Below are 546,752 nucleotides of genomic sequence, written 5' to 3'. Positions count from 1 at the left end.
AAGGATGGGTAGATGGAGCAAGGAGAGAGGGGTGGAAATGGGAGACACAGGCAGGTGGCTGATGGGCAGAAGCAGGAATTTGAATTGGCCCAAATTTTAGATAGAAGTTGACATCGCTTCTTCTTGTGATCAGTTAAGCTGCTGTAACTGAATCTGTATAGTCATGTTAAAAATCTTGTTCTGAATGAGCTAATTTCAACCAAGTTAATATTAGGACTTGAAAGAGAAAATGGGAATTCTGACCCTTAATGGGACCCTGAGGGAGGGCAGTAAGGAGATGCTTGCATGTATCACACCTCCCACCCTGTTGCTACATGCTTTACATTCAATAAATGTATGTGAAGTAACTGTTGTGATTAAAAACAGTAATCAAATGTAGTATTCAGCAGAATTATTGGACGTAGACTCATGATTGTACAACCCGCTGAGCTTTGGAAAGGAATCGTGCTTCACAGACATGTTCCAGCCTGTGTGGAACACTGCTAACAGGTGAGCAACACCCAGAGTGCTGGAGAAGCTCATCTGGGGCATCTCCTGCTGGAGGCATGCTATGCTACTTTAATTATCAGCACCTTTTCTAGATGGCAGCTGGGTACGGTGGCCTGGTATGGCTACTAGACTGGCATTCCAGGCCTACACCATTGAAGCAGGAGCCTCGAGTTTGAACCCCTCCATGTTAGATGGGCAATTTAAAGTAAAATCACTAAGGCTGGAATACAAAGTGACTCCTAATAACAGTGATCACAGGACCACAAGCACCCAGCTGGTTCATTAATATCTTTCAGGGAGGAAAACCTGGCGGCTCTGGCCTTTTGGCAGGTCTCAATTCAGGGTCAGTTAGGGATGGACGAGGAAAGATCACATCTGAATCCATAAATGAATAAAACAAAAAGTCATCTTGATGAAAGGGGCAGCGCAGGTCTTGTCCCTGGCTGCCAGGGGCTCTCTGAGGTCCTTGTGCAGTTCTGGAAAGGAGATGGAGGACCACAGGCTGGGTTAGATGGGAGTTGATTCCATTCCAAGAACACACAGACAGTGCTGGAGGAAGTCAGCAGGTCAGGCAGCTATCTATGGAAGGGAATAAGTAGTCAACGATTTAGGCTGAGACTTTTCATCAAGACTGGAAAGGAAAAGAAGCCAGAGTAAAAAGCTGGGGGTGGGGGAGGAGTGGGAGTACAAGCTGGCAGATGATAGGTGAAATCAGATGAGGGGATAGGTGGATGGGTGCAATGGGGGGAAGGGACAAAATAAGAAGCTGGGAAGTAATGGGTGGGAAAGGGTAAAGGGCTGAAGATGAAGGAATCTGATAGGAGAGGACAGTGGACAATGGTAGAATGGGGGAGGGGTAATCACAGAGAGGTGACGGACAGATGAGGGGAAGTGATGAGAGGGTAACTAGAGTGGGAAATGGAGAAGGGGGGGGAGAAATGAACAGAATTCAGAGAAATCGATGTTCAATTTCTCAGTTTTTAATTAAATTCCCTAGGTATATCACAGGAGCATCTCACAATATTGACCATCCAGATTTTGAGGGCAAGCAATGACGAGCTTGAACTTGTGTTTGTAGGAGATTCCTTGTTTGTAGGAAGGTAATGGTGTGAGGAGGTGAATGGCTGGTTCAGTGCGGGGAGAGAGCAGGAATTTATTCAGAAATTCAGGGAGAATACGGTGGAGAAAGTCAGGATGAGGCAGCTTCCAAATGGAAAGCCACAGGTGGGGAGAGCTGAGGAGTTTAATCCTAGAAGGGTACAGGGATGTAAGGGAAGTGCAGAATGCAAAGGTGGCTATGGAGTGAGATGTAAATAATATTAAATAATTCGAAAATGCTGATGGAGGATGGCATTGTGTGGCTCAGTGAGGATGAAGATCTTCTAATTGATTTGGATAACCTGAGGCTTGTTGCGAGTACAGTTGGAATGAGCCAATGAGAAGGATGGGAAGGGATGTTGACCACTGACTGACTAAAGAACGTGACAGGTAGCAAAGGTAGGTGACAGGTAGAGAGGAGTGTTTATAAAGAAAAGCATGCAAACAAGGGAAGCAATGCTCAATTAGACAAGATGTTAAGGTTTTAATCTTCTTGATGGTATATTAGTACAATAACTAAATTGCTTGTCCAGCTGCTAAAAAGTTGAATGATTGACCCTGAGGTACAAATTCAAGCCTTACCATAGTAGAAAAGGAATTTAAAATATGTAGTTAAATAAATCTGGAATTTAAAATCTGTTATAAGTGACTGTAAAAACATGTCTTCTCCTGACATCCAGTGTCTGCTCCAGTCCCTGGTGACCAGCACGATGCTGATGGCCATGCCAGTGACTGTCAGGGGTTGATAGCTGGATTTTCATTTGTTAGATATATCACTGCTTGCCAAGTCTTGCTGCACTTGGTTGGGAGGAGTTCCAAACTGTGCCGAACATTGTGTGATCAGTGAACTTCCCATTGCTGAGCTTCTGGGAGCAGGTTGTTGATAAGCAAGTGCCCTTGTCACCATATCAATCATTCCTTCTGTCCCTTTGCTGGCGATCAAGAGAGACGAACGGGGCAGTAATTGACCAGGTTGGATTTGTTGTCTTGCTATCAGGACATACCCTGACGATTTTCTGTGTGACAGAGTTGGCTGGTAACTGCATTTCTTCCTGAGCCAAACTCTGTGATACTCAGCAGTACTTAGTTTTAATCCTCCTTTGTACGTAGTTTCAGAAGGAACTTGGCCATTAGCTATTTCACTTTTTCCCCCCAAAAAATTGTTAAAGAATATGTTAAAATCTGTTCTTTGAGAAGACCAGATCAGCAATTCAGGAGAATAGATCGTAGGCATTTCATTAACATTCTCTGATAATTTATTGCAGAACTGTCAACCTGGATCTCTCTTTAATACTATGCATAAAACGGTCTGCATATACATAAGTAAATTTATTTTTTTCTCAAGACTAACACACCAAAGTGGGAATAGACTGAATTTTGTATAGTTGCCTTCAATAATCTTTTCAATTATTTCTACTGTCCCCCCTATCCTGCTGTATTTGCTGTAGTTGTAACGACAATACAGGTTCCCACTGCACACAGTTGGTTTCTCTGAAAATGTACCTAAACAGTTTCATTCTCGAGCACAAACTGTGAAATATAATTGTGCATTACCGCTAAGTGTAATCTAGGCAAATCTTTTTTTTACATCATGTAAGACCCTCCCACTCCATGCACAATTTCAAACTATGCCCATCAATAGAGACCGATCTTGGCAGCAAATGACAATTAATAAATACCCATCAAGCAATACTACAGAGCTAACAACTGCAATAAGTCATAAAGAATTCTGTTCTTTACGTAACATGCCAGTCCTGCTTGTCCAAGAAGGTTTTGTCTTGTAAAATCAGTTATTATTTCAAACTGTGTTTTAGCAATTCATTTGACTTTCTAGAGGCGGTACTAACTAAAACCAGCTGTGGCTGAAGCCCTCGCAAACATTAGCCCATATTAAATGTTCACCCTCAAGTTTCAATGTATTCGCTGCTGGGAGTGAGCGGGGTGTGAGTGACCTTCACATTGCACAAACCAGCACTCCATCTGATTGATCACCACTCACTCGGGGAGGGGCTGCGTGTTTCCTTGTGAAACATGGTATCCTTTAGGTGGGGGGGGGGAAGGAAGATGGAAAAAATTTCTGATGTCAACTTGGAACATTGGATGAATGACTTCAGCTGAGATGATTGTTGGTAGAGCTGACCACTGAGGTGGAACTTGAAGAGCTCATTTAACATTTAGATTTGGAGGGGACTCAATAGGACTGTTCCTTTGGCATTCTAGAAACTACTATTTGCCCTCGATCCCAAGCTTAAAGAAATCCATTGAACCGCGATGCATGCTACATGAGCTCAATTTAAAACTGACAGCAACATTGGCCGATCCTGCCTTCAAAGGTGGAAAAACTTAATATTAATGGTGTCATGGGGTTCTACAGCACAGAAACAAACTTGTTAACTCGTTATGTCCATACAGACCTTTCTGCCATGTGCACGAATCCCATTTGCCTGCATTCGGACTATATCCGTATTCTGCTGTGCCGTCCCTATTTAGTGTCTCTTAAACTTGGTGATTATATCTGATTCCATCATCTCTGGCAGCAAGAATTTAACCTTGAGGCCTCTTTAAATAACCTACCTCGAGCTTAAAAACTATCCCTCTTGCTTTTCTTACTCCTAACATGGGGCAAAAAGATTTTAACTGTTCCTCTCATAATCTTGTATATTTTGTTTCTCATGTCCGCCCCCCCCCCCCCCCCAGCCTCCTTTGCCTCAGGCAAAAGAAGCCCAGCTGTCCAAAATCTCCCTGTAACTAACGGCCTCAAATCCAGGCAACGTCCTGATGAACTTCTTTTGCTCTCTTTCCAGAACCATTTTCTAGACATTAGGAAACCTTGCACATTCCTGTGGAAGTGATACCATCTATTACTTGTGGCCCTGTTTCAAAATTAACTTTGCTATGGGAAGATTGCTTTCCAATTAATGAATCCATCTATTTAATTTTTAGTGTAACACAGCATTGAAGTTTTTCTTTGTGACCTCAGTATTTCAAACTCGAATCACTGGTAATTATGTACATGGAGTTCTGTTGAACTACTATAAAATTATTGAGCATCCCTTCAAGGTTTAATGGTTTTACTTGTTACAGAATTTGTGATTGTAGGCTCTGTAGAGCTGATGGTTTGAAGTGATTGATATTCTCATTCTGAGGAAGCAGAAATTAGAAAATGTAGGCTGCTCACGGCAGGGAGTGCCGAGTTTAGGAGTATTATCTCTGTATCTGTTCTAAATGTACTCCAGATGGTTGCCTTGTTTCATGCTGTTCTGTTCCAGTTGCAAAACACTCTCCTGGTGAGTTACTGCATGAATAGTGTGCCTTCATACCTAAAATCATCTCATAGTGAGTTTTCCCATTTATATTGTCCATCTGCAGGGGATTGTGCCTAGCACATACAAGCCAGGCCCTGAGATCAGCCTATCCAGCAAGCCATCACTCCAGCTTTGTTTACCAGCACTTGGAGATTTTTCCATTGGAAACATCTCCTTTACCGGGTGTTTATATCAGACTGTGTAAACTATTTGCACAAAATATTCTTCAGCCAGGTTTCATCAACAGAAACATTTACAATGACCAACAGCAATAGCGAAATATCCAGGATTCACCACATCCTTAACCTGTGCATTGATAGTTATGGCCACTACAATCGCACAATATCACCCTGTTCACAGAGCCCAGAATGGCTTCAACTGCACAATCTGCTGCTGCCTTGGATGTAATGTAAACCTGGAGATATTTTTATAATTAGCAGTTTAATGTTCAAAATTAACATGAAATTAGGGAACAAATTAATATTTCAATTTTGTTAATTATACACGTGTTGAACATTTATAAACTAATTAGCAAAGCAACTGCAGAACTGATGTTACTTTATTTTTAATCCTGTGTAAAAATATTGGAAGTTTTCGCAGAGGGTAGAAGAGATTACGTTAGACTGATAGATCCAAGCTTATACAGAGCAGGGAGACCTTTTCCTGGTGGTATTAATTAAAATTTTCTTTATCCAAATATTGAATAATGTATATATGAAGGATTCAATTGAAATGTTGTACAGTATTTTTCTATAAATAAAGCTCTGGATGCAGCTTTTTATTGTCATTACTCAGAATTATTTGCTGCTTCTCCGAATGTTACAAAACCAAAACCCTTGTACCAGTTTGTAATAATCTTCCTATTACAGGTAGTTCCAGACTCCTGACAACTGTCAGTAAGCTGATATCTCCATCGGTCAGTAAAGTCGGTTTCCGTAGGAACCACATTGTATCGCTCTCCGTACCCTTGCTATTCTAACACTATCCATTAATTAATGAAACATTTACTATATAGAATAGTCACTAATGAAACTTTATTATTACTAGCTTGAAAAAGGTTTCACACAAATCTCCCATATATTTTAAAGACAAATTTCTAAGTTAGGTCATTTCTAACCTGGAAAGACCCCGTAGTACACAAGCGGACCTAGGTTTTTATTGGAACAGAGTTATAAGTGAAATTGAGAAATTAATAACTTTAATTACAGAAGAAGTTGAGGAATATTTGTGTTTGAAAGATCCTTTAGAATTGAGCTGCCTTCTGGCCTGGATTATCCATTGCCCACAAGTGTACAGGATTGAATGCTGTAGAATTGTAATTGAGAACTGCCTTCATTACAGCCCTACCCTTTGCACCTTTCTTGTGTGTCATAGCCCAGGGGACAGTGTGGCCAGGGGAAGGTAGAGGAGCAGGAAGCAGCTGAAGACGATGGCAAATTTGTACAACTGGAATGGTGTTGCTGCTTTCCGCCTGTACCTCAGATTTATTACATTTTAGGTGCAGAAGCTTGTTCTCATTTTCGCCATAAGGCATCATGCGAGGTAAAATTTTCTTTTGTTTTGGATTTGCATCAACTACATAAATACATCCAGGAAGAATTGTTCTGTTACTTGCAATGAGAAAAAATAAACTTGCTGGAGGAACTCAATGCACCAGTGAAGGTAAAGGGATAGTCAATGTTTCAGGTCAAAACCCTGCATTAGACTAAGAGTGTTAAAGAAAAGATGGTCAGGATAAAGAAATGAAAGGGAAGAGCAAGACTGGAACTGTCCAGTAGAACCAGAAGAGGTAAAACCCCACACTGCTCAGTTCTATCTCTGACACAAACAGAACTGTCCTGATATACCCATCAACGCTGTCTGCTCCTGTCCACCAAACGTATTCCTTCCTACCCTGTCCTGCCTTGTCCAGCCCCTTCCCACCTGCATCTGGGGAAGTTCTCAGTTTCTGCCCGCCTCACCTTCACAATGGACACTGGTCTTTAAACTCTCCTGCCCCATGTCAGGAGGTCCTCCACTTCTTTCTAGAACAAAGATCCAACCAGTTCTCATCAGCTGCCTGGCAGAACTTCTCATCTGATTCCTCGCATTTTTTTACAACCTTCTTCCTCCTGCTGTGTTACCCCCCCCCCATTACCCCTTTCTGACCCACATCTCAACCCACTCCATCCCCTGCCATGTTTTAAAGATTCAAAATACATTTATTATCAAAGTATGTATGCAATATACAACCCTGAAATGCATCCTCCCACAAATAGCCACAAAACAAAACCATGGAACCCATTATAAAACATCAAAGCACAGAGTCATTGGAACAGTTCAGGAATGTTCAGTTTGTTGGCTGCAGGCCACAAGAGCCAGTCCACCCCGAACAAAATTGCAATGCAACAGGAGTAACCAGGACCATAAACACATATAACACGAACTGCAGAGTACAATCCACAAACGACATCGATAAACCTTTTCCCAAGCCTCCAGCAGCATCAAGCAATGCTCACTATCCCCTCTGATCTTCTCCTGATACTGAAGGATGTGTGTTCAGCAATGGTCTCACCTTTGTACTGCTGTCCCCACACCCCAGTGAGTTTCAGACCCAACATTGGTGTGGGCCTCTTCTTCCATCACCTCCATGTCTAAGCCTTTTTTTTGGCATGGGGGTCCTCACTCCCACTGTAGTCCCCTCCTCATATCTCCAAGACTCCCTTTCCTCATGAGTATCTTCCACACCTTTACCTTTTTCCTTGACCTCTCCACTCCCGTCAGCCACTCTAACCTCACCCCTCTGGACCTGCAGCATTCCACTTTGAACTGTTCACAACCTTTTCAGCAAACCTGCAGACAAGGGCAGTGCCATTGGGATCTGGCAGGCCGATCTGTCTACCTTACACAGAGGTCAGACAGCAACTCTTGAACACCTCGTCATCCCAGACCCAGACCATGAATCTATCGGTGATCACTTGGCCACTGTCTCCTGGAGCAGTACAGGTCTGGTAACATCAGGAGATCTCCCCTTCACAGCTTCCAGCTTTACAGTGCCCCAACTCCACTCTGCCCTCTTCTATCTCTTCCCCAATCAGGGCTGTTCTGGGAAAACCATTGTTTCTGTTTCACTTTATGCCTGGATTCCATCCTATCTTCCCTTATCCAGAGCCCTCCAACCAACTTCCCGGAACCCTCTCATCGCCCTCCACCATTTTGACTATTTCCAATTCCCTGGCCCCAACTGCTTCATCTTTACCTTAGTGCTCATGTCTCTATATACTTTCACCCAACTTCAGCAAAATCTTAGGACTGTATATTTCTTTTGTGAATATAATCGGAACCAGTTTTCCTCTACTAGCATTCTTGTCCACCTGACAGAACTTGTTCTTAACTTCAATAACTTTTTTATTCTCTCCCCCCTTCTCCCCCCCCCCCCCCGCCCCTGGCTCATCCAGTTCATCTTAACATCTACTAGTCAATCTCACTCCGCCCTCTCGCCACTGGCCATCCCTCCACATTCTCAGTTCTGATGCAGGGTTTCACCTGAAACATCAACTACCTCCTCTTCTCCACAAATGCTGCTTAATCCTTGCAACACACACAAAATGCTGGAGGAACTCAACGGGCCAGAGAGCAGCTATGGAGAAAAGCACAGTCGATGTTTGTGGGCTGAAACCCTTCAGAGGGTCCTGCTGAAGGTTCTTCGCCTATAACATCAACTGTACTTTCTTCCATAGATGTTCCCTGGCCTGTTGAGTTCCTCCAGCATTTTGTGTGTGTTACAAGGATTTCCAGCAGCTGCAGACTTTCTCTTAGATAGATAGATACTTTATTCATCCCCATGGGGAAATTCAACTTTTTTCCAATGTCCCATACACTTGTTGTAGCAAAACTAATTACATACAATACTTAACTCAGTAAAAAATATGATATGCATCTAAATCACTATCTCAAAAAGCATTAATAATAGCTTTTAAAAAGTTCTTAAGTCCTGGTGGTAGAATTGTAAAGCCTAATGGCATTGGGGAGTATTGACCTCTTCATCATGTCTGAGGAGCATTGCATCGATAGTAACCTGTCGCTGAAACTGCTTCTCTGTCTCTGGATGGTGCTATGTAGAGGATGTTCAGAGTTATCCATAATTGACCGTAGCCTACTCAGCGCCCTTCGCTCAGCTACTGATGTTAAACTCTCCAGTACTTTGCCCACGACAGAGCCCACCTTCCTTACCAGCTTATTAAGACGTGAGGCGTCCCTCTTCTTAATGCTTCCTCCCCAACACGCCACCACAAAGAAGAGGGCGCTCTCCACAACTGACCTATAGAACATCTTCAGCATCTCACTACAGACATTGAATGACGCCAACCTTCTAAGGAAGTACAGTCGACTTCCTTGTTTGTGATTAGTCCTCGCAGTTTGTTCTTGCTCCAGATTCCAGTATCTGCAATCTCTTATCTCTTGAGATTTTTAAACATGTTTTTTGAAATTTGGGTATGATAAAATATGTTGTTTTCAAGTATAGCTAACAGCTAGTAACCAATAGTTAGGATTAACAGTTGTTCAAGTTTCTTCTGAAACAACATGACATGATTTGATTTCTTCTGCACTTAATAAATAATATTTCTGCCAAACAGAGGAAACACGATTCATGTTTGCAAGCACTTTAACTTCTGTTAACATTAGGGGGCACTATGGTGGCGTAACACCTCACAGTGCCAGCAATCACAGTTCAATTCTCACCACTGTCCACAAGGCTAGGCATTGGTACATTAGCCCTGAGTCCACGTGAGTTTCCTTCAGGTGCTCCGGTTTCCCACCCACATTCCAAAAAGACGTACGGGTTAGGGTTAGTAAGCTGTGGACATGCTAAGTGAGTGCCGGGCAAGACTTGTGGGCTGCCCCCTCTCCGGGCTTTGTTGGTTATTGATGCAAATGACACATTTTGTTGTGTGTTTCCATGTACATGTGACAAATAAAGCTAACCTTCCGATCATTAAATTTAATATATAAATGAATGAAGATTACAACACGAGACTTTTCCTATTGACGTTTTGTTTGGGTGTGGTTGGTTAATTTTTCCTCCTGAACAGCTTCTGTCAATGATACAAGCACCAACTATCTGCTCCTCGTAGCTCCGACAGAGAGGTCTCTCAGCTTCTGGACCCTCCTATTCCTCCATTCTGAAATGAACTAAAAGAAAGTAATAACAAAAATGCTGTGGAAGTAAAATTGGAGACAAGATTATCAAGCCTTTACTCAACCATACCTCTGCTGAATGTCAGCCTCCAAACACCTTATACTTACAGGGCTGGAGTTTAGAAGTGTGGGGAGGAGGTGTTGGATAGGAAGCAGTGATGGTATAAATTCTAGATCTTCCCAAAGGCCCATTGTAGCTGCAGACCATTTTCTGGCACTAAAACGGCATTTTTTTAAAAAATGATCAAATTTAACTTTATTCATAATAAAAAAAATTCACTGAAACAAACCATGCAGTGTCTTTTCATTCTTACATTGACATTCAGACTGGTTAAAACCCACAGGAGTGTTGCCATTCATGTGTCCCCTTCTTCTACAATAATCGAGGAGCTTCCTAACCCAACCCTGCCCCTTTGTCGCCAGCAGCGGAAGAAGCCAATACAGTAGGCCTTCCCTACCGACGTGAAACTCTCGTGCTGAGTGAGGACTCCAAAGGCAAGATCCACAGAACGGTATTGTCAGGCTTCCCCATGTAACGTCACACTGACACTGACTGTCGAGTTCAGCCCAGTGCTCCATATTGAGGTATTACAAGCCCTCCGCATTGCAATATAATACAGCTGGCTCGTTTATTGCAGTTAGCAAGTAAAGGAGGGAGAAGAGCAACAGCAGCAACCCAGTCCGTCTGCCAGGAATTACTCTGAGCACAGGAGGGGAGACAGGGGGTCTTCGACAGCTGCAGTGACAGTAAACTCAGTAGATACGGAGATAGACAGCAGTCTGTGTTGTAGTGAATGAGAAATCAATGATGTGTTGCCTCCGTGTTTCTGAATTTCTCTGAACAGTCGCAGAACACTTTCAATGGGATACTTACAACTTAAATAAACATTGGTACTAACAATTTAACTGGGGGGGGGGAAGGATGCGGTCTTACAAAATGAATATAGGGAGTTAGTCAGAAAATTAAATAACAGGACCTCAGGGGTTGTAATCTCTGGGGGGAGGTTACAATATTGATAAGGGAGAACATCACAGCAGAATGCAAAGAGAATATTTGGGGGAGGAACATCCAATGGAGCCATATGAGTCAAACTTAGAAATAAGAAAGGTGATCACTTTGGTGAGATAGCACAATAGTCAGCAGGAATCAGAGGAATATGTAGGGAAATGACAGACAGGTGGAAGAATAATAGGGTTGTGATGGGCAGTGGTTTTTACCTTCTCTAATATTGACTGGGACTGTCATAGTGCTAAGGGATTACATGTGGCACAATTTGTAAAGACTCGAGAAAGATTTCTGAAGAAACATATAGATGGCCCTATTAGAGGTACTCAACTTTTCTTTGGGAAAAGATGCTGGGCTAGCAACTGAAATGACAGTGAGGGAGTGCTTTGGGAATGGTGACCATAATTCTGTTCATCTTAGTGTAGTTACGGAAGAAGATGGGACTAGTTCACACATTAAAGTTCTACATTGGGGTAAGGGTAATTTAATGGCATTAAGAGCAAAAGGGCCATTAAGGCAGAATTGGACCCCTTAAGGATCAGTGTGGTAAACCATGTGTGGAGCCATGATAGATGGATGAGGCCTTAAATGCACACATCGGTTTGTAAGAACAGAACTAGTGAGTTCAGAGAAAGAGAATAGTGCCCTTCCGAAGTACACCTACATTGCGAAGAGGGAGATGTTAGTGGTTCTGAAAAACACAAAGGTGGATAAATCCCTGGGGTCTAGCACATTGTGGGCAACAAAGGAAAATATTGCAGGGGTCCTGGCAGAGATTTCTGTTCCTTTGTCAGCCACAGGCGAAATACCAGAAGGCTGGAGGGTGGCGAATGGTGTGTTTTTGAGAAGAGCAAAGGCAAGGCCAGTGAACTACTGGCTATTAGACCTTCAAAGTTCAAAGTACATTTAGTACAGATTAAGCCTTGAGATTCGTCTTCTTGCAGGCAGCCACAAAACAAAGAAATACTACTGAGACTGTTTAAAGGAAACCCCCCACACAACAAGACCATCGGACATGCAGGGGGAAGAAAAATTTTGCAGACGGTAAACAGGCCTTGCGTCAGTGCTGGGAAAGGATCCCAAGGGACTGAATTTATTTCCATTTAGAAAGGAAAGGTCAGATAACATTGTTTATGGGAGATCATGTCTCACAAAATTGGTTTAAATTTTTTTGAGGAGGTGGCCAAGAAGATTGACAAGGGCAGGGTGGTCATTATTGCTTACATGGACTTTAGCAAGACTTTGACAAGGTCCCACATGGTAGGCTGTCTCGGAAGGTGAGATCTCATAGTATCCAAGACGAGTTAGCCAGATGGATACAAAATTGGCTCGATGGTAGGAGGGTGAATGTTAGTGGGGAGCTGTTTTTCAGATTCGACTAGGGGTGTGCCACAGGGATTAGGACTCATTCCTTCATTGTCCATCACACGCATCAATGAATTTTTTATTAATTTTTTTATGGGGTTCCACACTACAACAGAAAAAAACACTAACAAAATGGAGATCTATACAGTGAAAAACAAACATGTCTAATATACAATTCATAACAATACAGAAAAAGCACCCAAATGATTTGAAAGAGAATGTAACGTCATTGATAAGTCTGCAGGCAACACCAAAGTTACTGTTACCAAGCACAGCAAAGAAGTGTGTCAAAGGTTACAGTAGGATCTGGATCAACTGGTATTGTGGGAAAGGGAATTTAACTCAGACAAGTGTGGCGATGCAGTTAACCATATATTATAACAATTACAGCACGGAAACAGGCCATCTCGGCTCTTCTAGTCCGTGCCGACGCTTACTGTCACCTAATCCCACTGGCCCGCACTCAGCCCATAACCCTCCATTCCTTTCCTGTCCATATACCTATCCAATTTTACTTTAAATGACAATACCGAACCTGCCTCTACCACTTCTACTGGAAGTTCGGAAGTTAAGCCGGGCCAGGATATACACGGTGAATGCAGGGCCCTGGGGAGTGTTGTAGAACAGAGAAACCTGGGGCACATGTTCATAGTTCCATGGAAAGTGGAGACGCAGATATACAGAGCAGTGACGTTCTACGAGAAGGTTGCAATCATTGACCAAGGCATGGAGTGGAAGAGCTGAGATGGTATGTTACAGCTGTACCAGTCATTGCTTGGTCACCTTCCACATGACCATAAGACAGGAGCAGAATTAGGCTGTTTGACCTATCAAGTCTGCTCCACCATTCAGTTACAGCTGATTTATTTTCTCTGTCAACCCCATTCTCCTGCCTTTGCCCTGTAACTTCCCACTAATCAAGAACCGAACAACTTCAGTTTAAATACACCCAATGACTTGGCCTCCACAGACGTCTGTGGCAATGAATTCCATGATTCAGAGTAATGTGGGCACCTCTGATTTCCACGCTATAGGAAGGACACTCCAGAAGGTGTGGGAAGGATTCACAGGAACGTTGCCAGGGTTGGAGGACTTGAGTTTAAGGAATGATTGGATAGGCTTTAAGGTGAAAGAGGCTGAGGGGATGAGCTTAGACATTTGTGAAATCATGAAGGTCAGATGCATGGTCAGGGTCTTTTTCAGTGAACAGAGTTGTCTAAAGCTAGACGGCATAGGTTTAAGGTGAGAAAGGAAAGATTTAAGGACACTCAAAGCTGCTGCGCAGGTTGACTCTGTGGTTAAGAAGGCATATGGTGTATTGGCCTTCATCGATCATGGAACTGAATTTAGGAGTCGAGAGGTAATGTTGCAGCTATATAGCACCCTGGTCAGACCCCACTTGGAGTACTGTGCTCAGTTCTGGTCGCCTCACTACAGGAAGGATGTGGAAGCCATAGAAAGGGTGCAGAGGAGATTTACAAGGATGTTGCCTGGATTGGGGAGCATGCCTTATGAGAATAGGTTGAATGAACTCGTCCTTTTCTCCTTGGAGCGACAGAGGATGAGAGGTGACCTGATGAAGGTGTATAAGATGATGAGAGGCATTGATTGTGTGGATAGTCAGAGGCTTTTTCCCAGGGCTGAAATGGTTGCCACAGGAGTACACAGATTTAAGGTGCTGGGGAGTAGGTACAGAGGAGATGTCAGGGGTAAGTTTTTTACTCAGAGAGTGGTGAGTGCGTGGAATGGGCTGCGGGCAAAGGTGGTGGAGGCAGATACGATAGGGTCTTTTAAGAGGCTTTTAGACAGGTTCATGGAGCTTAGTAAAATAGAGGGCTATAGGTAAGCATAGTAATTTCTGAAGTAGAGAGATGTTCGGCACAACTTTGTGGGCCGAAGGGCCTGTATTGTGCTGTAGGTTTTCTATGTTTCTATATTTAAAGAGAACCTTAGGGGTAAATCTTTTCACATAGAAGGTACTGGGTATTTGGAACAAGCTGCCAGCGGAAGAGGTGGATGAGGGTAAAAATGACAATGTTTAAAAGCCATTTGGTCAAATGCGAGGATAGGAAAGATTCAGAGGGACGTAGGCCAACAGTGTCAAAGTGGGATGAGCTTAGGTCAGCATGGATGAGTTGGGCTGAAGGATCTGTTTATGGACTGCAGAGCTCAGTGAAACTATGATGTGCAAAATGCAAGCTGCATCCTTCCAGCTACAGGACTGCGGAATGTGTGGGTGCTACAGTAACAGGTGGAGGTGAGCTCCCTCAGATCTAAGGACCTGGACTAACTGGTGAAGAATACAGGAGGCAGGTTCTCTGTGCAAGTGGCCACAGAGGCTCTCCTGGGTGTAGCTAGGTCCCAGTGGAGGCAATCTCCTTGCTGTACATTTGGCCCAATTTAGAAATAACCGTAATTGTGTTCCATTCGAGAAAAATAATGACTTTCACATGTGAGGTGCTGAAAGTAAAATGCCACGAGATCCAATTTACGTTTTATGGGCCCTGGTAATTGAGGTATGAATTGATAACCTTTGGAGTAGTGGCCAACAGATAGTGGATTCCCCTCCAGGATTATTGGTCCTGGCAGAAAACTATCAGTGCCATTCCAGATTAAAACATCGGCGTGCTTTCCTGCACACAGATGCAAGCACTATTGATCCATTAACATAGAGTAGATGGGCCTGGTATCACAGTTCCAGAATGCAAGGAGCCGCAGGGAGTAGGAAACCACGGCCAGGCCCATCATGGGCCCAACCCACCCTGCAATGGGACGGCATCTTCAGGAGGAGCTGCCTCAGGAAGGTGTCATCAAGGATACCCACCACCCCAGTCATGCCCTCTTTCACCAAGCAGAAGGTTCCAAAGTGGCACTTTCCTACAACCATCAGGTGTTGAACCAACCTGAAAAGCCCAAATCCTACCTCAGCTATGGACCTCCTTTTGCAGCACCATTGACTTGTCCATATTTTTGAATTAAAGTCTTGTTCTTGCATACATATTTTTCTTTTCATATCTTGTATAATTTATGTTCTGTGTGTTGTCTGTCCCTAAAGAACATCCCTTTAGAACAGAGATACGGAGGAATTTCTTTAGCCAGAGGATGGCAAATCTGTGGAATTCATTGTCCACTTCGGAGGACAAGTCACTAGGTATATTCAAAGCGGAGGTTGATAGGTTCTTGTTTAAATAAGGTGTCAAAGGTTACAGAGAAAAGGCAAGAGAATAGGGTTGAGACGGAAAGTAAATCAGCCATGATTGAATAACGGAGCAGATTTGCTGGGTTGAATGACCCAGTTCTTGCCCTATGTCTCATGGTCTTACATGCCCGTGATGCTGATGGATGGAAGTTTTTCAATGTACCTGACCCTCGCTGCACTACCACACGTGAACAGAAACTCAGCTCGGCCAACACTGCCAGCTTACACATTTCTCACATCAAAGGTAAAACGTTTGACAGCTCCTGCATCTGGTTGGAGCATTATGGTGAGGGGAATATCATGACTTAGGAGGCATTCTTAACTAGACAAATAGTTTTACCATCCACTTCTATTCAATATTTGAAACGTGCATCGACTGATATTTTTTTTCCAAGTCAAGAGACAAAAATCTCCAGCATCAGTTAGAATCCCCAGATTGGCATTGACAAGCTTTTTTTAAAACTCAAGTCATTCATAAAAGATATTTGTATAGCTCAGCTGTTACTGAAGTCAACAGTTCAGAATGTAAGATTTCACGGGTGTTTTCTGAAGGAAACCCTACTTGGCAACTATAATTGTGTTAATGACATTTGCTCTGATTAACTCATTCTCACCATGCAGGAGTATGATTCATCACTGAAGAATCTGTGACAGATGTAAATATGTACAGGGGGATTCAGTAAATAATACTATGCCAGAATAAAATGCAGCATCCCTTTAACAAGGCAAGTTATGACATGATTACAATGCACCAGGCCTACCCATAAAGAATACTGTTTTCCAGGCCAGCTTTCACTTCTGTAAAAAAAATATGCACTAAAATTGTAAATTCCCAGGTTACCTACGGTGGCAAATCTGACGGCTCAATACAGTGAGATGAAACAGTTTCCAGACAATCATCTATGAAGTTCTTACACTGAAAAGATGTTTCTGTTAGGTTTCAGAGTCTTGAAAGAGAATTATTCATGCCTCAGCAGTGCAGTTCTATAGCCCTTGTTATTTTAATGGCATTCCTATTTTTTTAAATCTTCTTTTATTTTCAGAGAGCAAATATATTAAAAGAAGTTCTCCAACCCGAAGAGGGAAACATACTTTGATATTAACTTGAAGGTAAATTGTCAGCAAGGTTATGTATTGCATATTCATGGTATAGTTAACACACTATTGATCTAAGTCAGATGTTGGGGGCAAGGCACAACTGTACATGGAGGTGCCCCCAGGTTATTCTGCCTCTTTGTTGCGTGCTCTGGGTGGGGCCACTAACACTGAGGTGGAGCCCTCTTATGAGGTATGTTCTCAGCTCTACCTTCCTTCCATAGGTAAGAGAGTGAGGTCTGAACCAGGCTGCATGTGCAAAAGCCATCGGAGTGCTTACATAGAAACATAGAACACCTGCAGCACCATACAGGTCCTTCGGCCCACAAAGCTGTGCTGAGCATGTCCCTATCTTAGAACTACCTGGGCTTTACCCATAGCTCTCTATTTTTCTAAGCTCCATGTACCTATCCAGGAGTCTCTTAAAAGTCCCTGTTGTTTCCACATCCACCACACCCGCCGGCAGCCATTCCACGCACTCTCCACTCTCTGCGTAAAAAACTTACCCCTGACATCTCCTCTCTGTACCTACTTCCAAGCACCTTAAAACTATGCCCTCTCATGCTAACCATTTCAGCCCTGGAGAAAAGCCTCTGACTATCCACACGATCAATGCCTCTCATTATCTTGTGCACCTCTATCAGGTCACCTCTCATCCTCCGTTGCTCCAAGGAGAAAAGGCTGAGTTCACTCAACCTTTTCTCATAAGGCATGCTCCCCAATCCAGGCAACATCCTTCTAAATCTCCTCTGCACCCTTTCTATGGTTTCCACGTCCTTCCTGTAGTGAGGCAACCAGAATTGAGCACAGTGCTCCAAGTGGGGTCTGACCAGGGTCCTATATGGCAGCAGCATTTCCACTCGGCTCTTCAACTCAATCCCATGATTGATGAAGGCCAATGCACCGTATGACACAGAGTTAACCTGCGTAGCAGCTTTGAGTGTCCTGTGGACTCGGACCCCAAGATCCCTTTGATCCTCCACACTGCCAAGAGTCTTACCATTAATACTATATTCTGCCATCATATTTGACCTACCAAAATGAACCACCTCACACTTACCTGGATTGAACTCCATCTGCCACTTCTCAGCCCAGTTTTGCATCCTATCAATGTCCCGTTGTAACCTCTGACAGCCCTCCACACTATCCACAACACCCCCAACCTTTGTGTCATCAGAAAATTTACTAACCCATCCCTCCACTTCCTCATCCAGGTTATTTATAAAAGTCACAAAGAGTAGGGGTCCCAGAACAGATCCTTGAGGCACCCCACTGGTCACTGACCTCCATGCAGAATATGACCCATCTACAACCACTCTTTGCATTCTGTGGGTAAGCCGGTTCTGGATCCACAAAGCAATGTCTGTTCTCTCAACTTATTCCAAACTCCTGGATCAATCACAGCAGCCACTGGCACACAGCAAGCTCTTATGATCTGCTGTATGGAAATAATACTGATGTTTAGTGACGTTGATTGAAGGGTAAGTACACAGAACACCAGGGATAGCACCCTTGTTCTTTGAAATAAATGCCAAGGTTTGTTTTGAGTCAACTTCAATCACAGATGTGACATTTTATTGAAACACAGGCCCCTCTGATTGTAGAAAGCATTCCCTCAGAGGCATCAGTCTGGGTATCTGTGTTTTAGATCTTTGGAAGGTGATTTTAACTCACAATGTCCTGAATCAGAGACTGTGCACCATTCGCTGAACTACAGCTGTAAGGCTGTCAGTCAGATTTGTTTATGTGCCCTGTGATGAATTGGATACCAGATCTGTCATTGTGTTGGAGTTTTAATTACTGTACTCTAATGTATACAGCATCCTTGTCTTTATCGGTCACCGCATTGAGTATTAAAGTTAGCAGGTCACACTGCAGCTGGTGGCCACACTTGGAGTATTGTCTGCAGTTCTGGTCACTGTTCGACAGGAAGGATGTGGAGTCTTTAAAGAGGGCGCAGAAGAGGTTCAACAGGATGTGGGTTGGTTTAAAGACTGTTAGCTATAAGGAAAGATTGAACAAACTTGGATTTCTTCACCTGGAGTGTTCGAAGCTGAGGGGCAGCCTCTTAGAAATATAGAAAATCAGAAGAGATCGGGATAGGGTAGACAGTCAGAATGTTTTTGCCAGCATAGAAATGTCAAATACTGGAGATGACAGATTTGTGGTGTGAGGTTAAAAATGTAAAGGATATTTGCAAGGCTAGTATTTTTTGACACAGAGAGTGGTAGGTGCTCCCTACCAGGGAGGCGGTGGAGGCAAATGCAACTGTAATGTTTAGGAGGCACTGAGGAATGCACATCAACAGGCAGGGAATGGAGGGCTCTAGACCATGGGCAGGCAGATAGTATTCATTTCAATTGGTGTCATGGTCAGCACACGCATTGTGGGCCGAAGGGTCTGTTCCTGTGCTGTACTGTTCTCCGTTCTATCTACTCGCACATTTTGCATAAGGTTTAGCTAACGGTGCAAGCTCCAGCCTTACTTTTGAGAATCTTTAAGCATGATTACTCCTATGATTTCCAGTGAATATGTAACTGGATGTGAACAATTTACACCGAAGAAGTTATCCTGAGGTGATTGGTGTTCTGGAGTCATTTACTTACAGTACTGTGCAAAAATCCTAGGCACCCCAGATTTTTTTATATGGTTTCAGATGGTCCGGCCCCCACAGAGCCCTGATCTCAACGTCATCGAGGCTGTCTGTGGTTACCTGGAGAGACAGAGGCAAGTGAGGCAGCGGAAGTCTGCAGAATAACTGTGGCAAGTTCTCCAAGATGCTTGGAACAACCAGCCAGCTGGTTTTCTTATAAAACTACGCTACAGTGTCCTGAGAGAATTGATACAGTTTTAAAGGCAAATATTGATTTTGTGGTCACACCAAATATTGATTTTATTTTTTTACTGTTTGCTGCTCCTTATTGTAAACTTTTTTGATATTGAAAGATCTCTGTTCATTATTTTGAAAGCATCTTTGCTTTACAGAATTTTTTATATGTGCCTAAGACTTTTGTACAATACTGTAAAAGGGTACCTATTTAAGCAATACCTTGATTTTAAAATTCTCGTCCTTATATTGAATTCCCGCAGGTGTCTCATCTCTCCCTATCACTGTTAGCTTGTACAATGCCAAGACTTTGATGTTTCTGCATTCCAGCGGTTCTGGCTTTTTGTGCATCCCTGATTCTCTTTTCTCCATAATGATGGCTTTTTCCACTGAGGCTAAGGGAGAAAAAAACCAGAGGACATGGGTTAAGGGTGAAGGGGGAAAAGTTTAAAGAGAACATTGGGGGGGGGGGGGGGGTTCTTCACACAGAGAGTGGTGGGAGTGTGGAATGAGCTGCCAGATGAAGTTGTAAATGCGGGCTCACTTTAAACATTTAAGAAAAACTTGGACAGGTACATGGATGAGAGGTGTATGGAGGGATATGGCCCAGGTGCAGGTCAGTGGGACTAGGCAGAAAAATAGTTCAGCACAGCCAAGAAGGGCAAAAGGCCTGTTTCTGTGCTGTAATGTTCTATGTTTCAGCTGCCCAAATTCCTCCCCTCGTATGGGGCTGTTCTTAAAAACCTACCTGTCTCTTAACCAAATAGCACAAAGTCCCCTGAGCAACACAGCACAGCGAATTCCCAAAATATTTATCAATGTATATGGCAAATCAATTTCATCCTGGATCCTTGATCCTTTTGTTTTGCAATATTTCTATAAAGTGGCTCATGAATTTTATTATAGGTTGGAGGTGTTGTGGATAGTGTGGAGGGCTGTCAGAGGGACATTGATAGGATGCAAAACTGGGCTGAGAAGTGGCAGATGGAGTTCAACCCAGATAAGTGTGAAGTGGTTCATTTTGGTAGGTCAAATATGATGGCAGAATATAGTATTAATGGTAAGACTCTTGGCAGTGTGGAGGATCAAAGGGATTTTGGGGTCTGAGTCCATAGGACGAAGCAGCTGCACAGGTTGACTCTGTGGTTACGAAGGCATACGGTGTATTGGCCTTCATCAATCATGGAATTGAATTTAGGAGCCGAGAGGTAATGTTGCAGCTATATAGCACCCTGGTCAGACCCCACTTGGAGCACTGTGCTCAATTCTGGTTGCCTCACTATAGGAAGGACATGGAAACCTTAGAAAGGGTGCAGAGGAGATGTACAAGGATGTTGCCTGGATTGGGGAGCATGCTTCATGAGAATAGGTTGAGTGAATTCGGCCTTTTCTCCTTGGAACGATGGAAGATGAGAGGTGAACTGATAGAGGTGTATAAGGTGATGAGAGGCTTTGATTGTGTGGATAGTCAGAGGCTTTTTCCCAGGGCTGAAATGGTTGCCACAAGAGGACACAGGTTTAAGGTGCTGGGGAGCAGGTACAGAGGAGATGTCAGGGGTAAGTTTTTTTACGCAGAGAGTGGTGAGTGTGTGGAATGAGCTGCCGGCAACGGTGGTGGAGGCGGATATGATAGGGTCTTTTAAGAGACTTTTAGATAGGTTGACGGAGCTTAGTAAAATAGAGGGCTATAGGTAAGCTTAGTAATTTCTAAGGCAGGGACATGTTCAGCACAACTTTGTGGGCCGAAGGGCCTGTATTGTGCTGTAGGTTTTCTATGTTTCTATTATATTGAAGGTGCAATACTCAATGTGTAACACATTATCTGATATGACTGTTTGGTAAACTACTGCTACTTTTTATGGTTTAGGGCCATTCACAATGAGATTGTGAAGTAAACTGCTTGAAGAACCCAATGGATCAAGCAGCATCTGTGAAGGCAAAAGAGGCGTGTCAGTGTTTCGGGTTGAGACTCTGCACGAGGGCGATGCCTCCACAGATGAGGTCTTCCAGCAGTTCATTTTTTTTGCTCCAGATTCCAGCACGTGCAGGGACACATTGTGAATTGATGTTCTACTGCCCTTGCAGTGCATTGCATACAGAGCTAAACAGGGAGCTGAACGCCTTCTCAAAAATCACCAAGCCGGAAGCTATCTTCATGGTTTTTAATGAAAAAAAAACTTTGTAAAACTGCAGAAAGTTAAGGAAAACTCACATTAGATTCAATGCAGAATCCTCGTGCACCTGAATATACTAATATTATCGATTATTCTCACGATCAGCGTTAAACAAGGTAATACACATGCAATATTCTATCACTATGCCATGGACTAGAGTGAACTCGTGGTGCAACGATAGCAATGAATGATAAACATAATACTTCCTTCAAATACTTCTCCAATATTAAGAAGGCTTAAGACTCACATATAGATAGATAGATAGATAGATACTTTATTCATCCCCATGGGGAAATTCAACTTTTTTTTCCAATGTCCCATACACTTGTTGTAGCAAAAACTAATTACATACAATACTTAACTCAGTAAAAAATATGATATGCATCTAAATCACTATCTCAAAAAGCATTAATAATAGCTTTTAAAAAGTTCTTAAGTCCTGGCGGTAGAATTGTAAAGCCTAATGGCATTGGGGAGTATTGACCTCTTCATTCTGTCTGAGGAGCATTGCATCGATAGTAACCTGTCGCTGAAACTGCTTCTCTGTCTCTGGATGGTGCTATGTAGAGGATGTTCAGAGTTATCCATAATTGACCGTAGCCTACTCAGCGCCCTTCGCTCAGCTACCGATGTTAAACTCTCCAGTACTTTGCCCACGACAGAGCCCGCCTTCCTTACCAACTTATTAAGACGTGAGGCGTCCCTCTTCTTAATGCTTCCTCCCCAACACGCCACCACAAAGAAGAGGGCGCTCTCCACAACTGACCTATAGAACATCTTCAGCATCTCACTACAGACATTGAATGACGCCAACCTTCTAAGGAAGTACAGTCGACTCTGTGCCTTCCTGCACAAGGCATCTGTGTTGGCAGTCCAGTCTAGCTTCTCGTCTAACTGTACTCCCAGATACTTGTAGGTTTTAACCTGCTCCACACATTCTCCATTAATGATCATTGGCTCCATATGAGGCCTAGATCTCCTAAAGTCCACCACCATCTCCTTGGTCTTGGTGATATTGAGACGCAGGTAGTTTGAGTTGCACCATATCACAAAGTCCTGTATCAGTTTCCTATACTCCTCCTCCTGTCCATTCCTGACACACCCCACTATGGCCGTGTCATCAGCGAACTTCTGCACATGGCAGGACTCCGAGTTATATTGGAAGTCTGCTGTGTACAGGGTGAACAGGACCGGAGAGAGTACGGCTCCCTGCGGCGCTCCTGTGCTGCTGACCACCGTGTCAGATCTACAGTCTCCCAACCGCACATACTGAGGTCTATCTGTCAAGTAGTCCACTATCCAATCCACCATGTGAGAGTCTACTCCCATCTCCGTTAGTTTGTGCCTTAAGATCTTGGGCTGGATGGTGTTAAAGGCACTAGAGAAGTCAAGGAATGTAATCCTCACAGCACAACTGACCCCATCTAGGTGAGAGAGTGATTTGTGCAGCAAATACGTGATAGCATCCTCCACTCCCACCTTCTCCTTATACGCAAACTGAAGAGGATCCTGGGCGTGCCTGGTTTGTGGCCTCAGATTCTGTATTATCAGCCGCTGTTTCAATATATATTATATATATTGCTGTTTCAAGGACAAATAAAGAATGTGTGGAGATGAATGTCATTTTACTTTGTGAGCGTCGAGCTGAAATCCAAATGCAGGAAATGATGTGAAAAAACAGCTTACGAACAGGAGGTGATGTTTGTACAAAATGAACTGCACACGAGATGAGCAGTGCCTCTAGAGGCAGAACCAATGTGATGGCAATGTTGGCTTTTGACTGCCTCTGTGAAGATGCTTCCTGACTCCAGAGTCAATGTGCGTTCCAACAATGGGGTGTGAGCTATGAGGGGAAGTGACCCCTTTATCATCAGTTTGGTATCGGAATATTTTTAAAGCTGCAAATCAAAAGATATTGGATGCAGTCAAAAATTGCTCCAAAACATTGTCAAGTTTAACTTGCAAACACAAGGAAATCCGCAGATGCTGGAAATTCAAACAACACACACAAAATGCTGGTGGAACACAGCAGGCCAGGCAGCATCTATAGGGAGAAGCACGGTCGATGTTTCGGGCCAAGACCCTTCGTCAAGTTTAACTTGACCTAGCATGTTAGATTTTTCCCAGTTGAAGAATTACATGTATCATAAACAAAACACTAATCAATTCTGGATAAAAATGGACCAACACAGCTGTCTTTGAGGTTTTGTAAATCTTCAGAAAAGACTTCTCAAAAATTGCTTGGCTGGAATGCATCTAGGCTCATGTCAACTCACACACAGAATTCTGGAGGAACTCAACAGGCCAGGCAGCATCTATGGAAAAGAGTACAGTCGACGTCTTGAGCCAAAACTCCTCGGCAGGTCGTATGGAAGGGCTTCGGCCCGAAACATCGACTGTACTTTTTGGCAAATCAGGAATTTGGGGGTGCAGCAGACAGGAAGGAAGACCATCAGAGCTTGGAGCAGGATCTGGACCAGCTTGAAAACTGGGTTGAAAAAGGCAGATGGAATTTAATGTAGACACGTGCAAGATAGGTAAAGATACAGTAAATGCAAGCAGGCTTTTTCCACTGAGTCTAAAACTAGAGGTCATAGGTTAAGGGTGAAAGGTGAAAAGTTTAAGGGGAAACATATCTTCATATTCTATACTGAATTGGAGTGTACAGCAAAGCAGGGAGGAGTGTTATGTTATTTAATAATTTAATATTTGAGTAATATTGTAAATATATTGTCTGATTAAATATCCTTTATTGTTCACATAATGTATTGCGGGTTGTGTAAAAGTAGGGAAATGGCATACGTCATCATGCCACCGTGTCATATGTGCATGCTGAATTTAAAGTAAAAACAAAGTTAATCTCATATTCCCAACTTCCTTATTTTGCTTTCAATTTGTTTTTTATGTTTTGAAGTTACAAAACATAATACTAATGTTAATAGAGACTTAAAAAAGCTGCAGACATTGAAAACAGAGTCATAGAATCATAGAAAACTACAGCACAGAAACAGGCCCTTTGGCCCATCCTGGTCATGCTGACACATTTAAATGGACTAGTCCCATCGACCTGCTCTGGGACCATAGCCCTCCATACTTGTCCTATCCATGTACCTATCCAAACTCCTCTTGAATGTTAAAATCAAAATCACATCCCTCACTTGCTCTGGTAGCTCATTCCTCAAACTCAACAGTCTCTGAATGAAGTCATTTCCCCTTAAACATTTCAGATTTCACCCTTAACCCATGAGCTCTAGTTGTAGTCTCACCCAACCTTAGTGGAAAAAGCCTGCTTGCATTACCCTATCTACCCTCCATAATTTTGTAAACCTCTGTCAAATCTCCCCCCAGTCTTCTCCATTCTAGGGTATAAAGTTCTAATCTATTCTCTCTTTCTTTATAACTCAGGTCCCCCAGTCCCAACCACATCCTTGTAAATTTTCTCCATGTTCTTTCAATCTTATTTACATCTTTCTGTAAGTAGCTTACTAAAACTGCACACTATACTCCAAATTAGGCTTCAACAACGTCTTATAAAACTTCAACATAACATCCCAACTCCTGTACTCAATACTTCGATCTATTTAGGCCAACGTGCCAAAAGATTTGTTAACAATCCTATCTACCTGTGACACCACTTCCAATGATGTATGTACCTGTATTCCCAGATCCCCTTGTTTTGCCACACTCCTCAGTGCCCTACTGCTCACTGTGTAAGACCTACCCTGGTTGGTCCTTCCAAACACTTCACACTTGTCTGCATTACATTCCATCTGCCATTTTTCAATTCATTTTTCCAGCTGGTCCAGAACCCACCACAACCTTTGATTGTCTTCCTTGCTGTCCATTATACCCCCAGTCTTAGTGTCATCTGCAAACTTGCTGATCCAGTTTAACACATTATAATCCAGATTGTTGATACAGATGACAAAAAACAATGGATCCAGCACAGATCCCTCCACTACTCCACTAGTCACAGGCCTCTAGTCAGACAGCCAACCATCTACCACTACTCTTTGGCTTCTCCCGCAAAGCTAATCCAATTTACTATCTCTTCTTCAACATCAAGTGACTGAAACTTCTTGACCAATCTCACATGCAGGACTTTATCAAATGCCTTGCTGAAGTCCATGTAGACAACATCCACTGCCTTACCTTCATCAACTTTCTTGGTCACATCCTTGAAAAACTCTGTGAGATTGGTTAGACATGACCTACCATGCACAAAGTCATACTGACTATCTCTCATCAGTCCATCTCTGTCCAAATACTCATGTATCCAATCCCTTAGAATACCTTCCAATAACTTTCCCACTACTGATGTTAGACTCACTGGTCTATAATTTCCTGGTTTATTTTTAAAGCCCTTCTAAAACAGAGGAACAACATTAGCTATCCTCCAGTCCTCTTGTATCTCATCTGTCGCTGATGACAATTTAATTATCTCTGCTAGACCCCCTGCAATTTCTGCACTTGCCTCCCACGGGGATCTAAAGAACACCTTGTTCGGCCCTGGGGGTTTGTCCACTCTGATTTGCATCAAGACAGCAAACACCTCCTCCTCTGTAATTAGTATAGGGCCCATGACCTCGCTGATTTGCCTCACCTCTATAGACTCTGTACCCATCTCCTGAGGAAACATAGATGCAAATAATCCATTTAAGATGTCCTCCATCTCTTTTGGCTTCACGCATAGATTATCATTCTGATCTTCCAGAGGACCAATTTTGTCCCTGGCAAACCTCTTGCTCTTTACACATATGTAGAAGCCCTTAGGAGTCCCTTTCACCTTGAATGCTGGAGCAACCTCATGCCTTCTTTTAGCCCTCCTGGATTCTTTCTTAAGCATTCTCTTACATTTCTTATACTCCTCAAGTACCTCATTTGTTCCTGTCTGACTATACCTGCTATGCACCTCTTTTTTTTTCCTTAAGCAGGGCTTCAATATCTCTTGAAAGCCAAGGTTCCCTAAGCCTGTTACCTTTACATTTTATTCTGACAGGCACGTACAAGCTTTGTACTCTCAAAATTTCATTTTTGAAGGCTTCCCACTTACCAAGTACACCTTTGCCAGAAAACAGACCGTCCCTGTCCACACTTGCCAGATCCTTTCTGATATCATCAAAATTGGACTTTCTCCCATTTAGAATCTCAGCCTAAGGACCAGACCCATCCTTCTCCATAATTACCTTGAAACTAATGGCTTGATGATCACTAGCTGCAAAGTGTTCCCCTACACAGACTTCTGTCTCATTCCCTAGTAGCAGATCAAGTCTCACACACTTTGTCTCATTGGGACTTTGATGCACTAATTAAGGAAACTTTCCTGAATACATTTGATAAACTCTATCCCATCTACTCCTTTTACATTATGGGAGTCCTAGTCAATATGTATGGAAAGTTAAAATCACCTACAATCACATCCCTATGTTTATTGCAACAGTCTGTGATCTCTCTACAAATTTGTTCCTCTAAATCCCGCAGACTGTTGATGGTCAGAAACATAGCCTCACTAACATATTCATACCTTTTTTATTCTTCAGTACTATCCGTAATGCTTCACTAGGCAAGCTCTCTAGTCTGTCCTGACCGAGCACTGCTGTGACATTTTCCCTGACTAGTAACGCCACCTGTCCTCCTTTAATTCCTCCCATTCTGTCACGTCTAAAACAATGGACCCTGGAATACTGAGCTGCCAGTCATTCCCCTCCTGCAACCAAGTCTCACTAATGGCTTCAAAATCATAATTCCAGGTGTTGATCCATGCCCTGAGCTTATCTGCCTTTCCTATAATACTTCTTGTATTGAAATTTTATTAAAAGAGACAATGCTCGAAATATTCAGTTTCGTTTGCTACTCTAATACTCCTCCGCACTCTGAGCTCTGGGCTCACAGCTTGGGGTGCCAGCACGGATTTAACAGAACCCAACATGAGCTCAGGGATCGACACCCCCACCTCTGCACTCTACAGCCTTCGAGATGCAGTACTGAAATCGCCAGCTTCAGTTAATCCAGTTGCTGGTCTGCTTCAAACCATCTGTGATATTGTTTTAGGTTTTCTCTCTCCGTTGGTGCAACTTGACCTGCTGGGCAAATCCCACAGCTCTGTTACACTAATCTGTTTGTATTGCCAGTTTCTAACTGACCCCATTCATTCATTTGATCAGAGAACCTCTACAAATTATGCCCATGACAATTCTGGCCTCGCCCTATTAGATATTCCCTCTGTCCGAGCCATTTCTCCCCCCAACTTCACAATTTAAAAACTGATTTCCCTATTCATCTAATCCCTGACAAAAGGTCTTCAGCCTTAACTGTTTTCCTTTCCACAAATGCTTCCTGACCCGTTGAGTGCTTCAGCATTTTCTATCTTTATCCCCAATATTAATTTTCCTTTAGTGCACTTTACTGAGGGACAGGCAAGTACAAAGACTAAGATTCATCAAGAGTACCTTTCACATATTTTCTGAATGGGGTCAATAGTTCAGACGTTATCTAGTACTTAAATCCTATAAAATTACCTTCTGAGGAGGTAACGGACAACCATACTGTAAAAGGACTAGATGGGTTAGAGTTTGTCCAGCAGACAAGGAGAAGGAGAACCCAACGGGCTTCTACAGAGCAGAAGGATTGCAAGGGTTGGCCCTTTAGAAGATCAGAATGGTAATCTATGAAGGAGCCGAAAGAGATGGGGGAGATCTTAATTGGATTTTTTGCATCTTTATTTACTTGGGAGACGGACACAGAGTGTATAGAAGTGAGGAAAAGCAGCACCAAGATCATGGACCCGATACAGATTACAGAGGAGGAGGTGCTTGCTGTCTTGATGCAAATAAGGGTGGATAAATCCCCAGGGCCTGACAAAGTGTTCCCTCATAGAGATATTTAAATCATCCTTAGCATCAGATGAGGTACTGGAATTTTGGAGGACGGCTAATGTTGTTCTGTTATTTTAAGAAGGGCTCTAAAAATAAACCAGACAATTATAGGCCAGTGAGCCTGACATCAGTGGTGGGAAAGTTATAGGAAGGTATTCTAAGAGACTGAATATATGAGTATTTGGATCGACAGGGACTGATTGGGGATAGTCAGTATGGCTTTGTGCATGGTAGATCATGTCTTACCGATTTTTTTGAGGAGGTACCAGGAAAGTTGATGAAGGCAAAGCAATGTATGTTGTCTACATGGATTTTAACAAAGCATTTGATAAAGTCCTGCATGGGAGGTTGGTCAGGAAGATTCAGATGCTTCGGCTTTCATGCTGAGTTACGATATTGGATTAGGCTTCAGCTTTGTGAGAGAAGCCAGAGAGAGGTAGTAGACAGTTGCCTCTCTGGCTGGAGGCCTGTGATGTTGTTGTTGATCATCCATATCAATGATCTGGATGATAATGTGATTAACTAGATCAACAAATTTGCAGATGGCACCAAGATTGAGGCATTGTGCAGGCTATCAAAGATTTCAGTGGGATCTGAACCAGTTAGAAAAATGGGCTGAAAATGGGAGATAGAATTTTTTGCAGACAACTATGAGGTGTGAAGAACCAACTGGGTAGGTCTTACACAGAGAGTGGTAGGGCACTGAGGAGTGTTGAGAACAGAGGGTTCTGAGAAAGCAGGTCCATGATTCATTAAAAATGGTCTCATGGGTTGATAGGGTCATAAAGAAAACTTTTGCCACGTTGGCCTTCACAAATCAAAGTATGCAATACAGGACTTGGAATGTTGTATAAGACATTGGTGGGGCCTAATTTGTAATATTGTGTGCAGTTTTAATCACCTACCTACTGGAACGATGTAAATAAAATTGAAAAAAAAACTACAGGGAAAATTTACAAGGATGTTGTCAGGACTGGAGGTCCTGAGTTATAAGGAAAGATTAAATAGGTTAGGATTTTATTCCTTAGAACATAGAACATTGAGGAGAGATTCGATAGAGGTGTGCAAAATTATGATGGGTATAGATAGGGAAAATGCAAGCAGGCTTTTTCCATTGAGGTTGGTGTATTGTAGGAAAAGAATGTGGGACTTGAGAGGTTAATGGGTTGTTGTAAGTTTCCACTGACCGTGTGGTATTTGGTAGGGTAGTGGGTTGTTAATGTAGCAGAACGGATGGCGTCGGGCCAGGAAATGGGACAATGCAATCGGTCCCAGCTCGTCAACCGCAACGCGTCCTATATTGTCCTGTGGTAACTGTACCATGTAGGCATGTAGAGGCATTGTACAGGATATCCTTGTCCGTGTAGGCATGTAGAGGCATTGTACAGGATGTCATTGTTCTAAGAGAATATATATTGTTCTCATTGTTTTAAGGGGATATATAAGGGGCCAGGGGCTGTGAGGTGCAGAGGAGAAGACAGGGAGAGGACGATATGCAGTCCGTGGAGAAGGACAACAACTAGCAAGACCAGAAGGAACCCCAGGTGGGGACGAAACATCCCAGGTGAAGACCGCGTTCGCTGGCGTGGGTGCTTCATCACACCTGTTCCTGGCCCCGTATGAGTCGTGTGGGAGTGGGATTAACCACACGTTGATAAGTATTGCTTGTATCGGGAAAAGGGCAGTTGCACAGCCGTGGGTAGTTAAGCTAAGCCGCTTTCCGCAATGAAGTGTCATTTATGCTAATATTTTACCTTACCAATAAACAAGTGTAATACTGTGATCCGTGGTCTAGTCTCATTCTTGTCGCGGATACATTTTCTCTGATACCACGGTCCTGCTTGGTCGGATAGTTCCGTCCATAACAGTTGGGTGGGGCTATAGCTAGATGCCATGGGTTAAGGGTGAAAGGTGAAATGTTTCAGGGGAACGTTTTGAGGAACTTTTTCACTCAGAGGGTTGGGAGATTGTGGAATGAGCTGCCGGCACAAGTGGTGCATGCGAGCTTGATTTTCAACGTTTAAGAGAAGTTTGGATCAGTGCTTGAATGGAAAGGGTATGGAGGCTTATGGCCTGGGACTAGGCTGTTTAAATAGTTCATCATGGACTAGATGGGCCAAAGGGACTGTTTCTGCACTGTACATTTCTGCAACTCTATGGCTTAGCAAAACAAAGGTACTGAAGAGAGATGGGGCAGAAATGCGGAATTTGAAGCAAAAATAAAGGAATGAAGCACAAAGACAGGAATGGAACATTTGAGATAAAAAGGAACCAGCTTTTGATTTCTGCTCTTGTACTTCATTATATTGCTCAATATTAAATTCTGTGTGAATACACTTATGTGAGGTTATGGAATATTTTATGAGGTTATGCAACAAAAACTGAAAATCCTGAAAATACTCCTCAATTCAGAATCAGTTTCAGATCAATTAGTTATAAATTCACAGAACTGCACAGCATGGAAACAGCCCCTTTGGCATAATTGATCATTGCTGACCAAGAAGCCCAGGGTTTTGTTGTGGACCGTTATTGTTAGGTGTGGAAGATGCTGCATAAAGGGGAGAAAACTGATGAGCTTCTAAATGTGCACATAATCAAACATCATCTTCTACACACTTAAAATTCCCAATGACTTGCAATTCATATTTTATGCACTAGGAGACAGTATTGAATTAGTTTCAAGCCATGTCATTTACAGACAGCATCACTGCTGGCCAAAAAGAGCAAAGGTCAAGTCCTTAAACCTGGTGCAAACCTCCCAGTCTTCTGAGCAGCTGTGATTCCTGCCCTGTTGAGTACATCTAGGACCTGGGCTGCTCACAGTAGACAAAGCAGTTGAGAGTGCCCACCAGTGCTCTACCCGCCAGATCTTTCACTGGCAGAAAATGAGAGCCAACATCAACATCGTTCTCTAGGTTAGTATTCCACCACAGGCAGACAATCATTTGCGTACATGATGCCCAACTCCCGAAGAAGCACTATGCTCCAAGCTCTATTGTACACGAGCATGCCGGACAGGTTGAGATTCAATGTATAGTGTTTCCAATGATTCTTGCAAAACACAAGCCCATGAACACTCAAAGTGAAGCTAGAGCAACTGGTATGGTACTGAGAACCTCAAATCCGTGTGTTGGAAGCTCACAGAAACCCTGCATACATTGGGTTCCTGCAAATAGTACCTACAGCCAGCATTCTGGTAAAGGGGTTGATAAATTTAGAAATGATTACATGTTCTCTTGGCCCACTCTACTCCAATGGAAAGGTTTGGCCTGATTCCTGAATGGATGTGTTGGCAACAGTAGCAGTAGAAGAACAAACAAAACCAAAGATAATGACGGCTGCTGGAAACGCTTGGCTGGTCAGGTCTGTGCAACCTCAGCAGTCTGACAGATATATTACAAGTTATTCACACCTCTGATGTCTTTCTTGTTTGCTGTTGACTTTGTAACTTCTGCCCATGTTTTTGAATCCTCTTCCTTTAACAGACAAGCTCTTTTCATCAAAGTTCAAAGCTCAAAATACATATATGTCACCCTGAGATTCACTTTCTTTCAAGCAAACTCAACAAACAGAATAATAACCATAATGGAATCAATGAAAGACCGCACCAGCCTGAGTGTTCAAGCAATTAAAAAAAACTCTGCAAATGCAAAAAGAAGGAAATAATAATCATAATAAATAAATATCAAGAACACGAGATGAAGAGTCCTTGAAAGTGAGTCCATAGGCTGTGGGAACATTTCAATGATAGGGCAAGTGAAGTTGAGTGAAGTTATCCCCTTTGGTTCAAGAGCCTGGTGGTTGAGGGGTAATAACTGATCCTGAACCTGGTGGTGTGAGTCCTGAGGCTCCTGTACCTTCTTACTGATGGCATCAGTGAGAAGTGAGCATGTCCTGGATGGTGGGGGTCCCTGATGAAATGCCTTTGGTTAATTAATTGACCACAACCTCTCATCTTTTTACTAAAGACAACATTCAACATCCTCACCTCTCTCTTCTAAACTATATTCATAATATAGATAAAAACGAAATATTAGAAGAAAATCAATTTAAGAATTGCCTGGAAATCCGATCAACAAAGCATTTTTCACACTGGTCCTGATGTACCTCCCTGATTCAAAATGTCAATCATCCCTTCGCCTCCACTGATACTATTTGACCCTCTGAGATCTCCCAATAGTTTATTGTTTGCTGCAGATTCTAAAATCTGCTGTCTCCTGTGTCTGTTTCATGCTTGTGTTGTGTAGTAGCTTTCTAAATTTCATGTGAATTGCCTGTGTCAAATTTACATGGTCAATTAAACAACCAACCCACACATTTGAAATGTCGCAGGAAACAGGAGCACCTGGAGGCAGCTCATACAAACTGCAAGTGCTGGTGTTCAGGATTGAACCTGGATCTTCGGAGCAGTGAAACAGCAGCTTACTTGCTGTGTCCCAAATTCCTTAAACATTATTGAAGGATTTTCATATTTGGTAATTTCAGACTGAGCATCTTTTTTCATTCCTAATCTTCAATGCCAAAACTCTAATAACGCAAACAAACATTTCAGTATTAAAAGTATTTTTAACACTGTAAATGTATGTGTGCCAGGCTGACCATCTCCAGTGAAAGCTCACTCTAAAGTTCTACCTTTCAGATCTCCTTTAAATTTCTTCCCTCTCACTTTAAACCTGTGCTCCTGTATTCTAGACTTCCCTGCCCTGGATAAGCATACTTCATCTAACCTATACATGCCACTTACAATTTTATAAAAAACACCCCTAACATGAAAGTAAGAATAAGCAGTCTATTAAACTAGAACTAAAATCTTGAAGCTTGAAATTTGGAAAGCTAACACAGCACATTCTGGCCATTATACACGTTCCTCCCACATCCCAAAGACAAAAGGCCATAAGACACGGGAGCAGAATTCAGGCCATCGTGTCAACATGGATGATCCATTTTCCACTCAACCTCATTCTCCTGCCTTCTCCCTATAATCTTTCTCGCTCTGACTAATCAAGAACTTATCAACCTCCGCCTTAAATATACCCAATGATCTGGCCTCCACAGTTCCCTGTGGCAATATATTTCATAGATTCACCATCCTCTGGCTAAAGAAATTCCTCCTTATCTCCATATTAAATGAACGTCCCTCTATTCTGAGGCTGTACTCTGTGGTCCTAGACTCCCCCACCATAGGAAACATCCTCTCCCCATCTACCCTATCTCGGCCTTTCGGCATTCGACAGATTTCAATGAGATCTTCCCTCATTCTAAATTCCAGCGAGTAAAGGCCCAGAACACCAAATGCTCCTCATATGATAAGCCTTTCATTCCCAAAATAACTTTCATAAACCTCTTCTGAATCCTCTCCACTGCCTGCACAGCCTTTCTTAGATAATTCCATTGAGAGTAGGGGAGATTCAAACAAGAGGACATGATTTGAGAGTTAGGGGTCAAAAGTTTAAGGGTAACACGAGGGGGAAATTCTTTACTCAGAGAGTGGTAGCTGTGTGGAACGAGCTTCCAGTAGAAGTGGTAGAGGCAGGTTCGGTATTGTCATTTAAAGTAAAATTGGACAGGTATATGGACAGGAAAGGGATGGAGGGTTATGGGCTGAGTGCGGGCCAGTGGGACTAGGTGAGTGTAAGCGTCAGCATGGACTAGAAGGGCCGAGATGGCCTGTTTCCGTGCTGTAATTGTTATATGGTTATATATGGTTATAAGGGGCCCAAAACTGCTCACAATACACCAAATGGGGCCTCACCAATGCTTTATAAAGCTTCAGCATTACACCCTTGCTTTTATATTCTAATCCTCTCAATATGAATGCTAACATCTCATTTGCCTTCCTCACCACAGACTCAACCTGCAAATTAACCTTTAGGAAATCCTGCACGAAGACTTCCAAATCCCTTTGCACCTCAGATTTTTAAAATTTTCTACCTGTTTAGAAAATAGTCTATACTTTGGTGCCTTCTACCAAGGTGCATGACCATCGACTTCCTGACACTGCATTCCATTTGTCCCTTCTTTGCCCATTCTGCTACTCTGTCCAAGTCCTTCTGCAGACTCCCTATTTCCTCAACACTACCTACTCCTGCACCTATCTTTGTATCGTCTACAAACCCAGCCACAATTCTGTCATCCAAATCATTGACATAAAATGTAAAGAGAAGTAGTCCCAGCACTGACCCCTGTGGAACACCACTAGTAACTGGCAGCCAATCAGAAAAGGCTCTCTTTATTCCCTCTCTTGCCAATCAGCCAATCCTCTATCCATGCTAGTATTTTTCCTGTAATACCATAGGCTCTTACCTTGTTTAGCAGCATTATGTGAGGCACCTTGTCAAAGGCCTTCTGAAAATTCAAGTACACAACATCCACCAATTCTTCTTTGTCTATCCTGCTTGTCATTTCTTCAAAGAATTACAACAGATTTCTCAGGAAAGATTTTTCCTTAAGGAAACCTTGCTGACTACAGTCTATTTTATCACATGCCTCTACATACTTCAAAGCCACATCCTTAACAATTGACTCCAACATCCTCCCAACCACTGAGGTCAAGCTAACTGACCTATAATTTCCTTTCTTATGCCTCCCTCCCTTCTTGAATACTGGTGTGTGTGTGTCTTTTGCAATTTCCCAGTCCTCTAGAACTATAGCAGAATCTAGTGATTCTTGAAAGATCATTACCAATTTCTCCACAATCTCTTCAGCTATCTCTTTCGGAACCCTGGAGTGTAGTCCATCTAGTCCAGGTGACTTACCCAACTTCAGACCTTTCAGCTCTCTAATCAGATCCAGTTCATTACACAACACCCAGTCCAGAATAACTATCCACCAGTGGGCTCAACCACAAACTGTTCTAAAAAGCCATCTTGTAGGCATTGTACAAATTCTCTCTCTTGGGATCCAAAATCAGCACTGACCTGATTTTTCCAAACTACCTGCACACTGACATCTCCTATGACTATCGTAACATTGCCCTTTGACGTGCCTTTTCTATCTCCCAATGTGATTCGTAGCCCACATCCCGGCTACTGTTCAAAGGCCTGTACATAACTCCCATCAGGGTCTTTTTACCCTTACAGCTTCTTAAATCTGCCCACAAGGATTCCACATCTTCAGATCCTATGTCACCTCTTTCATTTCATTTATTGCCATGAGTCACACCACCCCCTCTCCCTGCCTGCCTGTTCTTTTGATATAATGTGTATCCTTGGATGTTAAGCTCCCAACTATAATGTTCTTTCAGCCACTACTCAGTGATGCCCACAACGTCATACATGCCAATCTCTACACACTACAAGATAATCTACCTTATTCCAAATACAGTGTGCAAATATATCACCTTCAGTCCTGTATCCATCACCCTTTTCAATATCATCCCTCTTTTACAATGCAACTCATCCCACTGACTACAATTTTGCCCTATCATCTGCCTGCCCTTCCTAACACCCTGCCTCTGCTTGTAAACCAACAGCCCTATAATCTGCCTGATCACTCCAGTTCCCATCCCCCTGAAAAGTTAATTTAAACCCTCCCCAACAGCTCAAGCAAACTTGTCTGCAAGGATATTGGAAGCCCTTGGGTTCAAGTGTAACCCATCCCTTTGGTGCAGGTCATACCTTCCCCAGAAGAGATCCAATGACCCAGAAATCTGAAAACTTGCCCCCCGCACCAGTTTTGCAGAAACACATTCACCTGCCAAATCTTAAACTCAGTGGCACGTGGCACAGGCAGCAATCTAGTGATTGCTACCCTGGCCGTACTGCTTTTCATCTTTCTACCTAGCTCCCTAAATTCTCTCTTCAGGACCTCCTCACTTTTCCCACCTATGTCACTGGTGCCAGTATGTACCAAGACTTCTAGCTGCTAACCGCACTCCTTTGGAATGTCAGTACATGCAGGTTGGTGAGTTAATTGCCCATTGTAAATTGCCCCTGGTGCATGGGTGAGGGGTAGAATGTAGGGAAAGCTGAGGGTAACGTTGGGAGAATAGGATGGGTTAATATAGGATTAGTGTACAGTAAATGGAAAATCGATGATTGACTTGGTGACTCCACGCTATATCTCTCTATAACTCTAACTACTAACTCAGGTTCCTAGCCTGAGTAAAATCATAACATACATTAAATTCTAGTACAGTGAAATGCCAGGGTTGTTCAAAAACCCTGATTTCCCACTGGTTTTACCTACTGTACCTAATTAAGTGGCTACTGAGTGCTTCTCATGGTTTTCTGCTGTGTAGCCCAACCACTTCAAGGTTTGACATGATCAGAGATGATCTTCTGCACACCACTGTTGTAACAGGTGGTTATTTGAGTTACTGTCACCTTCCAGTCAGCTTGAACCAGTCTGGCCATTTTCCTATGACCTCTCTCATTAACAAGGCATTTTTGCTCACAGAATTGCCACTCCGGATGATTTTTGTTTCTTGCACCATTCTGTGTAAACTCTGGAGAATGTTGTGTGTGAAAATACCAAACAGGCAGCAGTTTCTGAGATACTCAGAACCATGCGGACCTCATGGCACCCCATCTGGCACAATCATTCCATTGTCAAAGTCACTTAGATCATATTTCTTCCATATTCTTATGTTTGGTTTGAACAATGACTGAACCTTTCTCCACGTCTGCATGCTTTTTACACTGAGTTGCTGCCACATGATTGGTTCATTAGATATTTGCATTAACGAACAGGTATATAGGTGTAACTAATAAAGTCACTACTGAGTGTATGTCAGGCTGCTGTTTATCAATGACAGCTCAGCATTCAACACCATCACCCTAATTGTACTAATCAAAAAGCTTCAAAACTTGAGCCTATGTATTTCTCTCCATAACCAGATTCTCGACTTCCTTGTCGGGAGGCCACTATCAGTATGGGCTAATAATAATATCTCCTCACTGACAATCAACGCAGGCACACCTCAAGGATGCGTACTTAGCCCATCGTTCTACTCTGTCCACTCTGACTAGGCACAACTCAGATGCCAACTCTAAATTTGCCGATGATTCCATTGTCGTTGACGGAATCTCAGATGGTGACAAGAAGTTGTACAGAAGCCAGATAGATCAGTTGGTTGAGTAAGGTTGCAACAATAACCCCCATAAGACCAAAGAATTGATTGTCAGTAAGACCAAACAATGGATTGTGGACTTCAGGAAGGGGAAGGCATGAGAACACACATCAATCCTTAATCAGGGATCAGGAGTGGAAAGGGCATCAATATCTCAGAGGATCTATCCTGAGCCAAACATATCGATGCAATCATGAAGACAGCACACCGGGCAGCAATAATTTGTTAGGAGTTTGAGGAGATTTGGTATGTCACTAAAGGCTCTAGCAAATTTCTACAGATGTACCGTGGAGAACATTATGACTGGTTGCATCACTACCTGGTAAGGACCCAATGCGTAGGTTTGAAAGAGGCTGCAGAGTGTCGTAGACTCTGCCAACTCCATCACAGGCATCAAGGACATCATCAAAAAGTGATGCCTCAAGAAGGCGGTATCCATTGTTAGGGAACTTCACCACCCAGGACATGCCCCCTTCTCAAAACTATCATCAGAGAGGAGGTACAAGAGCCTGGAGGAGGTATATAAATTTATATTCTGTATGTAATTAGATTGAGTGTAAGGCTGTTGCAATACCACTCAACCAGCTGATCTAGCTCACTCCTGATTTGATCACTTGGCTGTCATCCTCCTACCTGTTTAGCATTTAGGCAGAGGCTAAAGAGCAAGGCTCCAGAAGTAAGGATAATGAAGAGGTGGTCACAGGAGGCAGAAGAACGGCTACGGGATTACTTTGAGTTGGTGGACTGGGCCATGTTCAAGGACTCACCAGAGGATCTGAACAAGTACACCACGGTTGTCACGGATTTTATAAAAACAGTAGTAGATAAGTGTATCCACACAAAATCATTTGGAGTCTTCGCAAACCAGAAGCCCTGGATGAACCATGAGGTCTGCAATCTGCTGAGGGCCAGATCAGTGGCGTTCAGATCTGGCAACCAAGTAAAATACCGGAGGTCCATGTACGATCTCCAGAAAGCCATCTCATGCCACGTGCAATTCGGTAATTCCAGACAAAATGAATCACTGAAGGATGCCCAATGGCTGTGGCAGGACTTGAATTCTATCACCTCCTACAAAGTGAAACCAAATGACACAGGTGACAACAAGGTTTTCCTCTCAGATGAGCTCAATGTCTTCTATGCTCACTTTGACCATCAAAATATGGAGACATCTTTAGGAACTCCCACACCCCCAGTGACCCTGTGATTTCAGTCTCCGAGGCTGATGTGAGAGTATCCTTCAAAGGGGGTAAACACACAGAAAACAACTGGCCTCGACGGGTTACCTAGCCAAGTACTGAAGACCTGTGCTGATCAAGTAGCTGGAGTGTTCACTAATATTTTAACCCCTCGCTTCGGTAGCCAGAGGTTCAAGGAGGCTTCAATTATACCAGTGCCTGAGAAGGACGTGGTAACCTGTCTCAATGACTATTGTCCAGTCGCACTTACATCCACTGTGATGAAGTGCTTTGAGAGGTTTGTGATGAAACTTATCAACTCCTGCCTGAGAAGTGATTTGGATCTACTCCATCAGATCACAACATATCAACAGCAAATGCCATTTCAACGGTTCCACTCAATCCTGGAACATCTAGATATGAAGTGAATATACATACATCAGGATGATCTTCATTGACTACAGTTTGGCATTCAATACTATCATCCCCTCAAAACTAATCAATAAGCTTCAAGACCTTGGCCTCAATATCACTATGCAACTAGATTCTCAATTTCCTCACTTACACAGGCAAGTCAGTTTGGATAGGCAACAACATCTCCTCCACAATGTTCCTCAGAACAAATGCACCACAAAGAGTGTGTTAAGCCCCCTGCTCTACTTGCTTTATGCTTATGACACTGAGGCTAAGTACAGCTCCAATGTCATATTTAAATTTGGTGATGACATCACTATCATTGGCTGAACCAAAGGTGGTGATGAATTAGAATTATAGGAGGGAGAATGAAAATCTGGCTGAATGGTGCCACAACAACCACCTCTCACTCAATGTCAGCAAAACCAAGAAGCTGATTATTGACTTTAGGAGGAGAAAAATAGAAGTCCGTGAGCCAGTCCTCACCAGGGGATTCAGAAGTGAAGAAGGTTAGAAACTTTAAATTCCTCAGTTTTATCATATCAGAGGATCTGTCCTGGGCCCAACATGTATCATTATGAAGAAAGCATGGCAGCGCCTCTACTTTCTTAGAAGTTTAAAAGATTCAGCATGTCATCTAAATCTTTGACAAACTTCTATAGTTCTGTGATAGTGAGAATATTGACTGCTTGGATCGCAGTATTGAAACACCAATGCCCTTGAACAGAAGATCCTACTAAAAGTAATGGATACAGCCCAGTCCATCATAGTCAAAGCCTTCCCCACCATTGAGCACACCTATACGAAGTACTGTTGCAGGAAAACAGCATCCGTCATCAAGGACCCTCACCATTCAGGCCATGCTTTCTTCTTGCTGTTGCTATCAGGAAGGAAGTCCAGGATCCGCAGGACCCACTCCACTAGGTTTCCCCTCAGTTTTTACCCCTCAGCCATCAGGCTCTTGAACCAGAGGGGATAACTTCATTCAACTTCACTTACCTCAACACAGATCCCACAAACTATGGACTCACTTCAAGGACTCCTCAACTCCTGTTCTCGATAGTTATTGCTTATTTATTTATTATTTTGGGGTTTTTGTTTTTGTCTTTTGCACATTGCTTATTTGTTGGTCTTTGTTATGTATGGTTTTCATTGATTCAATTGTGTTTCTGTGTACTTACTGTGAATGTCCATAAGAGAATGGATCTCAGGGTGGTATATGGTGACATATATGTACTTTGATAATAAATTTACTTTGTACTTTGAAATTTGAACTTTCAATTGAAGGAAATTTCTGCTCATTGGGAAATGCAACATGACCAGAGTCCCACTGGATTTAAGAGCTGACGATTGGGTTAAGTCAACTCCTAATGAAAACATCAAAGAGTCAGAGTTGTATAGCGTGGATATGTATAGCATGGAATTGTAAAGCATAGAACTGTATGGCGTGGAACTGTATGGCACAGAACTGTGTAGCACGGAATGGCATAGCTCTGCGGCCCATCATGTCTATGCTAGCCTTTATGCCCATCTACACTGATCTTATTTGCATGGATTAGGTCTGTATCCTTCTATGTTTTGTCTATTCAAGTGCCTGTCTAAATGTCTCCTAAACATTTGATTTCACAACCATCTTTAGCAGCAAATTCTAGGAATCAACCACACTTTGTGTAAAAAAAACCCTCAAAGTCTCAACAAGCGTAGCCTATCCAATCGCTTCCCAATAATTAAAGTCATCTGATCCAAAGACGTGGTGAATCTTCTCCAGCACAACCACATCATTCCTATTGTGTGACAAGCGGAACTGCATGCAATACTCCAACAGCAGTCTAATCAGCATTTTTAAACATTGCAATATGCCGTTCCAATTTTTATATTCTATGCCCCGCCTATAAAGATAAGCATGCCAAATTCCTTCTAGAATCAGGATTGGTTTATTATTGTCACATGTACCAAGATACAGTGAAAAGCTTGTCTTGCCCCATGAGAGGGAGGAGAAGTGAGAAAGTCCAGGGTGGGTGGGGTCTTTGACTGTGCTGGCTACTTTACCAAGGCAGTGAGCAGTTTAGGCAGAGTCCATGGAGATCATGTGATGTGTTGAGCTGTGTCCACAACTCTCTGCAGTTTTTGCAGTCATGTGCAGAGTAGCTGTCATATCAAGCTGTTATACAGTACATCCACTTGTGCATTGATAAAAATCGGTAAGGGTAGGCAGTTCTACCTGTGTTGCCACTTTTGGTGAACTATCAACATGAATCATAAGTTTTTTCTGTGTCCCTCAACACTACTTTGTGCCTGACCATGTACTACCCCAATCTGATTTCAAAATAGAAATCCTTGTCAGTAAGTGAGTCACAGTCCTCTCCAAATTCTGTCAGCATGCTGATTTAGGATCCAATTAATTAGCTGTGGAACATTAAGCTGCCAGTACTGTTCTCAGCCATGAGCACAGTACTCTGGTTGGAGCATTCAGTATGAAGAAGGTGAAGATGTTACATGTCTTGGGATGCGTAAAGATGGATGAGTCAGATGAGATATATCTCAGGATGTTATAGGAAGCAAGGGAAGCATATCTAGGATTTTGGGGAGATTTTTGCATTGTTGTTAGCCACAGATGAGACAGCAGAAGACTGTTGTTCCTTTTGCTTAAGAAGGGAAAAGTCAACAGAGATAAGCCACAAAGCTCCAGGTTGATGGGCCTTATGTCAGTGTAGAGGAAGTTCTAGAACAAAATACGCTAAGGAATAGTATTTAAGTATGTACGGTAAATTTGAAAGGTCGAGGCTGATCAAGGATAGTCAGCAGAACTATGTAAAAGGAAAATCCCATGGACATTTATTCTGAGAAGATAAATGAGATTAATGAAAGCAGAGCAGTAGATGTTGTCTATAGAGACATTACCAAGGTGGTTGACAAGGTCCAATATAATAGGCTGCTCGAGTCGAGTATCATGTTCTCCTAACTGTTGCTGGGTTTCAAGAAGATTGAGTCACCTTGGATCCAGTGTAAACTGGCTAATTGGATACAATTGACTTGGTGATAAGAGATAGAGGGTGGTTTTGGAAGGGTGATTACTTTGATTGGAAGTCTGTGACTACTGCTAGGTATACAGCGGGAACTGGTGCTGGGATCTTTGTTGCTTGTGATATATATATAATGTGGGAGTATGATTAGCAAGGTTTTGGATCAGAATCAGGGTCACTAACATACGTTATGAAATTTGTTGTTCAGTGGCAGCAGTACAGCACAAGACATAAAAATCACCAGGTTAAAATAAATGACATGAAAATTGGTGTGGTGGATAGTGAGTAAGACTATGTAAGGCCATGGGCTGTAATATGGCAGGTGGGATTTAATTCAAATAAGAGCAAATCAAACAAGGATAGTATATACTGTATACAATAAAGAGTAAGGCACAAAAGAAGGTTGATGAACAGAGGGACCTGGGGGTTCAAGTCCTCAGCTCCCTGAAAGTAACAACACAGGTGACTATGATTGCCTTTGTACGTCAGGCCATAGTGTATAAAAATTGAGAAGTTATGTTGCTCCCCTGTAAAAGGTTAGATCATACTTGAAATTGGAAATGATTTATTATTGTCACAGGCACTGAAACACAGTGAAAAGCTTGTCTTTCATTCAGAGTTCAAAGTAAATGTAAAGGTATTATCAAAGTACATATATATCACCATATACTACCCTGAGATTCTTTTTCTTCTGGGCAATTCACAGTAAATACAAAGAAACAGGATAGAATCAATGAAAAACTGCACACAACTAGACAGACAGTCTGTAAAAGACAACAAACTGTGCAAATACAAAAAGATAAAATAAATAGTAATAATAATAATAACAAATAAAAAAGAAATAAGTATTAAGAATGTGAGATGAAGAGTTCTTGAAAGTGAGGCCATAGGTTGTGGAAACAGTTCAGTGTTGGAGTGAATGAAGTTGAGTGAAGTTGTCCCCTCTGGTTCAACAGTTTGGTGGTTGAGGGATAATAACTGTTCTTGAGTCCTGAGGCTCCTGTACCTCCTTCCTGATGACAACAGTGAGAATGGCCTAGGTAGTGGGGGTCCTTAATGATGGAAGCTGCTTTTCTACAACAGCACTCTATATAGAAGTGCTCAATGGTGGGGATGGTTTTACCCATGTTGGATTGGGCTGTATCCACTACATTTTATAGGCTTTTCCATTCAAAGCAATTGGTTTTTTCAGACCAGGCAATGATGCAACCAGTCAGTTAGCTCTCAGCCTATTGACACTTTGCACCTATAGGAGATTGTCAAAGTTTTACCTGTAGGTGACATGCTGAATTTTCGCAAACTTCTAAGAAAGAGGAGGTGCTGGCATGCTTTCTTTGTAACGGCACTTATGTGCTGGACTCAGGACAGACCCTCTGAACTGATAACATTCAGAAATGTAAAGCTGTTCACCCTCTCCGCTGCTCATTCCTTGATGAGGACTGGTCCATGGCCATCCAGTTTCCCCCTCTTTGGTGTCGTTGACACCGAGTGAGAAGTTGTTGTTGTGGCACCACTCAGCCACATTTTCAATCTCCCTCCTATATGCTGTTTTGTCACCACCATTGATTTGGCTAAAATGATGAAGTGCAAGATCATAATGAGGTAGACTGTGAGGTCAGGAGTCCATCTTAGCGTTCTAAGAAAACTTTCAATAGTCTTACGACAGCTGGGCAGAAGCTGGCCTTAAACCCGGTGGTACATGCTTGAGAATGGACGGGTCCATCAATTTTAGGTTCCTTAAGTTCCATCTTAAATTAATTGAAATTCAGAATATTCACAGCTCAGGAGCATCCCATTCGATCTAAATAATCCTTGCCGGTGCTGGGGTTGAGGCACACATCATCTCCTTTATTGCTTCTCCTGTCTTCATTCAATTACCCCTGAACAACATCAATTCTTTTCACATGAACCACTCCCTGTGGAAGAAAATCTCTGTTCCCACTGCTCTGTGGATAAGGAAGTTTCTCCTGAGATCCTGATTTGACTTCTGACTGACCATGTTGCAACCTCTACCACACTGATTCCCCTTTACCTGCCTTCAGTTGGGCAAGAAGACTATCCTAATGCTGACATGGTGAAACGTGTTTCACAAGGTCCTTGGCTCACTGTTGAAGCTCACTTTCTTCCATACAAAGATCTTACAAACTCAGAAAAAGAGAGTGCTAAAAGACATTGTGAAAGAGAATTTGATTTACATAACATATGAAACTATCATAAATATGAAATAAAGTTTAGGTAAGACCATAAAGTCATAGGATATAGGAGCAGAATTAGGCCATTTGGCCCATCGGGTACACTCTGTCATTCAATCATGGCTGATCCTTTTGTCCTCTCCTCAGCACCATTCCCTGGCCATCTCCCCATAACCTTTGATGCCATGTCCAACCAGGAACCTATCAGGCTCTGCCTTAAATGCACCCAATGACCTGGCCTCTACAGCTGCCTATGGTAATAAACTCTACAAATTCACCACCTTCTGGCTAAAGAAATTTATCTGCATCTCTGCTTTAAATGGATGCCTCTCTATCCTGAGGCTGTGCCCTCTTGTCCTAGGTTCTCCCACCATGGGAAAAATCCTTTTCACATTTACTCTGTCTACACCTTTCAACATTCAAAAGGTTTCAATGAGATCCCCCCTCATCCTTCTGAATTCCAGTGAGTACTGACCCAGAGCCATCAAGAGTTTCTCATATGATAACTCTTTCACTCCCAGAATCATCCTTGTGAACATTCTCTGAACTCTTTACAATGTCAGCACGTCTTTTCTTAGACGAAGAGACCAAAACTGTTCACAATGCTCAAGCCTTAGCATCACATCCCTGCTCTTGTATTCCAGACTTCTTGAAATGAATGCTAACATTGCATTGGCCTTTCTCACCACTGACTCTACCTGCTAATTAACCTTTAGGGTGTTCTGCACAAGGTCTCCCAAATCCCTCTGCATCTCAGATGTTTGGATTTTCTCCCTGTTTAGAAAATAGTCTGCACATTTATTTCTACTACCAATAACATGCATTTTCCAACGTAATATTTAATTTGCTACTCTCTTACCCATTTTCCTAATCTATCTGAGTCCTTCTGCAGCCTACCTGTTTCCTCAACACTACCTGCCCCTCCACCAATCTTTGTGACATCTGCAAACTTGGCAACAAAGCCTTCAATTCCATCATCTAAATCATTGATATACAGCATAAAAAGAAGCAGTCCCAACGCTGACTCTTGCGGAACACCACTAGTCACTGGTAGCCAGCCAGGAAAGGATCCTTTTACTGTATTCCCATTTACTGCCTTCTACCAAATAGCCAATGCTCTAACCACACCAGTAACTTTCCTGTAATACAATGGACTCTTAACTTGGTAAGTAGCCTCATGTATGGCACTTTGTCAAAAGCCTTCTGAAAGTCCAAATATACAATATCCACTGCATCCCCTTTATCTAGCCTACTTGTAACCTCCTCAAAGAATTCCAACAGGTTCATCAGGCAAGATTTTCCCTGAAGGAAACCATGTTGTCTTTGTCCTATCTTGTCCTGTGTCACCAAGTACTCCATAACCTCATCCTTAACAATTGACTCCAACATCTTCTTGACCACTGAGGTCAGGCTAACTGGTCTATAACTTCCTTTCTGCTGCCTTTTGCTTTTCTTAAAGAGTGGAGTGACATTTGCAACTTTCTAGTCCTCTGGCACCATGCCAGAGTCCAAAGATTTTTGAAAGATCAGTACTAATGCCTTCACAATCTCTACCACTACATTTTTCAGAACCCTAGGCGCAGTTCATCTGACTTGGGTGACTTATGTACCCTTAGGACTTCCAACTTTTTGAGCACCTTCTCCCTTGTAATAGTAACTGCACTCACTTCTCTTTCCTCACACCTTTCAACATTTGGCACACTGTTAGTGCCTTCCACAGCGAAGACTGATGCAAAATAGTCATTTAGTTCATCTGCCATCTCCTTGTCCCACATTATATATTTCTCAGGCCTTATTTTCTAGCGATCCTAGATCCACTCACATCTCTATTTTATTTTTTTACATACTTGAAAAAGCTTTTAGTGTCCACTTTGATATTGTTTGCTAGCTTGCTTTCATCTTTTCCCTCCTAATAATTATTTTAGGTGCACTCTGTAGGGTTTTTAAAGCTTCTCAATCCTCTATCTTCCCACTAACTTTTGCTTTGCTGTATGCCCTCTCTTTTGCTTTTTCATTAGCTTTGACTTCCCTTGTCAGCTACGGATGTACTATTTTGCCAGTCGCGTATTTCTTTGCCTTTGGAATATATCTATCCTGCAACATCCTCATTTTTCCCAGAAACTCATGCCATTGCTGTTTTGCTGTCATCCCTGCCAGCATCTCCTTCTAATTTACTTTGGCCAACTCTTCTCCCATATTACTGTAATTTCCTTTACTCCAAGAAAATACTGCTACATCAGATATTATTTTCTCCTTATCAAATTTCAAGTTGAACTGAATCATACTGTGATCACTGGTTCCTCAGGGTTCTTTTACCTTATGCTCTCTGATCACCTCCCATTCATTACATAATACCCAATCGAGTATAGCTGATCCCCTAGTAGGCTCAATGACTAAGTGCTGTAAAGGGCCATCTTATAGACATTCAACAAACTCGCTCTCCTGAGATCCATTAGTAACCTGATTTTCCCAATCAATGTGCATGTTGAAATTGTCCATGATTATTATAACATTACCCTTTTCACATGCCTTTTCTATTGTAATCTGTGGTTCACATCCCAGCTACTGTTGGGAGGCCCGTATATAACTGCCAACAGGGTCCTTTTACCCTTACAGCTTCTTAATTCAACCCACAATGATTCAACATCTTCCGATCCTATGTTACATCTTTCTACTGATTTGATGCATTCTTTAACAGCAGAGCCACGCCATCTCCTCTACCTACCTTTCTATCCCTCCAACACAATAACCTTGGATGTTTAGCTCCCAACTACAAACATCCTTCAGCCACAATTCAGCGATGGCCACAACATTATACCTGATAATCTATAATAGTGCAACAAGATCATCCACCTTATTTCTTATACTCCGTGCATTCAGATATATACACTTTGAATGCTGTATTTACTACCCTTTTTGATAAATCATCATCATTATGTACCATGTCATATGAAGTGGGCCATCATGGTCTTCCTTCTCTATCCATGACCTTGATTGTTCTCGGCAAATTTTTCTACAGAAGTGGTTTGCCATTTCCTTCTTCTGGGCAGTGTCTTTACAAGACAGGTGACTCCAGCCATTATCAATTCTCTTCAGAAATTGTCTGCCTAGCTTCAGTGGTCATATAACCAGGACTTGTGATATGCACCAGCTGCTCATACGACCATCACGTGGCTTCATGTGACCCTGATTGGGTGGGGGGGGGGGGGGTCTAAGCAGGTGTCACTCCTTGACCAAGGTTGATCTGCAGGCTAGCAGAGATGTATCTGCACCCGGCAGGTAGAGCAAGGGTCAGAAAGAGAATAAAGCTCCTGCTTCACCGTCCCATTACGGGCTCTCATACAAGGACAAAGCAGGTTGAAATAAACATAGGCTGCTTGACTTCACCCAGGATAAAGTAGCCTGTACATAGGGTATCCCATGATCCATCCTGAACAGTCATTCCCTCCACGACCTGTACACAGTGATTGCTTTGTACATCAGATACAAATTGCATGGCAGCCACGCTAAAAGAACTCCAAACCTGTTACCTCAACTACCAAGGCCAGCAGGTGCAAGGGAACACCATTATTTGCAGATCCCCATCCAATTTGCAATTCCCATTTTTTAAAGTGGTACAAGCTGAGCACCATATTGTTTTCGCACATTTTCCTATGGCACAGGAGACCATTCTACCCATCAAGTCTATGTTATCTCTCAGAGCAATCCAGATGATCCCCTTGTGCTACTGACTTTCCAGAAACCAATTCTCTCTTGCTTGCTCATCACTTTCCACTGATTCTCCTGCCATACGTTTGCACTGTGTGTAACTTAACCATAATTATTTAACCTTCCAGCCAGCAGGTCTATGGAATGGGGGATGAAATCTGAGCACTCCACAGAGGGAGGAGGAAACTCCACAGTGAACCTGTGCACTCCACACTGATAGCCAGGAGTGAATCCAGGTCGCTGGAGCTATGGAGAAGTAGCACTACCTGCTGCACCATTGAGCTGACTTGGAAATCTATTGCCAGCCCTTCAACATTGAATCTAAATCCTCGACTTTCCTGCCCTACAGCACTGCGGTAGGTTAACTTGTCCTTGTAAATTGCCCTGTTTTTAGATTAGGGTTAAATTGCGGTTGTTGGCGGTTGCTGGACAGTGCAGCTTGAAGGGCTGTATATCTAAATAAAATACAAAAGAATACCTTCATCAGGAGTTGGCAGATTAGGGAAATTTAAGGATGGCCAATAAATGTTAATGTTGCTGGCAACACCCATACTATGAAAATAAATGTTTAAAAAAATGTTAGCTGTAGATACAAGTCATTTAGTAGGAGGAAATGTAGAAAAAATCAGTAAACAAAATGACAGTTTGAGTAAAATGTTTTTTTTTTGTGTTGTGAAAAATAAATTTGTTTTTAGGAAGTAACTAATGCAGATGGATCTTGAAGTGCTAGTTCCCAAGTTATAGAAAAGTTGCAAATAACTCATGAACTTGCATGGTTATAACAAGTTCCCTGGAAGGCAACACACACAAAATGCTGGAGGAAACTCAGCAGGCCAGGCAGCATCTTTGGAAAAGGGTAAACAGTCGACGTTTCAGGTCCAGACCCTTCATCAGGACTGGAGAAAAAAGATGAGAAGTCAGAGAAAGAAGGTGAGGAGAGGAAGAAATACAAGGTGGTAGGTAATAGGTGAAACCAGGAAAGGGGAAGGGTGAAGTAAAGAGCTGGGTAGTCAATTGATGAAAGAGATAAAGGACTGGAACTTGGGGAATCTGATAGGAGAGGACAGAAGCCATGGAAGAAAGGGAAGGGGGAGGAGCACCAGAGGGAGGCGATGGGCAAGCAAGGAGATAAGGTGAGAGAGAGAAATGGAAATGGGGAATGGTAAAGATGGGGGTGTCATTACTGGAAGTTTGAGAAATCGATGTTCATGGCATCAGGTTTGGAGGCTACCCAGATGGAATATAAGGTGTTGCTCCTCCAACCTGAGAGTGGCCTCCAGCATTTTGTGGATTTCCAGCATCTGCAGATTTTATCTTGTTTGTGCATCTGAAAGGCCTTGATAGAAAGATAGAAAGATTTGACAGTAAGGTGTGAAAGTCCAAGAGTCTTGCTGATATTGTACATGGCTTTGGTGAGATTTAATTTGGAGTAACATGTGCTGCTTTAGTTTCTATACTTAGCATCAGGTGTATTTGTCTTGATAACAGTGCAGTGTAGACTCACGGTGTCCTTGAGGTGAGCAGTTGTGCTAGCAAAAGCACTTTTTGTGAGATTGTACTCTACTCACTCTCTTCATAAGGTGATCTCATTAAAATAGGAAGGTCCTGAGAAATAGAATATGTAGATACAGAGAGGCTCTTTCTTGAGCTGGAGATTAAAGGACTCAGGATATTGCCTTAGGATTAGGATTCTATCAATTATTTGAAGAGAACCAAGCCCTTGGAACACTCTAATCCAGAAGACTGAAAATGCAGTTACTAAGTATGAGAATTATATATATTTTTTAATATTACGGGCATCAGAAGGCATGTAACTTGAACAGGAATGTGGAGCAGTTTCAAGAGGAAATATGGCTTATGCCTGCTATTCCTTAAGTTCATTTCATAAAGTTGGTCCTACTGTGTAACCCTTTCTGACCTATCACACATGTGATGTTTCCTTTCTCTTATCCCATTTACCTACAAAGACTGTTCTATCAGGTAGCAATCCAGCTATCTATTGAACACTACATTTCAATCTGCTCCACTACTATCCCTGGCAGTAGATTTTAGATATCAGAGTTTGCTAGTTTGCTGTGTAAAGCATATTTTCCTCATGTCACTTTGAACTTTTTTGCCAATTATTCAACATTCCACATCCCTTTTTCTTGACCCCTCTGTCAAAAAGAAATGGCTTCTCTCCTTCCCTGTGCCAAGAGGGTCAATGGTTTATTCACATAACTGGAGTTTCTCATTCACAGAATGGTTTTGATAAACCGTTTCTTCATAACTTCCCTGAAACGTGGCACCCAAGCCATGGCAAGATGTAGCAAGAGGCAAACTCAACAGGCGAGAAGGATCTGTGGAGGGAAAGGAATTATCCATGTTTCCGGTTGAGATCTTGTATTAGGACTGAGGATGAAGAGAGAAGGTAGAGATATAAAGTGGACCAGGACAAGTAGGTGATAGATAGACTCAGGAGGAATGAGGAATAATGACCACAGAGCCTGGTGTGGGCAGAGGATAAGCAGAGCAACACACACAAAATGCTGATGGAACACAGCAGGCCAGGCAGCATCTATAGGAAGAAGTACAGTTGACGTTTCGGGCCGAGACTCTTCATCAGGACTAACTGAAAGAAGACAGTAAGAGATTTGAAAGTGGGAGAGAGGAGGGAGAGATCTGAAATGATAGGAGAAGACAGGAGAGGGAGGGATAAAGCTAAGAGCTGGAAAGTTGATTGGCAAAAGGGATACACAGCTGGAGGAGGGCTATGTGTTGCTTGAATTTCCAGCATCTGCAGATTTCCTCGTGAGAGGATAAGTAGAGTTGAGACAGAGGAAGGTGGGTGTCAGGTGGACACAAACAAAGGAAAAAAAATGGGGGAGATGGAACCAGGTGGGTGGAGGGGAGGGTGAAGGTGAAACAAAGACTGGAGGGGGGTGAGTAGAGACACAATAGCTGCCGGTGTCGTGGTTTCTCGTGCCCCACAAACGACCAGGAGACGCAGAAGATTCTTCAAGAAGTATTAAACTTTAATTTGCAAAGCAAAGCTGAGATAGTCATTGAGCTAGTCGCTGATTGCCCACCGATCCTTGTACATAGCATTTTTTATAGCAATCTCCTGGTTTAGTTGTATTAGGATATCCAATCGGTCTATAGTTGCGTATCACAAGTACATCCGCCACTATTGTTTCTACCTATTGACTTAATCATGTTCTAATCTACATCTCTTAGCTACCTCTCATTAACACACCATTGTCTTCTACATTCAATTGGATACATGCATAGCAAATAGCAAACTCAGACTACATAGTTTTGGTTACACAGCAAACTAAATTGGATACATGCATAGCAAATAGAAAACTCAGACTACATAATCCACATCTCTTAGCTACCTCTCATTAACACACCATTGTCTTCTACAATCTTAAGATTTCATTCTCTAGCAAATAGCAAGTTCAAAGCTGACTACATAGTTTTGATTACACAGCAAACAATGCAACTTTTATACTCCAATACCGGTAAACCTTTATTGGTGTGTAATTGAGAGCATGTTGACCTACTGCATGACAGTATGGTACATTAGCTGCAACAAGATCAACCAAGAGCACTTCAGCAAGTGATCACGACTGCACAGAACATTATTGGGACACAACTACCAGATATGGAAGCCATCTGGAATTCACAACATCTACAGTGGGCTTGCAAAATTGTGATGGACTCATCCCACCTGTTCAATCCCCTACCATCCCAGCAAGAGTGACAAAAACACGACTGGAAAAAAGCTTTCTCCCCAGGGTTGTCGTGCAAGTGAACGACGAGCTATTTTAAGAGTTGTTTGTTTTTAATTCAGTTGTAACTTAGATGTCACTCTAAATAACTCAGACATTATTTTAAATTTACTCATTGAGTTTTCAGCAACTGAATTGCCAGAATGCTATTTTGCACTGAATGGAATAGAACTGCAATCTCATTGTCCTCAGCAACTACAATAAAGCTCTAACCAGCTATGAGTGTGGAAGGCTGGTCAGTAAGGAAGGTAATAATGGGAACCTCCTGTGATGGGCAGATGGAACCAGGTGGAAGTGAAGATCCAGTGGGCGAAGTGTGTAGTTAGTAGCTGGATGGGGACAAAATGGGTGATAGGGACTGGGGGGGGGGGGGATAATATAGGAAAGAAAGCAAAAACAAAGAGAACAGGGGCTATATCAAAAGGAGAGAGGGAAACACAGTTTGAAGGGTTACCCGAAATTGGAAAATTCAGTGTTCATGCTGTTGGGTGGTAGATGATTCAGGAAGAATTAAAAGCACTACCGGTAATTGATTTCATTTACACCACTACCCTTTCAGCAAGTGTATTCCAGATCCCAATTATGCTGTGTAAAAAGATCTTAACTTTCTTTCCCCTTGTATCTTTAGCCTAACAGTCTTAATTCTTTGTCTTCTGGTGGTTGAACCATCAACTAATAGAAAGAGCATTCCCCTATTATCTTTTCTAAACCTTAAGACATTGGAGCAGAATTAGGCCATTTGGCCCATTGAGGCTGCTCCAACATTTATCATGGCTGATTCATTTCCCTCTCCAACCCATTCTTCTGCCTTCTCCAGTAATCTTTCAGCCCTGACTTATCAAGAACGTATTGACCTCCAGCTTTAATGCATCTAATGACCTGGCCTCTACAGCCACCTGTGGCAATGAATTCCAGAGATTCATCACCCTCTGGCTAAAGACATTCCTCCTCATCCCTGTTCTAAATGGACGTCCCTGTATTCTGAGGCTGTGTTCTCTGGCCCTAGACTCCCCAACTATAGAAAACATCCTCTCCACATCAACTCTATCTAGATCTTTCAATATTCAATAGAATTTCAATGAGATTCCACCTCCCCCCCCAATTCTTCTAAATTCCAGCAAGTAAAGGCCCAGAGCCATCAATCATTCCTCATACGATAAGCCTTTCGTTCGAAGAATCATTCTCGTGAACCTCCTCTGAGCCCTGCCAGCACATCCTTTCTTAAATAAGGGGCCCCAAACCGTTCACAATACTCCAAGTGAGGCCACACCAAAGACTTATAAAGACTCAGCATTACATCCTTGCTTTTATATTCTAGTCCTTTTAAAATGAATACTCACATTGCATTTGCCTTCCTCACCACCAACTCAACCTGCAAATTAACCTTCCATGCGATTTTCTCCAGTTCCACTAGAACAGGGGTGTCAAACTCATTTTAGGTCACGGGCCGGATTGAGCAAAATGCAGCTTCATGCGGGCCGGATCAGTCGGACGCGTGCGAACGCAGCTTTCGTTGCCTCCGTTTTTTCAGCCTGCTCTCATGTGTCTCAGTCTCTGCTATAACTACAAAGTGTTTCACTTAACAAATTCCGTTTCTTATGAAGAAGACTGCCGAATAAACACTAAAAACCCTGAAAACCTGGTACCTGAATAAACTCAGCATTAGCCATATCATACGCCATAGGCGCTTCGATTACTGGGGCCAGCTTTAATAGTAATTAGATATTATCTCGCGGGCCAAAGATAATTCCACCGCGGGCCGGATTTGGCCCGCGGGCCTTGAGTTTGACATATATGCACCAGAAGATCTTTGAATCTGCTCCATCCGCCACAACAGACAGGATCTCCTGGTTGCCACCCACCTCAACTCTGCTTCACATTCCTGTTCAGATATGTCTATACATGGCCTCCTCTACTGCCATGATGAGGCCAAACTCAGGTCGGAGGAGCAACACCTCATATAACTGTCTGGGTTGTCTCCAGCCCCTTGGCATGAACATTGGATTTTCCAGCTTCCAGTAATTCCCTCCCCCTCCCTTATCCCAGTTTCACTCTGCCTCCTCCTCCAGCGTTCTATCACCTCCCTCTACTAGCCATAGTGCTTTCCCCTTACATTCCTTCTTCACCTTTCCTGCCTAACCCCTCCCCCACCCCTTGATCTTTCCCCTTACTGGTTTTTCACCTGGCACCTACCAGCCTTCTCCTTCCCACCCTCTTTATAGGGCCCCTGCCCCATCCCTCTTCAGTCCTGGCGAAGGGTCTTGGCCCAAAACATTGACTGTTCATTTCAACAGATGCTGCCCGACCTGCTGAGTTCCTCCAGCGTGTAGCTTTGACCCCAGCATCTGCAGAGTATTTTGTGTTTATATCTTTGAATTGCCTATCATTTATGACTTGCTGGACTTGTGGACCAATCAAAATGCTCTCTTGCCATCAGTTTCACGAGTGCTTGCTTATATGCGGCCACTGGTGGTATGTAAACTGTGGTCAGGATAACGGATGAAAACTCCCAAGGCAATTAGAATGGCCTACATTTAATCATTAGTTGTTCTATGACATTAACAAGAAATTGACATTACCCCAACAAAAATTGACTAAAAAGCATATTCTGCCACCTCTTTCTTTACCAGAGATTCAGGTTCAATCCATTCTGAAATTCATAAAACCCTTCGTTTGTGTCACTGCATCTGGTGTATCAACATTTAACTAAATTTCAGTGTAACAAACAATTGAGATCTGCCTCTGATAAAGCAGCCTTGTCCTGAGATCGTCAATCTTATTTTCTAGCAACTGCATATACCCCAACAAGATACTAGGTAGGGGAGGCTTCGTCCCTCTACATTTCAGCCTGCTTTGAACTCTGTCTCTCCTGCAGTGTTTTTGGCCCTTAAAGGTGCTCTGCTTAACCTCTCCACATTTAACCATCAAACGTGAGATCTGAAGATCATTGATGTAGTTTTATAGTCCGTTGCTAAGACGAAATTAACATGCTGCAGATTGCATTGGAAGTAGTTCAAAAGGAGTATACTTAAGAGGAAAACTGGTACAGTTTCCTGCAGCCCACATAGAGTCGCTGATGTACACTGGTGCCATCTTGCATCTTACTTCCTCTCTGTGCTCTTTGCATCCTTCTGGAAGAGTGGCAACTAATATTGAATCCAACTTTTAAGTTATGTCTCAGTGCTTTGTACAAATCCAACATAATTTCCCTGCTTTTGTACACTATGCCTATTTATAAAATCCTGAAATAGCACTTAGATCTCTAACCACTCTTAACATTCCCGATCATTTTCAAGAATTCATGCACGTGTACACCTTGGGCCCTGTTACTGCACATCACATTACTTAACTATATTTTATAATTTATTCTGGCAGAAATTAAAAATTAATTAAAAGAAATTTGCATATAAAATTTCTGAAAGGTTATACAAATTCAAAGCACAAACCATTTCTATCAGCAGGAACGTCAATAACAGGAGGATTAAGCATGAACGGCAGAAGGATCTGAGAGGGAGCTGAAGAAATTATGTTTCACAGAGAACATGGTGGGCATCAGTATTTATTGCCTGAACATATGAAAAGCAGAAAACATTTAAAAATATTTGGTGATCTATGTCATAATATGCAAAATTACAAGGTTGAGGCCAGGAATGTGTCACTTTTCTAGAATAGATTAAATGGTTGGAAAGCACAAGTGATGAAAGAGAAATGACAATCCATTATTCTTTGGGTGGATAAATGCTGATGTGGCTTGAATGGTCTGTCTGCCTATTGCAGTCTCTATGTATCAGCACAATACAATGTTGGTTAGCTGAGTGTGCATGTAACATTACATAGACCAAAGTTCAAAGAAAATTTATTATCAAAGTACATACTGTACTTTATATGTTGCCATTTACAACCCTGAAATTTGTTTTCTTGCAGGCATGCTCGGTAAATCCATGAAACATAATTGAATCAATGAAGGACTGCACCCAACAGGGCAGACAAACAACCAATGTGCAAAAGGCAACAAACTGTGCAGATACAAAAGACAAGCAAATAAATAAATAAATAAGCAATAAATATCGAGAACATGAGATGAAGTGTCCATGAGAGTGAGTCCATAAGTTGTGGGAATGGTTTAGTGATGGGGCAAGTGAAGTTATCCCCACTGGTTCAAGAGCCTGATGGTTGAGGGGTAATAACTATTCCTGATCCTGGTGATGTGAGACATGAGGCTGCCGTACCTTCTTCCTAATGGCAGCAGTGAGAAGAGAGCATGACCTGGATGGTGGTGTTCCTTGATGATGGATGCTGCTTTCCTGCGACAGTGCTTCATGTAGATGTGCTTAGTGATGGGAGGGCTTTTCTTGTGAAGGACTGGGCCACATCCATTTTTTGTAGGACTTTCCATTCAAGGTACATTGGTGTTTCCATATCCATCTGAAATGCAACCAGTCAATATACTCTTCACCACACCATAGAAGTTTGTCAGTTTTAGATGTGATGCTGAATCTTCACAAACTTCTAAGTGGAGCTGCTGCCATGCCTTCTTTGTAATTGCACTTACGTGCTGGGCCTATAGATGAATCCTCTGAAATGATAATGCAGAGGAATTTAATGTTGCTGACCCTCTGATTCTCCAAATGAGGACTGGATCATGGACCTCTGGTTTCCTCCTCCTGAAGTTTATCAGTTCCTTGCTGACATTGAAAGGGAGGTTGTTGTAGGGCCAGTTGCGCAATGGATAATGCATCTGACTACGGATCAGAAAGGGAGGTTGTTGTTTTGAGGCGCTACTCAGCCAAATATTCAATCTCTCTCTTACATGCTGATTTGTACACAGCCTTGACTTGGCCAACGTTTGTGGTGTCATCAACAAACTTAAATATGGAATTGGAGCTTTGACTAGCCACATGGTCATAAGTAGAGCTAAGCACACAACCTTGTGGTGCACCTTACTGGTGGAAATTGTGGAGATGATTGATGTCTGCAAGTGAGGAAATCAAATATCCAATTGCATAAGGATTCAGAATCAGATTTAATATCACTGGCATATGTCATGAAATTTGTTAACTTTACGGCAGCAGTACAATGCAATACATAATAGAGAGAAAAAAGCTAATTACAGTAAGTATATTAGTTAAATTAAATAGGTAATGCAATAAATATATAAAAAGGTAGTGAGGTAGAATTCATGGGTACAATGTCTATTCAGAAATTGGATGGCAGAAAGAAAGAAGCTGTTCCTAAATCATTGAATGTGTGTCTTCAGACTTCTGTGCCTCCTTCCTGATGGTAGCAATGAGAAAGCATGTCCTGGGTGATGGGGGTCCTTAATGATGGATGCTGCCTTTTTGAGGCACCACTCCTTGAAAATGTCCTAGATACTACGGAAGCTGGTGCCCATGATGGAGCTAATTTTACAGCTTACTTTGATCCTGTGCAGTAGCCTCCCCCTCCCCCATACCAGACAATGATGCAGCCAGTTAGAATGCTCTCCATGGTACATCTGTAGAAATTTGCAAGAGGTGTTGAGGCCATGGTCTTGAAACTTACGGATTAGTTTTGAAGGGATGATAGTATGAATGCCAAGCTGTAGTTGATTGAGATCATCCTGATGGATCTTTGCTGTCCAGATGTCCTATGGTCGAGTGAAGAGCAAATAAAATAGCATTTGCTGTGGGCCTGGTGGGTCAAGTCACTTCTCGGGCAGTTGTCCATATGCATAATCACCAACCTCTCAAAGCACTTCATCTCAGTGCGACTGGGAGATAGCCATTGAGGCAGCTTACATGTTCTTATCCACCAGTATAATTGAAGCCTGCTTGAAGCAGGTGGGTACCTCAGACTGCTGAAATGAGTGGTTAAGGATATCCTGGAGAGGGTTGAAAGGAGGTTCATGAAAATGATTCCAGGTTTGAACTGCCTATCATATGAAGAGCATTTGATGGCTTTGGGTCTGTATCCACTGGAATTCATAAGAATTTGGGGTGACCTCATTGAAACCTATTGAATGGTTAAAGGCCTTGATAGAGTTACGTGGAGAGGATATTCCCTATGGTGGGAGAGTCTAACAGCAGAGGAAACAGCCTCAGAATAGAGAACCGCAGTTCTGGAATTCAGTAAGATCGGAACAGAACAAAATTGGATTTATTATTTCAGACATATGTCATGAAATTTGTTGTCTTGCAGTACAGTGTAAGAGAAAATAGTTACAATTTTAAAAATACTAATGCGTAAGGGGAATAGAGAGGACTGTTCTGAAATCTGATGGTGAAGGGGAGAAGCTGATCCAGATTCCACAACAGCGCTGTTCCAGTAGTTTCAGCAGGCTGCTCGTAGGTCAGATGTTGATGCTTGCTCATACTGTGGGACAACTGACGTGCTCTTCACTGGACAGCAGAATGCAGTAACTCCAACACCGCTGCACCCCCGCAATTTGCAACCGGATTCCACACACATTATAACCTCCTTAACACACAACTTATTCACTCCTTTTTTGTGGGTTTCTCTAGTGATACCCAGGCACAAGTGCTCCACCTCAGCCTGCGCCTCCATTTTTCTCCTGCCCAGTCTGGAGTTATAGAAGTCATTAACAGAAACCATTTCCACTAACTGACGTCAAAGAAAACAATGTGCACGAGAGAAAACGTCGACTTAATAACAGACACGTTATGTACCCCTAGGGTTCATATTTTCTGTGGACTATCACTTTAAAATGTCGGGGGAATGAGACTGGCTTTACCGAGCTGTTACCGAGAGATGGACGAAGCCTGCCTGGAGATGGTGTTTATACGAACTCTAAAGCTTGTTTTGAATATATGCAAGGTCAACTGGCTGTGTAATCAGACACACCAGAGACAAGGAAGACACTGAGCTTAGTGTGCCCACGACCAAGGTGGGGTTTTTGCTCACAGTGTGGACAAAGGGGTGGGAAGCTATCGGTGTGTTTAACCCTGGTCTGGGTTGATAGCTTACCGTGGAAAACCGGCATTCTTGTTTGTGTGGTCGCAGTCGGTGACTTTAATAATAAAGTTTCGGGAGCAGGAGGACGACGTGGAAGATTCGATGGCATCGGCACTGGGAAGACATCTCCCTCTCTCTCTTCAACTTACTCAATTCAAATTCCAGAACTGAACTGACTTCTTACCTATGCCACCGTAAGACTGTATCGTTTTATCACCTGAGCTGGGAGAATATATATGCATATACTCTGCTAACCTGTTTGCCTTATCTTGTTTTATATTACTTTATCACGTAGTTACTAATAAAATAGTGTTTATAACAGAAGACTCAGACTCCAGGTGTGTCCATTTCTGCTGGTTCTTTTCAACCCGTTACGGACAGAAAACGCTCCACAACAACCTGAGGGATTCATCGAGCGAACAGTTCCCGCTACCCCCGTATCGAGCCCGCCCAACACCAGCGCGCATGCGCTCCAGGCAAACCCGAGCTTCACCCGACCGCCGGAGCCCTGCGCATGTGCAGTGCTAAGCGCACGGTTTGCCCTGTTGAACCGAGGGGGGAGGGGCTGCGACACGCACTTCCTTCCGCCAGGTCCCGGATGTGGAATGGATAAATACGGGCTGTTAACCCCTGCGCTGCCGCCGAGGCGGGGAGGGCAGCGGTTCTGGGCAAGGCGGGCGGCCGTAAGTACTCGTGTGGGGAAAATAGCATGTAGAACGGTGCGTGGTTGCGGTTGTCTCTCCCCTTCAGGACGAGGTCTGCTAAGCCGACATGCTGTGGCCGGGTCTGACAGCAGTGTTGACGTCGCCCTGTTTTTCCTCCAAATGTCTAATTGGGCTGAAAGCCGTGGGTGGTTGTCACCCGGTTTGGAGCCCCATTAGACAAAAATCCTGCGCTACTTGCTTGGCTTCTGTACTATAGTCAGTTTTATAATTGAAAGAAGCACTTGTTTCTATTGCCCATTAGAAGACAATGACTCCTGGCGATATTATCTGCCAAATTTCATTCCATTTTCTCTTTGCCCCTTTTGTAAATGCTGTGGGGGTGGGGGCAAAATATGAAATGATTTGACAAGGTATGCAGTCGTGGCCTAAGAGGAGCATTGTAGTTTTTTGTTTATTTTGATGATTAAAATCTGATTTCAAATCTGACTTTAATTCTTAGCTAACGAACTATGACAGTCATATGATCCTTCCGCATACCTATTTTCAATGTTCAATGTGGGATGTATTTCGGAACATGCATGTTGGCAAGGATATCTAGCCTTTGACCACCACGGTCATCCAATTCGAGGTTTGTTTCTAACACAGTGATTGTTACTTAAAAGCCTTTTGGCTTGGGTACTTTGCAAATTACAACACAACTAAACGTGCAAAATCATAGAAAAAACATAAAGGTCAAATGATTCCGATTGCCTTTTATTAGATTTTGAATGACATTGCAAGATTATGCTTGTGTTTGACTGCCAAGAAATATCTGGGTCGGGACAGTTATGCGTGCGTCGTGCCAGTATTGTGCAAGTATCTTGCAAACGTATTTCTGTATGTTCGTGCAGCAAATTATTAATGGACAGCATTCACTTTAATGCGGCTTCCATACCTCCAAAGATGTATTTGCCGTAATTTGCAATGGCGAGATAGGTTTTAGTTATTAAGTGTAGAAATATGGGCATTGTATGTGCTTAAGCATTTTTTTGCTACAGTACGCAACATGTCTGACTTATTTAAGTTTTCAGAAAAGAAGCTCTTTGTTTCTGTTTCTGTTTCTGTTCAGGTTCCTTGCCAATGACGTTTTCAAAATTGGATGTTAGTTTTAATGGGGGAGCAAATTGTTCACAGTTTTGAAATCTGCATGACTTTCAGTGCACTTGATTTGCAGTTCTGAGGGATTTTCCATTTTTGCATATATACATTTATAATAAAATTAAAATGGAAAGCACGAAAGGAATGGTGAAAAGGGGGAATCATCCTTTTGAGTTTTATTAAATATTGTTTAGTGGAACTAAGCAGTAGTTTTAATGATTGAATTACAATGTTCGGAGCACAATTTGTATCTGAATTAGTTGCCATAAAAATGAATCCCGAGGTTAGCTAGGTAATTCGTGAGTTAGGGATGGTAGACTTTTAAAGCTTTTTTAAATATTTTGTGCGTTACTAGATTGGGTAATCTGTGTTTGAGAAAAGACAGGAAAACCTCTGGATTGCATTTTGCATCTATTGGAATAGGTGGTGGTATTGGCATCTGATCACCTTTTTGAACTATTTTGCCATTTTATTGGAAGCTGCTGTAATTTCAATGCATCTGAATTCTATGGTTTTGTTTGTATTGGTATTGATTTGCATATTTAACAGACTTGGCACCAATGTTTCTTTTATGCTGCTTCTCAAATGTGTAATGTGCTATTTACTGTATGGTATGTTCACATCCATTTTTTTGGAAACTTTGAGTATTTTTTTGGAAACTTTTGACTTTACAGTGCGAACATCAGGTCATGAAGCAGAGTAGTTCCATGTTGGATGGTATTAAATTTGATTGTTGCTTGGCATGCCAAAAGTTCATCCTTGGCTAGTCTATAAACATTCTTAGTTGGCAGTAAATGTGTGCTTCAGGATAACTTAACATTTTTGGGGACTGACACTGAAAATGATGATTCAACTATGCAAGGTCAAAGCTGAGTTTATTGTCAAATGCTCAAGTGCGTGTGTGCAGAGGTACAGTGGAAAACTTACAGCCGCATCACAGGCACGTAGCATCTTGTAAACAGCATTCTCAAAATGTCAAGAAGATGCACTGTGTTTTTAAAATGCATTATTAAGATAAGCACTTGCTATGATGGTGGTCATGTCATAACTGAGCAAACAAAAAGAACAGTAGCACACGCAAAATGCTGGAAGAGCTCAGCAGACCAAGCACCTTATATGGAAAAGAAATGAGTCCTGGTGAAGGGTCTTGGCTCGAAACATCAACTGTTTACTCTTTTTTTCCCCATAGATGCTGCCTGGTCTGCTGAGCTCCTCCAGCATTTTGTGTGTTTAATTTTGATTTCCAGCATCTGCAGGTTATTTTTCTAGTTTGCGAAACAAAAACTGGAGCCAATTTTGTATTTGCTGCATTTTAAAATCCCTTGCTGACTGCAATTAACTCATCTTTTTTGTTGTGTATGACTGTAATGTAGATTTTTTTTCCCTGCAGGGCATTGCCAAGTTGAATGAGCACATTGGAATTATGATTTGTTATGCATAGTCTTTGGAAGACAACATGACCTTTTTTTTGCTGTTAGAAAGAAAGCAAGAAATAATTATTCATTATTTCAATCAAATTCCCTGTTCATTATCTGTTTGACAGTTGCCATTAAAACCTACTCTTCTTTGCCATAAGCCTATCCTCCCAGACTTGGATTTTTGTCTATTTGTCCTTGCAGTTCATGTAAGTAATGAGTATTAAAGGTGTTCGGTTTATGCCTTGGAGAATGGGATGAAGAAAGAGAAAGTTAATACTTCAAATTGATGACCATGTGGAATAAGTTAGATGAAATTAAAAATTTTGAAGTACTGATTTCTAGCAAAGTAATGATAAAGAAAATTGTTCACATTATCTAATGTTTTTTTTTAATCAATGTTTTTAAAAACTTGATTAATGCCGGAAATTGTTGGGTTTAGAAAGTGAGTAATTTGACTTTCCCCGTAATGGAGAAAATATACTGTAAATGGTTTTTGAATTGTTTTATCAGGTTAATTATATGTGCCACTAATTGCTTTGTTTTTGCCACCTTCAAGCTTGAATCAACAGGTATACTTTGTTTTGGAAAATACTTCCATTTATATCATAGCGTTTTGTGCATTGGGTGCCTCTGAAGGAAAAAAAAGCTGGTCAGTTGACGGTCTTGTTTTTGTTTACAATGCCACAATGCGTAAAGGTAAAACTGTTTCTCAGTTTAGTGTAGCAGCATACCGTACTTGATATGCAAGGAATTTAGCAGGGAAAGAAAGGAGCACTTTAAATAATTTCATCATGATCCTGATTTTGATGTGAAACTCCTTGACTTCATCCCAGAGTCCACTAGCTATTTAGTCATGTCAACAAGAAGTTCAAAGACCATACGTCAGCTGACAAATAAAGGCTACAAGATCTGTCTGTATGCTGGTGAAGTTTGAAAATCTGCTGGGGAGGAACTCTAGATATAAATTTACCACCACAGTTCCTATATCTGGGAAGAGAAGGATATGCCATGAGACATAAGAGTTGTGATTCTTAAAGTAAGAATGCGGTTCTAACTCTGACTAGGGATGTCTTCCTGCTGTTTGCTACAGGGAAGATGTAAGAATCCTCAAAAAATTCCTCTAAGTGACTGGTGAGCTTTTCCTCATTTAGAGGCACAATGGATGTAATCTTTACCACATGATATTTCCAAGGGAAATATAAGTAACAGTATCAAACACTGTATATTGCCTTCTTGTCCTCCTTAAATGACTTTCACTCCATTGATCAAGAGGGATAGTGAAACACACTCAAATTTGTCTGCAATTTGAAACTTGTCTCCAATTCAAAACAGCAGTGAGGTCATGGACCATGTAGGGATTTCAGAAGAGGAGAGGCTTTCTGCCTTGAGGCAGATTAGGATGTTGAAATCCCCAGGTCCTGACAGGCTGTCTCCTTGGACTTTGTGGGAGGCTAGTCGTGAAATTGGAGAAGTCGTAGCAGAGGAGTTTAAGATGTACTTGGCTATGGGTGAGGTGCCAGAGGACTGGAGGATAATTAATGTTTTTCCTTTGTTCAGGAAAGGCTGTCAGTACGAGCAGAGAAATTGTAAGCTGGCGAAGCTGACAGCAGGTAAATTATTGGGAGGTATTCTAAGGAACTGGATATAAGTATTTGGATAGACAGGGCCTGATTAGGGATAGTCAAGATGGCTTTGTGCGTGCTAAGTTGTGTTTACCGATCTTACAGGATTTTTTTTGATGAGTTTACCAGTAAAGTTGGTGAAGGAAAGGTAGTGGATGTTATCCAGGTGGACTTTAGCAAAGCCTTTGACAAGGTCCCACATGGGAGGCTGCTCAAAAAGGTTCAGCTGCTTGGCATTCAGGATGAGGTAGTAAACAGGATTAAAGTTTGGTTTCATGGGAGAAGCCAAATACTTGTTGTCTATCTGACTGGAAACCTGTGCCTAGTGGTGTGCCACAGGGATCAGTGCTGAGTCCATATCAATGATCTAGATGATAAATGTGGTAAACTGGATCAGCAAGTGTACAGATGACGCAAGATTGGGGGGGAAGGGGAAGTGGACAGTGGATAAGTCTATCAAAGCTTGCAGTGGGATCTGAACCAGCTGGAAAAATGGGCTGAAAATTTGCAGACATGTGTGAGGTATTGCATTTTGGGAGGACAAACCAGTGTTGGATTTAGACAGTGAACGTTAGGGCACTGAGAGGTGTTGAGAACAAAGGGATCTGCGAATACAGATCTGTAATGCATTCAAAGTGGTGTCACAGGTAGTCTGGGTTATAAAGAGGTTGGTCTTCATAAATCAAAGTACTATTAAGTACTGGAGTTAGGATGTAATGTTGAAATTTTTTAAGACATTGGATTTCTGGTCACCTACCTACAGGAAATTTAACATTAGATTGGAAGAGTGCAAAGAAAATTTACAAGGATGTTGCCAGTTGCTGAGGACCTGAGTTACAGGGAAAAGTTGAATTGGTTAGGACTTTATTCTCTGGAGTAAAGGGGAATGAGTGGAGATTGAATAGAGGTATATAAACTACGAAAGGCATAGACAGAGTAAATACAAGCAGGCTTTTTCCACTGAAGTTGGGTGAGAGTAGAACTAGAGGTCATAGTTTAAGGGTGAAAGATGAAATGTTTAAAGGAATATGAGGGGGCCTTTTTCACTCTGAGGGTGGTGAGAGTGTGGGATGAGATGCCAGCAAAAGTGGTGAAGGTGGGCATCTAAGAGAAATTTGGATAAGTACCTGGATGAGAGGGCTATGGTCCAGATGTGGGAAAATGGGACTAGGTAGTTGTGGCACACACTAGATGGGCTGAAGGGCCTGCTTTTGTGCTGTTGAGCTCTATGACTCTAATTCTTATCATATGTCACCTACATGAGGGCATACAGACTCTGATTCTAATCAATAGGCCCAGAATAGTGCAATCTTAGACCAGACAGTCTATGTCAAGCCCATCACTTTTTTTGTTCTCTCTTGTGAGCCTCATTTGTAAATAAGGTTCCCTCAGGAGTAGAATTAATCTGCAGGACAAATGGAAAATTCTGTTTTCTCCACTCCAGACAAAGGGCATTCCAACTTGAGTCACTGAACTGAAGTTTGCAGGCATTGATTATGCATGTCCACATTTGGAAGTTGCATGACAAGTAATCATCATCAGTGTTCACTGAAGCAGACCAGAGGTTTCAGGAGGATGCACTCACACAAAGCATCTGCCCCAGGTGGGGTAGCTGGCTGAGTACCAAAGACCTGTGCTGATTAATTAGTTGGAGTGTTCACTGATATCTTTAGCCTCTCACTTCTGCAGTCTGAGATATCCACCTGTTTCAAGCAAGCTTCAGTTATACTTAAGAAAAATGTGGTAACTTGCTATAATGATTATTATCTGGTAGCACTTGTGTCCACTGTGATGAAGTACTTTGAGAGGTTGGCGATGAAACATATCAACTCCAGCCTGAGAAGTGTCTTGGATTTGCTCCAATTTGCCTACCAGCACAACAGGTTGACAGCAGGTGGCTGTCATTTTATTTCACTGGTTTTTCATTCAATCCTGAAACATCTGGACATCAGGATGCTCTAAATTGACTAAAGTTCTCCTTAAAACTAATCAATAAATTTCAAGACTTTGACCTCAGTACCTTCTTGTGCAATAGGATTTTCGATTTCCTCACTTGCAAACCCCAGTCATTTTGGATTGGCAACTACATCTCCAAAATATCCATCAGCACAGGTGCACCACAAGGCTGTGAGCTTAGCCCCCTGCTCTACTCACTTTACCCTTACGACTGTGAGGTTAAGCACAGCTCCAGTGCCATATTTAGGTTTGCTGACGACACCATTGTTGGCTGAAGGTGGTGACAGATCAGCATGTAGGAGGTAGTTTGAAGACCTGGCCGAGTAATGTCATAACAGCAACCTCTCACTCAATGTCAGCAAGACAAATTATTGACTTCAGGAGGAGGAAACCAGGGGTCCATGAGCCAGTGTTCATCGGAGGAATCAGCGATAAAGAGGGTCAGCAACTTTAAAAATTTTCAGTGTTATCATTTTCAGAGGACCTGTCTTGGGTCCAGCATTGTAAGTGCAGTTACTTTAGAAGTTTGCGAAGATTCGGCATGATGTCGAAAACTTTGACAAACTGCTGTAGATATGTGGTTGGTGGAGAGTATATTGGCTGGTTCATCACGGTGGCATGGAAATACCAATGTCTTTGAATGAAAAATCCTACAAAAAATAGTAAACATGGCCCAGTCCATCATGGGTAAAACCCTATTCACCACTGAGAACACCTATATGGAGAACTGTTGCAGGAAAGCAGCATCCATCATCAAGGATCCCCACCATCCAGGCCATGCTCTCTTCTCACTGCTACCATCAGGAAGGAGGTACAGGAGTCTCAGGACCCACACCACCAGGTACAGGAACAGTTAGAGCCCCTCATCCATCAGGCTTTTGAACCAATGGGGATTACTTCACTCACCCCATTGCTGAACTGTTCCAACAACCAATGGACTCATGTCCATCTCATGTTTTTGATACCTATTGTTTATTTATTCATTATCATTCTTTTGTATTTGAACACCGTTGTCATTTGCACGTTGGTTATTTGTCCAGACTGTTGGGCGCGGTCTTTTATTGATTCTATAATGTTTCTTGCATATACTGAGTATGCTTGCAAGAAAACAAAATCTCAAGGTGGTATATGGTGGCATATATGTACTTTGATAATAAATTTACTTTGAGCTTTAAATTCTGAGTAGACAAATCATGAAACATCCACAAAACAAAGGTCCTTTATCAATCTGTTCTCACTGTCCCAGCATAAACTTATTATCTTAAATATGTTAGGTCTGCATTTGGTCCTCTGTGGAAAAGAACATTAGAAGCTCAACACCTCAAGATGTGGCCAGTTTATGATGGTTATGGGGTGGGAGAGGTGGGAACCATCAGTGCTACATCACCTGTTTCCTATTACACAGACAGGAGAAGCAAGTCAATGTGTCATATGCAAGACCAGAATATCCAGCAACAAGATTCTCATTACACTTGTCTGGAGCTGAGGGGCAGGCCATATCGTTTGCATGCCAACTCCCAAAGCAGGCAATCTGCTTTTAGCCCATCAGGAAGGAGCAATTTCCAATTCATATTAATCCTATGTTATTTTCTCCACATTCCCATCAACTTCCCCATATTCATCTCTCTCTCTCTCTCTCTCTCTCTCTCTCTCTCTCTCTCTCTCTCTCTCTCTCTCTCTCTCTCTCACTCTCTCACTCTCTCACTCTCTCACTCTCTCACTCTCTCACTCTCTCACTCTCTCACTCTCTCACTCTCTCACTCTCTCACTCTCTCACTCTCTCACTCTCTCACTCTCTCACTCTCTCACTCTCTCACTCTCTCACTCTCTCACTCTCTCACTCACTCACTCACTCACTCACTCACTCACTCACTCACTCACTCACTCACTCACTCACTCACTCACTCACTCACTCACTCACTCACTCACTCACTCACTCACACACACACACACACACACACACACACACACACACACACACACACACACACACACACACACACACACTTAGTTGCCAAGTAACCTACCAACTGCGTGACTGTGGAATAAGGGAGGAAACACATGCTGTTCCAGATACAACATACAAACTCCACAGACAGTATCAGACATTAGGACTGAACTTGGTCACTGAAGCCCTATGAAGCCATGATATAGAATCATATCTAGCTTCCCAAAGTGAAACTGCAGTCTGAGGAGTATTTAGTCGTCTTCTGCCTTTGATGGAACATACATAGGAATAAAGCCAGAATTAGGATACAGCACTATCAAGCAAGAATCAACACAACCAAAGTTTATAGATTCATAATTTAATCCAACTCTGGATTAACAGTTGAAACTTGAAAGTTTTAGTATTTAAATCACTTGGTATGTTCACTCTGCACTTGTTCCTAACTACAGTATTAGTGAACTTCAGATGTTCACAGTCAGCACTATGACAAATGTGTATAAAATGACTTACCAACTGATGGCAATGTATTTAATTTCAGAATAAAATACCAATTTTTGCTATGTAATTAAAGAGATTACAAAAGGTTTTGAAGAGGCTGCAGAATACTTTGGACAATGCTGAAATTGCAGCAGATTCTACCTGCAAATACAAGTTAATTCTTTCATTCCTTTCAAAAATGATATTGAGATTGTAAGCAATTTACTAAATAGCAAGGAGTTGCGGAGGAGTGCAAGGTAAGGTTATGGGATTAAAACAGAAAGATTTTAGACAGATAAAAGAAAGAGACTCAAGAATTTCTGTGAAAGTAAAGCTAAGAAAAAAATCATTAAAAAGGCTTATGGCAGCTATCTGTAGAAAACACTATTGCATACAAGCCATTTAGTCTTTCAAAACTAAAAGATCTCCTTCATTATATTCCCTCTCTCAAAAAAAACAATTTCAGTCTCAATACCTAAGCCATCTGACTTGCGAATTTCAAAAATGTACGTGCTATGAATGATCCTGAATAATCTGTCCCTTATTCTGAGATGACCCCCAGATCAAGCCTACTTTCTGAGGAAGCAACCTATCAGATCTACTTTTACACGGCTTCTAATAATTGTAAACACTTAAAAGAAACTATCAATCATACCAAAGTACGTATGACTATTCTACCACTATCTCCCCATACAATACTCATATCAATGATGGAATTAATTTAGTAAAAGTCAACTGCTAAGGCTGAGCACCTTCTAAAGTAAGCATGCTATTTTAAAACTGCAGAAAGTACCCCAAGTGTATTCTTCATAAATTCCAACATAATTGCAGTCATCCTTCGTTTAGTACTCACAGCAACTACATACAAAACATTTTATTTTGGAATTCATTAGATCCATTTACCAACTAAATTATTTAAGTACACATACATTTACATGTCCTTTACAGTGTTTCAAAATTTTAAAAATTGCTTTTCTATTCACCTGACAAGTCCCACAAGTCAAGTCAATAGGGATGCATTACTGTAATCAAGCTAGCTTTGACAATATCAATGAATTGGTTCTTCAAACCTGCTGCTAATTTTTTTATCATGATGGGAGTTCAAAGCAGATTGCCTGCTTTGGGAGTTGGCATGCAAACGATATGGCCTGCCCCTCAGCTCCAGACAAGTGTAAGCTTGTCATAGGTATAAGCTTATTGTCATCGAAGCAGCTTGTTATCCAGTAGTAGGTATGTTCTTTTAAAATCTAATTTCTAAGCATGAAGCATTTGACATTCGTGTATGGAAGAATGTGAACCATTTGAGCCCAGAAACATTCAGTTATCTTAAAACAAGGGAAGACTTGGATGGAGGGAGGATAGAAGTTAGAATTGGAGAAGATTGCAACTGGTGATGGGGCCCATGTGGTCAGTTAGTGGCGGGACTCTTAAAGGAAGGGGTGAGGACAGTCTTGGATAGGAGAACCTTTAATAATTGGATCGCTAACAAATGTGTGTGAAGGAATGTAAGGGCGCTAAATACTATTCATTAGGTTGAATCTTAGAGTGAAGCATTTAGTCTAGGAGTTGAAGTTAGTGAAATGTGCTGAAATGTGAAAGGAAAGGTGATCATTACAGAACAGTACAACACAGGAATAGGCCCTATGGCCCTCAATATTGTGCTGAACCAATTAAATTGGTAATCAAATGGCTAACTAAACTAATCTCACTCCCTACATAATATCCATATCCCTCCATTTTCTTTGCATTCATGTGCCTATCTAAAATTCTCTTAGAAGTCTATAATGTATCTGCCCCTGCCATCACCCCAGGCAGTGCATTTCAGGCACCCACAGCTCCCTGTGCATACAGTCGGCCCTCCTTATCCGCGAGTTCCGCATGCGTGAATTCAGCCAACCGTGAATCGAGAAAACCCAGAAGTGCTCTTCCAGCACTTGTTGTACGAGCATGTACAGACTTTTTTTTCTTGTCATTATTCCCTAAACAATGCAGTATAACAACTATTATACATAGCATTTACATTGTATTAGGTATTTTAAGTAATCTAGAGATGATTTAAAGTATACGGGAGGATGTGCGTAGGTTACAGTGGATCGAGATTGGAAAAAAATCGTAAATTTTCTTGCTATGTAAGTCGGAACAGGTACATCCGGTATTATTTAGAGTCAGTTAGTCAAATGTTTGTCTTAGTATGTAGTACAAATTTTACCTTTCTATGCATATAAAACACTTAAGAATGTATGTTTCAGCTCGGGAAGTTCCTGAGTTCGATCCAGTGACAGACCACTTCCAAGTGTGCTCTTCTTCCATGCCTGGTTGATGTGGAGGATCAAAAACTCAAAACCCCAAAACCCAATAATTAAACCACTGCGTTGCTTAGTAATAATTGTAGCTTTCATCGGGGCAGGGCCTTTCTCACTTTATCCTTTAAAATTGTTCTGATCGTTGACGGACTGTAATCTAACGCTTTCCAATGACCGGTGGTGTTTCACCTCTTTCTGATCGCTTTATTATTTCCACTTTGTTTTCAGTCGTGATCATGGTTATTTTTGTGAAAAGAAACACTGCGGATTCAGAGCTCCGCTGCCGGGTCCTAATGTCCACCGCACTGAGACAGGTTAGATAAGGTTTGGGGTTCCGCTGGGTCTTAAGACCCACCGCATTTAGACAGGTTGAATAAGGGACTTGAGCATCCACGTTTTTTGGTATCCGTGAGGGGTCCCGGAACCAATCCCTCGCTGATATGGAGGCTGTTTCTTGTGGTTTGCAAGTTAAAACATTGGAACACAGAACTGGAGAAAGATTCTTTATGGAAGGGCAATTTCTTTTTTTATGTCTGCATCATCTGTGCAAAAAGAAAAGCAACCCAAACTTTCCAACATGAGGTTTGTGAGCCTAGGTCATGGCTCTTTGAGTGTATGTGGAGAATCTTTTTAAATGTGCTTAGGGTTTTTTTGCACTTCTATCCTTTTTATACAGCTAAAGTTGTCAAAAGAATGAAAGAGAGAATAGGTTATAGGGAATTAGGGGGGAAATGGAATTGATCAGAGTGATAAGGATTCAGTGGCCACTGAGCTGTCAGCTGCATAATAATAATAATGGGTAAAAAAAAACTACACATCTTCCAAATATTGTTTAACATGTGGGTTCCCAACCTTTTTGTGGAATGAACCCCTACCATTAACTGAGGGGACTGTGGACCTGAGGTTGGAAACCACTGGTTTAAAGGAGAGAACACTGATTTGTCACTGGAAGAGAGAGATGGTGGTAATTTGATAGGATGTTTCTTGTTCTTGCTTGATGTGAAGAGTTTTTGTTGAGTACTGATGGAGTCTGGCATAATGTCTGTGTGCTTTGATGCTCTAAGTATATTTGTGTCATCCTATTGCTTGAGTAGTCCTGGCTAGCCCTAGCATTTTAGTCAGTTTGATGTTCTTGAGATCTTTATGATTTCATAGAGCATACATGTCTCCACAAACAACCCTGGAATTCTTTTTCTGCGGGCATACTTAGATATCTATAGAAGAGTAACTGTAAACAGGATTAATGAGCAATCAACTGTGCAAATGCAAATTATAAATAAATAGAAATAAATGACAAGATAAGGAGTCCTTAAAGTGAGACTGTTGGTTGTGGGAACACCAGAAATAAAATGTGTGTAGTTATCCCCTTTTGTTCAAGAGCCTGATGGTTGAGGGGTAGTAACTGTTCTTGAACCTGGTGGTGTGAGTCCTGAGGTTCCTGTACCTTCTACCTGATGTCAGCAGCGAGAAAAGAGCGTGGGTGGTGAGGATCTTTGATGGGTGCTGCTTTTCTATTGTAGCGTTTCATGTAGATGTGCTCAGTGGTTAGGAGGGCTTTACCCATGATGCCCTGGGGGCAAACCCGCTACCTTTTGTAGGATGTTCTGCTCAAAGGCATTGGTGTTCCCATATTAGGCCATAATGCAGCCAGACAGCACACTTTCCACCACACATCTACAGAATTTTGCCAAGGTTTTTGATAATGTGCCAAATCTCCACAGACTCATGAGGAAGTAGAGAAGCTGTCGTTGACTAGAGAGGGAATTTGATGTGTCTGAATTCAATTGCAGATGACAGTGTACCTTTTGTCTTTTTCTGTTTACAAGTAGCGGTTTTGATGCAACTAAATGGCACCCTGTTCCAAAGGATGGTTAGGTTAAGTACATTGCTTTGGATCAGGAGTCACTTGTAGTTCAAACGAGTGATGGCAATTTTTACACTTAAACTGGTACTTCTGTCGAGATTAAGACTTGGAGTTTTTAAAATTTGAGATTATTAACGGGTTAAATTCCGTAACAGCTTTGTTGGAAATTGAAGTCCTGTCTTTGGTTTGTTATTTAATTTAATCACTATGTGACTGGTTTGAGTCAGTAGACTGGTACTTTTTCAAATACTGAGTTGCCAGCCTAGATGAGTATGTCACTACCATCGCAGTCTTTATCAGCAGCTGTGTAGAAGACTGTGTATCAAAGAGGACCAGCCATTTGTTTCCAAACTGGAAACCATGGATGAGCTGGGAGTTTAGGCTTGCAGTATTCAAATCAGATGAGCCTGACCTTTACAGGAAATCAAGATATGACCTCTGCAAAGCTATCAGAGATGCTAAGAGATGGTCCCAATCCAGCCAGCAGTGTGGCACAGGTTGCAAAACAAAACTGAGCAGCATGGACCATAACACAGAGCTTGGTGTTCTCTGTGCTTGTTTTGAACAGAAGAGAATGAATGTTTCGCCACCTAAACCTGATGCCTACAGAATCTACAGTCACCTCAGTGGACACAAAATTAGTTTTCTGGAGGGTGAACCCTTGGAAAGCACCGGCCTCACACTCTGATGTGACAGTCCATGGCAACCTCTTTTGCCACGATCAGACCATTCTCAGGGTGGAGGAGCAACACCACCTAATTCTGTCTAGGTAGCCTCCAACCTGATGGTATGAACATCAATTTCTCCTTCTAGTTTTGTTTTCCCTCTCTCTTCCCTCTTCTTCTATTCCCTACTCTGACCTTTTACCCCTTCTCCTCACCTGCCTAATACCTCTCCCTGGTGCCCCACCTTCTTCCCTTTCTCTGATTCCACTCTCTTCTACTATTAGATTCCTTCTCCAACCCTTTCCTTTCCCCACCTTCTACTTTGGCATCATGCCCCTTCCTTTCCAGTCCTGAAGAAGGGTCTTAGCCCGAAACCTCAACTGTTTATTCATTTCCATAGATGCTGTCTAACCTGCTGACTTCCTCCAGCATTTTGAGTGTGTTGCTCTTGTGTTTATTGACTATAGCTGTGCCTTCAATATTGTAATTCCAAGCAAACTCCTCACCAGACTCTGGACCCTAGGAGTCGTTGCCTCCATCTGCAACGGATCCTTGGCTACCTGACCAATAGACTGTAATCAGTAAGGACTGGCAGCAACACCTCTGCCAGAATTATTCTAAATACAAGTGCTCCATTTGTACAGTTAAACACAAGTTGCATCCTTGGCCCCATATTCTATTCTCTCTACACTCAGGACTGCATGGCCAGCTTCTGCTGTCACTCCACTTACAGATTTGCAAATGATACCACCACAGTGGGCTGAACTCGAGTAAGGCTGAGTCAGAGTACAAGAAGAAAATGGAGAACTTGGTGACATGGTTTTATGATCATCTTTCCTTCAATGTCAACTAAACAAAAAGGTTGGTGATTGACTTCAGGAAATGGCTGTGGCACACCATCCTCTCTACATCAATGATGTTGAGGTTGAGAGCTTCAGGTTCTTAAGAGTGGACCAGTAGCTGTTCCTGGTCCAACTACATTAATGTCATGACCAGAAAATCTCACCAACACCTCTACTTCCTCAGAATACTAAAGAAATTTGGCATGTCTCTGTCAACTGTTACTAATTTTATTACTTCTGATAGAAAGCGTTATATCTAGATACTTAACAGCTTGATCCTGTTATGATCTTGCACTTTATTGTCTACCTCCTCTGCACTTTTTTGGTAACTTTTACACTTTACTGTTATTGTTTGACATTGTTCTAGCCCATTGCTAATGTAATGGTGTGATCAGTATGGATGGTATGCAAGACTGATACATGTGACAATAATAAATCAATGCCACCATGTCTTATTTTTGCCCACTCATTGATTGGTTAATGTCCCTTTGCAAACTTTTGTATTTTCCTCATGACATAACTTTCTGACCTATTTTTGTACTGTCAGCAAATTTTGGTACAATATTCCTGATCATTTATAATAAAATATTAATATAAGTTGTAGGTAACTTAGGTCCCAGCATTGGTTCTTGTACCACCCTGTTTGCCAGTCGTTGTCTCTTTCTTGCAGTTAACCAGTCCTTTTTCTGTACTTGTATTAATCTCAATATGATCCTGTGGAAGTCCAAATACAGTACATCTACCTCTGTCTAATCTGCTAGTTACATGCTGAAGCAACTTAATTACATTTGACCAATGCGAAGGTAGTGATGAATCAGCATATAGGAGGGAGATTGAAAATCCCTTTAATAAAGACGTGTTGAATCTATCGAATCATACTATGATTTTTAATGTGTCCTGTTCGCACTCCAGCATTTTCCAAACAGCAAATATTAGGCCTACTAGTCTGCTTCTTACTTTCTTCTGTCATTTACTTTTCAATTTGATGGGTTACGTCTAGAATCTAGGGGAGCAACCAATGTAGTCACTAACTCTACAGCTTCTTATGCAACTATTTCTTACTCATCATTAAAAAATATTATATGCTGTAATTACCAAATACTTATTTTAAAGTCTGCCTTTGTACATCTATCATCATGGATATTCTAATTTCATGATCTACTTTAACAAATTCTCATAATACTTTAAGCCAAAATATGAGCCTGTGATTGTTACTGATAAACTAAATGTCGTAGTCATATAATACTAAAGCATATAAACGGGTCCTTTAGCCAAATCCATGTACTGACCACGATACCCATCTAAATGGTCCTTTTTGTGTCCTAGACCTCTCTAAATCTTCCTTACTCATATACTTGTCCAAGTATTATCATGCGCCTGCCTCAAACATTTCTTCTGATCTCCATCAGCACAGGTGCAGTGCAAGGCTGTGTGCTTAGCTCCCTGCTCTACGCACTTTACCCTTATGACTGGGTGTCTAAGCACTGCTCCAATGCCATATTCAAGTGTGCTGATGACACCCCTGTTGTGGGTCAAGTCGAAGGTAGTGATGAATCAGCATATAGGAGGGAGATTGAAAATCTGGCTGAGTGGTGCCACAGCAGCAACCTCTTACTCAATGTCATCAAGACCATAGAACGTTACAGCACAGTACAGGCCCTTCAGCCCTCCATGTTGTGCTGACCCATATAATCCTTAAAAAAAAGTACTAAACCCACACTACCCCATAACCCTCCATTTTTCTTTCATCCATGTGCCTGTCCTGGGAAGTCCAGAACGAGGGGTCACAGTTTAAGGATAAAGGGGAAGCCTTTTAGGACCGAGATGAGGAAAAACTTCTTCAGGCAGAGAGTGGTGAATCTGTGGAATTCTCTGCCACAGGAAACAGTTGAGGCCAGTTCATTGGCTATATTTAAGAGGGAGTTAGCTATGGCCCTTGTGGCTAAAGGGATCGGGGGTATGGAGAGAAAGCAGGTACGGTTCTGAGTTGGATGATCAGCCATGATCATACTGAATGGCGGTGCAGACTCGAAGGTCTGAATGGCCTACTGCACCTATTTTCTATGTTTCTATGTCCAAAAGGCTCTTAAATACCCCTAATATTTTAGCCTCCACCACCATCCCTGGCAAGTCATTCCAGGCACTCACAACCCTCTGTGTTTTAAAAAAAACTTACCCCTGATGTCTCCCCTAAACTTCCTTCCCTTAATTTTGTACATATGCCCTCTGGTGTTTGCTATTGGTGCCCTGGGAAGCAGGTACAGACTATCCACTCTATCTACGCCTGTCATAATCTTATAGATCCTATCTCTTAGTATTCTTTCCAATAATTTTAATACTTCTCTAGGGGGAAAAAAAGCTTTGTGTACATTTACCCTGTCTATCACCTTCATGATATATACCTGTTGGTGGATGTGTGGAATGCATTGCCACATTTAAGTAACTCTTAGATAGACATATGGATGATAGAAAAATGAAGTACTATGTGGGAGGGAAGAGTTAGATTCATTTTAGAGTAGTTAAAAGGTTGGCACAACATTGTGGGCAGAAGAGCCTGTACTGTTCTGTAATGTTCTATTTCTATAAGGTCCCCTCTCAGTCTCCAGTGTAGTGCAGAATAAATTTCTTGTCGGCCCAATCTGTCCCTCTGTCAGGCCCTTGGCTCCTGGCAACATTCTCATAAATCTTCTTTGCACCCTTTCCAGGTTAATGATGTCATGTGAAATCTTAAATTCTTCCCTTCAGTATTCTTTTACTAGGTGTTTAATAATTAATCCAGGTTCATCTTGTGAGCAAATCTAAAACAATTTGGTCCCTCATTGGGTCTACACACTTCTCATCTGAGAGAACAGAGTCCAATGTAATCAGAATGAATAATAATGTCATCGATGATGGTTGCACTACTTTTTTGCAAGCCACTTTTATTTCTTTAATTAATGCTTTGTCCAACACTACGATTAGGAGCTTATTGAACTATATTATACATACCTATGATTTGTTGTTTTTTGTATCTCCATCCAAAGTGTTTCTATCTCCTGATCAGTTGAGCGAAGTTCTTTTCTCACTACTGTTTAAATGTTATCCTTTATTTTCTGAGCTGCACCATCTCCTTTTCCATTCTGCTCTAAAATGACAAGTTCTTTCAATCATTCAGTATGGAGCCTTGGTCATCTTTCAACCAAGCCTCTCTGATGACAGTTAGATCATACCCATTTCTTTCTATTTGTTCCATCAATACCTTGCTCTAAATATTTCACACATTTTGAAAAAGAATCTTTAATTTTGATTCTAAATCAGTTGTCTGTACTCTGAAGATATGAGACTGCAGATGGTGGAATCTGATGCAAGGTTTTAGCCCAAGATGTTGACAATTCCTTTCCTCCAACATATGCTCCTTGTTGAGACCCCAATCCATCCCTATTTGCTGCTGTAGTCTTAGTGTTGTGGGCTGTGTCTCTTTCACACTTTGGTTAGCATGACCATGCTTTAATGCATCATCACTTCACTTTTTACTTTGCAAATTTTCGCTCACCTGCACCCTTTCCACTATTTAGCTATGATTGTTGCAGATCATTCGCCTGTCTCCCCCCAGGACATTGCTGTAAGTAAAGTACTACCTTTTGTTAAGTGATCTTTTGGAATGGGGAATGACTTGTTTCCATTGCAGTTCTGGGATGACTAATGAGGCTTTAAGGGAACTACAGACTAGAAATTGATAGGGCGATGTTTGACAGGGCAGATTGATGTGCGGTTTGTGAGATGGTGTACTCCTGTTTTTGCTGCAAATGTGTGTTTTCTTGACTCTGGCACTGTTCTTAATACTATTGCAAACACTCTCTATCTAATTGGAGTGGTTAGCTGCTAGGGATTCCAAGGGGACAGATAGGAGTCCGTAGAATTTTTCTATAGAATTTTTTAGGACGTCATTGAATATTTTTTTTCTTGGTAATTCTTTGCTTTGCTGTAGCATGGAACAGTGTGTCTGATTTGTGTTTGGGCATGCGAACAGTATGGACTGTGAGGTTGAGAGAGGCCAGGTTTTTGATGCTGTGCTTGCATTCGAGTTGATGTATGAAGACAATGATCTTGGTGCCTCCATATCACTAGGATCCACACTGAGATAAGGGAATACTACCCTCAACAGAGAATCTTGAAACTCATCCACATGAATGGGATGGTAGTTTTTATACCACCTAACAATGAAGTGAAGTAGATAACTTCACTTACCATAACATGAAATGAAATGGATCTCACAACCTATGGACTCATTTTGAAGGACTCTACAGCTCATGTTCTCTGTGTGCATTGAAAATATTTTCCTTTCTCTTTGTATTTGCAGAGTTCGTTATCTTTTGCAGATTGGTTATTTGTCTAACTTTGTTGTGAGCGAATTTTCATTGATTCTATTGTGTTTCTTTATATTTACCGTGATTGCCTGCAAGAAAATTAATCTCAGGGTAGTATAATGTGACGTATATATATTTGATTATAAATTTACTTTGAATTTTGAAGCATCCGATCCTTCTCTTGGGTACATCTTTGCCTTGCACTCCTTGTTTGCATGCAAAAGGTGAGCTGAACTGCTGCTTGCATATAACCATTAATCCTCTGTGGAATAGTAGGCTACAAGTAAACCCCATCTGGATTACTATTGAACATTTAATGTATGTAGCGGCTGAAAAATTAAAATTGTCTGTTAGTTATGTTCAGTCATCGTTTTACATTATATGAATGGTATGGTAAGTTAATTTACTGGCCCTTTCTGCATTGGGGGACTACTCAAGGGGAAGAATATTTGTAAATAGTATACAACATGTATATTATTGATACAACATTATTCAATAGTATAAAACATGTATCATTAGTTCTGCAAATTCCATTTCCTTTGAGCAAAAACTCTTAGAAATCTTGAATATAAAACAAATAAAACTTGTTTGATTGCAAATACAGGAAAGCCTTTAAGTTGTTCAGGAAAAATAATTCCTATACCCTGGACTTTCAACCCCTATTTCCTGTCAATATTCCCAAACTTTCCTGCCTCTACTTTGCTTCCTTTAAGTTGCTCCACAAAAGCTGCCTCTTTGGTCTTGCATTTTGGGTTTGGTCTTATGACTTAACATTTCTTTTGTTGGTTAGTGTCAAGTTTGGTAACACTCATGTGAAGTGTCTCCGAAGGCTTTACAAGGTTAATTGTCTCTTTGAGTTAATTCTGGCAAGCAAACAGCTATTTTATTGTCCAAAGTCTGTCACTGAAGCATCTCTTTGTATTTGGAACAATATTCTATCACGCACAGTCTTATCACACATGAATGAATTTGGTTTGTTGATGGAAATTCAATGGGGAAGAATAGTTGGAGGAAATAATGCACAGTTGCAGACAATATTTAAACGAGCTCCTTCATTAGTACAAAATTGGAAGTTAACTTAGTGGTATATTCAAGTGGTATATTTCTTGATGTCAGAACCTGCAGATGCCGGAAATCTTGAGCAACATCAAGAAAATGCTAGAGGAACTCAGCAGGTCAGGTAGCTGCATTGCGTAGTACTGTTGCTTTCGGTCTAGTTTGGCAGATGGGAACAGGTTTCATGCACAGAATTACCACGTCGTAGGATGACATGGTAACACTGTGCATGAAACCTAATTACCCTCACCAGCCCTGTTCATTATACCATGTGCATCCTTCTGATTATGCAACAAATCCAAGCTCAATTACCTGACAAATGCATGTATGAATAGTAATCCAACAAGCACAAAGACTAAGTAGTATACTGTGGTGAGCTCTAGTGAACTGTATGGAACTGTGAACACAAATAGATAGGTCTCTCTCTCTCACTTCTGCCCCACCATTCAGTAAGGTAATGTCTAATCTTTTACCTTGGAACCAGTTAACTAGTATGCTTCTGTTGTCCACAATTCTCCAAAGATTCACCAGCTTACTAGATTAACAGATTTCTTATCTCTATCCTGAAGGCCAGACTGCTATTGTTTGATTGTAATGTCTAGTTCCCGCCAGGGGAAATATCAATTTCATATCTTTCCTAGCCTATTCAGTAATAAGGGTCTGTATTTAGATGTGTCCTGTGATATTGACTCTAAAAATCAATCACATAGTGGTGGTTGTCCTTGGCTGAGCTGCACAGTTTTTCAAACTGGTTTTCACAATAACTCATGTCATATAACACTTGATGACGAATTTTGGAAGTCTGGTCATGTAAGGTAGGAAACGTGTTGGCCAGTTCGTGCGTGTGTCAGGTAAAACAATGAAATGTGCGATATGGCTGAGGGTTAATTATAGCCATGAAATTGATGTATCTGTTTTCTCTGTGATGGGATAATGTCTTACTCCTAATGCCTTATTTTTCCTTTTCCTCCCCTATTTGCATGGTCTCACCCAAAATTAAAGCCTCTCTACAACTATCACAATCTTCAATGGGACCCTACCACCAAACCCTTCATTTCCTTTGTACCCCCCACATACTCTGCTTTTCGCAGGGATTGCTCCGTCCATGTTTCCCTTGTCCATTCGTCCATCCTCACTGATCTCCTTCCTGACACTTGTGTCTGCAAGCGGAAGAAGTGCTACACCTGCCCATTCACCTTCTCCCTTGCCTTCATTTGAGGCCTCAAACAGTCCTTCCAGGTGAGGCAACACTTCATCTGCAAATCTGTTGCCTATCGGAAACAAGGCTCCTGATGCAGCCACCTCTACTTTGGTGACTTGATGTAGTTTGGAGTCTACTTTGTCAAGCAACTTTGCTCCATTCGCAAAAAGCAGGATTTCCTAGTGGCCAACCACTTTAATTCCAATCCCCATTCCGACATGGCCTCCTCTACTGCCACAATGAGGACTCTCTCAGGTCGGAGGAGGAACACCTCGTATTCCATCTGGGTAACCTCCAACCTGATGGCACGAGTATTGATTTATCCAGACTCTGATCATTTATTCTGTCTCCCACTTCCCTCTTTCTCAATTCCCTACTCTATCCCCTCTTCTCCTCACTTGCCGATCACCTACCCCTGGTGCGCCTCCTCCTTCCCTTTCTCCTGTGGTCTACTGTCCTATCAGATTCCTTCTCCTCCAGCTCTTTATCTTTTTCAGCTATCAGTTCCGCAGCTACTTGCATATCCCCCCCTCCCTCACCCACTTGCCTTCCCCGTTACCTGGTTTCATCTATCACCTTCTCATTTGTCCTCTTCCCCTCCCCCACCACCTTATTCTGGCTTCTTTCCCCTGCCTCTCCAGTTGTGATGAAAAGTCTCAGCTTGAAACATCAACTGGTTACTCCCCTCCATAGATGCTGCCTGATCTGCTGAGTTCCTTTAGCATTTTGTGTGTGTATTGTTCTGGATTTCCAGCATCTGTAGAATCTCTTTGTTTATGTATAACCTCTTGCTAGCACACTATTTATTGAAATTAATAAATCTCAATCCTGCTATAATTCAGCTTTGAAAGAACTGTTTAAGGTCTAGATCCTTAATAAAAAGTCCTTCAGGATTAAAAAAAAAATATTATTGCTAATCATCTTCATTCTATTTCTCTTGGGCCCTAATTTATTCTGGTGACTTTTAGACAATAGACAGTAGGTGCAGGAGTAGGCCATTCAGCCCTTCTAGCCAGCACCGCCATTCACTGCGATCATGGCTGATCATACACAATCAGTACCCCGTTCTTGCCCTCTCCCCATATCCCTTGACCCCGCTATCTAAAAGAGCTCTATCTAACTCTCTCTTGAATGCATCCAGAGACTTGGCCTCCACTGCCTTCTGGGGCAGAGCATTCCACATATCCACCACTCTCTGGGTGAAAAAGTTTTTCCGCATCTCTGTTCTAAATGGCCTACCCCTTATTCTTAAACTGTGGCCTCTAGTTCTGGACTCACCCATCAGCAGGAACATGCTTCCTGCCTCCAGTGTGTCCAATCCCTTAATAATCTTATATGTTTCAATCAGATCCCCTCTCATCCTTCTAAATTCCAGTGTATACAAGCCCAGTCGCTCCAGTCTTTCAACATATGACAGTTCCGCCATTCCGGGAATTAACCTTGTGAACCTACGCTGCACTCCCTCAATAGCAAGAATGTCCTTCCTCAAATTTGGAGACCAAAACTGCACACAATACTCCAGGTGTGGTCTCACCAGGGCCCTGTACAGCTGCAGAAGGACCTCTTTACTTCTATACTCAATTCCTTTTGTTATAAAAGCCAGCATGCCATTAGCTTTCTTCACTGCCTGCTGTACCTGCATGCTTGCTTTCATTGACTGATGTACAAGAACACCTAGATCTCGTTGTACTTCCCCTTTTCCTAACGACTCCATTTAGATAGTAATCTGCCTTCCTGTTCTTGCCACCAAAGTGGATAACCTCACATTTCTCCACATTAAACTGCATCTATCATACATTTGCCCACTCACCCAACCTGTCCAAGTCACCCTGCATTCTCATAACATCCTCCTGACATTTCACACTGCCACCCAGCTTTGTGTCATCAGCAAATTTGCTAATGTTACTTTTAAATTAAATATTAGCAAAAAGATCTAGTGCTTTAGTTTTTAGTCTTGTTTGTCTAGTGGATTTGGAGCTCCTTTCCGGGGAACGTGCTAAGATGGTAGCGTGATATTAATATGCAGCAGCCTCTCTGGACTCTGGATTGGGGATTGCCAAACGTTATGTGGATTTTCTAGTGTAGTCTGTTTTGTCATATGCTTTTGTGATATCATTCTGGAGGAACGTTGTCTCATTTTTTAACTGCATTGCATTGTGGTTTCTAAATGACAATAAACTGAATCTGAATCTGATATATGACTAATAAGCTCTTCTCGGTCTTCTAGCCGGGTACAGGTATCAATTACAATTGAAGTTTTGATGACAAACTCTGCCATCTTCATCAGGTATGTCTAGTCCAGTGGTATTTGTATCCCCATAGTGCATCCCTCCTGATTGGTTAGGTTTCCGCTCTTCCACCTTGTTTACAGTCGAATTCCAGTACTTACTTGGAGCAAGACTGCTTTTTGAGTTGCAGTCACTATGAATATATAGACAAATATTTCTTGCAGCCCGATTCCACAACCAGCTGTAAGAAGAATAGCTAAAAATCTGCTTGACCTTGGTGTTTGTTAAATATTTTCAGGATGCTGGGAATTCAGTCCTCTTGCTCTTCACGTAGGATCATTGAATCTTCTACGTTGAAACTGAACATGCAGTAGACATGTTTTTTTTTGTGTAAGGTGCTACTTTCAACAATGCAGTTCTTCATTATCTAATGCCCTTCCCTTGGACAACATTGCTGGCGTGGAGAGGGGAGACTTGGAGCTTGGGCAACTGCTGGTTTTCCATTTTTTTAAAAAAAACCTTGCCCAGGCTTGCGCCCTGGAAACTTTCCAAGGCTATTGAGACTAACGGAGGCCTACATACATATACTTCATTATATTTTAAGCCAACCAGACCATGGATAGAATAAAAGGCTGTAGCATGTCTGTCAACAGCTGAAAAAAAATAATTCTTTACTAAAGAGTAGATAATCTTCAAAGTAAATTACTATAAGAGAGTTAAATCATGCCTGACTTTAAAAAAAAAAAGTAGGACTTTTTAGGTTAAATATCTCAAGTATTACTTCAAAGAATTCACAGAATTTCAAAATGCCATCACTGTTTTATAGTAACTTTCATTATGTTGAATCCACCTTTAAAAGTCAAAACATGAAGAAAAATAAATATGAATTTATTAAAATAATTCTGCACTGCATGAGTGAGCTGAAGGGAGCTGTCGGGCAATGTTATGCATTCTGCCTGTCAGTGGTTGTGGCACCTTGCTTAATGCTTTGGAGTGTTAAGTTAACTCATGATGTTGTGAAGTTTACACTTGATACTGGAAATAGTGAAGGAAGTCAGTGAAATTTCCGAATGGGAGTAGGAGGGAGAATTGAGGTGATGAGTTACAGAGAAATCATGATGGTGCTTGGGAATGCAGGATCAGGAATTGGCCCATTCAACCTTTGAGCCCATTTTACAGTTCTGTTACACCCTGGCGCATGCGTATCATTACTCATTACAGATTCAGATTTATTTTATCATATCTACATTGAAACATACAGTGAAATGCATCATCTGCATTAACAGTCAAGACGTAGTGATGTGCTGGAGGCCGCGAGTGTCACTACATGTTCCAGCATCCACATAGCATACGACGGTGTTCGGCAGAACAACACAGAATGCAACGAAACAGAACACAATGAGCAGCAAAACAAGCCCCTTTCCTTCCTCCTCCCTCCGCACAAATGCAGCAGCTCTCCAACTCCAGGACAGGCCTCTGGGCCTCCGGTCTCAAATCTCCAGACTTCGTCCATTGGGCTTCAAATTCTGGACTTCTGGATCTTTGGTACTGACCCCTGGAGTTGCGATGACGGCTCATTTACCTGGATTGTTCCATATCCCCTATCATCCTTGCTTATAGAAAAGTAGATGATTGCGAAAACAAACAATAACCTAATCAGTGTGTTATCTAAAGAAATAATGTAATGTAGATTTAACAGGACATGCTGGAAAATAGTGATTTATGTACAGTGTTGTGAGAATGTTAGAATAAACACTACATTTGATAGAAATACAGTGGATTCTGGTTAATTGAGACACATAGAACCAGCACATTTTGGGCCAATTAAGTGGCTGCCCTAATTATGATATGACCACCGATTTTGTTTAATACAGTGGATCCCGGTTAATATCGGGACCAGTATATTTTGGCCCAATTAAATGGCTGCCCCAATCAGCCAAAGTCTCATGGAAATAGTTAAAAAGGTTTTTTAAAAAAAGGCAAATTATCATTTAACTTTGTGGGCCGAAGGGCCTGTAATGTGCTGTACTATTCTATGTATTCTATGTTCTATGTGTTCAAGGGTTTAAAGTCCATTTAGGAATCGGATGACAGAGGGGAAGAAGCTGTTTCTGAATCTCTGAGTTTGTGCCTTCAGGCTTCTGTACCTCCAAACTGATGGTAACAGTGAGAAAAGAGCATGTCCTTGGTGCTGAAAGTCCTTAATAATGGAGACTGCCTTCCTGCGACACCGCTCCTTGAAGATGTCCTGGGTACTTTGCAGGCTAGTACCCAAGATGGAGCTGACTGAATTTACAACCCTCTGCAGCTTCTTTCGATCTGTGCAGTAGCCCCTTCCCCCATACCAGACAGTGATGCAGCCTGTCAGAATGCTCTCCACGGTACATCTATATAAGTTTTTGAGCATATTTGTTGACATAACAAATCTCTTTCAAACTCTTAATGAAGTATAGTCGCTGTCTTGCCTTCTTCATAACTGCATCGATATGTTAGGACCAGGTTAGATTCTCATAGATCTTGACTCCCAGGAACTTAAAACCGTTCATTCTCTCCACTTCTGATCCCTCTATGAGGATTGGTATGTGTTCCTTCGTCTTACCCTTCCTGAAGTCCACAGCAGCACTTTTGTCTTAGTGACATTGAGCGCAAAGTTGTTGCTGCGGCACCACCCCTCTAGTTGGCATATCTTGCTCCTGTACGCCCTCTCATCACCACCTGAGATTCTACCAACAATGGTTGTATCATCAGCAAATTTATTGGATGGTATTTGAGTTATAGCTAGCCACACAGTCATGGGTATATAGAGAGTAGAGCAGTGAGCTAAGCACACACCCCTGTGGTGCACCAGAGCTGATCGTCAGCGAGGAGGAGTTGTTATCACTAATCTGCACGGATTGTGGTTTTGTGGTTAGGAAGTCAAGGATCCAATTGCAGAGGGAGGTACAGAGGCCCAGGTTCTGTAACTTCTCAATCAGGATTGTGGGAATGATGGTATTAAATGCTGAGCTATAGTCAATGAACAGCATCCTGACGTAGGTGTTTGTATTGTCCAGGTGGTCTAAAGCTGTGTGGAAAGTCATTGAGATTGCATCTGCTGTTGACCTGTTGTGGCGATAGGCAAATTGCAATGGGTCCAGGTGCTTGCTGAGGCAGGAGTTCAGTCTAGTCATGACCAACCTCTCAAAGCATTTTATCACTGTAGATGTGAGTGCAACCGGATGATAGTCATTAAAGCAGTTCACATTATTCTTCTTGGGCAGTGGTATAATTATTGCCTTTTTGAAGCAAGTGAGAACTTCTGCCCATAGCAGTGAAAGGTTGAAAATGTCCTTGAATGCTCCATGCTGTTCATGGGGCATCCAAGCAGAGTTAGCCCCTCTGCTGAAGGGGCTCATTGTGACCATTCTGTGGCAGCTCACTTGCCTTTGGTCCGCACCAGACACTCAACTCTCACCTTTGGCTCCAAGTAGCTGTTGGTATGTGACAGCACCTACACCCCGGTACATCGCTTCGACAGGCAGGCTAAGCCAGGTGAGGGCAGCCAGCAGGCTTCATACTGTAGTGAAATAGGGACGTGCCTGTCCTAGCATGTGGATGGATGAGATCAACAGTGAGATTCAATGGCCAAGAAGGCGGTTCTTCAAGGAGACGAAAGGCATGACAAGGCACAGAAGAAGTCATGGTAACCTAATGCACCATTGAAGACCCCTGTTTGTGACGACCATTTGTACCACTGGATCCGGCCTTCCGAGGTCCAGAGAGTGGAACTGTCCCAGTGCAATGGCTTTGCCCTTTTTAAAAAAAAACCTCTCTCCTGCAATGGTTTCTCTGTCATCGTCGGATACGACAGACAACTCGCTGCCGTGTGCTTTTGATTGACTGTAAATGAACCAATTAGCGTAGATACCTAGTACAGACAATGGATTGCCTTCATACAATGCATTTGACAATTGCATCCTCAAAATCTTCATTTTCATTGTAACATTCAAGTTTGATTATTGATGCCTTCCAATTTTTTTGTAGTTCCTAACTTATTGAAGTAGTGAAATCATTTCATTTTCACTCCCGGCCATTGCTGGCATCTCCAAGCATGAATGATTGAACCGCAGTGAGGAAAACGATTCTAATTTGTCTCCCTGCTTATTTCTTGTCAACTATCAGTGACAAAAATCACCGTTTTTTGAGTACAAACACACACCAACAATGCAATTTAAGAACAGTTCACTCGAGGCATGGTGTAGTGTCTAATGGCCACACAAGTTCATGTGACTGACGTTAGTTAGAAATTGTCCTGAAACAGTCTCCTGTCCTAATTAAGCAGCATGGTGTCCCAAATAAATAGTTGGAATCCAGGTTTTTATTCTTTAAGGGTAGTTCCAAATAAGCAACTGTCCCGATTAACCTTAACTGTAATCAGAAAACTTGCTGACCCATGAAAGGAGGAAAAAAATGAGCAAATGTAGTACTGAGAAAACAGTCATAAATTCTGGTTTACTGATAGCTGGATGAAGAGGCTGTTGACATTAAATGTGCAGACAGAAGGGGATTCTGTTTGTATTGATTCGTGGTAAGAATGGAGAATCAGGAAATGAGCTGATTGACACTGCTTCTAAATATTTCTTGAAAATTTCACATTGTAGAACACATCCCCAGAAAAGACAAAAGAAAATTAACCTTTCATAGCATGTGTGTGCAAAGTAGAATCATAAAACTGCAAGTATTATAGCAATAGAAAGCAGGCTGGATATTTGAACTGGTTTTCTTTATGAGCAATAGTTTCATGCTGTGCTCCTTTTTATTTCCTATCACTCAACTTATCTGATCTTTTTAATGAAATTTGACTTTTCTACTTTAATATGCAGTCTGTATGTGCATTGTCATCTCCTCTACCCAAAACTTTTTGCATTTAGTCTTAATTCATGCTCTACACACAATTGTCACTGCAATTGTATATTTATCAACCTGTTCATACTTTCAATATTTTTATCGTATTGCTCCTATGTCATGCTGCTGTGTACAACAGCTTGATGTTCAATGCCATCATTTCCTCTGCTAATTAGCAAGCTTCAAAACCTGGGCCTCGATCTCCCTCTGCAACAGGATCCTTGACCTGTTCGTCAGGAGACTGCAGTCATTGTGGATTAGTAATAATGTCTCCTTGCTGACAGTTAGCACAGGAGCACCTCAAGGATACGTGCTTACCTGCTACATCTCTATACCCATGACTGTGTGGTTAGGCACAGCTCAAACACCAACTATAAATCTGCTGATGACACTACTGTTGTTGACAGAATCTCAGATGGCGACAAAGAGGTGTACAGAAGCAAAAATTGATTGGCTGGTTGAGCGGTGTTGTGACGACAACCTTGCACTCAATATCAGCAAGGAATCGATTGTGGACTTCAGGAGGGGGAAATTGGGAGAACACACCAATGCTCATTCAGGGGTCAGCAGTGGAATGGACAGGTAGCTTCAAACTCATGGGTGTAATCATCTATCCTGGGCTCAACATTTTGATGCAATCATGAAGAAGGCACACTAGTGGCTATACGTCATTAGGATTGTGAGGAGATTTGGGATGTCACCAAAGACTCCAGCAAATTTTTGCAGATGTAACATGGAGAGCATTTTGACTGGTTATGCCACCACCTGATATGGAGCCTTCAGTGCACAGGATCAAACAAGTTTGCAGAGGGTTGTATCTTCAAAACACAGTATCTCAAGAAGGGAACACCCATCACGAAGGACTGTCACCAACTGTGACATGCCCTTATCTCACACTCAAGATGTTAGGAACAACTTCTTTCCCTCTGCCAGATTTCTGAATGGTCTGTGAACACTATCTCACTATTCCTCTTTTGTACTGTTTATTTCTCACTGTAACATAGCTATTTTTAAAGTTTGCACGGTACTGCTGTCACAAAACAAATTTCACAGCATAAACTCCCTCCAAATAGGAGGGATGTTAATAAGGGATTGTACAAATGCACAATACAAAGATGTGGTTGGGTGTATTTGCACATTTTACAGTATTTGTACAGTAATTCACTTGGAAGATGGTTTTATAATGAGCAAAAATACTTGTAATGAATAAAAGTACTGATATATGTTATTGAAATAGCATGAATTATTTTGGTATGTTGGGTTGCATTTGGTAAATACTTGATCATGGTTGTGTCATTCCAAGTAAGGAGAAAGGAACTGTGAACTAAATTGTCTATTCTTGGCAATTTGAAAGCTGTTGGGGTGAAAATAAGTTGGGAGTAGGTTGCCTGTATTAAATAAAGCAGGTATTGCTTTAATCCACAAAGGGAAGCAGGCAGGAGGAAACAAACCATTTTATAATCTATTGTTAACTTGATTATTAACAAAAATATAGGAACAAGTATTCTCCCAGTTAGAAATGATACATGATATGAGAGTATATTTTTAAAAAAAGAGAAGTTGTGAGTCAGAACAGCAGATCAGAATAATGTGTTTAATGTCAGTTTACAAAAAAAAAATTACTCATAACTGGAGTAAAACTATTTATGAATAAATTATAATTCCCACATCATGCCATCACACTTCACAGTTATAATCAAATAATAATTGAAATGGAAGGAGGACTTTTAGAGTCTTCTGAAGTGTTATGCAACTAGAGCGATAACTTTGTGAAGTTCAAAACGCCACACAGTTGCATTGTGGTTGCTTTTTTTTTTGCATTTTATCAGTGATTTTGGGTTAATTTGCCTGGATGGGTGGACATGGTGATTCTCTACTTGATGGAGGCTCATTACTAGGCTATTATTTGTGTTCTCAATGTACTCTAACCAACAACAATATAAAGGATGCCATTTATTGTTATCAAAGGAAATGGGAAATATCATGGATGAAATAAAGTACGGTAAGTCAAAATTTGAAGGTGTTTATTTAATAGTCAATCATCAAGCTTCAGTGACACAATAGATCTTTCACAGAAAGCAGTAAATATTAATTCTAGCTGAGCCCATGGTACACTGTGTCAGCACGATGGCACAGCTACTAGAGCTGTTGTCTCATGGCTGTATAGAACCAAGTTTAGTTTGGACCTGGTGTACTGTCTGCGCAGAGCTTGCACATTCTCCCTGTGATCAGTGGACTTCTTCCAGCTTCTCTGGTTTCCACATTCCACAGACGTGGCTAAGTTAACTGGCCGCTGTAATTTGTTGCTAATGTCTATTAGAATATGGCTGAGTTTATGGGGGATGTGAGGAGAATAACAAATTGGTGTGATCACAGGGGAAGCCATGCAAGCTCTGCACAGCACCATGAATCAGGACAGAACCTGATCACTGATGTTCTTTGGGAATGAGCTCTTTTAGCTGTGCCACCATACAGTACGAAGATGTTGATGGCAAGTTATTGCCCATCCGAAATTGCTCCTTTTAAGGTGATAGTTAGCTGGTTAATTGAATTGATGTATTACTCATTATTAAGGTATATCAACAGTGTTGTAGGATAAGGAATTCCAGGATGTAGACCCAGTGACTATGAAGGAACAGACTGTATATTTTAAGTCCAGATGATGGGTCCTTATAACTGCAGAGATTACAAGTTTGGGAGATGCTGACAGATAAGCTACCACTGTACATTTTGCAGATGGTATGTACTGAGACTATGCTGTGCCTTTAGTAGAATTAGTAAAAGTTTATGGTGGTGGATGGGGTGCCAATCAATAGGCTTCTTTGTGGATGATGCTAGGCCGCTTGAGTCTCATTGGAAGTACACCCTTCTAGGTAAGTGAGAATTTAGGACCGGCGCCCAGCTGTCCGCACTCCAGGCCAGTAGCAACGGCACTTCTTGCCGGCCGTGCGAGGCAGCCGGTTACCCGAGGCCAACCAGTGGTCCCTGGTGCTAGGGTATCACTGCGTTTAGGCGACTGATGACCTTGCGTGGGTAATGGCTTTGTGTGTGTAATGACCTCGCGTGTGTTCACGTTCAACAATAGGCATGATGGAATGAGGAAAGGTGTAGCTGACTCATATCATTTCATATCGCCAAATCATATTTCCTCCTTGCGGCCCGGTAGTACATGCTTTGCGACCCGGTGCTTGGGGACCACTGCTGTACTTGATCTGGTATTGGGAAATGAACCTGGTCAGGTGTCAGATCTCACAATGGGAGAGCATTTTGGAGATAGTGATCACAATTCTATCTCCTTTACCATAGCGTTGGAGAGGAACAGGCAAGTTAGGAAAGTGTTTAATTGGTGTAAGGCTATCAGGTGGGAAGCATAAATTGGGAACAGATGTTCTCAGGGAAATGTATGGAAGAAATGTGGCAAATGTTCAGGGGATATTTGCGTGGAGTTCTGCATAGGTACGTTCCAATGAGACAGGGAAAGGATGGTAGGGTACAGGAACCGTGGTGTACAAAGGCTGTTGTAAATCTAGTCAAGAAGAAAAGAAGAGCTCACAAAAGGATCAAAAAACTAGGTAATGACAGATCTAGAAGATTATAAGGCTAGCAGGAAGGAGCTTAAGAAAGAAATTAGGAGAGCCAGAAGGGGCCATGAGAAGGCCTTGGCAGGCAGGATTAAGGAAAACCCCAAAGCATTCTACAAATACGTGAAGAGCAAGAGGATAAGATGTGAGAAAATAGGACCAATCAAGTGTGACAGTGGAAAAGTGTGTATGGAACGGGAGGAGATAGCAGAGCTACTTAATGGGTACTTTGCTTCAGAATTTACTACGAAGAAGGATCTTGGCGATTGTAGGGATGACTTACAGTGAACTGAAAAGCTTGAGCATCTAGATATTAAGAAAGAGGATGTGCTGGAGCTTTTGGAAAGCATCAAGTTGGATAAGTCACTAGGAGATGTACCCCAGGCTACTGTGGGAGGGGAGGAAAGAGATTGCTGCACCTCTAGGGATGACCTTTGCATCATCAATGGGGATGGGCGAGGTTCCAGAGGGCTGGAGGGTTGTGAATGTTGTTCCATTATTCAAGAAAGGGAGTAGAGATGGCCCAGGAAATTATAGACAAGTGAGACTTACTTCAGTGGTTGGTAAGTTGATGGAGAAGACCCTGAGAGGCAGGATTTATGAACATTTGGAGAGGCATAATATGATTTGGAATAGTCAGCATGGCTTTGTCAAAGGCAGGTTGTGCTTTATGAGCCTGATTGAATTTTTCGAGGATGTGACTAAACACATTGATGAAGGAAGAACAGTAGATGTATATGGATTTCAGCAAGGCATTTGACAGGGTACCCCATGCAAGGCTTATTGAGAAAGTAAGGAGGCATGGGATCCAAGGAGCCATTGCTTTGTGGATCCAGAACTCACTTGCCCACAGAAGGCAAAATGTTTAACATGCAGTTTGTTGTTATTGTTACTGATATTTTTGGTGAACTTGCCATTTTTCTAATTATTTCATGAGATGTTTTTATTCATGCCTTTTAATTTGTTTACAGGCTTAGTTTTTTTCCTGACATTAAAAAAATGTGAATGGATCTTGTATTCTTTTGATTCTCCTTACTTTCCTCATATTTAAATTTTACTCCTGATTTTGTATACGTTCTTAAGTCTGTTGGTGATCAGATTTTTTTTTGCTTGTTGCCATGCAGGAAAAGCATTTGTTATTTGTTTTTCTGAAAGCTCATTGGTTCTGGCTCTTTGCCAAATAGACAGGCACTTACCAAAAACAGTTGTTACGTAATTCTAGTTTGTCTTAGATGATGGTACTCCAGAATGTAAGTCAGAACACTTGGACTTGACAACCTGTGTGGATGAGAATGTATAATCTCTATTTAAATGCATTAGTGAGAGGGCCATGCAAAGTTGTAGGTGCAAATTTTCAGAAAACTGTTCAAGTAGTTAGTCCCTTTCTATTTGTGTGTTCAAATATTTTGGGCATTCCAAGAACAAAGGTTTTTCTGTTTGTACTTTATACTGAAATAAATTCTGTATATTTATTTGATTGCTTCTGTGTTCTTGCTTTGTGCAGGTTGGCTGTTTGCTTAAATAGAAATAGTGACTGCAATTTGAAATTAATTTGATTGAGTGTGAAACATTTAGGACATCCCATGGGCATTACAAACTCTAATTACTCTTCCATTATTGTGTTCCATCATGTTTTGCTCCGTAAAACTCCCAGATATACTTTTTGAATTTTGTTTTTGCAGGCATCCTTTTCAACTTGGTTATGTCAATCTACCCAAAGATTGAAGTGTCCCATATTTAATGCAGTGCTCTTTTAATACCTTCCCATTATTTGTTGATATATTCCTTTTTCCAACTTTGTGGTTGCTGTTTTCAGGGTCTGTACATAATTCTAACCGCTACCACCTTTTCCTTGCTGCTTTTAACCTCCACACAAATGAACGGCATCTTCTGAGCCAAGAATACTTTTCACAGCTACTATTTCACATTTCATTAGCAATATTATCTTCAAGGTTTGAAGTTCAAAGTAAATGTGTTAACAAAGTATGTATATCTCACCAAATACTACAGAGATTCACTTTCTTCTTGCAGGCCCTCACAGTTGAACGAAGAAGTACAATCGAATCAGTAAAAAAACTGCATATAAACAAAGACTGACAAGCAACCTATGTGCAAAAGAAGACAAACTGCAAATACAAACAAAAACAAATATTGATAATAAAAATAAATAGTGCTGTGGACATGAGTTGTAGAGTCCCTGAAAGTGAGTCCTTAGGTCGTGTGATCAGTTCAGTGTTGTGAGTGAAGTTGTCCTACTGCTTCAGGAGCCTGATGGTTGAAGGGTAATAACTGTTCCTGAACTTGTTGGTATGGGACATTGGGCTCCTGTACCACCACCTGAATGGTTACTGCGAGAATAGAGCATGGCCTTGGATGGTCATGGTCCTTGATGATGGATGCTGCTTTCTTTTGGTAGGAATCTTTGTAGATATGCTCAGTCATGGGGTGGGCTTTTCCTGTGATGAACTGGGCTGTATCCATCTCTTCTTGCAGGCTTTTTCCTTCTTGGGCATTGGTGTTTCCATACCAGTCAGGATGCTCTCCACTTTGCATTTATAGAACTTTGTCAAAGTTTTAGATGACATGCTGATCTTGTGTAAAGTTCTTAAAAATAAAAATAAAAGGTATGCACCTTCTTTGAAATGGCACTTGTGTGTTAGTCCTAGGACAGATGCTCTGCTCTGATAACACCCAGGAATTGAAAGTTACTGACCTTCTCCACCTCCGATCCCCTAATGAGTGCTGGCTCATGGACCCCCAGTTTCTTCCTAGTGTTGGCAATAATCAGCTCTTTGATTTTGCTGATGTTGAGTGAGATGGTAGCATCTCTCAGCCAGATTTTCAATCTCCATTCAATATTCGATTCTTCATCACCTTTGATTTGGACAACAGCAATGGTGGTGTCAGCAAACTTAAATATGGTATTGGAGCTGTACTCACCCTCATAGTCGTAAGTATAAAGTGAGTAGAGCTGGGGGCTAAACACACAGCCTTGTGGTGCAACTGTGCTTGTGGTAATTGTGGAGGAGCTGCTGTTGCCAGTCCAAGCTGACCGGCATCTACAAGTGATGAAAATGAGGATCCAGTTGTATGAGAAGCTATTAAGGCTTTAGGTCTCGGAGCTTAGTGATTAGTTTTGAAGGGATGATAGTCTTGAACGCTAGGCTTAAGTCAATATAGAGCATCCTGGTGTGTGCATCTTCACGGCCCAAACGTTCCAGTGCTGAGCCAATGAAATGACATCTGCTGTTGTCTTATCACCTCATCTTTCCCATCTGAATTGCCAAAGGTCAAATATTTTTAAGTACAAAGTTCATGGCTGTGATCCCCTTGCAACCATGTGTTTCTGCAATGGCTGTTCGCACAACAGAGGCTTTGACACGATGTACCACTTATTCATTATTTTTGTCACCTTTAATCAATTGAGCAAAGCAGTTCCTGTATCTTATTGAGCTACTGACTATTTTGGCCCTACAGGAAATAATAGAAATAACTATTGGGTATGGATATTGTAGCTCAAAATAGGAATTAACGGAACATTTTACATTAAGTTTCCGATATGAGTTGTCTTTGTCAGCACACTACTTACCTTACAACCAGGAAGCCATGTATCTAGTGATTAGAAACAACAGTTCCAAAAGACTTGGCAGCATTCAAGATGTATAGAAGATGCATTCAAAGGTGCATGGGAAATAGGGTGTTTGTTGCTGTGCCATTCATTAAGATGTTGGCTAATTTGTCAATATCAATGCCATTTTCCAGCACTATCCCATTATTCCTTGATTACTTTAATGTTCAGAAATCTTCTGATTTGTAGTTTGAATGAGCATAATGACAGAATTCCCACAACCCATCAGGCTAGAGAATTTCTCAAAGTTCACAATCAACTAAATATTGAAATTTGCACTCATTTCAGTTCCAAGCACCCTTCCCCTTATTCTGAAGCTGTCCTCTGATCCTAGACTCCTTAGCTAGGATAAACATTGTCTCTGTAGCTTATCTGTAAAGAACTTTAATGATGTTGTATGTTTTGATGCAGTCTTCTTGCATTCTTCTAAATTAATGAGAATATTGTCTCAGTTACGTAATACAATCCTGCCATTCCAGTGAGTTTTGCTTTACTGTGTATGTCCATGCTTTCCAACTGCTCAGTACTCCAGTCGTGGCCTTGTCAAGTCCTTGCACAATTGTAACAGAATTCTTTACTCCTGTATTTAAATTCTACAGTAAAAAGGTAATGTCCTCTTAATTGCTTGTTGCACTTGAATATCAGTCTTTGCAATTTCTTTTGATGTACGCCCATGTCTCTTTTAGCATCAGCACTCAGTATCTCACCATTTCACAAATACACTGCTGTTGTGTTAAGTGTGTGCCCAAGTGGGTAACGTCACCTTTTCTCTGTTTTTATTTATCGATTGATTGACATACGGCATGGAATAGGCCCTTCTGTGCCTTCGAGTCGTACCTCACAGCAATGCCCCAATTTAATCTTGGCCTAATCATGGGACAATTTACAAAAGCCAGTTAACCTACCAACCAGTACGTCTTTTGAATGTGGAAATGAGCCGGATCACCTGGAGGAAACTCAAGTGGTCACAGGGAGAACATACAAACTTCTTACTGGCAGCAGCAGGAATTGAACCCGGATCGCCAGTACTGTAAAACGTTGTGCTAACCACTGCGCTACCATGTTTCATCTACACTATTTTTACTGTCTGTATGTCCCTGAAGCCTACTTGTATCCTTTTCCATACAAGGTAGCAACCTTATTTGGCATTCTATCTGCCTAAACATTTATACCCTCTGCCAAAGCATGCTACTCCCATCTACAAAGTGCACAGTTACTAATTGTGGAGTCTGTTTTGTCAGCACTGCCCAAACGTCGGGAAGCTTCAATCTAAATGTAGATGAAGATGCAGCCTTTATCTACATTTAGACCTAAGCTTGTTAGCATTTCCTTTTATGGATTTTGTGGTAACTTCTACTTTTTAAAAAAAAAAAAGGACCACTGGACAATTTTATGGCCAAAAGAACATTATCAGGGATGGCAAATGATATTTACAATACAGAGGCTTTCAAGTGCCTCGTGTGGCATGTGTGGTGGAACTACATGCAATGCACACCCCCCCAGCCCTGGAGCCAGCCCCTTGTTACCAACAGCTTCCCGATTCGTATTAACTTACTTTTAATAATACTCACATTACAACAGATTTGGTGTTAAATCAAAAGTAAATGTATGGTACTGCATGTAAGATTTTTAATGTGTCACAGGGAGTGACCCTCTTTTGTCAGTTCAAATTTGATGTTAACACTATAATTCCCGTCAAAATCTGTGTGAATTGCTGAATCTTCTGTAGATGATTAGAGTTTAACGATGGATCAGAAGAGAAGTCTTATCTTTTGACATGCTGAGTTGAGTATTTGACTCTCCTATACCAGTTTGTTTTTTGTAATTCTTATTTATTAATCTGTTTGTTTAGCGATGCAGTGCAGAGTAGGCCCGGGGGGTGGGGGTGGTGTATCTGGGACGCCAGGTAGCACTGTTCAGCCCTCTGGAGACGTCGTGGGCTTATCAACGAAACGTCAAAGAAGGAGGGTGCCCACCTGATGACCCCGATGACGTAGCTACCCTCCTCATCACCACTCCAAGCCACTGCCAACATCGAGAGTGCAGACTTTATCATCGGGATTGAAACATCAAGTCCTAGTAGCTCTACTCTACTGGTCCTTTGAGCTGTGCTGCCCCAGCAACTACCACAACCCCGATTTAACCTTAATCTAATCACAGGGCAATTTACAATGATGAATTAACCTACTCCGTGGGAGGAAACCAGAACATTCCATGAAGGACGTACAGAGACTCCTTAGATTACACTGGAATTGAACTCCGAGTTCTGCCCCAAGCTGTAATAGTGTTGTGCAAAATGTTACACTACTGTGGCATCCCACACTGGTAAGTTTGTTAGAGGATTTTTTTCCTATTCACTAGATCACATCCCTGCCACAGCAGAGTGCAATGGTTACCCAAGTTCTTGACGTATGATCCTTGATGAGTCATACACTAAGTAGCAGAGTAAAAGTATAGAAGCACAGTGCATTGGGCATTGTGTTGCATATGTAAGTTTATTGATGATCAGAACAATGTCTTCAGGTCAAAACGGCACAGAACAAAATAAAATCTTTTTGGCATGGAAGGCTGAGGATCAGAAGTAGGAATTGAAATACCACCATTATTGTATGCATTGTATGTGGAAGTCTTTCGACCTCCAATGCTGATGCAAGGTTAAATTCTGTTGCACCTTTTTTTTTTGTAAAGCAAATCCATAGACTGCTCAAAGATTTGGATTGACCGATCTGATGATACTTGCACAATTTCGAACTTGCTGCTATTCTCCACTCTGCTTCTCTATCCCTTTGTGTTCTTTTTCACCCGTCTCTATTGACAAAGAATGCACAATGTGTTTATAAGCCGATACAGAATGAATAGAAAGGTTAATGGCAAATGTTAGTATTCAAGAAGCTACTTGTGCTACCTTAATGTACTTGTGTTTTGAAATTGTATCTGTGAGTGCCATGCAAAGCCAAGCTTTTCACTTTATCTTAGTACATGTGATAATAATTTACCGATTACCAACCAATAAATTGCCTAGAAAATAACTCTGATTTTAATAGTTTTCATTTTTTCTTTTTCTTTAGGTCTAATGGCATAAAGTGATTAATCATGGCTCTAATGATCCCAACAGTCAAGCTAAAATGGCTGGAGCATCTCAACAGCTCCTGGATCACAGAAGACAGCGAGTCCATTGCCACAAGAGAGGGCGTTTCTGTTTTGTATGATAAGCTAATTAGCAGTAAGGAAGTGGTACCATTGCCACAGCAAGTGCTCTGCCTTAAGGGACCCCAGTTACCAGATTTTGAACGTGAGTCCCTCTCTAGCGATGAACAAGAACATTATTTGGATGCTCTCCTTAGTAGCCAGCTGGCTCTGGCAAAGATGGTTTGCTCAGACTCTCCATTTGCAGCAGCCCTTCGGAAACGATTATTAGTGTTGCAGCGTGTTTTTTATGCTCTTTCCAACAAATACCATGACAAAGGTAAAGTCAAACAGCAACAACATTCACCAGAAAGCAGTTCTGGATCAGTAGATATCCATTCTGTCAGTGAACGGCCAAGATCCAGTACAGATGCTCTGATTGAGATGGGGGTTCGGACTGGATTGAGTTTATTGTTTGCACTATTACGGCAGAACTGGATGACGCCTTCTACAGTGCCAGGACTGAACCTCTGCAATGATGTTATCCGTACAGCAATAGATGTGATTAGCTCCTTACCACCATTATCTTTAGCAAATGAAAGCAAAATCCCTGCAATGGGACTGGACTGCTTATCTCAAGTAACAACATTCCTAAAGGGAGTCACAATGCCGAACTCAGGAGCTGATATTTTGGGGAGAAGACTAGCATCAGAACTGCTGCTTGGACTCGCAGCCCAGAGGGGTTCACTGCGATACTTTTTAGAGTGGATAGAAATGGCTTTGTCTGCATCTGCTGTCGTTAGTACCATGGAAAAAACAAAACCGTCTCTGAGTTGGGAAGGAATGATCAGCTATGATTGTTTCATGAGTATTCTCGTGCAAATGAGGCGTTCTTTGGTATGTATCAAATCTAATTTCACATGACAAAATGGTATTAAAAAGGCTTTTGTTTGCTTGACTGGAAAGAATGTTGCTTTGAATATGTTAATTCCTTAAAGATATTTTTAACTGCTCAATTAATGCTAAGGGTCTTGTTCATACTTAAAAACAATTGCAATGGTATGCACAGTTGTCTACAATAATGTGAAGAAACAATAAGATGTGTAAACATTGAAGTACCAGTAGAGGCCATCTGGTATTGCAAGCCCAGCCCAAACAGGCGTGGTTTAACCTTGTATCATATTTCCTCCTCCACCACCATCCTGCACTTGGCCCTGCTGTCTTCAGCTCCATAACCTTCCCCACCTATTCTCAATCAGTTTCCTAAGAAATGTAAAATTTAGTAAGAGTGGCTAAATGTATGTGAAATGTAGCAGGCAACATGTAGGAAGATAAATGATTCTTATGTACAGAAATTTTAGTGGTAAAGCTGGTTTATTTTGGTGGGTGATTGGCAAAGATAACGTGTTTTGGTTCTCATAGAAGCTTGTGGTTGTGAAAATTTAAAAAATATCAACAAATGGAGTATATGTTTAATTGTCCATCTTGGCATGAACTTTGAAGAAGCATATTTTCTAAGTGGGAAGACATTGCGAGACTCAAAGCGCAGAGGGACCTGGGTATCCTCCTGTACATTTTGTAAAAGTTTAGTATGTACGTCCCACAGCAATTAAACAAAAAGAATGTTTGTTGATAGAAAAATAGAACAGAAAAGTAGAAAGGTTATGCTTCAGTGCATGATGAGGACACACTTGGAGCACTATGTTTGGTGTTGGTTTTCCTATTTAAAGAAAAATGTTTTTGCATTAGAAGCAGTTCAGAAAAGACTTTACTAAACTAATAACTGGACTATGCAGGTTGTTTTGAGGTTAGATTGAACAGGTTATACTTGTAGTGTTGGAGTTCAGGAAAGTGAGGACAGGCTTTATTGAAGCCTGTAAGATCTTTAAGGGTTTTGACTGAGTGAGCATCAAGAATTAGGTGTCATTGTTTAACATAAGATAAGATGTTTTCAGGGTTCATGAGGTTTGGTGAAAACTCTTCTTTCACATCCCTTTCAATATATTTTAAGATGCAGGTAGGTGTTAATAAACAAGAGTGGGAGGAAAGGTTATCATGTGTAGGGGGAAATGTGGGCCTTGCAGTTGGATTGACCACAATTTTATTAATCAACAGCAAGCTTGAATGAGTAGTGCTGTTGCTCTTAGTTTGTGAATTCATGTGTATATTATAGAAAAAGGGGTAATTGCTTTAGCTGAGGAAGTAGTTCTGAAAGTAATAGGGGACACTTTGTTAAGTAAAATGACTTGCACTCTGAAATGTAATCAGAGTGAAGATAACAGAGGGTCTGACCTATTTAAGACATCACTGATCAATGGTAAGTTGCACAATAATACAAGATCAAAAGCAAATAGAAAAATACAGAGAAAGACAGTGTAAATTACGGTAATGAGTATGAATTTATAAAAACTGGGAGGACGAAATGACTGCATATATGAATTATCAAATCTGCTTCACATGAATCTTCTAACTTTGTTAAAGAAGGTTGATTTTAGAATATCAAAAGGATTATGGCCAGTGCTTTTCAGAAAAGGCTCTGTCGTGGGCAAAGTACTGGAGAGTTTAACATCGGTAGCTGAGCGAAGGGCGCTGAGTAGACTACGGTCAATTATGGAAAACTCTGAACATCCTCTACATAGCACCATCCAGAGACAGAGAAGCAGTTTCAGCGACAGGTTACTATCGATGCAATGCTCCTCAGACAGGATGAAGAGGTCAATACTCCCCAATGCCATTAGGCTTTACAATTCAACCGCCAGGACTTAAGAACTTTTTAAAAGCTATTATTAATGCATTTTGAGATAGTGATTTAGATGCATATCATATTTTTTACTGAGTTAAGTATTGTATGTAATTAGTTTTGCTACAACAAGTGTATGGGACATTGGAAAAAAAGTTGAATTTCCCCATGGGGATGAATAAAGTATCTATCTATCTATCTATCTATCTATGTAAACAATGGTCAGTGGCCTACGAATCCATACCAACCATCTTGCAATAATATTGCACTAATGCCAGAAGCAAATCACAATGACTAGTTGACCATTGCTTGTTTAATATCTCAGTAATATTGTAAATATTATTTCTGGGCTCCATGTTTTCTTTTGATTAGTTTTATGCTTTGGAGTTAGAAAACCAAACAGTTGCGATGAGGAAATTTTTAAATGAACCTGAGACGACTACCTACCTGTTGAAACACAGCGAGATGTTTGATTTTTAAAAAAAAAATTTATATAGATATAGTATAACACTTGTTTATTTGCAAGAGGAAGAGAGAGGGTCATGTTTTTTTTATAAAAGGCAGAAATAGTGAGTTCCAGGTGATAATCATAAATTAAAAAGAGGAAATGGCTGGCTACATTGGAAAGGTAGACGTGTTTGATTGCACAGCGAATCATCAGCTGATGTATACTAAGCAAATTGAGCAGTATTTTGAAGCACATGAAATAGCTGATGAGAAGCGATTGTCAGTTTGAGGTGGAAAAGCTTTTGCTGAGCAGTTTGACTGCTCAAGCAAACCAACCAAAGTCAGCTTTGCCAATATCGTGAAAGTAATGCAGTAACATTTAGAATTGAAACCATTGTTGATTACAGAACACTTTTAAGTTTCATAAGCAGAATCAAGATGAAGGGGAGTCCATTTCAAGTACATTGCTGAATTGAAAATGTCTGTGTGTTATCAGTTCAGTAACAGGCTTAATGATGCAACCTTACAAGAAAGCATTCAAAAATGGATCCTAACCGAAGCACAATTTGCTTTTAACAAAGAAAGCAGTTGAAATTGCTGCACCAATGGAAACAGCAAAAAGAGATGCAATTGAGTTGCAGCTAGAAATGAAGGTGAGCGGAACGAAATTGCAACATCTGGACAGAAACCTTCCTGGCCGCACAAGTTATGTTATAGCTGTGGTAGGGGTTCAGGTACACCAGACCAATGCTGGTTCAAAGGTGAAACTTACAGAAAATGTAACAAAGTAAGATGCATACAAAGAGAATGTTGGGGAGACAAAATAAATGAACCTCACAGGGAAGAGAAAAAGATTAAAAAATCAAGTTGCATCTTCAGAGACAGCAGTAATCTGCATGCTGTTGATGAAAGATTTGATAATGATGAGAGTGGCACAGGACAGTTTAGTCTTGAAATTTACAGTATGAAAACTAACAATAGACAATGCAATATAGCTTACACAAGGAGTGAGCAGTGAATTAATTAAAATAGAATTGGACACTAACTCGGCTGTTTCAGTCATTCCACAAAATGAGTTTGATTGGCATTTTAAAGATACTGAACTGAAGCCTGTAGGTATACAACTAAGAACTTGTACTGGAGAAAAGATAACTCCTGTGGGAATGACATTCATAACAGTGAAGTACAACAATCAGCAAGACACATTGGATTTGTATGTGTTTTAAAAACAGGACGGCCGGCAACGTGGAATCACGATTGGCTGAGACAACTACAACTCCGCCATTTCCATACCACATCCATTGCAAAAAAAAGTCAACTGGAACCAAATTAAAAAAGGCACTGGATGATGCCACAAGTGTTCAAGGATGACATTAGAAAGTTCAGACATGTCAACTGTAAAATAGTGTTAAGTGAAAATGCCACATCCAAGTTTTATAAAGCCAGTCCAGTTCCTTGTTCCTTTATCTGTGATAAAATAGCCAGTGAGCTAGATTGTAAGGAAGCTGAAGAAATTGCTTTCAAGGATGAGTAAAGCCCATGGGCAATGCCAGTGGTCCTGGTAGCCAAGAAGGAAGGGTCTGTCAGGATTTGTGGTGATTTTACGGTCACTATCAACCCACTACTGAAAGTGCATCTTTACCTCCTGCCCAGAATAGAAGATATATTTTGCAAACCTTTCTGAAGGAAAATACTTCAGCAAAGTGGATTTAGTTGAAGCCTACCTGCAAACGAAGATGGAAGAAGAGTCCAAAGTGTTGAGTGTGTGTTTTCGGGCTCCGGTACATCCTCCTTGATGGTAGCAATGAGAGGAGGGCATGAACGGGGTGGTGGGGGTCCTTAATGGTGGATGCTGCCTTTTTGGATGCTAGGGAGGCCAGTGGCCATGATGGAGCTGGTTGAGTTTACAAGTTCCTGCAGGTTTTTCTGATCATGTGCAGTGGCCCCTCTATTCAAGAAGATGATGCAACAAGTTAGAATGTTGTCCACAGAGCACATAACCATATAACAATTACAGCACAAAAACAGGCCATCTCGGCCCTTCTAGTCCGTCCCGAACACTTACTCTCACCTAGTTCCACCTACCTGCACTCAGCCCATAACCCTCCATTCCTTTCCTGTCCATATACCTATCCAATTTTACTTTAAATGACAATACCAAACCTCCCTCTACCGCTTCTACTGGAAGCTCATTCCACACAGTTACCACTCTCTGAGTAAAGAAATTCCCCCTCATGCTACCCTTAAACTTTTGCCCCCAACTCTCAACTGATGTCCTCTTGTTTGAATCTCCCCTACTCTCAATGGAAAAAGCCTATCCACGTCAACTCGATCTATCCCCCTCATAATTTTAAATACCTCTATCAAGTCCCCTCTCAACCTTGTATGCTCCAAAGAATAAAGACCTAACTTGTTCAGCCTTTCCCTGTAACTTAGGTGCTGAAACCCAGGTAACATTCTAGTAAATCTTCTCTCTACTCTCTCTATTTTGTTGATATCTTTCCTATAATTTGGTAACCATCTGTAGAAATGTAGCATCTGTAGAAATTTGTGAGAGTCTTTGGTGACATACCAAGTCTCCTCAATCTCCTAATGAAAATAGCTAGTGTCGTGTCTTCTTTGTAATTGAATCAATATGTTGTGCCCAGGACAGATCTTAAGAAATATTGACACCTAGGAACTTGAAACTTCTGATCCCTCGATGAGGACTATTGTGCTCCTCAATTTCCCCTTTCTGAAGTCCACAATTAATTCCTTGGTCTTACTGAGTATAAGGTTGTTGCGATACCACTCAACCAGCTGATAAATAGCGCTCCCATTTGATTCCTCATCATCATCTAAAATTTTGCTAACAATAGTTGAGTTGCAGGCACTTATAGATGACATTTGAACTGTGCCTAGCCACTCAGTCATGGGTGTAGAGAATAGAGCAGTGGGATAAGCATGCACCCTTGAGATGCGCCTGTGTTGATTGTCCTTGAGGAGGAGACGTTATTTCAACCCGCACAAGACTGAGGTCTTCCGATGTGGAAGTCAAGGATCCAGTTGCAGAAGGAGTTAGAATCCTTCAAAGCAGTCCTGTAAGCGCTTTCTTGATCATACCATCTTGGTTCTCACCACTGATGCTGTGGTCTTTAGTCTCTGCCTATATGCTGGGAGTAGAAGTACAACCAGGTGATTGGACTTTCCAAAATGTGGCCATTTGATGGCACAATAAGCATTCTTGATGCTGGTATAACAGTGGTTAACTGTGCCAGCTCCTTTGGCTCCATAGGAGATAGTGTTGGTGCTAGTGTTCAGAGACTTCTTCAAGCTGGCCTAATGAATCAAAACACAAAAATACAACTGCAGATGCTGTGGATCAAAGAATAAGTACACAACTCTGGAAGAACTTAGCAGGTCAGGCAGCATCCGTGAGAAAAGGGTAGCCAATGTTTTGGGCCGAGACCCTTCATCAGGGTGATGAAGTTCTTCCGGTGTTGTGTACGTATTCTTCAAGCTGGCCTGGTTGAAATCTCCTGCAATGATAGGGAAGGCTTCAGAGTGTGCTGTTTCATAACTGCTGATCATGGTGCTCAGCTCCTGCAGATCCTGCCTGACATTGGCCTGAGGTGGAATGTACACCGCCACCAGGTTGATGGTGGAAAACACCCTCAGCAGGTAAAATGTATGACATTTGACAGCTCCAGGTTGGGTGAGCAGAACTGAAACAGAGCTGCCACGTTTTTTGTGAAATAACGAGTTAGTCATAAAGCATACTCCACCTCCTGTGCCTTTTTTTTTAAAAAACTCAGCTGTCCTGTATTTGCAGAGAATGGTGAAGCCATTGAGCTGCAGTGCTGTGTCCCAAAAGGCACATTGAATATTGAATTTCGGTTCTTGTTGGAAAGTCTGAAGATGGAAAGCTTGTGCCTGTGATCGGGCTGCTTAATTGGGACAGGAGACTGTTGCGGAACAATTTCTAACTAGCAGGTTTTCAAAGCTTGCAGAGAGATTTAGGCCATTTAGAAGAGTGGGCTGAAAGATGGCAGATGGAGTTTAATGCTGATAAGTGTGAGGTGCTACATTTTGGTAGGAATAATCAAAATAGGACATACATGGTAAATGGTAGGGCATTGAAGAATGCAGTAGAACAGAGTGATCTAACAATAGTGGTGTATAGTTCCCTGAAGGTGGAATCTCATGTGGATAGGGTGGTGAAGAAAGCTTTTGGTATGCTGGCCTTTATAAATCAGAGCATTGAGTATAGGAGTTGAGATATCATGTTAAAATTGTACAAGGCATTGGTGAGGCCAAATTTGGTGTATTGTGTCCAGTTCTGGTCACCGAATTATAGGAAATATGTCAACAAAATAGAGTACAGGGGAGATTAACTAGAATGTTACCTGGGTTTCAGCACCTAAGTTAGTTACAGAGAAAGGTTGAACAAGTTAGGTAGAAGGTTGAGGGGGGACTTGATAGAGGTATTTAAAATAATGAGGGGGATTATTGACGTGGATCCACCAGTTGATGTGGATAGGCTTTTTCCATTGAGAGTAGAGGAGATTGGAACAAGAGGACATGAGTTGAGAGTTAGGGGGCAAAAGTTTAGGGGTAACACGAGGGGGAACTTCTTTACTCAGAGAGTGGTAGCTGTGTGGAATGAGCTTCCAGTAGAAGTGGTAGAGGCAAGTTCGATATTGTCATTTAAAGTAAAATTGGATAGGTATATGGACAGGAAAGGAATGGAGGGTTATGGGCTGAGTGCAGGTCGGTGGGATTAGGTGAGAGTAAGCGTTTGGCACAGACTAGAAGGGCCGAGATGGCCTGTTTCCATGCTGTAATTGTTATATGGTTATTTCTCAGTATAAACACTCACTATGGGTTTATCGCTATAATAGGCAAATTTTTGAGTGACATCTGCACCTGCACTCTGGCAGAAAGCTATGGACCAGGTACTGCAATGCTGCCAGGCCTTCAGTGTTACCTGGATGACATGGTTGTTACCAGCAAGAATGACGAGAAACATCTCCAAAACCTCAAGACAGTGCTAAAAAGATTAGAAGGTTATGGGCTCAGAGCACGGTACAACAAGTGTGAACTGTTTAAACCAAGCATCATTTACTGTGGTTACACCATTGACACGGAAGGATTACACAAGCGTGCTGAGAAAATTCTAGCAGTGGTGGATATCCCAATGCCAAAGGACGCGTCACTGTTGTGGTCCTTTTTTAGAATTTGTCAATTACTTATCAAGTTCCTGCCAAACCTGGTTTAGTGCTCCACCTCTTGAACTTATGACTACAGATTGGGAAGAAATGGCTATGAACAAAGCAGTGTAAGGTGGCTTTCAAATAGGTTACAGGAAATGGTGACGTCAGACAATGTACTCACACAATATGATCCACATTGTCCAGTGAACCTTGCCTCTGACACCTCGCCTTAGGGTATAGTTTCAGTCATGTTACTATGTCATGAGAAATGGAAGTGGATGCCCCATAGCCTTTGTATCATGTTTCCTTACCGCTACAGAGAAAAATTATGCGCAGATTGACAGAGGCCTTGAGTCTGGTTCGGGGTGTAAAATGTTTCAACCAATACTTGTATGGGAGAGTATTTACCCTCATTACTGATCATCAACCACTAGTGCCCGTTTTCAATCCACAGAAGTGTGTTCCACTAACAGCAGCAGCACAAGTGCAGAGATGGGCTCTGTTTCTTGGAGGACACATTTACAAGATCGAATTCAAAGGATGACTAATCATGGGAATGCTGATGGACTGTCCCGTTTACACTTGCAAAAGGAAATGCCTGAAAAGTTTACTCCTCTTGACGTATTCTCCCTAATACAAATTGAAAGTCTCCCTATTAGGACAGAGATGATCCAAAAGAAAACCAGAAAAGACCCACACTATCTAGGGCAGGGTCCCCAATTAGTTTTCCACAAATTATGTCAAGCATGCCAAGCCAAGGGCCAAAACATCCAGGGTTTTTTTTAAATTGTGCCAGTAAGTTGTTTTATGACCAGATGTTGTTGTAGCTGCTATTATTATTATTAGTAGTAGTGGTAGTAGTAATAATTTAGGCCTGGGATTCTCAAACCCTGAGGCACTGGCCGAGATGTGCATTGGAGAGTCTGTTTCTGTCCTGGTTCTTGATAGAGTTCATTGAAGAAAACAATGACTCACAAATGTACATGGAGGGGAACAGTGTGAGTAGGAGCATTGCAATAGCTCTCATGTTTTTGAATTGAGCTTGGGGAACCACGTTGATCCAAAAGTCACTCACCCCAACGTCCTTGTGTTGTGCTTTGAGCAAATCAGATGTTCCCATTTCCAAGGCCTCCATCTGAACAGTTGCCTCATCTATGGAAGGCTTCAGCCTTTTGGCCTCTGCAGTCCACTGGCCGTCAGCCGAAACGGAGATCGGCTGTCTCAGGAAGAGGAGGATGTCACCTGAGAGTTTAGGGGAGCTTTCAAATCGTTCCCCGGTTTTCTGCCAGGCTTGTCACGAAATCCTTCATCACTGGATCCTCCCGCATTTCTTTCTTCTCACAATACTCCCGCAGATGTGGAAAGTGCACCTTCCTCCCGTGAAGACCGTAGAGAGCACACAGTAGGTTGCGTGCTCTATGGGAGATGTAGGTCAAGTGTACAGTGTGGGATGAGGTTAAAATAAATTAGAGCAGTGCGCGCTTTATTTACATGTTATGACAGGTGCATTCACGTAAGTGCCAATGGGTCGGCGCGGTCCAGACATTTGGTTCTCGCAGTCTGCCTATTGGGATTGTCTGGTCTAGGGTCTACAAAATAACTGGTATGTGCAGTAGAAATTCTGGTGCTCCATTTTCACCAGTGCCAGGATGAACTTGCCCTTGAATGGGGGTTGCCTTAAGTGGGGATTGGGAATTGTACAATCCAAGCAGAGAGTTAATTTGTTGGAGGAGTTGCATATTTGCCATCTAGGCATGGTCAAATGAAGGCATTGGCTTGAAACTTTGTCTGGTGGCCTGGGATAGATTAGCAGATTGAGCAGCTTGCTATGCACTGTTTGGGATGCCGACACATCCAGAAGAAAGGGGTCCAGAGCTGGCAAAACCACTTCCTGCAGTTTCAGAGTCAACTTCTACAACCAGCATGGAGGAGGCCCCAGACCCTGAGATTGTTTTACAGCCACAAATCTCACTTGCCAAGCAGAGTGACCCCTCCCCCCCCCCCCAACCTCTGGTCAGGAAAGACATTTCCCCACAACAGTAAGAAATTCTTTACAGATTAAATATTTGTGCTTGAATGGGACAATTTAATAGTTAAGTAATATTTGAGCAATACTGTAAATATATTTGAATAAACTTTCTTCATTTATGTAATTATTACAGATTATATGTGAATGCCATATGTCATTACACCACCATATTATAAGTGTGCGCCTCAGTAAAAGTAGAAAAGAAGAGTAGACACATTATTTCTGGCTCTGTGTTTTTCTTTTGATTGGTTTTGTTTTGTAGGTAATGTTAACCTACCAATCTATGCATCTTTGGGATATAGGGGATAAACTGTCACATGGTCACAAGGTGAAGGTGCAGTCTCCACACAGACAGCATTGGAAGTTATGACTGAACCCAGGTTGCTGGAACTACGAAGCAAGAACATTCTGACTGTGACATTATTGCTTCATTTGTGTATTTTGCCACAACTTCAGATAACCAAATCAAATTTTTTTTTCCCCGGATGAAAATAAATAATCAAGGCATAGTTATCTCTAGAAGACTGCATTAATTTACGCTTATAGAATGCCACAGCACAGGCTGCAATTTTGTCCAATGAATGTCCTGACTCTTGAGGAGCTATCCAGTTATGCCCACGAACTCACTCTTTTCCATATCCCTGTAATTTATTCTGATATTTAGCCAGGTCCATTAATGAATATGCAGGTATACCTCCATTAAGCCATACAATTCAAATCCTAATCACTTGTTGATTAAAAGTATATTTTTTATGCCGCTTAGACCTTAATGTTACTGACATTTCACCCATTTATAAAAGCTTATCTTTCTTTGTAAACTCATCATGATTTTAAGACTTTTGCATCTTCTCAGCCTTCCCTTCACTTGGAATAACTTGTGCTTTCCTGGTTTATCTCTAACAGTTTTCACTCATCTCCTGAGTAACTGTAACAAATATCATGTGCCTATCCCAAAGCTACTCCTTTCTGAAAGTTTAAAAGATTAGACTGATAGTTCCCATAATAAATATGTCGTGCTGAGTTTTACTACCTGTAATTTTAGAGGAGTAATAGAATACTGAGGAGCTGGGAAATTTGAACATTTGGGTACATGTCTTTAAGAGGGGATAGGTTGTGAAGTACAGTAGATACTTGTTATGGAAATTGACAGCCTCCATATCTTTTCAAATTTAATAGAAGTATCGAATACACCACTTCTAATTTTTTCTAAATTTAAACATAACATAGTTTGAGAAAGCCAGTGAAATACAGTGGGAGGATTAATTTCCTTCCAATTCAACAAAATAGATCTTCTAGCCATCAAAGTGAGAAAAGCAATCATTCGACAGGCGGAAGGAGATAAATGGAGTGAGTCCATCATTGGTAAACCAAAAATTGCGGTAATAGGATGGGGTTGTAAATCGATGTTCAGTACCGCAGAGATAATATCAAAAATATCTTTCCAATATTTTTTCAAAAGCGGACATGACCAAAACATATGAGTTAAAGACGCGATTTCCAATTGACATCTGTCACAAATAGGGTTTATATAAGAATAAAAATGAGCTAATTTATCCTATATATATTCAATATTTTCATATGATGTAATACGACCCTGTTCCAAGCTTATTGGTTTTATCAGCTTTAATCGTATTTATATTGAGAGGATCGGAGTTGACGACATTGATGTTTATGTATTCTTGTGATATATTATAAACAGCCCTTTTTTCCCCCTTTTTTTGTTTTTTTTTCTTTTTTTTGTTTCCTTTTTTTTCTTTAGACACTAGATTAGTAGGTTAGTTAACTTTGCATATATATATATATTTTCTTTTTTATATTATATTATATATTATGAAATTTCTAGATATACCTGGTTTATATATATACTATATGGTTCATGTTTCGGGAAAACTTATTAATACTGTATTCATTGCTTATGTATTCTTTCACGTGCAATGGGAATTTGTATGTTTGTAATCCCTTTATTAATATATCAATTGTATTTTGTTCCTAATATTATTAATACTAATAAAAAGATTGAAAAAGAAAGAAAGGAAATTGACAGCACTCAGAATTTTATCAGGTGTATTAGAATACACAATTAAAGGGATAAAATGATACATGAGGTTATTCGGATAATCGAACTATTTTACAGAATTATTTCAAAATGAACACAGAAATAATTTGAGAGTGGAGAGAAGATCATTTGAGGTTCCATCAGGATAAGGGCTTTCTCATTTAATGGATAATAGAATAGATTGTTTGAGGTGTTTAAAATTTATGAAGTTTTTGCTGAATGTAAGGAATGGAAACAAAAGCAGTTATTTGGATTTTTTCCATAAGATTCTGGCTGATATTTTCCCTTTAGTACCACATTCATAGCCTCAGCCCATAGCCCTTGTTTCCATTAACCTTCAAAAATCTATTCTGTATCTTCAATAAATAAACTAACCTCAACTTGGTTAGGGATTTGAAGGATATGTTATCTTTATGTTGAAGAAATTTCTTGTCATCTCAGTCCTGAATGGCCAAATCCTAATGTTGAGACTTTCCCCTGCTAGGATATCTGAAACATCATCCCTGTGTTTGCTTAGAAATAATGTTGACTTGTTCAATGAGATTGCTGTAGGTATTGCTTTCTGTCATGTATGTATAGAGTTGCATGCAGTACAGATATCAGAACACTACATATGGATTAGTTGCCCTCTTTACATTTATTATCTTTCCATTGCTCTGCGATCAGTATTTATTGAGGCAATTGTTGTTTCACCTTTTTAGTTTAACAGCACAGATATGATTGATGTCCATTGGACATCCATTGTTCCACCTGATTTAGAGAGGAGGAGGAATTTTTAGAAATGTTGAAATTCTCTAGTCATTTGATTTTTCTCTCTGTCTATACTGTACTTTGCCACAACTTTCCCTGCTTTTGGATTATTCTGAATCTCTCCCATGCAACTGTGGCAACCATACACTGATCAATTTGTACTGCATTTTGTTGAGGTATCAACTTTGACTGTAATTTAACAAAATTTTAATAGGTTGCCCAAACTTTTCTTTTCATAGGGTTCATCAGCTGATAGGAGTCAGTGGCGAGAACCTACTAGGACACCCGATGGCTTGTGTTCATTATATGAGGCAGCTCTCTGCCTCTTTGAAGAGGTATGGAAGAAAGTTCCATGTATATTTTGTTGATTTAATTATTTCAACTGGTTGTCTGACAGACTTGCTTTAAAACTGTTTAATGCTCATAGTATACTTGTGCAGATTATTACGTTTCCATTGAATTACTTTTGCATTATAGAAACGTACATTGGCAAATGTAGAAGCAGTTAAGTAAGCTTCCTATCGATAAAATCACTTGTTTTTGTTCATTTTGAGCTCTGAAGCTTAAAACTGATTGTTTGCTTTGACTTCGGTTTTAGGTTTGTCGAATGGCATCGGATTACTCCAGGACGTGTGCAAGCCCTGATAGTTTGCAGAGTGGTGATACTCCAATGGTGTCAGAAACATGTGAAGTGTATGTGTGGGGTAGTAACAGCAGTCATCAGCTAGTTGAAGGAACACAGGAAAAAATTCTGCAGCCTAAACTAGCCCTAAGTTTTGCTGATGCACAAACTGTAAGTGGAGTAGTTACATCTCCTCTGTTCTTTAATTTCAGAACTGGCATGTGTTAAAATAAAAGAGGAATTGTGTTCAGCTGTCGGGTGAATACATCAAGAATTGGCTAGATGTATCTACCAGAGACACGACATATATCTACAGTGGTTTTTAATCATCTTGTGAATATTTTGGTGTTTAAGCTTTTGAAGAAGAGAAAGCATTAATTTGCATGAAGAAGCATTTGTGAATATTGTATAATGTTTTTGAAAATGGGTTAGAACATTTAATTTTAATAACTTATTTCAAAATATGTTCTGCTTATGTTGTCATTATATGTATTAAGTGAACCTTCTGGAAAGTGATTTACATATCTTTGGTAAAATTCCATCTTCAGCATCTTTGGCCATTTCAATAAAACTCTTATAATCTAGCATCTTTATGATTTTGATGGCCAGATTTGAAGATTTTCTGCACCATTGGCTATTACTCTTATCATACCCCAACACACTTATAATGCATTTTTAAAAAGTTGTGTTTACTGTAACAAATGTTCCAGTGAACCCATTAAACTTCAAGTGAAAATAGAGATTAGTGCTTTGGTATTTTTTTGTGGCATCTGTCGGTCTCGAGAGACCATGGATCTGCGCCTGGAGTTTCAGGCAGTTGCCCGAGCTGCAGGCCTTCCCCTCTCCACGCCACCGATGTTGTCCAAGGGAAGGGCACTAGGACCCATGCAGCTTGGCACCAGTGATGTCGCAGAGCAATGTGTTGTTAAGTGCCTTGCTCAGGGACACAAACATGCTGCCTCAGCTGAGGCTCGAACCAGTGACCTTCAGGTTACTAGTCTGATGCCTTGCCCACTAGGCCATGCGCCAACAGCTTTGGTATATTGAAAGGGAATTTGAGAAATGGAGACCCCTAAAGAGAGTGCAGGTAAAGGGACCTTGGTGAGTTTAATGGGAATGTGGGGAATAGGACCCTACTAAACCATTGAGACTACTAAACAATGAGATAGCAGATTACAAGAGATTTACTGCAATAATAATATAAACTCTATTGACTATGAACAAGCACAGTTACCTTCCTTTGTGTGAGATGTGTCTTCTTGATCCCCTTTCCCCTTTGCCTTAATTTTTATGAGGGCTTCTTGATGATGACTTGGTCACATTTTGCCATGAAGTCAACTCTCCTTACCATTTGAATTTAGCTCTTTATTCCACGTTTGGTGAAAGCCTGTGATGAGGTCTGGAGCTATCAGTGAGTAGGTTATTGGTGAATAAGTGTCACTTTATAGCACTATGACAATTTTCTGATGAGTCAGAATAGATTTACTGGAAAGTAGTCAACCCAATTGGATTTTTTTTTCTGTTTTTTGAAAACAGGACAAAATTGGGAGGGTTTCCGTATTGTAGGGTTGCGTTTATTGTATTGTACTGTGATAATTTAACTGGAGATGTGGTGAGTTCTGAAATGCAATTCTTTATGCTACAGCCCAGATGTTTTCTGTTGCCATAGACTTTGCTATGTACACTTCTCTCAACTATTTGTAAAGCAATAAACCAGAAAATGCTGGAAAAGCAGAATGGTCATGTAATGTAGCTAATGTCAATGAAGAGAGAAACAGTCTGAATGTTTCAGGTTGGAAACCCTTTGTTGGCAGTTGATATAAGTCGGAGAAAATTGAATTGGCTGAAGATTGGCTTGTATGATGGTGTGAATCTTTGGGAGGAGGCTGCAACAGCTTATCCATCTAACACATTTCTTTGAACAAGATTACAAATTAGGCTTAACAACTTAAAAGTTGCCACAATATTTTCTCATAGGCCTAGTATTGCTCCTGTTATGTTCTGCCACAGACCTCATTGAACCAGTGTTGATGTTTCTAACATGAGGCACGTGCCTAAAAATTAGGTTACAAATTGTAGGTTTCTTCTATTGAAGGTCTTCAACATCTAATGAATGCCCAATCCTTAATTGTCCATTTATCCAATTTTAGCATTATTGTAGTGCCCAAGTATCTTAGTGTTGACAGACCTTGCAGGCTATAAATAATGTTCTGATTCTTAAAGGAGAATTTGGATCGGTTTAGTATCACCAGCATATGCCGTGAAATTTGTTGTTTTTGTGACAGCAGGATATTGCAATGCATAATAAAAACTACAGAATTACAGGAAGTGCATATATGTGTGTATACGTATGTGTGGCAGAGGGGAAGAAGCTGTGCCTGGATCATTGAGTGTGTGCCTTCAGGTTTCTGTACCTCCTTCCTGATGGTAGCAATGAGAAGAGGGCATGCCCTGGGCGATGCTCCCTATGAAGAGGATTTGTATGTAGTTTACTTCAGCATCGTTGAAGATGTAACAATGAGAATTGTGTTTTAGCATAGCCTGCATGAAATGTTCTTTGACAAGGACTCGCATGTCAGACTAGTCACTAAACTAAAAGTCTGTGGGTTCAGGGAATATTAATAAGTTTGATACAAGATTGGTTTAATACATGGAGTAATGGTTGAGAGCTGTTTTCACTTTACTTCCTTAAGGGTCAGTGCTTGTTCTCGTGCTTGTGTAACAGAGATTTAAATGGAGATGGTATTATTAAGTTTACTGATGTCATAAAATTTGGCTATGTGGTTGATGGTCAAAAAAATACTGCAAAGTCCAGCAAGGCATCATTGGATTAGACATTTGGGCATAAAATTGTTAAACACAATTCAAATTGAAACATCAGGCGAAGCATTTGAGGAGAATAGAGGAGGGAAAATGATACATAATAAATAGTAGGATTCTAAAAGGTGTTGGTGAACATAGAGACTTTGAAGTGCATGAGCAGTTCTTGAAGTTAGTAGGGTGGGTTTAGATAAGTAAGATGCCTTCCTGTCTTGGTAAATATTTTGAAAATGTGGAGTAATTAAATGCTTGAACTCCATCAAACCAAGTGCAGAAGAGCTGGAGAAGTATATATTTCTGGTGGCTAGGACGGGGATAATGCTATTGCATTAGGATTTGAGGATGTGTCCATGCTGCTGAATTTCAGCTGTGAGGAAATGATTGAGTAGGGCAAGGTTATTGAAAAATAAGAGCTGAAGAGAGATTGGATTGCATATTATTAAGGATTTAAGCAGACTTAATGGAAAGATTCATTTCTCTTTACGCTCAATATCATTGAAAAATAGGCTTCATAGTAATTAGTAAAATAATTTGAATCATAGGAAACTTTTTCATCAAAATTGTTGCAAATCTGGAACTTGAAGCCTTAAAGTGTGGTGGAAACACAGACCTTAATCAAATTTAGCAAGTATTGGATTCCTCCCTTGCTCTAATTTCCCATGACTGTATGAAAACCATTAATGAGCAATTAACATGTTGAGGTTCAAGAAGGCCAGTATTTTTGTTTAAATTCCATGCATGTCACCATTCAACTTACAGTTTGCTTTCCCAAATGTCTCAGAGGAAAATCTGGTGCCTAATGATAATGGGTCTTTAAAACAATATGTTTCTTTGCTATTTGGTTCTGCGATTTTTATGATAAATGGTAGCAAATAATGATTTTTTTAATGTGCTGTATCTCTATATAGTGTAATTCAGTTAATTGTGTGGAATTCTTCTTTCTCACTCAGATTGAAGCTGGACAGTATTGCACATTTGTCATAGCATCTGATGGATCGGTAAGGGCATGTGGCAAAGGCAGTTATGGAAGGCTTGGTCTTGGTGATTCAAATAATCAATCAACCCTGAAAAAATTAAATTTTGAACCACATCGAGCTATCAAAAAAATCTCCTCGTCAAAAGGCTCGGATGGTCATACTTTGGCATTTACCACTGAGGGAGAAGTCTTCAGCTGGGGCGATGGAGACTATGGAAAACTTGGGCATGGTAACAGTTCAACACAGAAATACCCCAAACTAATTCAAGGCCCTCTGCAAGGAAAGGTAAATTGTAGTGACAAGTTTTGTAAGAATTTATTTCTTGTCTGATTGTTGATGCTGAAAAGGAATAATTGATTTGTAAATTGTTCCCAGAATAATGGTTAAAACTATAATAAATCCCATCTGTTTTAAATCAAAATGAAGTATTTCTATTGCTTTGTGGCTTCTTGAGTTGATGTCCTTTTATGTTCTTTTAAAGGCTGTTGTATGTGTCTCTGCTGGCTATAGACACAGTGCAGCTGTCACAGAAGATGGTGAATTGTATACGTGGGGTGAAGGAGACTTTGGAAGATTAGGTAAGGTTGGTTAGGTTTAAAATTTGCCTGATTGTAGGTGGATGGCGTACAGAAATTGGCAACACTAGTAATAAACTTCATGACAGTCTTTAGTTGAACAAAGAAAATTAATTTGGTTTTGTTTGAGTATATCAGCCATGTGAATTACCTGATGTGTAACAAAGTACAATTGAGATAGAAAATGCTTTTTGTGAAATAACTTGAATAGTTTTAAGTGTCTTTGCTTAATTTGAACCCAATAATTCAGTGAAAGATTTGGTCATGTAAAGTAACTGTGTAGGCATCTTATTAATAACAATGGAGCCTTACCACTCATGGGGAAGGCTTCGGGAGTAAATCCAGAGGAAGAATCTGGAACTGGAGTCCCTAAGGCAGTCTTGCGTTAAATTCAATGTAACTGGCAACCTAGCGACACCGCTGGTGCCAAACTGTATTGGCTTCTGCCGTTCTTTTGGATTCATCAGTGATGTGGAGAGGGTAACCTGCTGCACGGGCAAAAGCTTGCACTCCATATTGTACTGCCCTGGCATGCATGCGACTTTGCTAGACAGCTAGGACGCAACATCCATGGTCAACCCTGGCCATCTGAGGCCTTATAGAGAGTAATAGGTGATTTAGCATTGCACTCAGCAACCACTGCATGCTATATCAATGCATTGTGGAGTGTAGTGAATAGGTGGTGACTTGACTTTATTTAATTTTACAGTTGGGCTTCCTTAACCATATAGTTTTTATTTACAGAGGTAAGTATGTATAAGAAGTGGTAAGCAAGTTTCTCGCTAGTCTCCGAGTTAATTAGGTAACTAACTGGCACTGTTAACTCAACTTATAGACAGCCAACTTGAACTTGTGGAAAATTTGGAACATAAATCTAAAAAAATCTAAAAATGCAAAAAAAAAATAGTGCATGCTCACTGAATGCAAAGTCTACAGAGTGTCAGTTTTGGTGAGGTGGGACAAAGATAGAATTTTATATCAGTTAAACACCATAAGATTAAAATTACTGTATTACTGCATACTGTATACTTACAGTAAAATTACTGTATACATATAACTAAAATTAAAGTAGTTTTAAAGAATCATTAACAAGTATATATAGGAAGGTGCCGGAAAAGGGCCAGCAACACTTACATCCACTAATTTTAACACTATTATTTTCGTCAGTCTTATTTACAGCCTAGCATCATTTTATGGAAATACACTTAGTCAATGTATATAAGCTATCTTATGTCTTTATATTTTTTTTATTGGTTTAGAGGTAAAAGATAAATGACAAGAAGCTAGAAGGTGCTGCATAACCTACTTTAAATTTTGATGTCTTGTAATGTGTTCTAAGTTAATTATTGCAGTGCATCCTAGTTTGTTGTAAGGGATAAGAGTTTGGGATAGTGGATTATAGTCAAATTTCTTTCAGTTTTCTGTGATGCCAGAATTTGTCTAGTGCCAATGGTCAAGTGGGTAGCATAGATTGTTAAGGACTGAGATAAAACATACCGGAGAATATTTTCCACTGCCTTATACTTTGGCAGTTGGTCCTGTTTGGGTCTAGTCATACCTTGCCCAAAGTTTGATTCTGCTGGGTCAGTGCCTGGACCTGTGGCACAACACCAAGCAGTGGGTCTAGACCTAGTAGTAACATATTTTGTTCTTTTTGCTTCTGTGTATTAGGGGGCTCTGATTTGAATGCTTTTAAGGTTGTTGGTGTAGTACAGTAGCCTGTAGTTCAATGAGCTTCAGATCCCCAGGGTATATCAAGAAGCATTTGGATAGTAATATACTTTGATCAAATTGATATCTAGCAAATGAATAGTATTGCATTTCTTCTTGTTTATAATGTTTTTGTACATTTTTAACATTAACATTTAGGCTTGTATTAACTTTAGGCTTTGAACTTTCTCTGCTGCTGGGTCAGTATAGGCGAGTAAATGTATAACTGTTGAGCTATTTTCAAACATATTCTGGCCTTCCTTACAATTGTGCTACTATTTGGCATTAATGATATTTGTTCAAAAGTATTGTACCTAATGTACCTAACGTATTTGCAGTGATTACATTTCTTTTTGCTTCTTCAGAAGATGTATGAATGTTCTGTTGATTGTATCAATTAGCCTCTTCTGTGTAGACCATTCCCATTTATTGTCTCATATTGAAGATTCAATATTGAATTCAAATTGTTTCATATTGTTGAAGAATATTTTAAAACACATACAATAAATATAAAAACATAAGATAGCTTATATACATTGATTGTGTGTCTATAAATAGGCTGTGCGTAAGGTGACTGACGGGAAATAATAAAGTAGTGGTGGAGTTAGATGCAGATGTTGATAAGCCTTACCGCATGGGGAAAGTAACTGTTTTTGAGTCTGGTGGTCCTGGCGTGGATGCTATGCAACCTCCTCTCTGATGGGTGGACAAACAGTCATGAGGAGGGTGGGTGGGATCCTTCAGGATGTTACAGCCCTTTTTCCGGCACCTTTCTGTATGTATGTCCTTTATGGCATGTAGGCAGGTGCTAGTGATGCGTTGGAAGTTTTGACCACCCACTGTAGAACCCTCTGTCCATTGCAGTGCAGTTTCCGTGTCAAGCAGTGATGCAACTTGTTAGCACACTCTCTAGTGTGCATCTGTAGAATGTAGAGGCCTTTGTGACCTTTCTAGACTGTATAGGATGTGTTCTGGGGCCATGAGAAAGACAGGCTGCCAACTTTGTTTTCATGGAGGGAGATGAGCATAATCGTACTTTCATCTTCCAGCTGTTCCACACGTCGTTTGCATATGGGTGTAGATTTTCACAAATATAACAAAGTGAGGCGTTTTATTTTTAATGAAACCTGTATCACATTTTATTGGATTCCAAAACCTACACTCAAAAGCGCACTTAAAGACTCTGAGTTGGGGTTTCACCTTAAGAGGCTGGTCTGACGTGATGATTTTTTTTTACACACAATGTCAGTGATTGTGAATTATGTACATTTCTCCCAACTACATTACTCTACACAGCCTCTCCCACCCCCAGAATTCACTAAAACCAGCATTGTGAGCTTGTCTGGAGCACTGACGAGTCGTCTGGCTCAGGTCCTGTGATCCATGGGGGAAGGAACAGCTGGTGCCTCTGGCTCGTCCAGAGGTGTGTTGACACACTCATGGTTGTGTTGTGACACCAGAGGCATGGCAGCAGAATACTCCAAATCTTGACAGGCCGGCTTAAGGTGATCTACTGAAATACATTCAGGTTTATCCCTCTTATCTGTGACAGAAGTTTTTTCTCTCGGTTCCAAATTGCAGAATGGGCTATCAGACAGACAGACATACTTTATTGATCCCGAGGGAAACTGGGTTTCGTTACAGCCGCACCAACCAAGAATAGTGAAGAAATATAGCAATATAAAACCATAAATAATTAAATAATAATAAGTTAATCATGCCGTGGAAAAATAAGTCCAGGACCAGCCTATTGGCTCAGGGTGTCTGACACTCCGAGGGAGGAGTTGTAAAGTTTGATGGCCACAGGTAGGAATGACTTCCTATGATGCTCAGTGTTACATCTCGGTGGAATGAGTCTCTGGCTGAATGTACTCCTGTACCTAACCAGTACATTATGGAGTGGATGGGAGTCGTTGTCCAAGATGGCATGCAACTTGGACAGCATCCTCTTTTCAGACACCACCGTCAGAGAGTCCAGTTCCACCCCCACAACATCACTGGCCTTATGAATGAGATTGTTGATTCTGTTGGTGTCTGCTACCCTCAGCCTGCTGCCCCAGCACACAACAGCAAACTTGATAGCGCAGGCCACCACAGACTCATAGAACATCCTCAGTGTTGTCTGGCAAATGTTAAAAGACCTCAGTCTCCTCAGGAAATAGAGATGGCTCTGACCCTTCTTGTACACAGCCTCAGTGTTCTTTGACCAGTCCAGTTTATTGTCCATTTGTAAGGGGATGTAGGTATGCATCACAGCAGATGAAAACAAATGACCTGGGATGTAGGTAAACAGGAGCCCAAGAATACTGTACGCCATATTGGCAGGTAGGAATAGGTGAAAAGGAATTGAATTTACTGAAGAGGGTGGAACACCATTGAGAGGCCAGTCAGACAGTTGTGGTATCAGAGATGAAATCACCTGGCACTCATAACAGCTCCCCGTATACTAACTCTGCCACGGATGACTGCAGGTCCTATTTTGGAGCAGTTCTGAGCCCTACCAGGACTCGCGGGAGATGATCATGCCAACACTCATCCATCAGGGAAGCCCTCAGAGCAGCCTTTAAGGAGAGGTAAAACCACTCACATGGCCATTGGACTGTGGGTGATATGCCGTGGTGTGGTGTAGCCTAATGCCAAGGTTCAGGGCCATCACAGCCCAGAGGTCTGAAATGATTTGGGGTCCGCGGTCAAGGAAATATTAGATAGGGTGCCAAACTGAGTGACCCAGATTCTGATGACCACCTGAGCCACATCTGCGGCCATCGTTGATGCTAGAGGTACAAACTCTGGCCACCTGTTGGTATGGTCCACTGTGGTTTCCACCATGGTAAGAAATTGCGTGAAATGGTGGTGGGGGGGGGGGTGTGGAGGAGAGGGCCAACAAGGTCCACATTGACATGGTCAAACTGTCACTTAAGGACCTCAGAAGGTCTCATCACACTTCTGACTCAAGCCTTGTAGATGGGGAGTTGGAAGTTACTCTGCACAATTCCTTGTCTCTCACTGGCTCTTTCAGCTATATTGTGTACATAGTTATTTCAATTCAGTTTCTGGTAATGTGATAAGCCAGTCTATAATTCAAAATATGCAAGCTTCTGAGTTACACAAGCAATTTGGCATCAATCCTGTTAGAATTTGCTATACCATTCAGTAGGAATGGATTTTGGCCTAACTTACTTTTAAAGAATTTTCCAATTTCAGGTAATCCTTGCCACCTTTGTTTTCCACCCGCTGTCAATCCACCTCTGGTATTTTTTTTGCCTCCTTTCCCATCCCGATTCTTATCACCTACTACACTCAAAACTCCTCCTCCACATCCTCCCCAAAAGGTTTCATCTACCCTTATTTCCCCAAATGGTTCTCCTTATCACCTTACCTATTTAGCAGAGTACAGCAGTAATAATTTTTGTTGTTTTCCTCCTAGTTGTTTTTTAAACTTTAACCCTCTGTCCCCTAAACCCTTCTAGTTCTGTCGGCTTTTTTACTGGACATACCTCCAGCTAACATCCATCTTCCTCTGTATCCCAAATCAGCCTCTTCCCCACCTCCCCCCTCCCCAAACCTGTTGCATCTTTCTGTCAGCCTTCACCCCTCCTCAATCCGCCACTCTCCTACTGGTCCCTGCCCACCATTCCCCTCTCTTGTTTCTGCACTCTTAGGCCTGATGCAGGGTTTGTTTGACAACCCCTTTAACCCCCTGCAGATGTACTTGACCCACCGAGCTACTCTAGCAAATTGTTACGTTGCTCCAGATTCCAGTATCTGCAGTCCCATCTTTCTGTTTCTAAAATGTCAGCTGATCTTCCTTGAGAATCTGAATTTCAACACTTTTCATGCTAAAACCAGGGCATTATTTTCACTTTTTATTTGTAACATTTGCCTTTGGAGCTGCCTTGCATTTTGTTTGCATGTTTTACTGTTTTCTCTGTCAACAGTAAATCCATTAGATACATGAAATAGTTGTTTCACCTCTCCTTCCTTGCATATTCATTGGCAAAGTGTGGTGCTTAATGTCGTTAGTTAATTTTTACCATGAAATACAGAAGCTTCAGATCCCACATTACTCTCAAAAATACTTGAAGGGCAATGGGTCCCAGGGAAGGTAATCTCTGAAAATTATTATGTGTGATTGCCCACTCAGCAGCTTTTATTTTATTGTTGTAACGTTGCTTAGCCTTTTTAAATCACTTGGGCACAGTAGTGTGGTTCATTAAACCCCATAGTACATTTATTTTAAGCTGCTACAGGAGTGAATCGAAACAGGCTGATTTTAGAACCAAACTATGGATGGCTAGATTAAAAGAATATAGATGAAACCAAGGAGGAAGGAGGTAGTTAAACATTGGATTCAGCAAAAGAAACTGTGCAATTAATAACGTGATTTGAAGAATAGGTAAATATTGTATTTTGTCCTTGTGCCCATATAAGGCCCTTTGGTCCACAAAGCTGTGCCAGGCATGTCCTTGCCTCAGAAATTACTTACAGTTACCCATAGCCCTCTATTTTTCTAAGCTCCATGTACCTATCCAGGAGTCTCTTAAAAGACCCTATTGTATCCGCCTCCACCACCATCGCTGGCAGCCCATTCCAGCACTCGCCACTCTCTGCGTAACAAAACTTATGCCTGATATCTCCTCTGTACCTACTTGCAAGCACCTTAAAACTGTGCCCTCTCATGCTAGCCATTTCACCCCTGGGAAGAAGCCCTGATACGCCTCTGTCAGGTCATCTCTCATCCTCTGTCACTCCAAAGAGAAAAGGCTGAGTTAACTCAACCTATTCTCATAAGGCATGCCCCCCACTCCAGGGAACATCCTTGTAAATCTCCTCTGCGCCCTTTCTATAGTTTCCACATTCTTCCTGTAGTGAGGCGACCAGAGCTGAGCACAGTATTCCAAGTGGGGTCTGACCATGGACCATTACAGCTGCAACGTTACCTCCTCTCGACTTCTAAACTCAATCCCATGATTAATGAAGGCCAATGCACCATATGCCTTCTTAACCACAGAGTCAACCTGCGCAGCAGCTTTGAGTGTCCTATGGACTCGGACCCCAAGATCCCTCTGATCCTCCACACTGCCAAGAGTCTTACCGTTAATACTATATTCTGCCATCATATTTGACCTACTAAAATGAACCACTTCACACTTATCTGGGTTGAACTCCATCTGCCACTTCTCAGCCCAGTTTTGTATCCTATTAATGTCCCGCTGTAACCTCTGACAGCACTCCACACTATCCACAACACCCCCAACCTTTGTGTCATCAGCAAATTTACTAACCCCTCCCTTCTCTTTTTGATTTTTATATATGACCTGGATGAGGAAGTGAAGAAGTCTCAGAACAGATCCCTGAGGCACACCACTGGCCTCTGTCCTCCATGCAGAATATGACTCGTCTACAACCACTCTTTGCTTTTTGTGGGCAAGCCAGTTCTGGATCCACAAAGCAATGTCCCCTTGGATCCCATGCCTCCTTACTTTCTCAATAAGCCTTGCATGGGGTACCTTATCAAGTGTCTTGCTGAAATCCATATACACTACATTACGGCTCTACCTTATTCAATGTGTTTAGTCACATCCTCAAAAAATTCAATCAGGCTCGTAAAACACGACCTGCCTTTGACAAAGCCATGCTGACTATTCCTAATCATAATATGCCTCTCCAGATGTTCATAAATCCTGCCTCTCAGGATGTTTTCCATCAACCTACCAGCCACTGAAATAAGACTCGCTGGTCTATAATCTCTACTCCCTTTCTTGAATAAAGGAACAACACCCACAACCCTCCAATCCTCTGGACCCTCTCCTTTCTCCATTGATAATGCAAAGATCACCGCCAGAAGCTAAGAAATTTCTTCCCTCGCCTCTCCCAGTAGCCTGGGGTACATCTCGTCCAGTCCTGATGACTTATGCAACTTGATACTTTCCAAAAGCTCCAACACATCCTCTTTCTTAATATCTACATGCTCAACCTTTTCAGTCCACTGTAAGTCATCCCTTACAATTGCCAAGATCCTTTTTCATAGTGAATACTGAAGCATATAATACTGAATAATATAAAACAAAAGAGGGCAAATGAGAGTGAGGAACTTAAAATAATTACTTTATCACCAGAGGGGGAAGAAAAATCAAACAACTTAATAGAACTAAAGGATGATGTTATAGAGTCATGTGACATTGATAAAGGCCTTACAGCTCTACTCATCCATGTTCATTGAGATGTCCAGCTCAGTTAATGCCCATTTTCCTGTATTTGGCTCACAGACCTCTATTCCTTTTCAATTCGCGTACCTGACCCAAATGCTGTTAAACATCGTGAGTTACCTTTTTACCCAGGGATTTCTCCTCCATAATCTTCAGCAGTTTATATATTACCAACGGCTGACTGTAATTAAGCACTTGAGATACTGCATGATGCTCCAAACAAGAAACAGTCTATCCCGACTCATTTCAGTTCACGGTCAAGGAATTCAACAAGGCTTGTTTGAAGAAAATCCTGCCCAATTACCATCAGCATATAACCTGTAACAACAGATGTTCCAACATACTAGACCACTACCATGAGATACATTTTCTTGCAGGCATTCACGGTAAAACAAAGACATGCGATAGAATCAGTGAAAAACTTTACAAAGACTGACAAACAGCCAATGCAAAAGAAGACAAACTGTGCAAACAAAATAATAAAATAAATAATATTGAGAACAAGTTGTTGAGTATGTAGGTTGTGGAATCAGTTCATTATTGAGGTGAGTGAAGTTATTCATGCTGGTTCAGGAGCCTGATAGTTAAAGGTTAATAACTGTTCCCAAACCTGGTGATGTGGGACCTAAAGTTTCTGTACCTCCTTCCCCATGGCAACATTGAGAAGAGAGCATGGGCTGGGAGCATGGGAGTTTTGGTGATGGATGCTGCTTTCTTGTGGCACCATTTCTTGTAGATGTGTTCAATGGTGCAGAGAGCTTTTCCTGTGATGTACTGGGTAGGCATTTCCATTCTTAGGCATTGGTGTTTCTATGCCAGACCATGATACAACCAGTCAGGATACTCTCCACTGTGCATCTGTAGAGGTTCGTCAAAGTTTTAAATAATGTGCCAAATCTGTGCAAACTTCTAAGCAAGCAGACAATTTCTTATCTTTGAAATGGCACTTGCATGTTGGTCCCAGGACACATCCTCTGATAAGATAATGCCAAAGAATTTAAAGTTACTGACCCTTTTCCCCTAATGAGGGCAGGCTCATGGCTTCCCGATTCCTCTGCCTGTAGCCAGTAATCAGGTGTTTGTTACGGCTGACATTGAGTGGAAGGTTTTTGTGGCGGCATTCAACAAAATTTTCAATCTCCCTCCTATATGCCAATTTGTCCTCCCGTTTGATTCAGCCAACAACGGTGTTGTCATCAGCAAACTTGAATACAGCATTGCAGCTGTACTTCATAGTGATAAGTATGAGGGGGCTAAGCACACAGCCTTGTGGTGCACCTGTGCTGATGAGGATTGTGAAGGAGATGTTGGTAATCTGTAATGACCAGAGTCAGCAAGAGAGGAAATCGAGAATCGAATTATCAAGAAAGCAGATCAGAGATGCCTCTTAATGTTGTTTCCTGTGGTAAATAAACAGTTGGGCCTATACTCATGGGTTTAGAGGAATAAGAATGAAATTGCAGAGCCTTAGCTGAAAAATAAAACAATTACACTAGCTGGATTTCAAAATGTTAACTCTATTTCTCTTTCCTTGGTTGCTGCTTTACCTGCTCTGTTTCCAGAATTTTTTAAAGTTTGAAGTCATAAAGTCATACAACAGGGAAACAGACCATTCAGCCCACTATGTTCATGCTGGCTAGTGTATACTGTAGATATTGGGATGCTTTTTGAGGGTATAGCTTAACTCTGTTTCTCCTCATTTGGTAATCCAGGACTAGGGGTTGTTGATTCAGAATCCATTTCAGACTGAGTTTAGGAGGAATTTCTCACCTTGCATGTCATGATGTGCAGGTTCATTATTAATACTCTGAAATAGGTATTTTTGAATTTTTTCCCCCCCAGATTGTTGAACAACTCATATTTGGCATCACTCCTGTTGAATAGAATTGCTTTTATGTGATTACCCTACATACAAAATCTGGCCTGACCAGCAAGAAAGAGCCTTGCTTCTGCCTTTTTAAAAAGTTGTTCAATTATATGGTGCAAACACGAGGAAATCTGCAGATGCTGGAAATTCAAACAACACACACAAAATGCTGGTGGAACACAGCAGGCCAGGCAGCATCTATAAGGAGAAGCACTGTCGACGTTTCGGGCCGAGACCCTTCGTCAGGCCTAACTGAAAGGAAAGATAGTAAGAGATTTGAAAGTAGTGAGGGGATGGGGATATGGGAAATGATAGGAGAATTATATGGTGGTGTGTTGCAAGGTCTGTTTGATCAGAGTTCAGTGGTGTCGGCCGCAGAGTACTTTGTATCTGCAACTCTGGGAATTTAAGACAATTTTTGAAGCCACCTCTTAGAGGATGTTTTTCTTGTGGTCTTGCTGGATCGCCAGCTCGACCAAGAGCTGAAGGAAATCGGAGGTGATGAGCTTTCAGAATCAGCATCGTTTATTATCACTGGCACATGTGGTGAAGTTTGTTCTTTTACGGCAGCAGTACAGTGCAATACATAATAAAAAGCTGTACAAAAAGAAATGTATACTATATAACAAATTAAACAGTGCAAAAAGAGAGCAATAAAAAGAAAAATAGTGAGGTTTTGTGCATGGGTTCATTGTCTAATCAGAAATCTGATGGCCGAGGGGAGGAAGCTGTTCCTAAAATGTTGAGTGTGTCTCTTCGGGCCCCTATACCACCTCCTTGATGATTGCAATAAGAAAAGGGAAGTCCTTAATGATGGATGCTGCCATTTTGAAGCATCGCCTTTTGAAGCTGTCCTTGATGCTGGGGAGGCTAGTGTCCATGATAGAGCTGGCTGAGTTTTCAACTTTCTGCAGCTTTATCCAATCCTGTGCAGTGGCCCCTTCACACCAGATGGTGATGCAACTGGTTAGATTGCTCTCCGTGGTACATCTGTAGAACTTTGTGAGAGTCTTTGGTGACATACCAAGTCTCCTCAAACTCCTAATGAAATGTAGCTGCTGTCACACTTTCTTTGTAATTGCACCAATATGTTGGGCCCAGCCATGTTGACAACCAAGAACTTGAAACTATTCAGCCTTTCCACTGTTGATCGTTTGATGAGGACTGTTGTGTGTTCCTTTTCCTGATGTCCACAATCAATTCCTTGGTCTTACTGACGTTGACTGCAAAGTTGTTGCTGCGACACCACTCAACCAGCTGATCTATCTTTCTCTTCTATACCATCTTGTCACCATCTGAAATTCTGATACTAATGTCATCAGTCATAAAATTTATAGATGGTGTTTGAGCTGTACCTAGCCACGCAATCGTAGGTGTGGAGAAAGTAGAACAAAGGGCAAAGCACACATCCTTAAGGTACGCCAGTGTTGATTGTCAGCAAAGAGGTGTTGTTACAGATCTGCACAGAATGCGGTCTCCCAGTGAGGAAGTCAAGGATCCAGTGCAGAGGGAGGCACAGAGGCCCAGGGTTTGGAGCTTGGGATCAATTTGCACAGGTGTAGTTTTATTTTCCCTTTCGAAGTGTTCATAAAAGGTGTTGAGCTCATCTGAGTGTGAAGCATCGCAGCCATTCACGATGTTAGGTTTCAACTTGTAGGAGGTAATGGCCTGGAAACCCTGCTGTGCATCAGATTCTGTCTCTAACCTCAATCATAATTACTTTCAGAGCAAAAACACAGCCTTCCGTTAGTCATAGCTGGACTTGTTTATTGAGTTTCCTTTATGAGAAGCTGAAAAAGTATGGGAGGGTGGATTCTAGTTTGAAGGATTTATTCCCAAGACTGAACTTAAAGGCATTGGATCCTTTAAGCGATTTCCAGCATGTTCATGCATATATCTCATGGGTATTCTTTGCTTGTGGGGGGAAGCTTAATTTCCAGAGCGTGTACCACTACTTTGCCCTGATTGTAATAGGAAGGGAGAGGTTAATTGGACCCTTGTGGTACTCTGTTCCATATGTCAACCTGGAGTTTTTCATCAGTTAGAACAGTTTGCATTCCCTGAAGGTGCAGATAATGTGTGATCACTGACACTCCGTTCTCGTCAGTGGTGTCATGCACCTGGTAAACATGCTGAGGTTGCTTGCTGTCCTCCACTTGTTTTCTTTTATGTACTAATTGGATGAATGGCTTAGGGGTGAGGAAAAACTATCCCCGTTGCCATAGTACCTCATTTCAGGGTGGCCTCTGGGAATTGCAATTAGCCATGTGGTCACGTGTGCTGTTAGGGTTTGCCTATATCTCCGAGGCTCAATTCCTAATGTCAGGGCTAAAGGAGTGCAGTGTGTTCGAATGTAGACACAAGACTGTATTTGCTGGAGTCTGGAGCAATGCAGAAAATGCTGGGTGATCTCAGTGACGTCAGGCAATGTCTGTGGATAGTCCATTTCCCTTCACAGACGCTGCCTGACTTGCCAACCTCCTCCCAGTGTTGAATATAGAAACATAGAAAATAGGTGCATTTGGCCCTTCGAGCCTGCACCGCCATTCAGTATGATCTTGGCTGATCATCCAACTCAGAACCCTGTACCTGCTTTCTCTCCATACCCCCTGATCCCTTTAGCCATAAGGGCCATATCTAACTTTCTCTTAAATATAGCCAATGAACCGGCCTCAACTGTTTCCCGTGGCAGAGAATTCCACAGATTCACCACTCTCTGTGTGAAGAAGTTTTTCCTCATCTCGGTCCTAAAAGGATTCCCCTTTATCCTTAAACTGTGACCCCCTTGTTCTGGACTTCCCCAACATCGGAAACAATCTTCCTGCATCTAGCCTGTCCAATCCCTTTAGAATTTTATACGTTTCAATAAGATCCCCCCTCAATCTTCTAAATTCCAGTGAGTATAAGCCTAGTCGATCCAGTCTTTCTTCATATGAAAGTCCTGCCATCCCAGGAATCAATCTAGTGAACCTTCTTTGTACTCCCTCTATGGCAAGAATGTCTTTCCTCAGATTAGGGGACCAAAACTGCACACAATACTCTAGGTGCAGTCTCACCAAGGCCTTGTACAACTGCAGTAGAACCTCCCTGCTCCTGTACTCAAATCCTTTTGCTATGAATGCCAACATACCATTTGCCTTTTTCACCGCCTGCTGTACCTGCATGCCCACATTCAATGACTGGTGTACAATGACACCCAGGTCTCGTTGCACCTCCCCTTTTCCTAATCGGCCACCATTCAGATAATAATCTGTTTTCCTGTTCTTGCAACCAAAGTGGAATATAGCATGAATTTGGTATTCAGTAGTCGGAACTGGGGTTTACATAACAATGTTTGTGCATTGGGAGTCTTCTGCCTGTGCTGTGATGGAAACCTCTTTCAACGTTATGCCCTGGTTGGACCCTATTGTGCTATCATGAAATTTGCCACTGTTTCAATGCTGAAAGGGTAAATAATAAATTCCAAACTTCGTGGAAACTTCAAAACAACTAGCTTCAAAACTGGAGCTAGGTGCCTGCTATACAAGTACCTTCAGGGAGGCCACATCTTCCTCCAGATGCTATAGCCCTTGTCATAAAATTTTAAGTTGGTTTATTATTGTTATATATACTGAGATGCAGTGCAAAAGATTTATTTTGCATGTCATCCATTGAGATCTTTTTATCATATCAGCTCATTGAGATAGTACAAGGGAAAACAATAACAATGCAGAGTGTAGTGTTACACATATGGAAAGTGCAGTGCAAGGAGCCAGGTGTATAAGGAAGTGTTAAGTCCCAGTTCTAAGAGTTTGGAGATGAGTTTGCTTAGAATAATTGTATTGGGGTGGAAGCTGCAGTCAATAAATAGTAGTCTAATGTATAGAAGGTGTATTTAATATCCGAATGCATCAGAGATGACTGCAGGGCCATGGAGATGGTGTTTGGTGGGGATTTGTTTCAATAGTAGATGAACTGCAGTGGGTTGAGGTTGCCTGCGAGGCTGGAGCTGAAATGTGCCGTGACCTGCATCTCGAAGCACTTCATGATGGCAGATGTCAAAGCCACCAGGCAATGATCATTAAAGCACATCAACTTCGATGCAGGATGACAGTTGTCCTCTTAAAGACAAAATAGGGAGAGGATGGGAATGTCTGCAAGTACCCATGCTGGCTGACCAGCGTAGAACCTAAGGATATGGCCAGGACAGCCATCTGGGCCAGATGTTTCCATGGATTCACTGTCCAGAAGACTCTGTTCACTATGGCGACTGTGGCTTCAGGGGCATTGGGGGCTGTTGGGGTGGGTGGTGATCCGTTAGAAATGGGTCCATTCAGCTTCTTTTCTTTTCGCCTGTATAGTATGTAAGCCTGCTGCAACTTGTGGAACACACAAAATGCTGGAGGAATTCAGCAGGCCGGGCAGCATTTTATGTGGGTTGCTCGGATTATCAGCATCTACAGATTTTCTCTTGTTTTCAATTTGTGGAACTTGATTTTTGGACTGGTGTTTTCTCGTGATATCCCTGCTAGCTTTACGAAGGTAATTTCTATAAAGTTTTGTATAAGTCATGGTTACTTGATTTCATTTCCACTGACCAGAATTTCAATAGAGATTGGATCTCTCAGTCTATGTAAGGGATCCAGTTTAGGAACACCTGAATTGATCTCATTGGTACACGGTCCTCTTACTCAGTTGCTGATAAAGTCCATGACTCTGGGGACATACTCATTTAAGTCGACTACTGCGTCTTTGAGCATGGACCAATCCATTAACTCAAAGTAGTTGTGTAGAAACTCATCTATTTCTATCTGAGGAAATACAACATTGTGCACTGTTCTACACTGGATCCTGTGTATGTGCAGGGAGAAAAGGAGCACAGCTTGCTGGTCTGATTTACCAAAGTGTGGACAGGGGTTGAATTTGTTAGTATCTTTGGTTGTGTAGCAATGGTCAAGGGTGTTTGGGTTCTTGGTAAGATAGGAGACATGCTGCTTGAAGTTGGCCTGGTTGAAGTTACCAGCAGTGATAAAGAGGGCCTCAGTAAAACAAAAATTATCCTGTTTCAAGGATATTTATCAGAATGCAGTCATCACATCCATTTAGAGTGGTAGATAGACTGCCAATGGGATAACAACTTACGCAGCAGGTAATGTGGACAGCACTTCCCTGTTAGATATTTCATGTCTATCAAGCAGAAACTCACCAGGACCATCACATCCAGGCACCTTGGTTAGGAAGTAGAACCCTCCACTTTGTACTTTGCCTGAGGACACTATATGGTTCATCCAGTGAATTCAAAACCATCCGGTTATATTGTGCAGTCAAGTGAAGTAAGTGTAAGTGATGTTTCAGTGAGACAGAACAGACATCAATCCCTCAGTTAACCATGATAGGTAAGTCAACTTTGTTCTCAAAGGCCTATGTTTTTTTTTAAAAAAAGAATAAACTGCTGGAAGAAATCAATGGGTCAAGCAGCATCTGTGGAGGCTAAAGTAATGTGTTGATGTTTTGAGTCATGGGACTGCATAGAATTTCTGCTCTAGGACTTCTGAAATGTCTCCAGCCTTCCTCCTTCAGATAATTTAGCCAAGTCCTTCTTGGCTCAGTTTGTCACTATTGCTGCTTTCTCTTGCAAGATGTAGGAAAGAGCATTCATGAGTTGTGTTTTAATGTGTGTGTGATATATCCTCCATAGCTAAAGATGTGTGTATGGTGTGCGATTGCTGCGCGAGTGTTCTGGTGGTATTTTAGTATCGCTGTCTATTTGTAGATGAGACAAGTTTTATGACTCTAACATACAGGGAAAACTTTGGTAACTAATTCTGCCTGGAAACAAGTTCCAGCATGTGTATGTATATATAAGAAAAGTACACATTAACTACACCAATTCAAATTTGTTGGCCTTCCATTAAAGGTTCATGAAACAAAGAGTCATGCATCATTGAGAACATTTACAAGGAACACTGCCACAAGCAAGCAGCATTGTTAATCAAAGCTCCCCATCATTCAGGCCATGCTCTCTTGCTACTACCATCTGGCAGAAGGTACAGGAGCCTTAGATCCCACAATACCAGATTCAGGAACAGTTTTACCTTACAACCATCAGGCTCCTGAACTAGTTTGGATAACATCACTTACCTCAACACTATAGTCTGCACAACCTATAGACTCACTTTCAAGAACTCTGAACTCGTTCTCAGTATTACCTATTCACTTTTTAGATTATTTGAATAGTTTTTCATCTTTTGCACTTGGCTCCCTGTTAGTCTTTAAGTATAGTTTTTCATAAGCTCTATTGTATTTCTTTATTGTCCTGTAAATGCTTGTAAGAAAAATAATCTCAAGGTAGCAAATTGTGATTTTATTTATATACACTCACACTCACATGTGCACACACCCCCCGATAATAAATTTAACTTGAACTTTGAACTTTTGAACAAAAGCAGACATGTTGGAAATTCCTAACCAGTCAAGTAGCATCTATGGCATGGGAAAAAAGTTAACATTTTTGAGTGTGGATCAAATTCTACAAGTTTTCACAGGCGGATTTCATCTGTGTTCATATTCATCTGCAGTTTTATTTTCATGTGTGATTTTAGTCTCTAGGCCTGTATATTTTCACATTTTCTACTATTCACAAAAATCTATCCTGAGAGATATCTTTATCAAAGACAATCTAAATTTACAGGATTGCTCCTGCCCTGCATTGCAATAACTACCTCACAAAAATCTGTGTTTAGAAGACATGATGTATTCCCTTTATAACTATGCTGACTGCTCACATTGATACTTGGATGCTCTCTAAATATGTATTTATAGCACCCTGTGGAATGTGATCGTATTCCCAATATAGATTTAAGGTGACTAGACCTTGTGTGTTTCTTTTGAGACTTCGTTTTGACTATGGAAACTATAATTGCCATACTGCAGCCTTTTTGATATAATGGTCAATGAAGAGCAAACAGCGGATTAATACAATGAGAGCATTGTGTTATCTTCTATATGACTTAGGGAGGAAAAAAACGTACAAATTCTTAAACCTTTCAATTCTGGCGTAATTCATAATTTATTATTTTGGATGTATTAGCCCTAGATTTTTTTTTTAAAAAAGCAGTTCTCCACAGACCTTGTGTATGAATGTATTCAGTATATTTGTTATCACCTTTCTCATTCTTTGTTTACTCAATTTATTACCCATGTTATCACTTTGATTTATGACTTTTGTATTGCATTTGATCTGAAAATGTTTTGCATAACGGTTTTTGGGACAAAAAAGACAAAGCAATTGTCTTTCTACATCTGTTGATTATTATCTAATACAGTGCCAATCTCGATTTATCTGTTGCTGAAATGTTACATCTTAATCATTTCAAAGCACCTTTTCAACCCACCCTACTTAAATACTCTATTTAAATTCTGTTGTCTATATCTGTTTTTCTAAAAAGGTGATATAGAGGTCACAAGGGTTGTTGATAAAATTAATTGCCTTCCAGGAGCTACTGCTGTCCTTCTAGTGACCATATCCAAGTTCACTAGTTATGTTAACCATTCCCTAGTTCATTTAAGTTTACTCAAGTCCCTTGTGCCTCATGCAAGTATTACTTAAGATTTGGGAAACGCACTAGTTTCATTATTTGCACTAAATTTTGGAACTTGTGGTTTTTACATTTTATTTAGAATGGGAAGACTATCTTTGGGATTTAAAATAACATGATGGCACGGAAACATAGAAATATAGAAAACCTACAGCACAATACAGGCCCTTCGGCCCACAAAGCTGTGCCGAACATGACCTTACCATAGAAATTACCTAGGGTTACCCATTGCCCTCTATTTTTCTGAGCTCTATGTACCTATCCAGGAGTCTCTTAAAAGACCATATCATATCCACCTCCACCACCGTCGCCAGCAGCCCATTCCACACACTCACCACTCTCTGCATTAAAAACTTATCCCTGACATCTCCTCTGTACCTACTCCCCAGCACCTTAAAACTCTGCCATCTCATGCTAGCTATTTCAGCCCTGGGAAAAACCCTCTGACAATCCACATGACCAATGCCTCCATCATCTTATACACTTCTATCAGGTCACCTCTCATTCTCTGTCACTCCAAGGAGAAAAGGCTGAGTTCACTCAACCTATTCTCGTAAGGCATGCTCCCCAATCCAGGCAACATCCTTGTAAATCTCCTCTGCACCCTTTTTACTCCAAGTGGGGTTTGACCAGGGTCCTATATAGCTGTAACATTACCTCTCGGCTCATAAACTCAATCCCATGATTGATGAAGGCACTATATGCTTTCTTAACCACAGAGTCATCCTGTGCAGCAGCTTTGAGTGTCCAATGGACTCGGACCCCTAGATCCCTCTGATCCTCCACACTACTAAGAATCTTACCATTAATACTATATTCTGTCATCATATTTGACCTACCAAAATGAACCAACTCACACTTATCTGGGTTGAACTCCATCTGCTACTTCTCAGCCCAGTTTTGCATCCTATCAATGTCCCGCTGTAACCTCTGACAGCCCTCCGCACCATCCATAATACCCCCAAACTTTGTGTCATCAGCAAATTTACTAACCCATTCCTCCACTTTCTCATCCAGGCATTTATAAAAATCACAAAGAGTTAGGGTCCCAGAACAGATCCCTGAGGCACCCCACTGGTGACTGACCTCCATGCAGAATATGACCAGTCTACTACCACTCTTTGCCTTCTGTGGGCAAGCCAGTTCTAGATCCACAAAGTAATTTCCCCTTGGATCCCATGCTTCCTTACTTTCTCAATAAGCCTTGCATGGGGTACCTTAACAAATGCCTTGCTGAAATCCGTATACACTACATCAACTGCTCTTCCTTCATCAATGTGTTTAGTCACATCCTCAAAAAAATTCAATCAGGCTCATAAGACAAAGCTATGCTGACTATTTTAATCATATTATGCCCCTCCAAATGTAAATAAATCCTCCTTCTCAGGTTCTTTGCCATCAACTTACTAATTATCACTTTTCCTTTTTAATAGGCCATGGTGATAGCAATAGTCGTAACATCCCCACTTTGGTGAAGGACATCAGCAATGTAGGTGAAGTATCCTGTGGAAGCTCACATACCATTGCATTGTCTAAAGATGGAAGAACAGCATGGTCTTTTGGGGGTGGTGACAATGGTAAGTAATACTCTTACTGCAATATACTCGTTGAAAAATAAATTGTGATAGAATGTATGTTAAGGAAATGTGCATCAACCTGGCCCATACAATCTATCCTGACTGCCAAGTATCTATATATACCAATCCCATTTACTAACACTTGGTCATTAGTATTAATGAGTCCAGATATTTAATTCAGGTCATGGATTGTAGATTCCAACCACCGTCCGGTGAAGATGTTTTTCCTCGGATCTTTTTGTCTTAAAACTCTGTCCTGGTAGTTTAAAAAATCTCTGCTATAAAGAAAAGTTTCCTACTCTCTTTTGTGGCTGTGCCTGTCATAATTTGTATATCTCTGCCTCCTTTGTTTCAAGGAAGATAAATCCAGCCATCCAGTCTTAATTGAAGTGTTGCATTCCAGACAACATCCTGGTGAATGAATCTCTTCTAAATCCTCTCCAGTGGTCTCCTATGGTGTGGAGACCATATACGTCTGGTCTAACCAATATTTTGCCTCCCTGCTTTTATATTCAATGCCCTAGCTGATGAGGGCAAGTATCCCATATGCCACTTTCACTATCTTATCTACCTATGCTGCCTTTTAGTTTGGAGACTCTTGGACTTTTTTACTGAGTTCCCTTTGTTCTTCAAAACTTTCTAGAGCTGTCCTGTTGATTATGTACTATGTGGTTGATTGCATTTAAAATGTGGCATACAAAATTCTAAGTATTATTATTGAAGTTTTAATCAATGCAGCAGCTTGTTAGAACATTCTGTTATTTTAGCTATAGTTTTAAAAAGCCAAAACATGTACAGGCTTTAATGCAATGAAGACATTAAAGGCCATTTTGAGCTCTAAGTAGATATCACATTTACTAATATTTCCATATGTTAGTGTCATAGCAACTTCAAATATGTGCAGTAATATCAAATGGCATTTACATGGCCTCAAATTATCTGTAATATATGCAAAATTGAACTGTGGCATACGAGGTTCTCAACAAACACTGGAAGATGTTTAACTGGAGTATTGATTATGTTTGGCATTATCTGTTTTGGTGTTGCTGTGGAGGCTGAGGCCTTCATTTAACTTTCCTTTATCATTCCTCCCAACTGATAAATGTGAATGTGTGGGGCAGTAATTGGCCAGATTGACTTTATAGTTTTCCTTGTTATGTGGTAGATGGTGTTATAAATGTATTTGAACAGCTTTGCCAGCGATATAGCTAGTTCTGGAGCATTTCGTGACAGCCTTTTTCATGAAATCCCATTAAATAAATTATCTGAAAACTGTTGTGAGAGATGAGGATGAGATAGATCATCAGCTTTACATTTCTGCTTGAAAGAAGTTGCATTAGCCTCCATCTTTTAGATACAATTTTAGATTCTTTGGTTATCAATGACTGGAATACTTGAGGAGCTGCCTCCTCCACATACTTGTTTAATAATCCATCTCTGTCCACAACCAAATCTGATTACTTAGCCCTTATGACTTTAACATCCATGCAAATCTGTATGATAGTGCGTAGCTCTGTATTATAGGGTGTTCCTGGTGTTACTTAGCATGCTTTTCTATACATGAAATCCCAATTAGAGTGGTGGTAATGCCATGCAATGCGACGGACAACACAATTCTTATTGTGAGGAAAGTATGTCGGTTATAGAAAGACTGGATAATTTTCGGTTGCATATGCGAAAAGAATTGGTGAGGTCAAGGTCAGATTCATTTGTCCCCTAGTTTTTCACCTTTCTCTCGCCACCAACTGTAGGCATCTACAGCTTTCAGAACTTACTTAACACGTTCAGTACTGTGGATGCTGAACCGTATTTGGTGATGAACATTGAAGCTCCCTCCCAGAAGCTGTTCCATGCTATGGGGCTGTTTCGTGAATGGAGCTCGGTATGAATATTGTGTGGTGGGTGGCAATGAGAAGGTTTCTTTGTCTATGGTCTAAGGATGGAAGATTTCATGGGATGTGGGATTGATGTGAAGGACTCCAATATCTGACTACATACACTCAGTGGCCACTTTATTTGGTCGACATGTACACCCCATTAATGCAAATATCTAATCGGCCAGTCGTGTGATGGCAGCTTAATGCATAAAGGCATGCAGACATGGTCCACAGGTTCTGTTGTTTTTCAGACCAAGTATCATAATGGGGATGAAATGACTAAGTGACTTTGACCATGGAATGATTGGTGCTAGGCGGGGTGGTTTGAGTTGATAAAGATGGCGCCGGTGTACATTGGCGACTCTCTGCGGGCTGCTGGAATTTGTATGTACTATGATAATTTTACTTTGAAACTGCTGATTTCCTGGGGTTTTCATGCACAGCAGTCTCTTGAGTTTCCAGAGAATCGTGCGGAAGCAAAAAGCATCCAGTGAGTGGCCGTTCTGTGGGGGGAGAAGATATCTTATTAATGAGAAAAGTCAGAGAAGAATGGCCAAACTAGTTCAAGATGATAGGAAGGCAACTAACTCAAATAACCACGTGTTACAACAGTGGTGTGCAGAAGAGCATCTCTGAATCCACAGCATGTTGAACCTTGAAGAGGATGGCCTAATAAAGTGGCCACGGTGCATCACTGTGCGCATTTGGCGCAGATGAAATGGCAGTGTGACAAGGTGGTCTCGGGTGCTGATGATAAAGTAAGGTTCTGAGTTCAGCTGTTAGGCTTCGCAAATTCTTGTAGAACACCTCTTACTCCATTTGTCAATCAAGTAGTTCCCTTGATAAAGCAGGCTGTCTTTCTGATTCACTGTCTCAATAGATTGGAGTGTAAAGGATTGTATTGACAGATATATTGAACATATCTGCAAATTTCTTGGTAATTATTTACTTGATTTATCTTACTAGGTAAACTGGGTCATGGTGATACTAACAGAGTTTATAAACCCAAGGTAATCGAAGCCTTGCAAGGAATGTTTATTCGGAAAGTGTGTGCTGGAAGCCAATCTTCACTTGCTTTGACATCAACAGGCCAGGTTAGTTATTCTGAATAACCTTTTTCGTTTCAGTTATTTTTGCTTTCAGAAAGATTAAGTAGTGAGTATTGATATATTACCAAATAATTTTTGTGTCATGAGCATGAAACTTTATCTTTGGAAGGGGAACAGTAGGGCAAGGTAGAATCTAGCAATGTCTCCTTTTTCCACCTGTACATCACCTGTAAAGTATCAGCAATGAGGATGGAGATGAATGAAGGATTTTGGGGATGATTTCAGTTTGTTAAATGTAGTTCCAGCCAAATATGTAAATTAGATAATGTCTTGAGCAACATGATATTGGTCTTTGAACTAAATCTTTTAAGCCAAATGCCCTCTAATGAAGTTTTATTATTTTTGGTTTTCGATACACTTCATTCTTCAGCAAAGTTGCCTCATTTTATGTAACTTTCTCTTACATTTTTCATTAGTATTTACTTTATTGCTCTTGTTTTGTATTTAATATTTCAGTAATATTTGAGCAATCTTGTATATATTAGTTGATTAAGCATTCTTGTTTGTTTAAATAATGGGTTTAAATATAAGGGTTATATGCATAAAAATGTGAATAGCATACTTCATGCTACCATGTGATATGTGTGCACCTTGCTTAAAGAACAAACTAAGACTTGCTTCTCTTTGCTCTCGTTTTCCTTTGAATTAGTTTAATATTTTGGAGTTATAAAACGTAATAGCTCTTACAATTTTTTTTACAGTTTTTTTCAATTTTCCTATTCTTCCTTTATTTCTCTCTTTTTGTCATTGTCATTTTCTCACTGTGTTTGACATGCAGATTACTTGTCTCTAGATTGGTGAGTGTGACTTAAGGGCTTGTTCCTGTGTTGTGCAACTCTTTGAGATTAGTTTGTGGTTCCCCCCTCCTCCCTCCACCCTTTGGATGTTGCAAGTATTTCAGGCAATTTTTCTTATGGCTTTTAATTTTCAATCGATTTGTCCTCGCCTCTTTCCTACTTTTAACTCTCATTTAAAATTTTCCAGTAAACTTACCTGTATTGCTGTTGAGTTTACTCTTTGTTTTTATTTCCAAGTCTGTGGCAGTATCTTGAGGTGGAAAATCATGGGTCTGGGAGAACTGTTTTCCAGTTCCCTGTGGTTTTGTTTGTTTATTTTGGGCAGATATGGACATTGTTGACAGGACCAGTATTGAATCCCAACCCTAAATGCCTTTGAATTGAGAGACATACTGTGCTATTTCACAAGGCATTTAGGATCAGCTATGTTCATGGCTTGGAATCACATGGTGACCAGATTGACAGATGTCCTTAAACTGCCAAGTTCGGGTTGATCAGAAAAGTGAGCCTGTAAAGGCCAAGGGAGAGCCAAGCTTTGATGAGCAGTAGAAAGAGGGGAGAGTCCATCTAAGGTGGTGGAAGTGTAGAAAGGATGTACTGAGCTGAGCTTTGGTTGAAGATTCAGAGCAAGAAAGAAAGAGGGATTAGCAAATGGGGGTAAAATTAGTAGCTGAAAACTTGGGTCTCGACAACAATAACTGTTCACTTAATAATTTGTTACTTGGTATCTGCTGTGTTGTATGACATGGCTGATGATGGTCTTTCCATGACTATGATTGTTCTTGGCAATTTTTTCTGCAGAAGTGGTTTGCCATGGCCTGGTCTGAGCAGTGTCTTTACAGGTCGGGTGACCGTAATCATTATCAATATTCTTCAGAGATTGTCTGCCTGGTGTCAGTGGTCACATAACCAGGACCTATGATTTACACCAGCTGCTCATACGACCATCCACCACCTGCTCTCGTAGCTTCACGTGACCCTGATCGGGGGTGGGGGGGGCACTGCAGAGGGCTAAGCAGGTGCGACACCTTGCCCAAGGGTAACAAGCTAGCGGAGGGAAGGAGCTTCTTACACCTTTAGTAGAGATGTATCTTCACTCCGCCACTCAAAAATGATATACTAAACCTTATAAAAACAAGAGGTTCTGTAGCTGCTAGAAATCTCGATCAACACACAAAAATACTTTAGGAATGCAGCAAGTCAGTGCAGCCTCTATAGAGGTGAATGAGCAGTCAATGTTTTGGGCTGAGGCCTTTCATCAGTATTGGAAAGGAAGGTGCACAGAAGCCAGAATAAGAAGCTGGGGGAGGGGAAAGGAGCAGAAGCTGGCAGGTGATGGGTGAGACTAGGGGAGTGGGAACATGAATAGGTGGGGAAGGGAGGAATAGAAGCATACAAAACCTACAGCACAATACAGGCCCTTCGGCTCACAAAGTTGTGCCGAACATGTCCCTACATTAGAAATTACTAGGCTTACCCATAGCCCTCTATTTTTCTAAGCTCCACATACCTATCCAAAAGTCTCTTAAAAGACCCTATCGTATCCGCCTCCACCACCCTTGCCAGTAGCCCATTCCACGCACTCACCACTCTGAGTAAAAAAAAACTTACCCCTGACATCTCCTCTGTACCTACTCCCCAGCACCTTAAACCTGTGTCCTCTTGTGGCAACCATTTCAGCCCTGGGGAAAAAGCCTCTGACTATCCACACGGTCAATGTCTCTCATCATCTTGTACACCTCGATCAGGTCACCTCTCATCTTCCGTCACTCTGAGGAAAAAAGGCCGAGTTCACTCAACCTATTCTCATAAGGCATGCTCCCCAAATGAAGTTTGAATGAAGTAAGAAGTTGGGAAAAGGATAGGTGGAAAAGATGAAGAGTTGAAGATGAAGGAATCTGATAGGAGAGTGTGGTGGGCCATGGAAGAAAGGGTTGGCGGAGAGGCACCAGAGAGGGGTGATGGGCAGAATAAAAGATAAGGTAACTGGAATGGGAAAAGAGAAGGGAGAGACATGAAATTACCTTCCCACCACCCTCCCACCTGATGCTGCCTGACTTGCTGAGTTTCTTCAGCAATTTGTGTGTGTATTATAAAAATAAAAACAGTTCTTTGTATATTGTTTTGCAGAATTGATGTACCATTGGAAAATATTTTTACAGTGGAATAGCTTGGAATTTAAAACCATGGTACAATGAATACACTGCTTTTCTTCCCTACAATTAAAAAAAATTGATCTTGCAAACAATGCTTCAGGTGCAAGAAATTAATTGTATCAATTTGATATTTCCTTCCTTAGCACATTAGATGGTCTTTCCTATCTGTGGTTAAAAGAAATGCAGTGTTCTTTTTTCACTTTAACAGTGAATATGTAGTTCTTGCTGAATTTATTGTTGGTGTAGCGATTGCCAAATTAAATTTCAAGTGGCTCGCACCTGAAGTTAGTGGTTATCTCTAATTTTCAAGTTCCTTTCCCTCATGGTCCTTCTGTCTTGCTTGCAGTCACAATGTTTAAGGTAGGCAGCATTAAAACATGTTTAAGCATTCCCATCTCTCTGGAGCAAAGTAGGTTATTTGGGGATACAACAAATAAATAAACATTGTCTTTTATTTCGATTTCTTAATTTGTTTGCCTGATTTGTAGCAACAGTCTCTCATTATACTCAAATGCTGACCCATCTTTTAATGTTGCAATAAAATGTTGTGCTGTGGTTAATTTTGCCATGATGTAATTTTGCTGAATTTTACCTGTTAGGTATATGCTTGGGGCTGTGGTGCTTGTCTTGGATGTGGCTCTTCAGAAGCTACTGCTTTGAGACCCAAACTTATTGAGGAACTAGCTACCACAAGGATAGTTGACCTCTCAATAGGTGACAGCCACTGCTTGGCTCTTTCACATGGTAAGTAGAGAATTGACCTTTGCTCAATTTAAGGCTTAATGCAGGCGAGAATGCTGAAGGAATTCAGCGGGTCATGCAGCATCATGTGTTGTGCTTTTGGAGTGAATTATCTCTGGTCTCTTGTGTCTCCTTTAAAAAGTAGCTGGAAGTTCTGGAACTAGCCATTCTTTTTTTTAATGTTCTACCATAAATGCTTTCTGTAACTTTTGCCACTCTGTGCTGTGAAAATGTGGCTCCTTCCAATATGATCAGAATATTTTTGTTATGAAGACTTGTTAATTACTTTGTTAGATGGAATTCTGAGCACGTTTAGCTTTATTAGAGAATTACTACTTCAATTTTTTCATCGTTTTAATATCTCATTAACTAGGAGTTTACATCTCATGAAACCACTAATTTTGAATGTTAATTGTGAAAATACAGATGATCATACATACCAAAATTAAATGTCATGATTATGTAACCTGTCCTGCTTTAGTATGCAAGCACTGGCTGATTTTTATTTACAAATAGTACATCTCATTTTGTTGTGTGGCTCAGTACAGACTGAATGAGACAGCAGTTCTTGCTCAGAAATGGTTAACATTTGGCCTTGAAAATCATATAATAGTACTTACCATATTTACAAAACTTAACTTGAATTTATTAATGTATTATCGTAAAACATTTTTGGTTAACTGGATTACCAATTCATTTTATTCCCTTCAGGTGCATAAATTTGATTAATCAGTCTGGTTCTTCCCTTCTCAGCACTTCTAGACAACTGAGAGGGAAATTATTTTTTACTTACGGCCTAGAAATTTGTTTGATGGTATTGGTATTGAGGTAGTTGATCTCTATAGTTCAATTATTGCAGTGCAATGCTCAACGCATTCTACATGATTGACAATGGACTTGTATTGAAGCAAAACACTTCTAACCACCATTCTAGGTGTAAGTCCCAGTTGTTGTGCATCAATGTGATTTTCAAGTGAGATGTGTGTCAAGGATGTCTTTCTGGAGCATTAAAAAAAGAGCTAGACAGGGATATACTGTAATTCCATAGTTTCTGGCCATTCCCAAGCGTTTCCATTGCTTTGGACTGGTATCCAACCAAGATTAAAATGTGCGATTCACATCCTAACCCTTGGTTGGAATTCGCCTCTCCCACCATTGTTCCTGTGCAGTGCACCGAGGAAAACGTGTAACACTGAAGATCCACAACAGGATTCCTCAGTTAGTTTTCCACAAGGGCCAAATTATGTCAAGTATGCCAAGCCCAGGGCCAAAGTGTCCAGGGTTTTTTTTCCATTGCGCCAGTAAGTTGTTTTATGGGCAGATGTTGTTGTTGCTGGTATTACCAGCAGCCGCCGCCGCCTAGGATTCTCAAAGCCTGTGTTGTGGGTCACACAAGAAAAAAAATAAGCACTCTTGAAACAAAATAAGTCCAAAACCAACCATTTAATTATGACTCTAGCTATCACAACTGTCAGCTGTCACTTTGAGAACTCATCTGGGGTTTAAAATACACAGTAAACATGGTCATCTTCACCACTTCTCTTCCACACAAAAAGTTTTAGTAGTACTGCCTTTTCCACTGTTTCTGTTCTCTCATTTAATCTGTTTGTTTTTAATTAAGCTATGTAGCATTTGAAATATGAAGTGTAGCTATAAATGAAATTATCAGTATTATTATAGTTATAATATTATTATACCACAATAAGATTGACAAATGGACAAAAATAAATTGATTCATTCACCAATCAGTGAGAGAAGTGACAGCGACGGGATGAGGCAATCCTTCTGATGTCGGGCCTGTATTCTGTTGTGGCAATCCTGAGGCACTGGCCAAGATGTGCATTGGAGAGTCTGTTTCTGTCCTGGTTCTTGATAGAGTTCATTGAAGAAAACGATGACTCACATATGCACGTGGAGGGGAACAGTGTGAGTAGGAGCTTTGCAATAGCTCTCATATTTTTGAACTGAGCTTGGGGAACCACGTTGATCCAAAAGTCACTCACCCCAACGTCCTTGTGTTGTGCTTTGAGCAAATCAGATGTTCCCATTTCCAAGGCCTCCATCTGAACAGTTGCCTCATCTATGGAAGGCTTCAGCCTTTTGGCCTCTGCAGTCCACTGGCCGTCAGCCGAAACGGAGAACGGCTGTCTCTGGAAGAGGAGGATGTCACCTGAGAGTTTAGGGGAGCTTTCAAATCGTTCCCCGAAGCTTTCTGCCAGGCTTGTCACAAAATCCTTCATCGCTGGATCCTCCCGCATTTCGTTCTTCTAGCAATGTTGCCGCAGACGTGGAAAGTGCAACTTTCTCCCGTGAATGTCGCGTGCTCTACGGGGGGGGAGTCAAGTGTATGGTGTGGGATGAGGTTAAAATAAATTAGAGCTGCGCGCGCTTTATTTACATGTTATGACAGCTGCATTCACGTAAGTGCCAATGGGTCGGAGCGGTCCAGACATCTGATTCTAGTGGTCCGGACCTGGCCCACGGTCTGCCTATTGGGGTTGTCTGATCTACAATATGAAGCTTCACAGTGGCAAGCCCATGACTAAAATGATGGTGCAGGTGTTGGGTAACAACCATGTAGCATGCTTTCAGCAGACTACAATTGCAAGAACTATTGGCTTCCCTGCACTTCCTCTGAAGTGAAAATGCCTTATTTGCTAAGTTTGTTGTTGTCTTAGTGATCGCTGGTTTTCCAGACTCTAGAATTTTCAGTAATCATTTAATTTGCTCCATTCTGGGAAATTATCTGTTTTAATGGACGTGTTTAGGGTAGAATAAGTTACATTGAAGTGTCGCCCTGCAGCAGGTGTTCACCTCAGCTATCCCTACAGCAGTGTACCTCCCACCCGAGATACAAAGCATGCAGTCAACAAACCGTCCTCTGTGGTCAACAGCCTTGAAGCAGGATTCTCGAAGACCATTTTCATCGTTGTTGATTACTTCAACCAGGCCAACTTCATGAGTGTATTACCACAGTACTACCAGTGTGTCTCCTGCCTCACCAGAGGTCCAGATGCCCTGGATCATTGCCTGCTGAACCTTCTCTTTTTGACACTTTGGTAGATCAGGCCACCAGTCTATGCTCCTACTTCCTGCAAACAAACAAATGCTGCAACGGGACAGTACAAAACAGAAGCTCCTGCAGTGCTGGTCTGAGAAACAGATGAGATTCTATGTGACTGCTTTGAGTTGGTGGACTGCTCCATGTTTAGAGACTTAGCTGCCAGCCTAGATGAGGATGAGTATGTCACTATTATCACAGACTTTATCAACAAGTGTGTTGAGCCCTGTGTACCAAAGAGGACAATCGGCTGTTTCCAAACCATGGTGAACCAGGAGATCCGTGCTCTTCTGAAATCTAGGTCTGCAGCATTACCATCAGGTGCCTGATCCTCTTAAGAAATTAAGATATGACTGCCATAAAGCTATCGGATGCTAAGAGACAATACCAGTTCAGCTGTCAGCTGCGGCAGGTCTTAAATACCTCAGCAGGTTACAAAACAAAGACTGTCAAGCATCACCAACAAGAGCACATCCTTTCCCAGCGAGCTTAACACGACCTATGCATGTTTTGAACTGAAGGGAACGGTTATATCACCACACACCGAGGGTCTCCAGAGCACCTGAATCTACAGTCACTGTTGTGGACGTAAGATCAGTTTTCTGGAGGATGAACCTGCAGAAAGCATTAGGCTAAGTCCTTCAATCCTGTGTGGATCAGCTGGATAATTAGATATTTTTTAACCTCTCACTGCTTCAGGCTGTGGTCCCCCCCCACCGCTGTAAAAAACCATTATCTTCCTGGTACCGAAGAAAAACAAAATAATGTGCTTTAATGACTACCACTCAGTGGTTCTAACGTATACCATCATGAAGTGCTTTGAGAGGCTGGTCAAGGCACACGTCAGCTCCGGGTTTCCAGATAACCTCAATCCACTGCAGCTTGCCTACTGCCAAAACAGGTCGATGGCGGAAACCATCTTCCTTGGCCCTACATTCTACAGTATCTAGACAGTAAAGACACCTATATCAAATGATTGCTTATTGACTACAGTTCTGCCTTCAATACTATTATTCCAAGTAAATGCATCACTAAATTCTGTCCCCTTCTGCAACCGCATCCTTGACTTTCTGACCAGCAGACAGCAGTCAGTAAGGTTAGGAGGCAGCAACATCTGAGCCACGATTATTCTAAGCACTGGTGCTCCACAAGGTGGTGTCCTCAGCCCTCTACTCCATTCCCTGTACGCTTATGTCTGCATGGCCAGGTTTTGCTCAAACTCCATCTACAAGTTGGCAAATGAGACCACTGTAGTGTGCCGGAATTTCAAATATTGATGAGTCTGAATACAAGGAGTTGGAGAGCTTAGTGATCGTGTTATAACAACAACCTGCATTCCTCCCCCACCCCCCATGGTAACAAAAAATATACTTGGTCATTGACTTCAGAAAGGGGAGCAGTGCATGTGAACTTGTTTGCATCAACATTGTTGAGGTTGAGAAAGTTGAGCGGTTTAAGTTCCAAGGTGTGTACATCACCAATAGCCTGTGCCACTGCCAAGAGAACTCACCAATGCCTCTTCTTCCTCAGGAGGCCAAAGAAATTTGGCATATCCTTGTTTACTCTTATCAATTTAATGATGTGCCATAGTAAGGAGTGTGACTGGATGCATAATGGCTTGGTATGGCAACTGATCTGCAAGAAACTGCAGAATCCCTTCTGTGGATTCCTGCCTACACTTATTCCCTCGGTAAATCAGCCAGTTTAATCAAAGACCCTCACCATCCTGGACATTTTGCTTTCTTCCCTCTCCCACAAGGCAGAAGGTTCAAAGAATGAAAGACTGTACCTAACAGTACATCTTTTGATGTGCAAAAGACAACAAACTATGCAAATATCAAAAGAAAGAAAGAAATAATAATAAATAAATAATAGATATTGAGAACATGAGATGAATAGACTTTGAAAGTGAGTCCATAAGTTGTGGAATCTGTTCGGTGATGGGTTGAGTGAAGTTATCCCCATTGGTTCAAGAGCTTGATGACTGAGTATAATAACTGTTCCTGAACCTGGCTATGTGGGTCCTGAGGCACCTGTACCTTCCTGATGGCAGCAGTTCAAAAAATGGACTCTTGGCCTCTCAGTCTATCTTGTTATGATCTTGAACTTTATCATTTAACTGTAGTGCACTCTTTCCAGCAGTTCTTTTACATTAAACAGTGCATTAAGCTAGACTCGCATATATGTCAAACTCAAGGCCCGCGGGCCAAATCCGGCCCATGGTGGAATTATCTTTGGCCCGCGAAATAATATCTAATTACTATTAAAGGTGGCCCCAGTAATCGAAGCGCCTATGGCGTATGATATGGCTAATGCTGAGTTTATTCAGGTACCAGGTTTTCAGGGTTTTTAGTGTTTATTCGGCAGACTTGCTCGGCAGTCTTCTTCATAAGAAACGGAATTTGTAAAGTGAAACACTTTGTAGTTATAGCAGAGACTGAGACACATGAGAGCAGGCTGAAAAAACGGAGGCAACGAAAGCTGCGTTCGCACACGTCCGACTGATCCGGCCCGCATGAAGCTGCATTTTGCTCAATCCGGCCCGTGACCTAAAATGAGTTTGACACCCCTGAGCTAGAGTAAACAGTATGTGCAACAAACCTTTCACTGTGTCTTGGTACATATGACAATAATAAACCAATACTAATATTTTGTATCCCAGCGTGAAAAAATATTTTCTTCAGCAATATAAAAAAAATTAGGAGCACTCTTAATATTTCTATGACATCTACCACGATGTGCAAATTTGCTCGGAGTTTCTTTTTATTTCTTTTCTGTTTTTATTCTGTATTGTTTCCTCTTCTTTACCCCCTCCCTCACCCCTTTCTTTTCCCTAAGTCCCCCTCCTCCCATTACTATCTATCCCACTTTCTGTGTGCTCTTCCAGCTTTTATCCAGAGTTTAAAAATTTCATTAGTTCTGTCTGCTTGCCACTTACAAGTACAGATCTAGAGCTCTAAGAATGTGTGCCTCGCATGCAACACTTGTCCATCAAAGCACGAACTTTGTTGTTCCATAACCTCTGATAAAGGAAAGATTTCTTGCAGAGCCAGTCTGTGTGCACTTTCTGAGTATTGTTTCTACTTATGTGTGCCGATAATGTAAAAGAAATTGGTCTCCCAGAATGATTTCTCAGAAATCTTGAATTAAGTGATGGGCTCACTTAAATTCTAATCCATTCAATTAAGTATACTGCTGTCGCATTGTAACACAGTCAACTTGCATCACAAGCCACTCCCCTCCCTGCAAACTTTAATTACAGCTGAGACTTTGAGCAAGCATTTGCACATCTTTGTATTTGAAAAATGCTCCTGAAACAGACTGTTTTGCCTTGCTGCAATGAAAAAGGAACCTTTGTGCAGTGAATGATTTAACGCCATATGCAATAATCATGATGGGGATAATAGGCATTCATGCTGGGAGATGCTCGGTCACTTTTCCAGTATAATCTAAAATTAACTTAACTGGAAGGCAGTTGAATTTTGCTTTGTGTGATGATCAATTTTCAGAATCAGGTTTATGTTGTGGAATTTTGTTTTGTGGCAGCAGAACAATGCAAGAAATCTGTTGGAGGGGAACAAGATGTTTTTAAAATATTGAGTGTGAGTCTTCAGGCTGCTATACCATTTCCCTGATGGTAGTAACACAGAGGTCATGTCCCTAATGGTGAAGGTTTTTAATGACGGATGCTGCATTCGTGAGGCACCACCTCTTGAAGAGGCCTTCAGTGGTGGGGGTTGTGTTTGCATTTATGACATTCTCTGCAGCCTCTTGTGACCCTGTGCCTTGGAGCCTCCACACTAGGCTGTGATGCAGTTCTCTCTACTGTACAGCTATAGAATTTCAAGAGTCTTTGAAAACTTCCCCAAACTCCTAATGAAGTAGAGCCAATGCCGTGCTGCCTTTGATTGCATCAATGGATTGTGCCCAAGATTGATCCTCTGAGATGTTGATGCCCTGGACCTTGAAGCTGGTCACCCATTCTGCTGCTGATTCCTCAATGAGTACTGGTGTGTGCTCTCCTAATTTCCCCTTCCTGACGTCCACAATGCTGGGGGGAATATAAACTGCTGAAAGCTAATTCATTTCTCGACTAGCCTCTTCAAACAGCATTTCCCAAGGTATTAATGAAGGAAGTTTGATTGTAAGACTGTGGTGTTCTATAGTCAGTTTTACTTGCAGAATTTTTTATTATAATTAAGTCATGACATTTTATTGTTCCTGTACAAATGGGTTTCGGGAAAGAGTTTGGTAGCTTCTGAAGGTGAGTAGTATAAGGTTGGGTGCTAGGGCTGAACGAACTGCCGTCTTACCTCTGCAATATTTTGGGTAAATTTTCTGTACAAAAGCTTGCGCAATCATAATCAAATTCGCAACCAAGTACGTTTAATTTCCAGATTGACCTATGGGGTAACTGGACCTGTCTAGAAATATGGACCAAAGAATTGATTAGTTTTGGTGATGGTATATAATAACCAGGTTGCCATCTTAACAGTTAAAAGGTTACATTTTCAAAATAGTAAAGAAAGCTGCCTTTGATGCTGAGATATGTCTTAGAATAGTGGTCGCCAACCTGTCGATCACGATCGACTGGTCGATCTTTGAGACTTTCCCAGTAGATCCCGAAAAAAAAAAAAAGGAAAAATAAATACACAAATACTGTTGAGAGATTGTTTCTGGGTTGCGAGGTTTTAGTTCCGTTCTTTCTGTCCACTGCGCATGCATGTAGCTCCCCTGCACTACACAGTGTACTTCAGTGGTCCCCAACCACCAAGGAAGCGATATGATTTGGTGATATGAAACGATATGAGTCAGCTGCACCTTTCCTCATTCCCTGTCACACCCACTGTTGAACTTGAATGCCAGTGAGGTCATCATTCGCCTAAACGCAGTGATACCCTCATGCCAGGGATCACTGGTTGGCCTCAGGTAACTGGCTGCCTCGCGCGGCAGGCGGGAAGTGCAGTTGCTACCAGTCTGGAGCGCAGACAGATGAGCGCCACCTCTGAACCTGTTTAGCACACCGAATGTTCGTGGGGAACCCGGTGCTAAAATATTCGCAGACCTCATTCGGGCTCAGTGTTTCGTAATTAGAGCAGCTACCTCGCTGCGACCTACTGAAAGTCATCCCTCCAGCCAAACCTGCCGGCCGATAGATCCTACAAGGGTCTATCGCACACCCTGTTGCACTCCTCGCTTGGTCGGTCGCTCTCTCTGGACTGCGACCACCGCGGCCTCGGCACAGGAACCTCTGGCCCTTACCTTGTCTTCTCATCCCACCCAGGACCTGCCACACCTGGCCAAGGCGTCTGGCGGGCGGGAGGCTGGAGTTTGGGCCCGGAGGCTGTCTAATGAGGCAGCCCTCTGAGTCCAAGCACCTTGCACTTAAAGACAAATCCGTTCAGTTTTTTCAGTGGAAAAAATGTGAGCAAACGAGACAGAAGCAAGTGCTGAGAGCCACGAATACTAAATTGCGGAATAGACTGGACGTAAGGAACCTGCTTTGGGTATCGCCGTATTCTGGTCGAGTTTAACACCGCCCCCCCCCCCCCACCCCTGTCGGCCAGTTCGCAAGAATATTGTCAATATTAAATTGGCCTGCGGTGCAAAAGAGGGTGGGCACCCCTGGTGTTTATACATTATTTCTACTTACGGGTTGTGGGGTTTTACTTCCGGTCTTTTCTGCCCTGGTGCGCATGTGTGTAACTAATCGATTTGGGATCAATCTTGCCTTTCACTAAGGCTGAGGTAGGGGATCTTGGGCTTAAAAAGTTTGGTGACCACTATCTTAGAATGTGCTGAGACACATCATCAGTGATGTAACCTGGGGTCATTGGGTGTCTCACGTTCTTCAGCCCTTGCCTAGATGACCCAGTCAGGTTTGATAAGGCCTCAGCTAATGTTCCAAAAGCTTTGGTCCATGGGTCACACCTCTCAATGTATAACCATCTGGAGGCACACTTGGCAGCCTCTGTCATAGTCCTGATGGTTCTTCTCTTTGTAGCCTCCTTAATGCCAAGAAGAGATTTGGTTCTGCAAAGAGACCAGTTAGCAAAACCTCTACACCTTACCTCTACAGGCTCACATCCTGGCCTTCACCCTGTCTCTAGCAAAGCTCTACTAGCACCTGCTATTTGGCCTTCTTGTACTTGAGCACTTCCTCAGTCCAGTCTTCCCAAGGCAAATGTGAGGTCATCTGCTTTGTGGTTTCTGACAGAATGACCATGTCAGGCCTCAGTGATGATGAAAGTCAAGGAACTTTAATTGCTTGCCAATGTCGACCTTCAATTGCCAACCAGACACCATGTCGAGCAAGTCTTGTGGTGATTTGGACTGAGGCTGTAGTTGATCTCCAGCTTTGACAAAGGCGTTGGGCTTTCTGGGTTGACGGAGGTGTTTACTGTTGTTAATGGCCAAGGAGATATTTTCTGCCACTGCCTTCAGCACCTGATCGTGGTGCCAGTGGTAGTGGCCTTCTCCAAGAGCTTTTGGGCAGCTGCTGAGGTTGTGTTTCAGGATCCCTCTGCCAGGGCAGAGAGACGTCACGGTGCCTCACTTCTGCCTCAAGCCAAAAGGATGTCATACAGTCTTGTTCATGAACTTGACGTGCTGAGATTCTGCCTGTCGGCTGTTTCAATTCTTTGACATTTACTGAGCTTTTATAGAGGGGAGATGTGATAACATGAACTTCCTGTATTTTGCATGTAAGGTAAAGGTGTGAAACGGCAGCATGTGGTCTATTTAGAATTCAGTTTCTGAATTAAGAGATCAAAGGAATATATCTTTATTTTTTGCGAATTGTGATGAAATGTTTATTATTGAATGTATTATATGTTTCCATCTGGTGTTTTAACAAGTAAATTCCAGTGAAGCTCAAGCTGGCTCGGGCTTTACTGGGTGAATGCAGAAGCTGTGCGGTTACTAGCTAAGCTACACTTCCCAGCTGAATCTCAAGCAAGAGGGAGTTGTTGGAGTTCTCCCTAGCAACTGGCAATTTATTCATAGTCATGCACTAGAGACCTAACACACTCAGAATGAGCATTTTATGACTGTTAAGGAAAAAGTTGTATTTTTAATTGCCGTAGTATTATTAATTATTTCAAAATAGTCATGGAATGACAGCACACTTCGAGGTTGAGAATTCTAGAGACTCACCACCACCTGCGAAGAAGTTCCTATAGACATAAATTTTAATGTCTTGCCCCCAATCTTGTAACTATGAAATATATTTCTAATGAACATGAATATAATTTTATTCATTTGTTTTACGTCATTGACTGGATTTATGGTACTTGGTGAATGATGTAAGACTTTTTAATGTAATTTTATTTTTCATTAACTTACGCTGTCTCATTTTATTTCCAGATAACGAGGTTTATGCATGGGGCAATAATTCTATGGGACAGTGTGGTCAGGGAAACTCTACCGGTCCAATCACCAAACCCAAAAAAGTGATTGCTTTGGATGGCATAGCATGTCAGCAAATCTCTGCTGGAACCTCACATAGCCTTGCTTGGACAGCATTGCCCAGGGACAGGTTAGAATGGATTTTTAAACTTGTTTCAATATTTTTTAAGCTGTTATTTTGACTGACTTCTCAGCACTGCATTAATTTTGTTTTGACAGGCAAGTGGTGGCATGGCATAGACCTTACTGTGTAGATTTAGAAGAAAGCACTTTCTCTCACTTGCGATCGTTTCTCGAATGGTACTGTGATGGCATCAACAGTGAAGTTCCACCTCTTCCTTTCCCATCTTCCAGGTAGGACTGGCTGTAATGATGTCTGGAGGTTCAGAATTCATGAAATCAAATTGTTGGTGTTGTGAGATATTTGTGGCAAGTTCGCGATTTGGATTGACCATTTCTTTCTGGGGTACACTCGTAATATTGCTATAAAAGCCTGTTGTAAGCAGAATGTTAACTGTATTGTACATGAACATTATTGCTTAGTCACTCATGCTCAATCAGTCAGTAACTAAATGTGTAAGAAAGCAGAATCTGAATGAATTTGGTGCTGGTATGCAATGAACTGATGGCAGTTTTATTGCAAGTGGAACATTATTGACTAAGGGTGAATTATACCTGTATGAAGCTCAACTACTTTAGCTTTATTGAAGTGCAATTAAAACAAATACCTCTTTATACATCACTGTAACTTTGAGAAGTGTGCTTTTGTATTCAAGTCGTCTTAAACATAATATGATGGGATTATCAACCTCAGACATGTATAGTACTTATTCTTAATAAGATCCTTCAATTAACCTAAAATGTTGGCCGATGGACAAAGTTAATTGAAGTTGAGGCATGCTATTTTTCTTTTGAATGCTGGCATGGATATATTAGGACTTGAATAGAGTGTATAATATTAATATGCAAATATTCATACATTCACAGAAAACTTTACTATTTGTTACTTTAATGCAGTGGTCCCCAACCACCGGGCCATAGCCAGTAACTAAATAGCCCGGTGGTTAGGGACCACTGCTTTAATGGACATATGAAGCTTTCATTTTAAGTAGGTTAAAGCTAATTAAAATGAAGTCATAATCTATACTATAATCGTAATCTCAAAGGCATTTCTCTTTTTGAAGTTATTTCCAAATATGTCAGCAACAGCACAAATGATTTCAAAAACAATTAAATGGATTTCTGAAACTTTCAGTCTATTTCTCACGGTTAAGCAGAGGATTACATGCAAAGCGATTTTTCTAGTTGTTGATATAGTCTCACTATGCAAATACTCTGTTTTAATGTAAATTAAATTGCTGCATCTCAAATTTGTTTAAATTAAAATTATTATTAATTTTATTAGGGAGCATCATAATTTTCTTAAGCTGTGTCTCAAACTGCTGTCCAACCACCTAGCACTGGCTTTGGCTGGTGGTGTAGCTACCAGTATCCTTGGCAGACAGGCCAGACCATTACGTAACCTGTTGTTCAGGCTAATGGATTCCTCTGTACCAGATGAAATTCAAGAGGTAAGTTGTTGCAGTTCTTTCTTGCTTGGATTTGTTATTGCTCGATGGAGTAAATTCATTTAAATACATGTACCATTGAAAGATGTTTGGACTTGAGTCTACTAATGTAATCTACTTCAAACGATTGTTATGGTGTCAAAAACTGAGAACGAGTCTGACTGAAGAGCTTCAAGTACTGCATTGTCTCTGAATGACCTACTCCTGCTCATATATCTTATGGTCTTATGTGGGTTTTGAGTAGGAAACTATATAAAGAATTTCAATAAACGTATACATTTGAAAATGGATTTGGTTGAGATTACTGTAGGGCATCTGTGTCTAATTTTTTTAAGTAACTTCTGGGCCAGTTAAAAAGAAGTTTTTTTAAGTAACTTCTGGGCCAGTTACAATCATTTTTTTAAATGATTGCTTTCTTAAGCTTTCATTAAGTGACCCACCCTTTGCTTGTGTTTTTTTTTTATTGGGATGGGTTTTGTTTTGATTCCCCTAAAGCTAAGTGGGTCCATGATGTGCCTGCAGTTAGTATTTAAACCCTAGCCCATGGATGTGTGTTGAGGGACTGTCAACCAATCTGCCTCCTGCTGTACACACAGTGAAGTATCATAATCCCTGTATGTAACATGGGAAACGCAACAGTTTCTGATAACAGTAATGTGATTAGCGATGTTGATTGAAGGATGAATATGAAGGCCATTTAGGAAGTTTTCCTGTTATGCTTAAAACTAGAGGTGTAAAATTTTCCAAAAGATGGCATTTCTCACAGATGACACCTCCTTCATTTTTGCCTTGAACATTGCAGCCTTGGTTATTTGGCTTGAGTTTTTACATTGGGATATGACCCCATAATTTTCTGACTTGCTCTTTGTATCGTAGAATGGTTATAACATAGAAGGAGGCTATCTGCCCCAACGTGGCAATGCAGCTTCTTAACTTGCTCTATCATTGCATCCATTGACCCTTTCTCCACAGCCTTGCAAATTTTACCTTGCCACATAAAGGTTCAACATCTCTTCCCTGCTTTTATACTCTGTCTCTACTGATAAAGTCCAGAATTGTGTATGCCTTATTAACTGCTTGCCAACCCATTTTCAATGATTTGTGTACATATACCCCCGTCCCTCTAAAGCAGCATCCTTTGTTCTGCCTTGCCTCTCAGTTTCTTGTCAAGTGTACCACCTTACATTTCTAAACTTCATCTGCTGTGCATCTACTCATTCCATCAGCCTGTTTATATCCTGAAGCAGTTTATCACACTATTCTTCACAGTTCACAATACTGCCAAGTTTTGTTTCATTGGCAAATTTAGAAATTGTGGCTTGCATTCTGAAGTTGGAGACTTTAATTTAGATTTTTTTTCAGAATGGGCTTGACACCAATCCATGAGGGAAGCCACTATTTGCCTTCCTCCATTTTGAGAGATTACTATTTCCATGGCCCTTTATCTCTTACTCATCTAACATTGCCACATTAGCACAGATAACCTGGAACAGTATGGGCTCTTTAGCCCACAATGATGTGCTAACCTGTTCCATGATTATACTGCTCTCGCTGAGATGTTGTAACATCAACTAGACAGTCAGCTAAACTCCATTCAAAAATGACATGAGTTTCAGGGTGCAACCTCCTAACTCCTTAGTTTTGTTGTAGAATCAATGGTATGACATAGTGAATAAGGAGTGAAAAAGCAATGCTTCTGCTGGGGAAACAACAGGATGGCTTTGGATAGAAACTTCTTTCGTTCCTAACGTAAACCTCTGGCCCACCGCCAGCCAATGTGCTTTTTTACTCACTGCTTCTTGGCTGTACAAGAAGTGATTTAATGCAGATCAGAAACTGTTCACTTAAGTAAAAGCTGAATGTGCTTAATCACGTAGAAAAACATAAGTGAATTGTCCAAAGGGAAGATCAATGATCAATCTAACACTTCCCCTTTTACACGGCCATTCACCACCCCTCCTCCATTCTTCTTACATCCATGTGCCTTTCTAAGAATCTTATAAATGTCCTCATTGTATCAGCCTCTACCACCACCCTCAGCAGTGCTTCCAGGCTACCTCTACCCTCTGTACTAAACCTGCCTCTCACATCACTTTAAACGGTCCTCCACTACCTTAAAGGATGTTCTCTGGTATTGGCCATTGCCACTCTGAGGGAAAAAGATATGGCTGTCAGCTCTCTGCCTCTCATAATCTTACGCACTGCTATCAAGTCCCTAACATCTTCCTTTGTTCCAAAGAGGAAAGCCACAGCTCATTCAACATTCCCTCATAAGACTTGCTCTCTAATCCAAGCAACATCCCCGAAAATCTCATCTTCACCCTCACTAAAGTTTCCACATTCTTCCTATAATGAGATGACCAGGAACTAAGCACGATACCCCAAGTGAAGTCTGATCAGAGTTTTATAGGGCTGCAACATAACCTTGAAGTTCTTGAACTCAGCCCCTCAACTGATGAAAGTCACATATCATACGACTTCTTAACCACCCTATTAACTTCTGTGGCAACCTTGATGCATCTGTGGATTTAAACCCCACAATCCTCTACTCCTCCACATAGCTAACAATCCTGTAATTAACCTTGTACTACCCTTTCAAGTTTGATCTTCTAAACTTAGTAAGTTGATGGAGAAGATCCTGAGAGGCAGGATTTATGAACATCTGGAGCAGCATAATATGATTAGGAATAGTCAGCATGGTTTTGTCAAAAGCAGGTCGTGCCTTATGAGCCTGATTGAATTTTTTGAGGATGTGACTAAACACATTGAAGGTAGAGCAGTAGATGTAGCATACATGGATTTCAGCAAGGCATTTGATAACGTACCCCATGTAAGGCTTATTGAGAAAGTAAAGAGGCATGGGACCCAAGGAGACATTGCTTTGTCGATCCAGAATTTGCTTGCCCACAGAAGACAAAGAGTGGTTGTAGACAGGTCATGTTCTGCATGGAAGCTGGAGACCAGTGGTTTGCCTCAGGAATCTGTTCTGGGGCCCCTACTCCTTGTGATTTTTATAAATGACCTGGATGAGGAAGTGAGGGGATGGGATAGTAAATTTGCTGATGACACAGAGGTTGGGGGTGTTGTGAATGGTGTGGAGGGCTGTCAGGTTACAGCAGGACATTGATAGGATGGGCTGAGAAGTGGCAGATGGAGTTCAACCCAAATAAGTGTGATGTGGTTCATTTTGGTAGGTCATATATGATAGCAGAATATAGTATTAATGGTATGACTCTTGGCAGTGTGGAGGATCGGAGTGATTTTGGGGTCCGAGTCCATAGGACACTTAAAGCTGCTACACAGGTTGACTCTGTGGTTAAGAAGACATACAGTGCATTGGCCTTCATCAATCGTGGGATTGAGTTGAGGAGCTGAGAGGTTATGTTGCAGCTATATAGGACCCTGGTCAGACCCCACTTGGAGTACTGTGCTCAGTTCTGGTCTCCTCACTACAGGAAGGATGTGGAAATCATAGAAAGGGTGCAGTGGAGATTTACGTGGATGTTGCCTGGATTGTAGAGCATGCCTTATGAGAATAGGTTGAGTGAACTCAGCCTTTTCTCCTTGGAGCAGCGGAGGATAAGAGGTGACCTGATGGAGGTGTATAAGATAATGAGAGACGTTGATCGTGTGGGTAGTCAGAGGCTTTTTTCCCAGGGCTGAAATGGTTGCTACAAGAAGCCTCTGGTTTAAGGTGCTGGGGAGTAGGTACAGAGGAGATGTCAGGGGTAAGTTTTTTACGCACAGTGGTGAGTGCGTGGAATGGGCTGCCGGCAACGGTGGTGGAGGTGGATGCGATAGGGTCTTTTAAGAGACTCCTGGATAAGATTGTGGAGCTTAGAAAAATAGAGGGCTATTACCCTAGGTAATTTCTAATGTAGGAACATGTTCAGCCAGCTTTGTGGGCCGAAGGGCCTGTATTATGCTGTAGGTTTTCTCCGGATCTATGTTTTTAAACTGTATAACTTAACAATTTTCTGGATTGAACTTCATCTCCCTCTTCTCAGCTCAGCTCTGCATCCTGTCTATATCCCTGTTAATACTCGTTATAACCTACAACAACCTTCTACGCTGTCCAGAGCTCCACTAACCTTCATTTCATCTGTAAGCTTAGTAACTCGCCCGTCCACTTCCTCACCCAAGGCATTTGTATAAATTGCAAAGAACGGGTCCCAGATCAGAACCTTGTAGAATATCACTGGTCACTGACTCCAGATCAAAAATACTCCATCTACAACCACTTTCTGACTGCTATGGACAATCCAATTCTGAATCCACACAGCCAAGTTTCCCTGCATCCCATGACTTTGTGAATGAGGCTATCTCTTCCCCCCTTCTCAACAAAGCCTCAAGCAACCCACTCCAACACTGTCCCACTCCAACAATGATTGCTCCTAGAATAGCTGCACTGCTTAATCCTCACTTCTTTTGCCATGTGCAAAGTTCTGAAAGGCTCTGCTTGTGTTTTAAGTCTCACACTCACTCCCCTCCAAACAAGCAGTTGGAGGACACAAGCCAGTGTCAAAGTTAATTTTCAGCACAATTTAACTTCTGTAACAAAATAGAAGTTGATGCTTCTGTGAGTGTGAAAAAATGATTAAGCTTATTGTTATCTACAACTGTGTGCAAGGCTAGAAAATAGCTACATGTTCTTCTGTTGTTTTAGGCTGTTATAGAGACACTGTCTGTCGGTGCTACGATGTTGCTTCCACCACTGCGAGAGAGAATGGAGCTGCTGCATTCACTGCTTCCACAGGGTCCTGATCGTTGGGAAAGCTTAACAAAGGGACAAGTAAGATCATTCTTGTGCCATTCATGGATCTTCAACATCTTCAGCTGTTTTACTTTCATTTATATTGGTTGCTTCCAGTGTGTTTTGTAACCTGTGTTGTTTAAAACAAAATGTATGTGTCCATTCAAACACATGGATATTGATGTAAGCATTTCTCTGTCTAGATTTACTGAAGAAAATTATTCCACAGATTATCAGAATTATTTTCACAGCAGACTGGAAATGTGTTGAGGGAAATGATGGTTAATATTTTGAGTCGAGACCTTTCTTCTGGATTAAATGATGGAGGGAAGGGTGGATTTTTTTCAGTTGATGGCATGACTGTAACTTAGAATTCTGCTGAGCTTAATCTGCCTAGCAACTGACTATAACATAAAAAAATTGTTCCAGAAAAATGCTTGTTGCTTTTTCCATATTGCTGTTGAAATGTATGCGCATGGTTTTTTGATTAATATTAGTACTACTGTTCATTTTCCAGAGAATGCAGCTGGATATTATTCTCACCAGCCTACAAGACCACACCCACGTGGCATCTTTGCTGGGTTACAGCTCTCCTCTAGATGTTGAAGCCTCATCTGCAGGACCAAATTACAGCAGTGCCCCTGACTCCTCATTCAGCTCTCAAGCCAGTCACCCTGATACTCATCTGGCAGAAATCTTGATGAAAACATTGCTAAGGAATTTGGGATTCTACACTGTAAGCAACTTTCTATTTACTAATATATTGATAAGACTTAATTATACTTTGTTAGCTTATTTTTTTGAAAATATTTGTCATTTTCCTCCCAATTCTTTGTGGAAGGGAAAATCATGCTGAATATGATATACTTAAGTTTAAATATCTTAAAGAAATCTTGCATTTGTATTTATTCCTGTTTGCAATCTCTGTAGTCCTTGTATATGATGATGGCTATTGTCCTGAGTCCTGTATGTCTAGGATTGATTTAAGGTACAAGTGTATGTAAAGAGTGCAGAACTTTTTTTATCTCAAAGATTGTGTACAAGTATATCGGAATCCTAATCAGGTTTAATAGCACCAGCATATGTCATGAAATTTGTTAACTTTGTGGCAGCAAAACAATGCAATATGTGATAAATGCATATATGTAAAATTAAAATAAGTAGTGCAAAAACAGAAGTTTAAAAAAAGTAATAAGGTAGTGTTCATGGGTTCAATGTCCATTTAGAAATCGGATGGCAGAGGGAAAGAAACTGTTCCTGAATCCCTGAGTGTGTGTCTTCAGGCTTCTGTACCTCCTTCCTGATGGTAACGATGAGAAGAGGGCATGTCCTGGGTGGTGGGGGTCCTTAATGGTGGATACCACTTTTTTGAGACACTGCTCCTTGAAGATTTCTTGGATGCTACAGAGGCTGATACTCATAATGGAACTGGCTAATTTTACAACTTTATGCATTTTACTTTGATCCTGTGCGGCAGCCCCCCCCCACAACCCCCAAACCAGACAGTGATGCAACCAGTCAGAATGCTCTCCGTACAAGTACAATCGGTACAAGTTTTTGAGTGTTTTAGGTGACAAAGCAAATCTCCTCAAACTCCTTATGAGATACAGCTGCTGTCTTGCCATCTATATATTGGGCCAGGTTAGATCCTCAGAGATATTGACAACCAGGAAATTAAAATTGCTCACTCTCTCCACTTCTGATGCCTCTGTGAGGATTGGTTTGTGTTCCCTTGTCTTACCCTTTCTGAAGTCCGCAATCAGTTCTTTGGTCCTATTAACCATGAGTGCAAGGTTGTTGCTACAACAACACTCATCTAGCTGGTATATCTCATTCCTGTACGCCGCTTTGTCACCATCTGAGATTCTGCCAACAATTATCATCAGTAAATTTAATTAGTAAATTTATAGATGGCATTTGAGCAATGCTTAGCCACACAGTCATGTAGAGTAGTGGACTAAGCACACATCCATTGATTGATCTTCCATCATGTATAACAGATGAGGCATATAGAGAGTTATTTAATTGTCCATCAAACGTTGTGGAAACATTAGAAAATTCCATCAAGTTGAAGAATATGTGGACAGAACTTTCAGCTTGTTGGTCTGATATCCGTTGCAGGACAAGGACAAATATAAAGAATCCCTTGATTGTGATTTGATACCAAGCAGTTAGAAAATCTTGAATAAAATTAGATGGACTCAACATAGCTTTGTGTGATAAAGCTGTAAGATCTAAGGCTGCAGTTAGCTTGGTGGATAAAAGGGACTCTATGGATGTGGTACGTTTGTATTTTTAAGAGACTTTGAATTAGGTTCCATGAAAAAAGTTTCAAGGTTAAGCTGTGGTATTGATGATGTTACATTGACGTGAACTAAAGGTTTATTAAGGGGATTTCATATATAAGCAGGTATTTCTGGAAGGTTGTGGATGCTTGGGCCTGAGCTGGTTACAGTTCGGATAAATGACTTGGCTGAGGAGACTGCTCCAGGTTTCTGCTGATACAGAGCTGGGTGGGAAGGAAAGTGAAATAAAAGACTAAGCTCCTGAGCAGTATAGACGTGCATAGAGAATTAAAACAACATATAATATTTAATGTGTAGAAATTTGACAAGAATAAAAAGTTTTTAAAAGTGAGTAATTAATTTTGTGGAGTTGGGATCTCATAAGAGGACTGACTGTTCCACATAGCCATCAAAAATCTAGGGCCCATTCAAATGCCTTTGATCTGGAGAAAGTGGAGGGGTGCTGTTGCAGTGGAACTGGTTAGATCCATATTCTAGAAAGGAAAAGCAGGCCCTGCAGCCCCCTGACAGTAGAGGGAGGTGTTTAGAGACACCATAAAGATGAACCAGTTAGGACTCAGGAAACTGAAATGGAAAAGGGCATCTGAGGTATGTAGGTGACTGGACAAGGGAGAGAGTATGGAGTCTGGTTTGGAAAAAATGTGTTTAGTACAGCAAGAGTAGGCAGCAACAAAAGGCTTAATTGGCAGTCCTTTTTATGGATTGTTAGAGCAGTCATGGTGGGGGGGTGTCAGAAAGCGGTAGTACACCAGTTGTGTGGGGGGGTGGTTGATGACAAGTTTGGGATTGGTCTGCAGTGAGAGAAGGCTGCAATTTCAGAGGGGGTTAAGGTTGAAACGGATGAGTGGAGTGGACGAGTCAATGTTGCGTCAGTGATTGGAAATGAAAAGGTCAAGGGAGGGTATTATTCCCGGGAAGGCCCTACATGTAGAAAAAAGGAGAAGCTTTTTAACGTCCCACTTTTGTTTTCTGTATAAAATTCTCCATTAATTACTGCATTTGTTATGTTAAATATGATCAGTGTTGCTTTGTGTTCACTCCACACAGGATCAGGCATTTGGAGAACTTGAAAAAAATAGTGACAAGCAACTATTGGGAACATCATCAGCTGAAAACAGCCAACCAGCTCACTTGCATGAGCTGTTGTGCTCTCTACAGAAGCAACTTCTAGCATATTGCCACACAAACAATGTCAATGAGGTAAATGTGGATTATGCACATCGAGACTAAAGAGACAGTAAGACCATAAGAAATAGGAGTGGAATTAGACCATTTGACCTATTGAGCCTGCTCTGCCGTTCAATTATGGCTGATCCTTTTTTTTTGCTCCCTCCTCAGCCCCATTCCCCGGCCTTCTCCCCTTACCTTTTGATGCCGAGTCCAATCAAGAACTTATCAATCTCTCCCTTAAGTACACCCAACGACCCAGCCTCCACAACTGTGGTAATAAATTCCACAAATTCACTGCTCTCTGGTAAAGAAATTTCTCCACATCTGTTTTAAATGGCCGCCTCTCCATCCTGAGGCTGTGCCCTCTTGTCCTAGACTCCCCCACCATGGGAACCATCCTTTCCACATCTACTGTATCTAAGCCTTTCAACATTCAAAAGGTTTCAATGAGATCCCCCCGATCCTTCTTAATTCCATTGAGTACAGAGCTATCAAATGTTCCTCATATGATAACCCTTGCATTCCTGGAATCATCCTTGTGAACCTCCTCTGAAACTTCTTCAAGGCCAGCACATTTTTTCTTAGATGGGGAGCCCAGAACTGTTCACAACACTCAAGTTGAGGCCTCACCAGCGCCTTATAAAGCCTCAGCATCACATCGGTGCTCTTGTATTCTAGACCTCTTGAAATGAATGCTAACATTGCATTTGCCTTCCTCACCACCAACCCAACCTGCAAGTTAACCTTTAGCATGTTCTGTACAAGGACTCCCAAGCCCCTTTGCATCCAGATTTTTGGATTTTCTCCCCATTTAGAAAATAGTGTGCACATTTATTTCTTCTACTAAAGTGCAAGACAGTGCATTTTCTAACACTGTATTTCAATTGCCACTTTCTCGCCCATTCTCCTAATCTGTCTTGCTGCAGCCTATCTGTTTCCTGAACACTACCTGCCCCTCCACCAAACTTTGTATCATCTGAAAACTTGGCAGCAAAGCCATGTATTCCATCATCTAAATCATTGATATACAACATAAAAAGAAGCGGTCCCAACTCTGACCCCTGCAGAGCACCACTAGTCACTGGTAGCCAACTGAAAAAGGATCCTTTTATTCCCACGCATTGCCTCCTGCCAATCAGCCAATGCTCTAATCATGCCAGTAACTTTCCTGTAATACCGTGGGCTCTTAACTTGGTAAGCAGCCTCATGTGTGACACCTTCTCAAAGGACTTCTGAAAATACAAATATACAACATTGACCACATCCCCTTTATCTATCCTGAAGATTTTTCAGACAAAATTTTACCTGAAGGAAGACATGCTGACTTTGTCCTATCTTGTCCTGTGTCACCAAGTACTTCATAATTTCATCCTTAACAAATGACTCTAACATCTTCCCAATTACTGAGATCAGGCTAACTGGTCTATAATTTCCTTTCTGCTGCTTTCCTCCTTTCTTAAAGAGTGGAGTGACATTTGCATTTTTTCAGTCCTCCGGCACCATGCCAAAGTCCAGTGATTTTTGAAAGATCATTACTAATGCCTCCACAATCTCTACTGCTACCTCTTTCAGAACCCTAGAGTGCAGTTTATCTGGTCTGGGTGACTTGTGTACCCATAGGACTTTCAGCTTTATCAGCACCTTCTTTGTAATAGTAACTGCCCTCACTTCTCTTCCTTCACACACTACATCTGGCACACTGCTAGTGTCTTCCACAGTGAAGACTGATGCAAAATACTCATTTAGTTCATCCTCCATTTCCTTGTCCCCCCCCCCCCATTATTATTTCTCCAGCTTCATTTTCTAGTGGTCCTATATCCACTCTCATCTCTCTTTTATTTTATAACATCCTTGAAAAAAGTTTTGCTATCCACTTTGATATTGTTTACTAGCTTGCTTTCATATTTCATCTTTCCCTCTTTATGCTTCTGTTAGTTGCTCTTTGTAAGTTTTTAAAAGCTTCCCAATCCTGTGTCTTGACACTATTATTTGCATTGTTGTGTGCCCTCTCTTTTGCTGTTACATGAGCTTTGACTTCCCATGTCAGCTTGGTTGTACTATTTTACCATTTGAGTATTTCTTTGTTTTTGGAATACATCCATCCTGTACCTTCCTCATTTTTCCCAGAAACTCAAGCCATTGCTGCTCTACTGTCATCCCTGCCAGCAGCTCCTTCCAATTTACTTCGGCCAACTCCACTCTCATACCACTGTAATTCCCCTTACTCCACTGAAACACTGCTACATCGGACTTTACTTTCTCCCTATCAGATTTCAAGTGGAACTCAATCATATTATGATCACTGCCTCCTAAGGGTTCTTTTACCTTAAGCTCCCTAATCACCTCCAGTTCATTACATAACACCCAATCCAGTATAGTTGATTCCCTAGCAGGCTCAATGACAAACTGCTCTGAAAAGCCATTTCGTAGACATTTAACAAGCTCAATCTTGAGATCCATTGCAAACCCGATTTTCCCAATTGACATGCATGTTGAAATTTCCCATGATTATCATAACATTGCCCTTTTGATACCCCGAATCTATTTCTTGTTGTAATCTGTGGTCCACATTCCAGCCACTGTTGGGAGGCCTGTATATACCTGCCATCAACTTCCTTTTACCCTTGCAGTTTCTTAACTGAAGCCACAAGGATTCAACATCTTCCAGTCCTATGTCACATCTTTCTACTGATTTGATGCCATTCTTTATCAGCAGAGCCACGTCTCCCCCTCTATCTACGTACCTTCCTAACCCTCCGATATAATGTGCAAGCTTGGACAAACAGCTCCCAACTACAACCATCCTTCAGCCACAATTTAGTGATGCCACAGCATCATACCTGACAATCTAATAGTTCAACAAGATGATCCACCTATTTCTTCTACTCTGTGCGTTGAGATATAACACTTTTGAGTACTGTATTTGCTACCCTTTTTTATTCTGCATCCCTAATTCACTGATGCTCTCTCTGTTGGCTTCAATTTTGCCCTATCATCTACCTGCCCTTCCTGACAGTCTGACCGCATGCTATCTTTGCTTTTTTACCATTCGTCCTATCCTGAGTCCCTTCACTCCGGTTCCCACCCTCCTGCCAAATTAGTTTAAACCCTCCCCAACAGCTCTAACTGTTGGGAAGATTGATCCCCCTTGGGTTCAGGTGCAACCCATCACTTTTGAACAGGTCGTACCTCCCTCGGGAGAGATCCCAAATCCAAGAACCTAAACCCCTGCACCAGCTTCACAGCCACACATTAATCTGCCATTTCATCCTGTTTCTACCCTCACTGGCGTGTGGCACAGGCAGCAATCCAGAAATGACTACCCTGGAGGTCCTGCTTCTTGGCTCTCTACCTAACTCTTTAGATTCTCCTTTCAGGACCTCTTTCCTTTTCCTTCCTAATTCATTGGTACCAATATGTACCAAGACATCTGGCTGCCTCTCCAAAATGCTGTGGACACAATCCGATATGTCTCTGACCTTGGCACCAGGGAGGCAACATACCATCCAGGTGTCCCATTCACATCCACAGAAAAGCAGAAATATATATTGGAGTTTTAATTTTTTTAATGTATAAGTCTGCATATTTTTGTTTTTAAGAGCTCCAGCAGTGTAGCTTTACTGCACAAACACCTTCAACTTTTACTGCTGCATGCGACTGAAATTTACTCCCGCTCAGCGACGTTGTTGAAAGAAAGCTCCTGGAATGGAAGTGTCAGAGACAAGCTTCAAGGTATGAGTAACCTGTTGTCTTTGACTTGATCTCTACATTTATTTCCTTTTATTGGATTAATAGTTTTCAATTTAATATTTCTATTGACCACATTTATTTAAAAAATAGCTTTATGAATTTAGTTGATTTAAATAGTCATGCAGATTAGTGATCAGCTAACTTAAATAAAACAATAATCAAGCAGACATGAGAGTTCAGTTCTGCCTTGGCAGATTTTCCAGTCTTCTAGATATAATTTCTATTAATACCCAAGACACTTTCAATTAACTTTTTTTAAACACGTTAAACAGCATTATAATATATTATACAGAGCGCCTTGAAGTCACCTGGAGCCAGGTGCTGAAGCATCTGGATTTCCAAACAGTCAGATAATGGATTTTGGAGTTGTAATTCTAGATATTTAGTTGTAGGTAGCTTTTAATATAACTAGATATAATATTACTTGTTTGTAAGTTCTATTGAAAAATGATTCATAGCTTATTAGTAGAAGAATATTTTTGTCCAGTGTTTATAAGTGGCTTTGAAAGTACTGGAAGTCCCATGTGGGCTTGAGGTTAAAATGTAATTTCAACAGAATTTTGCTGGAGGAATGAGTTTGTTGTGTTGGAGCAACACACACAAAATGCTGGAGGAACTTGGCCAGGCAGCATCTATTGAGAGGAATTAACATTCGCTGTTTTGGGCTGAGACCCTTGATCAGGACATTGTGCTGTGATATCTATTTTCAAAGTGGAAAGTAAATTTATCATCAAAGTACATGTATATTACCATATACTACCCTGAGATTCATCTTCTTGTGGACACTCACAGTAAATACAACAAAACACAATAGAATCAATGAAAAACTTCACACAAGAAAGATGGGCATACAACGAGTGTGCAAAAGACAACAAATTGTCCGTATTCAAAAAAATCTAAACAATAATAATAACAAATAATAAATATTGAGAGCATGAGTTGTAGAGTCCTTGAAAGTGAGTCCATAGGTTGCGGAATCAGTTCAGTCATGGGGTGAGTGAAGTTAACTACTCTGGTTCAAGGGTGTAATAGTTTTTGGCAAATCAGTTTTGAAGAGGAATGTAATGAGAGTTTAATTTGATAAAAGCAGAAGTTAGAGAGAAATTGATCGTTGTAATGCAGAACTGAAACATGCAACCTGTGGCCCGTGAATGCTGGCCATAAGTTTTTCTGCTGCTGTTCTATTAGTTTTTGTTATCAGTAGCCGAATGGTAGGATAAGAAGGCATCAACTTCCTGAATACAAACTAACTAACATAGTAGATGCTATCTGCAGAGACTGGAAGGTGCCAACGGAAGTTGAGATATTGTGACCTAACTTATGTTCATAGCATGTCCTTCTCAATAGATGTGTATCTGCTGTAAGTTGTAGATGTGGCTCGCTGTAACTGTAATCATAGTTACTTGAACAGAGCCCCTTTGATGATAAGGTATGTTCGAAGTTGGCGATACACCATCTGGATTGCGATATGTGAGTGATTTTTTTTCTAATGGAATTACATTCCTTCTGAGGGTAGCTTTTGCTCCTGTGCCTGCTCCCTGCCTCCTCCTCGTACAAGTACTGACTGGGCCTCTATGATTGTTTGGCCAGAAAATTAAGTTACAGAAAATTCAGCTAGTGAGATTTAACTTGCATGCCAGAAGTGTAAAGTTGGTTTTCCAACAATTGAAAGTGGCATATTCTGGTTGTGTTGTCTCAATGTGACTCAAGTTGATATTCTAACTGGAAGTTTGATTTAGGAATCTGGCTCTTTGCGCTTGTAACTATATTAATAGATCTTTCAAATGCCCACACAATTATTTTCCTTGCAGGAGTTCTATATGGATCAGCAGCTGGGAGCATGCTTTGTCAGATCATTAATTCTCTGTTGCTACTGCCTGTCTCTGTGGCACGGCCTTTGCTAAGTCATCTTCTGGACTTGCTGCCATCCTTGGATCGTCTGAACCGACTTTTACCTGCTGCAGCCTTTTTAGAGGAACAGGAACTGCAATGGCCATTGCATGGTAAGAGATGTATCATGTATAATTTCACAACTTTCTAATTATGTATTCTTAGAGAATAACTGAATGCATTATTCAGCCACTCTTTGTAATAAGTACTTGAGTGGGATCATAATTCCTAAGAATGAAATACAGTGCATTCTGGTTAATTTGGAAATTGGTTATTTGGGACAGCCACTTCCTAAAGAACTAAAGCTAATTGAGAAAATAACCAGGATTCCTTTCATTTATTTGGGGCGTTATGTTGATTAATTGGGAGAGGAAACTGTTGCCAAATAGTTTCTAACTAGTATCAGCCATGTGCACTTGGCATGGTCGTTAGACACTATACAGTTCTTTGAGCAAACACTTTTTAAATAGCGTGAGTTGCGTGTGTTTGTCTTCAAAAAATGGTGATTTTTGTCACTGATAGTTGGCAAGAAATAAGCAGTAAGACAATTCAGAACTGTTTTGCTCACTGCAGTTTCAAGCATTCAGCCATGCTGATGCTAGAAATGGCTGGGACTAAAAATGAAACTATTTCACTACTTCAAGTCAGGAACTGTGAAAAGAATTTGAAGGTACCAACAATCATCTTAAATGTTACAATGAAAATGAAGAGTTGGAGGATGCGGTTGTTGACAGCAGTAGTCACTTATCTGCACTGGGTGATTACACTGGTTTTGTTAAAAGAATGCAATGTAGATAAATTCTTTTGATTAAGTATTAGGAACTAGTACACAGTTTATAGTACTGTAGTAGTATTAGTAGTGTCCTAATTTGGTCTGTATTTCATTTAAGTCCATAATCTGTTACACAATTTGTCTTTTTTTATACCTTTTAAACTATTCCCGTGAAACTTTGGCTGATTGGGGCAGCCACTTAATTGGGCCAAAATATACTGGTCCTGATATTAATCGGGATCCACTGTATTAAACAAAATCTGTGGTCATATCACGTGTGGTATTTTTAATTGTTTCATTTTTGCACTTGTTGTTAGGCACCCCTGAATGTGTTGATCCTGAGGATCTGGCTATTCCACACCCTGTCCAGTCTTGGGTTTGGCTTGTGGATCTGGAGAGAACAGTCGCCCTACTGGTGGGCCGATGTCTTGGTGGAATGTTGCAGGGTCCACCGACGTCAACCGAGGAGCAGGACACAGCTCACTGGTTAAAAACGCCTCTCTTCAGCAATGGCTTAGAAATGGATCACTCCCAGCTAGGTATAACTAATTTTCATATGCTCTGCACATTCAGCTGAAAAGTATAATGAAATGTAATTTTCTCCCCTTTCCGGAAAATAACTATTTTAGTGGTATACAGTAGTGCTCTACTGTAGACCAGCTTTGTAGACTGCAATATAAAAACAATTTTAATAGCAGGTTTTGCCATAAAATGGTGACAGTGCTCTACCACCTGTTCTACTGCTTTGCATAACATTATATACAATTGTGGAGAAGTCTAGCAAAGCCACTGTTATGGCTTATCTGCTACAGCAACCTCATCTGAATCTCTGTTGCCTCCTGATGTTATTGGCTCGGAGGCAACAGTGCAATTAGCTGCCGTATTAATCAGATTTAATAATCTTTTGAGGAGAGATGAATCTTCTGCTCTGTCACCCATGGCTATCTTGGTTTCATAACTTCAAACTTAATTAAAATGAGATTCAGCATTTTTAAAGTGGATTACAATTGTGCACTCATTTATCATCATCTTTTTCTCCTCAAGTGAGAGGGCTAGAAACAGAGTAACAGCAGGAGACCATCTAGTTCCTCTAACAACTTCATTGAGATGGCTAATCTGTCACATAACCCCATGTAATTTTTCCACATTTCTCTATGGTTAATGAAAATAAATCTGTCTGATATTTAAAATTATCACTTGCTATTTACAGAAGAAAACTCCATTTGTACTGCTGTTAGTGCATGCCTAGCACTTATACATAGCCTGGCACTTATGTTTACACTGAGCCTCCTTATCTTGGACTGTTCAACTGGCAAGAATAAGGTTGATAGAATGAAACTATGTTTTTCTTTATACCTTGAAGCTTTAGTTGTTTCTCTTTCTAAATTCCATGCAGTAGAATGATAAATTATGTAATCTTTCCTTTAATTGAAAACCCTGTAGTTCTTTAACCTACCGAGGTGATGTTTAAGTAAATTTATTTTCTTTTTGGACAGGGAGATATGTTTCTTAGCGATGAACTAGTATTTTTTCTAAACAGCATTACATCCTATATGTCAAACCAAGGTGAATCATGCTGAAACCACTGTTGGCAGAATTTAAAGTTTATTCATTGGAAAAAGTACAATGGAAAGTCACAAAGTATGTGACTTTAGTCTTTTAACTTTGGATGCGCTGCCAGTTGATGTATAAAGTGTGATATTAATATTTCCAAAGTTAAAGATTTTAACCAATCTACCTTGCACAGTTTTTTTCCTATCTATTGAGAGCACTGGCTTAAGAACTGTTCTAATGTGGATTTTGAAGCACCAATGTTATTCACTTAAAACCAATGTAAAATAAATCATCTCATAATAATGACTTTAACATATCTGAAGCAATTTTTAGGTACACCAGGAAGATTCAGCTCCAACTTTGCTGTAACTGTAGACATTGCCAGGGATTTTCATCTGTAATTACAGCATGATTTTGGGTTGATTTTAATTTAAAACAGAGGAGCTCAAGTTCAACAGAGATATTTAAAATTGATGTAGATAAAGTAATCAAAAGAAAAATCTTGAATGTGGAGTTAGGAACAGGAAGGATGAAATTCAATATCACAAAAAGAATGAAGGGTCAAGTTGCTAGAAAGTAAGCAGGATTATATTGGAAAGGATAATTATGGTCATTGGCTGATAGGGTAATGGATGATGTAACTGTATTTTTCTAAGATTGTTAAATGTAACAACGTCAGCTGGATTCTGAGATTCTAAGCAGATATTGAATGATTGTAGGAGAAGATTGGTGGTTTTAGCTAGTTACTGAGTACAGTTCTTCAAGATAAAAACTTACTATCTGCAGTGTGCGCATAATTTAAATGATTAAAAATAAACAGATATCTAAATGTCATTATGATTAATAATAAATTAGTGTTGTTGTGATAGATGCATTATGCGCATAGGAGGTCCCAACTGTTTAGTTTTTCAAAGCCAAGGATCAGCATACATGAGTCCAAACGATTTTATAATGAGAATGAAGTATTATTACCAGCCATGGGAATTATCTATATAATTTTCTCTGAGCTCAAACTGTAACTGACATTAAAGTAATTTTAGTAATATCAAAGTATGAAGGCACTAGCTGGTCTTGATACTAGAGTTTTTTTTTCTTAAAGGGATTATATTTTATTCTATCATAATTTTTGGAAGGATTTTAAATGCAGATTTGAAAGTCTACTTTATCAATGTATAACTGGTTTTTAAAAAAAGTTGTTTGTGATACAGATAAATGCATGAGCTCCCTGCTAGAAGTTGCACTGTCTGGAAATGAAGAACAGAAACCATTTGAGTATAGCCTTGGAGCAGAGAATGTCATGCTTGTTGATCTGGCTTTGGGCTCTACCAAAGAACCTGTCAATGCTCTGTGGCTCAAAATGCAGGACTATGCTGTTAGTAAAGGTACGTGGACTGGTTTAGAACTGTACATATGTTTGTCTAATTATGAAATGTGTATTTGTATCCATTACACACACTTCAAGGAAATAATCTGCTCAATAGTAATATTCGCTTAACAAAATATTCACCAGTACTTCCCGCAGATGGATGACCAAAAGCAAGAATTAAAACATCAAGTAGTATTTTGAATATGCATTGAGAAATTGGGAGGCAAAGAGATGTGGGTAATGGAGATAACTGGAATTCTATGAGAGCAAAGCTAAAATAATTGGAAGTTCATCCATTGACAGTAGGAGTGTGGTCTGAGCAACAGTGAACGTAGATGAGGAAATTGAAGCTGCCAGAGGATTTAGAGATTCGGAACCCATCATTGTTCTTTCATACCTTAAATTCATTCCTTGTCAAACAAGGAACAAGTAAGTGAAGTGGATGACAGTGGTTTCAATAAGTTGCAGTTTCTGAAGTTGGCAAGAAAGGCTGGGGTGGCCATCAAGAAAAACATGTGGCTATCCTACCTGGAGGTGATAATGGTGCAGTGAAATGGTAAATGGCTAAGGAAATGAATAGAACAGGAGGTTGGAAGCTCAGCTGAACATGAAAATGGTGAAAATGTTCTGTTATCCTTTTCAATTATAAATATTTGGCCAGTGAAATTTCCACTGACCAGGTTAGTTTGACTTGTAAATGTTCAGTTGAAGCAAGTTCTATCTCCCCTCTTTTTATAGTTAGACAGAAAATAATTTATTCCTTTACAGGTTGACGGGATTACTGGAAACTGTTCTTGGTTTTATCAACTTATATGTAAAAACTGAAAGCAGATCCTGAGAATGTGGTTGCATTATTAAGCTAGCAAAAGTGAGGAATGACAGAAGGATCAAAACTTTGGAGTTTCTCAAGCTGCAGAGTTTGTTTTTAATGGATAGAAAAAGCAGAACCATTTGAGGAATTTTCAGGGAAAGAGTTAGTAGAATATAGTGAATTGTCCCACAATATGCTTTAGATGTATCAAAGAGATACAAAGAAGATGAATTAGTTTGATTGCGATCATGAAGTGTATCCTTTACTAGAATGAACTTGATACAACAGCTGCAATGAAAAGTGTACTGGAATATTCTAAACAAAATATTTCCGAGTCAGTAGCTTGAGGAAAGAGGATTATCTAATGACATCCAAAGATCAAGTCTCAGGGCTAATTACTTGTTTTCAGTTCTGGGGAAATGGCAACAGTGATGTGGAGTTGAATTCGTTGATGAATTCCTTAACTCAAGAGAATTGCTGACATGAAAATCAAGGGTGCTAGAAAAATGGTGTGTAACATGAATATACAGGAGCAAGTGTAATCTCCCAATTCATTATCCATCTATCTCAGCTCTGGTGTGAATACATATCCTTAGTGCATCCATTCCTTTGTGCCCCAACTTGTGCTCACAATTTCACCTCAGTTGTCTGCTTTATCCTTATTGGCCTTTTCTTTCTTCCGCTTAGTAAAGCTCATCTGCTCGTCATATTCACCACTTTTCTGTTCCTTACAACTTACTCTTTTTTAAAGTTCTCATTTCCTAGTTAATCTGCTATAGTGATGATACTGCTAAATGCCTGGCAAGTGTGCGTAGGCTCTACAAATTTCCTGTCTGGTTTCATTGTTAAAGACTAGGGATGTCATTATAGCACAGCGATAAATTGAAATTTATTGCTATTATTCTCATACTCAAGTCAACCTATAGCCAGAGAAGTGATGCCCCCCCCCCCTTCCTGTTAGACTGTTTGAGGTAACTGTTTTTATTCTTTCTTCTCGTTTAATATTTGTATATCCGTGCACTTGTAATGCTACTGTGACACTGTAATTTCCTTTGGGATCAATAAAGTATCTATCCATCTATCTAGCCAGATTTCTGTAATATCTACAGCACAAATGTATTGTTAAATTAAACATAATGCTGAGAGGTGAACTGGGCCAGAATCATGTCCTAAAGATCGATTGTAGGTCGCAGGAAGTGACTGGAAAATGACAAGTGCCCAGTTATAGGAAAATACCAGGCAGGCTGAAGGTTTTCTTCTCTTGCAATTAAAAAGATTTTGAAATTAATCTATCCTGCAAGAGGAAGAGTGACACAGTGGATTAAATGTAGTGATAGAAAAAAAAAGGCAGAAGTTGAATGGTGCAGGGACTTGATGTGTGTATTGACAGCTCATTCTTTTATGGATAAAAATTGATCAGTGCATCTTCTGACACTGAAGTCATGATACGTTTCACACTCAACAAAAATGCATCAGTCAACTGGATCTTGTCTAGTAACTGCAGTAAGTTGAAGGCATTCCATTCTATAATAGGAATGCCAACACTTGAAAATAAAATAAATGCATTAAATATAAATGTTAGTATATTTATCCTAATGTATTAATAATAGATTTATTAATATTGAATGTATTTTCCAGATTGGGATAGTGCTGCTGTTGGCAATGAGACGTTGTTGGATACAGCTTCAAGATTTGTTCTGGCAACTCTTTTAAAGCACACTGGTTTACTAAATCAAGTGTGTGGGGAGAGCAGGTAAATGAAAAGTTGTTTTCAATGTGAAAAGTATCAGTCACAATACTGACCTCTAAAGAACTCCACTAGTCACCAGCAGCCAAGCAGAAAAGGCCCCCTTAATTCCCACTCGCTGCCTCCTGTCTGTCAGCCATTCCTCTATCGGTGCCGGTATCTTTCCTGTAACACCATAGAAGTTTATCTTGCTAAGCAGTCTCGTGTGTGGCACCTTATCAAATGCCTTCTGAAAATCCAAGTAAATGACATCTACTGCCTCTCCTTTGTCCACCTTGCTTGTTACTTCCTCGAAGAACTCTTAACAGATTTGTCAGGCAAGTTTTCCTGTACAGAAACCATGCTGACTTCGATAGATAAGTAGAAAACAGTTAAACAGAAAAGGGTTGAGAAATACTTAAAGGTGGATGGCCACTGACTTGTCATCTGTGTTGGGCACAGTTCCATCACTGGGATCCAGATAGTGATCCAATTGGAACGAATGTTGCTTGCTTTATAGTTGTTATAAAAGGGGAGAATCTGCTGGATTTTTATTTTCAGATGTTGAAATCAAATCTATAATCAGCTCAAATTGGTGGCACTACCTCAAATTTTCCAGATAACTGGATATTATTGCTATCTAAGACAACTAAGTTTTAATTTTCGGACTTGCAGCATTGTACATGAAATCTGTTTCACACCGCCTCCTACGGTGCTTATTTTAGCTATTGCAGGATATACGGTATATAACAGTAGCATTTTTACTGTCTTTATTAAAGCAGCTAGGTTATGATAGTTTCCTGTTTACCAACTGTTTTAGCAGATACTGACATATTTCATATGTACTGCATCCTCATCAACCATGAGACATACCAGCTGGGCTGAAAGTAGGCCAGACTTATTTCTTTAGAAGTTTTTCTGCTTCTATACCAGCTAGAGGCCTTTCAGATACCAACAGTAGATTAGGTTGGAACAGAATTTTGTCCTAGTACTGTATGTCATCTGAAAAGTCATAAGTATTCATTTTTATGAAATAAATTATCAATAGAATTTTCAATCTTCCCATTAGAATTTCCTCTTTATTGACATTGTTGTGTAATGAACAGGATTTGATAAGTGATCTTGAAGTAAAGGAGCCATTAGGAGGTAGTGACCATAATATGATAAGTTTTTATCTGCAATTTGAGAATGATAAGGGCAGATCGGAGGTGTCAGTGTTGCAGTTGAACAAAGGAGACTATGGGGCCATGAGGGAGTTGCTGGCCAAAGTTAAATGGACGGATATCCTAGCAGAAAAGACAGTGGAACAGCAGTGGCAGGTATTCTTGGGAATAATGCACAAGGTGCAAAATCAGTTCATCCCCTGGAGAAGGAAGGATTCAAAGGGGGGAAAGGGGCCACAGTGGTTGACAAAGGAAGTCAGAGATTGTATAGCATTAAAAAAAAGTATGACAGAGCTAAGGTGAGTGGGAAGACAGATGATTGGGAAATTTTTAAGGAACAACAGAACTTAACTAAAAAGGCAATACGGGGAGAAAAAAATGAGGTACGAGTGCAAGCTAGGCAGGAATATAAAGGAGGATAGCAAAAGCTTTTTTAGGTATGTGAAGAGAAAGAAGATAGTTAAGAACAATGTTGGGCCCTTGAAGAATGAATTGGGTGAAATTGTTATGGGAAACAGAAATGGCAGAAGAATTTAATAAGTACTTTAGATCTGTTTTCACTAAGGGAAGACACAAGCAATCTCCCAGATGTATGGATGGGCCAAGGACATAGGGTAACAGAGGAAATGAAACAGATTGACATTAGGAAGGAAACGGTAATGAGTAGACTGATGGGACCGAAGGCTAACAAATCCCCGGGTCCAGATGGTCTGCATCCTAGGGTACTAAAGGAGGTGGCTCTGGAAATTGCGGATGCATTGGTAATCATTTTCCAATGTTCCTTAGATTCAGGATCAGTTCCTGAGGATTGGAGAATGGCTAATGTTATCCCACTTTTTAAGAAAGGAGGGAGGGAGAAAACAGAGAACTATCGTCCTGTCAGCCTAACATCAGTAGTGGGGAAGATGCTAGAGTCCATTATTAAAGATGAAATAGTGGCATATCTAGACAGCAGTGATAGGATTGGGCCGAGCCAGCATGGATTTACCAAGGGCAAATCATGCTTGACTAATCTATTGGAGTTTTTCGAGGATGTAACCAGGAAGTTAGACAAGGGAGATCCAGTGGATGTAGTGTACCTCGATTTTCAGAAGATAAGGTCCCACATAGGAGATTGGTGGGTAAAATCAGAGCTCATGGCATTGGGGGGGAAAGATATTGATATGGATAGAAAACTGGTTGGCAGATAGAAAGCAAAGGGTAGCGGTGAATGGGTGTTTCTCGGAATGGCAGGTGGTGACTAGCGGGGTGCCACAGGGCTCGGTATTGGGACCACAGCTGTTTACAATTTACATCAACGATTTAGATGAAGGCATTGAGAATAACATCAGCAAGTTTGCTGATGATACTGAGCTGGGTGGCAGTGTGACGTGATGAGGATGTTAGGAGAATTCAGGGTGACTTGGATAGGCTGGGTGAGTGGGCAGATACTTGGCAGATGATGTTTAATGTGAAGAAGTGTGAGGTTATCCACTTTGGGAGTAAGAACAGGAAGGCAGATTATTATCTGAACGGTGTAGAGTTAGGTAAGGGAGAAATACAAAGAGATCTAGGAGTCCTTGTTCATTAGTCACTGAAGGTGAATGAGCAAGTGCAGCAGGCAGTGAAGAAGGCTAATGGAATGTTGACCTTTATTACAAAGGGAATTGAGTACAAGAGCAAGGAAATCCTTTTGCATTTGTACAGGGCCCTGGTGAGACCACACCTGGAGTATTGTGTACAATTTTGGTCTCCAGGGTTAAGGAAGGACATCCTGGCTGTAGAGGAAGTGCAGCGTAGATTCACAAGGTTAATTCCTGGGATGTCTGGACTGTCTTACGCAGAGAGGTTAGAGAGACTGGGCTTGTACACGCTGGAATTAAGGAGATTGAGAGGGGATCTGATTGCAACATATAAGATTATTAAGGGATTGGACAAGATAGAGGCAGGAAATATGTTCCAGATGCTGGGAGAGTCCAGTACCAGAGGGCATGGTTTAAGAATAAGGGGTAGGTCATTTAGGACAGAGTTAAGGAAAAACTTCTTCTCCCAGAGAGTTGTGGGGGTGTGGAATGCACTGCCTCAGAAGGCAGTGGAGGCCAATTCTCTGGATGCTTTCAAGAAGGAGCTAGATAGGTATCTTATGGATAGGGGAATCAAGGGATGTGGGGACAAGGCAGGAACCGGGTATTGATATTAGATGATCAGCCATGATCTCAGAATGGCGGTGCAGGCTCGAAGGGACGAACAGTCTACTTCTGTACCTATTGTCTATTGGGTCTACTTCTGTACCTATTGTCTATTGACATTTTTCAGTAATCTATTTTTTATCTTTTTTTTAGATACCAACCTAGTAAAACACTTGCAGAAATATATCGTTGTGTTTACAAAGTCCGTAACAGATTGCTAGCTTGTAAAAACATGGAACTTATCCAGACACAGTCACCTTCCAATGAAAGGAGGGTAAGTTTATGGAAAGAAAGTAAACAATTTAATTGCACCTGAATTCTGTAATTTGAACAGCCTTCCAGGTAGCTTTGAGTGGAATACAATTAGTATTTTGGATCATGGAAGTTTATAGCACATGGAGAACGTATTTGATCGTTGCTGTTTGTACTAGCTCTTCGTTGCAAGAATTCAAAGCTATTCCCACTGTCCTGCTGTTGCTCTGTTTATCTGTCTTTTTCCCAAAAGAATGCAGTGGGTTAAGAAGAGCATTCAGTGCCTTAGTCATTAAATTTATCCAAGGGTCATTTATACTTCCTGCATAAATTTTGTCTGATAACACCTTGCAAGTAATTTTCCAGGAGAAATGATTGCTCTGATTCATTTCTGCATACTTTCCAAATTTTAATAAACCATGTTGCATTTCTTAATCTGCACTACCCCTTTGGAATGAATTGCAGTATCTGGCATTCTCCTTGCAGTTGTGATCTTTCATTCCAAGCACAATAGATATTAAATATACTTTTTAGTTAATGGTGCACCCAGTCATGAAAAAAGTCAATACCAGTGGTCTGTATGCTGGAAATATTCAATAGGTCGCAGCATTTGTGGATTTAACCTTCCAGAGATAGCAACCTTTCACCAATGGTTTAGGTTACTTCATTTACACTATTTCACTCTAATATCCCTATTTGTGAAACCTGAGAGTAATGCACTGTATTTTTATTGTATATTTCCAGCATCAGTTGTTTTCATGCTTAAAAAAATATAGCGTTGATTCTGTTGCTCTTGGTATAGTTTTCAGAGAGCAAGCATTCTTTGATGCATTCTAACAATGATCCTATTTTGGCCATATCCATCACTGGTTATTTGGTATAAATCAAAATTGACTACTAATATTGCCCTTTTATTTCTTTAAATTATATGTAGATCTTCATCCTGATTTCATCTTCGCTGCTCAGGTTCTGTAATTCACACCCAGAATTGTCATTTCTGCTGCTATTGCAAAACATTTTCTAGACACTCCATAAAGTGACAGATTCTTTGACTGAAAATGCTGCTATCTTTCTCCTCTTGAAAATGTGACCGTATGTTATAGTCCTGTCCCACCTGAAAGTATGTAACTGCTCCATTATATATTCCCATATTGTTATTTATATCTTTGCCCTTAATTGCTTCTGAATGAATTTGCATTTTAATATACATACCTCTGATCTCTTTTTTAACGTGTTTGTTTTCTTGATTTTATCAATTTCTATTCCCTTTGGTAACAATATTTTCTTTTAACCACCTAGTGGTTAATTATCCTTCATTGCACTTTCTTACCATTTCAGTTCATCTAAGCTTTCAACTTCTCTAGTTACTTTTTAATATTCCCTGTAGCCCTTCCTCACTCGTCACCTGTATTCACCAAAACATGCCTGCCTTGCTTGGTCTAATGAAAGTTATCAAGAACTTGAGCTCTGTTTAGTGGCCCTGTCAAATTTGAAAATCATTACAGGATTTTAAAAAAAACCCTCTCTTTCGCTCTCGCTCTCGCTCTCTCTCGCTCTCTCTTTCAGAAAAAAAATTCCACCATACATTTTTGAATGGTTCCCTTCTCTGTCTTTAATTTGTAAACCTTTGTCTTAATGCAAATTTTTAAAATAAATTTAATGTTGATCTTGAAAATCATCAGAGAAGTTGGACAAGAGTAAGTAAATACTTCTGCTCCTCTTTCAAGTTGTCGGTGAATAAAGAGACAACAGATTCCGATGTTCAGGAACATTCTTTTACTCGTACAATTGATGAAGAAGCTGAAATGGAAGAGCTAGCAGATAGAGATCGGGACGACGAACATCAGGAACAAGAGGAGGAGGAAGAAAGGGAGCAAGAGGTCATGACTGCTGGAAGTAAGAAAACATTGCCTGGAATTAATCCTCGAGTCTGTTTCAAGTGTTGCCATTGCTGGCTTGCACCATAGTGCATGTATTATTGCAATGCTGTGGCACGTACTGATTTATCCTTTGATTGATTAATTAATTGTGTTATATGTAGTCTTACTCATTTTGGAATCTTGATCTGTTCATTGCTAGTAGAAGAAAACTAAATTCCAACTTGGAGATTGGCTGGAAATGGCGTGTTAAAACTGTATGTTTACTGCACTAAATCTTTTAATTCCCAACAACTGTAGTCTAAAACTAATACCAAGCCCAGCAAGGAGGAAGGTGATCTGTAGCGAACACTCAGGCTTAGCCAGGTTGATGTGAATGGATTAATCTTTAGATGGATCCAACAGGGAATATCTAGTACTTAGAAATAAATTGAAAGTATTTCTGTTAGAATCTAATTAGTGCGGAAGATCTTTACTGATGGTGGCCAACCAACTGGCACTGATAAGTGTGTGAAAATAATTTTAATGTGTGTCAAGAATAAAAACAACCTTGTAAAACAAGTGAGTCATGTAGTGAGCCCTCCTCAGCTGTAGGTTTCAGCTACTGTGCTGTTAGTTGCCCCTTTGATTTGTGAGCTTTGAATCAACGTGTGCCATTTTCATGAGTGAAGCATCTTTATCCAAGAGGTGGAGATGCCACTCTTAAGTCTGCTGTGATGTGGGAAACAACGTTTTGTCTTTTCTGTCTCGCACTGGATTGAAATTCTGACTTCTCCAGAAAGCTTATCAGTAAATAGATGAAGTAACTGGTCTCCATTCTTTTTATCAGCAACAATTTATATAAAGCGTTTTTCTCAAGTGCTGACAAACAAAATTTGGCACTCGTATTGTGAAGGTGATTAAAAGTTTAGACAAAGAGTAAGAGATGGAGAGCTTTTGGGGGGAAATTCCAGAGCAGTGCTTTGGCAGCTGGAAGTATGCCGGTAAATGTTGAGGGATATTAAACAAGTCAATTTGCAGATAATGTACATGTTTATGGATTATAGAAAAATAAGGAAGTGTGAGACCGTGGATTTAAAAATAAGGATGAGAATTTAAATTACTAAATGCTTTGTTACTTTGAATAATTCATGTTAAATTTGTACATGGACCAATAATAATCCAAAATGCAGCCTTCCTAATTTAAAGAGTATTTTAATTTTTCAGCACTGCTGTTTTTTAAAAGCAAGAGTTATTGTGCATCAAAATTGAAGGATTGTCACTCTCAAACAACAAATTATCACAGTTGTAATTTAACACAGTAAATATTTTGCATGACTAATATTGTGTGATGTAAGAGCCCATGTTCATTATAAAGCTTTCTTGCTAAGTGCCAGTGGTTTTATATTCTGCATAAACATTTTCCTACAATCTGTTTAAATGATTCTGCAGCTTGTTCTACAACAAGTAGAAAATAATTCCCGCTATTTGCCTTTTCCTCATATGTAGTGTTTTGTTCATGCTGCCAGAAATTTCAGGTCATTTTTAGCTTTGCTTTTGCTAGCTTTTAATGATTGTTGTGTTTGTTTGTGTTTTGTGTTGCATGTTACAGAAATCTTTCAATGTTTCCTATCAGCCCGTGAAGTTGCTCGTAGTCGCGACCGAGAGAGAATGAGCAGCACACCTGGAATTGGCAGTGGACCGGTTGTCCGTCTAGACGATCCACCTTCTCAGCTGAGAGAAGAGCGGCGAGTCAGCACTGGTCTCGTAGAAGGACAGGATCATTACACCGCAGCATGCAACTCTGTTATTCATCGCTGTGCACTGTTAATTCTAGGAGTCACCCCAGCCATACAGGAGTTGCACCAAAAGGACGAAGGACTAAAAGGACATTGTGTCTCAGGAGTAACTGAAGGACTTGGCTTTATGACTAGGTTAGCAACTTTTTCTTGTAAATAGTATAATCAAAATATCTTGATTGTCAATCTAATAGAAAAAAGTTATTGACATAAATTTGGCTTTCAGTAATCAAATGTTACTGTATTATTTTGCGCATGCATTATGATTGCACATAGGAATTTTGCATAATGCACCCTAACAAACAAATGATTTTGTGTATTTAATCCCTCCACTGTGATAGGTTTATTTAATCCAATGTGTATTAATACTGTTGGACCTGTTACTTCATAGAGAACCTGTGAAGCCAAGTTCTTCATTTGTGATGGCACTAGAAACAAAAACAACTGATGTTTTTTCAAACTTTATTTTTTTTTTTAGTGCCTTACAATTGTATTTTTTTTTGCTTGGGTGAACATAAAGCAGAACAAATGGCAAGAGGTGCAAAAGAAATCAAGTTGTTTTGACAAGCTTCCGAGTATATTGGCAAAGTTGTGCAAGATATGACTCACTGTAATGTTCTATGTGCTAGCATCCTGCACTAGGACTTTCAAGTCCCTTTGCTCCTCTGGTTTCTGAGTACACACCCCATTTAGAAAATAGTCTACGCCTTTATATCTTCTACTAAGGTGCATGACTGTACAGTTCCCTACACTGTATTCCATCTTGCACTTTGCCCATTCTCCTGCAGACTCACTGCTTCATCAGCACTACCTACCACTCCACCTATCTTTGTATCATTCACAAACTAGACACAAAGCCATTAATTCTGTTATCTATGGCACTCCATCATTTTGGCAAGTTGAGTTAATTTCATTTCTCCCTGTTCATAGTCATCTGTAGGGCTTGTTTTGTAAAATTTGTGGCTGTGCTGCACAATTTAATCCATTTGCAATGCATGACTTTCATGACTGAGACTGTTCTCACTCTGAGTCCAGTCAAGCTAGCTGAACTGTCTGCATAATTAATGAAAATGGTATGGCCACCTTCCCATCTCTATTCAGTGTCAGAAAATATCCAGTGTATTAATGTTGAAGAAACAACATGCATGTATCTTAACAATCTGACTTTTTATACATTAGAACTGATACTGGGACATAACATCAGCAATGAAACTTGGGGCCATCAGGTGTTTCTGGTTTTTCAACATCAGGCACCCTCCTCCTGGCAACCCAGCCCCGGCTCGCGTCCCAGCAGCATTGGTCCATGGGTCACACTTCTTGATCCATAGCCATCTGGAAGCAAGCTCTAGATGGTGCTGATGACTTTTCTTTGCCATCTCCATAATGCTAAGGAGAGAGTAGGCTCTGCAGAGTGAGCAGCTGGCAAAACCTCTACTCCCCGCCTCTGTAGGCTCACAACGTGCCCCCCACTGCTCTGCCAGCTCCTGGTATTTGCTCTTCTTATGCTCAAACACCTCCTCAATCCAGTCTTCGCAAGGTACTGCCAGTTGTACGATGACCGCCTTGCTCAAGGTTTCTGACAGAATGACACTTCAGACCTCGGTGGTGATGTGATGAAGTCAGGGAACTTTAATTGTCTGCCAAGATCAGCTTTCAGTTGCCAGTCAGACTCCATGGTGAGCAAGCCTGCTGGTGATCTGGGCTGAAACTGTAGTTGATTTTCGGCTTTAACAAAAACTATTTGCTTTCTAGTTTGATGGACATGCTTACTGCTGTTAATTTTCGAGGAAATATTTTCTGCCACTGCTTTCAGTACTTGGTTGTGACACCAGTGATAAGCAGCCTTCTAGGGCTTTTGGGCAGCTGCTGAGGATCTGTTCCAGGGTCCCAAGCAAAAATGTTCGCTGGACTGGGCAGGAGATTGTGCGCAGCCTGGATCTGGGAATTAGTGTGCTGGGGTTCTGCCTGCAAGATGTTGGAGCAGGAGATTTTCCCCTTCAGTGCACCCTCCCACCTTGTCTAAGCTCCCTGCAGCCCCATTCCTACTGTCCTGGTGGGATGCATTGCCTCGACAGCTGCTTGCACCTTTTCCTGGACCAGTTTGTGTCTGTCTCTGCCCTGTGCCCTGTCGAAGCAGTTGGAGGGAAACTCCAACCTGGACCTTCCAATTCCTGCCCAGCCCTGCCAGCTCAACTCCAACCTGGACCTTCCAATTCCTGCCTGTCCGGATCTCAATGCCTGCTGTTGAGACTTGGGGTCACTGGAACTAAATAACAGTGAGAATCTTTAGAACAGTGCCTTATTGAACGAGGACTCTGAACTCTTTGATTCTAAAACTACCATATACTTAGTACAAATTATTTAAATTTTATTTTGAGCCAGTTAAGTAAGAGTTAAATTGATCTTCATTACATCTGTGCATTATCCTAAACTATTTCGATGTTGAACTAATACAATGTGTTCTGACAACATAATGTTGTCAGTATCTAACTGGAAGTTTGTTGTGAACCTATATAACTGGACTTCTTTATTCTAGGAGTGAAAGCTTGACAGCCGAAACCCATTCTGTGCAATCGAATTCCACCTATAGGCTAATTAAATCAAGAAGCGAATCAGACTTGTCTCAGCCTGACTCGGATGAGGAAGGATGTGCCTTTGTGAGTATTTAAATCATAAAGACCTGCTTCATTTATGATGAATGTTAACTAAAAAAAGCAACTCTCTCTGGAATAGTCTTGCTTTGAATTCAAGTAGACAAAACAGTTTGAACCTTTGGTTTCTGAAAGTAAATAAATAAATAAATCGATTCCTGTATACCAACTATTCTTGCCTGTTGATGGAATTTGCAAACTTCACAGATGCTGTTGGAATAGCCTTGCTATGGACCACTTGACATTGAATTCCATTTTGGTCAATTTGCACCAGATAGGAAATTTGGCTGGATGTTTCCGATGTGTAAATCACCTGTGATATCTAAATCAGAGATACAAACACTGACGTCTTTTTCCATGCTAAATTTTGCTTTCCCAGCCCACACACAGTGCCCTTTCAATTTCTCTCAACCACACCCTACCTTCTGAAAACTTGGCTGCCTCACTTCCTGATCTTTCACCTGACCTCAAGTGCCTTCCCATTGTCCCCTTACCCACTGCATGCTGCCCAGCGCTAATCGGATAAAGTGCCCGTGCCCACCATGCCACAGACCTTGCTTCTGACATCCTGTGCACCATTCTGGGAGACAACGGCTGGGCAGTATGAATTCAAGCTCAGAATGCTGGCTGTTTATATTTTGAAGCAGTAAACTGTCCCCAAACCACTGGATGAATATCATTCCAGCTGACTCCTCAGGCTGCATTGAATTCCCAAGCAATGTGTTTGGAGCTTAGTAAAATTAAAGCCCTAGGCAGTCAACGTAAAATGAAGGGGCTCTGCTAACAGAGCAGTTGTGCCTCTCCATTAAACTCTGGCCACCACAGGTTTCAATTTTAGATGCAAGTCCTTGGTGTGTCCTAATGACCGCTGGCTGTAAACAGTACAAGTAAATCATGGCTGAGATCGTTGCCCTGTGATTTTCGAATGTCACACGTCTGTGTCCTGTCTTGACCAGTAACTGCTGAACACTCCATTAACACACCCGTGTGGGTCAACCTCACGTTGTCAAGTTTTGTTTCTGGGTTGTTTACTTGTTCGTTGGTGAAATTGGGAATTTTCCTGTATGTGATAAGGAATAGTCTGTTCTTGTTGAGTTTTGTGTTGAAAGGAGTTGTTTCTGGACATAAGTAGGCTCATAGAGTGTGCCTTAATTAACTGCAGGTGGGAGAATAAAAGTGAAAATGACACCTACTGAGTGTGCACCAAACAGAATTCTACATAACTGGGCATTGAAGGGATGACATTCCCCCAAAGTGGCCCTGGCAGTAAAGATTCAGCAAATAGAGCCACTGCATTTTACCTCCAGCTGCCTGTGTTGAATTCCAACTTCTGGTGTTGTCTGTGTGGAATTTACATGTCCTTACTGAAGGGGTGGGTTTCCTCCTAATCCCGGAAGCTGTGCAGGTTAGATTGGTTAGTCACTGCCAGTTATCCTGGGTAACGAGATAAGCAGGAGGACCAGGGGGAGTCAGTGGATGTGGAAAGAATAAAACAGATTAAGGATAGGGTGGTGTAAAAGTGTGTGGTCAGCATGGATTGGGCCTGTTTCTGTACTGTATTTCTCTGAGTGTGAAGGGTGCTGAATGTTATCTTTTGTAGTCACATTGGCTCTCACAGTGTATTTTTTACTCAAGGTCTTGGTCAGAAGTATGAGCAGTTAAGTGAAAAGTGCTAGTCAACCAATGGTAATTTTGACTCCCTTTGTTGTATTAAATGGCAAAAAGAGCCAAGTCATCTCACAGCCAGCAGATCAGATCAGTGCTCTGTAGTCCTGTGACATTTCGTTTTTATTGGTAGTAGGCAGTAACTCACTAAAGTAGGAGGGGGGAACCATCCCCAACGATAGCAGCTCTCTGAATGATGCTAAAAGACAAGGCTGCTGGCGTTCACAATCGCATTCAATCGGAAGAACTGAGTGGGTGATCCATCCCTTCCTTCTCATCCTTATCATCAGAACCCAGTTTTCAACAAATTCAGTTCTCATGTTATCAGGAAATCGCTATCAGTGTTACATACAAAAGGGCTACATCACCAGACAATGTTCTGACTGTTGTTCAAAAGAGCTGCACTCCAGAACTAGGTGTACTTGTAGCCGATCTATCAAGCTCTTCCATAACAGTTACAGCACAGGCATCTATCAAAGAACATGAAAAGTTCTTCAGATATGTTTGTAAACATAAACAAAAACACATTCTAATTACCACCTAAATGGTTTACGTCTCAAGTCATCTAAAATGGAACCATCACGCAGCATAAAAGCCTTTAAGATGTTACTAAGCAATGTTGGTAAGGCATTGATCAACAAAAATCAGTGCTGTTCCACCTAGAACCCACCACAGCTTTGATCAGAGAGGTGAGCTCCAGAGGTCAGTCAGCGCTTGACTGTACATGGCATCATAGAGCCCTTATAAAAGCTGAGGTTGGTAGGAAACAAGGCAAAAACATGCAGCAGTTGATGTCATACTTTGCACGAAGAATGATGGTTCTGGTGGTAAGAGTTCAAACCCTCACACCCCTAGATTGTTATAGCAGGAGTTTCTTAGGCTCAGCTGTCTTCAGCTACTTGTTGATGATGACTTGTTTGTGAACGAGTGTGTACCCACTAAGACATTCAGTTTTCCCTAACCAGCAGCCCTGGATGAACCAAGCAATCCGCCATCTGCTGAGGGCCAGATCGCTGGTGGTCAAGTCTGACCACCCAGGAAAGTACAAGAGGTTTGGATATAACCTCCAAAAAGACATCTCACATGCAAAGTGGCAGCTCCAGACCAAATTTGAAACGTAGAAAGATGGTCAACAGCTTTGGCAGGGCTTGAATGCTATCGCCTCCTACAAAGCAAAATCAAGCAACATAAATGGCAATAAGGTTTCTCTCCCAGGTGAGCTCAATGCCTTTTATTCTAGCTTTGACCATCAAAACATTGAAGCACCTTCACAAACTCCCACAGTTCCTGACAATCCTGTGATTTCAGTTTGAGGCCAGTGTGAGAGCGTCCTGCAAGAGGATAAACCCATGGAAAGCATCTGGCCCAGGTAGATCTGTAGGTCTTGGCCAGGTACCCTGCGCTGATCAACTGGCTGGAGTATTCACTGATATATTTAACCTTTTGCTTCAAGTAGGCTTCAACTAAACCAATGCCTAATATGAATGTGGTAACCAATCTCAAAGACTATCACCCAGTAACACTTGCATCCATTGTGATGAAGTACGTTAAGAAGTTGGTGATGAAACATATTAACTCCTGCCGGAGAAACGACTTGGATCTGTTCCAATATGCCTGTTGCCACAACAGGTCATCAGTAGATGCCATTTCATTGGCTCTTCACTCAACCCTGGAACATTTGCGTAGCGAAGATGTCAATGACTGCAGTTCGGCATTCAATAAGCTTCAAGACCACGATTTCAATACCTCCTCATGCAACTGGATCTTGGATTTCATCATCTGCAGACCCCAGCCAATTCAGATTGGCAACAACATCTTTCACTGTCTCTATCAGCACAGGAGCACCATGAGGCTGTGTGCTTAGGCCTCTGCTCTTCTCGCTTTACGCTTATGACTGTGTTACTAAGCACAGCTACAGTGCTATATTTAAGTTTGTTGACAAACACCACTGCCTTAGCTGAATCAAAAGTGGTGACGAATCAGCATAGAGGAAGGAATTTGAAAATCTGGCTGAGTGGTGCCGCATCACTCAGTGCCAACAGGACAAGGAGCTGATTATTGACAGGAGGTTCAGATATGAACTCCAGAAAGGCATCTCACATGACATCGTGAAGGAAGTCAGAGGTCCATGAGCCAGGCCTCATCAGCAAATCAGAGGTGGGGAGTGTCAGCAACTTTGAATGCTTTGGTGTTATCATTTCTGAGGATCTGTGCTAGGTCCAGCGTGTAAGTACCATTATGAAGAAAGCCCAACAGAGCTTCTACTTTTGTAGAAATTTGTGAAGATATGGTATGTCATTGAAAACTTTAACAAACTTCTATAGATTTGTGGTGGAAAATACAGTATATCGACTGGTTGCATCATGGAAACACTACTATATTGACTGGAAACACCAATATCCTTGAGTAGACAAGCCTACAAAAAGTGATGCATACAACCCCATCCATCACGGGTACATTGAGTACATCTATATGCAGTGCTATTACAGGAAAGCAGCATCCATCATCAAGGACCCCCACCATCCAGTCCTTGCTCTCTTTTCGTTGTTGCCTTTGGGAAGGAGGTACAAGAGCCTCAAGACCCACACCATGAGGTTCAAGAGCAGTTATTACCCCTCAACCATCAGGCTCTTGAACCCGAGGGGATAACTTCATTCGCCCCATCACTGAACTGTTCCCACAGCCCACGAACCCATTTCAAGGACTCTTCATCCCATGTTCTTGATATTTATTGTTATTATTTCTTTTTTTTCTCTTTTTGTATTTGCAGAGTTTGTTGTTTTTGCACATTGTTTTTCCATTTTGTTGGGTGTGGTCTTTCATTGATTCTATTGTGGTTTTTTGAATTTACTGTGAATGCCCACAAGAAAATGGATTTCATGGTTGTATATGGTTACATATATCTACTTTGATAATAAATTTACTTTGAATTTTGGTTACATCACTGCCTCATGTGGAAATACTGATGTCCAAGAACAGAAAAGTGTACCAAAAGTGGTGGGTACAGACCAGTTCATCACAGGAAATGCCCTCCCCACCACTGAACATATCTACAGAGTACACTGCTACAAGAAGGCAACATCCATCGTTGAGGCTATGCTCACTTCTAATTTCAGAAAGGAGGTAACATTGGCCTTGGGGCCCATACCACAAGGTTCAGGAAGTGTTAGAATCTTTCAATCATCAGGCTCCTGAATCAGCATAGACTTTTTCATTCACCACAGCGCCATACTGATCGCTAAACACAACCTTGTTGACTCACTTTCAAGAACTAGTGTTCTCAGCATTATTTATTGTTTCTTTTTGTATTGGCACAGATTATCATCTTTTGTACATCGACGGCTTGTCAGTCTTTGTTTATGTGTAGCTCTTTATTGATTCTATTGTACTACTTTGTTCTACTATGAATGCCTGCAAGAAAATGAATCTTATTTAGTGACATATGCAACGTTAATAATAAACTTACTTTGTGCTTGAACCTTGATGAGGTCAGAAGCAAGAATATTTCTTTATAATTGAAAACTATTCAATTCCATGTGTAACTCAAAATCAAGTCTACCTAGGTGTAGCAGGTCTTGAATAATAGTCAGCCACAGCACTAATGACTTGTGCCATAGAATTTTGAGTTAATGACCATCGTCAGCAGGAAAGAGCATCTGATCACGTCCTCTTAACATTCAATGAAATTGCCATCCCCTTCCTATGATCAATCTCGGATGTTGCTGTTGACCAGAAACTCAACTGGACCAGCTACATTGCATACGAGGCCAGTCAAAGCTGAAGTATTCTGTGATGAGTTTCACTCAGAGCTTTTTCATCATCTACAAGATTATGTGTATTGTATGCTTGCCTGGATGAGTATAGCTCCAATGATGGACAAGAGGTTGACATCGTTCAGGATAAAACAGTCCCCTTGATTGGCAGTCTGTTCACCCTCCTGAACATTCAGTATCTCCATTGGCATTGCATTACAGCTATATTTTGTACCATTGATAGTCTATAAAACTGCACTAGCATCTTCCAGCCCAAGACCTCTACAATCAAGGTGCCCTCAGGACAAGGATAACAAGTCCTAGGTTCTTCAAGTCAGACACCTTCCTAACTTGAAGGTATATCAGCAGTTCATCCATGTCACTTTTTCTAAATGAACATTATAGGAGTTCCTTAAGAGGACTGCATCAGTTCACAAAGAGGAGCCACTATATCTTCACTGATATTTAGATGAGTAATAAACATTGGCTTTTTCAACAATGCCTTTATCTCAAAAACTGAATAATGAAATAAAGCCTTTGCCAGATTTATTGGATTATGACTATAGTGACTAGGATAACAAGGGGGCTACAATTAGAAAATGTTTCTTTTTGCCTTAGTTTTGTCCTCAAATTATTCATGAGGAATCAGTTACTCTAACTCCCATATATTCTATCACCTACTATCCCACACTCCTAACTTTCTTCTGTCATTGATTAGACACATTGTCCAATTTCTGCCATTTATTGATCTATCCCAACACTGACATATTCATATACAAAGCTCAAACAAAACACACAATATGCTGGTGGAACACAGCAGGCCAGGCAGCATCTATAAGGAGAAGCACTGTCGACGTTTCGGGCCGAGACCCTTCGTCAGGACTAGCACTGTTGACGTCTCGGCAACATCGACAGTGCTTCTCCTTATAGATGCTGCCTGGCCTGCTGTGTTCCACCAGCATTTTGTGTGTGTTGTTTGAATTTCCAGCATCTGTAGATTTCCTCATGTTTGCTCATATACAAAGCTGACTGTTTAATAATAGATCCTAAATTAAACGGCATTCTTTTTTCCCAGTCACTAGATTCTGTGATTTTTGACCTGTAAACATGAAAAGGATGCTCAGCTTGTAGCTATTTAACTGTTTTACATGTACAGAGATTAGTTGAATACAAGGTTAGATAAATAGGCAACAAAAATTGCCAGAGGGACTTAGCTGGTCAAGCAAACCAGGGCTTTCCTTCATAATTACTGCACCAAGTATATAAATTGTACATGAGATTAAAACCTACATTAATTTCAGATTTTTTTCCTTAATTAGATCTGAACCATTCTTATCCTTTTTAAAGAATTAAGACTGGCCAGATCAATCATTATAGCGTATCAATGTTTTTGTGAGCTTGATTGTACCCAGATAGTGGTCTTTAAGAATATTAAATTATGCAGCTAATTTTAAACTGAAGTAAGTATTACTTTATGTAGTTCGCTACTTAAACCTCTTAAATTAATTTTTATTCTTTGTTCAATATATTTTCTTTAAAGAATTCCAGAAGAAATGTGGATATGGACTTAGCATCAGTTCAACAAAAACGTGGTGAGTCCATTGTTTAGCTTTTTAAGATATTTTTGTAATCTGGGTCTTAGTGCAGTGGTGAAATGGAATTTTTAGAATTACCATTGTATGTTTCTGTTTAATTTATTTAAACAGAATTTTATAATACTTAGATTGTTTTTCGCTTTTAAATGTTGGTGCCATATCAAAGTGCATAGATGTCATCATATGCAACCCTGAGTAATTTTCTTGTGGGTATACTCAGTTAATCCAAGAAACACAACAGAATCAATAAAAGACCGCCCCCAACAGGCAGGCAAAATAACCAGTGTGAAAATAACAACAAACCATGCAAATACAAAAGAGAAACAAATAATAATAAAAATCAAGGACATGAAATGAAGAATCCTTGATAGTGAGTCCATAGATTTAGGAACAGTTCAGTGATGGGACAAGTGGAGTTATCCCATCTGGTTCAAGAGGCAACTACAGAATCCTGTCTCTTTGTGTTTAATCTGTTGTGCCTGCTGCCTAATTTAATTCAATAATCATAGTATTTGTGTGTATTTGAATGCATAATTTATGACTGTGCACAATGTTAAAAAACCTAGTTTGTATTGAATGATAATTTTTTAGTCAACCACAACTTCAGTTTACTAATGTATTCAAGTTATTTATTTGATACGTGATAACATATGCATAACATTAAAATTGCTTGAGGAACAATATTTTGTGTGGCATGGCATCAATTATTTCTCCAGTTAGTTTAAACTGTTCTTTGAAACTTACTAATGGCTGATCAAATTTTCACGGTTGTTTAATGCTTGACACACTTAACTGCTTCAATTATAAACTTTCCAAGCATGTGTTGTATCAAATGTTTCCTTTTGTCTTCTGATTTTATGTGGTAGTGTGTTTACTCCTTGTTGGCCAGTTGAGTCCCAGAAACAAGAGGAGCTGCAAGCAAGTAAATGATGGCATGTTTAACTTTATTAAAACTTAAAGCTTGCCAATGTATTTTCTGACACTGAAGTATACACTGTCATTTAACTATAGCAGCATTGGTTTGTCCCATCTGTTCAGCAAGTAGGTTGGATCGTTATCTGTGTTGGTGCAGCTTTGCCTTGGTGGAAGTTCTCAGCTTAAGCAATGTACATAATATCATTAAAAGTGGGAGTAGGCCATTTGGCTCCTTGTGCCTGCTCCACAAATCAGTATGACCATGGCTGATCTCTTAACTCAACACCATTAACCCCATATATCTTGATACCCTGAATATCCAAAATCCTATCAACCTTTATATTAAATAGTCATTGACTGAGCTGCCACAGTCCTCTTGGAGGGAGAATTCCAATGATTCATTACCCTCTAGGTGAAGAAATTTCTTCTCATCTCAGTCCCAAATGGCCATGCCATTAGATCTCTTTTAAGGCCCATATTAATTTATTTTTCCGTTAACTTATCATTCATATTTGAGGCGGGGTTGGTCAGGGTTGACCATGGATGTTGCGTCCTAGCTATCTGTGATAATGCAACTCAGGAAAGTATGACATGGAGAGCAAGCTGTTGCCCATACAGCAGGCTCCCCCTCTTCAAACAGCTGATGAATCCAAATTAATGGTAGTCTGGTACAGTTTGGTGCCAGTGGCATCGCAGGAGTTGTCAATCAGCATTGAACTCAATGTAGGACTGCCTTAGGGACTCCAGCTCTGGAATTTCTCTCAGGGGTTACTCTACTCCTGAGTGGGTAACGCCACAAGGCAACGGAGATTTCAGACCAGAGTTTTCCTGCTCCTAAATGAGCAGCCAACCACGGCTGATGAGCCCCATCTGCCAGAAGCTTTAAAGTGCCAGAAAACAATCTTTGCCCCTTCTTTCAGTACAGATGATTGCGCCGGCTTAATAGCTGAGCTACATGTGAAAGCCAAGAGCTGGACTTAGTTGTAAGAGGCTATCTGAGATGCACGCCATTGGGTCTGTTTAATAGGTAGTCAGAACTTGTCCCCACTACCTCTCCCAGCCTCGACGACCTTAAGGAACCATCTCTGGAGAGCATGGGCTCAACCTGTTAAAATTTCTCATCATAGGATAAACACCATTCACCCCAGGAATCAATTGTGAATCTTTATTGCACTCCCTCTTTCTCAAGGACATCCTATGATCAGACGTTACAGTCATCATTTACCTGTATTAGAATACAGAGAGGAAATTCTTGGAATTCTCTTGTTGAAAGCTTTTATAACTTTTGTTTGAATTTGAATGAGCTTGAATAACAACATTTGCAAAAGTATTTTGTCAAGTATTTAATTGGGAAACTTTAAGGCCTGCATAATTGGCCAATAATTGACCTTCCCTCAGCCCATCGCCACAACCCTGCAAGTGCTCTGTGTTATTTGGAATAAAACTACAACCCTGGCAGTTTGTGTTGTTTTTAATGCTTTATGCATGATCCTCACCTTTTCTGTTTATTGATCTGCTTGTTACAATATGTGTAGGTGAGAGTATATAAGACGTATATTGTATTCGTATGGGTTATGTTGTCTTATTTTCATTATTCTGTACTCCACAGGACCTCCTTATAGTACAGATTCCTTGAGAGCCTCTTGGACATGGCTGAAGTACAACAGAGATTTATCCTATGATACTTCCCACTTGTCTAATACATTAAAGTTTGATCTGAACCAGTCGTTTGGAATCCACACATTCATTGATAATGTCGTTAGTTTTGTGAGTGGAGGTGTGGGAACTTCCCCAGGTTTTAAAGAGCCTGAAGAAAACATGTCTTCCAACCCTCAAGCTATCATCATTGCAATGGAACAGCAGCAGCTGAGGTCTGAGGTAAGTCATGGCAGTTCTTGTTGACATTTCAGCAGTCAAACACAAGGTCGGTCAAGTAGATTCACAAGAATTCTGAATTGATGCTGGGGAAAATGAATGTGCAGAAAGACTTGGAAAAAGGAACTTTTCTCAATGGATACATTGTGATGAACAGGAATGTGATGGAAGTGTTTTGCATTATAGAAGATAGATAGAAATATACTTTGTTTGCTGTAAGCACCAGGAGTCTGGTCTACAATGAGAGGTTACTGATAAAATATTAGGTGCATGAGATCATTTCTGAGGTGCATGAGTCTGTGGATGTCATAGTCAGCATTGGTGCTGCCAACAAATTGGGTGGGTAGATAAAGAAAGGAGTGATGAGAACAGTGCAGATAGAAATGATTAAACTATTTGCTCATGCAGAGTACTTTGGTAAAGATGGAAGCCTGGAGAATCGATAGTGGGGCCTAACATTTCCATGTGTGATGTCAACCACAGAGTAAAGTTGTGAACAAAGCAAAGGCTCTGTGATCTTTAGCTCATGATGATTTATTCTTCTTTTTCTTCTTTGCATGTAACTGACCCCTTGAGGTCCCTTTAGTTTCCTCCAATCTTTTGTATACCCTCTGTACACCTCTCTGTAATCCTCTTATCTCCACACAATTTACACGTTGGATCTGATCATGTCTGACTTTGTTTTTTGACTAACTGGCATTCCAAGTGATTTATGCATCTAAGCTGTAGTCCACAAGATTTTTACATTTATTTTCACTTAGTTTTAAAGATGTTCATTTATATCAAGTTTATTTTGGATGAGTTCTCATTGATATTAATGTAAACAATTTAATTCTGAAGTTTTGTGATTTATTATTACTGTTATTGCTTTGTAGCTTCGACTGGCAGCACTTCATCAAATCCTCGTGTTGCTTTCGGGAATGGAGGAGAAGGGCAGCCAGTTTGCAGGAAGCAGCTGCCCGGCATCATGGTTTCACTCCGCTTCTTTGCTCACTTCAGTCAGATTGCAGTTTCTAGCGGGATGTTTTGGACTAGGCACAGTTGGAAGTGGGGAAATCAATGGTGAAAGTGTTCAGCTGCATCACTATCAGGTATTTATCTAGTGTGACCGCCAGGTCTGCCAAGTTCTGAGACGGAAGGAATAATTGTAAAATCATGTCCTTCTATAGAAGGTTCTGATGTATAACTTTAAAGGTCAACAGTAATGATGCACACAGAAAAATGATGTGAACACAAATTTAAACAGTTAAGGTAATAAATCACAAATAAGTTCAAATAGACTTATTATTAACTTTTGTTTAAATGGCTTGCTTGTATTCTATATCTAACATTATTGCATTTGTTTCGTGTTATAAATATAACATCATTATTTAAGGGTTCTCATTTAAGTCTCTGCTGGTTTCTTGGATTTAAACAATTATTCCAATCAGATTTTGTAAAAGAAAAACAATTGTCAACCCTGAAACTTGTCAGTCTTGAAGTTTTGATTCTATTACTATGTCCCCTGTAAGTGCCTACCACTATGGGACCATATTTGATCTTTCCTTCCAAACTTTAAATGAAATAGAAACCTTGAATGAGTTTTGCATGCCCAGCTTAGCACAAAGGGATGACCTGTCAGTGTTGAGGGAATTGCTTTCAAGTTATTTCTGAAAATGTACAAAGTGAAAATGCCACGTTAATGAGTGGCCTTTAATATGAAGAGGGGGCCTACTTAAGGGAACAGTTCATATTTTTAAAAAATCTTAGTGACTGTCACATATTTTGGAGGAGCGGTTTTTCCTCAATATTCTCTTAAATGTAAATGGAGTATTACAAGTAGTAGCGGGCATACATTGGAGACACAAGAAACTGCAAATGCTGGAATCTGAGCAATGAGTGAGGTGCAGGAGGAACTCAGTGGGTCAGTGTTTCCAGGATCTCACGAGCTGCAGCAGCTTTACAATGTCAGATTGCCAAACCCAGCAACACTGAATCAGCTAGATTGGTAAATCCATTTGAAATTGATGGCCATATTTAATTTTACACAATTGCACATTGGTAGACACTGATTATTTTTTCTCAGGAGAGACTGGATAGAATGTCCACTCCTGACTGAGTATAAATCAGGTAAAGTGAATCGCTGAGTAAACCTTCCCAATATTTTCTTTGTCTGGTCTGCATCCTATGAATTGCACACACAAGTCAATTGAAGAACATGGAGCCCCTTAACTATTAGGGCCGGGGTGCAGAATGAAGTTCAGTCCTAAATATACTGTAAAAATACATGCCTTCCATGTCTTTGTATTTACATTTATAAATTTCTCTTTACCCCTATAATGATGAAAATTGCTTGTTTAACTATGAACTACAGTTATATCCTCGCACATGTTGGTACTGCAACAGTTTAGCTGGAGGTGAAGTTTAATTGTGTTGCGAGTGTGAGCAGTTTAATTCGGAAAGGAAGAAGATAACGGAATCAAGTTACTTTTAGTATTTCAGTGCTTCAGTGTGTGATCCCATGTTTCTTTCCAACTGTCTAAAGCTCTGATAAATTATGATATTAAACCTTTTAAAACCCCGGTTTATGATTCTCCGCTGTTCAAATAAGTAAACTATTCTTGATTTTATTGTTTTGGTAGAAGACTGAAAAGAAACGGAATGCTAAATAAATTCTTTCCTGTATCTTCAGTCTTGACTTGCAAACAGTGGTGTCAGTGTTTATGTACATTAAAATTAAGTTATTTTTCATGAATGACTAGCAGAAGTGATTTGGACTGTCACTCTCTTTTTCTATCTACAAAAAAGCTGTATTTTACAGCAGTGTGCTAGCATATGTGTGTTTTCTGTTAATGAGAAGCTAAACATACATGGCATCTGCTTTTGATCTTGGGTGAATGTAAAACAATGCAAAAGACTACGATGAAGAGGAGCAGGGAAGTTCTCCAGTGATATTAATCCTGCCAGTAATCTTGATGATCAGATCATTTGGTCATGTCTTAGTACAGTTTATGATTATTACTATTGGTGCTGTATTTCCTCTTCATATGAGCAATTGCAGAAAATACATTGGCTGTAAGTTTGTTTTGGTCTAAATTAAGTTGTCTTCTGTCTTTAAATTCCAGTATGTTTGTAAATATTAATATTGATGCTGTGTATTACAGTAATCATTAAATGTTTAGACACCTTATTAATTTGATTTTATGTAGGATGGGATCAGGGCCGCGAGGAGAAGCATTCAGATGGACATCCAGGCTGCAGTTCACAAAATCTACCAACAGCTATCTGCTATCCTTGAGCGGGCTTTGCAGGCAAACAAACATCACGTTGGTAAGGAACCAGGTGTAGCATAAAAACTTGAACATATTGAGACTCTAATTAAAGAACTCAATCACAGTTTCCTCCTTCCTTAATATTATATTATTTTTGGAAAAGTATGAAGACCAAAATAGAATGTATAACACATAATTAGCAGCAATTTGAAAAACTTAACAATGTTACAAATCTATAGTAAACTTTTTCATTTTCCAATTTTTCTTATTCTCTTGGTTTATGAATCTTCTTAAAACAAATAGGTTTGTCTCACTATTCTATTCTAAATGATCCAACCAACAGAGATTCGGAAGATTTCATTTCTAAAGAAATGTGAAATGAGCTTCGAGGGTTTTTAATGTATAAGATGCATAACTTCTAATAATCACTGGAAGATATATAGTACAGTTGCAAGAAAAAGTTTGTGAACCTTTTGCAATTACCTGGTTTTCTGCATTACTTACTCAAAATGTGGTCCGATCTTCATCTAAGTCACAATAATAAACAAACACAATCTGCTTAAACTAATAACACACAAACAATTGTACTTTTCATGTCTTTATTGAACATATTCTTTAACCATTCACTGTCCAGGCTGGAAATAGTATGTGAATCCTTGTATTTAATAACTAGTAAAACCTCTTTTAGCAGCAATAACCTCCACCAAATGTTTCCTGTAGCTACTGATCAGGATTGTACAACAGCAAGGTGTAATTTTAGACCATTCCTCCGTACTAAACTGTTTCAGTTCATCAATATTTCTGGGATATCTTCTATGAAGAGTTCTCTTCAGGCCATGCCATAGCATCTCAATTGGGTTAAGGTCTGCGTTCTGACATGGCTATTCCAAAGCACGAATTTTCTTCTTAAACCAATATGCTGTAGATTTACTTTTTGTGTTTCAGATTATTGTCTTGTTGCATCATGCAACTTCTGTTAAGCTTCAGGTGATGACTGCTACCCTGACATTCTCCTGTAAAATGTCTTGATACAATTTCGTATTTATCATTCCCTCTGGTTGAAGGTGTCCAGGCCCTGAGGCAGCAAAGCAGCCCCAAACCATGATGCTCTTTGCACCATGCTTCACAGTTGGGATGAGATTTTGGTGTTGGTGTGTTGAAGCTACAAAGCAATAACAGAAATAATAAATCACAAAACTTCAGAATCAATTTGTTTACATTAATATCAATGAGAATTCATCCAAAATAAACTTGATATAAATGAACATCTTTGAAACTAAGTGAAAATAAATGTAAAAATCTTGTGGACTACAGCTTAGATGCATAAATTACTTGGAATGCCTTTTTTCCTCCAAACATAGCGGTGAAAGTTGTTTTGATTGAGGTGTGCATAAACAGAGCTTTCTTGAGAAGAGCAGGCTCTGGCAGTAACCTAACTCCATGTGCCTTTTTTAAAAATATAGCGCAGGGCCCCTCTACAATCCACACATCCAATCTCATCTCATTGATTGGAACATCTGACTCCAAATAGCTTTTGTAGAAAGCATTACCCCAGAAGTTCATTTACTTTTTTGAACCTAGATTGTGATCGTTTAAATGGTGTACTGATGAGAAGAAGTACAATCCTTTGTGTGTTGTTAGTTCAGGCAGATGGTATATATCTATTATGATTTAGATGACGATCAGACCACATTTTATGAGTAATTAATGCAGAAATGTAGGCAGTTGCAAAGGGTTCACAAGCTCTTTCTTGCAACTGTAGTTATTACTAGTAAAATCCGTTTATTTCCTGAGCAACCCTCTCACCACCCGCCAACCATCTTTTTTTCCCCCCTTTTTAAAGCATGCCTGAATTTCTCTCAATACTTGCTGTTTGCTTACTAGAACATTTTGCAGTTGTGGCATTACTTCAACTTGTATTCTAGATCTCTGGATCCGGATGATAATATTCTGTGAGCGTTTTTTTTTATTATTTTGTGTATGTCCATGACAGTTTAATAATTTGTGTGTAAGCAGCAGCAAGCAACAATCCCCCCTCCCCTCCACTGGCAAAAAAAAAGCATCAGCACCCGCCACCGAGCACTCAAACGTGAGCAAAGCAACAGCAAAGACACAGACTTGCAGTTATCCCAAAGACTACTCGTTCACCCGGTATTCGACATACCACAGGCTCTCACGCATAAGGGAGAGAGAGGTGTCTCCATTTCCCAGCGAGAAGGGAGACATACTAAACAACCCGCTGCTTTACAATGTTAGAAGTCTGTTGTGTCGCTCTTTCCGAGCTCTGTGCCCAAAGATCTCAGGAAAAATAGAGATATTAAAGATGGAAATAGAGCTGTTTCTAAAGATGCAAGCAAAGGTGTGCCATTATACGCCAATCTTATATATATCTGCATTCCTGGTCTAGATACCATTTTCTGCTCTGTAAACACTTCTTCCTTGAATAGATTTGGTTCTCGAACCCCCCCCCCCAAGTGAAATTGCCTAGAGGTTAAGCTAGTGTTATAAATTTTTACAGTAAAAGGTTATGTAAAATCAGGTTGGATAAAGAAAGCAACTATATTGAAAGTATTCTATATTAAAACTTGCATCATTATTGATTTATTATTGTAACATGTACCAAGTTACAAGTGGAAAAACTTGTCTTGCATACAATCCATACAGATCAACTCATTGCAATGATGCATTGAGGTAGTACAGGTAAAACAGTAACTGAGTGCAGAATAAAGGGTTACAGTGCCGAGCACATGCACAGTAAGGTGCAAGGTCACAACGAGATAGATTGTGAGATCAACAGTCCATCTTAATGTACTAGACAAACATTTAATAGTCTTAAAACAGCGGGGTGAAAGTTGTCCTTGAGCCTGGTGGCACGAGCTTCCAGATTTCTGTGTCTTCTCAAACAGGAGAGAATCTGCAGGTGCTGAGAAACCCAAGGCAATGCACACAAAATGCAGGAACTCAGCAGGCCAGGCAGCATCTGTGGGAAAGAGTAAACAGAACAATCTTCTGCCCAGTGGGAGGGGGATGAAAAATGAATGGCCAGCATGGGTGGGATGTTTGATCTTGCTGTCCACTTTACTAAGGCAGCGGGGTGTGCAGACGGAGCCCATGGAAGGGAAGTTGGTTTCCGTGATGTGCTGAGCTGTGAAGGATGCACATTCTGGTTTTTATTCATATTTGATACTTTGCTTTTTCAGGAGCACAGCAACGCCTTTTGCTCGTCACAGTATTTGCACTTAGTGTGCGTTACCACCCTGTTGATGTCTCCTTGGCAATCTCTAGTGGATTATTGAATGTATTGTCCCAGTTATGTGGCACTGACACTATGCTTGGACAGCCATTGCAGTTGATACAAAAGCCTGGTGTTTCACAGCTTAGCACAGCTTTGAAGGTTGCCAGTACCAGATTGCTTCAGATTCTAGCCATTACCACTGGGTAAGTATGATACTTGGTTTTCTTATCAGTAATCAAATATCATGGTTACATTAATCTGTAAGATCAGAACCAACTAGCCTAATGGTAACTGATGTGCCCAGTCAAGTAAATTACCGTTTGTACGCCGGCTGCCTTTGTTGTATATGTATGAGATATACATTGAAGTCTCCTACAGCCTTGCACACAAGCACTTGTCCCTATTCCTGCAGATTTAGTCTTGACACCTACAGCACTTTTCAACTCCTATAGATCTTAAATTGGCTCTTTATTATGATTTGCTGCCTGACCAATATTTCATTTCTTATTTTTATTTAGTGATACAGCGTGGAGTAGGCCCTTCCGCCCCGCCCCGCCCCAGCAACTCCACAACCCTGATTTTACCCTGACCTAATCACGGGACTATTTACAATGACCAATTAACCTACCCAGTACACCTTTGGACTGTGGGAGGAAACCAGAATGCTCAGGGAAATGCCCACGCATTCTACAGGGAGGATATACAGAGACTCCTCACAGAACGGTGCTGGAATTAAACTCCGAAATCTGGAAAGCCCTGAGCTTTAATAGCGTCACACTAACTGCTTCACTACCATGGCATCCATAGTACAGATGGTGTACGAAAGGCAGTTTAGTTGATTAGGCACATCAGTTAGATTAGGTTGAAACTAACTGTGAGCTATGGGCCACAGTATAACCTTGAAGCATTGTAACAGAATTTGTAAAAATTCACTTGTTGGTGTCCGTACCTTAATTGTAGTAAGCTGCCATCTTCGGCTGTATTTTAACCTCTTTTTAGCCAGATCTCTGAGCTCATATTTACTTACTGTAGTTGCTTGCCGTTGAAGATCCCTTCTGCTCATCCAAAAGTTGTTTATCAGACAAAGTGCAAAATCTGTCAGGTTTTAAAATGTTCTTAAAATGTGCTTACCTTTTGGTTTCCTGCTGGACCTCGAGTGACATACATCTTGCAGGCTGGTCTCGCATTGGAATTCAGAAGTCAGGGAGATGCCATCTTGTTCAGCCTGTGGATTCACTGTTGAGTGCAGGGGTTGAGCACGGGTGCACTGAGCTGAGGACTGATAATGCATTCTGCCAAGTCCCTCAAGTTATGCCATTCACAGTTTGCATATGTAGCCTGATTCCATTCCATTTGGGGTGTAGTGGTTAGCATGACATGGTTACAGCATGGGTGTTCTGGAGTTCATTCTAGTGCTGTCCCCCTGTGACCGCGTGGATTTCCTCCTGGTGCTCTGCTTTCCTCCGCCATTCCAAAGACGCACCAGTTGGTAGATTAATTGGTGATTGTAAACTATCCTGTGATTAGGCCCGGGTTAAGAAGGTGGATTGCTGGGCAGTGCTGGAAAAGCCTGTTCTGTGCTGTATCTGTAAATAAGTCTTTGATTGAAAAAGTATATGCATGTAAGTAGCTTATTTTCCTTTAGAAATACAGAAATATAGTAAAATGATTAATTTCTAGATGTTTAAGGTTTTTTTAAGTGCACATTATTTTTGATTTGGTAGTTTTAAAATTATTTGAACTTTTTAAAAGTTTATGATAATAAGACAACTTTAAAAACAGTTAAAATCACTTCTACTATCAGTGTTGCCATCATCTACAAACTTCAGTAACTTACAAACATCCTGGAATATTATTCCACGGCATTTTCAGGTACCAAATGTGAGACATAATCTTTTATTCGAGCTGAATTATTTACAGTGAATTTTCAAAACAGAGTTGAGAGGAAGATTGTATCCCAAATTTTGAAACAATATGACAATGAAATAACTTAGAGGGAAAAGTGGGGGGGTTGAAGATGGAATAGTAGCTTGCAAGAATGTTTTTTTTTGGTCAATGTTTTTTTTTGAGAAGTTAAAGACTGGTTGTAATCATCACTTTTCCCAACTGTTTTTATGCCATGGAACCCTACATTTAATCGAAGGGGGTTTGTGGACCCCTGATTTAGAAGAATAACCTGATTATTTACTGACATATAATGCCTCTACTAACAGACATGAATCAGTAGCATTCTACTGAGGGGGGTGGGAAGAGGGAAAGGGATGGATTCACTGATTTGCGTTCATTTGCTAGACTTGGATCTATGTGTCCATGTTGTCAGATGTTATATGAGAAATATTTTTCCCTATCACCGCATTCCATCGTCTTCCCTCCCACATCCTTAGAATATCTCCATTGGCAATTTGCCAAAGCACTGACACTGACCAAAGCAATCTGCCAATTCACACCATTGCTGTGCCTCAGAAAGCCATTGGGCAGTATGATTATATAATGAACATCAAAAATATTTCTTTGCATTATTTCACGTTTGCTATTCTGTTTCTTTTATGCGTTATTCTTGCAGAACTTACGCAGACAGGCTAAACCCTAAGGTGGTTCAGTCTTTATTAGACCTGTTGTGCAGTCAGCTGAAGAATCTACTCTCTCAGGTCGGAGTGCAACTTACACCCTTGCATGGAAGTAGAGAAAACAAATTACATGAGACCAGCGAAACTGAAGATACCAAAGATTTTAAAGGTATGAAGCATACATCGGTTTGCAGCACATATTAAAATTAAAGGGCAGTGTGTACTGTATAATACCATATGGAAATTACACCACTCTTCAAATTCTTCATACTGTGGCCTTTAAGATCAAAGATCTCAATACATTTGAGTTGGTAATGCACTGTATTTATTGGTACTGGCTTATTATTGTAACATGACTGAAATGCTTGCATAGGGTTTATACAGATCAAATTGATGCACAGTAAGTACATTGAGCTACAATAACAATGCAGAATAAGGTGTGACAGCTACAGAGAAAGTGCAGTGCAGGTAAATGCTGAAATGCAAGATCATAATGAGATAGATTGTGAGGCCAAGAGTCTATCTTATCATACAGGAGGTCTGTTCAAGAGTCTGATAACTGGAATAGATAGATAGATAGATAGATACTTTATTCATCCCCATGGGGAAATTCAACATTTTTTCCAATGTCCCATACACTTGTTGTAGCAAAAACTCATTACATACAATACTTAACTCAGTAATAATATGATATGCATCTAAATCACTAACTCAAAAAGCATTAATAATAGCTTTAAAAAAAAAGTTCTTAAGTCCTGGCAGTTGAATTGTAAAGCCTAATGGCATTGGGGAGTATTGACCTCTTCATCCTGTCTGAGGAGCATTGCATCGACAGTAACCTGTCGCTGAAACTGCTTCTCTGTCTCTGGATGGTGCTATGTAGAGGATGTTCAGGGTTTTCCATAATTGACCGTAGCCTACTCAGCGCCCTTCGCTCAGCTACCGATGATAAACTCTCCAGTACGTGCCCTTTGTATCTGCTGCCCATGGGAAGGGGAGGAGGGAGAATGTCAGGGGTGGGTGGCATGTTTAATTCTACTGGCTGCTTTACTAAGACTGCAACAAGTATAGACAGAGAACAGAGAGGGGAGGTTAGTTCCTGTGATTTGCAGAGCTGTTTCCACAACCCTCTGCAGCTTTGTGTGATCACAAGCAAAGCATTTGTTATGCATCCAGACAGAGTTGGTAAGAGTTGAAGGGGACATGCCAAACCTTCTGTTTTTTTTGAGATGAGAATTTACCAGAGCAGTCGGCACACTCAGTCAGAGATAGGGAGGCCATGCAGACACCACACAGAAAGCATCAGCAGTACGGTTGCAGTGGTTAGCGCAACGCTTCACAGTACCAGTGACCCGTGTTCAATTCCCACCATTTTTGTACATTCCTCCATGTGCTCTGGTTTCCCCTCTCATTCCAAAAATGTACCAGTCGGTGGGTTAATTGGCCATTGTAAATTGTCCCATGATTAGGCTAGGATTAAATCGGGGTACTGTATTGCTGGGCAACATGGCTCAGAGCTGGGAGGGACTGTTCCTCACTATCTCAATAAAAAAAATACATAAATAAACTTCTTTAGGAAGTTGAGGCATTGGTGATCTTTCTTGGCAGGATATTGAGGCATTGTTGATCAGGACAGGATATTGGTAATGTTTATACTAGGAACTTGAAGCTCTCAACACTGTTGATGTAAACAGGAGCATAGGCGCATTTTTTCTGTAACCCTGTGGTATTCCTCTGGGTGCTGTGATCTCTGCCATTGTTTCGAAGATGTGGGGTCTGATGGGTTAATTGCTGCTGTAAATTGCCCCCCCCCCCCCGGGTTATTTAGGTGAGTGTAGAACCTGAGAGATGTTGATGGGAATGTGGGAAGAATGAAACGTTAGTCTAAATGAGCGTTCAGTGGTTCACATGGACTCTGGCGGCCAAAGGACCTATTTCTGTGACTCCATCTGATTTTTGAGAGAGCCTGTATGAAATCCTTAACACGTAGTGGATTCTAATTTCTCCCATGCAAATTTTCTGGAACCATTCCTTTTAGCAAAGCAATGTTAAATTGGAGATCTTGAAATGAGCAATTTTGACTAATACTTTATTTCTGGCTAAACTTCTCTTCGGTATTCAATTTCTTCTCTAGCCAGTTGGAACCAGTGTGCAGTGGAGATGATCCCTACATCTGCCCAATGGTCAAATTTAACAAAGGTGTCACTTTAAATAAGTAGCTCTAAAATTATGTCTTCTGATATTTCTTCCCCAGAATTAGGTAAATATTCATTAGGTATTGAAATTTCTGAAAATTAAAGGCTAAAGGCTCAAAAAGAAGTAATTTGAAATAGAACTGCCGAGCCTGATAATCTTTAAAACTGAACGTATTTGCTCTGCAGTTTCTGAAAGACATTTTTGGAAAACATTTCATAAATGGACTTTAATAAGTTGAAAGGTGCACTAAATGCATTATGGGTATGTTGGTCCAGTGTATTCCTATGGATGGAAATTGGTGTCGTTCATTACACTGTAAAATAGGTTGATATATTGCAGACACCTAACTCAGAGGGTACATTAGAGTAAACATTCGTAAATCAAAGAATGCACGTAACGTTACTTCCTTCTCCCCCAACAGATAAATTGTTGATTCCCTTCTAGGTTCTGTAAACTTCCCAGTCATTTCTTAGATGCACAGGTTACTAACACAAGCCTTTTACTTTTCAGCAATTCTTCGAAAACAGCATACAGCAGAGCTGCAGCTGGGAGATTTTCTTGTTTTCCTACGTAGAGTTGTTTCCTCAAAAGCTATCCAATCAAAAATGGCCTCGCCTAAGTGGACTGAAGTACTACTTAATATTGCTGCCCAGAAATACTTCTCAGGTACACAACTTCTTTTCTAAGATCTTGATGAATTGCTCAGTACTCACGACACTGAAACACAATAGCACTGGAGAATCTCTTGTGTTTTACGTGGCCAGTCCTTTCCTCAGAAGAAATGGTTGGGAATTTCTGCAAAGAAACTGCATTGCTGCAGCATTTTGTGCCTGAGTCCTGGTAATTACAGCTGTTGTACCAGATGGTTTGCATGCATTCAGAAAAACATTTTAAAGTGATTATTTTGGATCCATAACAAAATGCACGTGATGTACGAAAGATATGCCTGTAATGTAGGCTGAGGGGCAGGGAGCAGGGTTTCAGATTTCTGGATTATTGGGATCTCTTCTGTGGGAGGTATGATCTGTACAAAAAGGATGGGTTACAGCTGAACCTGAGGGGGGCCAGTATGCATGCAGGCAAGTTTGCTAGAGCTGTTGAGGAAGGTTTAAACTAAGCTGGCAGGGGGATGGGAACCGGACTGATAGGGCTGAGGATGGGGCAGTTGGTATGCAAGATGATGCAGTGTGTGGTGAGACCATGACGGAGGACAGATGACAGGCAAAACTGCAGTCAGTGGGTTGAGTTGAATTGTAACATGGGGCTGAATTGAAAAGGATGATGAATACAGGGCTGGTGATATATTTGAATGCACGTAGTATGTGGAATAAGGTAGATGATCTTGTAGTGTCATTAGAAATTGACAGGTTGTAGAGTTGTGGCTGAAAGAAGATCATAATTGGGAGCTTAACATCCTAGTGTACACATTGCATCAAAAGGTCAGGTAGGTAGACGGGGGTGGTTTGGCCCAGTTGGTAATAAATGAAATAAAATCCTTGGGGAGAAGTGACGTAGGATCGGAAGATGTAGAACCCCTGTGGGTAGAATTAAGAAACTGGACAGTAAAAAGACCATGATGGGAGTTGTATACGGGCTGTTGAACAGTAGCCAGGATGTAGAAAGTAAACTTCAACCAGAATAGAAAAGGCACGTAATAAGGACAAAGGTACAGTATTCACTGAGGTTTTCAATATCAGGGTAGATCATTAAATGACGGTTTCATCCACTGTCAGTTTCTAGCTGTGGAAACCAAGGTCTCCAGCCCATAACTAACACTAATGTTGCATGACATGAATAAGCTCCATCTGCTTAATGTTTTGTCACCTGGTTGACCAGTTGGTTAGTTTGAAAACCTTGACTTAAATTAACCATGCTATTTAATAAATTTTAATAGATTTTTAAAAACCTTAAAAATGTTAAAAGATGTGAGTGAGTTAACTATAATTTCAAAACATATAAACTATTTGAGATCTGTCTGGATACATTGTGTTAGGGGAACTAGAAAATAGGGAGTATTTGGATTTAAGGAAGGTACTTCATTAGGCTACATGCATGTTGCACAAAATTGGGATATCAGAATTTGGGGAATATGTTAGCAAGGGTGCAGGCAGTCAGCAGAGCACAAAAAGCTATGTTCATTTTTGGAATGGCTGCGCGGAGGGCAGGGAAAGGTAGCTGGCGTAAGAATCTGCTCACATGACTGGACAATTGGTAAATTAATTTATTGTCACACGTACTGAGGCAGAACGACAAACGTCCATACAGGTCATTTCATCACATTAGTGCATTGAGGCAATACATGGGAAAAGCAACAGTTGCATGCAGACTATAGTAACATACACATAATGCTGGAGGAACTCAGCAGGTAGGGCAGCATCTATGGAGGGGAATAAACAGTCGGCGTATTGGGCTGAGACCCTCCTTCAGAACTGGAAAGGAAAGGAAACCAGAATGAAAAAATGTGTGGAAGAAGAAGGAAGTTAGCTAGAATTTGATAGGTGATTTGCAGTTCCACTGCGAAGTCTCCTACCCTGATGAAGTTTAAATCTTCTCATCCACGGAAGTTCAGTGAGACCCTCTCTCACTGATGTTGGACAACGTGCAGTGAGGGAAGAGTTTAATTATTATCAATTTTAATTAGCCTCAAAGCCGACACTTGTGTAGAAATGAGAGATAAGTAAATCAAGGGATGTGAAGAAAGTGATAAAGTAATATTGCTCAAGTTCTGCATTATATTGTGATACACCTGCATGGTGGTGCAGGCTCCTGTTTCTTCTGAATAGCAAATATAATTGTTGTGCAACCAAATCAACATGGATTACACACTTTAAAAAAGTTTCCAGATCAGAATTTAGTTTCACATTGCAATATAAAACAATTAAAAGATTGTACTGTTGATTGCAATGAAAGATTTTGTGTATGATGGCCAGTCACATTGATGCAGTGCTTAAAGGTTCAAATTTATTTAATAGCATGGTCAAAGGTTCAAAAGTCCAATTTAATGTCAGAGAAATGTATACAATATACATCCTGAAATGCTTTTTCTTCACAACATCCATGAAAGCAGAGGGGTGCCCCAAAGAATGAACGACAGTTAAACGTAAGAACCCCAAGGTCCCCCCCAGCTCCCCCCTCCCGCACGTAAGCGGCAGCGAGCAACAATCCCCCTTCCCTCCACCAGCAAAAAAAAAGCATCAGCACCCACCATCGAGCACTCAAACGTGAGCAAAGCAACAGCAAAGACACAGACTTGCAGTTATCCCAAAGACTTCGTGTTTCACCCGGCATTCGACATACCACAGGCTCTCTCTCTCTCCCCTTAATAAGGGAGAAGGGGGTGTCGCCATCTGACTGTATTTCGTACAAATCTCTCTCAGTTCCTGAATTTATTGATGCACATTCCTTCACCTTAGAAAAATAATATTAAATAGAATGTCAATACTGCGTTTTGTTGAACAGGTGTCCCACTGGCTGGGAACCTAAGAACGAGGCTACTGGCCCTTCATGTTCTGGAAGCAGTGTTGCCTGCCTGTGAGTCGAGCGTGGAAGATGATCAGATGATACAGGTAAACAACGTACTTAGAGGAATTCTGTTCTTGAAGCCATAAAAAATTTTGTTAGACGTGCTGCTGCAAGGTCCTATGTTGATTTTATTCCTCTTGCTGTCTTATCGGTTAATGTAAGAATTTGTTAATGGATTTATTTATAGAAAGATGATTAGTATAGACAATTAACTAAAGTTCAGGCACGCAATGTTTCCTGTGTGTACTTATTCCTTTTACAGGTCGTGGAACACCTTTTCTTGCTCATCTCGAATTGCATGTGGGAGGCCCCCCTTGCCCAGTCAAAACCTACAGTTCAAGTCAAAGAGAAGGAACAGGTGAAATTACAGGTAGCAGAGCCTACATGTTCTTTTAACGGTTATGAAGAACAGTGGGGATTTCCTTTGTTGCCTAATGAATTGTTAGGTGTATTTAAAATTAGTCTGAATTAGACAAAATGTAAAGCACTGAATGGAAAACTGGAAGAGCAATAAGGACACATTGGAGGAAAAGGAAATTGAGTTAAATGAATGCCACATGAAATAATTGGAACTGAATATTGGGGGTGGAAAATGACAGGTATGTCTGCAATGTTGGGAGCCATATGAATTCTAACTCCTTGAATCTGTACTCTGTGTGGATGCTAGCCAGTGGCAAATGTAAAGCCATATTAAAAAGGACAAATACAGAGACTGGAAAATGACTGTTTTCAGGTTAGATTCTTAATTGACAATATTTACTTAAAAACTAAGATAAGCAAATACTTTGAAATATAAATTGGAGGAGAATTAATTAGCAAAAAACTGAGTTGAAAATGGTAAAATTAACTCAAAACAATGTGAAATACAAAACATTACATCAAAGTTCAGGACCAATTTGTTGATGATTTTCATATCTTTACGACTTTTGAACTAAAGTATTTAACAATACACGGATTCCAGCGGGTCTGTTAAACATTTTAAAGGTTAATGCCTGTGCTTTAAAGTTATTAGTAGTAAGAAAGGCACCATCTTCAACTTTTGGTTACTCTGAGTTGGATATGGTGGCCCCTACTTACAAGGTGACTGAGGGGGAATGTGATCTCTTCCTACCAACTGGGACATTAGAAATGTGTACAGCAGGTTGTATAGAATTTAATGATTGATGATGAGAGAATGAGAAATTGCAGTGGAGTGGTAGGAGAATAGAACACTGGTATTGGGAGGGAAGAAGAGAAGGGAGTGACAGCAAGACACAGAAGTGAGATATCCACACTTGTGGGAGCTGAGCATGGAATTCCAAGCGCTCCATCCCAGACAACATTCTGATGAATCTCCTCTGCGCATTTCCCAGTTTCAGATTTTCCATATATTTTGGTGACTGCATCACGGACTGGTATGGACTCATCAATCCCTAAAATAGAAAATCCTAAAAAGCAGTTGATACGACTCAGTCCATCATGGGTAAACCCTCCCCACAGTGATCACATCTACATGGAGCATTGTCACAGGAATGCAGCATCCATCATCAGGGTCCCCCACCACCCAGGTCAAGCTCTCGTCTTGCTGCTGCCATCAGGAAGATGGTACAAGAGCCTCAGGAACAGTTATTACCCCTCAGTCATCAGTGTCCTCAACTAGAGGGGATAACTTCACTCAACTTCACTTTCCCCATCACTGCCACAAACTGTGGACTTACTTTCAAGGATTCTTCATCTTGTGTTCGTGCTACTTATTGCTTATTATTTTTATTATTATTTCTTTTCTTTTCTTTCTTTTTGTATTTGCACAGTTTGTTGTCTTTTGCCCCTGGTTGACCAATCTGTTGGTGAGGTCTTTCATTGATTCTGTTATGGTTATTGGATTTATTGACTTTGCCTGCAAGAAAATGAATCTCAGGGTTATATATGTACTTTGGAAATTAATTTTCTTTGATCTGCACACAGTGCTCCACTGTTTCACATAGTTGGAGTAGGGCCTCTCTGCTCTTGTGTTCAAAGTCCTAACTAATGAAGACCAGTATCTTATAAGCTTCCTTAACTACGTTATTTGTCTGTGTTGCACCTTCAAGGATATTTAGTCTTGCACACCAAATTCCCTCCATTCTTCAGGACTTTCATGGTATATGTCCTATCTTCATTAATGCTGCCAAAATGCGTCACCTGTCACTTACCAGGATTAATCTCCAACTCTCATTTATCTGCCCATTTCACCAGCACATCAGTCATCAACATTAGCCTTAACCCAACTACTTTCCACTCCATCAACAACTCCACCAATCTTCATGTCATCTCTATACTTACTGATCACGCCACTTGCATCCACATCCAATTGTAGCCTCAGTTGGTCGGGGTCAACAAATATGCAAGCCAACGCAATACGATATAGAGAGCAAGCTGTTCTCTCTGCAGCAGGCTCCCCTTTTCCTGATGAATGCAAAGGAATGGTGGAGACTAATAATAGTTTGGCATTAATAGCATCAGAGGAGTTGCCAGTCATCATTAAACTCACCGTGGGGCTGCCTTATTGATTCCAGCTCCAGATTTTACCTCAGGGTTTATTCCTGAAGCCCTCCTCATAGCCAAAAGGCAGTGGAAGTTTGAGATCAGAGTTTTCCTTCTCTTAGATGAGCTGCCAACCATGGCTGATGAAGCACAACTGCCCACACCAACTCGTTTTAAAGTGGCAGTAACCTGCCTTTGCCCCTTCTCTTGTTAGTAGAAATGGTTCTTCTGGGCTTAGTAGCTTCACATGAACACCAGATGCTGGACTTGGTTGTCAGAGGCTATTTAAGACACACACCACTGCGAGCATTTAATAGGTAGCAGCTTATCCCCACTACCTCCCCCCCCCCCCCCCCCACTGACCCACCCAGCTATGACAACCTTAAGGAACCACATCCAAATTATACAAACAGCAAGTGTCCTAGTACTGATCTTTGTACATCGCTGGTCACAGGCATCTAATCACAATCTTCTGACTTCTATTGCTGTGCCAATTTTAAGATCTATTTTGCCAACTTGCTTTGGATCACATAAACCCTCACCAATCTCCGATGTGGGATTTACCTCCTCAAAAACCAATTCAGTCAGATTGGTCAGTCAAGATCTACCCTTGGCAAAGCTATACTGACTATCTTTAATTCCTGCTTTTGATCCTTTATCCCACCTGCCCCTCAGAATCTTATCCAACAATTACTCTACTACTGATATTAGGCTCACATGTCTGCAATTATCAGCCTTTTCCCTGTTGCCCTCCTTGAAGAAGGGGATCACAACTACCAACCTCTACTCCAGGGCGACATGGTAGCATAGTGTTTAGTGCATTACTTTACAGTGCCTGTGATCACTGGAATTAGTTCCTGCCCTTGCCTGTCAGGAGTTTGTACGTTCTCCCTGTGACCACGTGGGCTTCCGCCAGCTGCTCCAGTTTCCTCGCACGTTCCAAAAATGTACAGTTAGGGTTAATGAGTTGTGAAGATGCTATGATGGTGCCAGAGACATAATCCACTGATTTGATCTGATGCAAACGACACACTTCACTAAATGTTTCAATGTACATGTGACAAATAAGGCTGATCTCTTGATCCCGTGTGATCAATGGAGATTTAAAAATCTCACCTGGAGCCTCGGCAATCTAGTTATTGACTAGTTAGGAGATTGTGCCAGAAAAACAAAAGCCTGCAAGCCCATTTGGATTTGACCATGTCCCCTGAAACCCCGTCTATAACTTTTCAAACCAAAATGGTTTGAAATGAGGGTCACATTTAAAAGTTGGTAAATTGGTTTATTATTGTCACATATTGCCAGGTATGGTGGAGAAGCTGTACACTGTTCATAGAAATCAGTTCATCACAGTGGTGCACTGAGGCAGTGCAAGGTGAAACAATAAGAGTGCAGAATAAAGTGTTACCTTACAGAAAAAGTAAGATAGATAGACAGGGACAAGGTCATAGCAGGAGACACTCAGTGACCTCTTCATTAGATAAACCTGTACACCTCCGTGTTAGTGCCAATATCTAATCAGCCTATCATGTGGCAGCAACTCAGTACATAAAAGCATGCAGACATGGTCAAGAGGGTTTAGTTAGTATTCAGACCAGACATCAGAGTGGGGAAGAAATATGATTTAAGGCTGACTTTGACTGTGGAATTATTGTTGGTGCCAGACAGGGTGGTTTGAGTATCTTAGAAACTGCCAATCTCTTTGGATATTTCATACGCAATAGTCTAGAGGTAGTCTAGAGTTTAGAGGGTGAAACAAGAAAGAAAGAAAATTAAGTGAATGGCCATTCTGTGGGCAAAAATGCCTTATTAATGAGGGAGGTCAGAGGAGAATGGCCAAACTGGTTCAGGCTGACAGGAAGGCAATATTAATTCTCATAACCTTGCATTACAACAATTATGTGGCAAAGAACATCTCTGAATGCACAACATGTTGAATCTTGAAGAAGATGGGCTACAGAAGCAGAAGACCACAATCATGCACTCAATGGCCACTTTATTAAGTGCAGAAGATACCCAATTACTACTGAGTGTAGATTGTAAGGACAAGAGTACACCTTATCATACTAGGGAAGCATCCAACAATCTGGGGTATAGCACTGGGTTAGAAGCTGTCGTTGAGCCTGATGCTATGGGCTTTCAAGCTTTTTGTATCTTCCACCCAGTGGGAGTGGGGAGAAGATAGAACGTCCAGAGTGGGTGGGACCTTTGACTATGCCCGGTGCTTTACTGAGGTAGTGAGAGCTACAGAATGAGTCCGTGGAAGGGAGGCTGGTTTCGGTGATGTGCTGAGCTGTGTTTTCAACTCTCTGTAGAGTCGTGGGTTGCCGTACTAAGCTGTGATGTATTTGAGTATGATGCTTTTTAGGATGCAAACACTCTTGACAAGAACGTGTACTGTGTTTAACCATAAAGTCGAAGCAGTTAAGCATCAATAGTTGTCACTGAGGCAGGCTGTTTCCCACGTCTTGATATTTAAGCACTGTCCCTCTTCCATCGCCCAGGCAATTAGAGTTTTCCCCGGAAAGACAGATTAACTTGAGTTATATAAATCTGTCCTGTTGTAGAAATATTGTTGCCTCGATACTGTATATATGTGACAAGTTCTCAGATGCTGGAAATCCAAAGCAACTCTCAAAGAGCTCCAGGAACTCAGCAGGTCAGGCAGCATTAGTGGAAATGAATAAACAGTCAATGCTTTTGAGCCAAGTCATTTTTTGTGTTACTGTACATATGATGTGCAATTATTCTTTAATGTGACAAGCTTGCTAAATGAATTTTTTAATTGCAACTCTTACTAGAAGCAGGGGGAAGTAGAAGAAGAAGATGAAAATCTTCCTATCCAGGAGGTCTCCTTTGATCCTGAGAAAACCCAGTGTTGTGTGGTAGAGAATGGACAAGTTCTGACCCATGGGAGTGGTGGCAAGGGCTATGGTCTAGCATCAACAGGGATTGCTTCTGGATGCTATCATTGGAAGGTATGTCTTAATTGAATGCTGAAATTGTAAAATATTTATTTAAATGCAAATAATTTTGAATTCTATCTCCATTTAAATGGGTACATTACATTGTGTGTTTTTAATGTATATTTCTGGGATATTATACACTCCAAATTTTTTTTCTAGTTTTATATAGTGAAAGAAAATAGAGGTAATGAAGGCACATGTGTCGGAGTATCTCGCTGGCCTGTGCACGATTTCAACCATCGGACTACCTCGGACATGTGGCTGTACAGGGCTTACAGTGGTAACCTTTACCACAATGGTGAACAGACACTGACCCTCTTCAGTTTTACTCAAGGAGACTATGTAACATGTGTCTTGGATATGGAGGCCAGGACAATTTCCTTTGGGAAAAATGGAGAGGTAAGCACTCCCTAAATGTTCTTGGTGGATAAAACCTTAAAATTTATTTCATGCCAGTGAAAGCATTTTACTATTAAAAAAAAAATCCCCAGAGCCCAGACATTTATAAAGGAGGATCACATTTTAGATTTGCATATCTTAACATTTAAAAAACAATAGTTGCAAGAGTTGGTCATTTGTCATTTCAAGTTTGTTTTGTCATTCAGTGTGGTCATGGCTGATCATCTAACTCAATATCGTGTTCAACTTTCTCTCTGTATCCCTTTAAATTTGATATCCCTTTTAAAAAGTCCAACTGCTTTGACTATATTTATGATTTGGCTTTACCTTCCTTCTGTGTATTCCATAGCTTCACCACTATCTTGGAGAAGAAACTTCTTCTCATCTCACTCCTAATTCTTTCTCCTCTATCTTCTGTGATCCTCTGGCCTTCAATAATCTAATGTTTCCAGTCCTGTTAAAATTGTGAAGGTCATGTTGAGGCTCCTTTTAGTCTATTAAACTCTAGTCAATATAGGATTAACTGACTCAATTTCTGTTAAGTCAGTCCTGCTTTCTTAGGAATTGGTTTTGTGCTGAGATTTTAATAATCTTCCACAATTAGTAAAGTATACTCATCAGTTGCAGGTCTTGAATTCCCAAATTATTGACCAGGTAGGATGACTTCCAGGTTTATCCTTTCTCCAGAACCTATTCTACCAACTGAGCATTTATTAAGCCAGTGTGGCTGGTTCAATTGTGTCTCCCCTAGCTGAATAGTCTTTTTGAAGTCTGTAAAGATGGTAGAACAGATTGGAAGCTTTGAGTCAAAGTATACAATGATTCCATACATTAGTGTGGTATTAAGATTGCTTCCAGCTGCAATGATGTGCCTGCTTTATTTCAAAGTGTAGTATGTGTAGGACATAAAGGTCTAGAGAGCTGAGAATTCCAATAATATTCAATAATAATTTTTGTGCAGACAAACAGTACACTGGCATCTTGTAACTTTCAGTCTGGATACTACTGTGTCTAGATCTTGATACAGTTAACATGGAGAGGATGCTTCCTATAGTGGGAGAGTCTAGAACCAGAGGGAACAGCCTTGGAAATGGAAGGATGTTCCTTTAGTACAGATATAAGGGGGAATTTCTTTAGCCAGAGGGTGATGAATCTATGGAATTAATTGCCACAGACAGCTATGGAGGCCAAGTCATTGAGTATATTTAAAGTTGAGGTCGATAGCTTCTTGATACGCAAGTTTGTTGAAGTTACTGGAAGAAGGCAGGAGAATGGGGTTGAAAGGGAAAATAAATCAGCTATGATTGAATGGTAGAGCAGACATGATGGGTCAGTTAACATAATTCTGCTCTTCATGTCTTATGGTCTTACTGGCATTTAATTATTTGATGTGCTAGTTCTGCTGGAAATAGCTTATGGAAAAAGTTCCAATTTTTTGCTGTTTGCGAAGTTTACTTTAGCAGCTTTTCTTAATTAACCTCATTTTCTTTCCTTTTTTAGGAGCCGAAGTTAGCTTTTGAAGATGTGGATGCAGCAGAACTGTACCCCTGTGTCATGTTTTACAGCAGTAATCCTGGTGAAAAGGTAAAGAGGTTTTCTCCATGGACAGACATTGTGTGCTGGTGTTTCTCACAATAAGTTAAATGAAAAGTATTTTAGAATGATAGGCAAAATGCTGTATGAAACAGAGAATGTTAACCACCAGATAGTGATTGTGTTGGATCCAGATTGGATAAGATGTTAAAATGTCACACCTGGACCCAACCCACCCACTTCCCAGCTTTTGTCTTCTTGCATGGTCCTTCAGGTCAAGAGTACAAGAAAATAAGAGCAGGGGAAGGACATCAAGCCCTTTGAGCCTGCCCTCTGTTGTTGGCCTCAGTTCCTCTTCTGTGTCATTTCTCCATAACTCCTTTGTTGCTTGATCTATCAAATATTAATCTACTTCCTCATTACTCCCAATGATTCAGCTTCTTACCATTCTGTATATATGTCAGTTTTAAAAGACTGCTCTCATATAGTTATGTCCTGTTATTTAACTTCCCAGTGGTGAAAACATTTCAACGTCCATGCTCTTAGTCCCCTTAAGATCTTGTATGTTTGAATAAGGTCACCCCTCGCTCTTCTAAACTCTTCAGGATAACTTGCTTCCACTATAGCTCTGTAGGGTCTTAGAAAACTGTTAATGTCAATGTGTAACCAATGGAGATGGTCATTCATGGGCCAGAGGGTGGTTAAAGGGGTGAGAAATGGAGTGTCTGAGGTGATACACTCCTTAGGCTGTTTGTCTTGGGATTTTATGCAATGCTGATGCATAGAGTTCTTGGTTCCATCCTGAATAGTCCTTCTCTTTGAGCTGTAGTGAACCAGTGCTTCCAGAAGTTCTGGCCCTGGGCATGTGGGTGATGTGGCCTGCCTAACCTAGTGAATAAAATGAAACCAGCATGGGAGAGTTGCTGATATTGGTTTACTTAACAAGCCATGCATTTACAGGGTTCTGCCAAAGTAGCATCAATAACTGTGTAGCTGTTCTCAATGTTGGTAGTTAAATTATCAAGCGTCTGAGGAGGGCACATTAGGCAGAAAATGGTGTTGGGTAGACTGATGGGACTGAAGGCTGATAAATCCCCAGGGCCTGATGGTCTGCATCCCAGGGTACTTAAGGAGGTGGCTCTAGAAATTGTGGACGCATTGGTAATCATTTTCCAATGTTCTATAGATTCAGGATCAGTTCCTGAGGATTGGAGGGTAGCAAATGTTATCCCACTTTTTAAGAAAGGAGGGGGAGAGAAAACAGGGAATTATAGACCAGTTAGCCTGACATCAGTGGTGGGGAAGAATCTGGAGTCAATTATAAAAGATGAAATAGTGGCACATTTGGTTAGCAGTAACAGGATCGGTCCAAGTCAGCATGGATTTACGAAGGGGAAATCATGCTTGACTAATCTTCTGGAATTTTTTGAGGATGTAACTATGAAAATGGACAAGGGAGAACCAGTGGATGTAGTGTACCTGGACTTTCAGAAAGCTTTTGATAAGGTCCCACATAGGAGATTAGTGGGCAAAATTAGAGCACATGGTATTGGGGGTAGGATACAAACATGGATAGAAAATTGGTTGGCAGACAGAAAACAAAGAGTAGGGATTAACGGGTCCTTTTCAGAACGGCAGGCAGTGACTAGTGGGGTACCGCAAGGCTCGGTGCTGGGACCGCAGCTGTTTACAATATACATGAATGATCTAGATGAAGGGATTAACATTAGCAAATTTGCAGATGACACAAAGCTGGGTGGCATTGTGAAATATGAGGAGGATGTTAGGAGAATGCAGGGTGACTTGGACAGGTTGGATGAGTGGGCAGATGCATGGCAGATGCAGTTTAATGTGGATAAATGTGAGGTTATCCACTTTTGGTGGCAAGAACAGGAAGGCAGATTACTATCTGAATGGTGTCAAGTTAGGAAAAGGGGAAGTACAATGAGATCTAGGTGTTCTTGTACATCAGTCAATGAAAGTAAGCATGCAGGTACAGCAGGCAGTGAAGAAAGCTAATGGCATGTTGGCCTTCATAACAAGGGGAGTTGAGTATAGGAGCAAAAAGGTCCTTCTGCAGTTGTACAGGGCCCTGGTGAGACCCCACCTGGAGTATTGTGTGCAGTTTTGGTCTCCAAATCTGAGGAAGGACGTTCTTGCTATTGAGGGAGTGCAGTGTACGTTCACGAAGTTGATTCTCAGGATGGCGGGACTGTCATATTTTGAAAGATTGGAGCGACTGGGCTTGTATACATTGGAATTTAGAAGGATAAGAGGGGATCTAATTGAGACATATAAGATTATTAAGGGATTGGACATGCTATAGGCAGGATACATGTTCCCGATGTTGGGGGAGTCCAGAACCAGAGGCTACAGTTTAAGAATAAGGGGTAGACCATTTAGAACGGAGTTCAGGAAAAACTTTTTCACCCAGAGAGTTGTGGATCTATGGAGTGCTCTGCCTCAGAAGGCAGTGGAGGCCAACTCTCTGGATACTTACAAGAAAGAGTTAGATAGAGCTGTTAAAGATGCGGAGTCAAGGGATATGGGGAGAAGGCAGGAACGGAGTACTGATTGTGGATGATCAGCCATGATCACATTGAATGGCATTGCTGGCTTGAAGGGCCGAATGGCCTGCTCCTGAACCTATTGTCTATTGTCTATTGACAGGATCACTTCTACCTGCAGGCCATGAGCTTTATACTTAAGAACTTTTTTTTTTTTTTTAAAGCTATTATTAATGCTTTTTGAGTTAGTGATTTAGATGCATATCATATTATTACTGAGTTAAGTATTGTATGTAATGAGTTTTTGCTACAACAAGTGTATGGGACATTGGAAAAAAATGCTGAATTTCCCCATGGGGATGAATAAAGTATCTATCTATCTATCTATCTATCTATCTATCTACTGTACTTAAACTCTTGATCTTCAGAAACTTTTCCTCAAGTGCTTAGGTACTGAAGGTGAATTTCTAATTGGTGTCTGCCTTCAATAAGGTCTTATTTTGCCCTTGTATAATCTGGTGGCAGTACTGTTCAGCAGTTTGGTAGAGAATCATTATTCTGCAAGTATTAAGGTCCATGGTTTTGTAAGCATAAATGAGTGTGTCAGTGATGTCCTGGAGTTTGGTACCTGAATTGCACGCATGTGATTAAAATATCCTTAGCAACAGCTAAGGTGCAGGAGGATAATTAAAGTTGTTGCATTTTTAAGAAACGCTATAAGAATATGCCAGAAAATTGGGCTGGTGAGCCTGACATCAGTAAGTTATTGGAGGATATTCTAAGGAATTGAAACATAAATATTTGGATAGACAGGGACTGATTAGGGGTAGTCAACATAACTTTGTGCATGGTAGGTCATGTCTAACCAATCTTAGAGTTTTTTGAGGCTATTACCTGGAAAGTTGATGGAGGCAAGACAGTGGATGTGGTTTAAATGGACTTTGACGTGGTCCCACATGGGAGGTTGGTTAAATTGTTTCATTCACTTGACATTCAGGATGAGGTAGTAAATTGGATTAGACATTAGCTTCGCGGGAGAAGCTGGAGATGGTTGCCTCTTTGACTGGAGGCCTGTGACTAGGGATCGGCGCTGGGTCTGTTGTTGTTTGTCATACATGTCTGATCTGGATGATAATGTAGTAAACTGCATCAGCAAATTTGTGTATGACACCAAGATTGAGGGCGTAGTGGACAGTGAGGAAGGTTATCAAAGTTTGCATCGGGATCTGGATCAGCTGGAAAAACGGCAGATCAAACAATGCAGAAAAGTATAAGGTATTGCACTTTGGGAGGACAAACCAGGGCAGAACTTGCACAGTGAGCAGTAGGGTACTGAGGATTGTGGGAAAGCAGAAGTATCTGGGAATGCAGATCAATAGTTCCTTGAAATTGGCGTTACAGGTCATAAAGAGAGCCTTTGACACTTGGCCTTCATAAATCAAAGGATTGAGTATAGGTGTTAGAATGTTATTTTGAAGTTATGTAAGACATTGGTAAGGCCTAATTTGCAGTTTGTGTGCAGTTCTGGTCACCTGTCTGCAGGAAAGATGTCAAGAAGGTTGAAGGAGTGCAGGGAAAATTTACATTGATGTTGCCAGGACTTCAGGACTTGAGTTGCAAGGAAAGGTTGAATAGGTGAGAAATTTGTTCCCTAGAATGTAGCAGAATGAGGGATGATTTGTGATAGAAATCAAAATTATGAGGGTAGGGTAGATATAAGCAGACTTTTTCCACTGAGGTTGGGTAGAACTAGAACTAGAGGTCATGGTTTAAGGGAACATGAAGGGAGACTTCACACAGTAGATGGCCAGCAGAAATGGTAGATATGGGTTCAGTTTCAGCATTTAAGAGAAATTTGGGTAGATACATGGATGGGAGGAATATGGATGGCTATTGTACAGATGATGGTTGATGAGACTAGGCAGATTAATAGTTTGTACAGACAAGATGGGCCGAAGAGCCTGTTTTTGTGCTGTAATGTTCTATGACTCTATAACTCAGCAAGTGAGAAAGCATCTATGTTGAGGGGTTTTGACCCAAAATGCCATCTGTTGAGTACCCTCTATCAATGTTGCCTGATTTGCTGAGTTCCTCCAGAATTTTGTGTGTGCTATTAAAAGTAGTACACATTTTCTCCCTAGTTAGTGGTGCACCAATGTTTTTAACTGCAGTGCAAGTTTTCTTGATCATCATTACTAAGGTTAGTTTGTGTTTTTCTTTCTTCCCCAAGTTCCAGATTATGAAAAGAATTTAACTTCTGTAACTGCTGTGGTGGAATTGGAAGTCTGATCTCTTGGTTGCTAATGTGATAATTTGGTTTCTGTGTCACAACCATGCCTTCTATAACTGATGCTTCTGTACATTCTAATATAGAAGCTATTACAAATTCAATGTAAGATTTTAAAACTTCGCAATCAGACTGATTGCGTATGCATGAAAAAATATGTATGACGTTTAATTTATTCTGTTTGAATTTGACTTTGTGTATCCAGGTTAAAATATGTGAAATGCAAATGCGAGGAACACCCAGGGATTTACTGCCCGGTGATCCTATCTGTAGCCCAGTAGCTACTGTACTGGCAGAGGCCACCATCCAGCTGATCCGCATTTTGCATCGTACAGATAAGTGGACTTACTGTATAAATAAAAATATGATGGAGCGTTTACAGAAGGTCAAATCATGCATTAAAGAGGTCAGCCAGAAACTGAAAAAGAGTCGTTCTGTGCAAAGCAGGGAGGAGCATGAGGTGAAGGAAGAGAGCAAGGATGATGAAAAAGCCAAGCATAACAAGCATGGCTTGGCTGAGCTTACAGAAATCCAGCTGAGGACTCTGTGCACTGAGGTATGGCCAGTGCTGGCAGTAATTGGTGGCGTGGATACCGGTCTTCGAGTTGGAGGCAGATGCATTCACAAGCAAACAGGAAGACATGCTACTCTTTTAGGTGTAGTCAAGGAAGGGAGCACTTCAGCCAAGGTGCAGTGGGATGATGCTGAAATAACAATAAGGTAGGTACAGGTTTTCAGTCAAATTAGCTAATTTGTATAGTTACTAGTTATTGTAGTGGCTATACTGCTTTCTCCCTCTTGTGCAAATTCATATGTTATTAATCGGCCAGCTCATGGGAGTTAGAGACAGTTGTTTTAACTATAATTTTAGCAGTAGCATACAGCAGAAAATGATACTGAAGTGTATAATGTTTTTTTTTTAAGTGATACTGGTTTTTAAAAAAGTGCTTTCTGGTGCGTATGTTCAGAAAAGTTCACCAATCTTGCTCTGCAAAGAGGTGGTCTCAGTGGAGAGCCACAGTGCAGAAAGTTCAAATGATAAATTCAATACCACTGGTTTTAAAGCCTCATCTTTCCTTTAAATACTCTTGTCCACTGAAAAGTATGGAACAGTGGACAAAGTCCAAAACAAAAGATGACCACAAAATATATTTTGAACATATTCACAATATATAAATTTAAAGTGTAGGTAGTCTTGTATAAGTTTGTAGCTGGTTGTTTAGTTTTACAACTGAGCTTTCAAATCTTTTCCTCAATGTTTGAATGCAGCATGTGGCTATTTTTACTGGAACAGACATGTCCTCCATTGTTTTTGAGGTGAATGAATATCTTCCATCACAGTATTGTCACAAGTAGGGTTTGTTGTTGTACTGAAGGCTCTCCAGTGAGAAAACCCATTACAGGCAACCCCCATGTTACAGCCATTCAGAAATTGAAAATTCACCCTTTCAGTTTTCATAAATCCACAACCCAAAAATATGAGATACAAAATACAAAAATCAGTCTTACAGTGTGTATATGAGTAAATCAATACAAAAATTAGTATTTTGTAACTATTTTGATGCATGTGCAGGTGGCACTGGTTTGCCTTCTGAAAAATTACATTATGGGTCATTGTAGGAATGTAAAGCCCGCTTCCCCCCCCCCCCCACCCCCATAACACGGTGGTCATCTGTATGTCTTGTGCAGAATGAATCAAAAAGAGATGTAGCAGAGAAACTAGACCTTTGGTCCACAGTCATAATGACGACCTTTAAGCACCCACTTTTAGAGTAGTCCTACCCTCATCCTACATTATTCTCTCCACAATCCCATCAACTGCCTGCGCCCCCAGTTTCTACAACTCATCTGCACACTAGGGTAATTTACACTGGCCAATTTACTCTGTTGCAGATATGGAAACGCACTCCAGGTTCATGAACACAACCCACTCAGGAAATACATTGTCATAATTGACTTCACATTGGATAGTTTGTGGGGAGTAGATCAAGTCCAAAACGGTAAACTCAATTTCAACCCCAGACAACAGTCTCGATGACTTCACAGCATTTATAAAGCATCAAAGCAACACTTAAATAGACTTAGACTGATGATGGTTTGGAAACAAGGAATACCCCTTTCAATATATGAAATTGATAAGTTATTTGAAACCCACCACTTAATGTACCCCGGTATATGAAGTTACACTTAGCGGATTTCAAATGTTACAGAAATGAAAGTCTTTTCATTGGCAAAGCTGTTTCCTTGAGTTCCAGTTTGGATCAAATGTCACTTTTTTTTTTCTTCTCTGGGATCTAAAAGATGCATCTGGATATTTGTGTATATAGTACAATTGTAAAATAGATTGAGATAGCAGAGAGATTTTTTTTTACGGGATTGCTTATGATTCCAATTTTAATTTGGAGATGTGAATACTGATTGCTGTTAAGTATCTGATAACTGCCCTAATTTTAATTGCTATAATCCTGTAGTCATTTTTGTTTGTATGATAAATCTACTGTTAGTTGTTTCTAGCATTGTTGTTGAATTAATGGTCATTTAAGTCTGCAATCCTAATTTTGTAAATTTGTGCATTATGAGCTTATGTTTCCACTTACCATTGTCTCTCCTCTCCTCTCAAGTGAATTTAGTAATTTCTTTCTACACTATTCTGACTCATAAACTTCATTCCTTTCTGCATCCATGTGCTTCTGTAACAGCATAGTCTTGTGTACATTCCTCTTGTCTATCCCTCACTTCTTCCTGTGTCATTCTGAATCTGATTAAAGCTTCCCAACTTCTTGGTCACCCAGTGACACGCCTCTCTACAACTTGGAACCCTGTGATCCACTGCCTTTCGATGTGTCGCGATTCCGTGGGCTGACAGCTTCTCTGCTGCTGGATCTCATGTATCTGACCGGCATCCATGAAGATGGAGCCAAACAGAGTGCTAGAAGGCATGAGAAAAAGCACAGGCACGAATCTGAAGACAAAACAGAATTGGAGCAGAAACCTGAGGCAGACACTACTAAAGAAGCCATTGATCAGCGAGCAATAACACAGACTTCTGAGGAAACTAAAGGTTTTATGCAATGTGGTGCTTCCAGTTCACGATCAGAAAATGACATATCAACTTGCACTATGGACTCTGTGCATCTCAGTTTGGATTCTCATCAGCATTTGCTAGAGGGAAAACGAAAGCTGCACGAGCACTTTCTCAGAAATCATGACTTGGTTCAGTCAGAAATCCGAGCTGTTCAGTTGTCTTACCTCTATCTTGGTGCTATGAAGACCCTTAGTGCTCTGTTAAGCTGCAGTAAGTATGCAGAACTGCTGCTGATCCCGAAAGTGTTAACTGAGAATGGCCACAACTCGGACTGTGCTGGCTCGCCGGTTCTTCAGGATGACACGGAAATGCGATCTGCCCTCCAGTTTCTGATGCGCCACATGGTGAAGCGGGCTGTCATGCGCTCGCCAATTAAGAGAGCTCTGGGGCTGTCTGATCTGGAGCGTGCGCAGGCCGTGATTTATAAACTGATTGTGAACTCATTGCTGGATGACCACTGTGGTGGAAAAGCTAAACAAGGTATGTCTGTTCAGTGTTAATGGATAACTAGACCGCTGTTGATGGTTTAGTCGTTCAGTAATGATTGTCCTCCTGTTCTAGTTGCATGCTTATTAATTAATGTGCTGAGCGACTGAGTTATAGGGAAAAGTTTGATAGGTTAGAATTTTATTCCTTGGAGAGGCAATCCTATAGAGGTGTATAAGGGGCATAGATAGGGTGAATGCACACAGTTTTCTTCCCAGGGTTGGGGAATCGAGAAATAGAGGGCATAGCTTTAAGGTGAGGGAGAAAGATTAAAGGGGAACTTGAGAGACAATTTTTTTAAAAAACATAAATGGTGGTATACATATGGAATGAGCTGCCTGATAAGTGATAAAGGTGGGCCAGTAGGACTTTTAAAAGGCACTTGGACAGATACATGTATGGGAAAGATTTAAAAGATTATGACCAAATGTAGGCAAATGGACCAGCTTGAATGGTCACTATGGGGTGTATTAGTTGGGCCAAAAGGCCTGTTTCTATGCTGTAAGAATGATAGAATTGTAGAAATCTACAGCACATTACAGGCCCTTTGCCCCACAATGTTGTGCTGACCATGTAACCTACTCTAGAAACTGCCTAGAATTACACAACCACATAGCCCTCCATTTTTCTAAGACTCTAGATATGATATATACATGAAAGCAAGGTAAAGAATGTTTAACAATAAGACCAGGAGTAACCCACACAACCCTGTGTTCAACAAGATTATGACTGATCTTCTACCTCATCTTTTTTGCTCCTTATTCTATATTCTTGATTCCTTGGGATCCAAAGGTTTTGTCACTCTCCAGCTGTAAATGTAGTAGGGTATGGGACAGGATTTGGAACTGAAGGGTTGATGGATTGGAGAGCCAAAAGCCTGATCAAAGAAAGGCTTTAAGGAAAGCCTTAAAGGAAAGAGGAGAGAGACAGAGAGTCTCAGGAAGGAACTTTCAAAACTTGTTGAATGAAGGCCAGATATGATGGATCAATTTAAGTTTAAAACCAACATCAAATGGCCAGAAACGAAGGAAGAGGAGGAGATTACACTTGTGGGGAGGGCAAAGCTCTTGAAATGATTTGTAAATAAGAGTGAGTACTTTAATTGTAATGCTAATTTCAGTTGGCATGTGGCCTAGTGGATAAGGCATTGGTCTAGTGATCTGAAGGTCACTGGTTCGAGCCTCAGCTGAGGCAGCACGTTGTGTCCCTGAGCAAGGCACTTAGTGCCCTTCCCTTGGACAACATCGGTGGCGTGGAGAGGGGAAGGCCTGCAGCTTGGGCAACTGCCGGTCTCCCATACAACCCTGCCCAGGCCTGCACCCTGGAAACCTTCCAAGGTGCAAATCCATGGTCTCACGAGACTAACGGATGCTTATATTGCTAATTTCAGTACACCAAAGGGAGTGTAGGTAACAAATGGGACAGTACAGGTAGGACACAGACAGCAGAGATGTAGATGATGTCAGACTTGGAGGACAGGAACTGACGGTAGTCAAGTATGGTAGTAACAAACATACAAATGAAGAGGTCAGCAGCTCTTGCTGCTTGGGTTTTGAACAGATGCCAGAGGAAAATGATGGAGCCAGTGGGTAAGGAACAGATTTGGTAGCATACTGACGCTGGTAGAATTGCCCTTTTTGATGGTAGATTGATGGTGGATTTTCTACCCATCCAGTGCAGCCATTGAAGAAGGGCAACGGGGTTAGAATATTTAACACAACGGTACAGCACAGTAGACTCTTAGTCTGACAATGTGTTCGACCTATTGCAAGATCAATCTAACCTTTCCCTTCCACATACCCCTCCATTTTCCTTTCATCCATGTGCCTATTTAAGATTCTCTAAAATGTCCCTAATGTATCTGCCTCTAGCAGTGTGTTCCACACACTGTGCTTATATAAAAAAAAACTCTTGACATCCCTTCTATACTTTGCTCCAATTACTTGAAAATTATGCCCTCCTGTATTTCCTATTGCCATTTTTGGGGTAGAAGGCACAGGCTGTCAACTTTACCCATGTCATCCATCAGTTAGCTATGCTGACAAGCTAGCTTTGTAACTTGAAGCTCAAGCTGTCTTTTAGAATGATTTTGATTATACCAATGAAAATAGGGAGCTAAGGATAGGTCCCTGAGTAATGTTGGGGTAGGAGAAAGGAAGGGCATTACATTTAAGATAAAATCATTATCCGATGATTGCAATGTTACTCATTAGAATGATGGTGGAAGGCAAACTTGGTATAGTCGACAATATAGAAGATAGTAGAAGGGGCACAATTGATAAGGCAAGAGAGAACCTAAAGTGGATAAATGTGCTCACGCTCTTTTGTTCTGTGGTCAGAGAAAGTATCTCAAGTCCTTGAGTATGCAGTTCTGCTTTGCATGCGAGCTTTTGTTAGAATGAATCTGTGCTAGGTTGACTAATCTAACTATCCATTAGCAAATTACCTGAATTTCAAATGTGGAATTATGATAATCAAATGTCACTGTGAATATTGTCAATATATACAAGAACCTGAAAGCAGGAGAAATGATGGTGATTGAGGAGCGCTTTGCCTTAATCTGTTATTTTCAAATTGAATTCCATATGTTTCCTCTCAGATTTTGAGTTGCTTAGTCAGCTACATTATACATATAAAATAATCTGCTGTATTTGCAAATAAAATGAGTATTGCATTAGTTGTGGTTAACTAATGTTGCTTTATTGTAAATTCCTGGCAGATGTCTCCCAGCAGCCTGAAGAGATGGATACAACTGTACAAGCACAGACACCTGTTACTACCAGCCCCTCTGCTTCCAGTACCACTTCGTTCATGAGCAGTTCTCTGGAAGACACCACCACTGCTACCACCCCTGTCACAGACACAGAAACTGTGCCTGCCTCAGAATCACCGAGTGTAATGCCACTTAGCCTTTTACGGTATGTCCTTTCATTGTGCAGCACGGAAATGGGCTCTTTTGGACCACCTGGTCCATGCCAACCATAGTGCCTCTCTTTACCTGCATTTGGCCAGTATCCCTTTTCTATCCATGTGCACATCTAAAATTAATTTTATCTGCCTCAATCACCTCTGGCAGTTCATTCCAGATAATCACCAACCCCGAGTGAAAAATTTACAACTGAAATCTCCTTTGCATCTTTTAACCTTCCCCTTAAGCTTGTGCGCTGGGGCAAAGAATTTGACTATCTATTTTATCTATGCTCTTTGTTATTTTCTAAACCTCTTTAAGGTCATCCCTCAGCTTCCTATATTCCAGTGAGTATAAACCCAACCTATCCAATCTTTCCTTGCAACTGGAGCCCTCCATTTCAGGCAGCATACTGGTGAACCTCTTTGGTGCTATCTTTATTACTGCTACATCGAGAACTGTCCAGCATACTCCAAATGTAGTCAAACCATAACTCTATGTGGCTGAAGCATGATGCCTTAACTCTGGTACGCAAGGCAAACATTCCAAGTGCCTTCTCCACTATCCTATTCTCCACATGTGTCACCATAAAAGCTGTGTGCCTGAATGTCAAGGTCCATCTTTACATCAATGCTTCAAAGGTCTCTGCCACTTGTTCTATATGTTTTGCTAGAATTTGACTTCCCAAAGTGTGTTATGAACACGTGTTTGGATTAAATTCTATCCGTCACCAACTTTCCAGCTGATTTATTTCCTGCCATACACTTAACAACTTTCTTTCTTATCAATAACTCCACCAAATTCTGTGTAGTCTGAAAACTCTCTAATTAAAATCCCTACCTTCACCTCCAAATCGTTAGTAAACAACAAAGGTGCCAAGCACCAATCTCTGCAGAACAGACTTCCAGTCAGAGAAAGATCTGTCCATTATTACCTTCTACTCTTATCACTGAGTTTATTTGAGATAAGATTTGTCAACACACCTTAGATCCATCATGCCTCAACCTTCTGGACTAGCCAACTATGAGGAAAAATTATTTGACATGTTGAAACTGTTCAGTTTGTGAAAACAACAATAAGTTCAAAAGGTTAATACATTTGCATTTCTTTATTGTAAATGCAGTTATTGCTTCAGAACGTTACTTTGTTAACACAATTTTAAAGTTTTAAGTCATATTGAAATAGGCAAGTTCTGAAAGTCTGTGGCAGGATTTGATGATGTTCTAAAGATAGAGGTGGGAGAGTGAAAAGGTTACACCAGTACAAGACAGAAATATCTAGGATGGTTTCACTAAAGACATTGCTTCTCTGATACGCTTTTGTGGAAGAATAATCCATGTTATGTTGCCTTTGCCAGACAAATGTTCTCCAGTTACCCAACTACCACATTATTGCCCACCCGACGGGCACAAACTCCGCCTGTGTCTTCCTTGCCAACCTCGCCTACAGAGGAGGTGGGTAGACGGCAAAGCCTCACTTCACCGGACTCGCAGCCCACCCGACTGACGAACCGAACAGGTAATGAGTGAATAACTATGCTACTCGAGTAGGGCTCAGCTCAGCTGGTTTCCTTACTTCAGCTGTTAATTCCCAAATTTTCACCCATAATGTTTATTGGCAGGACATCTAAAGTAGAAAATAGTACAGCAAAAAATAAATGCACTTAGTAACTTGCTAGTCAATCAATCAATTAATGGATGATTTTTTTGAGTAAGTGTAAAGAATTGACTGATTCATTGCCATTCACTCAATTCTTAAGTTCAAGTTTATTGTACATGTGTACAGTATTGTACGTACTGTAAATATAAACAAACAAAACAGTGTTCCTCCAACCCACAAAACATATATCTCACACACAACACAGCACATAAAACAAAATATTTCCACAATTAAGTTAATAAAATATTATTCAAAATGCATAGAGTGGGCAGCACAGGTAAACAGTATATTAAACAGCTCAGATGAGACTTTAGTAGTAGCAGGGTATTCATTAGTCTCACAGCCTGAGGGAAGAAGCTGATGTTTCTGTACCTCCTTCCTGATGAGTGTGTCGGAGAGGTTGTGAGATAGGTGGTTGGGATCCTCAACAGTGCTCTGGGCCCTTCATATGCAACACGTCCAGTAAATGTCACAAATAAGGGTGGAGGGAGATCCCATTGCCAGTTTTTTGTATTATCCTTGATAGGATCTTGAGGTCTGATGCCATTCCACACAATGATGCAGCCAGACAGGACACTGGGACACTCAATGGTGCCCCTATATTGATTTATGTCACTGTTAGCTACAGTTTAGTGACCTTTTGTAAACCAATTCTGGAAGTTGGTCATTCTTAAAACAAAATTGACCAAATTGTTTTCGCTTACCAAACCATGAGAGGGAAAAATGAGTAAAATCATACTTTGACAGGTATGCAGTACCTTGTATCTATTAACGTACATTATCAAAGTATGTATATATTATATAACCTTGAGATTTCTCTCTAACAAGCAGCCAGGAAACAAAGAAACCCAAAGGAATCATTAAAAAAGGACCATCTAAAGGTCTTCTTTATGATGGCATTTAGAGATCTGGTTTCAAATATCAAGAGTTGTGATGTTGAAACAAAATGCATTAAAACGATTAACATTCCTCAGACCTCGCAAACTACTATAGAAGTTCATAGTACAAATGTAAAGTGCCACCAGCTAATTAAGTATTATTTATTTCATTAGCTTCATCTGATCCTAGTAGCAGACTTTCAACTTCGCCACCGCCGCCGCCCATTGCTGTGCCTCTTCTGGAAATGGGTTTTTCCCTCAGACAGATTACAAAAGCCATGGAAGCCACAGGTAAATCTGCTTTTACAAGTATTGAGCTAATTTCAGGCTGATTTCCTCCATTATGATAGATCACGCCCTTAGTGGAAAAATATTGCAAAATGGTTTATTAGAAATCAATCTGATCCTTAAGTGAACAGGCCATTTCCCAAATATTGAAACCTCTTATTATTTATTTGCTTTACCTCAGCTCATTTAATTTATCACGGTCATTGTGATCGGCTAATCAATGTTGTCAGTCTACTCTCAATCACAGCAAAGTAATGGAAGGTGTCATCAAAAGTGCTCCGAAGAGTTGCTTGCTTTTCAGTGGGCTCCTCGGTGATGCCTAGTTTGGATTTCACCAGAGTCATGTTATTCATATCTCATCACAGCCTTGCTACAAAGAGTTGAATTCCAGAGGTGAGGTGAGATACCAAAGCACATTTGACTAAGCTTGGGATCAAAGAGACATTCAAAATGAATGGATGGCAAACAAGCCTCTGGTTAGTATCAAAGGAAATGGATGTGGTTGTTGATCAATCCCAGTCCAGTATATCACTGCTGGAGATCCCATCTGATTCAACTCCACGTACAGCTCTCAACAAATGAAGTGGTTCATGCTTGCATTCAGCAAGACCTAGACGACATTAGGGTATGGGCTGATAAATTACAACTAGCATTTATGCCAGACAAGTGACTATCTCCAAACAGACATTACCAACAACATAAATACAAGAGCAGATCGGAGACTGGGTGTCGTGTAGTAAGTAACTCACTTCCTGACACTCAGAGTTTTTCCAGTATCTGTTGGAATACTCCAGTGGTCGCAGGAGTATAGCCCCAGTAGTACACAAGATGTTTGCTGCCATCCAGAACAAAGTAGCCCACTTGATTAATACTCAGTACACATCCTAAACATTAATTCTACTACACTGAAAGCATCTGCTAAAGCTGTGAAGAGTACCAGTAAGAAAGGCTTTGAATACACAAGAGCACCAGCATCCTGACCTTGAAATAATACTTCTCCTTCACCTGAACTTGGTCTAAAGATCTGAAAACTCTTCTCCAGTAGCACTAGAATCAGAAAAACTGCAGATGTTTAGCACCACGTCAAGGGGAAGCAGTGATGGGCAACAGATCAATGCCTGAGAAAAATAAAAATCTTTTCAATTTGGCTGCCAGCCTATGGATTCCATTTGGCTTTTACTTTTAAAAAAAAAATTACATTGGATTTTAATAGAATACTTTAGCATTGTACCTGGAAGTTAACCAATTTCTTGTCAAAGCAAAATCTCTATGTTTGAAGAGTAATTTGCTGAATTGCTTTGGTATAATAATTGCAGATATGAGGTGATTTAAAAATTTTAAGTGGTTTCTTATATGAATTGTGTTAGAAAAGATGTTCAATTTCAGTGTGCTTTGTTGTTGAAACCATTCCGATGTTAATTACTCTAACAGTACTCAGTATGAGTGAAAGTAGTAAATTTCAAACCTTACTATTTTCCACATTCAGTGCAAGGTTGTGTTATGCACAGGATTATTGTGCTAAGGGGTTGCTGCACAACTTGCCTTTGATGTCTCATGTACATTCTACTGTGAATGTCACTCCAGTTTATGACTTTTTTTGCTGTCTCTCACTGAAAAATGACAAAGGTGGAAGGTCGGGGGGTGGGGTGGGTAGAACAGCAAGATTGTCGTCCTTGACTGTTGGTTTTGTTCTAATGGGTTACCAATGTAGTAAATTTACTCAATGTTTTTGTATTGACGTAACTTTATAAGGTGCTAGAGGAGAAGCAGATGCCCAAAACATCACCGTGTTGGCCATGTGGATGATAGAGCACCCAGGTACAGAAGAGGATGAAGAGCCACAGTCAGCGGTACCTTCGGATTCATGCTATGGGGCAACCGCTCCAGGCAGTGGTGATAAGTCCAGAGACCAGGGCTACCTGCAGTCACCTGAAATACCTGCTGCTGATGCCACTGAAGTGGAAGAAGGCTTTAGTGAGGGGTAAGTTGGTGACTTTATTATTCACAAATAACTGCTTCATTTAAAGGCATTGCAATTTAAACTGGAGGAACACTGAATTGAGTGGCATCTAAAAAGGGAAAGGATTTGACAAGTTTTTAGGTTAAGTTCCTGCATTAAGACCACCTGACCACTAAGTTCCTCCCACAGTTTGTTTCCTGCTCCCAGTTACGGCATCGCAGTGCCTTGTGTATCCATTGTAGTTTAACCTTACTCTTCACTGGAGGTACATTGAGAGAATCAGAAACCTATATTACACTTTAACTGCCCAAAATGAATGGATTTGGCGTTAAGGGTGTTAAGTTTCACATAGAGTATCAAACCACTTCAATTCCACTCAACCGAATTTTGAAGGCTAGAAGTGACAGGACAACTAGCTACCTGTCAGGACATGTGTTGGTCAGAGAGGACTTTCCAAGAGCTGTTTGTCCTCTCTTTGAATAATCTCTTGTTTTATTTGTACTGTTATTATCTGGATTTCTTTGGTATTAGTAATTTACACAGGATGGATCTCGTAGCTCATATTACATCATAGTTATAGAGTTATACAGCAGTGAAACAGAGCCAACCCTCCTGTTCGCTGCATCCATACTGATCTTTTTGCCTGTCTACAATCATGCATTTGCTCACAACGGTCTGCAGCTTTTAATGCCTTGCCAATTTAAGAACTTGCCTCACTGTCTCTTAAATGTAGTGATTATATATGATTCCTCCACCTTCTCTAACAGTAAGTTCCAGGTAACAGCCACTCTCTGTAAATAAAAAAAAAACAAAATCCCCCTCAAATCCCGTTCAGAACTCCATCCTCTAACTTTGTATATCTCTATCAGGTCACTGCCGAGCTTCCTTTGTTCCAGAGAAAACAAGCCCGGTCAATCCAATATCTCCCCGAAGCTCCTCAATTTGAGTCCTGGTGAATCTACTTTGTGCTCTCTCTAGTGTTTTGCGAAGTTGCAACTTAAGATCTTGACTTTTATATTTTCTCACAGAGTAATACAGCATGGAAACAAGTCCTTCAGCCCAAATGGTCCATTCCAATCACAGCATCCTCTCCAGCGGTTCCAGCTGCCTGTAACTCTCCATGTCCTTCCTTCCTGCAAGCCCTTTCCCTCCATTGGAGCTGTGGGAAGATGCCCAATGCTCTGTGAGTGTAGTACCACTGGCACCAGACACATTAGAAGCTCAGCTCTCCTTATTGTGTGAAAGAGTTTAACATAACATTAAGACCAAGATGTAAAAACACTATCCACCGTTTTATGCCAAGAACTTCTGTTGCCACTAAACCTTTAGTTTATCTTTACTTCTATTTGCCCTGAAGGGCTGGGGCATCATCAGATTAGAACAACATTAAACTTCCCTGGTATAGATCTGAGAAACGTATTGCAGCCTAGGGGCCACACTTCTTCCAGGTTCAAGTCCAAACCTGTCAAGTCATGCATGCCATGTACCTCTTCCACCACCTTATTTGTATTGTCACTATCTGAGAACAATGGACGTGAACCCTAAGATCACTCTGTTTATTCATTTTCCTTAGCAACCTATTTACTGTACATGTCTTCTGAAAAGGCAGCACCTTGCACTTGTCAGGATAAATTCCATCTGCTAGTACTTGGCCCTACATCCAGGTCTTTGATATATGATGTAGATCATAAGCAACAAGGCTCCCAGCACCAGTCACTGTGGTACACCCACTGGACTTGAACTTCAAATCAGAAAAGCATCTTTCCACTGGAACCCTCTGCTTCCTATCTTCAAGACAATTTTGGATTCAATTAGCCTTGTACCATAACCCTCTGGACCAGCCTCCTATTTCAGACCATGTCAAGTCCCTATTAAAGTCCCTGTAGATACATCCATTGTTTTGTCTTCATCAGTCGTCTTGGTTACCTCTTGAAAAATCTCAGTTAAATTAGTGAGCACGATTTCTCCTGCATGAAACCATACTAACTATTCTTAATCAGCCCTTGCCATTCTAAATGTACATAGATCCTAATCTGTAGAATTATAATTTTCCTTTCACTGTGATGTGTATCTCACTAGCTGTAGTTACCTAATGTATTCCTACTGCTCTACTTCAAAGGTCAAAGTAAATTAATTATCAAAGTGCACACATGAACATGTGCATACACACCCTGTAAAAAGTATTCATCCCCCCCCCCCCACTGGTAAGCTTTCATGGTTTGTTGTTTTACACCGTTGAATCACAATAGATTTAATTTGGCTTTTTTGACATTGATCAACAAAAGGAGTCTTTCATGTCAAAGTGAAAACAAATTTCTACAAATTGGTCAAAATGTATTACAATTATTAAACACAGTAATTGATTGCATACTCACCACCTTCAAATCAGTATTTAGTAGATGCACCTTTGGCAGCAATTACAGCCTTGAGTCTGTGTGGATAGGTCTCTATCAGCTTTGTACATCTGGACACTGCAATTTTTCCTCATTCTTCTTTACAAAACTGCTCAAGCTCTTTCAGATTGTATGGGATCATGAGTGAACAGCCTTTACAGCCTTTTTCAAGGCCAGCCCAGAATTCTGAATTGGATTGAAGTCTGGATCCTGACTTGGCCACTCCAGGACATCAGTTTTGTTTTTAAGCCATTCCTGTATAGCTTTGGCTTTATGCTTGGGGTCATTGTCTTCCTGGAAAACAAATCTCCCAAGTCGCAGTTCTCTTGCAGACTGCATCAGGTTTTCCTCCAGGGTTTCCCTGCATTTTGCTGCAATTATTTTACCCTCTACCTTCACAAGCTTTCCATCCCCACGGCATGCTTCATGGTAGGGATGGTATGCTTTTGTTGTGCGGTGTTTGGCTTACACCAAACAGCGTTTAGTCTGATAGCCATTTTGGTTTCATCAGACCATAGAACTTCCTTCCAGCTGACTTCTGTCAAACCTTAGCCAAGATTTCATGTGAGTTTTTTTTTCCAACATTGGCTTTCTCTTTGCCAGTCTCCTGTAAAGCTGCAACTGGAGAAGCACCCAGGCAACAATTGTATGTGCAGTCTCCCATCTCAGCCAATAAAGCTTGTAACTCCTCCAGAGTTGTCATAGATCTCTTGGTGGCCTCCCTCATTGGTCCCCTTCTTGCACAGTCACTCAGTGTTTGAGGATGGCCTGCTCTAGGCAGATTTACAGCTGAGCCATATTCTTTCCATTTGATGATTGACTTCACTGTACTCCAAAAGATACTCAGTGATTTGGAATTTTTTTTTGTATCTATCTCCTGACTTGTGCTTTTCAATAACCTTTTCGTGGAGTTGCTTGGAGTGTTCTTTTATCTTCATGGTATAGTTTTTACCAGGATACTGACTCACCAGCAGTTGGATCTTCCAGATACAGGAGTATTTTTACTGCAATCAATTGAAACACCGTGACTGCACAGAGATGATCCCCATTTAACTAATCATGTGACTTCTAAAACCAGTTGGCTGTGCCAGTGATGATTGATGTGTCATAGTAAAGGGGAGTGAATACTTGTGCAATCAGTCATTTTCTGTTTAATATTTAGAATTAATTTAGATCACTTTATAGAGATCTGTTTATCTATTTTCACTTTGACATGAAAGAGTCTTTTTTTCTGTTGACCAGTGTCAAAAAAGCCAAATTAAATCCACTGTGATTCAATGTTGTAAAACAATAAAACTTCCAAGGTAGGTGAATATTTTTTTTTAATAGCCGCTGTGTGTGTATGTATATGTATGTTTTATACATATATATTATGTGTGCATATATATCTGTGCAAATACAAGAAGAGAAAAAGCAATAAGTATTGAGAATATGAGATGAAGAGTCGTTGAAAGTGAGTTGTGGTTGTGGGAACAGTTTGGTGATGTGGCGAGTGAAGTTGTCCTCTCTGGGTCAAAGGCCTGATGGTTGAGGGGATTACTGTTCCTGAACCTGATAGTACCACCTTCTGGATGGTGGCAGTGAGAAGCCTGGTGGTGGGGTCCTTGATGACGGATGCTGCTTTCCTGTGAAAGCACTTCGTCTAGATGTGCTCAATAGTGGGGAAGGCTTTACTGCTGTGGACTGACCTATCAGTTTTTTTTTGGTAGGCTTTTCCATTCAAGGCCATTGCTATTTCCAAACCAGGCAGTGAATCAACCAGTCAAAATACTCTCCGCCACACATCTACAGAAATGTTGGTCGAAGTTTTAGATGACGTGCCAAAACTTCGCAAACTTCCAAGCAAGTAGAGCCGCTGCTGTGCTTTCTTTGTAATAGCACTTGCATGCTGGACCCAGGACAGGTCCTCCAAAATGATAACACCAAGCTGACTCTCTCCACCTCTGATCCCCCGATGAGACTAGCTCATAGACCTCTGATTTCTTCCTTGATCTTGTGACATTGAGTTGAGAGGTGGTTGTTGTGGCACCGCTCAGCCAGATTTTCAATCTCCCTCCTATACGCTGATTCATCACCACCTCTGACTTGGCCAACAACGGTGGTGTCATCAGCAAAGTTAGATATGGCACAGAGCTGTCTTAGCCTCACAGCCACATGTATAAAGCGAGCAGAGCAGGGAGCTAAGCACACAGAGCTGTGGTACACTTTTGCTAATGGTGATTGTGGAGGAGATGTTGTTGTCAGTCTGGACTGACTGGGGTCTGTAAGTGAGGAAAGTAGATTTTAAGGTCCATCTCTTGAAGCTTATAGATTAGTTTAAATGCCAGGTTGTAGTCAATGAGGAGCAACCTGATGTATGCTTCTTTGCTATGCAGATGTTCCAGGGTTGAGTGAAGAGCCGTTGAATTGGCATCTGCTGATCACCTCGTGTGACGCTAGGCATATTAAAGTGAATCCAAGTCGTTTCTCAGTCGGGTGTTGATATGTTTCATCAGCAGCCTCTCAGAGAACCTCTCAAAGCACCTTATCATGGTGCATGTAAGTGCCACTGGGGGATGGTCACCCAGTGATGACCACCTCTTTGTTGTTCTCATCTCTGGAGCCTTGCTCTTTAGCCTCTGCCTGTATGGATGAGGACAGCCAAGTAATCAGAATTCCTGAAATACTCTCTAGGCATTCCTAATCATAATATAGCAGTGGTCAAGTGTTTGGGGCCACTGGTGCTGCAGGTGTTATGTTGATGATAATTGAGATTTCTTCAAACAAGCCTGATTGAATTAACATAGAACAGTACAGCACAGTACAGGCCCTTTGGCCCACAATGCTGTGCTGACCGTTAAACACTGCCTCCCATATAACCCCCCACCTTAAATTCCTCCATATACCTGTCTAGTAGTCTCTTAAATTTCATTAGTGTGTCTGGCTCCACCACTGACTCAGGCAGTGCATTCCATGCACCAACCACTCTCTGAGTAAAAAACCTTCCTCTAATATCCCACTTGAACTTCCCACCCATTACCTTAAAGCCAAGTCCTCTCGTATTGAGCAGTGGTGCCCTGGCGAAGAGGTGCTGGCTGTCCACTCTATCTATTCCTCTTAATATCTTGTATACCTCTATCATGTCTCCTCTCATTCTCCTTCTCTCCAAAGAGTAAAGCCCTAGCTCCCTTAATCTCTGATGATAATGCATATTCTCTAAACCAGGCAGCATCCTGGTAAATCTCCTCTGTACCCTTTCCAATGCTTCCACATCCTTCCTATAGTGAGACGACCAGAACTGGACACAGTACTCCAAGTGTGGCCTAACCAGAGTTTTAAGGAGCTGCATCATTACCTCGCGACTCTTAAACTCTGTCCTTTGACTTATGAAAGCTAACACCCCATAAGCTTTCTTAACTACCCTATCTACCTGTGAGGCAACTTTCAGGGATCTGTGGACATGTACCCCCAGATCCCTCTGCTCCTCCACACTCCCAAGTATCCTGCCATTTACTTTGTACTCTGCCTTGGAGTTTGTCCTTCCAAAGTGTACCACCTCACACTTCTCCGGGTTGAACTCCATCTGCCACTTCTCATCCCACTTCTGCATCCTACCAATGTCTCTCTGCAATCTTCGACAATTCTCAATACTATCCACAACACCACCAACCTTTGTGTCATCTGCAAACTTGCCAACCCGCCCTTCTACCCCCACATCCAGGTCGTTAATAAAAATCACGAAAAGTAGAGGTCCCAGAACCGATCTTGTGGGACAACACTAGTCACAACCCTCCAATCCAAATGTACTCCCTCCACCACGACCCTCTGCTTTCTGCAGGCAAGCCAATTCTGAATCCACCTGGCCAAACTTTCCTGGATCCTTTGCCTTCTGACTTTCTGAATAAGCCTACCGGCAATGACTTGAAAAGCGATGGGCTAGGCTGTTTCTTGTTTGCTGATAGTTGCATTCAGTACTCCAATGCCTGCTTAAAGTCAGCCTTTATCAGTATGTAGACTTAGGGTCAGAATCATGGAGGACTCTCTTGGTTAGTAGAATAATCGCCACTTAATTATTAGATGTTCCAGGTTAGGGGAACAAGATTGTGATAAGACTGCAGTGTCTGAGCACCACTAAGAGTTTATCATGAAACACAAACCTCCATCTCCGAATCAGCAATTTGGTCCATTTTGTGTATTGAGAAGTCCTTGGGTCTTTCAATATATCCAGCATGTCCAGATTGAGCCATGTCTCTGTGAAATAGAGAATGCAGCAATTCCTCATTTCCCTCTGATACAGCAGTCTTGCCCTTGGGTCCTCAATCTTGTTCTTCAACAACTGTACTTTGAATAAAAGAGAGCATTAGGAAAATGTTGGGTAGCTACAGCTGGTAGCTAACTTCTAACTTGCAACTCACCTTTAGCTAACAAAGATGCAAAAATCTACGTCAGATCCTCAGCTATCTCCTCCCATGCTTCCCATAAGAACCTGAGATAGATTTCATCAAGGTCTTTTAATTTATAAACTTAGACATCCATTACATCTCATTTCCTCTTTTCTTTAATATTGACCTTATACAGATTATCCACGTACTCTTCCGTGAACAACAACTTCTGCTTGGTGAATACAGATAAGAAGTATTCATTTAGAGCCTTGTCCACATTACCTAGCTCCACACCTGGATCACCCCTTTAGTCCCTGGCTACCCTCTTGCTACTGACATACTTGCAGAATGTCTTGGGATTCTCTTTAATCTTACGTACCAAGAAAATTTCAATGCCATGTTTTCCCTCCTAATCTCTTAAAATTGCTCCCATATATTCTATATTCAAGATACTTCCCCCCCCCCCCCCAAATTCCAGTTGCCCATGCCTGTCACGTGCTTCCTTTTATGACTGTGTGGCTAGCACGGCTCCAGTGTCTTATTCAAGTTTGCTGATGACATCACTGCCGTGGGCTGAATCAAAATGATGATGAATCAGTATATAGGAGGGAGATTGAAAATCTGGTTGAATGCTGTCATAGCAACGAACTCTTCACTCATGTCAGCAAGACCAAAGAACTGACCCATACACTTCAGGTACAAAGAAAGCACGGCAATGCCTCTGCTTCCTTAGGAGCTTGTGGAGAATCGGCATGACATCTAAAACTCTGGCAAACTTCTATAGATGTTTAGTGGAGTGCATATTGACTGGCTGCATCACAGCCTGGTATGGAAGCACCAGTGACCTTGAAAGGAAAATCCTACAAGAAGTAGTGAATACAGCCCAGTCCATCACGGGTAAAGCCCTCCCTACCACTGAGCACATCTACAGAAAACCCTGTCACAGGAAAGTAGCATCCATCATCGAGGATCCCTACCGCCTAGGTCATGCTCTCTTCTCGCTGCTGCTTTCAGAAAGTAGGTACAGGAGCCTCAGGACTCTTACCATCCAGGTTCAGGAACAATTACTATCCCTCAGCTATCAGGCTCTTGAACCAAAGGGGATAACTTCACTGAACTTCACTTGCCCTGTCACTGAAGTATTCCCACAACCAATGGACTCATTTCAAGGACTCTTCAACTCCTGTTCTCACTTTTTTAACTATTTATTTATTTTTGCACTTGCACAGTTTGTTGTCTTCTGCACTCTGGTTGAATGCCCTAGTTCAGAGGTCTTTCACTGATAATGTTATAGTTAATATTCTATAGATTTGTTGAGAGTACCCACAAAAAAAAGAATCTCAGTGTTGTCTGTGGTGGGACACGTATGTACTTCGATAATACAATTTCCTTTGAACTTTGAACATTGAACTTTTTTTAAATTGATCAATCCTTCAATACTGTGTAATGCAAAGTTTCTAATCTTGCCTTGCATACTTACCAGAACATGTTGTCCCTAAATTCTTACTAACGTAGTTTTTAAAAACATGCACGTTATTACCTTACCTGCATGCATCTTCTCTCAATCTATTTTGCTGCGTCTTCTCTTACACTGTTGAAATCAGCCTTAGATCTTTAAATTGAGGGCCAACCTTTCCCTTTCTATAGGCACCTTGTAACTTGCAGAAGTATGGTCACTGTTTCCATAGTGTTCTGCCACACACAAGTTTTATTTATTAGGATAAGGTCGGGTGTTGTCTGCAATGCAGGAGGAAGATATTCGTCACACCAATGTTATGTTGATTTTTGGAGCATCCTATTCCATAGCCTTCCTGATGCTCTATTACATATGCCCTTTGCCTCTGCTCTGATTGTCCTGCCACCTGTCTACATTTGGGGAATTTTGCAACAATCAATAAATCTACCAACCAGTGGAGTATTGGGACATGGCAGCAAGCGGGAAATTCATGCTGTCATCTGAAGTGTTCATAATGCAGCAGAGACCAGGGTAGAAGTCAGGTCTCTGAAGAAGCTGCAGTACTACCTGTGAGTTTTGAAGCATAGGAATATTTACCACTTCTTTGGCAGTCCCTCCCTGGTCACTTAAGAATCACGCATAGTACTACCAAGTGTAGAAGAAACTTGCATTTGTGTATTGCTTTACACAGGGTATTCCATACTTCACCTATGGATCCTTTCTGAAGTGCAGTCACCCAGAGATACGTTACTGAACCAGTAAGGATCAAACAACTAGTAGTTTTGTGCCTTTGCTATTTCCCTGACCTTTCCTTCCTGTCCTGAAACTTCTGTCTTCAGTTTGAATTTGGAGTGGTATTCAACTGATGAGCAGAGATGTACTTTGACTGAAATATTTATGCAATTTTTATAACCGGATTCTGTCTGACACTTTGATAATTCTTCCTTGGTTGACCTCTCTTTTTTGTCTCTTAATTATGCAGCTGTGAATCTGGGTGCTGAAGACCATACTTTCCCAAGATCTTTTAATTCATGCTTGACTGAATAACAAATTGTTATCAACTTTCTACTCAGGCTGAGAAGGTCATAAAATAAGCTGTTACAAACTCTTGCCCAGGCTAACAAAATAAACTGCTTGCAACCATCTTTAAAAACTGACAAACACATTGCTATCATTCAGATAATCTATCAAAGCTGACAAATATGCTGCTACAAATCCCTGCTAAAACTAAATAAAACGAGCTTTCCCAGACTTACTCAAAGCTTCTAAACATTTCACTTTCTGATCCTAACTTAAAACAACTTACAGCTTTTCAATATTCCACTAGCTGGAGTACATGACCCACAGTATAACTGGGTCCACAACAGAACTAAGCTCTCTTCACATCCCATGTGTTAAGTATTTTTGCAGCATTGTTGATATTTATTTCAGGGTAATGTTTCATAATTTAAAGCAGTGGCTCCCAAACCTTTTCTTTTGGGTTACCACCCAATTGGCTCCCAGACCATATCCCCAGTGCTGCCCTCTTCCTTTCCAGCCATTACATATAATCTGTAAAGATTTTTGATTTACGATGCATAGTGGAAGAAAATGGGAACTGCAAATTCAAAGCATTAACAAATAATTGCAAACATTATTCAAATTCATTTAAAGCTACAGTAAAAATAATTTTCATCAACAATTTTACAGTGTACCTTATAGTCCAACTACGGTATTCACTACTTCATTGCTTTTCACCTCTCAGTGAGATGGATGTGCTTGGTCCAGTGATATCGGCTTCTCAGTATCAGACTGAATGTTTCTCAGAAGGAGTTTCAGATCACCACATTCGGTACTTTGCAGTTTGTTTTGTTGCTTTGAAAGAAGTTGGGTGACTGCACTGAAACCGTGCTTCACTAAATACGATGTTGGAAAGGCTGTAAAGCCCATCTTGATCTTTTTCCATGGTTCAGGATAGCATTCAGAAGTTTCTCTGCAACCAAAAGTCTTTCTGGTTTTTTGAACCTCGGCTTCAGCTCAAAGTCATTTTATGGCGAGATCAGTTCTTCTTCCATCCTTCCCATTAATTCCTCATTATAAGTGTTCAGGAATGGATTTGTTATCCAATCTGGAATTTGGATCGAGAGAAGATCAAGGCAAGTCTTAATACAGATCACCCAAGTGGGCACAGTATACTTGAAGATCATCATTTGGTATTCTTTCTCTTCCAACTCGGAGAGGCTTGGAAATTGGAAAAGATCATAATGACCAATGTTGCACTTAAATAGGGTTAACTTGGACAGGCGCGTAGAGACAACTGATTTGACTTTGATAAAATTCACGTCATTTCCTTGCAATTGAAGATGGATTTCATTAAGCTTTGCAAATAATTCTGACAAATAAGCAATGTCATACCTAATATTCTTAAGTTGATTACTAAATGAAGCATTCGAGTGTTCAAAAAATTTTATCACAGTTTCAAAAAGTGCATGAAAGCATCTCAGGCAGTTTTTTTGTGAGCCATGTGACTTATGTCTGCAACAGCAAGCGTTCAAACTGATCATTCTCAATATAAAGCACTCAAAATAGTTAAGAATTGAGAGCATGAGACTTGATTTTGTTTACTGCTGTGATAACAGTATTTTATGATTTGTGCAACCGATCACTTAGGTTTTTTGTGACAGGATGTTGCCTCTGCATTTCACAGTGAATGGTAAATGTGTTAGCCAGAGCTGTTTTCAAGAAAGTAATATCCCCACGATGGTGTCCAGTCGTTGATGGCACTTCATCTGTTGCACAAGCAAAAGTGTTAGTGAGCTGAATGTCCTTCTCTCTGGAAAAACTGCTCAACAACCCAAAATACTGACTTCCCCTTTGTATGTTTCTTGTCTCCTTGCAAATAACAACTCTTGAACCAGGCTTTCTTCTTTCATGAGGCAAACACAACCAAAGCAAAGTGCAACTGCATCCAACTGCAGAACAAATTCTGTTATCCTAAGTATGTCGCACAATGTGCCTTCCACATTCTCAGTCATTTCATCTATTTCTCTAAACAGAGTTGTTGCCGAGCAGAGTTGCTTTAATTATTTGGTCTCGTAACTTAGGCAAAGCCATACTCAGAGCTTGCCTTACTGCTGGCAGAATCAGGTCTTCTCTAATTGTATGGGGCTTTCCAGATTTAGCAATGAGCAATGAATGTTGTATGAAGCACGCTGTTTTGTGAAGTGCTGGCAAACATGTTTTGAAGTGTTTGCCATTTCTGAAAGTTTTCATAAAGCAACTGAAAATAAGTTGAGTTCTTGTTTGCTTTACCAGAGTGTATTCTCTTCAAATGTTCGAGTCTGGATGGTTTCATTGCCTCATTTGAAAAAAGACTTTTTCAAGCAACAGACACATTGGCTGCTTTTGGTTGCCTGTTGCTGGTGTAAATCTATATTCCAGATACTCCACAATATACTGTCTACAGCTCTTTATCGTTTGGCCTGCTTCTGCCATTTTCATTATGGATTAACGGCCATGTTCAATAGCCTATTGCTTAAGTCCAACCTCAACACTGATCAATAAAGGGGAAAGTTATGCATCATCGTTGCTCAGGCTAAACCTGACTCTGCCTGAAGGTACATAAAGTGGGACAATGATGTCTCAGTTGGGCCATAGGCCAGAGATATGCACTCAAGACCATTCAAAAGGGCAGATTTTAAACTTCGACGCAGTTCCTGTGAATTAGGGTATATTCAACGGTGTACAGTGTGATTAAGAGTATGGGAATTATACTAGCTAACATTGTAATACAGTAATGAACAACAATAATGCACAGTCTGGGCCAGAAATAACATGATTTCTTCTCATATGTCAAATACAGAAGTGTCACCTTGCCTTTCAACAACCATAGTGCACTTTTAGCAAAGTCTAAGAGAATGGTGGGTTAACAATCGATGTAGTGATTTGGTGACCATTGTAATCAATTTTGAGGCACTGAGGATTCAATGCTTATAATAATTCATTTTTAAATGGACCCTGTAATTCCTCAGCTTTCTCCCCCCCCCTTGCTGTTGAGGAACCCCCACTGCCCACTTTATCTTTATCACTCCCTTTAGAAACTCCCACTGCCCCCAGGTGGGTGGAGCGATATTGCCGACTTTGGGAACCACTGATTTAAAGAAACTAGTGTGTTAGTAAAGAGAACAATGAAGCATTGATCGATTAACTTTTCATAAATTCTTTGCATTTGATATCAGTTTTGTAAGATAGCAAATATTTTCAGAAATTCATCATTTCTTAAAGGCATCTGGATTCCTTAAGTACATTAAATTGATTTATCTAAAACAAAGTATAGTTTGTTTAACAATTGATGTCAATGCTGTTAGTTTACCAAAAGCCTTTTATGTTCCATATTTTAATAAGATTATTTTTACAGCCCTGATGGATTGGATCAGGAGGAGAATGGATCATCCACCAGTGTACCTTCTTCCAGAAGCCGATCAACTGTTACTAGGAGGCAAAAGTTTGAGCTGGCAGCTCGTACGCTGTTGGCACGTGCAGGTGATTCAAACATTCCTACACTAAAGATTCACAGCTGTATCTGTGACTTCAATCAACTGAACAGATGATTTTTGTTTTGTAGTTGTAATATTTTTTGTATATTTAGTGAAATAAAGGCAAGGTAATACTGTAATTATTCATTAACCTTGTTCCATTCTTTGTAAGTTTGAATATAAAGGAATCTATTTTTCCACAGTTTAATTTTTCAGTGATTTTCACAAACTGCAAAAGATGAAAATGTAACTTAGATACTTTTAAATAGCACTGCAGTCTTATTTTATGTATTTAATAATTTGATAAAGCATTTGTTTTAAAATTGCAGCAGGTCTGTACCGTTCAGTGCAGGCACATCGAAATCAAAGTCGGCGAGAGGGTGCATCAGTACCACAAGACCCCGGTGCCCTTTATGACTTCAGCCTCGATGAAGAGTTGGAAATTGACCTGGATGATGAAGCAATGGAAGCCATGTTTGGTCAGGACTTTGCGAGTGATAGTGATATATTGGGAATGTGGATTCCAGAGGTATTGGACTGGCCGACATGGGTGTGTGGCTGCAGCTTCCGCTGCTTTTGCTTACTTGCTTTGAGCTTGTACTCCACAATTGCTTTTACTGTGCTTTAACCCTTGTTGATCATGTTGATCAACAATCTAAGATGCTATCAGTTAAAAACATGTTTGTATGGATGACTTGTTTGCTTTTGTACAGAGAGGTACATTACTACATCTCAAGTCCAGAACTGGTTTGGGGTCATACCTTAAGTGCATTGGAAATCCCATTATTTCTGCAGTAATTTAAGGTTACAATGGCAGAGGAACTGTTAAAAACTCCAAGCAAATTTTGGGCTATAGAATTTCTCAGGACACAAAGCAATTTATCCTTCTGGCTTTTAATGTTAGAGATGTCCTCTTGCATAATTTTATTTTGCATTGATAAATATATTTACAAAGCTACACTGTAACAAGAAAGTCTTGACAGGTGTCTTTAATACCCCATCTTCCAAAGTTGCTACTTTCTGTTTTATATAAAACTTTTATTCTTTGCATATTTCCCTTCAGTGATATATTTAACAAAATATCAATTATTGTTAATTTACATTGAGAATCCATGATTAGATTTAAATATTGGTAATTATTTTATTGTCACATTTACCAGGGTTTGTTTGTGTACTGTCCAAACAGATCATTTCATACACAAGTACTTCAGGGTCATACATAAAGAAAACAATAACCAAATGCAAAATATGATGTTAAACTTATAGAGAAGTTCCATATAGGTAGGCAAGTAAGGTAAAAGGTCCATGATGCAGCAAACTGAGAGATTAAATATGCAGACAGTTCTTTGAAACCAAACTGTTCTAACTTCCTAAGATAGAAATCTTACCTATAAAAAGGGGGTTAACTCTTCTGCAGAAATGTTAAATACACTATATGATAAGCAGCAGAGTCCTCATTTGTGGCAAATTTTAAATAAAATCTCTTGTCCTTTAGCATAGCCAGTATGACTTCCAAAAGCTAGGGTCAAATATCTGATACTAATAATGCTGAGAAAGCCAGATCCTTCATTGGGAATAACTTGCATTTGAAAGATAGCACCTTTCATTACTTTTAAGACTTCCCCAAGGGCTCATTGGGCCACAAATCGCTTTTAAAGTGCAGTCACTGTCATGATGTAAGATGTGTAGCAGTTAATTTGAAATAATGGGCCTAAAGAAACATAACAGGCACAAAACAAATACATGCTAAAAGACTGGCCATAAAAACCAACACCAATGGTATTCCACAAATAAATTCATCTACAATTGAATGCTTTTGGACCTGTTAAATTGTTTCTTAAGTGGTGTTATTTTTGGCTCAGGACTTAACAAACTGCACATTTAAATCAAATCACCTGTTTTTGATGCTCCTATTCAGATTTATTCCAGTCCTTCCTAACATTTTTCACCAGATATATTTGGACATTTCATTACTACACTGCTGTTTATCTTTTCAGATGTGAACACATGCTTATAGAATAGTTGCCTTAATTAATAATTTTCAGAATTTTAGCATTTGCTTCCAATACAGTTTTAAAAAAACATACAAAGTTATTTGCCAAAGGACGGGCAGCTAAATTGGCAATGCTATCAGCCTGCAGAATTGAGTTTTTTTTAAAAAGGGGGAATGAAGGTTAGAGTGAAGTTTATTCTTCCCATTCCACTGTTTCCTAGTCAATAACAGTGCTTTCCAGTCTCTACCTCAGATAAACCTCACAGCAAGTCTGGACTTCTTGAACTGGCTGTTCTTGTATTCAGTAGTTCAATCCTGTCATCAACGACAATTCCAGCACCACAGTGGCCTGCTACTGTAACATGTTCATGCTGGCTACAAGAATGTAAACCATACATTACTTAATTATTTACATTCTCCACATATCACTCTTTCCTGTCATTCCTCCGTAATCTAGAGTTTGTGATTTTTATAATTTAACTTACCAGTTCTATTTAGTTTCAGCCTAGATCTTTGTCTACTGGTGATAGGGAAACCACTTACAGCATAACTACAGTATTTAATTGAGCTGTAGTTTTCTCCAAATCAGTCCAGCATCTGGAGTATATATCATTCAAAGAATACTTCACAGGACAATAATCTTTTGTTAGAAATCATACTAACAGTTTGTGTTTGATTGCTAGCTTTTTTTAAATTGCTTTTAATTACTTTTAGCCCAGATTGTTTTTTTGTTGGTTTCTCCTCAGAATGACCCATTTGTTTATTTGCAGCATGTGTGTGAGCCTGATGAGAGAGATGAACTGGTCATCTGCGAACTCTGCGATGCAAACGTTACTCAGTTTAATCATCATATGAAGAAAAACCACCCGGGCTGTGGGCGGAGTGCCAACCGGCAGGGCTACCGAAGCAATGGGTCCTATGTTGACGGATGGTTTGGTGGAGAGTGTGGCAGCGGAAATCCGTACTACCTCTTGTGTAGCAGCTGCAGAGACAAGTACCTGGCTACGAAGAGCAAGACAAAGATCCCAGTTTCAGAGAGGTGAGCGAAGATTAGTGGAACTGTGATTAGTCACCACACAATCCACCTCCTTTAAAATAAAATGGAGAGAGTTTTTCAGAATGATTTCCTCAAATTCTAAAACTAAATGTTGGCTCCCATAAGTTTCTATACATCATTGCTAACTAGTAGAAATGGATACATGTGTGTAAAAATGTTATGTAGTAATAACTTGTTTTGAAAAATCTACACTATCAACATATTAGCACTTAATCTTCTAATGTAGGTGCCTGTGGGCTAAGCTCTCTAAAAGTCTGGATTTCAAAATGTGTTCACAAGGATGTGGGCATCATTGGTTCAGCAAGCATTTATTTCCATTCCTAATTAAGGTCACTTCACAATAGAAAAGAATCAGGCACGTTGCTTTGTACTCCGAGCCACTTATTGTCCAGACTGGGTAAGATGTCCATACCTATCGGAAGCATCCAGTCACAGTTCTTCAAGTGCACGCTCTTCAAGCAAGAGTGCACACATCTTAGTCTTTTATCTAAAAGCATTTTAGATCTACAGTGTTCTGACCCCTTATAACCCTTGCAGGCAAGGAGTTTCACACCTTTGCCACCATCTGGATGGGAAAGCTCTTAATTGTTTCCTCCCTAAACCTTCTACCAATTACTTAAAATGTACATTTGTGGCTTTTGACCCCCCCTCCCCCACTCTCTTTCTTTATATAGGCCCTATACAAGTCCATTCAATTAAATTTCCCAATCTTTCCTTGTAGGTACAATTATTGAATCATGCTTGAATCATCCTTTTAAGTCAACAAGTTACACTCAGGCAGCAGGTTAGACCTGCTCATCGGCTCGACAGCATTGTCTAGGACACAGCTTTAATTTTTTTTCCCAAATGTTTGGGTGCGTAGATATTCAGCCCAAACACATGTCACTTGTCCCAGCAAGTCCTTGCCAACCACCACATACAGGTTTACTCTAATCCTGTTTTATATTCCCCCACATACCTCAACTTTCCTCACTCCCTGTATGTTCTACCACTCCCCTCCGCACTAGGGAGAACTTAGAGACAATAAGCTAACAATCTGCATGTCTTTGATTGTTTAATTGTTTAGCAATACAGGGTAGTAGCAGGCCCTTCCGGCTAACCGAGCCTGCATCACCTAATTAGACCCATGTGATTAATTAACCTACGAACCCATATATCTTTGGAATGTGGGAGGAAGCCCACGAGGTCATTGGGGAAACATGCAACCTCCTTCCAGCCAGCAGTGGAACTGAACCGGGGTTGCTGTTACACTGACTGCTGCATTACAGTGTGTGGGCGGGAGGAAACCAGTGCACCTGGAGGAAAGACATGCAGTCACATTGTAACTCCACCGCAGAGGTCAGCATTGAGCTTGGGTTATTGGTACCGAGAGGCGGCAGTTCTACCAGATGTGCCGCCATGCATAAGAATTTCAAATGCAGATTAATTTCAACATTTTCCACACAATGGTTGGTACTTTTGACTGCTGAGTTAGAATTAGTTATCATTTACGCACATACATGACAGATTCCAGCCGCTTATTGTGCAACGACTAGAAGGTCTTAACCTTCCCGAAAGAACTTTTGGAATATCTAGAACTACCTTTAGAGCCTCCCTCACTGTACAGTCCTAGGTCTTGGACCATGTCATTAGACAACATTTGGTTGTGGACCACGTCCGGCATCATCTTGACCCTCAGAAGCTGACCACCTTCCCACAACTCCACCCACAGAAAAGCTGCAATAGAGTTTACAAAGTCACATATAGTATGATGAGCATGAGTTTGTTTTACAGATACAAAGGCCAAGCACCTGATCTGATAGGCAAGCAGGACAGCATTTATGAAGGTACTTTATTAATCTCTAATCAATTAAGTCCTTATAAAATAACTTCTCAGCTAGATGATAACTTTCTCTCTCTATTGTCTGCCCTGCTAAGTATTTGTAGCATTTTCTGTGGTTGTTCATGACCAATTAATGTATTTAAATTGATTTAACCATGTGTATTATTAACAGTACAATGCAGCAGTAATCTTTAGATTCATTTGAGGGCAAATGTTTCCTTCCTGATTTTTCCCAGCCATGAGTGGGAGCAACTAGCAGAAATGGTGCATGAGAGTAACAAAGGATTTACTTCCCAATAGAGGAACATGATTAGACCATTGGAGCCCTGAAGCCCTGAGAAGGGATATGGGCCAAACACAGCCAAATGGGACTACCTTAGATGGGCATCCTGTCTGGCATGAACCTGTTGGGCCAAAGGGCCTGCTTCTGTGCTAAATGATTCAATTATTCATCCATATTGGCCAAGATGCCTTCCTCAGCTAGTCCCATTTGCCTGCCTTTTCCTACTCTTCCCAGTCCCAATGTAATTTAAATGTTGTAATTGTACCTGCCTTTGTCACCTCCTCTGGCAACTTATTCCATATTTGTTATATTTTCTCAGCACTTTGAATGTCTTTTTAGACAAGTTTCCCACTAATGTTCTGCATTGGTGCTTATCAAGATTGTTGCCCATTTTGTCTTCCCAAGTGTATGTCAGCAGCCCACCCCCTAAACTTGACCTTTCTCCAGGCTGTTAACCATTTTTTAAAATCCTTATCTGCTATCATTGTTACTCCTGCAGAAGATTGGGATATGTTGGACGTTGATGAAGATGAGAAGCTGACTGGAGAGGAAGAGTTTGAATTATTAGCTGGACCTCTTGGTCTGAGTGAACGTAGAATTGTACCTGAGCCAGTCCAATTTCCTGACAGTGATCCATTAGGCGCATCTGTTGCCATGGTAACAGCAGCCAACAGCATGGAAGAAACTCTCATACAAATAGGTTGGTGAAAAAAGTTTACCTGGTAAAGTAAAAATTAAAGTTGTTCAGATCAGATTACTAAAATGAGAAAATAGACCATTGCCAAGGCTGTTTTGATTGGAAGGAGAATGAATGGAATTACATATGTCTGTCAGTAATTGGAAAGTGGATTTTTGCAATCACCCATGGACTTCTGGTGCTGAAAATTGCAAAACTGAGGTCAAAGCAATTTTTTTTAATGGCAACATAAATTATAAAAGAAACATTCTTGAATTATCTTTGCTTGGTTTATAAAATTCCCTCAAAATAAATTGAACTTTCCTCTTACGCTTTATAGCGGTAGCTTTGCTTTCCAAGAACATGTCACTTTGCTGTATTATTACCATACATTACAATAGGTATTCATCACATACTTTGACAAATCCCATTGCACATCCAGATATTTCATATTTTTAAATTCCAGTTTTTTCTTCCTGCATTTTGGCATTGTTTTTCTCATTTCACTCTCTTTGCTTGAGCTTTGTAATTATTTACTATTGGTTTTCTGCCAATTTTGTGCAATTTTTTGGGCAGTAAAAGCAGTTTGAATGTTCTGAAAGGGAGTAAGATACTGGGTGGAGCACAGAAAGAACATGTGCATGTTATATGGCCAGTGGGACAGATTCAGCATGGGAGAGTACTCATTTCTGAGTAATAACGCTTCACAATATAATGCCAAAACATTAAGCTCTTGCTTTCGCACAGTATGTTTCTTGGAACTGGAGTTCTGAAGTATTCTACAGCCAAGCACTTCATGAAGTATAGTTACCATCACATTGAGTCACAGCAGCCAATTTGCAAATAGCAGGGTCTCAAAATTAAAGGCATATATATTTCCAGCAATACATGATGTATTTATGTGCATGTGCCAACTACACACTATTCTTAATACAAAAATTAGTAAGTTCAAGGTGGTTCAAAAGTACAGCTTAAGTGAGTTTATCTAGGAGATTCCTGGCCGTTGTCTGTCACCAACATTTCAGTATCCTGCAAGGTGAAGAATGCTCCCTTTCCATCATTGCTTTGCTCCCCTCCATTGCTGCCATTGTTGTGTTCCTGTAGTGGGAAGCTTGCTTTGAAGTTGGGACCTTCTGTGATTGGTGATAGAAAAACATCTGCAATGAATTGAATGAAACAGTGCAGGTCCAATTTTAAATATATCTGGGAAAATTCAACCTGCCAATTCTTTAAAGATGTCTTTGCCCAATTTTGCAGCTTTCACGGTGATATGAATGGGCATTAGCACAAAGTATAGTGCAGTAAGAGTGAAATCCAGTTTCTTGCCTAGATTTTGAGACAAGATTCCTTGAATGTTGAAGCACAAAGAGGTTCAAGGGGCTTTGACAATTCAATTAAGTAAAGACAATGTGGACTTGCATCCTGTAATTATATTTGTTATAATTCTGCATCTCTTGCGGTATGTGTTCTCCTTTCAGCTCATGTTATTTTGTGTTTTCTACTTTCCCTTACTTGCCTTTCCATTTCTGCTCTTTTTTTTCCCCCACAATGTAAGATAATTTGCACGTTCTCTGTTTAAGGTTGCCTTGGGTCAGTGGATAAATGTTCATCAGGTCGAGTAACACTTGGGGAACAAGCAGCTGCCTTGCTCAACCCACATGACCGGGTCATGGCCTTGAGAAGAGTAACTGCAGCTGCACAGGTTCTTCTCGCGAGGACCATGGTGATGCGAGCTCTTTCCCTGCTCTCGGTCAGGTAAGAACATTCTCTTTGAATGCCTACTTCACAACAAAGTAGTTCTAAGCATTAGAATGAGATGTAAAACTCCTGGGGCTTCAAGCAGTTGCTCAGTTTTCATGATTTGTATATTAGCTACCTGAAATGCTGCTTAGAATGCAAAAAGAAAGCTTAGTCAACGAACATCCAACATCCTTTATTAATTTGCATTTTCATAGCTTATGATATTTATCTTGCATGAGACTTAACATTATACTGACACATTGTACATCATGAGAATCAAATAGTGCATAATAACTCCTTAATTCCAATGTGAAAGGGTATAGGGTTGACTTGTTTCACTGTCCTAGCATCAGGGCTAACTAGCTGTAGAAAATTTGTTAGTTAGAAGAAGACTCCGTATCATTCACCTAGGTAATTTTCTAAACTGTGAGATCTTTAAGGTAAACGCAGACATCCCACCCTGCAGAAACTCATTTCAGGAAGGTAGCACCATCAATTTGTGGGAGACGTCCAGGAGAGGTGGGATGTCTGCAATAAGAGTAGCTCCTTAGCAGCTAGCCAGCTAGTTTAAATAACGTTAGCTATGCTACTGAATGAATGACACCTGTTAAACTCACCTCAACATGTCCTTTACAGTCTTAGCCCTCCAAAAGTCACTGTTGCAAATAGTGCAGCGAGCAAAACTCATTATTTTTGACCCCTATTAGGCAGGGTACACTTTAGTGTAGTCTGGGGTGAAGTGCGTTTTATATTTTCTTTTTTTTTTGGAACACACTGTCATGGCTGTCTCTCTCCCTCTCTCCCTCTCTCCCTCTCTCTCTCTCTCTCTCTCCCTCTCTCTCTCTCTCTCCCTCTCTCCCTCTCTCCCCCTCTCCCTCCCCCTCTCCCTCCCCCTCTCCCTCTCCCTCTCCCTCTCCCTCTCCCTCTCCCTCTCCCTCTCTCTCCCATTCTTGCTCGCTCCCTCTCTCTCTCCCGCTTTCTTGCTCGCTCTCTCCCACTCTCTCGCTCGCTCTCTCTCGCAAAAGTCGATTTCCAGGATATTGTATGTAATTTGAGGGCTTCAAGGAGCCGCTACCAATATGCGGGAGACTCCCGGAACTTCTGGGAGAGGTGGGATGTCAGTAAACAGATCTATTATAACATCATGGAACTCTCAATAACTAAATATGTATAAGTTAAACCAACTGGCTCAAGTAAGTATGAGCAGTTGTAACAGTGAAGCTCTGACCTGGAAATTGAGCACACAGTGAAGTATCTCAAAGTGTTTTTTGTGCAGATCACTTCCGTAAACAAATTGCCAATGATGAATCGTTCAGTTCTTTGCAAAATTTTCCGTTTCTTAAAATTGAAATCTTAATTGCTACACAAAGTCTCAACCAAAGGTGCTTCAGATGTTAAAATGGAAGTGAAAAAGAGATCTTAGAAAGTACAAACATGAGATTGTTCCCATTTGTTGTAAAGTATCTCAGTTAATGCATCCTAACAACCATGTTTAGTACATGTCACTTCAAAAACACTTTCAATTTTGCCTTCTCCAAAGCACAACTTTTCTTTTTAGGGAGAGATGAAAGTCAGTTGGAGCCACATGGGGAGAGGGTCTGGTTTGTGAAGCCTGTGGGTGGTAGAGGGATGGAATCAAGAGTGGGGAAGGTGGGTGTAAATGGAGGGTGGGCTGGAGGGGGTGTACGGGGAAAGGAACAAGATGGGAGGACCAGAGGTGGATCAGAAGAGGGCAAACACAGGAGGTAAAGGTGACCTGAAATGGGAAATTTCACTGTTCATAGCATTGAGTGGTAGACTACCTATGCAGAATATGAGATGCTGTTCTTCCAGTTTATACTTGGCCTCACCCTGAAGGTGGAGAAGGCTAAGGGCAGGCAGGTTGTTATAGAGGGAGGACTTGAAATAGCATGGAACTTGAAGCTCAGTTTCCATTAGGTGTCGAGTGAACCTAGTCTGCCCTTGGTGCACCCGCTGTAGAGGAGTCTACTTCTGGAGCACAGAATGTAGTAGTCGAGCTTGGAGGTGCTGAATATTTGCCTCACTTGGAAAAGCTCTTTAGGTCCCTGGATGTAGTGAGGTGGAGATCCTTTGGCCTATCGTGTTGTGCCTAACTAGGTAAAAAGTAAAATTTTAAAAAAAACCCAACAACTAATCTTTCCTACCTACACAATGTCCATATCTCCCCATCTTCCTCACATTCATGTGCCTATCTAAACATCTCATAAAACTTTCTAATATATTCACCTCTACCACCATATCAAGCAGCACATTGCAGGATCCACCACTCTGAGTAAAACAACTTACCCCTCACATCCCGTTTGAACCTACCCCCTCTCACCTTCAATGCACATCCTCTAGTATTAAACATTTCATCCTCGGGAAAAATATACTCCCATCTACTCTATCTATGCCTCTCATAATCTTATAAACCTCTATCATTATCTCCTCTGAACCTCCACCGCTCCAGAGAAGAAAACCCAAGTTTGTACAGCCTCTCATGATGGCACATGCCCTCTAAACTAGTCATCATCTGAATAAACCTCTTCTGCACCCTCTCCAAAGCCTCAACATCCTTCCTGTAGTAGAGCAACCTGAACTGTATACAGTATTCCAGAATTAGAACTAGATTTCTATAAGATTTCAATATAACCTCTTGACATTTGAACTTGGTGTCTTGACTAATACAAACAAGCATTCCATAACCTTCTTAACTACCCTATTGATCTAGATTGCCACTTTCAAGAACCTCAAGATCTCTCTACTCAGCAACACTGTTAAGTGTCTTAACAGTGTACTGTCTCCTTGCATTAGCCCTCTCAAGGTGCAACACCTCATATTTATCTGGGTTAAACTCCATCTGCCATTTCTCTGCCCATATCTACAATTGATCTATATCATGCTATATTCTTTGCCAGTCTTCTACACTGTCAACAACTCCACCAACCTTGGCATCATCCGCAAACTTACTAACTCACCCGTCTACATTTTCATCAGATCATTTATGGTCAAAATTTCTGTTACTGTGAACAGTTAAGGGAGTAGAAGATGAACTGATCACCAAAAGTCATAAAGATGAAACATTCTTTTCAACATTTTAAGCAAGATTAGCGTATTATTTTTGTTTTGTACAATTTTAGAGTGGAAAAAAAAAGAAAGGAGCCCCATGCAAAAGTTTGGGCACCCCAAGAGATTTGAGCTTTCACATAAATTTTACCAAGGTCTCAGACCTTAATTAGCTTGTTAGGGCTATGGCTTGTTTACAGTCATTGTTAGGAAAGTCTAGGTGATGCAAATTTCAAAGCTTTATAAATGGACTACCTCAAGAGGTGCAAGCTGAAGGTTTTGCCATAGCCCTCATACAGTCCCCCGACCTAAACATCATCGAAAACCTGTGGATCGACCTCAAAAGAGCAGTGCATGCAAGACGGCCCAAGAATCTCACAGAACTAGAAACCTTTTGCAAGGAAGAATGGGCGGAAATCCCCCAAACAAGAATTGAAAGACTCTGAGCTGGCTACAGAAAGCGTTTACAAACTGTGATACTTGCCAAAGGGGGTGTTACTAAGTACTGACCATGCAGGGCGCCCAAACTTTTGCTTCAGGCCCTTTTCCTTTTTTGTTATTTTGAAACTGTAAAATATGGAAATAAAAAAGTAATCTTGCTTAAAATATTAAAGAAATATGTCATCTTTAACTTTATGCCTTTTGGAAATCAGGTAATCTTTTACTTGCTTAGCTGTTCACAGTTACAGAAATTTTGACAAGGGGTGCCGAAACTTTTGCATGCCACTGTACATCCAAACAACAGAGGTCCCAGCACAGATCCCTGTGAAACACCACTAATTACAGAGCTCCAGCTTGAAAAAGTCCCTTCGACCACTATGCTCTGTATCCCATTGCAAGCCAGTTCTGAATCCATACAGCCAATTCATGCAGACCCCATGCATCTTAATCTTCTGGATTAGCCTCCCATGAGGGACATTGTCAAACGCCTTACTAAAATCCACATAGACAACATCCACTGCCCTACCCTCATCAATCTCTGCCGTCACCTTGTCAAATAACTCAGTCAAGGTGGTAAGGCACAACCTGCCACACACAAAGCTATGTTGGCTCTCTCTAACTAGGCTGTGGGTTTCTAAATGCTCATATACTTTTATCCCTAAGAATTTTCTCCAGCAATTTCCTTATGACTGACTACACACATTCTAAAAGTAAGGAGCATGTTTTAGAAGCCTAATGTGCATTCTAATTCACCCCAATTTAAAAAATGTAGAAAACTGGTGTCAATTTTGTGGGCTCCCAAAAATCAGGAAGTTTAGTACCAAAGAAAAACAATAATGAACAGATAAGATTTCAGCCAGATACCAGAGACTACAGATACTGTAATTGGAAGCAAAAAGTAAGCTGCTGGATGAATTCAGCAAGTCAGGCAGCATTTCTGGGGAAGAGGATGGTTGACATTTCCTCTACAGAAATTTACTGACCCACTGAACTCTTCCAGAAGTTTGTGTTTTTTTTTACATAAAATTTCAGCCAAATGGTATTGTTCTGTATTTCCTTTGCCATTTTCAGAAACGAGTGTCATTGTTAGGAAGAAAAAGTACGGTTTTTATTATACAAAACATTCAGGGTAGCTGCCTTGCAATGCTAACCTCACCTTGTGTCCTTACTTGTGTATCAGATGTAGTAACTGCCTTGATCCTAATGCTTTCCAAAGATGTAAATTATGAAGAAACATATATTACATACAAAAAGGTTTATTCTTTGCATTGCATATTTTCCATTCAGTCACTCTTTCAGGCCTGTTTTAGTGTATAGTTATTTATTTAGAGGTAGAGCATGAATTGCCCCTACTGGCCTTTCAAACTGCACTGCCCAGCAACCCCCGATCATGGGACAATTTACAATGGCCAATTAACCTACTAACTTATATGTCTTTGGACTGTGGGAGGAAACCAGAGCAGCCAGAGAAAACCCACACGATCCATGGGGGGGGAGCACAGACTCCTTACAGAGGATGAACAATGCATGTCTCTGGTCTTGGTCAATGCAAGTTGAGTAAGAAACAAAGAAGCATTATGAAATGCAGTGCCTTTTTTTTTTGTTATTCTCCCCACATGCATTTTCAGGTACTGCTTTCTGTCAGTTGTCCAATTGCAATTTTTCATTACACCCATCAGTAAAAGTAGACTCACCAAGATGGACATTTTTCTAACCTCCTCAGAGAAAGACGCTTAATAGATTTTTTTCCCCAAATTTTTGGTGGGTTTGCAGTTACTGAGAAGACTGGCATTTATTCCCCCAAGTGTTGAAGGTGGTGACGAGCCAACTTTCTGAGCCATTTAGGGAGAGAGTTCCAGGGATTAGGCCCTGTGACATTGAAGGTGATGTATTTCCAAGACAAGATGATTGTGCAGCTTGGAGGGGAATCTTCATGCGATGGCGTTCTCCTCCACTTGCTACCCTCATCCTTGTTTGCGTCAAAGGTGATGGGTTTGGAATCTGCTCTCTGTGAGTATCTACAGTGCACTTTGTAGATGGTACTGCAGTCGCTGCACAAGGGCAGTTGGTATGTGGGACAAGTCGCCAGCTGCACGTTCCCCTGCTAGTGATGCATGATCCCTACTTGGAAAATATTAAATTTTCCTCAGAAATCACTAGGTCTAAGTTGTGGAACTCCCTACTCAGCATAAGTTTTGGGAAGCCCTTCACCAGAAGGTTTGCAGCAATTCGAGAGCACAGTGTACCTCTATCTTCTCAGAATAATTGAGATTCACAATTAAAGCTGGCCCTGCCGACAACAGATATCCAAAGAATGAATTAAAAATGAAATCATTCTGGTTTCTGGGATCCTGTTGTTTTTCAAGAAAAGTCATGCCATAGAATTGTGCAGCGCAGTAGGCCCAGGCCCAGGTTTCTGTCTATTCTGACCAAAACTCCACCTTCTCTACCAAGTTCAATCTCCTTCAAAGTAAGCAGGTATCCGAAGTGTTGACCTCAGTGTCACTTCCTGCATTGTGACTCTGTCACTTGAACAGTGCTTTAAATGCAAAGTGCTACAATCTTAAATTTTCCAACATGGAAAGTTATTTTGTTCAAGATATATTTGTTTAGTCATTGATCCCTTCTGCAAAAATCAATGTGACAGCCTGTAGTCTGGTCCAACCTCTACCATGGGAGAAAAGTAATGTATGCATTCTTCCTTGAGATGGGTGGGGTGCTTGGGAAGGAATAGGATTCTCATCCCTTAAAATGTGGAGAGGGGTTAATAGTGATCCAGAATTTTGATAGTGAAAAGTTCTGTAAGGGTTGCTATTCTAATCAAAGCGAGAGTGAAGAAGCATTGAGAAATAAGAGAAAATTAGTAGATGCTGGAAATCCAAGCAACGCACAGAATGCTGTAGCTGTACAAAATGATGAGAGGCATTGATCGTGTGGATAGCCAGAGGCTTTTCCTGGGGCTGAAATGGCTAACACGAGGGGCATAGTTTTAAGGTGCATGGAAGTAGGTACAGAGGGGATGTCAGGGGTAAGTTTTTCCACACAAGAGTGGTGGGTGCATGGAATGCATAGCTGGCAACAGTGGTGGAGGCAGATACAATAGGGTCTTTTAAAAGACTCTTAGGTAGGTACATGGAGCTTAGAAAAATAGAGGGCTATGTGGTAGGTGAACTCTAGGCCATTTCTAGAGTAGGTTACATGGTTGGCACAACATTGTGGGCCGAAGGGCCTGTAATGTGCTGTAGATATCTATGTTCTAACTCAGCAGGCCAGGTAGCATCGATGGAAAAGAGTACAGTGAATGTTTTGGGCCGAGACCCTTCACCAGTCCTGATGAGGGGTCTCAGCCTGAAATGTCAACTGTACTCTTTTCCACAGATTCTGCCTGGCCTGCTGAATCTATGCAATCAAAAAGCATTGTGATGCAGGTTAGGGCTAGTGGTGAGGTAAACAGCAGGAGATAGGAAGAGTTCTTGGGCACTTCTGCGAGTTTTGAGCCCTGGGTCTTGGTTTTTCATTACTAGGGGTTTGGGATTGAGTTGGAACGATGCAGTGAGGGATTCATTTTGTGAAACTGTTAGTTGAAACAGTGCAGTGATGTTTACAGAATGAAAGGGATAATATCTGAGAATATTGGGTAGGCTCATTGCTGTAACAGCAGGTCCCGTAGTCAGTTGCACCATACCCCCAACAACCACACAAGCTTTGAAAGGAGCTTTAAGTAAGAATTGATATCCCTGGAGGTGGAATTGTGATTTGTGTTATTTCCATTGAAGCCAGAGGTGGAATTGTGATTTGTGTTATTTCCATTGAAGCCAGAAGCTTGCAAGATTCTGTTTAAATTTCTGGCTGGCTAGGAAATAACCTGGATGTGATTATTGCTATGTTTCACTCAACTTTCAATTGTGAGGCACTGGAACTAAACCACATCATATGATTGAATTTCATAACCTGGATATGACCATACTCCTACAACATAAACACACATTTATATTCAACTTGTATCCCAGTCATTTTTAGACTAACACTAGCACTTTTTTAATGAGAAACAGGAAACTCAGAAAAATTTAAATTTTATTTATATATATATATATATATATATATATATATTGGATTCAGGTTAATTGGAACACATCAGGACCAGTAAATGCCCAATTAGGCAAAGTTTCATGGAGGTAATTAAAAAGGTATTTAAAAAAAAAAAGACAAACTACCATTTAAGTGATACCAAATTATGTATTTAAATGAAATAAAAAAACAGACTACAACACTACAAATACTATTACAGTACTATAAAACTGTATTAGTTTGTAGTATTCATTGACAAAAGAATTCATTCAGAGATTGCTGCTGTGTTCGTTTGTAAATGAATAAAATAAGTGCAGACACCTAGAGTAATTTTTTCGGTTAACATCGAATCTTTTCGTGGCATCTTGGCAAGGGTCTGAAAGGTTTTAAAGTCAAAATAAAAAAACAAGCACATGCAACTGACATTTAAGTATTGTTTGCTCTAAGCACAGTGTAGTGTCTATTGGCCACACAAGCGCATGTGACTGATGCTAGTTAGAAACTGTTCAGCAATGGTTTCCTGTCTCAATTAAGTGTCCCAAATAAACGAAGGAAGTCCTGGCTATTTTCACGATTTTTCTTTGTTGTTTGTGTTGTCCTGAGCAACCAGTGTTGCAAATAGATAAACACTCAGTGGTCACTTTACTAGGTACACTTGTATACCTCGTCAATAAAATATCTAATCAACCAGTCATGTGGCAGCAACTCAACTCAGTACCGAAAAGCATGCAGACATGGTCAAGAGGTTCAGTTGTTGTTCAAACGAACCATCAAATTGGGAAGAAATGTGATCTAAGTGACTTTGACCATGGAATGATTGTTGGTGCCAGATGAGGTGGTTTGAGTATCTTAGGAAATGCTGATCTTCTGGGATTTTCATACACAACAGCCTCCAGAGCAGGAGTTCCCAACCTTCTATGTCATGGAAACTTACCATTAACCAAGAGCTCTGTGGACCCCAGGTTGAGAACCGCTGCTCTAGAGTTTACAGAGAATGGTGTGAGAAATGAAAAAACATCCAGTGAGCAGCAGTTCTGTGTGTGAAAGTGCCTTGTTAATGAGAGAAGTTAGAGGAGAATGCCAGCCTGGTTCAAGCTAAGAGGAAAATGAGAGCAACTCAAATAACCACACATTACAACTGAAGAGCATCTCTGAAAGCACTACACATCGAACCTTGAAGTGGATGGGCTCCAGCAGCAGAAGACCACACCGTGTGTGCGTATACATACGCACATATAAAATGAGAATAATAACAATAGGATTTGTATTATTCTTCAATATTTAATATATTTTGTAATTTGTCTTGCTAGACAGAGTTGACCATGTATTTAACTTTTTCTTTATGTAAGTTGCTTTGCTTGTTATCAGTTATTCTTCCTGTTTTTTACTTAATCATGGAAACATTGTTTTGTTTTTGAGATGCACTTTTACATAGTGCATGAATGAATTGTTGTTGAAATCCAAGTGCACAAAGCAATCAGGTACTTGGTGTGCAGTAGGGTAGTGGTTTTTAGATTCCCATGTATATGGAGACTCTGAATAGATGCAGTATCATCAGTTAATGCGGGCACAATATTTTGCCACGTGTCCAAGGGCCAAGAGCAGGTCTAGGCTTCCACTGCCAACCAAATTCTTAAGGCGAGGGTTGAAGCCTGTTTCCGCATTGGTTATAGGTACCGTCCGTACCTGGGCAAGTGTCCAGAGGGCCACGTGTCTTCCTCAATGTAGCCTCTTCATTTAACTTTCTATCCTTGCTGATCACACTACACACACCTCAGTTCAGCAATCACCTCACTGCTAACCCCTCTCACTGCCAGCCCATTCCCCAGTCTACATACCTCTCACTTCTTTTACAGTTCCCATCATCTCAGGTGGGAGAGGTTGGTAGCCTTTCCTACTCTCCGGGCACCTTGGGTATCACTTGTAGTTCATAATCAGAACCTGTGGCCTATTTGACGAGAGTTTTCACTTGTTAAGGAAGTGTCTATGGCAATACCTTTTCGAGGTCCCATTAATGGCAAAGGAGAATACTGTTGTTCTCCAGAAATTTAACTGGCTTCTTACTGGTGCATCTTTTTTTCCCTTATTTCCAGCGGCTCTAGTTGCAGTCTGGCAGCAGGTCTGGAGTCCTTGGGACTGACTGATATCAAGACCCTGGTTCGATTGATGTGTTTGGCGGCTGCAGGTAGAGCAGGTCTCACTCCGGGTCCCAGTGCCACCAGTATTTCAGAGCGTCCCCGTGGAACTCACAGCAAGATCAACAAGCCAATCTCCTGCCTGGCCTACTTGAGTACTGCAGTTGGCTGCTTGGCTTCCAACAGCCCAAGTGCCGCAAAGCTGCTTGTTCAGTTGTGCACGCAGGTAAAATCTTCGCACTGCATTGTTATTGCTGGGTTAAGTTGATGAAGGAAAGATTTGCATTTGCTTTGCATTCTTTACAATTGCAAGTGCAATTTGCAGTTAACAATATGGCTTTGAAATGTTGATAGCAATTTTGCAATAAAAGAAGCAAGTGTTTTTCACTATTACTCTGATTTTTTACATCCTTTTCCTAAGTCAGTGACCTCATTTCACACCAATCCATTGTAGACTCATCTACTTAGTAAATCTGCAGTCTAACCTATTTCTATGACCACAAATGGCCATACTGGGTTGTTCTGCATTCTCTGTGATCCATGATGTGGAGGGAGTGATCAGTTGATCCAAGGGGAAGCAGGCTTCAGTCTGTGAGGAGTCTGAATAACTCATACCAGAGCTTATTCACACTCACTTTGTTCAAATTCAAAGGCATTTTAACAGTTTTTAATGATTCTGGTGGAGATCATTTTTGAAGTTATTTAGAGGTTTAAATAAGTAGTTAAAAATTAATTATGTGCAGTTAAAACAGGTTAAAGTGCTGGCAGATACTTGAAAGCATTAAAATAAAGTTAATTAACTCATCTGCATAACCTTTTCCGCAAGATCGGTGACTTGGTTCAATTGAATGGGGCTGTTATTTTTACCTCAGTCTTTCCTGGCGCACAGCACAGCGAGTATGCGATGCACGTGGTCTTCTCTTCAGCACTTCTGAGGCTGAGACCAGTGACAAACACGACAGCCTTTGACCCCCTTCTCATCTCAGACTAATACACTTGGCCAGTACCACCAACTACAGTCAGCATTATTCAGCCCAGCTCTGCCGATGTACTGCTTTCCAATGGTGGGTTTGCTTACATATTTTAAAGCAGTGTTTTACATTTGGAGAGGTGTACTTTTACAGTTATTGGGCAGGAGCAATGATCTCTTATGGGATTAACTAGCTTTGACCTATCATTGCGTTATTTTACCCTGAAACCAAGATTGAAAGTTGAAAAGGTCAACCAATAAAACTGCTCGTAACTGATAAATACTGAAAAATAACTTTCTCTTCTCAGATATTTTTAGCTTTATAGTTGGCAATAAAGTCTCTAGTAATGTACCCAATCTTAGCACTTGAAATAGCAAGGAGAGCACTGAGCATTGCCCACTGCTTTATGTCTAAAGCCACCTTATCTTTCCAGAACTTGATCTCTGCAGCAACGGGTATGAATCTCACAACCATAGATGATCCCATTCAAAGAAAGTTTCTGCCCAGTTTCCTTAGAGGCATTGCTGAGGAAAATAAGCTTGTGACTTCTCCAAACTTTGTGGTAACTCAAGCACTAGTGGCATTGCTGGCTGATAAGGGCGCAAAACTGAGGCCGGCCTACGACAAGGCTGAGATGGAGAAAAGAGGTATGTGTTGTCTCTCCAAGTTGTTCTGTGAGGTTGAATGTGAATGCAATGTGGACTCTACTAATTATACCAGGGCCTGAAAGTTCTGTAAAATAATTTTGAGCTAATAGTTATTTATTCTTTTGCGTTTAATGCATTTTGCATCCATATTAAATTTGACATCAATTTACCTGTCATGCAGTTTTATCTACAAGCTGAGACAATGACCAGTGAGTCGTACGTCATTTCAGTGGTATTTTATTTTACTAGAAGTGTTGCACTTCTTATTCCTAAAGACTCCAAAATAAAAACAGTAATTATTATGTTTTATATATTTACTACATTACGGTACTTTGATTAGCTAAATGGCACTTTGGACGAGTACAAAGCCAGCCTTATTGTTTTCTTGATCATCGTTCACTGGCGTGTTGTCTCACTGTTTTGTTTAAGCAGGTTTTATTGCCCATTTGTATGCCCATCCTTCCTATGATCCTTCTGCTGTAGGCCCTCTGGAACTGGCTAATGCCTTAGCAGCTTGCTGCCTCTCCTCTAGGCTGTCTTCCCAGCACAGGCAGTGGGCTGCTCAGCAGCTCGTTCGGACTCTTGCAGCACACGATCGTGACAACCAAAGCAAACCGCAGACTTTTGCTGACGTGTCAGGAGACCTACGTAAATGTCCATTCATCAAGCTGGAAGCACATCAGAACAGGGTAGGAACTTCTCTCCTGTATCGCGAAGTATCAGCTGTTTTCATTTTGATTTGTTTTCTTGTCCAAATATTTAACTCGGAAATTCCAGTGGTGAGCTGGTTAGAAGATCAATAACTATAGTTGTTTGCAGGCTGAGCAGCTGATCTATGAACGACAAATATTTGTTCACGTTTTAACTGGAAATATTTATAGATCACAATACTTATTGCCGCAAGGAATGTTTTTGACAGATCTGCCAAGCCTTTTGTTTGCTTGTATTTAAATTCTATTTGAATGTGTATGAGCTTGGCTTAGGGACTTTGTGACTGACACTGTAGATTCTGTCATGCTCTAGTAATAAGACTCACATTTTTGTGGTGCTTTAATTCCTATTAATGGGTGAGCTTTACTTCCTTATCAGAACTTTTTTGTACCACAAAGATTACTTTCCATCTTAAAATATCCCAAACGCTACTTTCCTCTACTTTCTTGTTGATTTGGTTAATCAGAATCTCCTCTTCATCCTTAAACAGATCTTTAATTTTTCATTAGATCAGGTCATCATCAAAGGCTACGCTTTTTCGTACTACGCTGACATTAGCTTCTGCTTTCTCACTAGTTTCATTTTGCAAATTTTCATATGAATGCGATAAATAGCTCGGTTGGTTTGTATTCTGGAGATTTTTATACCCCTTTTATTTTATTCTCATCACAATTGACAAACTATCTCTTCCACAGAGGCATGTACATTAAAAAAAATAACATTGCTAATCTCACCTGGTATGATCATGTCAGCTGTGATGTGGATAAGAATGTCACACTTGGGTTGTTACCTGCCCTTGGAAAATCAGGACAAATGACCTCGTGATTAGGGCACAAAACAGTTCCTGTGAATATTTTTCCATTATGAATAAAATCTATCCTTGAAACACAATCTATGGACTCAGTTTCAATGACTCTTCTTCTCATGCTCTTGATATTTATTGCTTATTTATTATTATTATTCATTTTTTCTTTTGTATTTGTACAGTTTATTGTCTTTTTCTGATTAGTTGTCCATCCTGTTGGATGTGTTCTTTTATTGATTCTACTTGTTTCTTGTATTTGTTAATTTCCTGCAAGAAAATAAATCTCAGGGTTGTACATGGTGATATATATGTACTTTGATAATAGATTTACTTTGAATTTTAAATAAAATTGTTGTCCCAGCAGGGGTTTGGTTATATTGCCTACAGAGCAAGTGCAGAACCTTGCAATTGTGGTGAGGGAAAATGTGCATATCTAAAGCATCCTTCATCAAGATGTGCCCAAAGATATTAGCCACAGGAAATGTGTTTTATTATTACTAGACAACCAGATAGGGTATGTTTCTATTTTAGTTACTTTTAGTTATCTCACTGTTCTCCTTGTTGCCCCTTTCCAACCCTGCTTGCTGCCTCCTCCGTAGCTCCATTAGGTCCATGATCTCGTGGGACCTCAGGAGGTGTAAAGGCGATCACTGAAGGCTGTGTGTGCCCATTCTGAGGATTGGATGTAGCTCATGTTAACACATGGTCTTAATGAATTAGGCCATTTGGCCCTTGTGTTGTGAACCAACCACCAATGTAGAGCTGCTGAAAGGATTCTTCTTACAAGACGTTTTCACTTATCTAAACAAATAGAACCTAAAGAATCTATGTCTCCCGGCGAATATGTTACCTTTGGGAAGCTTGAACAACTTTGAATAGATGAGGGGTTTATTAATGCTCTGTTAAATTGCACAGGGTTGTCAAAGTAACATTTATTATCAACGTTTGTATGCTTTATACAACTTGACATTTGTCTCCTGACAGGCAGGTACAAAAAAAAGAAACCCAATAGAGCCCATTAAACAAAAGTCCCAACTTGCAGAGGGAAAAAAAGGGGGGGGGGGGGGGACTGCAAACAGTAAAAGTAAGCAAATAGCATTCAGAGTTCACAAAAGTGAGTTCACACTGTAATAGTTGCAGGCCACAGCCACAATTTGGTGCAGAGAGATTGTGCTGTTAATTACAATGTTTTAAGTGCATTCAGCCTGGTTACCTTAATGGCATTGATATTAATCAGTTTCCAGTGTAATTTTCTTTCTTTCCTTTAAAGGTAATAACATGTGAATGGTGCAATAAAAAGGGTCTCCTAGCAACAAGTGCCAATGATGGAACTGTTAGAGTATGGAGTGTCACTAAAAATCATTATACTTTACAGCAAACCTGCATTTTCAATAAATCGTGAGTAGCATTTTACATATTAAAATGCAGAATGTGGGTGTCACTGCATTTACTGTGTACTTTTGCATTTTCTGCTTTTATTTTGGATTTCCATTATCTGTGGTATATTACTTTTGTATTCATGCTTTAGTGGGTGGGATCTAAGATTATTAACTTTCACCAGTCACGGGTACAACCTTTGGACTTTAATGACTTCAGCTGATGAAGAGTTTGCCCCGCTTTCCATTGACTTCAGTTTTATTCCATGATGAGTCAAATGCTGCCATGGTGTCGAAGAAACTCTGGTCTGGAATTCATTTGTTCTGTCGCTCTTTGCACCATTGCTGTAAACTGTCTGGATCTGAATGATGCAGACTAAACACAAGCAGGTGCCAGTAAGCAGCTCAGTGAAGAGTAAATGATGCTTGATAGAATTGTCGGTGCTCTCTTCCATCACCGCGGTGATGATTTTGATAGTAAACTAACATTGGGGTTCTTGATGCAGAGTTTTGATTTGAAATATCGAGCATCTCTTTTCCTCCGTGATCTGCTGAGTTTTTCCAGCCATTTATTCCAGCAACTGCAAATCTTGTATCTCCTGGAATTAATTTGAATGGCTTTGATGTCAGTGTTATTGGAGCAGCTTGGCATGGCATTTAATTATAGTGGCTTCTATGAAGGCAAGGTCCCAGGAGGAGATGGAGATGGACCATCTCCTGGCACTGTAGATGAATTGAAGATGCCTCAAGCTTGATTTTGTGCTTGCGTTCAAGGCTCTGTTGTCATTGAGCACGGGGATTCATGGTATTGCCTCCTTCCTCCTGTTAAGTGTGGGAAAATTAAACCATGCGCAGGATGTGTCAGAGCCTGGAGGGCTGTGATCTAATCTGAAAGTTAGCTTGGCTTATAGATAAAGCTTCCACTGTTTACCAAGCCTGACATCCCATCTGCGTGACAACCTGACTCGGATGCGGTTCATTTTTAGGTTAGACCAGTGTTGCTGTTTGCAAACTGTTCTCATTGAACCAGATTCAGTCCCATGGCTGAGATTCTCCATTTTTCTACATCCGTGTGCTTAAGTATCTCTGTTGTATCAGCCTCTACCACCACCCTTGGCTGTGTGTTACAGGCAAGCAGCCTAGCTCTGTCATCTCCCTTAAACTTTTCTCCACTCACCTTAAACAGATGTCCTCTAGTATTTGTCATATTCTCCCCAGGAAAAAGGTGCTGATTATAAACATTACTGCATTTTAAACCACTTAATTGTGAAGCATTTGTGGATATGATCTGATGAGTATTATAGACATGGAAGTTATTTCCTTATTTCTTAATGAAAGCGAAGCACTTCGACCCCTCAAACATGCTCCATCACTTTATAGTTTCATCCTGATCTGACACGCACAATGACTTCTGGTCACTTCCCCTCCCCCTTGAGAATGCTCTGCAATTGCTCAGAGACATCCTCAACCCTGACACCAGGGAGGGAACACACTACCCTAGAATCACCAGAGTGTCTGCTCCCCTAACTATCGAGTCTGCCGTCTCTTTAGTTCTCTCTGCCTTCACCCTTCCCTGTAGAGCCTCAGAGATCAGTCCTGGCTGCTGCTACAGCAGCAAGCTTAACGGTAAACTTGTTTCCAGGGGAATGTCCAGAGGAGAATCCTGCACTCTCTCTCTCTACGTTGATAGTCAACCTGCTGCTGTTGAATGGAATATACTAAATGCGTTTGAGAAATGTGCAATATTGGCTAGAAAAAGTCTGAATATAGTGAAGGCAGACTGTTCCACAATTTCAAAAAATAACTCGCTAAAGAACAAGGGGGTTGGGGGGCTATCAGGTACCTGTGAGGCAAAACATTTTCCAGCAGTTTTGTTTTAGCCTCTTAAATCCCAGCATTTACAGTCTCTTGTGCCTTCATGTTCTTCAGTAGTCTGTGGGAAGCTCTTCCAGTTTTAACATCTTTCTAAGCACAGTGAGACTTTGCAGTATGGACTAGTCTGAGTGTGCCTTTGTCAAATCTGCTGTCATTTTTATGTACGTTATGTAATGGATGGACAATAGTGACTGACTTGATAGCTACTTTATTTAAAGATGGAGCACTTTGCTGTGGGTCTGATAATGGTGATAGATTTCTTTCCCTTTGTCGCTTTGGTGGGTTTTATCAATACAGTTGTTCCAGCTTGATGGAACTTGAATAAATGTGTTTGTCTAATTACTCTAGCAGAGTCATTACTATCCGACCTTACTCTTATGGGTTATTTTCAGTAAACACAAATAAAGTGCATCGTGACTAGCTAAGGAATGGTGAAAATTGGTTTGTTTTTTAAACAGCGAAGCTACCTCGGAGGATGTGGGCTGCCTGGGATCTCCTTGTGATCCAAATTTGTCTCTTATGTGTTGGAGCATTAGCGGAAAATACATTGCAGCAGCTTTAGAAAAGGTGGTCAACATCTGGCAAGTCACTGGTATGACCTTTTATATCTTCGTAAAGCTTATTGATAAATGTAGTGAAAAATGAAATGGAGCACCACAAGTCTCTACCTACTTTCTCTTAAAGGATGCTCAATGCTGTTAGCTACTTTCTCTTCTCCAGGAGGTAAAGGACTTCTGGATGTCCAGCCACACTGGGTGTCTGCCCTCGCCTGGCCAGTCGAAGGTCCAGTAGCAAGCTGGGCAGGTGACACTTTAGAAGTTCTGCTTGTGGGGCGAATGGATGGATCTCTAGGGCTCATTGAGGTGGTGGATTCCTCTACCATGCACAGAGTTGAACTCGAGCATTGCTACAGGAAGGATGGTAAGTGCCCCTTCTGGAATTTTGCCTTGTTTTGTCAGTTATTCCGACTGTCTCTAATTCCTGTCCAAACTAGGCTGATGGCCCTGTTCCGGAGTTTTCATATGTAGCCTCAAAATGGACATCCTATTGAATATTGGCTAATACTTTGGTATTTATTTCTGCCAAATCTCTCTTATTTAGATTTTGTATTAACAGGGCAGGCAAAGTTTAGATTTTAGAAGCAGTGTTTTATATTTATTCATCTCCTATATACAGCTTATCTTACCATCCTTACAAAAACTTCACTTTGTTCAGTCCTGAGCTCTGGCTTTATGCCATTGAAGTCTGGCAAAGACAATTTTACTGGTTTCTCTTGATAAGGGGAACCTTTTGGGGAAAGAGAATTAACAAAGGGCACAAGATCTTAGAATCTCCAAAGCCTCATCTTTGTATCTGTTTCTTCATGAGTGTGGGCTTCATTGTTCAGGTTTTCCTTGGATAGACAACATACGACCTTTTTTAAGGCACTGGTGACAGTAAAAGGTGATGGTTGAGAATATTTGGGTCTCTTCCGTGTTAACAGTTCTTTGCAATGATCACACGAATGAACTGTAATTTTACCTTCCTTTTAAAACTCATTCTGATTAGCATTAGCATCTCCTAGAGTGCTGGGGTAGAGATACGTCTGTCCCAAAGGTGGTGTCAGGCATTTCCTTCCCTCCGGCAGCCCGCAGGTCATCTTGGGCAAGGTATAGCATCTGTTCAGCCCCTCAGTCAGGGTCATGTGAAGCAGTGGTGGATGGTACATATCACATGTCCTGGTTACTGGACCACTGACGCTAGGCAAACAATCTCTCAAGAGTGTTGATAATGGCTGGGGTCACCTATCTTGTAAAGACGCTGTCCAGAAGAAGGCAATGACAAACCACTTCTGTAGAAAAATTTGCCAAGAACTATCATGGTCAAACCCATGATCGTTCTCGTCATATGACATAGCACATGATGAATCACCACATCATTGATCCTGTTGATACTGCACTGTCCTCTCTCTATTCCCCTTTGATCCTTTCTGTGCATAAACTTAATATTCATTTGACCCTCCGCATTGAGTGATGCTCTATTCTCAACCCTCATTTCTCTTGCAGCCCTCTGCCGTGCAGCCCTCCTTCAAGGTGTGAGAACTTGTGCCAGAGCCCTCTCTGAGTCTCATAACACCATCTTTGAAGGGGGAAAGGTTATAAAATATGTGCAGCTGAAGATACCCCAGGACTATTAGAACAGAAATGGTGACAAATGCCCAAAGGCCAAGCAGCATCTGGGGAAGAAGTCCGAGTCAGCAGCTCAATCGAAAGACATTTGTCCAGAGACATCAACCATTTCACTTTTCAGAAATGCTACATTAAATGAAGAGAGCAGGCAGTGAAATTTAAAATGGGTCATTCAAGTCGTGAGCTAGTCATAACATCATGTGTTTATAATTATACTCTTCTGTCTGTAAAGTGTCTTCCTCCTGAACAACTACTTGATTAGAGCAGACTTAGACTTTGTTTAGTGGAAATTCATCTAAAAGTGTTCAAAGTAGCCACTTCCTCCCATGCTATCTCTGTCCAGATAACAGACAGCCTTTGCAATTTTGACTATTGAGTGAGTGAGCTATTTGGGTTGTGAAAGCTGGATTCTATTCCCATTTATGTTGAGGTACACTTATTTTCAGGGGGGGTCAAAGAGTTCAAAATCTGTCCAGTATTCACTCACTCTTTACTATCACTGCCCAGGCATTAAAGTTCCAATTTAATGCCTTCATATCTTTTTGTTTTTTTTTCCAGCACAGCAGAGGAAGATTTAAGTTTGAAAGAAGCAGTATTGCCAGAAGTTTTCTTTAGCTTGACAACTTGATAAATCTGTTTTATGCTAAATTGAACTTTTAAGTACTAAGTAAGCAATTGCTTTTGAGGAAAAAATATTGGTCTTATTTCTGAATAATTGTACCCATTTTCTTGTACATGTTTATAGATTTGCTGCTTTCCACTTAGGAAACAATTTATTATGAAGTCTTGTGGTAGAATGTTTGACAATGATTATCTGTTCTGGTGTATGGGGTGTTTTTTTTAACAATTGCTGTTTACTATCTTCAGTTGCTGTAATGGCTATTGCGTGGTATAGTGAAGATAAGCCATTTGCGGTAGGATATGCAGATGGAAAGATGCTGATTGGCACAAAAGAGCCTCTGGAGAAAGGAACGGTTGTTATGATTGATGCGCACAAGGTATGTTTAAAAATCCAAGATGCTGACACTGAGCTGTTCCTATACATCAGAGGGCAACCTTTTCACATCTCTCCCTCTCCCCAACGGTGACTCTCTCAGTAATTAGGATCCGTGCCGATTACTTTGATTTGTCCAGATGATTAATGGGTTTCAGTGTGAGACTACACATGTATTTGTCTAGAGTAAAGTGCAGAATACTGATGTGTCGGTCATGATTTTGCTCCTTTCTCTCCCCCCCCCCCCCCCCCCCAGGAGTAATATGTAAAGAGTTAAAGGAAATGTGTTGAACACCTTGGGGTTTGTGCATCTATATCTTTCTAATGGCCAGATGAGGGTCCTGTTTCTAGTAGGTAAACCTGCACGGAAGAATAATTTATCACCTGTGCCAATATCTTAAGAAGAGTTGGGTCAGAAGATTTAAAATATGATATTGGAATGGAGTGGGTTGTTTGCTGTTGCAAGGTGCCTTTGATACTCCAGTATTTGTAAATTACTGTGGCAATGATGAATGCGGTACGTTGGAGGGCTGGTGGGCAGCTGAAAGCTACAGAAAGCAAAATGCTACCAATGGGGTGTGGCAGTAGGGCTTCAGTTAAATCAAATTACAGTGTATTCCGGGTAATTGGGCCAGCAGTTATTCAGGGCAGCTGCTTATTTGAGACAACTCTTAAAGAACAAAAGCAAATCGAGAAAATAGTCCGGATTCCTTTCGTTTATTTGGGATACTGTGCCACTTTATTGAGACAGCCAACTGTTGCTAAGCATTTTCTAGCTAGTGTCAAATCACATGCACGTTGTGTGGCCGTTAGATACTACACCATGCTTCGAGCAAACAGTTTTTAAGTAGTGTCACTTGTCTGTTTGTGTTCAAAAAGCATTGATGTTTGTCACTGATAGTTGTTGAGAAATAGGCAGTAAGGCAATTCAGAACTGTTTTGCTCATTGCGGTTTCAAACATTCAGGCTTGGAGGTGTCAGAAATGGCCAGAAGTGAAAATCAAATAGTTTTTAACAAAGTTAAAGTATTGAAGGTATAGTCATAATTTTCAATGTTATCACAAAAATAGAGATTTGGAGGATATAATCATTGAAAGCATTGTATGAAGGCAGCCCAGTATCTATGCTAGGTGCTGCCACTGACTTTGTTCATTTATAGTCAATCAAAGAAGAACATGTCGGTAAGCACTGAGTGAACTCCACCATCATTAACTATTAGCTAATATTAAGCTAGCCAGTAATATTAAATAGAATGCCAAAAGCTGTCACACGAGACTGCTTAACAAGCTACAAGCACATGATATTACGGGAAGGATTCTAGCATGGATAAAATAAAGCAATAGTTAATTGGCAGGAGGCAAAGAATGGGAATGAAGAGAGCCTTGATGGTTTCTTAGTACCTCAAGTTCAAATTTGTCATTCAACCATACAAATGTATACCACCAAACAAGACAACCAAGGTGCACATCACATTGCATATAACTTGCACACATAACACATATAGTTATATTACCACAAATAATAAGGTGCATATACGATACAAATTAAAAAGTAAACGGTATAATGCTACTGGCACTACATATGTGATTAGACCCCCGGGGGGAAGCTGTTTCCCATCCAAACAGTTCTGTGCAATTATTTAGTATTATCATAAAAGGCTACTGTGCAAAGATCTATGGTATCAATAGCAAGATCATTAGAGTGCTGTCATACATTTGCAGACCTTTATATAAAAATGTTAAGTAAAATTGTATGTCTTTGCAAGTAGCAGAATGTAACCCTTGTATGTATTCTTTTTCTCTTTCCTCTGTGCACTAGGAAAGTATCACTTGTATGAAGTGGGATCCATTAGGGCAGTTGCTTATGAGCTGTGCCAAAGAAACCACCATCAAATTGTGGAGCTTTATAGATGGCAGCTGGCATTGTCTGCACAAGCTTTCTCATTCAGCATTGGTGAATACTGTCACCTGGTGCAGTCATCTAGGAAAAGGAGTCAAATTGCGGCTCATGTTGGCCAGGTAGATATAAAGGTCTACACTTTCAAAACATCTATTGTTCCTGAAAATCCTTTGTTGTTTCCATTGATTCAACATTCACTCAGACATTTAAGCTCGGGATATTATTATGAAATGAACTCTTTACCAAATCATGTTACACTTTGCCATCCAGCTATCATTTACTGCAGGTTGACCTTCTATAATCCGGCACCATTGGGACCTGAGGAGTGCTGGATTAGTGAAAATGCCGAATTACAGAAGGATCACATTAAGCAATAGCTAACCGCCTCATCATACCTTTAAAATATCATGTAAATCAGTACAAGCTAGATAATAATGAAACAGAAATATTAAATGAGTAGCAAGTGAAATTTTAATAAAGTAATATACTGTACAGGCACAGATAAAATAAAGGGTAGAGGTAAATGTACAGGAATTAACTTATACAGAACAGTTGAGCACTTCAGCTTCTAAAGTGAGACGATTAATATACCCTCAGGCAATGTTACATGTTTGCAAGTGTGGGGTTGTCAGGATCATCAACATCTTCATCTTGAAAAATGAGTGAAACATCAGGAACTGGTGCTGAAACTGGCACAACAGTTTCTTCAAAAACCGTTGATGGCAGCACATCTGGGCAATCAGAAGCAGAAGTCAGAGAAAGGAGGTCTTCTATACGTTACATTTCACCCGACTGCCAGGTGGCCGGGGATTTGGCGCTGGGCTCTACTCTCTTCACTGGCAGTTACTGAGAGAATCCTCATTAGCTTCTTTTCCGCCACTTAGTAATATGCTTAAATTCAGCGGGTCGCCGTGTCTGATCTGAGGTCATAGGCAGAAGAGAACGGAGTGACACCAGAGGGCAGTGTGTCACTGCCGGCAGGCGGGCGAGAAGGCAGACCAACCCCGCACGCGCCTGCTCCGCCACTGGCGGGTGAGACGGGCGGGTGCCGGGCGGCCACGCCTCACGCAAATGATATTAATAAATGCAGGAAAAGAAGCAGGTATCGCCTGTCTGTGCTTACAAGAGCGCGCCAACACATGTACAGATCTAGCACAACCAAAACAATGCGCAGCAGATTGGTACGGTGGCCCAGGAAATTTGAAATTACAGTTGCACAGAAAATTTGAAATCAGTGCCAGATTATCAAAGGAACCGGATTACAGGTAGTTGGATTATTGAAGGTTGACTGTACTTAATGTTAATTACTGGACTTCCTTTAAACATATTTTCAAACCAACCTGTGTACATGATATTGGTTGTATGCTGCTGAACTGTTGTGTTGTTCCAAATAACACACACAAAATGCTGGAGGAACTCGGGCAGTCAGGCAGCATCTATGGAAATGAATAAACATGAGTCCTGAGAAAAATCCCTGACCCAAAACATTAACTGTGTATTTGTTTCCAGCACTTTGTGTGTTGCTCTGGATTTCCAGCATCTGGAAAATCTCTTATGTTTATACTGTTCCAGTTAAGTTGTCCTGTAAGTCACAATTATTCTAGGAAAGGAAAGAAAAGTTAGTCTTCCAAGAGACTTTTGGAATACCCTCCAAGAAAATCTTTGCAACTGGGATTTATGAACTTCAAACAGCGAAAGGGAAGTAAGTAGGGGATACTGGTGAGAGTCGTCAAGTCAATTTTTATTGTCATTTCGACCATAACTGCTGGTACAGTACACAGTAAAATTGAGACAACATTTTTCAGGACCATGGTGTTACATAACACATTATAGAAACTACACTAGACTACAGACCTACCCAGGACTGCATAAAGTGCACAAAACAGTACAGGCATTACAATAAATAATAAGCAAGACAATAAGGCAGTAAGGTGTCAGTCCAGGCTCTGGGTATTGAGGAGTCTGATAGCTTGGGGGAAGAAACTGTAACATAGTCTGGTCGTGAGAGCCCAAATGCTTCGGTGCCTTTTCTCAGACAGCAGGAGGGAGAAGAGTTTGTATGAGAGGAGAGAATTATGGTGAAGAAGACATTGAATGGATCACTTTTGGGTCTCTAATGAGTTCTCTCTTATTCCTGGTAAATACAGATAACTAATCTCACTGCAGGGCAATTAAGTTCCTAAGTGGTACTGAACAAAGTGGAGATGGTATGGCAGCACTAAGCAAGTTTTCAAAGTCGTACAAATAGAATTATAGCCTTTACATCTGGGTTGGCAAATGCATAATAAAAGAATTGTTTACTTACTGTGAGATCTCTGTCTCTCCCTTTATTTTTTCTTTCTCTTTTTGTTATGTTCTGTCTTTCTCTCTCTCTCTCTCTCTCTCATTTTCACTTTCACTTTCTCTTTTTCACTTTCTCTTTCTCACTTTCGCTCTTTCTCTCTCTCTCTCTCTCATTCTCTAGTGGGTGTCAGAATGGCTTGGTGTGTGTCTGGACAGTTCCACAGGATGCCTCCAAAATATCGCAGTCCACTTCCAGCAGCTCTGATGAATGGTGGGAACAAGGAGCCACGAGCCAGATAAAGGTGAACTGTTGTTACTATTTACAGAACTTAATGGATTTGTCCTATTAGTAAAGGGTTAGTGTTGGGATACTGATGGGTATCTTAGATTTTGTACTTATCGGTCTAATCATGTCCCAGTTTTCCAAAGTTTCAGAGGTATTTTTTATTTATTTTGAGGAGATTTGCTTTGAATGAAAATGGTTTAATGGGAATTCTAGGAATAATGGTGCATAGTTCCCTGAAGGTGGAATCTCATGTGGATAGGGTGATGAAGAAAGCTTTTGGTATGCTGGCCTTTATAAATCAGAGCATTGAGTTTAGGAGTTGGGATGTAATGTTAAAATTGTACAAGGCATTGGTGAGGCCAAATTTGGAGTATTGTGTACAGTTCTGGTCACTGAATTATAGGAGAGATGTCAACAAAATAGAGAGAGTACAGAGGAGATTAACTAGAATGTTACCTGGGTTTCATCACCTAAGTTACAAAGAAAGGTTGAACAAGTTCGCTCTTTATTCTTTGGAGCGTAGAAGGTTGAGGGGGACTTGATAGAGGAATTTAAAATTATGAGGGGGATAGATAGAATTGACGTGGATAGGCTTTTTCCATTGATAGTAGGGGAGATTCAAACAAGAGGACATGAGTTGAGAGTTGGGGGGCAAAGGTTTAGGGGTTACAAGAGGGGGAACTTCTTTACTCAGAGAGTGGTAGCTGTGTGGAATGAGCTTCCAGTAGAAGTGGTAAAGGCAGGTTTGGTATTGTCATTTAAAAAAAAATTGGATACGTATATAGACAGGAAAGGAATGGAGGGTTATGGGCTGAGTGCAGGTTGGTGAGACTAGGTGAGAGTAAGCATTCAGCATGGACTAGAAGGGCCGAGATGGCCTGTTTCCGTGCTGTAATTGTTATATGGTTATATGAGAGGGGGAGGTCGATTTTCTAATTTAAAGTTGTCCAATTAAAATCATTTAGACAGGTTCACTGTCTCGGTAAATCAACAGGACCTGTCATCTGGATCATGGAGAGCACGTGGCTAAAGTTGCTGTGCTCCTTGTGATCACATTTTTAATTCTAGCCAGAATGGAGAGATTGTTGTCACTTTCCCACCTAGGCTCCACCAGATTGGTAAATGTTCATCTCATGGTGAGGACCTGGAAAAACATTTTTCTCCCATCTGGTTCTAAATGTGAGCCTGTGGAGATTGGTGCATAGAAATGTCATTCCAGGTCCTAGAAGGAAAATTTTGGTCCCTTTCACCATTCAGTTCCTTCACATCACCCACTAACTATTGTGTATAATCCCAGTAGAGCCTATGGTGTATTAATGAGGCCTTAAAATTAACAAAACCCAGCTTTATTTCTGCTGTAAGAAAAACGTTTCCCAGTTTCCTTTTCACCCACCATTCAGAACTCCAACTATGTCTTCATATCAAGATTTTAAAATGGTTTGATTTTGTATACCCAGATTGTTTCTTAATATCTCTCTGAAGCACATTAATTTCTATGATACCCATAACTCTTGAGTAGAACGTTGGCATTGTGATTGTAAAAGTTTTCTGTAAAACTTTATTTAATATTGACTGTCAATATTTTATTTAATGGAATTTGAAGAGTGGATACAAGAAAGCCGAGGAGGCAATATGCATCTTTCAGCTGAAGGGGCACATCACTCCTGTGAGAAGTGTTTGCTTTAACCCTGATGGGCTGGTCTTGGTATCAGGAGGACTTGGTGGGCTGATGAACATTTGGTCACTAAGGGTAAGAAATTAGATTGTCATGTGGTTTTTGTAATTCACATAATTTTACCCAAAATATTTTAAACCATTTTGTGCAAAGGAAGACTTGCTTTGCAAATAATCAATTCATGTTCAGAAATTAATTTTATTACTAACTTTATGAATGTGTTTATTCTGTTGAAATGTATTTACTTTTGTTTATTTGTAATTAACTTGCATGTCTGTTTTGGTTTCAGTCATGATTTAGTTGTTGCACTCTTATTTTGGGTCAGAAATTTAGTCAGAGACTTGGGAACAAGAGAGTAATTCTCCCTGATATACAACCAACATTTATCACTTAAACATCTTCACTAAAAATAGGCCATTATCACTTCGATACTAGTGGGAGTTTACATGTGAATTCATTAGCTGTAGCATCCTGATAGCATGGAAGACAATTTATAAATGCAAGTTTTAGTGTCTTTAAACCAAAATCTGAATGTTTATGCCTTTCTTTTTGATATTTTTTCTCTTTACCTCCAGCCACCATATCTCCCTATCTCCTTTCCTCCTACCTTTACTTCCTTTCTCCCAACTGTGTGTCAAAGTGTCAAATTGTTTACCTGAGTCAATAATTACATTCATGCTTTTTATAATTTCTTTCAGATACAGGCCTTTCAAATTAATGAACATTTTGTTCTCCTAGTGTTTGGCTGACCCCAGGGTTCCAGCCTCTGCTACTTCCTTTACTGGTTATCTGTGGAAATTCACAGCTTGTAGATGATGTGTGAAAAGCAGTTCTGATTTTTGTGGCTAATTTTGGTGGTTACAATTAATTTTAACCAAGGACTGATGCCTCCCCTACAGTTTTGCTAATTTAAAATTAGAGCAGAAAATGCTGTAAGTGCTTGACGTCAGTTAACGTTCCTATCTGGACTCTTACTCATTTATTTGTTCCTGTCCCTGACAGGATGGCAGTGTATTACAGAGTGTGGTGATAGGATCTGGTGCTATTCAGAACATAGCCTGGATCCCTGATATTGGTGTTGCGTCGTGCTCCAGTAGATCAAAGGTAAGATCTAAAATCCGGCTGGCATTGAAATGTTATATGAAAAATATTTATAGTCGGCATTGTACTTCATTAAGTCCACTTGTTCGAAGTGACAGTGCGAAATGTTCCTCAAATATTCATCGTTATCTTGAGACAAGATAAAGGCATGGTCAAAGTCATTGCAACTCTCATGTTTGCAGATTTGTACTTCTGTTAGTTCAGACCACTGAAAAATGCTTCAACATTTATACCCAACAAGTGGGTGAGCCCTGCTGTGAAATTGTTCTTGTAGAGAACAACTGGATTTGCATACTCCCCGCTCTGCCTCATTGCCACATTGGACATTTAAGATAGAACAAAGATAATACTTTCAAAGTTGTCAGCTCCAGAAAGAAAAAGCTGTATTAGCAACATGCAGTAATAAGCAGGTCATTAATATGCTGTTAATGTTTAACTAGTTCTTATGTACTTTTACAATATATTGTCCATCATGCAGTAAAGCAAGTTGAACGTACAATAGTATACCTAAGCAGTTTAACTGAGTTGGGTTTTAGTTTTGCTTATGATTCTCATGGACCACACTTTCTAGCCTCTTTAAGCAGTGATACTGCCTGGTTGTGGGGTCATCGAAAAGAGACTTGGAACATGGAAAGGCTTGAGGACTTGGTGTGAATTTGTAGGCCATATTTGAAGGAAATGAGAAGATGTGGTGAATGATGACTGGAAGAATGAGTGGTGACTTAAGGCATTTGTTCAGTGTAAACCATTCAATGAGAGTGAAAGACAGTAGAAAATTTGAAACCAATAATGTTAGTACCTTGAAGGTATCAAGGTTGAATCCTATGAATAACTAGTGAATGATTACATTATTAAAGATAAATGTTTAACATTAGGCATGCTTAGGCTTACTCTACAAGAGAAAATTACTTTGCGGTTAGAGCTAATAAGGTAACCAGTTGTTGACTCCACTGATAGAGCAGCTTAATGAAGTTAACCTTGTGGTTAGCAAAGTTCACATGCAAAAAAAGCAGTCAAGCTTGCTATAATCCTGATGTGGCACGTTCACAACATTAACATTTCGATAAAAACAGTGCCCGTTGGAATTAACTGCAGCCGTAATGAGATCTCATCTGTGATCTTCAATGAACCAAAACTGCCACTTAAACTCTCTTAAAGGTAAATATTCAGTAAGTAGAATAATGCGCCAAATTGTAAGCTTCTGGGGGGTAAAATAAATGTGTGTTTATTCACATCCTTGAGAAGCAACCAATACCACCCCATCCCAAGTGTCATGTGGTAACCATGGAAGCAAACTTGGACAAAATTAGCACAGATTCTCAGAGAAATGATCAGTTAATATTTGTTGATAAATATGGATAGGACAGCATTGCTGTCTCCAGATAGCATCACGTGTGTCTTGTGTAAAAGATGGCACTTTCAGCATTAGTTATTCACCCAGCTTGCTCAAATCTCCAGAAGGGTTAATGTACAATAAACCGAACATTCACTTCAGGAGCTGTTGGACCAAGTACATGAGAATCAAAATCACTTGAAAGAGATTGTTGTTGAATTTCTGAAAGTTAAATATTAAATAATGAAATTTGTCCAAGCACCTGGTATCACTTGTGAAAGTTTTGATTGATTAACAAAATGTGGTTACTTGAACTTTTTTAAATGCATCATAATGATTATGACTTTGTTTTGATTGACTAGGATGTGTTGGTGGTAAACTGCACCAATGAGTGGATCACTAGTAACCACATTTTAGCCACATGTAGAACTTCATTGAAAAAACAAGGAGTTATTGGACTAAACATGGCACCGTGCATGAGGACCTTTCTGGAAAGGTTGCCAATCATGTTACAGGAGCAGTATGCATATGAAAAGGTAGTAAAGCCAACAAGATTGGAACAGGACTGGTATTGTGTATCAAAATATTTAAAACAGCAGAATTATTTTTAACAACTGGTTTGTTTTTGCTTTTTAGCCTCATGTTATTTGTGGAGACCAACTTGTGCATAGTCCATATATGCAGTGTTTAGCTTCATTAGCAGTGGGCCTTCAACTAGATCAACTCTTGTGTAATCCACCGATACCACCCCATCATTCTGGTTGTCCACCTGACCCTTCCACCTGGAACTCCTCTGAATGGTCCTGGTTGGAATGTTTCTCCACCACAATTAAGGCTGCGGAGGCATTAGCAAGAGGGGCACCGTTACCAGATTGCTTCACTGTTCCAGACCTAGAACCTGTACCAGCAGAGGAGCTGGCACATGTGATGGTAAGATACTTCGCTCCTTAACTCCTGCAGATGCTGGAAATCTTGAGTAATACACAAATGCTGGAGGAGCTCAGCAAGTCGAGCAGCACCTGTGGAGGGGAATAAACAGTTGATGTTTTGGGCTGAGATCCTTCCATCAGGACTGGAGAGGAAAGGGGCAGAAGCCAGATTAAGGAAGTGTGGGGGAGGAAGGAAGGAAGGAAGGAGTACAAGCTGGCAGGTGATAGGTAAGGAGGGAAGGGTGGGGGAGGGGAGATGAAGTATGAAGCTGGGAGGTAATAGGTGGAAGAGGTGAAGGCCTGAAGAAGAAGAAATCTAATAGGAGAGGACAATGAACATGATTAAAGGAAAGGAGGGGAACCAGAGGGAGGTGATGAGCAAGTGAAGAGAAACCAAGGGATGAGTGTGAAACCAGAATGGGGATTGGAAAAAGAGGGAAGCATTTACAGGAATTTAGAAATTGCCATCAAGTTGGAGGCTACCCAGACAGAATTATGTGGTGCTGCTCCTCCAATCTAGGTTTTGCTTCATCCATTTTCAGATGTGTCAGAATGGGAATGAGAAGTGACGTTGAAATGGATAGCCCCATGGGGAGATCTTGCCTTTTGCAGCTGGTACTCGATGAAGCAATCCCCAGTTTGCACCTGATCTCACTGGTGTAGAAGAGGCTGTACCGGCAGCACCAGATACAAGAGATGAACTCAGCAGACTTGCTGCCTCACCTGGAAGGACTGTTTGGGGCCCTGAATGGTGATGGAGGATGAGATGTAGGGGCAGGTGTAGCATTTACCATAGAACCATTGAACATTACAGCACAGAAACAGGCCTTCTGGCCCTTCTTGGCTGTGCCGAACCATTTTTCTGCCTAGTCCCACTGACTTGCACCTGGACCATATCCCTCCATACCCCTCTCATCCATGTACTTGTCCAAGTTTTTCTTAAATGTTAAAAGTGAGCCCGTATTTACCACTTCATCTGGCAGCTCATTCCACACTCCCACCACTCTCTGTGTGAAGAGGTCCCCCCTAATGTTCCCTTTAAACTTTTCCCCCTTCACCCTCAACCCATGTTCTGTTTTTTTTTCTCCCCTAGCCTCAGTGGAAAAAGCCTGCTTGCATTCACTCTATCTATACCCATCATAATTTTATATACCTCTATCAAATCTCCCCTCATTCTTCAACGCTCCAGGGAATAAAGTCCTAACTCTTCAACCTTTCTCTGTAACTCAGTTTCTCAAGTACCGGCAACATACTTGTAAACCTTCTCTGCACTCTTTCAACCTTATTAGTATCCTTCCTGTAATTCGGTGACCAAAATGCACACAATACTCCAAATTTGGCCTCACCAATGCCTTATACAACCTCACCATAACATTCCAGCTCTTATACTCAATACTTTGATTTATAAAGGCCAAAGCTCTCTTTACTGCCCTATCTACCTGTGACGTCACTTTTAGGGAATTTTGTATCTGTATTCCCAGATCCCTCTGTTCTACTGCACTCCTCAGTGCCCTACCATTTACCTTGTATGTTCTACCTTGGTTTTTCCTTCCAAAGTACAATACCTCACACTTGTCTGTATTAAACTCCATCTGCCATTTTTCATCCCATTTTTCCAGTTGGTCCAAATCCCTCTGCAAGGTTTATAAACCTTCTTCACTGTCAGAACACCTCCAATCTTTGTATCATCAGCAAATTTTCTGATCGAATTTACCACATTATCATCCAGATCATTGATATAGATGACAAATAATAATGGACCCAGCACTGATCCCTGTGGCATGGTTGTAGGTGCCAGGAGGGAGATCAGTGGGGAGAGATTCTGTCTGTGTAATGTTTTGCTAATAGTAAGGTTGTGGAACATGCCCAGCAGGCCAGACTACATTTGGGGTGGTTGGGGGAGATTCGAATTGGTTATTAGACTATACTTACATTTGTAGCATGATGATCAATAGTCTACGGTCTGTACTCAACCTGTCATACAGTCACTTCAATAAATACAGTATTATTTAAAGATGGAATTCTCAGTGGGAACTTTGGAAGACTTGTAAGTTTCACATCCTGCCATTTCTTCTCAATTGCAGGACAATAGTAAGTGGTTTGCTGGAATGGATGAGCAAATCATGTCCTGGGCAACATCTAGACCAGAGGTAATCTCTAGTTGTACATGTACATTTCCTGTGCTTAATGTTCATGCAAAGATCAGAACTCATCTCATATTGTTTTAGGACTGGCACCTTGGTGGAAAGTGTGATGTCTACCTTTGGGGAGCGGGGCGTCATGGACAATTGGCTGAAGCTGGAAGAAATGTTATGATACCAACTATTGCACCTTCGTTTTCACAAGCTCAACAGGTCAGACTACTTAGTTTAAATTCCATATTATTCTTATAATTTAACAATAAGAATATTAATTCAAAACTGATGATTGATATTAAAAATTTGCAAACAACTTAGTTTGATCCTTTCCTAACCTGTAAGTCATTAAATGCAAAGCTGTTCTTTCTAGACTAAAATAATCAATTTGATATTCTTAATTGTTACTTTGGGCCTTGAGAAAATGCTTTATTTTCTGTTATTAACAGAGCAGATTTTTTTTTGCAATTTCAAAATGAGAATGACTAGAGGAAAAACAATGTGATGGAATTACTCAGCGGGTCAAGCAACATCTGTGGAAGGAAAGAAATGGTCAACGTTTGAGGTCAAAGTCCTGCGTCAGGAAATAAAATGTAAAACTAAAACTAGAAAGGAAGTAAAAGACTGTAGATTCTGGAAACCTGAAACGTAAACAGAAAAAGCACAGTAGGCCGAGCAGTACTGTGGAGAAAAAAAGCAGAAGTAATATAGCAGAATTCATCAGAATTAGGAAAGTTTAAAAAAAACAAGTTAGTTTTAAGTGGCAGAGAAGGTGGGAAGTAATGGATGAAAGAAAAGAAATAATTTTGATAGGATGAAGCCAGGATTGCTAAAGTAATTCCATTGTTACAGCACTGTCTAACTGGTTGATCAGTGAGGGCAGTAGAGGGACATGTGAAATCTGCAGAAATTCAGACCAGAGCTATGCTAAACCCAAAACAGCTGGAAATGATTCTCACATCATGCAGTATGGATGTGGCCAGTTCTGATACAATAAAGAAAAATGAATTACCTGAAATTATTAAATTTGGTATGTGGGAACATAGATCATGTTACAAATATGGGCAGTTGGAAACTCAGGAAACTATTGCCCCTGCAGATTGAATGGAGGTGCTCCACAAAATGGTCATCAAATGTGAGCTTGACTTCACATCAGTACAATGAAATGCAGTACAGGTGTCCCCCGCTTTACAGATGTTCACTTTACGCCACTTCGCTTTTACAAAAGACCTACATTAGTAACCTGTTTTCACATTACAAAGAGGATTTTCGCTTTTACGAAAAATTTTCCCGTATAAGTGAATGGTTCTTCACTTTACGCCATTTTGGCTTAAGAAAGGTTTCATAGAAACGCTCTACCTTTGTAAAGGGGGAAACATCTGTATACCAGTTTGCAAGAACGGGTGAATCTCTGCTTTACTTGAAGAACATTTGGGGGTACCTGGATGTTGGGGAGGGCTGAGATAAAACGACAGCTGGTAAACAAGGATGATAGCAACATTTAAGATGAATTTAGAGATGCGTGTGAACGGGAAGAATGAAGGTATATAGACCATGTTCAGGCAGATGGGATGCTTTTAACTTGACTTTGTAGTTAGTATAGACATCGTGGACCAAAAGGCCTCTTCCTGTGCTAAGTTCTGGATGTGGCATCTGAACTGAAGAACAGTTGCATAAGAAGGCGACGTGAAAAGGGGAGAGGTTACTGGAAAATGAGAAATAAAATGTAGTTAGCTTTGCTTCAAATTCAAAATATTCTAAATAATTTTATTGATGTTTTTGCTTTTGCAGGTTATTTGTGGGCAGAATTGCACTTTCGTCATCCAGGCTAATGGGACAGTGATGGCATGTGGGGAAGGCAGCTATGGTCGACTTGGACAGGGAAATTCAGATGATCTTCATGTGTTAACTGTCATTTCAGCACTACAAGGTACCCCAGACTTGCACAGTAGCATCTGCTTATTAAAAATGAAGGTTCTTGTCATGTCTTCAAATCAATTGTGTCTATTTACACTGGTGATCCTCCCACTTGTGTATGTGACAGGTTTTGTGGTAACGCAGTTGGTGACTTCCTGTGGGTCCGATGGCCACTCTATGGCTTTGACAGAAAGTGGAGAAGTCTTCAGTTGGGGCGATGGTGACTATGGCAAGTTGGGCCATGGAAACAGCGATCGGCAGCGTCGACCACGACAGATTGAGGCACTACAAGGAGAGGAAGTTGTCCAGGTAAAATTGTGTGCAGGAGAAATTAGTAAATGAATCGTTGGCTAAACTTGGCTGGTTGTTCTGGAGGAGAAGCTTGATTATCCATGTAAAAGCACTTTCCAGCAAGTACCGTCTTCAGTTTTTGAACATCCTTCTCCCACCCATTGCCTTCACATTAAATAATCGTGTTATTAGAACCTGGCATCAGCAATTGCAGATCCAAAGATGTGATACAATAGGTGGTGCCTCCATGGGTTTAAGATTGGGAACAAGGTATGTGCATAAAGTTCTTCTGTTCAGTTTTTTCCACCATTTCTCTAATTATGTAGGATTCCAAATCATCCTGTAGCAGGAGCCGAATAAAATCCAAGCTTGGGTTGATGGGAGTCAGGCAGGGAGCTACCTACGTACTGGATGATGATCACTTCAGATGAGGGAACTCAGCCATCTTCTGTAGACAAAACATCCTCCTCTGTACCCTGAACCTTCAGCCACTTCCACCTAGCACTCTTTGTGGGGGCATCTTCAGTGTAAAAGTACATTAGTGTTGTAGCAATTTGGAAGTATCCCCCATAAATCCCTCAAGCAAATTTATCATAAACCTCCAAACCTCTTCCTCTACAGCTCCTCCTTAACACCTCCCCCTTTCTCTCCTAGTCAACCTGTGGCCAGTGTTTTTTAATGAGTCTGGTCATCTTGTGTTATTTTTAATATAAATATTGTGCTATTTCAATATCATGTGCTTCTGTCTCAAATAGATGTCATGTGGCTTCAAGCATTCAGCAGTAGTTACAGCAGATGGCAAGTTGTTCACCTTTGGAAATGGCGACTATGGTCGCTTGGGACTAGGTAACACATCCAACAAAAAGTTGCCGGAGAGAGTAGCAGCTCTGGAGGGTTATCAGGTTGGACAGGTATCGTATTACATTTCTCATTTACCACATCAAAATGTTTCATCATTTTTAAAATCTCGTTACAGCTGCTTCTGCCCAACCCCAGTCTCCATTTAAAGTCCCTCTTTAATAACAGCTTTAATAAATCCCTCCCATACTTAAAACTTTAAATATGATATACAGAGCTGACCCCTGTACTCCAACTGAGGGTGAATGGGTGTTGTATAAAAGTTTTTTGCTGGTGTTCTCTGTTAATAAAGCCATGAGCTTTGTGTTTTTTTTAATTTGCTCACAACTGCACCCTAGAATACCTTGAAATTCTACTCTGTGCACCCAGGTTCAGATCATAGTTGTAAATCAAAGGATCCCGTAGTTGAGTCCTGGAACTATGAGGGCCTCCGTTGGTTGGGGTTGACCATGGATGTTGTGTCCCAGCTGTCTATGATAAGGAGAGCAAGTTGTTGCCCATGTAGCGGGCTCCCTCCCTCTACGCAGCTGATGAATCCAAAGGAACGGTAGAGACCGATACGGTTTGGCACCAGTGGTGTTTCAGGAGTTACTAGTCAGGGTTGAGCTCAACACAGGACTGCTTTAGGGACTTAAGCTCCTGATTTTTCCTTGGGGGTTTGTTCCCGAAGCCTTCCCCATGAGTGGGTATAACTGCAAGGCAGTGGAGGTTTGAGATCAGACTTTTCCTTCTAGATGAGCTGCCAACCATTTAATGAGCCCCATTTGCACAAAGTGATTGGTTGTGTCAGAGGCACACCATTGGAAGCATTTTCTAGGTGGTGGGAGCTTCTTATCCCCACTACCTCCCCCAGCTGTAACAACCTTAAGGGACCAATAACAAACTAATGAAAACAAAATGTATTAGAAACACATTTAGAAACACTCAGCATTGCAGAGGGAGAAACTGAAAGATCTAGTTCTGGTGGAAGTTCATTGATCACCAAGCGCATGGCATGAGAACTCGGCTCAGTGGAGTGGTCCTGCTGTAGAAACCAGAAAGGCTTCCAGCATCCTTCATGGCTACATGTGTTCAGCTACAGCTCCTGACTGAGTGCATAACACCGATGGAGCTGTGAATGGACCCACTGTGGAACCAAAGGCAAAAGGGTGATTGGTGACCATTGGGAAGAGTAGGAGATGTAGGCAGTTATGAAAGTTACCCCGTCCTCTCAAGCAGGTCTGCTGTTCAGCAGGGAAGTGGGGGGGAGCTGGTTAGATTGGCTTCTCAGTAAAAAACAGTGAGGGTTGTCTATGACTCAATGGCTGTCTCTGCTGGATATTAGGTGGGATAAAAAACTAGGGGAGCTATAGTGTTAGGAGATTCAATTGTGAGCAGAGAAGACAGGTGTTTCTCTGGTCAAGCAAGATTCCCAGATAGTATGTTGCCTTCTTGGTGTCTGGTGGTTTCAGGGAATCCTGAAGGGGAGTGGGATCAGCCAGAGGTCATGTTGCATGTTGGTACTAACATCTGTAGAAAAGGAGATGAACTCCTGCAATATAGAGAATTGGGTAGAAGGTTAATGAGTAAGAACCCCAAGTTTGTAATGGCTGGATTACTTCCTGAGGCACATGCTAATAAGCATTGAAATGGGTGGATAGATCTGATGTGAGCATGGTGGAAGAATTGGTGCTGCAGAAACGGCTTTAGATACTCTTTGAGGATTACTAATACAGCAGGTGGGATCTGTGCAAGCAGAATGTCCTGCACCTGAACTACACGGGGAAGAGTGTCCTTGTAGGGAAGTTTGCTCATATTGTGATGGGTTTGGCAGGAGTTGGGATGCAGAGCAGTAGTGTACAGTGGTAGAAAGGAAATCAAACACAGAGTATAAACTTCAAGTGAGTCCAGTAGGCAGAGCATAAGAGGAATGTTGAAGCACATAGGAGGACTGATAGGATAAACTGCATTAACTTCAATACAAGGAGGCTGATTTGGAGTGTGGATCAACCCATGGAAACAATTTTGTTGCGGTCACAGAAACATGGCTGAAAGAAGGGGAGAACTGGTAGCTCAGTGCCCAAGTGTACAGAAGTCTCAAGCTGATGAGGGTGCGTTAAAAGGCTAGAGGACATAAAGAACATCAAGGCATTGCTCAGGAGGGATGTTTTGGAAAGATGAGGCCAAATGAGTAGAATTTAGAAATAAGAAAGGGGCCATCATTTTGCTGGGGTACTCCAAACAGAAGAGATAGAAAAGACGAGTAGACAAAGTATAAGACAGGCCTTGGCAAAAGTAATCTAAAAACAGCTGCTTGCATGTAAAGCAAGGTCCAGTCTTTAAAACAGGAGCTAGAGCAAATTTAGGGCCAATGTGTTCCTGTGTGAAAGATAAGGATGATAAGATTAGGAATCTGGTGATGACAAAAGTCATTGAGGTTTGATAAAGGGGATAGGATGGGGGGGGGAGAAGCATATAACAGGAGAATGGACAACTGAAATAGAAGATTCCCTTGAGAAATATTGAATTGGAGAGCATTGAAAAATAAAACAAGGTTAAAAAAATGGACCATTAAATCATCATTGACAGATAAAATTGAGAAAAATCCTCAGTTATTTTATCAGGAGCAAAAAGATAAACCTGAGGAACAGTCTGTGTGGAGCCAGGGGATGTAAGTAAGGTCATAAATGAAGACTTCAAACTTGAGTTCAAAAGTGATAGGCATTTTTTGAGTGCACGAAGGGGGGAAAATCCCAGAGACTGATGAGATGTATCAGAGAATACTGTGGAAGGCAAGGGGGTTTGGTGGAAGATTGCTGAGGCTTCTCAAAGATTTCAATTCTTTGTAAGCCAAAGATGTGGTGCCAGATGGCTGGAGGGAGACATTATTCCTTTTGTCAAGAAGGGAAGCAAGGACAAGTCAGGTAATTACAGGCCAATGAGTCCTAGGTCAGTAGTAAAGAAACTTGCAAAATAAAAAGATGCTGAGGGACAGTGTTATCTAAACTTGTAAAGACAAGAATTAGTGATTTTTGACTGGGAATTAGTAAAAAGACTTTGTTCATGGGAAATCCTGTCTCAGCAGTTTGATAGAATTTTTGGAAGAGATAACCAAGCATATTGATGAGGTCAATGTTTTAGATGTCGTCTGCAGGAATTCAGTAGGGCATTTGTCAAGGTCCCACATGGTAGGCTGTTTTAAAAATTGCCTGGTATCTGGGGCAAGGTAGTAAAATTAATTTAGTAATAGGAGACAGGGTGTGGTGGTGGAGAGTTGTTTCTCTGGATGTCTGTTACCTCTGGTTGGTAGTGGACCTTTGTGATAAATATTAACGACTTAGATGTGAATACAGAAGACATAGAGTAGTGTAGTACAGGAACAGGCCTTTCAGCCCACAATGCTGCGACGAAACAATCAAACTAGTAACCAAATGGCTAACTAAACTAATCTCTTCTGCCTACACAACATCCATATGTGTCTGTTTTCCTCACATTCATTTGCCTTTGTAAATGTCTCTTATTATCTACTTCTACCACCAGCACAGGCAGTGCATTCCAGGCACCCACCACTTTCTTTGTAGTTTAAAAAAAAGTTGCCTCTCACATCTCCTTTGAAATTACCACCACACACACACACACACACACACACACACACACACACACACACACACACACACACACACACACAACCTCCCCCCCCCCCCCCTAAACCCTGGGGAAAAATTACTGTCTGTCTACTCTATAACATATCTCCCATTATCTTATAGACTTGTATCACATCACCCCTTAGCCTCCACTGTTCCAAACAAAACAGCCCAAGTTTGTCCAACTTTTCATGATAGCACATGCCCTCTAAACCAGGCCACATCCTGGGAAACCTCTCCTGTACCCTCTCCAAAGACTCAACATCCTTCCTAAAATGGGGCGACCAACCAGAACTTTATGTAATACTCAAGATGTGGCCTGACTAGAGTTTGATAAAGCTGTAACATAATTTCCTGACTTTGAAACTCAGTGCCTCAAATAAAGGCAAGCATGCTATAGGCCTTCTTAACTACCACCCTTTCAACCTGTGTAGCCTCTTAGAACTTGGACCCCATAATCCCTCTGCTCATTAACAGTACTGTCTCTTTCCATTTGACCTAGCAAGGTGCAACACTTCATATTTGGCTGCATTAAACTCCATCTGCCATTTTTCTGCCCATATCTGCAATTGATTTTTTTCTCTCTGTATCTTTGCCATTAATCTGTGCCATCCATAACACCACCAATCTTTGTTTCATCTGCAAACTTACTAACCCACACCTCTACATTTTCATTTAGGTCATTTATATACAACACAGACAGCAGAGGTCCCATTATAGATCCCTGCAGAACACCTCTAATCACAGACCTCCAGGTGGAATAATTTCCTTCAACCACTACCCTCTCTTTTCTATGCACAAGCCAGTTCTGAATCCAAACAGCCAGCTCACCGTTGATCCCATGCATTTTAATCTTATGGATGAGTCTCCCATGAAGAACTGTATCAGACACCTTACTAAAATCCATGTAGACAATAACCAGAGCTCTGCTTTCATCAGTTACACTCCCCAGCTTATCAAAAACTCACTCAAGTTAGTAAAACATGACTTCTCCTAAACAAAGCCATACTGGCTCTCCCTAATTAGGCTCTGATTTTCCAAATGCTCAAAAATCCTATCCCTAAGAATTCTCTCCAGTAATTTCCCTACTACTGATGTGAAACTCATCAGTCTGTAGTTTCCAGGATTATCCCTCATTTTCTTCTTGAATAATGGAACATCATTACCTGCTTGACAGCACTCCAGGACCTCGCCTGTGGCTAGAGAGGACGCAAAGATACTGGTCAAGGCCCCAGCAATCTCTTCACTTGCCTTTCTCAAAAAACCCTGGGGTATGTCCCATCAGGTCATAACGACTTATCCACATTAATGCTCTTTAAGAGACCCAGCTCCTCCTTTACTCCAAAATGCCCTAGCATATTAATACACTCAGCACTGATCTCCCTATCCTGCATATCCTTCTGCTTGGTAAATACTGGTGTAAAGTACTCATTAAGGACCTCACCCACATCCTTTCAACCAAGCAAATGTTCCCCCCTTTATCCCTGAGTGGTGCCGTGCACTCCCTAGTTATCCTCTTGCTCCTGATATATGTATAGAACGCCTTGGGCTTCTCTTTAATTATACTTGCCAAGGACTTTGCATGGCCCCTCCTGGCTCTCCTAATTCCCTTCTTGAGTACTTTTCTAGCTTCCTCATAATCCAGAAGGGCTCAGTTTGATTCTAGCCTCCTAAGCTTTACATATTTTTTCTTTTTCTCCTTGACTAAATTCATCATCTTCCTCAACATCCAAGGTTCTCTTACCATGCCAGTCTTGTCCATAATTCTGACTCGTCGTCTACTTGTGCAGTTGGTCTTTAGGTACCCTCCACGTGTCGGATGTAGACTTGCCCATAAACAGCTGTTCCCAATTAACTCTCCCTAGTTCCTGCCCAATGCTCTTGTAATTTACCGCGTCCCAGTTTAATATTCTACTGCGAGGTCTATCTTATCCTTATCTATAGCTATCTTAAAACCTAAGAAACTGCTCGCCCACTGAAAGGTCAGTCACCTGGGCAGGCTTGTTACCAACACCAGATACAGTACATCCCCTCCTCTCGTTGGACTATCTACATATTGATTTAAAAAACCCTCATGGATGCACCTAACAAAGTCTGCTCCATGTAAACCACTTGCACTAAGAAGTCCCCAGTTTATATTAGGGAAATTGATGTCACCCATGACAACAATCCTATTACTCTTTTCCTTAATCTACCTGCGTATCTGTTCCTCAATGTCCCAGTGGCTATTGGGGATCCATCAGTGTGATTGCACCTTTCCTATTTTTGAGTTCTACCCATAGAGACTCAGTGGACAAGCCCTCTCCTGCTGTAGGGTTTCGGCCCGAAACGTCGTCACTACCTCCTCCCATAGATGCTGTCTGGCCTGTTGAGTTCTGCCAGCATTTTGTGTTTTTATTTAAACCCTCTATTATGATTCCTCTTAAGTGCAGCTCTGATATTGTCCTGATTAGTAGTACAACTCTTTTCTCCCACCATCACCTTTTACGTCCTCTCTATCTTTTCTAAAGCATCAAAACCCTGGGACATTAAGCTCTCATTCCTGTCCCTCTCTCAACCAAGTCTCTTTAATGGCCGCAACATCATAGTTCCAAGCACTGACCCATGCTCTAAATTCATCACTTTTACCCATAATATTCCTAGCATTAAAATACATACACTTCAAACTATCTATCCCATCATACTTACTCCTTTTCTCTTGTTTGTTTTTACCGGCCTTGACATTTACCTACCTCCCTATCCCTCCACATTCTGAACCGGTGTTCTGGTTCCCATTCCCCAGTCAAACTAGTTTAAACCCTCCCGAGGAGCATTAGTGAACCTCCCAGCCAGGATATCAGTTCCCTACCAGTTTAGGTGTAGCTTGTCCCTCTTGTACAGGTCACCCCCCCCCCCCCAGAAAAGGTTTTAATTATCCAAGAACCTGAAGCCCTGCCCTACCCCCTGCACCAGTTCCTCAGCCACGACTAATCTGTGCTGTCATCATATTCCTGCTCCTACTGGCTTGTGGAAATAATCCACTAGTAATCTACTAGCACCAGAAGTAATCCAGAGATTACTACCTTGGAGATCCTGCTCTTCAGCCTCTTTCATAATTCCCTGTATCTCTGTGCAGGTCCTCTCCCCCCTTTGCCAATGTGCACCACAACCTCTGACTGCTTAGCTACCCCCTTGAGAATATTTTGTAGCCACACCGAGGCATCCTGAACTCCGACACCTGCGAGGCAACACACCATGCTGGTATCTCTTTGGCGGCCACAAAAACTCTCGTCCATCCCCTAACTTTTGAGTCTCCTATCGCTATTGCTGTGCCTGAGTTTACCTTTTCCTGCTGAGCCTCAGAGCTGGCCACAGTACCACTGACTTGGCTACTGCTGTGCCCGAATGGGTCCTACCCCACTCAGCGGCATCCAAAGGCTATACGTGTTGCTGAGGGGGATGACCACAGGGAATCCCGCACTAACTGCTTCCTCCCCTCATTTCTCTGGTGGTCACCCATCTACTATCTGAAGCCTGCATTCTGGCTGTGACCAATAAAACTTTCACCTATGAGGTTTTCAGCCTCTGGGATGGTCCTGGTAACATCCAGCTCCAGCTCCACTTCCTTGACCGTAGTTCAGTAGCTGAAGTTGGATGTACTTCCTGCAGTTGTAGTCATCAGAGAGACATGAGGAGCATTCTACCATCCTAACCATCCTGTCTACACTGAACTAAGGACTAAAGATTTACAGTCGATAAAATAGCTTACCTGTTCTTCCCTGTACTTTCTCTCTTAAACCCTTGAGTTTTGAACTCAAGGTCACTTACTCAGCCTCTTCTCCCCGAGCTCGTTATACACTTGGCACCAACTTCTCGAGCCCAAGTTCCATAATCAATATAAATGATTCAGCACCCTTAGCCTCTGCCTGTTCTCCATGAAGTCTGACCGCTCTAATACTGGCCCACTCCCAACATTAGCCGCTCTGCTTACACCTCTCTTTTTAGTGTTTGGTAAGATGACAGTGTGCTCAGATGTAGCGACCACTCTGGGTCCGATTGGAGGTGTATTTGTTCCTACTGTAAGTCTCTATTATGATCGAAAATCATTGCTGGATACCAAGAACATCAAATACTGCAGGACTAACCTATCGGCAATTCATTCAGTAGTGATGGAGGTGGACTTGTTCTGTACCGTTGTGCCGAGACGGTGTGTGGTTTAAAGAAAAAAGGCTGCAAGTGATTGTGATGTGATGTGATCACAAGGCCCTGTCAGACATTAATAATGTAGAATACTGCAAACCTGGTTCACTGGCGAGACTGATGCGGGGGAGCTGCGTTGCCTCAGTTGTTGCACGGACAAGGACCACAAGCCTTGGACTTGCCAGTGAAAGATAATGCCGGAGCTGTCAGTGTGCCACTGGATTTTATACTGGGTTCAGTGCTGCTCTCCAGTATTTGCTCAATGCTTAACTCCAGTGTTCACTCGGTAGATGAATAAGGTGGACCAGGTCAACTCAGGGACTTGTCTTTCTTTTTGTGACCTTTTTTTTTTGAAATCGTAGCCATATGTCCTGTGTGCTGTTGGTAATGTGTTTTGCACCTTGGCCTTGGAGAAACTTACATTTGTCTATGGTGGAATGATAATTAAACTTGAACTTTGTATTAGCTCAAATAAAACTCACTCCCAATGAGACTTTTTTTTCAAATGACTCGTGCCCAAAAACATTGTCTCGCTCTCTCTCAGTCGCTAACTCAAAGAATGGCTCACTCAAACAGTGACTCACTCCCATTGAGAGTTATTATTTCCAATAAATATGATTATAAAATTAATAGATGACATAAAAACTAGTAGTGTGAACAGCAAGGAGGGCTGTCTAAGGCTACAGCATGCTATAAATCAGTTGGAAAGTTGGGCCAAGAATGGCAGATGGTATTTAATCTTGATTGTGTGATGTGATGCAATTTAGGAGAACAAACAAGAGTAGGATAAACAGAAAATGGTAGGGCCTTGGGGAGTATGATGAGCAGAGAGGTATTGGAATACAAATCCAGAACACCCTGAACTGCAGAACAGGTAGAGATGGTGTTCAAGAAGGGATATGGAGCACTTGTCTTTATCAGCCATGACATAGAATATAAGGGCTGAAATGACACATTACAACATTATAAAACTTTGGTTAGACCAAACTTGGAGTGTTGTGTGCAATTTTGGTCATTACCGTAGGAAGCATGTAGTTGCACTGGAGAAGGTGCAGAGGAGATTGAACCATTTCAGGTACACAGATTGTACAGCTGCACGTGTGTTTTCTAGAGTGGAGGAGGCTGAGCGGTGAGCTGATAGAGGTATACAAAATTGCAGGATGTAAACAGTAAGAATTGTATTCCCATAATAAGGCTTGAAAAAAAGGGCATTGTTTAAGATGAGGGGAGAGGGGGTAAGGGGGACAGAAGGAAGTTTTCACATGGACTAGTTAGAATCAGGAATGTGCTGCCTAAGGAGGTAGAAGAGCAAATGTTCGCAAAAAGTTTATGAAGCTCCCAGAGAAACAATTCAATCACCAAGATATAAAAATCAATGGACCTCGTGGGTAAATAGGATTAGTATAGATGGGTGCAACAGTGGATGTGGTGAGTCAGAGGGCTTCATTCTGCGCTGTATGACTCTATCACTCTGTTAGCCCCTCAAATCCACGAGGATTTCCAGTATTTTCTGGGGTCAGTTTTCCAGCATGTGCAAAATCTTTATTTAGACTTATAAACTTTTATGATTCGGTTCACATTATCATTTACATTGTTTCCCACTACATTTAAAGTACTGGATCTATTTTCTTTTAGGTTGCGTGCGGCTTAAATCACACATTAGCTGTCTCTGCTGATAGCATGATGGTTTGGGCCTTTGGTGATGGAGATTATGGAAAGCTTGGTCTAGGTAACTCAACAGCCAAGTCCTCTCCTCAGGTATGGCTTACCAAACTTTGGTGATTATAATAACATTAATTTATATTTTTCCTCCCTGGTGCTCTATGATGGCATCAAATAAAGCAAGATGTTTAAACAGTCAACTTCTATGGCTACGTTTGTGGAGTTTAATGTTTCTAAGTAGTTAAAAATATAATTCAGCTTTCTTGTTACTGTTATTTAGTGTAAAGGTTTTTTAATTTTCTTTTTGCAGAAAGTAGATGTTTTGTGTGGAGTCGGAATCAAGAAGGTTGCTTGTGGCACACAGTTTTCAGTTGCCTTGACAAAAGATGGCCATGTGTACACCTTTGGCCAAGGTAAGACAATCATCGTGGATTTTTATGGATTTATATTTAGAATGTACAAAGTGAATGTTGCGATTCATTGCAATTAAATGCAATGACTTTTCAATAACTGATGGATTTGTGTAGGAACAATGGAAGCAATGCAAAGAACTATCAGGCCATTTAGTAGGAATTAGTTTGGGTCTGTATTCCATGGAGTTAGAGAAATAAGATCCTAAGGTAAGGGGGCTTGCCATGGTAGACATTGGTATGTTTTCACTAGTAGGATAGTAATGAACAAGATGATGTAAATACAAGATATCACTGGACATTAAAAACTGAAATGCATACCAAATTCTTTTTGTGAATCTCTGGAATTCTCTGCCTTGTGGTACTAATTATAAATATAATGAATGAAACTTATAAATATAATGAACAAAGAAATGTGGGGGAAAATAAATCAATACGAACTGATTGATCGGACCATAAGGCATCCGAGCAGAATTAGGCCATTCAGGCCTTTGAGTCTGCTCCGCCATTCCATCATGGTTGATTTATTACCCCCCTTCTACCCCATTCTCCTGCCTTCTCCCACAATCTTTGATGCCCTAATTAATCAAGAACCTATCAACCTCTGACTTGGCCTGTATAGCCATTTGACAATGACTTCCACAGATTTACCACCCTCTGGGTAAAGAAATTTTTCCTTACCTCTGTTCTAAATGGATGTTTCTCTATTCTGAAGCTGCGCTCTTTCACTCTTCCACTATAGGAAACATCCTCTCCACATCCATACAATCGAGGTCTTTCAAATTTCAATAGGTTTCAATGGGATGCTCTCTCATTCTTCTGACCTCCAGCGAGTACAGGCCCAGAGCATCAAACACTTTGATGTTAACCCTTTCGTTCCTGGGTTCATTTTCGTGGGCCTTCTCTGGACCCTCTCCAATGCCAGGACAGCTTCTCTTTGATAACGGGTCCAAAACTGATCACAGTACTCCCAGTGTAGTCTGACCAATGCCTTATAAAACCTCAGCGTTACATCCTTGCTTTTGTATTCTAGTCCTCTCAAAAGGAATGCTAACATTGCATTTGTCTTCCTTACCACTGTAAGTTAACCTTTCAGGAATCCTGAACAAGGGCTCCCAAGTCCCTTTGCACTTCGATGCACTATTGGATTCCGTGAACCGAAGCTTGGGCTTAACAAACCGGTGATGAAGGAAAGATGACACACTGCAGTTACTCGCATTCTGAAATAAAAACAGAAAATGCTGGAAATGCTCAGTAGGTTAGGCAACATCTGTGGAAAGAGAAACAGAGTTAGTTATTGTTTCATGTCATTGACTTTAATGAGAGATCTAATGCATCTGTTATTAATCCAGAGACCCATTTTTCCAAGAGCATGAAATTCAAACTCCATTTCAGCAAATTAGCTAAATCTAGTTAACTAAATAATCAGGAAATTATAGAAATAGCATGGTGTACTAGTATTGATCAAGAAGCTACCAGTGTATTGATTTAAAAATCCACCTGGTTGACTGATTTCACTTGAGAAGGAAACCTGTTGAGCTTACGCAATTGAGTCCACGTGAGACTCCTCCTTCTTCTCCCCCGCCCCCAAATATTTCCAATAATTTCTATTAATGTTCTGATTGTTGCAAATGTGGTAAATGAAGGTTAGTTAGAGATTTCCACTAATCAATAAAATCATGGGAACAGGTTCAAGTTCACTTGACCACCACCTTTCCTGTGTTAATTTAATCTGTAACATAAATCTGACAAGACGGATAATCGTTGTGAGAATTACGCAGTAATTACACAATTACACAGTAGAAATCTGTCCTGTGGTCCGGAGAGAAGGGTCTCAGCCCGAAACGTCAACTGTTTACTCTTTTCCATAGATGCTGCCTGGCCTGCTGAGTTCCTCCAGCATTTTGTGTGTGTTGCTTAGATTTCCAGCAACTGCAGATTTTCTCTTGTTTGTGATATCCTTCCATTGTTCACTTTTGATCATATCCGCATAAAAGGATAGATCACAGGAAGTACTGGCTTGCATCTGGCGGGCAAACTGTCCGTGGAATCTGGAGAGGCCTCAGTCGTAAACGTGACCTAAATATATTTTATGATGAGAGCAGGCTTTGCACTAATAAAGCTTGGTAAATTAGTACTCATGGTGGTCCAAGAATAAATGGTCTGTCTTCACCTTGATAAATTTGTTCATTTATGGTTTGAAAATGAAAAGAGATATTTCATCAAATATTGACAATCTAATACATCTTTCTGTATACAACCAGACCGCCTAATAGGCTTGCCTGAGGGTCGTGCACGTAACCATAATAGACCTCAGCTCGTACCTGCTCTGAATGGAGTTTTTATTGAGGACATAGTGGTGGGTGCTGAGCACACGCAGTGTCTTTCATCGTCTGGAGATGTTTATGGATGGGGCAGCAATTCAGAAGGGCAGGTAAGAAATTTGAACAAACTGAACTTTTACCTATGATGAAATTGTAAGGTGTTTGACTAGACGTGAATTCAGAATTAGAGGGCATGAGTTCTAACTATTGCCTCGAGCAACTGGAGGTTTGTGTACAAACTATTTCTGTTGAATATTTTTGATGCTTAGTCAATATAAAAATATTGGAATAAAACAAATTGTAAGTAATGAAATCGTAACTAAAGCAGGTGGCAAACACAGAAAGCAGGCAATGGTTTGAGTGGTGGTGTTGCGATTTCTATTACTACTGAGATGTCCGCTATCAGAAGGTTCTGCTGTGTAATCTGAGAAGAAAACTAGATGACACTAATTCAACATTAATCTGTAAGAACAAAACTTTTTCCACCCCTAGCAAGGACACTGATGTCAGGGTATGTGGCTGGGTGTTTAGGACTTTCCTATGAAGTTTCTATTGTTTCCAGCTAGGTATGCTACATAATGACAAGCAATGATATCCGATGCAGCCAGGACCCTGCACTGCAGACTGCCCCCACTCCCATCTGGAAGAGGGGTTCGAGATAGTTAATGGGAATATATATTTTTTAATGATTATCCTCTTTAAAAACTCCAGCTTTTCCCTCTTCATTATTCTTACTGGGCATTAGACCCTGGGATTTCTAGCTCTCTTCTGACAGAACAATTGCTGCAATACTTCCTGGAAGTATAGTTATCCCAGACTATGTCCTCTCTGTCATCCCTGTCTTCTTATTCTGTAGCACCTTCCATACCAGGAGGCAAGTCTGACACACTCACAATTAATTTAGATAATTGACTACTTCACATTATTAATTTAGATGTACGGTAGCTAAATGTAGAGAAAAGTTATGCTGACTTAAAAACTCAAATGACTTTGACCTGTGCAGCTATTGGATCACTTCAAGTCGAGTCAAGTTTGTCATTTCGACCATAAAACTGCTGGTACAATACACAGTAAAAACGAAACAACGTTTCTCCAGGACCCTGGTGCTACGTGAAACAACACAAAATTATACTAGACTACGTAAAAACAACATAAAAACTGCAGTAGACTACAGACCTGCTCAGGACGACATAAAGTGCACAAAACAGTGCAGGGCCGTACAATAATTAATAAACAAGACAATAGGCACAGTAGAGGATAAATTACAGTATAATAATTACAATCAGCAGTACACTTGCAATCAAAAACCGTTTTCTTCTCAGTGTAATTGTTTATCGTTTTAAATGCTTCCTGTAAATGCTGTTTTATCTCAAGGATGGGTGTAAGCACAGATGCTCCTGGTTTTGGTCGAACAACAGAAGTATTCAGGGTTGTGCCTCATCTCCAGTTTACAATCTCCACTCCTTTTCCCTCTGTGTAGCTGGGTCTGGGACATACCAATCATGTAAGAGAACCAACTCTGGTCACGGCACTCCAGGGAAAGAGTATTCGGCAGATTTCAGCGGGACGTTGCCACAGTGTGGCGTGGACAGCCCTTCCAGTACCACCAAGAGCACCAGGTGAGCTGGCCACAGCTTATCTTCAGGTTTACTGTGGAAGTTGCATTACTACATTCAGTCAGTAATAATTACTTTAAAAGGATTTTTGTCAAATATTTGAGTAGATATTCACCATTTTAATAAATGTAAACTAAATACGTAGAGCAAGAATTTCCCTCCTTAAATCAAGGCTCTTCTAAATAAACCGCTGTTATAAGGTTGATTGGAATAGTTGAAGTATTTATTGTACAGGTAGGTAAATTGAGTTTCTTGTAAATTAACAACTGTTGATGAGAGTTCAAAGTAAAATTTATTATCAGAGTACATGCAGGTCACCACATACAACCCTGAAATTCTTTTTCTGCAGGCATACTTAGCAAATCTATGGAACAGTAACTGTAAACATCAGGAACTGTGCATATGCAGATATAAATAAATAGCAATAAATAACAAGTATGAAATAACAATGTACCATCCATCAATATAACAATCTTTAAATGAGTTCTTGAATGAGTGTTTTGTTGAAGAGCCTGATGGTTGAGGGTTAGTAACTGTTCTTGAACCTGGTGGTGTGAGTCCTGAGGCACCTGTACCTTCTACCTGAGCAAGAAAAGAGCAGGGCCTGTGTGGTGAGGGTCCTTTCATGATGGATGCTGCCTTTCTACGGCTATGTTTCATGTAGATGTGCTCAGTGATTGGGACGGTTTTACAGTGATATACTGGTCAAAATCCACTACCTTTTGTAGGATTTTCCACTCAAAAGCATTGGTGTTCCCATACCAGGCCGTAATGCGAGGAGGTTATGGTGCCTGTGAAAAGTGAGACAATTTGGTTTATTGGAGGTCAGGAAAAATTATTGCATTTCTATTACCCATTGTTTGATTAATCCGTGTGGGGAAAATCCATGATTGGCCTTTTCTGTGTTTTCCCTGGTTGACCTGTGGAAAGTAATTTTTTCTCTTTATCAGTGGATGTGATGGGGCAGTGGTCATGATGGACCAGCTGCCCAGAAGTTGTTCAATTCTAAGTCTTTTGGAATTGTGTCCAGCAAGTCTGATGACCTGCGGCACCTTGAAGTATTCTCAAAAGGGTGATAGCTGCTGCCCTCGGCCACACATATCATAGAGAAAGTCCAGTGCTGCTTGGTATCAGAAGAGTCTGTTTACTACAAGTCTGTTAAATGAAGAAACCACAGCAGCAGCACCACCTTGATAGCGGTAATTATTGGAGGGTTGCCGGTATCACCCACATCCTGTGAACATTTTATTTAGAAAAATCACTCTTGCTGGCTTCTGATCGTGTTGCCCCACAATGGGATAGTGATTTTATTTTGTTTTATTTCTATATTTGCCTGAATTTTGTAGTAAAAGGTGAAGCTTCACCTAAACTTGGATGAAAAATTGGACTAGTATAATGCTGAGATGTTTTTGATTGTGCACCCGATGTGAGAATCTGCTGTTCCTTTCGGTAGGTGTATCCGTGCCTCTGCAGTTAGGTTTGCCTGACTCTGTTCCGCCGCAATTCAGTTCACTGAAGGAAATAAGTATTGAAACAATCAGGGCCAGGCTCCGGTTGCTCTACCACTTCTCTGACCTTATGTACTCATCATGGAGGTTGCTTAATCTGAGCCCCAACAATCAGGTAAGCAGTACCGGAAACGGGACAGCCTAGCTCTGTAATAATGAATCTTCCATTAAAAAATATACACTAAAATTTTTTGAACTAATATTTATAATTGTGATTACAGAATAGTACATCACACTATAATGCTGGAACATGGGGAATAGTCCAAGGTCATCTGAGGCCCTTACTTGCACCAAGAGTCTATACTCTTCCAATGGTGCGTTCTATAGGAAAGACAATGGTCCAAGGCAAAAATTATGGCCCCCAGATCACTGTGAAAAGGATATCTACAAGGTTTGTTTTATTAAACATTTTCCGCTGTGCATTGCCTTTTATCTACAGAACAATTTGAATAGCTCCAGTTTTTCTTGTTTTTTTCCTTCACAATGACGAAAGGTGACCTTAATGTTTCTTTGCAATTCTGCTTCTATTCCTAGAGGCCGGAAGTGTAAGCCTATCTTTGTACAGATTGCGAGACAAGTGGTTAAGCTCAATGCTTCAGATCTGCGATTACCTTCCCGTGCTTGGAAGGTGAAACTGGTGGGAGAGGGTGCTGATGATGCTGGTGGAGTATTTGATGATACCATCACAGAAATATGTCAGGTAATATTTATTTCATCTACTTGCATAATAGCTCTTCAGAGTATCCTAAAATGAAGCAAGGATGCCCATTTCTATTCGAGTCAAAGTTTTAAAAAGTAGCAGATTCTGAGCAAGTTTTTGGACCATAAAATTTTAATGTTGCCTCAAGATTAACTATATTTTTAATTAATAACAGTTGTAATTGAGTTTTAGATTATTGTTAGTTGCATAACTTGATTTTCTTGTATGTTATTCTGATTAATATGTATGAAATGTTGACTTGAGAGGCATAAATAGAGCAGATAATCAGACTATTCCCAGGGTGGAAATGGCTAATACAAGACGGCATAACTTTAAGGTGATCAGAGGAAAGTATAGGGGGGATGTTAGGTAGATTTTTTTACACAGAGACTGGTAGGTATGTGGAATGTACTGCCAGGAGTGGTGGCAGAGGCAGATATATTAGGGGCATTTGTGAGGCTCTTCCTGGGTGGTGAGGGTCCTCAGTGATGGATGCCGCCTTCAAGAGCCACCGCCTCTTTGGGCTGGTGGGGGAGCATGGTGCCCATGATGGAGCTGGCCGGGCCCACAACCCTCTGAGCTTCTTATGATCCTGTGCATTTGGGCCTGCATACCAGGAGCTGATACATATAAGATTGTGAAGGGGCTTGATCGGGTGGATGCGGGGAGAATGTTCCCAATGATGGGTGAAACTAGGACTAGGGGGCATAGTCTTAAAATAAGGGGATGCTGTTCCAGGACTGGATTGCGGAGAAATTTCTTCACTCAGAGGGTAGTGGGGCTGTGGAATTTACTGCCCCAGAGAGCTGTGGAAGCTACTACACTCAATAAATTCAAAACGGAGATAGACATTTTCCTGGATAAAAATGGCATTAGGGGATACGGTGAGCGAGCAGGTAGGTGGACATGAGGCTAGATTTAGATCAGCCATGTGATCTCCTGGACCAGTTTTTGATAGCCTGGATGGGTCGGAGAGGAATTTTCCAGATTTTTTCTCCTCAATTGGCAACTCGGTTTTTTTTCCCCGGGTGATCACATGGGTTTGGGCGGGATGAATAATAAAATAAAATGGGCGGCATGGTGCCCTGTTGGTTGGCACTGCTGCCTTGTGGGATTCGGTGAAAACTAGAGTTAAGATTGGATCAGCCATGATCTTGTTGAATGGCGGAGCAGGCTTGAGGGGCCGATTGGCCTACTCCTGCTCCTATCTCTTATGTTCTTATGTGATGCAGCCAGTCAGAATGTTCCTTTACACATACAGTAGCATGCAAAACTCTTGGGGACCCTGGGTTTTTTAATATACATTTATTTTAGATTTTTTTGTTTTCTGAATTAGTGTATCAGCAGAAGAGAGCAAATTTTAAATTTGCAAATTTTACATTTTAAGTTTGGAATTTGTTGCCACAGGCGGCTGTGGAAGCCAAGTCATTGGGTATATTTAAGGCAGAGATTGATAGATTCTTGATTAGTCAGGGCATGAAGGGATACGGGGAAAAGGCAGAGACTGGGGCTAAGAGGGAAGTAGATCAGCCATGATGAAATGGTAGAGCAGACTGGATGGGCCGAATGGCCTAATTCTGCTCCGATGTCTTATGGAGGAAAGGAGAATAGAGGGCTACAGTATGTGGAAGGGAAGGGTTAGATTGATCTTAAAATAGGTTAGACATCGTTGGCTAAAGGGCCTGTACATAGTACTATGCTGTACTGTTCTATGTTTAGTAACAAGATACACTTGTTAAACAGGAGCTTGAAATGGGGATCGTAGACCTGCTCATTCCAACTCCGAATGTCACGGCTGAAGTAGGCTATAATAGAGACAGGTAAGAATTAGTATTTAATTCCTGTGAAAATTTTGTTAGCTGGTTCCTGATGCGCAAGAAAATGTTTTATTCTTTATACTTTTTTAATGAATGAGCAAATGGTATGTTGCCCATTAATCAATGTAAACCTGAAATTACTTATAACAGAAGAGCCTTCAATCTCTCTTCGTAGTTCAGTACTAAAATGTTTGACAGATAATCAAAGTTTGAACAATCATCTTGAGTTCTAGATTATAAATATAATTCTGGAATCAGAACCTAAACTTCTGAATAATCCAGAACTTTCTAGAAGAAAGTGTAGGTGGCTGATTTTGCTGCACAATACGTGGAGTGTTAACCCTGTTCTCTGGGGGATGGATGGGGTCTTGGAGCATAGCAGACTTCATGGGCTGAATGGCCTAATCCTGTTTCTTTGCCCAGTGGACCCTGGAGAACCAGTGAGGCAATTTTCCTTAAATGGCAGCAGCATCTGCACTTTACCACCTCCTTTACAAAGAGGGAAGGATATTGTTTTCCCTATGTGATCAAAAGTCTTTAGCTCCACAGTCTCCTGTGCAAGTTCTTTTCAATTACTGGAAACAAATGAAAAATTACTCATTCAAAATTATGCATGCACTTGTTTTCCCACAGGTTCCTTCTTAACCCTTCTGCTTGTTCGGAAGAGCATCTGCTGCAATTCAAGTTTCTAGGCATTCTTATGGGTGTTGCCATTCGCACAAAGAAGCCATTAGATCTCCACTTAGCACCAATGGTGTGGAAGCAGCTTTGCTGTATTCCACTTTCGTTAGAAGATCTAGAAGAGGTGGACTTGCTTTATGTACAAACACTGAACAGCATTCTTCACATTGAAGATAGTGGAATTACTGAGGAGAATTTCCATGAGGTGAGTAAGCTGTAAAGGCATCACAGATTTGTTCTGATTGAATTATAAACTTAAAAGCATCTTTCATTTTTCACATAATATCAAATGACAATTTCCCCTTCCCAAGTTTAGCGTGGGAAAGTGATTCACTGCAAACATGTACACCAGTGGATCTTGGGGAAAAGGGAAATGCTGAGATTGTGAAGATGTAAAGGGAGCAACAAATCTAGAAGTGCTGTCAAATGGCCTTGATATTCTGCTGTTTCACTGTTTAGTGCCAGCTGCTAGGAATGATAACGACAGGGAACTGTCAGTGTATTGTGGGTCTGTCGGCAGCAGCTGACTTGCAGTGGAGTCGCCCTTCTAAATTTAAATGACATCTTTTTGTCCTCTCCTGTAAAAATTGCTTTCTTGTTTCCTCCCAATCCAATCCACAGATCTCCTTATTTTCCCTCAATTGATGACTCCCAAGAAATATTAAATTATACTGAGCTCATTTGGTTCAGGACCAATCCCTGTGTTGAAAATATTTCCTTCCAGCTAAAGTGCCTGTGGAGAGCATGGAAGCGGTGGCTACGTATGTTGTTCTGATGAAATAGACAAAATAGTTTCATATTCAATCAGCCTCCTTCCATTTTATCATCTCTGAATCCCTCTGGTGCAGTTGTAGAAATAATCAGTTTCTCCACGCCTATATAGTGTAAAACGCTCATTACTGAGTTTTTTCTCATTATGCTGTTGTCAGGTAATTGTTACATCAGAGATCCACAAGACATAGCAGCAGAATTACGCCATTTGGCCCATCAAGTCAGCTTCACCATTCAATCATGGCTGATTTGCCTCTCAACCCCATTATCCTGCCTTCTTCCCGTAACCTTTGATGCCTCAACCGACCAAGAACCTATCAACGTCTACTTTAAATATACTCAATATACCATTGTGGCAATGAATTCCATGTGTGGCACCCTGTCAAAGGCCTTCTGAAAATTCAAGTGAATATCTTTCACTTTGGCTGTCCTGCCTTACAAAATTCCAACAGATATCTCAGGCAAGATTTACCCTTAAGGAAACCATGCCGACTTTGGCCTATTTTATCGTGTGGCTCCAAATACCCCAGAACCTCATCCTTAATAATAAACTCCAACATCTTTATCAACCACTGAAGCCAGGTTAACAGACCTATAATTTCTTGTCTTTTGTTCCCTCCCTTCTTAAAGAGTGGAGTAGCAGTTGTGATTTTCCAGTCTCCCAGTGCCATTCCAGAACCTAGTAATTCTTGAAAGATCACTATTAATCCCTGCATAATCTCTTCAGCTTTCTTTTATTGACAATGACTACTCTCGCTTCTAGCTCCTAACACTTGAATTTCTGGCATAACTGATGTCTTTCATAGTGAAGACTGATGCAAAATACTTATTAAGTTGATCTGTCCCCCATCACTACGTCTCCTGTGTTATTTTCTAGTGATCCAATATCCACTCTCACCTCTCTTTTACTTTTTATATATCTGAAAAACTTTGGTATCATCTGTGATATTATTGGCTTGCTTACCATCATATTTCATCTTTACTCTCTTTATTGCATTTTTTAAAGATTTCTTCTGTTGGTTTTTAAAAGCTTCCAATCCTCTAGCTTCTCACTAATTGTTGCTAGATTGTATGCCCTCTCTTCTGCTTTTATATTGCCTTTAACTTCCCTCGTCAGCCACGGTAGCCTCATCCTTCCTTCAGAATACTACTTCATATTTAGGATGAATCTATAATTCATCTTCCCAATTACTCCCAGAAGCCCCAGACTTTGCTGTTCTGCTGTAATCCCTGGTAGTATTCCCTTCCAATCAACTTTGGACAGCTCCCCTCTCATGCCTCTGTAATTCCCTTTAGTCCACTTCTCCCTCTCAAACTACAAGGTGAATTCTATCATATTATGATCACTGTCTCATAAGGGTTGCTTTACTTTAAGCTCCCTTTATCAAATCTGGTTCAGGATTTTCCCTAGTGGGCCCAACCACAAACAACTCTAAAATACCACTCCTTCTCTTGGGGTCCAGCACCAACCTGATTTTCCTAATCCACCTACATATTGAAATTCCCCCATGACCATTGACTTTTGTACGTGCCTTTTCTGTCCCCAATCTTGGCTACATTTCAGAGCCTGTATATAATTCCCATCGGGGTCTTTTTACCCTTCCAGTTTCTTCACTCTACCCACAGGATCTATATCTTTCTAAGGATTTGATTTCATTTTTCAGCCAACAAAGCCACTCCTGTGCCATTCAGTGCAAATTCACCATGCATTTTTGCCTCTCGTAGAATCAGTCTGGCACATAGTAGTGTCCCAGATTCTGCCACACGTGTCATCTGATTCAGGCCATCATTAGCTTCAAGAAGGGATAAGCAATGATCTTCCTGCTCTTCGTACAGAATAGTGAGACCATTGCTTACCCTTTCTTCAATCTAATTGTCAGGAGTGCACAGGTTATCAAATGCAGCACAAAAAATCTTGCAGGAGCTCCAGATAATTGTCGTGGACTCCATTTGGCAGTGAACACTTGAGGCTGTCTACAAGAAAGGTCAGAGCTGTCTCCATTTCTTGAGGAGACGGAGGTCCTTTAACATCTGCCGGACGATGCTGAGGATGTTCTACAAGTCTGTGGTGGCCAGTGCTATCAAGTTTGTTGTTGTGTGCTGGGGCAGCAGGCTGAGGGTAGCAGACACCAACAGAATCAACAAACTCATTCGTAAGGCCAGTGATGTTGTGGGGGTGGAACTGGACTCTCTGACGGTGGTGTCTGAAAAGAGGATGCTGTCCAAGTTGCATGCCATCTTGGATAATGACTCCCATCCACTCCATAATGTACTGCTTAGGCACAGGAGTACATTCAGCCAGAGACTCATTCCACCGAGATGTAACACTGAGCGTCTTAGGAAGTTAATCCTGCCTGTGGCCATCAAACTTTACAACTCCTCCCTCAGAGTGTCAGACACCCTGAGCCAATAGGCTGGTCCTGGACTTATTTCCACTTGGCATGATTAACTTATTATTATTTAATTATTTATGGTTTTATGTTGCTATCTTTCTATACTACTCTTGGTTGGTGCGGCTGTAACAAAACCCAATTTCCCCCAGGATTAATAAAATACGTCTGTCTGTCTGTCTGTAATATCCCAGCATTTATATTTAAATATCCTTAGTCACACAGTGGGAATGGGGACAGGATGAATATCTAATGTAACATAATGTAATATCTGTGGTATTAATAAATGTGTAATACCAGAGAGCATGCAGTTAAGGTGAGAAAGGGTAATTTTAGAGGAGGTGAGGGTTAAGTTTTTTTACACAGAGTAGTGGGTGCCCGGAAAGCACTGCCTGGGGTGGTGGTAGAGGCAGACACATTACTGACTTTTAAGAAAAGTTTAGGCAGCCACAGGAAGGTGAGGGAAATGGAGCGATATGGACATTGTAGCCATAAGGGATTAGTTTAGTTGGCCACTTGATTACTAATTTATTTGGTTCAGCACAACGTTGTGGGCTGAAGGGCCTGTTCTCTGTTCTAATATCTGTTCTGTGAGACCAGCATCATCATTGAGATAAGTTGTAGAGTACATCCAGCTGATGAGTTAAAGGGCAACTGGACAGAGAAAAGGGACAAAAGCTATGAAATGACAATTGCAGCTTTCAGTTGCAAAATGCAGGACTGTCACCCATGGCCAGCAGATCAGGCTGCATTCAGCCAGAGACTCGTTCTGAGAGACAGAAACTGAGCCAGCATCACAGGTGGGTGACCTACTGCAGAAATGGCCAGCGATGGTACGGGCCGGAGAAAGCAAGCTACCTGAAGTTGTGGCTTTCAATATTATACGCGTGTTCAGGCGGAAGATGAGGTGCCATTCCCCAGGTCTACACTGAGCCTTGTTATTATAACAGATCATAAGGCCAGAGACGGGTCGGAATGGGATGGGGAATGACTCGGGCAGTGTGCTCTGAGTCACCCCTGCAGACCGAATGGAGTTGCTCCATAAGTGGTGCATTTGATTTTACCTCTGTAGAAGAGATCACAATGTGAACATTAAATGTCATAGACTAGGTTAGAAGAGGTGCAAGTGAATCACAACTTCACTCAGAAGAACTGTTTGGGTTCTTTTCATGGTTGGTCAGGGAAGAAGTGAAATATTGGCTTTTTGTGGTTGAACAGAAAAGGAGCACAAGGAGGGGTGCAGGAGAGTAGACCAGGGAGTCAGGAAAGAAAAGTCCCTTCAAAGCACTGAAAGGAAAGAGCAGGGGAATATGAACTTCTTATTGAAGCTGCTGGAAACTGCAGGAAATAGATAAGAGGTAATCCAGGACTGTATCAACTACAGTAGAGAGTAACTCAATGGTACAGGAAGGAGGAGGTGTACAGAGATAACCTGTGTGGAACGATCACATCAGAACAGCATACAAGTAGCCTATCAGTTTCAAAGTTGGCGCATGAATCTTTCTCCTTTGTGTGAGTTCTTTACTTTGTTGGGTCAAATTTTGGTCAAGTCGTTACACCAGCATGCTTGTTACAGCACTGACTCCTACACAGCGTGGAGCAAAAGAGCAGATTAATTGAAGTCTGTTGTGTATATTTGCTGTTGACATTCAATAAAACTCATGTCATAGAAAACCAAATGGTTCTTCCTCATGAATGTGAGGGGTTTCCTATGTTATTTAAAACACTTATTGAATACACCATTGAAACATTTCTAACCCCTTGGACTTAGTATTTCATTTTATGTATTCCATTTCATATAAAGTTATTACAAACCGATGTTGGGTTTCCTTATATTTTGCCAAATAAATATTGAAGAGCCGTTCTGGAGAAACTTGAACTGAAATTTCAGGCTATTTTCTCGGATAGACAGGATGTTTGGTCTGATTTAGTAATACTGCACTTTTGTGTGTGTTTCAGATGATACCTCTTGATTCGTTTGTGGGGCAAAGTGCAGATGGCAAAATGGTGCCCATAATCCCAGGTGGGAACAGCATCCCACTCACCTTTTCCAATAGGAAGGAGTATGTGGACAGGGCAGTCGACTATCGGTTGCATGAAATCGATCGTCAAGTAAGTACACCAATTTTTAAGCAGACCTAATTCATTTGGTAAACTAATTCGGTCACATTTTATTTTTTTCCATTATTTAAAATTAACTAAATTGAATACTTAGTATTAGAACATAGTGGGAATACATGCAAAGTGCTATTTCTCCTGCTTTGACAAGTTGTGTCCTATACGTAATTTTACTTCATTGTGAAGAGCTTATATGTTTTTTCATTATTAGAGGGACATGAATGCCAGTTTGGTGCAGTACTTGTGCTTACTGTTTTAGTTCCATCTCTGTCTTCGTAAGTATTCCCTTGGCTGCCTTGCTTGTGCTTTGGTTTTGTAAGTTCTGAGGTGACCAGTGAGGGCATTGTGGGAGCCAAGGATGGGCAGGAGTCTGACAGGATTAGCGGTCTGGGTAAATTGAGGGTACGGTGCTCCTCTCCCACTCTGAATCAGCATGGATGTTGAATCTCTTCAAAACAATTTTGAACTTCTTGAATATAAAGTCATTGTCTTTTCCCGTGTCCAGCTGGTAGTCTCCTGTTGTGACAAAGCTTCAAGCACAATGACTATGTTTGGCTCTGTAACCTGCCTGGTAAAACCAATTTAGTGTAATTATGGTCTCCTTTCTCCTGCCCAGAAAGTGCTAATGCTGGTTCATTTATCCTTCCAGTGAGTTTGGTGAATTTTCCAGAGTGTTTTTCTGGTGCTTTGAGTTGTCTGTAGGTTGTACAGATCTCAGAAATATAAAGGGGGGGGGGGGGCAAGGGTAGACCATGAATCTTGTGCCACATCAGAAATATTGATCTTAAACCACTCTTCTTTAATAAATCACTGGTGCTTTGAAGCCAGTGGTTAATTTCATCATGAATGGCTGCCATCACTGAGACGTGGCTCCTGAGAGAGAAGTGTTCTGCGTTTTACAGGGTATCATGAAACTTGATTGTCAAAGGGGCAATGTGATGCAGTGGGATCAGGCTGGCATAGAGGACCATGGTCATGAAGATATTGAGTATAGAGTATTCTTGTCTCTAGCAGGCATCATTTGACAGGTTACTTGCAACTTAGTAAGTTTTTTTTAAGGTTGAGATAACTAATGGGTAGACAGCTAATAAGTCCGGGATCTGAAGTTTGGACACTGTAGCCGTCAGTATTTTTATTAATACAGCTTTCAGTAATGCTGTAAAGTTGTGTGGATTCCCAGCTCATCCATTTAAAGGGACTGAGTACTGATCTTCATCATGTGACAGGTTCAGTGTGGTTATCGGAGTTCCAATAATTGTGCCCTTAAGCCAACTAAATTTCACTGCTGGAGAGGTTGACCAACACCGTAGAAAGATTTTGGATACATTTCAAGATGTCTTAACACCTCTTGACAAATTTCTGCAATGTGTTTTTTTTTTTCCCTGAGAGGCATCAATAGCTGTACCAAGTGTAAAATTTGCATCCTCTGGTCTGAAAGGTATGGTGACCAGCTGTCACTAATCCTGTTTCTCCTGAACCCATGCTGTTCAAAAGGACAAAATCAAACAGCTCCTGTTGAGATCGGTGACCACCTGCAATCTCAGTTACAGCTTTTGTCCTAGCTGCCTTATCCATGGAGAACTATGACAGCCACACTCAGCTTCTTGGTTTCAGGGTCATTCTTAGCGACTGTGGCACAAGCACAGCAGAAATGGAAGCAGGAGTCAGCCATCTGGCCCATCGAGCCTTCTCTCCCATTCAAAGATTCAAAGTACATTTATTATCAAAGAACGTATAAATTATACACCTTGAGATTTGTTTGCTTACAAAGATCACGGCTGATCTGGCTTGGGACTCAGCTCCACCTACCTGCTCCTCTGTAGTCCTTAATTCCCCTGTGATGCAAAAATCTAACTAACTGTGTCTTAACTATATTTAATCAAGTAGGTTCCATTGCTTCCCTTGGCAAAGAATTCCACAGACGCACTATTCTCTGAAAAGAAGTTTCTCCTCATCCCTCTCCTAAATCTGTTCCCCTGAATCTTGCAGCTATGTCCCACTTACCAATAGAAGCAACATTCCTACCTCTGTCTATCCCTTCCATAATCTTATATTTCTTCTGAATTCCAGTGAGTGTAGTCCCAAGCGACTCAATCTTAATCTCTCAATCTCTCTTCATAGGTTAATATAAGTGTTTAACCTAGTGAACCTCTTCTGCATCGCCTCTAAAGCCAGTTCATTTTCTTTAATCTTTCTTTGAGTCAGGAAACCAAAACTGAATGCTGCATTCCATATGTGGCCTCAACAGTATCCTGTATAGTTGCAGGATAACCTCCCTGTTCTTAATTTCAATCCCTCTGACATGAAGGCCAGCATTCCATTTGTCTTCTTAATAACCTGTTGCATCTGCAAACCATCCTTCTGTGATTCATGCACAAGCAATCCCAAGTCCCTCTGCACAAGTGCATGCTGCAATCTTTCACCTATCTTGTGGATCCAGAATTGGCTTGCCCACATAAGGCAAAGGGTAGTTGGAGATGGTTTGTATTCTGCATGGAGGTTGGTGACCAGTGGTGTTCCACAGGGATCTGTTCTGGGACCCCTCTCCTCTTTGTGATTTTCATAAATGACCTGGATGAGGAAGTAGAAGGGTAGGCTAGTAAGTTTGCTGACGACATAAAAGGTGGGGGTGTTGTGGATAGTCTGGAGGATTGTCAGAAGTTACAGCAGGTCATCGATAGGATGCAGAGCTAGCCTGAGAAGTGGCAGATGGAGTTCAACCCAGTTAAATGTGAAATGGTTCATTTCAGTAGGTCAAATTTGAAGACTGAATGAATACAAGACTCTTGGCAATGTGGAGGATCAGCGAGATCTTAGGGTCTGTGTCCATAGGGCACTGAAAGCTGCTGTACAGATTGACAGTGTTGTTAATCTGTGTTGTATGGTGTGATGGCCTTCATCAACTGTGGGATTGAGTTCAAGGTCATGAGGTAATGTTAAAGCTATAGAAGACTTCAGTTAGACCCCACTTGGAGTACTGTGTTCAGTTCTGGTCACCTCACTACAGGAAGGATGTGGATACTATAGAGAGAGTACAGAGGAGATTTACAAGGATGTTGCCTGGAATGGGGAGCATGCCTTATGAGAATAGTTTGAGTGAACTCGGCCTTTTCTCCTTACAGTGACAGAAGATAGGAGGTGACCTGATAGAGATGTATAAAATGATGAGAGGCATTGATCATGTGGATAACCAGAGGATTTTTTCCTACAGGCTGAAATAGCTAACAAGAGGGGGCATTGTTTTAAGGTGTTTGAAAGTAGGTACAAGGGGGATGGCAGAGGTAAGTTTTTCAGAGAGTGGTGGGTGTGTGGAATGCACTGCCAGTGACGGTGATAAAGGCAGATACAATAGGGTCTTTTAAGAGCCTCTTAGATAGGTACATGGAGCTTATAAAAATAGAGGGCTATGCGATAGAGAAATTCTAAGCAGTTTCTAGAGTAGGTTTCATGGTCAGCACAACATTGTGGGCTGAAGGGCCTGTAATGTGCTGTAGATTTTTATGTTTTAAGTTCTAATCTGTTTTTCTATTTTTACTTCCAAAGTGGATGACCTCACACTTACTAAGGCTGTACTCCACCTGCCTGACACTTGCCCACTCATTTGATCTATCAATATCTCTTCTCAGACTCTCCACATCTGCGTAATTTGTTTCCCTATTTATTTTACTGTTATATGCAAAGTTGGATATGCTACACTTGATCACTTCTACCAGATCATTAATATATATATTGAATAGTTAGGAGCACATCACTGACCCACACAGTACTGAACTCTACACTGATTGCAAACCAGAGATATGCACATTTATCCCAACTCTCAGCCTTCTATTGGTTAACCAGTCTTCTATTCATACCCACAACACTGCATCTTTATCTTATGGATAAGTCTTTTATAAGAATATAAGACATAGGAGCAGAATTAAGCCACTTGACTCTGTCATGACTGGTTTATTATTCCTCTCAACCCTATTCTCCTGTCTTCTCTCCATAATCTTTGCTGCCCTTATTGATCAAGAACCTATTGACCTCCACTCTAAATAGACCCAATGACCTGGCCTCCACTGCCATCTGTGGCAATGAATACACATTCTCCACCGCCTGACTAAAGAAATTCCTCCTCGTATCTGTTTTAAAGGGACATACTGATATACTGAGGCTGTGTCCTCTGGTTCAAGACTCCCCAGCTATATGAAACATCCTCTTCACGTCCACTCTCTCTAGGCCATTCGATAAACTATAGGTTTTAATGAGTTCCCCCCTCATTCTTATAAACCTCAGCAAGTGCAGGCCCAGAGCCAACAAATGCTCAGGGGAGATGTCAGGGGTAAGTTTTTTACGCAGAGAGTGCTGAGTGTGTGGAATGGGCTGCTGGCAGCGATGATGAAGGCAGAAGCGATAGGGTATTTTAAGAGACTCCTGGATGGCTACATGGAACTTAGAAGAATAGAGGGCTACGGGTAAGCCTAAGTAGTTCTAAGGTAGGGACATGTTCAGCACAGCTTTGTGGGCTGAAGGGCCTGTATTGTGCTGCAGGTTTCCTATGTTTCTAAATGTTTAACTCTTATTCCCAGATCATTCTCGTGAATCTCCTCTAGACCCTCTCCTGTGACAACACATTGTTTCTTAGATAAAGGGACTCCACACTGCTCACAATACTCCACATGCAGTCTGACAAATGACCATAAAGCCTCAGCATTACATCCTGTTGTATTGTTGTCCTCTTGAAATGAATGCTAATATTCCATTTTCCTTCCTACCACTGACTCAGCCTGAAAGTTAACCTTTAGGGAATCCTGCTTGAGAACTCCATAGTCCCTTTGCACCTCTGATTTCTGAATTTGCTTTTCATTTAGAAAATAGTCTATACTTTTATCCCTTTGCACGACCACACACTTTATCCCATCTGCACTTCTTTGTCCATTCCTCTAATCTTCTGCAGAGTCCTTGCTTCCTCAAGACTACCTAGCCCTCCACCTATCTTAGTATCGTCTGCAAACTTGGCCACAAGTTTCATTTATTAAATGCCTTTTCTCAAGTATACAACATCCACGTTGCTTTCAGGAACGTGGTTACAGGATGGAGCTGATTGGGAATTAAATATCCAAAAGACCAGACAGGGGGAACATGGACACTAGTCTCCATTGTTCAAAGTACATTTATTATCAAAATATGTGTAAATTATACAACCTTGAGGTTTGTCTGCTTGTAGGCATTCACGGTCTCCACTTGAATCGTGACGGATATTTTCCTGGCAGCCTCCGGCCAGTAGTTCTGCAGGATATATGGCTCCTGTAAGGCATTGTCCTCCGACCACCTGAGAGTTCAGTCCTGTGCTCCCTCGTATCACTGCAGCGTCCATCCATTCAGTAGCATTGCACCTCTATAATTGGAAGAGTGTTGCTTGCAATGTGTAGGCCCCTTCAGGAGCTTCAGTGATGCACCTACTACGCTGACGGCTACAACAATTTGCACGGCATCAGTAAAGAATGCTGCGCCCACATGATCTCGACATCGCATTGCAGATAAACTATAGACACCATTCTGTGAATCTTGCAACTTGTACAGCTGATGCCTCGACTCCGATGACTCGAGCTTGATCCCAACCTTGGGTACTGTCTCACTGGGTCCTGCCTGTGACAATGTGGATTTTTCTTGGGTTCTCCCAGATCCCAAAGATGTGCTGGTTAATAAGATAGTTGCCTCCTGTAAACTCTTTTATTGCAGGCAAGGAGAAAGAATCAAAAGGGGCGGGGGAAGCTTAATGGGCACGTGAGAGAATAGATTTCAGAGAAAAGTGGGGGAATTGGATTATTGGATTGATGAGATTGCTGTGAGACCTTTGATAGAATTAATGTGCCAAAAAGGTGTTTTCAAAGAAAGGAAAGGTCTTATTTTTTACATGACTTTCTCAAATACTCATGGAATAATACAGTGCTAACTTTATGATATTTAAAATACAGATGAGTAATTTCTAGCTCCTCATTGTGTACATTTGCTGCCAATATATCCCAAAGCTTTACCCTGATGCGTCATTTTTTTATATATCAATCTTGACATAGAAATTGAATGGCAGCAGTAAAAGCACAATGGTTGCCTTGTCCGTTCAGGGTACAGGAAATGCAGTGCATCACGAGCTACTGAACAGATTCTGTAATAAAGGGAATTCTTCACAAAGCACGTATGGAAACGTGAGTCAGAATGGATCGAGGTTTGTGGAGGAAAGAACCGCAGGGGATTGTAGGCAGATTGCCAGATGGAGGAGACTGGGAGGGTTAGGGAAGGGAAGGGGGAAATGTTGGTAGGATTTTGTAACCAGCTGCTTGCAATCAGTAGGGATTGGTGATCAAGCCGGCAGACCAGTGGTGGGTGGTCACGGCAAAGTCCAGGAAAAGGGGAGAAAGAAATTGGACAGCTGGTTAGTAGAGACAGGCAAGTGACATAAGATTGGGGGCAGCTGAGGTTCATGGAGAGGGAGTGATGAAAGACCTTGAGAGCTGTCACTCAGCAAAGGGGGAGCCCACGTGAGGATTTGTGCTGGTTGCAACCGTTCAGACAAGGTCCTTTTAGGTGGTGTTTAAGGGAGCCTGGCAAGCGTTACAAATGATACCTTCTGCATTTGGGTAGGCTGTGGCTGCACCTTCATTCACCTAAAAAGGTGACATGGCGTGTTATGCTCTCTTTTGAACACCGTATATTCAAGCTCTACGGACTATGGGTCAGATTCACAGAACACCCAACCAAGATTGGCAATGGTGCCCTGATTTTCCTTGCAGATAATTACTCATCACACCTCTATCTCAGTATCATGGTGGTGTTCTCACCACTTCTCCAGCAGTGTGGTATCTCTATTTCTCCATTCCCACCTCTGATTCTCAATTGTTGCTCTTCCAACAGGCTACCTGTCAACTAGTGGTCCAGCATAATATCCTAACTCAATATTTGTGAGGTTCAGCTCTCTCCCTGTTCTGGTCACGTACTATGTATTTGTTAAATTTAACAACGTTACACTTCCTCAACTTCCACATTTGGTCCATTACTAAGAACTACCTACATTTGCCATTATTCTTGCCGTCTTATTGTTAACACAGCAATCCATGGCTCTGCAATCACCACTTCGCCTCTTTGAAACCCCCAGTGCTTTTACTGTCTGCCTCCTAAGACTCATTCTGCTCTGCTGTGCTCGAGCACTTAGACAGGGGTTCACTTCCACTTTCTTCACCTAGGCTCCCTCACCATGTTCTTACGGACGTTTTCTGTCTAGTCAGCTCATAGATGCCTCGCTTCACACCTTCCCACAAGTTTGTATCCTCTGTCACAGCTTTGCTGGTGTGCGACCCTGGATAGTCTAGGGAGCATTTATTACTCGCCCAATATTTATTATTTGAATAATTATTTATCTTTGAAAGATTTTCCTTGAACTTTGCTTTTGATCAACCTTTACCATTTCCTAATTCCTGTTCAATGTCCCTCTCCTCATATTCCTGACCTGCCTCCCACCATCCACACCCCTATAAATCTCAACTAGTTTCTTTATTTTAATATTGGCTACATTATTTGCCCATCCTGACATACTGTATCTTCACCCTGGTCCATTTTAGAAAATGCATCATACATTTAGCCCACCAAGAGCTGCCCATCCTAATTCGGGTAATCCTAGATTACAGTTCCTCAAATACATACCCAATTTACATCTGTGATAAGGATTCCTGTCTCTGCCACCCTTGCAGATCTCCACTACCCTCAATCTTTTAAATATACATCGTGTGGTTTATTGCCCTGTACCGAGAGAAGGATTTACCCATTTTCATTTTCCAAAGAAAATATCCATAATTTATTCATTCATATAACAATACATTTCCTGGCAATGTCTTTGTAAATCTCTCCATTACAATCAGATCTTTCCTGTAATGTAGCCATCACCTGGTGCTGTATCTATTATTGTGCACAGTTCAACTCCAATTTATTTATTAATTGATTGAGATACATCACAGAGTAAGCCCTTCTGGCCCTCCGAGCCACACCATTCAGCAACCCCTGATTTAACCCTAGCCTAATCACGGGGCAATTTCCTATGACCAATTAACCTGCTAACCGGAATGTGAGAGGAAAGTGGAGCGCCCGGAGGAAACCCACGCTGTCACAGGGAGAAGGTACAGACACCTTACAGGCTGTGGCAGGAGTAGAACCCGGGTCGCTGGTACCGTAAAGCGTTGTGCTACTGTGATGCCCCATTTTGTGTCTTAACAAAAGGAAGCATCCTGTTTGCCCTTCTGTCAAGGTATTGACCTGTCCTACCTTTTAAGAATCCATGTTCCTCCATGTCACTAAATATTATTTTGTTATTCCACTCCCCAGTGGTATGAGTTCTCACTTCATCGTATAAATTCCATTTAATATTTGCTGCTTTGTTTACCTGGCCTTTTCTATCCTCTGCAATCAAAAGTCTTCCTTATATCCAATGCTCGTCTTGCCTTAGCCTGCTGTAAACTACTCGACTACAGTTCCGTATTCCTGATTAGTCTAATGCAGAAAGTTCATTTGCAAAAGTTAGGAAATTTTGCTGAGATGTAAAGGTATTTTCTTTATTGGTTCAGGTGGCTGCTGTTCGAGAAGGGATGTCTTGGATCATTCCAGTCCCACTGCTCTCTCTGCTCACTGCAAAACAGTTGGAGCAGATGGTTTGTGGGCTTCCAGAAATCTCTGTAGAAGTCCTGAAGAAAGTTGTGCGCTATCGGGAGGTGGATGAGCAGCATCAATTGGCACAGTGGTTTTGGAAGACATTAGAGGAATTCTCCAACGAAGAGAGAGTACTCTTCATGCGCTTTGTGTCTGGCAGGTCCCGTTTGCCAGCGAACACGGCCGACATCTCTCAGCGGTTTCAAATTATGAAAGTTGATAGGGTAAGAACGTTATTGTTACTGTAAAAGCCCAGCAGCTGGCCGGTAATCCGAAGAGCGAGAATTGCTGGCTACCTTCTCATGGGTTAGCTTGTCACTGACTTCTGTGCCTGCATATTGAAACACAGAAGTCAGAGACGAGCTGAAGCCCAGCCAAGTCCAACAATGAAACACAAACATCCTGAAGTGAGGGGCTGATGGAGTCCAGGGCAACCATGGCTGCTGTAAGTAGCATGACCCCATTTATTTGGTTTAACAGTGGAATTAAAGAGGTAAGTGCAGATAGATTAATAGACAACCTGCTAGAGCAACTAAGCAGGTCGAGCAACATCTGTAGGAGGAAAAGAATTGTCACGTTTCCAATCAAAACCCTGCATTGGGACCAAATGGTTCAGCTTATTAATTTCTCAATTCATAGCTAATATAAATTAAAAATATTGAAATTTATTTGAGCAGTTTTAAATGTTTCTGAATTGTGGAAAAGACTGTTTTGGGTGCAGAGTCAGAGTCCTGAGGCCTAGTCACTGCTCGCGATCCATCCTGCTTTAAGGAGCAGCTAGCTCCCAGATCCATGAATCCTGCAGAGTCACAAAGCATGGCCACTGTGTGGCAGGCCAATTGCACACATCCGGTCCGACGCTGAGCTGGGATGTTCAACACATCTGCTTCTTGCCAGTATTTTCTCTACATGAGCCAACAAAAGATAAATTACACCAGTTTATTTCCAGTGTCCCATGATCATGCATATTAACATGCTCCTGACAATAGTGTCGTTTCTAATATCAGGGAGCATCTAACACAGTTGCCTTTAGATTTGATCTGAGCGGCTGGAGTTGTGGAAGAGTACCTGAAGAGGCAAATTGAAGTGGGGGGCTGATTAACGTCAAGTAGTTTGGGAGTTTGATTTGAAGAGGAGCAGTAGTTTAAAGAAAAAACAGACCCTTAATCTTGCCTGGCTGCCCGGCTGTGTTTTGTCAGCTTTCCCATCCACTTCCCTTAGTGTCCAAAAATCTATCAGTCATAGCCTTCAGTGACCTTTGCCTCAATGACAGACACAAAAATTGGAATTTACTTTGAGTAAACTAAATGTTTTCTTGTAAGTTCTAAATTGCTGACCCATCACACTGTCAATGTGACCTTTTTCACATGATCCTCCAGCCTGAGGAAGCGGCCTCTGTGTCTCAAGGAACAGCTTTTCATTCTGCTACGCTCCAGTAAACGTCAGCTGGCTTTTCTCAACCTCTCTTTAATTAACCCACCCAGACTGAGGAAACATTTTCATGCCCGTGTACCTATATCGGACCCCACATTTCAAGTATAATGTTAATTTTCATATTCAACATCCAATAAGCTTTCTCAAATGCAATAGCAACTGTTTGCAGAAAACCTCCATCCCTTAGTCTGGGTTTATCAAAGATGAGCAGAAACATTTCAGTCGCACTCTGAAATGTTGATTCCCTTTGAATTTGGTATTCATAAACTTTTTTTTTGCTGCTCAAGTGCATTTTTACTAAATTGGATGGTACCCAGTGAAGAATATCTTCGCAAATTAAATTCACATTTCAACTTGCATCATGCAAGTAGTATCTGGTATTTTCTGCATAATTAGCACAAAGCAGCAGTGTTGGTGTTCTTCTGCAGCAGTGTAAAGTAAACAGGACTGTCTGAGAACTTGGCGCTATTCCTCACACTTGGCACAATGACATTGACTTTGTTTGGAGGCTGAACTGCCAAGGTGGCCATCATATGCAGCGGGTAGACAAGCACTCTCACTACATGGTCAAGGATTTGTATGTATATAAATTGTGCATTTTGTTTTATATATTTATGAGGAATATACTTCGGTGGGATGTGTTCATTAATTTGGCTGCATCTGCCTTGGTGTGTGCATAATGCTGGGATGGACCAAATTGAACGTTATGGTTGGTGACTCAGAAGGCTTTAAACATCTTGATACTCTGACCAGAAGCAAGGCTCCAGCCTCAGCCTTGTCATTTCTGTCGCACTGTTGGTGTTCTGAGGAAAGGATCTCTGAGGCCTATTCTATGAAGCCCAGTGTTGGCTAGTCCTCACCACTCCTTGCCTGGTGCTTTCCAGGGGGAGAGATGGTTCAACCTTCCTGTTTGATCCTGAATTGAGTACATATGGGAAAGGCTACAGAACGAATCCAACTTGATTAAGCTCATTAATAGCTTGTCCATTGATAATTAATCAAAGGCTCTGTAGAATGTTCCCTACTATCCATCACCGTCTGCTTCGTGGAATGTCTCTTTATCATTGAAAGAAATTGGAGCAACTTGGGAAATGACTCACCATTCTAATGAAAGAGTGTTTGACGTTAATCAAAACATCCGTGACTCCAGAAATAATGTACTGTAGCTGCATTCTGGTCTGATCAAGTAGATTATTTAGATCATTTGTTTTCTCTCTGCTCTGTTTCTGAACACTTACCAATCTCCCTCTCCTTCTTGCACAGCCTTATGACAGTTTGCCTACCTCACAAACCTGCTTCTTCCAGCTGCGGCTCCCACCATACTCCACCCAGGCGGTCATGGCTGAGCGACTGCGCTACGCTATCAACAACTGCAGGTCCATTGACATGGACAATTACATGTTGTCACGCAATGTAGACAACACAGAAGGCTCAGATACAGACTATTGATTCTTTGAACAAAAAAACTGCTGCACTAGGGGGAATGATGAGCAAGTCTTCTGATATTGTACGTGTAAGTGACTACTGCAGTTATAGTGAGAAGCCCAGAATATTTTAATTGTATATGTACTTGAAGAAAAATGAATGTGATTGACAAATGTTATTGTTTGAACTTTAATTTCAACTATAAACAAGTTGAAAAAGAAAATGCATTTCAACTGGTTTTGTTTCCTTTCTTTGTCCAATTTTGATAAGTCTGCATGGAGATAATTTGGTGCATTTTTGAGAATGGTAGAAAATATCCCTCCCAGCGAAAGAGGGCTACAGAATTAAAGTTTTACAAACTGTACATTGTGTATAATTGTTCATGAGGGAGAGCAATTTTACATAAATATTCTTCTATTTATTTTTGTTTTAATTTGAATTGCCTGTGCTGGGTTTCCTATCAGAAATACATCAGAAGAATAAAACATTAATTTAAAGCTGTTTGTCTGTGCTAATTCTCATCGATCCAACTATTAACATCATATCTCAATGCTCACTATTTTGCCCTGAAGAGAAATATTTTAAAAGATGTTCTGACCAGATTTACAGTACTGGAACAAGGCATTGTGCTGGAACACTCCAGGAGGAACAAACATTAGAAGATTCACAGGAGTGGATCTTCTGACGGTCTTCATGAAAAGTAATTGTCTCTCTTCATTACAGCCGTGGCAAATCAGGAAGCCTACAACACTTGCTGCTTTCTCCTCCCCATCTCCAATGATGGAACAGTAAATATAATGACCCAATTGCAATTTATAAAATATACACGCAGGGTTGTGGGACAGCAGCATCAGATTGTAAGACCATTAGACATAGGAGCAGAACTAGTCCATTCAGCCCATCAGGTTTGCTTTGCCATTAGAGCTGATTCATTATCCTGCTTAGTTCCAGTATATTTTAACTCCCAGACAGTATCTAGTTGGAGGCCACAATTATCAAGTTAAATGGTTGGCCATTCAGTGCAGACTGAGAATAAATTTCTTCACCCTGAGAATAGTGAATTTTTGAAATTCTCTTTCCCAAATGTGAAAGATCTGTCACTAAGACAGGTAGATCTTTCGATATTAAGGGAATCGTGAGATACGGGACATAAAGAGACATTCAGCGCCTTTATCCCCAGAGTGGCAATGGTTAATATAAAAGGGCATAATTTTAAGGGAATTGGGGGGCAAGTAGAGGGGCGATGTCAGAAGTAGACTTTTTACACATGAATTGTAAGTGCCAGGATGATGGTAGAGAGATGATTCGCGACATCTAAGAAACTCATGGATGAAAGAAAAATTAGATGACCGGGTAGGAGGTAAGGATTAGGTTAGCACAGCATCATGGGCTGAAGGGCCCATATTGTGTTGCACTGTCCTGTGGTCTGTGTTGACCGTAGCTCAAAGGCTCTCGTCATCAGCTTTGCTTATAGTTGTTCTGAAGGCTTTAATTATTTATCTTCTAGCTTTGTGATAACTGATAGATGATGGGATGTAGAAGAATTCATTGAGCAGCTCCAAGACCCAATCACAACAAGAAAACTGCTTTTACTTCATAAATACACAAAGGGAAGAAATGAGTACTGGTAATCAAAACTCAAATAATTGCAGAAGCTGTAAATTTAGAAGCCTAAGAGTAAATATTGTGATCATGGTGTGACGGAGAATGTTTAAAGTGACGGATGGAAGTAAGGTTTTTTTTGAGAAAGTGAACTTAGATTGAATATGAACTCTGTCTTTTATTGCAGTGGTTACATCTTGCCTCTGCAAAATCATTTTCATCTGCGAGGAGCTCATTAACCAACTCAACTCACCTTGTGTGTTAAGTGGCTCCCAACTACATTTCAATTCAAAATAATTGACAGAAAGCCTGTAATAGAAATATCAGAAAATTCTTCACCCACAGGGTTGTTTAGATCTAGAGTCAATGAAAAAAATGATGGAAGTTGATCCCATTGAATAATTTGTATGGCTATTTGATGTAAAGAGATTCATCAGGTCATGGATAAGAAATGAAGATGGAGATGCCTCTGTTTCAGGGTTTCTGTGCAGGCATTATCGGCTGGATGATGTGCTCCTGTGCTGCATTTCCACAACTCAATTCACATGCAAAAATAAAATGGGATATCCTTGTCAGGTTCTTTGCATCTCTGTTGTAAGAAGTACAATAGCCAGAGTTTCAGATAGGAAAAACCACCATCTAGGCCATCCTCTCTTCTCTTTGCTGCCATTGGGAAGAAGGTACAAGAGCCTTGAGACCCACACCACAAGTCTCAGGAACGGTTATTATCCCACAACCATCAGGTTCCTGAATCAGAGTGGACAACTTCACTCACCCCAATATTGAAATGTTCCCACTACTTAGGGACTCACTTTCAAGGATTCTTCATCTCATTTTCTCAATATTTATTTACCATAATCTATTTATTTTGCTTTCTTTTTGTATTTGCACAGTTTGTCTTTTGCACACTGGTTGCCCATCCTGTTGGCTGCGGTCTTTCATTGATTCTATTGTCTCTTGTATTTACAGTGAATGAACACAAAATGAGTGTCAGCAGTATATGGTGATATATATGTACTTAGATAATATATTTACAGTGTACTTTGAAATTGATAACCTTTAGGTTGCCGAGAAAGGAGAAGGACCAAGAACAACAGTACAAGTCTGTTCTGGGATAAGAACATAAGAAATAGGACCAGGAGTTGGCCATCTGGCCCATTGAGCCTGTCTGCCCTTCAAATAAGACTGTGGCTGATCTGGCCATGGACTCACCTCCACCTGCCCGTTTTTTCCCCATAACACTTAATTCCCCTACTATGCAATAATCTATTCAACCTTGTCTTAAATATATTTACTGAGTTAACCTCCACTGTTTCATCGGGCAGAGATGAAGAGCATGAGGAGTGAATGGCACATGTAGTGCTGATGGACAACTGGAAATGTGGCAAAGGGGTGGGTTGGGGGGGTGAACTATTTTAAAGTAGGAGGTAAGGTAAATCTGAAAGACTGAGACAGGGTTGATGACATGGAATTGTTGAGCTCACTGATAATTGGGCTCTCCAGTTTTGTATTTTGAATTGTAATCCAGGATGCAGGTGAATTGATGAAAGCAACACTTGAGGTGTTTAGGCAGCCACATGAACAGGCTGGGAATGAGGGGCCAGGGATCATGGTCAGCACAGGCATTTGAGCCTGTTCCAGGTTAAAGGTTCTAAAACACATTTTCAGAAATTGTTCTGCACTCACAAGAATAAAGCAAGTTTATTTTACAAGTATTCAAATTTACAGGAAAGATGTGTTTTTAAAAAAAAAAGACATGTCTAACAATTTTATAACAATCTGTTGTGTCCATTCGCCTGTATCTGATGATACTTGGAGCCAGGAGACAGAACAAATCTGGAACACGAAATAAACCTTTATTCAGTAAAACTGCACAACTACAAAGATCTCGAAACTCAACAGTACATCCCAAAGCACGACTATTTAAATAGTTTACTCGAGAACATTCACGGTATTGATGGGATCAATGACCAATCAGTGAAAGTCAGTCTGGGATTGGTTATCAGCTGACCAGTAGGCATCGGTTCTTTCTGCTTGCTCTAACACATTTGATACTTTACGGTTGAGCCTGAAATGTGCGGATATTCCACCCACCAGGAACTTTCAGTTTCCATTATGTCACCCCAATATAGACAGATATTGGTGGCTGAAAGCAAGGGCATTTCCTGGTGTCGTTCAAGCTCTCAGAGCTTCAAGGGATCCCTTCACAACAGATGAAATACTTAGGATGTGTAGTACTTCATTGTAACTAACTTGCACTTAATAGTCCTCCATAAAAATAAAGAATTAGCTGAGGAATCGAATTCACAAGAGTGCAGGTGCTGAAATCTGGAGGTAAGGGTATCAGTGTTCTGTCAAAGCTCACTTCGACTATTCCAGTAGCCCCTTCCACATTGATAGCCCAGTGGTTCAGCAGATTCAATTTCCCCGTTCTGAGAACATGTTTGAATCCAGTCATTCATGAAAATGAAATGTGTGAGCGAGGTTGAGGTCTGACCTCATGAAGGGGTAAAAATTGAGGGGGGGTAGGAGAGTCTAAAACTAGAAGGTGCCGGTGCAAGGAAGATTAGAAGGAGACCCGAGGGGCATTCTTCACCACATAGTGAGTAAATAGGATAAGCTGCCAGAGGAAGTGGGCACAATTACATGGTTTAAGCGCCACCCTGCGACCGAAGGGCTGTCCCATCAAACACAGAGGTGGTTCCCATGAGAAAGCAGCGAGCGTCAGATACATAGACACACACGAAGCGGGTCACATGAGCCGGCGCCGATGATGTCATGGGGAAGACCCGTCCCCCAGGGGTAGTCTGAGGGAGAGCAGCACCCAAACTGGTTGTCCTCGACTAGGACCGCTGTCGTTCCTGTCCCCAGGGCTGGGGAACATCTCGGAGCTGTCTGAGTTTATTCATTGGCAACACATCTAATGATCATGGGGCAAAAAGACAGAGTCCACAGTCAGCTCTGGTAAGCTCTCTGTATACAGCCAACACTGTCAGTAGAGAGCTGGGTAATTGCAATGTGAGTGAAATTCACTTTCAAACTTAGGCATTGCATAGGCCGATACAAAGCGTAGGGTTGATGCTTAGCCAAAGTGCATAGGTTTAAGGTAAGGGAGTTTGTTCAGAGGGGATTTGAGGAAGAATATTCTTTTATTCCGAGGTGTAATGGAATCTGGAACCAACTCCCTGGGGCGTGTGGATGCATACAAGTGTGGAGATGGGCAGTTCAATCAGAAAAGGCTGAAGACTAAATGCTGGAAAATGAAGACTAGGACTGTAGATGCTAAAATCGGGAGCAAAAATAAAAACAAGTTGCTGAAGGAACTTAGCGGGCAAGTAGCATCCATGGACAGAAATAAACAGTCGACATTTTGGGTCGGGACTGTCATCTGGACTAATCCCTGGGAAATGAATTAGTATAGATACATGCTTAAATGTGGCCTGTTATTATGTCTTTGGGCTACTTAACATCTGACATGAGTTGGTTAGGAATGTACTATTTAAAAACAGCGGACTATCACCCGGTAGTACTCACATCTACAGTGATAAAATGCTTTGAGAGGTTGGTCATGACTAGACTGAACGCCTTCCTCAGCAAGCACCTGGACCCATTGCGATTTGTCTATCGCCACAACAGGTCAACGACAGATGCAATCTCAATGGCTCTCCACACAGCTTTAGACCACCTGGACAATACGAACACCTACGTCAGGATACTGTTCATCGACTGTAGCTCAGCATTTAACACCATCATTCCCACAATCCTGATTAAGAAGATTCAGAACCTGGGCCTCTGTACTTCCTTCTGCAATTGGATCCTCGACTTCCTAACCGGATGACCACAGTCTGTGTGGACTGGTGATAATACAGTATCTCCTCCTCGCTGATGATCAACACTGGCGCACCTCAGGGGTGTGTGCTTAGTCCACTGCTCTACTCTCTATATGCACATGACTGTGTGGCTAGGCATAGCTCAGATACCATCTATAAATTTACTGATGATGCAACCATTGTTGGTAGAATCTCAGGTGGAGACGAGAGGGTGTACATGAGTGAGATATGCCAACTTGAGGAGTGGTGTCGCAGCAACAACTTTGCACTCAATGTTAGTAAAACGAAAGAACTGATTGTGGACTTCAGGAAGGGTAAGACGAAGGAACATATACCAATCCTCATAGAGGGATCAGAAAGTGGAGAAAGTGAGCAGTTCCTGGGTGTCGAAATCTCTGATGATCTAACCTGGTCCCAGCATATTGATGTAACTATAAAGAAGGCAAGACAACAACCATACTTCATTAGGAGTTTGAAGAGATTTGGTATGTCAACAAATACGCTCAAAGATTTCTATAGTTGTACCGTGGAGAGCATTCTGACAGTCTGCATCACTGTCTGGTGTGGGGAGGGGCTACTGCACAGGACCGAAAGAAGCTGCAGAGGGTTGTAAATTTTGTCAGCTCCATCTTGGGTACTAGCCTACAAAGCACTCAGGACATCTTCAAGGAGCGGTGTCTCAGAAAGGCAGCGTCTATTATTAAGGACCCCCAGCACTGAGGGCATGCCCTTTTCTCACTGTTATCATCAGGAAGGAGGTACAGAAGCCTGAAGGCATACACTCAGTGATTCAGGAACAGCTTCTTCCCCTCAGCATCCGATTCCTAAATGGACATTGAATCCTCACTTTTTTTAAATATACCTGTATAGTACTTCTGTTTTTGCATGATTTTAATCTATTCAATATACATATACTGTATAAAGTATACTGAATAAGATTGATTATTATTATTCTATGTCATGTATTGCATTGAACTGCTGCTAAGTTAACGAATTTCACATCACATGCCGGTGATAATAAACCTGATTCTGATTCAAAAGTATGCAATGCCGATTCAGGCCACCAGTCCTTTAGTCAGCAGCCTCAGTTACTTAGTCAGACTCCAGTGAACAGGACTGTTGCTTTTAGAGAGAAGTGGTATTTGTGCAGAGACGAGGTTTACTGGAAGGGGAATGCAGAGAGAGGCTAGGATTTACCGTAAGCTGGCTTTTATTTTCCAGTTTCCGTCGCTCAGCGCCATTTACTGTGGGACGGATAGCGGCCAGGATTTCCGAATCAGATTTATTGTCACTGACAGTGGTGGTAAAATTGATTGTTTTGTGTCGGCAGTGCAGTGCAGCCATAACAAATTACAATAACGATAATAGGTGTGAAAGAAGAATAACAAGCTAGTGTTCTAGTACGAGGTGGATTCTGATTTTCTCTAACATCTCTTATGCAAAGCAAGAAGATTCTGCACAACTTGAAATATATTCTGTGAAGAAGTTAACAGACAGTAGTGGAGTGACGAGATGAGTGGCAGATATGGCTGAGAGTGGAGTGCCATGAGGACCTATTCTGGTTATTCCATCAGCTAATGCCAGCTGAAGGACTTTATATGGGCTGGAATGGCACCAATGTGTTTTATTTTCAGAAGTGTTACTTATTTTTTCATTTATTCATTTTCACATCGTCCAATCACTCCTGCTTGGGTCACTTCCCTCAAACCTAATTGCCGGTAGCAGTTAAAAGGCAGAATGACTCCTTCATCTGCATGGTTTTACTAGCTTTTCCAATGTTTTTCTTCTGTTTTATTGCTTGGCATGAGGTATAAGGTAAAGTTAGCCTGACATGTGAATTATATGCCAAGCTGCCAGCGTCATCATGCATGGCACGTGCTCACATTTTCCAAGATGAAAGCAGGAAATGTTGGGAAAACACCGTAGGTCAGGGAGCAACAGGTAACATTTCAAAACCCTTCATCTGACCTGCGAAAGAGATGAAGGTGGTAGCCAAGAAGTTTGAGGAGGGTGGTGGCTGAAACAAAGGGTGAAATGATGTAGGTAGTGCGCTATCTGTGCAATGTGTAGCCGATGCTGTGAAATCTGTGGGATGTTTTTTAGCCTGGTCGACTTGGATGTGTCAAACACAAATGGCCAGTCCTGGTCGAAACAGAAAGAAAGAGCAGGTCATCGATAGCCGAAGAATCAATTCTGAATCCTTCAGGCTGCAACGGGCCCAGCAGGCGATGTGGTGCGAAGTCAAGTTTATTGTGTGTGCAAGTACAGAAGGGTACGGGGACAATGAAAAAAAAAATGCTCGCAGCACCGAGACAGATACGAACAGAATATAAATCGTACATATTACATAAAATTACTTTCTTTAAACTCATGTTGGGCTTTGACTCAGCAGCGAACGAGAGCACAGACAGGGCGGGCAATCGAAGGCTCAGGGTCGCTGTTAGGGGCCGAGCTGGCCTGATGTGACGTGCTCTGCAACTCACTTCCCCGGTCACAGAACCATGGTGTTCCTGATATCCCCAGGCAACAGTCTGTCGTCAATGACAAAAGGTACTGACTGACCTGAGAGCAGATGGGGATTTAATGACCAGCTAGGTTTCACTGCACAGTCGCCTTTGTCTGTTTGGAGTTTAGCATTCCTTGTGCCACGTGGTGCTGACGGTGACAGAGGTAGGGAAATCTAGAGCCAGTGACCCGAGTGAACAGGGGAAGCAGCTAACTCATGTTTGATCTGATGTAGACAGTGCACAAAGATCAGTTTAGAAAAGGGTAATTTAGGGACAGAGACTGGAGTAAGGGAGAACAGAGCTGTTTAAAGGGATGTCTTTACAACTGTGAAGATAAATTTCATTGTTGACGTGGATGACTGGCTACATTTAGAACTTGTCCCAATGTTAAGGTTACTTGGAACGTTTTGATGTGTCTAGCAGCCTGACACTGACCTCCCAATGTGCAGAGTTAGAGTGCGGAGGCATTCTCTGAGTTGCCGCACAAACCTATGTAACTCCCTGCACAGTGCTGGACGTGCGAATTATCTGCCACCAACGCCACCATCTTTTCCAAAATAATAAAAAAAGAAATGCTGGAAAAACACAATAGATCAGGCAGCAACAGCGAACGTTTCAATATCCTTCATTAGAACTGCGAAAGAGATAAAGCAAGTTGAAAAGTTCTGGAAGGGTCGTGGCTGGAACAAGGGGAATGTCTGTCAAAGAGTGAAATGAAGTGACCATTGAAGTTCCTTCAACTGTGTAACGTGTAGCTGATTTTGTGAAAGATGTGGGATTATTTTAAAGAGTCAGAAACATGAAGAAGGGTTTCGGCCCGAAACATCGACTGATTACTCTTTTCCATAGATGCTGTCTGACCTGCTGAGTTCCTCCAGCAGTTAGGATGCTTTTTAGTCTGGTCCTCTTGGATGTGTAGAATATGCAAAAGGAAAAAAAAAGAGGAAGAGAGGGATGTCCTGGTCGAAACAGAAAGAAAGAAAGTTAGCTAAAGCTGAAGAATCAATACTGAATCTTTTAGGCTGCAAAGTGTCCAGGCAAAAATGAGGTGTCAGTCGAGTTTATTGTTGTGTGAGTTTCTTCTGTTACATCTGAATTGCTGAGTCATTTGTGACATTAACTGACTATTGTTTGGACAGAGATTTCTGGGCCGCAAGTCCTCCAGTACCATATAAGAATCAGTACCGTAACTTCGCGGAGGCTTATAACTGATAGTAAACACAAAGTACACTGCAGATGCTGTGGTCAAATCAACACGTACAAACAAGCTGGATGAACTCAGCAGGTCGGGCAGCATCTGTTGAAATGAGCAGTCAACGTTTCGGACCGAGACCCTTCGTCAGGACTGAAGAAGGATGGGGCAGGGGCAGGTGCGGCCTCCTCTACATCGGCGAGACCCGACGCAGATTGGGGGACCGCTTCGTCGATCCGGTGCTCCCGGTGCGGCCTCCTCTACATCGCCAATGAAGTCCCATATTCCCCACGGAGGAGTGTTCGGTTCTGAAAGGGGACCTAACTGAGAGTTTCCACCTTCTATCTTCTCAGAAGAATTATAGTGTCAGATCTATTAAATGTTACAAATGTGTAATTATTCATTCAACTAATTGCCAGAAGACTCAGATAGAACACAGGGTCACCCTTTACACAGACCCTTTAACCTACTCCAATATCAGTCCCATATAACCCTCCATATTTCCTTCATCCAATGATACAATTAGGGGAGGTAGGTATTATATCCGGAATTATTTCCAGGTAGCAGACGATTCCCTTCCACGCTGCGTACTAGGAGTGGTTAGCCATTGCCTTCTGCCAGGTGAGTTTTCTGAAGAGGTCACCAGCTCTTAATGGGAGCCTCTCACCCTGAAGTCCAGCGCTGATGCCACTACGCCACCAACCGGACTACATAAGAGATTTTAATGTACAGGTTTTGGGTGTGTGTGCAAGTTTTAATTGGGGAAATTAGCAGCACATTAGGAATGTCTAGGATTCACGATGTTGATTTAAAGAACGAGCAAAAAATTTACTGCCAGGAGATGAGTTGGCAATTTAAACATTGGAACACAGTCATGAGCCTCAGCTTTGAACCTTCTTGTATGACTATCATGTTCCCAAGGCAGGAGGGAGATCCAGTGTTCCAGGAAAAGATTAGTGTTGTCAGAGGCTTCACTTAGAGCAAGAGAAGCAGGGAAGTAGTGATCACAATCTGATTGAATTTGTACTGCAGTTTGAGAGAGAGAAGCATCAGTGTTGCAGTGGAATAAAGGGAATTACAGAGGCACAAGGGAGGAGTTTTCCCAGGTAGAATTACTGGCGGGGATGACGATGGCTGAAGTTTCCGGGAGTAGTTCACAAGGCGCAGGATAGATATGTCCCACAGAGGAAGAAGTTCTCAAATGGCAGGGGTAACTGACAAAGGAATTTAAGGACTGTGTACAAGATATTAAGAGGAATAGACAGAGTGGGCAGCCAGTGCCTCTTCCCCAGGGCACCACTGCTCAGTACAAGAGGACATGGCTTTAAGGTAAGGGGAGAGAAGTTCAAGGGGGATATTAGAGGAAGGTTTTTCACTCAGAGAGTGGTTGGTGCATGGAATGCACTGCCTGAGTCAGTGGTGGAGACAGATACACTAGTGAAATTTAAGAGACTACTAGACAGGTATATGGAGGAATTTAAGGTGGGGGGTTATATGGGAGGCAGGGTTTGAGGGTCGGCACAACATTGTGGGCCGAAGGGCCTGTAATGTGCTGTACTATTCTATGTTCTATAAAAGCTAAGGAAAGGGCATATAAGGTAGCAAAAGTGAGTGGGAAGCTTTTAAAATCCAACAAGGCAACTAAAAAAGCTATAAGAAGGGGAAAGATAAAATATGACAGTAGACTAGGCAATAATATAAAGCAGGATACTAAAAGCTTTTTTCAGTTATATGAAGAGTAAAAGGGAGGTGAGAGTTGATGTTGAACTACTGGAAAATGATGCTGGTGAGGTAGTAATGGGGGAACAAAGAAATGCCAGATGAACTTAATGGGTACTTTGCAGGAGTGAGTGCCATTGCTATTACAAAGGAAAAAAATGCTAGGCAAACTCAAAGGTGGATAGGTCACTTGAACCAGATGGACTGCATCCCTGTCCTGAGAGAGGTTGCTGAAGAGATAACGGATGCATTGGTCATGATCTTTCAACAATCACCTGATCCTGACATGTTCCCGGAGGACTGGAAGATTGCAAACGTCAAAGAAAGTCAAAGGAAATCATAGGCCAGTTAGCCTAATCTCAGTGGCTGGGAAAGTGTTGGATTCTATTATTAAGGATGAGGTTTTGAGGTACTTGGAGACTAATGATAAAATAAGTCTAACTCAGCATGGTTTCTGTAAAGGGAAATCTTGCCTGACAAATCTGTTCGAGTTCTTCGAGGAAGTAACAAGCAGGGTGGACAAAGGAGAGGCAGGGGATGCAATTTTCAGAAGGCATTTGATAGTGCCACACATGAGGCTGGTTAACAAGATAAAGTCCTGTGGTGTTACAGGAAAGATAGAGGCATGGATAGCGGAAAGGCTGACAGGCAGGAGGCAGTGAGTGGGAATAAAGGGGGCCTTTTCTGGTTGGCTGCCAGTGACTAGTGGTGTTCCTTAGGGGTCAGTATTGGGACCGCTACTTTTCACATTGTCAATGATTTGGATAATGGAATTGATGGCTTTGTGGCAAAGTTTGTGGATGATAGGAAGATAGGGGGAAGGGTAGGTAGTGCTGAGGAAGCAATGCGATTGTAGCAGGACTTGGACAAATTGGAAGAATGGGCAAAAAATGACAGATGGAATACCGTGTTGGGAAATGTATGGTAAGGCATTCTGGTAAAAGGAACAATGGTGCAGACTATTATCTAAATGGGGAGAAGGTTCAAACATCAGAGGTGCAGATGGACTTAGGAGTCCTCGTGCAAGACTGCCAGAAGGTTAATTTACAGGTTGAGTCTGTGATGAAGAAGGCAAATGCAATGATGGCATTTATTTCAAAGGGAATAGAATATAAAAGCAAGGAAATACTGCTGACTAGTGTCTGACAAGACACTAGTCAGACCACACTTAGAGTATTGTCAACAGTTTTGGGCCCTATATCTCAAAAAAGATGTATTGTCATTGGAGAGAGTCCAGAGGAGATTCACGAGGATGATTCTGGGAATGAAGGAGTTAACATATGAGGATTGTCTGACAGCTTTGGGCCTTTATCCCTGGAATTTAGAGGATTGGGGGGGGGGGGGGGTTATCTCATTGAAACCTACAGAATGTTGAAAGGACTAGATAAGGTGGATGTGGAGAGGATGTTTCCTATGGTGGGGGGGGGGGGGTATCCAGAACTAGAGGGCACAGCCTCAAAATTCAGGGGCAACCCTTTAGAACAGAGGTAAGGAGGAATTTTTTTAGGCAGAGAGTAGTGAATCTGTGGAATGCTCTGCCACAGACTGAAGTGGAGGCTGTTCATGTGCATATTTAAGGTGGAAGTTGATTGTTTCCAGATTGGTCAGGGCATCAAAGGATATGGCAAGAAGGCAGGTGTATGGGGTTGAATGGGATCCAGGATCAGCCATGATGGAATGGCAGAGAAACGTGATAGGCTGAATGCCTAATTCTGCTCCTATGTCTTATGATTGTTTCTTCCATCTCACCGAACACTACCACACCCCCCCATCCCCTCACTGAGCACCACAACACTCCCCTCACCGAACAACACCACACCCCACTCCCTTTACTGAACATCACCGCATACCCCTCCCCTCTCTTAACAGCACTACACCCACCTCCCCTTCCATCATCGAACATCACAACAAACCCCCTCCTCTCACCAAACATAGCAACTCCCCCTCCCCTCCCCTCACTGAACAACACAACACCCTCTCCCCTCACTAAAAATCACAACTCCCCCCCTCCCCTCCCCTCGCTGAACATCACAACAAACCCCCTCCCCTCACCAAAAACCACAACTCCCCCCTCCCCTCCCCTCGCTGAACAACACAACACCCCCTCCCCTCACCAAAAACCACAACTCCCCCCTCCCCTCCCCTCGCTGAACAACACAACACCCCCTCCCCTCACTTAGAAATATAGAAAATAGGTGCAGGAGTAGGCCATTCGGCCCTTCGAGCCTGCACCACCATTCAGTATGATCATGGCTGATCATCCAACTCAGAACCCTGTACCTGCTTTCTCTCCCTACCCCCTGATCCCTTTAGCCACAAGGGCCATATCTAACTTCCTCTTAAATATAGCCAGTGAACTGGCCTCAACTGTTTCCTGTGGCAGAGAATTCCACAGATTCACCACTCTCTGTGTGAAGAAGTTTTTCCTCATCAATTGTTCCAATTGTACTTGGCACTGTGACAAGTATGTAACATCCTGGAGAATCACAACTCCCCCCTCCCCTCCCCTCACTGAGCACTACAACACCCCCTCCCCTCACCGAACAACACCACACCCCACTCCCTTCACTGAACATCACCGCATACCCCTCCCCTCACTTATCAGCTCTACACCCACCTCCCCTTCCATCATCAAACATCACAACAAACCCCCTCCCCTCACCAAACACCGCAACTCCCCCTCCCTTCCCCTCACTGAACAACACAACTCCCCCCTCCCCTCCCCTCACTGAACAACACAACACCCCCTCCCCTCACCAAAAACCACAACTCCCCCCTCCCCTCACTGAACATCACAACAAACCCCCTCCCCTCACCAAAAACCACAACTCCCCCCTCCCCTCCCCTCACTGAACAACACAACACCCCCTCCCCTCACCAAAAACCACAACTCCCCCCTCCCCTCACTGAACATCACAACAAACCCCCTCCCCTCACCAAAAACCACAACTCCCCCTCCCCTCCCCTCACTGAACATCACAACAAACCCCCTCCCCTCCCCTCACTGAACATCATTCTAAAGGGGTCAGTACATTTGGACTCCGCCCTGGAATCGAGGACTGCCAGGTCCTGGAAAATCAATTGCACTGACTGAGCTCTGGGTAGGGGTTGTTCACGGCCCCCCTAGATAAACCAGATAATGTTGGCACCCGGAAGGGGGGGGGGGGGTGGGGTTTCAACTTCCAGGAATGAGAGAAGACAGAGGCTGCCAGTGCAAGACCTTCACCAGGAATCTGAAAGGACATTCAGAGGGACTCACTGCGAGAGGAAGCAGCTGAGATGAATTGTCAAAATGCTCAGGCAACTACAGAGGAAGGGTAGAAATGGAAAATTAATTTAGGTGAATAAGACAAGTTTGAGAGATTCTGGAGAAGCCTCAACGCCAACATTGATCCGAATGGGCTGGTTCTTTGTCATTTCCTATGCAAGAGACCCCAGGATCATTTCCCCACAGTGGACAAGGCAGACAGCATCTCAGACTGTCATCTTATCTGGAAATTACAATTGGTTCAGGCTGCACTGAGGGACAGGTGTCAGCAGCTCCACCTAAATCAGAGACAAGAGTGAAACCACGGAACTAAGCAACTGTTAGCAATTCTTTTCTGAAGCACGGTCTTGGGTTGGGTGAGCAAGCTGTTCTCCCAGTCAGTCTTTGCACGATAGACGTACGGCAAGTTGGACTCATGACTTCTTAATCTACCTTGTCATGATCTTATTCACCTGCACTGCACCTTCTCTGTCGAAGTTGCACTCTATTCTACATTTTACCTTGTTTAACCTCAATGCACGCGCTGTGTAATGATCTGATCCGTATGAACAGTATACAAGACAAGCTTTTTACTGTATCTCAGTCCATGTGACAGTAACAAACCAATTCCAATTCAAAGTTAGGAACATCCAAAAATAAGATACTGGGGGCTGAAATCTCAGATTGGCTGGCTTTCCAGCAATCTCCCATCAGAGATTATAAATTGAACTTCTGTTTCTCAAATTATCTCTGGCCCTAGCGCCTCCGGGGGCTCAGTGTGGGAACATCTCACTGAAGTGAAGGTATGGATGCAATTGTCGTCAGGGCCTTTGAATCACACATCAACTCTGCACCAGATATGACTGTCTTAGATACAAGGTATCAAGAACAAAGACCTCTTGGGCCGCACACAGCCCCACTGAGACCGGAGGAAGCATGAGATGGACCAAATTCACCCCCATTCCTCACAGTGAGGCTGTGCCTGTGGTCTTCTGTCTGTTCTTGTAAAGGTCTGACAGCAGTCACAACATGGGCAGTCTGTGGTGTTCAGCCGTTGTTACCAGAGCAGCTGCTGCTTCATCCCTTTCCCAAGGCTGTCGCGTGTATCAGGCAGATCGGGAATCATCGTGGCACTGTGCTCTGCACGAAGAGCCAGGGAAGGCCGAGCCTCACCGATCAGGTCAAGCCCCTCCTGTGTGATATTCCTGCAGAAGTCCACGTGCAGAGTCTTTACGTTGCTCCCGTAGGTGGCCACTGCCTCCAGGGTTTTATCAGTCAGGCGCGCACAGTTCTCCAGTTTCAAAGTATTTAGTTTGGGACATTTCTCCAGGATTTGGGTGATGCAGCCATCGGTAAGGTGTCCACATCCTGAAAGGGTTAACGAGAGCAAGTTTGGACATCTGAAAAAAACACAACGATTACAAAGACTGTGCGGCAGCAGATTTGTCAGCCCAGCCCCAGATCCTATCCCCAAACAGCAGCTCAAGAAACAAAGCCCGTGGCCAGCACGAGTCCACTTCTTGAATCTCACTGTAAGTGCAGCAACAGCTCCCAGCCCCATTCTCTCCGGAAACAAATTAGACTGCAAAATATTGAAAAGGAATTTCCTGCAGGCAGGAAAGGGCTTATGCACACAGACCTATAGCAGAATTCTGACAGGTTAGTGCATAATCCTGAGTGCCGTGGCAGGGGTTTACCATGTAAATGCCATCATATGTTGATGGGGGTGCAGAGTATGTCTCATGGAGGGGCAATAGAAATTATTCACAGCTGGTTAAAACATGCCCTTATCCAGCCATCACGACCGTTCAAAATGCATAATGATCAAACATTTGAAGAAATTAAGAAGTTATTAAATTGGGAACAAAATACTTAAGAAAAATAAAACACTTAACCCAATTAATTAAAGGAATACATTATGCCCCTCACAGTAATTCCTCTGGGTTCAGACGAGTCACCGGGGTTTGGTCACAACTTCACAGTCATGTCTGGACTGCTTGAAGAGTGCAGCCAGGACATCGCTTTCGGAAAAACAGCCGGCAACCGCAGGACTTGCCCATAGTCCTGAACTTGCTGGCAGTGGTAGGGCAACTGTGCCCATTTGGCAAGGCTGTACCTGCTCTCTATGATGGGTGAGAGAGATCTCACGAGTAAAGAACTCTCCCTGTGTCCGGGACAGTAAACACTGACAGATCACTGGTTTGTCTGAGGGAATCTGCCTGCTGTTCTCCACTTGTAATCCCAGTGACTGCACTTCAAAACTACCCATTGGCACCATCTCGCTGGGGCACCCTGATGTTGAGAATAACACTGGAAAAAGTATCACTCCTTCTTTCATCGGAGAGGCCTGATGGGTGATTGGCCCCGTGCCCCTTGTGTACTCGTGAGGCCTTGTCAGAGACAACTAATGGGTGGCTGCAGAGGAGGTGAAAGCTCCAGCTGGTGAGGTGATGCCATCTGTTTTATCTGTAGAGCAACATAGTCTTTATACCCTTGTCACCAAATGTACTGGCTCTTCACTTTAATAGTGTCCTGAACATAATCAATTATTCCACACACACAGGTTAAAATCAAAGAAGGAATGGTGGGCAGTGAAGTTTATGACCTGTAGACACAATCACCCCTTCTGTGCACTCTGTGTGTGGGATTGAGCCTCCCACGACTGAAACATTGGTCAATGAGGGGGACTTCCTCAAAGGAAGAGGGAAGCTGTGAGAGTCTTGAGGAGGAATCCCAAAATTCAGGACACAGATGACACTCACGGCCTGATGTAGAGAATTTTGAGGGTTAGCCAAAATTCCTGAATTCAATGCGGTGGCCCAAGCAAGGCCTGTAACATGCCCTAAATGGAGTACAAGCTGCAGGGGGGGTCAAAGGCACATTGAGAGCTGTTGGAACAAGGTATGAGGTGAGAGTGATAGCAGAGTGGAGAATTAAACTGCAGAAGCTGGAAGCTCCGGGCCACCCATGAGGAGTTCTGCAAGGCCATCATGCAGTCTACGTTTGGTTTCCTTGTGAAAAAATGGAGCTCTTTGCTGTGGAGGATATCAAAGGAGGAGGTGAGGGCAGAGCTGGTGGGCTAGAAATGGGTGAGACCATAAGATATAGGAGCAGGATTAGGCCATTTGGCCCATTGAGTCTGCTTTGTCGTTTCTTCATAGCTGATCCAATTTTCCTCTTAGCCTTCTCCCCATATCCCTTCATGCCATGACCAATCAAGAACCTTCCAGCCTCTGCCTTAAATATACATACAGACTTTGCCTCCACAACTGCCTGTGGCAAAGAATTCCACAGATTCACCATTCTCTGGCTAAAGAAATTCCTCCTCATCTCCGTTCTAAAAGGATGCCTCTCTATTCTGAGGCTCTGTCTTAGACTGTCTCTGTCTCTGGTCTTAGACTGTCTGACCATAGGAAACATACTCTTCACATTTACTCTATCAAGGCCTTTCACCATTCAGTAGATTTCAATAAGGTCACCACTTATTCTTCTGAATTCTAGTGAATACAGACCCAGAGCCATCAAATGCCCTTCATATGACAAACCATTCAATCCTGAAATCATCTTCATGAATCTCCTTTGAATCCTCTCTAGTTTCAGCACATCCTTTCTAAGATAAGTTAACCAAAAATACTCACAATACCCCAAGTGAGTCCCCACCAATGCTTTATAAAGTCTCAACATTACATCCTTACTTTTATATTCCAGTCCATTTGAAATGAATGCTCACATCGTATTTGCCTTCCTCACCACAGACTCAACCTGCAAATTAACCTTTATGGATTCTGCACAAGGACCCAAGTCCCTTTGCACCTCAGTTTTTTGTATTTTCTCTTCTTTTAGAAAATAGTCAACCCTTTCATTTCTTCTACCAAAGTGCATGACCATACACTTCCGAACACTGTATTCCATCTGCCATTTCTTTGCCCATTCTCCTAATCTGTCTAAGTTCTTCTGTAACCTCTCTCCAACCTCAAAACTACCTGCCCCTCCACATATCTTCATATTGTCTATGAACTTTGCAACAAAGCCATCAATTCCATCATCCAAATCATTGACATATAACACAAAAAGAATTGGCTCCAACAAAGACCCCCGAGGAACACCTCTAGTCACTGGCTGCCAGTCAGAAAAGGCTCCCTTTATTCCCACTTTTTGCCTCTTGCCAATCAGCCACTGCTTTATCAATGCTAGAATCTTTCCTGTAAGACCACGGGCTCATAGCTTGTTAAGCAGTCTCATGTGTGGCACCTTGTCAAAGGCCTTCTGAAAATCCAAGTACACGACATCAACCAATCTCCCTTGTCTATCCTGCTTGTTATTTCTTCAAAGAATTCAACCAGATTTATCAGGCAAGATTTTCCCTTGAGCAAACTGTGCTGACTACGGCCTATTTTATCATGTGCCTCCAAGTACTCCATTACCTCATCCTTAAAAATTGACTCCAACATCTTCCCAAGCACTGAGGTCAGACTAACTGACCTATAGTTTCCTTTCTTCTGCTTCTCTCCCTTCTTGAAGAGTGGGCTGCCATTTGCAATTTGATTCTAGTGAAAATGAATTCCAGTGATTCTTGGAAGATTGTTACTAATGTCTATATGATCTCTTCAGTCACCTCATTCAGAACTCTGGGAAGTGCATCTACTCCAGGTGACTTATCTACCTTCAGATCTTTCTGTTTCCTAAGAACCTTCTGTCTAGTTATGATAACTTCACACACTGACATCTGGAACTTCCACCATATTGCTAGTGTCTTCCATGAGTGAAGACAGATGGAAAATACTTATTCAGTCTGTCGGCCATTTCCTTGTCCCCCATTACTACCTCTCCAGCATCGTTTTCCAGTGGTCTGATATCCACTTCACCTCTCATTTACACTTTGTATGAAAGATTAATGTGTTCTCAAAAGTGACAAATGGTCCCTGAGTCAAGAAGGTTCATGAACTCCTCCTGTTTGTAGGTGACCATGAAAAGGGCAACAGAGAGGTGATGGAACGGAAAGGCTAGGAAACGAGCGCAGTGGAGAAGCCAAGAGTTATCCGCGCGCTTTCTGGGTGATCCAGAATCCAGTGAGAAGTATTGGAATCACAGGCAAGGGAGAATCTGCTAATGCTGGAAATCCAAGCAAGACACACTAACAGGCCAGGCAGCATCTATGGAAAAAAAAGTACAGTCGACGTTTTGGGTTGAGACCTTTTGGCAGGACTGGAAGGAAGGTAGGAAGTGATGGTGTTTTATCAGATTGACAGGTCCTGCAAAATCCACTTGTCATTCTGTTCATTATAGGGAATGTACGTAATAGGCTCACAGTTTGCATTGAATAAACCCTGATCCCGGCCTCCACACATAATGCCTAAGGAATGTTTGTACAATGCTTCTGGTCCGGGGAATTCCGAAGCAACTGCCATTTGCTCCCCCGACACTGATCTCCTCACCCCCCCCAAACTTAGTGTCCATCGTCCCTCAGTATTCAGTGTCTAGTGACCACACAGCTTATAGTAATGGTGACATTCAAGGTAGGAGTGGGATTCAAATATCTCAGGAGAGGGTGTCTCCTGTCCTCACCAAGCAGCCCTGGATTTCTTTTCTTCCCTTTACACACCCTTCTGAATGCCGAGCATTCCCATCACTACCTCCCCTAACAGCTACACCCCACACCCCACCTGCTCCCTGCATTTAACAAATCCTCATGTTCAGTTCATTTGTTTTGTGCCAGGTTCGTGATACCTTCAGCAATGGGAGCAATGTCTCTCCATCTCTTCTTCTGTACCGTGCTTGATTTTAGACACCTCTGTCGGATCCCCACCCTACTTGTTTCTGTTTGTCCACTTAAATGAAGTTCTGCATCTTTAGAGTAATTTTGGAAAATCTTCTGAAAAAGAGCTTTCCGTTTTCCCAAAGAATGTTTTCCGGAACTGGAGACAGTTTTCCAGCCATGGCTGAACCAGGCCTTGCTCTTGTAGGCCGTGCTTTTATTTATAAAGTCCAGGATTCTTTACACATTGTAGTCACCTGCTCAATCCACCCTGCCACATTCAGCAAACCATGAACACAATCCAGGCCTTTCTGTTCCCGTAGCTGATTTAGAATGGTTCCCTCTAGTTTATATTACCTTTCATTATTCCGAGTAAAATGTAACACTTCACACTTCTCAGCATTAAATTTCATGTCTCCCTTATATCATCAAGCTATAAATTTAATTTGATCCCTTACATCAAAAAGTCTTTATCTCCATGAAGACTGTTCACAGTTCACAATACCAAGTTCTGTATCATCTGCAGATTTCAAAGTTGTACCCTCCGTACCCAAGTCTGTTGTTAGAGAAACAAGTTATTCGAGGAGATTCCGTCCAGTCTAAAAATAAACCTACATGCTACGACTCTGCTTCCTTGTTACTGAACCCCCCCCCCCCTCCCCCAAGTGACTATTCCACAGGCTTCAAATTAGATGACAAGCCTTCCCCACACTCTTCTTGTTCCTTTCTTTGTGCTTTTGATCTGCCTTCGTCCTTTCACCTGCACCAGCCCCCTATCACCAGTTGCTTTCCCCCACCCACTCCTGTCCATCACTCGCACTCTGGGTCCCTGTTCCCATCTGGCCATCATCCCTCCATTGATTTTAGTCTTCACGTTTTATAGTCTGCAGCCCTTTGTTGTCTCCACTGATTCTCCCAACCTCTATCACTGTTCCTACCATCTATCAATCAACCCCTCTTCGCCTTTATGCACCAATAACATGCCATTTGTTGCCCCATTTCCCTCCCCTCTCCCTTTCCTTCCTTAACCTGACAATCTCACTTCATTCTTTCAATCCAGATGAATGACCTTGACCGGAAATGTCGAGTCTGTTTTACTTCGCAGGCGTTGCCTAACTCACTCAGTTCCTCCATTAACACTTTATATGCTCGAAATTCCCACATCAGTGATCTGAGGGATCAAAAGTGGGGAGAGGGAGCAGTTTCAAGTTCCTGGGTGTCAAGATCTCTGAGGACCTAACCTGGTCCCAACATATCAATGCAGCTATAACTAAGGCAAGACAGCGACTATACTTCATTAGAAGAGATTTGGTATGTCAACAAATACACTCAAAAACCTCTATAGATGTACCATGGAGAGCATTCTGACAGGCTGCATCACTGTCTGGCATGGGGGGGGGGGTGGGGGTGGTGGGCTACTACACAGGACCGAAAGAAGCTGCAGAAGGTTGTAAATCTAGTCAGCTCCATCTTGAGTACTAGCCTACAAAGTACCCAGGAGATCTTTAAGGAGCGGTGTCTCAGGAAGGCAGCAGCCATTATTAAGGACCCCCACCACCCAGCACATGCCCTCTTCTCATCGTTACCATCAGATAGGAAGTACAGAAGCCTGAAGACACACACTCAACGATTCAGGAACAGCTTCTTCCCCTCTGCCATCCGATTCCTAAACAGACATTGAACCCATGAACACTACCTCACTTTTTCAATATACTGTATATTATTTCTGTTTTTGCATGATTTTTAAGCTATGCGATATATGTTTACTATAATTGATTTACTTTTTTTCCCCCCTCTATATGATGCATTGCATTGAACTGCAGCTGCTAAGTTAACAAATTTCACGACACATGCTGGTGATAATAAGCCTGATTCTGATCCTGATCTGTAGTCACTTGAGCCTCTTCTCTCTACTGAAGGTGGAGTGACAAAGTTAACAAGTGTTTAATCAACATCACCGCCATCATTGGCCTCGCTTCACCACGGGTCTCTCTTCAACTTAGTGACGTGATTCACTTGTGACAATTCCACCCTTGTCTACTCTAAGCAATCCACACTTGTCCAAGTTAAACACTTGTTAAATTTGTCACTGATCATTGATTCTAGAACTCCCCACACCACTGCGGGCAAACGGGGTGGCTGTAATCACTGTGTTTATCCCAGTGTCCTTTAATGGACGAGGGCGTAACACCGGCAGTTTTCCAGTCCTCGGACACCACCCCTGCATCTACAGTTAACTTGAGGATCATTGCCAATTTCTCTCTGGCTTCCGACTTCTTTGCCTCATCGAGAGTTCCGATTTGAAGCCTTCAGTTCAATACAAACTTGAATTTGCTACAGTCTCAAACACATTCTTTAATTCATCTTCTAAAACTAAGTAAGTAAGCAGTTTTGCTCAGACAGACACAGCTCAGAGCAATGCTTCCCACCTTCCCACCAACCTGTTGCTTACTTCAGCCAAGAAGCTATTGACCAGAGTGCAGTGGCGGCTGCAGATGTCCCTCTGGAAGCTGCTTTTCGCCCAGTCCTCGATGTTACAGACCTTCACCCGGCTGGAGTGCCAGCAGATCGACAGGGAGCGCAATGCGGGGCTCAGCAGGAAGTTGTCCTTCGTTAGCTCTGATGGTGAAGAGAAAGACAGCAGGGGCCACAGAGCAGGGTCATAGAAGACTTGCCGCAGCACTTGGCAAGTACTGGACATTCTTTTCCTGTTCTCCTTATCCAGAAATGAGAAAATGTGAAGCAGGCATTCACGGTTTAAGTCTGTCAGCCGCATTGGAAGCAGGCATTCACATCCACGCTCCACCAAGAGGAATGCAAAGCTGTGTCTGGGAAATCTGCCCCATCTAGTCTGCTTAAACTCTTTCATGCACATATATGGATTAGGAATGTGGTCCTTTCTGAGGGTGACAACTGCTGTTTAAATTTAGAAGCCTGCACCTCTCTTGGAGTCCAATAACATCTCAGTTTAGTGCTATTAGTTCCTGTAATGAACAAGTACTCAGAATATTGATTTATACCTCACCTCAACTATCCAAAGCATTCTTTTATTCCGGACTGTTTGAAAAACACATTCCATATTCCAGCAGAACTTCACTTGCATCTGGAAGTTAACTCCTAATAACAAGGGCAGCTGATAGAGTTGCAAAAGACCAGTTTAGCCTTGCAGCCGAGCTCGCAGCGTGAGTTCTGAGGCAACTCACAGGACTGTGCAAGCACAAGAGGTTTCACACGCTCACGGAGACAGTGTTAGTAGAGAGGGCACTTTCAGAGTAGTGCCAGTGCTGAACAGGCACCGTGTGGGCCAAATGTCAGTGTTAGTAAGAAGTGTGTGCCAGGTAGCCCACAGAGCCAGCTAGTGGGCGAGGCACTTCACCGATACGGTGCCAGTGAGTGGAGAGGCAGAGTGGATAGAAGCAGCAATAGGGAGGCAGGGTCTCAACAATAAAACTCTACACTGACACTTCAGCAGCACCAAGTCCTTGTGGTTGCAGTGATGAAGACTGAGAGATGTTTGAATCAATACCGGATTGTTTAGATTTCCTTAAAGCAAATAATCAGTTCAGCACACACCGGGGGAACCTCAGACTGGTTTTAGCTACTCAGAGGTGGTTCATGGTGGGAGGGATCCATTAGTTCTCAAAAGGCCAGTCCAGGTTCATTGTTCTCTTTATACAACCAGGCAAGACAAGGGCATGACTTTAGCATGACTTCCAAAGATTTAATTTGAACTCTGATCCATTAGTCTCTATTCCCTTCTCATTCATCCGTACAAAGTTGTAAAGTTTGAAATTCGCTTTCGGGGACAGGGTTATTTCTCTTGAGAAGGTGGTGGTGAGGCCTGCTTTGACCGAGCCCCGTCCTCCCCGTGAAGGCCCCTCCATGGAGCTGCTGGGGATGGAGTTCCAGAATGTCGACCCAGTGATGACAAGGAGTAACAAGATATTCCTGGGACCCTAAGGGGAAGCTGCAAATGGTAGGTTCTCTCGCTGACCTCTGTCCTTCTCCGTGGCCAGGGTGACAGAGGTGCTGTCAGAGCATTCGGGGAAGTTGACTATGGAATATGAGGTTCTCTTCTTTGATGTCATCGTGGCAGTGGAGAGGGGCAAGGGCAGACAGGTTGGTTTAAGAATGGGAAGGGGTTGGATTAACTGCAGTAGGATTAATAATACTAATAACTTATTGATAGAGCACTTTTCAAACAGACGATGTAGTTCAAAGTGCTTTACAATGCGATAAAATGCAAACATGAAAGTAAAAGACATTAGTTAAAGCAAGGTTAAATCAGTAGGTTTTGAGTTGGCATTTAAAGGTCTGCATCCTTTTTATGGTTCCAGGAGTGTGGTTCAAAAAAGCTGACCTGCCAATTATCCTTTGTGGGAGGTTGTTTAAACTGAAGAGACTGGAGGGAGAAGAACTGAGAGCTTGAGCAGGGTCATAAAACGAAAACAATTCTGTGATGTGTTTTGGTCCCAGATCATTGGGAACTTTAAAAACATAGAAACATAGAAAACCTGCAGCACAATACAGGCCCTTCGGCCCACAAAGCTGTGCTGAACATGTCCTTACCTGAGTAATTACCTAGGGCTACCCATAGCCCTCTATTTTTCTAAACTCCATGTACCTATCCAAAGCTCTCTTAAAAGACACTATCGTATCTGCCTCCACCACCATCGCCAGCAGCCCATTCCAGTACTCACCACTCTCTGAGTAAAAATCTTACCCCTGAAATCTCCTCTGTAACTACTTCCAAGCACTTTAAAACTGTGCCCTCTCATGTTAGCCATTTCAGCCCTGGGAAAAAGCCTCTGACTGTCCACATGATCAATGCCTCTCATTGTCTTGTACACCTCTATCAGGTCACCTCTCATCCTCCATCACTTCAAGGAAAAAAGGCTGAGTTCACTCAACCTATTCTCATAAGGCGTGCTCCCCAATCCAGGCAACATCCTGGTAAATCTCCTCTGCACCCTTTCTATGGTTTCCACATCGTTCCTATAGTGAGGTGACCAGAACTGAGCACAGTACTCCAAATGGGGTCTGACCAGGGTCCTATATAGCTGCAACATTATCTCTTGGCTCTTAAACTCAAGCCCATGGTTGATGAAGGCCAATACACTGTATGTTTTCTTAACCACAGAGACAACCTGCGCAGTATCTTTGAGTGTCCTATGGACTCGGACCACAAGATCCCTCTGATCCTCCACAATGCCAAGAGTCTTACCATTAATACTATATTCTGTGATCATATTTGACCTACCAAAATGAACCACCTCACACTTATCTGGGTTGAACTCCATCTGCCACTTCTCAGCCCATTTTTGCAACCTATCAATGATCACTGAAGCACGCCACTGGTCACTGACCTCCATGCAGAATATGACCCATCTACAACCACTCTTTGCCTTCTGTGGGCAAGCCAGTTCTGGATCCGCAAAGCAATTTCCCCTTGGATCCCATACCTCCTTACTTTCTCAATAAGTACTCATGGAGTACCTTGTCAAATGCCTTACTGAAATCCATATACACTACATCTACTGCTCTTCCTTCATCAATGTGTTTAGTCACATCCTCAAAAAATTCAGTCAGGCTCGTAAGCCATGCTGACTATTCCTAATCACATTATGCCTCTCCAAATGTTCATAAATCCTGCCTCTCAGGATCTTTTCCATCATCCTACCAACCACTGAAGTAAGACTCACTGGCCTATAATTTCCTGGGCTATCTCTACTCCCTTTCTTGAATAAGGGAACAACATCTGCAACCCTCCAATCCTCTGGAACCTCTCCCTTCCCCATTGATGATGCAAAGATCATTGCCAGAGCCTCAGCAATCTCCTCCCTCACCTCCCACATTAGCCTGGGGTACATCTCGTCTGGTCCCCGTGACTTATCCAACTTGATGTTTTCCAAAAGCTCCAGCACATCCTCTTTCTTAATGTCTACATGCTCAAGCTTTTCAGTCTGCTGTAAGTCATCCCTACAATCACCAATATTCTTTTCTGTACTGAATACTGAAGCAAAATATTCATTAAGTAGCTCTGCTATCTCCTTCAGTTCCATACACACTTTTCCACTGTCACATTTAATTGTCTTATGTCTTATCCCCTTGCTGTTCACATACTTGTAGAATGCCTTGGGGATTTCATTAATCCTGTCCTCCAAGGCCTTCTCATGGCCCCTTCTGGCTCTCCTAATTTCATTCTTGAGCTCCTTCCTGCTAGTCTTATAATCTTCTAGCTCTCTATCATTACCTAGCTTTTTTAAACCTCTTCTTCTTGACTAGATTCACAACAGCCTTTGTACACCACAGTTCCTGTACCCTACCATCCTTTCCCTGTCTCATTGGAACGTACCTATCCACGGAAATAATTAAGAGAACTTTAAAATCAATTTTAAAAGATACAGGAAGCCAATGCAGAGTAGCGAGGATTGGAGAGGTATGCTCCCTCATCCTGGTTTCAGCTAAAAGTCTAGCAGTGGCTTTCAGAATGATTTGAAGCTTGACAATAGGTTCCTTTAATAAGAAGTGCATTACGGTAATCTAGCCTATTTGATATAAAGGTGTGGATTGATCAGCATCGTGATGTGTCAGAAACAAATGTACCTTTGCAATATTTGAGGTGTTTTTTATGAATAGGGCAGGCCTGGGCCCTGTTCCACATCGTCATGGTGCTGATTCCTATCTGGTGCTGGTGTGCCTGGTTTTCTGTGGAGTCATTAGGGGATATACTTGTCCTGTTTTAGCATGTTCCTGCCACAACCTAGAGTGTGCTTTTAGCCAGTTCCACAGTTTCACTGGGGAACGAAATGAGTGCCTGTGCCAAATGCAACAACATTTCCTCCAGAAAGGTGTGGAATCTATTTTCAAGGATCTAACTTATTCCAGTGCTAGTACTGGTTCATAACTAGTGAGAATTTATAGTGTCCATAGTATTGTAAAATTTCCCCTGTTGTTTCACAAGACCATTATTCCATAAAATTTGAAAATGAATATAAGATTTGTCTTACAACACACACAAAATGCTGGTGGAACACAGCAGGCCAGGCAGCACCTATAAGGAGAATCACTGTTGATGTTTCGGGCCGAGACCCTTCATCAGGACTAACTGAAAGGAAAGATAGTAAGAGATTTGAAAGTAGTGGGGGGACGGGGAAATGCAAAATGATAGGAGAAGACAGGAGGGGGTGGGATGAAGCTAAGAGCTGGAAAGGTGATTGGCAAAAGTGATACAGAGCTGGAGGATCATGGGATGGGAGGCCTCAGGAGAAAGAAAGGGGGAGGGGGGAGCACCAGAGGGAGATGGAGAACAGGTAGAGTGATGGGCAGAGAGAGAGAAAAAAACAAACAACTAAATATGTCAGGGATGGGGTAAGAAGGAGAGGAGGGGCATTACTGGAAGTTAGAGAAGTCAATGTTCATGCCATCAGGTTGGAGGCTACCCAGCCGGTCTATAAGGTGTTGTTCCTCCAACCTGAGTGTGGAGATTTGTCTTTCTGTGTGCCTTGTAAATGTAACCCTCTCACCGGGCTCATGTACAGACTTGGCTCGTGAGCTAACTCCGCTGACTGCCGCGTGTCTCAGCGGTGAGAAGGCCACCTTCCATGAGCAACGTATGTCTAAGGTCGGCATGGGTGGGGTTCAACCAAATGGGGAGGTGAGCGTGATCCGGTTAAGGAACATCGACTGTAGTGAATGCTCTCTAAATACTGGTCCGTGCAAAGTTATCGTTTGCCTGAAAGTTAACAAACTACAAAGGAAATATATTTACCAAACTTTCAAATTTAACAAACAGTTAAGAAAAGGAAAAAGAAAAAAAAATAGAAGGGCCTATTATAGTTAAACCAGTCCAAATTGTACATAAACATTGGAGCTCATTTCTGGAGGAACCTGGTATATTGATTTACTCATGGCACTGAATTCCCATCACCAACCACTGGTAGAACTCCCCTTCTTGTAATCCTTCATCTTGCGAAGCAGTCCTTGCAATAGGGTCTCGCCTTCGAGCGCCATTCTACAGCATCTTCCCTCATGCCCCGCCCAAGATACCCCAAACCAGACTAATCTCCTTCAGAAATCTCATCCCGTTCAACTCTCTAGAATCTTCCAATGGGCAAAAAAAATTACAACACGTCCCAAGACGATCCAGATTGGCTGACGCATCATTCCTAAATTGGACAACATGGCCCCTTATCTTCAAGACAATCCTGATTGGCTGACGCATCATTCCTAAGTTGGACAACATGGCCTCTTATCTTCAAGACAATCCTGATTGGCTGTCGCATCATTCCTAAGTTGGACAACATGGCCTCTTATCTTCAAGACAATCCTGATTGGCTGACGCATCATTCCTAAGTTGGACAACATGGCCTCTTATCTTCAAGACAATCCTGATTGGCTGACGCATCATTCCCAAGTTGGACAACATGGCCCTGTATCTTTAGCTGATGCCAAACCACTCTTACTAGCAGGACAACACACACAAAATGCTGGTGGAACACAGCAGGCCAGGCAGTATCTATAAGGAGAAGCACTGTCGACATTTCAGGCTGAGACCCTTCATCAGGACCTGATGCCTTTGTTGGTAAGCATGTTGTGTATAAGAGTAAGGAAGTCATGTCTCACCTGTATAAACAACTTCAGTCAGACTGCACTTAGTATATTATGTGCAGTTCTGGTTACCCATCATTGGAAGGATATGGAGACTGGGGAAAGGGTGCAGAAGAGGTTAACCAAGGTGTTCTATAGACTCGTTGGATGATAGAAAAATGGAGGCCTTTGTAGGAGGGAAAGGTTAGATTGATCTTAGAGTAGGTTAGCACAACATCATGGGCCAAAAGGCCTTTCCTGTGCAGTAGTGTTCTATGATGCTGAGACACAAAGGATTATGTGGCAGCTGGAAATCTCCGGTGTTGTACGTGCTACCAGAATGGTGACGGGATGAGAGGGTACGAGCTGGATAAATGGATTGTTCTCCCCAGAATGTCAGAGGCTGAGGGGAGACCTGGTGGAGGTTCTTTAAAATTATGATAGATATTGGGAATCTTTCCCCCAGAATAAAAATGGTCAAATACCATAGGACGTGGTTTTAAGGTTTGGTGGGGGGTGGGGGGAGTTTAAATTTGATGTGATGGGCAAGTATTTTATGCAGAGACGTTAGGTGCCTGGAAAGGGTTACCAGTGATAGTTGTGGAAGCAGGAAGTTTGCTGCAGTTTAAGAGTTTTAGATAGAGACGTCAATATGAAGGGAAAGGAGTGGTATTAGTATAAATGGATTTCAATGTTAGCATCACATTGTGGGCTGAATGGCCTGCCCAGGGCTGTACTGTTGAATGCTCTATATCTGTGCTGCCTGTGACCACCCACTCACCCATCCGTTTCCTGGAAACATGTCAATTTTCCATAGCTGATATTTGTGATAAAATTCTGGAGAATAAGCTCTGGTCGAGGTTTACAGTACACCCATTCAGTGCTTGGTGTATTCATTTGAGAAATGTTGTGATTTTTATGGGGTAGCAGTGTGCCTGTGGTCATTATGCAATTTGGCAGCAGCCCTTACTTTATTAACAATCTGCACTAAAGAGCTATTTCCATTATAGTTAGCGGAAGATTAAGCTACAAGCAGGACTGGCTGGGACAAAATACTGTTCTGTGAAATAATTATTGATATGTATTTACATATAAAATATAGATTTATAGAATATACAGTAATTATAGATCCACATGGCTATTAATGTCAGTGTTCAGCCATGACTCAACAGGGCGCCCATCAGCCCATCAGTTTTGTGCTGGCTCCCATAGGAGCAATTCAATCAGCTTTACATACCCCTTTCCCTTTCCTCTTCAGCCTTGCAACTGACTCTCTGCACATACCCAACTTTCTTTCATCCTTTTGCCACTTTGGCACGCTAATGGATGGGGAGAACATCTGCACAGAGCATACCCAAGGCAAGGATGGAAGCCAATTCTCTGGGCTACCGAGGCAGCGTTATATCATTATTTCATTGTCCTAGCCTGTTGTGTGCCTGCAGACAAGCCAGGCCAAAGCTGTCTCTGGCTGGGATAAAACCCATTATAATTATAAGACCATACGTAGGCCATTTGGCTCATTATGTCTGCTTCACCATTTCATCATGGCTGATCCATTTCCCTTTCAAATCCATTCTCTTGCCTTCTCCCCAATAACCTTTCTCACCCTGCCAAATCAAGAACTTATCAACCTCTGCCTATTGACTTGGCCTCCATTGCCACCCATGGCAATGAATTCCATCTGGCTGAAGAAATTCCTCCTCATCTCCATTCTAAATGGACATCCCTATATTTGGAGGCTGTGCTACCTGGTTTTAGACTCCCCCACCAAAGGAAACATCATCTTCACATCTACTGTATCTAGGCCTTTCAGCGTTTGATAGGTTTCAATTAAATCCCCCCTCATTTTTCTAAATCAAGAACCAGTACAGGTCCAGAGCCTTCAATCACTTTGGTGGAATAAGAGTGGATTGTTTTCTAAATGGAGAAAACAATCAATAATCCGAAGTGCAAAGGGAATTGGAAGTCCTCATGCAGGATGTGTTGTGTTGGCGTGTGGCCTAGTGGATAAAGGCATCGGTCTAGTGATCGAGCCTCAGCTGAGGCAACGCGTTGTGTCCTTGAGCAAGACACTTAACAACACATTGCTCTGCGACGACACCGGTGCCAAGCTGCTTGGGTCCTAGTGCCCTTCCCTTGGACAACATCGGTGGCATGGAGAGGGGAAGGTTTGCAGCTTGGGCAACTGCCGGTCTCCCATACAACCCTGCCCAGGCCTGCACCCTGGAAACCTTCCAAGGTACAAATCCATGGTCTCACGAGACGAATGGATGCCTATATCTATATGCATGCAGGATTCCCTAGAAGTTAATTTGCAGGTTCAATCAGAGGACAAATGCAATGTTAGCATTCGTATTGAGAGGACTAGAATATAAAAAGCAAGGATGTAATGCTGAGGCTTTATAGGGCACTGGTGAGGCCTCACTTGGAGTGTTGTGAGCAGTTTTGGGCCCACAAAGGATGTGTTGGTATTGGAGGGGGTTCAAAGGAGGTTCACAAAAATGATTTGGGGATTGAAGCGCTTGGCATATGAAGAGCGTTTGATGGATCTGGACCCGTACTCAGTAGAATTCAGAAGAATGAGGGGGCGGATCTCATTGAATCTATCAAATGTTGATAGAGTGGATGTGGAGAGGATGTTTCCTATGATGGGTGAATCTAAGACCAGAGGACACAGCCTCAGAACAGAGGGGCATCCTTTTAGAACAGAGATGAGGAGGATTTATTCAGCCAGTAAGTGGTGAACCTGTGGAATTCATTGCAACAGGCAGCTGTGGAGGCCAAGTCTTCATGTATACTTCAGGCAGATGTTGATAGGTTCTTGATTAGTCAGGGCATGAATGGTTACAGGGTGTAGGCAGGGGATCAGGGGTGAGGGGAAATAAATTAGGCTTGATGGACCAAATGGCCTAATTCTGCTCCTATATCTTATGGTCTTAAGGTAAAATAAGCGGTCCCAAATCAGACCCCTGTGGAGCACCACTAGTTCACAGCAGACAATGGATTCATTTATTCCCACTGATTCCCATATTCCCATCCAATTATTGTGGACACAAGAGGTTCTGCAGATGCAGGAATTCCAGAGTAACACACACAGAATGCAGGAGGAACTCAGCAGGCCAGGCAGCATCTATGGAAATGAATAAACAGTCAACGTTTCAGGCTGAGACCCTTCATCAGGACCAAGCCTTCCTTCTGAATGCTACTGCGAGGTCTGATTTTTGTCGGTGTCAGGCTTGTGAAAAGTGTACACAACTTGAACAGGTTTATGCAGTACTTGTTGGACCTACTAAATGGGAGCAAGCTACCATTTGGACGATCGTTATGGCTCAGGCATTTAACAATAGGGGTACGGTGTTTCTCCCCGTCGAAATTCCCAATATGTGCGTTGGCAGGTTGGGCTCTTCCACTGTGTCTTGTACCCATGCACAGCAACACAGCAGCTTAAAGCCCACTCCATAGAGAATGATACTGGCCAAAGGAATATATCAAAAAGTAAATTCACGGGGGCAGAGGTCAGATTCTTTTCATGCTTCAGACTAAGCTACTATTCCAGAGTGAACTACATTCCCTAGTTGAGGCTTGTAGATGATGACCAGAGAGAGCAGACAAAAACTACAACGGGATTAACTCAGCTAGTAGCAGCACCAGACTGTGTGGACTTGTCTGTCTCCTGCACTACGCACATGCTGCTGTCCAGCCGAATAATGGACAAAGTGGAAATCTGGTGAGGCTCGCTCCGTTCCCATCTCCGATCATACACTTTGCATTCCAGGAAAATGGGGTAATGAACTGGACAGTGCACCCTACGCATTGTTAATACCCACCCTTTCACCAGAACTTTGCAAATGTATTCATCTTTAAACCATTAATCATTCTCTCTTTGAACGTCACTATATCTAGCACACTTGGCTAGTCCTGTCTGTAACTACTTCCCACTTCGGTTTACTCTCGTCACCCCTGCACCTTTTTCTAAAACTATCCCTCAGTTAATCTTGTCAATGGGAACAGACTCTGCTGTATTCTTGCATACCACTGATTTAGGAGAAGAGCACCGACAACTCCAGATTTCCTTGTAGCTGGAACACCTCAGTCCTAGAAATCTTTCCAGAGCTTTCACACACTTCCTGAAGTGAGATAATTAGCTTGGCACACATTGGCCCAGTACTGACCCAACAGGTTGTTTACACGGATTTACCTCAAAGTTCAAAGTAACTTTATTATCAAAGTACACGCGCGTACGTATTCAGATTCAGATTCAGATTCAGATTCAGTTTACTGTCATTTATAAACCACAAATACAATGCAGTTAAAAAATGAGACAACGTTCTCCGGAATGATACCATGAAAAAGCACAAACCAGACCACACAAGAAAAACCACATTACGTTTGGTAATCCCCAATCCAGAGTCCGGAGAGGCTGCTGCGTATCAATATCGCGCTACCGTCTTAGCGCGTTCCCCGGAAAGGAACTACAAACCCATCAGACAAACCTAAAGCTACAAGACCTACACAAAACCACACAGTTACATGTAGTTATAGTTAACATATAGTTTCAACAGTGCAGACAATACCATAATTGATAAAAGACTAACTGATAAAGACCACATAATTATAACACATAGTTTCAACAGTGCAAAGCAATACCATAATCTGATCAAATCTCTTAGTATCTCTCCCTTCAGTTAGTCCTGACGAAGGGTCTTGGCCCGAAACGTCGACAGTGCTTCTCCTTATAGATGCTGCCTGGCCTGCTGTGTTCCACCAGCATTTTGTGTGTGTTGTTTGATGTAGTAAGTATCCATTTTAGCAGTTCATTGAAAGCTCTTCCCCCCGCCATGCTAGCTTGGCATTGGCCTGTTTAGGCAACATTGCAGCCCTTCCACTAGCCGCCGTCTGGACCTGTGCCAGCTGATGACATCGCGGTGCAGGTAGAGTATAAATCTAGAGCACTGGAAGCACCTGGTCTTTGTTGACATCTGGGTCACCTGGACCAGGTCGCAGATGATGCCATGGAAACAGTGGAGGTGTGTTTGTAGTAAGAGTGGGCCCAGGAACACACTTTAGGTAAGTATTTGTAACTGAGTGCAACTTCAGTGGTTTGGAACAGGGGTTCCCAACCTTTTTTATGCCATGGACCCCTATCATTAACCAAGGGTTGGGAACCTCTGGTTTAGAGAATGTTTAGTGTTTGTAGGGCAGCTTACTTACTGCTCGCGAGTGTCCCCTGTCCTCGCTCACTGAACCAGTGAACCCGATTGCACACATTTGGTGCTGCGAGCAGGGTTCGGCGATGGAACAGAAGGTTAATAGGTGTCAAGACAAAGACGAGAGAGAGAACAGCCCATGTGAGGCGTGCTGAGTCCAGGGGGTGGAGCGACAACAGTGCAAGATTTGGGAGTTGCACCAACCTACAGGCAGGCCAGTAAACTGGTCAGACAAGCAGGGGGAAAATGGGGCACCACATCGTGCCTGTAGCGTTCGGCAAGAGCAAAGGGGAGTCAGAGGGTGTTTATTGGCTGCTGGCAGCCAGAATGAAACAGCAGTATGAGACAATCTCACAGAAGGAAAAGAGATAGATAGCTTGAGAAACAAAGTGCTAAACCAGTACGGTGTTACCATGGTGGAGGCTCCCCAGTCAGTGCAGACTCAGGCTAAAGGGTCAGAGGATAAGAGTACGGAGCTGGCCTGTCAGCTAATAAAGGTGCAGCAGTTAGAGGCTGCCCACAGTGACCGGATCCCGTTAAGGTCCAAGCCCTGATGTTGAGGCGACCCTGACACGTGGAAGGGGTCTTCTGGTTCATGAGGATGGGAAGAAAAGTTAGAAGAGAGCCTCAGTGTTCCCTCCCTACGTAAGCACCAGCCCCCCCGCTCCATGCAGCCGGGCCAGTACAGGCCTGAGCCGTGGCCACGCGCTTCTCAGATCTGGCAGGAAAGCCGCCGGACCACAGCTCCTCCAGCCCCCATGGAACAGAGTGCGAAAGAACAGTAGGCTGGGGGAGAGGAGCAGTGTGAGGGAGGATAATAACCCAGTTGGTCTCACCTGAGACAGCCTCCATCAGAGAGTTCTCTGCTAAGGAACTGGCAGAGTTGGGAGGCCAGGAGAGCCTCTGCCCACCTGGTTGTTGAGAATCTGGAACGTGGAGGGTGCTGTAGTGAGTTTATCCAACAGAGAGATGGGTGTCCTTGGGGAAAGTGGGGTATGTTATCCCACCAGGTGATTAACAAGAGCGTCACCCACTTCCCATGGAGGTGATGAATCTCTGTGAGACCTAGTGATGGTGACATTTAAGGTCTGGTATCCCTGACACTTTGAGTGGGATTTGCAGCCCTTGGAGAAGTGGAACACAGTGCCGGAAGGGACCACAGCTCTGATCACAAGGATCTATCACGACATCAGAGGGTCATAGGGTAACTTCCACCATGGTTTATTTATTTAAAGCAGCAGCTCCCTATTTAAAGGGAGTGGTGCTGCCCTTATTGGGACCAGTAATAGTGGGTACCATTGACACTGTCATCAGATTATTGCAGGGACTAAAATAAATGGAGTCAATGGGAATTATGTGGAAAACTCTCCGCTGGTTGGGATCATACCTGACACAAAGGAAGATGGTTGTGGTGGTTGGAGGTCCATCATCTCATCCTCAGGGAAGTGTCCTGGCACCAACCATCTTCAGATGCTTCATCAGTGACCTTCCTTCTGTCATAAGGTCAGAAGTGGGGATGACTGCACAATGTTCTGCACTATTCGTGACTCCTCAGATAGTGAACCAGTTCATACCCAAATGCAGCAGGACCAGGACAATATCCAGGCTCGAGCTAACAAGTGGCAAATAACACTCGGGCCGTGCAAGTGCCAGGCAATGGCCATCTCCAACAAGAGAGGCTCTAGTAACTATCGTCCCTTGCCATTCAGTGGCATCACCATCACTGAATCCCCTACTATCAACATCCTGGGGGTTACCATTGACAGGAAACTGAACTGGTCTAGCTACATAAACACCGTGGCTACCAGAGCAGGTCAAAGGCTAGGAACCCTGTGGCGTGTAACTCACCTCATGACTCCCCAAGGCCTGTCCACCATCTACAAGGCTCGGGTCAGCAGCGTAATGGAATACTCGCCACTCGCCTGGGTGAGTGCAGCTCCATCAACACTCAAGAAGCTTGACCCCATCCAGTACAAGGCAGCCCACTTGATTGATACCCCTTCCACAAGCATCCAGTCCCTCCACCATCGACAAACAGCCACAGCGGTGTGTACTATCTACAAGATGCACTGCAACAACACAGCAAAGTTCCTAAGCCAGCACCTTCCAGACCCAAGACCACAACCATCTAGAAGGACAAGAACAGCAGACACCTGGGAACACCACCACTTGGAAATCCCCCTCCAAGTCACTCACCATCCTAACTTGGAAACCTATCACTGTTCCTTCATTGTTGCTGGGTCAAAATCATGGAATTCCCTCCCTAACAGCACTGTGGGTGGACCTGTACCTCAGGGACTGCCGCGGTCAAGAAGGCAGCTCGTTGCCACCTTCTTAAGGCGACCAGGGATGGGCAATAAATGCTGGCTTAGCTGGCGATGTCCACATTCTGTAAATGAATAAAAAAAAACAAACAAACATAGGGGAAGGTCCCTGTAGTCGGGTGTGCAAATTAAACAAGCATCCTGGAGGTGGAGGGCCCCACATGACCTAACAAGAAATGTTTTTGGCATTGCGGAGAGTCGGAGTCCCTAGGTGGGGTACTCACTCCCACCCTCTATGCCATGTGGAGGGAACATTGCCAAAGAGAGGCAAGGAGGCAGTTAAGGGAGAAGGTTCATTCTCTAGGCCCTCACCCGATGAGGACTCCTATCCTCTGCCTCACATTCTGGTCAGGATTCCCTATGTGCCTTGTTGAAGGCTTTGCAGAAGGCACTGGTTGACCTTGAGAAGTAGCAGGGTTCCGGAGGTTGGCAGTGCTTCCATCCCCATCCCTGTGGGGGGGGTGGGGGCATTCGCCCTGCAAACCCCCACTCCCATAATAAAGTATGAATGGTTTGAAGTCCAAAAATGTGTGAGGAGAGGCCCCACATGCATTCATTTGAGAGAGGGAGAGTATGTACCAGTTGTCCAAAGTCTGCCATGTGTTTGTTAAATCTGTATTGGAAGGCTGTTTGAGTTAATCCAGAGGAAGATTGTGTTACTTGATGTGAAATGAACTTGCAGGATGTTTTAGCATAAAAGGCAGTCTCTTTAAGAAGTTGTGTGAATGTGCATATGCGAGGCCCCAACCATCCATCTTTTCCTCGGTTCATTGGAACTTATTTGTGTATTAAATCTTTGTTCCAAGTATTTTTCAGTTAATTTGTGTAGGCATCGATTTTTGTTTTGTGTATTTATTTTATTGCTTTGGAATGAGTGACAGATTACACAATGGCCAAGTGGAATCCCGGTTAAAGTGATGGAAATGTGACTGTCTCTATCCGGATTATGAGATTCACCCATCCTAGGCATTTTGGAGATTGGTGATTTGTGTATGGGGAATTTGAAAATTAGTTTTTGGAGGAAGATTGTAACACTTGGGGAGTGAAATGAAACGTTGCTTTTCTTAACAAGAATGTTCCATAAGGTTAATAAAAAATATATAGTATTGTCAACGCACTGATTGTGTTTTAGTTCATTTGAAAAGAACTTTGCAAAGCTGAGACGTTGTCACAGCTTGTCTCTCATAAAATGCAAAGAAGTAGCTAGGATTCAGGTCATTCCTGTCTCCAGGATTGGCATTTGATAAGATCCCACATAGGAGATTGGTGGGTAAAATCAAAGCTCAGGGCATCGGGGGGAAGACATTGACATGGATAGAAAACTGGTTGGCAGATAGAAAGCAAAGGGTAGCGGTGAATGGGTGTTACTCGGAATGGCAGGTGGTGACTAGTGGGGTGCCACAGGGCTCGGTATTGGGACCACAGCTGTTTACAATTTACGTCAACGATTTAGATGAAGGCATTGAGAACAACATCAGCAAATTTGCTGATGATACTAAGCTGGGTGGCAGTGTGACATGTGATGAGGATGTTAGGAGAATTCAGGGTGACTTGGATAGGCTGGGTGAGTGGGCAGATACTTGGCAGATGACGTTTAATGTGAATAATTGTGAGGTTATCCACTTTGGGAGTAAGAACAGGAAGGCAGATTATTATCTGAACGGTGTAGAGTTAGGTAAGGGAGAAATACAAAGCGATCTAGGAGTCCTTGTTCATCAGTCACTGAAGGTGAATGAGCAAGTGCAGCAGGCAGTGAAGAAGGCTAATGGAAAGTTGGCCTTTATTACAAAGGGAATTGAGTACAAGAGCAAGGAAATCCTCTTGCATTTGTACAGGGCCCTGGTGAGACCACACCTGGAGTATTGTGTACAGTTTTGGTCTCCAGGGTTAAGGAAGGACATCCTGGCTGTAGAGGAAGTGCAGCATAGATTCACGAGGTTAATTCCTGGGATGTCTGGACTGTCTTCCGCAGAGAGGTTAGAGAGACTGGGTTTGTAAAAGCTGGAATTAAGGAGATTGAGAGGGGATCTGATTGAAACATATAAGATTATTAAGGGATTGGACAAGATAGAAGCAGGAAATATGTTCCAGATGCTGGGAGAGTCCAGTACCAGAGGGCATGGTTTGAGAATAAGGGGTAGGTCATTTAGGACAGAGTTAAGGAAAAACTTCTTCTCCCAGAGAGTTGTGGGGGTCTGGAATGCACTGCCTCGGAAGGTAGTGGAGGCCAATTCTCTGGATGCTTTCAAGAAGGAGCTCGATAGGTATCTTATGGATAGGGGAATCAAGGGATATGGGGACAAGGCAGGAACCGAGTATTGATAGTAGATGATCAGCCATGATCTCAAAATGGCGGTGCAGGCTCGAAGGGCCGAATGGTCTACTTCTGTACCTATTGTCTGTTGTCTAACTTACTTACTTGCCGTCTGTGCCTACTCACCAAACCTTCACACTGGAATATGTAACTTTGAGATTAATTTTCCTGGTGGCATTTACAGGGGAAATACAATGGAATTTATGGAAAAGTATACATAAACAAAGTCTGACGAACAATCCGCGTGCAAAAGAAAACAAACTATGCAAATAAATGAAATAATACCAAGAGTATGAATTGCTAATCATCCTTGAAAATGGGTCTGCCGGTGGTAGAATCAGGTTCTCGGAGACTCGGCTTTTGCCCTCAGCTACTTTTGAAGGACAGGCTTCCAGTTAGAATTATTTATCCAGGCCACCCTCTTCCTCAGCACCCTTTACCACTCTGAAGTTTGGCTCACATGGCCTGTTCGTTTTGCCAAAGCACATTTCATCTGCTCTTTTACCCAAAATGCCGGATTATTTAAGCCCCTTGCAGTTTATTACTGTTTGTTTCCTATTCCTCCAAGTTTGGTGCCATCTACAAATTAAAATCTTACTTTCCACGCTGGTCTTAAGAGTTGTGCAACATGGAACAGGCCCACCACCCCCACCATCCATTCTGATGATGATGCCAAACTCCCCTAGGACCTCATCTCTCTGCACCTTTCTTATTCATGTCCAAAAGTCTTTTAAAGTTGTAAATTTGCAGATAACACCAAAACTAGGGGTGTAGTGGACAGCAAGGAATGTTATCAAAGCTTGCAGTGGGATGTAGACCAGCTGGTAAGATGGGCTGAAAAATGACAAATGGAATTGAATGCAGCAAGTGTTAAGTGCCACACTTGGGAGGACAGACCAGCGTGGGACTTGCACTGAAGAGTGAGGTAGAACAGAGGGATCTGGGAATACAGATCCATAATTCCTTGAAAGTGGCATCACAGACTGATAGGGTCGTGAAGAAAGCTTTTGGCACATGGGCCTTCATAAAGCAAAGTATTAAGTACAGGAGATGGGATGTTGAAGTTGTATAAGACATTGGTGAGGCCTAATTTGGAGTATTATATCAGAACCAGGTTTATTATCACTGGCACGTGTCATGAAATTTGTTAACTTAGCAGCAGCAGTTCAATCCACTACATAATACAGAAGAAGAAAATAAATAAATAAATTACAGTATACGTATATTGAATAGGTTAAAATCGTGCAAAAACATAAATAATATATATTTTAAAAAGTGAGGTAGAATTTACGGGTTCAATGTCCATTTCGGAATCGGATGGCAGAGGGTAAGAACCTGTTCCTGAATCACTGAGTGTGTGTCTTCAGGCTTCTGTACCTCATGGTAACAGTGAGAAAAGGGCATGCCCTGGGTGGTGGAGGTCCTTAACAATGGATGCTGCCTTTCTGAGACACCGCTCCTTGAAGATGTCCTGGGTACTTTGTAGGCTAGTAACCAAGATGGAGCCGACTAAATTTACAACCCTCTGCAGCTTCTTTCGGTCTGTGCAGTAGTCTCCCCCCCCCCACCCCCACCATACCAGACAGTAATGTAGCCTGTCAGAATGCTCTCCACGATACATCTATAGAGGTTTTTGAGTGTATTTGTTGACATACCAAATCTCTTCAAACTCCTAATGAAGTATAGCCTCCTGTGCACCCATTCTATGGCTTCCACATTCTTCCTGTAGTGAGGTGACCAGAACTGAGCACAGTACTCCAAGTGGGGTTTGACCAGGGTCCTATATATCTGCAACATTACCTCTCGGCTCTTAAACTCAATCCCATGATTGATGAAGGCCAATGCACTGTTTACTTTCTTAACCACAGAGTCGACCTGTGCAGCTGCTTTGAGCGTCCTATGGACTCGGACCCCAAGATCCCTCTGATCCTCCACACTGCCAAGAGTCTTACCATTAACACTATATTCTGCCATCATATTTGACCTACCGAAATGAACCACCTCACACTTAACTGGGTTGAACTCCATCTGCCACTTCTCAGCCCAGTTTTGCATTCTACCGATGACCCGCTGTAACCTCTGACAGCCCTCCACACTATTCACAACACCCCCAAACTCTGTGTCATCAGCAAATTTACTAACCCATCCCTCCACTTCCTCATCCAGGTCATTTATAAAGATCACGAAGATCAGGGGTCCCAGAACAGATGCCTGAGGCACACCACTGGTGACTGACCTCCATGCAGAATATGACCTGTCTACAACCACTCTTTGCCTTCTGTGGGCAAGCCAGTTCTGGATCCACAAAGCAATTTCCCCTTGCATCCCATGCCTCCTTACTTTCTCAATAAGCCTTGTATGGAGTATCTTGTCAAATGCCTTGCTGAAATCCATATACACTACATCTACTGTTCTACCATCATCAATGAGTTTAGTCACATCAAAAGATTCAATCAGGCTCATAAGGCATGACCTGCCTTTTACAAAGCTATACTTCACCAGATGTTCATAAATCCTGCCTCTCAGGATCTTCTCCATCAACTTACCAACCACTGAAGTAAGACTCACTGGTCTAGAATTTCCTGGGCTATCTCTACTCCCTTTTTGAATAACGGAACAACATCTGCAAACCTCCAATCCTCTGGAACTTCTCCCGTCCCCATTGATGATGCAAAGGTCATCTCCAGAGGCTCAGCAATCTCCTCCCTCACATCCCACAGTAGCCTGGGGTACATCTTGTCCAGACCCAGTGACTTATCCAACTTGATGCTTTCTGAAAGCTCCAGCACATCCTCTTTCTTAATATCTATATGCTCCAGCTTTTCAGTCTGCTGTAAGTCATCCCTACCATCGCCAAGATCCTTTTCTGTAGTGAATACTGAAGCAAAGTACTCACTAAGTACCTCTGCTATCTCCTCCAGTTCCATACACACTTTTCCACTGTCACACTTGATTGGTCCTATTCTCTCATGTCTTATCCTCTTGCTGTTCACATACTTGTAGAATGCCTTGGGGTTTTCCTTAATCCTGTCTGCCAAGGTCTTCTCATGGCCCCTTCTGGATCTCCTGATTTCCGTCTTGAGCTCCTTCCTGCTGGCCTTATAATCTTCTAGATCTCTATCATTACCTAGCTTTCTGAACCTTTCGTAAGCTCTTCTTTTCTTCTTGACTAGATTTACAACAACCTGTGTCCACCATGGTTCCTGTACCCTACCATCCTTTCCCTGTCTCATTGGAACATACCCATGCAGAACTCCACGCAAATATCCCCTGAACATTTGCCACATTTCTTCCATACGTTTCCCTGAGAACATCTGTTTCCAATTTATGCTTCCAAGTTCCTGCCTGATAGCCTCATATTTCCCCTTACTCCAATTAAACGTTTTTCTGTCTTGTCTGTTCCTATCCCTCGCCAATGCTATGGTAAAGGAGATAGAATTATGACCATTATCCCCAAAATGCTCTCCCTCTGAGAGATCTGACACCTGACCAGGTACATTTCCCAATACCAGATCAAGTACAGCCTCTCCTCTTGTAGGCTTATCTACATATTGTGTCAAGAAACCTTCTTGAACACACATAACAAACTCCACTCCATCTAAACCCCTCGCTCTAGGGACACGCCAATCGATATTTGAGAAATTAACATCTCCCACCATGATCACCCTGTTCTTATTACACCTTTCCAACATGTCTCCCTATCTGCTCCTCGATATCCCTGTTACTATTGGGTGGTCTATAAAAAGCAGCCAGTAGAGTTATTGACCCCTTCCTGTTCCTAACTTCCACCCACAGAGACTCTGTAGACAACCCCTCCATGTCTTCCTCCTTTTCTGCTGTCGTGACAGTGATCACAATTCTCTCTCCTTTACCATAGCATTGGAGAGGGATAGGAGCAGACAAGTGAGGAAAATGTTCAACTGGAGTAAGAGGAAATATGAAGATATTAGGCAGGAAGTTGGAAGCATAAATTGGGAGCAGATGTTCTCAGGAAAATGTACGGCAGAAATGTGGCAAATGTTCAGGGGATATTTGTTTGGTGTTCTGCATAGGTACATTCCAATGAAACAGGGAAAGGATGATAGGATGCAGGAACCATGGTGTTCAAATCCTGTTGAAAATCTCATCAAGAAGAAAAGCATATGAAAGGTTCAAAAAACTAGGTAATGATAGAGATCTAGAAAATTATAAGGCTCTCAGGAAGGAGCTTAAGAAAGAAATTAGGAGAACCAGAAGGGGCCATGAGAAGGCCTTGGCAAGCAGAATTAAGGAAAACCCCAAGGCATTCTACAATTTTGTGAAGAGCAGGAACATAGGATGTGGGAGAATAGGACCATTCAAGTGTGACAGTGGAAAAATGGTGGAGATAGCGGAGGTACTTAATGAATACTTTGCTTCAGTATTCACTATGGAAAGGGATCTTGGCGATTGTAGGGTAGACTTACAGCAGACTGAAAAGCTTGAGCATGTAGACATTAAGAAAGAGGATGTGGTGCAACTTTTGGAAAGCATCAAGTTGGATAAGTTGGAGAGAGGCATAATATGATTAGGAAGAGGCAGCATGGCTTTGTCAAAGGCAGGTCGTGCCTTACAAGCCTGATTCAGTTTTTTGAGGATGTCACTAAACACATTGATCAAGGTAGAGGAGTAGATGTAGTGTATATGGATTTCAGCAAGGCATTCGATAAGGTACCCCATGCAAGGCTTATTGAGAAAGTAAGGAGGCATGGGATCCAAGGAGACCTTGCTTTGTGGATCCAGAACTGGGCTTGTCCACAGAAGGCAAAGAGTGGTTGTAGATGGGTCATATTCTGCATAGAGGTCAGTGACCAGTGGTGTGCCTCAGGGATCTGTTCTGCGACCCCTTCACTTCCTCATCAAGGTCATTTCTAACAATCACGAAAGGATGGGTTAGTAAATTTGTTGATGACACAAAGGTTTGAGGTGTTGTGGATAGTGTGGAGAGCTGTCAGAGGTTACAGCAGGATATCAATAAAAAACTGGGCTAAGAAGTGGCAGATGAAATTCAACCCAGATAAGTGTGAGGTGGTTCATTTTAGTAGGCCAAATATGATGACAGAATATAGTATTAATTTTAAGACTCTTGACAGTGTGGAGGATCAGGGGGATCTTGGGGTCCAAGTCCATAGGACACTCAAAGCTGCTGCGCAGGTTGACTCTGTGGTTAAGAAGGCATACAGTGTATTGGCCTTCATCAATTGTGGGATTGAGTTTAGGAGCCGAGAGGTAATGTTGCAGCTATACAGGACCCTGATCAGGCCACACTTGGAGTACTGTGCTCAGTTCTGGTTGCCTATAGGAAGGATGTGGAAACTATAGAAAGGGTGCAGAGGGGATTTACAAGGATGTTGCCTGGATTGGGGAGCATGCCTTATGAGAATAGGTTGAGTGAACTCGGCCTTTTTTTCCTTGGAGTGACAGAGGACGAGAGGTGACCTGATAGTGGTGTAATTGGTGATGAGATACATTGATCAAGTGGAGTCAGAGGCTGTTTCCCCCAGGGCTGAAATTGCTAGTCGAGAGGGCACAGTTTTAAGGTGCTTGGAAATAGGTACAGAGGAGATGTCAGGGGTAAGTTTGTTTTGTTTTTTTCTAATGCAGAGAGTAGTGAGTGCGTGGAATGGTCTGCTGTCAACGGTGGTGGAGGCGGATTCAATAGGGTCTTTTAAGAGACTCTTCTACAGGTACATGAAGCTCTGAAAAATAGAGTGTTATGGGCAACCCTAGGTAATTTCTAAGGTAGGGACACGTTCAGCACAGCTTTTTGGGCCGAAGGGCCTGTATTGTGCTGTAGGTTTTCTCTGTTTCTATGTTTCTAAATCTGGCTTAATCTGAACATTTCAGACTGTGATAAGATTTTCAAATTTGAAGTGAATCAATGGGCTTAATGTTAGTCCAGGAAAATGGCACAGTATTAAAGGATCATAGAAAACTATCTCAGCCAGGCCACCAGACCTTTTCAGCTTGCCCTGTCATTCAGTATGATCATGGCTGATTTGCCCAAAGGACTCATCTCCTCAACTTTCCTTATTCCTTTCAGTTCCTTAGCCTTTGAAATTAAAAAAAAACTTTCTTTTTAAATACCCTTCTTCCCCCACCCTTAAATAATCTAGCCTCCACAATTCTCTGGGGATGAGAATTCCAGAGGTTCACCACCCTCTGCAAAAAGTACTTTCTACTCACCCCCACTTGTGGGCCCTTGTGACTGTGTCCCCTTATTTCAGGGCTCACCAACTAGTGAAAACATCACACCCACCTTATCATGTCCCACCAGGACCTTGAGTCTCAGTACCAGGTCACCCACCATTCTTCCAAACTCCAAAAAATACCGACCTAAACTGTTTAGCCTGTCTTGATAGGACAATCTTTTCTCTGATGAACCTCTTTGGACGGTCTCCATTGCTGCTGCCAGACTGTGTGCCATCTGCCATCATCTTATTGACCAATATCTTGTACATTCGCCCTGTGACTGAGTGGGTTTCCCCTGGGTGCTAGGATTTTGCCCACAGTCCAAAGACGTACCGGTTAATTGGTCATTGTAAATGGTCTCGTGATTATGCTAGAGTTAAATAGGTGGGTTTCTGGGCAGCAGAAAGGGCCATTTCTGTACTGTATCTACAAATAATTCTGTACTTGCAAAACAGATTGACATTCATTTGCTCAAGTAGTGACACTACACTGTAATATTATTGAAACAATACATGAACATACATAATACCAATTAACCCACTAACAGTGTTTGGACTATGAGATAATACCCAAATTATCCCGTCTCTACCTTTTCACCAAGCCCAAGAGCAGTCAACAACTCTGGGGGTGGAAAGAATAAAAGGAGAGCCACTGATAAACTCAGGAGATATTGAAAAATAACTGCAATGTCACAGGTGAAAAATAATTGCACGTTTCTCAGATACAGCCCCCAGACACAGGAATTTCTTTCAGAGCTAAGGAGACAGGACACACACTAAGGGGAAATACTCAGTTACAGAAAGGAGGAATATGCATTTATTCAAGCAGTTCTTTTATGGCCATTGGATGCCTGGAAACAACTGAGGAGCTGGTTTTAATCATAGCCATATCTTTCAAATGGGTTTTCATTTCCAAGGGATACAGAGATTAAAACGTAACTGAATTTGAAACAGCTGATGAAGGTGGTTAAAAGAATTGAACAGACTTTGTAAAGGATTGCCAAGCTGCACAATGATTGGCCAATAATATTAAATTCCAAAATCCCATCTAATTGACAAGTATTGATTCAGAATCAATTTTAACTACAGAAAAGCTGCAATGAGAAGGGATTAGGAAAAGGTTTATAATTAAACCTTTGGGACCTCTTCTGGGGCAGGTGGGATCTGTACAAGAGAGACGGGTTACACCTGAACAACAGGGTATCCTTGCAGGGAGGTTTGTTAGTGCTATTGGGGGGGTGGGGGTTTAAACTAGATTTGCAGGGGGATGGGAACCAGAGTGCCAGAGTAGACAGTGGAGCGGGGATGAAAGTAAATGATGTTAAAGGGTCATGCAAAGTCACAAATAGAAGGGTTGTGTGTGGTGGTAATAATCTTCTGAGGTGTGTCTATTTCAATGCGAGGAGTATTGTGGGGAAGGCTGACGAGCTGAGGGCGTGGATTGACACATGGAATTACGACATTGTAGCCATTAGTGAAACTTGGCTACAGGAGGGGCAGGACTAGCAGCTTAATGTTCCAGGGTTCCGATGTTTCAGACGTGATAGAGGCAGAGGGATGACGGGTGGGGGGGGTTGCATTGCTAGTCAGGGAAAATGTTACAGCAGTGCTCAGGCAGGACAGATTAGAGGGCTTGTCTACTAAGGCCATATGGGTGGAGCTGAGAAACAGGAAAGATATGACCACATTAATGGGGTTGTATTATAGACCACCCAATAGTCAGCGAGACTTGGAGGAGCAAATCTGCAGAGAGACAGCAGACAACTGCAGGAAACGTAAAGTTGTGATAGTAGGGGATTTTAATTTTCCACATATTGATTGGGACTCCCATACTGTTAAAGGTCTAGACGGGTTAGAGTTTGTAAAATGTGTTCAGGAAAGTTTTCTAAATCAATATATAGAGATACCGACTAGAGAGGATGCAATATTAGATCTTCTATTAGGAAACGAGTTAGGACAGGTGACAGAAGTGTGTGTAGGGGAACACTTTGGTTCTAGTGATCATAACACCATTAGTTTCAACTTGATCTTGGATAAAGATAGATCTGGTCCTCGGGTTGAGGTTCTAAACTGGAAAAAGGCCAAATTTGAAGAAATGAGAAAGGATCTAAAAAGCGTGGATTGGGACAGGTTGTTCTCTGGCAAGGATGTCGTTGGTAAGTGGGAGGACTTCAAAGGAGAAATTTTGAGAGTGCAGAGTTTGTATGTTTAAAGGATTAAAGGCAAAGTGAATAAGAATAAGGAACCTTGATTCTCTAGGGATATTGGAACGCTAATAAAGAAGAAAAGAGATGTATGACATGTATAGGAAACAAGGAGCAAATAAGGTACTTGAGTATAAAAAGTGCAAAAAAAAACTTAAAGAAATCAGGAGAGCTAAAACATGAGGTTGCTTTGGCAGTCAAGGTGAAGGATAATCCAAAGAGCTTCTACAGGTGTATTAAGAGCAAAAGGATAGAAAGAGATAAAATTGGTCCTCTCGAAGATCAGAGTGGTTGGCTATGTATGGAACCAAAATAAATGGGGGAGATCTTAAATGGGTTTTTTGCATCTGTATTTACTAAGGAAACTGGCAATGGAGTCAATGGAAATAAGGCAAACAAGTAGTGAGGTCATGGAACCTATACAGATTGAAGAGGAGGAGGTGCTTGCTATCTTGAGGCAAATCAGAGTAGATAAATCCCCAGGACCTGACAGGGTACTCCCTCAGACCTTGAAGGAGACCTAGTGTTGAAATTGCAAGGGCCCTGGCAGATATATTTAAAATGTTGATATCTATGGGTGAGGTGCCAGAGGATTGGAGGATAGTTCATGTTGTTCTGTTGTTTAAAAAAAGGCTCTAGAAGTAATTCGAGAAATTATAGGCCATTAATTTTGACGTTGGTAGTAGGTAAATTATTGGAAGGAGTACCAAGTGATAGGATCTACAAGTATTTAGATAGACAGGGACTTATTAGGGAGAGTCAACACAGCTTTATGTGTGGTAGGTCATGTTTAACAAATCTATTAGAGTTTTTTGAGGTTACTAGGAAAGTGGATGAAGGGAAGGCAGTGGATGTTGTCTATATGGACTTCAGTAAGGCCTATGACAAGGTCCCACATGGGAGCGTAAGTTAGGAAGATTCAGTCGCTAGTACTGGTGAGGTAGTAAATTGGATTAGACATTGGCTCAATGAGAGAAGTCAGAGAGTGGTAGTGGAGGATTGCTTCTCTGAGTGGAGGCCTGTGACTAGTGGTGTGCCATAGGGGTCAGTGCTGGGTCCATTGTTATTTGTCATCTATATCAATGATCTGGGTAATAATGTGGCAAATTGGATCAGCAAATTTGCTGATGATACAAAGATTGGAGGTGTAGTGGACAGTGAGGAAGGTCTTCAAAGCTTGCAGAGTTGGAGCAGCTGGAAAAGTGGGCTGAAAAATGGCAGATGGAGTTTAATACAGACAAGTATGCAGTAGAACAGAGGGATCTGGGAATACAGATACAAAATTCCCTAAAAGTGGCATCTCAGGTAGATAGGGTAGTAAAAAGAGCTTTTAGTACATTGGCCTTTATACACCAAAGTATTGAGTATAAGAGTTGGAATGTTATGGTGAGGTTGTATAAGACATTGGTGAGGCCGAATTTGGAGTATTGTGTGCAGTTTTGGTCACCTTATATTAATAAGGTTGAAAGAGTGCAGAGGTTTACAAGGATGTTGCCGGGACTTGAGAAACTGAGTTACAGAGAAAGGTTGAATAGGTTAGGACTTTATTCCTTGGAGTGTAGAAGAATGAAGGGAGATTTGATAGAGGTATATAAAATGATGATGGGTGTAGATAGAGTGAATGCAAGCAGGCTTTTTCTACTGAGGCTAGGGGAGAAAAAAACCAGAGGACATGGGTTAAGTGTGAAGGGGGAAAAGTTTAAAGGGAACATTGGGGGGGGGCTTCTTCACACAGAGATTGGTGGGAGTGTGGAATGAGCTGCCAGTTGAAGTGGTAAATGCGGGCTCACTTTTAACATTTAAGAAAAACTTGGACAGGTACATGGATGAGAGGGGTATGGAGGGATATGGTCCAGGTGCAGGTCAGTGGGACTAGGCAGAAAAATGGTTCAGCACAGCCAAGAAGGGCAAAAGGCTTATTTCTGTGCTGTAATGTTCTATGGTTCTAACCAGTACAGCAGCATAGCAGTTAGCACGACACGATTATAGCTTGAGGTGTCAGAGTCTGGAATTCAATTCTGACATCATCTGCAAGGTGTCCTCAGTATCAACACATGTTTTCTTTTCCCTTGAGTGGTCTGGTTTCTTCCCATGGTCTGAAGGCAGCTAATACACCCTATCCTCGTTATATGCATCTTCAGACCATACGGATTCACAGTTATGCGAGCAATCTATTTCTACCAATGTCTCCTTATATGCGTCCAAAACTCAGTTACTCGAGGAGCACTGCTTTCTCGCCAGTACAAGTCATGTGCGCACGCCTCACAGTCTCACTGTTGGGACAAGAAGAACCACTTTCCCGCCAATACATGGCAGGTGCGCGCGCCTCAGTCTCACTCCCGCCAGTCTCGCATTGGTTTTGGCAAGCTGTGGATGTGCAATCTTGCGCCCTTAAACTTTTGTTGTTTTTACCTATGGTGCAGTGATTTTCTGTTTGAAATATTTAGCTATGCCTCCTAAGCACCCAATTTCATGTCCTGGGCCAAAAGCGTCAGAGAACCGCTTTTAACACTTGAAAAAAAGTTGGAAATTATAAACAGCGCGGCATCAGGTAAAGGTAATGCAGCTCTGGGACGCTACTGCCGGGAACAGAATTTTGCCTTTAAAGTTCTTTTGTTGCTTGACAATGCACCAGCCCATCCTAAACATTTGGGCAGCATTCATCGTAATATAACAGTATGTTTCTTGCCGCCTAACACAACATCGCTGATTCAACCACTCAACCAAGGTGTGATCCACATTCAAGTTGTTTTTTTTTTTTACGGCAAACTATCTCTCAGATGCTGCAAGCAACAGACGATTTTGAAAATCCAGGGAGTTTACCAATGGTGAGGGAATGGTGGAAGTCGGAACACTTCGCACAAAGGGCGATGGACATGGACCGGAGTTTAGAACGGAGTCAGCATTTCAGTCGTTCCCTGCCATCAACCCTTCTTCCCTACAAGCAAATTTATGCTGAAAAGCAAAATGCTGCCAAGCAAACAACCCTCACCACTTTCTTCAAACCGGTGTCATCTCCTGCTGCCGTTCTGTGAGTCTTCCTTCACCCTTTGCTGTGCTCGATGTCCACCTTATCCATGTAAAGATGCCCGACACCACAACAACCACTCATCTCCCGGAGTGAACACATCTGCCACTGTTGGTGAGTACTGTACACCCTAGTATGTTAACTTTCTATGATTTATTACATTGAATATTACCCTAAATTGATGAAATATAAATGTTGCCTTGTGGCACTGCTTTTGTGTCGTATTGGTATGAAAATATGAATAAATTACAGATAAAACATATTTAGGAAGCCCTCTGGAACGCATCCCTATTTTCTCCATTTAAATAATTATTCACATTATGCATCAACTGTGAGAAACATATCCCCGCATATAACGAGGATAGGGTGTAGATTAATTTGTCATTGTAAATTGTCTAGTGGTTAGGTTAGAGTTAAATCTGTGAGAACTGGCAGCATGGCTCGAAGGCCCAGAAGGGCCTATCTAAATAAATAAACTGCACATTTAAATAAAGACACAGCACCAAGTTTTGCATCATTAACATTGCACTTTACTATCAGTGAAACAATACATGAACATTTACTAATATACATACCATTATAAGCAGCCATAGTAGTACATATACAATCAGGTTTTTGTGGGGTTTAAACTGAATAAATCTCATGTTATTACTATGTCAGTTCATGTTTTGCAACCAAAAACATTAGCATTTAAATAAGTTTATACAGTTTTAATAAGCAATTCAAGTTTAGAATGTGTTTTCACATTGAAGAGACTGATCTGTTGAAAACCTCCCAAATGCTTGTTGGCTTTTTCTTCCGCAGCTGCCGCCTAGCACAGTACATCCGCATGCAAATACATCATTCCATCTCATTATGTGAATTAAACATTCAGTTCCAAAAACACTACTTAGGCCACCATAACAGAATTAATGAGGATGTGCCTTTGATAAAAAGGACTTATACTGGCATGAAAATATACCATTTTACATGAGTAAAAGCCTTAATTGCTATACCCACTGTTCCATGTTGTGTACACAATTTGTTAAAGATTAACTGCCAAGTTTCCTCTCAGGTAACCTGGCATCTTTTCATTTCTCTTCATCAGGTAAAAAAAACACAAATTACAAGCCATTTTTCCAGCCTGCATCTAATCAAACCTTAGCAAATCATTGCCAGTGAGTGATGCGGACAGCTGTACATAAACCCTACTCTGCCCAGCAAAGTATTGGGATAAATCAGAGTCCAATTTTTAAAACTCAGCGGTTCAATTTTTGTTTGCTCCATCATTCCCCTTTGAAAACTCATTTCCAAGATTCAATGCTTCTTTAAAAAAAAACAAAGTTGAATACCCAAATTACAATGTAAAAGCACAAACCTAATTGTGCAAAATAGGTGCGTGTGGAGCAGAATGCCACCGTTTTGAGTTACCAGTGTTTACAATGGTTGCATGAGAATTGGCAACAAAATTAGACAATGATCTGTTTTCATTTTTTAAAAATTATTGGGCATATACAAGAGAATAAGATATAGCACTGCAAAGTCAAGGTGCATTTACACTGAATGTATCAGAATGCTAAGACCAGGTCCTAGACATACACAGTACTTGTTTGAAGACATGAAAATATTAACAACCTGTTAAAACAAAACCCCTCAGGGACTCTGTCCACATACTTTATTACACTTGTCCTGTTACTCAGATCATTCTACCACAGAAATGGCTAAAATCAACATACTTGTGTTTCATTAGGAAATCACAAACCAAGATGCTATGTAAGAGGTTTGAAACCCTGATGTAGATGCACCTTGAGGACAACAAATGCTATCCTACAATTTACTCTAAAGAGGCCATTTTAAAATGTAACATTTCAATGTCAGAGCCTCCAAATTCTTGATCAACAGCAACCACTAGATTTCAAAATATCCTGTGATACACTAAAATTAACCAGCTGTCCTTGATTGCTGTATCAGCATGAGTGATGGTGCAAAAACAAAATTATCATCAGCAATTTAAAAGTGCAAGATGAAAAGAAGCCTCGAGCTATCAAGTACTTGTGGAAATGTAGAACTGTTTGTGCGTGCTCCAATTCAGTATTGGCTGGGAAACACTTGCATATAAAAAACGTTAGGTTGCATTAAAATTTGGTGCCTGATCCCGATTTGGTGTGGCGTTCCACATAGAACAAGATGTAGGCCTTGGCCTTCACTACAGTTTCTTCTTCAGTCAATGTAACAGTACTGTCATTGAAGTGGAACCAGCGTCCTTCGTGAGTTGCATATGCAGTATAATGACCTGAGCCAACTCTAAGAGGGTAGAAGAAAATGCAATTACTGCTCCACTCATAACAGATTTATTTCAATTAACTTTATGCAAAATTACAAATTTCAGGATCTTTGTAAGATTTGCATTCATTTTACCCAAACGCTTAAAAATCAAATGTCATCATAAATAAAGCAACACACTCTATATGCTGGAGGAACTCAGCAGGCCAGGCAACACCCATGGAAAAAAAGTAAAGAGTCTATGTTTTGGGCTAAGACTCTCACGAAACCGGGAGAAGGGGAGACAGGTGAAGTAAAGAGCTGGGAATTTGATTGATGAAAGAGATAAGGGTTGGAGAAGGGTGAATGAAAGGAGAGGACAGAAGGCCATGGAAGAAAGGGAAGAGGGAAGAGCACTAGACAGAGGTGATGGACAGGTAAGGAGATATGGCGAGAGGGGGGAAATAGGAATGGGGAATGGTGAAGTGGAGGTGGTTTCATCTACCACCTACCTTGTATTTCTTCCTCCCCTTCCCCCACCTTCTTACTCTGACTTCTCATCTTATTTTCTCTAGTCATGAAGGGTCTCGGCCCGAAACAGCGTCTGTTTGCTCCTTTCCATGGATGCTGCCTGGTCTGCTGAGTTCCTCCAGCATTGTGTGTGTATGTTGTTTGGAGTTCAAGCATCTTCAGATTTTCTCATTTGTCATAATAAATAGCCTAGCTGTGAACTAATTGTAATCTGGAGAAAATGCACACACCAAGTGCTCATTCACTCCACCCCAGATACACCAAACAACATGGGATAAAAACAAAATGCTGGAAACACCCAGACAACATCCATGAAGAGAGACAGGATCACATTTCAGGCTGAAAGGTCTTCATCTTAACTTGGAATGTGAACAAACATTAGATTTAACCTGCAAGGGTGTTTACCCATGAGATTTCCCAATATCCAATCCATGCCACAATTTAAATGTAACATTCTCACACTCCAACCCGAAATGTGAACTGTTCCTCTTTCCATACATATTGACTGACCTGCTCAGCATCTCCAAGGATCTTCTGTTTTAATTTTAGATTTCCAGCATTTGCATTTTTATGATATTCAACAAGACAGTACTTTTAATACATGGAAGTGTCCCAAACAATGAAATAAACACTACTGCCAGGAGTCAAAGTCTGAGGGGCAGTAGTGAAAGAGATGAATAAATCTGACACATCACCATAGTGTGAATCATCAACAAAATATGCTGCAGCAACAAGCACCACCCTCACTCATGATAATTACAACCTACAAGAACAAGAGCAGCAGGTACAAGGGAAGATAGCCAGAAAAGCTGAGCTGGAAATCACTATTGCTGGGACAAGCCCTGGAATTCTCCTGTCTGTGGCAGTTCTAGACCACCGAGACCATGATAAACAGCACTGACACGAACTGCGGCCTTGCTTTGCCAGTGGAACCAATATCACTAAATATTACTGCAACATGAATGTACATTTTGCCATCTGCTCAAGGGAGGCTCAATGTGTACAAGCAGATGATGAAACTATTCACAAGCTTATATAATAAAATACAAATAATCGTATTACAGAACACTGGAAAAGACATAGAAAAGTACAGCACAGAAACAGGCCTTTTGGCCCATTAATCCTTGCCAAACCATTTAAACTGCCTAATCCTATCAACCTCCACCCAGATCCCTACTATCTGTGTACTTATCCAAACTCCTCTTTTAGACATTGACGTCGAGCTTGCATGCATCAGTTGCACTGGCAGCTCATTCCACACTTACAACTCTCCGAGAGAAGCTTCCCCTCACGTTCTCCTTTAACCTTTCATCTTTCACCATAACGCATAGCTTTAGTTGTCGTCCCACCAAATTTCAGTTGAAAAAGTCCACTTACATTTACCCTATCTACACCCCTCTATTTTGTATACCTTTATTAAATCTCTCCTCAATCTTTTACTTTACAAGGAATAAAGTACTAACCTATTCAATTTTTCCCTTTTAACTCAGGTCCTCTAGTCCCAGCAACATCCTTGTAAATTTCCTCTGTACTCTTTCACCTTATTTACATCTTTCCTGTAGGTAGGTGACCAAGGACACGGCTAGAAGACTAGCACGTCTTCAGAGTTTTGGGATTTCGAGGCTCTGGAGGCGGGCGGACTCAAGGTCAGTGCCTCTGCAGGAAACTGGTATGTCATGGGAGTACATGGAAGATCGAAAGCTGGCTGTGTGCCCAGAGACTCGAGTTCTTTGGGCACGGAGCTCAGAAAAAGTGACGCAATGAACTTTTAACATCGTAAATCAGCGAGTTGTTTGTTATGTCTCTCTCTCGCTGTGAAACGGGGACACAGTAGGGAGAGACAGAGCCAAATACCGGTGAACAAGTAGTCTGCAAGCGTGTCTTTACTGATGCTTTGCTGCATGGTTGCGTGCTCGGTGGAGGACACCGATGCCTTTTTTTGCTGGTGGGGGGGGGGGAACTTTGGGGTTCTAACATTTAACTGTCATTAATTCTTTGGGGCACTCCTCTGCTTTCATGGATGGTTGCAAAGAAAAAGAATTTTGGATGTATATTGTATACATTTCTCTGATATTAAATGTACCTTTGAAAACTGCACAATACTCAAAATTAGGCCTCACCGACATCTCATACAACTTCAAATTAACATTCCATCTCCTGTACTCATACACTGATTTATAAAGACCAATGTGGCAAAAACTTTACTTATGACCCCATCTACCTGTGACGTCACTTTCAATGAATTATGGACCTGTATTCCCAGATCCCCTTGTTCTACCGGACTCTTCAGTGCCGCACTGTTCACTGTAGTTGGTTAGTCCTACCGAAGTGCAACACCTCACACTTGTCTGCATTCAATTCCATCTGCTATTTTCCCAGCTGGTCCAGATCCTGCTGCAAGCTCTGATCGTCTTCAAGGAAGGAAGGAAGGCGGGCTCTGTCGTGGGCAAAGTACTGGAGAGTTTAACATCGGTAGCTGAGCGAAGGGCGCTGAGCAGGCTACGGTCAATTATGGAAAACTCTGAACATCCTCTACATAGCACCATCCAGAGACAGAGAAGCAGTTTCAGCGACAGGTTACTATCGATGCAATGCTCCTCAGACAGGATGAAGAGGTCAATACTCCCCAATACCATTAGGCTTTACAATTCAACCGCCAGGACTTAAGAACTTTTTAAAAGCTATTATTAATGCTTTTTGAGATAGTGATTTAGATGCATATCATTTTTTTTTACTGAATTAAGTATTGTATGTAATTAGTTTTGCTACAACAAGTGTATGGGACATTGGAAAAAAAGTTGAATTTCCCCATGGGGATGAATAAAGTATCTATCTATCATCTATCTATCTATCACTGTTCATTATACTCTGTCTTGGTGTCATCTGCAAATTTGTTGATCCAGTTAACCACATTATCATCCTGATCATTGATACAGATGAGAAACAACAGACCCAGTACTGATCCCTGCTCCACTCCACTAGTCACAGGCCTCTGGGCATAGGGGCAAGTATTTACAAGAACTCTCTGGCTTCTCCCACAAAGTCAAGCCTAATCTAATTTACAACCTTGAAAGCTGAGTGACTGTGTGCAGTTCCGGTCACCACACTATAAGGAAGTGTGTGATTGAATTGAAGAGAATGCAGAAGGGATTCACTAGAATGTTGCTGAGGATAATCCTGGTAAAGAGTTCTGCAATTCCTAATCGGTCTCCATTAGTTACCTCAAACTTATTCAACCGCTTTCCAAGATGTTGCTGAGCAAAGAGGAGAGCAGCTGAACGCAATCCATCCCAGCGCCACAGCACAGGTCAGCGGGCTCCCAAGAGATAAACCCCCATGACTCACCTTGCAACTCTACAGTCATTCGAGGAGAGCACTAGCTTGCCACACTGCAACAGTGCTCCAATGCCAATGTACTGATATCTAGCTATCCTCTATCCATAGTCTAAAGGCACAATTGCTAAATTCTATTCTCAAAATTAATTTCCAGTATTACCATAACTACATATTATTTGATATTTTCAATGTGCACTTTGTTTAAGCCAGCATGACTGGGTTTTTTTTTCATTTGCCAGTGCACAAATAAAACGGGTGCACCATAATAATGAACTGAAGCTGTAAGTGGTGGAACTTTACCTTGGTCTACAGATTAATACAAATCTTATTAATGGTGCATGCTTACCACCATAATGTAGGTGGATCTTTCCCTTAAGCATTTTTGTGAACCTTCTAGGTTTTATCCTACTGAATTTATTATAACAACTCCTGTCCACTTGAAGGTTAGTTATGGGCCACCTCCACTAATGTTTGTTAAATGGCTCCAACTTGCGTAATAGCTTTCAGATGCCCATTTTTAAGGCCTAATTTTTTGTGGCAAGTATTACTCGAAACATTCCCCTGCTGTAAGAGTGTTTAATGTGAATCTCTGCAGATTCACATCTCAGCCCTTTCATCTGACTTCAAACCTAAAGAATTGAGCTTTCTCGAATCTTTCCTCATACACTGGGTACAAGCTTCACTCATCTGTGCTGGCTGTATCTGGGGTTTGAATGCTTCCATAGTCTCAGTAATCAGAACTCCACAGAGTAGCCAAGATGCATCTTATCAGAGGTCTACAGTTACAGCATCATAAAACCAGCCTTGTACTAGAAACAGAATGCAAAACTGCATTTGCTTTGCCAAATTACGCTCCACAGAGGACAGTGTTAGATAACATTGAAAACTGTCTTTAACTTGTCAGGTACCAGAGTACATTTAATCCAATGAGCAGCATCTTTCTCCAACTTTCAATTTTCATTGCAATTTTTGTTCAATGAAAAACAAAAAGCTCTTTAGAAGTTATTTGCTGATTTACTGCACTCCAGCACAACCGAGAGCCAATCAAAGAACATACCTAAACATGTCATTATTTTCCTGTGGTTGCCTGAACACAAGCATTAATGTCTGAATCTAAACAATAACAGGGGATTTTATTAAAACAGAACACTTAGCTGAATTACAATTTCAACTGAAAACAACCAATTGGTCTTGTGACAAATATCTGGCTTTAAAGATGCCGTCCATTGGGTTTCCAAGTTGACCTGAGATCGCTTAAGATAAGCAGTTAAGTGACTAGTTCATTACCCAGCTCAGAGCAGTTTAAGGGTCTGACTTTTCCCATTCTTTTGGATCTCACCACCTTCATGTCATTTTCTGTTTACCTCCTGATGAAAAGAGCGGGTCAGCATGCTCCTCCACAACTCTGACACCTGCTGTGAACTGGCCAGCATGTGAACACATTAGTCCTGGGACAGATAGAGGAAGCCAGGTGGTCACCAGTTTTGCAGAAACAACGGGGAATTTGGTCTCACTCTTACAAATCCATTTCTGACAAACCTGTAACTATGGAGGTGTGCAATGAACATTGGTACCAAAATCCCACAGGGACAGTGTTGTAGGATTACTAATTAGTGCAAGACTACCAGTCAGTATAGGACTTTTAACGAAAGCAAAGTGAAACAAACAATCCATAGCAAGTCACATTACAAGAGGAAATGACTAAGGTCATTCATTTTGTTATGTATGTACATGGTTATACTGGCACATGTCCACAAACATTTTTTTCTAAACGAGATCTGGACAAAATGGGAAGCAATTTTAAGCCTTTCTAGCTTTACAACAACTATGAAAAGCATTTTATTTAAAAGGTTTTTATATAAATTGTTTAAAACTAACAGATATAGGATTAGGAGAAAGAAAATTTAACTTAAAACTATTAATATTTACTTAGTCTTAATACTTGTATGTTTAGAAGGATTCTTGAGGCCATTTCAACCAGTTGCGGCTAACTGAGCGCTGACAGTATACTCAAACATCAACTTAATTCACCTCCGCATCAACATCATCTCTATTTGATCAGTATTCACTATTTACACCACATCTAAAAAGCTGGTGATTAGATTAAGTCATTTGAATAGATTAGGCTATTTGATACTGTACTTGTCACACCATTTAATCCCTAAAACACTGTATTGCACTCTAACATTGCACGTCAAGTTTAATAACCGAGGTCTAAAAGCAGGTGCTCACCCTGAACCATGGTGCACCACCACTGCTGCAAGGTCATACAGACAGCTCTCCGGACCACTGTTCTCAGGCTAGAGAAGGGGGAAAGGAGATCATTAAACCAGCCATTCTCTGTTCTTTCAAATTAACCACAACATTTTTAAAAAGACTTTTCTCTCTTTAATCCACCAGAGACACAGTTTTCCTGTAGTCTCGACCTGCAAGTTTGCAAGTTTATAAACTGCACACACAAAATGCTGGTGGAATACAGTAGGCCAGGCAGCATCTATAGGGAAAAGCACTGTTGACGTTTCGGGCCCGAAACATCGACAGTGCTTCTCCCTATAGATGCTGCCTGACCTACTGTGTTCCACCAGCATTTTGTGTGTGTTGTTTGAATTTCCAGCATCTGCAGATTTCCTCGTGTTTGAAGTTTATAAACTGCTAAGTTGGTTTTTCTTTTTTTCCCCCCAAACTGAGGAACTTAGATCGTACACGGTAGTGTAGCAGTCAGTGTGATGCTATTACAGCTTGGGGCATTCCGGGATTTGGAGTTCAATTCTGGCACTGTCTCTAAGGAGTTTGTATGCTCTCCTCATGACTGTGTGGGTTTCCTCCCACAGTCCACACATGTCAGTTAGTGATTAATTGGTCATTGTAAATTGTCCTGTGATTAGGCTAATGTTAGATAGGTGGATGCAGGGTGGTGTAGCTTGTTGGGCCAGAAGGGATTGTTCCATGCTGTTTCTCTAAATATAAAAAATAAATAAACTTATGGGGGGGGGGGGAAAGAGAAGAGAAGTGCCTGCCTGCGTCTGTCATAAAATATTCAGTCACAAGTCAATTGGCCCCATGTTCAAACCTCACAACAGGACTTATTGGATGTTACTAATCAAAGGAGTAGGAAGCTCCCCAAGTGTCCTGGCTAAAATTCAGTCAGTCACCAGCGTGTTACCCCATTCACTTCTTTGCTTTGTTATTTGAGTACCCCCACTGTGTTCAAAACTGCGGCTGTACCACCACTTTGATAGGTCCTAGCAGGATGTAGTAGGTTCAAAAGGTCCGCACAGCATGACTGGAGGAAAGTGCAGAAGATCAGGATGGATGCCAGGCAACAGATGGCAAAGAACCAATCTTTTTTTTTGCCTCTAGCAAAATCTGGGCTCAAAGTCCCCAGCCTGTTGCTTTGACCGGGAATTGTAGAGTGGGTATGCTTAAGACTGCAAAGTATGATGTGCAGAATATTGTGCACATATAGTATATTGCCATAATCCACCAGGAAAAGCAAAGTATAAGAACATGTGGAATTTATCCATATGCTACTCGCAAAGTTAGAGGGAGCCAATATGAAAAGGTAAATGAAAAACTACAAGATGTTCAGCTACAAACACTTACACTGTACCTTGTTTGCATGTAGGATGCAATCTGACAAAATAGAGGACAAAAGTAGGTCATTAACATATGGACAAGTTACTCCCAGGCTGCTGTGCTGGGAATCTGCTGTGAACCCCTGCCCTTCCAACTACTCAGTGCTGCTCTGTTGGGAACCCAGTGTAAATCTAGCAGTGAACCAAAGTTCAGTGTGGAGAGGCTGCCTATTGGGCCTGTCACCATAGAGAAATTCTACCAAGGTTCCACAGGGAACTGTGCAATGAACTGTGTACAGAAATGAGGGGAGATCGGCCTCTAACACATCCAACAAGGTAATGACGAGGAGATTGCAGGATCTGGGTGGTTGAGCAGTTTAAAGCAGCCCGACAATGCCAGAGGATGCAGTTTCAAAGACCATCTCATAGCTGAACAGCCACACCACTAGGCTTCACAGCCAACATCACACCAAACTCATGGAGATTCATTACTGGGAGAACGTTTAAGAGCAGGGGTTCACACAAGGGTCCTGGCACAGCAGTACACAGCCAAATACGTTTAAGGCAGGTATTTGCCTCAAGTGCTTAAGATATTGAATCAAGGGCCTCATCCTGAATCACTGCTCTGTGGGGCAGTACTAGATGGATGGGGCACAAGTTACAATGGTATGCAACAGCTCACATACTATTATGTACACCATTTCCATTAAGTCTTTAACTCTGTAATAATTTAATTACTTATAGATATAATTCAGGCAAACAATTCTAAAGTGTATTTACCTCCAATAAGAAGCACTTCATGTCTAGGCCTCGCAGAGGGAACTCTACATATGTATCTATCTTGTTTCGCAGATAAGCTGTCCAATGAAATCGCTTCAGATGCAAACATAGCACCTAAAGAGGGGGAGGAAAATGGTATTTTAAAAGTGAAAACTAATTCAGTTATACAGTTACAAAATAATAGTTTCCCTCAAAGCCTTGGGTTGCAACAGAGAAATATTAGAAAGGAGGAATCATGCTTTTAATAAATGTATTAAAGCATTTCCATTTAAAATCTATATAAAAAGGCAGGATAATGGCTTCTCTTTACAGTGCCAATGTTACATAAAATGAGAACCTGAAACACATTTAACCAGTGACAACAGCACAATGAATAAAAGTGGAGATAAAGAAAACTACTTTGCTGAAATGCTCCAAAATCTTTCAACTGAACAGCTATCTCCTTTCAGGTGCATAACATGAACTCCCTCCACCAATGAGCACTCTGCATTGTGTAGATGGCATAATTGCAGCCTTTGCAATAATATGTCCAAACTACATCAATACATCTCAAATACATTGTTTCTGCTAAAGGAGCAAGAATCTGAGAACAACCCACAAGGTCACATGCCACGCTCACTTTGAAATGCATCTCTAATCATCACAGCTGGATCTGCATAGTAGAATTGCCACTCCTAGAATTGCCTCAAACTACTTGGCAGGACTATCTTCGCTAGTGATTGCAGAAAATGACTTAAGGACAATGAGGGATCAGCAATAAATGCTGACCTTGCCAGCAACATCCAGGTTCAAATAAATTAATAAAAAGGCCTTCATAACAAGTGGAATGGAATTGCCATCAACATCATTAATCCATTCAACAGACACACAGAATTACAGATAATGGGGTAAACCAATTTGGAGGAAGTTTTAAGCATCTAGTTCCAGAAGTTTCTGCAGTTTATAAAGTTTATTCTAGTTACAGTACATCACTTCCAAGAATGAAAATTCTACCTGAATCATTAATATAGCTAATAATCTACACTATTAGGCAACGTAGTAAATTAAGCATACTTGAATAAAATATGCTCGCATGTCTTAAGTTAGGTACAACCTCTATTGCAAATGCCCAATATTTTTAATTTTAAAAAAACAGAAAATAGGAAGCATTGTCCACATATGCCTCACATGAAAACCCAAGAAACTTATGAAGTTGACAACAAAAAGTAACACACCGAAAGATTAGGAGCATTTTAGCACTCAAAGGAGAGCAAGAAATTGGTAAGTACAGTCAAGACAGAAAATGCAACTAAACTCCGTCAATCAATACAGCTACTTAGCTGCTTAAAGCAGAAAATGGAAGAAATGCCAAATCGAGCTGCATCTGTAGGCGAAGACTTGTATTTTGTAATTTCAAAATATTAAACTAATTCAAATGAAGATGGGAGTCCAAAATTACCGGTGTAACTTGGTCTTTAAGTGAGGTGTGCAGGTATCACATGGTAACATAATAACATATATAATTAATGTATTTTTATATATAACAATTAAATGAATGCATATACACAGATACAGAAAATTACTCAAATATTATTTAAATATTAAATACATGACAGAAACAATTACTCCTTTAAGTTGACAATCTTTCATCAGTGACAGGTAACCAACCTGAAATGTTAATCTTCTCTCTACGAATGCTGCTCAATTCAGTATTTCCAGCACTTTCAGGTTTTATTTTATATTTCCTGTACCTGCATTTTCATTATTTTTCAAATAAATACTAACCTTTGGCAACTTTTGAATCCAAAATTTTTTGGTGGACTTCTGTCGCTTTTTACACTTATGGCACATATATAGCTCTGTTTCATCCAACTCCTCCAGGTCTGTGAAACTGCGCAGGCAATCTGGAACAAAAAAAAAATCAACTTGACTGTAATCACTGACTTCACTAAACATTCCATTTGTAAATGCCTGCATAACACCTCAAAAAATTAAAAGTGGTAGTATATATCAGTGATTTTATCCTTGCCTTAATTTGTTCAGATCTTATTACTGGAGTAGGTAAGACAGTCTGATGGGCTACAGAGGCAATGGAAATGCCCACTTGAATAACTTGTCCTAAGAACTGCAGGCCTTGCTGTCCAATATGTTGTAATAACCCATAGCAGTTGTTTTTTTTAAACTAATGATGTATGTATTTGCAATGCCCAAATATATCCAAACCACAACGCAAGTCTTTTGTTGGGTAGTGTTCTAATGTTGGTATTTGGGAATGTCAATGCACAATGCGTACCATGTCTTTTTCACTTCATTTATCAGGTCCCAGGAAGCCATTAGATGTTCTAGTAGATAAATGGAAAACAAAACTCGTTGTGCTAGTTTTAATCACATTCACCAAAATAAATTAGGCAATAACAAAAATAGTTGTGAACTTATTTTAAAATAGTAATTCAGTTACAAGAATCACACAGAAACACAGAGGGGGGAAAATACAGAGGAACACAAAGGTGTCACCAGAGCGCAGAATGGAAGGGCCCTGGAGACAGTTGTACTTGGGGATATAAGTACATAGTTCCCTGAAAAGTTACACTTAGACTGGATTGTGAAGGCTGCATTTGACATGCATGCCTTCATTTGTCAGGGTCCTGAGTACAGGAGTTGGCATGTCATGCTATGACTGTTCCAGTCATTGGTGAGACCACAGTTGAGAGTATTTTTATTTCTGGTAGCCCAACAACAGAAAGAGTGCAAAAAGATTGACAAGGACATTATCAGGACTGGTGGTCTTGATAAGGAGCTGGAGAGGTTGGGATTTCTTTTATTCTGGAGCTTAGAGGGCTGATGGGTGACCCTTTGCACAAGCATCGCCGGGGCATAGGTAAGTCTTTTTGCCAGGATAGGGGAATCTAAAACTAGAGGGCTTATTTTAAGGTAAGAAGGGAAATTTTAAAAAGGGACCTGAGGAGCAAGTTTTTCCACTGGGTGGTGGATATATCGGACGAGCTGGCAGAAAAAGTTCAAAGTAAAATCTATTAGCTGAGTACATACATGTCACCGCAAACAACCCTGAGATTCTTTTTCTGTGTGCAGACTTAACAGGATCAATGGGCAACAAACTGTGCAAGTGCAGGTATAAATAAATAGCACCAAACAACAATCATGAAATAAGATAAACGCGTCCTTAAATGAGTGTAGCTTTCCACTTTTGTTCAAGAGCCTGATGACTGAGTAGCAGCAACTGTTCTTGAACCGGAGGCACTTGTACCTTCTACCTGATGGCAGCAGTGAGAAAAGAGCATGGCCTGGGTGGTGGTGATCTCTTATGTTGGCTGCTACAGTAACGTTTCACGTACATGTGCTCAATGGTTGGGAAGCTTTAAATGTGATGTACAGGGCTGAATCCACTGCCTTTTGTAGGATTTTCCACTCAAAAGCATTGGTGTTCCCATACCAGGCTGGAATGTAGCCAGTCAACACACTTTCCACTACACTTCTATAGCAGTTTGCCAAGGTTCTCTGCAAACTCCTGAGGAAGTAGAGACATTATTGTGCTTTCTTCACAATTATATCCAATACAGGTCCCCTGAGATAGTAACATCTAGGAATTTAAAGTTACTGACCCTCTCCACCTCTGTTCCTCCAATGATTACTGGCTCATGGACCTCTGGTTTCCCTCTCCTGAAGTCTACAATCAATTCCTTGGTCTTATTGACATTGAGTGAGAGGTTCTTGCACCACTCAGCCAAATTTTCAGTCTCCCTCCTGAATGCAGATTCATCACCACCTTTGATACAGCACACAACAGTGGTGTCATCAGCAAACTTGTATATGGTGTTGGAGCTGTACTTAGCCACACGGTCGTAGGTGTAAAGCGAGTAGAGCAGGGGGCTAAGCGCACGTCCATGGTACATCTGTGCTGATGGAGATTGTGGGAGAGATGTTTTTGCCAATCTGAACTGACTGGGGTCTACAAGTGAGGAATCCAGGATTCAACTGCACAAGGGGGTCAAGGCCCAGGTCTTGGAGCTTACTGATTAGCTTTAAGATAATAGTATTTAAATGCTGAGCTTTAATCAATAAAGAGCATCCTGATGTATGCATCTTTGCTGTCCAGATTTTCCAAGATTGTGTGAAGAGCCAATGAGGTGGTACCTGCTGTAGACCTGCTGCTTCAGTAGGCAAATTGGGACTGGATCCAAGTTGCCACTCAAACAGGAGCAGATATGCTTTACTATCAGCCTCTGCATCACTGTGGATGCATGCAAGTGCCAAAGGGCCATAGTCACTGAGGCAGGTCACCAATCTCTTCTTGGCATTGGTATGATTGGAGCCTGCTTGGAGGCAGGTGGGTAACACGGCTGGAATGACAGGTTGAAGATATCCGTGAATGCACAGCCAGTTGGTCAGCACAGGTCTTCAGTACTCAGCCAGGTACTCCATCCGGATGGGATGCTTTCCTCGAATTCATTCTCTTGAAGGCAGTCCGCACATCATCTTCAGATACTGAAGCCAAAGCATCTTCGGGACACATGGGGGTGTGTGATGGGTCCTCCTTACTCTGGTGGTTAAAGTGAGTACAGAAAGCATTAAGCTCATCTGGAGGCGAAGCTGTTGACCCCCTATGTCACAAGATTTAACTTTGTAGGTAGTTATGGCATTCAAACCCTGCCACAGTTGTCGAGCATCCCTCGTTGATTCCAGACCGGAACCTCCACTTTGCCTGCAAGATGGATTTCTGGAGATCATACCTGGACCTCTTATAGCATTTCTGATCTCCAGACCTGAATGCCTCTGATCTGGCTATTAGCAAATTCCAGATCTCATGGTTCATTGAGGGCTTCTGACTGGGGCAAGCCTTGAACGATTTCATGGGGACACACTCATACAAAGCTGTTTTAATAAAGTATGTTATAGCTCTGGTGTAGTCATTCAGGTCCTCAGTTAAATTCTTGAACATGACCCAATCCACTGATTCAAGGCTATCCTGAAACCATTCTTCAGCCTTTTACAACCATGCCTTGCTTTTTAGGCTCCGTCTGCATGCAGGTAGGAGTACAGCCAAGTAGTCTGATTTGCTAAAATGCGGTCTTGGAAAGGAATGATAGGCATTCCTTATCGTGGTGTAGCTGTGGTCTAGATTGTTGGGACCTCTGGTGCAAAAGGTTACATGCTGGTGACAACTGGGCAGGGTTTTCTTCAAAAAGGCTTGGCTAAAGTCACCGACTATAATTTGAGATGCATTGGGATGAACTGTTTCTTACCTGAAGACGACATTGTGAGATGCGCAAGGGCTGCTGGTGGTATATAAACTGCAGTCAGGGTCACGGACGAGAACACCCGCAGCAGATAGAATGGTCTACATTTAATTGTTACGTATTTTAAGTCAGGGGAACAAGAGGCCGACTTAATTCCAATATCCGTACACTAATAATTGATTAAAGAAAAGCACATGCCTCCACCTTTTTCCTTACCAGAGTTTGCGGTTTGATCCATTCTGAAAATCTTTAAACCTTCTGGTCAGATAACTACGCTCAGCATATTCACTGTTAACTAAGTTTCACTGCAACAAGTAATTGAGATCTGCCTCATCTGTCTTTGATACAGTAGCCTTGCCCTGAGATCATCAATATTATTCTCCAGCAACTGCATATTTGCCAACAAGATGCGGGATTGAGGAGGCCTCATCTCTCTGCGCTTCAGCCGGCTTTGAATTCTGTCGCTCCTACTGCGTTTCCGGCCATGAGTTGACCCTTAAAGGAACCGTGCTAATTGCTCTGCTGGAGTTCATGATTTCTGCTCTACATTCAATCGTTGACTGTCAGATCTGAAAATCACTGATGGGATTTCGTAGTCCATCAGAGGAAATTTACATTGTAGAGAAAGTAATTCAGAAGTAGATTTAGAGGAAAACTGGTACCTCAGAGGCACTAATGTATGTTGGCGCCATCTTGCTGATATCCAAGAAGGTTTGAAAACAAACAGGTTTTAAAATAATTCGATTTTTAAAAAAATAAACGCTTTCCCTCTTCACTTTCACATATTTAACAAAATGTATTTCACTGGTTAATATTCAACAGCTTTAACAAAACTCAGCAACAAAGCACACAACAGAATGTCAGCCATAATTGCACATGTCTTCTGGGGTGCAGAATAACTCAGTCTAACTGGGTTTATTGGCCTTTCTCTGAGCTTTTGCCAAGTCTGAATCTGTCACTGTATATCTATCCCACCCATGCTCCAGCCACCCCCTACTGTGCACTCATTAATACTGTGAGGTTTGCTTTATCTTTCAGTACCCATGCGTGTTTTTAATTGGGAACAAAAGGTCCATTCGAACAATTACAGTTTCTACATTTTAACTGAAGTTACATGCATGCAGAAAGGTTGTGAAGAGCTGAGGGCATTGACTACAGTAAACAAATGGCATTTACAAATTAGAGCACTAACTCAATGGTTTCTTCATACCAGGATCAGCGCAATTTTAGTAAAGAAGCTGATTCAGTCACCTTCAGCCATTCCCAGAGTACGGTGCATCTTAAATGAGCAAGGCTAGAAAGAAAACAATGAAGTATGGTATGTATTATATTAAAAGAAAGACAAATGTATGTGGCAAACCTATGCATAAGTCCAACCAGCACAAGATGTTTGGGATATAGTGCACTGAAAACTAATGGACTGTAAAAAGAAAGTAGAACAGATCTGATGAGACAAATGTACAAAATCTCCCTCAGGACATTGCATCAATAGGTTTTTATGACAATCCAGTTGCTTACCCAAGTCTTAAACTCTCTTATTATAGTACTTAGTACCAAATCTTTTTATCTTTCAATTTTATGTAAAAATTACACACAACAGAAACTCACCCCGTAGTGTACATACTGGTCCACTATCCTGATTCTTGGATCTTTTGTTTCTGAACTGACTTGGGATATCTAACGAAAGATCTTGAAAGAGAAAATTTCTTTAGAAATAAGTTTTTATATAGGAAACAGCTAAAACATGAAAATACAAAGAAACTTACCAAGGAATGGATCAAACTTCCGAGATTCGGTTCCACATATTAGACAATTGACTTCGTTCTGAAGTATTCCTCCAAATATATTAGTGACAACTGTTGAAACACCATTTCTGAAAATAATCATGTTACAAGCAACAGGTAAATAAGGAAGCAAAAAGCCATGTTATTGCTAATATTATGCTGTAACATTAACACACAACACATTCTCCATTCAAGATACAAGAATCAGGGACTTACATGCAGCATTTACTGGAGGAAGAGATGCTCGAGCTGTCTGGCAAAATAAATGAAGTTGTCATACCATTGTAGCTTCGCTGAAGCTCCAAGTGTAGATGATCTAACAAGTATCGCATAAATTCATGAGCATCTTGTTGCTGATATCCTCTGCGGAGAAATACAATTAACCATGTGATACTTGGCACAGTAAATGTCAGTTCACTTAAGTACATTCTTTCCATTACAAATCACAGACTACTTTGCTTCTTTTGTTCCATTATCCTCAGTGTGATATGTCAGCTAAATTATTTGGTGTGCAAAAGGGACAATTTAAGACAAACAGTTCTGATTTGCAATGAAATCAATTCTATCTACAGAACTCTTTTGTAGTGTTTCATGTGTTCCATTCCACCTTCTAAGGCTCAGTAAGAAAATGCAACATCAGGGATGAAGCTTTTAACTTAAATACACGATATACAGTGAGAGAATTATGCCATGGGGAAAAAGCAGAACAGATTTTGCCTTCATCCATATTATGTAAAGTCAATTACATACAAATGACTGTTGTTATAGTACCTAAATTGCTGCTCTCTCTCTATTGTAATCAGCACTTCACATCATTAATAACTCTAGGGCGATTTTAAAGCAAATGGCAACACTTTCAACTCTCTTGATGAAAGCATAATTAGTTTGTGGAATTTCAGCATGGCCACTCCCTGGTGTTTCACATTTCCTTTGTCAGTGCAGTGTAAAGAGCGTTTTTTGAAACACACAATGTCAATTAGAGTTACTATTTACAGTTCAAATCAAATGTCACTGAAAAATGAGTCCATTGAGATTTACAATACATTTTTCAAGTCTAAAGCTTACTAAAATGTCTAATTAGCTGTCCTAATACACGAATTCACACTTAATTGCCAGAGAAACAAAAACTAATGCCACATTTTCTGCAATAATTTGAGAGCAAGCTTTCATATTAAACTCAATTAGTGTAAAATATTTACCCATATTTGAAATCTTCCAGTCAAAATGCCTTTGAAACACAATTGTGAATTCATTTTACATCGCTTTTCTATGGAAAATCAATTCCTTCCATGGTTAACAGATGCTAGAAACTTCCAGAACACGTCAATATCTGTAGAGTAAAAATCAAGCTGGATCCTGACCTCCTGTTCCTCCAGCAGTTTTTGCTTTGCTCATTATACCAGCAGACTCTTGTGTGAGAGAGGCTTTAACTGGTTTGCACAAAAGGATAATCTGATGCCTACCTGAAATTTGGCATGATCTTCCAAATGACATAGAAGAGAGACTCAGGACAGAATGCAGTCTGGCTTCCTTGCCATAAAGCACAGAGCGTTTTCCGGAACTCTTCTACCAGGGAACTGCAGTATCAGGTAGGGATAAAAGGGAGGAACATCAATAGCACTACCCAAGTGCTCTGACAGTACCAGCATTTTCTAAAACTACAAGAATTATATTACAGAGCCATTTGAACCATTGCCTCAAATTTGTTTGTTTCTTTATGGAAGGCTATTATGACAGAGTACCCCTGTGGCTGTCCCCTTTAACAAGTCCTCCTGTTTGAGTACTGTTGGGGGGGGGGGGGGGGGGGGGAGAAAGACAGCCTACCTGGGGGAAGCAACAGAGGCTGTGCCTCTGGCAAAGAGTCTCGCTCTGTGGCTCAGAAGGGAAGGGAAAGGAAGGCAGCAGTAATAGAGGACTCAGAGGACTATAGTTAGGGGGTCAGACAGGTGATTCTGTGGACGCAGGAAAGCAACACGGATGGTAGTTTGCTTCCCAGGTGCCAGGGTCCGGTATGTTTCTGATCGCGTTCACAATATCCTGAAGTTGGAAGGTGAACAGCTAGAGGTCATGGTACATATTGGTACCAACGACATAGGTAGGAAAAGGGAGAAGGTCTTGAAAACAGACTACAGGGAGTTAGGAAGAAAGTTGAGAAGCAGGACCTCAAAGATAGTAATCTCAGGATTACTGCCTGTGCCAAACGACAGTGAATACAGGAATAGAGTGAGGTAGAGGATAAATGCATGGCTGAGAGATTGGAGCGGGAGCAGGGATTCAGATTTCTGGATCATTGAGACCTGTACAAAAAGGACGGGTTGCACTTGAATCCAAGGGGGACAAATATCCTGGTAGGGAGGTTTGTTAAGGCTATTGGGGAGAGTTTAAACTAGAATTGCTGGGGAGAGGGAACCAAACTGAAGAGATGGAGGAAGGGATTGTTGGCTCACAAAGAGAAAGCTTTGAGACAGTGCGAGAGGGAGGATGGCTCAGACCGATGGTTTGAGATGTGTCTATTTTAATGCAAGATGCATTATGAACAAAGCAAATGAGTTTAGAGTGTGGACCAGTACTTGGAGCTATGATGTTGTAGCCATTACAAAGACTTGGATGGCTAGGGGCAGGAATGGTTACTTCGAGTGCCAGAATTTAGATGTTTTAGAAAGGACAGGGAGGGAGGCAAAAGAGGTGGGGGCGTGGCACTGCTGATCAGAGGTAGTGTCACGGCTGCAGAAAAGGAGGAAGTCATGGAAAGATTGTCCACTTTGGTGTAAGTTAAGAAACAAGAAGGGGTCAATAACTCTACTGGTTTTTTTTTAAACATAGACCACCCAATAGTAACAGGGACATCGAGAAACAGATAGGGAGACAGATTTTGGAAAGGTGTAATAATAACAGGGTTGTTGTGGTGGGAGATTTTAATTTCCTAAATATTGATTGGCATCTCCCTAGAATGAGGGGTTTGGATGGGGTAGAGTTTGTTAGGTGTGTTCAGGAAGGTTTCCTGACATAATGTAGATAAGCCTACAAGTGGGAGAGCATTTTGGAAATGGTGATCACAATTCTATCTCCTTTGGAGAGGGATAGGAACAGACACGTTAGGAAAGTGTTTAATTTGAGTAAGGGGAAATATGAAGCCATCAGGCAGGAACTTGGAAGCATAAAATGGGAACAGACGTTCTCAGGGAAATGTACAGCAGAAATGTGGCAAATGTTCAGGGATATTTGCGTGGTGTTCTGCATAGGTACATTCCAATGAGACAGGGAAAGGATGGTAGGGTACAGGAACTGTGGTGTAAAAAGGCTGTTGAAAATCTAGTCAAGAAAAAAATCTTAGGAAAGTTTTAAAAAAGAACTAGGTAATGATAGAGTTCCAGAAAATTATAAGGCTAGCAGGAAGGAGCTTAAGAATTAAATTAGGAGAGCCAGAAGGAGTCATGAGAAGGCCTGGGCGAGCAGGATTAAGGAAAACCCCAAGGCATTCTACAAATACGTGAAGAGCAAGAAGATGTGGGACAATAGGACCAATCAAGTGTGATAGTGGGAAAGTGTGTATGGAACCGGAGGAGATAGCGGAGGTACTTAATGAATACTTTGCTTCAGTATTCACTATGGAAAAGGATCTTGGCGACTGTAGGGATGACTTACAGAAGGCTGAAAAGCTTGAGCATATAGACATTAGGAAAGAGGATGTGCTGGAGCTTTTGGAAATCAAGCTGGATAAGTCTCTGGGACCGGATGAGATGTACCTCGGGCTACTGTGGGAGGCAAGGGAGGAGATTGTTAAGCCTCTGGCAATGATCTTTACATCATCAATGGGGACAAGAGAAGTCCCAGAGGATTGGAGGGTTGCAGATGTTGTTCCCTTATTCAAGAAAGGAAGTCGAGATAGCCCAGGAAATTCCAGACCAGTAAGTCTTACTTCAGTGGTTGGTAAGTTGATGGAAAAGATCCTGAGAGGCAGGATTTATGAACATTTTGAAAGGCATAATGTGATTAGGAATAGTCAGCATGATGTGTCAAAGGCAGGTCGTGCCTTACGCGCCTGATCGAATTTTTTAAGGATGTGACTAAACATGTAGATGAAGTTGGAGCAGTAGATGTAGCGTATATGGATTTCAGCAAGGCATTTGATAAGGAACCCCATGCAAGGCTTATTGAGAAAGTAAGGAGGCATGGGATCCAAGGAGACCTTGCTTTGTGGATCCAGCATTGGCTTGCTCACAGAAGGCAAAGAGTGGTTGTAGATGGGTCATATTCTGCATGGAGGTTGGTGACCAGTGGTGTGCCTTAGGGATCTGTTCTGGGACCCCTACTCTTCGTGATTTTTATAAATGACCTGGATGAGAAAGTGAAGGGATGGGTTAGTAAAATTGCTGATGACACAAAGGTTGGGGGCGTTGTGGATGGTGTGGAGGGCTGTCAGAGGTTACAGCAGGTCAATGATAAGATGCAAAACTGGGCTGAGAAGTGGCAGATGGAGTTCAACCCAGATAAGTGTGAGGTGGTTTATTTTGGTAGGTCAAATATGATGGCAGAATATAGTATTAATGGTAAGACTCCTGGCAGTGTGGAGGATCAGAGGGATTTTGGACATTCAAAGCTGCTGCACAGGTTGACTCTGTGGTTAAGAAGGTATACGGTGCATTGGCCTTCATCAACTGTGGGATTAAATTTAAAAGCTGAGAGGTAATGTTACAGCTATGTAGGATGCTAGTCAGACCCCACTTGAGGTACTGTGCTCATTTCTGGTCACCTCACTACAGGAAGGATGTGGAAACTATAGAAAGGTGCAGAGGAGATCTACAAGGATGTTGCCTGGATTGGGGAGCATGCCTTATGAGAATAGGTTGAGTGAACTCAGCCTTTTCTCCCTGGAGCGGCGGTGGATGAGAGGTGACCTGATAGAGGCCTAGAAGATGATGAGAGGCATTGATCATGTGGATAGTCAGAGGCTTTTTCCAGGGCTGAAATGGCTAACGTGAGAGGGCACAGTTTTAAGGTGCTTAGAAGTAGGTACAGAGGAGATGTCAGAGGTAATTAAAAAAAAAATAAAATAAGTCGCAGAGAGTAGTGAGTGCATGGAATAGGATGCCAGCAACGGTGATGGGGGTGGATACGATAAGGTCTTTTAAGAAACTCCTGGACAGGTACATGGAGCTTAGAAAAATAGAATGCTATGGATAACCCTAGGTAATTGCTAAAGTGCATGTTCGGCACAGCATTGTTGGCCGAAGGGCCTGTATTGTACTGTAGGTTTTTTGTTTCTATTTAGTCACTGCTTTTGAAATGAACGAAAGCTGTCTGCTAAATTCCATTCCCTCATTTTGCTAGCAAACTTAAAATAATTAACACATTTCATTTAAAAAATTGTGGATTTGCTTCTCCCACCCAGTCCTTCTTGTATACATGAAGACTTGTAATCTCAAAAGAAAACTTATTTTAAAAATATTTAGAGAATCTCACGACATATACAAATCATACAAAGAACTTAAGTTTTTGGAACTGATTTGTTCTCCCCACCCACCCACCTCCCATAACTACAAGGCAATCAGATAAGGCATAAACACCAAATCCTGAAAAGTTTAACCCTTACTAAAATGTCTAATTAACTGTCCTAATACACAAATTCAGTCTACTTGCTTTAAAGTCATCAACAATGTACAAAATTATGACAATATAAATTGTCAGATTCAATTAAATGGTATTCCACAATACTGGCTACTGTTCCAAGTTTGATATTAAAATATATTTTCAACTATTGGTTTGCTCATGCCTTTATTATTCAATGTTGTTGTGGGGTTTAAAAGAAAACAATAGTAACATACACACTGTTGTCACCCTGGCTTCTGGTGTGATAGGTACGTCTACCTGCAGTTTTACCACTACGCAGTTCCACTGCTGGCAGCTCCTTGAAATAACAGCAAAATTGCTGAATGTTACTGCAAGTGGGAAGGAAAAAAAAGTTGTTAAAAACAATACCGACTGATGTCTCTATAGTGTTTTAAACTAGAAAATCTTAAATGTCACTGCTAAATAATTCATGCCCAAAGAAAAATAATCTGACCAATGGAGTGTATAGAATAAATTGCAGAAATTGGGAATCTGAATTAAAAATTAAAAATGCTTGAAATAACCATGTCATGTAGCATCTGTGGGAAGAGAAACATTTAATATTTCAATTTGATCTTGCAGTAATATTAACTATCATCCAGTAGCACTTCATAACCAACCTCTCATCACAGTGGATTTAAGCATATCAACTCCTGCCTGAAGAGTGATCTGGATTCACGTCCACTTTGCCTACCATCACAACAGGTCAACAGCAGATGCCATTTCTTTGGGCCTTCACTCATATCTGGAACATTTGGACAATGAAAGTGCATACATCAGGATTATCTTCACTGAACACAGCTCAGCATTCAACACCATCATCCCTTCAAACATAATGACTAAGTGCCAAGACCTAAGCCTCCCTGTGCAAATGGATCCTTCATTTCCTCAATTGTAGACTCCAGTTTGGATTGACAATAACATCTCCTCCACAATCACCATCAGCACAGGTGCATCACAAGGCTACATACCTAGCCCTCTGCTCTACTCACTTTACATATTTGTAGCTAATGTGCGGCTAATTACAGCTCCAACTCCAAAGTTAAGTTTGCTGACAACACCACTGTCGTTGGCTGAATCAAAGGTTGTGGCAAATCACCATATAGGAGGGAGATTGAAAGTCTAGTTGAACAGTGCCACAACAACCTCCCACTCAATGTCAGCAAAACCGAAGAGCTACTTATCGATTACAGGAGCAAGAAGCCTGAGCTCCATGAGGGGACAGGAGATGAAGAGGATCGGTAACTTTAAATTCCTTGGTGTTATCATTTCAGAGGATCTGTCCAGGGACCAGCACATAAAAGGCATCACAAAGAAGGCATGACAGTGCCTCTACTTTCTTAGAAATTGGTGAAAATTTGGCATGTCGCCTAAAACTTTGACAAACCTCTATAGATGCACAGGAGAGAATATTTTAATTGGTTGCATCATGGTAAAGTGGGGAAACACCAATGCCCAGGAATAGAAAAGTCTATAGAGTGGATAGGCCAGTCCAACACAGCAAAGCCCTTCCCACCAATGCGCACATCTATCAGGAGTACTGCCACAAGAAATTAGCACCCACCAAGAGCCCCACCATCCAGGCCATGCACTCTTACTACCATTGGGCAGGAGGTACAAGAGTCTGAGTTCCCATACCAATGGGTTCAGAACAGCTGTTACTCTAGAACTATCAGCCTCCTGAACCAAGTAGATAACTTCATTCACCTTAACTCTGATCTGATTCCACAGCCTACGACTCATTTTCAAGGACTCTAGAACTCAGGTTCTCAGTGACAGCTATTAATTTTTTAAAGTTTGCATAATTTGTCTTTTGTACATTGGTTGTTTTTTTGGTGTTTATGTATAGTTTTTCATAAGTTATATTGTATTTCTGTATTTTCCTGTAAATGCCTGCAAGAAAATTAATCTCAAGGTAGTACAGGTTGAATACCCCTTATCCGAAATGCCTGGGGATCAAAATGTTTTGGATTTTGGAATATATAATGAGAAAGCTTGGGATCGCCATTATTTCCAACTGAACTTATGTGCTACCAGTAAGCAGCAATCTTTGTATTACACTTGTTCATCACATATGTACCCAACAGAAAAATTCATTATATTTTCATTATATTGAAGGTATGTAATGTGTTCAAGGCAGCTCGGGAGCATCAGGAGAAAATCTGAATCAGTTGCTGAACAACAAGCAATGGCAGATTTTCAGTCTTCACCTACCACACGTCATTTTGATTAAAAGGTTACAGTACACTATTTGCTTTTTACTTTTTTAAAAAAGGTTTTATGTAAAGGATAGAAACAATCAGCATTGTAGACTGGTTCTGGTGCTAGATTTTTGTGATCAGCAGATGTTTTTAAAAATGTAAAGCCATGCCTTTTCTTAAATTTCTGTAACCAGCCTGCTGAATTTTTACAAGTACCATAAATTTTCAGCTCATTGTATTAGATCCTGCTTATTTCCCAACTAGTACATGTTAAGCGGCATATGTTCACTTCGAAGCTGACAATACACGATCAAGATCTTAATTTTTTGCTTTATGCCATGTTTTTCTGTTTTTCATTAATTTCTGTTCATTACATATGTGAGGTCACTTCTCAGAACTGTGTGCAGAGACCCACGCATCGCCTGGAAACCTTCCTAGCATCTTGTGGAAATTTCCATTTGTGACATGTCAGCGATGAAAACAATTTGGATTTCAGAGGTTTTCAGATTTTGGAATTTCGGATAAGAGGTACTCAACCTGTATATGGTGACATACACAATACTTACATAATAGATTTATTGACTTCTTTGCATAGATACTGCCTGGCCTGCTAAGCATTTCCACATTGTGCTTTTATTTACATAACAGAGTTTCCATTCACATGCTGAGCCAAATGTTCCAATCTACTTTTCAGTAAATAAAGATACCTTCTCAATGGCAGCCACTAATGTAAACACTGGAAGCTCACATAAACTGCAAGGAAAATTATCTGTTTTATTCATGGTCAACAAATGGATAGCTGGTTAAATTATATTCTCTTTGCAATTGTGTACTGGATTACAATCTACAATTTACAATCACTTATTACCTGCAATCACTTGCTCAGTAATTGTTGCACTGTCAGCCTAGATTTCTAGGCTCCAAGACCATTGCAAATTATGGCTCAAGTTGTAACTTGCTAAGATAAGTAGAAAGAGCCAGGTATAACCCCTAGTCAAATGTTACAAGCTACAACTCTCGGTGAGAAAACCGAAAGGCAGATTCTCACTTACAATGAATCTATATACACTTAATTGATCAAAATCATTAGGCAATCCTGCTTATGACAAAACTAGTCACTTCTGAGACAGGGTCATCGGCTGTAATAACACCTTGATTTTTCTCTTCAGAGAAACTTTCTAATTTGCTGAGCATTTCCAGCATTCTTTTGACTTCAAATTTCTAGTAGTTGTATCTTTTTCCCCTTTTCAAAAGCCCTCATTCATCCCTCTTATCTACACAAACCCTCCCCCTTCACACTTGTACAATCTTAATCATCATCTCATAGAAAGATTTGATTTATTCTCGCTACCCTTCCCCATACTGGCTGCATCTTAGACATGAGACCATAAGACACAAGAGCAGAATTAGGCCATTTGGCCCAGCGAGTCTACACTGCCATTCAATCATGGCTGATTTATTATCCCTCAACCTACTGCCTTCTCCTTATAACCTTTTGACGCCCTAATCAAGAACCAATCAACTTCCACTAAATATACCCACTGACTCTTTAAAAATGTATTCAGTTACGGATGTGGGCGTCACCAGCTAAGACTCATTTACTGCCCATCCGTAGTTGCCCTTGAGGAGGAGATGAACCACAGCTGTCCCCGATGTGTAGGTACACCCACAGTGATGTTAGGGAGGGAATTCCGTAATTTTGACCCAGCAACAATGAAGGAACAGTGATAGGTTTCCAAGTTAGGATGGTGAGTGACTTGGAGGGGGATTTCCAAGTGATGGTGTTCCCAGGTGTCTGCTGTTCTTGTCCTTCTAGATGGTTGTGGTCTTGGGTCTGGAAGGTGCTGCCTTAGGAACTTTGCTGCGTTGTTGCAGTGCATCTTGTAGATAGTACACACTGTTGCAACTGTTTGTTAATGGTGGAGGGACTGGATGCTTGAGGAAGGGGTACCAATCAAGTGGGCTGCATTGTATTGGATGGTGTCAAGCTTCCTGAGTGTTGATGGAGCTGCACTCATCCAGACGAGTGTCAAGTATTCTGTTACATTTCATTTGCCTTCCTAACCACCAACTCAACCTCCAAGTTCACCTTTAGGGAATCCTGCACAAGGACCCCAAACCCTCTTACATTGCAGATTTCTAAATTTGCTTTCTGCTTAGAAAATTCCTGTCACCGAAGTGCACGACCATACACTTCCCTACCCCATACTCCATCTGTCACTTCTTGGTCCATTCTTTTAATCTGTTTAAGTCATTCTGCAGACTCCCTGCTTCCTCAACACCACCTGCCGCCCCCCCCCCCCCCCGCCATCTATCATATTATCTGCAAACGGCCACAAAACCATCAATTTCATCATCCAAATCACCGACATATAGCATGAAGAGAAGCAGTACCAACACTGACCCCTGCGGAACACCACTAGTCACTGGCAGCTAACACGTTTGTTTACTCATTTCTTAGTCTGGTGAAAGGTCCTGTGCCTGAAATGTTAACTGATTCACCCTCTGTAGATGCTGCCTATTCCCATTAGTTAGTTTTTCTATCAAATTGTAGGTACATATGGCCTTTTACTTTAAAATTATATTTGATCAATTCTACTGCGAAAAAACTAACTAGCACTCCAATATATGAAAAAAAGGAAAAAGCTTCCATGAGGAATGGTTGCAGTCTTCCACCACAATAAAATAATTTGCTTGAGGAAAAACAGCTTAATGTTGATGAAGATACATAACCTGAAGTTTTTTTTTTAATTTGTAGATTTCTGAAAAATTGGAAACTGTTTGGATAACATTTACAATTACATTTCTTGGCTCCTTTTTCACAACCATAGTTGACTTCACTACAGCAGGATTCAAGATGCACACTGTTGGAACAAAACACATCAACTTTCAGTGGTTTACTGCAATCACCAATGACTCAGTGCTAAGCCAGTTACCTGAGTGACTGGAGGATGGCATTCATAAAACAGGTGTTCCCAAGATTCCGAAGTCCCGTAGCACATATGGCAGAGGTTCCTCCCTGTTAACAGTTGGGTGATCTGTTAGTAGGCAATCCAAACAGCTAATGATGCATGAATATTTGCAGCAAAATAATAGACTGGTAAAACCCTAAGCAAGGTTTCACAATAACATGGAATCACCTGCATAAAAAGCTTCAAAAGGTAACTCGTTCCAGTCAATAACAAATGGTTTGCTTTTACTGGCAATCTAGACTATTTAAAATCAAAAGGGAGTCTCTCATCCCTGCCACATTACTTAGTGCATAAATCAAATTCTGGCAAATAAACCAAATAAAATTTAAACACTCTCTGCTCCCTTATGGACACATCACATCCGCTCGGGCACTAGTGCAGGACAAATTCCAGGTGTTATTTTGCCATTACCAATAAACCCCACAAGGAAAAAAAAAATCACTCAAGGATTTTCAGAGCACTTTCAAAATTTTTCAGTTACTCATTTCAACATAAATTACATTGTAGCAGATTTTTGAAATATAGATAAAACGCTAATACTTCAGAAAAACTTCAATGTCAGGATTATATCCTCAAACAGAGTGAATTACCTCTGAACAATAATGTGAAAACAGACAAGCAAATTTGTACATGCTAAATATATACCGGTAGTCTTTTTCCAAATATGCCTTAGAGTTCAGTAAAAAGGCAAATGCATATCCAATCATTTGTACTGAGCAAACACAATGTCAAATTTTTTAGCACAAGAACAAATATTGTCAAGTGTTCTAATTAACAGTGCAAAGTAATTATGCTCTGTACTTACATTAAGTTTCAAATACTTGTTGTTCATGGACGAACTTTCCATCAGCTTTCTTTTGCAGTGTCTGTCTGCGGAAAAAGCTGAACTGTGGAGAAGACATTAAAAACTGCATTACTTTCACCAGACAATACAATAATTGTGTTTAATATCACAGCTGGGTTAAAATAGTTCATTCTTCAAAACAGAAATGTCACACTGCACAAATAGACAAATTTGCACAGACATACTGCTAGAAACCGGATGTGATTGGGTACAAAATGACTGTTCTTGTATTGGAATCTCATTTATAAAGAAAATGACTTCTCAATTTCCCTACCTCCATTCTCAGCAATATACAAGAAATTTAACACTAAAAAACTTTGGGAGGGGGTGGTAAATGTCAAGCATGTGCAATCTTGGTGAGTAAAGCAAATAATTAGTCACATCATGGTATCAGGAATAAACTGCTTTGTCAATTGGCAAGCAGCTTTGGCTCAATTGTCAATGACCACCAAAAGTTAATAATTGGACAAAAGCAGTCAATTTGTTCAAAACAAGTTCCTCATCCAGACCACTGGTGCACTTCTTATTGAGAACATAATGGGGAAAAGGGTGTTCAGAATGCTGGAAGACAAAAGACACGGCTTAAACACAAAATATTTTTATTTTAATGGGTTGAGATTGAACAAACTAGCAGTTAACCCCCAGAGAATATGCTGGTGAAACCATAGCTAGTGAAACAGTCAGGCTTCAATTCTGCTAATTATAAATTACAATTTCAAGCAATGGTTCCAAGCTACATGGTGTACTGGCAGTGCAAACTAATCTTCTACTGGGTTTTTTATTTACAGGAACTGTTCAACTTTCTGATTTCCAGCATTCTCTGATTTTGTTTCAATAAGGTGAGACAGGTAATGGAGAAAATATGATTAAATGAAAGAGTTAAACATGACACTAACAATATATGGAATGTATTCGATAAGTGCAAGAGTTGTTACCGCTCCATGAATTCAAGGCGGTGGAAACTACCCCTTAAAACGGCACTGCCATGGTGCAGTCAGGTAGAGAATTGCAGGATTTGAAGTCAAATACCATGAAAGAATATACTTCCAAGACAGAATTAGCATGTAACTTCATTAAAATTCAAAAGATTGTAGCATTTGTTCACTATTCACTAGCACTTTCAGGTGTTGGATGCCCTGAGCTGTCAAGTACAATTGTTACAATGCATTCTCATGGACAATACAACAGATTCAGGTAAATTAATAATGTTCTACCATATTACAAGGCATAATTCAGAATAGGAGTAATTTGTCCTAGAGTATCCTGGCTCTGATCTGTTTTTGCAGACAGCAAAATGAAGCAGGTCCAGTTCAGTTTCTAGTCAATGGTGACTTTGGTAATGCTCAATTTCAACTACAGCCATGCTAGTCCTGATGACCACTGCTTTTTACAAAAATTCAACAAGTAATTATTGGCCCTGAAAATGACATATTACAACTATGAAGACATTAAGGGATACTGCTATGACTGTCTATTCAATCTCATTAGCTTTCCAATAGTGCAGTATAGTTGTACAAACATTAATTCAGCCTTCATTAATTCTATTTCTGAAAATGCATCAGTGACAGTAGATATACGAGAGTTACTGCTGTAATTGTCCTACTAGAATAGCATTCAATTTAATATTCAATTTTATTATCCAATATTCAATTTAGTACTTTATTCTAAATTTGAGTTATCCATTAAGTTGACTAAATTTGATGAAAATGCCAACCTCCCAATTTCCTCAGGTTTGCTTAGGGCTAGTTTTATTCATAGTATTGAGAAGAAAAAAATCTAGACACTAGAAACCTAAAATAAAAACCGTAAATGCTAGAAATACCAGAAATACCCAGGTTAGGCTGCAACTGCAAGAAGAGAAACAGGGTGACCATTTCAGGTCAAATACCCTTTGTCACACAGTATATATCACAATAGAATGAAATCTATGTACTGTATGTAGCAGTTGTACAAACCATTGGTTAAACCATACTTAAGAGTATTGTGTACAGTTCTGGTCACCACACTATAGGAAGGCTGTGGTACTAATAGAGTACAAAAGAGATTCCCAGACTGCTGCCTGGAATAGAGGGCTGAGTTATGATCGCATACGCTGGGTTTCTTCAAGGCAGCATAAGACTCTGAGAGTGACCTTAGAGATTTACAAAATTGAGGGGCATAGACAGGGATGAGTAAGAGAATCTTTTTTCCAGGAAGGGGAATTCAGAACTAGACAGCACATTTAAAGGTGAGATGGGAAATGGCAAGTTTTAGAGGGTGGTGAATATTTGGAATGAGTCGCCAGTGCAAGCAGATATTATACTTACAAGGCACTCTAATAAACTGCTAAAGGGATATAGGCCTAATACAGCCAAATGGTATTAGAGTAGATAGGTATCATGGTAAGGGTCCATTTCTGTGCTATAGATTTCTACAATTCTGTATCTCACCGGATGCTATTCATAACAGATTGTGCATTCATTGCTTTTTCCATTACAAATGATTGTCATTCATTGTTATGTCTCCTGGAGGCAGTAGGTGGCACCCACACTTGAGATTGTAGGTTCAATAGGAAGCTATTTTAGACATTACCATTGAAGTGATGCATTACTGAAGGCAATGCAGCCAATAACTCATGCCGAATTAAACTGAGGATCCATCCACAATGGTTGATGAGCAGAAATGGTTTAACGAAGGGTATGAAATTTTCTTGGCATTCTTCTTGCTCTTTCTTACTGGGCCAATTCTCATAAAAGCTGAGACACAAATCAAGCCCACAAGCTTCCTGCCACATTCAAATATACATAATAATTACCTACTAAAACAAATTGAACATATTTATCAAACCATTTTCTCTATGGTGATTATCTTTAATACTAATCTTAGACAGCAGGGAAAACCATATGGACAAAACTGAATGCCGTGGAAAGATAGGCAACACTGATATAATTACAATATCCCCAAAAGTAGTAAGCATAAAGACAGACAACGAGAATCCCCTTTCAAAGCAGTAGGTGCATGAATAATTGCAAACCCATTAAGAGTTGGGCACAGTCTGCATGTATTCAGTAAGTCAAAGTGGAACCACGTAAGGATATTCAGTGGGAAAGGGAAAACAGGAAACTCCAAGCTTAACATCTGTCATGGGGAAAATGTTTGTAGCTATTACTGAAGACATCATTACAAGGTTTATTTTTTAAAAATTCAAGGTAATGGCAGAGTCCTAGAGAAAGGGAATTTATATTTGGCCACTTTATCTGCAGGTGGAAAATGCCACTGATAGATGTAATGGTGTACCATATGGATCAACTGGGTCCTCAGCTTCTTATTTGTATAAGGACTCAGATGAAGAGCAGTACCATACAAGAACAGACCCTTAGGCCCACAATGTTGTGCTGAATTCATTAAGCTAATGATGCTTCATTAAACTACTCCCTTCTGTCTGAACATAGTGCATTTCCCTCTGTTCTCTGCATACTCATGTGTTTAAAGCTTCTTAAATGCCTCTATCATATCTGCCTCTACCACAAACTGCAGCAACACAATCCAGTCACCAACTATTCTGTGTTAAATAAAAATGCCCAACACATCCTATGAACTTTCCCCTCGCACCTCAAATACATACGCTGTAGCATTAGAAATTTCAACCCTGGGGATAAAGATACCAGCTGTCTAATCTATGTCTTGCATTATTTTTATACACTTTTATCAGGCCACCCCTTACCCTCCATTGCTCAATTGTAAACAACCAGAACTTGCCACCATTCCTTGCAACATTTGCCTTCTAATCTAGGCAGTTTTCTGCCTTGCCAACCTTACTATAATGGGGAACCAAAACTGAATGCAACACTATAGAGGGAGCCCAACCAGAGTTTTATAAAGTCACAACAATTTCCCAACTCAAACGTCTTGAGAAATAAAGGCAACACACGTGTACACCTTATCGGCCTATCAACTTGTGCAGCCACTTTCAGCAAGTCATAGATTTGGAATCCAAGATCCCTCTGTACATCAATGGTGTTAAGCACCCTGCCATTCACTGTGTACTTTCCCTTTACATTTGATGTTCCAAAGTGCAATACCTTATACTTGCATGGACTAAATTAAATCTGACATTCCACGATCTATATCCAACTGTGTACCCTTTGGCAATCATCTACACTATCCACAATGTTACCAATCTTAGTGTCATCTGCACACTTACTAATCCACCCATTCACACTTTCACCCAGGTCATTAACATACATTGCAAACAACAAATCCTTGTGGAACACCTCTACTGACCTCCAGCTTCTATGGACAAGGCGATTCTCAATCAAAATAGCCGAATCACTATGTATCCCAGGCAGTTTAATCTTAGAAGGACCTTAATTGAATGCCTAGTAAAATCCATGTAGACAACACATTGCTCTACCTTTAATTACCACTGTCACCTCCTCTAAAAACTCATATAGTAAGACATGAAATGACCTGCACAAAATTATGCTGACCGTTTGTAGTTACGCCATACTTTTCAAAATTCTATCTTCAAGAATTCTCCCCAAAAGCCTCCTCCAATAACTTTCACTAACGTGAAAGTTGCGGGTCTACAATTGTCCCTATTTCACTAATTGAAGAAACAACATTAGCTATGTTAGATCTGGAGATAATGTTATCTAGAAGATTCTTCTGAAGTCAAGAGTGCAGTACAAATCTTATGATTACAGCTATTTTATTAGATGTTGATCATGGTACAGGCTCAACCTGTTCCAGAAAGCAAAGTAGTAAAGAACTGTAAGTGGCTGTACCTGGGTGAAACTATTAACTGGCTGTAACAAAGGAACAAGAGCACACTGTTTCCTTCTATATTTCAAACTGGTTTAGGCCAGTTTAGATAAGAAAGGAGTTTAGCAGCTACTGACTGAATTACACTTCAGCTATGCAGACAAATAAACTACAGAAGTATAGAACCAAATATACTTCAAGTTAATAAAAGCTCACAGACAAAACACAGGTGATAACACAAACATAAGCAAGAATAATGAAAGCTGAAACTACTATTAAATAAACAATCTGGATCCTAATCTAAGTACTCTCTGGGACTTTGCCTGAGACTAAAAAACAACAAAGATCTTGGTCACGACCCTAGAGTTGTTTTTTTTAAGAGGCAGATGTAGACAGATCCTTGATACCAAAGAGGCAAAACGTTTGAAGCTGAGGTTACAATGAGATCAGCCAGAATGCTGTTAAGTTGTAGATCAGGCATTAGTTGTATAGTGGTCTATTCCTAAATCTGTGTACAGGCTCAGGCTCAGAAAAAGTTTTGGAACCTTTTCTTTGAAAGATGGGGAATAAGTTTGTGTCAGACTTAATGTCAGGTGGTTTTGATACCTTTATATGACAATAATTTAGACAGCGTTTGAGTAGTCAAATGCAAACTGCCAGAAGTGGATGGGATGAAAGGGAACACTGACAAAAGATATTCAGATTTCAAAGGGAGATGACAAGCACTAGGTCAAAAAGCATGCAAACAAAAGAGTGGCAAGATGTAACAAAACTCTTGTGACTTTGAATGAGTTTTATTTTAATAGATAGGTTTAGGGTGGGTTATCTAATTGGTATAGATGCTCATTTTAGATAGTTAAAGAAAGTGTCAGATATAAGAAAATATTGATCAAAACCAACTTTGAGCAATATGTGATGTATTTTTTTGGAAAGAAGGATCAAAGGAAAATGAAACAGGTTTGACAGAAGAGGTGTAGTGTGCAGAAAGCAAGTGCAGACTTGGAAAAAAAATGATAAAACGAAGAGATTGGGAGTAGAATGATTGTGAGGCTGTAAAGGTAAACACGGAGAAACAGCTGTGTAGACCGCCATCTGAGACAAGATCCTACATTCAGAATTTCATACAAAACTGGTCACTGTAAGCAGAAATAGTATAAAGGCAAACTATCGTGGAGAACAGGAATTTACTACTGCCTTTTAAAGTTCCGGAATCAATTTGGAACGCAGTGCCTTTGGAGAATGTAGTACGGTAAAACCTAATTCAGCAACTACAACATAGTTTGGTTTAAGGCGGTAGAGGGGGCAAGGTGCTTTGAAAGAAAATCAGGTAATATTCAATTTAAAATAAAGTTCTAGACTCATGGGCAAACTGCTAACAGAATTAACCACCAACACCCTACACATAATGAACTTGTTGGGAGACCACCTGACCAGAATGTTAAGTCATACTACCACTGTCAGACTTCATTTATGCTGTTATAAGGTTCCAAGCCAGGTAGTCCTCTGGCAGTGTAACAGATTACATTTTTAATGTGCTTTTAATCCATGAATGCTACTGACTTACTGAGTATTTCCAGCAATTTTTATTTTATTGCAGATGGTGAAGTAGATGCAGAGACGGAAAATAGACAGGACAGCTGTAATTTTTAAAGGCATTTTCAAGAAATGAATTTCTGATATGCAGAGACACGCAAAATGAAGTGTTTTTGCAAAGGCAATGGCTGATTGAAACTTCAGACTGAGAGGTTTCTATATCAACTGTATATTTGGGAAAATTATCGATTTGTGGTAGAAATGAAGGCAGGAGTTGAATTGCAGTATTGCTACAAGATGTTAGTTTTTGATGAGCAGCTTTTTGATCAGGAACAAAACGTAATATTAGTATTAAGCGAACATTGCCGTATTTGCTAATGTTTGTCTAATGAGACTGCACGGCACTAAAGCATGACCATCTTAAAGTAACAAAATCATCAGGTCACATCAATGTTTCCACCTCTGGTGACCAAAGATGCATGCACAAGAGGTCTTAAATTGGAGATGTCCTTGATTGCCTACAAGGAACACCCAATCACCATAAGCACCTTAAAATTTAGTGTACTGTGTTGAGTAATACAGGATATGTTCTATATACTGCATACAAATCTATTCATAGTAGTTAAAACTTTATTTGCCTCCAAGTTACCTTGATCAATTCAGCAACTCTGCATACATCACGCACCAGAATATACCTCAAGAGTTTCTGCTCAAGCATAACAATGACAAAAGAAACTCAAAGGCAGGAAATAACAGTAAAAAAAACATAGCAACCAATCAATGAAGATTTTAGCACTTCATGGAAAAGGAAAGAAAGGATTTAGCAGGATGAGTGTGGTGGAAAATTTCTTCATACACTGCAGTTACATAAACAAAGGACTTAATTAAAAAGCAAAATGGCAATAGCATATCTGAAATTCATTGCATTTGTTTTTTGGGAAGAAAGGTTAGAATAAGGAAAAATATGCAAGCAGAACTAAGGGGACATAGCTAATTTAAATTTACATAAGCTTATGATTTTCATGGCACTTATTCAATAAACTTGATTGAAATGCGATTCAATAAACTTGAACTCTGGGGCTTTGAATGAAGTGCTATAAAATCCTCCATCTGATCAAAGACTAAAATGGGAATTTTGAGAACCTATACACCCCAAGTCCCAAAGGGCAATTCTCTAGAAAGCAATAGATTAAAAAACAATGACATTTTGTATAAGGTTTTATTCAAAACATGGAAAGAATTAATTATTCTGCAATGTGAAAAATGTTCAATTCTTATTTTAAGTGCATTTTCAATAAAAAAAATTGGGATCACACAAATGATCAAGCAGCATTTGTAGAAAGAGAAACAGTTAACAGATGTACAAAACCAAAAAATCCTTCCAGTTAAGATCAAAGACCAGGATATTGAGAGGGAAGGGATAGTATTGAACTGAATCTTAAAAAGCAGACAGGGAAGTGGTTGGGTCATCAGTGAAGGAAAAAAAGATTGGTTACTTCACTCCTGATGAAGGGTTTCGGCCCGAAACGTCGTCACTACCTCCTCCCATAGATGCTGTCTGGCCTGTTGAGTTCTGCCAGCATTTTGTGTTTTTATTGATTATAACTTACAGTTTCAAACAAATTATTGGAAGAGCTAAGGACTGATGGAAATTACAATCCTGAATTGGGGGAAATGCAGACTTGCAGACAAGTTGACATCCAATAAGTGGGAGTCATTCAAAAGGACCAGAATATGCACATTCCATTGAAGGGCATGGGCAAGTCCAAGGAACTTGGATGTTAATGGAAACAGAAAACAAGTTCACAGGTGCAGAGATTGTAGTATGCACTAAAAAAGAATAAGTCAAAGAGAAAGCATGCAATATCACAAGAATGCAGGAAAATGCCAGCTCATCCCTCAAGGTTGCCCTTTCTTTCAACATGACCTCGACTGATCTATAGCAAACTAAAATGCTGGAGGAACTCAGGTTAGGCAGTAGCTATGAGAATGGAGGGGGATCTCAGCCCGAAACAGCGACTCTTTATCCATTCTTGGATAATATTGCTTGAACTGCTGAGTTCCTCCAGTTTTTTTGTGTTGCTTTGGATTTCCAGCATCTACAGAATTTCTCGTGTTTATGATTGGCTGATCTATGCTGATTTCAACTCTTCTCCTGTGCCAGTATCCCTATCCCTCAAATCCATTTCATTGAAACTTTCAAAACCCTGTGTAATGGCAACAAAACCTCAATCTCCAAATCTTTTACAATGTAATTTTCGTCAACTACTTGTGGGATATTCCTGCTAACATTTTGTGATTCATGCAATAGAACACCTAGAACACCTCTGAACGCTCATTTAACATCTGTGGGAACAGATCAAGGAAAATTCGGAAGTATTTTATGTACATTAAGGGAAAGATAGGTCAACAGCAAATGTGGGACTCAATAATGACCAAAGGAGTAACATGGATTCAGAGACTGTAGATGAGGTCTTAAATGAATTCTCACCTGCATTCACTGAGGACATAATTGATGAATTCAGGGATCTAGGATCTAGGATAATGGTGAGATAGCTGCACAGGTAGAAGGTCAACTGAGGAAGATCTGTACCAGCAAGGCGGCTGGACCGGATGGAGTTTCCCCACGATTACTGAGGGCCTGTGCGACTGAGCTGGGAGAACCACTACAGCGCATCTTCAACATGAGCCTGGAGCAGAGAAGAGTACCCAGACAGTGGAAAACATCCTGTATTGTCCCGGTACCGAAGAAACCACAACCAAAGGAGTTGAATGACTTCAGACCTGTTGCCTTGACGTCGCACGTGATGAAGACCATGGAGCGGCTGATAATACAGAATCTGAGGCCACAAACCAGGCACGCCCAGGATCCTCTTCAGTTTGCGTATAAGGAGAAGGTGGGAGTGGAGGATGCTATCACGTATTTGCTGCACAAATCACTCTCTCACCTAGAGGGGGTCAGTTGTGCTGTGAGGATTACATTCCTTGACTTCTCTAGTGCCTTTAACACCATCCAGCCCAAGATCTTAAGGCACAAACTAACAGAGATGGGAGTAGACTCTCACATGGTGGATTGGATAGTGGACTACTTGACAGATAGACCTCAGTATGTGCGGTTGGGAGACTGTAGGTCTGACACGGTGGTCAGCAGCACAGGGGCGCCGCAGGGAACCGTACTCTCTCCGGTCCTGTTCACCCTGTACACATCAGACTTCCAATATAACTCAGAGTCCTGCCATGTGCAGAAGTTCGCTGATGACACGGCCATAGTGGGGTGTGTCAGGAATGGACAGGAGGAGGAGTATAGGAAACTGATACAGGACTTTGTGATATGGTGCAACTCAAACTACCTGCGTCTCAATATCACCAAGACCAAGGAGATGGTGGTGGACTTTAGGAGATCTAGGCCTCATATGGAGCCAGTGATCATTAATGGAGAATGTGTGGAGCAGGTTAAGACCTACAAGTATCTGGGAGTACAGTTAGACGAGAAGCTAGACTGGACTGCCAACACAGATGCCTTGTGCACGAAGGCACAGAGTCGACTGTACTTCCTAAGAAGGTTGGCGTCATTCAATGTCTGTAGTGAGATGCTGAAGATGTTCTATAGGTCAGTTGTGGAGAGCGCCCTCTTCTTTGTGGTGGCGTGTTGGGGAGGAAGCATTAAGAAGAGGGACGCCTCACGTCTTAATAAGCTGGTAAGGAAGGCGGGCTCTGTCGTGGGCAAAGTACTGGAGAGTTTAACATCGGTAGCTGAGCGAAGGGCGCTGAGTAGGCTACGGTCAATTATGGATAACTCTGAACATCCTCTACATAGCACCATCCAGAGACAGAGAAGCAGTTTCAGCGACAAGTTACTATCGATGCAATGCTCCTCAGACAGGATGAAGAGGTCAATACTCCCCAATGCCATTAGGCTTTACAATTCTACCGCCAGGACTTAAGAACTTTTTAAAGCTATTATTAATGCTTTTTGAGATGGTGATTTAGATGCATATCATATTTTTTACTGAGTTAAGTATTGTATGTAATTAGTTTTGCTACAACAAGTGTATGGGACATTGGAAAAAAGTTGAATTTCCCCATGGGGATGAATAAAGTATCTATCTATCTATCTAATGGTGTAATCCCAGAACAAGATGGATCATCTTCCAGGGCCTGATGTACTGCAGGATGCTACTGGATGCAAGTGATGAAACTAGGGCCTTGACAATGTTTTAAAATCTTTACTGACCACTGGCAAAGAATCAGAATTGGGTTCGATATACACATATATAAATAAGTGCAAAAAAAAAAGAACAAAAATGAGTTCAGGGACCATTCAGAAATCTGATGACAGAAAGGGAAGAAACTGGACCTAAAACACGTCTCTCTCTTCAGGCTCTTGCACTTCCTCTCTGATGGTAAAAATGAGAAGGGGGCAAGTTCTGGGGGGGGGGGGGGGCCTTTATTGATGGATACTGTCCTTTTGCGTGTCAAGTGACTGACGGTGAACAAACGTGCTACAGTTATTCAAGGACAGCAGGGGAAAGAAATAAATGATTATTTAAAGTGGCAGGCATAGAAACAGAAAACGCTGGGAAAGTCAGGCCAGAACAGAGGGATTAATTTCTGATCTGAAACCCTTTGCAAATTCTAACATAGTGCCTTACACTTGAAACTTTACCTGTTTAACTTGTCACAGATGCTGCCTGAGTGTTTCCAACATTTTCTGGTTTTATTTTAAACTTGCAGCTCCTGCAGTCTTTTTTTAAAAATTTCAGTCTATAGTGGGGAAGTTACAGAAGAAAGTATTAAGAGGCAATTTCTAGGATAATCTTTAGTACCAGGCAAAGTCCTGGAAGATTGGCAAGCAGCTAATGTTGTTCCTTTGTGCAAGAAGGGAAATAGGGATAATCAAAGTTAAAGACCGATGAGTCTTACATTGGTGGTAGGGAAGCTACCGTAGATTCCGGATTATAAGCCGCTACTTTTTTCCCACATTTTGAACAGCTTTGAACTCTGTGGCCTATAATCCAGAGCGGCTAATACATGGTTTTTTTTTTCATGCCGCCTCGTAAACATTTTGCCTCGTAACAGTAGACCAATAAAATTGATGAGTAGTTCACAGAGGTCCAATGAAATTGTACGATAAATCAAGCGCACTTTCACAATTAAATTATTGTAAATCAGTCATTTGTACTCACCCTCATCAACATGGAAAATACTCGAAGCAAGACCCGAGCGCGTCAGACCCGATTAGACCCGATCGCAATGCGCAAGCGTCAGACCCGATTAGACCCGAGCGCATTGCGCAAGCGTCAGACCCGATTAGACCCGATCGCAATGCGCAAGCGTCAGACCCGATTAGACCCGATCGCATTGCGCAAGCGTCAGACCCGATTAGACCCGATCGCATTGCGCAAGCGTGTCAGACCCGATTAGACCCGATCGCAATGCGCAAGCGTCAGACCCGATTAGACCCGAGCGCATTGCGCAAGCGTCAGACCCGATTAGACCCGATCGCAATGCGCAAGCGTCAGACCCGATTAGACCCGATCGCATTGCGCAAGCGTCAGACCCGATTAGACCCGATCGCATTGCGCAAGCGTGTCAGACCCGATTAGACCCGATCGCAATGCGCAAGCGTCAGACCCGATTAGACCCGATCGCATTGCGCAAGCGTCAGACCCGATTAGACCCGATCGAAAACGCTGCTTTTAAGTTAAAGTCGATCAATAACTTTTCCTGGTAGGCTGCAATATATATATTTTTACCAGTCGCTAGGAGATATTGGAATGTTGTTCGTGCTGTTCAGTAAAAAAGTATATGCAACGTAATTTGTGTTACCGATACGTATGTATATTTAAAAGTAGCGGTGCGGCCTAAAATCCGGTGCGGCCTTTACAATTAAAAAATTGATTTTATTTCTAAAATTAGAGCCTGCGGCTAATAATCAGGTGCGCTCTGTAGTCCGGAATCTACGGTATTGAAGATAATTCTTAGGGATAGGATTTACAAGTATGTGAAGAAGCATGGCATTGTGGGCCCAAAGGCCTCTTCCTGTGCTATATTCTTCTATGTCCTATGATTAACTATTCTCAAAAAAGGTAGGACTAAATCAAAAATCTTTAGCATAGATTTATTAGTGAGAGATCCTGTCAAATCAATTTGATTTAACTCTTCGAAGGGGTGACGCAATGTATTGATGAGTGCAGCTGAAATACTTTGTGGACGTTGACAAATTCTCCCATGGGAGATTAGTCCATGGCCCGTGGGATCAAGGACAAGTTAAGAAATTGGATCAAAAAGTGGTTTTGTAGTAAGTCGCAGAGGCTGATACAGGATTGTTTTAGTGATTGATGTTGGAACCCACACTATTGATTAATAGTGTTAATGTAGCAGGCATAATTAATTACACAAAAATTCATGCTGCTGAGCAGCCTTGGACAGCAGGATAATATTAATATAGTGGCAAACTGGACTGAGAAATGGCACAGATTCCAAGGAGATTAGGATGACAGCATAAGTGATTATGCTATATCTGATACTTGCTTTTATTAATAAGGAATGTTATGGTACAAAATATAAGACTGTTTAGGACACAACTGGAGTGTTGTGTGCAGTTTCTGTTACTTCACAATGTTAAGTGGGATTAAACATTTCAGCTTAGAGAGACTGAATAAGATGGGGTTGCATTCCATGAAGTGAATATAGTTAAGGGGCAAGCCTAATTGAGGTAATTATGTGGGGTGTAAATAGTAACTTCCCCCCCCCCCATAGTAAAGATATCCAAAACCAAAGAGCTTAGTTTCTTTTGCTCACTTTCCCAGTTGATGCAAATCTCATTGGAACCTTAGATAATACTCTTTACTATCTACCACACCACCAACCTTTGGCATCATCCACAAACTTACCAATCATACTCGTTCAAATTGCTAATACAGATGGACAAAGAACATGGGATGCAGCACTGATCATTGCAGTACACTACTGGTCACAGATCCCAAAGAACTATCCACAAACTCTGACTCTATCACCAAACCCATGTTGTATTCAGATTGCTAGCTCACCCTGGATCTCAGATGATCCAAACCTCCCAGACCAGCCTAACATGCATATCATTCTTTCCTTTAGTTCTTTCTTGTACTCCCTGGCTTCTCTTCATTTTACAGCTTGGTCCATACTCAACATCCAAAAGATTTTGTTTTTGCTACTTGTATTAAAATCAGATCAAAAAATAATTTCTTGACTACATGAAAATAATGAATTTACCAATAAGTGACTTTCCAGTTTAATCTTGCAATTTTAAAAAAGGTTTTAGGAATATTGTATTTAAACAGTGTTAATCTAACCAGAATTGTTATGCTAACCATAATTCAGGCCAATTTCCTTCTACTTTCATTATGGGTTCTGATATATTACATGCAAAACGATTTTGGTAAAAATTGACTTGTATTATTCCCCTTTCATTTACTAATACGAAACATAACCCATATTTTATACATGAATAGCCTTTAAGTGAAGTCTAATGTGAGGAACTGACAGGAAATATATCCTGACAGTAAACACTTCATAGGGCAATTGTTGATTAGATTGATATAGGGGGGAGTGAATGAACACGAGTCAGGCCAAAAGTCTTTTCTTGATTATTTCAAATTGACTGCTAAAACAAAAGATTTTCAAACTTGAAAGTAAATTTGTTATCAAAGTATATATGTCACTATATACAACCCTAAGATTCTTTTTCTTGCAGGCATACATAGTAAACCCAAGAAATACAACAGAATCAATGAAGGACCACACCCAACAGGACAGACAAACAACCTACGTGCAAGACGAACAGCAAATGCAATAGCAAAAGAACAATATATGTCGAGAACACAAGAGAGTCCTTGAAAGTGAATCCATTGGTTGTGGAAACAGTTCAGTGATGGGGTGAGTGAAGTTATCCTCACTAGTTCAAGAGTTTGATGGTTGATGGGTAATAAATGTTCTTGAACCTGGTGCTGTGGGCCCCAAGGCAGCAGCAAGAAGGAAGCATGGTTTGGGTGGTGGGAGTCCTTGATGGGGCCTTCTTGCAACAGTGCCCCATAATGCGATGTGCTCAATGGTAGGGAGAGCTTCACCTGTGATGAACTGGCTGCATTCACTTTTGTACGATTTTCTGTTCAAGGGCATTGGTGGTTTCTTATCAGGCTGTGATGCAACTAGTCAATATACTCTCCACCACACATCTATAGAAGTTCATCAAAGTTTTAGATGTCATGCTGAATCTTTGAAAACTTCTAAGGAAATAGAGGTACTACAGATCGACCTTCACTAATCCGACTACCTGTTTTCCTGCATTTATTAATAACATTTGCGTAAGGTGCAGCTGCCCAGCACCCACCTGTCTCATCCGCCAGCAGCGGTGCTGGGTCGGTCCGCCTTCTCGCCCGCCTGTCCGCAGTCACGCACTGCCCTTTGGCATTGCCCCGCCGGCGATCCGTTCTCTTCTGCCTATGACCTCAGATCAGACGTGGCGACCCGCTGAATTTAAGCATATTACTAAGCAGAGGAAAAGAAACTAATGAGGATTCCCTCAGCAACTGCAAGTGGAGAGGGAAGAGCCCAGCGCCGAATCCCCAGCCGCCTGGCGGTCGCGTGAAATGTGGTGTATAGAAGACCTCCTTTCTCGGTCTTCTGCTTCTGCTCACCCAGATGTGCTGCCACCATCATCAACAGTTTTTGAAGAAACTGTTGTGCCAGTTTCAGCACCAGTTCCTGATGTTTCACTCATTTTTCAAGATGAAGATGTTGATGATCCTGACAACCCCATACTTGCAAACATGTAACTTTGCCTGAGGGTATATTAAACGTCTCACTTTAGAAGCAGAAGTGCTCAACTGTTCTGTATAAGTTAATTCCTGTACATTTACCAGTACCCTTTATTTTATCTGTGCCTGTACAGTATATTACTTTATTAAAATTTCACTTGCTACTCGTTTAATATTTCTGTTTCTTTATCTAACGTACTGATTTACATGTTATTTTAAAGGTATGATGAGGCAGTTAGTTATTGCTTAATGTGATCCTTCTGTAATTCGGCATTTTCACTAATCCTCAGGTCCCAGTGGTGCCAGATTATAGAAGGTTGACCTGTACCATGCTTTCTTCGTAATTACATTTGCGTGCTGGGTCCAGGAGGAGGCTATCCAAGGTGTTGTTCCTCCAGCCTAAGTGTGGCCTCATCATGACAGTGGAGGAGGTCATGGATGAGCATATCGGAATGGGAATGCAAAGTAGAATTAAAATGGAGAAAATGGATATCCCACTTTTACTGGTGGACAGAGAGTAGGTGCTCGGTAAAATAGTCTTCCAATCTACATCGGGTCTCACCAATATACAGGAGGCCACACCAGGAGCACCAGATACAGCACATGACCCCAACAGGCTCACAGATGAAGTGTCACCTCACCTGGAAGGACCATTTGGGTAGTGAGGGAGGTGTAGAGGTAAGTGTAGCAATGGTTCCACTTGCAAAGATAAGTGCCAGGAGGGAGATCAGTGGGGAGGGATGAATAGAGAAGGAAGTCACGTAGGAAGCGATCCCTGCGGAAAGCAGTAAAGTGATGGTGGGGGGGAGGGATGAGTGGAATAATGTGCTTGGTGGTGGGATCCTTGGTGGTGGAAGTTTTTGAGAATTTTGTGCTGTACATGAGACTAGTGGGGTGGTCGGTGAGGACAAGAGGAACTCTATCCCTGGTAGGGTAGAGGGAAGATGGGGTAAGAGTAGACCTGCTTGACATGGAAGAGATGCGGTTGAGGGCAGCGTTGATGGTGGAAGAAGGGAAGCCCCTCTCTTTGAAAGAGGAGGACATCTCCTTTGTTCTGGGATGAAAAGCCTAATCCTGAGAGTAGATGCGGTGAGGACAGAAGAATTAAGAGATGGTGGTAGTGTTTTTACAAGTAACAGGGAGAGAAGAGGCATAGTCCAGATAGCAGTGAGAGTCTGTAGGTTTGTAATAAACATTGGTGGACAATTCATCTCTAGAGATAGAGAAATGGAGTTTAATGCTGAGAAGTGTGAGGTTCTACATTTTGGCAGGAATAATCCAAATAGAACATACAGGGTAAATGGTAGGGCATTGAGGAATGCAGTGGAACAGAGAGATCTAGGAATAACAGTGCATAGTTCCCTGAAGGTGGAGTCTCATGTTGATAGGGTGGTGAAGAAGGCTTTTGGAACGCTGGCCTTTATAAATCAGAGCATTGAGTACAGAAGTTGGGATGTAATGTTAAAATTGTACAAGGCATTGGTAAGGCCAAATTTGGAATATTGTGTACAGTTCTGGTCACCGAATTATAGGAAAGATATCAATAAATTAGAGAGAGTGCAGAGACGATTTACTAGGATGTTACCAGGGTTTCAGCACTTAAGTTACAGAGAAAGGTTGAACAAGTTAGGTCTCTATTCATTGGAGCGTAGAAGGTTGAGGGGGGATTTGATCGAGGTATTTAAAATGTTGAGAGGGATAGATAGAGTTGACGTGAATAGGCTGTTTCCATTGAGAGTAGGGGAGATTCAAACGAGAGGACATGATTTGAGAGTTAGGGGGCAAAAGTTTAAGGGAAACACGAGGGGGTATTTCTTTACTCAGAGAGTGATAGCTGTGTGGAATGAGCTTCCTGTAGAAGTAGTAGAGGCCAGATCAGTTGTGTCATTTAAGGTAAAATTGGATAGGTATATGGATAGGAAAGGAGTGGAGGGTTATGGGCTGAGTGCGGGTAGGTGGGACTAGGTGAGATTAAGAGTTCGGCACGGACTAGGAGGGCCGGAATGGCCTGTTTCCGTGCTGTGATTGTTATATGGTTATATGGTTATAAAGGGGAGGGAGGTGTCAGAAATAGACCAGGTAAATTTGCGGGCAACTTCCACCTTGTATTTCTTTCTCCCCTCCGCCCACCTTTTAATCCACTCCTTAGCATTTTTCTCCACTCCTGCCTAAGGGTTTCAGTCTGAAACATCAACTACTCTTTTCCTTGATGCTGCCTGGCCTGCTGAGTTCCTCCAGCATTTTGTGTGAATAATCAGGGATACTTCCAGAGTCCCTGACGACTATGTGTGCAGGAAGTGTGTCCAACTGCAGCTTCTGGCAGACCGCATTGAGCGTCTGGAGCTGCGATTGGATTCATACTGGAACATCCACGACATGAATAGCACGTTCAGTGAGTTGGCCACACCGCAGGTAAAGGCTACACAGGCAGAAAGGGAAGGTGTGGCCACTAGACAGCGTAGCAGTAGGTAGGAAGTGCAGGATTCCCCTGAGGTCATCTCCCTCCTAAACAGATATACTGTTTTGGATACTGTTGGGGGAGATGTCTCATCAGGGAAAGGCAGCAGCAGCCGAGTTCATTGCACCATGGGTGGCTCTGCGGCACAGGAGGGAAGGAAAAGGAGTGGGAGAGCTATAGTGATAGGGGATTCGATTGTAAGGGGAATAGATAGGTGTTTCTGCGGCCGCAAACAAGACTCCAGAATGGTATGTTGCCTTCCCTGGTGCAAGGGTGAAGGATGTCTCTGAGCGGCTGCAGGACATTCTGGAATGGGAGGGTGAACAGCCAGTGGTCGTGGTGCACATAGGTACCAACCATATAGGTAAAAAACGGGATGAGGTCCTACAAGGTGAATTTAGGGAGTTAGGAGATAAACTAAAAAGTAGGACCACAAAGGTAATAATCTCTGGATTACTACCAGTGCCACGTGCTAGTCAGAGTAGAAATAGGAGGATATTTCAGATGAATAAGTGGCTTGAAAAATGGTGCAAGGGGGAGGGATTCAAATTTCTGGGGCATTGGAACCAGTTTTGGGGGAGGTGGGACCAGTATAAACAGGACAGTCTGCACCTGGGCTGGACTGGAACCAATGTCCTAGGGGGAGCGTTTGCTACTGCTGTTCAGAAGGCTTTAAACTAATGTGGCAGGGGGATGGGAACAAGTGCAGAGAGACAGAGGGGTGTAAAATGAGGGTAGAAGCAAAAAGTAGTAAGGTGAAAAGTAAAAGTGGCAGGCAGGCAAATCCAGGGCAAAAAGCAAAAAGAGCCACTTTTCAACATAATTGTATAAGGGCTAAGGGTGTTGTAAAAACAAGCCTGAAGGCTTTGTGTGTCAATGCAAGGAGCATTCGTAACAAGGTGGATGAATTGAATGTGCAGATAGTTATTAATGAATATGATAAAGTTGGGATCACAGAGACATGGCTCCAGGGTGACCAAGGATGGGAGCTCAACATCCAGGGATATTCAATATTCAGGATGGATAGACAGGAAAGAAAAGGAGGTGGGGTAGCATTGCTGGTTAGAGAGGAGATTAACGCAATAGAAAGGAAGGACATTATTGATTCCACATCCTCCAGGCTATGGGTAGAGCTGCTTAACACTAAGGGGCAGAAAACGCTGGTGGGAGTTGTGTACAGGCCAGCTAACAGTAGTAGTGAGGTTGGGGATGGCATTAAACTGGAAATTAGAAATGCGTGCAATAAAGGAACAGTAGTTATAATGGGTGACTTCAATCTACTTATAGATTGGGTGAACCAAATTGGTAAGGGTGCTGAGGAAGAGGATTTCTTGGAATGTATGCGGGATGGTTTTCTGAACCAACATGTCGAGGAACCAACTAGAGAGCAGGCCATTCTAGATTGGGTATTGAGCAATGAGGAAGGGTTAGTTAGCAAGCTTGTCGTGCGAGGCCCCTTGGGCAAGAGTGATAATAATATGGTGGAATTCTTCATTAAGATGGAGAGTGACATAGTTAATTCAGAAACAAAGGTTCTGAACTTAAAGAAGGGTAACTTTGAAGGTAGGAGACGTGAATTAGCTAAGATAGACTGGCAAATGATACTTAAAGGGTTGACAGTGGATATGCAATGGCAAGCATTTAAAGATCGCATGGATGAACTATGACAATTGTTCATCCCAGTTTGGCAAAAGAATAAACCAGGGAAGGTAGTGCACCCGTGGCTGACAAGGGAAATTAGGGATAGTATCAAGTCCAAAGAAGAAACATATAAATTAGTAAAAAAAAAAGTGGCACGCCTGAGGACTGGGAGAAATTCAGAGACCAGCAGAGGAGGACAAAGGGTTTAATTAGGAAAGGGAAAAAAGATTATGAGAGAAAGCTGGCAGGGAACATTAAAAACTGACTGTAAAAGTTTTTATAGATACGTGAAAAGAAAAAGATTGGTCAAGACAAATGTAGGTCCTTTACAATCAGAAACAGGTGAATTGATCATAGGGAACAAAGACATGGCAGACCAATTGAATAACTACTTTGGTTCTGTCTTCACTAAGGAGGACATAAATAATCTTCCGGAAATAGTAAGGGACCAAGGGTCTAGTGAGATGGAGGAACTGAGGGAAATACATGTTAGTAGGGAAGTGGTGTTAGGTAAATTGAAGGGATTAAAGGCAGATAAATCCCCAGGGCCAGATGGTCTGCATCCCAGAGTGCTTAAGGAAGTAGCCCAAGAAATAGTGGATGCTTTAGTGATAATTTTTCAAAACTCCTTAGATTCTGGATTAGTTCCTGAGGATTGGAGGGTGGCTAATGTAAACTCACTTTTTAAAAAAGGAGGGAAAGAGAAACTGGGGAATTATAGACCGGTTAGTCTGACATCGGTGGTGGGGAAAATGCTAGAGTCGGTTATCAAAGATGTGATAACAGCACATTTGGAAAGAGGTGAAATCATCGGACAAAGTCAGCACGGGTTTGTGAAAGGAAAATCATGTTTGACGAATCTTATAGAATTTTTTGAAGATGTAACTAGTAGAGTGGATAGGGGAGAGCCAGTGGATGAGGTATATTTAGATTTTCAAAATGCTTTTGACAAGGTCCCACACAGGAGATTAGTGTACAAACTTAAAGCACACGGTATTGGGGGTATGGTATTGATGTGGATAGAGAATTGGTTGGCAGACAGGAAGCAAAGAGTGGGAGTAAACGGGACCTTTTCAGAATGGCAGTCAGTGACTAGTGGGGTACCGCAAGGCTCAGTGCTGGGACCCCAGTTGTTTACAATATATATTAATGATTTAGACAAGGGAATTAAATGCAGCATCTCCAAGTTTGCGGATGACACGAAGCTGGGTGGCGGTGTTAGCTGTGAGAAGAATGCTAAGAGGATGCAGGGTGACTTGGATAGGTTAGGTGAGTGGGCAAATTCATGGCAGATACAATTTAATGTGGATAAATGCGAGGTTATCCACTTTGGTTGTAAGAACAGGAAAACAGATTATTATCTGAATGGTGGCCGATTAGGAAAAGGGGAGGTGCAACGAGACCTGGGTGTCATTGTACACCAGTCATTGAAGGCGGGCATGCAGGTACAGCAGGCGGTGAAAAAGGCAAATGGTATGTTGGCATTCATAGCAAAAGGATTTGAGTACAGGAGCAGGGAGGTTCTACTGCAGTTGTACAAGGCCTTGGTGAGACCGCACTTAGAACATTGTGTGCAGTTTTGGCCCCCTAATCTGAGGAAAGACATTCTTGCCATAGAGGGAGTACAGAGAAGGTTCACCAGATTGATTCCTGGGATGGCAGGACTTTCATATGAAGAAAGACTGGATCGACTAGGCTTATACTCACTGGAATTTAGAAGATTGAGGGGGGGGATCTTATTGAAATGTATAAAATTCTAAAGGGATTGGACAGGCTAGATGCAGGAAGATTGTTTCTGATGTTGGGGAAGTCCAGAACGAGGGGTCACAGTTTAAGGATAAAGGGGAAGCCTTTTAGGACCGAGATGAGGAAAAACTTCTTCACACAGAGAGTGGTGAATCTGTGGAATTCTCTGCCACAGGAAACAGTTGAGGCCAGTTCATTGGCTATATTTAAGAGGAAGTTAGATATAGCCCTTGTGGCTAAAGGGATCAGGGGGTATGGAGAGAAAGCAGGTACAGGGTTCTGAGTTGGATGATCATCCATGATCATACTGAATGGCAGCGCAGGCTCGAAGGGCCAAATGGCCTACTCCTGCACCTATTTTCTATGTTTCTATGTTTAATTTAGTACTGTTGCTACTGTCGTCATGGGTTGATTTATTGCAAAGATCACACCAGGAGCACAACGTGCAATGCTGAAGGAGGTGAAAAGGAACCCAAAGGTAACAGCAAAAGACCTGCAGAAATTTCTAAATCTTGCTAAAGTCTCTGTTCATGGAAGGACACCACTGCTCTCCAAAAGAAAAAACTGCTGCACATCCAAGTTTGTAAAATATGTCCTGGGCATCCCACAAGGCTTCTGGGGCAATTTTCTGTGGACAGAAGAGACAAAACTTGAACTTTTTGGCAGAAATGCACCACTATGTTTGGAAGGTAAAGGGCACTGCACACCAAAACCTCATCCCAACTGTTAAGCATGAAGGAGCATCATGGTTTGGGGCTGCTTTGCTGCCTCAGGGGATGGATTAGCTTGCACTTGTTGAGGGAACAATTAATTCAAAATTGTATCAAGACATTTTACAGGAGAATGTCAGGGTAGTGGGCCATCACCTAAAGCTTACTAGAAGCTGTATGAGGCAACAAGACAATGATCCAAAACAAAAATCAACAACAGAATGGCTTAAAAAGAAACTGTTTTGGAATGGCCAAGTCACATTCCAGACCTTAACCCAACTGGGATGCTGTTGCATGATCTGAAAAGGGTTCATGCAAGGTATCCCAGAAATATTGATGAACTGAAACAGCTTTATATGGAGTTGTCCCTTAAAGTTTCTCTTCACTATTGTGCAAGTTTGAACAGTAGCTACAGTAAACATTTGGTGGCGGTTAGTGCTGCTAAAGGTGGTTCTACCAGTTATCAAGTACAAGGGTTCACATACTTTTTTGAAGCTCTTCTGTTTAAATGATGTACTCAGTATCGATGAGAAGTACAATTGTTTGTGTTATTAGTTTAGGCAGATTGTGTTTGTCTATTATTGTGCCTTTAAGTGAAGATCACACCACATTTTATGAGTAATTAATGCAGAAAAAACAGGTAAATGCAAAGAGTTCACAAACTTATTTGCAAATGTAAGTGCTACTGGGCAGTAGTCCAATACCTGCGTCTCAATATCACCAAGACCAAGGAGATGGTGGTGGACTTTAGGAGATCTAGGCCTCATATGGAGCCAGTGATCATTAATGGAGAATGTGTGGAGCAGGTTAAGACCTACAAGTATCTGGGAGTGCAGTTAGACGAGAAGCTAGACTGGACTGCCAACACAGATGCCTTGTGCAGGAAGGCACAGAGTCGAATGTACTTCCTTAGAAGGTTGGCGTCATTCAATGTTTGTAGTGAGATGCTAAAGATGTTCTATAGGTCAGTTGTGGAGAGCGCCCTCTTCTTTGTGGTGGCGTGTTGGGGAGGCAGCATTAAGAAGAGGGACGCCTCACGTCTTAATAAGCTGGTAAGGAAGGCGGGCTCTGTCGTGGGCACAGAACTGGAGAGTATGACATCGGTAGCAGAGCGAAGGGCGCTGAGTAGGCTACAGTCAATCATGGAAAACCCTGAACATCCACTGCATAGCACCATCCAGAGACAGAGAAGCAGCTTCAGTGGCAGGTTGCTATCGATGCAATACTCCTCAGACAGGATGAAGAGATCATTACTCCCCAATGCCATTCGGCTTTACAATTCAACCGCCAGGGGAAAGATATGTTATACAATAAGTGTATGGGACATTGGAAAAATGTTGAATTTCCCCATGGGGATGAATAAAGTATCTATCTATCTATCTATCTAGTCATTAAGGCAGATTACCACATACCAGCAAAGGGAGGGCAACAAATAAAACTCATTATGCCGTAAGAAACTACTTCCTCCTGTTGGGCATCCATAAAAGGGACAGGTAACTATGGGCAATTCAGCACAAAGGATAGCACCAAATGCTTGAGAAAACTGAATGGATTATTGGTCCTACCTAATTACACCAATTTTCACTTTGGGTGTTCAACTGCTCTACAGAAAATGTGCTTATTTGAGATACTAAGTAGCAACTATGAAGCCAAATGGTCTCAGTAGGTGCAGAGATAAAAATTATAGCCTAATATATGTCCCCCCACAGTCTAAAGCAATCACCACTTTAACAGAGACTAATGGGGGTGGGGTTGGTGGATATAGAATGAGGTACCAGTGGAAGCCGCAGATAAAGGTACAATTACAAATGTTTAAAAGACATTTGGACAGATGCATGAATAGGGAAGTTTTGGCGGCTAAACAAAGGAAATTGGGACAAGCTCAGGTAGGCACCTTGATCAGCATGGGCAAATTGGGTCATAGGAACTATTTCAATGCTGTATAAATCTTGTCCAGTGGTAAACTATTGCCTTTAACACTATATACTGCAACCTGCAATTGGGAATCCACAAATTGTCACACCTTGCTAAAACAGCAGCAGGATGAACATGAGGAGTCCACTGAACTGTAAAAGTTGCAGTCTCAAGCAAAACCATAACTGGAAACAAGCTAATCAACACAATTATCAACATATATGTATACACCATGATAAACAGTCAGCGTGTGAATCAGCATCAAATATCTGACATTTTGCAGCAAATGAGCTTTCACATTGAACAGCTGACATTGCAAACCTGAAATGAAAGCAAAATGCTGTGAGTGCTCAGGTCAAACACCATCTTTTGCAAGAGAAAACTTGTCTCAGATTTAACACACAAACTGCTGGAGACCTCAGCAGGTCGAACAGCATCACTGGGAGGAAAAAATGCTGATGTTTCAGGTCAAGTCTCTACTTCAGGGCAATGTGGAGCCAGAATGATGAGGAGAGGGGAAATGTTGAGACAGGGTGACAGATAGACTGAGGAAAGAGAATGGACAGGAGAAGAGTTGAGAGACAGAGGCATATGGAAGGAAAGAAGCAGAATGTGAAGTTAGAGACAAGAGGCTGAGGATGATGAGCAGTAACACAAAAGACACAAGTGCTGGAATCTAATGGGCAAATGGATATGGCAATTTACCCTTGAGTGTTGTGAGGATGCATATATTGACTATTCTCACAGAATGAAGTGTTATTCTTGTAGTTGTATTGGGCCTTCACCTAGCAGTGATGAAGGCTGTGGATGGACAGGTCAGTGTAAGAAGGGGAGTTGAAATGCTTTCAACTGGGAGCTCAGGATACCAGTATAGACAGAACACAGGTGCTATGCAAACCAGTTACATCACTAATTCAGAGACCGTATCACAAACATGGAATGAAGTTTGTAGATACACTGATTCTTTACCTCATCTAGAAGGGTTCTTTAGGTTCTTGGATGGTGGTGGTGGAAGTGCTATGGGTGATGTCTTTGGAACTGTTAAGCACTTCCAGCATTTTGCTTTTATTATTTCAATTACTTTAAGTAACAGAAAAAAAATGACATCTATGTATTGGAACAGAGTATCATCATTGGGAAGCCTAAAGCACAAACCAACTATGATTGTCTATGTCAAATGAGTGCAATTATAAATATAGCCACAGCATATAATCCAGGTAAGCATAACTCAATGTTAGGAATTTTTGTCCAATACAAACAAAAATAAATCATTGAGATCTGTGTGGCTGGAAGTTGTTTAACCATTTATTGGTCTTGCTTTCACAAAGATAATAAAGACCACCAAACTGAAGAAACAAATGTTGCAGGGACAGAAGCAACAGAAAAGATCATTAAAGGCAGCTAGCTCATTTTCCAGCCAAAAACAAAAAGCAGTGTATAGAATGAAAGTCAATAAAAAACTACAGATGTTGGAAATCTAAAAAAAATAGAAAATGCTGGAGATACTCAGCAGAGAAGGCTGATTAGGAAGGTGGCAGGTGTGAAGAAAAAACAGTTAACATTTCAGGTTGAAGATCCTTTGGTAGAACTTGGAAGGAAATTAAAAAGCTTGTTAAGCTGAAGATTTATGGGGTCAAGTGGGGAGGGATGTCTCTTATCAAGTACAACTGAGGATAAGCAGAAAGATTATCCAGTCAATGGGAGAAATTAGGGAGCAAAAGGATATTCAAAAGAACAAGAGTTGTGAAATGTAAAGACATGCCAAAAGATTTTCCATAATCATTTTTTCTGTACAGCAAATATGTAGTTTAGAGTTGAGCTTCAAGAAATTGCAGGATCAATAGTTATGAAAATAATCAGTTATGATACCTACTTCCAAAACACTATCTGGATGCAATCATTTGCCTTTTCTACCCATCTATTTTCCTCCTAGTGCCTATCCAATTCCTTTTTGAAAGAGTTTATTTTTTACCATCTTTGCATAATTCCACAACTTTCTCTCCACCTAGTATATTTTGCCATTAAATTGCATGATCTAGCAACATGATCTAATACTCAGATGTGTACATATACTCAATTCTAAAAATGTGCAAGAGCAATCATTTCACATGTTGTTCAGCCAGTCAGTTCCCTTCAAAGCTTTTACTCCTCGCTCATTTACCATATCCCCAACAAACAGCCTTTTTTATTGCCTTAGTTTACCACTGCATAGCGGTATTTGTTAATCTGTGAACAACTTAACACAGGACAATACAAAAGCAACAAAATTCATCAGGAATGCTCAAGAGTTTCCAACTTGGCATGCAATTTAATCCATGATTATGACATCAGAACAACTTTAAAAGATAAATTGCGAGTTCCCACAGTACAGTATTTATGCAGAAAGTCCCATCTCTAAAGAAGCAACACCATTTGTGTGTAGCACAACACTGATTCAGAGCAGATCTGTCGGCTCAAAACTGCCACCATAGACAACAGAATCATAGACAAGTACAGCATAGAAACAGACCATTGAGACCTCCAAGTCTGTGCTGACAATCAACCACACTTTTGCACTAAATTGTGTTAACTGTCCCCTTTTCTCATCAGGTCCTGCTCATCTTCTACACAATTTAATGCAACTGGCCCTACCAATCAGCAAATCATAAAGATATGAGAGGAAACTGAGAGGAAGATGCTAACCACAAAGACAGCACCAGAGGTCAGGTTTGAACCCGGGTATCTGGCACTAAGGAAATAGTTTTCCCAGTTGTGCCAGCCATAATTAGGAACAGAAGAAATAAATCCTGTAACCTGTGTGCTCAAAACTTGGCATTTCTCATAAAATGAAACAGGGAACCAATTCTGATTCAATGGGCATGCACAGGTACTCTGAGCAGCAAAATGCACACTTGAAGATTAGATGACAAGATGCAAAACATACTTACATGGCAAACAAAAATAGACAAAGCAATATAATCCAATGGATCAGATCTGAGCTCTCCACCTCTATAATATAATATGAAAAGGTCAAAGACCTTTCTTCAATAATCGCAGAGGCCAATGTGAATGCCAAAGACAAAACTCAAACATTTGCAACCAACAAAGCCATGATCTGGTGCAGGGGCTCAGATTTATGGACCATTGGGATCTCTTCTGGGGAAGGTACGACCAATACAAAAGGGACGGATTACACCTGATCCTTTGGGGGTCCAATACCCTTAAGGGCAGGTTGGCCAGAGTTGTTCGGAAGGGTTTAAACTACCTCGGCAGAAGGATGGAAACTGGAGGGATAGTGCTGAGGATGAGGTAGTTGGTTTACAAACAGAGGCAATGTGTAGTGAGACTCGTTAAAAGGAGAGGGTGATGATATGGCAAAATTGCAGTCAACAGTGAGTTGCAAAGCAAAAGGTGGACAAAATTGGAAAGGGTGAATACAGGACTGAGGTGTTATACCAGAATGCATACAGTATACAGATTAAGGTAGGCAAACTAGCAGCATACTTACAGATTGGCATGCATTTTGTTGTAGGCATCATTGAAAGAGGATCATAGTTGGGAGCTTACACATTGATACATACACATTGTATCAAAAGTTCAGGCAGGAAGGCAGAGGGGTTAGTGTTGCTCTGTTGGTAAAAAAAAATGAAATCAAATCATCAGAAAGAGATGACATAGGGTGGGAAGGTATTGAATCATTGTGGGTAGAGCCAAGGAACTGAAGAAGGGTAAAAATACCCTGATGGAAGTTGTATAAAGACCCCCAAACATTAGTAAGGGTGGGGTCTACACATTACAATGGGAGGTAGAAAATGCATGCCAAAAGGGCAGTGTTAAAATAGTCATGGGAAACTTCTATATGCAGGTAGATTGGGAAAATCAGGTTGGTGCTGGATTGCAAGAGGGTGATTTCTAGAATGCCTGTGAGTTGCCTTTTTAGGGCAGCTCATGGTTGATCCCACTCAGGGATCTGCTATTCTGGATTGGGTGTTGTGCAATGAACCAGAATTGATTAAAGAGGTTAAGGTAAAAGAATCATTAGGGGAAGTGATCATATGATCAAATTCACCCTTAAATTTGAGAAGGAAAAAGAATTTCAGAATGTATATTGTTTACATTTCTCTGACATTAAGACCTATTGAGAAGCTAAAGTCAGATGGATCAGCATTACAATGGAATAAAGGGAATTACAGAGGCATGAAAGAGTTGGCCAGAAGTGATTTGGAAAAGAACACTGGTAGAGATGACGGCTGAGCAGCAATGGCTGTAATTTCTGGAAACAATTTAGCAGACACTGGATAGATACATCCCTAAGAGAAAGTAAAGGAAAGATGACACAACTGTGTCTAACGAGAAGTTTAAGCCAACATAAAAGCCAAAGAGGGCAAAATTTAATGGGAAGTTAGAGGATTGGGAAGCTTTTAAAAACCATAGAAGGCAACTAAAAAAGTCATTAAGGGAAAGATGGAATATGAAAGCATGCTAGCCAATAATATTAAAGAGGATACAAAATGTTCCTTCAGACACAGTGTAAAAGAGAGGTGAGTATTTAATGGAACCACTGGAAAATGATGCTGGGGGGGTAGTATGGGGACAAGGAATAGCAGACAAATTGAATAAGTATTTTGCATCAGTCTTCACGGTCGAAGACACCTGCAGTATTTTGGAAATTCCAGGAGTCAGGGGTTATGAAGTGTGTGAAGTTCCCTTTATTCGGGAGAAGGTTCTTGGGAAACAGAAAAATCTGAAGGTAAATAAGTAACCTGGATCAGATGGTATAGCCCACAGGGTTCTGAAACAGGTGGCTCAAGGGATCTTTCAAGAATCACTAGATGCTGGTATGGTTCCCGAAGACTGGAAAATTGCAAAGGTCACTCCACTCTTCAAGAACGGAGGGAGGCAGAAGTAAGGAAATTATAGGCTAGTTAGTTTGACCTCAGTGGTTGGGAAGACGTGATTGCTAGGGAAGTGGTTTCAGGGTACTAGGAGGACATGTAGTCAGCATGCTTTCCTCAAGGAAAAATCTTGCCTCATAAATCTGTTGGAATTCTTTGAAGAAATAACAAGCAGGATAGACAAAGGAGAATCAGCTGACGTTGTGTACTTGCATTTACAGAAGGCCTTTGACAAGGTGCCACGCATGAGGCTGCTTAACAAGTTACTTGCCCATGATATTACAGGAAAGATTCTAGCATGGATAAAGCAGTGGCTGATTGGCAGGAGGCAAAAGAGTGGGAAGAAAGGAAGCCTTTTCTAACTGGCTGCCAGAGAGCAGTGGTGTACCACAGAGGTCTGTGCTGGGACCGATTCTTTTTATGTTATATGTCATTGATCCAGATGACAGACTTGGTGGCTTTATTGCAAAGTCTGCAGACAATAGGTGGATAGGCAGGTAGCTTTGAGGAAGTAGAGGCTACAGAAGCACTTAGATTAGGAGAATGGGCAAAGAAATGGCAGATGGAATACAGTATCGGGAGGTGTACGGTCTGGTACTTTGGTAGAAGAAATGAAAGGGCTGACTATTTTCTAAATAGAGAAAAAATACAAAAAAATGAGGCGCAAAGAGGCTTGAAGTCTTTGTGCTGGATTCTCTAAAAGTTAATTTGCAGGTTGAGTCTGTGTTGAGGAAGGTAAATATGATATTAGCATTCATTTCAAGAGGACTAGAACATAAAACCAAGTATGTAATATTGAGAACTTATAAAGCACTGGTGAAGCCATATTGTGAGCAATTTTTGGTCCTTTATCATAGAAAGGATGTGCTGAAACTGGAGAGGGCTCAAAGGAAGTTCACGAAAATGATTCCAGGATTGAACAGCTTGTCATAGGAAGAGCATTTAATGTCTCTGGGCCTGTATTAAGTAGAATTTAGAAGAATGAGGGATGTCCTAATTGAAACCTATTGAATGGGAAAAGGCCTTGGTAGAGTGGACATGGAAAGGATGCTTTCTAAGGTGGAAGAGGCTAAAAACAGAGGGCACAGCCTCAAAATTAAGGTGCCCTTTTAGAACAGAGACAGGGAGGAACTTCTTTACCAGCGAGTGGTGAATCTGTGGAATTTTTTGCCATAGGCAGCTATGGAGGCCAAGACTGTATGTATATTTAAGGCAGAGGTTGATAGATTCTTGACTGGTCAAGCCATTAAGGAATACAGGGACAAGGCAGGAGATTGGGACAGACAAGAAAATTGGATCAGCCATGATGAAATGACAGACAGACTCAATGGGCTTAATGGCCAAATTCTGCTCCTTTATCTTACGGTCTTTGTAGCCAATGGACCCATATCAACTGTCTCCAAGACCTCCAATATAAATGTTAATTTAATTCACTGTTAATAAGAAACATATGGAAGCAATGAATATAGTTAACAAGGCCTCACAATATCCTTACTTTACAGTTGGAGACTTACTTTCCAAAACTAGCATGTCAATTCCCTAACTGCACTCCAGTTCGGCCATAACACTAGTATTTATCGAACAATATGAAAAATTGACTGTTTGTCCTATCTGCCAAGCACAACAAATACATTCTGCCTAATTAACTACCTTCAATGACCAGCAAACTTACAGGAGATTGAGTAAATAATGCTATTGATGTGCAATTACTCATCAGTAACTTTTTCATTGATCCTCAGCTTGGGTTTTTTTTATTACAGTTCCACTCACCTCCAGGGCCTTGGTCTGAAGATGAGACAAGATTGCTCATGGTCAAGAACAGAATCCAAGAGACCTATGACCCAAGCCAGTGGGAATCAAAGGCATATACTATATTGGCTGAAGTCATGTATCACAGAAAATAAAGTGGTCAAGAGTTTTCTCGGTTATAACGTGGACACAACCATCTTCAACTTCTTCACTAATGACCTTCGAGAACTTCATAAACAGCGCTGCTGCTGATGACTAGACAATATCAAATTCCATTCACAAATGTTCAAAAGAGAATACTAGTGCAAAAGAGGATAGCAAAGAGCATTCATGAACCATTCAGAAATCTGATGGCAGAAAATAAGAAGCTGTTCCTAAAACATTGTGTGGCTCTTGAAGCTCCTGTATTTACTCCCTGTAAAATGAGAAGGGCCCTTGATGTATGCCACCTTCTTAAGGCTCTTCAGGATGTCATCGATGGAAAGTACTGTGGCCTTGGACGTGGCTAGCCCATAATCTCCTGCAGCCCCTCTTGATCCTGCACACTGGAACCTCCATAACAAGTAGTGACGTAACCAGTCAGAATACTCTCCACTGTACATCTATAGAAAATTGAGATAGTCTTTGGTAACACAGCAAGTCCCCTCAAACTTCTAATGAAATAGAGACATCAGTGTGCCTTCTTAATAACATTAATGTTAGATTAATGTTAAAGAAAGATTTCTGAGATGCTGACACCCAGAAACCTGAAGCTACTGACCTTTTTTTTTAAAAGCACTGGCCCCTCAGTGAGGACTGGTATGTGTTCTCCAAGATCTTCCTGAAGTTCACAATCAGTTCCTTGGTCTTGCTTATATTGATTGAGTGCAAGATTATTGTGGCACTGCTCAACCAGCTAATCTCATTCCTGAACACCACCTTGCTGCCATGAGATTCTGCCAACAGTGGTGTCTTCTGTAAATTTATGGATGGCAACTAAGCTGTGCCTAGTGACACAGTCATAAGCATAAGCATGCGTAGTTGAGGTGTGGTTACGTTGGGTGTCAGGAAGAAGTTGTTACCACTGATCTGCATTGACTGATCTCTTGATTCCTGAAGATCCAGTTGCAGGGGTGGGTACAGAGGCCAGGATTCGAAGCGTGATTAGCACTGGGGGTGGGGGGGGGGGGGGGGGGGGGGGGAGAGAATAATGGTGTTAAATACTGAGCATTAAATTGATAAACTACAGCCTGACAAACATTTTGCTGTTGTCTAGGTGCTCCAAAGCAGAGAGGCAGTGAGACTGCACTTGCTGTCAGCCTGTTGTAACTGAGGTAGGGGGAGAAATTACAGTAGGTGTTGGCTTTTGCTCAGGCAATAGTTAATTCCAGCCATAACCAACCTTTCAAAGCACTTCATCATAGTAGATATGAATGTTACTGGGTAATAGTGGATAGCTCAACCCGCTCTTTTTGGACACCACCTCCCCCTCTTTATCTTTCCTCTGATTGGTTTTCCACCTGGCGCCTCTAAGCTCTACCCTCTCTCCTATCTCTATTACTGGGCTTCAGCCCTCTCCCCCCCCCCCCCCCCCCATTCCTGATGAATGGTCTCGGCCCGAAACGTTGGCTACTCTTTTTTCATGAATGCTGCCTGACCTGCTGAGTTCTTCCAGCGTTGTGTACGTATTCCTTAATATGATTGATGCTCTTTTGAAGCAGGTGGGAACACCTGACTGCAGCAGTGATGTCCTTAAACACACTGGCCATTTTCAGTACACTACCAGGCACACAAATGAGACCTGGTCCCTTGCAAGGATTCACCACTTTGAAAGATATTCTAACTATAGCCTCCACGACAGATCACAGGATTGCCAGATGCTGTGAGGATCTGAACAGGGGTAATGTGATTCTCCCTTTCAAACTGAGCACAAAAGGCACTGAGCTCATCAAGGAGTGAAGCAATACATTTACGTTATCTATACCACTCAAATCTCTTCTCAAGCTTCTACATTCTAGGGAATAAAATCCTAACATATTCAACCTTTCCTTATAACTTGGGTCCTCAATTCCCAGCAATTTAGGTAAATTTTACATGAACCCTTTCAATCTTATTGACATCTTTCCTGTAGGCAGAAACCGTGCACAATACTCCAAATTAGACCTCCCCAACATCTTATTACAATTTCAACACAACATCCCAACTGCTGTACTCAATACTTTGTTTTATTAAGGCCAATGTACCAAAAGCTTTCTTTACCACTGAATCTACTCGTGTTGCCACTTTCAAGGAATTTTGTGTGGATTTGTATTTCAAGATCCTTCTGTTCTACACACCCCTCATGCAAGACCTACCCTAGCTGGTCCTCCCAAAATGCAATACTCACAATTGTCCATATTAAATTTCATCTGCCATTTTTCCAGCTGGTTCAGAGTCTAGTGCAAGCTTTGACAGTCTTCCTCGCTGTTCAGTACACCCCTAATCTTGGTGCCATCAGCAAATTTACTGAACCAGTTTATCATATTATTCAGATTGCTGAAATATAGATAACAAACCCACCACCAGACACAGGTCTCCACCTACTGCCATTCTCTTGTTTCTCTCACAAAGCCAATTTACCACTTCATTTTGAACGCCAAGCAACTGAACCTTCTTGACCAACCTCTTATGTGGTGCCTTGTCAAATGCCTTGTTAAAGTTCATACAGACAATATCCACTACCTCGTCTTCATCAATTTACCTGGTAACTTCCTCATAAAACTCTAAAATAGGTTAGACATTACCTGCCATGCATAGCCATGGGTACTTCAGTAAGCAAGTTTTAAGATGTTTAAAAAAAATCAAATTAACAGTTCCCAGTCTGCAGACTCAGGTTGTAAGTGCAGGAAAAGGAAGCGTGGAAAGTATGTTGGGTCACAAATCAAACGCAGAGGCTTTAGACCCCCACTCTCAATTATCTTTCTGGTAAATGTACAATCTTTGGAAAATAAAATTGAAGACTTCAAAGTAAGATACAAAGGATAGCTGTGTACTTTTAAAGGCAGAGGAGATGGAGTATGCTTTATAATTAACTCATCATAGTGCATAAACATGGTGATTCTGTCTCAGTCCTGCTCACATGACCTGGAATATCTAGCAATCAAATGTTATACTTTTCATCTGACACCATCATCCTGGTAGTGGTGTACATTCCACCTCAGGCCAACGTTAGGCTGGCATTGGAGGAGCTAAGCTCTAATCAGCAGTCATGAAACAGCAATCCGTGATCCTTCATTATTGTGGGGGATTTCAGCCAGGCCAGCTTGAAGTAGTATCTGAACAACTACCATCAACATATCACCTGTGGAACCAGAGGAACACACTTGACTGCTGAAAATATCACAATCAAGAATGCTTACCACACCTATCCACACCCATATTTTGGAAAGTTTGATCATCTGGTTGTACTTCTACTCCCAGTGTATAGGCAGAGACTAAAGACCATAGCACCAGTGGTGAGGACCAAGATATGGTCAAGGGAGGTGGAGGAGCACTTACAGGACTGCTTTGAGTCAGTGGACTGAGCAATATTCAGGGATTCACCTTTGAAACTGAATTAATACGCAACAGTAATCCCCGACTTCATCAAAGTCTGTGTGGAACAGTGTGTGCCTTCAAGAACATACAAGACATATCCAAATTAAAATGTGGATTAACCAGGAGATTCGTAGTTGGCTGAGGGCTAGATCTGTGATGTTCAAGATCGGTGATCTTGAACTGTACAAGTTGTCCAAGTACGACCCAAGAAAGGCTACCTTAAGAGCAAAAACACATTTCCAATTGAGGTTAGAGACTGAATCGGATGTATGCCAGTTCTGACAGGATTTGCAGGCCACTACTTCCTAGAAAGCACAATCTAACATCATGAATGGCAGTGATGCTTCACTCCCATATGAGCTCGAAGCCTTATGTACATTCTGAAAGGAAGATTAAAACTATATCTACATCATGCAATTTCCCTGCAATATTGGGTGACCCTGTGATTTCTCTCTCTTGGAGGCCGACGACAGAGCATCTCTCAAGAGGTTGAACCATTGCAAAGCACCAAGCCCTGATTGTGTACCTGGTAGGGCTCTGAAAACCTGTGCTAACCAACTCGCAGGAGTATTAATGACATCTTCGATCTCTCACTGCTGTTGTCAAAAGTTCCCACCTGCTTCAAAACAGTGCTCAAGAACAACAGGTTGAGCTGCCTCAGTGACTATTGCCCAGTGGCACTCATATCTACTGTTATGAAGTACTTTGACAGGTCGGTCACGGCTAGAATCAAATCCTGCCTAAGCAAGGACCTGGACACGCTACAATTTGCCTATCACCACAATAGGGCTATAGCAGATGCAATCTCCCAAATACTTGGGTGTCCTTGTGCAGGATACCCTTAAGATTAACTTCCAGGTTGAGCTGGCGGTGACAAAGGTAAATGTAATGTTAGCAACCATTTCAAGAGAACTAGAATATGAAAGCAAAGATGTAATGCTGAGACTTTATAAAGGCATTGATGAGGCCTCAGAGTATTGTGAGTAGTTTTCAGCTCTTTATCCTGGATAAAGGATGTGCTGATATTGGAGAGGGTTCAAAGAAGGTTCACAAGATTCCAGGAATGGAAGGGTTATCATATGAGGAGCATACAGGAGCTCTGGGCCTGAACTTGCTGTAATTTAGAAGAATGAGGGGTAATCTCATTGAAACTTATTTAATTTTGAAAACCTAGAAAGAATGGATGTGGAGTAGTGGGGGAATCTAGGAAGAAAGGGCACAGCCTCAGAACGGAGGGATGACCATTTAGAACAGAGATAAGAAGGATTTTTTTTAAGCTAGAGGGTGGCAAATCTGTGGAATTCTTTGTCACAGGCAGCTATGGATACCAGGTCATCGGGTACATTTAAGGCAGAGGTTCTGATTAATCAGGGCATGACAGGTTACAAGGAGAAAGCAGGAGAAGGGGTTGAGAGAGAAATGGATTGACAATGATGAAACGGTCGAGCAGACTTGATGGACCAAATTCTGCACTTATGTTTTATGGTTGATCTCACTCAGCCATTGATCACCTGGACAACAGTAATACCCAAGTCAAGCTGGTTTTTACTGACTACAGTTCAGCATTCAACACTCAACACAAACATACCCTCTGTTCTGATGAAAAAGCCCCCAAAATCTGTGGCCATGTCTACCTCTGTAACTGGATCCTCAACTTCCTCACCAGAGGACCACTGTCTGTGCAGATCAGAAATAACTTCTCCTCCTGACAATCAACACTATGGCACCTCAAGGATATATGCTTAGTCCACTCTCTCTACAAATCTATGACTGTGTGGCTAGGCACACCTCAAACACTATAAATTTGCTGATGACTGCTATTGTTGGCAGAATTTCAGATGGCTCCGAGAAGGCGTACAGGAGCGTGACAGATCAGCTGGTTGAGTAGTGTTGCTGCAAACACCTCTGTAATTTGCATAGGGTTGCTGCTACTTTGCTACATTTCTATAGACCGAGTCCATCTCCCAGATAAATACAGACAAAAAATCCATTTAAGATCTCTCACATCTCTTTGAGCTCCATGGATAGATTACCACTGATCGTCTGGAGGGCCATTTTTGACCCATGCTATCCTTTTGCTCTTAATATATCTGTAAAAATCCTTGGGATTCTCCTTCACCTTGACTGCTACAGCAACCTCATGCCTTCTTTTAGCCCTCCTGATCTTCTTCTTAAGTGTTCTCTTATTTTTCTTATAACTCAAGTACCTCACTTGTTCCTTTCTGCCTATACCTGCTATGCACCTTTTTCTTAACCAGAAATCTCTCTCAAAAACCAAGGTTCCCTAAATCTGTTCTCTAGGCCTGTCAGAATAAATTGAGTGTACAGAGTCTGTAAGTTCCTATCAGCACACCTTTGCCAGAAAACAACCTGTCCCAATCCACACTTACCAGATCATCTGATACCAAAATTGGCCTTTCTCAATTTAGAATCTCAACCCAGGGACCTGACTTATCTTTTTCCACAATTACCCTGAAAGTAATGGTCACTAGATGCAAAGTGTTCCAATACACAAATTTCTGTCACCTGCCCTGTCTCATTCCCCAAGAGAATTAGTATCACACTCTCTGCAGTTGGGACTTCTATGTACTGGATAAGGAAAAATTCCTGAACATATTTGAACATCCTGAACATTTTTCCATCAAGCCCTTTTAGAGTATGGGAATCCCAGTCAACGTGGAAGTTAAAAATCACCTGTTACAACCTTATGTTTCTTGAAATAGTCTGTGATCTCTCTACAGATCTATTCCTCTAAATCCCCGTGGCCTGTTGGGTGATCTATAACATAATCCCACTAACATGGTCATACCTTTCTTATTCCCCAGTTCCACCTATAAAGCCTCACTAGACAAACTCTCTAGTCTGTCCTGTCTAAGCACTCCCATGACATTTCCCCTGACTAGTAATGCCACCCCTTCCCCACTTCAACCCCTCCCATTCTATTACATCTAAAACGATGGAACCCCGGAACACTGAACTGCCAGTCCTGCCCATCTTGCAACCCAAGTCTCACTAATGTCTATAATGCCATAATTCCACATGCTGATCCATGCCCTAAACTAATCTGCCTTTTCTACTGTACTCCTTGCATTGAAGTATAAGCAGCTCAGACCATTAGTCCCACCAAGCTCAATCTTTTGACTTCTGACTGTCATGTAGGCTTAACATCTTTCTCCACAATCACTTCATCTGTTCTGTCACTCTGGTTCCCATTCCCCTGCAACTCACGTTTAACACCCCCCCCCCCCCCAGTCCCTCCTGCATAGGTCTCACCTTTCCTGAAAGACAGCCCAATGGTTCAAAAATCTAAAGCCTCCCTCCTGCACTATCTCCTTAGCTACGTGATAAACTGTATGGTCTTTCTATTTCTGGCCTCACTAGCACATGGTGCAGGTAGCAATTCTGAAATCACAACCCTGGTGGCCTATCCTTAGCAATTAACTCTCTGAACTCACTTTGCAGGACTTTGTCACTCCTCCTACCCATGTCACTGGTAGCAACATGGACCACAACCTCTGGCTGTTCACCCTCCTACTTAAGAATGCTGTGGACTTGATCCCAGGCACCCAGGATGCAACATGTCATCGCGGAACCTCAATCACGTCCACAGAACCTCTCTTCTGTTCCCTAACCAATGAATCCTGTCACTACAGTTTGCCTCTTCTTCCTCACTTCCCTTCTGTGCCACAAAACCAGTTCAGTGCTATCTTTACTTGGCTCATGCCTGACACTTCTCTCCCTTCCTTGATCTGTCACCCCCATCTCTGGTGACAGAGTATCTACTGACCTTTTTTAAAAAAATAAACCTAATGACTCTCAAAGCTATCTTAGCTATACCTCTTCCTACTCTGTCACTTGTAAAAACGTTATTCTCTTTTCTCAGTTCCTCCATCTCCATGCATCTGCTTTCAGGAGGAAGATCTGCATTCTAGAACTGAGAAGTCTTGTATCTTCAAAATGGGGCCTCCCTTCCACTACTATCATTGCTGCCCTCACCTGCATCCTCTCCATTTCTCACATCTGATCTCGTCCCATTTTCCCAACGCCACAACAGGGATAGGGTTTCCCCTTGTCCTTACCTTACGCTAACGAGCCTAGGTATCCAGTACATAATTTTCCACAACTTCCATCCATCTTCAACAGGATCACATCATTATGTGCATCTTTTCTTCCCTCCCCCCACCAACTCTCCACTTCCCATAGGAACAGCTCTACATGACTCCCTTGTCCACTACCTTCTCCCTCACCAATTCAAACTGAGGGGACACTTCACTTGCAGTCATCTACTGCATCCAGTACTCCCAGTATGGCCTCCTCTTCAGTGGTGAGACCATAATAAGAGCAAAAGATATAGGAGCAGAATTAGGCCATTTGGCCCATCAAGTCTGCTCTGCAATTTTTTCTCCCAGTCCCAATCTCCTGCCTCCTCACCACCCCCCCCCCCCCCACCCAACCCCTTTTTCCCTTCATGCCCTGACCAATCAAAAATCTTTGGACACATCATAAATTGAAGGGCCACTTCATCGAGCATCTTTGATCTGTCTGCCACAAAAGGTGGGATTTCCTTGAGGTCACCTATTTCAATTCAATTTCCCATTGTGACACGTTGCTCCATGGCCTTCTCTGTTGCTGAATTGAGGCCACACTCAGGTTGGAGGAGCAACATCTCATTCTGCCTGGGTAGCCTTTAATCTATTGGCATGAACGTCAATTTATCTAACTTATGTAAATTTATCTCCCCCTGCCCCCTTTTCCCATTCTGGTTCCTGTCTCACCACTTTTCTCCTCACTTGCCCATCTCCTCCTTCTGGTGCCACCCCTCCTTCCTTTTTTCCCCACCATTCTAACAGATTCCTCCTCATTCGGCCTTTCACCTCTACCACCTTTTACCTCCCAGCTTCTTACTTCATTAACCCTTCCCACATCCACCAAACTGCTCAACTGCTTTCACTTATCACCTGCCAACTTGTACTCCTTCCCCCTCCTCCCATCATCTTATTCTAATTTCTTCCCCTTTCTAATCTTGATGAATAGTCTCTGCCTGAAATGTTAACTGTTTAGTCCTTCCATGGATGGAGACTGACTTGATGAGTTCCTCCAGCACTTGTGTTGCACAAGCAGACGGAGTCTTAAGGTCCTGTACAGCTGCAACAGGATATAATCCCCACGCAATTTCTTTCAATGAAGGGCAACATTCTACTACCTTCTTAACTGATTACAGCATCTGAGTGTGCTTTCAGCAATTAGGATACGAATACCCAGGTCACAATTTGGAAAAGGGAAGGTTTATCATTCTGATAACCTTTCTTTATAAAAGGTGGATAGCCTTACATTGTCTGTCATGAATTAGCCCACTTACCCAAATCACATTACCTAAATAACACTGGAGCCTTACATTCTCCTCAAGGCTACACTCCCTCATAGCTTTACATCATCTTAAAACTAGGTAATACATTTAATTCCCTCAGACTAAAGTAAGGACTGCACATGAACCTGTTCTTTTGTTCCAGAAAGCTAAATATACCAACTTAATGAACACCTTAAAGATAATGTGCTCAGTTATTTTAAAGTTCATTGTGTTAAATGTAATGTATCAAATCATCCAAAGGGAGAATTAGGGTTGACACAGACCAATATTACAAACCAATATAATCTACCCTTAAACTATTCAATTTACGGTTTAATGATAATAGCCATTCTCCAACAGTGAACAGTTCACAGTACATAAATACATTGATTTTCAGCCCCCCCCCCCCACAAAACGAAAAAATGCCTAGGTATTTTGAAGAGACACTGAAGTCTTTTCACACGTGGTGCAAATTACGTGGAGATTTATAGTAGTTCTGAATGCAAGGGCAAACCATACATGATTTATTATCTCTTTCAATCTTAGGAGGATCATACCAAAATCATTTCCGAACTGACTAAAGATGGATGAGAGAGTCCATGAAACAAACCTCAATATTCTAGGGATTACAGAAGAACCATTAATTTATTCGCACATACTTCTCCAAGTTCTGTAGATGCTCTCTGACCCTCTGCACCAGTCCCATCTTGGTATCATTCACCACAAAATCATCGCACCTATAACTAGAAGCAACAAAACACAAATTAGGAAAATATGGTCGACTCATTTTAATACTAGATACTTGCATAACCCTTGATAGAACTAGCTCATCCAGTGTGGTAATGTCTACATGATTTTAAAACTAAGGGTCACTTTCAAATGAAAATTTTGCTGCAGTTTTCAACTTCTTACATGTGTGAGCAACCTTTTTCTTCTTTAACAAGCATCAAGAGCAAGGACAGAAATGGTTTCATTTCAGTTGAAGATGAAATCAGTGCATATTTATCTCATTCAACTCAGAATTCAGAAATTTATTAGATTTGCCTTTTGAGTTTTTAAAATTTATGAAAGGGAAAGAAAAAAATTAATTTCAAGAAAGGTAAGCCAAGCTTAAGTCTTTTTTTTCCCCTCAAGGTTGTCTAAAAATCCTTCTCTACTTAAAAAAGCATTGACAATTATTTTTGGATTATATCTACAATTTACTGATCATACTAACATACTGCGAGCTCTAGATATAGTAATTTTTATGCAGGGATTCCCTGAGACCTGAAAATTGTTTCAAGGGTTCTTCCAGGGCAAACAGGTTTAGAAAGGCTGGACTAGGAGAAAGTGCAATTTTTAATTCTCTCTATATTTTCATCAACTTTTAAGACCCACCCACATCAGGACAATTTACAAATCCAATTAACCTACCAACCCACAGATATCTGGCATGGGGAAACCGAAGAAAACCCACTTAGTCAGGATTGAACATGGGTCTCAAGCATTGTGAGGTAGTGGCTTGACTAGCTTGAAGCTGCACATTTTTGCATTAGTAATAGTTCAGATTTTTCTATCATAAATAGACCAACTGGCAGTACCATAACAGAGCAAGAATAGTTTACAAGAACATTTGCATTTAAAATATGCAAATAGTAAAATAATTACAACGGGAAAAGACGGGTTAAAATTTTCTTGGACACCAAAAAACAATAACACAAGAATTGTCTGGCAGTAAGTACATTCAATTAACTGATTTATACTGGTTTTGCAGTGAACATTCCAATAGGTTTACTAATATTGTGTGGCTTCTGAAGCCCATCTAATTTACATAGATGTAGTCTAAATTGTAAAATCAATTTACCTACATTTCATGGACTGACAAAAATGACGTGGCATAGATTCATGCCCAATTATTCAGTGGTAGCTCTACCAAAAATGGAGTGACATTAACATAATTCAAATCTTTGGGGTGCAAGTTTTACCTCTTTTTAAAAGAATAAATAAATGGGACCAGCAATGCTTCTAATCAATTCTATCAATATCAGATTTATTAAAACCTCAACCCATTCATTAGCTTGAAAACACCTTGGTCAATATGAATGAGTTGAACTGTATAACTGACTAGAAACGTGCACAAAAGTACGTTGCACAATATAGAATTGTATCCCAATACACTTGCCCAATAATCAGAACAGAAATCTACAGCACATTACAGACCCTTTGGCCCACAATGTTGTGCCTACTCTAGAAACTGCCTAACATTTCCCTAGTGCATAGCCCTCTATTTTTCTAAGCTCTGTACTTATCTAAGAGGCTCTTAAAAGACCCTACTGCATCCACTTCCACCACTGCTGCCAGCAGTGCATTCCACACAGCCACTGTGTGAAAAACTTACCCCTGACATCCCCTCAGTACATTTCCAAGCACCTTAAAACTGTGCGCCCTTGTGTTAGCCATTTTAGCCCTGGGAAAAAGCCTCCTCATCAATGCCCCTCATCATTTTAAACACCCATTTAGCAAAAAGAAATTCAGTCAGGAAAATTAGCTGAGAGAGAAGAAATTGAGTCGTGTTTTTTTAAAAAAAAAGCAAATTATCAAGGAAAGTACAACTTTGGACATTTTTGGCCCTCAACAGATAATCTACACAGCAACTTCCATGCACCAGTGCACTGATGAAAATTTATTTAACAGATACTATATTTAGCAGGTGAACTTGTTTGAAGTCCAACAATGACTGAACTCTTAGACATTTTCAGATACACTATAAAAATGGACCAAATAGCCTATGGCCTGAAGAAAATAGGAGCAACCCCCAAATTACAGGTGCAGACTGCATTCCTAGAAAACAGTACATTTTACTTCCTCCCTACCTATCCCTCAAATTCTGCAAAGTGTGAATTATACACTGTATTTCAAAATTTTGGGTAGTGATTTCTGAATTCTATAAGGGCAAGTGCTCCAACCCAAGAGGGTCGCTTGTAATATGCACCACTATGTGACTAAGGCTTCCAACACATTTTGCTTAGAATTGAGCATTAATTACATATTTCTAAAGCAAAATACAAACTGATGGAAGAACTCAGCGGGTTGAGCAGCATCTTGAATGGCAGGGGTTGTGTTGAAACTGATCCATGGTCTTCAGTCATCAACAATTCCGTTCACTTCACTAACTGACAACATCAGTTTGTATTCTGTTCCAATTTACAGAATCTGTAGTCTCGTGTCTCCTTATTTCCAAAGAAGTTTAGTGAGCACTATTTAGAAGAAATCAGTTTCCAAAATGTTTGAGAGAAGGAGCAAACATTTTAATAAAGTAGTAAGTTCAGGAACTTAACAACACCCTTTCAAATTAAAATTTTAAATTCTTCAGATTTAAATCAACTTCTTTTGATCATCTATAGGTCAGTTCTAGCATTAGTCAGTACACAGTAGCAAACTAAGCCACCTTCTGTGAAAAATGGCAGCACTGATCATTTAGAATATTCATGAGACAGCAAATTTGGCTGAATGACAGAATAGCTCACATCCCCAGTGAGTTACATAAATACAGAAATACTGCTGCTCCAAATATGTCTACATGAAAGTAACCCATTTACACTTCAATGTTCCACATCTGATGTCCCATATTTTATACAGTAAAATGTAGTCTAACATACCAAAGAGAATGCATTTCTGGTTTTTGACTATTTTTAAATGAGTGAACAATTTTTTTTAAGAGGACAGCAACTTGCATAAGAAACAGGATCAGTTGATCACTGACAATTTCAAGCATACCACCTCCTTCACAGCGATAGCTAATCCACAACACCTTCGTAGATTATCCTTGCTCCCCTCAATTCCAAAAATCATGCTCTCTCTTGTGAATGTCTCCCTGCAGGAGAGGATCCTCAAAGACTCACAATCTTCTACCTCATCCCTAAATTAATACATTTTTTGCAAGCATAACCCCTGGTTCTACAGTCTAAAGCACAGAAAGCCTCTGCATCTATTGTGTGAAGTGTCAAATATGTAATAGAAAAAAAGTTCAATGATTTCTTATTCTTCTAGTCTATAAAAGTCTGTGTCATCATAAAAAGACGAGAAAGACTTTGATAATAGTCTTATTAATTCTGGGCTCTCTGGCACACCTATCCGGACTTTTTGCCCTGTTTCATTGAGTATGCTCAAAAAGATCAATCAAAGGAGGAAGAAAGCAAGCAGGAGAGAACATGTTTTTGATGAACAGAAGCAGAATCATAAATATGATTCAATTTATTTAAACTAACCCAGGAAAATAAAAGCTACGTTCCAAAAAAGGAGCAACTTCAATTTATGGTATTCACAGATTTGCCAAATCCTCTGGTAAAAAAATTAAATGTGTGCAATACTAGACAATTTAAGCAGCAGCTGTGAAGCAATACTGCAAAAGTGGCTCTACTTGCACAAAGCAAATCAAAAGCACAGAAGTAACAAAAGCTTATAATGCAATGATTGTATTATCTATTGTCCCCAGCCAAGACTATTTTGTTACCAGGACAGGTGAGAAACAGACAAAATGAGAAGGTGAAGTAAATCTTGCTCCCCAGGGCTGTTTAAATATTTGAAATAAAGCGAACATCTCATTGTAATATCCAAAACTGAAAATATTGGAAATTAAACAGAAGTTCAATCTTTCAAACATACATGCAGCTTTATCATAAGAAATTCCATTAATAACATTTGATTTTTTAAATTAAATTTCAAAGAAAATTCAAACTGGTTCCTGATTATTCATAAGGGAGCTCTCTGATGTCAGGGAACAATCAAATTCCTGCAGTGACCAGCTGCAGTCCTTCAAGCCTCAGGTACTGCTATATTGTTTGGAGTGTTCTTGAAGATCAGCAAAGCGGTTGGATTCTATTTTAATTGGCAGCACATTGATACTTGTGCTAGGGATGTCTCAGCTCCAGTGACACTGATTTGATCCTGATCTCGGGTGCTGCTTGAGTGGGGTTTGCATGTTCTCCCTGTAACTTTTGACCAGGGTCAACAAGAATGGGGTGGGGGGTAGTGAGGTGGAAACTAAGGAATGCAAAAAGAATGCTGAAAGGGAATAAATTTCCTTGTCATATAGGAAGCCATTTCAGTCCATGGAGCCAAGTCTGACTCCCTTGCCCCATCCCTACCACCTATTCTTCCTACATTCCAATGATTATAAATGACCAGGATGAAGAAGTAGAAGGGTGGGTTAGTAGGTTTGCTGATGACACAAAGGTTGAGGGTGCTGTGGATAGACTGGAGAGTTGTCCCGCTTTAACCTTTGACATCGAACTCGTCTGATGGACTTCAACACAGCTAAGATGGACTTCAACCCAGCTAAGTGTGAAATGGTTCATTTTGGATGATCAAATTTGAAGACAGAATATAATATTAATGGTAAGGCTCTTGGCAGTATGGAGGATCTGAGAGATCTTGGGTCCATGTCCATAGAACACTCAAAGCTGCAGTGCAGGTTGACAAGTGTTAAGAAGGCATGTGGTGTGTTGGCATTCATCAACTGTGGGATTGAGTTCAAGAGCTGTGAGGTAAGGTTACAACTATACAAGACCTTGATCAGATCCCACTTGGAGTACTATGTTCAGTTCCGGTCACCTCACTACAAGAACAATGTGCATACTATAGACAGAGTGCAGGGGAGATTTACAAGGACGTTGCCTAGATTGGAGTGTACTTGGCCTTTTCTCCTTGGCATGGAGAATGAGAGATGACTTGATAGAGGTGCATAAGATGATAAGAGGCATTGATCATGTGGATAGCCAGAGGCTTTTTCCCAGGGCTGAAATGGCTAACACGAGGGGCATAGTTTTAAGGTGCTTAGAAATAGGTACCAAGGGGATGTCAGGGGTGAGTTTATCCACACAGAGACTGGTGGGTACGTAGAATGCACTGCTGGCAGAAGCAGATACAATAGGGTCTTAAGAGCCTCTTAGATAGGTACAAGCAGCTTAGAAAAATAGAGGGCTATGCACCAGGGAAATGCTAGGCAGTTTCTAGAGTAGATTACATGGTCAGCACAAAGTTGTGGGCCGAAGAGCCTGTAATGTGCTGTAGATTTCTATGTTTCGGCTCGAAATGACGACTGTACTTTTTTTTCTCTATGGATGCTGCCTGGCCAGCTGAGTTCCTCCGGCATTCTGTGTGTTGCTCGGATTTTGAGCATCTACAGATTTCCTCTTGTGATTGGCTCCCTACATTCTATTTAATTCCTTTAAGCAATTTAACAACTTCAAGAGATAAAAATTAAGATCCAATGTATTTGATGCTTCAATTCAGATCACTGAGATGCAAGACAGCCCTTTTGGATTTCACCCAAATTGAATGAACACAGGGCTCATTACAGATCTAAGGTCACCTTGTAACTGTCCTGTCTCAGCATAACAAGGCTGTCAACAACTTTTAGTTTGTTTCAACTGTTACGACTGTGCCCCAACTCTGAGGGGCCGAAGGGTACAAAGTAGCCCCCTCCTTTTTGAGAATCGCAAGATCGCTATTAATGCGGGTCTGGGACCCGGGAAATGAGAGAGAGACACGCAGAATCCACAAGGGGTTTGGAATGTCCTGGCCCCTCAGCGATACAAAGCCACGGAAAACGGCCATTGTCTCTTGGAGACGGAATTGTGTATTGAGTACTGTACTATTTATTTGAAGCCCTCAGGGAATGACCAAAGTGGGCTGGTTGAGGGATGGCATCATTCCAACCTGACTGACATCTGAGACCCCGTGAGTAAGGATAAAAGAAGGTCTGGGGAACAACCCCTTTAGACGCACCAGGAGAAACGCTAGAAATCCCGTGACAGCGTTTAATAGCGACAGCTGGTGGAGGGCCCACGTGTATCCTTTCCCATTGCCGGGATTGGGGCCTTACCACAGAAGACGGCTTAGCTAAAGAAGAGATCACCACCAACGAAATTTCGAAGGATCGACATCATAAAGCTGGCAAGTTCTAAAAATCTGTCTTTCTCCAACCAAAGGCTGCAGCCTGCATGAACTTGAGTGACTTTTATATTTCCATCGGACAATACATTATCCCCTAGACAACGATAGAGCTATTTCTTATTGATTATTATTATACCCGCGCTTTTAGATTTAGTATTGATGATGTATATTATCTGTATGTTTGCATTGATATTATTTTTGTGTGTTTTTAATCAATAAATACCGTTAAAAATAGTACCATCAGACTTCAACGGACCTCCCTATCTTTGCTGGTAAGTGACCCAATTATGGGGTACGTAACAACTTGGGGTTCTCGTCTCGGGATTTGACACCAAATTGGGAGGCCAGTGAATCGGGCTTGTAAGTCCAAACTTGGATCTGGTTACGCGGGTAGCCAGACGGGAAACCAGCAAAGATGGACGTGGATGAATTTATAGAAAACCCGACTCTGGAGGCGCTAGAGGTGGCCACCAAATCGGACTTGATAAATATTGTGAAGGGACTAAACCTCGCAGAGGTGAGGTTGTCAATGAAAAAGCGGGAGGTGCAAAGGGCCATAACTCAGTATTATATTGGAAGAATGTGTTTGCAGCTGAGGTATTGGAAAATATCCTTGAAAAGGTACCAGCTAGTGGGACGGCTCAGTTAGAGAAATTGAGGCTAGACGCGGAACAGAGGAAGAGGGAGGCAGAGAAACAGAGGCAACATGACTTGGATATGGAGAAGTTAAGGCAAGAGCGAAGAGCTCAAGGGTCAGACCGAGAGGAGTGGTTTAATGTTAGTCGGGAGTTGAGGGTAGTGCCTCCGTTCGAGGAGACAGATGTTGATAGTTATTTCTTGCTGTTTGAAAAGGTGGCAGTGAATCAGAAGTGGCCCAGAGAGCAGTGGGTGGCGTTGTTACAAAGTGTGTTAAAAGGGAAGACACAACGGGCATATGCGGCGTTGTCCATGGAGGAGGAAGAGGCGGAGAATTATGACAAAGTAAAGGAAGCCATTCTCCGGACCTACAAATTGGTACCTGAAGCGTATAGACAGAAGTTCAGAAATTTAAAGAAAGGGTGGAATCAGACGTATACCGAGTTTGCCTATGAGAAGGGTGTGCTCTTGGATCACTGGTGTGCAGCAGAAACAGTGGAAGAGGATTTTTGGCGTCTCAGGGAGTTAATTCTGATTGAGGAATTTAAAGGTTGTGTTTCGGAGGATATCCGGATGTATTTGAATGAGAAGCCGAATAAGTCCATCTCCAAATTTGCTAGGTTCGCAGATGACTATGCCCTAACCCACAAGACAAAGTTTTCCTCGAATAAAAGTTACCAGAGAAACCATGGGAACGGTACAGAAAGCCCGCCGGCTAAGGAAGAAACTCAGCTGGGAGCTAGTGGTAAAATTGAGGAGGAGAGGCAAGAAGCCAGGTGATTTCCTGGCTTGACCTGTTTTAGTTGTGGAACGGTGGGTCATATTGCATCTAAGTGCCCCGCTCCAAGGAAGGAGCCAGGAAAAGGGAGAGCAGCTATACCTATAGGCTGTATTGCGTCGATCAGAAAATCGACGAGAGAGCCCCAGGTAGATGGAGTACAGGAGGGGCGTGAGACGTTTCGTTCAGAAGGAACCGTGTCTGTGAGAGAGGGAGACCCACCAGTTCCAGTGCGGATCTGGAGAGACACGGGAGCGGAGCTGTCATTGATTAGCAGTAAGGTGCTAGATTTTGGTCCTCAGACGGGAGAGGTAGCCTTGAGAAGAATAGGAAAAGGGACCGAAGTGGTGCCCTTGCATAGGATCATTCTGAATTGTGAGCAGGTATCTGGACCAGTGGAATTGGGGATACTGTCGGAATTACCGGGGGAAGGTGTGGACGTCCTTCTTGGTAACGACTTAGCGGGTGGTAAAATGGGTGAAGCCGTGAAGCTGACAAACAAGCCTGTGAATGTTGAGGACCCGCCCCTAGATTCCAAGATCTATCCCGCATGCGCGATCACTCGCAGCATGTCGAGAAAGGCAGCTGAGAAAGAGACCAGTTTAAATCCGGCCAGTATCAACTTGGCCGAGACGTTTTTACCGACCCTGTACCAACAAGGGTTAGAGGTGGGTAAAACGGAGAGTAGGGGGGACTTCTGGTAAGATGGCGATTGCTTAGCTGCTCCGAACTTTTGTTCCGTTACTGTCGCTATCTTTGCACTAAATGTCTTCATTTTTTAAACCTTAGTTAGGAATTATTTTGGTATCTCTTACTTGCCTGTGAATATATCTAACTTACAATGTCTAGCAAGAGTTCTAAATCCGGGAGAAAAGCTATGACCCCGTCAAACGAGACAATGGTTGCGCTTGGAAAGCTCCGAGACGAAATCTTAAAGGAATTTAAAACCGCTTTCAAACAGTTAGAAGATAAACTGGATCGAATCAACGATAAAGTGGACAAACATGCTGAACACTTATCTCGCATCGATTCGACTTCTGAAGATTTAGAAAGTCGTGTTCGATACTTGGAGACTCTCTGTTCCAGTTTAGAGGAAAAATCTAACAAACTTCTTTCCAAAATGGTGGATCTCGAAAATCGTAGCAGACGCTGCAACATCAGAATTCTGGGATTACCAGAGGCGACTGAAAACGGATCAACCGAGAAGTTTTTCGCCGAATTTCTCTGTGAGTTATTCGGGAAAGATTTGCTTCTGAAGCCGCCCGAGCTCGAACGGGCACACAGAGTCTACGTTCCCCCCGGAATTCTGGGCTCCCACCCGCGACCAGTAATCTTGTGTTTCCATCAATACCAGGTAAAACACAGTCTGATCGTGGAGGCGCGTCGCAGGGGGGGTCGCTTCCTTTCAAGGATACAGCCATTCGCTTTGTGGAAGATTTTGCATCCCAGACCTTAAAGATGCGCGCTGAGTTTAAAGGCGTAATGAAAGTGCTTTTTGATCATGGTTTCAAACCTTCCCTTCGTAACCCTGCTAATCTACGAATCAAGCTTAATACTGGGAAATTCAAGTGGTTCAAATCAGCGAAGGAAGCTGAAGCGTTTGTGGCAAGTCTTCCGGTTATCCAGTCATCTTCGGAATCTGATCGGACCTCCTAAAATGGTGGATAAGTACTCCTCGTAGTAAAATTACTTTCTCTGGACTCGGAATTCACATGAATCACTCAGACATTATTCATTGAAACTTTAAGGGCTGTTGACAATCTCTCCCGGGATTTGGTGTGTGTGTAATCTATTTTTATTCTTGTATAACTTTACCTACAGAGTTCTACAACTAACTCTAACTTGTTTTGGAGGTTCGAAGTCTTTAGTGAAGGCCTCCCTGTTTGTCGGTTCACAGTTCAACTGCTGATTTATTTTTCCTTTGTTCTAAATATTTATTTATTTTATCTTTTTCTTTTCTTCACCCCTTTTTTCTAATCTCTGAATTTTTTTCTCCCTTCTCTGTAAACGGTTGATAAATACTCGTCTTGAATTTATAATTTTCCCCTTCCTCTTCTTTTTTCTCCTTACCTTTTTTTTCCCCTTTCTCTTACTTTATTCTTCTATAATTTTTCACGGGTAGGTTAGTTTTGGTTTTCTTCCGATTTTCTCTGTATTAAGTTTTATATTTCTGCAGAAGGTGTTCTAATCTGTAGTTATGTTTTCTAGTGCATAAACTAGTTATTATTTGCTATAGTATTTATACGGAACTGTTGTTAATGACACAGATCTGGAAGTTGTATTTGGGTTAATTTTTTTGGTAGAGCTAGCTACTTGTTTTGGTAGCCGTCTAGTTTTGGGTTGTGCGGATGGGGTGGGTTTTCCAGTTCCAACATCTCTTTATTGCTTAGGACATGTTTATATTTTGACCTTACGAATCTATGTTTACATCTCTGCTCCCAGACTGCTATTGTACTGCTTGACTTCTTATATGCCTGCTGCCTTTTATGCATTAGTAATTGATAATGGCTAGTGCACTTAAATTCGTGAGCTGGAATGTAAAGGGATTGAACCACCCTGTTAAAAGGAGGAAGGTATTCTCACATATTAAACAACTCAAAGCTGACATTGCTTTCCTCCAAGAAACTCATATTCGTTGTTTTGATAACTCCCAGCTTCTGTCAAAGTGGGCGGGTCAGCATTTTCATTCATCCTTTGCCGCTAAAGCTAGGGGAGTTTCCATTTTTATTAACTCAAATATTCCTTTTGAACTCCATAATAAAATATCTGATACAAATGGCCGTTTTATTATTGTTTCTGGTAAACTATATAACACTAAAGTTGCACTAGCAAACCTGTATGCCCCCAACTTTGATGATGTTAACTTTTTTGAACGTTTTTTTTCCTCACTACCAGACTTAAACTCATACTCTCTTATACTGGGTGGTGACTTCAACTGTTGGTTGGATCCTAAACTGGACCGATCGTCCTCTGTTACCAGATCACCTACTAAATCTGCCTTAGTTATTCAATCGTTTCTCTCTAATTTTGGTATCTCTGATATATGGCGTTTCCTCATCCTACGGAGAGACATTATTCTTTTTTCTCACATGTTCACCATACCTTCACTAGAATTGACTATTTCTTACTCGATAACCAACTTATCCCATTTGCCCACTCTTGTGACTATCAGAGTATACTGATTTCTGACCATGCCCCAATTACCCTCTCTCTGAACTTTCCTGGTCTCCCTCAGAGGAACAAACACTGGCGGTTCGATTCAACTTTATTATCGGATGATGATTTTGTAAAATTTATTAAGGACCAGATAACCTTTTATTTTAACACTAATACATCACCTGAAGTGCCATCCCGGATTGTCTGGGATGCCATGAAAGCATATCTGAGGGGTCAAATAATCTCTTACACAGCAAATCTCAATAGAAGATCCCGTGCAGATCGAGTAGACCTCATTAACCAGATTAAAGATTTGGATCAAATATATGCCCAAACTAAGAACCCTGAATTATACAAGAAGCGCGTTGAACTCCAAACTAAATTTAACCTTCTGTCCACTCAACCTGTCGAACGCCAACTTCTCGAAAGCAAGAGCCGTTTTTACATTCATGGGGATAAGTCTGGTAAATTCCTAGCCAATCAGCTGAGGCGTTCCAAAGCCAAACAACATATTACAAAGATCCGGAAGGAGAACGGAGACTTTACATCGGATCATTTAGAAATTAATGACGCATTTAAAAAATTTTATTCTCGGCTTTATTCCTCTGAATCCCTGAATGACAATATCTCTGTGGATCAATTTTTACAGAATCTGAATATCCCCTCACTTTCATCTGATTCCAAAGCCAAACTCAATGCACCTATATCACCAGAAGAAATATCTTTTGCAATTTCTGCACTGTCCTCAGGGAAATCTCCTGGACCTGATGGGTTCCCTGTGGAATTTTATAAATCATTCTCTTCACTTCTTTCTCCTCAGTTACTTTCAGTATTATCTGACTCGTTTAATTACGGCAAATTGCCACCCTTTTTCAATGAGGCATCTATTATTCTTCTTTTAAAAAAGGGCAAAGACCCAACAGAGTGTTCCTCGTACAGGCCGATCTCTCTGCTCAATGTTGATGTAAAGATCTTAGCTAAAGTGTTGGCTCATAGATTAGAAACCATTATTCCCTCCATTATCTCTGATGACCAAACAGGCTTTATTAAAAACCGTCTCCCTTTTTTTAACATTCGGCGTCTATTTAATATTTTATACTCAGTTCCAACTGGGACTCCTGAATGTGTTATCTCCCTTGATGCGGAGAAAGCATTTGATCGTATAGAGTGGAACTACCTTTTTGCAGTCTTAGAAAAATTTGACCTCGGCCAAAGTTTCATCTCTTGGATCCAATTGCTGTACCTGTGTCCTACTGCTTCTGTTCTAACTAATTTCCAGAAATCCCAAGTATTTAATCTCAAACGTGGCACCCGTCAGGGATGCCCCTTAAGTCCCTTTCTCTTTGATTTGGCTATAGAACCTCTGGCGATAGCATTTCGAAATTGTCCTGAATTGACTGGGATTTGGAGAGGGGGTGTTGAGCATAAAGTTTCTCTCTATGCTGATGACTTATTACTCTTTCTCTCAAATCCGTCTACATCCTTACCTCTAATGTTTTCACTTCTTGACCAGTTTAGCCAGATCTCTGGCTATAAACTCAACTTACATAAGAGTGAACTTTTCCCAATTAATAAAGAAGCACAAGAACTAATATTTCGTGATCTCCCTTTTAAAGTAGTCCATAATCAATTTACTTATCTTGGAATTATAGTCACAAGGAAGTTTAAAGATCTCTTTCGTGAAAACTTTGTCAATCTTTCATATACTATAAAACAGAGTCTGGTACAATGGTCACCTCTATCTATGTCCTTGGTAGGTCGTATTAATGTTGTTAAAATGTATGTTCTCCCCAAATTTTTATACTTATTTCAATCTATCCCAATTTTTATTCCTAAATCTTTTTTTGATTCCTTAGACTATATTATTTTGTCATATCTGTGGCAGAATAAGCACTCCAAAATTAATAAAATCCACCTCCAAAAATCTAAAAAAGAGGGTGGCATGGCTTTACCTAACTTTCGCTTATATTATTGGGCAGCTAATATACGTTGTGCTGCTTTCTGGTCTTTCTTCCACGGTCAACCCGAGTCCCCTAACTGGGTGGCAATGGAGTTGAGCTCCACTAAAGAATTATCTATATCTTGCCTTGACGTCGCACGTGATGAAGACCATGGAGCGGCTGATAATACAGAATCTGAGGCCACAAACCAGGCACGCCCAGGATCCTCTTCAGTTTGCGTATAAGGAGAAGGTGGGAGTGGAGGATGCTATCACGTATTTGCTGCACAAATCACTCTCTCACCTAGAGGGGGTCAGTTGTGCTGTGAGGATTACATTCCTTGACTTCTCTAGTGCCTTTAACACCATCCAGCCCAAGATCTTAAGGCACAAACTAACGGAGATGGGAGTAGACTCTCACATGGTGGATTGGATAGTGGACTACTTGACAGATAGACCTCAGTATGTGCGGTTGGGAGACTGTAGGTCTGACACGGTGGTCAGCAGCACAGGGGCGCCGCAGGGAACCGTACTCTCTCCGGTCCTGTTCACCCTGTACACATCAGACTTCCAATATAACTCAGAGTCCTGCCATGTGCAGAAGTTCGCTGATGACACGGCCATAGTGGGGTGTGTCAGGAATGGACAGGAGGAGGAGTATAGGAAACTGATACAGGACTTTGTGATATGGTGCAACTCAAACTACCTGCGTCTCAATATCACCAAGACCAAGGAGATGGTGGTGGACTTTAGGAGATCTAGGCCTCATATGGAGCCAGTGATCATTAATGGAGAATGTGAGGAGCAGGTTAAGACCTACAAGTATCTGGGAGTACAGTTAGACGAGAAGCTAGACTGGACTGCCAACACAGATGCCTTGTGCAGGAAGGCACAGAGTCAACTGTACTTCCTAAGAAGGTTGGCATCATTCAATGTCTGTAGTGAGATGCTGAAGATGTTCTATAGGTCAGTTGTGGAGAGCGCCCTCTTCTTTGTGGTGGCGTGTTGGGGAGGAAGCATTAAGAAGAGGGACGCCTCACGTCTTAATAAGCTGGTAAGGAAGGCGGGCTCTGTCGTGGGCAAAGTACTGGAGAGTTTAACATCGGTAGCTGAGCGAAGGGCGCTGAGTAGGCTACGGTCAATTATGGATAACTCTGAACATCCTCTACATAGCACCATCCAGAGACAGAGAAGCAGTTTCAGCGACAGGTTACTATCGATGCAATGCTCCTCAGACAGGATGAAGAGGTCAATACTCCCCAATGCCATTAGGCTTTACAATTCTACCGCCAGGACTTAAGAACTTTTTAAAAGCTATTATTAATGCTTTTTGAGATAGTGATTTAGATGCATATCATATTTTTTTTACTGAGTTAAGTATTGTATGTAATTAGTTTTGCTACAACAAGTGTATGGGACATTGGAAAAAAGTTGAATTTCCCCATGGGGATGAATAAAGTATCTATCTATCTATCTGCACTTCTTGGCTCTGCACTCCCTAGCAGTCTGTCCAGATCAATAGCTAATCCTCTGGTTAGACACACTTTGCATATATGGGCTCAGTTCAGGAAATGCTATGGTTTCCAGGGGTTTTCCGTTTCTAGCCCTGTCGCACATAATCACCTTTTTTTACCTACTACGTACGATTCAGCATTCCATGTTTGGTACAGGAAGGGCATTAGACATTTTGAAGATCTCTTCATTGATAATCGCTTCGCCTCTTTTCAGCAGCTCTCTGTTAAGTTCAATCTGCCTAACGCTCACTTTTTCAGATATCTCCAAATCCGACACTTTACTGCTCCTTTAATTCCTAACTTTCCTGAAATGCCTGCGAAAAATGCTGTGGACCTATTTCTTTCCATTAATCCACTAGGTAAAGGTTTAATTTCAATTATCCGAGATAAACTAGCAGCCTTACGATGGGCCCCTGTGGATAAAATTAAAATGGCCTGGGAGCAGGATTTAAATATCTCCTTATCCGAGGAGAGCTGGGACTCAGTTCTCAAATCCGTTAACTCAACCTCCCTTTGTGCTCGCCATTGCCTCTTACAGTTTAAGATTGTTCATAGAGCCCATATGTCTAAATCTAAACTGTCTCGATTCTACCCTGGCATTAGTCCGCTCTGTGATAAATGCAAGAGGGGCGTGGCCTCTCTCATCCATATGTACTGGTTCTGTCCTAGCTTGGAGAAATTCTGGAAAGATGTCTTCACTACATTATCGGGTATTCTGAATCAGCACCTAGAACCTAACCCCTTAATTGCTCTGTTCGGTTTTTGGGGCGAGACAGATTTATGTTTGGGTCCGACCAAATGCCGAATACTATCCTTTGCCTCTCTCCTGGCGAGACGCTTGATCCTCCTTAGATGGAGAGATGTTGCCCCGCCCACTCATGCGCAATGGCTTAGCGACATTATGGCCTGCTTGGACCTCGAAAAAATTCATTATTCAGTTCTTAATTCGGATCTAAAGTTCCATAAGGTCTGGGGACCTTTTATCGAGTACTTTCATAACCTTCCTCTTGACTAGGGTTTTTTTCTTTTTTTTTCTTCTTTTCGGTCTCTTGCTTTCAGCTCCCTTTTTTTTTCTGGTAGTAGGCATTATTATCCTCTGTTGCTAAGTGTATTCACAGTCTGGGAGTTTGACTGTCCGGACTTATACTCTTTATACTGTGTGGTGGTTGGTCTGGAGTTGTTTTTTTTTCTTGTGTTGTGGGGCTTGGGGAGGACACTAAGCTCACTTGTCTTTAATTTAGGTGTTTTTTTGTTAAATTCTCTTCCTTTGTAGCATATTGTTATTGTATGCTTAATCTTGCACTGTATTAATGCTCCTCATTGGGATTTGGGGTTTTTAATTTTGTAAAATGTTTTGAAAAACTAATAAAAAAAAATTTTTTTTAAACGGAGAGTAGGGAGGAAAAAGAGAGTAAAAGGGAGGAGGTAGGCCTACCCTTAGCAAGAAGAGAGTTTGTACGAGAACAGGAATGTGACGAGGAGCTGGTAGCATTGAGAGAGTCAGTTTTTTCTGAGACCGAGATTGAGACAGAGCCAGAGGGTTACTACCTGAAAGAGGGTGTGTTGATGAGAAAATGGAGGCCCACCACGGTGCCGGTCGATGAGGATTGGGCGGTGGTACATCAGGTAGTAGTTCCGAAAGTGTATCGGGACGAAATTTTGAACTTAGCTCATAAGGGACCCTTAGGTGGACATTTGGGAGTAAAGAAGACAGTGGATCGGGTTATGAGAGATTTCTATTGGCCAAGCCTGAGAAAAGATATTGCTGAGTATTGTAAAAGGTGCCATACATGTCAGGTGGTGGGTAAGCCGAACCAAGTTATCCCTAAGGCACCCCTCTGACCCATCCCCGCGTGTGAGGAGCCTTTCTCCCGAGTCATTGTGGATTTTGTGGGTCCTTTACCTAAAACTGCGAGTGGGCAGCAGTACGTCATGACCCTGATGTGTGCCGCTACACGATTTCCAGAGGCTGTGCCTCTGGGAAATATTAGGACCTCTGTGGTGGTGAAGGCCCTCATTAAATTCTTTACCACAGTGGGGCTGCCTAAGGAGATACAGTCGGATCAGGGGAGTACATTTACATCCAGAGCATTTCAGCAGATGATGACCCAACTGGGGGTCAAACAAATTTTAGCTTCTGCATACCATCCGGAATCCCAAGGAGCGTTAGAAAGATTCCACGCTACACTAAAGACCATGATTAAAACTTATTGTCAGGAAAATGTTCGAGACTGGGATGATGCTTTACCCCTTCTGTTATTTGCAGTAAGGGATACAGTTCAGGGATCTCTGGGGTTCAGTCCATTTGAGCTCGTCTTTCGTCACAGGCCCAGGGGACCTCTAACCCTACTTAAAGAGAAGTGGTCTAGTCTGACCGTTCAAGTCAGTGTGATTGACTATGTTTTAAAATTCCGGGAAAGGCTGCATAAGGTATGCGCCTTGGCAAGAGAAAACCTTAAAGACTCCCAGGTCAAAATGAGCAAATGGTATAACAAACAAATGAGAGAGCAAGAGTTTCACGTGGGCGATAAGGTTTTGGTCCTATTTCCTGTAGTTACCCACCCCCTACAGGCAAGGTTTCAAGGACCGTATACAGTGTGTAAGAAAATAGACTCGTTGAATTACGTGATTGAAACACCTGATAGGCGAAAGCCGACCCAGTTAGTTCACGTGAACATGATGAAAGGGTACCATGAAACAACCCCCGCGGTGGTCAGTACGGTCCTGAAAACTGATGAGGCAGCGGGGGGTGGTAAGGAGGAACCAGAGCGGTTTGAAAAGATAAGTATAGTACCCACCAGATTGGAGAACTCTGTTATTTTAGCAAGCCTTGCGGATAAAGTTAGTCACTTAGAGCGGAAGCAGGTAACACAGCTCATTAACCGGCATACAGACTTATGTCCAGATGTCCCAAGAAGGTGTAGTGGGACAAAACATGATGTGATAGTTACCTCGACACCGCCTATTAAACAAGCCCCTTATCAGATGAATTCAGAAAAAAGCCAGCTAGTAGGAAAGGAGATTGAACATATGCTAGCTGCTGGGATAATCCGCGAATCCTCTTCTGCGTGGGCTTCTCCTTGCGTGGTTGTCCCAAAACCGGACGGTACCATAAGATTCTGTACCGATTACAGAAAGGTAAACGCTGTCACTCAGACAGACGCTTACCCTATCCCCAGGGTGGATGATTGCATTGATAAAATGGGGAAGGCGAGGTACATCACTAAAATTGACTTGTTAAAGGGGTACTGGTGCGTTCCTTTAACGGACAGGGCTCGGGAAATTTCATCCTTTGTCACCCCATCCGGGTTGTACGAGTACAATGTTATGCCGTTCGGAATGAAAAATGCACCAGGGACATTCCAGAGGATGATAGACACTGTGATAAAGGGGTTAACCCACACCAAGGCTTATCTTGACGATGTGGTAGTTTGGAGTGACACCTGGGAGGAGCACATGGAGGCTGTAGAAAATCTGTTTAAGAGGATGTCGGCAGCCCAACTTACAATAAACCTCGCAAAGAGTGAATTTGGTCATGCCACGATCACATACTTGGGGTATGTGGTAGGAGAGGGACAGTTGACTCCTGTGCAAGCAAAGGTACAGGCTATTTCTGAGGTCCCTGTACCCTCCAATAAAAGGGCACTGAGGAGGTTTTTGGGCATGGTGGGATACTATCGGAAATTCTGTAAAAATTTTGCGAATATTGCTCTCCCACTTACAAAACTCCTACGGAAGGAGGAAAAATTTGAATGGAGCCATTCTTGTCAGAATGCTTTTGAAAAGTTAAAAGCCATATTGTGCCATCACCCTGTGTTAAAAGCACCCGATTTGTTAGCACCCTTCTCCCTGGCGACGAATGCGAGTGATGAGGCTGCAGGAGCAGTCCTATTACAGCAAGCAGGGGATGGAGTGCAGCACCCGGTAGCATATTTCTCTCGGAAGTTCAATGTACACCAGAGGAATTACTCTACCGTGGAAAAGGAATTGTTGGCCCTTGTTTTGGCGATACAACATTTTGAAGTGTACATTTGTCCAGCGCAAAAACCCGTAGTTGTTTATACAGATCACAACCCGTTGGTATTCCTGGCCAATATGAAAAATAAAAACAGGAGGTTATTGAGTTGGAGTCTGATGCTGCAAGAGCTCGATATTAAGATACAGCATATTAAAGGAAGTGATAATGTACTCACGGACTGTTTATCTAGATGCTGAATTGAATGTATAACTGTATTACTCTGTAGTGAAAAAAAACTTTTGTATTGTGTTAGATTCTAAAATCCTGTAAAACTCTGTATTACTTCGTTTTTACCGATGGTAAAAACGCGTTGAAGAAAGGGGGTGTTACGACTGTGCCCCAACTCTGAGGGGCCGAAGGGTACAAAGTAGCCCCCTCCTTTTTGAGAATCGCAAGATCGCTATTAATGCGGGTCTGGGACCCCGGAAATGAGAGAGAGACACGCAGAATCCACAAGGGGTTTGGAATGTCCTGGCCCCTCAGCGATACAAAGCCACGGAAAACGGCCATTGTCTCTTGGAGACGGAATTGTGTATTGAGTACTGTACTATTTATTTGAAGCCCTCAGGGAATGACCAAAGTGGGCTGGTTGAGGGATGGCATCATTCCAACCTGACTGACATCTGAGACCCCGTGAGTAAGGATAAAAGAAGGTCTGGGGAACAACCCCTTTAGACGCACCAGGAGAAACGCTAGAAATCCCGCGACAGCGTTTAATAGCGACAGCCGGTGGAGGGCCCACGTGTATCCTTTCCCATTGCCGGGATTGGGGCCTTACCACAGAAGACGGCTTAGCTAAAGAAGAGATCACCACCAACGAAATTTCGAAGGATCGACATCATAAAGCTGGCAAGTTCTAAAAATCTGTCTTTCTCCAACCAAAGGCTGCAGCCTGCATGAACTTGAGTGACTTTTATATTTCCATCGGACAATACATTATCCCCTAGACAACGATAGAGCTATTTCTTATTGATCATTATTATTATACCCGCGCTTTTAGATTTAGTATTAACGACGTATATTATCTGTATGTTTGCATTGATATTATTTTTGTGTGTTTTTATCAATAAATACTGTTAAAAATAGTACCATCAGACTTCAACGGACCTCCCTATCTTTGCTGGTAAGTGACCCAGTTACGGGGTACGTAACACAACATTATTTTCAGCGTCAACTTCTCCAACTATCATTACTACAGTGTGTTGTAAAAATATTCAGGCCCCAACCCTTTGTTCACATAAACGGATATTAGAACCAGGGGTTTTGATTAATTTAACCAACAGTTTTTATTTGTGAATCACAAGTTCCCCCCCCACACCCAGCAGAGTCAAAAAAAACAACACAAGGAAAACTGCAAAGTAAAGCATGTAAAACATAAAATTCAAAAATTAAGATATCAGCAGTTCAAAGTTATTCATCCTTCTTTGCTCAGTACTTAGTTGAACCACCTCTCACATCAATTACAACTACCGTAGATTCCGGATTTTAAGCCGCTACTTTTTTCCCACATTTTGAACAGCTTTGAACTTTGCGGCCTTTAAAACGGAGCGGCTAATACATGATTTTTTTCATGCCGCCTCGTAAACATTTTGCCTCATAACAGTAGACCAATAAAATTGATGAGTAGTTCACAGAGGTCCAATGAAATTGTATGATAAATCAAGCGCACTTTCACAATTAAATTATTGTAAATCAGTCATTTGTACTCACCCTCATCAACATGGAAAACACTCGAAGAAAAGCATTGTGCTGCCTTTATGGCAGTTATTTAGTTTATAATATTTTCGCTTAGTAATTCATTTTCTAGTTAAAGTTAGAAGAGTTTTAACTATATTTGTTTTCTGTACTACATCGCGGGATGCTATGATGTCACACCCGGTTTCGCCGCGTCTTGTGGGAAAAATGCCAGATTGCGATAAACGGGAAGGAGGGAGGGAGCGCATTACGCGAGCGGCTTTGGATCTGAGCGAACGCTGCTTTTAAATGCCGTTTGCGATAAACGGGACGGCGGAGCGAAAACGCTGCTTTTAAGTTAAAGGCGATCAATAACTTTTCCTGGTAGGCTGCAGTATACATATTTTTTACCAGTCGTTAGGAGATATTGGAATGTTGTTCAGTAAAGAAGTATACGCAACGTATATTTAAAAGTAGCCGCGTTACGGGCACGGTTCGAAAAAAAGCATTTGCAATATGTATTTGTTTTTGTTACCATATGGATTTAATTAAAAGTTAAAAAATCCTCACGTGTAATATCTTTCTGTGTAAATATCTCATATTACAACGTGGGACACCTGCGGCCGAAAATCCGGTGCGGCCTTTACAAGTAAAAAATTGATTTTATTTCTAAAATTAGAGCCAGCGGCTTTTAATCAGGTGCGCTCTGTAGTCCGGAATCTACGGTAGTAGTCTTTTTATACAAGTCTATTAGCTTTACACAAAATGATGGAGCAAGATTTGCTCATTCCTCCTTTCAAAATTACTCAAGCTGTAGCAGTTTAGTTGGGGAGCAGCGGTGGATAGCATTCTTGCCAGGGATGCTTGATCGGGTTAAGGTCAGGACTCTTGACTGGGCCACTCAAGGACGCCAATTTTCTTCATTTGAAGCCACTCCATTGTGGCATTGTGCTTTGGGTCATTGTCCTGCTGAAAGATGAACTTCCTCCCCAGTTTATGCTTTCTGGCAGAGGCTAGCAGGTTTTTAATCCAGAATCTCTCTATATTTAACAGCATTCATCTTCCCATCAATCCTGATCAGATTTCCAGTCCCTGCTGCTGAAAAGCATCTCCACAGCACGATGCTACCTCCACCACACTTTACAGCAGGGATGGCATTATCTGGCTGATGTAAAAAATATTACATTTACACCACATATATCACACAGTGTTGAGGCCACTTTCCTCTTTAGTCTCATCTGATCGCAGCATCTTCCAAATCTTTACAGTATCTAAGTGATGCTTTGCAAAGTCTTTACAAGCAAAGATTTTTTTTGTCAGCGCTTCTTCCTTGCCACTCTTCCATAAATACTCTTTTTCTGCAAGGCCTTTGAGATTGTGGAGCCATGAACTTCATCTCCAGTTGCAGACGCTGACTTCCACAGCTCAGAGTGACTGCTGGCGTCACAGTAACCTCTCTCACAAGTGCCATTCTTCTCCGGTGACTAAGTTTAGTGGCTGGCCGACCTAGGCAATGTTCCATCAAGTAAAAGTCCATTACTTTTTCCATGATGGACTGCTCTGAGTTCTGAAGTATGTTCAGTGCCTTTGAAATGGTCTTGTACGTTTCCCCAGATTTGTGTTTCTCTATTATAACTTCCCTGACTTATCTTGAATGCTCTTTTGTATTGATTTTGGTTGGGTCTGTTGAAAATCTACCATACTTTTGGACCTTACAGAGAGGGAGAATTTATTCTTATGAATTCATTGCAAACAGGCGATCCTCCAATTTTCTACAACAACAAATTGAGTCAAGGTGATATACAGTATTGCATCTGAGGAGAGTTGATGCAGTAATTACAAAGGGGATGAACCCTTTTTCAGCCTCAATTTTGATTTTAATTTTTAATAAATCGTTGACTGATTTTTGAATTTTTAATTTGACATTATGCATAATGTTTTGTAGATTAGCTCAAAAATCCTACTTCAATACATTTACAATTTAGAAAATGAGACAGTAAAATATGAAAATAGTTTTAAGGCACTATATATCAAGTCACAGAACACCATTAATTTTCCCTTGAAAATACATTTTAAGCATCACCCTTTCTGAGCACTGGCATTGCCCAAATATACCATACACAATGCTGACATTATAGGGAACACAGTAGCTAATCCAAGGAATTTTGGTTAATTAAAAACATGCAATTCAAATAATCAAATTAAAATGCATAAATTTTAGTTAAGTTGCATTTGCAATTTGCATTTATCATAAATGTGCTGTTGAACGATGGGATCAAGATATGTATTCATGCCTAATGTGACCTGCAGTCCAAAAAGCGGGTTTTAAGTAGGAAAGGCCTTAAGAGGGAATATTTGAAGATTTCTGGATCCTAGATGGCAGAAGGCACAGCATCTAATCATTTAAAGAGGAATTTATGCATATGAGGATGGATACTGAACAACAGAATGATGAGGTGAAAGGTTTATTAGAACATACTGCAACAGTGCTGCATTATGAGGCAAGGCATCTTAAAGCCTTCTTCACTATTTAGCAAAACATAAAGGAATTTTTGTTACCTTGTGAAGCTTCATATCAGCTCATGGTTTTGTATTTGTTCTGGGGTTGAAAAACATTGGAATGGTAATAACCAAACCTACAGCTAAGTTTTTCATCATTCTCTGAACAATATTTTCAGGGAACCAACAGTAAAGAAAACAAATGACTGATTTCTAATGGTTAGGAAGCAACTTGGAACTTCCTTGGGATATGATATGATGAAATGTCAAATGGCCAAGCTCTATTCATTCCAGTGCAGAGAAAAAGTTAGGTTTATGTGCATTGATATTCAGCCTGTTGAAAGGGCTATCGGTTTCAGTCAAAACACACACAAACCAGTATGTACTTGAATTTGAATTTCCCAAGGCAAATGATATTTAGCTCTGAAGGTCAAACAAAGAAAACCTTTAAATTTGAAATGGTAGGTACATTAAAACTGCATACCAAGCCCTGTGGCTTATACAATTTATTATCTGCATTAAAAGATTTAGCATCCAAGCTTCACATACCAGTAGGTGCTGTAACTGCTGCAATCCATACATACTGCATGCTGCAACTTCTCTTTTTCATGCTTTTCTGATTTTTTTACATTGTTGGAATGAATCTGGGAATCTTCATAGTGTTTCTTGGCATGTCCATTCACATATCTGCAAATAAAAACAAAGGTCTTTGGTTTCAAAATATTCACCATATTGAGGTCTGAACTTTAAAAAATGTTGACTCAGACAAGATTCTGCAGAAGCTGGAAATCCACACACACAAAACGCTGAAGGAACTCATGGAGAGGAAAAGGTCAATGTTCTGAACCAAGACCCTTCATCAGGACTAACTGAAGGAAGAGATAGTAAGAGATTTGAAAGCGGGATTGATTGGCAAAAGGGATACAGAGCTGGAGAAGGGGGAGGATCATGGGACGGGAGGCCTAGGGAGAAAGAAAGGAGGGGGGAAGCACCAGAGGCAGATGGACAGCAGGCAAGGAGTGATTGTGAGAGGGACAGAGAGAGAAAAAAAGAGAAAAGAGGTGGGGGTAATAAATAAATAAGGGATGGGGTAAGAAGGTGAGGAAGGGCATTAACGGAAGTTAGAGAAATCAATGTTCATGCCGTCAGGTTGGAAGCTACCCAGACAGAATATAAGGTGTTATTCCTCCAACCTGAGAATGGCTTCATCTTGACAGTAGAGGCGGCCATGGATTGACATATCAGAATGGGAAATGGGATTAAAACTAAACAAACTCCTTTTAACAGAAGTCAATAACTGAAACCCAGTGAAAGGACTAGAAGAAAAATTAGGAAAACCCACAGAAGATTGTGATCTGGAATTCATCATGTAAAGGATGCCAGAGGCAACTTTCAACACGTTATAGAAGTTGCTTGGATAAGCAACTCAGCCATAAACTACAAACTAAGCTGGATGTGTAGGGTAAAGCAATAATTATATTTTTGACTAACAAGACAAATGGCCTCCTCCTACACTACCAATTTATGTGACCATATGCACAAATTCAATTAAAGGAGATTTTGCATAAATATACAGCGAATTTTTGAAAATTCCAGAATATTTTTCATACCTCATACATTCAACCTTTGTTCAACCCTCTGACAGTCAGTCCTATATTAGCATAAGGGACTGTGCATATTTACTCGCTGATGGCCTTCAAGCAATGCCAGGTGACAGCTGAGGATCCAATGGTGGCATTAAGTGTTTCAGAGAGCAAATGTAATTTGAATAACAAACAAAAACTAAGCTGACATGCCATTTCAGTGTTGATGCATTGCTGAAAGGTCAGAGTGCCCCATGAGTTAAGGAATTAAAGGTTTTTACGCTTAATCATCTGATAAGATTGTCCCATGGCACAGTTTAGAAGCCAACAGTAGGGTTATCTCCAATGTCCTGATCAGACAGGTTTAATACCTCAAAGAACCCCACTAAATACAAATCCTGCAACAACTGCAGGGACACAATACTATAGATGCTGGAATCTAGAACAAACAATCTGCTAGAGGAATTCAGCTAGTTGGGAAGCAAATGTGGAATGAAATGAACTGTCGGTGTTTTGATCTGAAGCACTGACAATTACTTTCCTCTGCAGGTGCTGAACAATTTCCTCCAGCATATTGTTTACCATTCCTGGTAACTGTCAACTTCCTAGTGCTCTGGGTAACAGTTATCCCTCAACTAATACTAAGCTGAAGCATGACTAGACTCATTGGAACAATTGAGAAAACATTTTAAGATGCATTCAAGATCACCAAGATACCACATTGCAGGATAATGCAGCAGAAAGTACAAAATTAAGTTTGATGAGAGATGAAGGAAATTAATAAACAGTGTATTCTGCTGCCATGCAATATCAATGCTTTGGTAAAATCACCAGAAAAAAAATATACACATACCCATTAGGATTCCAGTAAATTAGATCATTGGTTAATCGTGGCAGCCACTTATTTGGGACTACTCTTAACAAATAAAAAATAATCAAGAAAATAGCCAGGATTCCCTTTTTTAGGACACTATGCCACTTAATTGGGCTAGGAAACTGTTGGCAGTTTCTAACTAGCAGTCATGTGAACTTGTGTGGCCATTAGACTTTACACCATGCTTAGAATGAAGAGTTTTTAAAATAGTGTCAATTGCATGTGTTTCTGCTCAAAAAGCAGTGATATTTCTCACTGATTGTCGGTGAGAAATAAACAGCAAGACAATTTAGAACTGTTTTGCTCACTGCAGATTCAAACATTCAGACTTGGAAAATGCCAGAAACGACAGAAGTGAAAATGAAACTCAGTCACTACTTCAATGAGTTAGGAACTAGGAAAAAAACTTGAAGGCATTAACAATAACCTTGAATGTTAACCTTTGGTCCCCACTGGACAGTCAGCTCTCACCTGTGGCTTGAAGAAGTTATTTTCATGTGACAGAAGTCACACCCCATGACACTGCTTTGACAGGCAGGCTAAACCAGGTGAGGGTAGCCAACAGGTCTCATACCCCAGTGACATAGGGACACGTCTGTCCTAGCATGCAAAGTCAGTTCTGGTGGACCAGGCAGATAAGATCTACAGTGAGATCCAAGAGTTAGGAAGGCTGCTCTGCAACACTGCATGGAGAACTAAGGGCATAACAAGATAATAGAAGTTGTGGTCATCCAGCGAAGACCCACATTGTGAAGTCTACTCACACCACTGGTCCCTGGACCTCCGAGGTCAAGACAGTGGAACTGCTCCAATGCAATGGCTTTACCACTTTAAAAACTCTCCTGCACAGGTTTCGTGTCATTATCAGATATGATGGACAACCACCAGTAGTATTGGTAGTGTTCTAATGAATATGTATTAATTTAAATACACAATTTGTTACTCAGTTAAATGGCAGTTTATCTTTTTTGTACCTTCTTAATTATTCCCATGATACTTTGGCTAATTGGGGCAGCTGCTTAATTGGGCCAAAATATAGTAGTAATTAAACAGAATCCACTGTTTTGTGTACTGCATATACAAACACATACACGTGTATATCTATCTCAACTGAATTAGCCTACCACCTGAACATACTACCATATATTTATAAAATCACAGTACAAACTGCCTTACTGTCCCTGCTGGGCAGCATCATGGAGGACAGGTGGCAGGACAGAGCAACGTTATTTTTAAACAATCCATTTCAAACTAGGAAATAACTAATCCTCTCAATGGCCCAAATATGACTAATCAGAATATTACTTCTACATGTGAAAAACAGAATTCCTATCTTAAAAACATTAACTTATAAACTTATAAGCTGAACAATTCAAAATTGAAAAGCTTGCTTATGACAAGTAGAGACAACTTTTTGGGAAAACTCAAGGGTGAACAGCATAAACAGACTTTCCTTCAATACTTCTGTAAAATAGTTGGAAGCAAACTGGATTTTAAAAAATCAGTTCAATGGGTAAAAGCAAAGTACAAAGTCACATGCACCAGGTCTTTATAGGTGCAGTGTTAAGCTGCTTGTTTTGTATAGTATAGGTCGACTTGTTTTATATACATTTAGGGAGTGTGACTAAGTATTTAGACAATCAAGTAGTTTTCAGTTAATATAAACATGGCAGATTGCTTAATATTTTGGAAGTCGTATGCTCTAGGAAGTCAATGACCTAATCTGTTTTTGTGATATAATTACAAATTAGCTGGGTGTTAAATATACTGTGGCTTTGATTTTATGCAAAGTTTATACCATCCCCACACAGAAACTGGGCAGAATGTAACCAAATAAATATCATGCTGAATATATACATGAATAGACAGATGACTTACAACTATTTCTTTATGGTTGCAAATGTAAAACATTTAAGTAATAGATCAGCTGTGGTTAAAAACAAATGAAGAACAAGAAATGAAGAACTGCACTATACAAGTCTGAAATAACTTCATGGAAAACCCTGGGGATAATCTTTGAAGGGATGCAGGCTGAAAACTTGTAGAATTAACAATTACATTCAATAGCACATTAGACAATGAGATTCAGAGGTTCAACTGATACTGGGTTAAATCTCATCTTAACAATAGAGGTGAATTGTCTCAAATAATACGGGGAAATAAAGTCAGGGCAGCTGGACCAGTGATATTGAAAAAATGCAGGGGGGGGCGTGGTTAAGAAGTGCCTCTGCAATCTTTAAAAGAATTAGAAACAAGAACAGAAATGAATAAAAATTATGAATTTTACTCATATTTCCAAGTGATTTTTGTCCATATAGATAATGCTGTGTACCAGGATTTCAATCACACTGATCATATAAATGAAATTAAAAAGTTTACAAAAAATAAAATATTTTTGCCAGAAATTACTTTCCACTCTCAAATCCTGTGCTTGGCCTGAAATAGAAATTCAAATCTTAAAAGACAGTACCTGAAATGACAAAATTGCTTCATTGCTTTATAATATTTAGTCAGCTTAACCTACAATGAACTAAACAGAAATTTAATTTTCCATATTTCTAGGCGACACAACATTAAACTAACGACAGATCTGAAAGGCAAGCAACATTTCAAACTTAGCTATCGAACTTTAGCTGCATGTTAAAATCATGCTGTGATTACAATCTGGTACCAAGGACAACTCACTGTACTCCAACTGAGGGATAAACAAGCTTTTACAAACAATATCACCAAGCAAAAAAAAAAGTGTTCCATCTTAAGGACAGTATGCAACTCAAAATTTAATCATACCTTCCGCAATGCACACTTGAACACATCAGACAGACCCAAGGACTTTTATTGGAGCGACAAACTGCAAAAGAATAGAGCAAATTGTCTTACTTTCAGAAATGTCATTAAATATTTTACACAATGTGGAATCTCACAGTATTACATAATCAACATATTTTACACAGATATAAATATTAAGTAATCCCTCTGCCACATTGTAATTCAGAGAACAAACATCTCTAAGGATGCATTGAAAGATTTTGCTAAAATACCAAATCACTAAACTTTACAATGTATTGACTGTACCAGTGACTAAATGTCTTGCAGACCTTAACACCCATTTTACAAGATTTTCACTATTGGAACCAGTGATTTCAGAAGAGTAGAGAGTAAACATAATAGAAAGGCAGAGCATAATTGAGCAATAAATAGTCTTGGAGATTTGTCAATTACTTCTTTATGGAAAAACTTTATACAACTCCTTCAACATACAAAAGCACCCCAACAGTGAAATACAAAAAAAAAGTTACTTGTCCACAAATACATTGTTCTTAAGCTTATAAAATGCAGCCTCTTTGGTTCCACTTACGAAATAAGTTTAAGATTCCAGCCACTCGACTGAGGTATGCTCAATTTCAAATGTAGCAGTATACATAATTAACAAATAAAGAAACACTATTTTTATGCCATAGAACCTTCTGCTGTTACACCCAAATATCTGTGGTGAAACAAATTGCTAACTTCAATGAACATGACTGTTGGAATGAGATCAGAAAATAAAAATCAATTCCTTGCTAAATTCCCAAAGTTTCAAGTTATTTTACTGGAAGAAAGGAACAACTCAAAGTACTTTACTGCAATGATTAGAAGACACTGGCAAAAACAAACATTCTCAGTCTTAGGGGATTTCTCCAAGAGTTTTCACTCACTTGTAATGGGATCTCACACATTGCTGCTGCATTATAAATTCTCAAAATTCTTCACTGGATAGCAGAAACTAGTTACTACGAAACTAGTTGTTGTCATCCATCAACCAGATTTTCTCCACTGTATAATGAATGATTAGGTGCTGGAAAATCTACCGTAGATTTCGCACTACAGAGCGCACCTGATTAAAAGCCGCTGGCTCTAATTTTAGAAAGAAAATCAATTTTGTACTTGTACAAGCCGCACCGGATTTTAGGCCGCAGGTGTCCCACGTTGTAATATGAGATATTTACACAGAAAGATATTACACGCGAGGATTTTTTAACTTTTAATTAAATCCATATGGTAACATAAACAAATACATATTGCAAATGCTTTTTTTCGAACCGTGCCTGTAACGCGGCTACTTTTAAATATACATACGTATCGGTAACACACAAATTACGTTACGTATACTTTTTTACTGAACAGTGCACGAACAACATTCCAATATCTCCTAACGACTGGTAAAAAATATATATACTGCAGCCTACCAGGAAAAGTTATTGATCGCCTTTAACTTAAAAGCAGCGTTCTCGCGCGGGTCTAATGCCGCTCGCCCCCACCTTCCCGTTTATCGCAAACCGGTATTTCCCACAAGACGCGGCGAAACCGGATGTGACGTCATAGCATCCCGGGATGTAGTACAGAAAACAAATATACCGGGTACTTAAAACACTTCTAACTTTAACTAGAAAATACTAACAAATGAATTACTAAGCGAAAATATTATAAACTAAATAACTGCCATAAAGGCAGCACAATGCTTTTCTTCGAGTGTTTTCCATGTTGATGAGGGTGAGTACAAATGACTGATTTACAATAATTTAATTGTGAAAGTGCGCTTGATTTATCGTACAATTTCATTGGACCTCTGTGAACTACTCATCAATTTTATTGGTCTACTGTTACGAGGCAAAATGTTTTTGGCGGCATGAAAAAAAATCATGCATTAGCCGCACCGTAGTAAAGGCCGCAGTGTTCAAAGCTGTTCAAAATGTGGGAAAAAAGTAGCGGCTTATAATCCGACATCTACGGTACTTTCTTTTTATCCATAAGCTAGATGTGCAGAGTTAGTGTTACAGTCAGATCTGCAAATACTACAGAACATTAAAATATACCTCCATGAATTCAGGACTTTCACTATGTGACCTACTAACCTATTTAGAAGGCTCAACAAAATATACAGTAAAAACATTTAAATCAGTCTTTCACCTGATAAAGGATCTTTTTGCACCACTGACTTCTTGCCCCCTCCCCTTCCTAGTCCTGTTCTATACTTGCTTAAAATTTATTACATTTCTAACTTGGAAAAGAAAAACAAAATATCAGAAAATCACATAATGTTAAGGAGGCAAGAGCTTCATCAGTACTGGTCTCAACCGTAAACATTTTGTAGTCCCAGAATCTAGGATCTGTAGTCACGTTTGCGCACATTTCTTACTTATCAAGCTCCGATGAGAGGTCATCAACCTTGAACGTTAACATTTTTACTAATGCTGACCTAGACGATCTTTAAAAATTAACAAAGATAGCACAGTTTTCAGGGAATAACATGTACAGGTAATTAATGCTTCAGTAGTTCTACTGTATAATAGATAAACTTTTAGCAGCAAAGCCCTTAGGTTACGATTAAGTATTGAAGTGTAATGGCCATTAATTATTTATCAGCAATTTTTAACTCAAATGAATCAGACGATTTGACCAACTCACATTTTCAACTAACCAGTTTAAAACTGGTTAAAGTTAGTTCCAAGGAACAAAAAATGAGTGTAGTAAAATGACTAAGTTCAAGCAGTCCCTGAATTTCAGCTCAAATTCAAACCAACCAATGAAAGCTAATCTTATTTCAATCACGAGGATAACAAATTTTCACAAAAGCGTGTTTCAGATTTTAAACTAAGCAATGCCCAGTAACTGTCTTTATACACAGTCAAATCAACATCATGAATTTTAATTCAATTGTTAGTTACAGAAATGTGATGAACTATTTGGTATTCCACTGTGCCCATGTCAACCACAACTTCAAAAATTAATTTGCCCATACAATTGTAACAATTGGTACATTAGAACAGGCCTACAGTTTCCTAACTCCATGTACTACACAACTGCAACTTTTGGCAAAATTAGTTTTCATAACAGGATTATAATCGTCCATTTCCGCTGATTTTTCCAGTTTTATTTCCACATGGCCTTCATATCAGACATAATCAGATGTAAAGCAAACTTCCTGAAATCTATTCCCATTTGTCCCATTTAAAAATGACAAATCTCACCAACTTGACAATTAACTCATACATTGCATTAAAACCCTCTGGAACCATTCAGAACCCACATAAAAAAACATCTCAAAACAATTTTATTCAGAGTCAGAACATTATAGCACATAAACAGGCTCTTCAGCCCATCAAGTCCGACCCAGACTATTAATCTGCCTAGTCACATTGATCTGCACCTGAATCACAGCACTCTGTACCCATCCCATCCATGTGGTTATCCAAATTTCTCTGAAATGCTGTCATCGGACCCACATCCACCATTTCCACTGGAAGTTCATCCCATAATCACCACTCTGAGTGAAGAAATTCCCCCTCTTGTTCTCCTTAAACATTTTGCCCTTGACCTCTAGTTCTAGTCTCACTCAACTACAGTGGACAAAAGTCCGCTTACATTTACCCAATCTATACCCCTCAATTTTGTACACTTCCATCAATCCCCCCTCATTCTTCTACACTCTGGGGAATAAAGTCCTAACTTATTCAACCTTTCCCTATAACTCAGGTCCTCAAGACCCAGCAACACTTGGTAACCTTTCTCTACAATCTTTCGACATTATTGACATGTTAGGTGACCAAAACTACACCAAAACCAAATTAGGCTCACCTACATCTTGTACAACTTCAGCATTACGGAAAATATGCCAAAAGCTTCCTTTATGACCACATCTACCAGTGATGTCACTTCCAAGAAATTGTGGATCTGTACTCCCAAGATCCCTCCATTCTACCACACTCCTCAGTGTCCTACTGCTCACTGTGCCAAGTTCTAAGCAGGTTTTTCCACCTCACACTTGTTTGCACTAAATTTCATTTGTCAGCACATTTTTCTAGCTGGTCCAGAACCCACTTCAAGCTTTGATCATCTTCCTTGCTGTCCACTACACTCACAGTCCTGGTGTCACCTGCAAATTTGCTGGTCCAGTTTACCACAGTATCATTCAGATCAATGATATAGATAACAAAACAATGGCCTGAGTACAGATCCCTGTAACACACCACTAGTCACAGGCTTCCAGCCAGAGAAGAAACCTTCTATTACTACTTTCTGGCTTCTCCTGTGAAGCCAATGTCTAATCCAATTTAGTACCTCATCTTGAATGCCAAGAGACTGAATCTTATTGACCAAGCTCCCATGCGGGACCTTGTCTAAGGCCTTGTTGCATATAGGCCATGGTGACAACATCCACTGGCTTCACTTCAACTTTCCTGATAACTTCTTCGAAAAACTCCGAGACTGGTTAGATACCATCTACCATGCACCAAGCCATGTTGACTATTCCCAATCCCAATATATTCAGCCCCTTAGAACACATTCCAATAACTTACCACCACTACTGTCAGGCTCCCTGGCTTATAATTTCCTGGCTTATTCTGATAGCCTTTCTTAAATAGAACAACATTAGTTATTCTCCAGCACCTCACTTACGACTAAGTTTTAAATATCTCAGCAAGGACCCCTGCACTTTTTTGCACAAGCCTCCCACGAGGTCCCAGGGAACAACTTGTCAGGCCCTGGGATCTATCCATCTCAAGACAGCAAACACCTCCTCCTTTAATCTGTATACAGTCCATGAACTCACTGCTACTTTGCCTCACTTCAATAGATTGTGTCTGTCTCCCGATATGATACAGATGCAAAAATCCATTTAAGGTCTCTCCACCTCTATCGGCTCCATGCACAGATGACCCACTCTGATCTTCCAGAGGACCAATTCTGTCCCTTGCCATCCGTTTGCTCTTAACATATCTGTAGAATCCCTTGGGATTCTCCTTCACCTTGTCCGCTGTAAGAACTTTTTTGCTTTCTGTAGGTCCTCCTGATTTTCTTCTTAAGTGTTCTCTTGAATTTATAATATTCAAGTACCTCATTAGTTTCTTGCTGACTATACCTCCTATACACCTCCTTTTTCTTTACCAGGGACTCAATATCTCAAAAATCCAAAGTTCCCTAAACCTGTTATCCTTACCTTTTATTCTGACAGGGTCACACAAACTGTGTACACTCCAAATTTCATTTTTGAATGCCTTCCACTTACCAAGTGCAACTTTGCCAGAAAGCAATCTGTCCTAATCCACAGATCCTTTCTGACTCTTCTTGAAATTAATGTCATTATGATCATTGGATGCAAAGTATTCCCCTACACAAACTTCTGTCACTTGGCCTGTCTCATTCCTTAACAGATTAGTATCACACTCTCTCTACTTCGAACCTCAATGTATGAAGAAAACTTTCCAGAATACATTTGACAAAGTCTATCCCATCTAGCCCTTTTAGAGTATGCGATTCTGAGTCAATATGTGGAAAGTTAAAATTACCCTCTATCATAGCTTTGTTGCTTGTCTGTGACCTCCATAAAAATTATTCATTTCCTCTTGATCTCCCTAAAAATTATATAATTCCTGCAGATTATTGGGTGATCCATAATATAATCTCATTAAAATGGTCATACCTTTCTTATTACTCAGTTCCACCCATATAGCCTCAGTAGACAAATATCTAGTCTGTCCTATCTAAGGAATTCCATGACATTTTCTGACTAGTAATGCCACCTCTCTCTCTTCAATTACTCCCAACCTATCAGGTTGAAAACAACAGAACCCTAGAACATTGTGCTGCCAGTCCTGCTCCTCCTGCAAATAAGTCTCACTAATGGCTAACAATGCAGTCATTCCATGCGCTGATCCATGTCCCAAGTTCATTTGCTTTTCTATAAGACAGAAGCAGAATTAAGCCATTTGGCCCATCACTTCCACCATTCTGATCCTTTCTTTCCACTCCTCAGCCCACTCCTGACCTTCTCATAATCTTTGATGCCATGGTGAGAAAACCCAAAAGTCTAAGCAGCAGAGACTTCAGAGTCCTTGTGTACAACACCCTAAAGGTTAACTTGCAGGTTGAGTCAGTGGTGAGAAATATAAATGCCATGTTAGCATTCATTTCAATAGGTCAAGAATATAAGAGCAGGGATGCGATGCTGAGGCTTTATGAAGCACTGGTAAGGCCTCACCTTGAGGTATTGTGAACAGTTTTGCCAGCACATCCAAGTATTGGAGAGGGTTCAGAGGAGGTTCACAGGGATGATCAGGGAATGAAAGGGTTATCATAGGAGGAACGTTTGATGGCTTTGGACCTGTACTCAATGGAATTCAAAAGGATGAAGGGGGAATTTCATTGTCTAGACCTTTCAACATTCAATAAGTTTCAGAGTAGATGTGGAAAGGATGTTTTCCCATGGTGGGGGAGTCTAGGACAAGAGGGCACGGTCTCAGAATAGACAGGTGTCCATTTAAAACAGATGTGGAGAAATTTCTTTAGGTAAAGGGTGGTGAATTTGTTACCACAGGCAGCTGTGGAGGCCAGGTTGTTGGATGCATTTAAGGCAGAGATTCATTGGCTCTTGATTCCTCCATTACTTGCATTGAAGCATACACAAATCAGAATATTAGCCCCCATCATGCTCAATGTTTTGATTCCCAACCTTGTATGTAGATTTAACAACAGTTTTATCCACAACCACTCCATTATCTGTCTGGCTCTTTGGTTCCCATCCCATGCAACTCCCCCACCCCACCCCAACTCCAAGCAGCACTTGCAAATTTTTCAACAAGGCTATTAGCCCCCATCCAATTCAGGTGCAAACCATCCCTTCTGTATAGGTCCCACCTTCCCTGGAAGAGAGCCCAATGACCAATAAATGTGAAGCCCTCCCTCCTACATTACCTCTGCAGCTGCATGCTAAATTGTATGATCTGCCTATTTCTAGCCTTACTAGCATGTGGCATGGGTAGCAATCCTAAGATCACAACCCTGGAAATTTTGTCCTTCAACTTGACACCAAACTCACTTTACAGGACCTCACCACCCTTCTTATTCACGTCATTGGTACCAAGGTGGATCACAACCTCTGGTTGTTCACCCTCCCACTTAAGAATGCTTTGGACTCAACCTGAGATGTCACCGACTCATGCACCTGGGAGGCAACATACCATCCAAAAATCTTGTTTTCACCTAAAGAACCTCCTATCTCTTCCCCAAGCAATAAATCCCCTATATTGCAGATCACCACTTCTACCCCCCCCCCCCCTTCCCTTCAGAGTTATAGAGGCAGACTCAGTGCCAGACCTGAATCTGCCTCTATGGCTCAGAAGGGAAGTGGGAAGAACAGACTGCTGTGATATTGCTTTGCCTAGTCACCACCCCCCCCCCCCCCACCACCCAGCAGTATCCAAAACAGTTTACCTGCTATTCAGGGGTACACTGTACTGGCTGCTTACTCCTTTACCTCCTCCTGATGGTCACCCAACAACTTGTTTCATATACACTGGGTGTAATAACCTCCCTCTGTATCCTGTCGGAAAACTCCTCAGCCTCCCAAATGACCTGGAGTTCATCCAGTTCCAATTCCTTAACGTGGCAGCTGAGTGCACTTCTTACAGGTGTAGTCATCAGGGACATTGCTTCTCCTTGCATTCCCATATCCTGCAGAGGAGCATTCCACTATCCTGCCTGGCATCCCCACTGCTCTAACTGTGCAATAAGAAAGAAAAATTAAACGATCCACCTACAACCTTCGCCTTTATGAGCCAAAGTCTGAAGTCACCACTCTAACACTGGCTTGCTCCCATAATAACCTCTCTGCTTAAACTTCACTTTTATTGGCCCTTATCAAGTGCCTATTTATACATGCAGAAAAAATAATATTTGGTAATATAAATGACAAGGCAAAAATCAAAAGATGTGGAGGGAAAGGGCTGTTTAGCTACAAAAAGATTGTAAGGGAAAATTGAGCTCTAATTTCATCTGTAGGATTCAGGAGAGGTTCTTTTTGAAAATATGGCAGAGTTCCACGCTGTGTCTCAGACAGAAACAAAAACTACAAGACAGGATTGCCACAATTATATCATTCTAACAAATACTGAAATAAATATTTGAAAAATAAAATTTGCAAAAAGCATTTCTTCCCTTTCCAATGTTGTTTTCTGGTATTAAATTCACCAGACTTCCAATTTTTGATGCCCAATTAATTCCTCAAATTGCTTGATGAACATCTGCAAAAGAAAAACCCACAGTTTTTAGTGCAATTTAATTCCACCAATTTTGTCACTGAGGGCCTGCAGTGAATTAAAAGAGGAACACTCCTAACCAGATCTCACAGTTTGCACTTCCTCTTGCAAAACCCACCACCAGCAGGAAACAACCCTCCAAAATAGAGCAAATGGTTTCATGATTGCTTCATCCTTTGCAAAACTATTGTTGAAAAGTTGTATTTCCACTCTCAGCATTCTCTATTAAGGCCATTACGCAATGCACATGATACACAATTTTATTGTATACTTACAAAATGGTTTGTGAATGCTCTTTTGCTAGTTCAATACGCAAAATTTTTCAGTAAGTTTATGTATTAAAGCAACTATTCACCATAGGCAGATTACAGATAACTAAATGCTTTGACTACAAAAAAACTTAAATCTTTGAAAATACATTTCACACTTGGGTCTATATTTATAATAACCTTTGATTTTTATTTCAAAAGAGTTGCACTGTTACTACCATATATGGTGTACCGGTTTCCCCCGCTATCTGAAGGTACAGCGTTCCTATGAAACCGTTTGTAAGCCAAAATGTCGTAAAGCGAAGAGGCAATTACCATTCATTTATATGGTATCTTTGAGCATTCCCAGACCCAAAAAATAACCTACCAAATCAAACCAAATAACACACAAAACCTAAAATAACATGAACAAATAGTAAAAGCGGGAATGATATGATAAATATACAGCCTATATAAAATAGAAATACTGTATGTACGGTGTAGTTTCACTTTTCAAAATTGGGAAGACAGCGAGCCAAAATCGATGTGGAGAAAAAGAATTGGCATGTACACACATGCACACACAAAGCTTCACTTTGTCATGAAGAAAGTCATGGTAGTCTTTCTTGGAGTAACACATATAAAGCAGGCATCTTTTTTTTTGTAAAAGTGAGCGTTCGAAAAACTGGGGCCACCTGTATTTCTAACACCAAGATTAAATCTACTCACACTGTAATATTAATTTTATTTACATAATTTGCTCATTGTTGGCAGACATTTATTGCCATTCCCAAATGCCCTTGAGTAGATGGCATTCAATACATTCCATATGAAGTTATCCACACCCAATTGAGCAAGACCACAAGACAGAATTAGGCCATTTGATCAGGGTCAATGTATTTTCCCCTCTCAACCCTATTCTCCTAACTTCTTCCTGTAAGCTTTGACACCCTCACGAATCACAAACCCAACAAACTTCATTTTAAATTTAACCAATGACTTGGCCTCCACCGCTGTCTGTGGCAATGTATTCCACAACTTCACTACCCTCCTCATCTCTGTTCTAAAGAGACATCCTTCTAACCTCAAGCTGTGTCCTTGATTCTTCCACTATTGGAAACATCCTCTCCACATCCACTATTTAGGCTTTTCAATATTCAATAGGTTTCAATGAAATCCCACCCCCCCCCACCACCAAATTCTTCTAAACTCCAACAAACATAGGGCCAGAGCCGTTAAATGCTCCTTATACCCTTCCATTTCTGGGATCATCCTCGTGAACCTCCTTGGGACCCACTCCAACATCAGCACATCCTTTCTTAGATATGTGGCCCAAATCTGCCCACTATACTCCAAATGCAGTCTGACCAATGCCTTACAAAGCCTGTGTTACATCTTGATGTCATATCTAGCCCTATTGAAATGAATGCTAATATTGTATTTGTCTTTCTTACTACCAAACCCTGCAATTTAATCTTTAGGGAATCCTACACCAGGACTCTCAAGTCCCTTTGTACTTTGATTTCTGAATTTTCGCCCTTCTTCCAAAGTGCATGACCATACACTTACCTACAATTAATTCTAACTGTAACTTCTATATTCATTCTTCTAACCTGTGTAGATCCTTCTGTAGACTCTCTGCCTCAACACTATCTATGCCTCCACCTACCTTTGTATCGGCTGAAAATTGGGCCGTATTGCCATGAATTCTATCATCCAGATCATTAACATAAAACACAAAGTAGTGAACCCAACACTAATTTCTGTGGAACACCACTAGTCACTGCAGCCAACCAGAAAAGGCCTCCTTTATTCCACTATTTGCTTTCTGCCTGTCAGCCTATTTTCTAGTCATGCTAGTATCTTTCCGTTGATACCACACTAGACCGGATAATTTTGAAAATGCTGGTTTCACATAAAAACAATAGGCGTCCACACTATGCGTTTTTGAAAATATCTCTATCCACATTGAAACAGAGATTTCGGCGAATCTCCTCCTACTGGGCATGTGCAGGACACATCTACCGAAAACAAGCGACATGTTTGGTGTCGAATCTCGCCGTAAAAGTGCACATCTGTGTAGTTACAGACTAGAAAAACTTTAAATGACGGACAGCTGTTGGCTTTCGCACAGGAGAACTTAAAAGTAAAAAAAAACAAATACTGGAACGTACGGCGGCAACCGACAGGGAGTTCACGGACAGATTGACCCGGCTGACGACGAACATTGAAAAGCTGACTAACTCTGTTGCATTAATAAAGCACCTTGTTAAATGTATAAAACATATCTGCATCAGTGTTATCTTGTATTTCCATACAATGTTACATTAGGCTGTTACACATCTATTGTCAGAGAAGTACCTGCATAAATAAGTAAACCACCTTCATACGAGCAAGGACAGAAAACAGGGCAAAGTGAGTATACTTATTTATTCAGTAAGTTATTGGTCAAAGTATTTGGTGAGTACATTTCTAACTCTTCTGGCTTGAGTCTCATTGCCGTCTGTTCTGAAATTGTTAGGTTGTGTTCAAGAAAACAATGAAATAGCGCACTGCTGTCTGATAGTGTTTTCAGATTTCTCTGGTTACCTTGTCCACACTGATCTGCCCAAGCAGCATTTTCAAAAATACCCACCCTGGAAAGCGTTTCTGAAAAGCTCCGGTTTTGGGGGATGAAAATACCGTTTTAGTGTGGGCGGAGGGTAAAAACAAAGAGAAAAAGTTTCGGTTTTGGATTTATCCGGTGTAGTGTGGACATAGCCACAGGCTCTTATCTTGTTCAGCAGCCTTATGTGCAGCACCTTGTCAAAGGTCTTCTAAAAAATCTAAGTAAACAACATGCACTGATTGGTCTTTGTTCTTTCCTCAAATATGTGGGAGATACAGGGGCTTTATATCTTTTACATATGACAATGAAGGCATGACGCTGTTTCCAAGTTCCAACCTATCATTTCAGTATCATGCTTGATTTGGGAGGAACTTGGCAATAGTGGTGTAACTAAGCACCTGCAGCCCTTGTCTTTCTAGATGGCAGAAATTGCAGGTTTGCAAGGACCCATCAAAAAGATTTGGATCTTAGTTTATATGGGAGGGAATAAGTAGGCAATTTAATCCACATTAATGCTTAGGCATGTGGGGAGCATGGGCTTGCATAACAGGCAAATAAAATACCATCTGCTCTATGGGATTACATCTTAAGTTCTGATAATTAAAAAGTCAAGGGCCTGAAACATTAAGCCCGCTTCTTTCCCCATAAACCCTGCCTGACGTACAGCACTTTCTGGTTTTAAGATTTTCAACTTCTGCATCATTTGGCTTTTAGATACACAATATCACAACCAGCAGGAACTACCGCTTATGAATCAGTTTGCCATTACTGTAAATACAAATTATTCACAAGAACAAAGAATCAAAATTGCAATGTTGCTCATTCTGCAACATCTGGCCTCTACTACAACAAGCCCAGCATTCCCTCTGCCATCAAGATTTCTGAACAGTCCATGAACCCTGAACACCATCTTGTTTTGCAATTCGTAGTATTTTTATGTCTATTTGCACTGACTGGCCATCACAAAACAACTAATTTCACATCATACAATTCAATGATTTTTTTAGCATGTCACACCAGACAGTCAGCCATTCTTGTCTGGCCATGGTATCAGGATTGGTCTCCTTTCGGATTAACCGAGTCACAATATAAAAGTTCCTGACTCGACCCTTGTTTTTTTTTTAAAACGAGGCCGACTGGCTAGCTCGACGCTCAACCTGGCACAGATGGAAAGTGTGCTCAGGGGTGGCCCGACTTGGATTCGAACTCGGGAGCCTTCGCTCCGGAGTCTGGTGCTGATGCCACTGCGCCACCAGCCAGCTGATAATTTATTATTCAATGATAATAAAACTGATTCCAATTCATCCAGATTGCCTGCCTGACCATCCAATTTCATATCCCAGGAATCAAACCAATCACTTTCCAAGAATGGAGCAATGAACTACAGTGCACCAAGGGACTCATACTGAAACATTTTACTTGATAAGGTAAAACATTTACAGGCATGATTTAATGATTGTATTATTTCAAATTCTAAGTGCAATACAGATCAATTTTTTTATTTGCTGAAATGGGCCTACTTTGTAAACTGCTACAGAAGAGCTCTTGGCTACAAGGATCTAGTGTGGCTCTATTGGTAAGAGATTCAATTACATCTTTAGAAAGAGGTAATATAGGGCCAGAAAATGTTGAATCTTTGTGGGTGGAGTTAAGAAACTGCAAGGGTAAAAAGACCATTATGGGAATCATATATAGGCCTCCGAATAGTAGCCAACATGTGGGGTTGAGAATGCAAAGGGAGCTGGAAAGGGCATGTAATTAGAGTAATATCACAGTTGTAATGGGGGACTTCAATATGCAAGGGGATTGGGAAAATCAGGGTGTCGGATCGTATGAGTGGGAATTTGTTTAATGCCGACAAGATGGCTTTTTAGAGCAACTTGTGCTCTAGCCTAGTTGGGGAAAGGCAATCTTGGATTGGGTGTTGTGCAATAACCCTGATCTTATTATGGAGCTTAACGTAAAGGAACCCTTAGGAGGCAGTGATCATAATATGATTGAATTCAGCAATTTGAGAGGGAGAAGCACAAGTCAGAGGAATAAAGGGGATTACAGAGACATGAGAGAGGAGATTGCCCAAGTGGATTGGAGGGGGATACTGGCAGGAATGACAGCAGAAAAGAGGTGGCCAAAGCTTCTAGGAACAGTTCACAAGGCACAGGATAGATATGTCCCAGAGAAGTTGTTCTCAAGTGGCAGGCCTCGATAAATATGGCTGACATGGGACTACATAAAAGCCAAGAAAAGGGCATAAGGTAGCAAAAGTGAATGGGAAGTTGTATGATTGGGAAGCTTTTAAAATCCAACAAAGGACAACTAAAAAAAAGCTACAAGGGAAAAGATTAAATATGAGGGCAAAATAGCCAGTATAAAGATTTTTCATTTATACAAAGAATAAAAGGGAGGTGAGAAGTGATATTGGACCACTGGAAAATGATGTTGATGAGGTATTATGGGGGGGAAAAGAAATGGCAGATGAACTTAATAAGGACTTTGTGTCCATTTTTACCGTGGAAGACACTAGCTGTATGACAAAGATCTGTGAGTGTCAGGGAGCAGGAGTGAGCGCCACTGCTATTACAAAGGAAAAAGTGCTTGGCAAACAAAGATTTTAAGATGGATAAGTCTGTTGACCAGATGGATTACATCCCAGAGTCCTGAGAGAGTTTGCAGAGATAACAGATGCATTGATCATGATCTTTGAAGAATAACCTGATTCTAGCATGGTCCCGGAGGACTGGAAAATTGCAAATGTCATTTCACTCTTTAAGAAGGGAGGAAGACAAAAATAAGAAATTATAGGCTAGTTAGCCTTAACCTCATTGGTTGGGAAAGTACTGAAGCCCATTATCAAGTATGAGGTTTCAGGGTGCTTTGAGACTAATGATAAAACAAGTCAAAGTCAGCGTAGTTTCTGTAAAGGGAAATCTTCCCTGACAAATCTGTTAGAATTCTTCAAGGAATGTCATTTACATAGATTTTCAGAAAGCTTTTGATAAGATGCCTCACATGAGGCTGCTTAACAAGATAAAATCCTATGGCGTTACAGGAAATATACAGGCATGGGTAGAGGAATGGCTGACAGGCAGGAGGCAGCGAGTGGGAATAAAAGGTGTTCCTCGGGGGTCAGTATTTGGACCGCTACTTTTCACATTGTTTGTCACCGATCTAGATAATGGAATTGATGGCTTTGTGGATGAAATGAAGATAGGGAGGGGTAGGTAGTGCTGAGGAAGCAATGCGATTGCATCAGGACTTAGACAAATTGGAAGAATGGGCAAAAAAGTGGCAGGTGGAATACAGTATTGGGAAATGTGTGAAAATGCATTTTGGTAAAAGGAACAATAGTGCGGACTATTATCTAGATAGGGAGAAGGCTTAAATATCAGAGGTGCAGAAGGATTTAGGAGCCCCTGTGCAAGACTCCCAGAAGGTTATTTTACAGGTTGAGTCTGTGGTAAAGAAGGCAACTGCAATGTTAGCATTTATTTCAAAGAGAATAGAATATAAGAACAAGGAGATAATGCTTAAGCTTTATAAGACAGTAGTCAGGCTGTACTTGAGACTATTATCAACAGTTTTGGGTCCCTTATCTCAGAAAGGGCGTATGGTCATTGCAGAGAGTCCAGAGGTGATTCACAAGGACGATTCCTGGAATGAAGTGGTTAAATATGAAGAACATCTGGCAGCTTTGGGCCTGTACTCACTGGAATATAGAAGAATGAGTGGGGATCTCACTGAAACCTACTGAGTGTTGAAAGGACTAGACAAGGTGGATGTGGAAAGGATGCTTTCTCTGGTGGAGGGTATCCAGAACTAGAGGGCACAACCTCAAAATTGAGGGGTGACTTTTTAAGAACAGAAGGAGGAATTTTTTTTTGAGTCAAAGAGTGGTGAATCTGTGGAATGCTCTGCCACAGACTGCAGTGGAGCCCGAGTCCATGGGTACAGTCGGCCCTCCTTATCCGTGAGTTCTGCATGCGCGAATTCAACCAACCGCGAATCAAGAAAACCCGAAAGTGCTCTTCCAGCACTTGTTGTTTGAGCATGTACAGACTTTTTCTTGTCATTATTCCCTAAACAATGCAGTATAACAACTATTTTACATAGCATTTGCATTGTATTAGGTATTATAAGTAATCTAGAGATGATTTAAAGTATATGGGAGGATGTGCGTAGGTTACCGTGGATCGAGATCGAAAAAAAATCGGAAGTTCTCTTACTAACTCAGAACAGGTACATCCAGTATTATTTAGCGTCAGTCAAATGTTTGTCTTAGTATATAGTATATATTTTACCTTTCTATGCATATAAAATACTTAAGAACGTATGTTTCAGCACTGGGCTTGGGAACGGAAGTTCCCGAGTTTCATCCAGTGACAGATCACTTCCGAGCGCGCTCTCCATCCGTGCCTGGTTGATGTGGAGGATCAAAAACCCAAAACCCAATAATTAAACCACTGTGTTGCTTAATAATAATTGTAGATTTCATCAGGGCAGGGCCTTTCTCACTTTATCCTTTAAAATTGTTCCGATCGTTGATGGACTGTAGCCTAACGCTTTTCCAATGGTGTTTCACCTTTTTCCGATTGCTTTATTTCCACTTTACCTTCAATCGTGATCGTGAACAGTGATTATTTTCGTGAACAGAAACACTGCGGATTCAGAGCTCGGCCACCGGGTCCTAATGTCCACCACACTGAGACAGGTTAAATAAAGTCTGGGGTTCCGCTGGGTCCTAAGGTCTACCGCATTTAGACAGGTTGAATAAGGGACTTGAGCATCCTCGTTTTTTGGTATCCGCGAGGGGTCCTGGAACCAATCCCTCGCGGAGAAGGAGGGCTGACTGTATATTTAAAGCAGAAGCTGATTGATTCCTGATCGGTCAAGGCATCCAGGAATATGGTGAGCGAGCAAGTGTATGGGGTTGAATGGGATCCTGGATCAGCCCTGATGAAATGATGGAGTGGACTGAATTGTTTAATTCTGTCCCAATGTCTTACGGACTTAAGAGTTCCCAAACTTTTCCATGCCATGGGGACTAATACCATTGCAAGGGCCTGTGGACCCCAGCTCTAATGGAACTTAACAGATCAACTGGCATCTATGGAGGAAAATATATTGCTTGGAATTAGGCACAGAGTAGGGGTAAGTTTTTTTATGCAGAGAGTGGTGAGTGCATAAATGGGCTGCTGATGAGGGTGGTGGAGGTGAATACGATAGGGTCTTTTAAGAGACTCCTGGATAAATACATGGAGCTCAGAAAAATAGAGGGCTCTAGGTAACCCTAGGTAATTTCTGAGGTAAGGACATGCTCAGCACAGCTCTGAGGGCCGAAGGGCCTGTATTGTGCTGTATGTTTCTATATTTCTGGTGAAAACACTTCACTTGGACTTAAAATTTTTGACTACATCAATTTTTTTTGAAGCTAGGTAGGGTCTTATCAATGACAAATTTAAGATCATTATCAGCGCTCATCTTGCCAGGAATGTTGAAAATTCTGACCTAGTATATGCATAAAACCAGTTTCTGCAAGAAAGACCAGCAACATAAGGGTTCAGATTGAAGATAACTGAAGAAACAGAAAAGCAGAGATTTCAGCTTCACTGAAGAAAATGGAGCTTAGAATATTAACAGAAACCGATCTGAAAGCAGATGTCACAGGGGATTGGACAACATGAAAAAAAAACTCTTTAAAATAAACCACAGTCAAACTGGCCCAAATATCTTCTCTCTTGATTTTAACACTTGAAATGGACTCTTAGCCAAGAGGTGAACATGCTGACACTAATTACTCGCATGATGGCCTCTGCTACAATTATGATCTCAAAATAGTGTTCTACTGGCATAAATGAGGACAGTGTTGCCCAGTTTTCTACTCCCATTCACAATGTCACACAGAAGCCAGTTAATTATACATGTCAGTTGTTTGGCTGCTTTGACGATCATTGCAACAGTGTATCAGTAGATAATACCAATTTATAACATTTAGAATTGCATGGCAGGCAAGCCTTCCATTTAAAGGAATATTATACTACAACCAGAAAGATTATAGGCCTGATCAGATCACAGGTGAGTCACAACTGTTCTCTATTTCAATATTCTATTAGAGTCCTTATTTAAGAGTCAGATGGCGAATGTGTCATTAGAGCACCGCATTTGAATTCAAAAGTCAGCTAAAAACAAAAAAAAACGGATTTTAAACACTGCAAACTAGTATTTTTTTTGCATGAACATTTTTCAAAAACAAAAAAATCTTGAACATTTAAAATAAAACTAATATATAGTGTTAAAAAAAGTTCCTTAGTAGGCATCCGTATTATAAGTTTCTCCACAGGACCCAACTTATTTAATGAAAAAAAGATTACAAGTTTTCCATACAGTCAAAAGAAATGAATATTCTGAAGTCAGGAATAGAAACGCTAAGAAACTCTCACAACAATATTCAGATTTACAAAAAGACAGCTATACAAGACTTTAAGGTAAATAACTTCTATGCATTCCTCGGCAAACAAAAGACTACCATTTGTGAAAACTACCTTACTGAAAACTTTTTCTAAAAATCTCGACTTGAGTACTCTCGCCTTTAAATCTAATTGTGCAGAATAAAACTTCACATCAATAAACTGAAAATCCTATTGTGTTCATCACCGCCTTGCTACTGCCAGACAAAGCTGATTAGATGGCATTCCCATCGTGCCTGCACCACATCGACTTTATAATTGTATGGGATTCTTGTTGAGAATTCTATGAGGAATCTGCCTATATAGAGTCAAATTCACTAGGCGCGACTAAAGCAAGTTTCTTTCAGACGTTGCGCCTGAGCAGCCCAGACAATGGAAACAATGCGAGGCCTAATAATATCCTAGTAGAATAAAGTCAGGCTGGTCTGACTCCGAACGCCTTTATACAAAGAAAGTCATCGAATGCTCAGGTTACAGAGTGATCCACTTACTCTCTCACAAAATACTGCATTTTTGTAAGAAAAAAACCGGCGTTTTCCCCCATCCCCAAGTGAAATGCCTGCTATATATCATGACTTTATGGATGGTACGTGGCAAAAATGTCAATCCACTGGGGTTACTTTTCACATACATATAGGCATATTGGGCTCTGCTTATAAACTCCGCACCGAAAACTTCGCCTAAATCCAACCTCCAGGCAGTCTAATTCAATTGGTGAGAGACTTTTCAGTACAGCCGCAATCTTGCATTTGCTCAGGAGTAAATCATGTTAAAGAAAAGCGGAGAAAGCACTGGACTTATGAGTAGGATTAAGAGAGAATGCGCCAACATGACCTCGAGTCTAAGCCCCGGTGCCAGCCACCCCACACAAAGGTGAGGCGCTACTGAAAAGAGCGACCCTTTTATTTCTCCTCTCTTCCCCCCCCCCCCCCACCCACTAAACAACAAAACCAGCTTTTTCCATATTTTAATTTGGCACAGTGGGCCGGGCTCAAGCCTGCCAAGGACCGGCCTTTCCTGATGGCTTGGCACCGGGAGGGATGCAGCGAATCTCAGCGCGAAGGAAGCGCTGCCCTTTTCAAGCACGCATATACATACAATGCAAAGATTAGAGGGGAAAGTACGGCCAAGACCTGTAGAGAGCGGAACCGTGCGGCACTCACCGGCACAACACCAGGAGGACGGCGACCCATTGGGGAACTTGGTGGAATCCGGCACGATGCAGACGCTGGTCGCCAAGTGGGGGCACTCCATGTTCAGGGGCTAGAAACCGGCAGCAAGCGGCGCTCTCGATGCAGAGCTCCGGAGGAGGAAGGAGGCGGAGGAAAGGGGCCGAGCCGAACGCAGGCACGGCAGGAAGGGGAGGGGGACGATGCGGAACTAGCCTCCCGATAGGCCCCGCCTCACGCCGACATCTTTTCGGGCCTAGTTAAGCGCGCAACCGGCCTGTTGCTTGGGGGGGGAGATAGGAGAACGGTAGGGTGGTTGTGGACTTTATTAAAACCGAGAGCAGAGGCCTGGCTGGGCTCCAACGAAGACTTTCAGCCATTAGTTCCTCAATTAACCACCGCCCCACCCATCTCCTTGACAACTGTTGTCCCTCACCCCGTCTCCCAGGAGATTTGTCCCGGCGTTTGACGTCACAATCCTCCGGACAGTCATTTGTTGCTGTCAGCGTGACATCATAACGACCGCCCTAGCGACGACCAATACCAGTCAGTGTAGGAGCGCTTGCAGTCAGACGCGGAGTGAGTGTGTGAGCGATCGAGGCCTGGGTCGGGGCCCGGGATCCCAGGATCCCAGGGAGTATGGTTGCGGGACGGCTCGGAATCGTTTGAGAGAGCAACACTGGCCAGAGTGGAAGGGGGCACTCTCAGAGATGAGGGCAGAGCAGCAATGGCTGGGGTTTCTAGGAGCAATTCGGAAGGCGCAGAATAGGGACATCCCAAAGAAGGTACAAGAAGTCAAAGCCAACATGAAAGCAAGAGAGGGCATATAATAGAGCGAAATTAGTGAGAAGTTAGAGGATTGGGAAGGTTTTAACAACCAACAAAAGGCGAGGAAAAAAAATTAAATATGAAGGTAAGCTATCCAATAATAGCAAAGAGGGTGCTGAAAGGTTTTTTTTCGGACGTGGAGGTTTGTGGATATTGGCTCACTGGGCAATGATGCTGGAGAGGTAAAGGGGGTCAACGAAATGGCGGATGAACTGAGTAAGAATTTTGTTGCGTCATGGTAGCAGTACGCCTGAAGTTCGAGAGTGTCAACGGGCAGAAGTGAGTGCAGTTGCTATTACTAGGGAGAAGGTGGTTGGGAAGCTGAAAGGTCTGAAGGTAGTTAAGTCACCTGGATCAGATAGGCTACACCCCAGGTTTCTGAAAGAGGTAGCTGAAGAGATTGTGGGCATTAGTAGTGATGCCTCCACAAAAGAGGAAATTGCGACACATTTGGATAGCAGTAGAAGGATCAGTCCGAGTCAGCATGGATTTATGAAGGGAAAATCATGCTTGACTAATCTTCTGGAGTTTTTTGAGGATGTAACTATGAAAATGGACAAGGGAGAGCCAGTGGATGTAGTGTACCTCGACTTCCAGAAAGCTTTTGATAAAGTCCCACATAGGAGATTAGTGGGCAAAATTAGGGCACATGGTATTGGGGGCAAAGTACTGACATGGATTGAAAATTGGCTGGCTGGCAGGAAACAAAGAGTAGCGATTAACAGGCCCCTTTCGGAATGGCAGGCTGTGACCAGTGGGGTACCGCAAGGTTCAGTGCTGGGGCTGCAGCTGTTTACAATATACATTAATGATTTAGATGAAGGGATTAAAAGTAACATTAGCAAATTTGCCGATGACACAAAGCTGGGTGGCAGTGTGAAATGTCAGGAGGATGTTATGAGAATGCAGGGTGACTTGGACAGGTTGGGTGAGTGGGCAAATGTATGGCAGATGCAGTTTAATGTGGAGAAATGTGAGGTTATCCACTTTGGTGGCAAGAACAGGAAGGCAGATTACTGTCTAAATGGAGTCAAGTTAGGAAAAGGGGAAGTACAACGAGATCTAGATGTTCTTGTACATCAGTCAATGAAAGCAAGCATGCAGGTACAGCAGGCAGTGAAGAAAGCTAATGGCATGCTGGCCTTTATAACAAGAGGAATTGAGCATAGGAGTAAAGAGGTCCTTCTGCAGCTGTACAGGGCCCTGGTGAGACCCCACCTGGAGTATTGTGTGCAGTTTTGGTCTCCAAGTTTGAGGAAGGACATTCTTGCTATTGAGGAGTGCAGCATAGGTTCACAAGGTTAATTCCCGGAATGGCAGGACTGTCATATGTTAAAAGATTGGAGCGACTGGGCTTGTATACACTGGAATTTAGAAGAATGAGAGGGAATCTGATTGAAACATATAAGATTATTAAGTGATTGGACACGCTGGAGGCAGGAAGCATGTTTCTGCTGATAGTTGAGTCCAGAACTAGAGGCCACAGTTTAAGAATAAGGGGTAGGCCATTTAGAACAGAGATGCAGAAAAACTTTTTCAGCCAGAGAGTGGTGGATATGTGGAATGCTCTGTCCCAGAAGGCAGTGGAGGCCAAATCTCTGGATACATTCAAGAGAGAGTTAGATAGAGCTCTTATAGATAGCGGGGTCAAGGGATATGGGGAGAGGAACGGGGTACTGATTGTGTATGATCAGCCATGATCACAGTGAATGGTGGTGCTGGCTAGAAGGGCCGAATGGCCTACTCCTGCACCTGCTGTCTGTTGTCTATTGATCTTTCAAGAATCACTAGAGTCTGGCATGGTTCTGGAGAACTGGAAAATTGCAGCTGTCACCCAGTCTTCAAGAAGGGAGTGAGGTAGAAGAAAGGAAATTATAAGTCAGTCAGCCTGATTGAAGCGGTTGGAGTTGATTGTTAAGGATGAGGTTTCACGGTACAGGTGTCCCCCGCTTTACAAATGTTCGCTTTATGCCGCTTCGCTTTTACAAAAGATCTACATTAGTAACCTGTTTTCACATTACAAAGATGATTGTCACTTTTACGACAATTTTTCCCATATAAGTTAATGGTTCTTCGCTTTCTGCCATTTTGGCTTAAGAAAGGTTTCATAGTAACGCCCTACCTTTGTAAGGGGAGGGGGACACTTACTTGGAGGTTCATGATAAAGTAGGCATGGTTTCCTTCAGGGAAAATCTTGCATGACAAATTTTTTGGAATTCTTTGAGGAAATAACAAGCAGGATAGACAAAGGAGAATAGGGTGATATATACTTGGGTTTTCAGAAGGCCTTTGACAAGGTGCCGCAGATGAAGCTGCTTAGCATGATACTAAGCAGCCATACTTATTACAGGAAAGATACTAGCATGGATAGAAGATTGGCAGGAGGCAAAGAGTAGAAATAAAAGGAGCCTTTTCCGGTTGCCAGTGTTCACAGCGGTCAGCGTTTGGGGCAGTTTCTTTTTACGTTGTATGTCAATGATTTGCATGATGGAATTGAGGGCTTTGTGGCCAAGTTTGCAGATGATATGAAGATAGGTGGAGGGGCAGGTAGTGTTGAGGAAACAGGTAGGCTGCAGAAGGACTTAGAAGAATGGCCAAAGAAGTGGCAGATGGAATACAGTGTTGGGAGGTGTATGGTCATGCACTTTGCTAGAAGGAACAAAAGTGTAGGCTATTTTCTAAATGGGTGGAAAAGTTCAAAAATCTGTGGTGTAAAGGGACTTGGGAGTCCTCATGCAGGACTCACTAAAGGTTAACTTGAATGCTGAGTTGGTGGTGAGGAAGGCAAATGCAGTGTTAGCATTCATTTTGAGAGGACTAGAATATAAAAACAAGGATGTAATGCTGAGACTTTATAAGGTGCTGGTGAGGCTTCGCTTGGAGTATTGTGAGTAGTTCTTGGCCCTTTATCTAAGAAAGGATGTGCTGACATTGGAGAGGGTTCTGAGGAGGTTCACAAGAATGATTCTGGGATTTAAAGGGTTATAGTATGAGGAGTGTTTGATGGCTTTGGACCAGTACTTGAATATAGCAGAATGAGGGAGGATCTCATTGAAACCTAGATAGGGTGGATGTGGAGAGGATATTTCCTATAGTGGGGGAGTCTAAGACCAGAGGGCACAGCTCAGAACAGAGGGATGTTCATTTAGAATGGAGATCAGGAGGATTTTTTTTTAAGACAGAGAGTGGAATTCATTGCCACAGGGGGCTCTGGAGGTTATGTTATTAGGTGTATTTAAGGCCAAGGTCAATAGATACATGTTAAATAAGGGTGTGAAAAGTTACTGGGAGGAGGCAGGAGAATAGCATTGAGAGGGAAATGGATTTGCCATGATCAAATTGCAGAGAAGACTCGATAGACTGACTAATTCTGCTCCTCTACCTTAGGAAAGTAATAGCAATCCATGCAAGAGCTCTGACTGGGATCCAGAGCTGGGCCCTGAGCATGTTGATAGCATTTTGAAGGTATTGATAAAAGGAGTTTATAGGTAGAGGACAGGAATTCGGTCCCATGAATCTCAATTCAACCATCAGACCTAATGTATCTCAGTCTTGAAGGTCTCCAGAGTCAAATAGTGTAGACTTTCAAAAATTCACAATCCTAGTAACCACATCCTGTAAAATCCCAGAACCACTCAAATGCCACAGAAGCTCTGAAAACTTCATCACTGAGAGAGGAATGATCTTTGCAGATGGGCCCAGGACAAGGGACTCTGGCTATCTGCTGTCGACAGCCCATGCCCCAGTAGGAGTGATGCCCTTGCCTACTAACTACCTTTGTTCCCAGAAAATACTCAAACTAAAGTTGAGTGCAATACAAATCTTTATTAGTACAAATACAACTGAATTTTACAGTTCACATTTAATTGACTGTTCCTGCTTGTTTTTGATACAATGAATCAGATTTTTAAATGAAATATTCAGTGAAATGTGTCGTTTGTTAACAACCAGCACACCCAATGATGTGCTGGAGCAGCCTGTGAGTGTTGCTAATATAGCATGCCTGCAACATTCCAGTAAACACACAAGTAGCAACAACTACAACAACAAAATGAGCCCCTTTCCTACCCACTCGCACAACCAGAAAAGCCTCCAACACCAGGAAAGCCCATCTCTGGGCCTCTGGTCATTGTCCCTGAATTCACAGTCTGGTAGACATCAGACCTTCAACTTCAGATTTCACCCTGGGAAGCCAGTCACGGGTTTGTCTTTCAGACCTTGTCTTCGGGACTCACATGGAACCCTGATCCTTTGGGCCTCAAGCTGCAGTTGTTAAGTTTTCAGGTTTTCACATTTGCTTTGCCACTTCTGGATTTACTCAGACCTCCAGCCCCGGTGATCTAAGGGGTCACTAGCCCTCATGGCTCCTGCTCATATCCCAGACTTGCTGCCTGTGAAGACCTCCAAGTTAGGCCCTCACTCCAACTTGGGGCTTGCTGGTCTCATTGCCAGCAACACGACTTCTGGAATTGCTGATGTTCGATTACTCAGCATTTCAACCTGGACTTCAACTCTTCCCCAGGCTCTTAATTTACTACCCCTAACCTCTAACTTCCATCATCCCTGTCCCCAAACTCCCCTCTCTTTCCCTAAAGTCATCCCTGTGAACCTAAAGTCTGAGCCATGGCATTAACCAACATCACAGTTCAGCACCATCTTGACCAGAAAACAGAGACTTGGACTTGGATGATCTTCTCCAAGTTCCAAATACATGTACTTCCTAAAGCAATAGCTGTTCTTAGGTTATTACTTCCGAAGTGCTTGATGTTTCTTGTTTTATGGTTTTACACAGGTCTTTCAAAATGCTGGGACTATTTAACCCCATCTGTGCCAATCAGAAATAGACTGTGAGATTGATTGCCACCTAGGTATTTCACTGTTTAAATCTAAGTCTCTCCTTATCTCTTATGTCAACAAGCTCCTCTGTCTGCTGTAGAAGCCTTTGATTCCAGGGGCATGTTTCAGAGCTTCTTATCTCATCCAATTGATCACTGTCGTGATCTCTGATACTTTAAGTTCCAATACAAGATAAGAACTTCTATTGATGATAATGAGTTTTAAATTCTCAATTTCCTTATGAAAATCTGCTGTAGGTCTGTATGTCACTGTTTAATTGCTGCAGATGGCCTCTCACAACAGCTCCCAATCACAATTCTTTGATCAAACAATCCCAGAGAACACTCTTCCAGTAGATGATAACAATTATTTTAGCATTCCATAGAACTTTTACAGAACATTAACTATCCTTGTGTGTGGCCTTTACCTTGAAAACACTGTCTCGTCATTTGGATTGATTAATTTTAACCATTTTTAAAATTATAAATCATGTCAAATTGGTGCATTTTCAAATCAGGTTTTCTAGAGATTTAGCTTCCAAGTTGTTACACTACAATCAATATAATGAAACTTCTCTGAAATGCCATCCTTAAAATAGGATGTCCAAAAACAATGCTGCAAAACAAAAGGTATAATACTCAACCCCAATCACAAACTGATGCCCACTGACTTCACTCTTTAGCAACTACCTGAAATAAATCTGGAATATCTGAAAATCTGGTATTGTATTTGACTAAGGCAAGCTTCAGACCATTTTCTGTCTGTTTCCCCTCATAGATGCTGCCTGACCTACTGAGTTCCTCTAGCTCCTTTGTGTGTTGCTACAGATTTCCAGCACCTGCACTCTTTATGGTATCTAGAAATGGAAAGATCCCTGAATCCAATGAAAATCAGTCTTCACAGTCCTCAGGAGAGAGTATTCTGTCCCTTTCATGACACGTCTGTTACATTCAGACTTGTCTTTTCCAGTGTGTCCCTTCCCTGTTCACTTCATTCAACTCTCTGTAGATCTAATAATCCAAAACTGCAGCCCAGGCACAAACTCAGTCCATTCACCTTTCGCTCCAGGGCTCGAGAACCTGCATTCCATCATGGTTAGGTACCAGAAGTTGAAGCAGGGGTAGGCCATTTGACTGATCTTTTCTCTTAGCACCACTTTCCTGGGCTATCCTCAGATGCCTTTTTTCCCTTAATGTCCTATCAATCCCCACCTTGAATATACTGGGCAACTAATTCTTCTCAATTCTGTTGAGAAGTGAATTCTACAGATTCGCCACCCTCTTGGTGAAGGAAGTCCTGCTCAGCTAACTTCTTATTCTGAGACTAACCCTTGGCTCTAATCATCCAGTGAGTAGAAATTTTAATTACTTTATTCAAATCTATCATTGGTTTCACCCCTCTCTCCTTAGAACTAACACTCAAAACTTTTGCCTCGGTATCATCTTTGACCTGGCTTATGCTGTAGGACATTCTATTGTGCGAAATGTCCCTTGCAGATGACTCAAGGTTGTTTAATGTCATTTCCAGTACACAAGTGTAAAGGAGAACAAAACAATTGTTACTCCGGATCCAATGCAGCACTAAAACCACAATAAAGAAAGAACACTTATAAAAGCACTATAAATGTAAATACATAAACTAGATTATATACATGGATTGATTGTATGTCCATAAAACGATGCTAGGCATAGGAGTGTCTGTACATAAGGTGACTAGTAAGAAATGATCGGGTGCTGATATTGGGGTGGGTTAGTGGGTAAAGTGTTGATCAGCCTCACTCCTTGGGGAAAGTAACTGTTTTTGAGTCTGGTGCTCATGATGTGGATGCTTCATAGTCTCCTTCCTGATAAGAGTAGGACAAACAGACCATGAACAGGGAGAGTGGGATCCTTCGTGACCCTTTTCCTGCACCTTTCTGTTCTTGATGGTGGGAAGGCTGGTGCCAGTGATGCATTGGGCAGTTTTGACCATCCAGTGTAGAGCGTTCCTGTCTGCCACAGTGCAGTTTTCGTACCTTACCGTGATGCAGTACGTTAGGATGCTCTCTACTGCACATCTGTAGAAAGATATGTGCATAGTTCAGCTCTCTACAGCCTCCTCAGAAAGCAGAGGCACTAGTGAGCTTTCCTGATTGTGTAGAATGTGTTCTGGCACCAGGAAAAAGAAAACTCTGAGCTCAAATCTCTGCTGCCCTGCGCCTGTACCCACTCATGGGGACGGCTTTGGGAGTAAACCCCAAGGAAAAAACCAGAGTCCTTAAGGCAGTCCTGCATTGAGTTCAGTGCTGACTGGCAACTCCTGTGATGTTACTGGTGCCAAACTGTATTGCTTTCTGGTGTTCCTTTGGATTCATCAGTAACATGGAAAGGGAAGCCTGCTACGTGGTCAACGGCTTCCTCTCCATGTCATACTGCCCTCGCCTGTGTGTCAGCTGGTGGTGCTGCACATACAATTAGACAGGATACAACATCGATGGTTGACCCTGGCCAATGGAGAGCTTTGTGTTCTGGGATCATGGGAGGTTGTGTGAAATGTGCACTCCCAGGAGTTTTAAACTGCTCGCAGCTTCCACTGCTGTGCTGCTGATATAAAGAGGGGTGTAAGTGGTGCAAGTTCTCCTGAAGTTGATAACCACCTCCTTTGTCTTGTTGACATTGAGGAAGCACACAGACCTGGGAGGAGCTTGTGTTGAGGATGATGGGAAGGGAGGAGTGGTTGTGTATCCTGACTGTCTGTGGTTAGTAAGTCCAACTCCCAGTTGTACAGTGATGTAGGAGGAGTGACAGTGACAGAGGAGTAGGAGTTTGATCACCAGGTTGGTGTGACGTAGTGTTGAATGATGAGCTGAAATTCAGAAGCAGCATTCTGCCATAAGTGACCTTGCTTCCTAGGTGTGTCAGGGCCAGCTGCATGACAGATGTTATGGCATCTGTCGTAGAGTGAGTGGTTCTGTTTTGAGCTTTGAGTGTGCTTTGAGCACACTGACTGGCACATGTTCAGGGAGGCTGCAACCGATGGCAACTCTACCAACTTAGAGGAGTACACAGCATCAGTGACCAGCTACATCAGCAAGTGCATTGATGATGTCACTCTGTCCAAGACCATCACAATATGCGCTAACCAAAAGCCATGGATGACCGCAGAGGTGCGTGCGCTGCTGAGGTCCCGCGACTCCGCCTTCAGAGCAGGCGACAAGGCAGCTCTAACAACAGCAAGGGCCAAACTGTCCTGAGCCATCAGAGGGGCAATGCGTGCACACGCCCAGCTAATCCACAGCCACTTCCAGGACAGCGGTGACACATGTGGAAGGGCATCCAGGACATCACCAACTATAGGACAACATCACCTGACTGTGCGGGTGATGCCTCCCTCCCAGATGTGCTGAATAACTTCTACACCTGGTTTGAGGCAGAAAATGACGTGGTGGTGAGGAAATCCACCCCTCCTACAAATGACCAGATGCTGTGTCTCACTGTGGTCGACGTGAGAAGAACCTGTGCAGGGTCAACCCACGGAAGGCTGCTGGACCAGACAACATTCCTAGTAGAGTGCTCAGAGGATGTGCAGACCAACTAGCAGATGTTCTCACTGACATCTTCAACATCTCCCTGAGCAGCGCCACCGTTCCAACGTGCTTAAAGGCTGCCACCATCGTCCCCGTACCGAAGAATTCTTCAGTGTCCTGCCTAAATGACTACCGTCCCGTTGCACTTAACAACCATCATCATGAAGTGTTTCGAGAGGCTCGTCATGAGACATATCCAGACCCTGCTGCCCCCCTCACTGGACCCCCTGTAGTTTGCGTACCGTCCCGACTGCTCAACAGATGATGCCATTGCCACCACCCTCCACCTGGCCCTAACCCACCTGCACAAAAAAGACACTTACGTTCGGATGCTGTTCATAGACTTCAGTTCAGCATTAAACACAATCATCCCTCAGAAACTGATTGGAAAGCTGAGCCTACTGGGCCTGAACACCTCCCTCTGCAACTGGATCCTAGACTTCCTGACTGGGAGACCTCAGTCAGTTCGGATCAGGATCAGCATCTCCAACACCATCACACTGAACACGGGGGCTCCCCAGGGCTGCATGCTCAGTCCACTGCTGTTCACTCTGCTGACCCACGACTGTGCTGCAACACACAGCTCGAACCATATCATCAAGTTCGCTGATGACACGACTGTGGTGGGTCTCATCAGCAAGAATGACAAGTCAGCTTACAGAGAGGAGTTGCAGTGGCTAACAGACTGGTGCAGAGCCAACAACCTGTCTCTTAATGTGAACAAAACTCAGGAGGGCACGGAGCGACCACTCCCCGCTGAACATTGACGGCTTCTGGGTAGAGATCGTAAAGAGCACCAAATTTCTTGGCGTTCAGCTGACGGAGAATCTCACCTGGTCCCTCAACACCAGCTCCATAGTAAAGAAAGCCCAGCAGCGTCTCTACTTTCTGCGAAGGCTGAGGAAAGTCCATCTCCCACCCCCCATCCTCATCACATTCTACAGGGGTTGTATTGAGAGCATCCTGAGCAGCTGCATCACTGCCTGGTTCAGAAATTGCACCATCCTGGATCGCAAGACCCTGCAGCGGATAGTGAGTTCAACTGAGAAGATCATCGGGGTCTCTCTTCCCACCATCACGGACATTTACACTACACGCTGCATCCGCAAAGGAAACAGCATTATGAAGGACCCCATGCACCCCTCATACAATCTCTTCTCCCTCCTGCCGTCTGGGAAAAGACTCCGAAGCATTCGGGCTCTCACGACCAGACTATGTAGCAGTTTCTTCCCCCAAGCTATCAGGCTCCTCAATACCCGAAGCCTGGACTGACACCTTGCCCTATTATCCTGTTTATTATTTATTGTAATGCCTGCACTGTTTTTGTGCACTTTATGCAGTCCTGTGTAGGTCTGTAGTCTAGTGTAGCTTTCTCTGTGTTTTTTTTTACGTAGTTCAGTCTAGTTTTTGTACTGTGTCATGTAACACCATAGTCCTGAAAAACGTTGTCTCATTTTTACTATGTACTGTACCAGCAGTTATGGTCGAAATGACAATAAAAGTGACTTGACTTGACTTGACTGTTGGGAAGCATATTGGGAGCGTCCAATGTGACAGGAATGGAGTTTTTGATGTGTCATTACCAGCCGTTCAAAGCACTTCATGATGGTAGTTGTAGAGTTCTTTGGTATAGGGATGATGGTGGCTGATTTGAAACTCGTGGAGATAGAGTCTTGAGGGAAGTTTTGGAGATTTCCTTGAAGACGTCAGTGAACTGGTGGGCACACTGCCTGAGTACTTGGCCTGTGTTGTTGTCTGGCCTGACCTCCTTATGGACGCTGACTCTCTGCAGAGTCATTCTCACATCTGTTGCTGTTACAGGCAATGGCTGCTCGCCTGGGGAGAAGTTAGTTTTCATGGCTGGTATTGTGTTGCGTGCCCCAAAATGTGCATAAAAGTTGCTTAGAGCATCTAGAGGGCAGTGCCACTGGTACAGTCTGCACTGATTTTTGTTGTATAGTCAGTAATGCCCTTGGTGCCCAGCTATTTGCACTGGGTACTCTTCACTGCTTTCTCCATTTTCAGCAACAGTCAGTATGCTGGGATTAACATTATGGAGATGTGGTCAGGGAGACCAAATGTCCTGCAGGTTAACATGATTGAAGTCTCCTGCAAATATGAAGAGACAGTTTGGCTGTTTGTTTTGTAGAAAGCTCTCCCAATGTGTCCTTGGTGTTTACAGTCTAGGGGTGGGGTGGGGGAATGTAGACAGCGGTGATGAACATTACAATAAATTCCCTGAGCAGGTAATGTGGCCGACATTTAATTGTAAGATGTTCAATTGCCCCAGAACAGTGACTGCTAACTACAGATGAGTTTGTGCACCAACCTTTGTTAATGTATACAGAGATTCCACCTCCTTTGCCTTTCCGCAACAGGGAGTCTGTGTGGAATAGTCATCCCGTCAAGTTAAAACGCTAGATTGGGCATGTTGTTGCTTATCCACTTTTTCGGTGAAAACCAGATTGTAGCAGTTTCTCATCTCCTTCTCCATCTCATTGAGTCCATTTTATTTTCTAGAGAGCTGACATTGCCCAGAAGAAGTGATGGTACTGCGGGCATAGTTGAATTAGCTTTCAGCCTTGTGAGTGCCCCAACTCTCTTGCTACATTTCTGCTTCCCCTTGCAATGCTGGTGTCTGCTGCTGCCTCGGCTGAGCCACCTAAATCAGGTCTCTATCGCTGGGTCTGGTGTCTGCAGAATCACTAGTCCATTGAGCACCAGTGGATTAAAAATAATCTTGTCCTATGAGTACAATGGTGCTGTATTCACGGAGCTTTTGTTGGCTGAAATCCATGACTAGAAACATTGAAACACTAAGAATTATTCTTATTAATTACTGGAAACGACACTGGGAGTAGAGAAGCCTCCGTGTCTTTTCGTGCTGTTATTTTAAGTTGTTGTTTACTCATAAAAATTTTTTGCTTTGGACAGGCTACACCTAGTTGAATTTATTAGGCCTATGAATGGGAGAGTTTTGCCAATGTAATTATTTTAAGGCAGTGTAATTATCATAGCAGAGGAAAAAGGTTGATAAGGACTAGCAGATGTCCCATAGCTCCATAAATAAATGTGTTGATGTAATGTGGGGACGGGAGTAGGAGGAATACGATGACCTTTTATCTAGAAGCGTAGCAGGGGCATTATGTCAATTAACAATCCTATTTATATTACTAGGGCACCTGGATACTTCAGTTCCTGGCCTGCATATTGGCAGCAGAAAACATATTATGAAGTTATTCCTCAGGGAAGGTGAAAGTGATGAGAATGTAGAGTTATTTTGTTTCCAGCATTTATCTGACTTCATACGCGTGTCAGCAGATAGCCTCTGAGTCAGAAGGTTGTCAGTTCAAGTCCCACGTGATTTGGAGGCAGATTGACTTTACTTTTATGGTGCTATAATGCTGAGGGAGGGTTGTACCATCAGGACCACTAGTGAGAGATGAAACTGAGGCTTAGTCTGCCCTCTTAGAACATAGAATAGAACAGTACAGCACAGGAACAAGGCCCTTTGGTCTCAATGTTGTGTTGAACTAATTAAGGTAATGATGCCTAATCATTTTACTCCCTTCTTTCTGCACGTGGTCCCCATTCTCTGCATGGTCATAGGCCTATCCAAGAGCCTCTTAAGTATCTCTGTTGCATCTGCCTCCACTACTTCCATGGCAGTGCACTCAGGCAACCACCACTCTTTGTGTAAAAGAACTTGCCTCGCATGTCTCTTTTGAGCTTTCCCCCTTCTCATTTTAAATGTACGTCCTCTAGTGTTAGGCATTTTGACCCTGGGAAAAAGGTACTGGCTCTCTACCATGTGTATGTCCTCATGATTTTAAAAATGTGTATCAGGTCTTCCCTCAGCCTCCACTGCTCCAGAGAAAACATCATTGTTTGTCCAACCTCTCCCTAAAGCACATGTCCTCTATTCTAGGCAAAATACTGATAAACCTCTGCTGCGCCTTCTCCAAAGCCTCCACACCCTTCCTGTTATGGAGCAACTAGAATTGAATGCAATACTGCAGCTGTGGCCTAAGTAAAGTTTTATAAAGCTGCAATGTGACTTCCTAACTCTTGAATTCAATACCTTGAGTAATAAAGGTATACCATACACATTCTTTACCTCCGTATCATTTATGCACTAAGGACTTGGAACTCAAAATTCCTCATTTTTATTAAGGGTCCTGCCATTCACTGTGTACTTTACATTTGATCTTCCAAAACGCAACACCTCACATATACCCAGATACCATTTCTTTGCTAGTATCTGTAACCAATCTATATCCCACTGTATCCTTTTGCAGTCTTCTATGCTAATGATAGCAACCTTTGTACCATCTGCAAACGTATCACACCTCCATGTTTTCAACCAAATCAATTATACACTATATATTGCAAAGAGCAGAGATCCCTGTGGAACATCACTGGCCATGGACCTCCAACAAGAATAAGACACATTAAACACTATCCTCTGTCTTCTGTGGGCAAACCAATTCTGAATCCAAGCAGTGAAGTCATCATGGATCCCATGCATCTAAATCTGGATTATGAAGAACCTTTTCGAATGCCTTACTATAATCCATGCAGACAACATCCACAGTTCTATCCTCATCAATCACCTTCATCAAAAAACTCAATCTATTTAGTAAGATATGGACTGCCCCACAAAAGGCACTGCTTTTCAAAATGCCTTCAAATCCTATCCCTAAGAATAGTTAAATGAACATAACAGATCTTAAGAACTTGAGGTTTAGTCTGTCTCAGGAAGATTTCTCAGTATCTTGGGGAGCATGATTAATTATTACCATGATTAGTATTTCCAAGGCTTTTACTTTTGTTTCCACCATTCTTTAAAATCCCTTTGCTCTTCTCCACCAGAGTTCAGGTTTAATATCACAGGCATATGTTGTTTCACATTCCTTGCACTGTTATCCCATTTGACATTTGGTTCTCATGTGGCTTCCACTGTATTCAAATGTTCCTTTTATCCTCACCTGTCTTTCCCTTATCTCTGCATCTTAAAACTAACACATCTTAGTCTATTACCAGTTCCAATGAAAGGTTATGTTCTTCAGTTTTTTCCCCTGCACATATGTTGCTAGAATCATTAAGGACTTATAGTATTCTCTTCCTATTTGTCATAATTACTGGGCTATCTTACACTGGGCTTGCTTTGTGCAAACAGGCTGCTCTAATTATAATACTTTCTCCGGACTTATTATACTCTGAAGCAGGGGTTCCCAACCCAGGTTTAGACCCCTGGCTTAATGATATTCGTCCAGGGCATGGGTAAGAATAGGAACCCCTGTTCTAAAACAACACACAGTTCATCCAATTGGGCTTGCCGTCAATGACGCTATGGCTGTTTTTATACCTCTACCAGTCTTGCCCCAGTTGTTGTCCCATCTTAAATCCTAATCTAATGTAAACTCAAACTCGTGTAAAGCTACTGTAGCAGCATTCTTGACTAAAGGCCAATTCCCTAATTCACCTATGTTTATCAACATGATCAGGAAATAGCTTAAGTTTTTTTACTTTTTAAAAAAAATAACTGATGTGAAATTCTTTATGCACAACATTCAGATTAAGATTACATCTGGTATGCCATCAGACAATCGATGATGCAGGGGGTTGGGGGGGCATGATGGTGGAAGACTCAGGACTGGTGCAAGCAGACTGCAGAGATGGGGTTTAAACAGGAGACGTGGAAGTTGAGATTGATACACATGGTGTGGGGCAACTAGATACAGTAAGTAACTGGGTTGATCCAAATAAAGATCCTTGAATGGTCTGATGTAACATGGTACCACTTTTCAACACTCAATCCACAGAGGAAGGTCTTTGGCGGAAAGCTAGACTCTTTGACCAGGACAGAATGAACACCCTAGCCACCTTTGATAGTTGATATGCTGCTGCTGTTGTAGAGAAGCCTTCAGGCGGGCTGCCTGAGCCTTAATCTACTCTTGCCAGCAACGATGAACCAGCTATTCAGCATGTGGGACTTTCGCATCGAACTTCTGCTCAGGGAACAGGATGGGTAACCAAACTGAAACTTGAAGGGAGACATAGAAGAATGGTGCAGAGTGTTATGAACAAACTCTGCCCAAAGCAAGTGATCACTCTAGGTGGTTGGGTAAAACAACACATGGCACCTCAGGGTCTTCTTCAGGTCCTGGTTGGTCTCCCTCTGCCCACTGGACTGAGGGTGAAATCCCAATAAAAGGCTGGCCATAGCTCCAATGAGTCAGTAGAAGACTTTCCAGAGCCTGGGGGTAAACTGAGGGCCATGGTCAGAAACAACATCTAAGGGAAAGCTGTGCACTCTACACATGTGTTACGGAATAAGGTTGTCCAGTCTCTGAGCTGAGGGAAGCTTGAGTTGGGGTAACAAAGTGGCAGGCCTTGGAGAACTGGCCCACCACCACCATAATCGCGGTGTTACCTCATGATGGTGACAGACCAATTAGGAAGTTCATGGAAATACGTGACCAAGGTTGGGAAGGAATGAGCACTGGATGTATCAGCCCCTGTGAACATGATCTGGGCTCCTTTTTCTGGATGCAGATGTGACAGACTAACTATGATTTAACTTGATGAACTCCACCATTCGTGCAGATGCCGGATGTCCTGTGATACATGATGTGTGCCATCACTGTAACATATTTGAGCAGACAGAGTTAGGAATGAAAAAGTGACTTAGTAGGCCTTTTCCTGGGTCTGCCCCCTACTGTTGTGTCCTCCTATCAGTCCAGTGCCGCCAGCCTAGACCTCAGTAGGATGGGTTCTGGGACGGAGACCAGGTTTGGTTTTTCAAACAGCCTGTCCAGCTTCTGATTTGTTGAACCTGGATGGTAGATATTTCACCCCCTTCAGCCAAATGTCTCCACTCCAGGGCTAATTTGACCACCAACAACTCTCTATTCCCTGTGTCATCATTCTTTTCTACAAGTGAGAACTTCTGAGAGAAGAAAGCACAGGGATAGAGTTTCTGGTCAGACAGAGGTCATTGTGAGAGAACTGCTCCAACCCCAATATTTAATGCATCTACTTCAACGATGAATGGCAGCTCTGGGTCAGGAAGAACGATGGGAGCCATTGTGAAGCAACACTTCAATTTATGGAAAGCAGTTTCTGTAGTCCATCAAAATGAGCTGGAGGTTCCCCTTGTCAGGGCAGTAAGGGATGCTACGATGGAACTGAAGTTGTGGATAAATGTCTAGTAAAAATTAGCAAACCCCAAAACTGCTGGACCTGCTTGATCATTGTGGGTTGCTGCCAGTCCTTGACGGCCTGGGTCTTTCTAGTGTCCATCTGCAGATTCCCCTTGGAGACAGTAAACCTGAGGAAGGAGATTGTGGAGATATGAAACTCACTCTTTGGCTTCTCCAGTTTGACAAATAGTTGTTTCTGGAATAAACGTTAAAGAACTCATCGAACATGTCTGTGGTAGATTTTGGAGATGATGGGTTTATCATCCAGAAGACAAACTAATTTAGCATTTCTCAGAGAACATTGATGATAAGGGCCTGGAAGACCACTGGGGCATTGACTAAATCAAATGGCATCATGAAATATTCATAGTGGCCAGTGGGAGTGTTAAAAGTGGCCTTCCATTTTATCACCCTCCCCAACGTGGACCAGGTTGTATGCATTTCAGAGATCCAGTTTAGTAAAGATGGTTACCCCTTGCATCAACTAGAAAGCCGTGGTCACCAGTTGCAAGGGAGAGGTTTCTTCACTGTGATCTTATTAAGGCCTCGATAAACTGTACAGGAGTCCACCATCTTTCCTTGCCACAAAAAGAAGCCCACACCAGCAGGGAATCTGGAGGTGTCGATGAAACCAGTTGCTAGAGCATCATGGATGTACTTTCTCTATGGCCACCCTTTGTGAAGTTGACAAGGAGTACTGCTTTCCTAGGGCAAATAGGTTCCATGCAACAATTCAATTGCACAATTATAGGTTCGATGAGGCAGGAATGTTGTGGCCTTTCTCTTTCTCAAACACCTCTAGCAAGTCTCCATACTCAAGGCAGCCCAGGAGTGGCAGGGAGGCAGGTGACCTGACAGCGAGAAGACTATCTGTGGAGTGCACTAGCCAAGTTGAGGGTTGTGGAGGACCAACCAAGGGTGTCCTAGGATCAATGGGAAGTCAAGAGTAAGAATAAAGTGAAACTGGAATGCCTTTCAATATGCAGACAGATGGGAGCAATGGCAGAACCTCCCAGGGCCCAGAGGTCTTCTGTTCAGAGTCATGGTCGAGATGCGCCAGGGGAATTTGGAGATGTCTTGCTAACCTGAAGTCCATAAAATTGCCTGCTGCATCAGAATGCATGAAGGCTCCAAGAACATGTTCTTGTTTGCTCCAGAAAATAGAGATAGACAACATGACCCCAGATGCAGCAGACCTGGAAGGAGTGATGGATCCTGTCACAGACCTCCCTTCCCTGAACCAATCTGGATATTTTCTTGTCAACTCAGGACAGGCGGAACAAATATGATGCATCTCAACACAGTAAGGCAGCACTTTCCCTTCATTCTCCAATCCCAGTCAACTGTTGGATTCTGCCCAGTTGCATCATCTCCTCTGGAGGAAATTGAGGGGAGTTGGGTGGGGGTTGTGCTTGGCTGCACTGAGGACAATTGAGACTGAAGGGGGTTGGAAATTGGTAACCCTGGAGGACTCACTGCGGTGCTCTCCTCCTTTCCTAGAGACAATTGTCAATATTGTCAATCCAGAAGGAGTTATCACTAAGAGTCTCAAGATCTTCAACTGTATCTCTGGCTGCCAATTCATCTTTAATTTCACCTGATAGCCCAGTGGTCCCCAACCACTGGGCCGCAAAGCATGGAAATTATATGATTTGTCGATATGAAATGATATGAGTCAGCTGCACCTTTCCTCATTCCCTGTCATGCCCACTGTTGAACTTCAACACACACGAGGTCATCAGTCAGCTAAATGCAGTGATACCCTAGCACCAGGGATCACTGATTGGCCTCAAGTAATCAGCTGCTTCGTGCGGCTGGCAAGACGTGCCGTTGCTACTGACCTGGAGCGTGGATAGATGGGCGCTGCCTCTAAACCTGTTTAGCACACCGAATGTTCGTGGGGAACCCGGTGCTAAAATATTCGCAGACAACCTAATTCGGGCTCAGGGTTTCGTAAGTAGCAGAGCATCTACCTCGCTGTGATCTACTGAAAGTCATCCCTCGAGCCAAACTTTTGTCGGCCAATAGATCCTACCTACCTACAAGGGGCACAGGCGCCCTGTCGCACTCCTCGCTTGGTTGGTCACTCTCTCCGGACTGCGACCGCCACGGCCCTGGCACGGGGACCTCCGGCCCTTACCTTGTCCTCTCACCCCACCCATGACCAGCCACACCTGGCCAAGGCGTCTGGCGGCGGGTGGGTGGGAGGCTGGAGTTTGGGCCCGGAGGCTGTCTAATGAGGCAGTGAAGCCTTCAAAACAGCTTCGGTACCTTGAGTCCAAGAACCCTGCATTTAAAGACAAACCCGCTGAGTTTTTTGAGTGGAAAAAACGTGAGCAAGCGGGACAGAAGCAAGTGCTGATAGCCACAAAAACTAAATTGCAGAATAGACTGGACATAAGGAACCCCCTTCAAGTATCGTTGTACTCTGGTCGTGATTAACCCCCCCCCCCCCCCCCATTGGCTGGTCCACAAGAATATTGTCAATATTAAACCGGTCCATGGTGCAAAAATGGTTGGTGACCCCTGTGATAGCCAATTTCACCTGGAACATGGATATAAGACGTCTGTGTTCCAACCACTCTCTACCATCAGGGTGCATAGCTCAATTATGTAGTTATCCATGGTACAGGTACCCTGATGAAGTTGGAGGGTAGATTGGCCATCTCTTGTCCACTGACTGGGTGGTCACAAATTCTCTTTATTTCCCTGGTGAAGAGGGATACGTCTGCCGGCTGTAATGGAGATGGTTGGCAGACTGGGTTGAATCAGGACTGTTAAGGCAAAGTTTTGTACTGTTAACCCATGGCCTACTAGGAGAGATGTAGGCCAGGTGGACCCAAGTGCAGAAGAGTCCTGAGAAGAGGATGAAGAATCTTTATTTGAAGATTGTTTTGTAGAGAACACAGGAAACACTACACACATGGTAGATAAACTCAAGACTGAGCAAAGACAATCAAACCTGAAGGAACCTAAAAAGAGAAATGGAAGAAGGCACCGGTGCACTGATAATAAAGCAAGACACAGGTGAAAGTAATTAATAATTGGAAGCATCAAATGAGGGGCATCAAAGCCTGGTGCTGTGGTGTCCCTGGTGATCAGACTGCAGCATAATAAAAAAGCGGCAGATGGAATACAGTGTAGGGAAATGTATGGGAATGCACATTGGCAGAAGGAATAAAGGCTTAGATTTTTTTAAGAGGAGAAAAATCAAAAACCAAGGTTCAAAGGAACTTGGGAGTCCTTGCAGGTTGAGTCAGTGGTAAGGAAGGCAAATGCAATATTAGCATCCATTTCAAGAGGAGTAGAATATAAAAGTAAGGAGGTAATGCTGAGGCTTTATAAGGCATTGGTCAGATAGCACTTGGGAGTATTGAGAGCAGTTCTGGACCTCTTATCAAAGAAAGGATGTGCTGGCATTGGAGAGGGTCTAGAAAAGAGTCATGAAAATGATCACAGGAATGAAAGGATTAATGTATGGGATGTGTTTGATCCATCTAATGACCTGGCCACCACAGCTGCTTGTGGCAATGAATTCCACAGATTCACCCCCCTCTGACTAAAGAAATTCCTCCTCATTTTTGATCTAAATTGATGTTCTTTTATTCTGAGGTTGTGCCCTCTGATTCTAGACTCCCCATCATAGGAAACAACTCTCCAATTCCACTCTATCTAGGCCTTTCAACATTTAGGTTTCAATGAGATTTCCCCCGCCCCCCCCCCCCCCCCACAACTCTTCTAAATTCCAGGGAGTAAAGACCCAGAGCTGTTAATGGCTCCTCATATAATAAGCCTTTCATTCCCAGAACCATTCTCGTGAGTCCTCTCCAATGTCAGCACAACCTTTCTTAAATACGGAGCCAAAAACTTCTCTGAATGCTCCAAGTGAGGCCTCACCAGTGCCTTATACCCTGGTTTTTATATTCGCATCCTCTTGAAATGAAATTGAATTTGACTTTGTCACTACCAACTCAACCTGTAAGTTAACCTTTAGGGAAATCCTGCATGAGGAGTCCCTTTGCACCTCGGAGTTTTGAGTCTTCTCCCCACTTCGAAAATAGTCTACACTTTTGTTCCTTCTACTAAAATGCATGACCATGCATTTCCCAATACTGTATTCCATCTGCCACTTCTTTTCCCATTCTCCTTATCCGTCTAAGTCCTTCTGCAGTCTCTTTGCTTCTTCGGTACTGCTGATCCTCCACTTCTCTTCATATCATCCACAAACTTGGCCACAAAGCCCTCAATCCCATCATCCAAATCATTGACATACAATGTAAAAAGAAACTGTCCCAGTACTCTGCGGAATACTGCTAGTCACCAGCAGTCAATCAAAGAAGGCTCCTTTTATTCCCACTCGTTGCCTTCTGTCAATGCTCTATCCATGCTGGTATCTTTCATGTAATACCACGGGCTTTAGTTAAGCAGTCTCATGTGTGGCATCTTGTGAAAGGCCAACTGAAAATCCACCTATTTTCCTTTGTCTATCCTGCTTGTTATTTCCTCAATGAATTCTAATAGATCGGGCAGGCAAGATTTTCCCTTAAGGAATCCATGCTGACTTTGCCCTATTTCATCATGTACCTCCAAGAACCCAAAAACCACATTCTTAACAAATGAATCCAACACCTTCTCAACTACTGAAGTCAGGTTAACTGGCCTATAATTTCCTTTCTTCTGCCTCCCTCCCTTGAAGAATGGAGTGACATTTGCAATTTTCCATTTCTCTGGAACCATTCCAGAATATATAGATTCTTGAAAGATCATTACTAATGCTTCCACAATCTCTTCAGCTACCTCTTTCAGAACCCTGGAGCATGGTCAGTCTGGTCCAGGCCACTTATCAACCTTCAGTCCTTTCAGTTGCCCAAGCACCTTCTTCCAAGTAATAGCAATTTCATTTGCTTTTGCTCCCCGACAGTCTTGCACTTCTGGCATACTTCATCAGTGAAGGCTAACAAAAAATATTTATTCAGTTCATCTGCCATTTCATTATCACACACTGCTACCTCTCCAACAGTCCAATATCTTCTCTCACCTCTCTTTTACTCTTTATGTATCTGAAAAATTTTGTATCCCCTTTCATATTGTTGGCTGGCTTTCCTTTATATTTCATCTTTCTGTCCGTGGCTTTTTTAGTTGCCTTTTGTTTTTTTAATAAAGTTTCCTAATCCTCTAAGTTGCCCTCTCTTTTGCTTTTATGTTGGTTTTGACTTCCCTTGTCAATCACAGTTGTGCCATCCTACCTGTAGAATCCTTTCTCTTTGAATGTACAGTATTTGTCCTGCACCTTCCGAATTTTTCCCAGAAACTCTAGCCATTGCTGCTCTGCTGTCATCCCTGATAGTATCCCCTTCCAATCAACTTTGGCCATCTCTCACACATCTGTAATTCATTTTACACCACTGTAATATTGATACATCTGACTCAGCTTCTCCCTCTCCAATTGCAGGGTGAATTCTATCATATTACATTATATGTCAATGACTTTGATGACAGAATTGATAGTTTTGTGGCCAGGTTTGTGGACAATACCAGGTAGTTTTGAGGAAGTAGAGAAGCTACAGAAGGACTTAGACAGATTAGGAGAATGGGCAAAGAAGTGGCAGATGGAATATAGTGTTGGGAAGTGTATGGTCATGCACTTTGGTACAAGAAATAAAAGCATAGACTTTTGTCTAAATGGAGAAAAAATTCAAAAATCTGAGGTGCAAAGGAACTTGATAATCCTCATGTAGGATTCCCTAAAGGTTCATTTGCAGGTTGAGTCAGTGGTGAGGAAGGCAAATGCAATGATAGCATTCATTTCAAGAGGACTAGAATATAAAGGGAAGGATGTAATGTTGAGGCTGTGTAGGCACTTGGAGTATTGTGAGCAGTTTTGGGTCCCTTATCTAAGAGAGAATGTGCTAACGTTGGGGAACATTCAATGGAGTTCCATGAAAATTATTCTGGGAATGAAAAGCTTATCATGAGGAGATCTATTCACAGTATATCAAGAAAGGTTGAATTATTTGTAGTAAGGATTGTCCCAGCCTTGAGTATTTATCCAAATGACTTTTTCTATTTATATAGCAGAGTAGTTTAAGGGGAAATTAAGTGGGTTCAAAAGTCTGAGTGTTGATGGTGTGAGTGACGATAAACCTTTTTTTTAACACAAAGGAGCTCAAATGATTGCTGATAATCGACAACAAAAATCTTAAGAATATAAAAGTTAGGATTAGGAGTAAACTCTCTGTCTGCTCCAACATTCAGCAGGATAATGTGCTAATATTCTTCTTCAGCCCCATTTTCCCACAGCATCCCCAGAGCCTTTTACTCCCTTAACACCCAGAAATCTATTAATCCCAGATCCACATTAATTTATTTATCACATGTACGGTGCATCAAAACATACAGTGAGATGTGTTATTTGCATTAACAACCAACACAACCATCTTATCTGGAATGTTGACCTCTGTTTTGAATGTGCTTGGACAGGCACAAATGTCATCACACATTCCAGCACCAACATAGCAAGTCCACAACGTTCACAGAGCAACAACAGAACAATTGCAACAAAACAACAGGAAAACAAGCCACATTCATCCCTCCTAGCCACCCATGCCCACACACAGTTCTCCAACCCCAGGACAGGCCGGGCTTGTCCTCCAGCAGACGTTTAACCTGTGACTACCTCAGCAGACACACAGACTCAGTGCTCCACCATTGGCCTTGACTTCCAGACTTCCAATCAATGTTTGGACTTCATCTTCTGTAACGTCAGGACTTGCTGATTATGATGAATAGGACCCTGGATGAGAATACCAAACTCTAGACCATGAACTCCAGACTCTAATGACTGGGACCCCAGACAATCGGCCTCGAACTCCGGTCTCTCTAACTTGCATTCTTAGGGGGTCACTGTTGCCTGTGCCTCCTGCTCACACAGAACTCCGATCCTGGAGGTGTTTGGTGACCTTGGGGTGGGTGTGGGGAGGGGAATAGCCCTCATGCTTGCTAGTCTGCTGGCCTGATTTCCTACTGCAGATGTCCTTTGTTCCACGTCCACATCACTGGCCTTTGAACATGGAGTAGTGGTCAGACTCTGGTCTGACCCCACACCCCCAATCCCTAAGCCCTGATCTGACCCTTAATTCCCATTTCTGTCCCCAACTGATCCCTAAGAACCTACTAAAGCCACTACATCTAAGCCATGACTTCAACAGAAACTGTAGCTCACGCCATCTTGATCTTTAATTTGAATTATATCAATGATTAAGAACCAGCACCATATGGGATAGAGATTTCTAAAGATTTGCTGCTCTACAAATGAAAAAAAAGTCTGCTGAACCCGGTACCAAATACTTTGCTCTGTATTCTGAGTTAATGTCTCCCAGCTCCCAACCCCTGCTTCTAGGTTCCCCTGACAAGGGAAACATTTTCCATGTATCTATGCTGTCAAGCCCACTCCTCTTATTCTAAAACAGGCCTAGTCCACTCAATCTCACCAGGCAAACTCATCTTCCTTGGAACCAGTCTAGTGGATATTTTCTGTATTCTCTGTCTAGCAAGTTTGTCCTTATTTAGGTAAAGAAAATAAAAATGCACACAATTCTCCATTTGTGGTCTCATGTAGGACCATAACAACTGCAGTAAGTCAACTTCTAAATTTGCTTTGTCTCCTAGTAAAGATCAAAATGCCATTTGCATCTGCAGCTGCTTGCTGAATCTGTATATTAACTTTCATGTGATGTATGTAGGCAAGGTATGGAGACTCACAGCATGTAAACAGGCCACATAGCCTATCACATCCACACTGACCAGTGGATATGCAACACTTAGCCCATACTCTTCCAACCACCAGCATTCCCAACTTGTCACCATTTTTTAAATGATCTATTTTTCTATTCTCAGATTTGTTCACAAAACATTCAATCTGCTATGTTTTAAACCCACCCATTCAGCTGTCTTCATTCCCTTGAATCTAGTTTACATCCTCCCCATCCCATTTTGTTTTATGTCATTAGCAAACCCGGAAAATAACTTCTGATCTCCTCAGCCAAATTGTTGACATGGATTGTGATTTCCCTTGTATAAATTCATGCTGGCTCTGCTCAGTCCTATTATTCTTATCAACATATTGCATCCTTTAGTATAGATTTCTACATAATTTTTCAACCACAGATGTTAATACTGCATCAGTATTTCTTGTTCTTTGTTTTCTTTCATCTCTTTTTCTGAAAACCTGAAAATAAAGTATATCATATGTATTTCTTTGTTTTTAAGTTGTCATTTGGTACTACAACTACTGACTTTGTGCGCCCTTGCAGGCGGGCTGTAGGACGGGTTCAGCAATCACGTTCGTGAGAATGTAAGTTCCAGTCAATTAGTGTTTCATTGTGGTGTTATTCAACTCCCTTCCTCTCATTTCAGTCTTGCAGAGACTTGACAAAAAGTAGACTGACATCAACACTCCCTGCTTATCATTGTCCTGGTTCCGGGAAAGAAGACTACTATTTCGACTGACGCTATTAAGGAGTGGTATTTATTCAGTATTAAGCTACTACTGTTGAGCTGTCATATTGCATTTGGTACTTGTTTTAATGTTCTGGTTAACGGCATTTATTGTTTTTTATAACTTTACTTCTGCACATTTCCTATTAAAAGCCCCTGTCCGTAAATCCTCTCTGGTATCAACTGCTAGAGTGGACCTGTTTGGTATTCCGGCTGAATATGCTGACCTCCTGGAGGTCTTCAGTAAAAAGGACATCTCTCTGCCTCATGGCTGCACTATTAACCTCTTACCCAGTACTAGTCCTCCCCAGGGCTGTTTTTTTCCCTCTCATCCTGAAATGGTGGTCATGGAAGAGTACACCAAGGAGGCATTGGCCTTGGGGTTTATCTGTCCGTCAATCTCAATAGCAGGGGCTAGCTTCTTTTGTGAGCAAGAAGGATGGCATGCTCCTTCACTGCGTTGATGATTAGCCTCTCAACAAAATGACAGTGAAGAACCGCTGCCCTCTTTCCCTGCTTGCCTCTGCGTTCGAACATCTCCAAGAAGCAACTTTATTTTCCAAGATAGATCTGTGCAATTCTTACAACCTGGTTCATATCCGAGAAGGAGATGAGTAGAAGACAGCCATCATCACTTCCACTGGCCAGTATGAGCGCCTCATGATGTCCTTTGGTCTGGCCAATTCCCCTGCTGTGCTCACGGACCTGTTGAATCAGTTTGTTTTCATGTATTTGGATGACATTCTGATTTATTCCCACTATCACCAGGAACACGTCCAGCATGTCCAGAGGGTACTCAGACAGCTCCTTGAGAATAAGTTTTATGGCAAGCCAGAGAAGTGTGAGTTCCACAAGGAACAGGTGTCACTTTTTGGCTATATCCTCAGCCCTTCCCATGTACAAATGGACAAGTGAAAGTTTCAGGCTACCTCAGAGTGGCCCAAACCATCTACGGTCAAACAGGTGTGGCTGTTCCGGGATTTGCAAACTTTAATTGCCACTTAAGTCCCATTGCATAAATGCACTCACCAAGAAGATCTCTGCAGGATTCCTTTGGACAAGTGAAGCAGACCAATCATTCTCAAAACTAAAGCAAGGCTTCACCACTGTCCCGGCTGCTGCAACGCCCAGACCCATCCCATCCATTCAACATGTCCGCAATGGAGCTGTACTTCCCCAGCGCTCTAACCAGCTGAACCCCTGTATCTTTCTCTCCCATCACTTAATTCCTGCAAGTGTAACTACAATATCAGAAATCAAGAACTTCTGGCTGTCGAGGAGGCCCTGGAAGCATGGCAGCACTGGTTGCATGGGACAAAGCACTCCTTTTCGATAGGAACAAGATCTCTCCTACATTTGGGATGCTAAGGGACTCAACTCCTGTCGAGCCTATTGGGCTCTCTTCTTCACCCAGTTTAATTTCACCCTCATGTACCATCCTGACGACAAGAATACTAAGTCTGATGCTCTCTCCCAGCAGTTCAGAGGGTCTGAAGGCAACACTGATCCAGAGCCCATCCTTTCTCGCTCATGTATTGCTGCTCCACTGATTTGGGGAATTGAGGAGGAGGAGGTGAAGGCTGCTCAACTATTGGATCCAGGCCCTGGTGAGACACCTCCCATCCAGCTGTTTTGTTCTTGGCACACTGTGCCCCAGAGTGTTGGAATGGGGGTTACTCCTCTCGTCTGGTTGGACATCCAGAAATTCAACGGACCGTGGAATTTATCACGAGACAAATTTGATGGGGATCTATGTCCCAGGACATCCACAACTTTGTATGCCCCACCAGAACAAGACGTCACGACAGTGCCTTTTGGATCAGCTCTGCCTGCTGCCTGTGCCTCACTCTGCGGGTCCCATCCCTTGGTGGATTTCATCACTGGTCTGCCTCTGTCTGATGAAAACACCACCATTCTAGTGGTTGTGGATGGATTCCCCAAGGCTCTCCCTAAGTTCCCGTCAGCTCATGAGATGGCCACCCTCATGTTCAGGCTTCCATCAGGACATAGTGTCTGACTGAGGAGAAAGCTCACCTCCTGTTCTCTCGAGGAGCCACAGCCAGCCTCTTGTCTGGTTTCCACCTCCAATCTAACAGCTAGGCTGAGAGAGTGAATCAGAAACTGGATTATCTGCCTTATCTCTTACAATCCCACCTCCTGGAATTCACAATTGGTTTGGGCAGAGATTGCCCACAATAACCTCCAGTCATCCTCCACTCACATATCTCCCTTTGAATGCCAAAAGGGATTCCAGTCACTGCTTTTCCCTGCCCAGGTGACTGACGTGGGAGCTCCTGCTGCTGAACAGTTGGTCCAACACTACAAGCACATGTGGAGATGGGACAGGGCTTCTCTGCTGTGCGCTCAGAAACAACATGTCCAGCTCGGCTTCGCTGACAGGTGAGGCCTCTCAAGTCAGGGAAGAAAGTCTGGCAGGCATCTTTGTCCCTATGCTATGTGGGACCGTTCGTAGGGGAGAAGGCTATCAACAAGGTCTCATATAGATTGCGTCTACCACCATCAATGAAGATCCATCCAATGTTCTGTGTTTCAGCTCAAGCTGCTGACCCCCTCCCCCTCCTCCCTGCTGGATGGTGGCGCTGGGTGCAGAGCAGGGTCCAGGGTCCACAAGGCTATGCCCCTGAAGAACATTCTCGGATTCCAGCCCATGTCATTCTGGATCAGTCTCTCATCCAGGGCTTCTGGCAGGCACTGGGAGCTGTGCCTGGAGAGGGGTCCCTGTCACAACCGTCAACTTTGCTGCGGGATCTGCAGGCAGGCCGGCTGGCTGCAGTACAGCTTCAGCAATCACGCTCATGTTCCAGCAATTAGTGCTTCACTGTGGTGGTATTTAACTCCCTTCCTCTCATTCCAGTCTTGTCACGATTTGACCGAACGCAGAGCAACATCAATGCTTCCTACTTACCGTTGTGCTTCCGGGAAAGCAGAGTTACATTAGACTGACGCTAAGGAGTGGTATTTGTTCAGTATTAAGCTTCCAAAGCACTGTATCAGCATTAGCTTTAGTTTGAAAATTCCTGTTGGCCTAGTGTTTACTGTTTTTTTCCTTTATTTCTGCAAAGTTCCTATTAAAGGTCAGTAAACTGTTGATTGGCTTAAGCGTGTCTCTCTCTCTCTCTCCCCCTCCCTCCCTCCCTCCCTCTTCTTCTTCCTCTCCTTCTCCCTCTCCCTCTCCCTCTCTCCCTCCCTCTTCCTCTTCCTCTCCCTCTCCCTCTCTCCCTTCCTCCCCCTTCCTCTCTTCCCCCACTCTCTCCCTGTCTCTGCACCTGGACCACAATGCACATTCTGTCATTTTGGTTCATTATTTCCATGCCACCTTAAAAGAGTTGCTTACACTAATCCCACTTTCCAGTTCTTAGTCTGCAGCAGTTTTGTATTTATGATGTATCTGATCAAAATGCTTTCAAAATCTGCTTTCTACCATTTAAGGCGGTGCCAAAGGATTCATACTGTACGTGGCATAACAAATGTTTCTTTCATTCAGTGGAGGGTCTGTGATCTTAAATGCTTTGCCTCAGAGTGCTGGAAGTTGACCTACAGGAGTATGCAGTATTGTTTTGGACAAATAATGAAAGAGAACACTGAGCTTGAGAATTAATTGCACTACAAAATTGCTGGCCAAACATGAAGTGCTGAATTACCTTTTATGCCAGTTGAGTCCGAAAATCTGTGATCTAAGGTTCATTGAGTAAGGGGTGTGAACTAATCCTGTCCACAGGTAACAGCCGCCTCCTTACAGACACCAATTTTTAAGGGCAAAATTGTTTCATAACTTTTACAGTGGAAAGCCAGTGACTCATTACACCTGCTGGAAACACCTGACCCACAGATCGGACTCTCATCTCTGACTGTGACCGCAATACTTGCATTCAGTGTCGGGCAGATAGTTTCAAGGCATTTAATGGCTGTGAAGTAGCAAGCGGCAGAATTCTGACCACAAACCACAATGTAAAAGTTCATTTAAACATGTGACTGGGTAAACAGATTCAGCAGTCTATCAGTCACCAACCAGGTGGCACTCTTTACTCTGCGCTACCAGGCACCCAAACAGAAGGTCAGCTGAGGTCACCAAAGAAAATAAAAGGTACAAGTCAAAATTTTGCAGTTAAAGGAATACTTGTATTTCTTCATGCTTCTTTTGCAACTTGATCACATCCTTAGGTGAAGACAATGTTTCCTTTTGAAGCGTATCATTGTCGTAATATAAAAACGCTATGTATTTGCAAACAGGGTGCAATGATGATTATTGGATGAATACTGGCCAGGGCATCAGGAAGAAATCTCCTGGTTACTTAATTATTTTTATCTAAGAGGCCCTGATTCATTGTTGCATCTGAAAGATACTGTAGCTCTCCCTCAGTACTGCATCAGGATCTAGATCTCTGCAATAAAGCTTTTGGAAGAAGCCCAACATAAACCTCCTGACAGAGGCTGAATCATGGTGGGTGCGTGCGTGCCTGAAGGAGACTCGGTGTATGTTGTTTACTTGGTTTTTCAGAAGGCCTTTGATAAGGTGCTGCACATGAGGCTGCTAAACAGGATTAGAGCCCATGGTATTACAGGAAAGAATCTATTTTGGACAGAAGATTGACCAATTGAGGGGAAGCTAAGAGTGGGGATAAAGGAGGCCTTTTCTCATTGAATGCTGGTGGTATTCCAGTGGAGTTGGTATAGGCTCTGCTATTTCTCACATTATATGTTAATAATCTGGATGATGGAATTGATGGCTTTGTGGACAAGTTTGCAGATCATACAAAGATAGGTGGAAGAGCAGGTAGTGTTGAGGAAGCAGGGAGTCTGCAGAAGGGCTTGGACAGATTAGGAGAACGGGCAAAAAAGTGGCAGATGGAATATACTGTAGGGAAGTATATGTTCATGCATTTTTGTAGGAGGAGTAAAGACATAGGGTGAATTCAGAAATCGGAGGTGCAAAGGGAGTATCCCCTAAAGGTTAACTTGAGGGTTGAATTGGTAATAAGGAAGAAATACAATGTTAGCAATCAGTTCGGGAGGACTAGAATATAAAAGCAAGGATGTAATGCTGAGGCTTTACGAAGCACTGGTCAGACTGTACTTGGAGTATTGTGAGTAGTTTTAGGCCACAAATCTGAGAAATAATGTGCTGGCTTTGGAGAGGGTTCAGAGAGGGCTTATGAGAATGATCCCAGGAATGAAAGGGGAACATTTGATGGCTCTGGACCTGTACTTACTGGATTTTAGAAGGAAATATTGGCAGGGGGAGAGCGGAGGGATACCTCAGTGAAACCTAGCAAATATTGAAAGGCTTAGATAGAATGGGCACAGAGTGGGTGAGAGTCTAGGATCAAGAGGCAAAGACTCAGAATAGAAGAACATCCCTGTAAAACAGATAAGGAGGAATTTGTCTAGGCAGAGGGCGGTGAATCTCTGGAATTCATTGCCGTAGATAACTGTGGAGGCCAAGTTGTTGGGTAAGTTTAGTGAAGGTTGATTAGTAAGGATGTCAAAGGTTATGAGGAGAAGTCAGGGGAGAATGGTGTTCAGAGGGATAATAAATCAGCCATGATTGAAAGGTGGAGCAGACACAATAGGCTAAATGTCTAATTCTGTTCACATCTTAGGTCTTACATGTGCTTCAGTTCCGACTCCTGAAGGTTCTGACTACAGGAAGGGTGTTATCAGTGCTGTAGTTGACAACACCACAAAGGCAATGGTGTTTGGTACCTACAGAGGGCACCATGACACCCAATCCTGGCCCTACCCATTATCTGTCATTCATACTGGTGTAAATTCTCAACCTATCATGACCCCACGATGACTCTCATTGCAGTGAACCTCAGAATTCAGCCTCTTGTTCACGTCCCTGGACTTAACAACATTGAATTTAGGTGCTGCACCACTGATGTCTGTATCTTCAGTTGCAACTTCATTAAACCCAGAAATTCCCTCCTTGAACCTTGCTTGTGGCTCGGTGTCACAGCTAGTAGAACTATTGATTCACAGCTCCGGCAATTCCAGTTAAATCCAGAACTCTGTCACTAATTGTGTGGAATTTACACAATGTTCCTGTGACCAAGTGGACTTCCTCCAGTATTCCAGTTTCCTCCCGCATCCTGTGGGTTGGTAGATTAGTTAGCCAATGTAAAATTGCACCATTGTTGAGGTGAATGATAAAATTTAGTGGGGAAGCTAATGGGAATGTGGATTTAATGTAGGAATGATGTGAATTGGTGCTTGATGGACAATGTAGATTTGGTAGGCAGAAGGCTCTGCATCTCTGTTGTATGACTCTGAATAGATTCCAGTCTGCCACTAACACTATTGAAATAAATGACAATAAAACATTTTTTTCTGGGAATATTGGTTGACAAACTCTCCCTGGTTTTCCGCACAGAAGAATTTGATTTTTAACTTGCATCTCAGATTAACCTATGGGAGTACAAAGCTCGCCCTGTGCTGCACAATGGCACCAGACTAGGCTACATGCATGGTTGAGGGATGGGAATTGAACCTGCACTTTCTGACCCTGAGGCAGGGCTGTTCTGAGCTGCAACAAGGAAGCCTGTGGGAGTGATGCACCATCAATAACTCTCCGAGACGTGAGGCGAGATATCGGCTTTTATTGGCTGGAAGAAAGAACAAGCAGTAATTGACCACCACACTGCATCCTGGAGACTGAGGGCAGGGCTCAGGCCTCAATGGCCTTTATACAGGGGTCTGTGGGAGGAGCCACAGGAGCAGTGGGTCTGTGGGAGGAGCCACAGGAGGAGTCAGCGGGGGGGGGGGGTCTGTGGGAGGAGCCACAGGAGCAGTCAGCAGGGGGGGGTCTGTGGGAGGAGCCACAGGAGCAGTCAGCAGGGGTCAGTGGGAGGAGCCACAGGAGCAGTCAGCAGGGGGTCTGTGGGAGGAGCCACAGGAGCAGTCAGCAGGGGTCTGTGGGAGGAGCCACAGGAGGAGTCAGCGGGGGGGGGGTCTGTGGGAGGAGCCACAGGAGCAGTGGGTCTGTGGGAGGAGCCACAGGAGCAGTGGGTCTGTGGGAGGAGCCACAGGAGGAGTCAGCGGGGGGGGGGGGGGTCTGTGGGAGGAGCCACAGGAGCAGTCAGCAGGGGGGGGTCTGTGGGAGGAGCCACAGGAGCAGTCAGCAGGGGTCAGTGGGAGGAGCCACAGGAGCAGTCAGTGGGGGTCTGTGGGAGGAGCCACAGGAGCAGTCAGTGGGGGTCTGTGGGAGGAGCCACAGGAGCAGTCAGCGGGGGGGTCTGTGGGAGGAGCCACAGGAGCAGTCAGCAGGGGGTCTGTGGGAGGAGCCACAGGAGCAGTCAGCGGGGGTCTGTGGGAGGAGCCACAGGAGCAGTCAGCGGGGGTCTGTGGGAGGAGCCACAGGAGCAGTCAGCAGGGGGTCAGTGGGAGGAGCCACAGGAGCAGTCAGCAGGGGTCTGTGGGAGGAGCCACAGGAGCTGTCAGCAGGGGGTCTGTGGGAGGAGCCACAGGAGCAGTCAGCGGGGGTCTGTGGGAGGAGCCACAGGAGCAGTCAGCAGGGGTCTGTGGGAGGAGCCACAGGAGCAGTCAGCGGGGGGGGGGTCTGTGGGAGGAGCCACAGGAGCAGTCAGCAGGGGGTCTGTGGGAGGAGCCACAGGAGCAGTCAGCAGGGGTCTGTGGGAGGAGCCACAGGAGCTGTCAGCAGGGGTCTGTAGGAGGAGCCACAGGAGCAGTCAGCAGGGGTCTGTGGGAGGAGCCACAGGAGCAGTCAGCAGGGGTCTGTGGGAGGAGCCACAGGAGCAGTCAGCAGGGGTCTGTGGGAGGAGTCACAGGAGCAGTCAGCAGGGGTCTGTGGGAGGAGCCACAGGAGCAGTCAGCAGGGGTCTGTGGGAGGAGCCACAGGAGCTGTCAGCAGGGGTCTGTAGGAGGAGCCACAGGAGCAGTCAGCAGGGGTCTGTGGGAGGAGCCACAGGAGCAGTCAGCAGGGGTCTGTGGGAGGAGCCACAGGAGCAGTCAGCAGGGGTCTGTGGGAGGAGTCAGCAGGGGTCTGTGGGAGGAGCCACAGGAGCAGTCAGCAGGGGTCTGTGGGAGGAGCCACAGGAGCAGTCAGCAGGGGTCTGTGGGAGGAGCCACAGGAGCAGTCAGCAGGGGTCTGTGGGAGGAGCCACAGGAGCTGTCAGCAGGGGTCTGTAGGAGGAGCCACAGGAGCAGTCAGCAGGGGTCTGTGGGAGGAGCCACAGGAGCAGTCAGCAGGGGTCTGTGGGAGGAGTCAGCAGGGGTCTGTGGGAGGAGCCACAGGAGCAGTCAGCAGGGGTCTGTGGGAGGAGTCAGCAGGGGTCTGTGGGAGGAGCCACAGGAGCAGTCAGCAGGGGTCTGTGGGAGGAGCCACAGGAGCAGTCAGCAGGGGTCTGTGGGAGGAGCCACAGGAGCAGTCAGCAGGGGTCTGTGGGAGGAGTCAGCAGGGGTCTGTGGGAGGAGCCACAGGAGCAGTCAGCAGCAGGGCGTGTCCAGACAGGAATATGTAGTTCACCACAAGGCGGACTTGATGTAAGTGCAGTTCACAGCCCCATGCATGCATTCTGAAAGACACATTTTATAGAATTGCACCATTGACAGTAATGGTTATTGGCATGAAATGTGCTTAGAGTAGAAAAGTTAGAAATGTAATGAACAGCATTCTAATTACATCAAAATATTCTATAAATATTTTGAGCTTTATTGGTTTATTTCTTCCATTTTATTTCATTTCAATCCCTTTGGTTAGTGGTTCCTCAATGTACTGTACTTTATTACTGTCTTCCTTTCCCTTCAGTAGTGAAACAAAAGAAAGAGATTAAACACAGTGGAAGTAATAATGCATTTGAATGGGAGGAGGTATCTGGTGCACTCATGCCCATTATCCCCACCTGTCCATTGCCCGTACAAATACACTGAGCAGGTTTCGTGCAACCTCTGAGGCTACATCCACACTAGACCAGATAATTTTGAAAACGCTGGTTTCACGTAAAAATGATAGGCGTCCACACTATGCATTTTTGAAAATATCTCTGTCCACATTGAAACGGAGATTTCGGCGAATCGCCTCCTCCTGGGCATGTGCAGGACATATCTACCGAAAACAAGTGACATGTTTGGTGTCGAATCTCGCCATAAAAGTGCGCATTTGTGTAGTTACATACTAGAAAAACTTAAAATGACGGACAGCTGTTGGCTTTCACGCTGGAGAACTTAAAACTAAAAAAACAAATACTGGAGCGTACGGAGGCAACCAACAGGGAGTTCATGGACAGTATGACCTGGCTGACGATGAACATTGAAAAACTGACTAACTCTGTTGCATTAATAAAGCACCTTGTTAAATGTATAAAACATGTCTGCATCAGTGTTATCCTGTATTTCCATACAATGTTACATTAGGCTGTTACACATCTATTGTCAGAGAAGTACTTGCATAAATAGGTAAACCACCTTCATACGAGCAAGGACAGAAAACAGGGCAAAGTGAGTATACTTATTTATTCAGTAAGTTATGGGTTAAAGTATTTGGTGAGTACATTTCTAACTCTTCTGGCTTCAGTCTCCTTGCCGTGTGTTCTGAAATTGTTAGGTTGCGTTCAAGAAAACAATGAAATAGCGCGCTGCTGTCTGATAGTGTTTTCAAAAGTCTCCGGTTACCCCGTCCACACTGATCTGCCCGAGCAGCGTTTTCAAAAATACCCACCCTGGAAAGCGTTTCTGAAAAGCTCTGGTTTTGGGGGACGAAAACACCGTTTTAGTGTGGACGGAGGGTAAAAACGAAGAGAAAAAGCTTCGGTTACGGATTTATCTAGTGGTGTGTGGACGTAGCCTAAGTAGAACCACGGGTTAGTCAAGCTATCAGTTGAGACAGTGAACATAAAGGAGAACCAGAGCTCAGTACCCAATACCCACACCCAGTCCTTAGTAAAATAACACCATCTGGGCAGGAATCTTTAAGATATCAAACTGGAAAATAATAATTCAATTACAGGCAATTCTCACCTATGGTGTATTTCCCTCCCCCACCTTCCAATCCCTCTCCATTCCACTTAATTTTGCCATCTTTCTTCTTCAGCCCTGCATCTCTCTTCATCCCTCCATCCCCCTCATTCCACACAGATTTCACCCATCAGCTCCCTGCCCTTCCCCATCTGGTTCTGATTCCACCTGCTGTCTCCACCTTCACCCTTCCCTCCCCACACCTGCCTCCATCTATCACCTACTTGTATGTCTCCCAACTCTATCCCTTTCCTTCCACCTACCTGTCATCCTTCACTTCCCCTGAACCCACCAATTGCCTCAGGCTTCTATCTCAACACTCCCTCTCTCATTCTCCTACTGGCCGCCTCCCCTCTCCACTCATAGTCTTGATGTTGTTTTAATCTGAAGCAGCAACAGTTTCTCTACCCTTGTATGCTGCTCAACCTACTGAGTTCCTCCAGCAGTCTGTTGCACCAGATTCCAGCATCTGCATTTTTTTGTGTAGACAAAGCATTAGATTGTATGGCACTTTCCCATGCAACATCAGGGGCTGTAATGCCTGTCCTATCACTCCTTTCCACCATCCAGAGACCCAAACTGTTTTTCCAAATGAAGCAAAAATTCACTTGCACTTTTTCTAATGTACTGTACTGCATTTGGAGTCACAAAACATTCTGCAGTGCTGGAAATCTTGAGCAAAGCACACAAAGTGCTGGATAACTCAGCAGGTCAGGCAGTATCTATGGAGGGGGGATAAACAGTCGATGTTTTGAGCTGAGACCCTTCATCAGAGTGTAACTGCAGCATCTGTGGAGGGAAATGAAGAGTCAATGTTTTGGGCAGAGACCCTTCATCAGCAATCTTCAGAGTTTTGAAGAAAGGTCTCAGCCCAAAACGTTGACTGTTAATTTCCTTCCACAGATGCTCCCCCAGCATTTTGCATTTGATGTTCACTGTGTGGTCTTCTCAACACCGGAGAAACAGTGCAGATGGGGTGAATGCTTTGCAGAGTGTCTGGAGTTCAATCTGCAGGAGTGACCCTGAACTTCCAGTTGCTTTCCGCTTTAATTCACCATCCCACTCTCCTTGTGGCTTCCTGTGCTACAACAAGGTGTAATGGAAGCTCAAGCAACCACAGCTCATTTCTCATCTGGGCACCTTACAGTCTGTGGGGCTAGATACTGAATTCTCCAATATTGTGTTTGTTATTCCTCCCATCCCTTTATTTACATTTACATGACCGTACAACACATCCAGACTTCACAACATAAGCAACACAATCCACAAAGAGGCTTAGCTGTTCATTTAACGGCTACTCCACCTCACCCTAGGACACCTTTTGTTCCACCCATTGCCCTCTTACACTAAGTACGCTTTCTCTCTTTTTTCAGTCTTTAATATTTTATTTATTGAGATGCAGCGTGAAATAGGCCCTTCTGGCCCTTTGAGCCGCACCACCCAACAAGCCCCGATATATCCCTAGTCTAATCATGGGACAATTTACAATGACCAATTAACCTACCAACTGGTTCATCTTTGGACTGTGGGAGGTAACGGGAGCACCCGGAGGAAACCCATGCAGTAACCGGGAGAATGTACAAACTCCTTACTGGCAGCAGCAGGAATTGAACCTGGGTTACTGGTACTGTAAAGCATTGTGCTAACCACTACGCTACTGTGCTGCCCCATTTTCATCCTGAGCTGCCGAGTTTTTTTTTCAGCATTTTTACAAATTTCAGTTTTTTTAAAACAAAATAAAAATGTTATCGACCTGAAACATTAACTGCTTCTCGCTTCACAAATGCTGCCTGACCTGCTGAGTATTTCCAGTGTTTTATGTTTTTGTCCTCTCATGCTTGATTGCAGATTTTTATATATCTAGTCTCAAATTTTATAATTAGGCCATCCAGCACAAAGGTCCATGATCAATTCTTGGGCCATGATTCTCCAACTAGAAGGAGGTAACCACTATAAAACAGATCATTCATTAGGTGCTGTAAAATCAAATGATGGATGTTGAAAACATAAGAACACAAGTTGACCTTAGTCCCTCTTGGACACTGTGTGAGTGTGGGCTCCCCCAATCCTGTGCCCCTGGATATTGGGGTCATGTAACCAAGTTTCTAACATGCCTTCCATTCCTGTAGTATTAACCCAATTGATGTGGAAGTGTAATTTCTGCAAGGAAGTGGGTAGAGGATAAAAGAGCAAACCTTTTTGTCCTCTGGGTGAGGAACACAGCCAGTGCAACAATGAGGGTGATCACCACGGCAACTCCCAATCCCAGTCCCACAGCCAACCCTGTAAGAGAACAGCACATTCCTCATTATTTAACAAAATATTAACACCTTGTGTTGCTGCAGAGTGAATTCACCCACCCATCAGCCCTTCCACAAACAATTCTTGGGATGCTGTGCTAAATTCAATATTTAAGGTCAACTCCCCAACTCCATCACTCACCCTCTCCCCTCACCATTATTTCCTACTCTGTGGAATCCTATTTCACACATATTAATTAGTCAGTGTTACACAGCTCTTTACAGTCCATGACAGTCATCAAACACCAATCCTACGTTATAGGCTGTCTACATTATACACCTTATATTCCGTCTGGGCAGCCTTCAACCTGATGGCATGGATATCGATTTAAACCTTCCGGTTAACAAATTCTCCCCACCCTCCAACTTACACTATTCCCATTCTAATCTTTTACCTCTTCTCAGCTGCCCATTACTTCCCCTTGGTCCCTTCCTCCTTCCCTTTATCCTGTGGTCCACTCTCCTCTCCTATTGAATTCCTTCTTCTCCAGACCTTGACCTTTCCTGCCTATCACCTTCCAGCCAGTCTCCTTCCCCTCCACCAACCTTTTTATTCTGGTATCTTCCCCCTTCCTTCTGGGCGGGAAGATTTGAAGAACCAGCTGTTGCCCATTCTGCGAGTTCCCCCTCTCCACGTCACTGATGTAGTCCAAGGGAAGGGCAAGTGCCGATACAGCTCGGCACCAGTGTCATCGCAGAGGTTGCCAGAGTGAAGTTGTAAACAACATCTAACCACCTTAGGAGTTACTAAATGTGCTGTGAGGATTACATTCCTTGACTTCTCTAGTGCCTTTAACACCATCCAGCCCAAGATCTTAAGGCACAAACTAACGGAGATGGGAGTAGACTCTCACATGGTGGATTGGATAGTGGACTACTTGACAGATAGACCTCAGTATGTGCGGTTGGGAGACTGTAGGTCTGACACGGTGGTCAGCAGCACAGGAGCGCCGCAGGGAACCGTACTCTCTCCGGTCCTGTTCACCCTGTACACATCAGACTTCCAATATAACTCGGAGTCCTGCCATGTGCAGAAGTTCGCTGATGACACGGCCATAGTGGGGTGTGTCAGGAATGGACAGGAGGAGGAGTATAGGAAACTGATACAGGACTTTGTGATATGGTGCAACTCAAACTACCTGCGTCTCAATATCACCAAGACCAAGGAGATGGTGGTGGACTTTAGGAGATCTAGGCCTCATATGGAGCCAGTGATCATTAATGGAGAATGTGTGGAGCAGGTTAAGACCTACAAGTATCTGGGAGTACAGTTAGACGAGAAGCTAGACTGGACTGCCAACACAGATGCCTTGTGCAGGAAGGCACAGAGTCGACTGTACTTCCTAAGAAGGTTGGCGTCATTCAATGTCTGTAGTGAGATGCTGAAGATGTTCTATAGGTCAGTTGTGGAGAGCGCCCTCTTCTTTGTGGTGGCGTGTTGGGGAGGAAGCATTAAGAAGAGGGACGCCTCACATCTTAACAAGCTGGTAAGGAAGGCGGGCTCTGTCGTGGGCAAAGTACTGGAGAGTTTAACATCGGTAGCTGAGCGAAGGGCGCTGAGTAGGCTACGGTCAATTATGGATAACTCTGAACATCCTCTACATAGCACCATCCAGAGACAGAGAAGCAGTTTCAGCGACATGTTACTATCGATGCAATGCTCCTCAGACAGGATGAAGAGGTCAATACTCCCCAATGCCATTAGGCTTTACAATTCTACCGCCAGGACTTAAGAACTTTTTAAAAGCTATTATTAATGCTTTTTGAGATAGTGATTTAGATGCATATCATATTTTTTACTGAGTTAAGTATTGTATGTAATTAGTTTTGCTACAACAAGTGTATGGGACATTGGAAAAAAGTTGAATTTCCCCATGGGGATGAATAAAGTATCTATCTATCTATCTATCTATCTATCTATCTTAGGGACCCTGGCTCTGGATTTCTTCCTCGGGGTTTACTCCTGAAGCCTTTCCCATGGGTGGGTACAGCCGCAAGGCAGTGGAGGTTTAAAATCAGAGTTTTCCTTCCAGATGGGGAGACGTCCAAGGCTGACAAGCCCCATCTGCCCAAAGAATCCTACATTAATCCCTTTTTATTCTCCCTACATTCACATCATCTTTTCCCAGATTCTATCACTGACATACACATGGGGAGCAATTTACAGTGGCCAGTTAACCTAACAACCCATAGATGTTTATGATGTGGGAGGAAATTGGAGCATCAGGCAGAATCTCACATGGCGACAAAGACCACTGAGACAAGACCAGAGGTCGGGACTGAAACCAGGTCACTGGCTTTGTGAGGCAGCAGCTCCACTCCCTGTGCCACTGTGCCATGGGCAAGCATGGGGACCAGTTACTTCAATGCCCAGACAGTTCTTGGCAAGACTGAGTTACAGTGTTTCAGAGCACCAACATCTCTTTCTGCTACTCAACCAACATCAATGCTTCTAATGTACAAGAGGAGAGGATGGTAGGATAAGTGAGAGGAAATACCCCATCCTCATCTACTCTTTCCACTTGCGTGGTTCTGCTAATCTAACAGCACCAAAAATCTGCTCCCTTCATCCCACCTTGCACCAAGCTACCAATATCATCTTGATCCATCATCTGTGTCCGCTGACATACACAGGATGAAAATAAGAAACAAAGCAGATACTGAAACAAATACAGAATGTATCTGAAATACCCAGCAAACCGGGTAGTATCTATAGAATGAAAAACAGAGGCAATGCAACAGGGGCAAGACCCATGAGGTGGTGGCTCACTCTGCAGCCCGGCCTGTCGGGGGTTTTCACCTCACTGCTTTCAAAACTCTCAATTATGGGTTATTTAGCTTGTGTGCACACTTTCCTACTCGACAAGGCAAATGTATCAGTCTATTAGATTACTTTGACCTTTGTATGTAACAGCCTTAAAGTGCTTAACAATATAAGAATTAGCTGAACAGTCATGACAAAGCTGGTCTGCAGTTAATGCTTTGTGTGTTTTTTATCAGATTTCAATGAATCCAGATTGCCATTTTCACTATTACTTAAAACTTCAAAATGATTTGAAAATGGCCACAAGTTGCCACACCAAGAGAAAAATAATTGGCCACTACCTTTTTTTTTCATCTAATGTAAAATAATGTGTAAGATCACTCTTAACTGAAGTTTGATAAAATAGAATGTGATGCAAGACTTGATTAAAGTAGGGGACCCTCGCTGACAGATTGGATTGCCAGACGATGGTCAATGAGAGTGTAATGATATTGAAATGTCACTTCACTCTGGAGGAGGAACTACTAAACACCTACTGAAGATTCAGTGTCCCCAGAAGGAAGCTTCCCTACTGCAATTGATGCAAACAGGAAAGGTTCCTCCCCTCAACCCACAGGAAGATACTGGCAGGCTGCCCAGTGTGGCTCTCATGCCAACTGCATCCTTCATATCTGCCATCTGTCCTGTAAGTTTCAGTGACTTTGTGACCAATCTCTATAGCTAATCCTGCTGGGCAACTAGTGTGCTAATATCACTGGTGATACTTTGTACATCTGTCACTCTCATCCACACAGTAAGGCTCTCAATGAGAGGATTTATTCCATTTTATTCTAATTCATTCTCGTTTTCAAATCACTCTGCGATCATCCCTTTCCCTGTGTAAGTGGTCTACAGCAGCCCCTGTGGATTATCCACCTTCTCCAATAATATTCTGCACTCCTGAATTTAATCATTTTGCTATTGATCGTCATGCTCCTCGCTACCAAGACCAATGTTCTGACAGTCTCTCTTTAAACTACTGCCTCTTCAATTCTCTTTCCCTGAATGTGCTTCTTAAAACAATTTTATCATCAGGTTATTGCTCATGTGCTCTGTCACCTCTGCAAGTGTCATGGAGTCAATATTCTTTGTTTAATAAGGGTCTTCTGATGCACCTTAGGAAGATTTTGTTTTTGTTTTTGTTGTTTGTTTTTGTTGCAAGTCGCTGTATCAGTGCCGAGGATGTATTGACTGGTAAAGCAGATCTGCCTTTCTTGTGGCTGAGCCCACAGGTCCCACGTTGGCCTCATCAGGCAGATGAGAGCCCACAGAATTGGAGCTAGACGGAAGTCATCATCAATCCCGAGGGACTGTTGAAAATGGTCAACCTTACAAAGTAGTGGAGTCCTGTCTTCCATTATGTGTGCCTCACCTACCTACAACCTACACCCTGCTTAAGGTCACTTTATCAGAACATGCTTCCATTCCATTTCTCATCAAGCTAGCCCACTTCCCAGGAAATGCAAGTGTACTTTTTGCTACAGGCTTTCTATGAGGTAATGCATTGCACACATCTTGATCCTCTGGGTGAAGATGTTGCCTCAAAATTCCTTGTTAGTGACTCTAATCCCTAACTTTGGTCTTCCTCATCTAATCTAAGTAAACTCCTTCCATCATCTTGAACACAACTAATCAGCATTTTTTCTTCTGATTTCACCGCTGAATCTTCTTTTTCAATCATATTTCAGGCATCTAACATCACCATGATAATCATTGATTATTTGTTGGGGTCAATAAATGCTAGCTACTGTGGTGTAGGGTCTACCCTGATATTTGATCCTTAAACTAGAGGAGTTGTGGTAACTTCCTCACGCCCTCTTTCTGTCCGCCTACTCCTCTCTCCTCTACCACCGGAGTGGTGTGTCTACGGGGCGTCATTCCTGTGCACAGCTCCCTGAATCAGCAACATTTAGGAAGGTGGTCCACAATGGGCCAGTCTGAGGAAAGATGACTCAAACTGGCCGTATGCTCCTTCAGATATAGAGGTCAATGACAGTGGTGGTGCAGTGGTAGGTTACTGGACTGGCAGCCATTGATCAATAGGAATGAGTTCAAATCCTGGGAAGTAGATTAGGGGAACTAAAATCCTCAAATAGCTCTGACATTTGAATAAACAAGTCAAATTACAGAAAGAATGGAAAATCCCAAATGGCTACCAGAGGCCAAAGATCTGCTGTGTCCTTAACCTGAAGGGCCTGTACGTGTCTCTGGACCCACTCATGTGGCTGACTGCCTTCTTGGCTCAGGGTCATCTAGGAGTGGACACTGAATGCTGGCTTCTCCAATGACATTCACATCCTGAAGTAAATAAATTCCGAGAGGTGTGGTTTAGATGGGGCACAGAATGGAGTTCACGTGGTGGATTGAGGGAAACTGTTGCAGTTGCCAGAAGATATAAATTAGAGAGCTAATCATTGAAAGTTCAACGCGAAACTCTTTCCCACAATAATCATAACTCTTGTTTCATAACTTTACATCCAAGATTAACAGATATTTATTCAGTAAATGAGATGGAGGTTAGATACAAACCACGCTGATCTCACTCTGTGAGGGTGGGTGGTCCATTCCTTTTCCTCATACTTGTCTCTTTACATCTACAGCATTCAAAATTGGAAAATTTGAGTGGGAATGTGTGGGTAAAGGATGTCTCTCATGATGATAAAGACGGATGTAGTTGGGATTTAAGAAAGAGGACTAAGAACAAAGGCGTTCAGACATTGAGTTCTACGTACCTTCCTTCACCTGGGACTCATCGTCAGATTCACCAGGTGGTCCTGCTGTCAAAATGGCATCGAAGCAGTAAGATAGGAACCTGCTCGCAATTGGGTATGTTGGCACAGTTCAGCGAAGACTAGTCTCTCAGATTGAGGGAAGCCAACTGGAAAATGATTATGATTCCCATGTAGGAATGTCTCTTGCGATCTGGGAGTTTGGAATTTCATCTTGAAACTCCTGACCTTCAGTTCCATCTCCTGAGTAAGTGCCCAGACCTTCAGGCTCCTGACTGCTGAAGGCTCCCCATTTCTAAAGCGGACTTTGCAGTGCTCACCGAAATCTTGACTCCCATGAATAACCTGAACATAGCCAAGAGTAATGGTATACAGGCAGGACTGGCAAACCACCCCTCAAAGCAAAGTGTGAAGGGAAATCTGGGAGGGGAAGGAGGGGAGGGTGCACAGAAAGGGAAATAAAGTAAAGAGAGCAATTTAGAAAACTGAAACCCAATGGATTGAAAAGCTGGCACCCAGCCCGGGGCCTAGTTCAATGGCGCTCCACAAGCACCCACTGATTCCTTTCACCAAGTCAAATTTGTATCCATTTGGCCAGCTCACCTTGGATCCCATGCAATCTAACCTTCCAGACCAGCCTGCTATGCAGGACCTTGTCAAAGACCTTGTAGAGAACATATACTGTCTTGCCCTCATCAATCTCCTTAGTCACATCTTCAGAAAACTCAAGCAAATTCATAAAACACGCTCTCCCATACACAAAGCCAAGCTATCCCTAATAGTCCTTGTCTTTCCAAACTCCTGATGTGCCCTCCTCTACATTGGTGAGACCTGCAGTAAACTGGGGACCGGTTTGTCAAGCGCCTCTGCTTCACCCGCCAAAAGCAGATCTTCCCAGAGGCCAAACATTTTAATTCCCATTTCCATTCAAAGCTGTCAGTCCATGGCCTCCTCTTGTGCCACAATGAGACTACCCTCAGGGTGGAAGAGCAACACCTTATATTCCATCTGGGTAGCCTCCAACCTGATGGCATGAATATCAATTTCTCTTTCTGGTATAAAAAAATTTCCCTCCTCCTCTCCTCCTTTTCTATTGCCCACTCTGGCCTCTTACCTCTTCTCACCTGTCTATCATCTCTCTCTGGGTCTCCTCCTCCTTTCCCTTCTCTTGTGGTCCACTCTTCTCTCCTATCAGGTTCCTTTCTCTCCAGCCCTTTACCTTTCTTACCCACTTGACTTCACCTATCACCTTCTAGCTATCCTCCTTCCCCTCCCCCACCTTTTTATTCTTTCTTCTTCCCCCTTCCTTTCCAGTCCTGAAAAGGTTCTTGGCCCAAAACGTCACCGTTTATTCATTTCCATGGATGTAGCCTGACCTGCCGAGTTCCTTCAGCATTTTGTGTGTGTGTGTTGTGGAGGTAGATTCTGTCTTTCAGAATCCCCTCCAGTAACTTTCACACCATTAGTGTTAATCAACAGGCTTGTAGTTCTCTTTTCTTGCAGCTCCCCTTAGCCCCCTCCAGTCTTCTGGTACCTCACCCAAAGCTAACAACAATACAAGGGCCCCAGCAATTTCCTCGCTTGCTTCTCACAATGTCCAAAAATACACTTGGTTTGCCCCTGAACTCCCCAATCTCACTTTCAAAAGCCTTTCACTTCCAGATAACCCTTTACCTACAAACCGTGTCTCCCTATCAACCCTTGCCATTCGTCTAGCCTTGGCCCAATTAACAACTTCAACTTGTGGACCAATTCCACCTTTTTCCATAGCTATTTAAAAACTAATAGAACTAAGATAACTGGTCCCAGAGTGCACAGCCATTGACATCTGCCCAGCCTCATTTCTCAACAGGGGCATGAAAATTGCCCCCTCTCTAGGAGGGCCATTGACATACTGCTTGAGCAATCATTCCTGGACATCCTTAAATTCTACTCCATTTAAGCCCTTAGCACTATGGCAGTCCCATTCAATATTATGGAAGTTAAAATCACCTTCCATCACATCCCCATTATCTCTGATCTCCTTGCATATTTGCTCCTCTGATTCCCGCAGATATTGAGGGTAACTATAATACAATCCCATGAAAGTTTACACCCCATTCGTTTTCGTAAGTTCCACCCACATAGTGCCAATGCACAACTTTCTGAATATCCTCTAAGTATGCCATGATATTCTCCCCAATCAAAAACACAACTCCCCTCCTCATTTACCTCTACTAGGATGATGTGGAACTGGGTTCCTTCCCCAGTGACGGGCAGTTACTTACCCATTTTAGTCGCACAGACTTTGTTACACGTCGGAAAATATGGACTGGTTCCCATTTCCTCCGCACCCCCCCCCCCCCCCCCCCCCCGTACAGGAAGGTCTTGCACTTCTTCTTCACAAGGTCAAAGTAAAACAGCAGGTACCGCCCTTTGCATTCCCCCCGGGTCCTTCAGCAGCAGGCAAGCCCTGCCTGTCAAGAGAGCACAGGAGAAGAAAGGTCACCTCTGTCACAAGGGGAAATGGACAGTGATGATGCTAACCACTTGTCTGAGGAAGGTTTGGGAAGATCAGTGGGATGGAGAGTATGGGATTCTGGCACAGAAAAGGAGTTGAGGACATAGTCATATTGAACGGCGGGACAGGCTTGATGGGCTGAGTGGCCTACTCCTGCTCCTTTTATCCTGTTTTCTTTTGCGTGCCATGTCACAAACAAAGTCATGCCTTTGTGGCTACTGGAATGCAACAGTCTTTGTTATATAGAACTTAGAGCAGTACAGCACAGGAATGGCCCTTCAGCCCACAGTGTTGTGCTGAACCAATTAAATTAGTAATCAATTGGCCAACTAAAGTAATCCCTTCTACCTACACAGTGTCCATATCCATCCATTTCCTCACATTCGTGTGCATACCTACACATCTCTTAAGAGCTCCTAACGTATCTGCCTCTACTACCACCTTGGTAGCCCATTCCAAGCACCCAGCTCTCTCTGTAAAAAACTTGCCCCAGACATCCCCTTTGAAATTACTCCCTCTCACCTTAAATGCACGCCCTCTGATATTAGAAATTTCAACCTTGGGAAAAAGACAGTGTCTACTCAACCTACGTCTATCATAATCTGTTAAACCTCTACCAGAGAAAAGGACCCAAATTCATCCAGCCTCTTTTACATCACGTGCCCTCCAATCCAGGCAGCGTCCTGGGAAACCTCTCCTCTCTTTCCAAAGCCTCAACATCCTTCCTATGATGGGGCCACCAGACTGTATGCAATACCACAGAAGCGGCCTAACTAGAGTTTTATAAATCTGCAACGTAACATCCTAACTTTTGAACTCAATGCCTCAACAAATACATAGAGGCAAACAGACCACATGCCTTCTTAACCATCCTATCAACCTGTGTAGTCACTTTATGCTTGTGTGTAGTTTTCATTGATTCTATGATATCTCTTTGTTCTACTGTGAATGCCTGCAAGAAAATGAACCCCAGGGTTGTAAATGGTGACATATACATACTTTGAAAATAAACTTACTTTGAACTGTGAAAGCTCTTTCCTCTTGCCAGTGAGTCTGGAACTATGAATCCTAGCCTCAGGAATAAGAGATTGCCTGTTGGGATTGAGGATAGGAGAAGAACTCTGTTTAAGGGTTGTGAATGTGTAAGGGAATGTGAGAGAGTTCAGTTATGACCCTGGTGCGGCTAATCCTTGCTCCTCTTCCCGATGTATTCAGAATTCATGCATCATGGTTCCAGCTCAGACTCGCCTCACAGTGTCAGGCTGTTCACTATAAGGGTTAGATTCAGCATGGAGATCAGAGAGACGCATCCCATTAGCGACTAGCTGCTGAATCCTCCGCTCCATTGTAGTGTCCCTGAAGGTGCAAGGTTTTGCCACTAGATGGAGGTCTTTCTCACATCATTACAGTGCAGAAGGAAGCCAATCAGCCCATCAAGTCTTTGCCAGCTCTCACTGCATTCTCATCAGTCCCATTTCCCCCATTTGTCTCCTGCAGTCTCTACTCTCTTGTGTGCCCATCATCTTCAACCCGATTCTCCTGCCAGCTACCTGCAATCTTCAGCGGCCATTTGGCGTATCCCAACCTGCACGTCTTTAGGATGTGGGAGGAAACCAGAGTACTCGGGAGAAACCCACGTGTCACAAGAGAACGTGCAGCCTCCACACAGGCAGCACCTGAGATCAGAATCGAAGCCAGGTCTCTGGCGCAGTGCGGCAGCTGCATCACCTATGACGTCACTATGTCACCCCGAGCCCTATTTGTGATTGTACACCTATAGCAACACTGCTCTGGGGCAGAGACAAGAGTACTTTGTGAGGGATTGCCTGCCTGGACTCAGTGTCAGAGCTGTCTGTTGACTCACGTATCTTAGACATGCAACACCCTTACTCCCCAAAGCCCTCACCACTCTACCAGAGGGTAAGCGAGGATCTGGAGGGACTAAAGTCCTATAAACAAGGTGCTAGAGGAACTCAGCAGTTCAGGTAGCAGCTTTGGAGAACTCCCCTCTATTTTTCATTCCAGACAAAGGGTCTCAACTGTCCATTTCACCCCTCAGATGCTGCCCTACCCGCTGAGTTCCTCCAGTAGATTGTGTGCCACTCTATTTCAACATCTGCATTCTCCTGTGGATCCAAGTTCTGGACATAGCTGTGGATTTCACTCCCTAAGGCTCTTCACCGCTCGACGACCCTCGGAAACGCTGCTGAAAGCTTAGCCCAGCTGCACAGCTCTCTCTGGACGCAACAGCCTCAGCAATTTAGAGAGTCAAAAGGTGGAGAGGATTAGAGAGTGAAGTCCCCTGCTCGGAGCTCAGTCCGATGAAGACACGGAGACCAGAGGTGGAGCAAGTACCGTGGGGAAGCATCCCAGCTCAGGTCCGATCCCTCAGTCCCTTCTAACAATGACCTTAACCCACGTCGTGTCGATCTTGTCAGTCGAAACTTCGCTGTTTTCCAAGGTTGATGTTGGGGTTTGAGTGGGACTGGAATATTTAGAGGAGAGGCAATAGGTACAGCTACCCCCTCTCTGGGCTGACCTCCTGCCCTCAAACCCTCATACCCCTGGTTAAAGTCATCTTTTTTAGGTTGACTTGCAGTCACTGCACAGAACTGGCAAGGTAGAAGCAGTTCCTGCTTTGCTGCTGATCTCCCACCAATAGATTGGGTCTGAGACCCCAGACAGACATTACATTTCAAGGTTTTACATACTGTCCTCTGGATAGGTCTCACCTGCACGTTCTGAGCAGTTCTTCATGCAGGACTTGTCAGTGGTGAAGTGGCTAGCATTTCCTCCTGCTCCTCTATATGCAAAGATATTACAGCGGTCTGTAGGTTTTTGTAATAAAAACTCAGAGAAGGGTTATTTCCCATCTGACCTTCATCCATTGGCAGGTTGCAAGCTGTAAAGAGTTAAAGAAGTAGGTTATTACAAGAAAAGAGGCACAAGAGACTGGAGATTCTGGAATCAGCAGCAACACACAACCTGTTGGAGGAACTCAGCACACCAAGCAGCATCTGATGGAGGGGGGAGCAGGGGAAACGGAACATCAATGTTTTGGGTCGAGACTCTACACCAGGACTCTGAGTGGAGAGGGGAGATAGTTGGTGTAAAGAGAAAAGGGGATGGGATGAGATGGGGGTCAGTAGATAATTGGTGTACCAAGGAGCGATAAAGGATGAGGGGCAGAGGGAACCAGGTAGCGTTGGAATCCATTAAGTAAGGAGAACGATAATGGGGACAATTTGGGGGGAGGGGATTGGTGGGCAGTACTGTAAGTAGGTGGACGAACATGGGTGCTGGGAGGCTGGAGGGGATTGTGTGGAAAGGAACGAAAATGGGAGAACTGGGGGTGGATCAGAAGGTCCTGGGGGAGCAGGGGAACACACAGGGAATAAGTATTATTTGAAACCGGGAAAATTCAGTGTTCACCCCATTGGGTTGTAGGTTATGCAGCCAGTTTCTTCTCACTTCGGAATCAGCCTTCCCCCAAATCAGAGCCTTAGTTTCAGGACTGCTCTTGTACCACTCCATAGCAACAGAGATATGGTCGTTATCTCCAAAATGCTCTCCTAACACTCCAGCCATTTCTCCCAGAGCAGCTTCCGAGAGTAAGTTCAACACTATCCTCTCTCTAGAGGACAGAAGCTCTCTTACTCACATGATATACGTGAGCTCTTAAAAATAATGCTCCTCCCAGAATCAGAATCAGGTTTATTATCACAAAAATATGTCATCAAATCTGTGGCTTTGTGTTAGCAATCCAGTTCAAGACATATAAAAATACTCTAAGTTACAAGAAATAAATAAACAGCACAAAGGATGAATAACAAGGTAGGGTCCATGGTTTCATGGACCATTCCAAAGATCTGATGTCGGAGGGAAGAAGCTGTGTCTAAAGCGTTAAGTGTGAGCCTTCAGGCTCTTGCTCCTCCTCCCCGGTGGTAGTGGCACCAAGAGGGCATGTGGTGAGGGTCTTTAGTGACAGATGTCGCTGTCTTGAGCCGTCACCTTTTGATGATGATCACCTTTTGAGCAATCATCCTCATTGGTGGGGAGGGATGTACCTGTGAGTCTAGAACCTTCTGCAGCATCTTGCAATCCTATATGTTCGAGGCTCCATACCAGACTATGATGCAACCAGTCAAAATGCTCTCCATTGTACTTTAGAAATTTGCTAGAGTCTTTGGTGACATGCCAAATCACTTCAAACTCCTACTGACATAGTGCTGCTGGCATACCTTCTTCAATATGATTGCGTCAGTGTGTTGGGATCAGGATGCTGACACCCAGGAACTTGAAGCTGCTCACCTTTTCCACTGCTGACCCCTCAAACAGGACTAGTGTGTACACTCCCAACTTCTCCTTCCGAAAGTCCACAATCCATGTCTTGGTCTTGCTACAAGGTTGCCTAAGCCTTTCACTACAGTGATTCCAGTCAATATCGGTAGAACAGAGAGATGTGGGAATAACTACAATTCCTTGAAAGTGGTAGATAGGTTCATAAAGTGAGCTTTTGTCACATTGGCCTCCATAAACCAAAGTATTGAACTGAGTTGAATTGAATTGAATATTGATTTATTGTCATTTAGAAACCACAACTGCAATGTAGTTAAAAAATGAGACAACGTTCCTCCAGAATGATATCACAAAAGCACACGACAAAACAGACTACACCAGAAAATCCACATAATGTTTGGTAATCCCCAAATCCAGAGTCCGGTGAGGCTGCTGCGTATTAATATCACGCTACCATCTTAGCGCGACCCCGGAAAGGAGCTCCAAATCCACCAGACAAAACAAGACTACCCAGGCACACCAAGTCAAGAGACCAACTCTACCACCCAACAAACCAAAAACTAAAGCTACAAGACCTACACAAAACCACATAGTTACATATAGTTATAGTTAACATATAGTTACAACAGTGCAAACAGTACCATAATTGATTAAAAAAAACAGACCATGGGCACAGTAAAAATAGTCCAAAGATGTTAAAAGACTATAAGTTCGAAAGAAACCACCACACAGTTCCACAAGTCCTCAGGGTCCCAATAGACTCGTCATCCCATGCAGGGAGCAGAAGGAAATACCCCCGCTATGGATTTTCACAGTGCTGCCCGACTCAGTACAGGAGTTGGGATGTTGTGTTGAAGTTGTATAAGACATTGGTGAGGCCTAATTTGGAGTATTGTGTGCAGTTCTGGTCACCCACCTAAGGAAGGTTATCATTAAGATTGAGAGAGTGCAGGGAAAATTTACAAGGATGTTGAGCACCTGAATTATAGGGAAAGGTTGAATAGGTTAAGACTTTATTCCCTAGAGCAAAGGAGACTAAGGAGATATTTGATAGAGGTACACAAAATTCTGAGGCTTTTTACACTGAGGTTAGTCGAGTCTAGAATTAGGGTCATGGGTTAAGGGTGAAAGGTGAAATGTTTAAAGGGAACATGAGGGGGACTTCACTCAGAGGGTGGAGTTAGATGGCAAAGCGTTCGGTTGCAGGAGCCTCACTGGAGCCAACCAAAGATGATTTTTTCTTTGTTAAATGTGGCTTTTATGATTGTAAGACTATACTGGACTCCAAGAACTACAGGTACAGCAGGTGTATCGCATCAGTTGTTCTGAACAGCTGGCCGGGGCATCGAAGGAGTTGGCTAGTGGGTTGGAGAAGGAGAAGCCAGCCGTTGGGCTGGAGAAGGAGAAGGAGCCGGTCAGGATTTCGGAGGAGTCTTTCAGGATCTCAGAGGAGCTGGTTTGGGTATAAAGGAGCTGAGCTGGCTGCAGACCGTATTGCCGCCCGCTACTCGGAAACATCGGAGTTGATGCAGTATAACAGTGTGAGATTGTCTTGGACATTTCACTTGCCATCGCAGGTCTCTGTTGGACAGTGATCATGTAAGCTACCGAAGGCCTGTTACCCTTGTCTGATGGTGGGACAGACGACATGGGAGCTGTGTGGTCTTGGCTGTAGCAAGGACCTGGCCTCAAAGCCTCAGGCTTGCCTGCTGCTGCAGACGCAGAAGTGCTACAGAGTGGTGTCCACGCTCGGCTGGGCCTGGCCTTGCCCGTCAGTGCTGCCCTCCTGTGTTTGAGTGGTGGAATGACAGGCTGGATTGTTTGTGTCTGCACACTGCCGGAAGACCATACCATCGATGGCCTGACATTGTCGCTCAGGGTCTTGGACTATATATATATATATATATATATATATATATATATATATATATATATATGTCTTTTTTGAGTGAATATGCTTCTTTTCTCGCTAGTCTTGAATTATGTACTCACTTTTTGAATTTTACTTGCTATTTTCAAGTTAGCTTGCTGTTCTGAATGTTTTGGACCTTGGCCCCAGAGGAACGCCGTCTCGTTCAGCTGTATCGATGTATGGTTTGAACAATTTGATTTGATTTGAGAGGATGTGGAATGAGCAACCGACAGAAGTGGTGGATGCGGGTTCCATTTCAGCATTTAAGTGAAATTTGGACAGGTACGTGGATGGGAGGGGAATGGTGGGGCATGATCCCGATGCAGGTCCATGGGATAAACAGATGAATAGTTCAGCACAGACTAGATGGGCTGAAGGGCCTGCCTCCATGCTGTAGTGTTCTATGATGAAGAGTCTAAGTTGTAATCCTTGGTTGCAGTTACTGTTGTTTTTTACCATTTTTTGTGATTTGCTTCCAAACCTGCTCCTCCAGAGTCCTGGGGCAGGTGCATAGTCCTGCTGCCCAGGCTGAAATCTTACACTACAGAATCATAGAATTGTACAGCACGGAAGCTGGTCGTTCAGCCCAACTTTCCACGCCAACCAGTGATCAGCCTTCCATATCAATCCCTTCCTGGTCCCCTGCTCTGATGGTTATTTATTTATCTATTTAGAGATCCAGCATGGTAACAGACCTATCTGAGCCCACACTGCCCAATTACACCCATGTGACCTACTAACCCGTACGTCTTTGGAAAAGACGAGGGAACCGGAGCACCTGGAGGAAACCCACGTGGTCAGGGGGAGAACGTACAAACACCTTACAGGCAGCGGCCAGAATTGAACCGGGTCACTGCCACTGTAAGTGTTAGCTACCAAGCCATCAAAAGTTGCATTCTTCATGGGATGGATGTGAACGTGGTGGCGGGGACTCGATGCCCAGTATGAAGACAACACTTGAACAGGGACTTGAACACTAGACCCTCAGATTAAAGTCTGATGCTCTACCAGTGAGCTACCAGGCTCTAGCCCTATTGAATTCAGGTGCTTGTCTAGAAACTTCTTAAAATATTGTCAGTGGCCCAGTTTCCTCTGCTCCTTGGGTGAAGAAGGCCCTTCTCACATCTAAATCTGCGGAACCAACCCAGACAAGCTCCAATCTTTATTGGTAGCTCTGAATCAAGGGCCAAAGTGAAGCCTCAAGCAGTGGCATTAACCTGCCAAGTGAGGCTTACACTGTGAGGTCAGTCTTTAACTTTTGACCAGGTGCAGTAGTAGCAGCACAAACCCAGTGAGACAGACCCGATTCATGGTTAAGCCATATAAAGTCTATAGGCACATTAGTATCTGCTATACTGATATGTCAGCCATGGCCTCTCCTCTTCTGCTGCCAAGATGAGGCCACTCTCACGCTGGAGGAGAAATATCTCATAGTTCAGCTGGGTAGCCTCCAACTGATAGCATGATCATCATTCCTCTGACTTCCGATAATTTTTCCGCCTCTCCCCTTTCTCTCTCTTTCCATTCCCCTTTCTGGGTTCCCTCTTACCTCTTCTCTTCTCCTTACCTGCCCATCAACTCCCGATGGACTCCCTCCTCCTTCCATTTCTTCATTGCTCCACTTCCTCTCCTATCAGATTCCTTCTTCTTCAGCCCTTTACTTTTCCCACCAATCAGCTCCCAGTTTCTTACTTTATTCCCCCTCCTCAACCCATCTACCCTCTCCTCACCTGACTTCACCTAATATCTTCTATCTTGTACTCCATCACCCCCCCCCCCCCCACCATCTTCTTCCCCCTGCCTTTCCAATCCCAATGAAGAGTCTTGGCCCAAAATGTCAAATCTTTATTCCTTTCCGTGGATACTGCCTGAGCTGCTGTGTTCCTCCAACATTTTGTGTGTTACTCTGGATTTCCAGCAAATGCAGAATGCTTTATATTAACCAGAATCAGGCTTAATATCACTAGCATGTGTCGGGAAATTTGTTGTTATGCGACAGCGGTACATTGCAGTCCATAATATTAACAATTAATCTGTAAATTACAGTAAGTATACATATATATATATATTTAAGTAGTTAAATAAGTAGTGCAATAAGAGAAAAAAATAGTGAGGTAGTGTTCATGGGTTCAATGTCCATTTAGAAATCGGATGGCAGAGGGAAAGAAGCTGTTCCTGAATCATTCAGCATGTGTCTTCAGGCTTCTGTTCCTCCTCCCTGATGGTAGCAATGAGAAGAGGGCATGTCCTGGGTGATGGGGATCCTTACTGATGGATGCTGCCTTTTTAAGGCACTGCTCCTGGAAGATGTCCTGGTTACTATGGAGGCTAGAGGCCATGATGGAGGTGACTGAGTTTACAACTCTCTGCAGCTAATTTCGATCTTGTGCAGTACACCACCTACCCCCGCCCCATAGCAGATGGTGATACAGCCTGTTAGAATGCTCCCCACGGTACTTCTGTAGAAATTTGTGAGTGCCTTAGGTGACATACCAAATCTCCACAAACTCGTAATGAAATATAGCTGCTATTGAACCTTCTTTGTGGTTTCATTGATATGATGGGTCCAGGTTAGATGTTAACACCCAGGAACTTGAAATTACTCACCTTTTCCACTTCTGATCCTTCTATGAGGACTGGTGTCTGTTCCGTCATCTTACCCTTTCTTGAGTCTACAATCAATTCTTTGGTCTTATTGACGTTGAGTGCAAGGTTGTTGTTGCGACACCACTCATCCAGCAGATGTATCTCACTCTTGTACGCCTTCTTGTCACCATCTGAAATTCTGCCAACAATAGTGTGTCATCAGCAAACTTATAGATGGTATTGAGCTATGCTTAGCCAGACAGTAATGAGTGTAGAGAGAGTAGAGAAGTGGTCAAAGCACACATCCCCTTGTGGTCCGCACGGACCGTGGTCTTCTGGTGAGGAAGTTAAGGATCCAGTTGCAGAGGGAGGTACAGAGGGCCAGGTATTGAAGCCTTTCGATCAAAACTGTAGGAATGATTGAGCTGTAGCCAATAAACAGCAGTCTGATGTAAGTATTAGTATCGTCCAGGTGATCCAAGGCTGTGTGAAGAGCTAATCAGATCACGTCTGCTGTAGACCTATTGTGGCAACAGGTAAGTTGCAGTGGGCCCAAGTCCTTCCTCACGCAGGAGTTGATTCTAGCTATAACCAACCTCTCAAATGCAGATGTGAGTGCTACTGGACAGCTCACGCTGCCCTTCTTGGGCTCTGGTATGATTGTTGCCCTTTCAAAGCAGGTGGGAACCTCGGACTGTAACAATGAGAAACTGGAAATGTCTGTGAACACGACTGCTAGTTGGTTGGTACAGGTTTTCAGAGCCCTACCAGATACTCCATCGGGGCCTGACACCTTCTGAGGGGACACCCTCTTGTTATATAATCATGCTATATAATATCTGCTGTATTCAAAAAATTCCATATCCCTGAAGAGTCCCTAATAGAGTCCAATAGCCCTGGTCAGTGAGGGTAAGGTTAGCTGCTGTAGCCCGCCTACAGCCCCAATCTCACTGCGTGCGCCCTCCACATTGAATGATACACCGCACAATACTCACTGACTCTCCTCACTGTCCCTGACAGGATATGGGTGCACAATCTACAGGAGCTAACCGGGGGTGCAGGCTTCTCACCATGAGGACCTTTACTGCGTGAGTGCTGCCCTGAAATTGTGGAACCAGCTACTGAAGTTCGTAAGTACAAGCAGTTAACTCTTTTCCTCTGTGTGTACCTCTGAATTTTACCCCGTCCACACGCTGACGGATTGACTGATGTTACTCAAGCCAGTATTAGTTTTAGTTCGGGGATTTGAGTTTCTGACCTGTTGTCTAGTCTGGGCCTTCGTGTGGATTCTGTTCCGCTGGATTGCTCACACCCAGTTACACGACACAAGTGCCTGTTTCCAATGTCCAGAGCGTTTCAGAATCAGGTTTAATATCACCAGCGTATGTCGTGAGATTTGTTAACTTTATGGCAGCAGTACAGTGAAAGACATAAATATAGGGAAAATAACTGAATATAAATATATATTTATAATATACATACATTATAAATATAAATACATAAATATATATGTCTATTAAATAGCTGTTAAAATAAGTAGTGCAAAGAAAATAAATAGTAGTGAGGTAGTTTTCATGGGTTCGAAATCCATTCAGAAATTGGATGGCAGAGGGGAAGAAGCTGTTCCTGAGTCATTGAGTGTGTGCCTTCAGGCTCCTGTACCTCCTTCCTGATGGTTACAGTGAGAAGAGGACATATCCTGGGTGTCCTGGGGGATCTTCAAGGATGGATGCCACCTTCCTAAGGCACCACTCCTTGAAGATGCCTTGGATATCAGGGAGACTGGTACCCATGATGGAGCCGACTGATTTTACAAGTTTCTGCGGCTTACTTCGATCGTGTGCAGTAGTCTCCCCCCCACCCCCATACCTGACGGTGTTGCAGCCAGTCAGAATGCTCTCCACCGTACATTGGTAGAAAATTTTGAGTATTTTAGTTGACAAACCAAATCTCCTCAAACTCCTAATGAAATATAGCTGCTGTCTTGCCTTCTTTGTAGCTGCATCAATATGTTGTGTCCAAGTTAGATCCTCAGAGATATTGACACCCAGGAACTTGAAATTGCTCACTCTCTCCACTTCCGATCCCACTATGAGGCTCATCGAACTTTCTCACCTTCACTGATGTAGATGTTTTTGTTTTGCTGTTCCTTTGTTGGCCATTACAAATAATTTTTCCCATAGCTTCTGTTTGCCCAAATGCTGTGCCGACTGGATCGTTAAGTTTGCTGCTGGTTACCGTTGTTCTTGGGTGATTCAATAACACTGATGAGACAGAGTACAAGAACAAGGTTGCAAACCTGTGTCATGGTGCCAGAACAACAACTCGGCCTCTAACATCAGCACCTGTCGTTGGCCAAATCAAAGGTGTCTGTCAGCAGGAGAGGAAGATTGAAAATCTGCCACAACAACAACCTCCCACTCAATGTCAGCAAAACCAAAGCTTTGATTATTGACTACAGGAGGAAAAGAACATGAGTGCACGAGCCGGTTCTCATTCGGGGATCGGAGGAGGAGAGGGGCAGTAACTTTAAATTCCTTGGCATTACCATCTCCGAGGATCTATCCTGGGTCCAGCATGTAAGTGCCATCACAAAGAAGGTATGATGGTGCCTCTATTTACTCAAAAGTTGGCATAGATTCGGCATGTCATCTGAAAGTTTGACAAACTTCTGTAGATGCAGAGTGGAGAGTATCCTGGCTGGTTGCATCACAGCCTGGTATGGAAACACCAATGCCCAGGAACTGAAAAATCTACAAAAAGTAGATTTAGCCCAGTCTGGCACAGGCAAAGTCCTGCCTAACATTGAGCATAGTGCTGCCACAATAAAGTTGCATCCATCGTCAAGGACCCCCATCCAGCCAATGCTCTCTTCCCACTACTACCATCAAGCAGAAGGTAAAGGAGCCTTGGGTCCCACAGCGCCAAGTTCAGGAGCAGTTATTACCCTCAACTATCAGGCTCCTGAACCAGTGTGAATAACTTCACTCACCTCAACTCTGAACTGACTCCACAACCTATAGACTTCTTTTCAAGGATTCTATAAACTGTGTTCTCAGTATTATTTATTTACTTATTTTTAAATTGTTTGCACGGTTTGACCTCTTTTGTACCTTGGTTGTCTGGCAGTCTTTGTTTGTGTATAGTTTTCATAAATTCTAATGCATTTCTTTATTTTTCTGTAAATTCCTGCAATATAAATGAATCTCAAGGTGGAATAACATTATCAAAGTACATACTTTGATAATAAATTTACTTTGACTTTGTAGGCCTCCGTTAGTCTCGATAGACCATGGATTTGCACCTTGGAAAGTTTCCAGGGCGCAAGCCTGGGCAAGGTTTTTTTTAATGGAAGACCGGCAGTTGCCCATGCTGCAAGTCTCCCCTCTCCACGCCACCGATGTGTCCAAGGGAAGGGCATTAGGACCCACACAGCTTGGCACCAGTGTTGTCGCAGAGCAATGTGTGGTTAAGTGCTTTGCTCAAGGACACACACGCAACCTCAGCCAAGGCTCGAACTAGCGACCTTCAGATCACTAGACAAATGCCTTAACCACTTGGCCACGTGCCAACACAACTTTGACTTTAATGGGTTGCTGATATGGCAACTGCTCTTTTCTGGACCATGGGAACCTGCAGAGAGAGGGAAACATTGCCCAGTCCATCATAGCCACAACACCTCCTTCCGTGTAGTCCGCCTTCATGGACTGTTCCTTCAAGACAATTAACAGTATTGTCAATAATTCCCTTTTCTCTCTTTTAATTTCTGAGGTAAGGTAAAGGAGCTTGAAAGCCCAGATAACCAGACTCAAGACCAGTTCCTTCACCATTGTCGTCAGACTCCTGAGCCAGTTACCTCCTTTGCATCCCCTTCCTGGTGACGCTGCCACGTTCTCGGACTCTTCATTCAATCTCTCTCATCGTTGTCACTTCAGCATTTTTCTCTCTAGTTCAGAACTCACCCTTCTGCTGTTTTGTGTAGTCGTTGAGATCTGCGATGAGACCCAAGGGCCAGGAAGGTGGCACTGCAGCCACCAGCAAGGAGTGGAGAGCAAAGGGTTTCATGGTGGTTTTGTCACGTTTCTAACCACATGCTATCCTGTTTACGGTCGTGTATGGTTGGTCATAGGTCATTAATAGTCCAGGTTCAGTCTGTTTGTGCTTCTCTCCCACCATGGGCTCAGAGTGGCACCGTGCTGCAGAGGTATAAAACCATTGGAAGGTTACAGCTCAGGTGGTCGTCCTTCAGCCTATCACATCCATCTCCACCAGAGCAACCAACGTTTCTCCTCATTCAAAACATAGCACAACTTTATACCGTAGATTTCGCACTACAAAGCGCACCTGATTAAAAGCCGCTGGCTCTAATTTTAGAAAGAAAATCAATTTTGTACTTGTACAAGCCGCACCGGATTTTCGGCCGCAGGTGTCCCACGTTGTAATATGAGATATTTACACAGAAAGATATTACACGTGAGGATTTTTTAACTTTTAATTAAATCCATATGGTAACATAAACAAATACATATTGCAAATACTTTTTTTCGAACCGTGCCTGTAACGCGACTACTTTTAAATATACATACGTATCGGTAACACACAAATTACGTTGTGTATACTTTTTTACTGAACAACATTCCAATATCTCCTAACGACTGGTAAAAAATATATATACTGCAGCCTACCAGGAAAAGTTATTGATCGCCTTTAACTTAAAAGCAGCGTTCGCTCAGATCTAATGCCGCTCGCCCCCACCTTCCCGTTTATCGCAAACCGGTATTTCCCACAAGACGCGGCGAAACCGGGTGTGACGTCATAGCATCCCGGGATGTAGTACAGAAAACAAATATACCGGGTACTTAAAACACTTCTAACTTTAACTAGAAAATACTAACAAATGAATTACTAAGCGAAAATATTATAAACTAAATAACTGCCATAAAGGCAGCACAATGCTTTTCTTCGAGTGTTTTCCATGTTGATGAGGGTGAGTACAAATGACTGATTTACAATAATTTAATTGTGAAAGTGCGCTTGATTTATCGTACAATTTCATTGGACCTCTGTGAACTACTCATCAATTTTATTGGTCTACTGTTACGAGGCAAAATGTTTTTGGCGGCATGAAAAAAAATCATGCATTAGCCGCACCGTAGTAAAGGCCGCAGTGTTCAAAGCTGTTCAAAATGTGGGAAAAAAGTAGCGGCTTATAATCCGACATCTACGGTATTATAAGGGCCGCAAAATTAAATCCTTACTTTTAATAATAGTTCTCTGTGTGTCTTATAATATACTGTTTGCTGTACTGGGATACCACGGAGTACAGCCAGAGTCTCAGACACACAAACAGGCCAACCAAGGTGCCTACCTCAGCTGAACCCTTTTGGCCCACATCCCTCTAAACGTTCCTGCCCATGTAAGTCACAAAAGGATGTTAGCTGGGAGTAGTTTTCAACTTTCCACATCCTCTCCTATAGATACACCTCCCCCTCCCCTTCCACCATTCCAAAGAGTGTGACCCCCCTGCTATTCTTTGTTCCGTTCTTCTGTCTCCACTCTCCACGTTTCTTCTCGCATCACTTTCCCGGAAGATGCAGTGCCCGACCTTTCACCTCTCCCTCCCCTCCTCCTAGGAGCCATGCAGTCCGTCGAATCAGAGGAGAGGTTCCCTTGCACCTTGTCCACTTCAGCTGCCGCATCCAATGGTCACCATGCGGAGAAACCTGATGCAGACTAGGCCATCATCCTGCAGAGCTTTTTGTTCCGTAAGGCCATTTGGCCCATCGAGTCTGCTCCACCATTCCAGCATGGCTGATTTATTATCCCTCTCAACCCCATTCTCCTGTCTTCTCCTCATAATTTTTTGACAGCCTTACTATTTAAGAACCTCTCAACCTCCACTTTAAACATACCCAATGACTTGGCCTCCACAGCCATCTGTGTCAATTAATTCCACAGATTCACCACCCTCTTGCTAAAGAAATTCCTCCTCATGTCTTCTAGATGGTCGTACTTCAGTTCTGAGACTGTGCCCCCGGTTCAATTATACAAAGCATCCTCTCCGTGTCCACTCTATCTAGGCCATTCAGTGTTTGATAGGTTTCAATGAGATCCCCCCTCATTCTTCTAAACTTCAACCAGTACAGGCCCAGACCCATCAAATGCTCCTCAAATATTAACCCTATCATTCCCAGGATCATTCCTGAGAACCTCCTCTGGACCCTCTCCAACACATATCTTTTCTTGGATATGGGGACAAGAACTGCTTACTATGTAAGTGC

At 41.8% G+C, this 546,752-nt stretch overlaps 3 protein-coding genes and 1 long non-coding RNA gene across 20 annotated transcripts; 1 reads left to right on the top strand and 3 right to left on the bottom strand.

The window, feature by feature from the left end:
• The first annotated feature begins 59,513 nt into the window (after positions 1-59,513).
• On the top strand, positions 59,514-321,841 carry herc1 (HECT and RLD domain containing E3 ubiquitin protein ligase family member 1). 11 transcript variants are annotated; one of them, XM_073024866.1, is made up of 79 exons: positions 59,514-59,603; positions 97,810-98,764; positions 111,321-111,416; positions 111,680-111,874; positions 115,474-115,785; positions 115,982-116,078; positions 134,872-135,015; positions 137,859-137,986; positions 141,554-141,698; positions 152,122-152,293; positions 152,383-152,517; positions 153,569-153,734; positions 158,398-158,523; positions 159,002-159,220; positions 161,838-161,990; positions 165,560-165,692; positions 167,522-167,713; positions 168,690-168,911; positions 171,135-171,308; positions 173,742-173,856; positions 177,314-177,434; positions 179,140-179,308; positions 180,905-181,202; positions 183,604-183,724; positions 190,676-190,727; positions 191,597-191,662; positions 193,255-193,523; positions 194,396-194,611; positions 196,709-196,829; positions 199,972-200,209; positions 202,570-202,742; positions 205,280-205,435; positions 208,229-208,335; positions 208,554-208,661; positions 213,595-213,771; positions 213,919-214,158; positions 215,659-215,742; positions 220,691-221,205; positions 223,254-224,050; positions 226,776-226,974; positions 228,322-228,482; positions 229,676-229,792; positions 231,542-231,770; positions 244,356-244,480; positions 244,803-245,023; positions 247,237-247,505; positions 249,297-249,349; positions 250,128-250,328; positions 251,885-252,059; positions 261,713-261,980; positions 263,159-263,372; positions 263,856-264,061; positions 266,159-266,286; positions 268,598-268,731; positions 268,824-269,060; positions 271,175-271,305; positions 273,120-273,319; positions 275,665-275,785; positions 277,373-277,519; positions 278,447-278,548; positions 280,241-280,414; positions 280,515-280,808; positions 282,892-282,957; positions 283,036-283,161; positions 284,734-284,872; positions 284,987-285,168; positions 285,906-286,061; positions 295,446-295,568; positions 295,783-295,885; positions 298,147-298,316; positions 299,687-299,825; positions 301,276-301,445; positions 301,552-301,721; positions 301,865-302,030; positions 303,774-303,850; positions 304,481-304,733; positions 309,649-309,801; positions 318,402-318,707; positions 321,181-321,841. In XM_073024866.1, exons 2-79 carry the CDS (start codon positions 97,835-97,837, stop codon positions 321,364-321,366), a joined length of 14,673 nt encoding a protein of 4,890 aa, XP_072880967.1. In that variant the 5' UTR covers positions 59,514-59,603; positions 97,810-97,834; the 3' UTR covers positions 321,367-321,841. The 11 variants fall into 11 exon arrangements, with proteins under 11 accessions (XP_072880967.1, XP_072880963.1, XP_072880962.1 ...); XM_073024862.1 differs by having other exon boundaries at positions 180,881-181,202; positions 208,554-208,649; positions 213,598-213,771; XM_073024861.1 differs by having other exon boundaries at positions 180,881-181,202; positions 208,554-208,649.
• On the bottom strand, positions 197,354-223,861 carry LOC140714104 (uncharacterized). Of its 2 annotated transcripts, XR_012095830.1 has the most exons (4): positions 223,735-223,847; positions 207,975-208,177; positions 201,138-201,604; positions 197,354-197,933 (listed from the first exon to the last, which is right to left on the bottom strand). It is a non-coding gene; the product is annotated as an uncharacterized lncRNA (long non-coding RNA). The 2 variants fall into 2 exon arrangements; XR_012095829.1 differs by lacking the exon at positions 207,975-208,177 and having other exon boundaries at positions 223,735-223,861.
• Positions 321,842-324,638: 2,797 nt separating the features above from the next.
• fbxl22 (F-box and leucine-rich repeat protein 22) lies at positions 324,639-344,061 on the bottom strand. Of its 3 annotated transcripts, XR_012095827.1 has the most exons (3): positions 343,636-344,061; positions 335,913-336,839; positions 324,639-324,780 (listed from the first exon to the last, which is right to left on the bottom strand). XR_012095827.1 is itself a non-coding variant. In XM_073024857.1 (2 exons), the coding sequence occupies exons 1-2, from the start codon at positions 343,968-343,970 to the stop codon at positions 336,497-336,499; spliced, it is 678 nt and encodes a 225-aa protein (XP_072880958.1). In that variant the 5' UTR covers positions 343,971-344,061; the 3' UTR covers positions 335,412-336,496. The 3 variants fall into 3 exon arrangements, 1 of the variants encoding a protein (XP_072880958.1); XM_073024857.1 differs by lacking the exon at positions 324,639-324,780 and having other exon boundaries at positions 335,412-336,839; XR_012095828.1 differs by lacking the exon at positions 324,639-324,780 and having other exon boundaries at positions 336,708-336,839; positions 343,647-343,785.
• Positions 344,062-371,576: 27,515 nt separating this feature from the next.
• usp3 (ubiquitin specific peptidase 3) lies at positions 371,577-486,804 on the bottom strand. Of its 4 annotated transcripts, none has more exons than XM_073024852.1 (15): positions 486,414-486,802; positions 467,643-467,703; positions 462,945-463,082; positions 439,905-439,988; positions 400,139-400,220; positions 399,298-399,380; positions 394,376-394,489; positions 390,014-390,127; positions 388,767-388,913; positions 388,533-388,639; positions 388,375-388,455; positions 383,297-383,415; positions 381,533-381,646; positions 379,410-379,477; positions 371,577-373,352 (listed from the first exon to the last, which is right to left on the bottom strand). In XM_073024852.1, the coding sequence occupies exons 1-15, from the start codon at positions 486,502-486,504 to the stop codon at positions 373,184-373,186; spliced, it is 1,572 nt and encodes a 523-aa protein (XP_072880953.1). In that variant the 5' UTR covers positions 486,505-486,802; the 3' UTR covers positions 371,577-373,183. The 4 variants fall into 4 exon arrangements, with proteins under 4 accessions (XP_072880953.1, XP_072880956.1, XP_072880957.1 ...); XM_073024855.1 differs by lacking the exon at positions 486,414-486,802 and adding an exon at positions 468,551-468,651; XM_073024856.1 differs by lacking the exon at positions 486,414-486,802 and adding an exon at positions 468,211-468,234.
• Between the last annotated feature and the right edge of the window lie 59,948 nt (positions 486,805-546,752).

The sequence above is a fragment of the Hemitrygon akajei genome, chromosome 21 (assembly GCF_048418815.1).
Source record: "Hemitrygon akajei chromosome 21, sHemAka1.3, whole genome shotgun sequence".
NCBI classification, from domain to species: Eukaryota; Metazoa; Chordata; class Chondrichthyes; order Myliobatiformes; family Dasyatidae; genus Hemitrygon; species Hemitrygon akajei.
This window is presented reverse-complemented; position numbering and strand designations above follow the sequence as displayed.

What these genes read in the sequence shown, in the direction of transcription:
- usp3 (XM_073024852.1), bottom strand. Translation starts at nt 486,504, where the DNA reads ATGGAGTGCCCCCACTTGGCGACCAGCGTCTGCATCGTGCCGGATTCC. An exon ending in CATCTACAGAACTTGGAGAA is followed by an intron (nt 400,221 to 439,904) that starts GTATGTGCGAAT and finishes TCTTCTCCACAG; the next exon opens with TTCAGCTTTTTCCGCAGACA. An exon ending in ACCAGTATGTACACTACGGG is followed by an intron (nt 383,416 to 388,374) that starts GTGAGTTTCTGT and finishes TTTTTGTTCCAG; the next exon opens with ATTGCCTGCGCAGTTTCACA.
- fbxl22 (XM_073024857.1), bottom strand. Translation starts at nt 343,970, where the DNA reads ATGCGGCTGACAGACTTAAACCGTGAATGCCTGCTTCACATTTTCTCA. An exon ending in TTGGCTGAAGTAAGCAACAG is followed by an intron (nt 336,840 to 343,635) that starts GTTGGTGGGAAG and finishes TGTTTTTTTCAG; the next exon opens with ATGTCCAAACTTGCTCTCGT.
- herc1 (XM_073024858.1), top strand. Translation starts at nt 97,835, where the DNA reads ATGGCTCTAATGATCCCAACAGTCAAGCTAAAATGGCTGGAGCATCTC. An exon ending in GGGCAACATCTAGACCAGAG is followed by an intron (nt 282,958 to 283,035) that starts GTAATCTCTAGT and finishes ATATTGTTTTAG; the next exon opens with GACTGGCACCTTGGTGGAAA. An exon ending in AAGGAGAGGAAGTTGTCCAG is followed by an intron (nt 285,169 to 285,905) that starts GTAAAATTGTGT and finishes TGTCTCAAATAG; the next exon opens with ATGTCATGTGGCTTCAAGCA.